At 47.3% G+C, this 412477-nt stretch overlaps 1 protein-coding gene across 1 annotated transcript; it reads left to right on the forward strand.

The window, feature by feature from the left end:
• The first annotated feature begins 34184 nt into the window (after positions 1-34184).
• On the forward strand, positions 34185-377690 carry robo2 (roundabout, axon guidance receptor, homolog 2 (Drosophila)). Its single transcript, XM_023838865.2, has 32 exons — positions 34185-34604; positions 37008-37136; positions 198805-198942; positions 225152-225478; positions 306228-306385; positions 307092-307212; positions 308447-308585; positions 317081-317217; positions 318702-318713; positions 321208-321332; positions 322894-323065; positions 325459-325664; positions 327160-327241; positions 327623-327788; positions 327985-328151; positions 329929-330050; positions 332581-332812; positions 335462-335586; positions 335890-336061; positions 338107-338295; positions 343058-343100; positions 346814-346941; positions 349110-349385; positions 350527-350652; positions 363117-363276; positions 364520-364780; positions 365604-365824; positions 371688-371870; positions 372321-372476; positions 372614-372838; positions 373467-373667; positions 374129-377690. Exons 1-32 carry the CDS (start codon positions 34589-34591, stop codon positions 374131-374133), a joined length of 4920 nt encoding a protein of 1639 aa, XP_023694633.1. The 5' UTR covers positions 34185-34588; the 3' UTR covers positions 374134-377690.
• Positions 377691-412477: the final 34787 nt, after the last annotated feature.

A 412477-nucleotide genomic window follows, 5' to 3' on the forward strand; every position in this document is an offset into this window, starting at 1 on the left:
AACTTGGGCAACTGATCTCCTCAGTCCCCAGACGTTTACTGTTGAACTGTTGTTAAAAGAAGAGTGGATGCCACCCAGTGGTAAACATGGCCTTGTCCCAACTTTTTTGAGACGTGTTGCTGCCATGACATTCAAAATTACCTTATCTTTTCCTTAAAATGATACATTTTCTCAGATTAAACATTTGATGTGTTTTCTATGTTTTGTTATGAATAAAATATAGGTTTGAGATTTCCACATCATTGCATTCTGTTTTTATTTACAATTTGCACAACGTCCTAACTTTTTTGGAATTGGGGTTATAGTTACCTTTGTGCTTGCTCTCCTCAAACTCCTGCTGCGCTGCTTCGATGTACCGCTGGACTAGTGCTTTGATCACCTGAATCCGATATACTGTATATAGAATATGGCACACAGCCGTCCCCCCTGGGCACCATTATTGTTCACCATCAGCTCAGCCTCATGGGACAGGAGTAGGAGTAAAGCAGGGTGCACAGAGCGAGGTGTCGTTTTTAGATAAACAGTGCATTTGGAATCAGAAAATAAATTATATTAGTGATACAGTTTACAATTGTATTACTTCATTTTATTTTAATATAAGAAAAATACTTTCACTGTCTCCAGTACACCAGGGTATCCAAATAATTTTTACAGTTCCATACAGTGACAATGGGACAAACATTGCAAACAGAAGACTTCATTATCTTAATTGTCTTTATTATGATTAATATAGCATTTGCCACGTGAACACAACAGACTCCTGGCAATGAATAACATGGCATGTATTTCAGGCATGATTGGTGATAACAATAGTAATAATAAAAGATTTTCCTGAGCGAAAATTTGGACAGTTGTGGAAAAACTGGACCTATGACACAATTTAAACACTGGGTTTAAACAATATGTGTCAGGGTCCGTGTCGGGCGAACAGGGAATCAGGCGAGAGAGCCGTGAATACTAAAAAACGGGGTTTCATTCGGAGCAGACAGGACGAAGGGGAGCACACGGCAAACTCATGTTAATGACAGATCTGGGGAATACTGACTCAGACGCGGACTAAATACACAGAACAGGTTGAACATAACAGGTAACAGGTGATTACAATCGGAAAGTAACACGAGGTAACGAGGGGGGCGTGGCACACACGAGGATCGGACGAGCTGGGCGTGACAATATGCCTTAATGAATATACATGCAGAGCTACCTGCAGTGTACTGTGGTGGCTACAGTCTAAACCTGACGTAAGACACTATAGACATTCCATGATGTGTTTTGAAGTACACTGTCGTAAATAAAGCAAAAACCATAAATGCAAGAAAAATAGAGTCCGTTAAGAAATTATCAAAATTAGCAATTATTTTCAATTTCCTAAAACTTTTTGAATTGGTTAGAGAAACACACAAACACATACTTACATACATACATACTAGTGATGCGCGGGGCGACCCGTGACCCGCGGGTGCAGGACAGACATTTTTAAAATATCGTGGGTGCGGGCGGGCAGGTCAAAAAGATACAAACCGCATTTCATTATTGATCAAAACGTGTTGTAAACGGGGTTTGAATTACCACGAGGATCTCCTAGTTCCACTCGCAATCACAATCAGGGAAATTAAAGGAAAGAAAGCTATCCGTAGCTTAAATTTAGTTTACACCGCCAAAACCTCTCCTAGACCTCCGATGAAGACATGGCTAACTTAATCAGAGAAAAGTTAAGAAAGGGCAATGGAAAGGTTGTCATAAATGCAGTTGGCATATATTTAAAAATTAAAATGTTATCAAATGTTATCAAAACGTGCTGAGGTTAAGTGATGTTATCAAAGTGTATGTGTGAGCTAGTATACCTATCCTTATGGGGACACAATGTCATAAGGGAAAACTATTTTATAAAAGTCGGTGACTGCTCTGAAAAAACTAAAAATGCAAAAACTGTTGTTATGGTTATGGTTAGGGCTGGGTTGAGGCTAAAGTTATCATAGTTAGCCTTAGCATTTTTCCCATAGAAATGAATGAGCGGTCCCCATAAGGATAGGTATACCTGACATGCGTGTGTGTGTGCGTGTGCGTGAATGGTGTATGGCCTGCGATGGGTTGGTTCCCCATCCTGAGTTGTTTGCTCTGGACCCCCGGTGATTCTGAATAGGATAAGCAGTTACAGAAAATGGATGGATGGACTGCAGGTCAGCCATGGATGAGAGTGTGGAGAAATGCCCCATCTGTTTGAGTGGGTTTGGCCAGCAGCCGGTGGCCATGCCTGATAAGTGTGACCATTACTTCTGCCTGGACTGCATCCTGGAGTGGGCCAAGGTGACCTTTTCTTTTGCACCGCTCCCTTAGGGTTCCCCAGTAAACAGTTCATAAAGGGAACATTACAGGTTGGCTTTACAGGGTGTGTTTATGAGGGGATTTTTCACACATGTAGGAAGAATGGCCATGTTAGTGAGAACTTCACATGGATGGATGGATGGATGGATGGGCACAATGTTCTTGCACCTTATTTGTAAAATGGCGTTGTGTTTATGGGGTGCCCTTGTTTTTTCTTGTGGGAACAAATCTTGATGGCTAAACCTGTCCACAGACACACACAGGACTTTGGGCTCTTATGTGGCTCCTCTCTGTTTCTCCCAAACTCCTCTAGAATTCCAACTCATGTCCGGTGGATTTGATCATATTCAAGAGCATCTCCCAGTGTCTGGTACAGTACCATCTGGTATGAAGTGTTTCCAGCCTTCTTTTGTCTTCTCTTCTCTTCTCTTCTCCATTCTCTCAAGTCTGGCTTTCGGGACCGTAGTGATAGTGCAGGCTTTTTGGGATTTGTATAAAATAAGGGCGCCGACCCACAGAATGATTCTGTGATTGAGTTGAATGCCGCTGAGTACGCCACCACCAGCACCACCTCCCTGTCCATCTACACACACGCAATTGACCTAGAAGTTTTTGACAAAGGGTATGTGGTGGGCCGTTGAGATGGGTGTATTTGGCATGCTGGCCGTGTTCAGTGCTGTGACGTTTGTGTCATACTAAAGGGACGAGCTGGGACCATCTCATCAGAATGATTCTGTGATTGAGTTGAATGCCGCTGAGTACGCCACCACCAGCCTCCCTGTCCATCTACACACACGCAATTGACCTAGAAGTTTTTGACAAAGGGTATGTGGTGGGCCGTTGAGATGGGTGTATTTGGCATGCTGGCCGTGTTCAGTGCTGTGACGTTTGTGTCATTCTAAAGGGACGAGCTGGGACCATCTCATCAGCTGGACACCAGTAGGCTCAGGTCCTCTCGCTCCGCTCAGCGCTCCCCCCAGGCCTCGGTGTGGACCATACCCACCAGCCTTCACCTATTGCTCTCCCTGTACACTGGTCTGCCCTGTGACCTGGTGCTGTCAGGGTAATTGACAATGAATACAAATCAAGGATGTATGAGAGGGCGAGATGTATGGTGATGTTCCTTAAATTTTGCAGGCAAGAGCTCAGTTTGGTGGTGGCAGTAGCCGTCCCCATGTATGAGCATCCTGATGATGGACAGCTCTGATGCAGTCATCGACAGGAATGGCTCGCTGACATATCCCAGCATCGGGGCATCGCCAAGTTCGGGATCAAGTGGCTTTAACTCAAGCTGGGAGGTGGGGCTCCCAGCCGGGCTGTCGCCGCCATTCAGCCATTCACAGCCCATCAATACCAATTCATTCAGCCCCCCAGAGGCATCCTACTCTACCTGGGGGGGGGGTCTCACATCCCCCTAAGCCGTAGCAGCCAGGGCATGAATGGTCTTGCCACATTGAGGCAAAGTGATGCACAGCATTTCGAGGGTCAGGAAGCCCCTGCCAAAGCCAGATGACCGTTGCTCTCGGACCAGTGGCCTGTACTATGAAGCGGGGTTACAGGCTTATCGGGGTAACTTGTCAGATTTGAAGTACCACAGCCTAAATGGACTTCATATTCGTTCACTTACATTTTGCCCAGACTACCTTAAATCCGACAAGTTACCCAGATAAGCCAGTAACCCAGCTTCTTAGTACAGGCCCCAGGTTATCATTGGGTGTCAACATAGAGCAAACTCACAACCTGAAGGGGAATAGGAGTGGTTGTCCTGACTTCAGTCAGAGGACCAGCGTTGAGAACAGGCCACAGTTCTCCTTTAGGGAGGCTTTTCCTAAATTAATGTACCTGTAACCCTGATAATGAAGTGATGGTACTTTGTCCTGGGGAGGGGGGGGGGGGGGGGGGGGCTGGGTAGAGTGCAAATTACCCCTCCATAATTGGGGGGTACTGCCTTCATAACACTTCTATGACCATTATGGTCCGCTACCGTGTCAATACGAATAGTCGCCACTAGGGCTGGACGATTTATCGATTTCAAACCGAAATCGCGATTTGAAACAACGGGATTAGCAAGTCGCAAAAATTGCGATTTAGGATATACATTATACAGCACGTCGGACCCAGGGTTTAAAACTGCTGTGAGAATAGTTTTACAAATTCATGCCGCGCTCCCTGTGTGACAGTCATTATCACCAATCACAAGCGCCGTGCTTCTTGCGTGCCAGTCATGCTCACCAATCAGAAGTGGCCCAAGAAGGCGTATAGGCCCACAAACAGCAAACACGTGAAACCCATGGAAAATGTTACAATATTTCATGGTCCGAGATTGTTTCAGAAAGGTCCTATCATCAATAAAACAGGCGAGCTCCTTTTAAACACCAGCTGCAATATACTTCAGCGTATCAAACCTTTGGTTTTTGTTAATAGGCAGTAGCATTAGTACACCGCTAACCCATCAAAACAACAATGAGTAATTCTCACAGCAGCGGAGTCGGTGACCTCCAAAAAAGCCGTAAAACATACAATACAGTCGTACGTGTTTATGTTATATATGTTTTTGTGCTTATTAAATTTCAGTGTTTCCAAAGATTAATCCCACAACAGTAATAAAATAAAAGTCTTGCTTTAACATAAATACTGAAAAGAATAGATCGCTTTAATCGCTATTACAGTTAAATGGGTATGGGCACGCGGTCTTATTTAGAAAACATACAAAAAGAGACGCATATAATGTTTAATCATTATATTTGTCCGAGTAACAAAGCAAAGGAATGATAAGCTGCTTCAGTCGAAAACTGCATTTTACTTCTCATTTAAAATAAAATGCAGGGTTGGCAACTTTGGTCAGTTGCATGGAGTGAGATTTTCTGTTCTCTGTTCTGCACACACATTTACATGTATGTAAGTTTTATTACCTTGCAAATAGTCTGTAGGGTTTGCAAACTGCCTTAACGTTTTTGATGCAGCTAATTTTAAGTTCAGAATGGAATATAGATTTGCCGTAAGATTTCTTGCGTGATCGAGAGTCTGAAAGAGTTTGCAACCATGAACACGTACATTTTTTGTTTCACCTGAATTGATTTGTATACAGTTATAAAAAAGCGGAAACTTCGAGCAACATGAAATCACCAATAAACGATTTCTATTTATTTAACATTCTATAAAATGCCATATTACGTTTAAAAATTTCCAGCTTTACGGTTTCAGGACAGAACAGCCACTCTGTTAGGAACATTTCGGTTTTTTTAATGTTATTAATGTTAATAACAGCAGCTAACAACACAATAGCGCAAACAAAAGGGCTGCATACACCGAAGTAATTCTTGCTTGTTCATTGGCGTGGGAAAAGGCGGTTCTAGTGTTATTAGGAGGGTAATACGCCTTACCTGCAAGATCGCTATTTTTCTTTTTGCTGCAATTGTTTTCATTATTACTTTATTTAACTTGACACATCACATCTTTAAATTCTTATCCTTGCATTAGAATATAGACCAGTTAATACTGTGTCATGTGTTTTAAAATTACTACACACTGAATATTGAACTGAAGCTTGACATAAAAAAATTAAATCGCAAATAAAATCGTAATCGCAATTTCTGTAAGAAAAATCGCGATTCGATATTTATTATTTTCCCCAAATCGTGCAGCCCTAGTCGCCACCAGGATCAATATTGATGGGCTAGGGGTGTTTACTAACATGTATGCAAAAGATCTCATTATCCTTATCCCTATCCAAAAGAATTTGGTTTTGATAACCTCCAGGAATTATCCTAGAAGAAGTATACTAGTAAAAGTAATAAGCCTATACAGTTACAAACAGCCTGGTCTGGTCCAGCAGCCTGGTGTTATTCCTGCCCTCTCAGTCCCCCCAGCTCCAACAGCCTTCAGAAATACATATTTGCCTATCAGGCTAATATCTGCCTTGATGATACAGTAGATCTTAAAGTAAAGCCTAATTTCTAACTCACCTCTTGGTCCTGCACGCTGTGCTCATCATGCCATCTTCCTGCTGCCTGCTCACTGTCCTCATCCTGCCATCTTCCTGCTGCCTGCTCACTGTCCTCATCCTGCCATCTCCCTGCTGCCTGCACACTGTCCTCATCCTGCCATCTCCCTGCTGCCTGCACACTGTCCTCATCCTGCCATCTTCCTGCTGCCTGCACACTGTCCTCATCCTGCCATCTTCCTGCTGCCTGCACACTGTCCTCATCCTGCCATCTTCCTGTTCCTGTGCCTCTCCTGCCTTCTGCTGACCACCACTTTCCTTCATACACATTGACAGTTTGCAAAACTACACCTATACTTTTAGTGTAATGTTCTGTAGCTCTTAACACTAATACTTCCTACTTACTCTTCTTTTACCACCAAAAAAAGTGTCTGATGTCTCCATCTTTCCTTTTCCTCATAGTGTTTCTGTGAATAAAATCTAATATATATTTAACAAAACAGTACCTGGGCTATCAGATGAAGCTTCTAAAAATGTCCATAAATATGAAATTGTGGAATGCAGAATCAATACCACTAAAATTCAAATAGGGCTTATTATTTGCTAGCTAGTTTTTTTTATGTTGCCGCTATAGGTTTCACTTATAGTAATGTTTTTTCAGAGCATAATGTTAGATCTTCTCATGCATTAACATGAGCCTAATAACAAACCACACAGGCTAAGTGGCGAATTAATTTCAGAAAGACACAATTTATTCATGATAAAATGAGAATGAAAACATAGGGAGATCTTCTTGGAAAATGACCATGATCAATTTTACCTCACCAAATAAGCCTGGTTTAAATAGACAACTTAGCTTATCTTGCTAGTTAACGTAACTAGCCGGTGTTCTGTCGAGTTGAGCTACTTTGTCGAGGTAATCTATGGGTAGAGCTATTGGTTAGCACTACGGTAGCTTACCTCAACAAAGTAGCTCAACTCAACAGAACACCGGCCTCAGAAGGACAATGGTAAGTAATTCAACTTATAAAGACATCAGCTTGCATTAGTAGATGAAACACTTAAATGAATAAATGAAGGTTGTAAAATAACACATTTTCAACAGGCTAGACTTCTGCTGGCTACTTACATTTACCAATGCATGACACAGCACCATGACAGACGAACACAATGAACAGGTCACTCAATGAGAATGAATGATGCAACCGACTGGCTGCTTCTAGCGCCGAGGTGGTTAAAATGGTACGGTCCACATTAGGGGTGTCGTGTCTGAAATTGTTTTACATAAAATCTTCCTACAGGGTGAGGTTATCTTTTTTTTTTTACAACAAAAGAAAAATGTTAAGACCCCCCCCCCCCCCAAGCTGCTATTTCTGTCTCTTTGGGGGGGTCTGGGTCTTGATCAGGGGGTACAGTACCCCCTGTAATTCAAACCATGGGGCTGGGCTGTTTTCACTTTGTCACAAGTAAGTACTGGTGTAATACTGCACATGTTGAAATACTGATGCATCCCATCCAATTTAAATTATCCTGGGATCTGTAGAAGTATGTCTGAGGTGTGAATCAGTGGATGCTAAGAAAGCCAAGCAGACATCAGCCCCCTTTTTAATTTAGAGATCAGTGTTGACACACCGTGAACAACAATGAAATGTGTCCTCTGCATTTAACCCATATGTGATGTTGTGACATAGCAGGGGGCAGCTAATTCAGCACCCAGGAGCAGTGCCTTGCTCAGAGTACCTCAGTGGGGTCTTGCTGGTCGGGGATTTGAACCTGCAATCTTTCAATTACAAGTGCATTTCCCTAACCATTAAGCCACCACTGCCCCATTTTCTTTCACACTTTAGATTGCTGCACAGTAGCAAAGAAGTATCCAGGAAGCCCTTTAGATCCAAACAAGCTTTGAATCTGGTATGGCATTGTCACATGACCTCCCAGAAGGCACTGATTTCCTGTGCTGCACTGATCGGTGATGTGTAAGGAAGTTTGCTTCCATCCATTTGATAGCAAGGATTATTCATCTCCTGCTCTCTCTGTAAGAGTTTTTCTCTCACTTCTGAGATTCCCTTCTGACCACAGGACCTCATCATGGTCAGTCATGGTCAGTGGTTTCCAGCCCAGGCCCTCGACAGACTCTGTGCAAGTCCCTTCAGAAGATACCCCTGCTTTGAAGCTTTGTGACAATCAGTGATATCTGTTAATAGCTGACTACTTCTTCTCTTTCCAAAAAACATTTGTACTGAAAAAACATTTATATTACATATACTCAAAATATGCTTTTCATTACCAAAAATATACTTTGCAATTTAAATTACAACCAACAATTCCTTCAAAGTCGAAGAAGTTCCTGATTAAAACAATACTGGACTCCCACTGATGAAATCAAGAATAAAGACAGATTCACAAATGTTTTGTTGCAAATTATTAAATGACAGGAGGTGGCGCCAAAGGAGCAAAAGGGAACACATTTAACTGAAAAGAAAAATACACTCCCCGTCTGATACCCACAAGGTTTCACTTTACAGTTTAGTCATCTTGGGTAATTCCCAGGTCTTTGGAGGCCCAAATGAAATCGGTGCACCTGTAAGAACGTATATGCTTCACTGGGCCTTGGAGCGCCAGAAACCTTCTGAATGCATTTACAAAGCAGGAAGAGTACAAGGACTCAATGACCTCGATGTGTATACTGTAGCTGTGACACACCTCTTGCTCTCAGCATGGCCTCCCCTCATACAGCGTGCTGATACAGACCTGGGCCCAGACACATCAGTGCTAACATTAGTGAAGGACAGCTTCTTGCTGAGCCCGTTCAGTGGCAGATTGACCATTTTCTGAATTTCACACTTTTTTCTAAGCTTTTGGCATATGATGCATTCAAAAATCAGTCTGTTCGCACATCTCACCCACCCTTTGATCTAGTAAGTGGCAGGTCGGACAGCTTCCTCAGTAAAGTGACGTCCCTGGCATTTTGTCTGCTTGTGACACTGATGTCATAAGAGGGTAGTTCCATGATGTTTTTTATTTAATTCTAAGTCTGCTTCAGCAAGATGCCATCCAGCCCTCAACAGTCCATTCTGGTCAATGAAAGGATCAGGGACCAAAGTGGGGGCTCTTTGGAATATTTACTTTAGATGAGAGGCACTGTGGCTTTTTCTTACAGGCCTCACATATCATAGGATCTCAGAATCTTTTCCTGGATTCGAATGTCTGCTCCGCAGGAGGCATGTCTCCAGGCTGAGACAAGAATGCTGGTCGAGTGAACCATGTTGTATTTCTCAGATGGTCTGCTGGGGTAGACCGTGTTGCAATGCCTCCAGGATTCTTTTTGGTGTGTACATATTTCCACTGTTGTGGCAGTGTGCTTTATCTGATTCTTAAAACTCAGTTGTTTACATATACATAAAGCCTCCTTTTCTCATTTTAAATGTGCCCGAGCATAATCTTACTGTCTGTGAAGAAGGTGACTGCATCAAACATAAAGTCTATTTCGGAGATGATGACCTCAGGCCAGATTTACTGCCATAACTGCCACACAAAGCTCCAGTCGGTATGGGTGTGTTCTAGGTGTAGAGCAAGTCTAGCTTTGCTTGAGAGCAGTCCTGTGTCGCATTTTCCAATAGCATACAGTTTCCAAATAGGCAACCACAGCTGCTGCCTTCATCCAGAGAGGGAGGCCAAAACGTTTGGAGAATATTATATTAACATCCATCAATAATACCACATTTACACAGTGTCCACTAGGGACTAATTTCAGGAGACTTGGAGGTTGTCCACTTCTGATTCACCTCCATCTATACCTTCCATTGAATATGAAGTGAGTTTGCAATTAGCAGCATGGCATAGTGGTTAAGCATTAAGGCTAAGCATTCATGACCCTAAAGTTTATGCCTGAAGTTGCAGGGAAATTTACTTATTTTATTTGTATTTATTTATTGCAGTTCTTATTAGGGAAGGATATGCTGAATTACGTGGATATAATACCCTGCTAAATGTGAAGTTAATTTGTTAATATAACTTTATTGATTTGGTTGATTAGGATGAAAGTGACAGCTAAGCAAAAGAATGTGTCTGAATGGTCTTGGACTTGATGTCTTTAGCTGTATAAAATGCAAATTAAGCATATTTTCTTGATTGTTTTATAGCTAGTATTAATTATTTGCTGAAAATATTACTTTTAAGTTCATGTTTATCTTGATGATTATTGGAACATATACTTTGTAGAGTCAACAATATCTATGTCATAGCTTCACACCTGAGTGTGTCCTTCTTTCTGACCTCATCATCAATCATCTTCCTGATGGAGATCCGCAGTGTGCTAGCAGAACGTAGCTCAGGATTCACTGCATCAGCACCTCTGAGGTGAGCTGCGGATCTTCCTGGTGCCAGTCTTGTCTTGCTGCAATCAACCAGCTGAGAGCGGTTAGCTAAAACAGTAAAGGATTTCAGGTTTGACCTTCATTTTTACCAGCAGTTAATCTTAATTTAATTAAGTAAAAATACATTTGCTGTTACAATATTACTGTATATGTATAGTGTTTGCTAGGCCACAAGGGTAGTGATTTTATTCCACATGTCAGGCAAATCTGCCAACGTAAGTAGTTATAAATGCCAGGGAAGGCCAAAGAAAAAGCCTTGGCTGCCACTGACATACCTTATATAAAAATGCAAACTGCACTTTCACCTCCCCTCTCTCTACACAGAGCCACAATGACTAGTCCTCATTTATTGGCTGGGCCCATTGTATAAACAGCTCTCCAGATCTTGCTGGCAACCCGGCAGTTCCTACATTATACATCCATCCATTTTTCATAACTGTTTATCCAATACTGACTTGCGGCAAGACTGAAGTCTGCTAGTTAGTAAAGGGAAGGGGGGGACGGGACGTTTGACTAAGTAACCCTACGGAATCAGAATCAGTTTTTATTGGTCAAGTAAGGTCACATTTACGAGGAATTTCACTAGGCATTTGCTAGAGAACCACACACACAAGACAAGAAACTTTAAATTAAGGCAAATATACAGCAAACATACAGCATTAAAAAGTGGGATTCTTGAATGATTGTGCAGGGAACCATGTGTTACAAGATGAGCAATATACAGAGTACTAAATGCATAACATATTTAGCTATGAATTGCTATTTCCCACTGTGTCTGTAGCAGTCCCTAGCCTGTTGGGAGGTACACCATAATACTGTTCAGTCATTCATTTGCAGCATGTTCACCATCCAGAGAACAAAGGAGACCAAGTGCATACTAAGAACCATCATGTCCAGGATGTTCATCCAGTCCAGGAAGTAACTTTGTAGGCCTTGGACCCACCCTTCTTTACACTCAAACCAAAAGAAACCTAGAGGAGGCTTAGACAACAGTTAGACATACACCTTCAATTGTAAAAAAATCAATTCAAATGTAAAAATACATACAAATACATAAATATATAAAAGAAAATTAATCATTAACGTGACCCACCAACCACCCAGACCATGTGCAGAAAGCAGTGAAGGTTGGTTCTGTTTACGAGGCAAACTGATACTAATATACTCTACCAGTCAAAAGTTTTTGCACACACTGAGATTTTCTACATTTGCATGTTACTCACTTTACACTTACTAAAAGTACACTCAATATCCTTTGCTACCAAATATATTTACAGTATGTTCACCATGTGAGTACCTTTATTAGCAAGAAAATGTCATACCTTTGATTCATCAAACTAACCACCTCTAGCAATTATAACAGCAGAGACAATTCTTTCTACAAGGGACATTAAATAATGTTCTGTTAACTAGTGCATTTTAAGGACAACCTAGAATTTAACTATACCATCACCACATAACCAGTTAATAGGATGTCAGACATGCAATGTTAAATATTCTTTCCATGTAGTTTACTCAACTTTCTAATGCACAAAAATAAAAAAGTACAGTTGATGAAATATATGGAAATAAATGGAAAAGTGGTAAAAACCTGTGGTGTGCAAAAACTTTTGACTGGTAGTGTATCTCCCAGCAAGCTAATGATGAACCACATGTAAGAGGCCAAATTTCACAGGAATTTGATAACAGGGATCTCCAGTCTTCTCAATGTGCACAATAATGATGAACATACTCTTTTGGGGGAAAAAACAATTCAACAATTTTTAAAATAAACTTTGCATTCAGTTTACCTTGGACTTGGGATCAATCCGGTAAACCAATGCCCACAGACACCACAGACATCAGTAGCTTCCAGGTCCCTCCAACAAGAGAGGTTTCCACACCATATGCTGGACAGGACTTGCTGGCAGATGGCTATTGTTATAAACAAGGAGACATTATGTAGCAAAAGTCAGTGAAAAGCTTCCCACTTTCAAGGGCCTTTAGTTTCTGCACGCCTCACAATCCAGACGTCTCACAATACAGCTAGTATCCCAGAGAAAATGCATATCAAGGAGTTCCCATAACACCAGTTTATTTTTTGTTCCATGTTCAATGACCACAGCTCACTGGTAAACAGGCAAAGGCTCTCTGTTTTCTAACCTTCCACACAGCGTACTTACTTTTGGTTGTAGTTGACCAGCTGTTATGTTAATCTCCTCCTAGAAGGTCTGCTCATCCAGCTCATCCTTGCTGTCCTCATCACGGTTCTTTTAAATAGTGGTGACTTCACTTTGACTTCACGCACCGCTCCTCCAGGCTCAGTTACTGAGGATATAAGCCGATATGCCTCACACTATCAGCGCACATACCAGCCAACACTGATTAACGCTATTTGTCTCTAATTTGACAGTTCTAATTTGGAGCCTTAATTCATATTAACTGAACACCTTCTAGTGTGTAACTTTTTAAGAACAGTGTAAGAACATGTGAATGATCAACATTCAAGAGAAGGAATTGCAGACTCATAATTACATATTTTGTTTTGCAATTGTCACCCAATCTGACCTTGAACATCTTTCCTGGAGAGCTTATGTAACTCAGAACATGGCATCCTCAGAGACAATGGAAAGGTAGGCCCAGCTTGCTATGCTTCATGGTGGTCCTCAGTGGACTGGTTGTCAGCCACCAAATCTCGCTTGAATAACATGGAGTATAACCTCTCTGGTGGGAAAGGAGCTTGAGCTGGTGTGGGGGTGTATTAAGACAAACTCACAGATGGCCACGTAACTGGCCACATCGCCCACGTAGCATAGAATTAAAGGAATTTGTTGAATGTCCCCCTGTTACTGTGATGATTTTGGAAGTTGTAATTGTTCAGCTCCACTACTGACCTCCAACTCCACCTAGCAGACATACATATGAGGTGTGGATTGATTCTGACCATGTGTGCACTAATCATCCTGAGATTCAGATACGTTGTCCATGATTCACCCATAATATTATTGTGTCAAGGTTGAACTGCTAAACATGTTTTTTACTGATCACTTATATAACTTGTTTCTCATGAGAGGAGTCAAGATGCTTATCTTGTCCTAAAAATTCTTGTCCTGGGATACTTATTCTGTTCAAGGACGCTTGTCTTGTTATTTTTGATTGAAACCATATCCAGTGATCGGTGTGTGGGATACTTATCTTCAGGAAGAGGGGAACGTTTTGATCATGGGAACTTGTCCTACTATTTTTGATTTAAACATATAATTATTCGTATCTTTGCACCTATTATTATTAGCTATGATATATACTATTTGATATCAAATAGTATACACTCACCTAAAGGATTATTAGGAACACCATACTAATACGGTGTTTGACCCCCTTTTGCCTTCAGAACTGCCTTAATTCTACGTGGCATTGATTCAACAAGGTGCTGAAAGCATTCTTTAGAAATGTTGGCCCATATTGCTAGGATAGCATCTTGCAGTTGATGGAGAGTTGTGGGATGCACATCCAGGGCACGAAGCTCCCGTTCCACCACATCCCAAAGATGCTCTATTGGGTTGAGATCTGGTGGGGGCCATGTTAGTACAGTGAACTCATTGTCATGTTCAAGAAACCAATTTGAAATGATTCGAGCTTTGTGACATGGTGCATTATCCTGCTGGAAGTAGCCATCAGAGGATGGGTACATGGTGGTCATAAAGGGATGGACATGGTCAGAAACAATGCTCAGGTAGGCCATGGCATTTAAACGATGCCCAATTGGCACTAAGGAGCCTAAAGTGTGCCAAGAAAACATCCCCCACACCATTACACCACCACCACCAGCCTGCACAGTGGTAACAAGGCATGATGGATCCATGTTCTCATTCTGTTTACGCCAAATTCTGACTCTACCATTTGAATGTCTCAACAGAAATCGAGACTCATCAGACCAGGCAACATTTTTCCAGTCTTCAACTGTCCAATTTTGGTGAGCTCGTGCAAATTGTAGCCGCTTTTTCCTAGTTGTAGTGGAGATGAGTGGTACCCGGTGGGGTCTTCTGCTGTTGTAGCCCATCCGCCTCAAGGTTGTGCGTGTTGTAGCTTCACAAATGCTTTGCTGCATACCTCGGTTGTAACGAGTGGTTATTTCAGTCAAAGTTGCTCTTCTATCAGCTTGAATCAGTCGGCCCATTCTCCTCTGACCTCTAGCATCAACAAGGCATTTTCGCCCACAGGACTGCCGCATACTGGATGTTTTTCCCTTTGCACACCATTCTTTGTAAACCCTAGAAATGGTTGTGCGTGAAAATCCCAGTAACTGAGCAGATTGTGAAATACTCAGACCGGCCCGTCTGGCACCAACAACCATGCCACGCTCAAAATTGCTTAAATCACCTTTCTTTCCCATTCTGACATTCAGTTTGGAGTTCAGGAGATTGTCTTGACCAGCACCACACCCCTAAATGCATTGAAGCAACTGCCATGTGATTGGTTGATTAGATAATTGCATTAATGAGAAATTGAACAGGTGTTCCTAATAATCCTTTAGGTGAGTGTATATATATATAGAAAAGCAATAATAGATATAAAATGCAAATTATTATCACAAGCGGTGATAATTAATCCCAATAATCAATGAAATGCACAAGCAGTTGCAAAGCTATTCGCACTCGGATGTGCCATCATCACCCACCTTCACACACGGACTGGGGGCCCCTTTCAGTCCAGGCAGGAGACCAACAAGTGAGTCTCGAGAAAGTGCCGGGTGATGTGCTCTCTATCCCACAGCTGAGCTCCGGTCAACACTGAGATCTCCCCCTTCCTTTATACTAATTTTGGGCGCTGCGTGGGGGCAGGGGATGAGCTGGCCAGGTTCACCCCTCCCCTCAGGCAATGCGTTCTCAAATTTCCAATTTTGTATTTGATACAATATCTTGGCATTGATTTTAATGCAGGGTTATTTTGTATTACTTAAGTGTTTCTGTTGGGACCAAAGCGTGCCTGTTTGTTCCTTCGAAAGTCCTACAGTATATCCCTCTCACATCATTTTAAAACAGGGGGGTAGAGAGACGCTGACTACATAAGAACATAAGAAATTTACAAATGAGAGGAGGCCATTTGGCCCATCAAGCTCGTTTGGGGAGAACTCAACTAGTAGCTTAAAGTTGTTAAAATCTTATCTAGCTCAGATTTAAAGGAACCCAAGGTTTTAGCTTGCACTACACCAACAGGAAGACTATTCCATACTCTAACTACTGTACATGCTGTGTAAAGAAGTGCTTTCTCAAATCCAGTTTAAAAATTCCACCTATGGCCACAAGTTCTGGTATTTGAACTAATATTGAAGTAGCCATTTGGCTGAACAGCATCCAGACCTGTTAGAATCTTATAGACCTGGATCATGTCTCCCCTTAGTCTCCTTTGCTTGAGGCTGAACAGATTCAGCTCAGCTAACCTCTCCTCATAAGACATTCCTCTAAAACCAGGAATCGAAGATAGTCAGTAGACATCCACCTTCTTGGTGTCTAAGCTCTTCTCTTGGTCCAGCCAGTCCAGGAGCTTCTTCACCAAACGTGGCTGGTTGTATCCATTGCCACCTGTAGAAGGGCATTCATGGTGTCCTCACTACCCAGCCGGGTGTCCAGGTCCAGGGTCTCCCTCCATAGCTAATCTTCTGAATTTTCCAGCTGCTAGAGGATGCTGTCACTAGTCATTAGCAGCTTGCAAACCTGCACCATGTTCTCCATGTTCTGAATGGCAGCAATCAGGCCCTAGAGAACATAATTTCGCACCATTGTTCTGGCTATGGGGACAAAAAGACCATTTTGATTTGCAAAATAAAATCACCATGACATTCAACATAGGAACCTTTGATCTTCAAGGGTGTATGTAAAAAAAAAACTCCAAATGGATCTTTACATTATCAAAAGATAGTATGATTAGTATGTTACGTGACTAAAATAATTAAAATTTCAAATGGCAGATTCATTAAAAAGCTTTTCAGTACTTTTTGAGGGTTCTTTTTCCAAGTTAAGATCTTATGTCCCTTATTTATCTAAGTGTTAAAAGTATTAAACTAGGAAATAGCATTTTTCAAAATTGTAGATAATTAAACGTGGTATATTCATGTGACTAATAGCTGACTTTCTTGTGAAGCCTAGTTCTGTTGGTTTATCAATTATACATTTTCATTGATCCTCTTAAATAAATTATATATATTGCCAAGGCAAATGGAGCATGATATAAATCAACTGAGGGCTACTAGTTACTGTAGTATATTAGCTAGGATTAGCTAAGTAAAATGAATTTAAACAAAACAATTTCATATTCTATTAAGGAAATTAAGGGATTGTTTTAATATTTTTTTCTTATTCATTGTGATAGATTTGAAATGCCAGTTCAGGGTAAACTGCTATTATAATTATATTATTACTTTAGATATAAAAAATGGATTTGCATTAAAGACCAAATGAATAACAATGAAAACTGAAGCTTCCGTCACTGCATGCAGTATCTTTATTTAACAATGCCTGTTGCTAAAAATGTAACCATACAACAGAAAAAGTCAGAAAAATTATGATTTACTTTATCTTTTCCAAAAACAGTCCAGTAAGAGCAACTGAGTGAATGCCTGTAAAGTATTATGTTTTCATGAATGTTTATCTAGTGCTGAGTTGTGGGTAGCCTGAGGCCTCCTATTTAGCACAGGGAAGAAAGAACGTCAGATGAGATTACAGAAATGTGTATTAATCATTCTCCTGGATTACTGTCAACTAATCCAATTCCAAATGTTTCAGTCTTTGTTCACAAAGGTTTCAGTCATTGTTCAGATTTTAGTAAAAACACTACAATATTATTTTGTTAATATAAATGCAGCTATATATGCTGCCACCCAGGGCACTCCCTGTGTTCCTGGAAGGGAAGAAGGTGGATGGAAATGCAATGACAGCAGTTTTTTTTGGGTTAATTTACAGGTATTTCACGAACTTGACATGAGGAGATTAAACAATACCATTCCTGCATTGTTTTGAGGTAATGATAAACAGCTATTCAAAGCTAATTAAAACACATTGGGAATGGAACCCAGGACAGCATTCAGCCTATGAGACACCTGCCTCAGACAGAAATTAGCCTTTAAAACCATGGACTTTCCATGAATAAACTCTATGCCTAAACAATTATGTAGATGACTGAGAAGAATCTGCTTGATCATTACAGTCTTCGGCATTCAATGATATTGTCTATGGTCAAGAATTTGCCCTGTATGTGGTGTTGTAGTTTCAATTTTCCCCCAGTGGATGGTGATAAAAGTCCAATTTATGAAATTCACAATTTCTTGAAAAAAGGCTGATCATTTGTGATGAAGTTACTAACATGCAGAAACTGGAAAAAATTACATTTGTCAAGGTCTGTACCGTCCAACGCTGCCCTTTGTGTCTTCTTCCTGTTTGGCCAGCAGGTGTTGTTGGCCATCCTGTCCCCCTGTCTCTCGCCCTTCAGCCCCAATGTGCCTATGTCCCTAGCGTGTTTCGCCTCTTCCCTGGACAGCTGTATAACTTACAGTGGCTCACAGACTATTGAGGGCAGCCTCATTTATTTTGAATTTATTGGTTTTGTTTCCCTAGTGTTTATTATTTTTCATTTGTTTCCCTGTCCAAGGCTTGCCATGTTTGTGTTATTCTCTTCTAGTCCTGTTTGTATTGTTGTTCCTTGTTATCTTAATGTAGTCTTCCCAGTTTGTGTTTTCTAGGTTCAGTGCTTATTAATTGTTCTATCTGTTGCTTGTTGTCCTGTGCCCTCTGTGATTAGTTAATTGTCTGATGTTCCACACCTTGCCCCTCTCGTTAGCCCAGTTGCCTACTGTATTTAAGTGCCTGGCCTTGTTCAGTTCTTTAATCAGTTATTGTGTGTTGTTCTGTGAATGTTATGCTGCATGTTTCTCTTATTTTGGTCTCTTGTTTCTCTGCATAGGTCTATTTTATTGTTCAGTTTTGAGTGTTTTCCCTTTTTATTTATGACTCCTCGTGGTCCTGTTATTTTTGTGTTTTGTACCCAGTGTTCATTTTGGTCTCTTTTAGCCACAAGCGGCTTGCCACCTTTTCCCTGCCTGTGCCATGCCTCGCCATAACAGACATTATTCAGACAGCAATAAATATAGAATGCATATATTAAAATATACAATATCGATCAACAGTTTGGACACACCTACCCATAGAAAGGTTTATTTGTAACATTGTCTATATTTTACAATAAATACAGACATTAAAAGAATAAAGTCACATATATGGAATTATGCTCATGTAGGTTTTCAACCCAGCATGGGAGACCAAATGTGCATTTGTGGAGACACAGGGCAAATCAGCACGTTTACATGTCAAAAAATAACTGCTGTGTTGAAGTGAGCAGATCTGCAACACCAGCAGGAACAGCTTCACCTGAAATTCAGAGATGCCTATCCACCCAACAACTTCTAAGAAAACACAAAATAACTTAACCAAGTGGGTTTCAGGCCCAGCAATCCATGATCCTCAGGATTGTTAAAAGCAGCGGATGACAGGAATCGAGCTGCTAGTGACAAACTAATTTAAGTTTAATTTAAGTATTAATTTAAGTGTCCCCGACACTTGGGATATGGAACAATCTGTCTGTAGCACCCTCGCCCCCCCAGGCTCTGCAGAAATTGTTATTGTTAGGGCTGGGCCAACACTGAATATCAATTTAAAGATCAGTATCACATCAAAAAAAGATCAGTGTCAGAAAAAAAGTACCAATTTGTATGTTTTCTTGTCACTGGGGCTGTACCCTCTAGGAAATTGTACCTTTTCAGATACAGAAATGGACTACGAGGAACATATTTGTACCATTGGGGGTATAGTAATGTTGTTTATACCTTGGGGATGTTCCTTAGAGTCCATTCCTGTACCGTAAGTTAGACTAAAAGGTACATTTACCTTCAACTAGGGTACAATAAGCACAGTCACAGTGACAAGCAAAGGTTCAAATTGGTATTCTTTTTATGATAGTGTACCTACCTAAGAATATTAATTCTGAATAGTAGGTCGCTTTGGATAAAAGCCACTGCTAATTAAATAAACGTGGATAAAAAACCCTGAAAACACTTACAGAAATCTTAACGTAGTTGGAACATTGTCCACTAGGGGTCGCAAGAAACTCAATTTCGAATATGTCGAATTGATTTCTCGTCTGAGACTAGATTACAACTCTACAACTCCACAAAACAACATATTTTGTAAAAGGCATCTTGGAAAAAGGTATCGGTATTTCATACATCATATGCTATGATTTTCCCAGTTTCACAGACATTTTCTCTGGCTGGCTGGGCCAGAGTCCTGCACCGGGTCGGGTACCCGCGGGTTCCCGCAGATAGTTGCTGAAACGGGCGGATTTTAATGTTCTGGAATTTTACGGGCGGGTAGCAGGTCAATCAAAACAGTAATGTAGCCTGCAAAAATAACATATAAGCGAAAATATCTATGTATTAGACTATCATGTACAAATTGTCATCATCACAGTGTGTTCAGTATGTCGGGGGTACGTTAGATAACCACCTCGACAAACATTCACATACACGTCTGAATCCTTGCTGAAGCGTGTCGTCGTGTTCTCTTTCACGCTCGTCACAGTATGGATAGCTTAGATCTATCTGATTAGATTTTGTGTTAGACGGACTTTTTCGTTTCAATTCAAAATTCATACAGTACATGTAAGCCTAGCGCTTGTCACGTTGAGAGGTGCATAGAAAAAATAATTGTGTATAATTTATCACGGGTACGGACGGAATGTTAACGGGCCCGGGCGGGTGCGGATTTAACTTTGAAATAATCACTGGTGCACGGGCGGGTGTGGTGCTGTACTGTGCGGGTGGGTGCAGGTCTCCAAAAGTGGACCCGTGCAGGACTCTGGGCTGGGCATCCTGGGTAAAAAAAAAAATCGCAGTGTACGTCCCATTACACTACATATGATGGTCGTGATTCCGGGATCTGGAGACTAAATAGTTTTCATATACCTTCATAAATCTTCTTCATAGTGCACAACTTCATAAGAACACAAGAACATAAGAAATTCACAAACGAGAGACTTCTTTGATGTATCAAGGTATATTCAGTGTTCTCTGTAGACGAAAGCAGCAATATCCAAATATAAAAGCTCAATATAAAAGGATTTGCAGAGACAACTCGCGCTAAAGTAACGAGCGTAGTGAAAATGTGTCCATCAGTAGCAATATTCAGCTTCATTTAGGGCCTTCTCTCTCAGGCATCCCTCCTCTCGCAGAAGTTACTGGAGTCTCCTGCAAATTGACAGCAGCTCCCGTGAATGACGCATAATGTCCCGGAAATCTGTCGTTCCTAAGTTTTACCGCCGCAACCCCGCCCCACATGGTAGACAAACTTTACTGCCAGCAGCTAACACCATTATATCGCGATGCATTGTAATTTGAAAGCACCACAATTCTTACATTAGCTGGGGATGGGGTGTCTGTTATTGACGAGATATCCATAATGTATGGCTGAAATGGCTGCAACAGCTGAATAACATTTAAATAATGATAATAATAATAATAATACAGTAATCACAGGACCATCATGTATCCGAGCACGTGATTGACATCTATTACAGGCGCGTGAAGCCTGTCCGCGCGCCAAGTTGCCATATTCGATGGCTTCTTGAAGTGGAGCTAATACGATGATAAAACTGCTTAACAGTTTTTGTTGTCAAAATATCACAATGTGTACGTTATTTTAGTATCTGTAATTCGAACAGTAGAATGAAATGTACAAACTGCCGAGAAACTTACAAAGCAATCAAACAGAAAACGATACTGGGAGACTCCAATATAAATACACAGACGACCTCTTCACAAGCGTCTCACGAAAAATGAGCGGGCGAAGCGGGACATCCGAGGCCGGCAGAGACGTGACGAGATGTGTAGGTGTGTATAGATGGTGGCCGAGTCGCTGCTCTTACCTCCTCTGTCCCCTCATGAAACTCGAGTACCCCTCCTTTCTATGCGGCTGAATTATATTTCTTGGTTCTGGCGGCTAGCACCTTCGATCCTCCGTGGATCGCCTGTGTGACTATCGGTTATGACACCAGTTTATCGTGTAATGTCCTTTGCTAATTTACCTGAAAACCCACTCCTGGAAAAGTTATGAATGTCTCCTTAGATTCGAAGTATTGGAGTTGCTCAAAACGCCTCCTTTTCTCTGTATTATGGTTTGGATGTTTTGTGGGTGAAAAGTACCCTGGAGTTTTTCCAAACCCTGCTTTCAAAGTTTCAGTCGCATTGCAAGCACTAATACTCACTTTCTTTATGTAGGATTATCTTGCATTCACTTTACAGTGATCCTGATGCTCAGATTTAGAGAATATGTAATGTTACAGCCTAGACAGCTTGCTATCTTCAGAGCTTTAGTGTCCAAACAGCTGAGCCCTTATGATTTAAAACTATTTTCAGTAATCAAAAATGCCACTTACCGAGGGGTGCAGAAGGCATGAGACAGGGTATTCCCAGAACAAGATGCCAGTATTCAGGGCAATAAGGACACATGTTCTCTTAAAACACATTAACCCACCACCCTGTATGTGCAGGACAACGTTTTCTAATATATTCTTATATGCAAGAAACACAGTTACACTTTTGGTCTATATAGGTCTTGGTGACTTTTTGAACTCCAAACCACTCTTTTGAGGAACATTTTATGAAGTGAAATTTAAATTTTTTAAATTTGAAATGTTAACGTCTGTCATATTTACAGGGTCCATGCATATGTGACTGCCAGTCATGTGTTTGAGCAGCAGGGCCCCATCTTCTAGGCAAGATGTCCCTCTAGAAGTCTGCCTTTCAACTAAGTCAAACACCCTTTAAGTGAATATTTTACTTCAGGACATCTTTGCTGCTTATTGACATCTTGGGAAGTGATTTGTAGTTTTTTACTATTCTATAACAAAAGCTATTTCCACTTAATTAGTTCTTGAAAGGAGTGCATGCAGAAATGAAACATCTCAGCATGCATTAACATAATGTGCCTGCAATTTGTGGTCCAAGAATGATTGCTTTGTGTTTCAATACAAATCTGTGTTCCTTCCCTTAATTTATACATGTCCCAAATGTCATATTACTCAGTTGTCTGTGACCTGATGACTTATTTTTTTAGTAATATTACGAAGAAGCCTACACGGCATTTGAAGGCTTGTAGTACTAATTACATTGATGGACTCAGGCTTCTCAGTCTGGCAAGAGTTTCAAGCCACCTTTGCAATTCTAATGATCCATATATCAACAATACAGCAGATTTTGAAAGGTATACATTTCATCAGCTATAAATCTGCTGATAATATATAATTATGGAGAAAAAGTGATGTTTGCATTGTCATACAGACTACACTCCTCATATAAGAAATTTAAATGTCCCATAAAATTAATTACTGCTTTATACAATATCATAATATTATGTGACTAATGAAAAATGTATATCATTTTCATTGTAATCATTTCTTCTGTGTTTATTTATTAAAAGCATTGCTGTCAGGGACCCATTTCAGATTTGTTCTCAGATTTATTAGAATGGCCATCATATATGCTTTCAAGTAAATTGCTACAACCTGAATTTGTAAACAAACACAGGGCCAGGGTTTTGTGGGGATTATTTTATGTGTCCTGGTTTCCTCATTCATCATCTTAGCTTGTTTTTAAGTGCTCTGTTTAAGGGATTGCCTGAGTTATTCTTTTTCTGCATGATGGTAATGATTATAAATGACTCTTACTCTCCTGTTTAGTATGGCATCCATTAATAGTCATTCAACTTCAGGTTTGTTAATATTTAATCTGGATGTTTTTAAAAGTCTAAACATCATTGGCTCTGCTTTTATTCGCATATCTCTGCAGACAATGATTTACAGTAGAGTTCCCTTGAGTAATGCTTAGTCACATTCTTAGAAATTTATGGTATAAGCACACAGTGGTCTGGAATAGCATAATCATTATTTTAAAGTCATAGTGTGACAGTATTAAAGATAGAGATTCCTTTGATTTTGAGGAAACTTGATCTGTAACCAGTGAATTACATGCAATCAGTGTGGTGGTAAGCAGTTTCAAATGAAAATTACTAGTAAGCAATAAATATATGGAATACTAAACTTTACATGAAATACTTTCCCATCTACAGAATTAGCACAAGTAATTGGACAATTAGGAGAAGGTTTGAAACTGGGAATACCAGAATATCCATGATATGTAATTCTAGTTCATTTATTTTTCCATGTAAGTTTGATTCTTAAAATATTGACCTTTGTTTAGGAGGTCTTGAAGGAACATATAATCCAGATTTGATTACTGGGTACTATAACAGATAAAAGCTTTTTTTTAGTATGAGGATAACAATGTTGATATAAAACATGGACAGTGAAGTGCTTTATTGGCATCAAATTTCAAAATTAAGGTTTTAAAAGGAAAAACCTGAATATGTTAAGTCGAAACTCTTTACTTAAGAGCAGAACTGGGGATTGTACTGCAGAAAGATTGTGTGCAGCAACAATAACCATGCACATTTCTTCCCTTTACTGATTGTGTCCTGGCTGAGCTCACTTAAGATATGTACTGTAGTTTGCTGCTGAGATTCAGTAGTTTGTTGTTAATATCTACAATCTTAAATGAATTTGGTGTTCTGTAGAGGCTCAATTTAGCTGACAGTCACTTGTTATGTATACATTTATTTTGTTATGTATGGCAAGTGGTGTAAGTGACTGAAGAGATACTTTTTCTTGTTAGCCAGCACTGGAAGTATTCAGAGTCCTGGTCTATGGGGGGCTAAGCTGTATCCAAAAAACATATGTGCTATATTTTAAAATAAAAATATGAAGATAAAATATTGAGTTGTCTAACTCCCCTGCCCCCCCACACACATGCACCAAGTAATTAACTTTTCTTTTTTTGCCTAAAGAAAAATGTGGAAGTAAAGATGATATATAGATAATCCGCTAAATAGCAGGCTTCGTCAATTTTTTTATTGATTTGTGCTCCCCTGTCCAAAAATGCTACCTTATGGGTTTTCTGATTGCACTCTGCGGTATCACGTTTCAGTAGTCAAATATGAGTTTCAATTACACAATTTCTGACTCATCGTGCAATCTATGTATATGGGGAACACATTGCTAGTGTATCAAACATCTTTATTTAGGTTTTCTCATTATATCAATGGCAGCATATGAAAACATTGTTTAATAAACAACAGTAACTTTATTTTTGATTATATTTTGTACAAACATATTTTGAAGAAACTGGGCACATTGAAAATGAACCAGGGTTCTCCACCACTGCTGTAAAGCCTCATAGAGCAGTCGGTTGAGACAGAGATGTATTAAAACAGATGCTGGCATAAAGATGTTCCCATTAGCCACACTCCTATGCTGTATTCCAGACAAATTAGCACACAGCAAGACGCTGAGAGAAGCAGAGCTCTCAACATCTATACTGTCTACTATTTTTCTCACTGTTTCATGGGTATTAGCAAAGTAGTTTTCATCAGTATGTTCTTAGTTATGTAGTTGTCTTCTGGGTATTGTTATGGTGCAGTTGAATTCAGGAAATGGGGATGTGAGGACTAGTGTGCATTGAGCAACTGTCACATATTATTTATACCAATCAGCAGTAACATAAAAACCACTGACAGTGGATGTGAATAACAGTAATTATCTTGTCTTGTGTCAATGGCACCTGTAAAGGGTGCCATTATATATTAGGCAATTGAACAGTTGGTTCTTGAAGTTGATGTGTTGGAAGCAAGAAAAATAGGCTAGCGTAAGGATCTGAGTGACTTTGTCAAGGGCCAAATTGTGATGCCTACATGACTGGGTCAAGGCATCACCAAAATGGCAGGTCTTGTGGAATGTTTCCAGTATGCAGTCAGTACTTACCAGAAGTGGCCTAAAGAAAGCTAACCGGTGAACTAGTGACAGGGTCATGAGTGCCCAAGGCTCATTGATGCATATGGGAATGAAGGGTAGCCTGTCTGGTCTGACCCCATCCAGAGAGCTACTGTAGCAGAAATTGCTGAAAAAATTAATGCTGGCTATAATAGAAAGGTGTCAGAACCTAGAGTGCATCTCAGCTTGCTGTGTATGAGGCTGCATAGCTGCAGACCAGTCAGTTTGCCCATGCTGCCCCCTGTCCACTACAGAACGTGAGCATCAGAACTGGACCATGGAGCAATGGAAGAAGGTGGCCTGGTCTGACGAGTCATGTTTTCTGTTGCATTACGGCGACAGCTGGGTGTGTGTGTGTCATTTACTTGGGGAAGAGATGGCACCAGGATGCATTATGAGAAGAAGGCAGTGTGATGCTCTGGGCAGTGTTCTGCTGGGTTGCCTTGGGTTCTGGCATTGACGTGGACGTTACATCGACACGTATCATCTACTTAGATATTGTTGTATACCCCTTCATGGTAACGATATTCCTCAATGAGTGTGGACTCTTTCAGCAGAATGATGCTCCCTGTAAGTGTGTAACAGTACATGTATTCGTACTGAAAATTTTTGGTGCAGGTCTTTCGGTCCGGTCAGGTATATACCGAATGAATGCAGCAAATGCAGAACATTTGTGTGTTTGTATGCCTCCCCTGGCCGATGAACCGCACCACTACACGTGCGCGCGTGTGTCCTAATGTGAAGCTGGAAGTTGTTAATGTGAATTCAAGTACAACACAGGTATTTTTAAAAATGCTACACCATAATGGATATTTATTTTGTTATGTTTTGTATTTTTTGAGGCAATATTTGTGTTGTACAGTTCTAATTTGGAGCTGAAAGCTGCTAATGTGAAGTACAGATCAGGTACAGTTAATTTTCTAAATGTGCACCTTAATGGATATTTATTTTCTTTTTATTTACTTGAGAGAGTATTTATTTTGATTTACTTTTAAGTAAATTTTGCTTTTTTATTAGTCGGTTGTAACAGTTACTTTTTAAGAAATACAGTCATACTTCGTTTGGTAAACCACTGTTTAATAAAGAAAAAAAGAAGCAATTTATGTTTTGTTTCTTTACCCCTGCTGTACCGAAAACCTAACCAACCGTGGTATTTGTGTACCGTTACACCCCTAGTGCCATATTGCAAAAATTGTAGGAAAATGTAAAAGAGTTCAAGGTGTTAACTTTGCCCCCAATTTCCCCAGATCTCTATCTGATTGAGCATCTGTGGGATGTGCTGGACTATTAAGTCTGATCCATTCAGGCACTACCTTGCAACTTACAGAACTTACTGTAAAGGATCTGATTCTACTGTCTTGGTACAAGATACCACAAGACACCTTTGTGACCTGTCCATGCCTTGAAAGGTCAAAGCTGATTTAGCAGCGGTAGGAGGACCTGCACAATATCAAGCAGGTGGTTTGAATTTTATTCCTGATTGGTGCGTATTGTGCATGGAATTACTATATTGCAATATTTTTTGCATATAAAGGAGTGTTGCACAAAGTTTACTACATTTGCTGCTAATGTGATTTGTGGTGATTATGGTGATCACATGCATTAGATGTGATCACCTTTTTTAAAGTCATCTTAAAAGTGTTAAATGTGGCGTTCATGCTGAACACAGTGCATACTTTTTATGTCTGTGGTGCAGTAAGGAAGAGTAGATAAATACATATACTGTTCATTATTAAGTGCAGTTTTTATCTTTTTCAGTGTAGTAAGTAATAAATAAATAGTACATTTATATATAAAAAAGTAAATTTTTATAAGTACAATTGAGTATTCTATTCCAGTTCTTAGGTAGTTCTTTTTGACAGATTTAAAAGGGTGGAATTGGTATTTTTTGGCACATTTTTACTGAAGAAATTATAGCCTTGCATGTCAGTGGATGATTTTGCCTCATGTGAAACCTTTTTTCTTGTGCATGCTAAACTTACTCCATAGAAGAAAATGAGGTCAGTTGAGTCAAGAGCCAAAAATCTTTAACAGTAATTTACATTTGAACTGTATTACTTATTTTGAAATGCCCGTGTTTCCTGAGATGTGAAATTATAGTTGAGCCATTGTTATTGTGTACACTAATTCATTTTATCGGGTATTATCACATATTGGTCACTTACATTTTATTAATCTCAATGTGTGTGTGCTACAAACATTTAGAAACAGTCTTTAATTCTTTGCTTGAGAGTGTGGTGTCATTATTGTCTCACTTTCCTTAGTTGTCATTATAGATGGAAATACATCTAAAATGAGACCTCTGAAATGAACAAAAGCCCCTCCAGGTTTCTTTTTCTAAAAGATTAATACTTTCATCATGAAACATTTCTCAGTTTGTTCTTATGGATAACAGATCTCAAGAGCTTTTTTTTAAGTAATGTTGAGTGAAGTTCAGCATTTCGTATCTATACTGCACACATTCAACTAAGAAGACCAGCAGCAGAGGGGAGAGGACCTATTGGAGAACTGGACCATGCAGCAACATGGCTCTTCCCTAGAACAAGGGATCAAATTACTTTAATTAATGTCTCTGTGGAAGACATTTAGTTTACTTGTACTGGACAAACCAGGGAATGCGGCCGTCTGTGACAGTGTGCATTAGCTAGGCAATTTCTCTCCCCCATCCCTCCCCTCTCCCCCCCCCAGCTTTTCTGATGGGCTGTGCTTGGGCACAGGGGAGCAGTCTCTTGCCAGTTGTGTGTGTGAGCGCAGGAGAACAGTAGCACCAGGCTGTATCGGAAGATCATTGCTGTCTATTCATCTCTCCTCCTCACTCACGCCTCCCTCATTCTCCAGTGTCTAGGATTTACGGCATAGGAAAGAGAATTTCAAGTCTGTGACTGGAGGAGGGTTCCAAGGAAAGGTAAGGAGGGTGGAGTGAGAAGTTTCCTGCAGATGTGTGATTATGTAGCAGTGTGAATTACCGCATGACAGTTAATAGAAATCCATTCTCGCTTCTATTGGTGTAAATAGTGAAAAAAGTATTTTGAGCATGTTTACTAATGTAAGACTTCTGGCTTTCATTCTTTCTCCTTAATGCCAGTTTAAGGAAATACTAGTGGCTTACTAGTGAGATTTGTACTGAAACAGTCACTCTTTCACCCTGGTTTCAGTGTAAACCAGAAGTGTGCTAATGAAAGACCACTCATGGCCTTCCTCTTGTAAAAATGTTAACAGGTAGGGCTGACCAAAGGATACATGTAACTGTCTGATACGTTGCAGGTTCCTTCTCTTTTTTGGTGTCTATTATAAACAGATGGGAGTGATCAGACTGTTTGTCTTTCGGGGGCTGTTTCTGAGGGGTGTGGGGGAAGCATTTCTTTTTCCATGGTCTGTGGTACTGTAATGGTTCAGATGCCTGATTCCTTACGACGATGTCTGCAACCTCACACTTTGGTAACAGCAGGTTACTTCAGCTCTGTCAAGGGCCCCAGTGATGATTTAAGACCACTTGCTGGAACTTTGGCATGGTCGTGTCAAGTAAATAAACAGCACAGATCACCACACCTGGGTGTCCTGGGCTCCTGTGGGTGAAACAGCTGTAACTTTTGAAACAGAGTCCTGTGTGGCCTTTTTTGCACATTAACAATGCAGCCTTGTGCTGTACCCCCGCAGCGAATGAGATATTTGCTGGAAGAAGGATCGTATTTGAAGGTGACTTTAGGGACTGTTAAATATGCCCCCTGGCTGTGTGAAATCTTCTGTGGTAATTCTGTAGGGGAATAATACAGCTGATCATATGTAGTCCAGCAGGTCTCTCACTTGATGGCTGGGAGGCACATATTAGTATAACCAGGAGAGATTGTTTATGTGGTGATAAAGACAGATTCTCATGAGCATTATTTTAACCCACATGTAGTAAATATGTCTGAGTGATTTCTCAGATTTGATCTGTGTGTAATAATGTATAAAAGCTTTCAATCTGTTCAAAGGTACAAAGTTAAAGGAGCAAAGGTCAATAATGCTCCCACACATGGGAGCTTGCAGGAGGTACTTGCATACCACTGTATAGAATTGCACACAGATGCAATAATTATAGGTGAGACTTATCAGTCACAACAATATTTTCACTCAAAAAAGGAGGATTATCGGTTAATAATACACTGTGCAGTTTTGCATAGAGGGTATGTTTCTGAGTAGAAGGTATGTTGTTGAACAGTTGTAAATAGTTTTTACCGTGAAGCACATAGTACCATATGTTTCCAGAAAAGCAGAATTTGCTTCACGTGTCCGCATTTCATTTTTATGTGCCTTTATTCTTGGCACTTAAGGGCTCGTGCATAATTGCATTTTGTCAGCATGTCTGTGCCTCACCCAGTGCACACAGTGTGTTGTTCAGACTGAGCCGGGTCCACCGTTAGCTACTGATTCAGGACCATGGATAACGACCTATCTTTGGCCTCTTGTCATCCTTCCTGGTGTCTTATTTTTTTACTTAACTTGCTGCTATAGATGATGACTAGAGGTCATATTGAATATTTAGTCTGACCTGTATGATGGGGAATTTTGCAGGGCATGGGAAGGGGGGAAGAAACACAAGCTTACAAACATAAGACTGCTTGGCCACCACCACACTCCTCTCCAATCTGTGCCTCCTAGGCCACCATCCAGCAGTGGCCTGCCATTGGACTAGGATATGGATGAGCTGCACGCCACCCTCTTCTCGCCTGCATCCTTAATTACTCCTGATGCAAATTGTAACACTTGGAGAATGACAGGCAGCGTAGATTTATGGGGGACTGAACCAATGTGAGAGGGGTCTCACATTTTTCAACCGGGGGTGGATGAAACTCAGGTAAAATGTGCTGGGGGGACTGAGCAGTAACTGTAAGATATTGAATGGTTAGAGGGTAGATGGCCATAGGGAAATGTGGAGTAAAGTTGAATGAATTTAAGGTTATATCAGCATGGTGTGAAAGTGCAGTAATGTATGGTAGTACAGGGAGGAGTTAATGTTGTATTGACAAAGTAACAAGGGTGAATGTGTCCATTCCATTATATTATGTTACATTAATCTGGATCTTCATAGATATTTCAGAAAGTTTAAGAAATTTTAAAGATTAAAGTGCCTCAGGGATGGGATTAAATGAACTTTATATGGTATTCAAGCACTGATGTCAGAAACATTGCAGTCAACGGAACTAAAACCCTTTAATGGAACAGCACTACATAAGCACAGCTTTATTACAGATTAAAAAAGAATATTTGAGCTCAGTGAGTGGAATAAAAATAGACAGGATATACCTGTGGTTGAACCTGTTTGAAACATTTGGATTTATGACTGTTTCTTAAATCAGATATGACCCAACACTGAATTTGTATTGCACCTGGAGGCATGCTAACCACTAGCCATTCAGTTTGCTTTAGTCTAGGCTCAACTAGTTCACAAGCGGTCAGGTTTACTAAGGCACTGCTGCAGTGCTTATTTCTTGGGAGCCTGTACTCTCATGATTCACTTCTGGGAGGAATGGGTGAGACCACTAGAAGTGCAGGTCTATTGATTTTTCAGCTCTTCACTCCGGTATGGCTGTGAAATGACTATGTCACTTCTGACACTTAGGAGCCAGTCTCATGCCATCCATGAGATCCACCCATCAGCCTCTTTAGTTTATCCCTACTTGTGTTAGCATGTTGCCTCTAATAGTTTGCTCTCTCCATCGCTCCAGTGGTAGGCTGCCCCTGCTGTCCTTACCCTTTACTGCTGATGCAGGTGAAGACCTTCTGTACCTGGTTGAGCCCAAGCTGTACTACACATTAGTTGCACATTGATTCATTTTATTACTCAGTATTAAAAAGCTGAGTTCTGCAGATGACCTTTTGATGAACAAGAGGCTTTCCTTCTTTGAATGGATGAAGTGCTCCCTCGGTCTCACACAGAAGCTGAAAGACAGCCCACATGCCTCATTGAAAATGATAAGTTGAGAGACATGGCGTTTTGACAAACCAAAGATTTCCAATGTAATGTTCCCTTATACAGACGTGGACAAATTTGTCAGTACCCTTCCACAAAAAACAAAAAAACACAACTATCTCTGAAATAATTTGAAACTGATGAAAGTTGAATGGCATCCCTTAATGTTTATTCCATATTTAACACAAGTCAGACTTTCCTTTTGATTAGTGATTCTGTTGAATATTTTATATATGAAAATGGCACGGACAAAAAAGATGGTACCCTTAGTTTAATATTTTGTGGCACCACCTTTTGCAACAATCAGTGCCAACAAGCGATCTCTGTACTTCACAATGAGACGTCTGCATTTGCTAACAGGTAGTTTGGCCCCCTCTTCCTGAGCAAACTGTGCAAGCTGTCTCAGGTTTGAAGGGTGGCATCTCCGCACTGCAATTTTCAGACCTTTCCATGAATCTTCAGTAGGATTAAGATGAGCTTATGGAGGACCAGTGTTTCCCCTACCATTATATTAGTGGGGTGCTCCGCCCCCCCCCCAATTACACCTCCCACCCCCCCTTGAAGGTCAAGTTAATTTTATTTAATTTTATTTTCTATATAGCGCCAAAAGTCATTTAAGGTTACCTTTTCTATAGAACAGGTCTATACAATGTCTTTTTAATAAACAAACTAAATAGCTTTATGCTAGGGGCGACATGGTGGTGCAGTGGTAAGCACTGTTGCCTCATACCTCTGGGATCTGGGTTCAAGTCTTTGCCTGGGTTACATGTGTGTGGAGTTTGCATGTTCTCCCCGTGCCGTCGTGGGGTTTTCTCTGGGTACTCCGGTTTCCCCCCACAGTCCAAAGACATGCTGAGGCTAATTGGAGTTACTCAATTGCCTGTAGGTGTGCTTGTGTACAGACACAGCCCCAAACCATGACATTTCCACCCCATGCTTCACAGTTGGTATTGTTTTTTGGCTCAAATGTTGTCTTTGGCTTATACCTAACATGTCTTCTGTTACTGTGTCCAAATAATTTTAGATTTACTTGTCCAAAGCACATTGTTCCAGAAGTCCTGATCTTTGTCTATGTGTTGTCTGGCAAACTTTAGTCTTGACCTGATATTTTGTTTTTGATAGCAAGGGTTTCCTCCTTGTATACCTCCCATGAAATTCAAAATTGTGCAGTCTTGTTCTGATGGTAGATGACATGAACTTTGACGTCGACTGTGGCAAGAGCTTCCTGTAGGTCCTGTGATGACATTCTAGGATTGTTGAAACATCTTTAAGCATCATGCGGTCTGGTCTCGGGCTGATCTTGCTAGGAAGGCAATTGGCGATGTTAGCAGTAGAGATGCATCAATTGCAATTTTCTTGGCCGATTCAGATTTCCGATTTTTAATGACATGCTGATACAGATTTTTGCCGATTCTGATTCTTTCTAAGAACTATAATTGACAGCATATACAAACAAAAATCAAATTTTCTTCAATGCAATTTTTTTCTTAAAAATAAATAAATGGTTAAACTTTACAGTTTCCCCCAATCTGCACTAAGTTACAGAATCTTCTCTCACTTAAACAACTCTGTAAAAAAGTCTATAGGGTAGAAACCTCCAAATAAAACTGAAGTGTACTATCCACAGGTTTCTGTAAGAGCGTTCGTAGGCTGCCATGACAGACCACTACTTCCGCAGTCCGGTTTTATAATTCCGGTTACTCGAAATCGTTTATTTTGTGCTGTAATTGGCGGCTTTACCTGTTCGAGGATGAGCTCGGGTTCAACGTGTACTGTTGTCGGCTGTCACAATAATTTAAAAAAACTGAAAAACGCGTTGGAAACATTTTGCCTTGAGCATCAACAACTTCGAAAGGCCTGCCCGTGACCAGCGCCTTACGCACTGCACTGTATGCCGCGGTAGGAGGATTGGAAAAACTGTAATAATGCAGTTAATATTAAAGAATTAATACAGTTAATATTTTATAACTGCATTCTTTTATAACTCTTCTCTTTTATAACTATATTTTTTTCTTATCTTGTAAATTTGCCCTTAATGTACCGACTTTTATTTTTTTTATATTATTTTAATCTTTGTGTGATTGTACAGCATACAGCCCGCACAAAGCTTTAAGGAGTGGCTTTCACATGTAAACAGTAAACAGTACTCCACGTAGTACTTAGCTAGATGGTAGCGGCGTGACTCCCCAATCACAGCCTTTGGCCAGTCCAGTGTTTCTGTTTCAGTGATTTAAACATTCTGGGGCCGGTTTCACAAAGCAGGATTTCTTGCTTAGCTGGATAACTTGTTGGATTTAAGGTAGTCTGAGCTACAGTAGATGCACTTTATCTTTGTGCACTTACATTTAGCCCTGATTACCTTAAATCCAACAAGTTATCCGACTAAGCAAGAAACCCTGCTTTGTGAAACAGGCTCCTGATATCCAGATAAGTGATATACCTTCCACAGAATAGCAGCCGCATAACTACATGATTTCCCTGATCTGGCGATACAGGAACAGCCGACTGTCTCCACTACTCCACTTTCCCTTAGCATTACTCATGCTAAGTGTTTAGCTTGATTAACGCTCTGGCTCGGCTGTACAGCTGCTTTAAGAAAAATAAAGTCGCTTTGTTTGTTGAGCAGTACTTTATCAATTTTGTTGCTGTGCAGGTAATTATACGCCTCGGTGCTCTTGTAATTACGCAATTCCTTGCCATCAACGCCTTCGGAAAATACGAGGTAATTAATAATGTCGATGTAGCTAACATCGGGCCATAGTTTCATGTCATCTACCCAGTCTGTGAGAAGTGACGGGTGAGGCACTGCTACTGAACTGTCCTCGCCACTTTTTAAAACATCTCTACTGTGTATCCACCCCCAATGTGTTGCCATTTACGCCAGGTAAAAGAAACTACAGTGAGAGAAACCTTTATCAACAGTGAAGGTGTAACCCCGCAACTGTCAACAACAGCGCAAGCGGAAGTAAAAAAACGTCTTCCGCTATGAATCAGGGGTAATGGCGCGAACTCAAGAATACTGTGGATACTCTTCCATATAATAATAGGTGTACAGTAATATTATTAATACCAACATCACATGTTATGCACATACAGCAAAGTAAGAATTTCAATGCACAGAGAAATGCGCTTTTCTACTGTACATATGACAATAAACTCTTTGAATTTTGAATCTTACATCGCTAGTAAGATAAAGGTCAGGCTTTTTCATACCTTCATACTATATGGACATTATAGCATAGGGGTTTAAAATTTTGCTAAAATGTTTTTACTTTTAAATGTTTTTAATGTTTTAAAAAACTTTAGCTAGCTTTGCAATTTTAATGATTATTCCTTTTTAAGATTATGTAATATATGTTTAAAAATAAGTTTAAAGTTTACCTCCAATGTTTCACCAGGTTTTCGTGGTGGTTCCCCCATGGTTTACTTTACATGTGCAGTGGAAACTGCTTATAGCGATTACGCTTAGAGTGATCAACCGCTTATTTATGTCAAAAATCTTGGGACAAATGCTATTTAAATAATTTGCTTATAGTAATCAAGTAGTTCATTACCTAGTACAGTGTTCATTTAGGGTTTTTTACACATGGCAACATATGGAGAAAAGTAAAACAACAGTAATTGAGGCTAATGTTGCATGCTCAGAAACATGATGGGAAACGGAAAGTTATTTTCTCTCAATGATAAATATTGAGTCATCAAAGCTTATGATTAACTGCCAAACGAGAGATGCAGCAGTGAAACTACAATAAGCTGTATTTTATGTACAGTACTATATTGTATTGTAGCATATTTGAATTATACACAGTGCAGTAATTTAATTTGTGAAGTACTGTAATTTGAAATGTGGTTGAAACAGCTGAAGTTTATTTTTAAAGAGTCAATAAAATTCAGTAAATAGCGGCCTGTCCATTTTATTACCTTATATACATGTAATAAATATACAAATGTCAATTAGATGGTAATCAGCCTGAGACTAAGAAAAAGAAAAAAAATATATATATAATGATGATTCACTTATACTGATCACTTTCACTCAGACAGATGCTATCACTATAAGCAGTTTCCACTGTATTACAGACTGTAAGCTTTGTGTTGTCTTCGCTTACAGTGGAGAACTTCCACACAAACATGTTAGCGTGTAACTATGAGTCATAGTGAGGCTATTGCCTGCGCCACTGTGCATATGATGTGTGGTGGATGCGTAAAACGGATGCTGAAAATTGGCCGATTCCGATCCCTGGCTGGTCGATTGATGCATCTCTAGTTGGCAGTTGTTTTAAATGTTATCTACTTGTAAATTATTTTCTAGACAGTGGAATGACTGATTTTGAATTCTTTTGTGATCTATTTATATCCCTTCCCAGACTCTCTCTGAAGGCCTTAGAGCTCTTTGGATCTCACCATGGTGATACCACTCATATCAACAATCAAGAGCAATCTAAACTAAATGTCTGAGGTTTAAATATGACAGGCTCCTCTAAAATACAGTGGTACCTCAGTGCCACCTGAATGTAATTCTAGGCATTTAAAGTAGGAATGAATGTAGAGGTGTCCTTACAAGAAATTACTTTTCTACTGATTACATTTTACAAATTATTTTTAAAAGACATTTCTTTAGTTTTATTTGTTCAGTTATATTACTGTATTCTCTCAGTATCGTTACAATGAAGATTAAATCATATGGTAATGAAGACACTGGTTTTCATGGGGTGTCCCAATTTTTTCACATAACTGTATATGTTTTAGGATACTGTTACCACAAGCATTACTCCTGAGACCATCATTAAAATGATCTGCCATTTGTATGACAGTAGCCCTTCTGTTCTTTTGTACCACATTGGATAGCATTGGCGAATCTTGGCTGGTCAGCACCCTGTCAGCAGTTGTGGTCTTTCTGTCTGTCTCAGTATATCGACTGCAAGTTAGCTTACGGTCTAATATAATCCAGATCACGGTTTTTACAAAATAGTCAACATGATTAGCTTTATTGTTTTGGCTCAAAACTGTATTTTGTGCACTACAATTACTCAGAAATGTAAAATCTGCCAATATAGTACTTAATCTACAAATGCTGTATACACTGGATGTAGATGTAGAAATAATACTTCATCAAGTATGAAAGCAGCAGTAAATTTTGTCCCTGCACAAATTTTTCAAATCAATAATTTCTGATTTATTGTTAGCTGATTAAAAGCTTTTGTGTAATGAATGTTTCATTCTGAATTGAGAATTTGCATTTCATGTTGATGTACTCGGAGTATGACTAACAAAAGAGTTTCATTGTGTTTACTCCACACTTTTTCTGTTTTTTTAAATGAAACCAGTTTCATGAGCAGCTGGGATGGCCATCAATGCAAAGGCACTTTTGCTTGTTTTTTTTTAGTTGTTTTTAGAGCACCTCTGTCTAACCTTTAGTCCAGGAGCACAGCAACCCTGCTCAGTTGTGCAGGTAAGCTCGATGCTTTATGGCCCTTCATGATCTGAACCATTTCTGCCTCAGCTCCTGATGTTGCGATGGCCACCAGATGGGACAGTAAGGTGCCCACTGCCCTCCTGCCCAAGACATTCCTTAATATCCTCCCTGTCATCCTCCTCCTCTGCCCTCAATCCACATGTGCCCAGGTTCAAGGTAAGAACATCATGGTTTTCATTATTCTGCCATGGCTGAAAAACTTTAGCAAGACAAGTAGAAAATATCTTCTGTGAGTGGGAAGCTTCACAAAAACGGCTCGACTTTCAGCATGTTTTTTTCCATGGGGTTTCAAAAGGCAGACTTGACTGTTTAGAATATAGTTTCAGATTTCATACATTACTGAGATTCAGGGAAAAAATCGATCTATGCGAATAGATGCACACATCTTGTCTGACCTTGGAAAAACCGGTATTTGCACTCGCTCTAACCAAATAACTTTTTTCTATGGGTTTACACATTTCTTTTTTTCAGAATTCTTTTCCCATTCAGGTTTTAGGTCAGTCTGATGTGTGTAAACATCTACAGCATAGTGTTCTGCTGTCTCTTGCGCTGTGTGGTTATGCTCTGCATACTTATTGGATTTGGCTTTGGTTTCAGTTTACACCTCTCATGGAGCGGGAGGCCAGTGTGCCCTCTGCTGTCACTCTCCTCCACAGGCTTTTGCTTCTCACTACAGCCTGAGCTTATTTATAGCATAGCGGGAACTGCCTCACAGTGGCACACAAGTGTGTGTATGCGCAGACACACACACTCACACACAAATGCACACACGCACACACAATCATTCAGGAGAGGAACTTGCAGGCAAGACAATTGGGGAACTTCTCCTTCTTGCAGTATTGCTGTGTTCAGGGAGGGAAATTGAAGCAGCCTGGAAGGTTAATGTGTCCTTTTCTATTGTGGGGTTGAGGAAAAACAGGAAAGGAATTTAGCATTCAACTCTCATACATGGGGGTCTGATTAATGGCACATAACTGTGGTATGTGTCAGAATAAAATATAACAAAGAGAGGACAGGGCAGGAAAGCGAGGAGAGGGAGACAGATGGATGCCAGTATTAGAAGATTTGACAGACAAAGACAAACACCTGCTCAGCCGCTGCAAAACCCTTTAACACATGGTGCTTAAATTCAACGAAGAACCTTGGCAACAGGTGAATACTAAAGTTGAAGTATAAACATCAAATTTGTCACAGACGTTGTACCTGTTGAGCCAGATATGCTTGTTTTTGGACCCTACACAAGAGGCTTCAGCTGTCAGTGAAGTTGATGGAGTTGTGCATTTTCTGGAGCTGAAGCAACCTTCAGATTTTCACCTTGTGCTGCTGAAACAGGGTTGGAAAAATTTTCATCCTATTGGCTTAACAATCTCCAAAAGCTAGGATTCATTGTCATGAAGCTTAGTGTCATGGCAACAGAAATAAGACCATGAAATCCAAATAGTACAAATCTAAAGATTGCTTTTGACAAGGACTGTGAAGTCTAGTTTTATTTTCTGGGGAGGGGGGTGAATCTTGGTGAAATCCATGGCAGGTAAAGGGCGTTTATTGTCCTTTAATGTATGATGTCCTGGGAACTAAATTTGGTCATATATTTGTCTGACCTTTGTGTTTGTCATATATCGATCGCTGAGCATATGTGGTGTGTCATGCTGGGAGGCACTGGCCAGCCCATGGTGGCAGATTTATTCCACTTGAGAGATTCGGGAATAGTGAGGTTTGCCTATGTGACCGTTCCCTGGATACCTCCATTCGCAACAGGGGGGTTAACCATATTATGGCAGATCTATCTTTATTAGCATTACTGGTGTGACACCATGTCAGCTTCGTGGAGAGAATGATCTTCCTCTTCTGGACGTCCACCTACATGTGTAATCCCAGAGTCTGATCTGAGTTGCACCATTTCTTGCGAGTGTCAGTTCAGGGTAGGCTCCCCTGGACCTAGAGCAGTCTAATGCAGAATGCTTACCCTATTCTGCTTCGAAAAGTGTGTTAAATTCCCGTTTCCCATCCCCCAATATCCGCATAAAAATCTGGATATGAATAAATGCATCAACCAGCAATTTTAAATTATATTGACAGATGAAATCCCATGCAAATTGAGAAGCTCAGACAGGCTGTGTAGCATCATGCACATGTATGCAGGATGAATGTATTCTGTGTATTGGGTGTATTCTGTATATTGCATGTATCGTGTTTATGGATATATTCTGCTGAGAAATGCCTTAACTCAGATGCACAGTGAATAGATGAGCTCGTGTGGATATAATGTAATGCAGCAATGGCTCATTAAATTTATTGAATGTATCATTAGACTTGCCTGGATCCTGCGCATAACCCTGTGGGCTCTTCATAATTTGCTTGCTGCAAAATGTTATAATGAGCTCATTGAAAGGGCCCCTCTTGACCTTTGACCTTACTCTTCCAGCACCTGTGTGTTAAATGGAGAGATTCAGGCGAAAGACTTGTCTTTCTGCTTTCAGTCGTATTGATTTACATTTTGGATGTATTTGACATGATGTTCTGTCCTTTCAGATTGAGTCATTTCGAATTTGCCAGTGATGGAGAATTAATAAAGGCATTATTTAGTTTGCTTGTAGGAGCTGCAGGGAGTATACACACTGTTCACTTTGCATTTGCAGTGTCAGCACTACTCCTGTTCTGCCGTATGTCATGTCTCTGCCAGAGTGCCCCCTGCCCTACCCCTTCATAGGGCACATTATCTATGGCATGGTGAAATGATCAAATCCCATTTAAAGCTCTACCACACAGACATCTCCCATCTTCCCTGATTTTACTGTCTGGAGGAGCAGGCCTCACTGAGAGTGGGGGTCGATTGTAGACCAGTCATGTAAGTCTTCGCTGATTCCCAAACTGATACAGAAGACATGTAAAAGTAGCTCAGCTCACTGACTGAAGATGCAGCACAACAACTTTGTTAACAGAACCATCTTAAAGAAAATAAAGGAACAGGAGATGTGGTGAATGTGACTAGTTTTGATTTTGTTTCAAAACAAGGGATAATAAAAGACTTGAAAATTGTTTGGAAGATTGGTTTAAGTGAAAAGGGAATTGGGGTCTGATTTTTCCTGTGCCTTCAGTATGAGATTGGAGGGTTTGATCATACTCAAGGACATGGCACTGTCACATCACAACAGCATGCACAAAGTGATGTACATTTCAACACTTTTATTGAACTCATTTAGCCTTTTATAACCAGAATGAAAAATTGTATTGGTTTTTAATGTTTTTATATGCTATGACATTCTATGTCCACCAGAGGGAAGCAATTCTCTTCATCAGCCCTTTTATGTAAATATGACAAAGGATGTTTTGGTTCATCCATTGGCTTTTGAAATAATGCAGCATCCATGAAAACAAATCGTCCTGGATATCCTGTGTGTGTGAATAAGAAAGCCGTAGGATGAAACCTCTGTCATGGCTCTTTCCTCTTGTGTTCAGCCTCTGGCTGCCATCTGGTAATCATCCTCCGACTCTCTGTAGGCTCCACACCTTCCACCCAGGAGTAGGCAGCCTGTCAAGGTGAAACTTCTGACTCATCTCAGAAGGAGGCTGTTGTTGCGGAGCTGGAGCTGACTAGGCCAGTTTTGCACTTATAGTGCTGGTCTGAAGAAGCAATGCATTGTAAAATATTTTTTTTGTCATCACTGGAAGAAATTAAAAGGTGTCACTGAGAAACGATGATGGCACCCAGTTTTGTCATATTTAAACTGATTGAAGCAAAGGTTGATTATCTGGAAATGAGAAAATAAAATGACACACAGAGAAAAATGGATTGTCAGAAAGCCATAAGGGTTTAATGGGTTTATGAAGGAAGGTGGAATGGGCAGCTGAAATGTCCTGTCTGGCTGGGTGCTGGACACAGCATCATTGCCTTGACTGGTGGGCTGCCCCTGCAGGGCCACATCTCCTGGTGATTTCGTGGCCTCTTTGTGGAGATGGCTCAGGAACAGCTGTTATATTCTCTCTTCCTCCGAGGAAAAAATGGGAAGTTGATTGATACTGGAGTGGGGGTGGGTCGGGAGGGACGGCCGAGTGGCGCCATTTCAGACAAACAAGAGTGAAAATTCCAGTTGAACATCTAATAGATGAGGGCAGTCAGTTTCTAAAGTGTAATGTTTTTGAAGTAGTAACACCATAGGGACATTTCTCAGTGTTTTTCTTTCCCATCTCACTTCATATGCCCCCATATATCTAATCTTTAATTCTGTTTTTCTCCACAGAAGGAGCTATGGGTGGTGGTGGTGGGGGGGGGGGGTGATAGGTCAGGACTATTATTTAAAAAAAAAATTTGACATTCGGTCCGATTAAATTCGGTCCACCAAATTCGGTCCACCAACCTCTCTTTGAACAATCAGTCGTTGTAGCTCAGCTGTGGGTGATTTATTCTCTCGGCTCCTCCCAGAATGACACTCCTTGGCTGTAAAGCTCAATCTTAATTGCAACTACTTAAAGTAAGCTGGAAAGAAAATGTTTTTATGTGTGTTCCTGCGTGATATCATATACCCCAATGTATGTGTTTGCAACTTTGTGGAGACATTTATGACTTGTGTGTGTTTATGTGCCGGTGTGTGTCTATGTGTGTGTATGCGTGTGCTTCTGTGCATGTGCCTATGCATGTCTCTCATTCACCTGATGCCCCAATGGGCCTGGCTCCAGAAGCACTTTAATAATTACCCAAGAAAGTGATGGCAGTCTTTGTGGTGGTCAGTGTGTGTGTTGCATGGGAGGGTGTCTGAGCTAATGTGTCTGTTTTTTGGTGCAGTTGAACAATATTAGGTTTCAGATGGGAAGGCTGTCTTGCACTTATGTTGGTTGCACCAACAGAGGCTGGTAGCAAACATTCCCTCCTCAAGTCTGGTGGATTTATTCCAGCTCCAGTGCAGATAGATTGTCCCTGGGAATAGATAGATATGGAAACTTCATATAATAACAGCTCCTGGCAAAGACACTAATGCCCCTGGTTCATTGTCTGGATGTACATGGCATTGGCCCAGATGATTTTATTAGTCCCACAGTTTTCTATTCGCTCAGCAGTCTACTGCTGTCGAGCTCCACCGGTCAGGGTGTGCAGAGACCGAATCAGAGCAGCCAGTCATAACTGGGCCCACCACCTCCCTCTCTCCGTCTGTTTTGTCGCCCCTCCCCCCCGCGCGTATCTGGGCTGTCAGTGAGTCCAGTGCACTCATATTAAATGAGTTTGTCCATTATATCATCCTGTAGTGGTACCTGAAACAGTGAACCTGTAAGATGGGGGAAGGAGTGGATTTCAGGCCCCTTTATTCATGTTTAATCTTGTTAAACAGGCTTGGTCGAGAGGCCCCGGACAGAAAGAGCAGACCATACATCCAGCCTTCTGTCCTAATGGGTAGACTTTGATGCCATTAATGTTCTCTGCATGTTGCTCACGCCTTAGAAAGAGCTTCGTGTTTATTTTCTTACATGCTAACCTCAAAATGCTAGTTGGGCTGCCATGTGTAGCTGTCCACTAGCACAGGACAAACTTGCCAGCAGTAATTATAAGGGATGGTGGTTCATTTTTAGAGTACCATCATTACTTTTTGTGTGTTTTTTTTTGTGTATTTCGCAAAATATTTGTAACTGACGCCCCCTTGTGGGGAGAAATGAAAACAGAAAGACAAGTATGGCATGATTTTCAAGACTGCCTCCACTGAACTCATGTTACTCGTCTTTCCTGCTGGATTTGACTGTCCATCAATCAAATGACCTGTGGGTCTGCATGTTAGTTTGACTTTTCCAAGCAAGCAGCGATAGATACAGAGGACTGGTCAGGTGCTGTGGCTCCTCATAGTCAACGTTAGTGCTGCACAGTCCTGCTCTCCCTGCACCTCTCCATCCTGCAGCTGATGTGTGTGAGGTCTAATCATCCTCAGGCAATTGAAGAGGACAGGGCACCCAAAGGAGCTGTGGGCAAAATAAGTGGGTTTTTGTTCCATTTCACGATAATAATAAACCACAGAGCAATCAAGATAGAGACTCCTTCTGACTCTAGCCTGAGTGAGATGTCCAAGACCTGCTCCCTTACTCTGGGGCTACATAGAGACTCTGTCTCCCCCCATAGGTATGAGAAAACCCCCACTCAAAGTCTCGAGCTGCTCCATGGTTCGTCCTTCATTGTTCTGGCAGCTGGCAAACTTTGCAGTCTCCCACTTCACCAGCAGCAGATGCTCATCTGTCATTAGCAGTGATTTCAGAGTGCGGAACACTGCTCATGGCAATGGAGGCTCAAAACAAGCACGCACACACACGCGAGCGTTAGCTGGTAGACATGCAAACTTGCATACAAGCTGTCTCAAGGTCACTTCTGATTGTCTTCATTGGCTGGACAAATATATGCTTGAAATACAGGTGCTCCATGGCTTGCGGTGGCGTTGCGTTCTGATAAACCCATAAATGGAGAATGGCATAAGTTCAATATAAATATATGATAAATAAATAAGCAAATAACTACAGTCACTGACTAAGTAAATAATTACTGGAACTAACTAAATACCAGTAACTGAAAAGTAAATAAAGGCATACAAGATCATTGTGGAAGCGGCCGTACGGAGCTGTGGCTGCAGGGTGGTCGGTGCCTGTCGTGGCGGTAACCCCCGTACCCGATGGTGGACACCAGAGGTGAGGGGGGCCGTGAAGCTGAAGAAGGAGGCTTACCGGGAATTAATAGCCCGGGGGTCTCCGGAGGCAGCTGACGGGTACCGGCGGGCCAGGCGGTACTGTGTGAGATGTTCACGTTTGTGTCTGCTGCAGAGACTGGAAGTGTGGCTGTGTGGATGCTGCCATTGCCCATCATTAGTGGAAAGTACCATACGGCATATCGGCACTACCACTGTCGCACCTCATAATGTCAAAAGATCATTAAGTTGTTTACGGTTGTAAAGCAAGGAGCATCTGTATACTTAATGTTTTTGTGGTTTAAGACCTTTAACACGAAACTCACAAATAGGCCACTAGATGGAGGCAGTGCACTGACTTTTGTATGTATTCCATATTACTGGTAAAGTGTTACATTTTTATCCTCCTTAATAAATATGGTAAGATAACCAAAGGTATTCTTACTTCTTTGATAGTCTTATTGCATTGTCAGGACATATGTAACTTTAATATTTCTAGCTTTCAAATAAGATTTTCCTGACAGTTGATTTTTACTGCCAGATATGAATTTACCCTCCAGTACTCCAGCACCCCACTACATCAGAGCTTGTGGCCCCTTGCCTCCAGCCCCGTTTGGGTATAGGCAGGCAGACCACCACCCCACTCCACCCCCCCCAAGAAGCCGTTCTGTAGAAGGAGTGTGTGCCCATACCATGTCCTACTCTGCTGGGTACCACCTTCCTTGAATGACCATTGTCAGGAGGGGGTAGCAGTTTTATGAGTTGGGTCTGTCCCATGGGCTCACTGCGAGTGCCCTGCCTGGGGTGGGAAGCCCCCCTCTCTGTCAAACGCATCATTGCTGTAGACTCTGACATTGAAGGGGGCTTCGGCTTGACTTGGCTTTTGTGTTGACGAAGAACACTGTAAGCTGCAAAATCTGATATTAGTCTGTTTGATGGACACATTCTTCATTGATGCTTTGAATGTATTTGACAAGTCCTAGTTTATTATCCCGGAGGTGTTTCTGTCTGAGGGTCGTGCCCCCATCCCTCAGTCCTAAGTGCAGACATCCAGCTAGACGGTTTCCCCTTGGGGCCTATGGTGTCGCTACACCAAACAGGGCCTGCTCTTTATCTCTGCCTACTTTACAGGCCACCTCTGGGCCTTCTCTCGGCATGCCCCACCCCCTTTCCCCACTTCACAAGCATGCTGCTTAGAAAGTACATTAAGGCAACCTTGTTTTATTTCCACATTAAGAGAGCCCTGTCTCTACTCAGCCATGAACTATAAAGACGGTCTCCATTCCTGGGGTTCGTGGGTGCCGCTGTGACTCTGATGGCCTGCAATAGCCAGGCTCATGAAACATTATGGAGGCCTGTAAACGCTGGCTCTTAGACGGCCCCACGCAGGCCTGGCAAGGGGGAAACGATTTGTCGGCTACGGCTCTGAACTCCCGTCTCACGACGAGCTCCATTAACTCTCTGTCTTTGCTCCCGTCTATCTGCCACCATCCTTTAGTGGTGGTGCTGCATTTTATTACCATCTCCATGGGCCAACCACCTGAAAAGGCCATCATTTTCCATCACTGCTGCTTCAGCACCGCGTTTTTGTCCACATTGGATGGAACAGATGGAGTAGAACAGACATGGCGCCATGCTGGGACGTGAGGCAGTTGAGCTATGTCACTTTCAACTCATGCCCCTTGATCCAAGCGTGGCATAGAGGAGGCATACATGGCAGGTTGACCCAAGGGCATTGTGTGGCCTTAAGCCTCTATCCCTGGTTGTCATGTAACTGTATTGCCTACTCTACATCTAGGGATGCAATGATACTTATACTAATATCTAGTGCTTTTGGTCTGATGGCCTGCAATAGGCAGGTTCATGAAACATTGTGGAGACCTGTAAGCGCTGGTTCTCAGGTGGCCCTATGATACTAGTATCGGTATCAGATCTGAAAACCAAAGCATAGCGGACTGCAAACTACTCTACTAAACTATCAAGAGGAGGTAGAAAAACTGGTTCCTATGATGCTAGTAATGTAAATAAACATCTAAAAACTAAACATAAGAAACAGTATGACAAAGCTGCAACTCACAGTACTGTACAACAACCCAACATGCAGCAAACGCTTCTACAGAGAGAGAAAATGTAAACACTAATCCTTGTGCAGTGAAAATAACAGAAGTTCTTAACCAGTGTATTGTCTTTTACAATCAAGCATAGTATCATAATGGTGGTCTGTCGAGCGCGCAATATATTCTGAGCTGGTATGCAGTGTATGAAGTTTATGTACCCCTCCTGTAGATGGTTTTAGACTGCCCACAGCTTATTTTTAAATCATTGTTGAATCTGGCCCACTGATCCATCATCTTCCACCTTTAATCAGTGAAGGCTGCAAAGGTGCTGCTCATTTTAATAGCTACACTTGCTGGTTTGGCTTCGCTGCGGCCTCCGGTCCCTGTGATCATATGTATGTACCTTGTTTTTTTAAAAAAATACATTTTAAACAGAAGTTTCAGAAGGAAATTTAAAAACAACATTGAGCTGCTCACCTATTTGTAACCACAGCAGCCCCCCCCCCCCATCCCTTCATCCACAAATTTCGTTTTCTTGATATAAGCAGCCCCTTCAGCAGTGGCTGATGTGACCTTTCCAGGGACTTGCAAGCCAGTGTCTTATTGCATGAAGCATCCAAGTGCAGTGAAGCACACAAAGAAAACTTAAATATTAATACATATTCTCAACCAGTTGAAAAAAGGACATCTGCTGAGATCAAACTTATCAAATGAAAATTACTGATCTGTGTTACAATGTGCTCAGTCTGCATTAAAACAACGGGACATCATCCTTCTAATGTTCATTCTTCCATTTTTCACAGGTTCTGATCAATCTCCGTGTCTTTTTCATGGTGGAAATTTGTATTATGTGAACAGAAGGTGTTTCCACTTCATTTAAAGCAGCTTGAAAATGAGACATGGGAATCACGTAGGAAGAGGAAATGGCCTGACTTGTCCTCAGGGAGTGTTACAAAGGTATGACCTTTGACCCTTGAAATGTGTTCCTGCCTTCTTTACCCTCGCTTTTAATGGTCTGGGAATGATAGAGCTACAGTAAAAGAAATATCTATGTGCAGATGTGAATGCATTGGTGTCCTGGAGGCTGTTTCTACTGCTGTAATCCCAATTGTGCATGCCATTCATTTTTATAAGGTGTACAAAATCATGCTTTTTTTTAGTCGGAAAACCATTTGTGTTTTCATGAATGATTCATTGTCAATTCTGCTTAGCACATGCAAGATGTGACAACGTCCCTGAATGCCACAAATGCACGCTGCTGATTCTCGTTGTTCGTGCCGCCTTGCCATGATCCGCTTTCATCTGAGGGAGGAACCTCCCTGATGAGATGTGACAATGTTTAAGCCATCACTCCCAACGTTAGTGGGACAGTGATGGTGAAAATCTTTATACAATCTGGATTTGTTAAGAGATATAAAGGACAATTTCATAGATTTCACACCATTCCATGGTGCATTAAGGTGAACTCAATACAATTTAGTTGAGCACTAAGATATGCAAGCTGTAGAATAAATTAAAAATGATAGCATGGGAAGCCACAGGGAAAATCATTTTTGTTTTCTCTTAATGAGCAGTTTTTATAGGACAGGTTTGTTTAATCGAGTTTCTGTGGTGTATTAGCTTCTAAGTCTGATATTCAGGGGAACACTTTTCCTGGGTTGAGAGATTTGCGTTTGAGAGCTCAAGCTGTATGTCAGGTACATGGGGCTTCAATCCAGCCTGCTTGCTTTCACTATATAAGTCAGACATCCTTTCAATCCCAGTGCGGCACTCAAGAAAGGAACTGTCACCACGCATCACTTGCGGCCAATATAGCAGCGTCTGTTATGATAAAACAGATTTGCTCGCAAGGTATTTTTTATTGTGTTCCCAGGGCCCAATAACAATGTAGTGACTGACAGTGTCACAGTTAATCTCTCAGACAGCGTGCAAGCAGCACTGCACCTCCTGGTTTTACTTTGACCCGCCGGTTTCTGCTGAAGGAACTGGCAGTGGAAAAAGGATACCCCAGAAATCCACCAGGACTGAAAGTGAGAACAGCATCTCTTTTTAGTAATGGCATGATTTAGCTAAATTCTGAGAATCATCACAGCAAAACCAGCAATGTGTAATGACAAAGGGGGCCCTGGATCTTCACAATAAGTAAGTCATTGTCTTTAATGGCTGTAACTCAGTATCTCTCTGCAGCCTGTGGATGCATCGATTTTGTGTCATCTTCCGACACGTCTGTCTGTCTCTGATGCACTTCTTACTATTCTTTCAGTTTTGTGTGGCTAACTGTCATGCTTGAATCCTAGTCATGCTGTTAATGGCTCACCTCTCTTGAGCATGTTACCCCAAAGTGCCACAAGGAGATGTCCAGAAGCAGCAGAGCCTGAAAAGGATGTTCTCATGCTTCCCCCCCATCCACCCACTTTAATTTCAAGCCGAGTCCAACGGGGAAACTTTAAACTGTAATTACATGGACTGCAGCCACTCACGGGCAGCTCGCGGGGCTTAAAATGCTGAGCTGTGATACCTGAGTGTGTAAATTACTTCTCTCCCGTGTCTCTGATGCGCCTGGCCGCATGCGAGAGAAGCCTAAAAATTGTCCCTGTTGTCCCAGCTCTGCTTTTGCTGTCTCCGGTATTGGGTCTCTAAACAAATGCTATTTCTGCCCTTTCTGCTGCTAGGGCAGAAAAGACGGAGTCACAAAACAGTGTATGTGGGGCAAAGGGATGCGGAGAGGTGATGGACAAAGAGAGAGAAAGGGAGAGGGTGGTAAGGGGAGAATGAGAGGGTTGAATGAGAGTAATGGAGGAGAAGAAGAGGATGCGAAGTGGAAGAGATTAAAAGGCATGATGAGAGAGGAATGAGGGGGGAGAATGAAATTTTTGGGAGATGGTGGGGGTATAGAGGGAGAGGAGAGGTAATGGGGAAGAGGAGGAGGAAAAAAGGGTGAGAGGGAGCTTTATCGTTCGGTCACTTAAGCATTTAAGAGCAACCTTTATGCTAAGCCTCATGCAGTTCTGCTGCTTAGTGGATCTGTGTCCTTGCAACACATAGATGGTTATTTTGTTTGATCGCGATTTTCTTTGTGTTGTGAGAAAATGTCTCCCTGAGTCGTGGCGGTGGTTTATACTGGTAAACGTCGCCTTGAAACAGAAACAGACAATGTGACTCTCACTTAGGCTCAGATGAGGCCTGGATTTTCTAAGAACCATTGGATGGTGCGTAATAGCCTGGGAACGGAATGTTCTGGTATGTTGACATGCCACTAAGTCCTTGTGGTACAGAAGAGCAAGTTCTGTGTATAATTTTACTCCTCAGAGGGTGGAGAAGTTGAACCAGGTGAAGCTGCTTTTACTACCTTTGGGATTTGGACTACTGTTAGTTACTGTTACTGTTAGGTTTGAAGTCCACTTACATGTTTACTGGAATGCCTCTGCCTCTACTGGAGAAAGCTAGTATTCAAAAGTGCAGATCAGCATTGATGCTAACATTCACATCTGTATCAGTCTAGTTGGAATCAGGGAACAGCAGATTTTGTTTTAGCTCCATAGCTGATTTAACCCCTCTTTGTTTTTTTATGTTTTTTAGAAGCAGTGTTTCATTGAAAACAAATTTCTATTAGGCCTTGACTGAAATATTTAATTTTACTTTGCGTGTGTGCAGTGTGAAGTAATGGCATCCTGTCAAGGGGGTGCCGGTTAGGCTCCAGGTTCACCGCAACCCTATACTTGATAAGTAGTTTTGGAACATGGGTGGATAGCTTCTTTGATAATGTGATAATTAAGACCCTTTATCTATTTGGGTAAGGTGCTTCTCCTCCAGAATGCCTCCTCCTCTCTAAATATTTCACATTCTTTTTGTCAGCTAGGAGTCTAGGACCATCTTCCATTTCATTCCATTACCCAGTCAGGACTTTTCCTCAGTTTTAATAATTTCCCAGTTTCAGTTTCATTTCAGGCTGTGTCCATTTCAAACTGATTCCTAGTTGGAATTATTTGCCTATGTTCCTCATCTGGAGTAATTTCCTAGTCCAAGTCACTTCCCATGCAGCCATGAGTCACTTGTCCATTAGGCAGAGAGCCTAATCTGAAGCTGTTACATTTTTATTTTTATTTATTTACAAGATTATGTTGCAACAACACAATCAATGCCTAAACTGTTGGATGAAACAAGTTAACCATCAAGCTATATGACACCCTTTAGCAGCCTTCCAGTTGCCCATATCTTCCCTTTGAGGTGGCAGGCATCAGAATCAATCCTCTCTCTTTACCCTGGAGGTGGCTAGCAGCAGCCCCCATACCCAGATGTGTATCCCCCCAACCTAGTGGTAGTGTCAGCTGCTTGTTTCCTGTGATGCTAATCAATGGTGGTTGTTCAGGACACCCAGGCCACTAGCAGCCTTATTGCATACAAACCACTGGCAAATGCTGGTAGCATTAAAGGCATTTTGATTACTGCAGGACTAGGCATTTTTTTCCATTTGCACGTGCTTTCAGGAAGCGTGTGGCTGTATGTAGGCTATAGAGCAGGTCACATGAAAGCACAGGAAAAGAAAATGATGCCAGTTATATACACACTTTCCTGTAATTTTAGGCTCCGTCAATAGAGGGAGCATGCACACTTTCTAGGGCTTGCTACCTGCTTTGTTCTTTTCTGAGCTCTGTTTTTCTTCTTTCTGTTTCTTCCACTCTCTTTTGTCCTCTCCTTTAGCTTAAGTGTCACTTCTGTGTGCCTTACCAAACCTTATGCAAATTGACATATTCATATAGGACTCTCAGCCTGCCAGAATGAGTTAACTCAACAGTTGCCTAAGCATAAACTGGATTTTACAATCAGCCTAATAACACATTTAAAATATTTTCTACAAATATTCATGCTCACAAGAAAGCCATTGTTCTCTTCATCTGTCCTTGTTCCTCTCAGTCATTTTACCATTTCCATGCTCACTTCTCCCCAATGTCTCAGTCTGGAGGTAAGGAGCAGGCCCTATAATTGTTCACTTGTGCATGGGATGAATCAAATGGCAGATCACTGACATGCATCATGGGAAGCATCTATTCTGAGTGGTGCAATGCAGCTGTTCACTTACCTCAAGGAGACATCCAAGCCTGGTTACTGTTACCAAGGGGTGGATAGAGGGTTGTTCCTTCTGACTCAGTCATTCCAGTTGAGGACAGGGTTTTAGTGTTGTCATTGTCAATGTTCATCAGAATGTGGTCTTACTGTTATCACTATTGCTGTAGATGAGGGTTGCCCTCTTCTGGTCCTGGAGGGTCAGAATCCAACACAGTTTGCAGATTTCCCTGCTCATACACATCTTAATCAACTGATTACCAGATTTAGTAGATGTGTATGAGCAGGTAAATTTGCAAACTGCATTTCAAACTGGGCTTTCCAGAATGGAATCGGGCAACCTTACTGTAGAAAATTCAGCATAAAAATTCTAAGTAATAGTTTTCTTATGCATAAGTTGGAGGAGCATGTGAATGCTGGTTTTACAGTAGTTATGACTTATGAATGTTAGATGTCAGTGAAGTAGGTGAGCAGAACGTGGATGTAATCTGAATAAAGTCAATAGGTGACAGTCATGTGTAGGAGGCTTGAGAAGTCTGCTGTCAGCAATTTTACTAATGAAATTTGTATGACTTCAACTTGTGCCAGACCATTGTCACAACATTGTCACTAGTAAAAATCCTGTGTATGGGAGCGGGTCCCAGTGTAAAAAGGTGTCATTGCATATAGAATTAGTCTAAACATCAGTGTACTGTAGCAGGGCTGCTCCGGGTAACATGCACACTTCACTTCCATGTTCATAATCTTTTGCCACCAGATACATTGTGGGAGAAGCCAATGTGTGCTCTTGATGAGAGGGGATATGACTTGTGGATGGGATACAATGTGGTCTCACTACATGAGTGAGAGGGGCCTTGGTAGATTTTCAATGGTGTGATTGCAACAGCAGATGTGCCATTTGGAGGAACACAGGTTTTGGCTGTAAAGCTAGTAAAATTGATCGGTTATAGTATGATATTTATATGAAGGTTTTGGTGGTGTACCAGCAAGAGGTGAGCATTAGTGTGGTCTCAGTTGTGCTATTATTACTTTAGATGCCTTCTTTATGCCAGCCTGACCCACACATGAATAAGTGGAATGGAAAATAAATGGATTGATGGATGACTGACAACCAATAGAATGGCCATACATTTGATTTCAGCAGTTAGAGGATGGGCCCAACCTTTCTGAATACTGCCCTAGGGTCTGTTGTATTACAAGCATATCTTCTGAGAGGAAATGCAGACCGAAAATGTTTCAAACATTTAGATGACTGTTGACTTCTCATGAACTGGGGTGTGTCCTCTTAGCAAAAACACTGGTCAGATGCAACAACCTTCATTAGGCATGATCTATATACTGTACACTCACTTAAAGGATTATTAGGAACACCTGTTCAATTTCTCATTAATGCAATTATCTAATCAACCAATCACATGGCAGTTGCTTCAATGCATTTAGGGGTGTGGTCCTGGTCAATCTCCTGAACTCCAAACTGAATGTCAGAATGGGAAAGAAAGGTGATTTAAGCAATTTTGAGCGTGGCATGGTTGTTGGTGCCAGACGGGCCGGTCTGAGTATTTCACAATCTGCTCAGTTACTGGGATTTTCACGCACAACCATTTCTAGGGTTTACAAAGAATGGTGTGCAAAGGGAAAAACATCCAGTATGCGGCAGTCCTGTGGGTGAAAATGCCTTGTTGATGCTAGAGGTCAGAGGAGAATGGGCCGACTGATTCAAGCTGATAGAAGAGCAACTTTGACTGAAATAACCACTCGTTACAACCGAGGTATGCAGCAAAGCATTTGTGAAGCCACAACACGCACAACCTTGAGGCGGATGGTCTACAACAGCAGAAGACCCCACCGGGTACCACTCATCTCCACTACAAATAGGAAAAAGAGGCTACAATTTGCACAAGCTCACCAAAATTGGACAGTTGAAGACTGGAAAAATGTTGCCTGGTCTGATGAGTCTCGATTTCTGTTGAGAGATTCAAATGGTAGAGTCAGAATTTGGCGTAAACAGAATGAGAACATGGATCCATCATGCCTTGTTACCACTGTGCAGGCTGGTGGTGGTGGTGTAATGGTGTGGGGGATGTTTTCTTGGCACACTTTAGGCCCCTTAGTGCCAATTGTGCATCGTTTAAATGCCACGGCCTACCTGAGCATTGTTTCTGACCATGTCCATCCCTTTATGACCACCATGTACCCATCCTCTGATGGCTACTTCCAGCAGGATAATGCACCATGTCACAAAGCTCGAATCATTTCAAATTGGTTTCTTGAACATGACAATGAGTTCACTGTACTAAAATGGCTCCCACAGTCACCAGATCTCAACCCAATAGAGCATCTTTGGGATGTGGTGGAACGGGAGCTTCGTGCTCTGGATGTGCAACCCACAAATCTCATTTCTAAAGAATGCTTTCAGCACCTTGTTGAATCAATGCCACGTAGAATTAAGGCAGTTCTGAAGGCGAAAGGGGGTCAAACACCGTATTAGTATGGTGTTCCTAATAATCCTTTAGGTGAGTGTATATAGTGAACAGTAAATGACTTTTCTACACTTTAGGCCGGCATGCATTATTTTTGTGCACATTCATTTTGCCCAGATAAGCAGACCATTCCCAAACATGATTTTGAGTTGATCTGCTACTCGGTCCGTTACATTTAACCTGACATCTGGCCCGTTCGCCCATCTTAATGCAGATCTTAAAAAGTTTAATCTTTCAGTGTTTATGTTTTGGAGCACAGACTGAAATGATTGGCAGGGGGCTCCTTTCAGCCAGACTTTAACTGAGAGGCTTAATTGTGCCTTTGGATCTGAATGCAATGACACATTTAATCAAAAGTATTTGTCCCTCATCAGCTTTAATTTGGATTTTGTTTCTTCAAACCAAATCGAAAAATATTGAGAAGGTCTTCCTTCCTCTTCGGCACTGATATGAGAGCTTTATGAAGGAGCACAGATGAGTAGTGTGACGAAGTCGATGGGACAGGAGGATCGGGATTCAGAGGCCCCTCTTTACAGTGATTGTTTAATTAGCCTTTCTTCTGTGGTGTGGTGAGCCAAATGAGTGTGGGGAAAAAAGCCCACCAAGCTTTTGGCTGGGACTGACATGCACAGATTGTGAATGCTTAGAAGGAACTGGCAGAGCCATTAATAGGGTTATTATCATTGGAGAGATTTTTTACCCCCTACAATTTCCCTCGTCAACTGCTGGAAGCCAAGGGACACTCTCTGCAAAGCAGGACATGTTCAATTTGTTTTTTTTTTTTTTGCAATCCAGTTGTGCTGCTCCTCTACTCTAGACTCGGCCTTTGGAGTGGGGAAAGGTTTGCCAAGGGTTTGGGAAAGGCTTTACTTCAAGGGATCGCAATCTCCAGGGAGGTCACAATATCCTAAAACTCAGGTCTGGGTTGCGGGGCAGACAAACAGGCTGTAGGTTACTCTGAGGTGCTTGCGACTGGTGAGACTGCTTATGTCATTTTTTTAAAAATATATACTTTATTGAGTGTTTTTATTTCACTGTCCATGCTTTAATCTCTTTCTGGTCCTTTAAGGTTCTTTGATCATATGACTACGTACAGAAACAGTCAAAAGCCTTGACAAACCTACTGAAAAATCATTCGCCTTTCAACAAGATAATGAATCTAAGCACACCTTAAGGTTATGTAATAAGTATTACCTTGTGAACAAGAAAAGAGATAGAGTGCTGCGATAGGTGACCTGGCCCCCACAATCCCCTAGCCTAAACCCCATAGAGCTGGTTTGTGATGAGTTGGATAAAAGAGTATGAGCAATGTAACCAACTTGTGCCCAGAACTTGTGGAAACTCCTTCAGGAATGTTGGAGAAGCATTCCAGGTGGCTATGTCTGGGACCTGGTTGAACGAATGTCGAGTCTGCAGTACTGTCATCAAGGCTAACGGGGACTATTTTTAAGAGTGTAAAATTTGAGAACATTTTGAGACATATAAATAAAGGGTCTTCTCTTGATCGTTGCAATATTTGATATGTCATTTTGATGTGTCGGTTTCATTGCCTCGAGGCATAAAATAGAGACTAATGCATTAAAAGCAGGTGTGTCCAGACTTTTGACTGGTACTGTAATCATACTACAGATCTATAGACCATGAAGCTAATGTCTAAACTAAATGGCAGGTGTTTCATTCAGGATGAATGCATACAACATTGTTTTTAAATGGGTTTTTCGGTGTATGGCTAGAAATAAATTCTAAATAGACAAATGACTGATGGCTAAAGAGGAAACAATAGACACATCACATAGATGAATGGACTAAAAGGTAAAAGGTAGGTTTTGAAGATTGATTTTTGCATGAACCCTGGGGAAGAAACCCTGGAAACTGTATTAATAAGCTCGTTGTGCCTCTTCCTCTTCATCTGCATGATAGTTGTGGCAGCCACTCTGGCACTGTTTACACTTGGTTTTAAAATGCATCTTGGGTGATAGGATTGCATGTGGACAGCGCTAAATACAAGTGTAAACGACCACCCAGACGCATTGTGATCCGATCACTCAAACCACTAGCTGAGGTGGTCTGGGTCGCATTTGACCACATACCTTTTGTATTGTGAACACTAATGCATCCTGATGCATCCCCAACAAGGATGTCACAATGAATGTGCATGAGACAGTAACGAAATCTGAACATAAGTGGTCATCTGGACACCTTGGAGAGGCATGATAGGTATGATTGTAAACGGCGATGTGTCTCGTCTATCAACTTGTGATCCGATTACCCGAGATGCATTTTAATATGAAATGTAAACAGGGCCTCCTATTTATAGTGTCACAGCTAAAGAGATTCTGATCACTCTGTAGCATAGAGAAATACAGACTGGTCGGCTGAGAAAGAATTGCAGGGTGGGGGGAGGGGTGCAGGTGAATTAAAAAAAAACTATTATTAAAAACAACTGTGGGGGTTGGGGGCTGGTTTAGTTGGGGGCAAATCTGTTTGGCAACCATCAGAAATATTAAAAATGGGTACAAATTATTTGACACTAACAAATTAAAATAATTAAAATGTGTAAAATAGACAGGCACCATGTATTAAATACTACAAACTGTTATGACTAGTAAAGTAATGAAAGTTGCTCAGTTAAAGCTGACACACTTGGACAAACAATGGATAAAATTCTAGCTGCTGCTAGTGTTAAAAGAAACTGTGGTGGCAAAGAAAGACCTGAAACAAGTAGAAACAGATAATATGATGACACATATCTGGAATACCATTGTGTGTGTCTGTGGGGGTGGTAAGGACAAATATATCAACCCTAGAGTGGTCCTGTCAACAAAAAGTTTGAATACCACTGCTGTAGCAGGTTGTATGAATGTTACATTTATATAGTGCTTTACAGAAGCAGTGGGAAGCCACTTGAACCACCAGAACTGTGTAGTACCCGCTTGGATGATGCAACAGCAGCCATTCTGCATCAATTCTAGGGTTGCAATGATTCATTGAGTAACTCGAATAACTCGATTACAAAAATCCTCAAAGGGAATTCTTTGCTTCGATTCTTAATTTAATCTAAAAGACTATGTTCTGCCCAGTGATTATTACTGTCGCACAGTGTACTTACGCTGCATCACGTGTAGCAGAGTGGTAGAAAAAAACAGTGGCTATGCTATCATAGGGACCCATCGTGAAAAATGGCTGAGAAATTTCCAACAAACTTCCGGGTTGTGGGGATGGTGAAGAGTTCAGAATGTTGACATTCACGACATAGAATCACGTTCATTTCCATTGCTTACCAAGCATTTTAAGCGGAATGTTGATTAAATTTTATTAATCTATTTATTTATTTATTGAACATTTAATACATTAGTTGTCATTAAAATTTTAAATATTATTTTGTTTTTATATGTGGTCAGCATTAGGTGTTAATGTTTACATAATTAATAGTTATGACCTTAGGCAGCTTAGCCAACTATCCAAGCTAATGTTCCCATTTCACTAATGTGTTTGTCAATAAATTACTATTGACGCAGGGTAACGTTACATATTAAGCTGCTCTGGTTATCAACGGCTTCATGATTATAGTTAGCTGCACCGCTACCATGATAATACACCTGATTAGAATATCAGTTTACAGCTCGGCTCAGGTCTCATGGTTCAGTGTGAATACACTACCACATTTATGGCAAAATAGCTTAAATTATTGTGTGGTAATTTTTTGCCAGAAATAATAAAAAATAAATATACCGCGTTGCGGTAAAGTGTTTGTATTTTTACGTGCAATTTTTTAGTGCTGCACTTGTAAATAGCGCTGGAACAAAAACTGGTGTTTTTCCACATCATTTCCTCTCCCTCAGGTTGAATTACTTAGAATATCATTGAAATAAAATTAAAACTTTTGTTTGTCCATATTGACCCTTATTGCACCCATCCCAACTCTTTGTCCCTAAAGTGCAAGGTATGAATGGAACATTGCATATAGTGGTAGTCTTTGCAATGTTTTCCCAATTTAGCTTGTTTTGTGGATGAAGAATGTATTTTGATCACTGGACACTTTTGAGAGGTGGGTGCTTTCTATACAAGTAAATAAATCAGAAGGCATATTTTGCCCGGCAGGCTTTATACAGTATTATTATTTGTATGTTTTTTCGATTGGAAAATGGTTCACAATTGTTTGAAAGTTTAACATTCTATGTTAATTTTTCAAACGATTTTCCCCCTTAAAATTAAAGAATTAAGTTTTACCATGCTGCATGTGAAAATAGAAATTTCTGGCTTGCCAGAGGACCAGTGCTTGAGATATAAATAGGTTTGTTTGGAAACTGTTCTTAGTGTTCGGGGAAGATGTATTCAATAATAGTCTGCATCGTTACAGTTATTTGTGGCTTGACTCTTATAGCCTATACTGTATATGCTGGGTCACTAAAGATCCGAGGTATGCTTCCTAAAAGTTCCATGAACACAAGAGTAAAGAAAGTGTATTAGTAGTGCATTAATGCACTTTAAGGTTTAGTTCTTTTGACAGATATTGTATGCAGTTTAACCATTAAAAATGTTTCTAAAAAGGAAACAAATGAGTTGTTCATTTTAAGAGACCTGTCTTTTTCTCTTTTGAAAATTTACTATTGCTCTTAAGAAATACTTTTGTGTTATTAATCCTATTACTTCATTAATTGATGGAATAATCACTTCCTAAGAAAATTGATAGCTGTAGCCCTATTGAGTACACTGACCACAAGGTAGCTAAGGTGCTGAAGGGATAGGAGAAACTTCACATTCAGTTGTGACAATGGGCAATTTTTAGCCAGCACATCGGGGTACCACCCCTACTTTTTCAAAAGATGCCCGGGGATGTGTTATTACCTCAGAGTGTCAGGATCTCAGTTTTATGTCTCATCCAAAGGATAGCGCTATTTTTTACAGCATACCGTCCTAGTAAACCCACTGGGACCCACACAGACCACAGGATGGGCTCCCCTGTTGGCCACACCATCACCTCTTCCAGCAGCAGCCCAACTTTCCTAGTTAGTTTCCCATCCAAGTACAGGCCAGACTCAGACCTGCTTAGCTTTTGATGTATTGCATAGTCTTAGCTGCAGGTAGTATGGCTGCTGACATAGTAATATCAAGGAGCTGAGGGCCCAGTGCAGAAATGAGGGCTGCTGTCCCAGGACTCTCGAAGGGATTACTCCTTCCGTCTCCGTGTTAAATTATCCAGTCTATCATTAGATTATGTTTCAAGACTATGAAGATTATGAAATCCATTGCCTGTGATACAAAAATGGCTGCTTGGTATATGTGGTGTAGGACCTCTGTGTAGATGGGTACACCCATAATAGTAACTGGCATTCAGTTTATAATCAAGACTGCCGAAGCAGGTGTATATCCAAACCTGCTAGGCAAGGGCCACGCTAAGGCTGTACAGACTAGAAGATACCTCATGTAAGAAATGCTCTGGGATACAGGGCTGAAATCCTCAGCTCCATATGTAATCATGCAATAATAAAGAGTCATGGTTCCTCATGCTGGCAGCATGGTGGTCCAGTGGGTAGCACAGTTTCCTCATAGCTGTGAGACTGAATGTTCACCTCAGGTAATGTGAATTTCTTTTGGGTACTGTAGTTTCCTGCCTCAGCCCGAAGGCATGCTGTTAGGATAATTGGCATCTGTTGTATGCGTGTGTGTATGTTCCCTGCATGGATTGGTATGCCACCCAGAGAATTTCCTTGCGTTGTGCTCTGTGCTGCGATTTAGACCTCATATCTCAGTTCTGGATACACAGTGGGAGGATAAATGGATAGTATCTCATTCATGTCCTTCAAACCATAGTTAAATTTGTATTGAAACAAAACTAAAACTATCCACCTAAAAGTGTCTGACTAGTGTAGTGTACATCACTTTTCACTAAAGCATCTGTAAATGTAGAAGTAAATATAGATGTAGTTCATTGATGACCCATGTGCTTATTTTGAAGCTGAATTAAAATTGCTGACAATAATGAAAATGTTCTTTAAACACAGCATGGTATTATTTCCAGTATATCCCAGTATTTTCAATGTGATGAACATGAAGGGTCTTACTTCCTATGAAAGATTTTTTTTAAACCAAATGTGACTGGTTTTTACCGCTGTGCTCAATTTACTAGAAAAAACTTTTGTGCTTTTTTTTGAGTCACTGTCTTTCTATAGTCACACTGCGACGCCGTTTAAAATAAGCAGTGCTGCTAGAGGACACATCCTCCTAGTCCAATTGCTGTTTGGCACAAGAGGCAGGTGTTTGAAGCAATGACCTGGTTTTTTTTTTTGGGAAATAGCCAGACCTGATTGGTGAGATAAATGTTGGCTCTGGAACTTCTTTTTCTCTTTGCTTCTTAGGCCAAGATGAAATTTCTTGCTATTTGATACTTTGATTTCCTAAGACGTGTGAAAATTTGATGCTGGGCTTACCCCTGCAGCCCACACCACCATCCTCTAACCCCTCCCAACTCTCACAGGCGACAGTAACAGCCAGTAATAGCAGTTATGGTATTTTTTTATTGGCTCCTAGGCAGGTGATTTGTTTTCAGCACTTTACTTACGGTAGATTGGGGGGGGGGGGGGGGGGGTGGAGGGCACGCTGACTGTCGTGCAAAATCGACAGCGTGGGCGTGCAATGACATTTGTTTGCCAGTCCCAGGAACTCACAGTAATCCAGTCCATTTGTAGCAGGCAGCACCTTGACGGCTCTGCTGTCTCTCTGGAAGTGAGAGGAGGATTATGCCTTTGGAGTTGATATACCTGATTACCGTCAGGCCTGCCACATCCGCCCACATGCGTTTGGATACAATTTCAGCCAGGATTCATGGCTGTAAAGAGAAATATATATTTCAGTTTTTTATGGATAAAAAATATAAAAATAAAAATAATATACATGTTTTTTTAGCTCTCCTTCTCTCTTTGCCTGTCTGACCAGTGGTACACTCTGGTTTGCAGAAAGCCTTCAGTTTTTCAGCGATATTTCAGTGCGTGTTGGTGTCTTTTTCATCAGTACAATCTAATGAGCTGTGTGCTAGCCGTATTTCTGACATCTATTTCAAGTGCCCAGTCTCTATGCTCTCTTCTCCTGGGTGAGATTGGGCCTCATTCACCAACCGTTCTTACGAACAAATTTGTTCTTAAACCCCACGTACGCATTCTTTTACAAAGATTCTGATATTCACCAATGTTTTCTTATCTGAATTTGTTCTTAGCTAAGAACAGAATCTACGCACACTCAAGACCATTCGTACGCACGTTTGAGTAATGATAGTTTGTTCAAAATAATCGGTTACAGCAGTTTTGTTCATTCTACAGTTGATAAAATAATAGTATTTGAATAATTTATAAAAGTAAAATATAAAAAATAATTTTAAAGTGTAAAAATTATTTCCATGGTAGTAACGGCGATCATGCGAATTATAAATAGGTCTGTCTGCGCATTGGCCTTGCTATCAAAATGGTATTTCTGTTACTTCTTGAAGAGCTTGCCAGTCGTGCTCTGAGAAGGGAACGCATGTTTGAAGATCATTTAGATTTATTTTGCACACAGCGTTCACAGCGAAGGTGATATCTTTCCATGTATCAGCTTTCTTGGGGGCTTTATATCCACTGGTTACGCTACTACTGTAAATAACATGTGTCTATTTGCATTTACCTCCTGTACAGTACAATCCAGTTATAACGGACTTCAAGGGACCTGGCAAAACAGTCCATTATATCCAAAGTCCGTTATATCCAGAGTTGCTGTATGGCCAGAATACAACTACAGGACAACATTTACTCATGCAACACCCCAGCAGACACACTTATGGTATAGATTATTATATTGTACATGTAGTAATCCAACTTTTCCTGACCAGATGCGTGACTATTAATAATCCCGACTACGTATCTGCGCTGGATATCACCGGCACGCCACGCGCCATGTCGGCGGAGCCTGCATGTCTGTTATAGCCGAACAAAACTACAGCTTTTATGAGCGAAATTCCGTTATATGCCAGTCCGCTATATCCAATGCTTTTTCTACATGTTCTTAAAGGCGCACGGCCGGGACCAGCAGACCTCGTCCGTTATAGATGATATTCCATTATAAGCGACTCCACTATAATGGGATTTTACTGTATTAATACTTCTACTTAAGCATTACTGAAGTTTTTTTTCCTCTTAGTGCGAAGCGGCTCACAGCCTGCGCGTCTCTTCGCCATTCCTTGCACACGGCCCTACAGTCTCATGCCCTTTTATAGGAAATTACAAGGCGTTTCCCTATGCTAATTAGGACAAACTGGCACGCGCTTTCAGTTACGAAGACTTGGGATTCATCATTCTTAAGAACAAAGGTGCGAACAGTTCTGCTACTTAAGAACACGTCATGAATCCGACGTAGCTTGTTCTTAACAAATTTCGTAGGAACACATTTAAGAGAATTCTTAAGAAAATATTGGTGAATGAGGCCCATTGTTATCATTCTTACCCAAAATTTGCCAACATCTCTAAGCACAGTTACTCAGCTTTCCAGTCATCTAACCAAAATCCCATTTATTGTAATGGGGGGGGAGGGGGGCATTTAATTAGCATTGTGTGTGTGTGGTGGGTGTAGAACTCAGTCTAGGTTATGTTTTTGTCCCCTTTACTTAGTTCTGGATCAACATCTCTTTGTTTAGCACAATGACAGAGAGGGCCAACTGTTGGACTATAAATGTGAAATAAGCTGTGGTTCCAAGTGTCTTGAAAGCCCATAAAGTAAGCTGATGAAATTGGAAAATGCCAAATGAGAACAACTTTTATTTCCTTTCCAAACCTTAGCATGGATGTAAATTTCATATATCTAGAGAACCTCAAACTAGAACTGTCACCTTTAGTAACAGATTTGTATATAATGATGATTTTTTAGCACTTTCATTATCATTGCAATTAACAAAGGTATACTGTTGCTATGGAATGTTAAACAAAAACTGTTCTACCTCTTAGGCAGTGCTTCTGTGGTCTCCTGCCAAAAGACACACTTTACTATTAGAATACAGGCAACATTTTTCATTAATCAAAATAAATATCTATATTTTTATTCCTGTATTTTTTCATGTCAGCCCAGCCCCTGCCCTTCTGTTTATTATTTATTGACAACTGAAGGCAGTTCTCTCTTGGAAGAGATACACCCCAACCCACTTTAGCCCCCTGCATGCCTCCATTGCAGCTGCAATCCGATGGCAGTGTGGCATACAAAGCAGCAGTTGGATTGTAGCATTCATTAGATATGTGATGATAAAAGAAACATCTTAGCCCTTAATGGAATGCCACAGGTTGTCTTTTAGGGGAGAGGGTGGGTCACATTCATTGGTCCTGTGGCCTGCTGACTACTTTTAATAAGCAGCTGAGCTTGGTCTTGGGGGGAGAACTTGTCTAGGTGTGAAGCTCTGTACTGCGTTGTAGATGGCGAGTATGTCACCTCCAAAATTACTTTTTAAATCCCTCTTTATTCGGAAAGACCTGCTGATGGTGCAGGATTTAAAGCATGTCACACTTCATTTCGAACTCATTTAAATTAAATTCCTGACAACAAAAAAAATGCTACACTAAGAGTTTTGCTGGTCTGTGTGAGTGAGTGAGTGTCATAGCCAGGTCTGTTTATGCTCTGGGTGAAACTAAGAAAATGGCTAAATCCTGTGTTGGATGTTTTCAGGGAAGGTGGAGCCAAACATATTTACAGGAAACTGGAGTTTGATGATCACAGGTTTTATATAGCTTCAAAGATTAAAACGATAGGAAAAAAAAATATGCATGGAATAACACATTTCAATGATGCTAGTAGGTTATAAAGAAAAGATACAGAATCACTCAGTGTTAAATGGGAGCAAGAACAGGTTGACTATCTTCCTACGGAAACTACAGGTTATGGAAGAAATCTAGTAATAGGTAACACCCCGCCTCCCCCCCAGACACACACACACCCCTTCCCATGTTCCCTATGTGGAAGGACAGGAAAGATCTGTAACTTTTATCTCTTGTGTAAAACACGATAAATGTCTTTGTCTCACCACGCAAAGCCTAGATGCACAGTCATCGGCCAGAGATAAAAGTCAAGGCATTAGCATTGAAGTGGTGATATCTCAGCCTGAACTCTGCTGGGGTCATGTTGGTCTTTGTTGGTGCCTTTCATGCTTTTGTTTTTTCAGTAGATCTATTCAAGATTAACTGTCATATATTCAAGATTAAGTGTTAAGTATTAGCCTACAGAGCTCACAGGCACAATGTGCACATACCTAATGTGCAGAATCCAAAATAAAATGCCAGTGAAAGTGAGGTCAGTAGCAGCTTGAAAATTATGAAGCTTGTTTAATGAAATTCCTATACAAGCATCATGATAATGTGGCTGTAAGGCCAACAGGGGGTGGAAGGGCGACTTTGGGCATGAAGCCCATTCTGTCGTCTGTGCTTAATTGCCAACAAGAGTAAGTAGATTTTTTTCTCCCCCAGACCTTGTTGCCTGATCTTAGCCCAGCCCAAGACCTGACACCCATTTTGCTTCCCAGTGCGCTTCCCTTGTGTGGAAGCCAAAATGGCTCTATTGTTTTCCTTTCTATTGTTTCTATTGTTTTTCTTTCGCTGTTTTAACTCGTACCAAAGCTGGATGCCCAGTTCCTACTCTCACCTCTATGTCATATGATTCCATTCGCCTGTGACTGATCTTACAGTGGCCTTCTGCAGAAAATAGTTGAGCATCAACAAAGCACATAGATATATTCCATGTGTCCTGGTTAAGTAATGGATGTACTGTGATGTGTCCCCCCATGATTGAATCATACACTGATGAATGTTAGCAGGAGGCCTAGATTTCATTTTAAGATTGGAAGAGTGGTGAATATTATTGTCATTATTAATATTGTTATTAATCATAATAATAACATAATCAAAATGCAGGGCTTTCAAGACTAAAATGTGACACCTGTAATTTGATTGCTTTAAACTTTTTAGTTAGTCTTGACTGTGGCTGTGACTAAATTAGAAAGAAATGACTAAATTAACAATGACACCATTAGAACAATTTAAACCTTATCAGATTGCTACAGATTTCATTCAGACCACCATTTTTCTCCATTTCATTTCCTCCTTTTAAATAATGGCAACTGTAATTGCTAGAAATTGATATTTGAAATGCCAAGTCCAGGCCTTCATTAAAGTGGTGTCACAGGCAATAATAAATATCCTAAAAAGGCGGGGTATCCATGTTAAATAATGACTTTAATCTAATTCCTATGATCATGTTCTCTCCTGAAAGCCATTACCTTCCTGTGAGTGGCATGGACTTCTTTGTCCAGGGGCGAAACAGCCCATATTTTTCTTAAGTGTGATATGAAAGCATTCATTTCCGTCAGCGGACCCGACAAAACAGGGCTCTGAGGGCTGAGTTAATACAAAATAATCACATTTTTGCTCATAATCAATATCACTCTGTGACAGCAGGCCCTTATTTGTCACTGGGCCATTGGCGGGGAGAGTCTGATATGTATTTTTTCACCCTGATCAGCAGCCTGAGATGGAAATAGCATTTTTAGTGCCTGGCCGGGGAGACTATTGATTGCCACAGTGGTTCCCGTGGCAGCGTTTTGTGAAGCATGGGGGTGCCTCTTGTTCTGGAACAGGTTCAACTGGGAGATGCTAGGGGATGGGGGTGTTGAAGGCCCTGGAATTCATGCTTCAAGCCTGTTGCTATTGGGTTATATGTCAGAGTGCTTCTGTTGCTTGTTCTGTTGCCTGTACTGTTTTCTTTCTGTGACAGGGATAGGAACAAAACTCTGCTCTCTTTCTCTCACTCATGGAGCCCAATGTATAGCGTTAAATTAGTGCCAAAACTCGTGCGCATAAAAACCATGCGCGCATATGCGCTCGCGAGCAGAAAATCCATGCTCTCTACGCGCTCGCTTGCTCGCTCGGCATTAAATTAGTGCTAAAAGTTGAACCATGCGTGCGTGTGCACTCACGAGCTGAAAACCCATCCTCTCTACGCGCTCGCGTCTGCACAGCACTCACTCGCTCGACAGGATGAATTTTGACACTTTGGAGGCGGGAACAATGGCTAATATCGCCGCTCCTTTGATTGGTTTTTTAAAATATTGACTACGATTGGCTATTTGCTTTGGTAGAAGATGATAACTTGCCACTGACCGCGGTAAAGTTAGCCTCATATTTGATATTCAGATTATTTTTGTCTGTAATAGTTATTAATTATTATATTGCATCCACTTAAAGTGCAATGGGGCAACAACTAAGGGGTCAATAGCTCGAACGAGCGAGTGCTCTGTAGACGCGAGTGTGCACAGCGAACGCAAGCGCATAGAGAGGATGGGTTTTCAGCTCGCAAGCACACACGCACACGTGGTTAGACTTTTGGCACCAATTTAACGCCGAGCGAGTGAGCGAGTGCTGTGCAAACGCGAGCGTGTAGAGAGCATGGATTTTCTGCTCACGAGCTCATACACGCGCGTTTTTATGCCTCTGAATTTTGACTCCTGACTCATGTTTTTGGTAATCAGAGGCCTAGTTTTCTTATGCTTCATCTGTATTCATTCAGGTCTTATTTTTTCGCTGTTTTTGTTTTGGTTGAAAGGGGATATGAATTGTTTCTGGGCTGTTTTAAGATAAAACCTTTTACATTTGAAGGGCAAACGGGAGTTGTACATACAGTACAGACTTATGAACTTACAAGATCTGAAGCATAAGGGACAGTAATCTGAAATTTGGCTGTTTAGTGCAATTATCGGAAATTTACACCCTCTCTTCTTTAGTGGTGTTGCTAGGGGTATGAGGCTGCCCTACATTTAGGGCACGTAAGGTGGCGCTTTGTCACTGCAGTCAGTATTACGCCATGCTTACTGTTCCTCCAGCAGCCTGAAAAGGGTGGGCAGTGACGCAGAAATGGGCCAGAGGGGTTGACAATTCAGTGAGCCTCACATCACATGCCTACGATTCCGGCCCACTCATAATCCCCTTCCCCCTTCTGTGTCACAGAGTGGCTGAAACCACATGGATGTACGGTGCCAGTGACACGGAACGCTGCGTGGGTCACCTGCACATGACTGTCAAATCTTGACACGTGGTGTCAGGGAGCGAGTGCTTTGCTTCCTCCCTCCTCCCTCGTGGACAAGTGGTGGGAGGTCAGGGGTCAGATGAGTTTGACAGGTGACAACAGGGGCCAAAGGAAAGGAAGCAAGAAAAGTCATCATGGCTAAGTCCTCTATCCCATCCCTCTTCCCACCATCACTGCATAGAAGAAGCTGTTAGCAGACAAAAAAGAAAAACCTTCACTTTATAGCCTAAAAATAAGGCATTATAAAAACAGACTTCTTTTATAACATTGGGTGTCATGTTAAAAGCACATGCTTGGCAATATGATTTATTGCTCTAAATAGCTCAAAGGTCGATGAAAGGTGTTCATTTTATGAACACCTATGTAGTGAAGCACTCTTAGCCAGGCTGACTGCCTTTTATAAAAACAATGAACCGAGGGCAATAACTTTCTCTTTCATCACTGGGCATGTCTTACCGTGAATCTGGAACACAAAATACAAGAACCTGCTGTGGAAATTAAAGCTGCTCATGGTGTGGAGCCTGGCTTTGACTGTCTGCTATTGTTTCAGTGTCTTAAAACAGTACACTGGTTCTAACTGGCTTTGAGAGATCATGATTAATATATACAGACGCTCCTCTACTTACAAACTATCAACTTGCGAACTTTCAGACATACGAACGAAGAGGTCTATAAGTCCAAATTGTGTTCATTGGGCTCCCGTTTCCTGTCCGCAACATCAGTTTTTTTTTTCTGCGTGACAATTCCGCCTAGTATGACTCCTGGCTGCTACTCCCGCCGCGCAGCAGCGTAGCTTGCGTACTCCCAGCATCCTTGTTCATTGTACTTGCGTATACCCTTAAAATGATATTGAATAACGACTTCCGAACATTTCAAGTTACGAACGGCCGTTCGGAACGTTTCTCGTTTGTAAGTAGAGGAGCGACTGTATAAGGTAAGTAAGCCACCAGTGCCCTGACCTCTCCCCGAATCATTTGCATTCCTCTAGAATGTGTACAGAGCTCAATACTGCAGTGGCATCTACTTACACAGTGCCATCACAACTGCTTTGCAAGGACTCAACCACAAATGAAGGCCTGTAAGTTAAAACTCCAAATTGCTGTTACAGGACAGATTTCAATTTTGTGTCAGTGGTTTGAAATCCCCAGTGGGGTTGCAGGACTTGGTAACAAGGCCCTTGCAATCGTAAATCCAGCAAAGTTCCTTCGCTAGGGCTTGCTCATTGTGCTGATGGAGTGCCCGGCACTGCCATTTAAAAGCGTGGAGAATCTATCACATGGCCTTCCTTCGCCTCCCTCCCGGAGCCCTTCTGCTTGGTGGGGGGCGTACCTCAGCAATGAGGCCCAATTTTCACTTTATTTGCTCTTTTCACATTTCTCTCTGGTCCTCTTACAGTACCTTCACTGTCTTTGTTTTAATCTCTGAATTAGAGGGGAATGACTTTGCACTGGGGATTAGAGAATATCCTCAGCTAGAACCAGTAATTAACCTGCACTTTCACGAGACAGGATGGATCTTTCTTACGACCAACTCAAATCTCAAGCTGTTCTACTCAGCGAATCTGAAGATTTCCATATTTGTTAAAGCTAACAATACAAGCTGAGATTGTGTGTGTGTGTGTGTGTGTGAAGAGAGAGAGAATAATGTTGAGCTGTAACACTGTCCTACAAATTTTTATAAAAGTTTAATTTGTCCTTTTTCATTTTTATGAAGTTTGACATGCTGAAGAAAATCATAGTAGTTTTTATATATCATAAACACTACTTCTAAAAACTAAAACTATATACACACACACACACACACTGTATATACATATTTAGGGTGTGTATATATTAGGGGTGTGCAAAGCAGCCGGTATTTGTATCTGTATTTGTATTTGTTGAGGGGGGAAAAGTATTTGAATTTGTATTCGTATTCGAGTAAAATTCAAAATAGGCGTAAAAATCCAGTTTTTTTGCGTTGCACTTCTAATTTATGCTATAGTGTAAGTATTCTTTAATTATATCCATTATAATAATTATGGATATGCAGTAGACAGAGTAACTTAAACGTACCATATAACTCCTACAAGTGCATACAATTCGACACAACTACACAAGCATTGTTTTAACCTTTTTAACCAAACGTTAACGTTACTCTGTCAACAGCCTATTGTCTAAATTACCGAGCTAACAGAGCTACGTAAACAGAGCGAACATGAGAGCACCTGATTGCAGACGTCAATAATGCAGCGTAATGGAATAATCTCCCGATCAAACTCTGCTTCCCGAAAGTTATAAACTGCCTCCGGAACCCAGTTAAGGTACAAAAATCTATTCAACAAAAATAGTGATACAGTTAAGTCTTTTTTCGCTCAGCCGAGCCTTCTCTGTTACTGTGTGGAGCAGCCTGTGTCAGTCACCTCTTTTACAACCCCCCCCCCCCGACTCCTGAACTCACTCACTCATCCGGGCATGCACTGCGGTCTCAAGAGGAAACGCAGCTTTTTGATATAAAGTTTTTCTTGTTCCCGAATACAAATATTTTTTTAAGTATTTGTTCGAAATAAGTATTCGTAAAAAACACATTATTTGTGCCTTTCCGAATACCGTATTCGGGTTCGGCTCCACCCCTAGTATATATACACGCTAGCTGCATTAAACATTTGTAAAATTTACATGGTACATACATAAGACCCAAAAAAGCAAAAATAGTTTATTTACTTACTACAGTAGCGCATCCAAAACCTCAAAACTGTGCGTTGGTTCGTTTTCATCTTTTATGAGCAGTGATGTCTCCACAAACCACAGGCACTCATCCTAGCTACATCCCACCTTCCCTCATACCTTTTCTCCATCAACTTTATGTCCTGATGGAACTGTTCTCCATGTTCCTCTTAACAGCACCGACATTTGGTCGAAAAAAATCGAAATGTGAGTGCAAGTAGTGCAGCTTGAGTGACATTCTGTGTTCCAAACTGCAGTAACTGTAAAGCAGTTCTTCAGTAAGATCCTTGTAGTAGAACTTTGTTGTTCTCCAAAAAACCAGTCACAACATTCTTAAATGTACCTCAGGCTCTCTTTTCTACCTCTGGCATTTTGTTCTCAAGAGTTTCTTATGCAAACATCTGTTTCACTTGTGGTCTACCAAACACATCAACCACAACTTTAGCATCTGATCGTTTGTGAAGCGTTGATTGCATTTGTCAATTGTGGTCTAATGCTGTGCCGAACTGCTTTATCAGTCCCAGTTTAATGTGAAATGGATGAAGCAGAATTTTGTCCACAGGCACCAGAGCATCATGTTTCATATTGTAGATACCTGGCTGCAGAAAGCACTAAAAAGTTACAGAATATTCTAGAAAGTTTGAAAGTTTACTTGACTTAATATATACCAAAATGTTGATGAAAATAAATATTACATTATAATCATTGGAAATACACAAGAATCATTAAAAAACATTAAAGGAAACAATTTTTTATTACATTCTGTAATGAATGTGTCCCAGAGAATAGAGCTGGAGAAAAGGAAAGTATCATTGTGACACCTAAGGATTTGCCCACGGTCACAGCATGATAATTTCTCTGGCTCTCTAGGAGGATTTTATGCCTCAAAAATGTTTATTATTTCTGGAAAAAATGCTGGATATCTGGCTTTTAACTAAAAAAAAACACTTAATGAGTCTGACTGCTGCTGATTTTGTTAAAATTCAAATTGGTTGTGTGAAGCCATACTCTCCATCTTACCCCCTCATCGTTGCTGTGCGTGCATCTGTAATAAAAAATAATAATAATAAAAAAAACATAATGTGTGGATTCGCTGAGGAAGTTCCCCACTGGGGGATTTTTTGTACTCAAAGCTGTTTTGGAAGAAACACTGGATATCTTATTTATAACTCAGTGTTGTCTGAATTATTTCTCCTAATATTACCATTGGAGAAATAAACTGCATAAAAAAGAGATTCTAAGATGAAATATGACTGGAGAAATAATTGAGATTCTAGATGATCTGCCAGAAGAATAATGTGTGAAATGTGAGTCAAAGCAATAAGTCTAGTCTTCCAGTTGCGGGGATCTTATTTTTATCGCTGTGAAATAGGACAGAAATGTAGAGGTTATACTGCCGCCTTTCCTTTTTCCTGGGCACAGTTGCGGGAAAATGACTTGAAGGTCCTGTCCTTTCTCTTACACTGGGGCCTATAGCTATGCCAGGGTCTCCCTACTGTCTACCAGAGCAAGACCCACCTGGTTAGCCAACTCCTGAATGCCATTGTGCACCTCTGTGCCAGATGGAGGTATGGTTAATTTCACAAGAGCAAATACATTTGTCATGTTTGACTGTGTTTGCTTGGGGTGGGACCTCCAAGGCTCAGCTGTTCCCAGCACACCTTGCATTTGTTGTGTTAGATCAGAGCAGCTGAATTCTGTTCCATCCTCCAAATTATCACGCACCAAAGATGAGGCCACCCCCATGACCAAGGGGCCCTGAGGACTGTCGATCAAGAGGATTACAAACACAGTGTGACATGTAGAAATATGCAAACAGGGATACCAGCTGTGGATATATTTGCTTCCATTGTGTATTTACAGAAACCAAGTGCAGAGTCCAATAGGGCTGCCATGATAGTTGACATAGTCGATGCTGAAAATGCTTCGACATCAATATTTTAAATCAACGCATCGTTTTTAAAATTATTTTAATGAAATTACCATTATGAATTCAAAAACACTTCATTATGATACATCTTTTCCTTTAATATCACTGTGTAATTATAAGAGTAGTTCAGTTGTACACTGTGGAAAGTTTCGATGGTATACTAGTGCGAGCACCTGAAGGGAAAACACACTCGTGCTATTCTGGATGATGAGCCGCCTGAGTAGGCAAAACCACCATAAGTGATGTCTGTTCATGCTTATTAAATTAACATTAGTATGGAGAACTTTTAAATATCTTTTGTCCTTGTACAGTAGCTGCCAAATACACTGATCATTAAAGCCATAAAGTTGTCTGCCTGCTACCTTAGAATATCCATTGAATAAGCGTTTGTGAAAATTTTATTATATGTTGATTGATGGTGCTGGTGTTTGTGTTTGTGTTTGTGTTTGTGTGCATTGGGCTTGTTGGAGCCAGTGTTATCTTAAACTAAAACTGAAAGGAAAACATACATAAAAAAATAAATAATAATGTGAACTGAAATAAAAATGAAAACTATTTACCAAAGAAAAGCGTATCGGACTTTAATCTGCAAGAAGCATTGCCACACCACTGACGTCTTTTATCTTGCGTAACCACAGTATCTCCTCTTTTAAAAGCTGTTATGGCTACTAAACTGTCTGTTTCTTCATCACCACTTCAGTGCTTTCACTTCCTGTTTTTACTAAAACAGTCGCATCTGGCGTGCTCCGGTAACTTAATTTAGTAAGTATAAAGATATGACAAAACAATGCAGATTATTAACGTTTTCATATCACAATACGCATCTCATTAATATTTTAAAAATAGTCGATAGATTAATCAGTAGAAAAATCAACGTTAGTGGCAGCCCCCTAGAGTCGAGTGGGGTGTGACAGTCTTTTGTGTAGCTTCATAGCGTTTGATATTCTGACCTGTTTAATGATCTGTTAATTCCATTGAATGAGGGCATGTTGAGATGGCTTGCATAGAGAAAGAATTCATATTCTTGATTATAATTGCATGGAAGTATGATACTGATGTATATGTGATTGCCACATCACAATAGGATTTGAAAGTTCCTATACGTTTGCACACTCTTTCATTGGCAAAAAAGTGAGGCTGGGTTACCCTGCTGCCTGTGAGTTCAGCCGTAAGGTGTGGAGAACTTCTTTTGGGCAGATTTTTCCTTTAGTACCCTTCTCATAGCTGAATGCAGTGAAGCAGTAACACAATCAGTAAAACAGGAATAGATCCCGTATGACAGTATTAGCTTCTCTCCTTCATTCAGTGCCTGCTGGCAGCTGATTAGCTGTGACTCTGAAGCCAGTGTTTAGAAAAGTTTCCAAGCAGTGGAAGTTGTGGCCTGTCAAACAGCCAGCACTCGCTGTCCTGGCCATGCCTGGGCTCTTTGTGGCAGCCAGTGGAAAGTCGTGGACAGTTATTTGTTATTTGCCTTATTTGTTGATTAAAGACCTTGAAAAGCTCCCATCCATCTCACACCCGCTGCTTGGTTCCTTAGGATTTATCCACCGTCTGACTTGCCACAAGGCCAAGCAACCCAGCAAAGTCCTGCTCTCCCTTACAGTTGTTGTGTAATCAGTCATCAAGCCATCTCTCTGAAGACACCGAGGATCCGTAAGCCTGCAGGAGATTTTGTATAAAACTTAGAGCAGCATATACGTTTAATCTGTCACTATCTTATAATCAAAATAAGGCTTGTAACAGTTACGTTTTCTGTTTTCCACATGAGGCTCTGTTTGTTAATTCTGACAGTCTATGGCATGTCGTTGTTCAGCTGAGGATCTGTTCAATGACATTGTCAGCCAGCGTATCCCCTCTCAGGGAGGACATTTGGGATCAATGGGTATTGTTCTGTGTAAAAAGGGCATTAACTTGACAGGAGCTCCCATCTTTCATTGACATTTTAATGAAGCCTCTGTGTTCCCTGGGACCAGGCTTTTGTGTCCAGGACTAGATAAGTCAAGACCTGTACAGATAAGAGGAGAACTGGACACTGGTATCTGCAAGTGGAAGTGTAAGAGTAGCCAGGATCAGCCCACTTGGGGAAGTGTCAGTGGGACTTTATCATCTTCCTCTGAACTTTTATTAGTACTTCAAGTAGTCATAGTCAATGTTTAAAAAGGGAATTTGTTTCATAGGAAAGTGAAATTAAACTACATAACCACGGTGTATAAGTGTAAATGGCTTTAAAACGCACTTTTGCTCCTTTTATGTCTTTTTTGTGAAACACATCCAGGCATCACGTAGCTGCCTCCAGTACCGATGTGCTGCAGTTTAGTTAATGCTTTTTTTATTCGCTTCATGTAGCCTGCTTTGATGACCCTATGAGCTGTTCCATACGCTAAATGGATAAATGGAAATGGTAAGGATGTTGTGCTGCAGTAAAATGTGAGCAAACAACCGGGGTGCTGACACACACATGCACGCACGCACATGTAGGGTATACATATCCTTATGGGTGCGCGCACACACACGCACACACACACACGTGCGCACACACAGGTTTGTGATTATATCTTTGTGGGGACTCTCCATTCATTTAATTTATTTCTATGGGGAAAAGTGTAATCACAACATAATGACCTTAACTCCTAACCAGCCCTAACCTTAACCATAAGTAACCAAACACAATGCATTTTTACTTTTTTGATTGCATTGATTGCATTCACAGATCTTTGTGGGGATCTGAAAAATGCTCACCAAAACATCAAAAGACAGGTTTTTATTACATTGTGGGGGACATTTGGTTCCCACAATGTAATATAAACCTAATCCACATACACACACACACATACATAAACAGAATGAACAAATTGGCTTGACTGAGCGTGGTGTTGGCCTGCACGTAAGATCAATGAAAAGGGTGTAGACCTAGACATCTAGTATGGTGCCTGTGGATATGTTTACACTCGGGTCTGATAGTAGTGACAAGATTAAAAAAAAATTGACAGTTTGGTGATCTTTCAGGTGTGATGAACATCCACCCCAGTGCCTAGAGACAGTATTTATGAATCATTAGCTGTAATATGCAAGAATGAATGAACCATACATAGAATTATTTAAACATGCAAGAAGAAGCAGACTGGTAATTACTGAGTAAGTCCTATAATGTTTACAGCACCTTTAAATATATTATTCAACTTGGCAGCTCTGATATCTTTCAACAAATCCTATAACAAGATATTGTAAGATGCGTTTTATTTTTAGTGTGATATGTCAACACTTTAAATAATGCTGCTTTTTTTTTAGCCGGGGCCATGATCACAAAGAATAAGGTTTAATTATTCAGTGAAGTGACAGGTAGTAACTTGGCAAGTTCTTTTCAGAAAACTCCAAAATCACTCGGCCAGTGAAATCAGGGCATGATGTACACTCACCTAAAGGATTATTAGGAACACCTGTTCAATTTCTCATTAATGCAATTATCTAATCAACCAATCACATGACAGTTGCTTCAATGCATTTAGGGGTGTGGTCCTGGTCAAGACAATATCCTGAACGTCAAACTGAATGTCAGAATGGGAAAAAAAGGTGATTTAAGCAATTTTGAGCGTGGCATGGTTGTTGGTGCCAGACGGGCCGGTCTGAGTATTTCACAATCTGCTCAGTTACTGGGATTTTCACGCACAACCATTTCTAGGGTTTACAAAGAATGGTGTGCAAAGGGAAAAACATCCAGTATGCGGCAGTCCTGTGGGCGAAAATGCCTTGTTGATGCTAGAGGTCAGAGGAGAATGGGCCGACTGATTCAAGCTGATAGAAGAGCAACTTTGACTGAAATAACCACTCGTTAAAACCGAGGTATGCAGCAAAGCATTTGTGAAGCCACAACACGCACAACCTTGAGGCGGATGGGCTACAACAGCAGAAGACCCCACCGGGTACCACTCATCTCCACTACAAATAGGAAAAAGAGGCTACAATTTGCACGAGCTCATCAAAATTGGACAGTTGAAGACTGGAAAAATGTTGCCTGGTCTGATGAGTCTCGATTTCTGTTGAGACATTCAAATGGTAGAGTCAGAATTTGGCGTAAACAGAATGAGAACATGGATCCATCATGCCTTGTTACCACTGTGCAGGCTGGTGGTGGTGGTGTAATGGTGTGGGGGATGTTTTCTTGGCACACTTTAGGCCCCTTAGTGCCAATTGGGCATCGTTTAAATGCCACGGCCTACCTGAGCATTGTTTCTGACCATGTCCATCCCTTTATGACCACCATGTACCCATCCTCTGATGGCTACTTCCAGCAGGATAATGCACCATGTCACAAAGCTCGAATCATTTCAAATTGGTTTCTTGAACATGACAATGAGTTCACTGTACTAAAATGGCCCCCACAGTCACCAGATCTCAACCCAATAGAGCATCTTTGGGATGTGGTGGAACGGGAGCTTCGTGCCCTGGATGTGCATCCCACAAATCTCCATCAACTGCAAGATGCTATCCTATCAATATGGGCCAACATTTCTAAAGAATGCTTTGAGCACCTTGTTGAATCAATGCCACGTAGAATTAAGGCAGTTCTGAAGGCGAAAGGGGGTCAAACACCGTATTAGGTGAGTTTATATAAAAACAGAAAATTTCAGGTGGCTGAAGTGAGATTAAAGTACAGTAACTAAACTTGTGGGTCACAATGATAATATCCCAATCCCATATGGACTGTTTTTTGTCTAAAGAATAGTCTGTGAATTTTCTTTTGAGAAAAAAAAAACATTTACTTCTATCCCATATATAAACAAATGTGAAAGACCAGTGTAAACATGATCTTTTAAAGATCACATTCATGTTCCCCTCCACAAGTTTGTTTTATGGTGGATATTTGTGGTTCTTGTAGCTTCCCAGCTTAGCTTAGCAGTCTACAGCCATCTCACTTTTGTTGGGGTTCCTCAGACTATCAAAAATATCTGTCATCCTGACAGACAGACTCCGCCCCCTTTTTGTCTTCTGCACAGGAAAGACATAGATGTGGGTTTTTTGAATGTCATTGCACCCCATTTGAAATTTCTCAGGCAGATTGATGTGAGCCAGATAAGATGGAGGTGAGACTGACTTGGATTTTGGTGTCGGTGTGCAGATGGAAAGATATGTTTTCAGCATGGGGATGACCCAGATAAATGGCTCGAGGATGCTACTCTGAAAAATCAAACACAGTGATAGATGGAGTTCCTAAAATCATTTTGCAAACAAGATAAATCATTTCCAGTAATGTATCCCCCCACACCCATATTAGTATGCACTGACGTCCCTCAGGACGTTGTTGGAGGTGGGATTTTACCTAGTAGGTTCACGTCCTGCTCCTTTGGGTTCCCCCGTTAAGGACATTCGGCATCCTCCTTACAGGCTCAGTCTCAACCTTGGGTCCAACCAAATTAAAGTTCTTGCAGTGAAGGGCCTTCTCTCCAATGTCATCTGTGTCATTGTGCTGCAAAGTCGCCACCAGCAAAACTAAATCTTATGTGAAGATAATAAAATAAAACTTCCCTACGACACTTCATTGACCATGGTTTTGTTCTGAATAACAACCTGAGCATTTCTTTAACCAATTCAACCCGCGATCCATCCTTTTAAAAGCAATCCAAATGTCACTTAGAGGTAATGGCCCTTTTTACTTCACCGAATAGATTTTTGTCATTGTCCATCCAGATGTTTTCTTGTCAGCGTATAGCCACTCATTCCAGCAAGACCTGCTATACACTTGCAGTTCCAGCTTTTTACAGTTCTAACTCTTTGCTTTATATTGTAGTCAACAGTAGTGCAATTTTATTTAATTTTTACTTCTCCCAATCCAGTGACTACATCACTAGAGAAGTCAATCTGTGTAATGTGGCCAGTAGCTGCAGGATCCATGTGATCAATCCAGCCCTGAAAAAATGGTTCTAAAACCTTAAGCCACTGAGCACAAAGGCTCCCCACAGCCTTCATGTGGCTCCCGTCATGGAATAACACTCTCTGTAGTGGGCTTAGGAGGTAGGGGGTAACTGTCATGAGCATATGACAGGTAGATACAGTAAGGTACCAGGTTATTGGAGCACAGGAATTGTAAGGAATCTGGGGAGAATGTCAAAGTCAAAATATCTGTACTGTTAACTTTTGTTCTTAATGCAATAATGGTCAATGTTTTTGTGTTAATGTTCTGTTGTTGTTAAAAAGTTAATCACAAAAAATTTCGACACATTCACAGAACATTGCCTTCCGAGAATCAAATGATGTTCCTGTGGAACAAGGCACATGCTGAAGGATTAGTGCACTTGCCACGTAGAGGCTTGTAATTGATGTAATACAGTTAATTTGGTGTCTTCTTTGAATGGCCTTAATGATATCCATCCTTTCTTGATTCTCTGAAGGTCTCTGAAGATTCTTGTGCTTCCATAGTGCACAGAGCTGTTTGCTGTTATTAGCTGTGTTTGATTTTCGGAATAAGAGTGCTCTCCTCTTACTCCATAGATCCACCTTAAACAAACTTACAAGGCTTGGCAACAAATCAATACCAATCACAATCAATACAAAGAAAGCCAAACAGCTTTTTTCTTCCAGTAAACTTGCTCTGGGGAAATGGTGAAAAAAATCTATTTTGTCTGTTTTGTGTTTTATAGCCATTTAATATTTTTTCACAAAACCCTAGTGCCTTGGATCTTTTCAGGACTTTGATGGTCTAGCTGCACGGTGTCCACTTGGATGCGTGCTTTTCTAAAAGGGAACCTCAGAAATTGAAAAACTATAAATCACTTTATTGTGTTTTTTTTCTTTGGCCAGGGAGGCTGAAATCTCAAGCCTGTCCACTGGAGGTCAGCACTTGGATCGGTACATTTTAGTTCTGTGGTGTAGAGGTTTTAACAGTAATCTTCTGGAGATGTGGTATACAGCTCTGAGTGCTTTTCCTTACTGTCAGCAATTATTTTATTGTCATTCTTTGAATGATGGGTTGTCTTAGAGCCTACAGCACATCCTAGAGGTCAGCTGGATTACACAGAGGTGTCCGCCTGCCAATGCCTCCCCCCATTCCTCCTTCTTGTCCTGCTTGATGCATTGGCTTGTGACATGCTTGATGTGCCCTCTCTGACAGACGGATCCATGTTGGTCAGTCCCTAAGGGCTCACCTGTCAGGCTATGTTTCCCTCTGCTGCTTAAACCAGTGCTAGCAGTCCCCAGCCCACGGTCCACACACTCCAGGAGGATGAACCCCCTCCCCTCTCCCCTATTCCCTGCCCTCCCACCAGCTCCTGGAAGCCTCTTATAGCACTCAGCCCTGCATAATTGTGATACCTTCACAGTTCTCATTTCCCTTTTGGTCTTTGGTTGATCATCACATTACATGCCCAGAACCATTGTTTCATTACAGGGCAGCTAATACTTTGGGTAGTGACTGACCCTATAATATGGGAAGATGTTATAAGGATGCTGACAGGTGCTGGCTGGGCTGCCTGTTGTATTCTGAGACCCCAGCTTTAATAGTTCTTTGTTTTTATAATTCAGCTGTTGATAATAAGCTGTAAGTAATGAGTTTATACTAAGAGGTAACACAACGTCAGGATATGCAGACTCAGACGTTGAAAGAAATAGAGATATATAAAATTTATGATGTTGGAGAATAAATCCAGGGAGTGTTTTGTTGGCTGACAAGGATATAAGCATTTTTTCTTTCATTGGGTTAAATTGTTTAATGATTTATGTTTTTATAGTAGTGTTTCATTCGTCTCTAAATTGTCCTTTCTGCTGTGCCTCTTGTATATTAGGAAAGCCCCCCCCCCCCCCCGTATGTGGCAGTGTATCTGTCTGCAGTATGTTAGGCATGCCAACGGTGCTATAAAATTGTTTTTATTAGCTTGTCACATATTATGCTTTTGAAATACTGTAAAAAATGTGTTCCCTCACATCTTGTAACTAGTAGGCTCATTTAAAAATGCAGACAGACAGCAGTAAATAGTGTGCCATTGCAAATCTGACATACCTGTTGTCTGAGCATAAACACAAGAAATTCTGTTTTCTGAGGTTTGGTTTGCCTGGCATCTCTATTGACCTGTGAAAGAAACAGCAGCTGTGTGGATTCATCTGTGCTCTGAGAAGTGCTGTGCCAAGTGCCTGTGTAATGCTGCATCCGGACTTATCATAGCCAGTTAGCAGGTACATGAGCAAAGTGCTAAAGGCTTGGGCTCACTAACAGTCTGAGGAGGAATATCTGGCAATGTCCACATTTTCTCTTATTATACTTGTCTATTTTATCCATCTTCTAATTTCTTATCCTGGTAATGGTCATGGTGGAGGATGACGGGGGGACGGGGGCTGGAGCCTATGCCAGGCAGCACAGGGCAGGAACAAACCCCGAAAAGGACATTTGCATATCACAGAGCTTACACACACGCATCATCATTTTCTACGTGCAGTTTATGAACTCCCTTCAGCCTAGTTAAATGAAACTGGAAGAAACTGGACCAAGAGGATAGCCGCAAAACACTGTGCAAACATGCCAACTCAATACACAAAGAGCAGGGGTGTGAGGTAACAGCTACTCATCATGCCCTGACGCTACCCCCTGATCAGTTTCAATACGTCATTATGAATTACATCATGTCTTTCCAGAAATTTTCATTATAGGTATCATCTATATAATCAGGGCAATGTACTATACCTTTGTTACCAACTGACAAGCTGGAAAAACCTGAAATTGAAACATACACAAGATATTTTAACAGGATATTCAATGCCCTGAAAACGGCTGAAGAAATAGCCGCCTGTGGAGTTTAATTCCATACATGTCAAGGAGAAAGTGAGAAGGAAAGACTTGCTTGCACAGGTACAAAAGGAGAGGCAGGGACTGCGGGAACAATATTTTTCCTAATTCCAGATTTCAAACTGGCAACTCTGATAGCGAACTGACAGCCTCACAACCCCTGTGGCCAAAAAAAAACATTCAGCCAGAGAGGCAGCAAGTTGGGAAGCAATAGGTTGACTCATGGGGCGTGTGGTGCGGTGTGTACCCGTCTCTGCTGACGGACAGCCACCTTTCCTCAGCAGACGTTGTTAGCTTGGCAGAACACCCATGGACCATCCAACTTACGCAACCATGCGCCATAGACGTCATGTGGTATTTGCTTCTCGAAAGCTGTCTCTTTCTCCTGAAAGCATCTACACTATATGCCCATATCCATAGTGACAGCTTGCTGCAGGGATTAGAACATGAGTGTAAGGGTGCCTTTGATTATTTAAGGAAGAAACAAAAACCAAACACAAATGATAAAGAAATATAGAGAGAGCGGATGTAGTATATAGTTATGTGTGTCAGAAACTGTCTTCCGTTCATTCACAATGCTGGTTTAACTGCACTTGGATGAACAGTTATGATTTTGACAGATAGCCTATTGTAGATACAGAGTTATGTCTAAAAAAGAACTAGTGTCTATATAGCTGCTCAAACCATGTACCTAAATGCCTGTACAAAACCTCTTGGAGATCCAAAAAAACCTATCTGAGCCCACGTTTAATGGCAGCAATGATTTTGTCAGCTATCATGTGACTTCATGTGCAGTCAAGCCACGTTCGGGCTCCAGGACAGTGATCTATGGGCCATGATGGGGAATTGATTGGCTAGTGTTTACTCTCATGGCAGACGAGTGAGGTTTCAACACTGAGTGACAAACCTGTCATTGCCAAGTCATTTCTGCAGAAGAATGCCCCCTCCCTTTTAAAAATGAAGAGTGCCCTTTCAAGCCAAATTGAAATTTAAATTTAGTGTGTCCTTCCAAAACGAACTGGAAGTAAATCTTACAGGAGGGCATGACACAATATTTCCTGGTGCAAATAGAAGTCTGTTTTTCATCCATAGGGCCAGTTTTCATTTCAATCAAACCCATATTTATTTATTTATTGCGTTTTTTGTTTTTGTTGTGCCGTAATCTTTCCAGAACAGCTGTGTGGCATGGATTAGGAGGCGATGGAGAGTGGCGCCATTGGTGATTGGACATGAAGTAGTTGAGAAATAAATACCAAATTACAGTCGAGGGAGGGGAATTGGGGTGGATGTGAAGATTATCGCTGTACACCAGCAACTGCAAGGCATCATGTGACACTCATGCTCAAAGAGCGAATCAGTCAACAAAAGCTTTTATGCAAAAAATAAATAAAATAAATAACAACAATAATACCCTGATTTGGAAAGTATAGTCAGATGTGTATTTCAGAGGTTTGCTTTATTTATATTGGTGCCTGTATGGTGGATTTTGATTGATGTGTCTCAAACCCAATCATGTGAGTCTGTATAATCTGTCCGTTGAGACTCTGGCTGGAATCCCTGGTTGCAAAGAGCTTCCTACGATGTGTCTTTGGTGAATTTATCGCTTCTGTCAGAGGTGCATGAGCATGTCTTGTGGGTAGTGTCACGTGCTATACACAGCGTAGAAATGAGTGTGTCTGATTTTGTCACAGCCATCCTCTTTTATCATAAGGTTAAAGTGTTCACATTTACTTAAAGTGTGTACAGTACATGAAATATTAAATGATTTATTGCTGACACGACACCAACAGAGACCACGTTTGTATCAACATAATCAACATTGTCAATATTCGTACTTGACTGTATTTGTGTTGTTGCATGTCCAATTTATGCGATCTTTCATTGCCAAAGACTAGTTCCAATACTAAAAGCAGAAGCACAGAAGATGGTAAATATCTCCAGATGTTATTCTTGCCCTGCCCCAAATACCAAGAATGCATGGGTTGCATCCTCACCAAACAAGAACAATTTAATGAATTATTGCATTAGCAAGAATGCTCTTGCCAAGACCACAAGTATGATCTTTGCAATCTAGGTATGGACAAACACCCTTTGACTCTTTGTATCAAGCAGCAGAGCAGTAGCACAGATTTCAGTGACTTCACATTATTATAGATGTGTTTTTGGGTGAGAATAGATGCATCTCTGTCTGCTCAAGAGCACCATTTCCGTGTAAAATTGTGTGAACAAGTTGCTAAGGTGCTAAAATGAAACCAATGTTAGACAGGAAGCTGGTGGCTGTAGACAGTTCTAAATGTCTTTAATCTTCTTACACTTCTTCCTGTCCACTTGTCCATGGCTTTTAATTTTACCCATTCAAGAAGAGCTAAGAGTTGATTGCAAAAGAGAATCATCCAAGGTTGTGAAAGAATTGCATAAAGCTGTAATAATTTGGCATTGGAATTTTTCATTTCTGAAAATCTGCTTTTAAACACAGAATCATTGTCTAAGCTAATCTATAGGAATAACCCTGAGCTCATCTCGTGCTCGCACTCTGCAGTGCACACTGGTCTGCCTTCCTGTCCGCTGCAACAAAGGAATAATTACTGATGTGTGCAGTTAACGAAGGAAAGATTTTATACAGACTAACAAATGTCGTACACTCATGCTTTTTTTTATTTCTCCTTTAAATATAACTAGTAAGGTGTAATTCACACATGGGAATCACATCAAAGGTGTAATCCATAACTATTATTTTTCTTCTCTAAAAAATCTTTAAAAATGCATTTGGAAAAAAAAATCTGTATGAAAATTGTAAAGATTTCTGGAAACTTACTAAACTGGAAGAGAATTTTCTCAGTACCTCTTTTCCTATATGGTGCAATTCCAGTGCAAAGACTGCTTAGTCCTTTATAACTGTAACTATAAGTTGTGGAGAATAACGTTTATCCTGTTCTTGCGACCTGGCAACTGACGTTTTCATGGGGAACGTCATGCTTTTCCATCCCATGCAAACAAGATCTTTTCCTCAGGCTGGGCATCAAAGCCATTTGCAAATCCTCCACATACAGTGCGAAGTAATCAATCCAACACCCTGGACAGTATGTTAAGCATTCCGATGAAGCTGTAGGCTACCAGGCCCAGTGGAGAGGAAAAGGTATATCACACACAACTCGCTGCTCCGGGAATAAAATTGAGTCCCTTTGCTGGAGCCACCAATATGTCCTTTGGCTGACATTTAATCTTTAGCCATGTAGCTGGTGCGCACTGGACAGAATTCTGGGAGGCTCATGTGTGTTTATTGGCCAGCATTATTGAAACATGCCCGAGAGTCCCTGAACCTTCTACCACCCAGACTTTTGTTTCAGCCCACTGCTAGCCAAACATGCTGCAGATGTTAGCACTAATTTGTGAGTGTGAAATATTAACACCATCCTGTGTGTCCTGTGACTTCAAGGGGCAGCAATCCAAAGTGTGCTGTCTTATTTATTATTCACTGCGCAGATCAGATGAAAAGGGAGTGGGCCCTTCTGTGAACCCTTTGAAAGTCTAAAGTGTATCATCCTCCTTCAACAGCCTTTGAGGGATGCTTGGTTTGCATGGCCCGCAAGACGCTGACTTCACTTGCATTCAGACTCGGCACACCACCCACACCCTTTACTGGAGACTGTCCAGGATCAAAGTGGAGAAGCACTTGCAAGGTGGTGTGGGTGTCATGGTATATGTGCTAGTGAGGGCCTGTAAAAGTTTGAGATGGTCCTTCTTTTGATGGATGGGAAGACATGATTAACGTCCTCCATGCCCCCCCCCCCCAAATCGCCTTGTCGGCCTTCCAAATCGAAATCACCTCGCCGTTCACCCTGCAGTCTCCAGCGGCCAAACGGCTGGATTGAGGAGACGCATCCACCGATGTCCCGCACTTACTCATCATAACGATCACCAGCACCCGCACTAAATCATGCCCCATCACGTCGGGCTGCTACCCTCCCTCGCTCTCTCCAGCTATCCTGGGATGGAAGGCCATCCTGTGCCCGTTCGACCTGTAAAAGCATAGCTGCTTGTCAGCCCATCAGTTTAATAGATGGCTTTTTACTGCTTGTCCGCTAAACTCAATAACCCCCCTCAAGACATTTACATAACATTGTGAGCTTAGCAGACACATTGATTCAGCCTGGACTTACACAGATAAAGAATTAATTGATAAATATACCATCTTGTTCTGGCACAGTTCTACTCACCAGATTAATACTCGTTTGTTACAAATTCAAAATCTTAATGTTTTATTTACAAACTTGTTTCTTCTGCTGCAAGCCAGCTTCCTGTCCGTGTAGACGCTGGAGATCAGCCACCTCCGCAACACTCATCAGTGAAAGGCATATGTGCGCTATGTACCCACACCCTCAACATGCCATCGCCAAGAGCACTGTCAGCTTTCATTGTCAACACTGTGATTTTTCTGGGTGTTACATGTCTGCTGGTTCAAAGTAGCCACAGTCTTCTGATAACAGAAGAAGCTGAACTCTTCTCATATCGAGCCAACGAGAAAGTCGAAAGAGAGTTTGGCTGGCTTCATGTTGCTATTGCTCAGTGTTAAACAAATGAGAGCAAGCGGTAGAAGGTTCAGTTTATATTGTGTCCTAAGCTGTTTGTTTCTTAAAGTCATTTGGAGGTTTGCCCTTTTCATTGATTAAATAAATGATTTTCAACAGAGTCAATATCACCAGGAAAGAGCTTCTTGTCAAATAGGTTAGCACAACCTGCTAATAATGCTCTGATTGACCTTTTACTGTGGTCCAGGTCATTTTTGCTGTTAGTGTCCAATGAGCCCTAGCTCAGATGTATGTGAAAGGACACAGGGCTATGTAATTAGAGGCTTTCAACCCGGACTGCTGTCTTCCTGCCCTTGAGTGTGCATCTTTTAACAGGCATGTTCTGCGACACCAAGGGTTACGATTTATTTATTTATTTAAATAATCTTGGTTTAATTTGGTTTATTAGCTGATTGTTTTACATACCTTCTTTACACTTTAAAATACTGTCCACAGGAGATTATCGGGGTTTGGACTGATCAGTTTAATACAGGGGTGATGAAAATGTTAAAAAATGAGACCATTCAACGTTTAAAATCTAACCCTGCCCCTGTGTTTTTTCACCATCATTTTTAAAGCTCCCAGCTTTACCAGGTTCATTGTGCTAATATGCTTCCTAGTTAGTAAATCTTATACTTCACAGTTAATAAATGGATTTCTTTATTCCCAGTGCTCAATGGTACCCAAGGACCTACATTTTTAATTTGCCATTGATCCCCAGTGAATTCCCCTGCTGAATCAATCACGTCAGATCGATGCCAGCCAGTGCGCCACGGTCCTCTCAGGTTCTGCCACATCTTTGTGAATGGCATGTGCTTCCCACCTTTCTTATTGGTCATATACCACGGGAACCTACAGTACATTAGCAGCAGGGCGCAAGATGCAGATTGAGCGTGATTTAGGCTTGATTTAAAGAAGCATCTGCATAAGGACAGGCAGGCATGCAGAAGGTGATGCTCACTGCTGGCATCCATTATCTCACTGCCAAGCGATGCGTCATCTCCGCTGGATTTATTCTTGGCTCGTACCCTGTCGACGACCTAGCCGTAGAAGTAGTTTTTTAAAAACGTTTCTGCCTTTGTCATTAAGATTTTTTTTTCACCGTATGAATCTTCTCTGATGGATTGATGTGGCACATTCGACGCAGAGATATGAATTGCATATCACAGGCAGATTCTTCAGCCTCTTGCCATATTTATTACCATACACATTCAGAGCTGGCTAGTTTACACAAATCAGTGGAGAACTCAGTAAATCATGTTATCAGTCATCGGCCGTCTTTCTTCCTTCTCCTGATGCTAAACAACCTTTGAGAGATCAGAACGTATAGCTACCATTGTCTGCTTATCTGTTGTCACCTTTGTGAGGCAACTTTCATAGACCCCCATACTAAATGCAAACGTTCCTTGCATTTCCTTGGCTTTGTGTCCTCATGAAAGACATGGCCCCAGTAGCCCTCAGCTTTTCAGGGACCTACTGTTTGGATTTTGTTTGTGTTTGTTTAGCAGAATGACGTATAATTTATCCCGCCAGCAGCATCACTTAACAAAAGCCTCTATTTCATAGGTACTTATTTGGAGAGTAGCTTTTTAGATTAACTGGGACTTTGTGTCGATGTGTTCACTTGAAAAGGTTTCCTCAACCGCTTGACTTAATTAATTCTCAGCACAAGAAAGTGTGGGTACTTCCAGATGCCTATTTTAGCATGCTCCCAAATGCAGCTATGCTACAGCCTGCTGATGTTCAAAAAATAGCCGGGATTGCCGACGCCTCCGGGAGTGCTGCCTCATAGAGCTTTTACGAGCTTCAGAAACTTTAACCCATTGTACAGTATCAAATGGAATAAGAAAGGAATTCCGATGATGAAACGAGAAGATCAGAGGGGCTGAAGCTTAGTGGTTTGCCCTTTCAGCCGGGCAGCAAGCCCAACGCAGGGACCTGAAGAGTTGCCAGTTTAGCAATTCTGATGCCAGATTTTGCTTGTGGAAAAACATGTTGTTGCGCACAGAAGGATTGTTTCTATTTAGCCCAGTTTTGCTCCTTCTGATAGTGTTATTTATACGTCAGAACCCATTTATGCCCTGGGCACAAGTAAGAAGCATGCAGGGCAGCTGTATTTGTTTATTAATTGCTCAGTTTAGTACATTTGCGCTCTCAAGAAGGATGTGGCTGTCCCACAGTGTAGAGAGGCAGACTGGGCATGATCGGTGTTCTGTGTTTGTTAATCTGCATGAGAGCTAGATGTGTGTTTCTATGAGAAGCTGGGGACACTGAAAACTCGTTTCTGTTGGGAAGGGCGTTCAAAGCCTCTGGACTGTGTAATCTGTCTGGAACGGAATCACCCTTCGTCATGAGATACAATTCACAAGAAAGGAGAAGCAAAAATCCCACAGCTGTTTACGTGAATACGCTGATTACAACAAGCACTCCAAAGAAAGGTGGGTATATTGTTATTTATCACAGATTGACATGGCAATGTTTCAGGAACATAATGAGCAAAGTAAATACCCCATGGAGAGGAGAATGTGCAGGGCTGTATTAGGACTGTGAGACACGTTTACAGGAGTCAGCCAGACGTTCAGCAGTGCGTATCGCTCAGAGCCAGAGAGCCCATCAAGCTCCCTGTAAAGGAGAAGGCACAGGAAATCAAATCTGTAAGGAAGAAGCCCAAGCCCTTGGTCTGAGAGCAGCGTCTGCACGGCTCCACTCCCCAGGCGCCGGCGTCTTTACCTGGTAATGGGCCGCTAAATGACATATTGACTGCCTCGTTGTGCTTATTATGTTTGCCGCGAGTGCTACTGAAGTGACAGGCCCCCGCGCTGGGCCCTGGGTGGCTGGCACTGGCTCCCACTAATGAACCAAAAGCCTCACCTGAGCGAGTCAGAGAGGGCAGCTGTATTGTGGCAAGACGATATGGAGGTGGCCTGTGGAGATGTCTGTAGTCATCTGGAGATATCTGCATGCAGTGCTTGAAAAACAGAGCTGTGTTGTGGCAGTGCCTTAGTTAGACACTTAAAGTAGAAAATGACTAAATACATTTGCACTATTTTAAACCAGTTTTTGGGGGTAAGGATACCAGAGTCTCTTAAAAAAATAGCTCACGGATTCTTCTTTATGCAAGAAGGGCTTGCTCAGCTATCCCTTAGATTTAAAACCATTAACCTTCATGTTAATATTATGAGAATGGCATCAAAAGTCAACACAAGTCCCTATAGTGACCCACCAACCGGTTCTGGTGAGCTTGGCGGATGTGTGCAAAGGATTGACCCTGAAAGCTGGAGCTCAGATGATGCTGTTAGGCAACCTGCAGTGGTTGTGTGTCACTTCCCACCCCCTCTGCCAGATGTGCCTGTGGTGCAGTAAAAAAAACAAGCTAATGCCATCAACTGTTGGTTTTGTGGTTCCTGGATGTGGCCCTAAGAATAACCGGCTTGTCCTGGTTTTACCGTCTGAGTGACTAACACTCAATATTCTCCATATTTGTTTCATTTGGAGCATAAGAAATAACAAACTTACCAGTAATGTCCTGAGTCTGATTCCAGGCTGGGGACTCTCTCACTGCATAGCTACTGAGTGTTAACTGCTATGTTGCCAGCACTGAAGGCAGTAGAGGGGCAGAGGCAGAAGGGAGGACAGGGCCATCAGACAAGGTCGTTAATTGCACCCATGGCGACAGAGCGCGGAGCTGACGACCTTCGGAGGGGGTAGACAGCCTTAATTAGAGCCATGCTTGGGTGCACCCCCCCCAGCCGAGGGTAGGAAGGAGAAAGCCTCTGTTTTGGTCTTAGCATAGACCAGAGTGGCAGTCAATTGATTCCTCGCGTCGATAGATTCTAATGCATTCAGGCAGCGATGGTGGTGCGCAAACATTTCCTTCATTTTAATGTTGTGTTATTAAACTTGTATGTGTTTTCACCCACTCACTATTTCGGTTTATAGCTGTCATCAGCAGTGTGCTTGCCAACCCCATCCTGTGCACGCAAACCTTGAGACATGGACTTAGTGCAGCCATAAACATGAATTTCACTCTGCTTACTTTGTTTCTTACTGGTGGACATGGTAGACATTTACTGAAGCCTTCCAGGATATGGATTAGCAGCTTACCTTCTGAGTTGCCCACTGAAGTCTCCCGAGTGTCCAGGTTGACAAGCGCCAGTTGTGTTTTTGGCCTGGATTCTCCTGTCGCCACAACTGGGGTTTCATGTCCCACTGTGAAATTAGCAGGAGATTTCAGAAGACTGATTACTGAAAGGATGACACCAAGCCTGCAGAAGCTTAATTCACTGTGCAATGGCTGGCATGCCCACTCTTGTCCTGATTGAGAGTGGCTATTAGTTTCCTCTTATTTAAATCTGGATTTAAAGCATAATTAGGTTTGTGCTATGCTGCTGCTCGACATATAAATGCACTTACATTTGCACTTCTGCATTCGGTCTGCTGCATGACATAGAAACACATTACAGAAGGTCTATGCATCAGGTGGTCACTTACACCTGCGGCTGGACTGTGGCTTCAAAAGGGCATGAGCTCCACCAGGCATCCCTAGTATAATCAGTGCCGGAGCTCAGCGACAAAGATTAATTTCATAATTCAGCAGCCGCTGGTTTCTGTTATGACACCATATGACCCTGTCCATAAATTAAGCCCCCCCCCGGATGCTGACAGGAGAGGGCGTTGTCGGATGTAGGGGTGTGGCTTTGGCCCCGGACATGGGGGTGAGAGCGGAACCTCGTTAAGTTGCCGTGTTAAGTACCCAACTTTCCTCTTTGGATTTTACCACTTATTTGCTAGCCTGCAATGCTCTGCTAGACAAAATGTCCATTTGCTGATATTTAAATGCGCGGCATTGCCTTATTAATGCGCCCTTGGCGAAAAGGGTTTAGCTTTCCGGGGCAAACAGTGCTATAAATTGACAGTGAGCCAGTTTTATCACCAGCTGTAAATAGAGCACGCCGCCATGTTTTATGACAGCCATCACTAACTCATTCGCATTCTTATTACTCGTACCCCTTCCCTGAGCGAAGGCTGGCATTGCCACGCCATGAGCCATAGGCGTCTGTTTCTGTCTCCGCGGCCTCTGCACTGGCCCTGGACCTAACAGTGCATTTAACCACCTGCTGTGCCATTGACTTCTGTGGTCGTCATCACATTTAAAAACGTCCCTGGTGGAACAAGTATATGAAACGTGCCTTTGGGCGGCCTCTCTGAGGGCAGGCAGTGGTAAGGCCAGCGTAGCACTGGGACTGTAATTGTCTTATAGCAGCAGAAAGACCTTCCTGTGCTCTGAAGGACGCAATCCCTCTTTTACAGGCACCTCCGTCACATGGCATTAAAATGTGTGGTGATCACCTCTCGCCGGCTGAGTGTGCGGTAAGCAATGGCAAAGCAGTGTAAATTTGGTGTAAGGTGCATGGTTCCACGGTGTCAGCCCTGCCAGCCCGCCGCAGGTGTCAGACTGCCTTGGGTGCCAGGTTGCACTTGTTCCCTGTGCCAGCTGGAAGGGTGAGAGGAGGTGCCCAACCGTCGGAGGTAAAGGACAGCTAGTGGCCGTGCCGCACCAGCTGGGTATCACACAAGGTGAACGGCCACTGGGGTCGTCTCTGTGTTGACAGCCTGTTAGTCATTACTGGTGGTGTTGGGGGGGTTGCTGATCTGAATCCCCCCCCCCCCCCCCCCCTTCTGTCTCCTTAGTCGCAGAAGCCAGCTGGTCATCTGAGAGACATACAACAGACAGACAAATGCACACATAGTGCAAGTGAGGGACGCTGATTCCGCTATCCTGCAGTGCATCTTCAGATGAAGTCTATGCACGCATGCCCACACAGATTGTCATGCTCCTCCCTCTTCACCTAATTAAGAGGTTAGCAGACTGGCAGTCAGTATGTAGTAATCTGCAAGTCATTTACCTTTGACCCTTGTCCTTTCTGTTCCTATTTTGCCTAATTGTGGGCACGTACACAAGTTATCATGCCCAAGATAGACCACAATATAAAGTTAATCTTCCTGCACTCACATCACAGCATCAACGTGACTCGTTACTATATTCACAATTAACTGTGTCGTCCGACACCACCGGTGGTCTGCCACGTTGCCGGAAGGTTCTCTGTAACTGGCCCAAAACCACTAATAATGACAACAGTTGCAACATTGCGGGTAATTATCTGCCATTATGCCGTTATCATTTTGTAATAAAGTTGAAAGTCAGCAAGCTCTGAGCGCCACAAATTATAATGTGAGTTTTAATCACAGGCCAGATGGCGGCCATGCTGGAGAAATGTTTGCTTCTGAGCTACAAAAGTTGGTTAAAAAAAGAAAAAAGGGAAAAAATAACATCAGATACATTCCAATGTAGTTTTTTTCCCAGAATGTCCTCTTGTCTTTGAAGGACTGCAAATTGGATGGAGTATACAGGGATGGCGTGAGCCTGAGAAGGGGAGTGGATAAATAGCAGATTATCCAGTATCTGCTCCAGCAGACGCTCGGAGCGGGAGCCCCCACTCAAACAGCCAGATCTCCACTCGCACTCCCAGCACCACCACCTCCTGTGGAAAAGCATGTTTCATGGTGCAATTTTGGAAGCTTTGCGACAGGGGCAGGACTGTTAAGGCTGGGGGGTGGGGTGTTGTCACTCGAACCTACATCCAACGAGTGCTGTGGCCTCCACTGTAGGATTTTAAAGTGGTTCAGCCGGGGAGAGAGAGCTGGAATTTATTATCATTATTAGGATTTTCTTTAGCTGGAGAGGCAGTTTTGCCGCCCGTGGTCCCCAAGCCCTGCTTGCTTCCTTATCGCCGTCTCACACCTCCTCTGCTGACGTGCCCATGCTCCTCTTCTGCTCCACTGCTTTTTCTCTCCCTCTTTTCTGTGGTCCTTTTCAAGAGGCGATAAGCCCCTTACCCTCCCACCCATCTCAGCACAGACCCAGGGCCCATTGGGCGACTTGGGGGGGGGGACGGCACAGCATAGAATTTTGACCATGCCCTCCCCAAGTCGGCCTGGCCCGACACTCTTTCGCCTGTAAGAATTCCTAAGCAAACGCATCTGTTAGCGCTTAGCATTGATGGACTTGCGAGGACCCAAAACAAAGACAATATGGGTGCAAAATCCCGTTCTGCTCTGGCAAATTTGTTTGCCTTGTTTCTTTGACATCAGCACAATTTTTCCTTCCTTTTTCAAAACTAGTATGGGGGACGCCATTTTAAATATTGCTATCAGTCTTCAATGCATTGTCTCGTTATGTTTTGCATATTTATTGAATCTCCTCCAAATGGGTTTTCTCCATATTCCTTGCTTCCCATGTGGTAAATAGCTTCTGTGAGCAAACGTGTTATTGTCCTAATGATCTCTCTTGTGGTATCGCACATTGTTCATCATTGTTTCCAGCTCCATTTTTCGGCCACTTTTTATAGTAGGGCATGGCCGAGTGAGACTGTATATTGTAAAAAAAAGCCTTCCTCTGCTTGAGAAGAGAAAACTCAGAGCTGAGAGTCATGCTGGAGCTAAATTAAAACCTGCTTGGTTCCTCTTGGAGTCCTCAGAGATCTCCCATTGCATCACGCAGTGTCCCTGCTGTGCCTGTGTCTGACTTGACTTGCGCAGGACCAGCTCGACATTCCCTCTCTAAGGCACACCGGCCCTGCTTCTCGAAAGTGGCAGGGAGTGCCATTCTTTGCTCAACCTCTGCTTTTACAGTAATTGCTTCATTGAAGTAATTAATTGGACGGTTCACCTCGCCCCCTCTATTCCAGATGCTTAGCGGGATCTAATTAAAACGTTCTCTCAAAGGCTGCAGGACCTAAAACCTCATGTACCTTTCTTCACTCGCCAACCTGTAGCAGCAGAAAATAGCTTCACTCCCAGAGAACATTTAGAAAGGGAGCGTACTGTAGGGGACGCAGATTTCACAGAGATAAAATGCTCACGGGAGACTCCCTTATGTTTAGGGTTAGCTGTGAGGCTGGTGTTCAAACAGTAATGCCTTCAAATACCTTTCAGAAAAATAACACCAGTCCTTTTAGATTCTGTTTACTGCTTGATTGTGATGGAAAGCTGTGATGCTGAAGTTGGAGCGGCCCCTTATCCTTTGAGGAACTTATTTAAAAAATGCTCTGTTGTCCCCTGGGAGGAAACAACGTGATTAGTTTGTCTTTTGTCTCCTCAGCGTGTTGTTAACAAGTGCTTCCGCAGAAAGGCTGTCGGCATGTTTTAAGGAGACCTAATTACAGAGTGGGGTACCGCCGTGGCCCGTTACGGAAGAAGGAGCGCTACGCGATATTATGTGGGGATTCTGGTTATTAATTTGCATGGCATTTGAAAAATGCTGGAGTTAATCAGGGGGCTTCTAGGAGCTCTAATTAGGACATTAAAGCTTTGGTGGGTGGAGTGGGCTCCCCTTTGTGAGGCATTGGTTTTATTAACTCCTCCTAATGACTGTAATGATGAAGTACTTCCTCCAAACGATCCTCTCACCTGGCAACGCGCAAAATTAGGACAAACACATCATCACAATGTTACATTTCATTATGTCATACACATTATACTGCACATTTCTGATCATTTAGGCTGCTAATGGTTTCACTTTTCTTGATTTAAAGGTATTTTTTGGTTTACAACACGAGGGAAAAAAGAAATTAACTGAATACCTAAATGGATATAAAATAACATATGATAAGAGTGAAATGATTGCAGCTACAGGAACAGTCGTAACAAACGAAAGCAAATGAAATGTTTAAGCTTTTTTAGTAGATCACAGAACATCCCTGACAATATTAACATGCATTTAAAATGGAATAAAATGCGTAAAAAGGCAGCCCTTCAGACAGCTTAGTCTTGGGTTGGTTTGTGACTCAGGGATGTGTTAAGCGCTTGATGGGAATACATTTTCCTAAGCGTAGCCAAGAGCATGTATTTCCAACACATTGTGCCTGCATCCAGTAGATGCGCTGACTGGATTAAGGTCGGCTGCTTTTAAGTACCATGTGCTGAAAATTTATTTAGTACTGATAAAACTGTGAAATGAGAGATACTTCTGCGGGTGGCTCCCGGAGCGTGTGCTCGATTCTCGGGTTTGGCTGTGGGTCGAATTTTCTTGTTCTTGCGACTTTGCGCCAGGTAGAGCTTTTCTCAGGTAGCGCTTTTCTCAGGTAGAGCTTTTCTCAGGTAGAGCCCAAAAACATGCAGTTAGGTAAGCTGGTTTCTCTCAGTTGTCTAAAGTCTGCGTGTGTGTGGCCTGTGATGGACCAGCATCCCATCTAGGGTGTCCCCTGACTCATGCCCTGTGTTTTCCGGGAAAGATTCCAGGTTCACCCAGACCCTGCGTAGGATAAACGGAATGGCTATTTTCATGTAAAGTTACTGACAATGGAAAGTTAATGCAGCTCACTTCAGTTTGTCCTTTGAGCAAAATTCCAAGTCTGTATGTAGCAGTTTATGTTATAAATTCCCTTATTTATTTTTCTCATGGACTGGGGATTTGATGCGTATATTTTCTGCACCAGGCTGTGAGTTTGCAAGCGTGACAGAGCGTAAGGCTGGCTGATGCATAAACATCACCTGGAACCTGCTCTGACCTAAACCGTTCCAAAGCTTTTTATAACTCTGTAGCTGTGGGTTGCTTGGATTATGGTGACTTAGCCAAGGAGTTGCAGCCAGACTCCCAAGAGAGCCTTGAAATCGTTAATATGTGACATTAATGGGCTTCGTTGAAGGTGCAATAGGTCAACAGTACTATGTAGATTTGTGACTGTTGTTTGCTGTTGGATAAAATTTTGAACGTAAATGTACATTTTCTTTCCATGGTTGTAATGTCTGAATTCTGTGGCTCCACATTTTCACATTTCCTTGTGTATTTGAGGACCCAGTATTCAAATTGTGACCTTGTTAAATGTCCTTTTCTGTATTGCCACTGTATTCTGGAACGCAGATTACAATTGAAGTACAATTATGCATGTGTAAGCCGTCCTAGATTCAAGCATGAACTGGAGAACGATGTAAGTGGCCACTGGGCTGTTTTGTGGTGAGGTCCCTCCCAATCTTCCCGCTAGAGGACAGTGAGAAGGTGAATTCCAGGGAGCTCCACACCCCGAAATCACAGCACAAGCCTTGCCGTACATCGTCGCCATCATTTAACAAACTTGCTGCACTTGGAGGACATCCTTGAAGGAGATGGAAGCACTGAGCTGTCAGGGGAAGCAAAAATATGAAAAAATCTATGATAGGATCATGGACGTGGATGTGTGTGGTTCCTTGTCCCTGGGCTGGGCTGCTCTGTGGGGAAACGGGTAATACCCTTCGCACAGAGCTCCATCTCTGACAGCCACCCACAGGCACTGGCACAGTTATGGCTGAGAGCCGTGGAGCCTCCATCCCGTGGGGTCCCTCTGTGGTGATTAACGGTAGGATATCCTGACCACGCGTGGCCCTCCCATCCCAGTCCCCTGCCTGTGTGGCGGCTGGGAGCATGTGGCCCTGCAGGCTGCCGCTTTCTCGGCGCTCCTCTGTCAAACACACCCCCCTTCTCCTCTCAATGCACCCAATCTCTTTATCAGCCTCTTCCTCCTGTCCCCACGTTGGGATGGGGCTTGAAAGAGCTGCACTCTGAGGCAGAGAGCATGTGGATTGACGCTGCTGCTCTCACTATCTTCACTCTTCTCTCTTCTGCACTGCCCTCGGCTCCTGCCTCTTTATTCACACATACACACACACACACACACATGTATGCACGTGAGTGCCACAGACACACACCTTGCGTACGAGCGTGGGGACGCGGCTGTCTCCCTCTCCTGGGCGTGAGTGTGGGACTGTTGCGCTCGGTCGTGTGGGAGGGCTGAGCCCTGCGTTCTCGCTGAGACGGTGGAGTGGGGAGAGCGGGTGCTCATTCAGCAGTGGCAGCGGCGGCAGGAGCGGCAGCAGGAGCGGCGAGAGCGGCGGCTGGTCTGCTGGCGAGAGAGACATCGACCAGGAGGTGCGGCTTCACCCCGCCACAGTCTGTGAGCGCCGCCGGCGCTCTATGATGACACGCGGGCAGCAGGGGCAGCCTGAGCGGGAGCTCCACATTAGGTCCCAGCCACAGTGAGGCACCAACTCCCCCAGGTGATGGAGTAACGCGTGGAGAGACGCACGTCTGCTCGTATCCTACGACGGACGCCGGTGTGGGGACCCAGCATGGAGAGCACAGCCATGTGAAGTTACCCCAGAGCCACTTCCTGTCGGACATGATTCCCAGGGCGAGATTTGGATTTTTTTCTACACTCGAACTTGTTTTGTTTCTCTTGGTGCTCTTTGGCAGTCCTGGGATCACCCACCAGGGAAGGAGTAAAGGCCGATGGAACAAAGGGGGTAAGTTGTAGGGAGATTTTGCCCTCACTGGTTTGGGAATGGAGCTTTGAGCCTTCTACTGCGTACCTATGGACTTTGCATTAGCTACCACCCTCAGCATGATAGGTTCCTTCCGTAACGCCACATCTGGGCACCTCTGGAGGCAGGATGGTGCTTTGCTGTGCGAGTGGGTTTGGTTTGCTGTGACTTCCCTGCCTGTTCTTGTGGTTGTTTGGTGACTTGTGTCTTTCGTCGTGACTCCCGGTTTCAGGACAAGTGCCGAGTTCCTGGGTCAGGATGCCTAACCCACGCAGTAGTGCTGGTGTTGTTTGCAGGTTATTCACACCACAGAAGTTTCTCAGGTGATGGCCTGGCCTTTTCAATGTTCTGGACTTCTGGACTTCTGTCCAAGCTGCGAGAAGTCCAGATGCCTGTGGTTGTCGTGGGCTGGAGCTCTCATTCGCCGTGGTGTAGAATGTTCTTCTGCGTGCTTGGATACCGAGGCTCACTTGGCAGTGTGTAGCTGAAGCGGTTTAACGCTTTTTGGGGTTTGTGGTCAAGCAGCGTGAAGAAGAGAGAGTGTATGTGAGTGTGCCTCTGTGGGTGTGTGTGCGTGGATTAATGGCACCGCACCGATATGAAATACGATGCATGGAGTGTCAGCACTGTGATTGGAGGTTAAAGACCCAGATCATCAAGCTAAGAGGGCATTAATAATTCATTGTGGGAGCCCCTCACCCCCTTTTCTGTCTGCTTAATCCCCTCAGCAGGATAAAGGGAACCTGTAATCTTTCCACAGGCATTCGAGGGGGGGGACACCGGTGCTCCCCTCTGCCTGTCGGCATCAGGCACATTGGAGGCTTTCAGTAAGTTGTGCCTACTTCCTGGGGACTCCTTGGATGTGCTTTCCATTCGTTCTCCTTCCAGCCTTCTACCCCCTGAAACTCCAGTTCTGCACCTGCAGTGCTGCAAGTGCTCTTTCCCCAGGGTTCCCTTCATTGGGGGGTCATTAATTCTGTAGTTAATGTTGTCTGGCAACAAGAGGAAAGTGCACAAACCCTGTTCCACCCCCTGGCTTCTTCTGATTTATTTATTTATTATTTCCGGTGATGGTGGTTTTTGGGGATTTTGTACCTTCTTGCTGCTTTCGAGAGATCTGTGTTCTCAGCATCCTATCTGCTCTCGGCGGATCGATTAAACATAACCTTGTGAACGGCCGGCCATGAGGGAAGCACGTTTCTTTCCCTGGACCATATCATATCGACAGCCGCGTGCTGCAGGGAGGACAGCAGGTGGAAAGGGTGCCTTTCATTTGCCGCTACCCCGGGGCCGCACACTTGTGGCGGAGCATTAGCAAAGTCTGTTTTCCTGGAAACTGAAGATACATATGAAATCTTGGTAATCTTTTTATGCTCGGTTGGAGAAGGACCAGTGAACTTTTATTATGTTGTGTTTCCTGATCCCCCACATCACTGGTGGTTCAGGGACAGTCTGAATCAAGCAGCAGGTGAAAGTGAAATTACAGGCATATAGAGCACAATACTCAAAGAGTTTCACTATCAGCCTGATAAGATATTTACATAGATAGCTTGGTATGGCTTTGTGTAACGCTGTCAGTGTAACACCACTTGGGCAACACACATGTAACATCTTCAGGGATCATTTCCATAGCCTGTAGTTTCTTCCCACCCTTGGGATTTTATAATGGTGTCTGTGTCAGTGAGGTAAGGTCAGGACTGCTTGCGGTGCGTGTCACGTCTGACTCCCATGATGGGTCTCATTTCCCGCCCGTATCACCCTCTAGCCAGGCCTGCATTTCTTCTCAGGACTGTTGCCTCAGTGTGTCTCCATGTGGTTATGCAGGCAAAGCGCAATGTGATGTGGTCGTTACTTCACTCACTGCACCACAAACTCTAAAGAGTTTCTCCCAGGGACTCATAGCTGCTCTTCCCACTTTTGGCCCTCAACGTGCCAAAGTGAAACGACGTCGACTCGGCCTGTGGAAGAGTAATGGGGTGGGGAGGAGGAAGGGGGTGGATGCCACGGCGGCCAGGAACATGCAGCGATTTGCCCGGGACCGGCCGCTCCCCTAAGCCCGCGCGCTGGCCAGAGACTGCGAGATTTATAGACCGGAGCCTGGAGTGGAGTCATTAATATCCACTCAACTTCCTGTCTGCTGGAAAGCGAGAGGCAGGCGTGTGCACCCATGACAAACAAAGCTCCCTGATTCACTCAGAGGTCTGGCCATGTGACCCAATACATTATTTAAGGCAAGGCAGGTAAAAAATGGCAGAAACGATGCCAGATGTTTGGTGAGCATCAGCTTGGCGTGTTCGCCTGATGACGTGTGCTGCCACTTGGGCTTTTAATGCAGCGGAGCAGTAAGCTCCAGAAACACGTGCCGTTTTTCCATTGGCTTTCTCCTCGTGGTGACCTGACACAGGGACCTTAATGGCAGATGCGACTTCTGTGTTGCATGGAAAGGCTCCTGGTTGGGGACAGGAGCACAGAAGAGGATTAGCATTCCTATGCACCCCTCTGGCCTCCTGTGTGCCAAAAGAAGCTAGCAACTGGACTGACTAACGAGGCCCCTGTCATATGTTGCCCGGTGCCATATTGTCCCGGACATCTGGGCAATGGGTTCCTGAAGTTTGCAGATTCACAGATGGTTGTTAAAATGACTTTAAAGGCACCAAGCCTTTTTTGCTCTGGAAAATCCAGCCATGATTCCGTAGAGATGTAGATGAAAACAAATTCATATATTGGGATTCGTGAAACGTCAGAAGTGCTAAATCAAATACTGACATCTGAGTGACATCTTGCTGGGCTTGGCAGATGTATTACGCAATCTTTACTGATGCACAGACGTGGCATTGAGATGTACAAGCCGTGAAGCTGTTTTGCTTAAAAGTGAGAAAATCACATTGTATCAGAGTGTTTTAATGAAATCACGGATTGGTATGACAAGTGTGAAGTCAAACTGACTCTGGGCACCCCCCCCTCCACTTTAGACCTTAATTACCACATTCCAGTCACACTTGTTCTAATGAAGCTACTATCTAATTGCACAGGAAAATTACAACCAACACTAGCGGTGTTTTATGATGAGTTGCAGACTGTAAATATGACAGCTTAGAGAGACGGATGAGATCAGCTGAGACTTGGCCTCCTCCTGTATGGCTGGTTTGTTCTCGCACACCTACATTCTAGACCCCCCCAGCCCCCACAACCTCCTCACAGCTGCTGTGAGAAAACCCTTTTTAACTCCTTTTCATAGTAGCGCGCTGCAATGTTGTGACAATGTTAGGCAATAATTGTTAGACAGCTGATTTAATATGTTCTTTTTTACTGCTGATTGCCTTCTTATAAATGCAATATTACAAGTAATCACATAGAAATGCATGGAAACCCATATGTATTAATCAGGGCAAAAAAAACTGTTGGAATCCGAAGAGATTTGATTGTTGGCACTTAAAATGGTATCAGCATCATTCAATGGCAATAATAAGAGTCTAGATAATTTTCTTAGCCTAATAAGAGTCCTATCGGATTATCTGAATGCAAGATGGTGTCACAGTCCAATCAGTGCTACCCTGAAAGCCCCTAAACCACTATAAGACTCGCCCCTCAGAGTGAACCGTAGGTACCAAACAGCCCATAGAAGATGCAGCGAGTCAGAGAAATATCCAGAGGGAGTCGCTCTTTCGGCTAGTCAAATTTTTCTGCTGTCGCTATGAAAATGATGCTGTCTCTTCAGATCAAAGGAGACACGGTGGCTCGCCTCACCGGTGTGTCATGCGTACAGTACCTCCCCCCTGCTTTGCACAATAAAATTTTTAAGAGATAAGAAGCTTTTTTTTTCTATTTCAGGGTCACCATTAGCCTGAATAATGCATGGATGTGGGAAGAGCAGACTGAGTGGGCCAGGGGAGGGAAGCACAGGCTTCAATTAAATTATACATCATTATCACGGCTGGCAGGCTGTGGTGCCCGCTGCCTGTCCCTCTAAACACTCCATGTGTCCATCTCCCCTATAACATGGGGGAGCAACAAGAGATCCCAGTACCAGGGTCTGGGCAGGGAAGGGGGCAGCACTCCTGGGCAGGAGGACAGGAGAGTTTGGGGTGGAGTGTGAGTGGCATGGGATTGACACAGAGTGAAGTGGAATCTGCATGAAAGGAGAGGTTGCAAGGAAGAATGGTCACACTGATGTGGGAATGGCTCAAGTAGTTTTCATTCAATAAATGAATACTCAGACGTGTAAAGGATGAATTTGTAGCTAAAGCTGAAAGTGAACATCCTCGAACCCTGACTTGATATTTAGAATGACAGATTTCGAACAGCAAATTTTGGACGAGGTAGCTTGTGGTCTGGGTGAGAACCTTTATCTGTTATTTCCTTCCGGAAATAACAGATAAAATTTGGATGTTTTCATGAGATTTCAGAGAATTTTATAAAGAAAGGGAGCAGTCTGGCCAACAAGGTGTGTTTACCAAAGTGAAATACACATTAGTAATTGCCACAAGGCTCATGAAAACTTAATTTACCAGCTGAAATCACAGACAGGTTACATGGACTCATCAGACCTAACCCAACCCTGACTTCCATGCCTCCGATTGTGATGCACCAGTCCCATGGCCTCATTCTGGGAGCTAACCAGCTCACTCTGCGTTTATGGGTCTTCGGCATAATTTTGACACTCAGCAGATCCTTGGTCATGCTGTGAAGTCTTGAACAGCCACACGCTGAGTCTGATTGGTCTTTTTTCCCCCAATCTGCTTCTCAGCCATGCTGCCTGTCTGCGCAGATCAATGTTTTAGAATAGTCGTCCTATTTCATACATATATAAAAAATGATTTCACATTAAGTCATGTTACACATCCCCCCCGTGTGTCAGAACTCAGTCATCCTAGTCCCTTTGGAAGAGCTCCAAACGGTACCCGCCCTGCCGGTTTGTTAAAGGTTTCCCTCAGCTGGATCTCCATCCAAATGAACTCTATGTCAGCGTGCCACCTCTGTTGGCGTTGCTTAGCGCCGCTGAACGGAAGCGGTTACTGTGGAGAGGGAATGAGGGCTTTCAGAATCAGCTCAAACAATCAGTGGATGCTCTCATTGTGTCTATGTTACACATTTAATGGCCTCTTATGATATTTCCCTGCCGAATGCAGACTGAGGCTTAATGGTGTGTTATTCGGTTTGTGAGTGTGGGATTGAGTCATCTTTGTGTACTCCCTTTGATGTTGTTCAAAATGGAGATCAATAAAAAAAATCTGCCCTTTTAAAAGTACAGAGACAAATGATATCTACTCAGGTAAACCATGGAAATGCTTAAGTTTAATTTTAAGACTATATGTTTTCTGTCACCAGGAGTTAGTGGTTGACGCTTTCCGAATTTTGATTACACAAAGGAATTAGCAGCGTTTTTTGGGGGGGTACCTGCGTGCGGCTTTGCTAATCTGTGCTGCCGCTCTCAGCCCGACAGGCCCCCAGCTCTGCTTTGTATGGCAGGCTGGACCCCGCAGCCACATTAAGCCCTGGCACACGTTTGTGATGTCGGATTAGAGTGTTTATTGTCCAATTTATCATGCTCTGTTTCCCCGCCTTGAAAATATCGCCCTATCTCTGAATATGAAATGGCTGGTGCTTTGCAAAATGTACGGCAGGAATATTAATAAGTCAACATGGTCCTGGAAAAAAAGGCTGTGAAATATCCCAGCATGCACTTTCGGGTTGGCCAGCTGTGCAAAGAGCACACATTAAGTTCTACAACAAAATGGTACAAACACTTGCAAAAAGATACAAAAGTGTTGAAGGAAGCCAGCTACAGTTTTTTGCAATCGCTGAAGGTACAAGAGGCACAAGACATTTCTGAAATCACTCTATTGCTGTTTGGTTTTGTATTAGAGTATATGCCACCCAAAGGGGAACGGGACATCGTCCGGTACATTCAGGACAGTAGGAAGCAGGAGCTGTTATGTAAAGGAACTGATATGAGGCTGTTTTCAATGGAGAGAGATGGCGGCGGGTCCTCTTTGTGGAACCTGGATTAAGAGTTTAATGACTGGTAAAACTATAGTGGCACATCCAAGGTGACCCATGTGAGAAGGTCGGCATGGCGGCGAGGTCAGGGAGTGAAAGTAATCCTCCCTACCTTACGCCAGTGGAACTGTCAGCCGCATACTGTGCTGCCGCCTTGACTGAAGGTGCGCAATTACGCTTTTATTGGGATTTCGGAGGCCACATCATTCGTTCTAGGCATTGTGTCAGACCTGTGCTCATGAGACACACTCTGTACCAGTGCCTGCTGGGTAAAAAAAATAGGGCTAATCAATACATCAAAATCCACATGTGTGAAAATAACGAAAGTTTTTAGTGACATTAGTTAAAAAAAAAAAGCTTTTTAAAAAGCCACAGCTGCAGTTTTGAAAAAGAACAAACTTCTGTAGCCATGAGCTTTCCCTGCTGCCTGGAGAGATCAGCACCTGCAAGGACCCTTTGCTGGTGGTTAGGCAACTTCACCTGGCCTGGGGTAAGTGTGCAAGGGCTGTGCTGCCAGCCGGCCCTGACAGCGCCAGCTACAGTCACACATTAAGGTCGCCTTCACTGTGTAATTTGTTTATCTGTCAGTTTGATGAATGTCTCGTTTCCCCGGCACTTCCTTGCATGTTTGGAAAAATGGTTGCCTTAGGATACTAGTGAACACTTTTCCAAAGTGCAGACTGCTCAGCTGTGTGTGTGTGGATTTTTTTTTTAAATAGTGCCCTCTAATGGACTGGGGCACTGTGGCCCCTGTTGCTTGTGCCCAGCGAATGGCGAGCAATTAAAGGCGAAAAGCTAATATGGGAGATGGGTGAGGGAGGGGCCATTGGAACACCGAGGGGGCCTGAGAGCAGGCTGCCCTCGGACATGCCTGAAATCATTTCCTCAGATTAGCGTGCTGACTAACTGCTCCAGGCTGCTGGGGGTATTTATCACCTGTCATCCTGCACTCTGCCGATGGCTTCTCACCTTCACAGCACCTTAAATGTCACGGATTAGGCCCCCCATCCCCCTTTCCAGCACCTACCCACAGGATCTTTCTGTAACGCCTTGCAAAATGGTACTGGGCTCACCACTCCACTACATCCTTGTGTGTACACCTCAAGTTTCCATAACACTGCTAATGTAGAAAAGTATAGTAGGAAAACCAAACTGTGTAACTAATGAGATATACTGTAACTAGTTTAATACTGCATGTTCAGAATTGTTTAGGATTTATGTTCTCTTCACATGTAACATATATTTTTTATTTCGTGAAGTGGGACAGGCACAACAAAAATAGAATGAGTTTGGAAGTCACCAGTGGAAGCAGGCCTTGCTGTCCTCTGACAAGCAGAGATGGCTCTGGTCCGCTTATGCCGGGAGAACCGGGAGATCATATCTGGCTGTCAGCTGTTTTTGGGTTTGTTTGCCTGGGGCCCAGAGAAGGCTCCGGAATGCATGCTGGAGCCTCCCCGTCACATGACAGCCAGCGGGAAAGACCAGTGCTGTTGATGTCTGTGGAATGTCATTCACCTTCCCCAAGTCCCCCTAAGCTGCTCCCCCAGCTGATCACAAACGTCATGCTCCAAGGAACTGCCATACCTCTGCATGAGATCAGAGTCAAATGCATGAGGTTTGGCATTCTGAAAACAGGCCCACGCACTTTTAACCTGTGTGCCTTCCAGGGTCTCAGAAAGACGGGAGCTTCAGGACGTGGAAATGGTGCCCCTTGCCTGTTGTCACACTGCCACCACAAACCAAAGGTTCATGTCAATCTTTGCAGGCCTTCGGATAGCACCTCAGGGCTGGAATTAGACTTAGGAAGTGTGGAGAAACGGCAGCTGCACAGTTTGCTCTCCTTCGCATTCCTGCGTGGGGAGATAATGTGTGACGGCTAAATCTTTTCCCCTCTCCTAATCCATGGAAGCAGGGGTGGAATCTTATTTAGGGATCAGCACCAATGCAGTGGCTGCATGATAAGAGCATGCAACTGTGCAAGCTCTTTTTCAGGGTATTAGAGCCAAGACAGGAATCAGTGAGTAAAAGCACCTCCCGGCAGAAAAAAAAAACCGCAAAAACAAAACATGAAAAACACAACTGTTTTCAATTAAACCCTCAACACCTTGGATACTGCAGGGCTGCATTGCCAGAGTGGATATTTTCATAATCTCTTTACACGTTCACAAAGTAGTCTATTAAACCGAGGCAAAGGAGTCGCCGTCTAGTCGCTCTGTAGCTGCGTTCCAGGGAAAGAGCTACGGATTATTTAAATAGGGGTTCTGGGGAACAAGCTTTATTCTGCCTCCTTGTTTGTTTTCCATTCTTTGCTCACAAGTTTCTTTTTTCACCAGGACACCCAAACATGACATATGGGAGTGAACCTAGCTTGGGAGAGCTATGAGAAGGAAGCGCTTGTGGGGAGGAAAGGAGGCTGGCGTACAGCTATCATGGGGGAGCAGGTGCCCCCAGCTGCTTGTCCCACTTGAAAGAATAGCAGTGGCTGAGTTTAAACTGACAGTTCAAACCATCACGGTGCATTTAGTGAGTAGCACGGACAGCTTGGCACTGTGGCCCAGCGTTTGGCATATTACTAGCTGTTGTTTATATCAAAGGCAGCAGCAGAGACAAAGCAGCACGAGGAGCCTGATTTGAGATGATCTGTGGCTTATGATCAGACTTGAGCCACTTCCCACACTTACAGGTGCTGTACTACTCAGCCCCTCAACCACAACACTGCTGTCACGCACAGCCCCCGAACGCAACTTATGACCCCTGTGATCACTCTTGTGCGACGCTTTTGTCAGACTGCGACCCCTTCCTGTGCATAACTGATCCTGTATTTGGTTGGTGTTGATTGTGGCTGCTCTCGCACGCATGTCACGCACACATCACACCAGAGCGTGCAAGTGGCGAGTAAGACTTGCGTTTCAGCTGTATCCTAATAGCTATGCTCCATACTCCCATCGTGAAAACTCTGCAGGGACACAGTTCATGAAACAATTAATGGCACCGGATGAAAATGGAATCTGTTTAACCGTAAAAGTTTCTGGATGTTAAAGGCGTGATTAGAATATCGCTGAGGGGCCCCGTCACTGCGGTTGGATCCTGAGCAGCCTCCACTCGGAGCTGCTGGAATGCTGCCCTGGAAGCTCGTCTCAGGATTTTGCTAATTCCACTTCATATCGACCGTAGGAATGCGACTGAGTGTGCTGTTCTAAATAGGTCATCCTTACTGGGATGGATGTTTCATTGTATTTTTCACAGTGTGTGTGTGGACAAAGGAAGAAGGAGGGATTCTTCCCAAATATACAGCCTCCCCTCCCACCCAGTTTGTTCCTGTAACTGGTCTGCTGCGACTCACATCCTAGTGCAAATAGATGTCATTCCTCTTTTCAATGTCGGGTTGACTTAAACATTTCAGAAAATGTGGCTTTCTTTGAGTAGCATAATCAACCCCCTCACCCCACCCCCAGCCCGAATCCCTGGGCTGGTGCCTGGTCTGATTCAGTCCCCATCAGTAGGTTTTGAGAGATGGCAGCCTTGCCTTTGAGTGCCATCTTGAGAAGAAACGAGACGCGAGCTTTGGCAGACCTCAGGTGACCCTGGCTAACGTGGCGATGCGTCTTTGGTCTTGTCGGGCATACTGTGATTCTGCTTGTACATTTATTAGAAACAAACAGGCACGAGGGCATAAAGGAATCGCAGGAATTGATCATGTGACTGAGGTCTGGGATGTTCTCAGGGTCAGGTAGAGTGTGCTGCGTGTTTGGGAAGGTGGGCAGGAGGCTGGATAGCAGGCCAGCCTCTGGCCGAGTGACACATACCAGGTACCAAACACCTGCTCCTGCCAAAAATCAGAAAGATAAATGTGGATCGGGACGTGGCACAGGCAGCTTTGTGAAAGACCTGCTGGCTGTGAATTATTCAAAAACCAGTTCAGCGTTTTTAAGAGGGAAGCGTTTTCTGTAACGAGCTTGCTGGATGGGGGTGGTGGGTGGGGCAGCTCTTTCTCCCCGAGTCACTAATGAGGGGGAAAGACGGCTGTCAGAGGGAATGTTGTTTTTTGCACCCCTCCTCATCCCCCCCCCTCGCTACTCACTCGTGTCAGAAAGCGCCATCTCCGCATCCCACTTCTTTCCACATCAAACCCCAGCCCCCCAATCACTGTCTGCTCTCTGTCTGGTGGCATCCTGAAAGCCTTGCACATGAACTCCACCCATGTTCCCTGCCTTTGACACACTCAGACTACAGGGCAGCACCGTCCTGTGAAAGTGGCTCTGGAGGGGAATGGAGGCGGGGCGAGCGATGGTATAGTTGGCAGGTCTTTCTGATTCAGCAGCAGAAACTGCATAGCATCATAACAGTAAACTGCTGTGGGAGTGTAAATAATGACTTTCTATTTTAGGAAGTTTTCTCTGAGTATTTTCAGTCACTGCAGGTTCAGGCCTACGGAGGTATATGAGCATGGAACCTTTTGCACATTTAGTGGCCGTTCTTCCTTCTCTTATCCTGGAGTGTTATCACTGTGAGGAAGGGACACCGGGTCACAGGTTCAGATCTCAAACCTGTGCTCCTTCAGTTAATATCCTTCTGGGTAAATGAAAGTGGCTTGAAGGGAGTTGGCCTGTCCCTGTAATAGCAGCTATAGAGCCAGCGGGTGTTTCAGGCGGCTCGATCTGTGACCTTGATTGACAGGTTTCACTATCGGTGAATCCGGTTCTCCCTCTGGCTACTCTAGACGTCCAGCCGTGCGGCTGTGGCTCTCTTGCTATCTATGGGGCCTGCAGCGAGTGTCTGCCAATGTGGGGGGAGCGGGGGGGTCGGGGGGGGGGGGGTGTGCATTTGGGCCTCAGCTCTTATCTCCCCCATTTTCACAGCATTCTATAATCGCAGAGGCACAGCGCCTCAGCTAATTGCCAGAGGACAAGGAGCTGCAGAGTGTGCCTGCTCCAACCCCCAAACGCACACCTCCTCAAATGCTTCAGGTTTCTAATGATGCTTCTTTCCATTACCATATTAGGACTTGTCTTATCCCACTCCGGAAGCCATCCTCGGAGCCCGTGTTCCATGGCACAGGCACTGACCCACTTTAGCACAGGAACTCTTTATTGTGAGCACTGCAAAAGCGTCAAACCTCCCCCACCTAACCGCCACCCCAATTCCAAATCCTACCTGCCTCAAACAGGAACTGCTGTGTCGAGGGGAATGATTCTTTTCAGTATCCGGATCTGAGACCCTGCGATACAGGGACTCCGTGTGGATTTGCAGTCTTTGTGTGAGTCTCCCTCCCCAGCCCTGCCCATGTGGGTCGACATCACTTACCTCAGGTCTCAGAGGTCTCAGGAGACCAGCTGACTGGTGTGGACATGTGAGCAAGCTGCCTTTTGCACTTGTTTTTGTTTGTATGTGAGTGTTGATAATTAGTTTGTGTTGCTCTACCTCCTTAATTATAGTCTAAATTACATATTGGGTTGAAAGAGAAGAGAAAAACGAATTGCCTCTGGGCAACATGCTAACTCAGCTCCAGGACATCAGTCACGCATTATCTGGCTTTGTTCTGCAGCTTGGATGACTTTGATATCTAGTGCTGGTTGGGTTTTTAGCATCACAGCTCTGATGAATTGTATCTGTGTCAGGATGTTCTGTTTCTTTCCCTCGCCGCTAATCTCTTTTAGAGGAGATGGATGATGCTTTGCACTCCCTGAGCTATGGGCGGATCGTGGTAACCAACTCCCTGCAGCATAAGCCTCTGAGACCCCTCTTTAGGCTCCTGATCACTCCTCCAACTGGTAGCAAAGAGGCCACTCTGTCTGACGCTTGTGCATCCAAATATTATTCAGTGAGTCCTGCTTTATGGTAGAATTGAGGTTTAGCTTGTGGCACAAAACACAATAGAATTCCAGTTCAAAGATCCAGTCAAGGATTCAGCTGTCAGTCCTTGGTGGATGAGGCCACTTTGCATTTGCTGCGTCCTTTCAGTGCTCCTCCCGCTTTCTCGGATCAGGGTTCGCTAGCAGTGTTTAACAAAAAGACACTGTATGGTCGCTTTTCAATGCTCGCTAATTTACTTTTTAATGGCGCCTAATTTGCATCTCTTAGCTTTTGACAGCATTAAAATGTTTCATTTAGCTGCTAAGCTACAGTATGAGACTTAACACAATATTGGTAGTTTGCTGCCACCGTTGCTTCTTTTGGTGACAAAAATGGCTTGATTACATGTGTCTAAGTAGAAACTGTTTTTAATTCAGAAAAGATAAGTGACGTCTTTCCAGAGTAAAGCATAGCTTGTCCGATATTTTAAATCGTCTACTAAATTTAAATAAAAACAACGCACACTAGAGTAATATTCCAACCAGGATCAATATTTTTGCTCAAATCTTGTCTCAGTCTCAACTTGCAAATGCACCCGCTCACTGTGACACAGATATTTACTCAGCGCAGCCTGTAAATGATTCATAGAATACCGTCGGCATGTGTTGTGAGCAGAATAGGCCAACTCCAATGTTGATATGAAACCCAACTTCAAAATCCTGCTATTCTTATGCACCAAGGTTAAATATTGTGGTATTGACCGAAGTGCCTTGAATTAAAATTGCAATAGAGACCTCTTTTGGCTTGTTCAAGAGGCCTCTTGTTTCCAAACAAATTTCCCACTTCATTGCAACACAGGAATTAGTTACTGACCTGTTGGGCAGAGATGGTGTAAGTGAGTTTCCCAGGCAAATGCCCAGAGATATAAAGCAGCAAATGGATTATTATGGATGAGATTGTGCTGTTTATTTTGAGGTAACTTGCAGCACTTAAAAGCCAGGTGCAGAAGGAATCATCTACAGCTACATAAATATTTCTTTATTCATTTATTTTTTATTTAATAAAATAAACTTTTTTAAAACTCTGAATTATTTACCTGAATTTCAGTGAGTATTTTCTTCTGCTCTTCTCCTCTGGCTTTCTCTATTAAAGCTCCTCAGGAAGATGGCACAGCCTTCTGCAGGGCACAGTGAGTGAGTGAGTTTGCTGCTTTTCAAGGCTCAGAAGAAAATGAGACAAGAAGGAAAACAATCAGTGCTACTTCTGCCAGGGACATGCGAGCATGGAGTTGTGAAACTGGAAATGCCCACAAACAGTGTACACACAAACGTGTCTTTCAGGTAGTGTTTATGGCTGTCGTAAATGTATATGTTAATATCTTTTCAGGTGCCACCTGTTTTTCAAAGATTCATATTCATAATAGGGAAGAGAAGCTAACATTTGGAACAAGCCTCTGATTTTCAAGGCATTTTGCGACCTGCCAGTAACCCCCTTCATATAGCCTCTGATGAGTCATATCTAATAAACAGAGTGGATGATGTAAGCCAGTCAGACATTGCACATCGCACAAACTCGGGAACCAACAGGAGGTTTTTCCCATGTTGGGATTCACTCCTGCGTTATGCTGTTTCACCCCTGTGGAAATACACCTTATTGGTGCTGAATCGGTCCACATGAATCCTATGGATACTTGCACAGTTATAAGATTAGTGAGGCATTTTTTGAGACTGTGCATTAAAACATAGCAGTTCTTTCCTCACAGACCTAGAAGCTTATTTTTCTGACTGCTACGGGTTGAGTAACCATGCGCTCTGGCTGTTTCTATGCTCTGCCTGTGCTGGTTATGATTCAAAGGCTCAGTTTCTCATGTCAAGTGAAGAGTCTTGGTTATTAGGACCCCATGTGAATCTGTCCATATGGTGTGGAATAACGCCGTTTGGAGGTAACACTCTGTCCCGCATGCCCTGAACAAACACACGCACACACACATGCGCCCACCTCCTGCCTCACAGCTGCGCCCAGCCCCTATGCCCTCGAACCACTTGGCTCTACTCAAAAACTATATCTCAGTGGAGAATCCTGCTCTGAGGAGTGGTGGAGAACAAAGCCACAAACCACCTGGGCCAGAATTACAATGTGGGGTCTCTAGAAGGTCTTTGTGAGGGTGCTTGGGAACAAACAGTGATGGCCAGGTGGACAGGGGCTGGCTAAGTGAGCTGTCTGCAGCCTTGTGTGCAGGTCCCCTTCAGAGGAACCTGATCATATCTCTCAGCCAATGCAGTACACCCTCTACGTCTGCTCATCCTGAGAGAGTTAATGTGAGAAAATGAGAAAGTAGGTTAGGAGATAGCAGGAACAAACAGGAAAGGCGTGGGCTGCTTCGATGTGCCGCCGGCTGATAATCACAACAAGAGCCAGTGGCAGGACTAGGAGCGATTTTTATTTTTTCTCTATCTTTTGTCACACTCTGTGCAAACTAAAGTGTGATACATTGTCTCAGCTGATAATGGTCATACATAATGGTTTCCATTCATCACCCAGCACAAGAGGTAAATTAGCCGTTGGATCCCAGAGTTTGGATCTCAGGGCAGCCTGAATGGACTGTCTTATAGGTTGTGGGTCTGAGTAATTTACTTCATGATCAAAAATGAAAAACACTCCAGTGGCCAATGGAGAAAAACTAAGTTCAGGCGTGTGAGAGACCACACTATGGACCAAGCATTGGTGTCATGTGGGGACTTTTGTGTCACAATGGCTACTGAAGAAAATAAACTGCCTTTCTGAGTATGGTTAAAGCCACATGACCTAAGCTACCATTGTACTTCACAGTGACAACTGATCTAATCATCCAGTTGCCTCCTACAGCAGTGTGATAAAGCCATTGTAACTGTCCTGTAATTATCCTCTGTCTTCTTTTGAAATCGCAGGGCGATTTTGATGCCTTTATAAATAGTTTGTTTTTAGCCTGTTAGCCACTGTTTTCTTTTGTGTGAAATGGAATGCCAAATATGGGCAAAAAATAGATATTACAATTTTAATTTTCCTGGTCTGTAAGATGATTTTTTTGTTTGCCAGTCTTAAACCTTAAAAAACAAGAAATCAGGACTTTAGAGAAAGCGTTTTTATTATTTATGTTTTGTATTCACTGGATATACATACAGTACGTTATTAAACATTATACATGTAAAACATTTCAAACCTGAATGTTTTAAACATGCATTGTTATATTTAATACACATTTAATTAAGTATGCAATTATTGGAAATAATTGGCCTGTTGTATTCACTGCTCTGCAACACATGCTCCCTGTAGGAATTTAAAGGGCAAACTATTAAATAGGTTAATAACAAACACATTTTTTATATGATGAAAATAAACGGTAGCCTTTTATACGTGTGATACTTTATTCCGTACGGAGTGAAGCTGCAGGGCGTCATAACAGAGTATACTGTGTTTGGAGGCATCCGAGGCTCCGCCCCCCCCACCCAGTCCAAGCACACACAGACATGCAGACACTGCCTTCGCCCATTACAAACACGACCCTCAGACTGCGCCGGGTCTGCCTGGATGAGGCATTTCTGCCTGTTCTGATTATCTTCAAAGAAATGAACACAAAGCGAAACTGAACACGGAACATTCCAGAAAGCTCCAGATTAGGCTGCTTAATTATGCTCCCTTTTCACATACATTTTTTATGACTGGGGAACTAACATCTTAAATTATTCAAGACTGCAAAATGTAGGAAACCTGGCAGTAAGGGAAAGAGAGAGTGACAGAACATAAGATGAATGGGGAGAGGTGGAGGAGTGAGCACACACACACAAACACTCACACACGCGTGCGCATGCACATGCTGCAGGCCGGCGGCCATGGCCCTGTTTGGGTTTGTGATGGATTCTGTTTTGAAATGGGGGCCTTCTGCGCTGCGGTGAGTGCGCGGCGCTGTCATTAGCACCCAAACAGTGGCGCACCAGGGCCGGCCATAATTACTTGATGAAATGTTAATGTAGGGCAGGCCGGCGGGGGGGGGGGCAGCCAGGAGAACTGAATGGACTAAATGAGCCAGAAGGGATCTCCGGCTCTGAGCTGGGCAAAGCTGGGATGGGTCAGCTGGACAGCCCAGGGATAGGGCCCAGTGCAGGGAGCAGGGGAGGTGCAGGGAGCAGGGGAGGTGCAGGGAGCAGGGGAGGTGCAGGGAGCAGGGGAGGTGCACCTCACGCATGCTGCAGAACAGAGCTTCAGGTGACTTTAGATCCTACTGACCAGTAGCAGCGTATCTGAGCCATTTGTCAGCAGTGCCTAAACACTTATATCATACATACCTGTACCGTAGTCGCACTGATGTGACCAATCACATGAGAGAAAAGTCTTTGCCCACACTGCCCTGTGGAGCGTGACTTCTAGTTGGGTGTATGTTTCTTCGTTCAAGGTTTCAAACAATCCTGGAAACATCTAAAAATTGTGCTTTATATTTGAAATTCAACTGTGCAGTGTTTACAGTTTGGATTAGAATGCATGGGAAAATAAGAGCTGTATTCAGAACAAACGTAACTCATATTTAAACATTTAGCTAAACTTTTAAATTATGTGCTATGATGTAAGCCAGAAGGTGATATACTATAGATGTAAATATTCATAGCGGTGGCTGCCCTTTGCATTGTCAATTTCAGTTTCAGTTTCCTAATTTAGTTTTTGAATTCCTGATCAGGCGTCTCCTGTGTCCCTTCTTTTATTCCATATCATTCTTCTTATTGCTCTTTTTCAGCTGTGACGTTGTTTTGCACTTATTGCCCTCACCCAGAACACAGGCCTTTCTTATACCTGTAACAGCAGGCACCTTATGGGATTTGATTCTGCTGCATTTGCATCTACAGTCCAAGTCCTGACCAGCCAGGCTACCTGCTGTCCTTCCGCTCCATCACAAAATAGACGTCAGACATCACGAGCTGAGCTGTACTTTTGGTTATGGGCGAGATGTTGGAGGTGTAGACGTGTTCAGTAACATAGACTCGCGGTGTGGCTGTATGGTCTCTGTGTAATGAAATATTCAACAAAGGCAAGCAGAGGCCTGGCGCTTCCTCTTCCGGCCCTGCCTGTGTCAGTGAGCAGTCTGGAGTGGTGTATGTGTGTGTGTGAAGCCTATGTAACATGGCGTGTGCTATGGCACGGTCTGCTGGCACGAGCGTGGGCAGGTCTGCTTTCTGGGTTTGCTCCCCACAGCAAAGACGATGGCTGAATCCAGGACCAGGCCCAGTGCTGCGGCTCACGGCGTGGGAGTCCGAGGAGAGCAGGGATCCCAGGGGAGTCTTGGCTCGTCATCTGACGGAGACTAACAATAGCCCCAGAGCAGGTGCACATGTTCCAGGGCCAAATGGACATAAGGGCCAATGTTGTCTTGGATCTAAATATCCCCTGTGCCCACAGTAGCTGTTCAGGGTTCTGGCTGTCAGAGATCGCTCGTCTCTATAAATCTCTAGTTAAATCTGGGTCCAGGAACAGCTGGGCTGGTCATTCTGGGGAGAGGGGAACCCAGGGGCCACACTAGGTCTAATCTCACTTTCTGTCCAGGGCCATCAAATGGAATGTATGTGTGTAGACGGATAGAAATGCTGAGAGTAACCTAGCTGCACGGCACCAGGAGAGGAGTGAGGGGGAGCCAGTGGAGCGAGTTGTGTCTCTGCGATATGCTCTGCAGACAATGTGCAATAACAAAGAAATAATAACATTCAGCCAGTCTTCCGGTCCTGTGGCTGTGTCCCATGTCCCCTTGGTGACACCATCTCCCAGCTCACGAGTCACTCTCCTGTCAAAGCTATGCCCCGTCGGCCTGGGTCTCGATTCTCCGGCCTACCCGCCAATCTCCCATTCCCCGGGTTCTCCCTCACTTATCAATCACAAGGGCAAGACAGAACACTCCCAGAAAGGTCAGAGAGGTGAGGATGTGAAGCTGCCCGCAGATGGGAGGAGGAGCCCTGTTACCCGGGGGAGCCAGTACATGGGAGAGGGGACGATTGACCACTGTGGAAAAGGGGGTGGCATGCGTAACGTACCACACCATGGGAGGGATGAGGCCCTGATGGGCCCAACTGAAGAGAGGCCAAGTGGCAGAGAGGTAATTTAAGAGCAGGATGCATAGATGGGATTGAGGGCAGAGAGGAGGCTGCCAGGGTGCAGCGCTAATTAGACATAAGGGCCCTCCTGAGTGCTGAGATGGAAATCAGCCACCGTCGGGAAGTTGGGGGAAGCGTATGAGATATTGGCTTTATCTACCGATGGATGGACGAAGTCCCTATCATAAAAAGATTTTTTGTGTTTCTTTAATAAAAGAAAGGAATTATAAACATCTGAAGTACCTGCACTTGTAAACCTTTGAGCAGAGTGTAGTGAAACAGTTGCAGGCTAGCCAATGGGAAGCAAGCAGTGTGTTGCCTACCTGGAGTTTTCATTACCCTAGCAGAAGGCTTAGCAGGAGCGCTGCAGGAAGGGCGAGCAAGTTGCTGGTAGGATGGGCACGAATGTCCTCAAGATTACAAGAGAGATGAGAGAGTCCCAGATGGAGTTTCAATGATGTGCTTTTGACGAAAGCATAAGGAAATGTAGCAGATCAACTGGGGTACACAAAGGGCATCTCACTTGCTTTGAATAAAACTATCTGCTGTGTGACCAAGTTAAGTTTGGCTCAAAAAGATACGGTCTGTTTGGAAAGATCATAAACAGCCTCCCCGCTGCTGTCAGCATCAGGCCAGGCATCAGATTTAATGGCGTTTGGGAAATGCTGCTCTCGACCTGCCTCTCGGTCAAACGCTTTCAGGCTTCACGCTTCATTATGGCCCACTGCCGCACCCAATGATTCGCAGCAGAGAGGAGAGCTGTGGATGGGGCCATCAGTGCCACTCTCCCGCAGACAGACACGCAGACGGGGCACGTCGCAGACCTGCCTTCCCCATGGCTCGCTACCTGCACAATCTCGACAAAAGTGTCACTCGGAATTGCAGCAATTTTCACCCTTAAAAGAAAAACTCACTGTATAAAAGGACATCTGGCAGCTTTCCTCCCTGTCACAGGCGTTGCCGGCCAGCGTAAATTACTGCGCCCTCTGCTCACATTTTTCAGCTGTAGCAAAGTTAGTTTGCCTTGGCAGGGCTGAACTCCCAGTTTGGGCAGTATGTGGCAGTAGATGGGCAGTGTGTGGCTGCAGAATTGCAGTGCAGGTGGACAGTGTGTGGCTGCAGACTCCCAGTGCAGGTGGGCAATGTGTGACTGCAGACTCCCAGTGCAGGTGGGCAGTGTGTGGCTGCAAACTCCCAGTGCAGGTGGGCAGTGTGTGGCTGCAGACTCCCAGTGCAGGTGGGCAGTGTGTGGCTGCAGACTCTCATTGTGGGTCAGCAGTGTGTGGCTGCAGACTCCCAGTGCAGGTGGGCAATGTGTGACTGCAGACTCCCAGTGCAGGTGGGCAGTGTGTGGCTGCAGACTCCCAGTGCAGGTGGGCAGTGTGTGGCTGTAGACTCCCAGTGCAGGTGGGCAGTGTGTGGCTGCAGACTCTCATTGCGGGTCAGCAGTGTGTGGCTGCAGACTCCCAGTGCAGGTGGGCAGTGTATGGCTGCAGACTCCCAGTGCAGGTGGGCAGTGTGTGGCTGCAGACTCCCAGTGCAGGTGGGCAGTGTGTGGCTGCAGACTCTCATTGCGGGTCAGCAGTGTGTGGCTGCTGATTCCCAGAAGGACTTATTGTTCAGTCCATCGAAACAGTACCAGGAAAACACTCCACAATAACCGCTGTTCAGAAGTGCAGAAAACAATCCCCCCCCCTCCCTAAAACCTAACCCGACCACCTGATGCTCTTTTCGTTCACAAGGGCATCATTTGTGAGCGTGGATATTAAGCATCAAAAGGTTGCATAATTAGCACCCCTGCTGTGTGGGTCAAGGGGTGGCAGTGGGTGGCCTTGGGGAGGGTGGGGGTGGTCGTGTACTGAGAGGCCCGGGGTAATGGGCTTTTGCAGCGTGATGCCAGTGCTGGCACAGTTGACTGTAGCGGGTATCAAATGGGCGTCGGCCTGTTGGTGGATCAGCATCCTTTGCCTTCCCCTTTTCCTTGGTAAGAGTAATTAGGTGCTCTAGGATATGAGTTATTAAGCAAAGCGCCTCTCGTGCAATTAAATGTCATGTACAATTACTGTGAGCGGAGCGCAAGTGGCCGCCCTCGCTGTGCACTCCTGCTCCGTTTGCCCATCTTTCATGCTGCCGTGTTCCCTCATTCTCTCTCTCTTCTCCTTCCAACTCTGCTTCCATCGTTCACTCCCCCTCCGCCTTGCAGTTCCCCCTTGCATCTCTCTTTCATCGACTCGTTCTTCCTTTTTATTCATTACTTTAGTCTCCGTCCATCTAACTCATTCTGTCGCCATCCCTCCTGGCATTTTAGCCCTTGCTGCTTGATGTCCTTCTCTTTCTATGTCCTCTGCTTTTCCACTCCTGTATGGGGAGCTTTGGAACTAACAGCCACCCTGACTGGCACCTGCTTGGATCCACATCTCTGGTTCAGGCCCTTTGGTGGCATTAAAGCTAAGAAATCTCTTGTTGAGCCCATGACCTCTGACCTTTAAGCTTGTTATCGATCTTAAACGTAAGGTCACTGGTTTTTCCTTGCGCTCGTAAGACATTGCAGCCTGGCATTCCTGACTGTCCAGGATTCGGAGCTTTACTGCCACCATGGCGGCTGAACCTGCCCTTTTGGGTGAGACTCCCCAGCCTCATGCTTTCAGCTGAATGCTGCTGTCAGTGACACCTTGTAGACAGAAGCGGTGCATGCTGGTTATACTTAGAGACCAGTGTGTGGTTTGTTCACAGCAGGCGACTCAGTGTCCACAGTGTCAGTGTGCCAATGAGTCATTAATTGTTTTCCCCAGATGAGCCTAATTTGCATGTATAGTAACGTGTGTCATTTCTATTTATCGCTGCTCATTCCTTCCTTTGTAATTTGTCGCCCAGCCTGAGATCACCTTGGGGCAGCAGGCCAGCATGAGGGCACAATGTTTCCCTGTGGCCATATGTCCTTTGCCCCACTGCCATCTCTAACTAAGCATGTATTATTCTTTTATCTGGAGATGAACACAATCTTTCCCAGTGATATTGCACGTATACACTTCGCATTCAGTGATTTGATATTCATTTGCTCTGGCAGAGTTTGCATTTTTTGCTCTATACCTATTTATGCAGATAGGTCATGTGACCAGGGCTGGTTAAGCACTTGCCTGAAGGTAAACAGTGCATGCTCATGGACCTCTGAGGATAGTTAGCTACTTCCAGAGGACAGTCATCTACTTCTACCCCCAAGCTTCTTCAGATGGCACAGCATGTTCATTAATCCTGCCCCCTGATACATACTTTGCTCACAGTTAGGTGGAAAACGGACTGGGCAGGGCTTTCCATGGCATGTTAAAAGGCCATGGTCACCTTCAGATAAAGAAAGGGTGGGGAACGACGGGAAGGAGCGGATACTGCGAACCCAGAGGGGAAATTAGTGTGTGTGTCCCTGCAGTATGGGTGTCCGTATGTGTGTGGGCCGTGGTTGAGATGGGAAGTGTATCTGTCAGTCAGGGAACTGCAGAGCATTCACAAAAGGAGACAGGCAGAGAGATGAAGTCAGGGAGAGTAAACGCCTCGCTGCGGGTCTTCCATCTCCTGTAATATGGTCAGGACTTTAAATTCCTTCACTCCTGTTAAGCCCTTGGACTTTATCGCTTGGTGGCAGCGGATCATGGTGGACTTCATTTCGTTGGATATAAACTCACTCGCTGTCAGAATGCTTGTTTGTGCCTGTCATCAAACATGCACACAGGCCTCCGTGTCCTTAATGATATCAACAAGCGCTGCAACAGAATTAATGAATCACATGCCTATGATTAACGAAATACAATCTGATTAATTAATTCATTATTATCCAGAAGTCAAAAAAATATATATTTCGACACAGCTCAGCAAAAAAAAAGCTGGTGCTACTCATTTAATCATTAACTGTGGCATGAATTTTAAATGCCCCTTTTATCTTCTAATCTAAATCCACGCATTTAATCAAAAGGGAGTTTTAATGACATGCCTATGACATGCATTAATTCATCTCCAAGATAACCCCCTGTTTGCTGGAATTCAGTTCCAATTCACACTTAGTCTAATTACCCACTTATCTTCCTCTGCTGCCCTACCTCACACACTCCTAGTGATGGGGTGGAGGGAGTGGGACAAAGTTAATGTTTTAGGGTAGAATATGTATTACTTCAAAGGAGTTATTTCCACCTGAGGTGCTAAGAGTACACAAAAATACCCCTTTTGTACCACTGCTGAGGATGACGGCTGTTTTTTTGTGGCATATTCTTGGTCTCACTCTCAGTCTTTTGTTCTTGGTTGAAGCTGATTCTCCATGTGTCTCTAACCCACAGGAACAAGTGTTTTCTGTCAGACTTTATCTGAAAGTCGTCAGTGTTCTGTAAGAGTTTCCCCAAAGTTGTCGCATGGTGGTTTTGCCATCAGCGTGTTTAAAATGAGTTGTGATGGAGCTTTGATTATTTAGGTGAAATATAAAGTATATACTGGGTACCTATATATATAACGCAGCCCCAGATCACGTCAGAGATGCCTGCAGAGGTATTTCGCCCGGCGGGGAGTCGTTTGGGGAGGGAACATGCATATATGGCATGTGGCGTTTACAGCATTCTCACACTTTCCTCTGCATTTCCCCCAACTGGCACCTCTGCCATTCATCTGCTTCCTCTGCCTGTGTGAAGCGATGGGCTCGGCTACATCTCCAGCCCCCACATGAGCACAAAGGCTGCATCCCTGTTCGCCTTTAGCTCGCCTCCTCATACACTCCTGCACGCACGCGGAAATCTGTGTTGCCATGTCACACCGTTGCTTCTTCGTAACTATCGTTGGCCCTTATAAATATTTCACCCCACGTCGAGCAGTTATTTACATACTATACAGACGGCAAATGGTAAACACATCAATCTCGTGGCGGACACGCAGAGTCCGCGCGAGGAGCAGCTACAGAAGGGAGAGCCCATTACTCCTGTCAACGATCATTAATGCGGGTCAGCTTAATAAATAACGTCGTCGCTGACAGCTGAAGAGGAGACTGTTGCTAGTCCGCGTATCAGAATCAGTGAAATATGGTGCACCGTGTCAAGCGGAAGGGGGGGGGCTCGAGGCAATTTGTCTATTGGAGACACGGGGGAAATGCAGAAGCTGTCAGTCACATGGGGGTGAGGATAGGGCTACAGGTTGACTGTCAATAGACGTGTGACACGTGACATCTAGTATTACACATAATTGCTTAACTTGTGGCGCTATTCCAACCTGCCTACAATTTTCATAGAGCAGGTCATTTTAGTGGAGTATTTCCAGATGAATGTCTTGCTCAAGGGTTCTATAGCTGGGCTTAAACACAACCTCCAGGTTACCTGTCGGCATCCTTGACCACTACGATAATAGTCAATCTGAGCACCAAGAGGTGCGCTGAGAAGAGGAGAGAGTGTGGTGGGAGACAGAGGAGGAGCGGAGGGGTGAGACAGACCGAGCAAAGATGGCAATAAGGGAAACAGAAATTGCCTGTGCTGAGAGATACACAAGCTGCCGGAGGGTCAAGAGGTTCAAAAATGCTTCTTAATGTGTTCTTGTGTCCTGTTGCTATTGTGTACATCATTCAGCACAAATGTGACAAATGGAAAAAAACACAGGAAAGGCGGTTGGAGGGAGTCAGGGCTGGGGGAGACAGAAAGCAGGCAAACCAGTGCATTCATGTGTGTCAGAGCCTGTTCCATCCATAGCGAGTCATCACACTGAATAGTACCAGGCGAGCCAGGCCTTCTCTTCAGACTGAATTTAATTCCTCGATGCTATCTCCTAACACTTGAAAGATGAGGTTTAAGTGGAGAGTGTAACTTCATTAATTCGTCTCTATATTTTTACAGAGCTCTCCTGTTGTGAGACAGGCCCCAGATTCCTATCGCCTTGCTTCTCTGCTACGAGGGGTGAAATTGAACTGCTCTGCGTGGCTTTTACAGGCTCGCTGCACGAACGGCCGGCCTCCCCTTTATAATTACCATCCCTGTTATTGCGTTAGTCCCACAAGTGAAGCAAAGTCATTCAGTGCAGCCTGAGTGTAATTACAGCAGGACGGACGTGATTAGTATAAGAGAAAAATCCTCACCATGTACCTCCCTTGCAGAAGTGTGCTTTCAGCTTTCAGAGGGACTGACATTCGGCTGCACTGGCAAAATCTGTGTTCCTGTTTTTGGTGACTTGAGAGGACTTGTGTTAGATGGTAAAAGTGTCGTTTCACAGTGTCTTGTTCATTTTTAGTCCAACATGGGTATGCACAGAAAAAATACCTTCAGAATCTACTAAATGCTATTTGGCCATTTTCAGTACTGCAACTGGACATCAGATGTTTGGTGTCTGATTTCCCCTTGGCTGCCGCCATCTCTTGCATCTCCGCCTTCATTCAGGCATGCTGGGACTTTATTCTCTCTTCCACTACCCCCACGCCCCCCCCCCCCCATTACACTGCAGACATGTGTAATTAGATTAAAGGATAACCTTTGATGTGTTTTGTGTCTGACACCCCTGTGACTTGGGAGGCCCCCTTTCACTCTTGCACTGCAACATTGTTCCCTAGTGTCATTAGCTCTTGAACGGCGCCCCCTGGAGGGCCGTTGTCAGTTTCCTAATACGCCCGGAATTAGGACAGCAAAGTCAGCACCACTCGATTATTTACTGTGCACAGAAGGAAGAGTCATTATTATGCAAATTCATTCAAAGGCAGGAAGGAAAAATAGATGAGGAAGATGAAGAATTGTGATTAATTAGCCGGCAAATTTGACTTTGGATGTGGGAATGAGAGTTGGTTAATAAACATGTGACAAACAAACAGAAGAGAGGAGAAAAAAAAGTTTTTAAAGGCTTAGATCTAAAAAAAGAAAAATGTTTATATAAATGTGCGGAATAATGCGCCAGTGCATCCGTGAGCTCGCATCACAGAGGCTGGCTGCAGAGCTGGACCAGCTTATCACTTCCCCTGCTGTCACTGATGCTCACAACTTCTGCTCTGAAGTCATCCAACAAAGGGGAGTGGGGGGGGGTCTGCCTGCCTGCTGTGCAAATGATAACTCAGTCTAAACGGGCCCTTCACTGGGGCAGGCGTGGCGATGCTCCTCCATCTCCGGCCCGTCGCAGAGGGACCTCTTCATGGCATGGAGGCCTCAGCTTTATCTGCGCCTGAAAAGCCGAGCGACGGGGCTCGGGGGCCTTGTTTTGGCGTCGGGTGGCCTTGTCAAAGAGAACTGCTGTAGCTCCGGCTTCAAACCCTTCAAAGGAATTCCAGAATTCACCCCAGAGAAATGAAACGCTTTTCTAAGATCGACCCCAGCCCCTGCTGCCTCACAGACGTGCCAGTGCCCCCCACTCTGATACTGCGCATTAAACACACCGCGGGATGAATGGAGAAAAGCCTTACTAACTTTACCATTAGCATTCTGAGAGCATTAGCATTGTGATCAGATAGCTGGTGCCCACTGTATAACACAAACTTCTGCTAGTTTACAGTATAGATTCAGCCTCCTCCTCACCTGCCTTCACCTCACCTGGTGAAAGAAAAAGACCAAAGAAGCATTCTCCCTGCGCTCCCCCTGCATTCTCCCTGCATTCTCCCTGCTCTCTCCCTGCATTCTCCCTGCATTCTCCCTGCGCTCTCCCAGCGCTCTCCCTGCGCTCTTCCTGCCCTCTCCCTGCGCTCTCCCTGCATTCTCCCTTCGCTCTCCCTGCGCTCTCCCTGCGCTCCCCCTGCGCTCTCTCTGCGCTCTCCCTGCGCTCCCCCTGCGCTCTCCCTGCATTCTCCCTGCATTCTCCCTGCGCTCTCCCTGCACTCTCCCTGCGCTCTTCCTACGGTCTCCCTGCCCTCTCCATGCGCTCTCCCTGCGTTCCCCCTGCGTTCCCCCTGCGTTCTCCCTGCGCTCTCTCTGCGTTCTCCCTGTGCTCTTCCTGCGCTCTCCCTGCGCTCTCCCTGCGCTCTCCCTGCACTCTCCCTGCGCTTTCCTACGGTCTCCCTGCCCTCTCCATGCGCTCTCCCTGCGCTCTCCCTGCGTTCTCCCTGCGCTCTCTCTGCGTTCTCCCTGCGCTCTTCCTGCGCTCCCCCTGCGCTCTCCATGCGCTCTCCCTGCATTCTCCCTGCACTCTCCTTGCACTCTCCCAGCGCTCTCCCTGCGCCCTCCCTGCGCTCTCCCTGTGCTCTCCCAGCACTCTCCCTGCACTCTCCCAGCGCTCTCCCTGCACTCTCCCTGCGCTCTCCCTGTGAAGCCATGCTGTCTGTGCACTTTCTGTGATAGGCATCCATTCCCAGAGGGCTTGGCCCACACTAGACCTGCCCAGCCATTTCTGTCTAGGATATGACTGCATGCGGTCAGCCTTTTGATGCCATTTGAGGTTTCGGCAAGTGATCGTGTGAGGAAATGGCAGGGATGCCCAGGCAACTAAGGGAACTGACTGCTTCTGGTGGTTTTCTGCAGTTGCACTGAGGTAGCTGCAGGCGTTTGACTAATTCAGCCACACTTTCAGTGTCAGTATGCTGCATTTTAGGTGCTAATTGCTAAATCATTTATTTGGTGGTGCCATTTGTCTGCCATTTGTACTAATTAATTAAAAGTAGCCAAAGAGAACACAGGCTCTCAAAAGCGTACGGTTGTCATTGAAGCATTTGTCTTGGTTGCCTGATGAGGCATTACACTCTTTAGATGTATTCCTTTCCCTTTTATCTGTCTCTAGTCCACTTAGTTAGCTATTAGAGCACCGTGGTTGCCATGCATTTGTCAGATGCTTGTCCCCACTCACATTGACAGAGCTGCCTGAAAACTCCCCCCATCCACCAGGGGGCGCTCAGCTCACCTCCCAGTGTCCTTCAGCCTCTCTTTCTTCCTCCTCTGCCTCTCTGTTGGTCTGCTCTATTTTTCTCCCTGCCATTTTCTCTCCTTCGCCTTTCGTCCTTTCTCCTTCCTGCCTCTCAGGAACTACTTTCTCTGGCAGCCTCAGCCCTTGCTCTTCCTCTGTCTCGCTACGCTCTTCTCTTTGTATCCTCCCTCATTTCCATCATTTTGCCTTCTTGCTCTCTCCCGCTCGTCGCTCGGCAGTGCCAGGGCCTCTGCCGGGGGAATCCCAGAGTTCCATTCTATGCCGAGGATTAGCCGAGGCATTCTGGACCGTATGCTTTGTGTTAAGGAGCTTGCCAAATGCCGGAACACAGTCAAGGCATTCATAATTATCTTTTTATTACCATGCATATATAATGAGCGTCTCTATTATAAAAACCCAGACTAATTTGTACATTTAAAGCAGCCCAGGCTCATCCTAAGTAGGATCGTGTTTAAAAGATATAGGCACATGTTTAAAAATGAAGAATAATTAAGTCTGCCCTAATCTTTCTAAAAAATGTAGTCCATGCTTTGTCTGTGGTATTGGTTTGATCTTGAATGGTAAGAAAGAGACTTTCTTGGGAACTTTAGGGATCGGCCCCATTCTTTAACTGGAACAGCTTTAACTGGGGATACAAAGTGTCTGTCACAGTGTGGAGAATAAGTGCGTTTGGCCAATTATTGTCACAGTAATGCCGGTGTCTTTGTGGGGCTTCCCAAAGTGCATCACAGTTTGTCCAACAGCTAATAATGTCGTCATCCTCCCAGCGGGTTCCTGAGCCAGAATATTCATTCGGGTCGTTTTAATGTTCTAACAAAATGGTGTTTAAAATAAAAAGACAAAAAAAAACACATACATGCTAAGCAAGAGCGGAAAGCGGGTCACGCGGGCAGTCACCTGGGCATGACACTGTAGAGAAGAGCGGAAAGCGGGTCACGCGGGCAGTCACCTGGGCATGACACCGTAGAGAAGAGCGGAAAGCGGGTCACGCGGGCGGTCGCCTGGGTATGACACCGTAGAGAAGAGCTGAAAGCGGGTCACGCGGGCGGTCGCCTGGGTATGACACCGTAGAGAAGAGCGGAAAGCGGGTCACGCGGGCGGTCGCCTGGGCATGACACCGTAGAGAAGAGCTGAAAGCGGGTCACGCGGGCAGTCGCCTGGGCATGATACCGTAGAGAAGAGCTGAAAGCGGGTCACGCGGGCGGTCGCCTGGGCATGATACCGTAGAGAAGAGCTGAAAGCGGGTCACGCGGGCGGTCGCCTGGGTATGACATCGTATAGAAGAGCGGAAAGCGGGTCACGCGGGCGGTCGCCTGGGCATGACACCGTAGAGAAGAGCTGAAAGCGGGTCACGCGGGCGGTCGCCTGGGCATGACACCGTAGAGAAGAGCTGAAAGCGGGTCACGCGGGCGGTCGCCTGGGCATGACACCGTAGAGAAGAGCTGAAAGCGGGTCACGCGGGCGGTCGCCTGGGCATGACACCGTAGAGAGGAGCCGCTGAATTATTGAGCCCACGCTGGGAATCGGTGAGACTCCCAGCATAGAGATGGTGAGTGAGAGGGGGTGTTGGTGTGTAGATGGGCTTGCTGAGCTACTTTTGGGGGGGGGGGGTGGTTCTGCAGGCGTGCGACTCTGCTCTGGAACAGCAAGGTGGAGTTAAACCCCCTTTGGCACTGCCCGTTTCCACAGCCTGTCTCCTGTCTTGAGAAGGGCAAGGTGGGCAGCTTCCAGGCAAGTAAGGCTCTGCTTCAAAGGCGCTTCATGGAGGAGGAAGTCAGAGCACCATGGGCTGAGTGTGGGGTACGCTGCAGGTGCATGTGATCCCCTGGAGCCAAGTCGGAGCACTGCAGCAGTGGACGGGTGCTCAGCTTGGCATTAATTCAGGTGTAGCGGCTCAGGCGTGTTCCAGGGATGCAGGGGCGCTTTAGCAAGGAAGGGCACGTTATCAGTCCTCAAAACAGCATAAATCAGTAGGAACTGTCCACTTGACGTTTCTATATAGAAGAATGCGTTGAGTATTAAAGTGTCTTAAATGATCTTAACAAAAATTATTTTGCTTTTTAACTAAATTTTTCTTGACCAGGAAGTAAATATGTGTGGAAAAACCTAAAGCACTCATATCAGCTCACTTATCAAATTTTCCAATGACCAATTTATTTCAATTTCACTATATATGAAGTGGCATTAAGTCATGAACTAATTTTGGCTGAATAAATTGAAATATCAGGCAGCATGTAAAAAGATTGCTGGGGATGTCTGAGACACCAAAGTATGGCTTTTGTTGCTTAAGAAAAACAATATGTTCTCCAATTCAAATAATCCCCGCAGGTTTTGTCGTGATGTTGTTAAGTACTCTTGGTAGCCTCAGCAGTGTGGAAGCCAGAATGACAAACTATTTTGTCAAATACCACAAAACAGTGAATGTATCACTGGAATTCATACATGCGGGAACATTTCCATGGCAGATTGGCAGGTTTCATGTTTTCCTTGTGATGAAAAAGCACATTTTGGTTCCCCTGCCATGGGCTTATGTGATGCTGAGAATGGACGGCAAACCTGTATTTGAAAGCATAAATTGATGGATGTTTCTTTATATAGTGTGAAGAAAAAAGAGAGTCAATGGTTTTTTTTTCCTCTTTCTTTCAAGTTAGTTCAGACTAGCTTTGCGCAATGGAGAGTAGTAATTGAAAATGTGACTTGTTGATTTTATCACATTAAACATTTAGCACCGAATAAGCCGTATGCTTATTTGGCAGGATTTAAAAAATCTGATGTGAAAAAGATGCAGGACCTGTATGTTGATGGCGTATATGGACACACAAACACCCTCCCACATGCTTCGACATTGTGGAGGACTGAGACTGAAGAGGCACAGACTCTCCTGTGACAGCTTTTATAGAGAAGAACAGAAAAGAGGCTAAAAAGCAGCCAACAAGACAAAGAAGGCTGGGACAGCGGGCTGGTGAATGAGCCGGTTATTAGCCCTATAAATCAGCTGATTCCTGACTGATGTGAGAGAATAGGGGTGGCACCAGCCGGGGGAGGTGGGATGGGGTGAGGGGAGGGGCTGCCAAATATACACATTAACTCGCAGCGTGCACACACACACACACACGCACTCACACACACAACACATGCACGTGCACACACACACCGCTCTCATCTTAGTACAATCATGACATGTACACTTAATACATGACAATCAGCAAAACTTGCAAACAAATGACAGTGAGGAATAAAAATGTAAGGATGTTGCTGGGTATTACTCTTTTTCCAAATACAGTAAGTACAGAATCACATTAATTTTTATATGCAGCTAACCCAGATAAACCATCACATCGTCAAGTCTTTCTACATTTTCCTACAAAAATACCTCTCTGTTTCTATAAAAGGAAGACCTCTGTATTTCTAGTTCATTAAAGAAACACTACAATTGTGTCAAAAACCCACGCACAAATGCACACATGCTCAAATGTAAAAAAAATGACCTCCTTAAGTCATACACACGGAGACACAGTGCTACATTTATATAAAAACACGTGAAAAACCCTCAACAATCATGAAGCATACAAAGAAAGAACAAACTCCCTGTTTTTTAATATCTGTCACTATTCCCTTGGCATGTTTTTATTTTAGCAGGTGTGTTTTAGAGATCTATGTTTCTTGCAATTTTTTTATACAAGCATAAAAATAAGCGAGATAGAAATTGGTGAAAATAAAGCAAGAGAGAGCAACGAGGGGATTGGAGGCGGGAGAGCAGAGCAGAGCGCAGCTTCGCCATAAACGCAGCCACTCGCTGGCCGTGATTTAGGAGGTCGGGGGAAACGCTAACGGCACGTGAATTATTAATGGAGCAGCGATCTAACTGCGTGCAAGTGAGGGGGACGGTGTTAGCGGCAGTGCTCATGGTGCTGTGAGGAGAAAGGGGAGATGTCAGCCGATGTCCTCTGTGAGCTGGGGCTGATGCATTTACAGGGGGCGGGGTGGGTGCAGTAATGGGGCTGACATGGCAGGAGTGGGCTGTGGGTGTGGCGGGGGGGGGGGGGGGGCAGGTACGAATGCAGTATCAGGGTTCAGGACTCAGGTGTAAAGGCAGCAGCAGGATGGAGGCAGAAGCCAGCGCAGTGGCAGGCGGGGGCTGGTAGAGCGACGCTGGGAAGGTGGAGGCGAGTTTGGGACTCATGTTGGCTCCAGGTGTATGGACAGATACAGCGGGATGGGTCCTAACAGCTCTAAGACAGGTAATATATGACCTCTCAGATGCCAGCAAAGAGGCCGGTGACAGACGACCTTCCACACAGATAAATACACATTTGTCAGGCACGCCCCACACCCCCCCCCCACACCCCACCCCCCACTCTCTGTATGCTTTTCATCCTTCCTTCCTTTATGTTTCTCTTGGTCTCACAGCTCACACCAGCTTCCATGTGGGAAAATATGAAATGAGATCGATATCACCAGTAGGTGCCTGGCCATCAATCCCAGTGGCTTGCTGGGTAACATGCGATGCTTTTCCTAGACGGTAAAAATTGCATTGTCGTGAGAGGTAGCGTCTGATGTATTGTCCGTCGCTTCAGCCCCTCCTTCCCCCACCCCCCCATCCCCCCAGCCCTGTTTAGGTGAAAGGGAGACACAAGCTGGTGGCAGCAGAGGCAGCCGCAGTTGGACTGGCCGTCAGGCCCCCCCGCTGGCTGTCCGTCCTCCCTGGCTCCAACGCAGCAGCTCCCTCCTGTAGGGGCACAGTTGGGGGTCCCGTGGAAGGCCAGGCCTGATGGAAGCTGCAGGCAGGAATCGCACTCCTGCCCTGCATTTCCTGGCATCTTCTTCATTGCACAGCCTGTCAAACAGGCGATAAACAGCAGTTCCCTACATGCAAATCCAAGCACCTCTCACCCTGCCCTGCATGTGACTCTTTCAGTAGGCAGCTCCCGGGTGGGAGCACCTTGCTGCCCCGTGACCCCTCCTAGCCAGATACCAGCCTTACCAGTGTCGCCCTCCACAAACGGGACGTTTGTACCACGGAGGGTCCTGGTCGCCGTGGCTTCTTCTGCCACCGTATCATAGTGTCGCCACTTCTGAGAGCTTTTCTGTCAAAAAAACGAGGCATCCTGGGAAGCAGCTCAACTGGGATAGAGAAACATGGAGATGAGGAAGGGGGTGGAGGTGGGGGGGGGGGGTCGGCAGTCTCAGGCCGGGATGTGAGGGTGGGGGTGGGGGTGTTGTTGACACACTTCCAGCACCTCATTATTTTATTTCTCCTGTTTTCATCATATTGTGCTTTGGTTAGAGGCTAGGCAATAATGGAGTTTTTTTAATATAAAAATCCCGACTTGCCTTCCTGGGGCCGGCTGCGAACGGAGAGCTTCCTCTACCCCCCCTAGAGTGTGTTTTCATTATTGATGTGCTTGGCTGCTGTCCTCAGTCCGTGCTGGAGCTACACAGAGAGGAATGGGCCAGCAGATCTGTGGAGCATCTGGCAGAGGCCACGACTCGGGGCGGCCGTGCTATGCCAGTCTTTATTATCGCTGCTGTTATTACTGCAGCACTATCATTATTGTGGTTTTATCAGCTGCTCTGCTGTATATTTTCTGCGACCCGCCCTATTGGAAAACAAAACCTCTCTGATCCCATGATCATCATCCACAGCCATTTTTCCCTCACCTCCGTTTCCTGTGTCACCCTTCCCCAAGCTTTTTTTTCCTCCTCGGTTGTGTGACGCTTGATTATTCTTGCCTACTTTCGTTCTGACCGGGAGTGGCTTCCCTACCCAGTTTGTGACATGTGACCATGGGCGGCACAAGGGCAGCAGGGACCCCACCCCTGCACCTAGCCAGCCGAACCACGTTAACACCCACTGCTGCTTATGGTTTTTAAGCTATACTCTCTATCTCCCACGCCGAGGTGGTGCCCCGTCTGTAGAGGAAGCGGTTTTGACAGCTTTCTTAATATTTAAAAAGGCACATTTCCCACTAGTGGCACTTGGGCTGGACAGAGATTAGTGCCAAAGCGAGATGATCAGCAGCATGGCTCGTGAGCCCCATCCGCGTCCCAGCCCCTCCAAATGCTGGCAACTGGGATGCCTCCTTTCAGAGCGGTAATTGGGAGATTACAAGCTCATTGTCGCCTGGATTTGAGAAGAAGGAATTATTGCATTGAGTCCAATTTAAAGTTGGAGCGTGGGTCAAGAGACGGCAGGAGAGGGGAGGAAATGCTGGAGGGAGCTGCCTGCAAGGTGCCGTCAGAACCTGCGACTCAACAGCACGCCGCCGGATTTATAGCCGTCGTTGGAGCAGGCATGCTGGCCCAGGAGCCGCTCGATCTGCGTTTTCACTTATAACACGTTGTCGTTGTTGCTAAGCTGCTAAAATCCACTGTCAGTATTCTGAGCATGAATTTTTAATGCGACACATAAATCTTCATGTGCGCTTGAATAACAGCAATTAGCCATAGAGTGCTGCACCTAATGAACAAGAGTAGGAGTGTTAATTGAGAGTGTAAAGTGAGACGCAGGGCACAGGTAATTATGGGGTGTGGGAGTGTAATTTGAGAATGTAATACAACACAGGACTGCAAGTAATGAACAGGTGTATAAATGAATTGTTACATCTCCATCACGCTCGACATTGTCGTTTTGGATATGCCTTTGCCTAATGATCATGGCACTCTTGGTAAGACTGTCTGGCAGCCCAATAAGGGTGGGCTAAGTGGAGGAAAATGAAAATGTGTGCAAATTGTTGACAAGCACTTCCTTTGTGAAAAAAAACATCCTTTTGTTTTAAAACACAGCCCAGCTGTTTCTTTCAGAGCAACCATTTGTTCAGAGGTCCTTTCGTTTGTTCTGCTGTTTGTCAGTCAAATGACAGCCATGTTTCCAGGTGAGAGCGCCACGTGGTTCTTTATACATCCTTTTTATGAGTCGTAAACTGTCTGATAGCCCCTTAGCTCCTGCCTTTTGGGTGCTACCTCTCCTAAGTTACCATGGTTACAAACCCCCCACCCCCACCCACACCCACATAGTGGTTTGCTGGTCCGGTGACTTTAGTACAGGGACAGAGGCCAGGGTGAACCAAAGCTCCATAGCACAGTCAGTCGTAATTAGCAAGGCCAGAAGCCGGGGCCGCGGGTCGCCCCCATATCCCTCCCCCAGGTGTAATAGTCTCAGCATGGATGGAGGCTTTAATGGAGCTCACTGACCCTGACAGGACTCCCCTATAAAGCACAGTGTAATATTCCGGCATGTTCCTGGCTAATATTTCAATCTTATAGAACACTTCTTAACATTGTTGCTTTGGCTGCTGGTGATGTCCACGGTGGGCCCCGCTCATCGCAAGTAGGAAATGCAGTTTGTCACGATTAGAAATCTGTTTGGCTCACTAATAATAACTGATAGTGTCAGAGGCGGCGAGAGCCTAATGAGAGATGCGGGGCAGCGCCATGCTTTCCGTACCTTTCATGGATCACAGCTCTAAGTCTGATACATTAGCACAGGTCCTAGGGAGGCGCTATGTTTTGCATTTATGATTGTTTCCATCGTCCTTAGCGCGTCTGCGAGGCTGCGGGTAATGGATACGGGGCAGGGAAACGCTCTGGAGCTGCCCGCGTGCCCCAGCAGCGCCTCGAACTTGCGTGAAAGGGTGAATTAGGTTTTGTCCATGAACAGAGCAAAAATAAGAAATTGTAAAAATGGTGCTTTGGGCATAGTGGTGCCCCACTGAGAAATACTTTCATGATGGTGATGGCAGTAGGTAGCATGATGGGCAAATTACGCATATGAGTTACCCATAGTAACCTAGATCTCACTGGGTTTGGCTTTTGCATTATATTCCTGAATAAAGTGCTTAACTGAAACAACACTTGCAAAATATATAGCTGACAATAGCTGAATGTTTAAGCAAGAACATAACAGCTATGAAATAATTAAACTAGATGCATTTTAATCAGCCTTAATATGCAGCTTTATTGGACTGTGGACAGATGGGTGTTATATGCAGTTTTTTGACAGGAGACGGTTTCAGCACCATGGACAGCTGCAGGCCTCGTGCTCTGTGGGGCTCTTGGCCTGGCTGCCACACAGGGCCTTTCCCCTCTCAATGCTGATTCAAAATACACAGAGGCTGCGTTGTTCCTATTCTTAGAGATGGAAGGTGCTGCCAGACGCTGCCCCAGCAGTGTGATGAGCCCCCCGGTTACTCTGTCCATATCAAGGTTAATTGGACAGTGATCAGGGCATGCGGCATCACTCTGCAAGTGGAGGGAAGCAAGATTTTTGAGGATGAGAGGCACTTCCTTTCACACTGGTGCTCCTTATGGTGCCGGCTGTTTTGATTATGCCATCATGCTGCAGAGTTCCAGAAACCAATGTCGTCCTTGCTGATGGACGTTCATGTTTCACATCTGGATGAATGACAGCACACAGGAGGCTAAAGGCGTCTCCTGGTTTCAGCCCCCAGCTGCTGTCAGCTGCAGGCAGCCGTTGCCACGTTGGGGTCTCAGCACATTGCATCCAAGCCAGATATGCAGCCCATCTTCTGAAGTCACCACTGTGTTGCAGTGAAATCCTGCTTCAGCACATTTCTCTCTGCCTTCGTTCTCTCTACCTTTATGTGGCTAGGTAAAAGCCCCCCCACCCGGCTGCCATTTACCATTACGTTTACTTTTTTGATCGGAGTGTTTTTACAAGACCGTGGAAGTATGGTAAATGTCTCAGAGCACTATGACTGTGTTTAGTGCACTCCCAGGTTCTCTCTGGTGCCCAAGCTCTGACGCCAGAGGAGGTCTAGGTGAACCTTCTTCAGACTCTGTAGGGACCACAGGATCTCCTCAAAGTCCCAGGCAGGCTTCCTGCCTGTCACCATGATGCTATCAGAGCAATGCCAGAGGGGCCCGGGCCCACTCCCTGACACAAGGCCACCCCCCCCCGATCCCCACCTCTGTTTCTGTAATTAACGAGCCGTCCACCAGGAGTCCCTCTGCAGCCCCTGCGCCCCCCCAGCACTGTGCCAGTTTCATGTACACAGGCACTCATTCTGAATAACTTAAAAGGCAATTAGGAAAAATATGTTTTTTTTTCCTTCCCTGACAGGAAGAGGGATTAGGGCTAAGCCGTGACGCTGTACGGCCGCCCGCCCTCCGAGACCCCCACTTTGTGTCATGAGGTGGGGGCCCTGCGGAAGCCATTATCGGTCATCACGCTAATACCCGGCCTGTTTCACATCTCCATTTGAAGTGTTTCTTTTAATTAAAACTGGAGGAAGCACGACAAATTGTTGTGTAATTGGAAAGCACCTTTATATGATTTTTATATGCTGATTATTTTTTTTTTGCCTTGCACCGGGAAGTTTTAAATTAGTTTTAATACATGCTCATTTTTTTGTTGGTGTTGTCAGTGGTTGCAGTAGTGACATTTCCAAGTTACATTAATCTTTATCCTGTGTCATATAAGTAATCTCAGTTATGATATTGTAGGCAATGGAAAAGCAGTATGATCAAATATGAATTGAAGAATTCTCTACATCAGTACATCTCACCTGGTCCTCAACCCCACCAGCCAGTCGATATTTTTGTGGTTGAGAACCACAGCTCTAAATATAATAAAGGCAGGTTTTCCTCTTTCTCCCATATTCCTGGGGCTATTATTGAGATGTGGCAATTACATTAAAATGTCCTTAATCTCATAGCATTTCCTAAAGATAATGGCGCTGCGTCAGAGCAGGCGGGAGTGTGACGGCTTGCAGTGGGGAAACATTCAGCTTTGCCCGATTTGTTTTTATCAATAACACTTTAATTTGACGCACTGCATAATGCATAAGCAGGCCAAGCATCGTTTAATGGATAAATGCTCAAACAAAAGCATTATATAATAAATCACTGTCGTTGGGCCCGTAATTCACCATAATTAAACATGGAAGGTTACGGTACTTGCGCCCAATTGTATTATGAAGGGATATTAGCTCAGTTTGAGGCACGTCAACCGATAGCCACTGTCACACTGGTTTATGTGCCTGTTTTTTTGTTCTAACTAAAGACAAGACTCTCACCAGCCCATGAACAAAAATGCACATCCACACATTATTCCCTATTGGGAGGGGGATCATGTAAATGGGTCTGCTTAACATAGAGACTTTTCCAGGCAGGACTTCTTGAAGGGTTTTACTAGGATGTTACATGACTAATCTGTTCTTACAACTTTAGGCTTTATGAAGTTTTTGACCATTTAAAATCAACATGTTTCCCCTGTTCATTACCGCAGTGTGAAACAATATGTGCTAATATTAAATAATAAATCATACAGACATGTAGGATGTAGCTAAGCAAAAAGTGAACTCTATTTTAAAGTGATTGTGATCAGAGCTTGTGTGGGTGGGGGTGTTGTATTTTTCTGTCTTCTATCTTATCGTGCAATGTAGCAATAAAATCCTGTTTTCTAATATAACTGTAATCTCAGTGACAGGTGCTTGCTTTGATGAGCACTGATAGAGAATGAACATATTTTATGTATTTACCATTTAATTTTGTTCTTTGTGAAGCTGATTTAAAACCCATGCTGCTTTTCCCATGGGATTTTTTAAAGCAGGGCATGCTGGCATCAATGCTGGCATCAATGCTGGCATGCTTTTAAAGTTGCTGTATTTTTGGTATCCAGTAGAGGGAGCACCCTAGCTTATCCATTTGACCTCTGTTACTTTCTTGGTGGGCTAAATGCCTGAAAGAGAGTGAGAGAAAGATTAAAAACATGAAGGAATGTTGCCAAAGTTGTAAACAAAAGCATGCAGTTATTTTTTTCTTCTCACCATGGGAGGTGGAGCTATTTCAGTCCTTTGCTGCCTGCTACCTCCCCACCTACAGGGCAGACCTTGGGAGGATGAGAGAGCTGCCTGTAGCCACGAGGAATTAGAGACACACTGCAAGATATGTGGCTTTAGGCTTCATGGGAGGCGCATCAAACAAGAATGTAGAGACATAAGGAGCAACCACCTACTTATTCATCTTTAAAGATGCTACATAGAAAGATAGAGCGGAGGGGGATATTTGGAGGGAAAGGAAGACACAGCGAGTCATGAGGGAAAAGGGGCCAAAAATAAAACAGAGAAAGAGAAGGAGTCCCACTACGTTAAGATGCTGATGATCTGATGATTGTCAGAAATCTCACTTACACCTGGCTTATCAGGCGGAGTGGGTGTCCTGCTTCACTTCATCACAATATGAATGCAGCTTATAACCCTGGAATCAGACTGAGGCCCAACACACCATGTGGCTGTGGTAACATGTTAATGCAAGACTAAAGTTTATGACTTTCCAAAGGGTCAAAGCCCTTTTCAACAACAAAAAAAGTAGGCAGGCAAATGCAATGTTTCTTTCTCTCCTTTAATCTAATGAAAGTATGGATTTGAGTGTTTTAAAGAGTTAAATGACCATTCCATGACCGCAATAAAGACTAACACCTATACCAGGACTGCATGAATGGGGTCTGAGAAGGTCTCTCTTCATCTCCTCTGCCCAGTTGTCCTTCTGGCTGAAGGGTGGCAGCCTGTGTTTGAGGCACTCCCTATGACGGCTCCCTTAGCAAACAAATTATCAAAATATATGCTGCCTTGGTGTCAAATTAAACCTTCCCTCTCAAACTTACACTGACCATAAAACAAATAGCTTTGGACGCTGCTGATAACAAGGTTTTTGGTCCATATTTTCCCCCCTGCTCTTTGTTTTCAAATTAACATATTTATTTCCATTTATTTCACCTCTTGCAGTTTAGTAATAGCTTCTCTCCATATGATTTATGCAAGTATTGATTTCTTCGTTAAATCTAAGATTGGATGCTTGGCTGTAATGCCGCTCAAGCAACGCCTCGGCATATAATTAAACTGTCAGATTGTGTTTTATGGCCACACATGTTTATTAAATATTTAAACTCCCTGTGATAGCGTTTCTGCCCCTGCCGCAGGTCACAGTTCCGGTGGGTGAGGAGGGGGGTAGGTCCAGTAGAAATAAGTTGAGGATGAAGGCATTTGGAGCAGCAGGTTATCCTTCAAAGGTCAGGGGTCAGATGCTGCAGAGCACCACTACGGTTATGTCAGCGTGCAGACTGGGTCCGCCCACCCTTCCCATCTGCTGGTACTGATTCTCCGTGTCCTCTTACCCCCCTCAACTCCCTCCTACCTGAGAATATGGCTCCTGTCCATGCGCATCCATATTTCAGGCCCATCGGTATCTGTGGTGTCAGTCTGCATCTCGTCAGCCGAGGCGGGGCTGCAACAGAGGTAGGGGCCCAGTCAGCGTCTTTTTGTAGCATCACCTGGTTCCAAAAGTCCAACCGACCACAGGCACTCACTCGTGCTACCAAACATGCACATATCACTCTGTAGGCACATGCTATTTATATGGCTGCACACGCACACCCACGGGTTGTGAGCAGCTTGAGTGAGGCGCATGTGTTTAGCTGTGAACTGGAGAGGTAGAAAGTTTGCAGGGCATTTACAGGGCATTTGGGTATGATATTTAAAAACATTGGCTTCTCAGTATTGCAGAGCTCATGTTCTCTCCTCTGCTCTTGGCAGCTCTTGGCAGAGTGTGTGGTCACAGGGAGCACAGTGATGCTGTCACAAGGTCGCTTCTGTGAGAGCAGTCTAATAACGACTATCCTCAGCAGAGCAGAAGAGTGAAGAAAGCTGGTCAATCATGCAGAAGCGATTTAAACATAATACCAGTGCAAGCAATGAATTAATCATCAAGAATTAATCAAGAACAAATTTCAGGTTCAAACTTTCCCAGAATTAAAGCAGACCTGTAATAGAAAATACACAGAGAGGTAGTCTTGTTGTTAATAATTCTTTCTTTCACTTGTTTTTCATTATGCTTATCCAGCCTAGAGAATGAGAGAGCCGGGGCCTCATTTATCAGACTTTACATAAAATTAATTGTGAAGAAATCCTTATGCACGAAATAAAAAAAAATGAGTGCGCACAAAAAATTGTGTTTATCAAACCTGGAGTTACACATATTACCCCATAGAAACGTCAGACCTGTTTTCCACTTTATTTCACAAATCACACAAATCAAACATCAGTCCTCGGAACTATATTGTAAATGTGTGTGTGAGATCCTGCCCAGTTGCTTTCCAAAAATAGCCATTAATGGTCAATGAAAATGAGCTCAAATAATAAACAAATCAACCCTTTCTGGTTGCAATGTCCAACAGAAGCAACTATAAATAAAAAAAAATAGCAGGGGGGTTTTGAACAGTGCGATGTAAGGGCATAGCACATTTATCACAAACAAGAAATGTATAGACATTTCCTAATGATTTATCTATGCATATATTGTACAGCTGTTTCTAGCGCTGTTGCACTATTTTGCACTTGACCAAAGAGATTTTTGTTGTCAGAGTACTTGGACTTGTGTAATGATAAATTGAATCTTAAAAAAAAAGTGTGCTGCATGGGAACACGTTGACAATGCAGTGAATTCTGTCAGCTTTATAGAACACCCCCCAAATAAGGGGGTCTATGAGGATAGAGACAGAAACAGCTTGCTGCAGCCAGCGCCAGTCTGACTGCAGCTATTGGAGGCAAACCCATCTCGTAGCCCTCAGACTTCGATATGAGTATGGCCTCTATAATAGGGGAAGCCCTGTTATGTGGTGCTGCACTAGATGTGAGATATGAAACTCAAAATTAACATATCATAATGTCAATGTCATGCGCATTAACAGAATCAAATGGCTTTCGATTGACAAAAGCAGCTTAATTAGCACTCAGTTCATTGTCTACATCTACTGCTGTATGCAGTAATATTATGCATTTTATAAATAAACTGATTCGATTTGAGGTCCCCTTATCGCAATGCCAGTCAGTCGATTATTACATTAGGAAGACTGGACATTGTTGCAAATGTAGTTTTTATGTTTGCCTGTTTACCCACAGTGTAGAGAAACATTCATTTAATGCAAAACAGTCAACGTGCAAAGACATTACACATAGTGCTAACAGTAAACAAGCCAAATAATCTTGATGGTCCAAGAAAACTCATTCCCTTCTAATCTTTCCATTTATGTAATCGCTAGCAAGATCTCAATTATGCTGTATCACATTCTCGTGACCATAGGCTATTTTGATATGTCAGTCCATGCATGTGAAAGCCTAGTTCACATTTAGTGCACTTAGTGACAGTTACAGATATTTTCAATTAATAGGGAGAGGTGATAAAATGTAGTATTTGAAATAGTAAATTAAATTGCAAAGGCAAATACATCTTTGGCTTACACAAACAAACAACAAATCCATTTTTAAACAAATAAATGAAATTGATAAAGTAATTATTATTAAAATACACATTTTTATATTTACAGTTTTTCGCATGACGGGTTGGTGGTTTGAATTGTTGGCCTGAGCACGGACAGTTTGCCTGCAATTCCCTGCATTGTAATTGGTGTCTCCTTTTCCCAATTTTCCGATTGAGAATGTTGTGTACACCTCCTCCTGAGTTTCTGTAAATATGCAGTTTTTTCTGTCATGTTTTGTTTGATAAATCCAGGATTTTTCGTAAAAAGTTGGGAGCACACATTTTGTTAAACGAGGACCCCAAATACTTAGCATACCTGCCAATTTTGGGATTATGCAAAATAGGGAGATTTTGGTCCCCGTAAATAAAATTTGTTGGTGTGGTGGGGGGAGTGATATCAGGAATGCATTAGATTGACTTTTGATTTTATTTTAAACTTAGAATGTAAAAATCTGTGACATACAAAATAATACACTCATGACGCTGTTAGTGTCACTTTGTTTGAGACCCAGCACAAATGCTAAAGAGAAGAACACATTTGCTATTTATGAGGAGTCAGGAAATGTCCTAATGTTTATGGCAAAATATCTTGAGAATCTTGAACAAAGTAGTTTGGGGGGAAATACAGATGATAATAATCAGTAGAGGTGTTATCGGAGTATTTATTCCCTGTTAAAAGTGGCTAAATAAAGTACAGGCCCTCCAGCTTAGCAATTGCTTATTAACTGATAGCTTTTCTTATGAGGCTCAGAAAGCCAGTTCAGCACAGGCAAAGAAACTTCATTGGGGTTAATTTATCGCGACTCATGGAGACGAAGCAAAGATAGGGCCAGGAAAGGTGGTGTTAATCCTCTGGCCGCAGTACAGGAGATGGCTTGTATGACACAGTATAACTAATACTGACATTAAGTTTTACAGAATGTGAAGAATAAGGGGAAGGGCAGTATTAAGATGGTGTCAAGGGTCTGCTGCCGTTTACTGAACATGGAGAACAAAAGTAAAACAGTTTATACAAATGAAAGAATGAGGAACAGGTGATTCTAATCAAGCCTCAAAATGATGGTCTCACACACACACACACCTGCCTTACATGTAGGATGTCATACAGCTGTAATGAAGGAACAAGCATATCGCTGCATCCCGTCGAGCTCGTCTCCTTGACACTGAGTGGCCATACCTGCTCTGCCTTTCCGTGAAAATGGACTCCCTGACGAGTTAAAGGGATCCGCCCCCTTGGCCCCATCCCCGGGAGGGTCCCTCTGTCAACTTTTGTTCTTGGCACGCTGAGCGGAGACCCTGAAGACTCTAGGCCATTCGCACGAAAAGAAGAAAACTTCACAGTCTGACGTCCTTAGTGACCGTGGGGCGTGAGCAGTGTGGTCTGGCGTGCTGCCAACGTCACGCTGCCGCTCAGGACGACTGGGACCAGTGAGGAGCAGGCGCTGCGGATGGGGATAGCGGGAGGCTCTTACCCATCACTTTTTGTTTGCTCTGTTTTGTGTTTCTGATGTCTGATGAAGCAAAGGGCTCGTAAACTTTCTGGAGGAATTTTAAAGCTTTTTCAACTCAAATTTGGCCTTGGAGAAGGAGGAGGGACAGCATGAAGGTACAGAAGCTGTGACGGGGTAGCTTGGTATTTCTGACTGCCAGCTAAATTATGTCTGATATAAATTCGCATGTTCTTCCCTTGTTGTCATGGGAATTCCTCTGGGTACTCTGGTTTTTCCCCACAATCCAAAAACATGCTAAGGTGAATAATTGTAGTTACTAGATTGCCTGTGTGCGTGCGTGTGTGTGTGTGTGTGTGTGTGTGTGTGTGTGTGTGTGTGGATGTGCTCTGAGCCCTGCTGCCCCCCCATCCAGGGTGTCCCTGCTTCTCATTCTGACCACCAGGCTCCCCATGATCCTGCCCTGCAGGAGTCATCATGGAAAATGAATGAATGCCATGGAGTGTCTGCACCATTCCTCACACTGCCATGCACACGGAGGCACGCCCACCCACACTTCATATCTGCACTCCTTTTGTATTCTAGGATTAATTAGAACATATGTTAGGGTTGCTGCCACCCCTGAGCTGCTACGCTGTGCAGGAATCGCTTAGTTTTACGGTGCTGTGGGGGCTGCCCAGCCGAGCTATAGACGGCGTGCTCTGCGGGTGTTTACATACCCATAAGTCATGGGTATAAAGCAGCACTGTGCAATTTAGCCTTATCTCCCTGGGAGACACTCCCCTCATTTTCATGACTGACTCGCAGGGACTCTGAGCTGACTGGATTTTGCATGTTCCCAGTGGCTTCTGATGGTGAAGTGACCGGTTCTCTGCTTAGGTTGTCTTTGTCTTCCCTGAGATGGTTCACCATCATGAATATAAGTGATCCACGTAAATAACACGTGCACATTTGATACATAACACATGCAGTTTGGTACACAAGTAATTAAAGCAAGTTTTTGAGTTTTTCCACCATTAGCTTGTAAGAGTAAGAATGACCTTTCTTGTGTTGTTACTATTATCAGGTGCCTCTTTAAGGAGGTCATTCTCCAATCCTATGCTGCTTTGTGTTAGTTTTCATTATAGGTTTTGGCTCAGTGCTGCACAGAGACCTGCCTGTTCCTGCTTTTTTGTTGATACCAGAACGTGTCTCTCTCAGACAGTGGTTAGTTGTGGACTTTATTAATCGATTGTATTGTTTTATCTGTCTGCAGGTGACACTAATTCTGTGCAGTTCAAGACTGCTTTTACTCGAGTGACCTTGCAGAATGACCTTACAGAGTTACCAGAATGATTGTAGCAGATCTGAAAAAAGAATAGCATGGGCCATAAATGACCAACAAGGAGTAAAAGATAAAAGAGGTGGATGGGGTGGATGAGGCTTCAAAACTCACAGTGTGTGCGAATAATGTGTTCTGTTATCTGGTGACTGGTTTAACCAACTTCTCATTGGGTGAAATCCTGTAAGTGACTGACAGCATGCACTAGTCCCGCCCACTGTGAAGAAGCTTTCTGTCTGCCATCAATGGTAAACGGCACTTCATCCGTCTGAATGGTGATTATAATACTTACAATTTAAACAGGAGCTTCAAGAGTAATAAACATAAGAATATATCGTTCGGAATGAAATTAAAGAAATGTTATATAGGATATATAAATATTCAGATATGCAGATATGGTACACATATATCCCATAATATTCTCTTTCTCTGCCTTCCTCTGGTGGGAGAGCTGGCTAATGTGTGCCCATTACCTCACCCTTTATGAGTCCCAGTATAAAAATAAAGTTCATCCCAGCCTGCAGTCTGGGCCGGGCCGGGCCATTACGTTACCTCTGCACTGGCTGCTGCCTGGCGCTGCTTCACTTTTATTGTCTGTCGGTTTCTGTGGGGCACGTGCCCGGGGTGCCGAGGCAGAGCACGCCCACGCTCGTACTGCTCCGCCTCTGCTAGGCCAGCTTGGGAGCCAGCGGTACATGCCCTCCCGAGGTCCTGGCGTAAACACGCTAAGGAGGCCCCCGCCGGCACCGGCTGCTGGGCCGACCGACGCCCCCGCCAGGCACACAGCTCGCGGCCGGCCGCGGCTCAGGGCACGGGCAGCCGGTCAGAAAGTCGGACTGGCTACGGTAGCCGGAAGGTTGCCATGGCAACGCTCCCGCGTCTCCCTTGGAGTAGCGCTCTGAGCCCGGGCCCCAGCAGGACCTTAAAGTGGCCCGTAGCAGTGCCCATCTGTCTGCCAGGGCCTGCCTGCTAAGTCTCCTTGTGGCAGATGATCTTTTGGGTAGGAGAGCTGAGGTTTGGAACTGCTGCTGCATCTCGGCTTCACTGCTGTAAGCCCCCCCCTCCCCCCGCTCAGAATGGCCCCTCCCTTTTTAGTGGTCACCATTCATTCTGCAGTCTTAATTGACTCTAATGTGCGTACGGGAAGCCATGAGGAGGAGCTCAAGCAAACTGAGAGCAACTGTTTGCAGCCCTTCTGTACATACAGCCCAGAAAATGGTGGTATGTCAGCAACTGATTAGGAACTGGGTCAGGTACCAGAACCACTGGACCTGCTGCTCAATGTTTTTTTAAGAAAAAGAAAAAAATGCTGATTTTCTTCAAATGATAGAAATCCCAATTTCCCTGGTGTACCTGTAAAACAGCAATAGTGATCATAAATTGTTTTATGTAACTAAATATTTAAATTTTATAGCAATGTGTGTATTTTAATACACAGCCATGCATATGTGAATGTGATTATTCATTTTATATCAACACCCTGTGAAAGTTGTCTTCAGTAACCTCATAACTATTTCTACAGTCATCTTCCACTTTATGTGGTGCAGTTTTTGTAACTGTGTAGCTGATTTCTGCAGTGTTCAGGCAAGGGGTTAAAAGCTGCAGTTAAAGCACTAAGCAAGATAATTAACCTGGGGTAATTAACCTAGGTCACCCTAGTCAGACACTGTTTCCAAAGCGGATGCCAATATGTGAGATTCACCTTTAACCTGCTGCAAACATCTGTTCCAGCTTGTGTCTGTTTCATGGGGCTTCACTGAATTTGATGCCTGCTCAGTGGTGTCCAATTATTAACTTCTGCCTGGCAGTGGCCCCTCCTCCTCATGGGCTGACTGACAGCTGAGAGCGCACAGCCCACTGGAGAGGGCTTCCTTTACATATAGTAGGACTCCACCCAGCGTCTCCCTGTGCCACCAACTTGCCCTTATTAATTACACAGTCAGTGTCAATAAGTTATTTAATCAAATGGAATTTAGTACTGTGCTCATGCTGTTTGCTCAATGTAACATAAGCGAGTGAAAACTGACATTCCCTGATATTGGTGCCTTCCCTCATGCCTGGGACATGCTCCCGATTCACTGCACCCCTACTGTATATTCACTGCACCCCTATACCAGATAAGCACTTATGGACGATGCATGGCTGGAAAACTGATATTACTTCCTGACCGCCTTGTAAGGTGAATAAATTATTTGTTTATAGCAATGAAATATTTGTTGCACAGCTTTTTCAGGCCCCCTTGTCTGGGTCTGTGTGCTTAGAAGCAGACATGAAGTTTTCTTGATTGGGTTTGTGAGTAAATGTGGCCGGGTGGCCCAGCATATGAATAGACAGTCTGAGTTGGGGAGGTAAACAGGCTGCAGCACCGGCGCTACGCAGGCGGATAGCGGGTGGGCTGCAGGGGAGGCCAGGCCCAGCATCAGAGCCGCCTGACAGTGCCTCCACCCTTTTAGCTAGGCTGCACGCCCATCCCGTGCTGTTTTGCCTCCGCGGTTCTTTTTCAGTTCACGGTCCACTGGAGTTGACTTGGCTGACTGGGGGGGGGGGAGGGGGGGGTGCCTGTTTGGATGTGCCACATCTGGGGGACAGCAACACATTGTCAGCAGAACCGAAAGACAAGAGTCTGACAAGAGCGAATGATCCCCATGGAAAAGGAGGTGGAGCAGGGTTGGAGAAACACTGCAGCGCACTGTACGAATGGCGGCGTGTGCTGTGCGGCCATGCGTTGGTGGGGGAGACGGGCGGGGCTCTGCAGCGTCACTCCCGGGCGTGTGGCACAGGTTCATTGGATGGGCTTATTCCTTCCTGCACAGCGGAAGACGGATGAGAATCATGTGCATGGCCCCCTTGCTTTGCCTTCCGCTGAGTCTGTTGGCATCCTCTTTAAACAGATGTGTTTGTGTGAAGCAGGAAATCATTTGGGTTGGGATGTAAGAGTAAGCTTGGGTTAGAAACTGAACTGTGGGTGAGAATAAATCCCCCCCAGCTGTGCGTCTGGCTTGGCACATCTCAGACATGTGACCAGGTAAGGCAGAGCACAGAAGTTCAGAGCGGCGTTCGCTGCTGCCACCCTGAGTCACAGGAGCTGGGGGGCTTTTCATCTGTAAAAACAGGTCATTTTCTGCCCGCTCCTTACAGCACAGAGTGAGAGCTTTTCTACAAATCCCCCTCCTGTCACCATCAATCATAATCCCCAATGCCCCCCCAGACACACACACACACCTGCCCCGCTGGGCTGGCGGCCGGTGACACTGCAGAGGAGCCCCCCTGCTCCCGGCCCCCCCCCAGACACCGCGCTGCCTGCCACCTCTGCCTTTCTTCTGCCTCTCAGGCTTGTAATTGAGCTGCACTGCATGCTGGGGGATTAGGTCTGTAAGTGATGCTGTGGGGGTGGGGGGGGGGCTCTGCGTCTTACAGTAGAGTCAGCAGCCCCTCCCCAAATGTCCTATAACAGACTCACAAAATAAAAATTAATGAAAAAATGTAAAATGTGAACATGACTATGGCTAAAAATACCATGACTTAGAAGGAATGGACAAAATCATTATTACAAATAATAAAATGACACTTAAAGTATAACTAGGGAAGAGAAGGATATCCTTAGCTGAGGTGTTTCAAGGAGATTTTGTCCATCTGCCTTCAATCAGATGATTTTCACACAGCTTATCAAGGTGGGTGTGTGGAGGTGTGCAGGTATCTGGGCGACCCCTGGACCTTCTGGCCCTGTGGCCCCTGCTGTGAGAGACAGAGGCGGGTGAGCAGCACAGAGTGGGCTTGTAGGCATCAGCATCGGGGTCAGCCCCCTCAGTGCAGAGCGGCTACGGACGCATGCGTGGGGCTTATTGATTTGAGGTCTTGGCTGTCAGCGCCCAGGGAGACGCAGGTGCCACTAGGGACAAAGAGAGACGCCGTGGCTGAGAACGATAAAGAGGGGGGCAGGATAACAAGTGTCGGGGTCACTTTGCTCCTCTACCTCAATTAATTTTTGCTCCTGTCTTACTCCAGATCCAGGGAAACACTGGACCCCAGGCGGAAAATGCAATTAGAATTGGCAGCTGCGTTTTGAAAAGTGGAGCCAATCAATTCAAAAATTGACCCCCAGATGCAATTAGTGTCTTGTTTTCGTGGCCTTACATCCCCAAGCTTCATGGATGAAAATATTTCCAATCAGGTTAGATATGCTTGTAATTACATTATATGTTTGGATCGTTATGCTGGAGTTTATAGGAAGCATAAGTGGGCTTTCAGCAGCCATTGCCAGTGTCGTGTTTAAAGCTGAAGCAGTTGGGAGAACGGAAAATGTTAGGGTGAGTTTTTGGCCTAATGAGGTAGAAAGTATGTTGAACTCCAAGGATTTGGAGCTTTTTGAAACTGCTCTGGAATCATGTTTATTTCCCTGTACTTCTTAAGCCGCTTAAGCCTGTTAGCAGTTTAGCTTTGCCTTATTAGTGCTGCCCCGTGTGACAGATCCAGCACACACCCAGTGAGCCTCCCACCAGCTTCTGATCCCTGCAGGTCCGGGTTCAAGCTGCCTGTTACAGACACAGGATACCGTGGGAGCATGTGTGGGCGCCTGGGGGCAGGTGGCCTGGTGGACTGGGGGTGGCTGGTGCAGTTCCCTATCTATGGTCACAGTGAACCATAGGAGGGTGTGGGAGTGGGGATTACAGCATCACAAGGCCTCACACACCAATCTCCACCTTCTGGAAAACTTCTCCGTACAGGTAATAGCAAGTGACTTTTGAACCTGCCCAGATGCCTAAAGTTTTAACCACCAACCAGCTCAGATTCTGCCACCACTAATCTGGGCAGTAAAATGTTACATTATGTTATCTTTGGCTCCTGTGAGCGGTACTAAATCGCATCCATTTGAAGCTCCTATCCTGCAAATCCAGACTTGTTTTCTTATACAGTCTTGATGGGAGGGGGGGGGGAGGAGGATGATTCCCTGGGCCTTGAGATGATCAAGTCACATGACATAGTGGAGCCAATCCTGGGAAGCGATTATCCCTGGCATGGACTAAATATACCACACTTAAGCTCCTTAACAGAACATTTAACGTCAAGACAGGTTTCTCCTGGTAGTTATTAAAGCTGAGGTGTCAGTTTTTTTTCATTTATAAACCTCCACTCTTAGTGAGGTTTAGTCGCTGATGCTGATTCTTTAGGTAGTGTGAAGAAAATATGCATTTAGAGGATGTTTAATGTCATTTCATTTGTGGGATTGTGCAGTCCTTGACGTTGAAATACACGCCGCTATATTTCCTTTCAGTTCAAATTTCAATAGACGCGATTAGTCTGTGTCCCATTTTGAATTTTATATAACGCTGGGAAATATGAACTCTTTCTTAGCGTGTTATGCATCACGTCTATGTGGGATATTACACAAGCACAAGTTTGCGCTGTTTGTTTTCCCATCTTTGCTAGATGGAGACACCTTTCCAGATGCTGTAGCTGCAGAGCCAGAGGGACCCCAGCAGCTTCACTCCTGTATCATCCACCATGTTGTTTCCTCCCTTGGATGAGAGCGAAGCGCCCATCTGGGCAGCAACACCCACCGCAGGCTCTGATTGGTTAGCGTTCGTTGCAGCAAAACTGGGGCATCGATGCTTTGCCACATTAGCTTGCGTGTATTACAATGAAATATTCATCTCCTGCGGCCTATAAATCAAAAGGTGGTGGGGGGAGGGTGTAACAGGGATGTGAGTTCAGGCACAAAAGTGGTGAAATTTTGTCTCCCACTCCTCTGTGCTCTTCTTTGTGACCATGGGTTGTGGTGTCAAGTTGGGAAAATCAGAGTAACTCCTGAACACGTTACATTCCCTGCAGTGTTAAGCTGTTATCTTCATCTGGACGAGTAACCAAACAATTCACCTGATTAAAACTGTGAGAGTGCTTGTTACCTTCTCTCTGTCTAGTGTTGGTTATAATAAATAGGTAGTGAGACACACAGGTATGTAAGGACCTAAATTGATTATCCTGCTGCAAAGCATGCTGGGTGAAACGGCACCCTTTTAATCAGTCCCAAAGCAAATGTGTCATGTTTTCATTCCTGGGGGGGGTTATTATGTTTGGCGCTGCATCTGCACTCTGCTGCACCCCAGAGTAAAGCTGGGGGTGTGGCGAAGGGAGGGGGGTGCAGTGAGCGATTGGGGTGTTAATGTAAACAATGGGCTTCGAGAGCAAATCAGTCACTTGCAGGCGAAGATCTCTCTCATTTCCAGCTGCAGCTGGTGGCCAAATGTGCAGCTTTATAAAGCAGCCAAAGAACAGACGCTAGCATGGCTGAATGTCTCAGAAATGGGGGTGGCACAGCGATCCCTCAGCCCCACCCTAAACACACACATACAGTCAAATTGTATCTCCATGCATCCTATTCAAAGACAAAAAATGGCTGGATAATTTTAACAGTTAATCATTAAAGAGTTCCTTCCTTTACTGCTGCAATGACAAAAGGTATTTAAAATATTGCATATCCTTGGAAAAAAATCTGTATTGCTTAATGTAACCGGCCTGAACACACAACAGTTTTTACATAAAAATGTGCACCTAACACAAGATACCTGCAGGGGGCAGCAGGGTGCAGCATAACATCCAAATCCGGGCTGCAAAAGAGTAGAGCTGCTGGTTGCAGTTTGGGATGCCTGTGTGAGGAGCCACTGACAAGCAAACAATACAAAGCTGATAGGGTCCCCCTTCGTAGTTAAGTGACCCTATAGCATGAAGGAAGCAGGGATTATCAGTGCCATGTCCAGGACTCATCACCATATCGCCACACATTCTGATCAAAATGCAATTTTTATCTGGGTATTGCATTTAAAAATATGGCTTACATAGTTTTGCTTTTCTCAATGAAAGCATTTTGCCACAGACGAGTCTTGCCACTGATGTTTTTGTGTATGGACAGGTCTCTCTAATTCATGGGGTTGAGAACCTCTATTCTTTTTCTTGTGTGTGAAGCACATACACACACACACACATACACACACACACATACACACACACACACACACACACATTCATGAAACACACTCTATACACTTATTGCTAACAGTTATACACATACACAGATCCCTCACCAACAAAGACAGAGAGGGATGAAGACAGACAGACAAAGTGATTGGAAACTGCTTCATTATTCCTGCCAAAATCCCCAAGGGTCCAGTTCACCCATCCAGGGGGTGGGGGGTGGGGGGATCCTGGGTTCGGGGGTGCTGTCAGCCATGCTGTGAGACCCGGAGCTGAGGCTCTGACAGGTTAATGAATGCTGCCTCTTCTCCTATCCACAGCCCTTCCTGACATGCCTACCCTGGGAGCAAGGGGACAGCTTTATGGAGTCAGAGTAATGAGGCGCTCGTTACACACTCACATGGCCTCGTCAATACACACACGCTCTCACACACACACCCATGTGCACTAGGAACACACTGGCGGACACATTTGCATGCATCACAGTGAGATGCGTACATGTATGGCTGCATGCATCATGCACACGGCAATACACACAGACACACAATCACACACACAGACACATAATCACACACACAGACACACACAATCACACACACACACAATCACACACACAGACACACACAATCACACACACACACACATTTGTATTCATATCTTTGTGGCTACTGTCCATTCATTGGTATGGGAAAAACCGTAATCCCAACATGATGACCTTAACCCCTACCCAGCCATAACCTTAACCATAAGTAACCAAACAAGTTGAACAACTTACAAGTCTTTTGGCATTATTAGCCACAGATGGGGACCGTAAAAATGGTCTCAGCAATGTCAAAATGACAGGTTATTATCACATTGCGGGGACCAAAATCTATACATAAGACACATACACACACAAACACACACACACACACGCTGACAGACTCAGCTGCAGCTGCAGTGTCTCCCCATTGCCCTGTCTAACTTGTGTCAGAAGTCCTGCTGAGGGGGTGTGATGTGAGTGTGGTTGACAGTGGTCTCATTTTGCTTTCAGTACTATTGATAAAAACCTGATATCCCTGGCCAGGGTTGCCTTGAATGGCACTTACCTCGTGGCGGTGAGGTGACGGAGAAGCTGTCAGCCAGGCCACACTCCCGCCTCCGTGTTTTATGCCTCAGCCCTTGTCAAGCCTCCCAAACCTGGATCGCCTTCCTCCGCGCTCTCATCTCGCTTCCTGTGGTTTTACTGTGAAGCCGTCGGCTCCCGGCCTTCCTGTCTCTGCACTGCAGGTGCACTAATCCAGCTTCTATATACAAACATATCACAGGCATCCTTTACATCGGTTTTCTCTTCTTTATCCTCCGCCAGCACAGCTCAGTTTCGATAAAGCAGGGAGTGGAGGGACAGATGAAAGGTGAAGCCTTTTATAGTGTTTAATACAGCATAAACAAGGCAAGGCAGCGATTGCAGGAAAGGTGACAGAGACTAAAAGAGGGCCCAGGGTTCACCTGAACCAGAGGGCCCCCGCTGCCCTGGGAGGTGCAGTGACCCCCCCCCAGAATACCCCTGTGGTGGGAGCTGGCTGCCCCCACACCTAGGCGTGGTGCATGGGGGGTGCTAATGGGATTACGAGCAGCGCCGCCCCATGAATGGTGACCTTTTACGTGCAGGTGTTAGTGTCCCCGTGGACAGCAGACACGCCGTTCTCTGCTAAACAGGCCAGGATATCGTGTCACTTTCCCCTCCCACCTGCTTTTCATCATCTTCCTCCTGCTCGCTCGGTGCTCGGTGAGCCTCGGAGCCGGAGCACGACGCAGCCGCCGTGGGATAATAAGAGAATGAAAACAACCATCACTTCTTGTCAGAAGTGATTGGGACACGTTACTGTTTCGTTTGAAGCAGAATGAGATTATAGCCCCCTGTTCAGCATGGCAAACGTGTATGTGTCTGACTCCTGTGACCTTGTGAAGCCTGGTAATGTCTTAGGGCTGTGAACTGTCCTTGGACCAGCTGCTCTTAAACAGGTTGGTTCCTGCTGTAAGGCAGGAATGTTGCAGTGCAGTGGGTAACGGGTCGGGCTTGTGGCTGGAGCTTCCTCATCGCCCAGGACAGGAACCATTATTCTTATCCTGAGCAATGCATTGTCACATTGGTAAATACCAGGCTAAAAATACACATTATTGTGGACTATGATGTTGCATCTCTTTGCAAATTGTTTTATGTAAAAGGGAAGCAAGTTTGCATGAATCTGACGGCAAAAGCAGATGCTTTCCTGCAGTTATGTCCACTCTAATTGTTTGATGGGGTGGGGGGGGGGGGGGCGGGACAGTTCTCTTGATCTGTCCTGGCCTGAGTTTTTTAAACATGTGTCCTGCATCCTGTTTTGGGTAAATCCCAGGCAGTTGAACAAGATCACTGTACCGCTGGGATGGAGAGCACCAGAAACAGAAAAGCCCAGTTTGGTTTCTGGTTCAACCATAAATCACAGACTATGAATTGAGGGCCGTTGGGTTTATGGCTTGTCTGGGTAGAAAATGTTAAATCAGATTCCTGGGAGTCCAGGTGTCAAACCTGTAAGCTATACAAAGAGTTGAAAATTAAACACAAATGTCCATGAAAGATGAAACCCAAAGCCATAATTAAAGATGGAAGCCATTTAGCGTGTATGAAATTTTAATGACACGTTAATAATTCACTGTTGGCAGATGGACCGTCCTTCCATATGCTTGGTTTGGCCCTCAGTGATGCACATTTCTGGCTCTGATTGTTGTTGTGGGCGTGGTTACTGGTGTAGCATTAGTGTAGCTGTTGGTGTTATGGGTGCAGACAGAGCTGGTGTGGTTTTGTCTCTTTTAGCTGCCTTGTGTTATTCCCCACTATGGGTGTGACTTCCACATTGCATTGTAGGTGGGGTTTGTTCGACTGTCAAGACGATGGAAAAAGTAAAAACAGGAAGAATACCTAGAGTTTTTTTCCCTCCAGCTACTCTCTTTCCTTGTCAGTAACATTGGCTGGTTACCCGCAGGCTTCTCTTTGGGCTGAGAGTGGCATTTGAAGTAGAACTCGAAGGGCACGCAGCATTGACGAGGACAGCAAATCTGTAAAGCGTGATGGCAGCCTGTCAGGCTTGACGCATTTGTCAGAAACACAAAAGCCACCAGTTCCACTGAGGACAGTTTGCTTCCAGGTCCGGTGAGCTTAGAGGACGGCGACGCTCTTACACCGTGTTGTGCACCAGGGAGGTGAGGCTGTGAAATTCAGTGGGTCACGTGACTCTGCGGCCACCGGTCTGGGTCTCTCCGCCTCTCTCTGTTCATTCTAGATTTGCACACATCTGCCGCCCTCTTCACCTGTATCACTGATGAGCCCACAGGTGTCAATAAGAATAACTGAAGATGGGTGTAATTGGAAGAAACAGGCCCAGCGAAAAGCAAACGCTAAAGGTCACCTGGAAAGAGACCTGCTGTCAGATAGAATTTCCTCTCTCTGAATTAGCAGAGTTGCCTTTTCTGTGCCATTTTCTTGCAGAGGCTGTAGCACAGGTGTATGCAGTTGTGCGTGTGTTGTGATTTGTGCTGTAACTAAGTCAGGCTTTGTCACTGCATTCAAGTGTTGTTCAGCGGGATCCAAATGGACCCCAGGACCTCAACCTTCACAGCAGCCCCTTCACTCCTGCTCCTATTTCCCTTATTCCTGCCTCCTTTCTGCTCTGTTCCTCCCTTCTTGTCTCCCTCTTGCCATTCATTCCCCTTCCTGAGAACCACTTACTTTCCAGCCTTATGGATGGAGGAAAAGCTCCAACATTCAGTTTATCCCTTATAGTTCTTTAGTATGGGACAGTGTGGCATGGGCACGTTGTACCAGAATGAGATCACAGCAATCCTCAGTCTCCACTCAGAGCTGCTTTGAGAAGCACATGCTGCCGCCTGCTGTTTGCTGAGGGCTGATTGGATAAATTCCTCCCAAACTCACCCTATAGCCAATGCATGCTGGTTGTCTCAAATCAGCTGCCTCTTAGACCTAATAAAGTAGATTCTCTCCCAGAACTCAAAGCCTGTTTGCTTGCTCTTGGTGTCAGCTGGGGAAGGACTCTGCAGAGCTGCCAGAGACGTGCCCCTTTGGGGGGGTCAGACCCAGTCTGTCAGCCCTACCTTCTTTGCCGATGCAGTTTTTCTGCTTATCTGACAGTCTGTTTACAGTGTGATCAGGCAGCACAAAAGGGTTGGGGGGGGGGGGGGACAAGCAGTAATCTTAACCTGTGAAAACAGCCATGGACATCCATGACCCCCAAGTTATGAATGGGACAGGTTTATTTGATCCTTCAGATCTTGACCAGCCCACAGAGCGACTCAGGTGTCTGGAACAAGTGGGAGACGTTGCTTCCTGTTTATTTGTCCTGATTATTCTGCTCTCGTAACGGGCAGCGTGTGAGACAGACCCTTTGTTTACCCTCACGTTAAAAAGGACATTCTGGAAGCTTCCATTACTCAGCGGTCAAGGTCTGCTCAATAACAGCCCGCCTCCCCCCCCCCCCACCACCCCAACAGCACCAGCCCCATATGACCCGAAACTACGGCTCCCACATGCAGATAAGCAAGAGCACCTGTGCTCTCGTGCACATCGCTTTCAGATACGCTGATTTACTCCAGTCCGCAGTTCATTTCAACATTCCTGTCTGCAGCAGATGGCCGGTGCACGGGCCCCGTCTCCCACTCTCGATTTTTTCAGTGGCCGCTGCTTTCACTTGGCACCCGGGGGGTGAGGGGGGGGGGACTCCTTTCTCTGCCCTTGTTTCTCATCGGGTGGAAAAACACTGGCGCTGTGGGAAAAATGAAATGCCTTTCAAGCTATTATGTCTTGTCATTGTCCCCCTTGTCATTATTAGCGTTATTAATTTGCGGGGTGTTTTTGCGGGGCAAGATGGCGGAGTGTGACGGTGGCGAGACGAGTTGCCAGTAATTAGCGCCTCTGACAGCTCACAGGAGGAAGAGGCTGGGGTTGATCGGCTTGGCCAACAGACAACCAGACATGAGCGGGCACAGACAAAAGTGCATGCCGGAGCGCAGACATGGCCGTCAGTAAATGTTATAACATCTTAATAAACGGTGGCGTGACCCACACGGGTAATCCGCCAGATTAGGAGCCAATTTGCATCGTTTTTAATTTTTTTCCTTTCACCAAATGAAATAGGGGCATTAACTCACAATTTGCTCTGTATTAAGTAGATAAGAGCAAAAGCTCTGTAGGTAATTCTTTGGTCTTTGCTGGCTTCCAGTAGCGCTCAGCTGCATGTTAATGTATCGCCACCCCACTGTCATACACACACCCTTTGCAATAGGGGACCTATATGCTGGATCAGCAACAAGTCGGGTGTGTGTGTGCGGGTGTGTGTGTGTGTGTGTGTGTGTGTGTGTGTGCGGGTGTGTGTGTGCGGGTGTGTGTGTGTGTGTGTGTGTGTGCGGGTGCGCTCATAGTGTACCTATTAGCTATGCTAAGACAACCAAGTCAGTTTTTATATGTGAAGTAAATAGTTAAATATTAATGACACTGTACTTTATAAATCTTCTTTACACATTCAGCTTCATAACCTCCTTGATAATGGCGGGCACTGCCATTAGGCTCTTGCTTAATGTGCTTTTTGACACTCGCAGAATTTAAGCAGAGGTTTCAGTAGGATGGTGCTGACAGGGCTGCCCCTCTCCCGGGAGCCGCGGTCTGGGTGGCAGCAGGTGTCGCAGACACACACCCGCCCTAGAATCCGTCTCTCTCGCTCGATGGGCTGGTCTGCACCTCATCTGAGGAGACTCATCTTCTTAATGAAACACATGTAGCTCTGGACGCAGTTAAAAGTCATTAGAAGTGTAGGCGGAGACGCTAGACGAGGCTGTCACCCACCCCGGCTGCGGCCTCGAATGGCTTTCAGACTCCAGCTGAAGCAGCTTATCCGGGCTACCGGGTCACACAGAGAGTCCCCTGGAGCAGTGACACTTACTGTACCAGCCCCGTCACAGCGGACTCAGAGACCATGTGCTGCACTTATTGGCATAGATAGGGAATGTGGACCCTTTCTGTCCATCATGAATATGATTTTTTTGATGCTCCCCTACCTACAGCCAATAGAGTTGTCCCCTTCCCCTTTGCCAGATGTCGTTTGCTCTAGCAGATGTGCTCCGCCCCCTTCCCGTCCGCTTGGCATGCGTAGTGCCGTGCACTGTGCAGCGGGGTCGCCATGCCCACTGGCCTCGGTGCCGGCTGGCTTGTTCACCAACAGCTGCTCCATTAGCCCCCCGCCTCAGGGTCCACGGGACCTCCAGTGCTGGACCGGGCCGAGTCGGACTTTCCCCCACAGGTATGTCCTTCACTGCTGGATGCTTCCAGGCAAATGTTTTAAACACACTGACTGTGTGCCGAGCACTGAGGCTGCCTCATCAGGATAACACAGGGTAATATTCTCTCTGTCTGCCTTATTCCTGCTCCGCTTGATTATTATGGAATCTCTCGTAGTCCATCTGGTGAGACAGTTAAGCTCCATTGGTGTCTATTTTGAAACGATGGCTCCACATGTATTGAAGGCAGTGCTGGTCGAAGCCCACGTGGACTCCTGTGCATGCTTCACCACTGGTGTTTGTGGGGGGGGGGGGGTTGGTACCAAGGGTGAAGATTGCCAGGGGGTGGGAGTGACGCTGGCGGATGCTAAGTCAGCACCCCATCGGGGTGAAAGGATGGGTAATATTTAGGGAACAAAGAGAAAAGGTTTGAATGCACAAAATTGATATAGATGCACAACAGTCAGGATAGATGATTTGCTGTAACAAATTTTGCAGACACAGGAAATATACACTCACCTAAAGGATTATTAGGAACACCATACTAATACGGTGTTTGACCCCCTTTCGCCTTCAGAACTGCCTTAATTCTACGTGGCATTGATTCAACAAGGTGCTGAAAGCATTCTTTAGAAATGTTGGCCCATATTGATAGGATAGCATCTTGCAGTTGATGGAGATTTGTGGGATGCACATCCAGGGCACGAAGCTCCCGTTCCACCACACCCCAAGGATGCTCTATTGGGTTGAGATCTGATGACTGTGGGGGCCATTTTAGTACAGTGAACTCATTGTCATGTTCAAGAAACCAATTTGAAATGACTCGAGCTTTGTGACATGGTGCATTATCCTGCTGGAAGTAGCCATCAGAGGATGGGTACATGGTGGTCATAAAGGGATGGACATGGTCAGAAACAATGCTCAGGTAGGCCGTGGCATTTAAACGATGCCCAATTGGCACTACGGGGCCTAAAGTGTGCCAAGAAAACATCCCCCACACCATTACACCACCACCACCAGCCTGCACAGTGGTAACAAGGCATGATGGATCCATTTTCTCATTCTGTTTACGCCAAATTCTGACTCTACCATTTGAATGTCTCAACAGAAATCGAGACTCATCAGACCAGGCAACCCTAACTGTCCAATTTTGGTGAGCTCGTTCAAATTGTAGCCTCTTTTTCCTATTTGTAGTGGAGATGAGTGGTACCCGGTGGGGTCTTCTGCTGTTGTAGCCCATCCGCCTCAAGGTTGTGCGTGTTGTGGCTTCACAAATGCTTTGCTGCATACCTCGGTTGTAACGAGTGGTTATTTCAGTCAAAGTTGCTCTTCTATCAGCTTGAATCAGTCGGCCCATTCTCCTCTGACCTCTAGCATCAACAAGGCATTTTCGCCCACAGGACTGCCGCATACTGGATGTTTTTCCCTTTGCACACCATTCTTTGTAAACCCTAGAAATGGTTGTGCGTGAAGATCCCAGTAACTGAGCAGATTGTGAAATACTCAGACCGGCCCGTCTGGCACCAACAACCATGCCACGCTCAAAATTGCTTAAATCACCTTTCTTTCCCATTCTGACATTCAGTTTGGAGTTCAGGAGATTGTCTTGACCAGGACCACACCCCTAAATGCATTGAAGCAACTGCCATGTGATTGGTGGATTAGATAATTGCATTAATGAGAAATTGAACATGTGTTCCTAATAATCCTTTAGGTGAGTGTACATTAGTTATACGCATCACTTTGTAAATTCATGTCATGAGCTTGTGTACTGGTATGAATTCGGCGTGAGAGAGTGCGAGCATATTGGGCTGTGCTGCTCTGAGACACGCTAATTGTGGGGGGGGGGGGGGACTGTGTCATCACAACATGGAGGAGTGACATGTCTGTGCCAGGAGCCCATCTGGGCGCCACCTTCACCTTCAATAATGGCTTCCTTTCATCCCCCCCCTGCCCATGGCTCCCACAGGCCTCCTAACAGAGATTATCACACACAGCTTTGATCCTGCTAGCTTACATCCACCCCAATGCGACCGGAAGAGATTTGTGGGGTCGGGTCAGGTTCTAATAGCTAAGTCTGAAAGAGGACGGAAGAATAATGGAGCCCCTAGGAGCCAGTGGTGTGGTGCTCGGCGGTCACGGTACCCGGGGGCACATGTCGGCCACATCGGCGTGTAAATATCTCTCCTGTTAAGCGGCTACTGAGGGCGCGCTGAGCCCTAATCCCATTGTGTGCTCTGTAGTGCCACCGTCCTCTTAGCGCCGTGTAGAAACGCCCGCAAATTAGACACGATGCGCTGGGCCAGACTCCCTCCCCGACATAATCGACAGCCTGAAGACAGGCAGCTGGAAGCAGGCGAGGACATTCTGTAATTCCCCGCGAAGCCGCCAGAGCCTCTGTGCTAGCTGGCAACCTCTGTGGAACCTGCCTGTTTCTTACAAGCCCCCTGTGCCCCCCCTCACCCCCCCCACGTCACCCTTTTGGATTTACACTATGGGCCCCCAAGCTGAACAATTTTTTGTAAATGATGTGCACCCTGTTTTCTGACCTGCTGATTGAAGCTCTGCTCATGGAGATTCTTGCACCTGCCCTTCCACTGAACACGCTGACATTAATCTACCCAAAGAGCAGCTCAGGGTAGATTTTCAGTTCTGAAAGTTTGCTCCAGTGCACTGCTTCAGGCAAAAGCGTGTGTCCTTCTCCAGAGGTGGGGCAGAACGGCAGCTAGCGGGGCGATGGATGAGGGAGCCGACTGATGGGCAAAAGGAGCAGGAGTAGAAAGAGAAGCCTTGATTTCGCGGTCTTGTGCTTGAGTGGTTTCTGTCCAGACAGTCAGATTGCAGCGAGTGGGAAAGTGGCTGTGATACAATATGAATATGCATACATTTTATTCAAAGATGTGTGATGACGTGAAAATCAGCTTCTTCGTGATGTGCGGGGCATGCCTTTGTAAGGAAAATTAGAGAGCTAACAGGGAGACATCATACTGTGTCTGAAAATCTTTGTGCGCAACTGTCCTTCAGGGAGGAAGGTCTTCATCAACAAAACAAACATTTGGTGTCCCCGAGTGATGTGGCATGTGGCGCTGTGTGTGCGTGTGTGTCTGCGACTGAATGTATTTTGAGTTTTCTGGGAAGGTCATTAGAGGGGGCAGATCTGTGTTAATTAGTCCTGCTGACCGGAGTGATGTCACGTCGCATCTCTCGAAGGGAAGGGTGAGGCGGGTTGGGGGGGGGGGGGACATTGAGCGGCACCGTTAATGTCACTCATACATGCCTTTGACATGTATGAATACGTATGGACTTAGCAATGCCGCAGGAATTGCTTTTGGTGGGGATAGAGGCTGCAATGCTCCTTATTGGGCGATCTTGAGCTGCTTGAAAGATGGTGGATCACTGGGTTCTTCTGAATGGCCACCAAAACAGGTAGATTTTTCCTGAAGCAATTTTGCTAACCTGGAGTAAATGTGTTACATGGCACTACTCAGAAATACTCCTATTTTACTCCAGTCTGGTGCACACTGAGTGGGACTAGCATTTGGCAGAGTTTACAAATTGAAAATGAATCCCAGTTTTAATGTATGGTGCAAGTCTCAAACAGAGCTATATATGAAATATTAGTCATTTCCAGGCACATGTTTTTCTGATCGAGAAGCAACTGTGGCTGGTCAGGATGCAGCACATTCTTATGAGCAGTAAATGTTTAGGAGCATGGGTTGCCTGGTGGATAAAGGTCAGTGATTTAAAGTCCCACTAGATGTCCTGAAGCATCTCACACAACACAAACCGTCCAGCGGTAGAATTAGTTCAAAACAGGAACTATATAAACATTACACTTGGAATGCTGAAGAATGTGGAGAAATTTAGCAAGAATTGAATGGATTGTGGAAACAAAGAGGTCACATATTTGATAAAAGAAGTAGTCTTTTACAGCAATATGTTCCAGATATGAAATGTGCAATTAGACATAAATGATCTGAAAGCCATTTTGGATGTGTTAACAAAAAGAAACTTCAATGCAAGTAGAGTCTGCCTGAATGCAAGATGATTGTTTCACAGCTTTGCGGATCTCAAGTGATTAATAAACCCTCTTCTGGAGAAGCATGTTTGTATTTGGATGGGAAGGGAGCCTTTCTGCGGGGACTGAAAAACTCACAGTGCACAGTGATCAATGAGACTGAGTGTAAAGTGCAGCAGCTGTGAGGAACCATTCGGCCTGTCTGCTACAGAGCCTAACCTTCATTAACTCAGTTATTGATCTCTTAGCCACTAGTTTTCTGTCATTTTTTGGTTTCTACATATATATTGTGTGGCAAGTTAGTGGAGTGAGAGATTTGTTAGGGTGGGACAGAAGTCCTCAAGTTTATGCAGAAGACTTTATTGTTAGAATATACAGCAAAAGGGTTATGGCCCCTTTAAATACAGCAGAAAGTTTAAAGCTCTATTAATCCCAACATGTTAAGCACTATGGTGGAAGCAGACCCTGGAATTCTCCAGAATCTGCTCCTAACAAGGTGATCAGTCCAATCAGGATCAGCTGGGTTTCATCACCTTAGTCATTGACCAGAGCAACACTAGAGATCTCCCTAGATCCAGTGTTGTGTCTTTCTTGTTCATTCGCAGCTCATATATATTTTGTTAATGCATGTACAGTGGTCCCTCATTAATCGCGGGAGTTACGTTATAAAAATAACCCGCAATAGGCAAACCCGATGGATTCTTTATTTATAAATCGAATATTTTCGTAGTTACAGCATTGGAAACCTGTTTACGACCTTCTAAATACGTTTTTTAACATTATTAGAGCCCTCTACACATGAAATAACACCCTTTAGTCACCATTACTTTATGACTGCTGGACACGGAAGCAGGAACGGAGAGACGAGGAATCAGGACTGAAGGGTTAATTTGGAATCACTCCAAATGCAGTACACAGGAACATGTAACATCAAAACGTCAGTGACAGACCTGGGGTTATAGACACTGACGTGGACTTCAAACTGAATCAAATTGACAAAACAGCTGGTCACAATCGGGGTTGCATATGTGGTTAATAAGGGGGCGTGGTACACATGTACAAGAGGATCGGACAGGCAGGTCATGACAATTACACTCGTATTACCCAAAATATTAGAAAAAATAATAGAAAATAAGAAATATTAGACGTTATAAATATCATATTGTTATTATTGTACTTATTATTTAATTACAAAGAGCAAAGATGCTTCCGATGCGTAGCGATGTATCATTTTCATTGTCTCGATTAACCTTTTACTAAATAGACAAAAAACGGCGATAGAGTGAAGTCGCGAAAGTCGAAGCGCGAAGTGGCGAGGGACGACTGTATAGGAGACTGCATTCATCTTTCATCAGGCAGATACATTGAGGCTAGAGGGGGGAGAGGTAAGGAAAGTAGGTCAGGACCGAGGGTGGGTCTGAGTAACAGACTTATAACCGCCCCAGTGTGCCTCTGGCCCAGTATCCAATGTGTCCTGCCTTCATTTCATTAAGAGCAGGAGCAATGAGCTCCCTGCTGGCAGAGGACACACATATGAGTTGACCAAGGTTTTGAGGATCATCACAAGTGTCTGCTGCAGACTCTTTTATCTGTCACTCACTGCTCTTTCTGACTTTCTCCCACTTCCGCGAAAGAGGTGCTCTTACATTTGCACTTCCACTGAACAGAGCTTGTTGAGAGGATCCTTGGGACTGACTGAGGGTCCTACCGCCCCCCTGAGGCAGAGAGACAGTCCTGCAGTCATGGCTATTTCTGCTAGCTGGAGCCAGTCCAAGGAAGGTGAAGTGACGACCATATCCCACTGCCTCTCTCCACGGCCCACGTTTCTTAGTATCTGCGGAGGCTCGTGCAGCGTGTTTAATGCAGCGTTTTAAATCCTGCCGTCACATTCACCTAACTAAGACACACAGCCACCTCTCACACACTAATGCTCTCTCACACTAACACACCCAGCCACCTCTCACACACTAATGCTCTCTCACAGTAACACACACAGCCACCTCTCACACACTAATGCTCTCTCACAGTAACACACACAGCCACCTCTCACACACTAATTCTCTCTCACAGTAACACACAGCCACCTCTCACACACTAATGCTCTCTCACAGTAACACACCCAGCCACCTCTCACACACTAATGCTCTCTCACAGTAACACACACAGCCACCTCTCACACACTAATGCTCTCTCACAGTAACACACACAGCCACCTCTCACACACTAATTCTCTCTCACAGTAACACACAGCCACCTCTCACACACTAATGCTCTCTCACACTAACACACCCAGCCACCTCTCACACACTAATGCTCTCTCACAGTAACACACACAGCCACCTCTCACACTCTAATGCTCTCTCACAGTAACACACAGCCACCTCTCACACACTAATGCTCTCTCACAGTAACACACAGCCACCTCTCACACACTAATGCTCTCTCACAGTAACACACCCAGCCACCTCTCACACACTAATGCTCTCTCACAGTAACACACCCAGCCACCTCTCACACACTAATGCTCTCTCACAGTAACACACCCAGCCACCTCTCACACACTAATGCTCTCATACACTAACACACACAGCCACCTCTCACACACTAATGCTCTCTCACAGTAACACACACAGCCACCTCTCACACACTAATGCTCTCATACACTAACACACACAGCCACCTCTCACACACTAATGCTCTCTCACAGTAACACACACAGCCACCTCTCACACACTAATGCTCTCTCACAGTAACACACACAGCCACCTCTCACACACTAATGCTCTCTCACAGTAACACACAGCCACCTCTCACACACTAATGCTCTCTCACACTAACACACCCAGCCACCTCTCACACACTAATGCTCTCTCACAGTAACACACCCAGCCACCTCTCACAAAAATGCTCTCTCACACTAACACACCCAGCCACCTCTCACACTCTAATGCTCTCTCACAGTAACACACAGCCACCTCTCACACACTAATGCTCTCTCACACTAACACACCCAGCCACCTCTCACACACTAATGCTCTCTCACAGTAACACACAGCCACCTCTCACACACTAATGCTCTCTCACACTAACACACACAGCCACCTCTCACACACTAATGCTCTCTCACAGTAACACACCCAGCCACCTCTCACAAAAATGCTCTCTCACACTAACACACCCAGCCACCTCTCACACTCTAATGCTCTCTCACAGTAACACACAGCCACCTCTCACACACTAATGCTCTCTCACAGTAACACACACAGCCACCTCTCACACACTAATGCTCTCTCACAGTAACACACACAGCCACCCCTCACACACTAATTCTCTCTCACAGTAACACACACAGCCACCTCTCACACACTAATTCTCTCTCACAGTAATACACACAGCCACCTCTCACACACTAATGCTCTCATACACCAACACACACACACTCGCACACACACACACACATAGAGCTCAGCGGGAGCATGCACACGCACGAGGATGGACACGCGTATATGCACTGCGATAATCACAGAACAGCACATTCTGCATGGTACACTTGCTCTCGATGCTTGGCTTTTAACTGTATCAGCGGGAATCTGATAAGGCATAAAAAATGCAGGTGGTGTCTATCATTACCCTGCAGAAAGCCGCAACCGCTGGGCCCGGCCGGGCTGCGGTGAAGGGTGGGCAACTAGAGGAAATGCGAGCCGGGCTGGCTCACACACACACACACACACACACACACACACACACACACACCTGCTTGTAATTATATCTTTGTGGGGACTCTCCATTCATTTCTATGGGGAAAACTCTAATCCCAACATGACGACCTTAACCCCTACCCAGCCCTAACCTTAACCATAAATAACCAAACGAAATACAAGGCTTTTGCCATTTTTAGTTTTTTGATTGCGTTCACAGATCTTTGTGGGGACCTGAAAAATGGTCCCCACAACATCAAATTAACAGGTTTTTATCAAATTGTGAGGCACATTTGGTCCACACAATGTAATATAACCATAATACACACACTCACTCACACACACAGATCCACACTGAGACTCACCTCCATTCAGTTGTAGGCAAAGATACAGAGACTCAAGTACACAGAAATGCATTTCTTTGCAAACCACACACAGGGAGGCCTTGTTGTCATAGAGCCTGCTTTGTAGCAAGTATTGTATAAAGAGCCTTCATTTAAGCCCTCGTTGCTAAAGCAGACTGCCTCTGTGTGTATTTATGGATGATAGTGTGTGTTCTCTGTGACAGACACGGCAGGGATGTGTGGCCGTCAGTGCCCTCCTGTGTCTCTGTCACTGAGTTAATTACAGAAATATCGGCATGTTTCTGCAGGACTAAGATAGAGGAGGATTGAAGCCCTGCCTTTCATTCATCTCCAAAACAAACACGCTTAAGCAATCTAACAGCAAAATATCATCTCTTGATCTTGCAAAAGCAGATTATATTTCTTGCGCTTGCGGGATCATTAGTGGAGTGCAGCATTCTTCTGTATTACTTGGAAGAGAGTTGAAAAAAATCACATGCCATCTTTCTATGCTATCTATCCTGTCTCTAGGATTTTTTTTATTAAAGTCTGATTTTAACATGTTATAAAGACTGACAGGTAATGTGATGGTATCTGTTGCCATTTACTTTCAATGATGGTGTCCGATAGCATTCAGCTAATATGTATTATCTTGATTAACAGTGTAGATGCAGACCACCAGGACAGAGGCTCTGATTATATTGCGACGGTTCTCCATCTCAGTCCACATCATGCCCCCCCCCTCTCCCCCGCAAGGGCCTCTTATTAACGTTTGCATCAGTAATCAGAGCTCTCTCGATCAGCAGGCGACACCCATCGCGGCCCACGGTGCAGGACTCTGCTGTCCTGCAACACTTTCAAACTTCTGGAGAGCTCAGCTCAGCTTCAAACAGACTTTGAAGTGGGGGTGAGGGAGGAATATATATAATAAAAAATTTAATGAATGTTTTATGTGTGTGTGTGTGTGTGTGTGTGTGTGTGTGTGTGTGTATGTGTGTGTGTGGCAGGGTCTCAGTAGGGGGGGCTACGAGCCCAGGGCTGGAAACCGGCGTAAGCTTCTCTGCGGCTCAAGGCTTGTGTGACTTGGCTAATGGGATCAGTGCGACCATTCAGGCTCATGTGGGATGGCTTCCGTTTTTGCTTTGCAGGGTTTATTTCTCGCTTCAAATTTCAGATTATCCTCAGTGAAGTCCAGCGAAGAAGCCCACGGTGTTTAGGGACCAATCAGTGTGACTGACAGGCAGAGCTGAGCCTGCAATGCAATGTGGGCTCTTTTCCAACAAGTGATGATGAGAATTTGACCATTTGGCAGGTGTAATAAAAAATAGTTTGTTTTTACAAGATTAAGAAATGTTATTTAGTAGATCTACTGGTGTTTTGGAAGCGTTGATATGGCAAGCAGTGAAGACAGGCTTGGGTTTCAGGCAGACACGTTTCCCACAATGCCTTGTGCTCACCGATGTGCCAGACCTGTGTTTCCTGATTTCTTGTTCCTGGTGTCCACACGTCCGGCTCTAATTGCACACGACTCCTCTCCTGGCCTTTTCTCTCTCCCTGCCCCCCCACTGCCTGGTCCGGGAGAAACAGGACCAGCTGCGTGTCCCTCGGAGCAGCTGGGGTCGGTGGCCTTCTTCCGCGCTCCTTGCTGGCCTCCTCGCCTCCAGAAGACGGGTTGCTGCCCCACCACTGGTGCTGTTCCTGCCGCAAAGCGCCCAGATCCTTGGCCAGGCCTGCCGCTAATTAATGCGAGCTGGCTGCCCAGACACTCTCTTCTGTAGCAGATGTTTTTTTTTCCTTTTTTTCTTCTTAATTCAGAGTCTTTGTGGCACTTAATAAAGTTAATAAATAACTGTCTGCAGATAGCCAAATGAAGCCGCGGTGGATTTAGTGGCAATAAGCAGGCCTGGTTTGTACAGAGTGACTTCCCATGATGTGAGGTTATCCAAACAGCCCCCCCCCCCCTCCCCACACGCACTCAGACACATGGCCCTCTCTCTCTGTTTGCCTACTTTAATTTTCCCCTGTTCACGGCAGCTGCAGCAGTGGGGGCAGCGTTATTTATTTGTGCTCTACCCCTGGGACACGATGGCCTTAAGCTCCCTTATCTTGCTGCTGCACTGGGGGAAGAGCTCCTCTTGCTGGTTCGCTGGATCAGAACAGCTGTGGTGCATACGGTGTGCTCGCACAAGCACGGACACACCAGCGGGCTTTCGGAGGCCACATTAGCAGCACTCCGTTTTGTTTGCCTCTGCCTCAATGGACCAAGAACCCAGGAAATGGCCATCTGTCTCCTTAGAGCCCCCTCTGCCCTTCCCTTGCCTCCTAGACGGATGGCCCGACGACTCCAGCTTGGCCAGAGGAAGAAGGGATGTCCTGAGGTGGGGCAAGGTCAGGTGATAAACCCACTTTATCAATTCACCTGCACCCTGTCATTATAGATTTGGCTTAGATGCTGATTTAGTGCATTATATACTTTACTTTCCCAAGAAATGCAGCCAGACCCTGATGTACCAGTTGAAGTCCTTTTGTGATTGTTTTATTCCTCGTTTCATCCCCAAATAATGCCCCTATTCCTTCATCCCTCTGCCCGAAGTTGTCCTCGCACCTCCCTTTATGGGATGATGAACATATCACCTGCTGCACATGGTCCTCATCTCGTCTTTGTGTTGTCTCGGTTACACAGCTCTCCCAGCATGCTTTGAGTCAGCCGCGGCGGCGGTATGTGGGCAGGTCCGCCTCGCCTCCCATGTATGCAGATGGCGGGGTGCATGTGCAGCCACCCTGAGCCCTAACAGCGGTGCCATTGTCTCAGGTACGAGGCTCGTATTCGGCTTCCCCCGGATCGATCCCACTTAATGTCAGCCACCTCGTTTGCGCCTGGCGGCCGGCCCTTCCTCATATAATTGTATTGATGGTGTTGATCGCTATCGACCGGCGACTGACAGAGAGCAGCTCTGTGAAACTGAGCCTCTTTTATCTGCGCTGCTCCTAAATCAAATGACATCTCATTAGGGGAGATGGGCTCTCGTGGACAGAGGGGCCGGGCCACTCTCAGAGCGACGGGAGTGTGCCTTTCAATGCACAGGCTGCTCTTCATTTGTTTCCAAAATGTCATTCTGGGAATTATTTAAGGTGCCGGACTGATGCCTTTTATGTTGTGGAGAAGGTGTTGCGTTCCTGCCGGCTTGTTGCAGTGCCATTTAATTTCCATTGTCTCTGTGTCGACTGTCTCTTCCTGCCTTGTTCCTTACCCGGTCCCCCTTCTGCCTGACCCTCCACACGAGTCACAGTCCCCAGGAAAGTGAAGGAGCAGCACTGAGTGGCTAATACTAATGTTAGCACCACCATGGTCTCTGCACTCTCTTTGTCTCCCAGTGGCATCTTGCCAGCATCAGTTTCCTCCACATCCGCCTTGCAGCCAGTTATGTATCTAGCAGGTGTGGTGGGAGGAACCATCGGTGTGAAAATATCAATATAAATCTAGATCGGTGTTCGAAGCCAGCCCAGTGATCAGATAACATGGGGGCAGGGATTCCAGGTAGCCCTCATATAGCCCAGTGATTGTTTTAATAAGGCCTGGTGGGGGGTAACACCAAGGGTCAATTTTGATGATCACCCCTCCCCCTCCGCCCTTCCAAGCGCCAATATAGGCCGGCTAATCTGCAGATGAATCTCGGGATTAATAAGCGCTTTGTAATGCAGGGGCTCCGCCTGTCACCCCCTCCCCGTGCCCCCCGTCCCATAATGGGTCAGTAATAACGTTTGCGGCGGCAGCGGGCACTAACACCGATAAGCGATGCGTGAGGGGAGGCCGGCTGCTGTGCGCTTGCCCGCCAGCACCACCACCTTCATTAAGGCCCCTCAGCTTTAATATGGGCTCGGGCTCTGCCGCGGGCCCTGGCACCCCCCCAGTATTACTGCTTGATAAAGCCTTATTGACTCAGCCCATGCTAGGGCCACGTATCAGCTGCCCCCCACATGTCAGACAGCTGAGAATTATTTATGAGATAAATAATAAATCTAATTTCTCAGCTGCTAAATAAATCTCTCTAATTTACCAATATTGTGCCCACATCGCCTTTGCCTCCTTCTGACTCCCCTCTGACGACCTCTGTCAGTTTCTAAACATTTATGTGCCTTCATCTGTTTTTTCTCCCAAGGCAGCATGAAGCAGGAGCCTTTAATACCGGTAGTCTCATCTCATGCCTCCAGTAAGCCGTCTCCTGCCATCGCGATGCCGTACCCTGTAAATTCCTCCGTGAGTCTTTGTGAATTGAGAGCATCGGTTACCGTGCGCGTTCCGGCACAGCAGTAATAAATCTGAGCATCAGGGCGATGCTCATGTACACAAGCAAACTTTCTGTGGCCCCATCATGTGTAAATTTGTGTTGAACCAGGGGGCCAGAATCCATGGGTGGTGAAGCAGGCAGAGCTGCCTCTGTTTGAATCTTTAAGTTTTACGGCCTGATTTCAGTTCTGGAATGTTTAACATGACGCTATAACTCGGCCGCATGCATCACCCTCGCTCCCCGATGCTCACTCCTCTGGCCCTCATTCCCCACTCTTCTCTCCCTACTCCTCACTCCCCACTCCTCATTTTCCAGACCTCATTCCCTGCTCCCTGCTCCTTGGTCCCTGGCTCTCACTCCCTGCCCCCTGGCCCTTGCTCCTCAGCCCTTACTGCCTATTCCACACTCCCTGTTTCCTGCTCCCCAACCCTCACTCCTCACCACCTGTACTCACTCCCTGGCCCTCACTCTCCATTCCCTGGCTCTCTCTCCCCATGCTCCAGTCCTCATTCCTTGCTCCCCACTCCCTGGCCACATTTCTCAGCCCTCATTCCCTGCTCTCCTCTCCTCACTCCCTGCTCCTTACCTAGTACTCTCCAGTCCTAATTTCCCAGTCCTCACTCCCTGTTCCCTGCTCCCCAGCCCTGGATTCTCACTCCCTGACTCTTATTCCCTGGCCCTCGCTCCCTACTCCTCACTCCCTGTTCCCCACTCCCCCACACTCACTCCCCACTCTCCGGCCCTCACTTCTCACTCCCCGCCCCACACTCCCTGTTCCCCACTCCTCGACCCTCTATCTGCACTCTCTGGCCCTCACTTCTTGCTCCCCGCTCCTCACTCCCTGTTCCCCACTCCTTGACCCTCACTCCTTACTCCCCAGCCCTTACTTCTCGCTCCCCGCTACCAACTCCCCAGCCTTCACTCCATTCTCCCCAGCTCACTCTTTCTGATCCTCACTGTTTAAGCCCTGCTTCCCGCTCCCTGGCCCTTGTTCTCAAAACCTCACTCAGTGTTTCCCGGCCATAACTCCCTGCTCCCCTGTCCTCACTTCCTTCTCCTCAGCCCTCGTTCCCTGCTTCCTGGTCCTTACACCCCTTTCCCTGACCCTCACACCCTGCTCCCTCTCCCCTTGATGAATGCCCTCTCTCTGACTCTTAATGTTACGTGAAATTAATTCATTGGTTGGTTGCACGCTTCGATTTGTTCTCCGGTAGGCTGCTGCGGTGCACAGAGTCGTCCTGGTTGGGGTGTTGGGTGTGTGTGTGTGTGTTTGGTGGGGGGGGGGGGGGTTGGGGATCAAGGCCTGTGCAACATTCCTGGGGGGGGCAGAGTTATCAGGTCTGCTGAAGCTCAGCACAGTTTTAAAGATTATTCAGTTTCTACAGCTACACACCCTTATATGATTATAGGCAAAGTATGCTAATTGGTTGATTTTCAGAATGCTTGGCCCAGACCGGAGACCAGCTGGTCAGTCTTATGTATTTCTGATACCGAACTGGTCCGTTTCACGTATGCATCACAAGTCATATGCACAGTGGTGCAAGCAATAGCCTCACAGCCGCTTGCACTCACAGCCACGGGCTAACATGTCAGTAGCATGGAAGTTCTTCACTGTGAGTGAACATGACACAAAGCTCGCATTTTGTTATACATGTAAAGCCAAAGTAAACCATGGGGGAACCACCACGAAAACATGGTGAAACATCGGAGATAAACTTTCAGCTGATTATTAAACATGTACTGGAAAATCTTTAAATCATTTAATCATTAAAATTGCAAAGCTAGCTATGGTATTTTTCCTATGATAGAGTAAAAACGTTTTAGCAAAATTTTAAACCCCTATGCTATAATGTCCTTACAGTGTGAAGGTATGAAAAAGCCTGACCTTAATCTAGCTAACTAGCGATGTAAGAACTGTATGTGCATAACATGCAATGTTGCTATTAATGATATTACCCTGCACCTATTATTATTTGGAAGAGTATAGTACAATTCAATATTTTTTGGAGGTTTGTAACCTATGGACTTTTTTAAGACAAGTAAAAAAAGAAAAGAAGGTCAATGCCATGTTATCTGGGGAATTTAAACATATTGGAAAATTATATAAGTAACTGATTTTTTTATTTTTTATTTGTTGCATCTGTTTTTGTTTGGTAACATAAAAATATGTCAGCTAGAGTTGGGTACAACAGCTCATTTTCAATCAATTTGTATTTATACCTCTTTCCAGTCTCAGGCCACTTTATTTTGAGACTGGTTTAAGTGAGAGAAGATCCTGTAACAGTGCAGTTTGGGGGAAATTGTAAAGCTTAATTTCTTTCATGACGAAAATAAAATTGGCAGGTTATTCTTGCATAAAAATCGGAAATCGGAATTGGCCAAAACTGCAATCAGTGCATCTCTGCTTATAATTAAATGAAATTTCTTACCTTTCTGCACCTTAAAAAATAATGATAAGAAGAAAGATTAGATACAAATCTTAATTAGACTACATTTATCTTTCAGCTACTCAGTTGTTAGGAGTCTATGAAGTTCTAAATACTCAATGCAATCAAAAAGCTGATTATAAATTGGCATGGCATCCCTAAGGTCCAAAAATTAAAAACTGTTTTTCTTTCAGCTCACCTCAGGCTAATTATTGACTGGTACAGAAGGCAAGGTAGGCTGGGCAGGGTGGCAGGGGTCTCTTACTGGTAGCCTGGGTCAAACACAGCGAGAGCAAGGGCAGACTGACCATGGGCCCTGTCCACGTGTGACAGGAGGTTTCAGATAACATCCTTGCATGAGGAGCCTCCCCACATGCAGCGTAAGAGGAAATTTGAGGAAATAGCGGCATTCCATTGCCACAATCATCTCAGTAATCTTACAGCGCTGATCCAGCTAGCTGCACGCTAACACGCCACCTGCCTGCCCACTTTCTCTGAAACGCTGCTCAGTTGCTGGACTCTTGCTGCCCTGCCTGTTCTGACAGTCTCCCGGCTCTGCAGCCTGCTTCCTGCATGTCTCCTACAGCCGGCAGTAAAGGTGGCACCATGCCACTGATGCTGTGTATGTGTAGGACCTCCTCGCCCCGGTCACCCTGCCTCTCTAATCCCATCTGGCCGAGCTGCTTGGGACCTGGGACCACCACTTCTACTGTGTACTTACTGTGTGTGGCAGCTTTCCTCGGGGATAATTGAGTAGCAGTCCCAAAGGGCACTCTGGCCTGGGGGGGGGGCAGAGAGGAAATACTGAACAGTGAGGGTTTGGAGAAACAGCTGCAGTCAGATCCTAAAAACTTCCCCAGTCAAGTCTATGAGGAATTCAACCTGAAGGGAGTTAAAGAGTAATGAGAGGGTGCACAGGGTGAGGAGGGGGTGCTGAGGGGGTGCTGAGGCCTTCACAGTGACCTACGGGGAGCAGCTGCTGCAGGCCCTTCTGCTCTTCACTCAGGTGTCCTTGCAGCTCTTGCCACGTTTCAGCAAGTATTCACTGTGATGGTGCTTTAAAAGTGTACAAGGGCGGGTCTAATTGTTTGAAAAAATAAAAATATTATCTGGTTATTACATTCACTGTTTTTTTTTTTTTTTTTTTTTAGATTTTGAATATATTAAATGTTGTGTTATCGTAAGCAGTTTTCCTAAATTGTTCAAGTAGCTTTGTAAAATTTAATTAGGGACATTAATGAACATGGTAATTTGTAGATGTTCACATGCTATTACAGAACTGAGAGAATGGAACCTTCTACTTCATTGGCCTAGAGAAACTGTTTTCAATTTGATAATGTTTCCCAGGATGCAACACACATTGCTGAGCGCTGTCTCTGCCGGAGTATAGGCAAAGTTATCCCCCCCCCGCCATGCTACTGTAGTTTATTTTCCAGCAAATAATGGTAAGAGTACAGTGTGAGGCTTCTTGCCATATTAAGGTGGCCTCTTTACAAGCATGAGGACAGAAACAAACCTGGACAATCAGCTGAACTGACTCCCAGATAACAGTGCAGATGGGGACGCCTACAGATGGGTTCCCCATACCCACTCTGTTACAGGTATAGACCCACAAATATCCAGTAGCTCATGCAGAGGAGCCCATTTACTACACAAGCCAGCTGCGGGGCTACAGACGAGCAAGTCACCTCCTAGTGGCCAGACACGTGCGCTGATATTTTAAGACTTGAGCGCCTTCAGTACACTTGGACATTCACATTGGGAGTCGGAGGTCATACACCTGGTGACATTTGGATGAACAGCAAGTCCTGCCACAAGTAAAACAGTGTGAGCTGAGTAATACCCAGAATCCTCTGTTTCCACGGAGATGCACACTCCCTGCCCTGCCCTTTGTCTACAGTGCCACATCTTAGCTCACTCCAAACTCAGGTCCATGCCGGCAGTGTTGATGATTATGAATCACACCGTGTTTTTCTCATGAGGCGCGGTAACTGGTGTCATTTGTAATTTAACAGAGTGTTGCACACTGTACTCCTGTGTCATTGACAGTGACATGCTGTAATGGAGGCGACTTGGGAACTGGCCCATTTCAAGCATTGTGAAAACAGGCAGAGGGCTGAAAGTGCTCCAAAGACAACTTTATTCAAGTTCTGGACAATGAGAGCTTTTGTTTTTCATTGAGGAACATATCCTACGTCTATGGTGGGGTGGAGGATGGGGCCAGCAATGAGCCCCTTCCTTTGCCTGTTCCTAATTACAATAATTACAAGACAATATGCATCAGTCTGACTTCCATTTTGAGTCATACCCAGAATCCACATCAGAAGCTGTCCCCCCCCCCCCCCCAAAAAAAACCCTTTCTGTATCCTTGTGTATTTGTCATGTGGCAAAGTGTTCTTTTTGTTTCAACTCCTCTCTGCTGTTTGGTTGGCCATCTCCACTGCATCCTTCAGTTTTTCACCTGGAAGTGGGCTAAGAACGCTGTGTTGTCACGTGACGTGGGAGTCTGTGTGTTATCAGTGTGATGACGCTTGTCTTAACAGCAGGGCCACAGCCAGGCCGGGTCCTGGGAAACAGCGCTTACCTACCTTACGGGCCAAAACGCAGATGTCCTTCGGCTGCCCTGTCATTAGCCCATAATTACTCTGCCTCTCCACCTCCACATCCTGGACAGAATATACAGGTGACCTTCCAATTCCAGGAAAGCCTCCTGTCCAGTTTGCAGCTGCCGAATTCTGCGCTGACTCATCGTCTGTCCTTCTCCAAATGGACTGAGAAATGATGCCAGAGCTCGGAAGCCACACATACTACTGTACAACCACTGCAGGTACAACTGCAACTGTACAGCAATTACACCTAGTGTAGTTAATGCAGGCCTAATGCAGGCCTAAGATAATGCAGGCCTAAGCTAATGTAGGCCTGAAGCTCACAGTCACTGGGGACCGCAAGTAGTATAGATCAAAGTCTTTGTGAATCCTGAAAACAGTTAAATCTAATATGCATGGCCGTTAAATCCGCTGAAAACGTGCTGCATGAGTTAGGATCGTGTGGACAGCGAGCCATCACTTCGTAATCCACTCCTCTTTAGCGCGAGATTAAGCTTCCTTATAAACACTGTGAGAGTTGTGGATGTGCGCTGTCCCCTCTCTCCCTACAGTGACGGTTTCCATCCTGCTTTGATGAGGCAGATTATTGTTGCCTAATGACTTTCTTCTTCGCCCCGCGGCTCTGGCTGAGGCGGGCAGCTTCCCCATGGGTGCACCCCTGCAAAAACAAAGGGATTTTTAGATACAGGCCAAGGCAGGGGGTGCTCCAATCCCCTGTGGCTGTCATAAAGATGGGGTGATAATCAGCTGACCCTGCCTGGGTCTGCAGAACCTCCCAGAAGCACCTACGCTCATGGCGTTTCCCACAGGTGTCATGTCTGCAGCAGGAGCTGGAATGTGGGGGCAATAACATGCAGGACGGGCTGATCATCAAAGTCAGCAGCATGGTAACGGCGTGTCCGTGTTGACGGTCCATCACGAGCTGTTTTGTGAGCACTGGTCCTTAGGGACACGATAGGCCTGTTTTGGGTGGCATGGGCGTGGCTTGTGTGGGCCATGGGGCTGCCATTTAGTTATTTACAGGCGTGTTACCATCTCCGAATCCATGTGACCCTCTCGACTCTACTTTTGTGATCGGTGCCTATCGGTGTGCAGGTGCGTGGAGCTCAGCTGGGCCTGCAATGTGAATATGCAGTACGAAGGGGCCTCGGGGTCCTCAGCTTGCCTGCGCTCTCCTTCCATGGCAGCTTCTCCTCTGTCATTTTAGGCTTCTGTTTAGGGTTTAGGCTGCCTGTCTGTCTCTGTATAACCATCACAGCATGGATAAAAAATTAAATGTAATAAAACTAAGAATAAGGTAATATGCCAGTTTAAATCCCCAGAAAATGGACTGATTTAAATATTTTAATGACATGATTAAATATTTACAGTACAGATAATGTCCCCTGACATGATTAATGTGACTTTTCAAGCAGTTTTTCTTTTAATATGTAGAGTTACTTCTGCTTAAGTTTTCCTTTACATTTCTCTTGAAATAAGTATGTGACACATAATGATGAAGAGAATCAGTCTCATAAATTAAATCTGATCATTGTCCAGAATCTGGCCCTCAACTGCTGTGCTGGTTTATTCAGTCAGACTAACTTAATCTGATTCCTTCAAAATAATAAAAATACTAAATCAACTCTTCAATCATTTTGTTATTAAATCTGTATTACAGATGATGAAGTATCAAATTATGATTGCTCCATTTCCAAAACACCATGCAGTGCATAGTTCGTCCAGTAGAGGGTGTTGTTTTTCCAAATTGGTTTCAGCAAGAAATCTGACTCACTCGTGGGAGTGCTTCCTCTGCACCCTTCTAATCACGTCGCATTCTTTCCTCTTCACACCCTCCCCTTCATGAAGGCAAGAAATATGGATCTGTTTGCCAGAAAATAGTCAGTCTGAAAAGCTGTGGCGTTTAAGCCCCCCTTGGGGCTTCAGTGATGTTTCTTCGGTGAAGTCGTAACTGAGAGTGGGTGGTGTGCACAGACGCAGCACCCAGGGCGATAAATCTCACCCTATTCTACCTGTGTGAGGAAGTGAGAGCCCTTCCTGCAGCCACTGCCAAGCTGCTGGACCCGGGCTGCTTTACAACAGCACTGGGACTTTGTGAGAAGAAACAGCTGCATATTTCTCTGGAAGTTTATTGTAAGAGAACATCCATGTATAATGATGCTGTCCTGGCTAGAGTGTAACATTCAAAAGGCCGACACAGAGCCCCCCTCCATCGCCACCCCCAAGGCAGCTCATAAATGGAGACACTGAGCCTTTTGTTTAGCCTGACTGTGATTATGAACCTGTATCTGTGCTGTAACACTCAACCTTTTTTTATCAATCCTTCCACGTTTTCCAGCAAATGATTAGGTCCTTAATGGAGTTCATGGCACCCATTAAGAAAGCCCAGTGCACCCTCGCTGAGGGGTTATTTATTTGATCCGCTCCCCATCTGTCCAAGTCTGCGGGCTTCCGCGTTCCTGGACTTGGGGAGTTCACTGTCACCCTACCCTGTGCCGCAAGCCCTTGTCTAAATCTATTCACGGGAGGACACAGATAGGACCCTGCGGGGGTAGTGTGTAAATACAAAGAATATTCTCATTGTGTTAGGAAACCTTTGCAAGTGGTACAGCTTTCTCATCAGCAAGGGTTCACATGATGTGCTTAATTACATTTTTTGAATTGTGTGCATTTCATCGACTTTGGAAAGCATTAATATCAGGTGTGGTGAAAAGTGCAGAGGAATAATTGTGTAGCTGTTCCCTGAGGGAGGGTGCATGTATGCGTGTGTGTGTGCGTGTGTACCTCACAAGACTGAGTCAATGAAAATGCAGAGGCATGGTAATGAATCGGAGGTGACATGTTAAATTGCCGTCACCTGACGCACTCGCCTGCTGCTGCTAACTCTGCGTGTCAGACAGCTTCCCAAACCGATTTAGGGCACGTTCTCCCTCATCTGCATAGACACAGTGGTGCGATTCTACCAACATTTTGACTTGAGCGTCTGTCAGGCGTGGATTTAAATGGGGGAGCAGCGGACTGGGAGGAAGAAAGATTCTGTATATGAATGAGCATGTGGCTGTGAGGTTATGGCTGGAGAAGAGTGTGTGAGGCTGTGCCAGAAGGATGTGAGTTCAAGAGCCTGAGGAGATGGGTTCCAGGATAGAATGAAGTTGTATGAAGTGGATATTAATCGTACTGGGGGCTGTAATGGGGTAATTTTTTTACCGTAGCAGTCCTTAGTATACAGTTTATAATGGTGTAAAAGTCTAACAATGTTCTGTCTGTACTGCATCTCCTGCTACTTTAGCCCGTGGGTTCGGGCGGTCGGTCTTGGCTGGCCGTTACCCCAAGAGATGCTGGGAATGACATGGTGTTCAGTGCCATGGGGGGGGTGCCAGCCTGTCACCCTGTCTAACATTGGCTGTTCAGCGTCGGTCTCACTGGCTGTCTGTGGGACAGCCCTTTATAATGCATCTCTCCGGGTACAGTCACGCTGACCTGGAGAGTATTTCAGAAAGCAGTGGCCGAAAGACAGGATAGGAGGGCGGCCTTTCTCTGGAAATACAGCCTTCCGAAAGAGGAGAAACAAGATACGGAGAGAAACAGAAGCCATGCGTGAGTGGGCTGCTTCTGTCACTGCAGAATGGAGGATATGTTAATTCCTCTTTGTGTGTTAGCCTGTGAAGAGTCCATCATCGCTCTCTGTCACCCCCCCGTCTGTAGCATCCATCACGTGGGTCCGCGTCGAGAAAGAATGTTGGCGTGGTAATATAAACCGGGGGCAAGAAGCATGGCCCCCCCGAAACACGCATGTAGACAGCGTCTGTGTGCACAGCACGCCTCGGAACCTTCACACTCCGGCATTCCATATATTGCCGTCGCCATGGAAACGGGGTGGCATTTAAAGAGAGTCATATATTTACTTAATGCCTTCTGCCCTCGTATCTGCGGCAGAGCCATTAGTCTTTCGGGGCAAACACGGCGGAATTTACCACGGCTCTCACTAGAGCCTAACAACTCCTAAATGACTTCTCTGTAGTCTACCTTCAATTTGCTACCAGTTGTTTTTTTCTGCCTTCGATCGCCTTGACGGCAGAGCCGCTCGCCGGCACCGCGGGGCTCCACGTCCCGTTCCCTACCAGCCGGGACGGTATCTATTTACAGAACATTATTTATGTAACCCCCAGCCCACCCCTCAGCTCGCACTCAGCTCTTCATTAGAGTGCTGTCTTTAGAGGCAGTCCGGCTCTAAGGCTGTCGCAAAGCTTCCTGGTGAACCCTGAAGCTGCTGGCAGTACAGTGTGTGGATCCCTCTTCTTGAAGCCCGTGTTACACTATGGCATCACCTCCCCCATTACAGCAGCAATAAAGTTGCCTTTTAGCACTTGATTATATCCTCGGGCTGCATCAGGGCCATGTGTCCCTCTCCATGCTGCAAAATAATCAGCTTCAAAAAATTAGTTATTGATCCCAGAGCTGCGTTGGGAGGATTTAGTAGGCTGGTCATTGCACCCCCAGCCTCCCCCCCACCCTTCACGCATTACTCCATATGAATCAATTACTGGGCCAAATGTCTCTTTCATAAACTTTTGTTTGGAACAATCTTTATGTTTGGCTAAGATATCAGGGGCTCGGCTCTGCAATGGTTTCTGCTGATAGGAACCCTATGGCCTGCTACCCGGATTCAGCCTCGCGCTATAGGTCAGCATTAGGACCCTGGCTTCTTATGACACGTGTCTGTTTGTGCGGCTGTTTCTCTGCGTATATGTTGGCTTGTTTTAGGGCATTTCCACGCAGTTCCCGCATGCCGTGCTCTCTGCACGTGGCCAGCATTGCAGCCGAATGGGCAGGCGAGCGGCGAGCTTCTGATGGGCGCTGATGGGATCCGAGGGAGATGGATGAATTAATTACAGACAGCGAGAGGCGTGGGATCACCACACCGGAGAGCGACGACGGGAGCAGCGATGTGCGAGATGTGGGCAAGCCATTAAGGAAATTGAAAGCATTAATGTACATGCCATGGGAGGGGGGGGGGGGGGGACGTCACAAGCAGGGAGCCTTTTCCTGGCACCCCGGCCCAGGGCCACCTACCCTGCCGCATGCTGGGAACAGAAAAACAGGCACCGAGTTAAGTCAAATAAAGCCTCCATTGCACACATATGCTACTCTAATAAATACTTCAGCTCTGGACTTTAACCAGGGGTTGCACTCCCCCGCTGCATGCTGGGAATTCTCCACTGAAGGCATGGTCCATACAGTATGTTCCCGTGTGCTCTGTGACCCTGCGCCACACCTCTGATCTCCTCCAGCTTTGAAAGGTTTTCAGCCACCCTCTCACTCCCACTGCCTGATGCTGTGGGATACAGAGGGAACCCAAGCTATTGTTCCTTATGTTTGAAACACTGCTTTAGTATTTGCCCGTTAGCACACTGTATTTCTCCAGCTGCATTTCAGGGAGGACTTTCCTGTGGAAGGTACAGTGACATTGACAGCATGAACCATCCAGGCCTTTCGGTACAGTGAGAGAGCCAGTAAACCGCCGGTGGGCCGAGCGCTTGTGTTTTGTGGTTGACACGGGGGCAGCTGCTATTCACTTTTATCAGTTGTGCATTTAATGGGCGAATGCAATCTCTCTCTCTCTTTGTGCGCTTCTGATTCACGGCCACAATTTCCCGCAGCAGTCCTGCAAGCCATTCGGCACACTGGACTCATGACCTCTGGTGGGGCTGGTCTTGCTTGTGGAGTGGGCAGGGCCGCGGTGCTGATTTATATATGGCTACCCCCTCCCCAAATTGGTGGCTCCAGACCCGCTGACTGAAATTGTGCATCCTTAAGCAATTTCCAGGGCGTGCTCTGAAACAAACTGCAGCACCCATTTCTGAGAGCATTCAAAGTTGAGAGACCTGTCAAACTCCAGACGGGGAGAATAACTGCTGCCACCTTCAGTAACCGCTGGCAGCGCAACTGGAGTTTGTGCTGATGCAAAAGCGAAACAGAAAAATAACTCGATAAATAATTTATTGCAAATGAGTATTGGACCTTCTGTTTATCCAATTAAATGCCATTAAAAATGAATGATTAATCAATTTGCCATGCAGCCATAAAGCAATATCAGAGCTAGAATCATGACATGACTCACCCTGCTGTCTGGCTTTTACCTTTGCATGTGCACATGTGCTCTGAGTGTACTCGCTCTGTATTACCGCACGTGCTCTGTGTGTACTCGCTCTGTATTACCACCTATGCTCTGAGTGTACTCGCTCTGTATTACCACCTATGCTCTGAGTGTACTCGCTCTGTATTACCACCTATGCTCTGAGTGTACTCGCTCTGTATTACCACCTATGCTCTGAGTGTACTCGCTCTGTATTACCGCACATGCTCTGAGTGTACTCGCTCTGTATTACCACCTATGCTCTGAGTGTACTCGCTCTGTATTACCGCACATCCTCTGAGTGTACTCGCTCTGTATTACCACCTATGCTCTGAGTGTACTCGCTCTATATTACCGCACATGATCTGACTGTACTCGCTCTGTATTACCACCTATGCTCTGGGTGTACTCGCTCTGTATTATCACCTGTGCTCTGAGTGTACTCGCTCTATATTACCGCACATGATCTGAGTGTACTCGCTCTGTATTACCACCTATGCTCTGTGTGTACTCGCTCTGTATTATCACCTATGCTCTGAGTGTACTCGCTCTGTATTACCACCTGTGCTGTGTGTGTACTCGCTCTGTATTACCACCTGTGCTGTGTGTGTACTCACACTGTATTACCACCTGTGTTCTGTGTGTACTCGCTCTGTATTACCACCTGTGCTGTGTGTGTACTCACTCTGTATTACCACCTGTGCTCTGTGTGTACTCACTCTGTATTACCACCTGTGCTGTGTGTGTACTCACTCTGTATTACCACCTGTGCTGTGTGTGTACTCACTCAGTATTACCACCTGTGCTCTGTGTGTACTCACTCTGTATTACCACCTGTGCTGTGTGTGTACTCACTCTGTATTACCACCTGTGCTGTGTGTGTACTCACACTGTATTACCACCTGTGCTCTGTGTGTACTCACTCTGTATAACCACCTGTGCTGTGTGTGTACTCACACTGTATTACCACCTGTGCTCTGTGTGTACTCACTCTGTATTACCACCTGTGCTGTGTGTGTACTCACTCTGTATTACCACCTGTGCTGTGTGTGTACTCACACTGTATTACCACCTGTGCTCTGTGTGTACTCACTATGTATTACCACCTGTGCTGTGTGTGTACTCACTCTGTATTACCACCTGTGTTGTGTGTGTACTCACTCTGTATTACCACCTGTGCTGTGTGTGTACTTGCTCTGTATTACCGCATGTGCTCTGTGTGTACTCGCTCTGTGTTACCACATGTGCTCTGAGTGTACTCGCTGTGTATTACCACCTGTGCTCTGTGTGTACTCGCTCTGTATTACCACCTGTGCTCTGAGCCTACTTGCTCTGTATTACCACCTGTGCTCTAAGCCTACTTGCTGTCTATTACTACCTGTGCTCTGAGTGTGCTAGCTGTGTATTACCACCTGTGCTCTGAGTGTACTCACTGTGTATTACCACCTGTGCTCTGAACCTACTCTCTTTATTAACCACTGACACAAGATGTCATATGACCCCCCCCCCTCCCTTGTCCCCAGGGGAGTTTGTTTAAAAGTTTGGCTCAAAACATTCCACCATCCAGAAGTTGTTACTGTCTGTTCCTGCCCTTTTCTGCAAGGACTGCATTCATGCAGCAGGCCACTTTACACCCGGTAACGTATGGATTGGCTCGCTGGCCCTCCGCGACAGAGCGATAGCCTGTTGCGCTATTTATAAAGACGGCACGTTGAGAATATGCGGCGGGAAGTGGTGACAGCGGCTGTTTATAACAGTTTGCGGCACAGCCTGCCTCGCCGTGAGTCAGGCCCATACATTCAGCCCCCGATCATCGCTTATTATCGGAAGAGTCTCGCTCCGCAGCCTGATAGCACATTTATGGTAATGCTGCTGATGCAGACAGGTCTCCATCCCATCCACCATCTGCATCCTTATATTTGCTGCTCGCCTGCCTTTTCTGCTTCTCATCCCCCTGCCAGAGTCTCGTTCTTTCTATCCTTTCTTCTCCTACCTTCTTACCCCCCCGATTTTAAAGCCCAGCCCCCACTCCTCTCCTGTCTTCCTTGTTGCATTCACTCGCTCCCCTCTCTTGGTCCAGGCTGTTTAAATCTAATCCCAGTGCCTGCATTACTCCACTCACACATGGCCTCCAGCCGCTTGTAGCTGCTCATAAAAACCTGATATTTCAACCTTATTGATTTCTTGTAAAATTGGCTTTAGCGCTGGAATGTGCTAGAAAGGCCGCAGTGTGAAACAGTTCGCAGAATTGAAAAAAAAGACGCCAGGGTCACCTTGGAGTCGATGTCTCGCCATCTCTCTGCCTGGTCGGAGGGGGTGCTCTTTTGTTCTTCCCGGAAAGAGGCTTTTTCACCGACCATGTACAGGCAGGTGCTCTGCGGCTCTGAGCCTGCCAGAGGTTTCTCAGAAAACCTGTGAATCTTACACTCACTCAAGGGTATAATATTACACTGTACATCAGGAGCTCTCCAGCACCCCTGCTCCACCATAGATGAGTCAGAATGACTTCAGTTCTGCAGCAATCTTTGCATTAGCAAGCATTTGTTCATGAAAGCCGTGTTGAATGTTTATTTTTGATCAGTATGTTCAGAGTGAGTTTGAAAGTTGTGTTTTTACTGTGTGCAGTTTTCTCCTGTTTGGTTTCAGCCCGGTTCTGCATTTCAGTCCAGTCTTAGTTTTCAGTGTCAGTGGTCATTGTGATTCTGATTTTTACATACTGGGTGTGAGATCGGGATTAGGACGTTCAGGCTGACTCCAATATCAACATCTTCAGTGTCACGGCGTATAGAGCGTAACACTAAAATTGGTGTTTACTGTGATTTGTTGTGAGACCAGTATTGAAATAGACAAGCTTATAGCCATTGTGTTCAGCATGATTGCAATATCTATACATGCAGTGTGAGTTTCTATTCATGTATATTCATATATGCATATGTCGTTTGTATGAGTGTGTGTGTGTGTGTGTGTGTGTGTGTGTGCGTGTGTATGTGTGTGTAAAACCAAAAAACCCTGGTGTCTGTTAAAAGTATGTTTGGGGCTGTAACTCACAATATCATCTTACTATTTGTATATTTTTATTAGTTGCTACATACTGGTGAAGCTTGCTGCTGTTGATATAAAATTGTGTCACTGTAGAAAACAGGGCTGAGTTTCCCAAAGTCTTCTTAACACTACATCGTTTGTAAGTTCTCTCTTTTATCATAGAACTTATGAATGACGTAGTGTAAAGAAGGCTTTGGGAACCTCACCCCAGAACCACTGCACTGGGCCACTGTCTGCCAGCGGCCTGTTGATCGTTAGATTAAGTAGCGACTGTGCTGGAAACTCAGCTACTGGGAGCAGCGCTCATCCGTGGTAAAAACAAATCCCTGCCTCCCATAATCACAGCATCAATTGCACATTATTTCAGTGTAATGGAATTAGTACTGACAGTAGAAGTAACACAGCTACAATAGGCCATTTGCTGTTGCTGAAGCAAATGCACTATCCAATAATCACAGCTCTTTATGGCATATAATTTGTCTTTCTTTCTGTCAGCCATACTTCTGGCACTCTGATTGGATGGGCTCTTTTCCATGTGGTGTCCCAGAAATGTGGCCTTGTATTGGACCCAGATACTTGATGCTCAGTACTTGATACTAGGTACTTGACAATCAATACTTGCATTTGCAGTTAATATTTTGAACGGAATGTCACAAAGCCCTTCTCTGCTTGTGGTGACCAAGGCGAGTCCTCCTCGGTGCTGCCTGTTGCTGTGAGATCCCCCATCCTTGCATTATGCAGCATGTTTCTATGCTGGCTGGTCAATTCTAGGCCTTTACTGGGCACTGTGAGGCTCCTGGGGCTGCTGTGTCTAACTGAGCACAGAAGGAGCCTGTGGCGGCCTTTGTCATAGAGTATGGGAATCATAGTGTATTGATCTCTGAAGGCTGAGCCAATGAAATGTTACTCAAATGAACCCAGGTCTTTTTTCACAAAGCCTTGGATTATTTTCATTTCTTTTACGCTATTAAGCTGACTCATTCAGGGCCTGATACTGGACTCATGATCAATCACAGCATTACATCACCCAGTTTGACGTGGCAGATCCAGGCTGTGCTCTAAAAAAGGGGAAAATAACCTTTGTTAACAGTGGAGGGAAACATAAAAATGAGACATTTTCCCCAGCACACAGCCTGCTGTTGCCACGTGGGTCGGAGGTCAGCCTCCAGTCCCTCCAGAGCAGACGATCTTTATTGGGGAGGAGATGGAAGCGGACGGATTCCTCCTGTCGCCTGACGGCATTAAAGCGGCTGGAAGGGACTTTGTGGAGCAAAGGGGCCCCGGGGTAAAAGACAGCCAGAGTTTGTAAATGGCTCAATTTAGCTCCCATGTGTATGGGGGGGACCGGGCTGGCCAGCGGCTTTCAGCCAGTTACAGCCAAAGAAAAAAAATCAATAGGGCTTTTTGAGAGCGGTGATTGTTTAAAGGCGTGCGGTGTCTCCGGGCGCAGAGCCCACACGCTTGCGTGCGGCGGCCCTCCCTTCCCCTCTCCTTTTCCTCCTGCCCCCTCGGTTTAATGCCACGCCAGGCTGCTGGAGCAGCTGGAGGGACATGGTGCTCCCACGTGTGCAGGCCAAATCCATCAGGCTGGTCTCTCTGGGAAGGCCGGGGGACAGAGTGGAACCGGCAGAGGGGGCGGTGGTAGCAGGGGCAACATGGCACTCGTCCGGGAGTCTGCGGCTCCCCGCCCTGCGACTCCTTCCTCAGTCCCTCCGGCTAGTGGTGAAGCTGCTGATCCTATGACACCTTTTTTTTTTTTTCCTGGAATTTAATGGGCAAAAAAACTAGAGGGAAAAAATGTTCTATTTAGTTCAACGGTAAGTTTTTATTATGGTCAGTCATTGTATCTGGAAACTCTGGAGTAGCCATACAGTAAAACTGCAACCAGTTAACTGTGATATTTGTTAATTTACAACAATTAAATAGCGCATAGCAGTAAATGGCATAAAACAGCGTGTAATCGTTCTTACCCTTTTCTTTGGCTGTTACCATTTTTCCAGATATAGCTCTGGCTGTCGGGCGCTAGCACATGTGCTGACATCCATGATAATATATCGCACAATATAACTTTTAAGCACGTTTACGAGGCAATTTTTATTACTCCCGTGACAAAATAGCAGAATCTGGCCTGAGAACTGGCGTGCCAAGAAAATGTGCTCGTAGCAACTGGCTTTATTGGATTTGACCCCCAATAAGACAGAGTGACCAGCAGGCGTAAAGAGACTCTCAGATGTGGGCAGCCCTGCTCCGGTCCCTTCGGGGATCTCTGTTAGCCAGGAAAATCACACCAGTGCGATTGATACTCCACATAGACGGATACACAATGAGACAAGTCTATCTGAAAAGGGATCGGTCAGTAGAATCAAAGGAAAACATCCTGCATTTTACCTGGATAAGCTTGACTGGGTCATTTTTGTCTTCAGTTCTTTATTACAGCTGCCTGTTAAGTCCTGAAGGAGGGTTATCCTCTCTTTTAGTACAGAAACAGGCTTTCCAGCGTAATATTTGCCCCCCGCCTGTATGAGGAACCTCTGCATGTGAGATGTGTGGAATCAGCCTCTGATCCTGATGGCAATGCTCGATCACTTTCCCGCCGTTAAACAGCAAACTCTCAGTCATCCTGAGTCACCTCCCATGATGCTGAAAAACTAATCATACAAAGCGTGCGTTAGAGCCGGTATCACGGGGCTGTTTCCTCGAAGGCATGTTATAAAAATTACAGCTTGCTGTGGATACCGCCGCCTCGCTGCTGAGTAAATGGTGCAGTGATGGTGCACGTGCTGTGTTTACGCTGCACTATGGATCTGCCCAATTGTTTCATTCAGTCTCTGAAGGCTCCCACACGCCATCACTCCTGGATGGTACAAGCCACAGGGGAAGCAGCCAGATGCCTTTCTGCTGAGGAAGACGCGCGCTAGACAGCCAGGTTACTGAGGTACCGTGTGCAAAGCATTTTACACTGACACACACACACACACACACACACGTGGCAGATTCTGCCATTGGAATTTGTTGTGGTGCGGAGGTGGGGTGGACAGAAGGTGTGACTTCTGAGCCAGCTAGCCAGTCATGACTGACAAGACGTCACCTGCTGGGATGACATCATCCGATCCGATGGGCCAGAACCGCTGCTGTCGAGCCCAGAATAACAGGCAGCGCGCAGGATGCCATCATCAACACACTGGAGTTCTGCGGGCAACTCGACGAAAAGCAAAGAGGCCGTACATTTCCCACAGCTGAAATATAAAGCTGAACTCGCCCGGGATATGGGTAATTGCGCACCCACACCCTAGCAGTTATAAATTATAATAGTTTGATAGATAATTATAGTATTTCTGGAGTGCTCAACAACACAGGCAAATTAGCTTGGTGTAGCAGTAATTTAGCGCATTTCTCATCATTGTTAGCTAACAGTAATTGCAGGCGGTTTGTTTAGTTAATGAATCCGTTGGCCGTGTAAATAAATGGAGAGCCGTTGAATTGATTGATCAATAGTTTGCTGGCTGCACGTGTAAGTGGGAGCGTGTTTCTGGCATCCGGGCCGCAGTCCGTGTGTGTGAGCGCAGTGAATGTCTCAGCACGACAGCTGACAAGTTCCATCTCGTCATCTGCAGGGGCTTCTGCGGTAATTAAACCCATTCTGTTGTGTGAATCAGTAGCCTGATAACTAATCTGCTGCCATCAAACATACTGAATTTCATAAAATGCAAGAAAATAGTTTTGTGTGGTTATTTTTACAGCCATTGATAGCACTACTGATGCCTGGAGGAGTGTGAGAATTCCTGACCTCTGTGTGACTTTGGCTAGCTGAGTAACACCCCCCCCCCAGCCGCCCCCACCACCTCCCCTAATTTCCACAGCAACTGTCCTGTTTGTTTACAGTAACAATGCAATTTATAAACAAGTCTCAACTGGCATTCAATTTTAATATTTAATACATTCTTCATTTGATTCAATCTAGTTCTGTGTTTTCAAGTTTACTGGCTCAAAATTGGCTCAATCCTTAAAATTGTTTACATATATATTCTGCTTTTAAGTGAGTTACTGTAAAACTGTGTCTGGATCACTTCTGATTTCTATTTGTACACATCATATTAATGCTGCCATATGCTATTAGAGAAATTAACACAGGTTCTGTAATTATCAACAAAAACAGTCTGCAGTACAACTAGGAAATGATTGATCAGAAAATTCACTGGCCCCTGAGCTGAAGCCTAATCAGGGAGTCTGAGCGAATTACTTATCATATGCATAGATAATCCACAGGAGGTGTGCCACATTTACATTTATTTATTATGCAGATAGAACATCACAAGCATGCAGCTGTCAGGAGCCACTTAGCTATAATTACAGCTGGGCTGAGCATCCAGTGGGTGACCAGTGACAAGTTAGCACTGAAGCTAATCGCTGAGCACTACATTACAAAGCACAGCGAGAACATTCTGTAACACCAAGAGATTCCTATGAGACCAGTGAAAAAGACACAAGCATCCAGTGTTGCCAGGCGAGGGTGTCAGATGAAGAAGGAGAGCAAGGCAAAGCCTGGTATAGTTAGTTGTGGTGTTTCCGGTAAAGATGTGTGTCATCGGTGTTTCTTGAATCTACTGCTTGTTAGTGAGAGTCATCCAGCTGGACCATTTGTGTGGTTAAATGAGCCAGACTGGGACTATGGAGAAGAGTGGCATGGTCGATCTCAGTATGTGTGCGTGCGCACACACACACACACACACACACACACACACACACACACACAAACACCAGGAGAATGCGCACCATGAACACACTAGGGGCTACTAGCCATATGGACACCCCCCCCCCCCCCCAGTGCCAGTCCACACATTAGGCAGTACAGGTGGGTGGCTAAGGCAGCATCTTCTGAGCGGGTGCTGAGTTAGCAACCACAGGCTGCCCCCTTGCCCCTGAAAAGCCACATAAAAACGTGAACCGCCGGTAAAGCAATCATGCAACGATCCCAACAGAGCCGTGATTCCAGCAGCCCGGGGGGGGGGGTGGGGGGGGGTGATTAGAGAGCGGCGGGTGTCAGGGCTGCTGCTGCCTCAGTGTTGCAGCCCGGGGGGGGGGGGGGGGGGGGGCTTTCCTGCCTGGCCCTTTTAAGGAAACTGTTAAAGCAGAAACAGGTTTTCGGGCTTTTAAATGGTCACTGTGTATTTATAGCGTGTTGCAGCTGCGGACACCGGCTGTCAGCCGAGCGGCAGGTCGCATTGCCCCGCTCAGGTATTCTCTGAGCATGTGCTCAGCCTCAGCTTCCCTGTCAACATGCCCCCATGTTCCCCTCGCTGCCATGGCAGGAGGCCATCCAGCCAGCGACCGCGCCAGGCCTCCGCGTGACATCCAGGCAACGCAGTCACGCTGAGTGACATCTCACTCCCCCTACGCTCCATTGCGCTCCCCCACTCTCACCACGGTCCTGCTATGTACATGTCTGTTTAGGTGACACTCCAGAGAGTGAAAGTGAGAGAGGCAGAGCTGGAGAGAGAGGTCAGAGTGAAAATCGGGGACATGCTGAATGCCCACAGTGTCATTGTGAGTCCTCGTGACGGTACCAGCCAGCGTGACATGGCACAGGGCTGCCGCTCTGGCCACAGGACCGTCTCACCAGTGTCAAATGAGCCGGGCCAGAGGGGGGCATGTGATGGGCGGGGGGGTGGGGGGGGTGTTGCTGAGAGGCTGCCACCGATGCGACTTGGCTGCTGGTTTATCCGCAGAGGCAGCAAGCGAATTAACAACAACAAGAACAATAACAACAAAGTACATAATCAGCATCCTGCTTTAATTGCTCCACATGTACTCGCGCTGTGATCTGCCAGACCGCCCCGCCCCCACCCCCCCCGCCTGCGTGTGTGTTACTAACACAGTGTGCATGCTCACCCCACACACGCATAAATGATTCATGCGCTGGGAAAAGCTGCTCTTTTTGCCTTTTGCTGGGCGTATATAAAGGTAGGGCAAGTGTCACGTGTGCGCAGCAGGACGGGAGATAAACAGGGCGAGCTGGCAGCCTTTAAACACAGAAACAGACACACGCAAGTGTGAGGTTAGACCTGCGCTGTGAACCTGACTCTCACACCCAGCCGAACATGCTGGAACGGGGGGTTCACCTTCGAACCAAAGATTGTCAGTTACAGACAGAGAAGAAGGACAGGAATTTGATAGAGTCACATCGCATATGGGGCCGTGACTCACAGTAAGACACATCTCATGGGTGTAATACCGGCGTTAGGAAGTGATGAGTGAAAACGCCTCACGGGGCTCGGTCAAGTCTCTAACTGAGAATGTGACCAATCTAAAAGAAGAAAATAAAAAAATAAAAGAGACTGTCATCGATCTCCAAGCCCGTAGTATGAGAGATAACCTGGTGTTTTCAGGCATCCCGGAATCTGCTGAAGAGGACGCAGAAATTACGGTTAAAACATTTATCAAGACCCACCTGAAGCTTCCAGAGGACACTGTGGAAAGCATCTGCTTTGACAGAGTCCATCGGCTGGGAGCTAAGAGGCCTGGTGCCCTGAGACCGCGTCCTATTGTGGCCAAATTCGGGAATTTCAAACAGAAGCAGCAGGTGAAGAGCCGCGGCAGGGAGCTGAAAGGAACGGACTTTGGCGTAAACGACCAGTTCCCCAAAGAGATTCTGGAGCAACGCAAAGTTCTGTTCCCAATCCGACGCAGCTCCATCCAGAAGGGCTCCCGAGCTGTGATCGCCGTGGATCGGCTCTACGTGGATGGACAGCTCTACCGCGACCCTAACATCACTCCCTGGTTATATTAACGCCACCCCAGATAAGAACCTGTTATATTTTTCTTCTTTTCCCAAATCTTCTTCTGTTTAATCTAGCTTATACATGTTAATTCGCTAATTTAATGTTATGTCATAACAAATACACTGCCGTCAGTCTCCGCAGCGCTTCAGTCCTAACAATGTTTTCGTTTCTATGTTTCTTACTTACACCCTTACTCGCGTGCCTCTTTGTATGTCTTTTTCACTTCTCCCTGCTTTCCCTGCACCGATCACCTGCTTTAAATTTCTACTCAATCACACACAACACCCTCGATTTTTACACATCTGCACGACATGATAATGTACATATGTACTTAGCTTCACCACAACCACTCCGACCTTATAGTGCACACAGATATATAGGATACACACGCACACAAGCGCTCACACGCTCGTTCGTATCTGACTCATTTGCACGTGCAACATTAGCTACACACACATGTCTATGGGCACACTAAGGTTTGTCTCATGGAATGTGCATGGAGCTGGCTCCAGAGAGAAGAGGTTAAAAATATTTAGCCAGCTTAAAAAACTACAGGCAGACGTTGTTTTATTACAAGAGACTCATAGACCTGCCACAGCTACAGATGAACTTAAAACACCTGAGTTTCCTAATGTGTTCTCAGCCTGTTATAACTCTAGGCAAAGGGGAGTAGCAATTTTAATACATAAAAATGTTAATTTCACATTACTCAACACAATTATAGATCCAGAAGGTAGATTTATAATCATTAAATTGTCTATACTTAACAAGAAGTTATGTATTGTTAGTATATATGGTCCAAATGTTGATAACCCTTCATTCTTCCACGTTTTCTTTACCGCACTCTCTGAACACCTAGATAGCGCACTCGTTCTTGGGGGCGATCTCAATTTCGCACTAAATAAAGAAATGGATAGGCTCAGTACAGCTGCTCAGCGCAATTGGGAATCCATAAATATAGTTAAGCAGTACATGAGTGACTATGGTCTTCGTGATGCATGGCGTTCTCTTCACCCCAACCGTAGGGAATATACTTTCTTCTCACACGTCCATCACTCTTACTCTCGTCTGGATTATTTCCTAATCAGTAGCTCACTGCTGAGTGACATTTCAGACACTGAGATACACCCTATAGCTGTCAGCGATCATGCTCCTGTATCTTTAACCCTAATAAATAAGAAAGCCATTCCACCAATTAGAAACTGGAGATTTAATACATCATTGCTTAAAGATGGAGATTTTATTAACTATTTCAAAAAAGAGTGGGCTTTATATTTAGACTATAATGACCTGCCTGGAACATCAGCATCTGTTCTCTGGGAAGCAGGCAAAGCTGTGATGAGAGGTAAAATAATCTCATTCTCATCACATAAAAAGAAAAGAGAAAACAAGTATATTCAGGAATTAGAAGAAAACATCAAATCCTTAGAAGAAGCTTATGTATCATCCCAGGAACAGGAAATGCTGAATAAAATACGTAAAGCAAAATTAGAATTAAATGAAATTATTCATAAAAAAACACAATTCTTAGCACAAAGACTTCGCTGGCAAAATTATGAATATGGTAATAAATCAGGTAGATTTTTAGCTAACCAGTTAAAAATAAATAAAGAAAAAACAACTATATGTGCTGTTAAAGACTCAACTGGGGATACAGTATATGACCCTGAAAGAATAAACAACACTTTCAGGGACTTTTACAAATCTTTATACTTACCACAGATAAACCCATCTAAAGACGAAATTGATCAGTTTCTTGATAGTATAACCCTTCCGAAATTATCAGATAATCAAACGATAGAACTGGATTCTCTGCTGACACCAGGTGAACTCCAGGAAGCTTTGAACAGTATGCCCAATAATAAGGCTCCAGGTCCAGATGGATTTCCAGTAGAATTCTATAAAGAATTCTGGACAATTCTGTCACCAACATTCTACAGAATGTTGCAGGAAACCAAGGAAAATGGTAGACTACCACCAAATATGAATTCTGCCAACATTAGTCTCTTGCTAAAACCAGGCAAAGACCCTATATTGCCTACCAGCTATCGTCCAATATCACTTATTAATGTTGACCTTAAAATAATCTGCAAAGCTCTCTCAAAAAGAATAGAGAAGATAACCCCTCACATAATTCATCCTGACCAAACTGGTTTCATAAAAGGGAGGCACTCATCAACAAACACACGTAGATTACTCAATCTGATAGACTATTCGTGCAATAAAAACCTTCAAATCATAATATTGTCTCTAGATGCAGAAAAAGCATTCGATAGAGTTAGTTGGAGTTTTTTATTTGCAACATTACACAAATTTGGTTTTGGAACCTCTTTCATAAACTGGTTAAAAATATTATATAGTTCCCCAACAGCATGTGTTAGGACAAATGACCAAACATCCTCTAGCTTCTGTCTCAAGAGGGGCACCAGGCAGGGATGCCCTCTCTCCCCCTCACTGTTTGCAATTTTTATTGAACCACTAGCAGCAGCAATTAGACAGGCTATAGTGATTAAAGGCATCAAATGCAAGAATGTGGAACATAAGGTCAGTCTTTATGCGGATGATGTGTTACTTTTTCTCCAGCATTCACAAACCACTCTCTCTGAGGTAATTACATTAATAAACTCTTTCTCAAGAGTCTCAGATTATTCAATAAACTGGTTAAAATCTACAGTTCTTCCAATTAACTGCTCCTTTCAGAACTCTTCCTCCACTCCACTGCAATCTGGGGATATTAAATATTTAGGTATTAATGTTTCACCTAGGCTGGCAGACTTAACTAAATTAAACCACATCCCACTTTTAAAGAAGGTAGAGGATGAGCTGGTTAGATGGAAGTCCCTGCCCATATCACTCATGGGAAGGGTTGCATCAATAAAAATGATGGTGTTACCAAGAATTAATTATTTATTTGCAATGATTCCAAGTAAACCATCACCTGACTGGTTTAGATCTCTGGACTCCGCCATCTCTAAATTCCTTTGGAAAGATAAACCACCGCGTATTAGCCTAAAAACGCTGCAAAGGACCAAGGACAAAGGAGGACTAGATCTGCCTAACTTTCACCACTACTTCTTAGCCAACAGGCTTCAAAACATCTCAGGATGGCTAAAACATACCTTCTTAGATGAACCTTGGCTAGACGTAGAACAGGCTCTATGCAATAACATAGACATTTCGGATCTACCATTCATTAGCTCAAACATTAAACGACATGAATGCTTCAAAAGCATCAGTATCAGCTCTTCTCTGACAGCATGGTGGGAGTTTCTTAAAATGACTGAGTCTTCATTAATCCCATGCAAACGTACTCCCATCTGGAACAACCCTGACATACTACTAAACAATAATATCATAAATTTCCCGGATTGGAGTTGTAAAGGTATTAAATACTTGGAACATATATTTGAAGAAATAGACTTTATCCCCTTTGACTTATTAGTTAAAAGACATGGGATTAACAAGAATAGATTTTTAGAATATCAACAAGTTAAATCTATAGTAAAAAGGAAATTCAAGTCTACTCAAATCAAATTACAAATACCACCAAGGGTGGCAGAATTCCTTAATCTCAAAACCCCCAAATTACTGTCTAAAATATACAGGACACTTTCTAAAATGGATGATTCAATATCCCTTCCTATTGCAAAATGGGAGGCAGATTTATCAATCAGCTGGAACCACAATTTCTGGTCTAAGACATGCTTAAAAACCTTTGAACAGATTAGAAGTCCCAATTTACAATTAATACAATACAAAATCCTGCATAGAGTGCACTATACAGGGCATCGGATGTTCAGGATGGGTTTTACATCTTCTAACAACTGCTCACACTGTCAAGGGGATACACCTGACAATTACATCCATGCTCTTTGGTTCTGTCCACCTGTTCAGATGTTTTGGCGCAGGATTTGTGAGGACTTATCAAAGTGTCTGAAATGTACCATTCCAGCCTCTCCTTCAGTCTGCTTGTTGGGTGACTTAGATGGTGTCACTACCGAGATTAACACAACCCACATGGCTTTCACCGCTTTATGCATTGCTAAGAAGACTGTCCTCATGAACTGGAAAAATAAAAATAACCTTAATATGAACCAATATATAGAGAGTTTGCTGGACCATATTAGTCTTGATACAGCTTCTGCCGCCACATTAGACCAATCTCTCTGGGCTCCTTTGATCAGCTCCATCACCTAGTGGCGGTGGGGGGTCGCAGGTTTGTCCCGCTTCGGTCTTTGTTGTTGGTGTGGGGGGGGGCCTATGGGCTTGGGGTGTCTGGGGGTTCCCTGGGGGGGGGGGGTTTCTGGGGGGGTTCGGCGCTGGGACTGCGGACCTGGCCTGGATGGGGCTTTGGTGGCTCTTGGGTGGCGTCTTTCTGGTGGCTGCATGCAGCGCTGCTGGGGTAGCCTGTGCCGGCGGACGTAGGGTACCAGCCTGGCGGCCGTGCTGCTCCTGGGTGGGTCCGGGGCGGGCTTGGGGTTCTGGGGGCGCTCTGCCTCCGGGCTGGGGTTCCGGCTGGGCTGGGGGGGCTTGGGTCCTGGTGGGTGGGTCGCCGGGGTGTGGGCTGGCGCGTGTACTGGGGCCCGGCCCCGGCGCGGGGACCTTCGGCGCATTGGAGGGGCTGGGGGCCTCTTTAGCTGGTGGGGAGGTTGTTACCATCTGCCCGCAGGTGGTCCCTGCCTTAGGGGTATCCACTCTGCGGGGGTGGGGGGGAATCCAATAGAGTAGGAGAATGGACCAAACCTGGGTGTCTGTTGTCTTATGTAGTCTGGGAGTTGACTTAATGGTGGGGTGGGTATAGCTTTTCCCTCTGTGGTGGGGTCTGGTTGGCTGCCCCGGGCTCTGTGGTGCCCGGTGGTGCCGCTGCTCTGGGCCCCCGGACTGGATGGGCCTCGGCTCTCCCGCCCTGGGTGGATTTCGGGGAACGGGGGTGCTTATGGGGGTCAGCGGGGGGGCTGGCTCCAGAGGGGGGTACTTTGCCCCCCCCGATCCTTTCCTCCCCATCCCTAAATGCTTCCCTCCTCCCGCTCCGTCACCCCAACACACATATAGGGCTTTGAGGTGCAGGTGCGTCGCTGGGATGCAGGGGATTCCTCCTCTGTCCTCCCGTGGCCACCTGTGTCTCAATCACACATCACAACTTAGACACTCTCATTACTTACTCTCTCATGACACATACATCTAGGGCCTTGGGGGTGGGCACAAGGAATGGCGTCCAGAGGGCGGTCTGTTCATTCAGCCTTACCTCTGGTGCCAGTGCCCACTTCTCAATTTTAAGTTGCATATAGACATTGAGGGTTCTGGGGAGGGGCCGAGCTGACACCAGCTGCTGATTGGCAGAGGGTGGTTAGCACCATGCCCTTCCCCTGTTTTAAAGCACTTTAGAACAACACGCACCAACACCACATATGAGCGGGCGGAGGGAAGCAGGGGGTCTTTTCACACCCCCGTTCTCTGTTCACCATCTGGGGCCGGGGGCTGGGAGGAGCTGGCCGTCCGGTCGGGGTCTGGGCTGGTGGGCTTCTCGGCTGCTGTGGGGTCCGGGGTGGTCTTCTTGTCCCCATGCCAGAGGACAAAAAAAAAAAAAAAAAAAAAAAAAAAAAAGGAAGTGATGAGTGTGTCCATCCATCTTCCCTGCTGCTTATCCGGTGCGCGCTGTGGCTTACTCACAATCTAATGTCTTGAAATTCTTCTTAAAGTGCAGAAGAAGGTCAGATTAGTTGATCCGTTATGACCTTAACTGGGACTCGGGTTACAGCAAGCCTGTGCTGCTGCATATGGCCATCGATAAGCTGCTCCTGCTATACTTACAGCCCAAATGGGTCCCTGTCAGACCGGACCTCTCTGCAGACCCCTGGCAGACCGGGCCCCTCTGCAGACCCCTGGCAGACCGGGCCCCTCTGCGGGCCCCTCGCAGACCCCTGGCAGACCGGGCCCCTCCACGGGCCCCTGGCAGACCGGACCTCTCCGTGGGCCCCTGGCAGACCGGACCTCTCCGCGGGCCCGTGGCAGACCGGACCTCTTTGCAGACCCCTGGCAGACCGGGCCCCTCTGTGGGCCCCTCGCAGACCGGGCCCCTCTGCAGACCCCTGGCAGACCGGGCCCCTCCACGGGCCCCTGTCAGACCGGACCTCTCCGTGGGCCCCTGGCAGACTGGACCTCTCCGTTGGCCCCTGTCAGACTGGACCTCTCCGTGGGCCCCTGGCAGACCGGACCTCTCCGTGGGCCCCTGGCAGACCGGACCTCTCCGTGGGCCCCTGGCAGACCGGACCTCTCCGCGACCACCTCCAGCATCTCGCCTCTCTGGCTCGGGCCGTGATGGCTCCGTGGGGATGAGCGGGAAAGTGCTTTTTCAGCAATCATTAATGGAGCAAACTGAACGGGTCTCCTTCTCTTGGACCCATAATGAGCCCCCCCACCCCCAGCATGGCACCTCCTCCAGCCCGCGGCCCATTGTTCCACAGCTGGTCGCAGGCCCCAGGAGCCATAATTGTGCGTAACCCTGACCCTCTCTTGGTGGTTATTTTGTCATGGCAAGCTGCCTTTTACTAGGGATGCGAGGGTCCCTGAGGTTTTTAGAGCCAATGCCTGGCCACTCCCCTCCATCCCCCATTCCCCAGCACTGCCCCCCCCCCCCCACATCCCCTTTTGAAGGACTGGGAGAGGATGCCGATCGATACAGGGCAGCCCTTAACCGTGTTTGTTGCCGTGGTGCTTGCTTATGAGGCAGCAATTAGGGGCAACAGCGGCAGCCCAAAAACCAGCTCTGTCTGGCCCACAGAGGACCTGATGGTAGGCCAACTGGATCGGGTTCATTAAAGCTCTCCGGAAAGGTGTGTGTGTGGGGGTGGGGGCGGGGTATTGGGGATCCATATCGTCTGTGTAATTCACCCCCCAGGGAGCGGCAGTGATTTGTGGGAGATGGTCATTGAGGTGGCAGAGGTCACAGCGACAGGTGTAACTGCAATCCGGCCCCCTTTCACATGTGCTGAAGCGGGCCATCTCACAGTGCTAAGCGGCCCCATCCAGCTGTGCTGACCCCAAGCCGGCAGCTATATGCCATCGCAGTGTGTATCAGTGTGTTATACAGGGACAAGAGGTAGACAGAGAGAGACAGAGAGAGACAGAGAGATGGGTTGAATGTGCAGGGGAGGTGTATGTGTGTGGTCCAGGTATATCTTACATTGTGGGGACCAAACACCTGTTATTTCAACATAGTAGGGACCATTTTCCCAGTCCCCTTAAGGATAACCATAATCTGCAACCAAAAAACTAAAAAAGCCAAAAGACTTCTTTTTGGTTACTTGTGGTTAAGGTTAGCGCTGGGTAGGGGTTAAGGTCATCATGTTAGGATTAGAGTTCTTCCCATAGAAATGAATGGAGTGTCCCCACAAAGATATAATTACAACCCTGTGTGTGTGTGTGTGTGTGTGTGTGTGTGTGTGTGTGCGTACGTCTGCCTTTGTTATGTCCAGGAGCTTTTTTTGCCCCAGCAGTCCAAGGATGTGCTGTTATATTAATTGGAGCCTCATAGTTTGTTAGGGTGTATATGTATGTGCTCTGTGATAAACTGTAATGGAATGTTATCCAGGGTGCCCCCATCCCTGTGTCCTGCGGGCCCCCCCCGGGCCACGAGGGCAGAAGCGTGCGTGACAGCTGGGTTGTTTTGTCATTAAGCCGAATGTCCGAGTCAGACAGTGGACAGAAGGGGAAGCAGACAGCAAGCAGAAGTGCAGCAACATAGAGCTGACCTCCTAGTGACAGCATACCGACGGCTGTCAGTGCATCATTACAGGCAAAGCTCTGGAGGGGACACAGCTGGCAGCTAGCAGCCTCGTGAATGTCACCCTCCTGCAGGCCGTGTAAAGTTGCACAAGTGAATGAATTCTCGATAGCCAGAAGTATTAGTTGTCCCTGTAGTTGTCGTCCAGGGATCTCCGGGGTTGATCCGTGACTCAGGGACAAGCTTGCCTACTCACCTTTAATCGATTGTTAGGGAGATAAAATCCGTTTCCTGTCTATGAGCGAGGGAGAGACATCAGGAACTACCTGAGTGTCAGGATTTTCAGTTTTGTTCATTTTTGTTCATTTTTGTTATGCATGCTTGGCTGGCCTGACCATTTTTATCCCGTTGTTGCTGGGGCTCTGGATTTGAACTGGGACCCTTACCAGACGGTGCCTAACACACAGACCTTTCAGGCAAACCTGATCTCATCCCTGCTTTACAGGAGAGCAGCATCTGTGTGACAGATGCATACCTGGGATCTTAATGCACATAGATGCTGGGTTTTCGTTTTACTGGGTGTACTGTAGCTGGGCCCGTTTCCTGCTGAGTGAAGACGAGGCACATTATGGCGTTCTGTGTGGGGAGAGGGTATGTTTCAGATTGTTTAAGATTTAGGCTCCTGTCCAGGACTGAGAACAGCCGATAGAAGCTAATGAAGTGAGTCCCCAAGCCTCATCCAAACACAAAGATTAACAAGTAAAATAATGCTGCTTAAAAAGTGATGAAGATTGAAGACCTCACCCACTCAGGGGCTTCTAGAGCAGCATCTCTCAAAAGTGGCATCCTGTGGTTTTGGGTTTTAGAGCAGGGGGGAGAAGCAGAAGCAGAGTCTGACAGCTGGCAGGGGGGTGGGGGACCCCCACTGTCCTCTTTTCTGTAGTACTGCAGGTGAAAAAGATGGATAACTCTGCACTTTCCTTCCATAGACCAAACTGGGACCCACGTGCAGCAGGAATGTGTGTGATCTGGGGGGGTAAAATGAAGCAAACTTTTCACTGAACAATAGCCAGACCTGTGCACCAACAACAATGGTGCAAAACTGCTGAATTAAGTTTCGGAAATAGCTGTGATTTGTCTACATTGAATTGGAATGTATGGCAACACAGGAAAAAATGAATGCAAACACACTCACTGTCACTGTATGCACTTGTTTGCCCTCGTTGAGCCGTCTAAATTAAAATGACAAATTGCTCTGCCATGGTCTCCACTGAGCAGCATGCCACCTGCTGGCTTACTGGGAACCATTTATTCCAGCTCTGCCATCATTTGTAAACACAGACCCACATTAGAAATGGGTGGAGTTGCATTCTGCAAAGAAATTGGGAGGAGAAAAATAAGCAATGGAGGGAGATCCGTACCTCCTGTGCTCATCTCCTCTCATTATGAGTCAACTTCCTCCTGATAAACGATACTGACAATCCGCCAGAGCCTTATCTTGCTACTCCCCGCCGTGAGAAAACCCCCAACTCATCAACACCGATGGTCCCTAATTACTGCGGGGTTCAGACGGAGTCCTGCTTCATGTGAACACTGCCCATACGCCAGCCCCCTCAACAAGCCTCTCAGTATTGAGTGCATCTAGAGTCCTTGGCCTCCAGTTGTTAGAGAAGAGATGCAGGCTGCAATTACTGCAGACAATCGGGAGGAGGAACTCCACACCAGGAGACGGGCTTATAATGATGCTTTTAACTTTGGGTGGGAGGACCTTGTAAGGAGAGGAGCGGCAGATAAGGCTTTGGGGGAAGGTGGCGGACGGCCAGGTCTCCTTCTCCTCGGCCTCCTTGCCTTGTGCGTTCGGGGTCATGCTCATTAGTGCTGGGGCAGCTATTGCTCAGCAGCCATGGCTGTTTACATGGCCTATCGCAGCAGCAGCCCGCCCCATCCCTTCTTATCTCCACCCGTCTCCACAGAAATGGGACACGCAGCTTAGGGCGCTCCCATAAAGGGCATCGGCCGCGCTAATGAGCGAGGTACTACTTAGGAGGCCTGTTCTTCCCATAAGGCACGTCGGGGTCAGGTATTCAGTGAGAGGGGCAGCGCATGGGGTGGGGGCAGGCAGAGATAGCCCGTGAGAACCCAGCATGGGTCAGGAGACCTGGGCTGTGGAATCCCGGCACCCCATGACGTACCTGTAGGGCGCGGGATCCCAGAACCGCCCGGGCTCAGGAGCCCCTGCTCAGCGGGGGGAATTCCTCCTGAGCTCTTCTTCCTCGCCCTGTCATTAGAGCGCTGAGGCATGGTTTGACTCAAAGCCACAAAACGCTTCACTTTTATAGGCCGGTGTCTGCATACTTTGTGCACTGGGTGATGCTCCAGGTGCCTTTTCGGCTGGCGGACCCATGGAGAGGATTTCCCAGGGGTGAAGACAGATTAGTCTACGTCTGATGGGCTTGACTCATCAGATTCCGGAATATTCCTGTCTGAGTTAGTTTTTTTGTAAAGAGGGTTTGTTTGTCTGTAGCTTATGTATTACGTGACACTTCACATGGAATCAAGTTTATCATTTTGAATAATATCTGGGTAGGACAATAGCAGTGTGAGTAGAGCTGTTGCATCACACCTCCGAGGGTGGGGGTTCACATCTTATCCCTGCTGTATGTGTGCAGATCCCTCAGTGAGGGCTGTCAGACTGAAGGGGCCATATTAAAAACCACCAATGAGTCTGTGAGGTAACCGGGACGTATTTATTTAGTTAATAACAGTATGACCCAAACGTTGCAGTAATTTGGTTAAAATTTTACTATATGTAAACAGCATTCACAAATGTTAACAGTGTGGTAAGCATTATTTATGAAAATTCTCTTTTTAATTAAAACTGAACAGTGATACAGTATACAAAACATCTCTCTGAAGATGTAGAATTAGAACTGAGTCCAAATGAGTGAGTCATCTGCTTTTATCTGTCATTCTCCACTGGATCCTACTTTTAAATGAGAAATAGGCTGAGTTCAGTTCCAGGAAATCAAAAGAACCAGATGACAACTGGAATGTTTTGCTGAATGTTATGATACCTCACTGCTGTTGAATTTGCGGCTGGGGGGAGGGGCGGGAAGAGGAAAGGCATAGTGCAGGCTGGCACAGGATGAGCCCTGCTTCCGGGATAAGGCTGTGATGTATTCTGCCATTCAGTTACATCACTTTCAGTTCAGAACACACAATGAAACAAATTAATGCATTTCTTGACATAGGTGGAACTTAAATTCCCTGTTGAACAGGGAATATATTCCCAATAAATTACACCAACACTGGAGAGAGAATAGATGATAGACCAAGGCTGTCTGTCTCCTGGTTTATACTGAACTTGGATAGCCAATGTTGCTAGAAAAACACATCCAACATGCTAACTCACTTGAGACGACAGTGTGTGTACAACCGGAATAAGACAGAAACAGCCTCATAAGTTAGTCTCCTGGGGCATTGAAGGAGCTTTTGCCAGAATATTCAGACCAGAATAACAAAACATTGAACCATAGGGTTGTTCATCGCTACAGATTTACTGTATTGCTCATACTCAGTAGTTGAGGACACAGGATTTAGCTAAGTATGGCTGTTATTATGCAGGCTCATTTTTGAATTTTTATTTGTTTTACATATTTATTTTTAACAATAAGCAACCTTTAGGTCTTGTTATTCTGGCATGTTGATGTCAGACACATTGCCTTTGGTCTACAATTGATCCATTGGTCTATAACTGTTTAATTGTTTGTGTTTGCAGTTTTAATAATAGGCTAATTTCAAAATAAATTCTGTTTCCCCTACTGTACTGAAATTGCACCAAACCATGAACCCAAAAGCTAGGTTTGTATTGAACTGTGAATTTTGTGTACCGTTGCACCCTAATTCCTGGGCCATTTATAACAGAATATCAGAATCATTTTGCAGGCCACAAAGAATTGTGCTCCAGGCCAGATGTGGCCTGCAGCACTTGAGTTTGACATATGTGCTTTAGTGTTTGGGTGTGAGATGGGTTGGCTCCCCAGTCCTGGGTTATTCCCTCCCTTGCGCCTGTAGCTTCTGGGATAGGCTCTGGACCCCCCGCAACTCTGAATTGAAAAACCGGGTTTCGGAAATGGGTGGATGGATAAATATTTGGGTATGAGTCCTCTGATGGACGGGCATCCCAATCAGTGTGGAATTGTGTCCTATGACGTCTGGAATAGGTCACAACTTTGGAAGATAAATTAATAATATGTGGAATTAATTTCGCACTCTTTAAATCACTTACCATATTTCTTGCGTTAAGCCACAAACATGGTTATTTGCCATTAGTCGTAATGTCTAATAACAGTGTTCTGAATGACTCAAGGGCACCCGCCAGTCTGCTTATCGCACACACCACAAGTGGTACTCTGCTGTGCAGAAGTGTAGCGCTTACTGGAAGAAGAGCATGCCACCGTAAACATGCTTACACTAGCCGTACCTCTAGGGGGCGCATTTAGTACCATGGTATGTAAACGTGGTTCCTATATTGTGGAGCTCTCATTTGTCATCTTCATCATCACCCTCGTTTTCTGGTGAGGATTGTAGAGGCAGCATGCCAACCTCTTTCCCCATGGTTCCAGATCATTCTGGGGAATGCCACATCCAATGGGATGTGCCCAGGACAGCTCCCCTGAGGGCTGGCTTCACAGCACCTTTATGACATGTCCGAAACGCCTCAGCTGATTCCTCTTGAACTGAAAGAGCAGCAGCTCTTTTTCCAGGTCCCTCCAGATCTCCAAATTCATTACCCTGTCTTGGAAAGTGAGAGCGGCAACCCTGTGGAGAAACCTCATTTCAGGCACTCTAACTTTGCTCTTTCAGTCATTACTCACAGCTCATGTCCACAGGTGACAATACGAGCATAGATTGACTGGTGAACCTCAAACCTTAACTGAAGACTTAGGTCCCTCTTCACCACCATAGTGTGCCCACCATACTGAGTCTGCTGATCCAATCTGCCTGCCTGTCTCGTGTTATTCCCGTAGCTTATGAAGATCCCGAGGTAAATCCTTCACTGAAGACAGACTCTCCCGGCTCACCTGAAGTGACTCACTCTTTTCTGAGAGAGAAACATGGAAAAAAAGAAAGGAGACCAAGGAATAGCAAGATCAATGAAGAAGCGGGTAAGGCAGACAATAGGAGGGGAATGAAAGGATAAACAGAGGGAGAGAGAAAAGAAGAGAACAGATGTGACCTAACATTAGATGAGACCCAGAGTGTGATTCTACCATAGTGGCCAGATGTGCCCAAGGCTGGATCACCACAGCCATCACAGACCCCCCCCCACCCCACCACCCCACCCCAAAGTGCTTCCTGTCTCTGTTCTGGAGGCTAAGCATTTCAGGCATGCGGCCTACCTTCTCATTACACTGGGTCACAGACAGAATGGCCCTCCTGTAAACAGTGATTGGGGAAATCCCTGTTGCTTGACAGTGTTCAGCTGTATTTATTTTTACAACGTGTAAAAGGGGGTGTTGCTCAGATTTCTGAGGCAGAGCCATGGCAACAGTAACTCCGCCGCCTCTTCCCCTCGCACAGTCCTCCCAGAACGATGTAGAAAACGTACAGCATTTTTCAAGTTACTCGACCCCCCCAACATGACACCTCTGTTTATTGTTGCGAGAGCAACACTTCACGGAACGGTGTTCTCGCAGATAATTCAATAATTTACCCCCTCCCACAAAGACCCCTCCTCCAAATTTTCTTCTGTGACCAGGCTCCATTACCTGTCTCTGCCTCCCTGCCAAAGCCAACTGTGCAGGTGTGCTCCCAGTCCCATTTGGCTGGGAGTTCTGGAGCAGGCCGGCCCTCACCGGTGGCCCTCGGCAGTGCAGCCGGTTTGTCCGAGTGTTTTATTGGTGTTTATAAAACCAGATGTGCTGGCGTGCATGGAGAAGCCTTTGGGGATCGTCAGCGGACCCCCTTGCCGCGTGATAAATCTGTACCAGGTCCCGTCATACTCTTAGCAGGGTCACGGCTGTGAAGCGTCTGGTCTGGGACAACCTCTCCAGGAAGGGCACTGTCAATTTCAGATAAGCTCCCTGCCTTAACTCTCTGTGCTGGTCCAGGCAGACATTCAGGCTCAGCACTTAAATAACTCACAGTACATCCGCCTGCCGCCTCGCCCGCATCCTTTCCCGGGAAGCTCCTGCCGTTTTCTTTGCGGCCCCTAAATCTTCACACTTCAGACTCCTCTAGCACATCCACCGCTATTGCGTTTCCATTTTCCCTCACTGACCTTGCGTATGTCTGGCAGTAACCTGTAGCCTTTCAATGCCATGTTCCTGAATGATGCTAAACTACCCCCCCCCCCAATAGCTTGGGGGTGAGGGTCAGGTTTCTGTCACAAAACTGCATCGGCATGAGAAACTCAAGGAGGGAACAGCTATAATAATGTATGCAGCTCGTGCGATAAATTACACTCTGCGGCAGTGCGGGTCGCCAGACAAATCTTGCTTTATTGTGGAGTCCGGGAGAAGACGGATGGATTGAAGTGTGCTGCGTTGGAGGAGGTGGAGGATTGAGAAGTGCATTATGGGAGGGGTTGGATGGATTGTCGAGCACTGGAGCTTTGTTCTGTCAGAACCACAGCTTAATATCTCTGTGTGACAAGAGAGGCTCATTAATAAGGGGCTGATCCCAGCCAGTGACAGGACTGCTGACTGCAGAGGATCGGGTGGGGGGGGTGATCATGCTCTCCTGGGGAAAATGGGCCACAGGTGGACTAAATATGTGGTCCCAGGTGCCATTAGGGATGCCACGGATGTGTGTGTGTGTGTGTGTAGGGGGGTGGGCAGTCTGGAGGGTGAGGCACAGTGGGTGCATGCTTTGCGCTCTGACATCCCCATTAATCAACTCACATGCAAAACATTGCCCTCTCCCCCTTTGAAATAACCCAAACACAGGTCCCAAACGTGATGATGGCAGACTGGCTTATGAGGAATGTGTGCACACGCTTGCCTCGGCCTGTCTGATGCGGCTGTCCCCTTAAAACGATGCCCATATCGAGCTGTAGTGGACTGTCAAACCTTGCATCTTTTTAGGCTTAACATGCACACACACGAGCGAGTGTGCAGACACCACCTGCTGAGAGTGGGCTCTGACTAGAACTGGCCCAGAGCCGGGTTCATTGCAAGGAGCCCCATAATGGGCGATTCTGGTCTGGCCATTTGTGCCTATAGTGAGTGCAGATGACATGAGCCTGTGTGTCGTCCCAGGTGCTCCTGCACCAGCCTTTGTGCTACAGTGTGTCTCTTTGGGGTTAAATGGTCATCTGTACCAACAACCAGACAATGAAGAATGTCATAGGGACACGCCAAAGGACCACACCTTTAACTTGCCTTCTTTTAAGGAAAGACCACAACCTTCCCCAAGAAATTACCTTTCATGACCAGATGGTCCAAAGCTGCATAAAAGGAGATTGTCTGATTGATTATTTGTTTTATCTAATTTGATACACATAATTGCATCAACGAGCTGACAGTAATTGGGGTCTGATTTATTTAGAAAAACAAATGATCCATTTGAGCATGTGGCGAGGAGATGGTGGTCACTTACCGTTGTGTGGGAGGGTGGGGGACGGGAGAAGAAGAATGGGAGAGAGGTTCAGTGCAGATGGGAGCCTGTTTGTGGTAGAACCCCAGAGAATTAATCACCTTCTACCTTCATCTGGGTTCAAGGTTCCCCTTTAAATGCTGAACAATGCTAAATTTCAAACGGCCTCAACTAATTTCAATTCAACTGTTTTTTTTTTTTTTTCATATCACCCCATTACATATGGCCTCAGGATGGCTGGAGTGCTTGATGTAAAATTTAATAACAACATTACAAATAGGCTCAAAACAGTTTAAGCTTAAATGACATTTATCTTGTTAGAGCCAAACGTTGTGTAATATGTTTGTTTTGCTGTTTGTCTGTATCCACGGTATTTCCGCGAGTGAGGGTGTGAGGGTGTGATTGCACGGTGATCCCGTCGCCGTTTGCTGTAGAGGTGACTGCCCGTGGTTCACATCTTTTTCAGCATTAGCCGGGAATGTGCCACCACACTGAGTGGATGCTGTTCTTAAAGACAATACGGGTGTTTAATTAAGAAGCAGGACGCCATCGCCTTGCCAGGGCTGATTGGTAAGCTCACGCTAATGCTGCTCATAACTTACCGTCCGCCAGCTTAGCAGAGGTGCCTCCTTCCCCGAGTGTCACTGCCCACCCTGAGTAAACATTTGCAGTTTTTAATTAAAATAAATCCACATTCCGACCAACATTTGGAACCCCTGGTGAGAAACGCTCTAGAAAAGATACAGAGATTCAGTGGCTGAATTTACAACTAGCTGGCAGTGAGAGCTCAAGCTGTTGGTGAATCTACGCATTCTGTGTTTGACAAACAACATCGGCCAGACAAACACATCAAGAAGCACTTTGCTCAGGAAAACAAATTACAGAGACCATCCACAGATTTCTAAGGGGAAATTTAAGCGTTGAATTTTCTTATCTATTGAGAAAATGTGATTGGGTATAACTTACGGGAAGCCAAACGATATAAATTCAAATATTTCATAAAAGAAAATTAGTGCAAGGTGAATCCGTGCGGTTCATATGTGGCCCCTGAAACACGATCAGACACAGTTCACAAAAAAGGTAGACTCAAACAAAGTATTGCATGAATGCCTGTGCTGGAATTTAGAATAATAGCCAATCAAGGAAATTGGAAAGAAATATTTTAAAAATCATCTACTCTGTGATAGTTTGAGGGATTAATAAATTGCAGACATGGATGGTCTGCTGTGCTTGAATGTTTGAATGTTGTTGTGGCTGGACCACAGGAAAGGATAATTGTAGCTGTTGTCATTTTAGCTCACTAATATCAACAGCTCTACAGATTTGAGGCTTTCTTGTGCTGTGCAGATCAAATTTCCAGCTACAGAATATTTTCTATTAGCTCCCCAGTAAGAATGCATTTTTCATTGGCCTCAAAATAACTTGCTAGATTATTATTTTAATGCCATTTCTCTTAGCCATCAAAAAAAAAGAAAAACAGAACTTTCCATTCTGGTTACTGAAGCAACGAACCACTCCCAATGTTGTGATGTGGATTTATTGAAAAACCAAGATGAGTGTTTTTTTCCCTTGATCTAATAAAATGAATGGAAATGTTTGCGCACGTGTGAAAGAACCATCCAGAACAGACATACAGTATGTGCATTCAAGCGTGTCAGCCATCAAAAAAAAAGCCAAACCAACATGAAATCCAGTACAGAGCTCATACTGGTGAGGGTCCATGGCTGAGACCCATCACGTCTTTACAGCCTCTGCCTTGTGATCCTGTCTGCTGTTATTTCAAATGATCATTTAAATAATCCTCTGTAAGCACTGTCTGAACCTGGGTCACATGTATTACTCTTTTCAGATTATATGCAAGAGAGCTTGTGTCTGTGAGCATGTCTGTGTGTGTGTGTGAGCATGTCTGTGTGTGTGTGAGCATGTCTGTGACCATGTCTGTGTGTGTCTGTGACCATGTCTGTGTGTGAGCATGTCTGTGTGTCTGTGAGCATGTCTGTGTGTGTGAGCATGTCTGTTAGTGTCTGTGAGCATGTGTGTGTATGGGCACGTGTATGGGTTTGTACTGTATGTACCACATTTTGTGCACCAAATGTCCCCACTATGTGATAAAACCAGCTCTTTTTTAGCTTGTTTAAAAAAAAAACTATTAATGTAATCAAAAAACTAAACATGCCAAAAGCCTTGTATTTTGTTTGGTCACTTATGGTTAAGCTTAGGGCTGGGTAGGGGTTAAGGTCATCATGTTGGGATTAGAGTTTTCAACATAGAAATGAATGGAGAGTCCCCACAATGGTAGGAATATATGAACTGTGTGTGTCTGCAGCAGAAACACACAGAGAACGATTACTGAGAGGGGGGGGGGGGGGGGGACATCATTTCTCATGCAGTTCCCATACTTGTATTAAAATATCAAGACAAATCGCTCTGTCTGGCCTGCTGACAGGGGAGCCCTCACTGAGAGTGACTTTAAACCGCCAAGTGACGGTGAGAGAGGCTTTTACAAGCTCTAACATGCTGCCTGATGAACAAACAACGAAGCAGGGGAAAAAATCCCTTTACAGTTAAAGATGCTATTAACGGCACTCTAAAGTGACTCGCTTTCTCTGAGTAGGGCTCAGTGTGTGTGTGTGTGTGTGTGTCTCTTCGTGCGTGAGTCTTGTTTTGGTTCCCTTTGAAGTACAATCATGGCTTGCAAGCGGGGCATTCCAGCAGGCGTGGCCAGCATAGCATGGACCCTGTACTTCCCAGTGTGCTGTCAGCACAGGTTTAGCCTGCAGTTCTAAAGGAACAAGCTCTTTTGATGCTTTCATGGGTCACCTTTAATACCTATTCATGTACCATGTTTGATGCCTTTGACTGGGATTCCAATGCATTGACAAGTTCAGAGCTGTCTGGTGTACATCTGAAGGCACTGATCATGTGAATGACAAAATAATGTAAAATTTGATAGCCAAACATGCAAAATACGTTAAAAAGCAATGCATACAGGTACTGGTATGAAGCAAGTAATAATGCATCAAAAACCACACATAATTCTTGTATATTTATAAGAAGGCATACCTGATAATACACTGGTGCTCTGAACTGCGAAGTGTGAATGAATTAAAACCTGTTAAAAGACCGACATTTGCCTCTTTGAGTTGCCACGTGTGTTTCAGATATCCATGTCAACAGCTATACATCTCTGATCGTCATGTTTATTTACATTTTGATTTCTGAGCAATGACTCATGCTGCGGTTTTAAATTTTGCGGATACAAGTGCCTTGTTCACTTCCTCGGTTCCCATCAGAAACGATCACGCCCGTCCATCGCCATCATAATCGCACCTTTCCATCAGCGAAAAGGTCGCAGTCTCGTTCGACCGCTCTTTTCCGTGCTCATTCCCTCTGCCAGTCAATCAGAGCTTCCAGGCCCCATTTCCAGATACGTACAACACATACTAGCTTGCATGTGACCTTGTGTATGAAACAACGGCGCGTTAAATCGGAGCCATTCTCGGGGCGTCACGATAACATGCCTGCCTCAGAAGGATGAGAAGACGATGGCAAACCTCCTGTCAAAACGCCATTTCAGCCGCGGACATCGTTGATCGGCCCAGAAATTGTTGCACAGCTCAGTTCCCTTTCTATTTAAGGCTCTCTGGGGAAACGTTATGCATTCTCATTCTCAGCATTTCTGCTTGCGTTCATGTTCTCCAGAAGCCTTGTTGTGTTCTTTGCTACAAATAGACTTTTCTTGTAAAATCTTTTAAAATTAACTTTTTAATATACGCCCTGTTGGAATATTTAATATAAATTGACGTTTAGAGACGCGAAGACAGCGCACATCGTAGACCGTTAGCGGTCGATGTATTATTGAACTTAACGGAGATAAGCCATGTGCCGCAGTATCCTCCCGATGGTGCGTTTTTGCCTGTCTGTGGGTTCGCAGCAGCTGCATTTCAGTAGTCTGGTATAAATTAAATAATCAACAGCGCAACGACGGGCGGAATTGTTATAGAAATCAAATTATTTAGAATAGCAATAACGATTTTAAATTCGACTAAAGCGCATAAAATATTTGAAGGTTCTAAACAATAATGCCGTTGTCTTCACAGTTATCGGATCACGCTAAATTATAGTCTAGTGAGCGTCAACGCAATTGTTCTAATTCACCTTTATCAGTTATCCTACACATGCTAGATGCATCGGTACCCTTTGTACGACGGAGACTAGAGATTTTAAGTGTTTCTAGTACGTTGCACGTGGAACACCAGTAGGGGGCGCTAAAAGCCTACACAGAGCCTGTGCTCTGAATAGATGGGAGCCTCGCCTGCTCACACTCACGGGTACTGTAATCACCTGCTAAGCGTCAAATAGCTTTAGGGCGCCTTTGTGGGAGACGCCCGGTATCTGATCGGGAGTACTTCGAGTCCAAAGCAATGCCCACTCGATTTCCGAGGCAGATGCTTTTGCTGTGGCAAGGTTAATGATTTAATATAAATGATCCTTTTAAAAACTGTTTTAGTGTGTCTTAATTGCTTTCTCTGAAAATCAAATCTACGTGCGACGCATCTCCTTAAACTGCGTTGTATAATTCGACTTTTTTTTCTAGCTTTTTTTCCCCGTGTGCGTAGCGTTTTGGACATCGCCTAGTCTTTGTTAAAGTGAAGCTTGTCTATCTGAACCGATCTATTCGCAGTCTGCTGTAGCGACTGCCTTGTTTAATATGTCAGTGCTGTGAGCCTCATCAAATAGCAAGTCATTCCCGCAATTATGTCTTCGGAGCTGTTCCAACTGCTGTTTCTGACATACGTATGCAATATTTACGAAGAGGAATTATGAAAACCCCGGACAGTTTTCGTGATAGATACACTAACGATGGGATTTAATAGATTTTACTCATCTTTCCGCAGTATTTAAACAAAAGAATAATTATACTTGCGCCGATTGAATCGAGAGCTAATCATCATTTAGAGCTTGCGTATCATGACTAGTTCTAAACGTGAAAAATCATGTTCACGTGCGCAAAATTGGCCATCTAAAAATTAAACTTCAAATTAATTTTGATCATTTTTAGTATTAGTAGAACTCTGGGTACCTAAGATATAATGATTATCCAAATCGGTTGTAGTTCTCTTATTCAAAAATGTACTGAGTAGAATTTCATTAGGCCCAACTAAAACTAAATTAAGTGAAAAATATTACTGGCCTGCACAGAAATACATAGACATGTTAACGGACTGCTAATACTGTTCACACAGAAGTCTTTGTGTTGTCCCAGTGCTGACATCTAAAATTTGCGCGGCACGATCCAAGTAGTACATTTTACTCAAGTGTTGCTTTACAGTGTGGCACGAGTCCTGCTCCCTTTTTACTCTGTTGCTGGCAGTAGTAGTAATAAAGCTTGCCAACACACACTTGTGCCCCCAGCTCCCCGCCCGCCTGCCTCTCCCTCTCTCTCCCTTCCACTCTCCTCCCCCTTCCAGCTCTTTTCGATGTGTGTGTGTGTGTGTCAGTCGTGGCTGAAGCCGAGCGGAGTGCGGATAGGCGAATGGCTTCTGTCCGTGCAGCGGCGAGGACCAGCTCAACTCAACTTTCTCCAGCTTACAGTCCCGCACTGTTGATCCGCAGTACTTAAGCACACCGGAAACCATTTTAGGACACTAGCAAAGTGAGCGTGGAGAAAGAGTGTGGAAAACTTTGAGAAGGGGTGGTTTTGTGGCATTTACGTTAGGACAGACATGCACTGAAAAGGGACACTGGACACAGAGAAAGACTGACAAGGTGGTGTCCAAGAAAGAAAATCGGGGACACAAGGCTCCAGTTCCTGAAGAAACTCTCCCGCTTTTATTGTACAAAACGAAAATGTGTGGTTTATGAGATTTATTTCTGTGGATATTTTTTAACCGCTGCTCTGTTTTGGAAAAAAATACGATGCAAGGTATGATATGCGACAGGCAGCTGGAAAAACATATGGGATCTCAGTGACAGGTCTGTGGATATGCTCGCACATCGTGCGCTCCTCAAGACGCTGCGATGACTCGCTACTATCTCCTTGGACCTCAAGACTGGCTCTAGTCAATTAACTAGGAACTGTATGAAACTCAAGAGGAGCAAGACAGAAACTTGCCTACTCATCAGTTTCGTTGATATTTCTTTTTTAAGTCAAGGATTTGAGCACAAGATAGCTGGCTGTTTACTATGCTAGGATGAGTCTACTACTGTACGCTTTTCTCTGTGGATTATTGCCAATTCAGATTAGTGGTAAGTTTTGCATGTTGTTCATTAAAAATAATCAAAATCACTTACACCTTTTGCGTTAACAATGCGAATGGAATGTTTCTAACAAATATCAACGTTATCGAGCAGTAAGACATTCCGCAGTTGTACTGTGAGATGTTTTACTCGGCGTATATTACTATATTCTGATTGACGAAATATTTAAACCAAAAAATCGATAGTGCAAGTTTTTAGTATTATTGTTCTTTGAAACCATGAAACTGGCTCGCTTGTCCTTGCTGAACGATATGTCTACGCAGGATACGCAAATAGGACAAAATATTTTCGAGACTCCTTGTATTGGGTAATAAAAAGCTAGATTCGGTACAGTGATGCTGGATTCCATGTACGTGCAGATTACGATTCATTCTGGATTTCAAATGCTGTCTCTCTACTAGCAAAATATACCAGATTATTCCCTTAGTTAAACTGGATTGATTCCTGATTTAACGTGAACTTTGAACGCAGCGATCGTTCCCACTGCCAGCTCGGGGAGACATTGGTACTGTCCGCCCTTGCGCTCGGCTTGTTCTCTAGCACGGCAGCGTAGAGCCGAATTCCTCGATGCGGGACTCTAGCTGTCACCGGGCGATGACACCTGCTGGGTCCGTGGGATGCGCCGGTAATTAGTGTTCAGTCTGCAGTATTTAACCCAGATGGACTTCGCTTGGAAACTGCATGAATGGAGTGGTTTTGAGTCACCTGTATAAAGCCACTTCAAAGACCCTATTTAATCGGACGTGGAAGTGTCGCTGTGGTCTGATATATTTAAAAAAGGCAGCGGACACCGCACATGTGGGGGCTAGCGGGCCATGCTTAGGTACATGGATAGTTTTGCTGAATAAAAGAATCATTGTTGGTAAACAGTATGAAGTGATCTTATATGGGTGACAATAATGACATTATAATGTGCTGATGATATGATTATTTCATTTATGAATTAGGCCTAGCAATGATAACAACAATAACAATAATTAAACAAATATCATTACTCTTGATTATATATTTTTTGTAGAAATGAATGAGCCTAAAATATAATAAGCTACTATTCCTTAAAGCTATACAGTTATTATTTTAAAAACGACATGAATCGTTCTTGTTTCTGTTGCATAACGCTCGGAATTAAATTATATATATATGAAGGGATGTACACAGTCAGCAAGCGGAGCGATGGGATCTGATCCCGGGGGAGCGGCTAGGGTGACAGCATACTAAACACTCTGGTAATGCTCCCGTCCGAACCCAGGAGCGGGAACCCATCGCAAGTGATCATCTGAAGACGCCTGATAACGTCACGTTTGAGCCGCTTGGAAGTATGTCGGAGGTCATTTATCCGGGATTTCTGACGAGCACCAATTTGTTGGAATTAAAAGGCTTCAAATGATATTTTTAAAAGTACAATTAGATTCCCTAACGCGCGCCTCGCTTAATTCATTGATCGTGTCATTAATTCATTTCTCCCAATTCGTTAAGTGCAAGACTGTAGGTCTGGCTATGAATAATGCTCGTTTCGTAAAGACATTTTAATATAAAATAGATTGCGCCTTTGTTCACAGATTTGACAGTAACTAGACGGCCCTCATTCCCCTGAGACGGCATAATCATTCGTATCCATATTATTGACTTGGTCAAACCAATTAGGAGAATACAGCGTCGCTAGTGACTTAGTTCGGGTTCTTTATTAACATTTTTTTTTTCATACGGTGGATCAGCTTTTGGTATCAGTGTTACCGAGTTTCACAGCTTAGTCCCGTAGAGAAAACTGCATATGGATGCTACTTTTTGCAGCTTGACATTGCCGACACCTTTCAAAAGAGGTCGCAGACAGATAATTGGATTATCTTGCATTTCTCCGCTTCACTGGGCTATCAACGGGGATCCCTGTGACCAAGTTTATCGGCGTTTAGCCTTCGGATCCGGCGCCTCCAGTTCCGCGCACGGACATAGACGTGGACGGAGCGTGTGCAGACTGCGTGGCCATCGCACCTCCGCATAATCCGGCCGCTATTCGAGATTCAACTGAAAGCAGAGCAGAGCTAATGACCACGACACCTGCAGCTGAAAATTCAATATACACAGTACAGTATAAGTTTGTAGGTACCACAGATCTAAGTGGTTCATATGTTTCGTTGTTGTACTTAGTTTAACCATAGAATCATCCAACTCATAGCATTTTATTTTTTTAACTATATATATATATATGTCAATATGTGTGTGTGTGTGTGTGTGTGTGTGTAGGCTCAAAGTTGTATTAAAATAACTGAGCAGTTTGTATTAAAAAATTGCCTCAGCCTAAAAAATTTAGTATGAAAATCATTTTGGCCCTCTATCTTTTGAGGTGAAAAAAATAGTCAGTGGAGTCCAAATTTGGATGTACTGCGTTCAGTATATATGATGTAAAGGTTATCATTTCCACGGTATTATTTTGGAGCTTTGTTGGTGTGATTCACTTTGGAAAATACCTGCTGTGGAACAGTGCTTTATTCTTTTTGAAAATGTGCTGTGTTCCCTTTCAGAAAAGAATTTAACATCTGTTTGACTCCAAAATATTTGATCATGTCTAATGCGTAAGTAGCTTCACAGCTGGCTAATGGTGCCTGTATTAGCCTGCTAGCATTTAAAGCTAATGATTGTGGTGTGACTGGAATTGGTTTACCAGGTACTGAATGGCCAAATGTAGTTAGGTAGCCTGTAGTGATGTACTTGTCAGACCCATCTGTAGAAATATATGTAAATTAATCTGTTAAGGTCCTTTTCTTGACACCAGATGGTACCAGCTTCCAACAAGGGACCAGCTCACAGGAAAAACTGTTCCATTCTACCATTAAATGTAAGGCTGAATAATTTCTGATACAGCTGTAACTGTTTTTAGCAAAAATGAACAAATGTTGCACAAATAAGAGTTACAAATCACCAGGGTGAGGGCCTCATTTAAAGTAACGGAATTATATAATTATATAGAGCTAAAAGTTAGACTTCAGTGTTACTCTTAACAGACCTTTAGCTAGTATGATTCATATAGCTTCTGGGAACTTTGCACGACACCCTGCAGCGTGCCCCGATCGGATCACTCATCATCATACCAGCCCTGATGTAACCACTGTGTAACACACTTTGCCCCCTCTGGTTAGAAACCAGTACTACATATTTTTAGCAGATCAGATTCATTATGTAAATTCGTTGCTGGGCTAATTACTAAATTACTGGTCATGGGCCATGTTTTTTCAGTATTGTCTGGCTGTAGTACAGGACATGCCCTGATTTTCCCAGTGCAGCACCTAGAATGTCTACCAGACCTACAGGGAGTTAAAGTACAACCATCCCAAAGACAATCCCAACATGTTCCCCTCAGCATTGCTCCAATAGTTTGCTTTCTACAGTACATCTTTCTCCTATTGGTCATTATGGCAGGAACTCGGCTGATATATAAAAGTACATAGCTCTGCATGTGACAGGCATCAGTGATTATCGAAGTGACTTAAGCCTAAAAAATGCTGGCGTGTATAGTTTCCCTGTGAATATGAGCTTGTATGGGCAAACCGCTGTATCATTGCTACTGGGTCATTTAGAGCTAAGAGCCGCTTTCTGAAAAGCAGTGTCTTAATCATGAGGACCCCCCCCCCCCAAACCCACCAGCCACCCCACCTCCAGCTCGTAAATCATAGTTCTTCTGAACTGTCAGAGAGAGATTAAGACCCTTAAACTTGACCTCTCATAGCCTCTTCACCTGCTCCAGAAATAAGGGCTATTAACACTGAGGATGTGTGTGTGTGTGTGTGTCTGGGGTGGGGGGGGGGGTGGTTTGGAAAGAAACAAACTAATGTGACAAAGGGGAATTTTCAAGAGGGGACCAAATGAGAACATTTGCATTTCAAATCATCAGCCTAATGAAGAGCATACCTCAACACTGGAAATGTACACAGTCAGTCTAAGGAAGGCGGTGGCTGGATCAAAGGCATGTTTCTGTGTGTGTGTGTGTGTGTGTGTGTGTGTGTGTGCGACTGGCCCTTGGAGCCTGAAGAGGTGTCACTGCTGTGTGCATAAGGAGCGGCGAGCGGGTGCCGCTGTGCAAACGTGCTCCTGCCTCCGCTGCTTTTCTGACTTGCTATTTGTGCCTTTTGTGTTGCTTTTGGAAGCTCCTTCTCCCGCAGGAGCTCGTAACGGTCACCCTCTGCTATTAGTGACACCCTGTCCCTGCGCCTGGGCTGCCCGCCGGTTGCTAAGCGCGGGCTGAAAGCATGGCCGCTGGGACCATGGGTGTCTGTAGGAGCGCTGGGTCTCCTCTCTTTCCCGCTCCCATGCCTTTCCTCTCCCCCCCTCCAAAACGGTATTGCCCACCCCTGCCAAAAAAAAAAACTGCCTTTAAGAGGCACTCCTCTAGTCCTCGGGGAGGGAGGAGCCGCCTTTAAGAGTCCACTTAGGGAGACAAAAAGTGTGGAGCTGTGCTCACCGGGTCACATTAGTGACAAAGCGGGCCTGCTGAATGGCGTCAGTCAGGGCCTTTTAGAGCTGCGTGATTAATACTGCCGGCTGTGGAGGGAGCTGAGGGGGAATGGGCCGCAGTGAGGCCTGAAAGAGGCGAGGCCGAAAGAAAAAGGGAGAGACACTGAAAAGTGGGCAGAAAAGGAGGTTTGGGAGTTGGGGATTAGGTAGGGGACGACGCATGTGAGGCAGTGACAGGGGCACAGGGGACAGCCCTGAATGAGCTGCTTCTGCAGGCCTGTGGGTCCCCCCCCACACACGCTGCCAGGCTTCAACCCCCCCACTGTGTCCTCCTGAAAGACAGCAGGCTACATGAAGGCATATCTGACGCACACATTTTTGGAGGACGGCCCCAGTTTTGTTGTTCGGTCATAGTGAACTTTTGGCCGCGTGGGTGCTGCTGCCATGGTTGTGGCAGGTCATAGAAGGCATTCGGGGAGGGGGGGGGCACCTGGAGCAGTCGTCATTGTTGCGTAATGTGGAATATGGGCGCCACGGATATGGTGGCCCAATGAAGGACTTGTGGAGATATTATTTTCTTATTTCTTAAAGGAGGGTCAATGAACCGTAGTGCCCCTCCCACCCCCGCCAGCCCACCCTCACCGATTTCCACGAGTTGGCAGCTTGAGGGGCTCACTTCTGGCGTGTGTAGCCACGGCGCACAGGCTCAGTGCGGTCTAATGGTTTCCAGCAGGTTTCAGGTTACCCTGGGAAGGTTCCAGCACTCATTCTATAGTCTGCAGGAGTGAGTGGTGATGGGGGCTGTGGGGGTACGAGAGGCTTCAACCCGCTTCCTGTCCCTTGAGCTGTGACCTGTATACCTGTAAATGTCTGCATTTATGTCTGCCTGCATATCTCTCCTCCTGTATTCAAGTGGCAGTGGTGCATCTGTGGCTTTTTAATATAATTTTTTTATATTACTTTTGTCATGTTCTCTAAAGTGAGCACATGACCAGACCTGGGGGGGCATAGAAAACAGCTGGGACAGCTCTTGTGACTACATGAAGAACTGTGATTAAAGTGCATACTGTATGTAAGCAGACTGTCACCGTCACGGTGGCCTGTGACTGTCATTGGGGACACCTACAGGGGATGCTTATGGGGGGCACTTTGGGAGGATCCTTAATAGGGGACCTTATGGGGGGCACTTTGGGAGGATCCTTAATGGGGGACCTTATGGGGGGCACTTTGGGAGGATCCTTAATAGGGGACCTTATGGGGGGCACTTTGGGAGGATCCTTAATAGGGGACCTTATGGGGGACACTTTGGGAGGATCCTTAATAGGGGACCTTATGGGGGACACTTTGGGAGGATCCTTAATAGGGGACCTTATGGGGGACACTTTGGGAGGATCCTTAATGAGGGAACTTATGGAGGACACTTTGGGAGGATCCTTAATGAGGGAACTTATGGGGGACACTTTGGGAGGATCCTTAATGAGGGAACTTATGGGGGACACTTTGGGAGGATCCTTAATAGGGGACCTTATGGGGGACACTTTGGGAGGATCCTTAATGAGGGAACTTATGGGGGACACTTTGGGAGGATCCTTAATGGGGGACCTTATGGGGAACACTTTGGGAGATCCTTAATGGGGGACACTTTGGGAGGATCCTTAATGGGGGACCTTATGGGGAACACTTTGGGAGATCCTTAATGGGGGACACTTTGGGAGGATCCTTAATGGAGGACCTTATGAGGGACACTTTGGGAGATCCTTAATGGGGGACCTTATGGGGGACACTTTGGGAGATCCTTAATGGGGGACCTTATGGGGAACACATTGGGAGATCCTTAATGGGGGACACTTTGGGAGGATCCTTAATGGAGGACCTTATGGGGGGCACTTTGGGAGGATCCTTAATGGAGGACCTTATGGGGGACACTTTGGGAGGATCCTTAATAGGGGACACTTTGGGAGGATCCTTAATGGGGGAACTTATGGGGGACACTTTGGGAGGATCCTTAATGGAGGAGCTTATGGGGGACACTTTGGGAGGATCCTTAATAGGGGACACTTTGGGAGGATCCTTAATGGGGACCTTATGGGGGACACTTTGGGAGGATCCTTAATGGGGGCCTTATGGGGGACACTTTGGGAGGATCCTTAATAGGGGACACTTTGGGAGGATCCTTAATAGGGACCTTATGGGGGACACTTTGGGAGGACACCTTGCTCACTTGTCGCTGTTCTACTTGTGCTGCCAAAGTTTAAGCTGGGTGGTGCTGCTTTATTTGTAGGATATGTATGGGGCCACGGGGCGGGGGGGGGGGCACATGCAGTGGGGCGAATGTGGAGGACAAACCTGTGACTGCTGTTGCCGCCACAGGGGTCACTCTGCGTGCCAGTCAGCATTAGTGGTTTGGTTGCAACATGGAGATACAGGACACATGTTATTGGGGGAGAGGAGGGGCTGCTTCTGCTGTGTGGCTGCACAGAGTTAGGTTACGGCCGATCAGCCGTTTGACAGACAGTACCTCGGTCAGCCCTGGGGGAGGAGACGTGGCGCCACCCCCTGCCTGCTGTATCGTGTTACAGCCCCGAGGGCCCCTAGGGCTGGTGTGTCGCACACGGACGTCCTGCCACGTGCGTCACCATGTGCATGAAGCAGCATGTGCTGCCTTTCTCCACCTCACTCCCCCCTTTTTCTTGAAGAAGGCTGTAGTTCCCTGCAAATGTCACGGGCGGATAGGAGGGGCGTCGCTCACCACAGAATGGGAGATAATAGCACTTTCACAGGCCATGCCTTGACATGCCCCCCCCCCAGCTCCATTCTCCTGACATTTACGGGCTCAGGGAGATGCTAACGGCTGATTGGATTACCTGGGGAGAGGGATGAGGAATGAACGATGGGTGCGGCCCGCAGGAAGCTGCCTTTCAGCTGCTCTTCCTACATCCCAGCCGGTTTGTCTCCCTTCTAATTGGCCTGTCATCGTTTGCCTGGCACGGGACGGGAAAGTTTCTGTCATTAACTTCACCTGATCACTGCTGTACATGGCTGGGATCTACAGGATGAAGAACACAGAAAGATGGACAGATTGAAAAGAGGGGAAACCCAAGTGGAACATCAATGAATTCCAACGGTTCTGTATCCCCAGGCAGTCTGAGAACTCCTACATGGGTGGAGGTTGTGTACAAGCCAGGTGAGGGCTTCACCCGTGAAGGCCAGAGCAGGAACCTCATGTGACCACTTATCCATGGATGTGCTGCTCCCCCTGCATGCCTATGCGCCCCATTGCCTAAACAGGTGATTAGGAGCAGTTAGCGACACCCCCATCGCGAGGCCCTGTGGACTGTGCGGACCTGCCCTTTGATAGAGAGAGGGCTGCGCCATCATCTGGGAAAGGTGGTGGTGGGGGGGTGGGGCAAGACAGAGAGGGCGGGGGGGTGTAACATCACCAGGTGTTGGCTGCTCATAGCTTTGCAGCTTTCAGATGTATGATGTATATGATTTCATGATGCATAACATAACATATGCACAGAAAATATATACAATGCAGTACAATAAGTTTTTATTATGTCTATCTATGCGTTATATATACTACTAATCTACTATAGCAGTGTTTCCCAACCTGATCATCAGGAACCTGCAGACAGTCCACCTTTTTGAGGAAGCAAAACCATGGAAACTGGCTGGGGGTCCCCAAGGACCGGGATGGGAAACACTGCACCATAGGGTCAGTTTAAGCCTCGAGCCTATCTGTGGGAGCGTATGTAGGGGACACCTAGGATGGGATGCCAGTCACTCACAAACAATACTCCACATATACCAATGAACGCATGCACATGTAGTCTAATGGAATTGATAAATTTAATAAATGACAGTTAAACACGGGCAGTGAAGGAGCTACTTATTGGCAGCAGGATGGGGCTTCTTCCTGTGCCTGTTCCAGCTGGACTCTTCTGTCTCCTCGCTGTGGAGGCACATGTGATCCCCTCAGTAGGCTGAATGTGGAGCCCGAACGGCCCAGACCGTCTGTGCGTGGTGTGGGCCGGCCCTAAAAGCCGCCGGCACCCCCTTCTGCTTACCTTAGCGGCTCGAGTAGCATGAGGGGACCCCGATCACTCCATTCCATGGCACCCATCTGTCATCTTCTAGCCAGGTTGAGGGCTTATTTGGGTATCTGCAGAAATCCTGTACCTCCCGTCTCCATATCCCACGAGCTGCTATTCCCGAACCGGGAAGCCGTGGGGCAAATGATAAATATGGACGTTTCCTTTTCCTCTTTGTGTTGATGTGTGAGCTCAGGCGATCTGAATCGAGGGCCATGGCCGGGTTCTGCCCCTTTAATCCTCAGCCCGGGAGCCGCCGAGCATGAGCACGGGTCCTTAGCGCACAGCCAGGCTCCCGCACAGCCCAATTATCCACTCGTCACAGCCAGAGGCCCCCCCAAAAAGGTTATTCTCCGTCCAGCCGCCCTCGTTCCTGAAGCAACTGATTTATTTTTCCTCTGTTCTATTTGCCTGTTACCCCAGTAATACCAGTAAGAAGTAAGGAGATTATGATGCTTGAGGGAGAATCAATCGGTTGTATTCATTTCATTCCCCTGGCTTTGTGGGGTCTGTTTTCGTAACAGCAGGCACTTGAAAACGGACAGGGTGCTAAACACCCTCGGAGAGCACTTGGCGATGGGTCATTACGCCCACGCGTGCGAGGAGCCGGGATGTGCACGCGTGATGTGCACGCTGACCGCGAACGCCGGCGTGGGAGGCCGTCACGAGCATGCGGGCGACTCAGGCACTGAAGGAGGGTCGACACGCTCATGACATCCTGTTATCAGCTGCATCAGCTCAGGGAATGCCCAACAAGCTGCAGGCCGATGAGCCCCCCCCCCCCCCCCCATAAGCTGATATTTATTATTCGCTGTGTTGACTTTCTGTCAATGACTGGAGGGGATAGAAGGAGTGGAAATAGAGAAGTAGAAATAGATAGCAGGAGATGAGAAAAGAGAAAGAAAGTGGGGGAGAGAGAGAGGATAAAATGGTGAGGGCAATGGAGAGAGTGAGTGAGAAAACGAGGGGGTGGAGATAGAGGGAAGCATTAGTGAGGGGAAAGGAGAGAGGCTCAAAGTGGCAGAAAGGAGAGAGAGATGAAAATACTGAGGGGACATAGGAGGGGGTGCTATATATGCCTATGGATCGCAACGGCCCCTGGGGCCCCTAGAGCCCCTGTCACACTGTGCCCACTGAGCCACTTCATCCCATGCGGGGGACCTGGGGGGACCCGGCCTGTGCTTGGCCTCTGTGCTTTCTTCGGCATTTTTGCCTGTGGCCTAGCTGTTCGATGCCCTGTGGCATTACCTCCACCACATACATTGAAGGTGTCACGCCCGTGGGCAACATGTTCTCTCGGTGGGGTAAAAATTGCCCTGGCTGGACTGCGCATTGCCTGTGCTGCTTTAACTACAGCAGCTGCTCCTCCTGTGCTGACTGCACCAGCCATGGCACTTTAGTTTATTCCCGACTACTGACTGCGCTGACTGCAGTCTGACTGCTCTGGCTGCTCTCGGAGGCAGATAAATCTCACGCAGGATACGTTACAGACGGACGCGCAGGCCTGTGGTCGCTAATGGCAACGTGCGCGCGTTTCCCGTCCCTTCCTGCGGCGGCTGTGTTTTTATGGTCGCCCGGCGACATGACGGATGCTCTTCTGTCATGGGAGCGAGGGCCAGGACATCCATCCTGAGGGAGAACCTCCTCCATCAGGCTTCTGTTACTGACAGATGGAGGTGTGAAGGAGCGCACTCTGCGGCAGCCAAGCGCCAACAGCAGGGGTCTGGCCAGGGAGACACACGTGCACATGCACGGACACTTACACGCATGAATGCACACATGTGTGAGCCCTCCACCGTGGACACATGTGCAAAAACACTCTGAAATCTGAACAGGAAACGTCACCCGGAAAGACACTAATTGCACATAACGGTTCCCTTGTTCTTGTGTGCCAGTGTGAATATCAAGCCCCTAGATCACAGTGCTGGTGCCTCCTGGTCGCCTGGCAGTCATTCCACTCACACATTTTCGTGGCCTGTGCTCGTCATATCGATGCCCTGGATCAGTGCTGAGCAGCAATAATCTGGGCCGCTCCAAATTGGTCACACCTCCAAAAAAGCCAGTTTTTGTTGTTTTTCTTTTTTTCTGTTGCTTCTTTACTTGCTCCGACACCCCATGCAAAAAAGGCTCTTTCCCGAGGACAGATCGTGCACAGCATTGCAACGTTGCCCTGGGATAGCAGCCATCCTGCTGTGGAATAACCAATCGCTCCGATGGGAGCAGTTGCCCGGCCGACGGAGGTGGCCAGTACGGGTATTGATTTGGAGACTGGGATGGGATTTCTCCAGGGAGCCCATAAAAATAATTAGGGGAAGATCATCAAAGCGCCCACCTGCTGCTCAGCACATGAATAAAAATGTGATGGATGTGATGAGCCCCCCTCGCCTGGCCAGCCCCAGGTGGTGCGGAGGGGACGGGATGGACCAATGGGGTACTCTCAGTAGGCATCTGCCACATTAGGAAATTGGGGGGGGGGGGAGGCAGAACTCCAACAGCCACCACCTAACATGCACACACATACGCCCACAGCATGTGTTTAGGGAGCGTGTGTGTGGGGTGCGAGATGATCGACTCCTGCACTGGCAAAGCCTCCATCACTGCATTCCTCCAGTGGAAAGGGGTCCTGTCATCCTCTGTTTGGACAAGAATGAGGGGTGGCAGCAGCAGATGTTAAACAAAGAGCAACACCAGGGCCCCTTGGGATGGGCGTCAGTGCTGCTGTGGAAACTACCCCCCCCCCCCCCACGGAATGGGTCGGCATGCAGGGCAGTTTTATGTGGTGGAATGAAAGGAAGAAGCACACTGGTGATGAAGAGCAGAGGCAGAGCTGTTAATGGCTGCAGGAGACGCATGACAGCCGCCTATAAAACATTCAGGCCGTTCCCTCGATTTCTCATTCGAAGTTGAGATGAATTATAAAGCTTTTCTCCTTGTTATTGGACACAGCAGCTGTGCTCTACTGTCTGGGGGGGCAGAGAAGGGGGCGCCATTTCTGTGCCTTCATTTCCACGCTCCATCACAAACGGCCCGGGGCCTGCGAGCGAGGGCCAGTGGCCTCGGCGACATGCAGAAGGCTGTGGAAACGCCTTTTACTTGGGGTGTAAATCACAGCTTTCCTCGCGATACGATACAGTATCGATTCCTTAAGCCAACGGTTCGATTTTTTTTGATACCTCAGAAATTCCCACGATACGGTACGATACGATACGATTCAGTTCGATACTGTACTGGGGATAGTAGTCGAAATGATGAAATTTCACACAATCCTTTACATTTCAATGAATTAAAAAAGGCATTTTATATTGTATTGGGAACTGTAAACAAAATCTAGTGTAGTCAAGTATGTCCAATAAGGTAAAAATAAAAACTTTGGATGGATGTAGATTAACATGGTGAATAATTTTTATTTTGAATCAAGTCTTCTCCAGACAAATACAAAAGTGTAACAAAAAGTATGTCCATAACTGTCATGACCTGTTCGTATGACCCTCTCCTGTGCTACGCCTCTCATTAACTTCGTGTGCAATCCTGATTGTTCCCAGCTGTTTCTTATTGTTTCATCTAATCCTGTGTATTTAAGTCCACGTCAGAGTCTGTCGCCCTGATCTGTCATTGAAGTTTTCCCTGTGTTGTGTGCTGTGCTTGCAATAAACCCCCCCACCCCGTTTGTTGGATTTCCATCTGCCTGACCCTGATTCCTCGTTCCCTGCTTGCTCGCCCTACGCTGGGATACAACAATAACAAGTTAAATAAAGTTCAATAAAGTCAAATAAAAAACATTGCATGGACAGATACAGTATGTAGAATGAGGAAGATGAACATGACTGACTTCTGCGGTGAAACAAGTATGTCAGTATTCTTCTTTGAGAGGTTTTTTTTAAAGAAAAATTAAATGGTCGTTGTGTTCAGGAGATTGTGTGCTCTGAGCGTAGCGTCCTATGTCACCTGTCGTACTAAACACACGCTCTGAAGGTACGCTAGCTTGTGAGCTACTTATAAATGACCAAGTCAGAATGATCTACTGTTATGATCGCTGGTTGGCGAACAGGCAGGAAGTGGGGAAGGATGAGGCAGGTAGGCGAGGATGCAGGAAACGGGGTTTTATTAGGGAAAGACAGGGCAGACGGCGACGAACATCGATGACGGATCTGGGGAAAAAACGGCGTCAGATGCGGACTAAATACACAAGACAAGCCGAAATAACAGGAAACAGGTGATCACAATCGGGGTAGTACGCGTACGTAATGAGGGGGCGTGGCACACACGAGGATCGGACGGGCAGGTCATGACATCTACCTACTATAAAAATGTAAAACATATTTATATATAAAAATATTGAGTATTCTTTAATATTATTTATTATTACTATTATTAATGTGAATTTCCCTTTGGGATAAATAAAGTATTTTTTAATTGAATTTTAAGTTCCTTCACCTTTCTATTTCTCAGCTCACTTTTCGGAGGGAAGTTAATGTCATAGTTTTTACGAACAGTCCGAAAATGGCGCTCCACATTTCTCTTCTTCGGAATACCAATGGTAGACTGACAGATGAGGCAAATGCACTTCGAATATGACATGGTGAAATAAAACAGTCCTCCTCCCATTCCGTATGGAAGTGATAGGTTTTTGGCTTCTTACTTGGTCCGGCTCCCCCATTCATTTTTATACCATTTCTTAAGTTTAGTAGAAATAAATTGGAGGCTAACTAGGCGACTCGGTAGCTTGCAGCAGCTGGCGCGGTTGAACGCGTCATCCATCCTCTATTTTTTATGCCATACGATCTACCCACACTACCTTTGCGATCGACCAGTAGATCGCGATCGACCAGTAGATCGCGATCGATATATTGGGCACCCCTGGTGTAGAACATGTATACGTCGGAGTGGATCATGAAAACAATACTGGAACAGGCCAGAAAATAAAAACGCATGTATCGATATTTATGCGATCATATCGATGTATCGGATCGTTTGCCGTTGAATCGATATATCGAAACAAATTGATGTATTGTTGCACCCCTACCTTTTACTATAATGTTGGAGAGCCCAGGCAGGAAGCTGCAGACTGACTTCCTCTCCCATGAGCCGACGGGGGGACGTTAGCTTCTAATTCTCGCACTCTGGCCCCGGAGCGTCTAGCATCCTGGGGGATGCAGGTCATGAGAACGCATTCTAGTGCGCATGTGCTGTTGAGTACGTGTGTGTCAATGGCAGAGCGGGTGAGTCTGCGGAGCGCAGCCCTCTTAGAGGTACGTCGCCTTGCTGTGGGGGCACTCCAGATTCTGGCTGGGTTTCTTTTTCCACCATTTTCATTTATTCCCCTCTGCTACTGCTCTGCGCTTGTGATCAGTCTCTGTTCAGCCCGATGTGCCATGAATAGACAGATTACCCTTTGATCAACAAGGTAAAAGGCTTAATTTGACTCGGAGCCCCATAAAAGCTGACAGATTAAAAAGCTTCTGGAAATCAGGCGGTATTTAGAAACAGGAAACTGCTTACTATCGTCTCGGCATCCACACAACACAGCTGGCGGGGGCCGGCTCTGCTGGAGTGGGAAGGCGGCACAAGCCGGAGGCCGGCACACCTGCTTCACCTCCATCCCCAAGCCGCAGTGGCTCTAACGCCCATCCCGGTCGCCGCACCCTCCTCATGCTTGCGGCTCGTTCTGCCGTCCGCATTCCCACTAGATGGAGAATGAGAAGCAGATGGAGACTCGGGGTTGAGGCTATTAATATGCTGGAGATTTGGATTACAAATTGGACTTAACAAAATTAGACTGATATAAATCGAATTGAGTAAAAACAGTTTTCGCAGAGTGTGTGTGAGTGTGTCTGTAAGTGAGTCTGCTAAGGGGCAGTGGATTATGGGTAAAGCAGATGCTCCAATATGATGGGAATTAATGTCCTTTTGACTCTCCATCTGGGGATAGCCGGCATTCGCTGTCCTCTCCCTTGTCTCATTCCCCATTTATCTGTGTCAGGATGTTAATTAATACTTTATTCATTAATACCCCTGAAGTCAGAAGACAATCATCTGCCGTCTGCCCTACAGCTACAGCTGGAATTGCATGTTGGGGGCAAATGCTTGCATTACTCATTCTAGCAGAACCATTAGGAGTGAATCAGAGGATGGACCCAGGATAGACTGGCTTTCAGGCAGGAAGTCCCGCCTCCGATAGTCACATGGTGTATTATGGAAACACACCCCGCCTCATGCTCCTGTTACTCAAAGGCAGCCAGTATGGGTCCTGATCTCCGATCATTAGGAAGGAATCAGTACGAATTATCTAGAATTAAGTGGAGCAGAGAGTAGTGGATTGGCTGTTCCCTTAGGTAAACACTGCACCGTGGGACTCCTGAGCCCGGCCATCTTCTGCCCATCCTCTCTTTGGTGCCCCCTAATGGTCAGGTGCTGGGGTTTTTGCTCCATCCCCCAGGTGAAGCTGCCTACCTCTGCTGTAGGACATGAGGCACACCTGCCTGGGGCTTCTTCATCTCTCTGATGACGGGCTCCTTCTTGAGCTGCAGTCTCTGCCATTCAGTCCCCATCGGAAAGAAAGCGAAGCAGCTAAGGTCTCCACCCATGCTGGTGTAATGGCATGGACAGCCAGATGGACTGGGAGGAGGGGCAGGGGAACCGGAGGGGGGTGGGGGCGTCATCTCTACGCACTCTCCAGCGTGTAATAATTATACCCCTATTTGTTCAAACGTCACGCGCATTAAAAATCATCATGAAAGAAAAACCGTTAGAGCACAACTCAGCCGACTGTCTCGTCTGGATGTGGGGGGGTTGGGGGATGTGGTGGATTCCCTGTGCTGCTCATGCCTAGTACTGAAGGCCGGATTCACAGGGCAGTGTGCATCTTTGCTGTGCTGAGAGTGCAAGAAAGGCAATGTAACAGAACACAGCCCAGTCGACACTCCATTTCTATTAGAAAGGCCATGTACTGACATAATACCTCACCGGATCACTAGGTATAGGTGAACACTGGTCATATCGGTCTCCATCTTGTCTGGATTCAAATTAAGATCCTACCTTAATTTCAGATTAATGCTAAACATTGAATAATTTCTAAATTTAGCTTACAATGAAGAAGCATTAAATGAATATATGACCATTTTAACACTGACAATTTAATGGCAAAATATAAATCTGTTTGCATGGGCTGTTAATTCTTTTTCTCAGGTTTGCATATGCTATCTAGCACTTGATTGGTGATATACAGTAAATAATATAAATATGCATCGAGATGAATTGATTATTAAGGTCCCGATACACATCAGATTAGGTTATAATCAATTCTGGGGAGTAAAGGTAGACGTAAAGTATTATAAAAACAGGATGGCAGAGGAAGGTTCATTAATATTTACACAGAAAACTCTACCTGATTAGCCAGTGATGAGCTTTGAGCCACGACTCTTTTGGGAAACTCGCCCCTGTTTTATACTGCGGATACTCTTTCTCTAATGGTTAAGGGAATCTTTACATCCCTTTTCTGTAGCACAGGAAAGTCATTCTTTTTGCTACCTACGGTAGTAATGGCCAAGTCAATGAGTCAACTAGCTAGCTAAGTGAAAAGTAATAGGTTAGAGATGCACAATGTATCAGTTAACAAATTAAAAAATCAAGATCTTGACATTTGTCAATCAATTTTGGCCAGAGTTAAGGACACAACTACTAAAATAATGTAGATGATCACATTAAACAATTACCTATTTTTTGTAGTGGAGAACGAGGGATTTCTTCAGCTTATCTACCACTTCTAAGGTCTCAAAGTACTGTCCCGCGACATGTTTATAATGCATTATTAAATCTGGCCCACAAGTCAATCTTTGGTTTTCAACAGAATGAAAAAATGATTTAATGTTGTTCAGCTAATCTGTGCTGACAGGCTTGGCAAGCTTCACTGGCGGAAGGAAGCCCTGATACAAATATATTATACAAAAATGTATCAGTATCAGTCAACATGTCCATATTGGTGCATCACTAGTTAATATATGTGACAGCGATCAATCTGGTAGAGCGTCTCTTTGTTTCTGTACGGTTCAGTGGTTGTTTTTTTTTAACAGTTTATATTGCCTTATTCTCCTTGTTTAATAATAATTAAAAATAATGTTTTGAAATTTTGTTTTCTTTGTATTCCATTAATAATCTGTAATCATGTTTCTATTGTTATATTTCTGTTTTTTTTTTTTCAATGACATTAAAAAATAGGTTAAAATAAATTGAAAAGTGATAGAAATGAAAGATTTTTTATGCATGGGATCATTTGCTAAGCAATTGTAATCGAATAGTCTAGAAGCCAATGACCTTACCAAATATAGGCCTGTAGGTCTAATATCTAATTAGCTTGATTATCAAGATAAGAAATATGTTTTTGTTTAAAATAAGATTAATGAATCAACACTTCTGTTCTGAATAAACATCTAAGTTAAGGTTACTTCACTTAGTAATGTGACATTTCAAATTCTCTTTTCTAGCTGATATTTTTTACTATTGCTATTCTAGTGATTTAGCAGCTGGGAAACACTGCAATGTTACATGAGCAGCAACTTACCTTCCTGTTGACCAAGTAGCACCCATGTCCGATATAAAATGCCCCTCTGTGCCAGATAAGTGACTGGAAGATGGATTGATGGATGGATGCAGTGTTGGGCATTTCAGGTTCAGAAGCTACAAATCCAGACCAAGATTTTGAGTGCTCAACTGGTTGGTAGAAACAAAATCTTGGTCTGGATTTGCAGCTTCTGGACCTGAAATGCCGAACACTGGATGGATGTATGGATGGATGGGTGGATGGGTGTTCAATGAAACCCAGTTACCCCTCCAGGAAGACATGTTGGAAGGAGCTGTAATGTATAATTATCATCTCTCCTTTCAAGTTGGGTGTTGACTGCATTTCTTGGTGAGTTAATGATATCTAGTTGGATTACCTTGGATGTCCGCAATTCTTATTTGTTCTTTGGTCTCCACCCAGGATCGCGTCTGCGCCAGGAGGACTCCCCTCCCCGCATTGTGGAGCACCCCTCCGACCTGATCGTGTCCAAGGGCGAGCCGGCCACCCTGAACTGCAAGGCGGAGGGCCGACCCACACCCACGGTGGAGTGGTACAAAGACGGCGAGCGCGTGGAGACGGACAAGGATGACCCGCGTTCCCACCGCATGCTGCTGCCCAGCGGATCGCTCTTCTTCCTGCGCATCGTCCACGGGCGGCGTAGCAAGCCGGATGAGGGCAGCTACATCTGTGTGGCCCGTAACTACCTGGGCGAAGCCGTCAGCCGGAACGCCTCCCTCGAAGTGGCATGTGAGTCTCCCCCTTTTCTCTGTGCTGTTGGGGTGCAGGAGTCAGCCGTGTGCCGGTATGACGGGAAGCTGCTGTGCCCAGCAGAGCGCTGTCAGTGCGGCGGAAGGCGGCTGTGGGTGGGGCTGCTCCGGGGGCACATGCAGACAGCAAGGAGCTTCCTACACCACCTGACCATTAGGGGGCGCATATGCATATCTCAGAGTGATGCCACTGTATGTTTCTCTGCATAGTGTGTTTATGGGGAAAGGCGAAATGAATGTGAGTTTGCGTCCCATCAATTTGAGCCAAGGCAGACTGGGTTCATTTACCCAGGTCCAGTAATCCGGTGCTGGTACGGGGTTTTCATCATTGAGCGGTCAGGATAATTATTATTACGGCAATTCAGGTTTTGCCAAACGGGCGTAGCCGCACAAATCGATGCTTGAAATAAATTGTGGGGAAAACAGAATCACAAAACTCATTCAGCATTAAATGTGGGGGAGGGGGGCGTAATCGCATCTAATTGCTGTGTTTGTCGTGCTGAACTTCTGATGGGGAGGAGGGGCAGTTCCTCTTCTAGAGGTAACGTTATCTGTATTTTAAAGGGCATGCAAAGTTGGCCCATAATGTAACCCCGCAGCCCTTGGGGTCAGCCTGGCCCTGGCATATGAGGAGGGAAAGGGTTACGGATAATGGAGGTGGCCAGGGAGAGGTCGCGCTGGCAGGTGCAGATGAAACGGACAAGGGCCCCCGGGGGGGGTACACCGTGCTGATGGGCTGCTCCTCACACCCCGGGATCCTCTTACCTTAGAAGTCAGGTTGTCTGGGTCATGGACCCGATCTCTTTTTTTTTTTTTTTTTTTTCTGGGTGGGGGGGGGGGGGAGTGTCCAAGGCACAGAGCCAATCACGTTCCCAGGGACTAACCTTAAGAATACACCAAGGTTTTTCTTATTAGCAAGATTTTAAATTAATTCACACTTTCACCCTGGAAATCTCCCTCCCACGGGACATGCAGTGCTTTCTGGGGACCCGGATCTTTGCTGAGAAAGGTCTCCCTGCCCTGGGCCCATCCTGGGGGCCTGAGCGGCCACGCTGGGCTGATCCCAGAGCAGAGCTCTCAAGCAAAGCTGCCCACGCACCTGCTTTTTTTGGGATGATCCTGGACGCGCTCCAGCTGCCCGCCCCCCCCCCAGCTGGCGGGCCCTGAGGTCGTCTTGCGGTTAACAGGTGACTCCCCAGCTGGTTAGCATGGGCTGGTTTGTAGGTGGAAATAGATCATCTTGCAATGGAAAGGAGGAATAATGACTGGACCACAGTTTTGCTTTGCTAGTGTCTGGCTGCAGGGTTTCTGCTTCTCCTTTCTGGCCAGGGGAGGGGGGAGGGGGTGTTTGATATAGGCCATAGCAGTGGGGGCACATTGATAGGATTTACTTACGGAGAAAAAGCAGAGTGTTTTTTTCCCCTTTTTTCCTGTAGCAATTACATGGATCAGAGTCGGCGATGGGGGGGCGGGGGATAGTGTCAGGGGATGGGGGGTCGTTGCCGTGGCCGCCTGTCTCTGATCTGGGCCCGGGCTCCCCCGGGGCTGCCCTCTCCGCCCCCAGGTGCTAACTGTGTGACAGCAGCTTGAGCTATCGATCGCTCTAAGAGGGCTCTCCCAGCCTAAATGAAAATTCATGAAAAATTGATGAAGTCTCCAGATTATTCTTTTATTTTTTTCTCCTCCTTTCCGCTACAGCCTTCACTGCCTTCGCTGCCGGGCTCTGGCTTCCGAAGGAGCGCGCCGACAGGCCTACCAATGCTCCATTGCAGCCGGGTTCAGGGGTCACGGGGTCACTGGGGATAAAGTAAAGTGAGAGGGGGGAGGAATAAGAGCATTAATCTGATAGCAAATACGGCGTGGTGCTGATAGCATAGCCGCCACTGTGGTCCTTACAGCCCACCGAGCGGGGCTTGGTCTCACAAGGCAAACATTGATCTATGTCCTCATGTTTATTGTAATTATCATTTCTGGAAGCTGCCCCTGCGATCGCTGGTGTAGCGTGTGAAGGGCCCAGCTGGGGGCAGCCCTATCGGAGGTGCTCATCCCTACCTTCACCCACACGTCGCTGATCATCCGGCCCCATCCCCTGGTCTTGCTCATGTGACCTGGTGGACGGGGTTCCTGGTGGGTAATTGATTTTCAGACCCTGAACTCAGACCGTGTCCTTTGGCCATGACAAACCCGCCAGCCAGGCTCGACTTGCCCTGTGGGGGCGCTGACTCTCACTCTGAGTTGTGTGCTTTGGCCATCCGGAAAAAAATGAATTTCATATGAAGAATGAAAAATAAGTGATTGAAGAAGCTTTGTGGGTCGTTGATGCGATAACAGAGATGATGAGGTGAAGCCAGTTGGTGGGGGGAAGATTTAATCTCATGGGGGTGTTGCTTTTTTTCTGCCCTTATGGCTTTTGTTTGACTCACTGATGACATCTTTGGGTTATGAAGCAGCTCCTACAAATGCTCCCTGAGCTTCGAGAAACTGATCCCAAATCAGCAAGAGTCACCAGCTGTGAGGACCTACTGAAATGCCAGGTGTGTCAGTGCCAAGCTAATATATCATAGCATGCTGTGTGTGTGTGTGTGTGTGTGTGTGTGTGTGTGTCAGCCCGGCCCACTCCTGTAGCTGCTGGCCCACTGGACTTTGGCTCAGCCTGGACTCAGCAGGATGTGATTAATCGGGGTCAGAAGGAGGCTGACTTTGTGTGCCGGGATGTATAGGCAGCTTTCATAGTGGGGAGTGCGGAGGGGAGCAGGAGGCAGAAGAGTGCGAGTCCCTGAGCCGCCATAAGTGGGGGGTGGGTCTTTGTATCACCGTAAGCGGGAGGTGAGTCCCTGTGCCGCCATAAGTGGGATGTGAGTCCCTGTGCCATCATAAGTGGGGGGTGGGTCTCAATACTGCCATAAGCAGGGAGTGGGTCCCTGTGCCACCATAAGTGGGGTGCGAGTGCCTGTGCTCCCATTTTCTCAAGGCAGGGGCCAAGTTCCAGCCCCGCTGTAAGTGGAGAGGGCCGGGTGGAGGTGGGTGAAGGAAGTCCCGGTGCTTCTGTTTTCTGGGGCCAGGGGGTGAGTCCCGATGCCACCATTTTCTCAAACTGGGGGGCAAGTCCTTGTGCCGCCGTTTTCTGTGTAACCTTTAAGAAATGCAAATGACGGTAAGCAGAGCAGCTGTCTGGAGCTCCTTCTAAATGCCGCCCGGGATGGGATTGGATGACTTTTAAAAGGGCCTTTGATATGGTCTAATGTACCACTTCTGCAATTAAGCAAGTTGTTAGGCAGCGTGTGCCACTCACACAGTAACGGTAATGAGCAGAAAAGGAAGCGTGGGTGTGCCGGCACTGAGGCTGCTGGCTCCGCCCACCATTTGGCATCGATAGAGGGCGCCAGACAGGGTGCCAGTCCAGCGTGGGGCACACACACACACACACACAGAACAGAGAACAGGCCTCCCCAGCCCCGTTCTGCCCATTAAGGGAGTGTAACTCATAAATAAAACCTAAAATAAAAGGCGCACCCTGAATACGCTACAGTGCATCCACATCAGAGCTGACACACCCCAGTCAGATGGCGGCCATGAAAGGCTAATGCCTTTAACACACAGGCTGATTTGCTGGGGGGGGGGGGGGGGCAGTTGGGGGTTATTTATCAGCATCTCGTGTCCACGTCAGAACAACAGAAGCAGGAATTAATCACCTGGCCTCGTCTGGTAAAAAACCAGCCCGGAAAAATGAGAGCACAGCAGAAACTGGGTGTCTGAGAAACGTATTAATCACACGCCGTAGAGTCTACGACACCCCCCACCCCCACGCAGGAAGTCCGTCCCCCGTCCCGTCTGCGGTGGTGCCTGCCACAGTGCTCCCCCGCTCCCCGCACCCTCTTACTCCATGTATGAATAAGCTGTGATCACGGCTCGGTGATGACAGGGGGGATGGAGTGCTCCGCTGATGGGGGGAGACAGAGACGGAGCACGGGGGGCAGAGGTGGAGCGAAGTGCTAAGGGAGTCCTACTTAATGACATCCAGGTGTAGCGTGACGCCTCCACCCAGCATCCCCTCTGCTTCTTCAACCCCTCATTCTCACATCCCTCTCTCCTTCACAGCATCCTCCGTGTGGGGGAGGACGGAGGGAGGGGGAACCGGGTGGGTTTGCCGCCGGAGTTAACGCCCCCATGGCCTCCACTCTTCCAGACCCCCCCCCCACACACACACACACACTCCGCTCCAGCTCCTCCTGTACCCGCCTCCACCCGGCCCTCTCGTTGGCTCGCTCTGCCTGTGGCCCCGGGGTCCGGCTGGCGGTTTGAGATGCAGAAGCTGAATGTAAATAATTGAAAGACTTCCTGGGGCTGCTTATTGATCTATTTCGAAACAGGGAGAGAGATTGTGGAGCTGCTGCTGTCCTGGGGGCTTCCAGGCATGTTTTCTCTCTGTGCTTGCTCACATTGTTGGTGTGTGTTGTTTTGTTTCTGTCTGCGTGTTGCTCTGTGTGCGTTGCTTTCTGTCTGCGTGCGTATTGCTCTGTGTGCGTTGTTTTCTGTCTGTGTGCGTATTGCACTGTGTGCGTTGCTTTCTGTCTGCCTGCGTATTGCTCTGTGTGCGTTGCCTTCTGTCTGCGTGCGTAATGCTCTGTGTGCGTTGCTTTCTGTCTGCGTGCGTATTGCTCTGTGTGCGTTGCTTTCTGTCTGCGTGTGTAATGCTCTGTGTGCGTTGCTTTCTGTCTGCGTGCGTATTGCTCTGTGTGTGTTGCTTTCTGTCTTCATGTGTATTGCTCTGTGTGCGTTGTTTTCTGTCTGCGTGCGTATTGCTCTGTGTGCGTTGCATTCTGTCTGCCTGCGTATTGCTCTGTTTGCGTTGCTTTCTGTCTGTGTATGTATTGCTCTGTGTGCGTTGTTTTCTGTCTGTGTGCGTATTGCTCTATGTGCGTTGCTTTCTGTCTGCCTGCGTATTGCTCTGTGTGCGTTGCTTTCTGTCTGTGTGCGTATAGCTCTGTGTGCGTTGTTTTCTGTCTGCGTGCGTATTGCTCTGTGTGCGTTGTTTTCTGTCTGCGTGTGTATTGCTCTGTGTGTGTTGCTTTCTGTCTGTGTGCCCCTTCTGAAGCCACAGTGGCTTATTTCCATTTGCCATACGGAACATTCCAGAAGGCTAGGCGGAGGCAGCACCAGGTTGCCCAGGTCAGGCTGGTCTGTAGCAGACTGGGTGGTGCTTCTGATATCCTTTGTGGATGCTGTCCTTTTCCGTGGGGGGTGTGGGGGTTGGGGTGTTTACTGGAGCTTCCAGTCGATTGATATGTTTTATTCGACTTGAGCGCCATGTCACACAGGTGAGCCATAATGTTATCAGAAAAAAAAATCTGCTCTTCTTGCCTCTGTGTCCAGCTGGGATTGAATTCACTGACCCCTGACAGAAATAACCCCCCACTATGTCACTTGGACAATACTGTGTCCCAGCACAGCCCCCCTGGCTCTCCCATTAACTGCACCCTGGTCTCGATGAACCTGTCCTGCCTCAGCGCCCCCCCCCCCCATCAGAGCTGCCCATGATCCGTCATGGACCAAGGCCTGAAAGAGTTTCTCAGCCTGCTGGGTGGGGGGCCATTTCCCTGTGGCACCTACGGCTTGGCCAAGCGTGGACCCTGCGTGTGCGAGGCATGACCCACAGCATTCTGCCCACGGGGGTAACCTACAGCATTCTGCCCACGGGGGTAACCTACAGTGTTATGGCCTTGGGGGGCGACCCACAGCGTTATGGTCTCCGGGGGCGACCCACAGCGTTATGGCCTCGGGGGGCGACCCACAGCGTTATGGTCTCGGGGGGCGACCCACAGCGTTATGGCCTCGGGGGGCGACCCACAGCGTTATGGTCTCCGGGGGCGACCCACAGCGTTATGGTCTCGGGGGCGACCCACAGCGTAATGGTTTCGGGGGCGACCCACAGCGTTATGGCCTCGGGGGCGACCCGCAGCGTTATGGCCTCGGGGGGCGACCCACAGCGTTATGGTCTCGGGGGGCGACCCACAGCGTTATGTCCTCGGGGGCGACCCACAGCGTTATGGTCTCGGGGGCGACCCACAGCGTTATGTCCTCGGGGGGCGACCCACAGCGTTATGTCCTCGGGGGGCGACCCACAGCGTTATGGCCTCGGGGGGGCGACCCACAGCGTGATGGCCTCGGGGGGCGACCCACAGCGTTATTGTCTCGGGGCCACCCTCAGCGTTATGGTCTCAGGGGGCGACCCACAGCGTTATGGTCTCGGGGGCGACCCACTGCGTTATGGTCTCGGGGGCGACCCACAGCGTGATGGTCTCAGGGGGCGACCCACAGCGTTATGGTCTCAGGGGGCGACCCACAGCGTTATGGCCTCGGGGGCGACCCACAGCGTTATGTCCTCGGGGGGCGACCCACAGCGTGATGGCCTCGGGGGGCGACCCACAGCGTTATGGTCTCGGGGGGCGACCCACAGCGTTATGTCCTCGGGGGGCGACCCACAGCGTTATGGTCTCGGGGGGCGACCCACAGCGTTATGGTCTCCAGGGGCGACCCACAGCGTTATGGTCTCCGGGGGACGACCCACAGCGTTATGGTCTCCGGTGGTGACCCACAGCGTTATGGTCTCGGGGGGCGACCCACAGCGTTATGGTCTCGGGGGGCGACCCACAGCGTTATGGTCTCGGGGGGCGACCCACAGCGTTATGGTCTCGGGTGGCGACCCACAGCGTTATGGTCTCGGGGGGCGACCCACAGCGTTATGGTCTCGGGGGGCGACCCACAGCGTTATAGCTGTGTAGCACAACCCACAGCAGAGGCTGTGATGGCATTCATTAGCATCCGGTCTGATCAAGCGGATGGGGGGGGGGGGGCACTGCGACATGAATTGGAACTCAGTGTTGAGCTGGAGGCAGCCATCAGCTCCCAAAGCGCGCAGCCCCGCCAGGCCCTGTCAGCTCTCCGGCTGCCTTCCCTGCATGTGCAGCTGGGCCAGTTATGCAGCTGCAGAATGGAGGTCAGGTGTGTCTTTTTGCCAGACTCGGTCTCACTAGGTCAGGAGGAAGTCAAATTGCACCCGTCACCCCCCCCCCCGTCCTTTGCTTCTCCTCGGTGTGCCTCTAGCTGCCGAGATCAGCCCCTGGCAGAGTTACGGCCTGTATTATAGCTCGTCACAGTGTGTTATGACTTGTGCTGATTTCTCTATAGCACCGGCAGATACTGTGTTTGTCTTGGGTTGCGTCTGTGGTAATGGGCACCGGGGGGCACTGGGCTGACAGCTGCGTGATGTAACCTGAGAAGCCTGCCTCTGCTCCTACTCCTCGCTCCCTCTTCTCATCCGCTCTCTCACTTTTTCCCTCCTTTCCCCTGTCCCCATTAAGCACATCGCCATCACATACCCCATCAATGAGATAAGAACATTTTTAACGTTTGAGGCAGCATCACCAGGACTTCAGTTCACGGACAGCTGCGTGTATGTTTTCCCTCACTGCTGCTGGCTGACAGACCAAAGGTGATCCCTGAAGCTTTTAGTATTCCGTAACACGGTAGGACATTCCAGAGGGGGCGGCGCATGCTGATGACATCATGCGCATTATGTCCACTGGGATGGAGAACAGGTGCACCACGATGACACGTTTTATGTTTCGTCATATTTAGGTAGGCAGGTGCGCAGCAAAATTGCCCCGGCCAGCGGGGGCCCGGGGACCAGCTGGTACAGAAGCGGGCGGCCGAGGCGGCCGGACGGCGTGCAGGGATGTGGGCCAACAAGCTGATAGGCGCCATTCCGTCTGACGCTCCCTGATCATCCGCGAGTCCCAGGCCGGCATGGCCGTGGGCCAGTCTCTCGCAGAGCAGGCCGCTCCATTGATATGCAAAGCAGAACCTTATCGAGTCTGTCTCTTTGCTGTTCCCCGTGCTGCACACAGTCTGGGGCAGATCTGTTATCCTGGAGTGGTGTCGCTCAGTGCCGACGGGGGGTGGGGGGGCGTGGGGTATCACTGTTTAGCAGCTGCATAGGAAGCTCTGAGACGGCATGCTGGAAGTGGGCTTTTCATTACCCTATGAGGTCTTTTTTTCCCTCATGTTTACATTAATGACAAGGCAGGTTTTGGGACGAAAAGTGAGAAGTGAAAACAAGAGGTCAAATTGCACTTTTGCCCCCTTTTCTGGGTGTATGCCCACGGCTGCCCTCTTCCTGTCCCCACACTGGGCTTGGCACTGCCCCCAGGGCTCCACGTGAGATGGCAGAGCTACACACCTAGCCACGAGATGAAGAGGCAGGCGTATCCGTCAGAATGGGGCTAAACCTGGCAGGCCGCTTTCCGCGCTCATACTCTCTGCCTCTTCCTGCTTAATACAATGGCAATTCATCAGCATCCACTCAAATGAGGCCTCGCCTTGAGGACGCCTGTAATTGGGGCTGTTTGTCTTGGATCCGCAGAGATGCTGTGGACTTGGCAGGGATGTGAGACTTTAAAAAAGACTGACGGGTCGATTCATTTGCCTCAACGGCTCTTCAGCCATCATTAGAGCGCTCCTGTTTGGAGCTGTGATTCCCCCGCATTGCTGGCGTCCCGCAGGGCGACGAGTGAGGGGTGCCACATTACAAAAACAACATGGCATTGGGCTGAACCCCTTTGCCCACATGCCCCCCCCCCCCACCCTCCAGCTGTGGAGGAGCTGGCAGCTGGTGGTGAGATGGAGCTCACCATAACTCATATGGGGGAGGGGAAAGGGAATGAGCAAACAGATTTCTTGCACGTGACGCCCCCACGTTAAACCTGATATTTAAGCTTTTACAAGTTGCAGATCTGCAGTTTGCGGAAGGTTTGTCCGACTGGGAGACGTCGCAGGATCAAGACGGCAGGCAGAATCAGCACAGAACCGGAGAGCATGGAATAAATGACCCGTCTGCAAATTCCTGATCCTTTGGTTTTGTTAAAGTCCCTCCTAGTTCAGTAAAGTAGTAACACATGAGCATGTGCAGTACAAATCAGCAAGGAATTTAGAGGGGCGTTTTATTAAGGCATCCCCACTGCTTTAGTGGTGCCTGGGAGCTGACAGTCTGGGTGAGGAGGGAGGGATTGAGGGGGGTGTGAGGAGGGTGAGCTGCACACGAGCGGCGTGCTGCCATGTGAAAGGAGCTGCTCAGGCAGTTAATGAGGCGCTGTCTCCGGTGCTCAGGATCAGGAGGCTCAGGACTGGCGCAGGCGCAGGGCTGGGCTCTCACGGGGTGGGGGCAGCTCCCAGCCTCTGACCCTGATGCGGCAAAGGTGCTCCCGCTAGGTGTTCTGACCTTGGCTGGCTGGCTGAAAGCCAGGTGGCGGGCCAGGGGACAGGGAAGGGCGAGGAGAAGCAGATCAGTAAAGTTCTCTTTGCCCCTCCGCCACCTTCAGGCATATCATGCTGCTACGCAGCCATGCAGCAGATTAATGACGGCCGCTTTCGTGTGCTAAAGCTGAAGGCCGCCTTGGTGTGCTAAAGCTAAAGGCCGGCCGCCTTCCTGTGCTAAAGCTAAAGGCCGGCCGCCTTGGTGTGCTAAAGCTAAAGGCCGGCCGCCTTCCTGTGCTAAAGCTAAAGGCCGGCCGCCTTGGTGTGCTAAAGCTAAAGGCCGGCCGCCTTCCTGTGCTAAAGCTAAAGGCCGGCCGCCTTCCTGTGCTAAAGCTAAAGGCCGGCCGCCTTGGTGTGCTAAAGCTAAAGGCCGGCCGCCTTCCTGTGCTAAAGCTAAAGGCCGGCCGCCTTCCTGTGCTAAAGCTAAAGGCCGGCCGCCTTCCTGTGCTAAAGCTAAAGGCCGGCCGCCTTCCTGTGCTAAAGCTAAAGGCCGGCCGCCTTCGTGTGCTAAAGCTAAAGGCCGGCCGCCTTCGTGTGCTAAAGCTAAAGGCCGGCCGCCTTTGTGTGCTAAAATTGAAGGCTGCCTTCATGTGATAAAGCTGAAGGCCATCTTCATGTCCGGGATATGAATATGGTGCTGATAGAGGTAAGGGGTTCTGAAGGAGAGATGGATGGGGGCGATGTGCCCAGGCGGAGTGGGGGGGGGGGCACATGGGGGTGTCCAGGGAGGAGATACACCAATAACCCGATTGGCTCAGGGATCAGAGACTCAAGCACTTGCTGGCAGCATCAGGGAGTGGTGGTGGTGGGGGGGGGGGTGCTGGTGTATCTTTTTTCTTCACTGTAACAGATAACAATGGGAAAGGGGAGTGCCCAGAAAGAACAAGCAAACCGCAGACGCATAGGGAGGGGGCAGGCCTTGCATCCCCAGCGCTGGAGGTGTAAGCCCGCAGACGCATAGGGAGGGGGCAGGCCTTGCATCCCCAGCGCTGGAGGTGTAAGCCAAACCACCACCCACATTACAGCACATATAACAAACAAATATGTTTCCCCAGATTTACTTTACTGCAGCACAGCACAGAATTTCCACACAGGGCACTGGTGCTCTGTGGGTAAGCATAGTGACTCGTGATTTTTAGGGAGGGGGTGCCCTTGATTAATCAACATAACCTCTGCTAAAATCTCCAGGCAGGAGGTCAGTGTTGGGGAGAGGCTGCATTCTCTATACGGCGACGCCAGCTGCTAGTTTGTGGGGAGTTTCGGGAAGTTCAGGTGGTCACTTCTGTCATCAGCTCGGACATTCAGTGCTGTCATGTTTATTTTCACTGAAGAAATGCTGAGTTGTTTTTTTCTGTTTTAGTAAATATAGCCAAACGCCTTTGCTGTTTATTTTGCCAATATAACACTGTGAGATGATTATTATATAAAGTATCTCTCTCAGCTTCTCTTCTTACATCCCTTGTTTCATTGCTGCTCCCATTTCCCCCCTCTCCCCATTTGCATGCCAGTAACTGCCTGGCGGTGATAACCACTCCTGCCCCCCCCCCCCCCCCCACACACACACACACACCCCAAAAGGATGACTAGCTGCTAATGAAATTAGCCCCCTTCTCATAAGCCATAATAAGTCACTTGACTCGATTAAGGGCGGTGAGACGGCAGACAGGAAAGGGGGAAGGGAAGGGGGGGGGTCAGGGGAAGAGCTGGGGGGCTGGGGGGGGGGTACATGCATCTAAAATCGCCCTGCGCTGCCAACAGGGGTGTTGATTGCCATTAATATTCGTCCCCCCCAGCCCCAGCATCCCCCCATCGCTGTACCATTTTCACCGCCTTTGGCTAAATCTACAAGCTTGCACCCCCCCCCCCCCCACCCCAAATCCAGAAGCAAGCTGTTGGTCTCTTCTGGTTATTTATCTGCAACGAGCAGTGAGCCAGTGGGGGCTCCCCAGCAATGCGGAGTCATTAAGTGTTGAAGCCTCCCCCCCCCCCCAACATCTGCCCCCCCCCATTAATTTGCCACACGTGGGCCATCGCACTGGGAGACAGTGCTCAGGTGAAGAGGTCTTGCTGCCGGCTGGCCGGTTGGGCGCGGGGGTTTGCCCACAGCGCTCGCGTGGCGCCCCGGTGACAGACAGCCCTGCGGGGGGCGGGCTGGGCATTGTTGTTCATGCCGAGGTGGCGGGTGCCGCCCGGCTGCCAGTGCTGCCTGCGCCCGTCCTCATTAATCACGCACTCCACACTCACACCCTGACAGCTTGCAACCTGGCTCCCGCCTGCCCCCCCCCCACCCCAGTGCATTCTGGGAAGGCGTCAGACCGTTTTTCACGCAGGGAAGGACGAGGCTGGCCTGGCAGCTGCCGGCTGATAGCCCCCCCCCCCAGCTGAAACCCCTCCCGCCACCCGCAAACTCTCTGTCTGTCTCGTCGTTGGTCCACTTGTTTTGATGAGTGCGGGCAAAGGTCGGTGTGTTTGGCAGGTCGCTGTGCCAGACGCTGACAGGAGCCCACCGACCCTGACACTGCTGCCACAGCCGCCACTTACTGCCCTGGGACATGGGGAGAAGGGGGCCCTGCTGAACCCCCCCACGTAGACCCCCCCCCCCGAATCTGGGTCCAGCTCAGTGCTGTGGGGAAATCCTGCGGTTTCACACATACAGTCCACTGCTTGTGTCTTGCTGCATCGTGTCACCACCCTGCCCCCCCCCACCTCATCACCCCCCCCCCCAGATCCAAGCTCACTGACCCATTTTTACCAGTCTATCTCCCATTAAGACAGCCATGTTCTTCTGCTGCTTTCAAAAAAAGTGGCAACCTCATGATTGCAACTGGATTGTTGCCCCCCCATGAGCCGTCGATGCCCCTGTGCATGTGTTTGTGATCAGCTCTTCTTCTGTGATCTGCCACTGGGCTTTGTAATGAATGGGCTGGAGCGCTGATGTCATGCTAATAGCAAAGGTCATAGGGTGATGGGAACAGGAAGTGAGGTCATTATTAGAATTGGTAGAAAGGGTGTGTCCTGCTATGTTGCTGCTTCACGCCTCCATCCTGAGCCCTGCTCACAAAAACGCCTCCTCTATTTCCTTGTTCTTTACATATTTATCTCAGCATGAACCTCCCCCATCCCTCCTTAGCCCCCTCAACCCCCCCCCCCCCCCAATCGCGTAACCATAGCTGCAGATGTGGAATTCCTTAATGCTCGACTGATGACTTTCTAATTGGGAGGAGGTGACCTTTGGAGAGGGTCCTGCCCCAGTGACAGGTGGGGGACAGTAGCGTATGGACCTGCTGCGGCATGGTGAGGGGGGGTGCATGGCCGCCCTCGCCCCTCTGTGAGTGAGGAGTGAGTACCCTGCGCATTACGTGTGTCTGTTTATGGGGTCATGTGCATATAGACAGCCGTGTTCTTCTGTTGCTGTCAAACCTAATGGTTGGGATTATTGTTGGATTATTTAGATTCTATACAAATATTAGTAACAATAATAATTTATATTGTTATTATTATTAGTATTAGATTTATTTTGCCCAGAGAAATGAAGGGAGAGCCCACACGAAGATATGAATGCAAACGTGTGTGTGTGTGTGTTGGTGTGTGTGTGCGCGTGTGTCTGTATGGATGCCTCAGACGTCACCAGCACTTTTCCCCTTCATTTTATTTCTCTGTTTTTTGTTGTGTGCCTGTTGTGTTTATTTCACATTCCTAATGTGTTTGAGCTTAGACTGGCATTTTGCACTGGACGTCCCCTGCCTTGGGCCCTCTGCTACCTGCAACATAATCCAGGGTCCCCGTCACCCCGTACCGGATAAGCAAATAGAGAATGGATGGATGGGACCTGTTTGTGTGTCATGAAGGAGAGAAGGCCCGGCGGCGCTGATCCGCTTATTTTGACTGGGCATGCAGCTGGAACTAATCTCTGCATGTTTACTGGGATGCCAGCAGGTGAGCTAAGCACTAACACCTCACGTTATCCCTTTCGCCAGAGAGTGCTTCCGCAGAATAATCCAGAACACCGCTTCAGAAGAATAATGTATTATGTCGTGAAGGAGTACCCAGGTTTCTGCCCTTCCTGCTGCCCCGTCATGCTATCTGTCAATTAGCATCGTGCTAATATTTGTAAGCCCCTCTGAAATATCTGGGGAAATTATGAAAGTGGAACACATTCTGCTGTTCCGTTGGCAAATTATCCCGATGACTGCTGAGTCCTGATAGGGATCGTCTCCATTGCCGTCGATTTTTTATTATTATTATTCTTTATTTATTATTAGATTACCGCTGTTTTTTGTAGATTTTGTAGGGGAGATTTTTTGTGGATTATGAAAGGGAGGTCTCAGGTGTGTGCATGCATGCGTGTACGTGCAAGGGCAGGTGTGCGCAGGAGCGTGTGTGTAAGGGCCTGATTTCACAAGCGCCTGCATTCGCGAGGCAGATGGAAACATGACGAAACATGGTCTGGTTCGGACTAATCTGAAATGCTCCATGGCAACCAGCGAGGTCCCCTTTGTTTACGTGGAACAAACGCAGTCTCAGGTCGTCTGAAGGGAGCAGTCAGGTGCCAGAGGTAATTAGCAGAGCTGATTGGTTAATTCCCCAGGGCTCGGCGGGAGGGTCCTCCTGATAGGATCACTATTAAAATCATGTGTAATTCCACATGTGAGACTGTAAACACTGTAAGCGCTAACTCCAGAAGGCTAACGAAGAAAACACCAAACGGGCAGGAGATGCCGGCTGATTATTATTGCTGACGGCGACTTGTCGGCCGCCCCGCCCCACTTTTATCTTTTCCAGTGTTCCCCTGCTCTCTAGGTCCCAGCCCTCTGCCCCTACCCCCCCCCCCCCCCCCACTGCAGCCCCGCCCCAGCCCTGCTCCTGCACCCCTCCACTCTACCCCCAGTACCTATTAGGTTATGCAGATACACATGCATCTCAGTTGCAGTGCTAGAAGAAGCAGAAACAGCAGAAACAAAGCGAGGGAGCGCCCGCCCACCCCCCCCCCCCCCCAAAGTTCCTCAGCATGAAAGTCATGAGTGTCTCTATGGCACTTACACAAAGTAAGCGTTTGTGGGGCCCTTCATGGGGTGGATGCAGTTTGATGGTCATGGGGTGTGTTGTACTGCTGACAGCCGTGAACAGATGCATTTCACGGGGATGCCCCTGTGGCTCACGGCAGGACTGGGGTGTGGTAGGAGGCTCTGGGGCTCGATTCACAGCGGGGAGGTGGGCAGGAATCCAAGAAACTGTTCGCCCCGCAGCCGGGTCTCTCCCTTATCGTCAAGGCGGGTAACCCGTAAAGGAACATCCTCCGCTGTGCTGGATCCCAAACAGACATCAGGGGATCCTCACCGTCGCCGTGGGAATGGCTGACTCTCTTGTCTGTGTGACATCACACACTCACTGTCAGAGCGCTGGCCTGCAGTGCAAGCTGGTAGTGCAGATCATTTTGTTATAGGTCAAAGCCCCGCCCTTTCTCTTTCTGACCAATGAGGGTTGGTGTTTTTGTTTGTGGGCGTGTTTGCTCTGCACTCTGGAAGCTCTGGTTTGTCTAAGTGTGTCTATGTGCCCTGTTCATCATGAGGATTTGTGCTGGGGGTTCTTGATGAGTTAAATGTTCTTCCCACACACGTATGGCAGATTATAGGAGTCACAGAAGTTCAGTCCTTTTTTGATTTTTGTGTCAAAGACACGTCACTAAAAACACAAATGCACCCTGTACTTAAACACCTTAGCACCAGGACCCCAGCCTATCCACCATCCATGGTCATGTGACCATGGCTGAGAGGCGGGGAAAGCAAGGACCCCCCAGGGGGGCCAGCCTGGCATGGGCGCTGGCGCTAACAGGCATGGAGTGGGCTGCAGCTTCACCACGTCTGTTTCGTCTCTCTGCGTGAAGAGGGGCATTTAACGGAGGGTGCCGGAGCGTGAGCTTACCGCATGCGAATGTGCAGACGGTTAAACTCAGACGCGACTGCACATGCGGCTTCCGCATCACGGATATTTACCTGGCGCCACGCCGCGCTGCCATTAATCACCCAAATTGGATTTAAGCGCTGAAACAAAGGAGTGCAGCGTCACAGGGAGGTTAAGCGGGAGTCCTGAGGGACTACAAATCTCCTCCCCACCACGTCCCATTGTTCGGGAGCCATGAAACCCGACTCTGGATCCAGGACTCTGATCGCTGGTAATCGAGGCCCAAAGGATCCAATTAGAGCAGAACAGCTCTTTTCCCCTCACTTTTATTTACAATTTTCCGCTGTTTTCCGGCTCGTAGCTGTGGCTGCTGATGCTTTATTCTGACGGTCCCTGAGCGGGCGGTCTAGCCCCCTGCGTCTGCGACCCCACCCCCATTAATCTCCCGAAGTATGGTGCTGCTGTGTTTGGGAGCCTTGGTCTAAGTTTTGGGGGGGGGTTGGGCTTGGCCTTGATCGTGCACATGTGTCTCAGAACACTCCAGGGCTGGTGCCCATCAGCAGCGGGGGGCAGAGGCTCACTGTTGAGGAGGAATTTACATGCAGTGCTCTATCGATGGGGAGCCAGAGAGGCCATGTTTGAAGACGCTCGTCATTAAAGGGAATGGCTTGTATCTGGTAGGATGAAGCCCACCCAAGCTTCCTAGCTGCTGTGATAGGATGCTTCCGGAATGCACAAAAAGCCTCCTCCTTCCACAGAGACAGAGAGACCCCGTCCCCTATCGCACAGGGGAGCAGCTCTTGTTGGGGTCGTCAATTAGCCAGTTAGCCAATCATGCGCCCATTTAATTACATCCTGATTAATGCATATTGCCCTGCCTTCCATTGTTTTTTGTTCTGCTGAAGAAATAATTAAACGGGGTCCTGCTCGCTGAAGACAGCGGTACACTAGCTGTCAGATCATCCCCTGCTAATCGGCTTGGGGGGGGGGGTGCGGACCAAGGAGCGGCTGCATCTCTCCCGGTCGGGTCATGGGACGCAAGCCGGCAGGGTGGGCATGACACCTGAACAGACAGTAGAACAGATTGTTTTAAATGGCGTGCTGGGCGTCCTTGTTAAATAATGGTTGAATTATTAAATTATCGTGTCGTGAATCGTGCATGGCGACGTACTACAGCAATTAGACGCTGCTTAGCGTCACTGGCGAGCAGCAACAGAGCTTCGCAGCAGCCCTGCTGCCAGATCCTGGGACCGGTGCCCAGCTAACTCAGACATGTGACCCGACACTGGTTCGGCAGCATGGGGCTGCGCCTGCATCGTCTGCGGAGAGCCCAGCAGGAGCGCCGGATGGAGGGATGAGCAGGAGTAAGGGGGAGAATGGAGCCTCCTTTGTTTTTGGGAGAACCGGAGAGCGTGCCAAGGGGTGGAGGGGTTTGTTTGGGGTGAAGGGGGCGGGGGGGCAGACAGACACAGGGAATCATCTAGATTTGTATCTGACTAAAAAGTCAATTAGAAATTCATTAAAATAGCAAAATGAGTTTTTATAGATTTAATAAGTGACCCACGTGCAGAGGCAGAGGGCAGGCGTGGCGAGATGAGGCCGCCGTCCGTGGGGAGTCTCTGCTGACTCCGGCAGCCTAATGGCTTCTGTTTGGGCCTGATAATGTCTGCTAATGAGCTAATCCTGGACAGAAAGGGCTCCCCGCCCGCCTGCACACACACACACACACACACACACACACACGCATGCATGCCTCTCGCTTTAGTCACGTGCACGTTGCAGGTCACACAAAAGAGCCAGCCCTCCCCCCCCCAACCCTAACCCCCCCCCCAGGAGCAACTTCCACGAGCACTGGGGAGCCATAAAGCTAATACACATCGGGGTCACAGCCTTTAGCACAGGTGAGCTGTCAGCTTCAGACGCTCCAAGGCCTCGGGTCTCGATGACAAACGGCGGCCATCGACAGGCCGCCCTGCATGGGCCTTGGGCTCCATGACTTACACTGTCACTACAGAACTGATGGCAGACTCTCATCACAGAACCTGTTTGTCATTTTTGGGGCCTCAGGTTTGGTGGGTGGATGTGGCCTCCGTGGGGGGCGGGCAGCTGCTCGGGCTCATTGTGATGCCCACCTGCTCTCACTTTCGGCCAACCCCGGCGAAAGCATATATATGTGTGTCTGGGAGGAGCATTCTTCGGGGGGAGGGGCCGTTGCATAGGCCCGGCCCCAGTTAAAGCACATGTGTGTGTGTTTGGGAGGATCCCGGCTTCAGGAGGGGCTTTTTTTGGGTGCTTTCTACCTTAGAGCGGTAATAAGGGCCTGTTGCAGATGACAGCCACAAGGTATTGAACAGCCGTATGATAGATGAGAGCTGTTTGGGGATCAATTAAACAATAAGGAATGAATTCTGTTAGCGACAAGCTCATTAGAGGTGCTGCGGAGGGCAGAGGAGGCGTGAATGAGATTCCCCTTCTCCTCTTGACACCCGCAGAAAGACGCGGAAGGATAGTAAATAAGAGTAGCCCTAGAAGGAGGCCGGCCTGGTCTGCACCGCTGCAGGCGGAGTGTCCTTCCTGCCACACAACGTTTATTACGTTCACGGGGTCTTTTAATGAAATGCCGCTTTTTAATGATCCCCATTTGTTTTGGTGTACGCGGAGGGTAAGTAAATCACAGCGAGAAGCAACCGGAGAAACGAACGCACTCAGCCGACGACATCGAGCTCAGAATGTGTACTGGCTTAACTGCCCCCCCCCCCCGTCACCAGCAGAACGCCCTGATAACCAAGAATCAGGCGGAAGCCCATAAGTGACATTCTCCTTCCGTCATGCACATGTACATATGTACTTATCTAATCTTTGTGAAGCCCCCTACTGCACATTCCATGGGCCTCCTTAAATGTGTCAAACTTGCAATTTTCTAAACGTTATGCTTTTATCTCCTTCCTTCTGTGCATATGCACGCTGTCAGGAGATTGACCCAACATATTTAATTTGTGATCAAAGTTTTACAGAACAATTGAAGAACAATCATTAACATAGAACATAACAAACACCCCCCAACATTCCCCCCCCTCCCCCCTCCCCCCCGCTGTATCACCCAAAAAAAGAGAAAAGGAAAAATTTGTCAGCATGAGGTCACAAGTATACCCAGTACACCCAGCCCAGCATATATTGGCTCAAATGGATTGGTTTATAATCTGCTCTGTCTGTAAGCTGTTGTTGGCGCCCACCACTGTGGCCCCTGGCCGCCCCCCCCCGCTGCCTTGTGCTGCAGCCACCAATCAGACAGCGTCTCTGTTCTCTCTAGCAGAGCCTGACACCAGCTTAGGTGGCTCTGCACAGGTAAACAAACTAATTAGGGTAGCAGCTCAGACTGAAGGGCCGGCGGCGAGCAAGGGGGCTGGGGGGGGGGGCTGGCAGATGTGGCGGCAGCTGTGGCGTGGCACGCCGGCCTTGGCAGGCCTGTCCCTCTCCTCCGTCTGCCATGCTGATAAATAGACGCGATGCCTTCGTTCGATTGCTGGCGCCCGTGGCAGCCGGGCGTTATGCCTCCTAATATCGAACACTGTTCCGTTCCAGCGTGCAATTAGTGCATAGCTCCTCCTATTAGCGAGCACATGCTAATGCGGCCCCCCCGGGCCCCCGCTGCGCAGAGTCGCGTGCACAAAGCGGGTGCCGTAAGCGCTGGTGGCAGCCTGGGGGGGGGGGAAGGAGCCGTCTGCCTGCTTCCTGGGCCCAGACTCTCAAGCTTTCTCACAGTTCCCCCTGCCCCATCACAACCCCCCATGGGGAAGCCCCAGTGCACCCTTCACAGCCCCTCCATCGACACCCCCATGGGGACCCCTCACAAGCTGAGGGTACAGAAGGACAAACAGGCCCTGTGCCATCCCCCCCCCCCCCATCTCTCGCCTCCTCCCCTCCCCGCCTGAGGCAGAGCTTGGTATCGGGCATTCTGTTGCCTACGGAGACGTCCGCCCCGTCTGTGGACACGGGTTTGGAGACACCATGAAATGCTTGACCAGAAGCGGTTTGGCAGCGGCCCAGAGGGAGGCGGCGCCCTACAGGAGGTTCTTACTCAGGTTTTCAGCGTTTTGTCTTCTAAGGCACCGTGAGAGTCCCTGCTTAGTGACTTTGCACTGTTATCGTTTCTCTCATTAATCCCACATACAGTGTTTACCTGAAGTTCACTGCCTGCTACACTCACTGCGATTTGCCTGGCCGGGAAAGGTCCCTCATGGCTCCCTCCCACGTTCCCCACATCTGCTCGGCAAACGTGCGAGACGTTCTCGGGGCCCAGAGGGTGTGTCTCTGGCTTTCCTGTTTGCCGTGCTTTATGATGCACTGCGTAAACAGATTGCTGTCTCCATTAAGCTGTGAAGCTGTCACAATGCTGACAGGTTTGGCACTGGGCATATGTTCTGCAAGACTGTAGAAGTATTAAGTTACAGGCCTGTAATTACAGCTCCCCATATCACCATCCAGCTTTTCTCCTTCCCTCCCTCTCTTTCTGTTTTGCTCATCCACTCTTACTCCTGCTCTTCACAGCTTCAGGCATCGGCCCTCTGACTGTGTGAGGTGTGCAGAAGAGTCATATTTGGATAGGATGCTCCCTGAACCCCCCACCCTCACAGGCAGGGCACATCCGTGCTTGAGCAGTGTTTAGCACACTTTTTTGGATTAAGGGAAAATGAAATTATGAAAGCAGGCAGATAAAGAAACACCCATGATCCTCCTCTTCTGTAGGCTGCAGCTGGTGAGAAAAAGGGCAAAATAAACAAGAGCAAACTGCAGGATGGAGTCAGAGGCGGACATTATGTTACATTAGCGGCCATTACGGCTCTAGTGGCTCTGCCCCCCCCCACTTCACGGGAATTATGGGAATGAAGGGAGCAACAGACATAACCCTTAAAGGCCAGGCTGCTTTGTCACTCGCGTGCTGCTCCTGCCTGGATGTTCCTGAGCGACTCACAGACGTGGGCACACACACGCTTACAGACACACACACAGCTTCATCCCCCCTCCCCAGGAGAAAACTGACCCCATGTTTGCTAGGGAGAGTGTGTGTGTGTGTGTGTGTGTGGGGGGGGGGGGGGTTACAGTGTGTAATAGCATTTCCCCATTTATCAAGTCATGGTGAAGGCCATTTAACATAATTGATCGTAATTAATGATTACTCATTTTATTTTTCCTTAATTCGTTTGCGCTTACACTCCACCCCCCCCTCCTGTCCCATTGCGCTGAAGGGGGGGGGGGGGCACACGCCCCTCCCTCAGTGCAAGCCACTTTTCAGCCAGATCATAGCCTAAAAAAGCAAAAAATGGAATCCTCTCTCGATTCCTGGCACCCGGAGGGCCACAGGTGGATCAGCTTGGTCCGGAGCCGCAGTGATTGAAGCGATATCTCTGGCGTGGGCCCATAGTCACTCTCAGCAAACCTCGGCGGCAGCACCCTGACTCGAAGTACTGCACCATGTCGCCGAATAAACGGGACGCTCTGTCTACAGCGCGGAGCGGCCGGGCAGCCAGTGACAGCAATGGCCAGCTGGGTGAGAAAGAATGTGCAATTTCGCTGTGAATAAAATTATAATTTAACTACTCTGGGCGAAGATGTATCCTTTCCGCTAAACTGCCTTAAATTGATTTTTCTCAGATGCTCACAGCTAAATGCAATTCATAAAACAGATGATAAGAGGAAGAAAAAACAACTATGAAAACAAGCGATAAATATAATGGTACTTGTGTGAATTGGGCGTTTCATCTGTATCACGCTCTTTCAGACTAACGATTGCTGAGATATTATTGTCTGAGTATAAGTGAAGGTCATGCTGCTTTTCTGATTTTGGGACATATTAGTTATGCCTTCATCATGCTGCCCTCATCGTGGGTCAGTGGCTCTGAAGCTCACCCCCCCATAAGCCGTGAAAGTGTGCAGTTTGTGGGGGCCGCTGTCCTCTCCTTACTGTGTGGCTGTGACAGGCCAGCACCGCCCCCGCCTCAAATATCAAATATTACTTTTACTGGTACACTGGTACAGTATATGTGAGTGGAATTCTGGTGTGCAAGCTTCACAAGCAGTAGTGGTGTACAAAATATACAAATACAAATATAAGAATAAATATGCACATGAGTAAATATGCCCAAGAATGAATATATCCCCCCCCCCGCCTATCGTGGAAGATGCGTTCCAGACCCATGAGGTATCGGTGAAAATCTGCGATTTAGGAAGACCTTATAAATGCAGGACGTTTGGGAGCCATCGTAGGGCTTAAAACAAAACGAAAACAATCAGACCACAAGCAAGGTACGCGATACGCAGAGAACTGTGACGCATCGGGGAAAAATCCGCGATATAGCGGAGGATCACTGTGTGTGTGTGTGTGTGTATTTATATATATATATATATATATATATATATATATATATATATATATATATATATATATATATATATACACGGAATGTTGTGCTAAAAAGGCAATTATGTGCGGTATGGAGAGCATGAAGTGTCAGTGAGGTGTCTCTGAAGTACTAATGGTCAATGTTCAGAAGTCTGATGGCCTGAAAAAGCTTCCCTCTGATTGGCTGGTTTTCTGTTACAGCTATTCGCATCCTGCCCGAACCCGGGCGCCCCCCTGCCTCCTGCTTTATGGCACTTGCCACAGGCTCTATTCTCACCCTGAACTAGACAAGCGATTATGCAGAACTGATGGATATAAGCAACATATGATTTAAAATAGAGCATTAAAATGAAGCATACACATCCCTGCTGGATTTCTTAAATCACACGCATATATATGGTTTTGGGGGACTGTGACCCCTGTACCGAAACTGCTCAAGGATCCCACTGACAGTTGTAACCCCTCCCCCCAAAAAAAATCCTATTTACTGGCCTTCATTACAGTAAAAAGGCCCCCTGCCACAGTAAATTGCAGCTGTCACCTGAATCATCGCTATCGCTGTGCTGTCAACCCCCCCCCCAGCCCATCCTTATTTTTCCGTTCCCTTCAGCTCCCTCGCAATTTGTTGTCCCTGAAGCGCCAGTAGCAAAGCGTCCCCTCTGTTATTTCCAAGAAAGCGAGAGAGAAAGATGACAATGAGGCAAGAAAAAATGTTCATTTCCTGCTCATAGATAAGTAGCTTCCTATTAAATGGGAAGTCTGTATGTAAGTGTCATTACAGAACTTGTCACAAGTGAATGGTTAAGTGGCTCCACAAATAGGCTGTTGAAAGGGTTACTGTGAGGTGATAACCCCCCCCCCCCCCCAATGTACAGTGGAATTATGCAGTCTGGGGGTAAGCTAGTGTTTCCGGGTGGTGGGGCCACAAAGAATAGCCCTGATATAATGCTGATCAGTAGCAAGTGAGGGGGGGGGCAGCGGTGGTGCAGAGCTGCTGGGCAGGCTGTATTTTGGGGCTCCCAATAGGCCCACGTGATGACCCCCCTACCCTAATGCTCTCCCCGTCCCCCAACCCCCCAGGCCTCTGAACATGCTGCAATGAGACCTACAGGTTCTCATTAAAAAACCAACAGCCATTAATGTTGGATGAGAGTGGGAGTGCGGGGGAGGGAGGAGAGTGTTTGGTGGTGGGGGGTGGTGCTGCTTTCTGTCAGGGGACTGAGGAGTGAGGCCTAAGGAGAAACAGGAACCTGAGGAACGAGGGTCTGAGGAGGGGGAGCCCAAGGAGCGGAGGCTTAAGGAGCAGAGCCTGAGGAGCAGAGCCGACTGCCAGATATGGTGTTTTTCACCAAACATGCACTTGGGGCCCTGCTCCTCACACTCTTCCTCTGCCTCGCTCTGCCACCAGGTTTTTTACATTTGGGAGTAAACACTCAGCGATTGGTCGATTGGTTGTCGAGGTAATTCAGGATTTATTGTAGTGGCCCTCTCCCTCTGGACAATCGGATCTGGTCAGCACGTCCTAGTGGGTCGCACCCTTTTCCTAACTGACTGACCCCTCAATTCCAATTCCAATTTCCCCAAATCAAGTTGACAGTTCAGTCATGAAAATCAATTCCGTCAGCTGGGTATTGACCCTGAGTCTGTCACGGAGTCCATTATACACAGATTCACAGAAGTTCAGGAGTGCGTGTATGTGTATGCATGTGCAAGTGTGTGTGTGTGACTGTGGGACTTTATAAAGGCATATCTCGGTCGACAGTGTGATTATCTTGTTTTGTGTTTGTTCCCAGTCTGCATGTAAACAGAATATACATGTATCGCATCCCCATGCTGAGTCATATCTGAATACCTTCCATCATCAGCCGCAGCGGAGTCTGTGATTGTAGAATACACTAAAAATGATAGTGTGTCTGTCTGGGTGAAAAGCTGCCGGCCTGTGTAGCTCTGTCAGCTTATTGGCGCCTAAGATTCCTGGCCTCCAACATCACAATGCAAAAGGACCCCATATTATGTGGGGCAGGAGGGTTGGGCTCATTCCCACTTTGGGCTGATCAGTCACTGGCCTCCAGCACCATCAGAAGACAGACATGGGACACTTCTGGAGGACAAAGGAATGTGTACTTTCCTTTTATCCTTTTAAGAGCCGGGTTGCTGATCCACCACTAGCAGAACCCAAGAACATCATCAGCGGCAAAAGTAATTTTTCATGTTCTGTCACATGGCTGTTGGGAGATTTTCAATCCGAGACAAATCTGCACATACGTGCACACGCATGTAACAGATTTATTACCTTGTAAGTAGTCTGTTGGGTTTGCAAACTACCCCAATGCTTTTGATGTAGCTAATTTGAGGATTATAATTGAATTATATAGATTTTGCAAAGGATTTCTTGTGTGAGTGTGCGAGTCTGAAAGCATGAGTCTCAGGCCAGATGCATGACAGCTGGCAACCCTGCACACGACTGTGTTTCTGCATGTAAGTTCAGCTGTGAAAATTCAGCACCACTTCCCTTCCCTGGCACTTCAGTCCTTACCCCCCACCCCTTTGATGAAAGGTCTGGGTTGCATTTGTTTGCATGCAGTGCAGTGCAGTGCAGTGCATGCAGTGCTGGTGAGATCCCAGCCCATGGCATCACCAGCTGTTTCGCGTGTCTTTTAGGTGTGCTGGGTTGTGCTGTGCTGGGGGTCAGGGCCTATTTTCCAGGGTCTATCTGGCGGGGGGGGGGGGGGGGGGGTTGGGTGGAGGGGGTGGGCTCTTTCTCGTCCTGTGGGGCTCATTTACAGACGCTCGCTTTCCTGGAGTGTGCAGACACTTTAGAGCGTTGCTATACGTGGGTCAGCAGGCAGCTTTCAGCCTGAGATTACAGCAGCACCTAATTAGGGGACCACGGCTGCTGAGAGCATTCCCCTTCCCAGAATCCCCTGCTGCAGCACTCAGTGTGTCAGAGAGGGGTCCTTCCTGGCCTCACACTGGCTTTGTGTACGAGGCACTCTGTCTCGGAGTGAATGAACGTGTGTATCATGCTGGACAGCAGGCGAGCTGTGTCCGTGGATCAGGGCATTCCCTGCCTCCCTCCACCCCGTCTGTATCACACAAAGAGTCTTACCCCCCCCCACATACATGGCCTGTGTCCCATGTGTAGTACTGAGACATTATTGTTCTTCATGACGCAGCAGTGGGCCGGATTAGTCCTAATTACGGCACGGCTTTATGTGTTCGGCCTTCCTATTGGCTCACTGCGTCGTCGTCTGCGCTCCCCTTTTGGGTATGTGTAGATAAGACCCCCTCCCCAAACAGATTCTACATATTTCTGGGTTATTTGTATATCTTGTGAATTCATTCATACCCTGCGTGGTATTTATCTTCAAATTCAAATGTGAGGCTGAGAATTATGCTGGCAGGTAGTGGTGGGGGGGGGGGGGGCAGGGGGTGGTGTAATGCACAGAGAGCCGCTTTGGGCCCCTGTTTTAGACAATTTGGCCCCTCCCGCGCGCTGTCCTCAGGCTGATTACCAGAAGAGATCCCTGTTATCTTATGTATTCAGATCAAACCCTCTGTGGCCAAAGAGCTAATCTCCATATATACTCCCTGCAAGCCGGCAGAGAGAGAACACCTAATGACCCCACACAGGGGTATCAAAGCCAGCGCAGGAAAAGCGGTCCCTGTGGCCCCCCCCCGCTGGCGCGGTCTGATGGTCCGCAGCTGTGTACACCACATACCTGTGAGGCTATCGTTTGCCAGACAGCAATCGACACGCTTTTATTCTGACCCCCCCCCCTAATTCATAATGTACATTATACTATAGCGAAAGTGCTGATGTACTGCAGAGCTAACAGAGGGCTGCTGAGTGGCATCCTGACAGCTGTCTGTTGCCGCTCTGATTCGGATTAGCAGAGTTATTAAGTTCCTGCGCAAAGCGCCTGAACAGCAGCCTGTGCTTGTGCCAGTCTGGGAGCCGGCAGGAGGGCGTTCCACCCTGACCACTGTGCTGAGCTCAGCATCCCATGGCCGTATTAGCCGAGGGGGGAAAGCGGCAAAAATTGCTTATAGATTTATTTCTGCAGAAACTGGAATTGGTTGCACCCCCCCCCCCCTACCCCGTGCTGAGCTCATGTCCTCAACGGGGACCAACACAAAGGCATGCACACACAGAGGCATACACACAGAGGCACACACACAGAGGCACACACACAGAGGCACACACAGAGGCACACACAAAGAGGCACACACAGAGGCACACACAGAGGCACACACAAAGAGGCACACACACAGAGGCACACACACAGAGGCACACACAAAGAGGCACACACAGAGGCACACACACAGAGGCACACACACAGAGGCACACACAGAGGCACACACACAGAGGCACACACACAGAGGCACACACAAAGAGGCACACACAGAGGCACACACACAGAGGCACACACAGAGGCACACACATAGAGGCACACACATAGAGGCACACACATAGAGGCACACACACAGAGGCACACACACAGAGGCACACACAGAGGCACACACAAAGAGGCACACACAGAGGCACACACACAGAGGCACACACATAGAGGCACACACACAGAGGCACACACACAGAGGCACACACACAGAGGCACACACATAGAGGCACACACACAGAGGCACACACACAGAGGCACACACACACTTCATTATAACGTTCTACATCCGGCCTTAACAAAAGCAGTATCTTATGAATCCCAGAGTGTAATGTAACAGGAGCTTGGAAACTGATTTGCAGACAATGTGTTTGGCTGGATGTTGATTGGGTGGATATTGCAGATGCTGGATGGGAAGAGAGTTTCTAGGACTGGTCTGCTCCTCTTGAGCTCTATGGACCCAGCTGGGAAACATGAAATGAAACAGTTAGTTTAACATGGTTAAATAAAACTGAGTTAAAAATTAGGATTGATATGTTAGCGAAGTTAAAATAGCATAGCTAACTTTACTTTGTTTCTGTGCAAGAAAGGCACTGTGCTTAAGTGCGCGAGAATGCATGACTGGTGTTTGTATGCCAAATTAAAGGTGAGAGGGAGGACTGATAAGGCAAGAGGAAACAGAGGGGTGGGACAAGAAGTGAGGCGGGGTGGAGGCGGGGTGACGGGGTACTGAAATCCTCCACCCACTGGTCAGGACCCATTTAAGACACTGCAAGGATGTTTTAATTGCACTTACTTGACCGGCTAAAGCGGAACTGCTAGTGAAATATTCGTCTTTGTTTACCTAATTAAGCATTTATGGCAACTAATTGCCCGTGCAGGAGCTGGGAATGAGTTTTCCTGCGGATCATTTCTTTGCTTTCCTGCCTCTGTCTACAAGCCACGGGGCCCAGACGTTCGGAGGAATGGCCTTCGGTGTTTTTCCGTCTGACCGGAAAGAGATCTGTTTGCTGCCAGGAATGTATAAATAGGTATATTACTTTCTGTTCATCTGGCATGGGCCGCTCTAAGCATAAGGCTATACACAAGCCAAGGCAATTTATGTCTCCAGTTGGCTGCGATGTACAATAAAACACGCAAAGTGTTTGACATATTTAAAAGTCATACAGAAATGAAAATGAAGACAATTGAATTGTCTAATTTAAAATAATCAAAAACAGGTTTATTCCTTCTAGGGAGCTTTTCCTTGCCACCATCGCCTCTGGGGGATTTGGGTGGGGATGCTGTAAAGCGCTTCGAGACGATGTAATGTTGTGAAAATGTGCTATAGAAATAAAATTGAATTGAACTGAATTCACATCAGCCAATTATTGGCAGCTATAGACAAAAGGCCAGTGAGGATCTGCATTCGATCCTGGGTCAGTTTTGGCTGTAAAACTGGGGTTTTCTCTCTTACAGGATTAAGGTTCTGCTCGGAAACACAGCCACTCGGCTCTCTAGCTCACAGCTGCCCCCCCCAATTACCTGCAGAAATTCCTCTGTCTCCCGGTCGTGCAGCCTTGCTGCTGGGTGGCCTGCCAGAAAGCTGGGCTGGGCGCGTTCCTTCAGCTCTCTCTCATTGTTTTTCATGCAAATAAATAAACAGGCTGTAAGCAGTGGCAGCGCAAACCCCATTAATGCCACACTATAGCGGTGATAAAAGCACTATCTGCAATATAAAGTGCTACCAGACACACTTAATTAATCTTAATTGTTCCAAAACAAGCCAGCTTGGTGGAAAGTGTGTTATTTTTTTCTAGCTGACCCCCCCCCCCTCCCAAATAAAACCTGCACATACAGATTTTCCTCCCCCCCCCTTCGCCATGATGAAATGTGTTCCTCGCCGCTGTCTCTCCCTTATCCCCTCCGTCCTGGAGTCTGAGCGGAGAGTCTGCCAGGAGCGCCCAGTCACTGGGGGGAGGCTATTTACTGCCCGCTGAATAATGGCTGCCACCCCGTCCTTATCGGCAGTCCACACACCTGCACTCTTCTGAGCATCACACTCTTAATTGCTCCTCTGCCCCCCCCCCCCCCACCCGCTGGCCCACTCCTCGGCCAATCCCACCGCTCTCTGATATCTGCTTACGTTCCACATTCCTGGATCGACGCCCGTGTCCATTAGAGGCGCTGAGGATTAATGGCTCCTGTGTAGGGTGCAGCATGAGCAGCTTATATAAGGCTCACATCTGCCCAGCTGCTCTTCCTGGGGACGGCAGCTCTCTCTCCCCTCTGCCCCCTTTCCCTGCCCTGGGGACGGCAGCTCTCTCGCCCGGGGACGGCAGCTCTCTCTCCTCTCTGCTGCCTTTCCCTGCCCTGGGGTGAGAAGCCCCCTTTCCATCCCTGCCCTTTCACCTTTAATTTTGATTTTCCTTGATCCTTTACTGACTCCTGGTATTCCTGGTATATTTACCCAGCTACAGCTTTAATATGGGGCAGCTTACAGATTTGTGAAGCCTGGCTTTTTAATAGGGTGACTTTTACCAAAATGCCAGTTGGGGTACTAGAACTGCTGTAGGCATTTAAATCTGCTCCCTTCAGCCGCCACGCCACCTGCTGCCCATCAGCGGTTTATCAGGGGCTCTCCTCTGCTGCCTGTCCCTCAGGAACACTCTGGCAAGGCTGCTGGGACCCCTGCCGGAAGACCCCCAAGATGTATAATTCCTCAAAGTCTTCTTCCCCTAACAGACCTTAATGGCTCTGTTTCTCTGTCAGCGGGGTGTGAAGAGGCTGGGGCGGGGGGCCGGGGGGCTGGGGGGGGCTCTGAGGGAGCCGCATATGGCCCCGAAGTGAGATGACAGGCTCAGCTCCGCGGTACGGGGGCTGGATGCTGCTGTAGCATTAGTCCTGTGTGCTGGGGCTCACTGTCCCCCATCCAGTGCCTAGCCTCACTGTTCCCCATCCAGGCAGCAGCCGCACTGTCCAGTGATGTGGGGCATAGAGCTGCCAAGTGACCCACACGTCTGTCCATGATGAATGTCCAGGAACCTGTGGTGTGACGCCGAATTTTTCATCATTAATCCAGGCTATTATGAGCCTGCTCCTCGTCATTGATCCCCCCCACCCCCCACTGCCACCACAGCTGACGCAGCCCCTCTGGGAAATGGAGGGGGCTGAGACTCAGAGATGGAAGGCAGCTGGGGAGCAGGGAGCCAGCACCTTGCCTGGGTTACAGGTGGTCCCCTTCACTCTTGTGCTCATATTTGGCTGTCAGGACTATCCTGAACCTCATCCTGAACCTCAGCCCAAATGCACAGCCCAAGTCTTCATCCTGAACCTCAGCCCAAATCCTCAGCCTGATCCAGCTTGCTGTGCCACAGGCTCACACAGCCTGCTCCTACTGCTTCCAAGTGCAGTAAAACAACCCCCCCATCCCCCTTGCGGTTCTGTGCCTAAGCCCCACTCTCCCCTCCCCCAACGTGCCACTTTTGTCTTAATTCTATTCCTCAGTTTCCCTCGATTTGTTCCCCCCATATCCCTCCCCTCGCCGGGGCTGCCGATTGGCCAGCCGCGCACTCCGGGTGTCCTGGGTATCCTGGCGAATGAGCGTGGTCTAATACTTTATATCTCACCGGGGAGTCAGGGGGGGGGGCAGGAATCCCTCTCCCCTTACAAATGATATTATATAGAGGAAAGGCGAGTTCGCCAGCTGTGAAATTACTGATCACCGAGGCCTTTATTCTCTGCACTCGCAGAGGCCCCTGGAGTGATGAGGGTGGGTGGGCGGGGCGGTACGGGTGAGAGGCCGTGTCTCCGGGCCCCAAGCCCCACCCCAGACCAATCGGCTGCGGCTGATTACACCCGCGATACACGTACAGCCCCACGGAGGCCACAGATCCCCCCGCAGCTCGGGGCCTGATTTGCCCTGAGCGGAGGGAGGCCATTGAGGCATTTGCCCCCAGCCGGGCCTCCCCACTGCGCCGAGCGATTGGAAACGAGGCCCCCCTCGCAGGCGGGTCGTTCCTCTGCCTCTGATTGGCCAGGGCCTCCTCCGCTACCCCGGCGAGGCTCCGGACGGCAGCTCTGCGACCTACCAGGCCCTGCGTGGGGGCGGCCAGAGGAGGCGGCGAACGGCCTAATTACCTGCTTCAGTGAGCATGAAGGTGGGGCCTTGGATTCCTGTCGGGGGCGCTGGCCGGCAGCTGGGGGGCCGATGCCACTCCAACAGCTGTGTAATTATAGTGGGCCAAGCCTCACCTGCGACAGCACGGCTGCCAGGCCCAAGGTTGGGGGGAGCTGGGGGGGGGTGTCCCAGCTCAACACACAGGAATGCTAGTGCTCGGCTCTGGCAGCCTGTTAGAGTGTGTGCTGGCAGCAGCCATCCACTAGCATGGAGTGCTAAGCGTGTTTCCGTGCCCGGCCAGCGAGAGCCATGCAAGCGGCGTGATGCCGGGCCGTCGGGCCTGAGCGCCTGCTAAAGGCTCGGCTTTGGGGGGGAGGGCCACTTCATCCATGGCACGTTTGAGGGCCTGGGACCACGTCTCTGCACTGGGGGTGGGGGCAGATGCGGCCCTGGTGCGACTAGCTATTCCTGACCCCTCTGTGGGCTGTGCCTCCTCCTGGCCAGGGGCTTCTCTGTGGGGGGGGGGTAGTTGACATGAGAGGTCTGGGCTGATGGATAACATGTGACCAGAAGCTGCTTGACAGCAATCTCATTGGTCTACCAGCTTGTGAGAAGCTGATTGGTGGCACTGTCTGAGTCCCCAACCCTTGGTTGGCCACGTGGAGGCCCTTGTGCCATATTTTTTTTGACATGTCTTGGAAAATGAAGACATTAATGGAGCCCGATTGCCGGCTCTGACTTATTACGGCACCGTCTCCCTAATGGAAAAAAATTAAATTACGGGCTAATTTGCCCTGATGTCTCTGGTGACAGGAAGTTAGGCATGGCGTCAGGTTCTATTAGGTGGAATGCTACGGCTGTTTTTCATACTCGGTGAAGGGAGCGTGTGCAGGTGACCAGTTGGTGGGCCCCCACACCCCTTCGTTAGGGCTCGTGGGGGTGGAGGGGGGGGGGGAGGGGGTGACAGCTCTGTTATCACTGGGTAAAATATAAAACCATAAAACTGTCACATCTTTTTGTACCTCACCTTTGGTGGGGTAAGGTTTACATGCAGAGGGCGCCCCTTCATAGGACGGGGAACCCCGTGGATCTTACAATGGACGGCAGCGTTTTTGTGTCAGATACGTCCCTGCTGTCATTCCTCCCTGTCACTTCCTGCTCGCCCGTAGTCGTGTCCTTGGCTTTAATTGGATTCACTCAGGCTGCGATGATGAAATTTGAAATTGTCGATTAAAATAAGAGAAAGCAGAGGGCGGAAAATAGGAATTAAAAAAAGTTTGGTTTTTGGGCAATTAGGCTTCCAGACTGCAGATCTGCAGCCTCATGCAACCTCCTCCCTGATTCCCTCTATAAACACCATGATTGCTTTTTAGTGTTTTAATTAGCCTTAATTAGTTCGGCGTGTCTGTAAGGAGCCCTCTGTCTGTGTGGCAGGAGCCAGATCTCTGGTCTCCTGAATGCAGTCCCCAGATATGACACACATGCCAGGCAAAGGCCCCATTAAGGCGCTGTGTTTTGATTGGCTCTCTGGAGCAGCGAAAGAGGATTGATTTCCATTTAGCTGCCCTCTAAATCACATACATCTGGCACAACACCCGCTCTTACTTCCCGTTTAAAAATTCAGGAGCTGTCAGCCACAGCACCGGACCCGCACTCCGCCTATCAGACGTGCCCTCCTCAGTCAGACGGTGTGTTCCTATGTCCGGGGGTGGGGGTCTCTGGATTAGGTGGTGCCTGCCGGAGATAGAGGCTGGGGAACCCGAAGGACGCCATGCGTGAAAAGCGGGTGATAATCATCTCTTTGTACTGCTGTGTGTGTGTGTGTGTGTGTGTGTATGTGTGTGTATGGGGGGGACGGGGGTGTAATTAGGGGAAAAGTTTCCCTTATTTATATTTAAAGTGGATCTGGGTGAACAGCCATCCTGGACATATAACTATGTTAGGCTTGTTTGTGCAGATGGAATGAATCTGATATTATTTGGCCATGTGTAGTATGTTAATACTGTTTGTATACACAACAGCTCATAAACACAGAGGGATGTTTGTGCTGCATGCATGTGCATCTGCATGTGCATGCATGTGCATGTGCATGCATGCGTGTTTGTGTATTTGTCTGTGTGTGTGTGTGCACGTGTGTGTGTGTGTGTGTGTGTGTGTGTGTGTCTGTGTGTGTGTGCACGTGTGTGTGTGTGTGTGCATCTGGCACCCATGTTCGCCTTGGTTTGAGCAGGAGCAATACTAGACCATGCCTGCAGAACATTTGTTCCGTTCTCCTGGGTAATGTGCCTGTTAACCCCTTAGGCGTCCCGCGATGCCCTGCTGTGCTGTAAATTGAGGTCCTCGCACTAACACTATAAAATGATGACAGACAATGTATAATTCTCAGCTTCTTATGACTAATTAAGTTGAAGTACAGCTAGACACACATGCAGCAGCCCCCCCATCCCGCTGTGCTCCATGCAACATGTTTGCCGGGGGCAGAGGGCACGCAAACGGGAAGAGGTGGGGGCAGGGGTGAGGGGGCGGGGGGTTGTGGCTGAGTTTGTCATGTGGGACAGGCGAATGTGTGTCCCAGATGTGAGTACCCTACCCCACCCCTGTGAACAACAGCGTGCCCATTCAGCAGGAAGGGGGGCATATTTCACGCCTTTAATTAGACCTTCTGAAGAATTTTAATGTCCACATATGCCAGGGAGAGCACTTACAGAACAACTACAGACACACCTGGCTGACAGACAGCTGACATCTACACAGGCTCACACTGCACATCTGGGGCTGCTGGCTGTGCTGACCTGTGCCAGGGATGGTTCCCCTCGGTACAGACAGAACTGATGTTGCTGTCCAGCAGAACACAGAGAGCAGCTGTAGTTTGATTGCTTGTGCCTTTTCACCACACAGACACTGTAAAGTGTGGAGTATTGGCTCCAGATTCCAGACTGGTTGTGATCAGAAGGTCGCTGGTTCAAATTCCATGGCTGGGTGACTTTAACGTGGGGCCCCTGAGCGCGGCCCTTAACCCTGGGGCCCTTAACCCCAATTGCCCCAGGCACTGTCTGACCCGGCTCTCTGATCCTCACTTGTAAGTCGCTTTGAGCAAAAGTGTCTAATAAATAAATGTAATGTGAAATCTGCTGGGACTGTATATCACTAAAGTCCAGCCAAGACATGTCTCCTAATTTGGATTTATGTAGGGCAGGGATGCAGTAGCCCAGCACCCGCTCAGGTATTAGAGTAGCACATGGCTGTAGTCACTCCCACCTGTGCACACCTGCAGAGATATGATCATGGTGACCGTGATGCGGGGCGGGGGGGGGGGTTGCCAGGTGACCTTTTATTGTGGGTGTGGTCAAGCCCCTGGCCACGTGTGATTGGGTTATGTCCTGTGGTGGTTTTCCCTGGATGCTCACAGGAGATAATAGAGTGTTTCTGCTGGCCTGTGATGTTAAGGAGCGGCACGCGGCCTCTGAGGACCTCATGTCGTGCTTTATGGCCCTTCCTGCATTCAGCTGAGGGATGGCCTCCACGATTGGCCTGTCTTCCACATTTGTCCACTTTAGATTAAGACCTGGCTGTGCCAAGGTCACCAGTAGTTGGGGAATCTAGTTACTCCCCCCTCTCTCTGTCTCCATCTCTTCCCTGGCTTCCTCTGTCTGCCTCTCCTTTTCTGCCGTCTCTTCCTTTTGAAGCACAGCTTGATATGACTCTTGTACTGTAATTATTAGGTCTTTGCAGGTCTGGAATTAAAGGAAAAAACCCTACGTGCGCGCGCTTCAATCAGGAGGGATTCGCCATCAATGTTCTCCCATGATCCTCAGCGTGTCCTCTCATCAGTGTCCTCAGAAAGGGGCTCTCTGCCTTCGCTTCTCCTGTGCAGGGGAGGGGGGCAAAGGAGAGTACAAATTAGGGGGATGAAAGGTTAAGAAATCAGGAACTCTTCACCTTCATCCCTCTTGACTGGCTGTCAATGGGCCGGGGGGGGCGGGCGGGGATGTGATGTGAGGAGAGTCGAGTAATCCACTGCCCTGTGAGTGCACGCTCTTTCATGCTAGACTGCCTTTCAATCTATCAAAAATGTAATGTGCCCCACCGCTGTAATATTAACCTGTACTTCCCCATAGAGAGTGTGTGGGGGGAGGGGGGGGAAGTAGGGGTAGGCTGGTGGCAGCTATTGGGGGGGGGTTCTTTCAGACCACACCCTCTACAGATTTTTAAAGAAACAGATCTACCATGACGCTGTGGCCTGTCTCAGCTCCGCCTCCACTCTGTAAGGCTCCGCCTCCACTCTGTAAGGCTCCGCCTCCACTCTGTAAGCCCCTGCCTCTGCAGCCGGCAGCTACGGGACATCAAAGGAGGCGGTATAAACGGCCTTCTAAGAACGGCTCGCTTCTCAAAGGGGGGCCTTCATCTTCAGCTCTCCCCACCCCTGGCCTTAGCGGAAGGCTGAGTGATGAATGCTGCTCATCAGCCCGCTGTGGAGAAGACGAGCGACAGCCACGCCCAGCGCCGCAGATCCCACCCGCCCCGGCTGTGCCCTGGCGTGTGCCCAGCCACACACTCCTTTCCAGTACACATGGCCAGAATGTTCTGGAAGGCCTAGTTAACGAGACCCGGACCGTCCTTGGGAGCACTGTAGCGAGAAACTGGTTTTGGATCCAGCTGTGCAACTGGCAGGCAGCAGTTTTGCCATCGTGGCCCGTTCCGGATCTGGGGGTTACTGTGCTGCGGCCGTGCGGGCAGCGTGGTGAGGGGTGCGGTGCCGCTGCCCCTCATGGTGCCGTGCCAACCAAGTCCAAATTAGAGCACTGCAGACAAGCAGGATCCTCTCATTACATGGAAGCCAGAGGAGTGTCTCCATAAATACCGGATTCCACGCCGGGATGGGGGCCGGCCGCTTTAAACGCTGCCGTCCTTTCTGAAAAAAGCAGCTGCGCCCTTTATATATATCTCCCGCTCTGAAGTAGCCGTTTGTGGTTGGCTAGGTGGGGTCCAGTTTCGGCCTGACCAATCGGGGCCTGCCTGCCGGCAGACTGGCGTGCCTTTGGGCGAATGGAGCAGGCCAGCTCCCAGACGCTGAGGCAGCCAACCCCTTGTCTTTGGTATTTCTTTTTTGTGCTCAAACTCTCATTATTTATTGATTTCCTTCCTTATTCTGCAGAATTTTCAGAAAAACATCTTTACTTATTTATTCTACTCCACCAAGAGCAATGATAACTGACTCTATTTTGAAAGCTGGCCTATGTTGAAATTGCAGCAGTATAAGTCAGTGGGGATGGCACCCCCATGCTCAGTGAGAAATGCCCCAGGCCCCCCATGACCCTGACCTGGATGGATGGATGGATGGATGGACGGGCAGATATGGTATTGGGAGCAGAGCAAATTGGGACTGTTTGAAATGGAATAAGATAAAAAAAATATGTGGCACAAATGTGAGGAGTTCTTACTCTGATCTCTTTTTGCTGTGTTCTTTGTGTAAATTAATCAGCTTCCTCCATCTTAATCTGTTTTAACACTATTCTTATTGTAATGTTCCAGAAAGCAACAGTTTTTCTCTTACATCAGTTGAATTTAAAGAAGCGGGTGTCTGGACAGCCAATCCGATGGCTCGCTTTATTCCTATCAGATTCCCATGGGGAGGCACATTGATCCAAGGCCACTGTTGTTTTCCACGGAATCTCAGAGGACCCTGCTGGCTTTACCATTTTAGTCACAACAGCAGACTTGGTGGGTGGGGGGGGGGTTCATGTCAGCCCGAATCAAATCAATGAAAGTTTGCTGAATGTGGTTTTGTCAAAGTTACATGCCCTAGGCTCCGTTATGAGTGCTGGGGCACTGTGGGTAACACGGCGGCTTACCGAGGCACGGGGACCGGCTGGGCCCGCCTCAGCGGAATGCCGAAGACCTCGAATCGCTCATGGACCCCTTACGCCCATTTTAGCTCATTCCCCTAAATGCTCATGCAGAAGGAGAGACTAACCGTCGTGGGGGGTGCATGTGGTGGGGTTTGATGGAGATGGAGAGCCTGTTTATCTGGCAGTGTAATTGCATTTATACAGGCGGCATGTGAACATGGGCCAGTGCTCCGGGGGGGTGCCGCAAGGCATAAAGGGAGAAAAGGCAGCAGCGTCACAGACACAGGGGACGGCCGGGTCCCTGTCAGGACCCCATCACAGACTGTACAGCCCCGCTTCCAGGACTGGGCGGGTCCCACACGCGCCACCTTCTTATTTAGTATTAATTGCTCTGTCTCCACCAACTCTGGCCGGCTCTGCTCAGCTGGGGCACAGGGCAGGTATGGAAGCAGACACACTTTGGCCCAAAGCTTGCCTCTGTGTCTCCCTCCTCACTCTCAGTTGCTCTCTGCCTCCTCTCTCACTGAATCGACCAGGCTGCCAATATGGTTTGAAGGGAGAGAGAGAGGCAGGCGGGCGGACAGGAGTGTGAGTATTATTAGAGGGACTCGCCTAGTATGTAAATGGCATTGTTAGTGCAGCCTGGTGGCCAGTGACGACATGGAGTGGCTGTCGGCGGTGATTTGGTCCCCAGGGTTCGCTGACAGTCCCTGTCCCGTTGGGGGGGGGGGGGGAGGCTGGTATGGTCCCTCAGCGCCCTGGCATTCCACACATCCTCCTGCCTGCGATGGCTGAGCCACACAGCACAGTGTTACAATTTGGCTTGTAGAGCATCACCTTGGTCATGCTGGGGGGGGGGGGGTTGCAGAGACGACCAGCATTTCTGAAACTGAATTCCTGGAGATTTCATACAGCAGACATAGTCCGTGAGGGAGGGGGATGGGAGTCTGTGCCCCCCCCCCCAAAAAAACCTGCTGGCATAAGAAGCAGGGAAGTCACGGCCGCGTTTCAGCCCCCTGTCAGGTGCTGCCTGCAGCAGATGGATTCCAGGGAAGCCTGTTTCTGTCCGGTTTTTCCTTGTAAAACTAAATCACAAGTGTGACTGAGACTAACGATGCATGACCAACCAATAAACCCACCTGCTGTAAAAGTGGCTGCACAACGTCATGAATGCGAATGTGGCCTTGCTGACCCCTCCCAGATAACACCAGTCCAGTGGGGGCTCACCTCCTATTTGCATTAATGATTCCTGCTCCCCCCTGCCCCATTCTCTGGCTCCTCAGATGTGCTCGAGATAATTCCTACCTTAGCTAAATGCCCTTAATGTTGCTACAAAGGGGCTCACTAAAAGGGCTTGTTAGGGCAATAGCCCCCCCACCCCCCACCTACACACTCATCCTTTCGATTGTCCGGCTGGTGAAAAGAGATACAATTCTGTTGGGAAGAATCAGAGTTATTCAGCAATACCCAAAATAGACACTAAGCCATTGTTTGGTTCCATCTGAGTAGTCCTACACAAAGAGGATCACTTACAGTGTGCGAGTAGCTGCTGTTCTATAACTGACACTGACTGCATTTCCAGTTTCTGAACAGTAGGGGGTGTGGTGGTGAATGGCCTTATCATTGCCTGTTTAATTCCCTGGAGGATTTAGTGTTATACAGGTATGTCTAAAAGTAGAAACTAATGGTTCTTCTTCTGTTTCTCTCTTTCTCCTCGGCCCTGCCCCATTCTGTGGTCTTACGCATTTCCCTGTGCAGGTAAGTCACCCAATTTACTCCTAGTCATAGTTGTGAGGGGACAATGACTTTGTGAACACTTTGGCATTATCTGGATTTATGCATGAATGGCTTCTATAATGTGATCTGAGCTAATAAATAGTCTTATTTAACAAACAACACACAACATTTCCATATCTTTATTGAATACATTTAAATTACATTTATTTATTTAGCAGATGCTTTTGTCCAAAGAGACATACAAGTGCGGCAGATAGATTACAAACATGCATCTGTCAGGAAATGTACAGCTGAATAAATGGTTTAAACAATTAGGGACGGAAAAGGTATGCGACTAGTAACCAGTGAAAGCTTCATTATGGGCAGTGACCCCCAACCATGCATCTTCTGTAGCTGCTGATAAGATGCATTCAGCACTTAGGAGGTGTGCTGGCCCATTCATCCACACAAGAGTGTTCTGGATCATGCATAGTTTTCAGAATGTCTCTCTTCAGTGTCTGCCTGAGATCAAGCCCCAGGCTTTCAGCGGCACTGAGGTCAGCACACTGCCTGCCCCAGCTGCGATATGCAGCGTCTTCTGTTTGAGCTGCTCTGTTGCTGCTATTCTCCAGTGTTTTGGGTCACTGCCATGATGTCCTGACACCCTGTTGTAGGATTTCCTGCAATTTATTGCTTCCTATATCTGGCCCAGAGGCAGCAAAACAGCCTTGCTTACACTGCCCTCACCAACAGTGGGGCATGAGCTACATTTACCAGCACGTTATGCAAACGTGTCCCTTCAGCTTTAGCGATGTGCAGCGTCCAGAGAAGCCTGCAGGTTCCTGGCTGCTGCCCTAGACGTCTCTGTCGCTTCCAGTTAGTGGCCTAATGGTCTTTGCAGCCCTGCAGGACACTGGGAGAGCATGCAAACTCCACACACACAAGGCAGAAGTGAGACTTAAGCATCCTGGAACTGTGGGGCCACCCACTCCATAGAGATGTGTAATGTAAACATGTGCAGTTGTTAAATAATGCTGTAATAATACTTAGATGCAGATCACATCTCAGCACGAGACGATTAATGCAGTAATATGGATCATTTCTAACTTTTCAAGAACTTTCCCTCGCAAGTGCATTTCTCTGTTTAATAAAACAAATCAAAGGGGTCAAGTGGCCCTGCACCTTCCCAGTCATCACAGTAACTGGGGGTCGACCCTGCCTGTCTCCGCCCTGTTTTATGTGGGGAGGGCATGATGCTCTGGGGCATAGCAGAGCTGCAGCCGCAGGCGCACAAAGTGGACAAATCCACCTTAAATCGCTGCTTCGGGCTGTGAGAGGGAGCGTCACTTGAGGAGGCCCTGGGGAGGAGCCCAGGCCACTTTGATGTGCTCCTTTAAGCCTCCTCTTAAAAACAAGCGGCAGAATTGACCCTTCTGGGCATCATCACCTTCGCCTTGATGTGCAGGAAATCAATAGTATTGGGTGTTTAAAAAACAGCTATTTTAGCTTAAGCCTTTCAGAAGTTTTTTTTTTTAATCTGTGTCACAAAAACAGATTATAATGTAATATCCAGGAGTGATTCTTTGATTTTAGCAGGTTTTGCGTTACACTTACAGGTTGATACCCTCCTGCCAGAAACTAACACCCAAGTGCTGATGATCCGCTTTTTGCACGTTGTCTGTATCCAGTGGGGTGTTGGGTCATGCTCCTCACTGAAGCTGGTATCAGAGACCCCCCCGGGATGTGATCCTGTAATATTTCGGTTAATAATTAGGTTGTTATAGCCATGTAAGCTGTCTGCTTCGCTGAGATATTTGCTGAGGGATCCCCTGTCCTCCAGCACTGGCTTCTCCTCTTTTCTTTTCCTGTCCTCTCCTGTCCCTCTCTCGCTCTGACTGGCCTCTGTGGAGCTGGCTGTCTGCTTTCCCTGGGCACCCAACCCTCTTCAGGCATTGTGTGGGTGGGGGGGGGGGGGGGGGCTTTGTTTCCTGAGAAGAAGCTCGACCCCCCCCCTGCTATCTGCTTCCCCAGCTCGCTGTGTTTCTTCATGTTTAGCAATAAAATTAGCTTAAAAAAACACTTTTTCAGATGAATAATTCCATACCAGTGGATACCAGAGCCCCCCCTCAGCTGGGGTCTATCGGAGGCCTGTCCTCTTCACAGGTGGATCTCCTGTAATCAGGCCCCCTGCAGACACTCGCTGCTGACAGGGACCTGGGGCTCAGGTCCCTGTCAGCTCCTGTGGGGGGGGTCTCACTTGGCCTCCATTTACATGATTTAATGATGAGGGATCAGGCTGAGGACAGGTCCCTGTCACTGCCCCTAATGAGGGGGGGGGGGCTCGTGGCCCGGGGCTATGGGGCCTGCGACCCGTCTGCCGTTGCTGTGACAGAGGATCTGAGTGAGGCTGATTGGGCCCCTGCACTGTGGGCAGGAGCAGCTTGGGATGCGGGGACAGCACCTTAATGCTGGCTGTGTCTTTGTCAGTCTCAGGTAATCGTGTGTGTGTCTGGGAATGTCTGTGTGTCTGTATGTGTGTGTGTGTGTGTGTGTGTGTGTGTGTGTGTGTGTGCGTGTGTCTCGGGGGAGACGTGGGACCCGGCCGGCACTGTGATGCTGTTGGAATGCACAGGCTGCCTTATCGCTGCTATTGCAGCCTCACCTGCTGTCAGCTTCACAGCACAGAGAAACTGGGGGGGGGGGGGGGGGGCACCAGGGAGGGGGATTGCTGTGGCTAGAAGAAAAGGTAGATTTTCTTTAAAGTAAACCTTTATGTGGCATCTTCACAATGACGGTACACATGTGCCTGGGTGTTGTCATGGTGCTGGGTAACTGTAGCCAATCAGGCCCCTAAGGGTTGTGGCCTCCATGAGACCCAGGCAGCTCACTTGGGTCCTATGAGGGACACGATCAAGTCGCAGAGCCTGTTTCTCTTTATGAGAATCTGCTATGAGGTTCTGCTGCCACCTCACGCCAGGCATCAGAGGTTACAACCCCCCCAGCCCCAGGTGACCCCCTATCCGGCCCACAGGACGCCTGCCTCCTGGCCCTGGGGTCTTCCCGTTCGGTGACCAGCACATGCCACCTGCCATGATGCAGAGAAGTCGAGACCCTGAGTGGGAAGAGCGAGACAGCGTGATGCAGCGGTGAGCGATTAATCACCCTGACTGGCGGAGCAGAAGGGTCAGCCGAGCCCAGTACGGGTCGGGAACATGTCTCTGAGCGGCTCTGCAAGGCCTTATCAGCACTCAGCATAAACGGGGAACACAGACAGTCTGTGTGCGGGTTCGCACCCAATGCCACAATGACACACAGGCACACAGACACACACACACACAGAAACACACACACAGAAACACACACACAGAAACACACAACCAGCAGACACACTCACACACAGAAGCACACACACACACACACACACAGAAACACACAAGCACACACACACACACACACACAGAAACACACAAGCACCAGACACACATGCATGGAAACTGACACACAAGTGCACAGACACACACACACACATTAACACACAGAAACATACTCAGAAACACATATAAACACACATGTGGGCAAATGGGTGCACAGACTCGTTCACAGAAACACAATGGCAAACACACACACACACACACTCACACATAGAAACATATGCACATACGCACACAGACACACACAGGTGCACAGGAAAATTCAGTGAAAAATGCAGTGAACATTTATTGGATGGGTTAATTCCTTGCTGATTTCCTTGCTGTGTGTAGCAGGGCCGGCTGTGTTAAAATCGACACATTATCCCCTGATCGCGCCTGGTACCCAGCTCTCTCTCTCTCTCCCGCCCTCTCTCTCTCTCTCCCTCTCCATCTCTCTCTCTCTCTCTCTCCCTCCCCCTCTCTCTCTCTCGCTCTCGGTCTCTCTCTCCAGTGCTCTCTGACACAAGTAGCCCAGCTCTCAGCCTCGCCTGTAATTACCCTGGAAAGCCGGGCAGGGCGTACGCACTGCTGTCTGCCCCCGTCTGCGGTCACGGTAGCGCCCGTGTCCCCCCCCCCCCCTCCCCCTGTGCGATTGATCAGCGTGCTCACGTACACTTGGGCCTCTCGTTTCTGTGTGTGTTTCCGGTGGCCGTGGAGGGGGAGGGGGTGGGGGAGGACTGCTTGGAGGGGGCTGGCTTTTCGGGATTCCGCCTGCAGCCCCCCCTGTCCCGGCCTCTGAGAGCAGGGCTGCTCCGCATCCGCAGCCGCTCTAATTATATCAGCATCTCCCATCTGTAATTTATAGCCCAAAACACTGTAATTAAGTGCAGCTTTTATAGGAAGCTGTAAATAATACAGGATCCCTTTAAATATTCGCCTTTGCTGGCCACTTTCCTGGGGGGGATTTTGTCCGTGATCGCCACCTTTCCTCATGTTTATCAGCACAGGAAACAGCGAGGCTGTGGTGTGGGCTGCTCACTCTGGCCCCGGGATGTCAGCGCACCGTGTGTGTGTGTGTGTGTGTGTGTGTGTGTGTGTGCGCGCGCGCGTGTGCACTTTTTTAGATCGTTCTTTTTTAGCTCCCTCTCTCCAGTGAGGCCTACGTCCCCAGCTGTGGTGAGCGACCGCGCCGACTGATCCTAATATACTCAGAGTGACTCCCAGTGATGTAATTAATGACTCGAACAGAGAGCTGCTCTCAAAGCCGCAAACGTCGGGGAAAAACGCAGCCATATGTTTGCACCGTCCTCGGATTTTCTTACTGAAGCTGTAGGAGGCGGAGGACAGGTCCCCCCCGCCCCCCCCCTTTGCCGCGCTTTCTAAGAATATATCAGAGAAGTCCGTGTGCCCGTGCATCATGCTCTGTAACGGCATGGGCACAGCGGAGTGGGCACAGCGGAGTGGGCGGCTCCCCTGACTGTCCTTCCCTCCCCGTGCAGCGCGCAGGGGGGCACTGCCCCACTTTTTACCTCCTTTTTTTTCTTTTTCTCAGCATCCTGTCTTCCGCCTGTCTTAATCTTGTGTCTTCCTTTGAAAGAGAGAGCTTCAGCTTTTTGTGCTTCCGTCAGCTCCGACCGCATGCGGGCATATTCCGCACCTCCTGCCCCAACCTGCCCCTTGCTGCTCCTGGGACAAAACATGGCAAAACTTTGCTTTACCATGTCGGGACAGTGAGGGTAGAGCGGGCATTCGGGAGAACGACGAACGACACCCGCAGATCAGGGGTCGGAGACTCCGGGCAAGCCGGGGGGAGTCCCTGCGACATCTGCAGACAATGGTCCATCTGCCACAGACTGAGTGGGGTGTGTGCCCTTTAAATCTCCGCTCCCCCCTGCCCCCAAAGACCACCCAGAATCTGCCGGAACTTGTGTCCATATTCAGTGAAAGAGGGAGAAGACAGGGTGAAGGAGTGAGGAGAGGATGAAGGAGGGAGAGGTGAAGGTGGAAGAGGGAGATGGGTAGAGAGGGCTGAGCAGAAGTGCAGTATCGGGCAGCAATGCAGCCTGACATCCTGAACACTGGGGACCTGCAGCTAAGGACCACTATTACTCATTTATCCAGCCATGTGATGAAGGGGATCCTCTTGCCCAGAGTAACGTGCGACTGGTGTGAAGGAGTGTCAGGTTGTGGATGCGTGTGAGGGAGTGTCAGAGTGCGTGTGAGGGAGTGTCAGAGTGCATGTGAGGGAGTGTCAGGGTGTGGGTGCATATGAGGGAGTGTCAGAGTGCGTGTGAGGGAGTGTCAGAGTGCGTGTGAGGGAGTGTCAGGGTGTGGGTGCATATGAGGGAGTGTCAGAGTGCGTGTGAGGGAGTGTCAGAGTGTGGATGAGGGAGTGTCAGGGTGTGGATGCAGGTGAGGGTGTATCAGGGTGTGTGTGAGGGAGTGTCAGGGTGTGGGTGCGTATGAGGGAGTGTCAGAGTGCGTGTGAGGGTGTGTCAGGGTGTAGGTGCGTGTGAGGGAGTGTCAGAGTGCATGTGAGGGTGTGTGGAGTGAGGAACAGAGGTTGGTGTGTAACCCCCCATCAATCACGCTGAGTTCTTTAATAACAATATGGTTGCCCTGGCACTGCAGGCTCAAGGGAGTCTTTGTGGGGTGGGGGGGGGGGGGTAGGCATGTGGGACTGTTGGCAGAGGAAGAGGGTGAGGTGAAACGCTCCCTGTGGGGGGCATTAGTGAAAAGGCCAGCTGTGTTTACCTGTTGGAGGCCTGACGGACCCCAGCGCTGCTCTGTTAGCCCGGGCTGACAGCAGCTATAATCAGTCATGGTGGCCGGTGCTGCTGCCTTATTCCTGCTTCATCATCGTGTGTAATGCGTGCCTGCATGGAGGGGACTGCGTCCCGTGTTAATGAGTGAGGAAAGGGGGAAGGTGATCGGCTGGGTTCTCATCTCTCCAAACCGAGCTGCAGGGCCCTGGGGGTAATGTGGCCCCACGTGGGCTGAGCTTCTGTGGGCCTGCAGGGTGGCGCCAGGCTGCGGGGTCTCTAATCCGACGAGCGCGGTGTCCCTGATACAGGGCCTTTCTGTTAGATCAGCTGCGGATTAGAGTTACGGAGGCCGGCTGCTCCCTGCGCTTTGTTTATCTGCTGAAATAGCAAAGGCAGCCCCATGAGGCCCTCTGGAGCACACAGGTGAGGCCCCCAGCGTGCGGGGCACTACGAAAACAAGGGAATCCTAAACAACCCCCCCCCCCTCCAAGCAGATTGCGAGCCATCATCGGGTGGGAGCCAGTGCCCCTCAAGATCAGAGTAACGATGGTGATTGTGACGGTAATCAGAGGGCCAAGATGAAGCTCAACACGCCTGGCGACCGAGCCGAGGCCTGCAGAAAGTGATGATTAATTATCAGACGAGGGCACTGTCACCTCCCCGGTGCCCCGGCCTCCTGGGGGCCGGTGGGCCAATTAGCCGGTGGGCGGCACCGGAGCAAAAGAAGAGGCTGCTGCGGTGCAGACCCCTCTTTTCCTCTCTCTCTCTCTCAATCTCTCTCCCTCTCTTCCCCTCCCTCTCAGAGCTGTCCTGTCTTGCCGTCCCGGGTCAGTGGGCCCTGCCCGGCTGCTGCCGTATGGCGTACACCCCCTCTCCGGTAATTAGGGCTCATTATGGAGGCACCTGTGAAACACTAATGAACAGGCCTGTTGTGCTGATGTCTTCCCCTGGCCATCCGAGCCACTGTTGCGTCTGCGTTGAAGGGCAGCCTACATTCCGACTCGGTGCCACTGTAAATTTTTGGGGGAAGGGTAGATCTCGGTGAGCTCACTGCAGGGCTGCTGGAAGTGTGTTGCAGTTCCAGGGCCTCGGGTTTGAAAAGGCAAAGTGTGGGGGGTGATCATGTGTCCTGCCCTCTCCGGCTCCGGCTGAAGCAGGTGCTTCCTGTGTCAGGCGGTCAGGGAGCACGTCTCCCAGGGTACACCCCCCACTGCAGTGAAGTTCGCTCATCACCCCTCCCGGCTCTCGTCTGGAGATTATTGGATTAGCGGAGGGCCCCCCCACATTAAGACGGCACAAAGGCCTTCAGCTCCTCTCCCAGTGTGCATATTTATGTGGATCTCAGCAGAGTGGCCCCAGCTTTGCCTGGGGGCTTCTTAGAACAGGAGGCCGTCAGCAAGTGTCAGGGCCGGTCAAATGCGTGGGGGCGGGCCTTGGGGGGGGGAGTGGGGAATTAATGAATCAGGGGATGGGGGAGCTGCATTAATGGATGCAATGAAATCCGTCCAACAAAGTGGGAGATTATGGCCGTAGCAAAGAGAGGAACCTCACATTGCTTTCATTACATTGTCGAACCCGAACCCCCCCTCCCATTGCTGTCATGGTTTGGTGACGGGTCTCTGTGTGATGTCATCTTTTGCCGCCTCTGCTGCTCGGTCTCTGCCACACAAAACCAGAAATGGATCCCAGAGCACCGTGAACCTGGGCTGCAGGAAAGATGAGTGGTCACTGCCCTGGAAGAGGCAGGGCTTGGTGTCCTCCGTTAGACGCCCGCCATAGTGAGTGGGGGTGGGTCTCCCTGCCAGGGGCTCAGGTGCTGCTGCTGGGCAGGCGATTTGATCAAACTCTCGTGATTGATGCCTTTCATTTCACCAGAGCCAATTAGGTCAGGCATCCTCACACATTCGTTCCACTGTTGATTGGGGGAGGCACTGGTCCATAATGACTCACTGACAGAGAAGCATGGCACACTCTTAGGTCTGTACTGACTCACTGACAGAGAAGCATGGCACACTCTTAGGTCTGTACTGACTCACTGACAGAGAAGCATGGCACACTCTTAGGTCTGTACTGACTCACTGACAGAGAAGCATGGCACACTCTTAGGTCTTTACTGACTCACTGACAGAGAAGCATGGCACACTCTTAGGTCTGTACTGACTCACTGACAGAGAAGCATGGCACACTCTTAGGTCTGTACTGACTCACTGACAGAGAAGCATGGCACACTCTTAGGTCTGTACTGACTCACTGACAGAGAAGCATGGCACACTCTTAGGTCTGTGCTGACTCACTGACAGAGAAGCATGGCACAGTCACGGTACTGGGACTCGATGATAGAGACGCGTGATGCGTACCCTGCTCTGTAATCAGTCCCAGACAGAGATGTGTGACCCAAGCCTTGGTCTGTGCTGGCTTACAGAGGGAGCAGAACACATTTCCCGCTCTGTACGGTCTTAATGAGGGAGAGTCCTGCCACACTGGCTTGACACAGCCACCCCTCGGGTACGCGTGCACTCTGCAGGCCGCCACTGTTACTCTGAAAGCTCACAGGAGTTTATCAGTGAGCTGGGTGCAGCGCCCTGTCAGCTCAGCCTTATCTGGTCCTCTCTCTCTCTCTCTCTTACTTTTTCACAATCTGCAGTAGCGCGTCTGTGGGGGGATTAATTCTCCTGCCCATGACATCAGCTCCCTGGAGGGTTTTAGGTTAAAAAAGAAAAATAGCACCATGGGCATGGCAGACTCTGGCCAGCAGTAGTCAACATTGATGTGGAGACTGTGGCTTTTTGCATCAGCTGCAATGGGGTGTCGTTCGCTCATTCAGCATCTCAGTTCAGCACCCCCTCCAGCCCCCTAGTGGTACCCCGGAGGTACTGCGGGCCACAGAGGCCTCCTCTGTCGGCCCTTTTAAGGCCATGCGGGGCTGTCAGCCATGTTGGTATGGAGTGCACTCACAGCTGAGTGAAAGCATCGTTTCAGAATGACCTGTGTTTGGAATGCTGAATACATAAAAATACAATATATACAATAAATGAAATATATATTGGCAAGAAGCTAGTGGGGCACTCTGAAGGAGTTGTAAAATAGGATCCACCCATCTGTCTTCCATACTGCTTTTCCAGGGGAGTGTGGTGTGAGCTCAGCCCCAGCTGGGTGCCGGCGTGTGGAAGGTGCCTGGATGGATCAATGTTTTGCAGCACATTCCATAGCAATATCAGAGTGGGGAATCTCCCTGTGACCTGCTGTTCACTGACAGGCCACTTGAGGCTGAGCTCAGTAACAGTGTACCTGTCAGATAGGCTCAGCCCCCCCCCCCCCACCACCTTCATTTATACTTGCCTCTTGAGGATTTTCACAGGACGTGGCCTTGGATTCACTTGCAAATCAGCCAGCTTATCCGTCACGTGGTCCTTTTCACATGTCTCTGAGTGGGGGGGCTGCAGAGCGGGGTGGGACTGGCAGGCGCTGAAAAGGCCTTTTCCCAGCAATGCTTTTGGCTCTGAGCGGGATGGCAAGGAGGGAGGGACCCCCCAGCATCTCCCCCTACCCGGTCTGCCCCCCCATGACAGAAGGTCTCATTGCTCCTAGTCTTGGCTTTTCCAGCTCAGGTGCAGATTCACTCTGGATTTCCTGAATCCCCTAAAGTCTATTCCTTTATATCTCCTTGATAGTTGGAGATAGAGAGCTGGCCAGGGATGAGGGGATGAGAGGGTGAGGGGGTGAGAGGAGGAGAGGGAAACAATGACAGAAAAACAGTAACTATGAGATATGGGAGTAGCAATAACAAAAGGAGCATGACTGGCAGGCATGTGAGGGTGGGGGGAAAAAAAGACCCCCCCATCCAGGAAGTAATAGAAACTTCCCCAGATTTTTGTGAGCAGAGCCATGTCCCCTTCTGCTCTGCATTAGTGTACAATACTTGGGGAGCTGGCATGCAGGGCTCTTGGCTTCATTCATGAGCTGGACCCGCACTGCACCACCACTGGACCCCCACTGGGCCCCCACGTGCAGCATAACCGGAGATGCACCCTTCATCTGGCCCAGAAGAATGGTACCATTCAATAAAGGAACTTCAGCCATTACCCAGCAGCCAAAGACCCACACGCCAAAGATGGCACCGGATAAGGGGCTGTGCCATGCTGCTGCCGCGCCCCCCCCAACCCACCTGCAGACACTCAGCAGTAAGAAATAGCCAACAGCCTCTGTGCCCCCAGAGCCCCAGAAATATGGCGCTGAGGTCCAGCCGACACTGGCGGATGTGGCTGCTGATTACCCCGGCCGCGTCCGGGCCGGGCGGCACTGTGAAGCGAGGCCCGGCTGCTTCCCTGCCCTGATTATCTGGATCACACGCCGCAGTGATGCATTAGTTGCCACAAATCCGCACTGCCCTTTAGAGATGAGCACCCTTCATCTCCATATCTAAGCTGCACCCCAGCCTCGGCGCGTGGCCCTGCACCGCAGCGTCGTCTCCTTCTGTCACGCCTGTCTGCTGCCACCGGACCGCAGCTCATTAGTGAAGCAGAGTGTGCAGCCTTTATCCGTGATCAGCGTACATCGCACAGACTGATCCCTGTGAGTAACCTGCTCTGGGGGCCCCGTGCTCCCCCTATGGGACACAGGAATACTCCCCCGGACAGACCCCCCCCCCCACCCCCCACCTCCTCTATCTGCCATAACTCTCCAGGATCCAGGCCTCAGCTGAAGTGGGGCAGTTTGTACCATGTGACCTGGAGGGTTAATGGGGGAGGTGTCTTCCCAGCTGCAATCGCCACCCAAACTCCCTGCTCTTAGGAGCCCCGTGGAGCAAGAACCCACCCAACTGCCATATTACCTTTGGGATGGACCTTGTAGTCCAGCCTTGTAATATTATGGTGGTCAGGAAGACCTGGCTGATGAAGCCCAATTCTGCGTCCCTGACTCATCCAGCACCGCAAACCTGATGTAACGGTTTGGAAAAAGCTTCCTTCTTACCCTGATGGTTCTGGTAACAGCCGCTTGTGGCTGCAGCTTCTGGTTTGGTGTGGTAATTGCAGGGTGGGGGAAATGGCCCATGTGGTGGGTACATCACCGCGGTAACACCGTCACCACGGTAATGCCGTGCAGAGCTGGCCCCCAAAAAGCACACGGCTACATCAAAAGGGAAACGGTTCCTATCTTAATTGCCTCGATGACTTCTTTCTACCCCCCTCTATGTGTGGAAACGGCACCGTTCTGGGGTATTTGATTGTGTGAGTAAGATGTAAAATAAAGAGCTGCGGCCTCAGAGGTCGTGTGAGCGTTCTCGGGGGGCTGGGTGGGGGGGGGGGGGGTTTCACGTGATTAGTGTAAATGTCACGGGTGCTCTCCATTCCTGCACTCTCCTCTAGCCAGGAGCTCGCTGACTATCTCGTAGATACGGCCCCCGGCCCCCGGCCCCCGGCCCCCTAGCCACACCTCACTCCTCACACTGATGTATGTTCGCGCCATCGGCTCCGACCTCTGCATAGCCCGCGGCACAGGGGTCACCTTACCATCATTAATAAACCCTTTTAATGGGGAGGGGGACCCAGATTGTGCTGTAGTCGCTCATTAAAAGCCCCCTCGGAGGCCTTATCGAGTTGCAGCACGGTTTAGTGCGATCGAATCCCCCCCCCCCGCCCGTGAGAAGCTCCCTGTCTGTGTTTTAATGCCTGGGGGGCGGTATACGTGCCCCTGGGGGGGGGGGGCGGTATACATGCCCCTGTGCTGATCAGGGTGGCGTACACAGCCGTCGCTGCTAAGCGGTTCTCTGCACAAATGGCCAGACCATCCTGCCAGCCTGTAGCCATGGCGCCCACTTCAGTGCCCACAACATTTAACTGGGGGTCATTCTGATGCTCTTCTGTGCAGCCTGAGCTTCCTCACGCGGTTCAACAGGCAGATCGGACGCAGTGTTAGCCTGATATAGGGATTGTGGGCCAGACAATGGTGTTTGTGATGCTGTTAATAGCCGTCCACATTTGCCTCAGCCACTAATCAATAGGATTCCCTCTCTTTCGCTCCCTTCCTCACTTCTTCACTCTCTCACTCACTTAGTCACTCCCTGTCTCACACTCCTTCACTCTCACTTTTCACTCTCTGAGTCACTCTTTCACTCTCTTTTGTCAGCCTCCTTTTCTACTCATGTGCAGATGTTATATGACCAGTCTCCCTCTTTGTTTTGGGAGCAGATATGACTGCTGAAGGTGGGGGGGGGGGGCAGATATGACTGCTGAAGGTGGTGGTGGGGGGGGGGGGCTTTTGGGGCCCCGGGGAACCTTTTAGTGTGTACAGATTATCCGTCATCTGAAGCCGGGCGGTGAGTGCAGGGCATGCGGTAGAAAGGGCGCATGCTCAAGGGGTGGCCGGGGGGGTTGGGCAGCCCCATGTCCACCTTCCATTTGGGCTGCTGGGCCCCTGGTTCTCCATCCAAAAACCACAGCAACTGGGCCGGGCCGCCCTCGGCAGTCACGCTGGTTCCAGGCTGCACCGCCGGCACAAAAATAACACAAAGCAGAGGATGGCAATTATGGTGCCGGAGCGGCAAACATGTGGAATAACCGCAGCCTCTCCAAAATAAACAGATACGCGGATACAGTGTACTCCATTCATTCAGCAGAGAGCACTCTGCTTCTAGGGGAGAAAATCGCATTGCACAGACATATAATAAAACTCTTTCACATGGGAAAGGAATAAGAAAGGGCAGATAACTCATTTGTGGGGGTTTTTCTAAGATATCCTGCTTCGCTTTGTGAAAATGACTTTACGCCTTTGCTGGGGAACATTAATGTTTCAGTGCTGAACACGCTGTGGTGCCCATTGATTTGGATGGGTACAGACAGGGACTCGGGGAGAGGCAGCCAACTGAGGGCATTGCTGAAAATGTTTTTGGGGAAGGGGGGAAGCAGGGGGGCTAGGACTAGCGTGTTTCATTCCTCTGCGTCAGCTCATAAAAGGGCCTCTATGTATGTGGGACAAAGAGAGAGAGAGACAGAGGCAGGAGAGTCAGCAGGGAATTTGCTTGTCCCAGGGAGACAGTATGTGACGTCTTTGTCCCTGTTGCTGTCAGTGTGTTGGGAGTGACTGGGAGAAGATTGCGGGAAGCAGCTAACACGGATGGTTGCCATTGACCGCCTGGCACGTTAGCATGCGAACACTCCTTTGCTCAGCTTTTCATGGGAGCATTTCGGCTAAACAGTTCAGTCTGTGCAGAAACCAGTAAGGACTGCCTGTCAGCAATGTGTACAGGACAGACTTACACAATATTTCAAGGATACATCTGTTGCATCCTTGCCCAATAATACCAATCCTATGATCCATTGCCTCCCGAGTTCATTCTTGGAAGGCAAGTTAGCAAGGCCAGTTTTTCCAAGACCACAAGTATGGTCTTTGCGTTCTTGGTATTGAGATTCACACAGGCTGACACACTGACACATGGTGGAATAACAGAAATTTTATCATTTACGCAGTGCTCTAACTTAATGGACTGAGTACACACTGTGTACATATTGAGTATACACTGAGTACATACTGAGTATACAATGAGTACATACTGAGTATACACTGAGTACACACTGAGTACACACTGAGTACATGCAGGTCCCATGTATCATGTTGCATGAGCCAGTCAGTGAGGGCCCAGCTGAGGTCTCACCTGGCCACTGGTCCAGCTGAGCACCCCCCCCACCCCATTTGCCCAGTGGAGTGCGTCCTCTTCTCGACTCGCTCACTGCCCGCAGGGTGCTAATCCGAGGCTTACGGGCCGGGCGGTGCTCTGAGCTCCTACACGCACATGCGGTCTGTGTTCCATCTGAGGCAATTAACCTCCTGCACCCCAGGAGACACGAGACACGCTGCCTTTCTGGGCTCTGAGATTCTGCATGGCTGCCCCTGAGGCTTCTGGGAAGGAGCAGGGCTGGCTCACTGTGGCACGTTGTCAACGACAGGTGGGAGTGGAGGGGTCTCTCATGACATCCAGAACCTGCAATTAACCCCCCCTCCATGCTGGTGCACTTCAGTGTGTCCGCGCTACAGATACCGGGTGCGTGAAATGAGATTTGATCTCCGGCCCATCGCACAGACTATTGCATACTGCTCACTCCACGTAAAGCCAAGGGCCGGGGACCCCAGAGACTTGGCAGAACATTATGGAGCTGGTCAGTCATAAGCAAGGGGCCCTGGCATCCTGCGGGGACGTGGGGTGGAGTCCAATACCCTGTCCCTAGACATGCTTGCCGGCTCCTTCACTGATCGAGGTTTTAAAACGGATCCATGTTCGGAGGGTTACTCCTCGCTGGCACTGCCCACATTGGCATCTCCATAACAAGGGGCAGTCGGTGCCCACCACTAAAAGGCTTCTCACAGAAATTACCGTTTTCAGATGCATTTCCTGGGAAACACTTAATAGAATTAAGCGGAGAAAATCACAAACCCCAAAATCTAATTGTGAAAACAAGTGAAGCTGATTGCACTCCATCAGGGGGTGGGGGTTGGTGATGCGCAGGGTGATGGATTGAGCACACCTGGCAATGAAGAGGATATAGTTCCATCAGCGGAGATTCCCGTGCTCCTCTCTCTTCATCCTCGTTGGACAAGTTGTGGTCTTTTAGCAGAGGCAAGCAAAACCACCGGCTGGTTCCTGTCCACTTTGGCTGCTGTCGGTTGCTAATGACGCCCTTCCATAGTTACGGCCAATAGCTCCTGCCATTTTTAGGACGGGCCTTATATGGTTAAAAAGGGCAGTTCTCCGTCCCCCACCCTGTTGCCCTTTTTGATTTATTAAACGCGTCATGGATGTGCCAAAGTGATTTGAAGAAATAAAGCAATCAAAGGGAAAATGCAGGTGGTTTTTCCTAAAGGCTATTGGCAGAAATTAGATGTGGCTACAACAAGGAGGCATCCAGCCCCAGCAAGAGTATCTGGGGAGTATGTGGAACTGGCCCCCTGGAGGAGGGAGAGGGATGTGTTGGTGTCGTCGGTAGCTGGCCATATCCAGAGAGACTGGACCAAAATGAAGTCCCACCTTCAGACAGTTTAAAATTCCATGTCTGTTACTGTCAGTTCGCATGATATGTTTTTCTTCTAATCGGTGGATAAGACTTGAGACTGCAGTGTGTCCCGTTTCATTTACCTGGATTGTTTTCCAATTTCCTTCTTCTTGGCGGGGCTGGTGACACAGTGCACTGAATTATGGGTCAGCACACGGCGCCCGACCACAGGGGCGCCCAACTCAGGATCCCGGCACGTTTCCCCTCATCTTTAGCCCTGAAGCAGATGTCCATCCACGGGAGCTCAAATTGTTTTTCATCCACAGAAGAAATGGAATGATAATGGTCAAGGTTGGAAGAGTAAGTTTATTGGCGTCAGAGGTCAGGGGATTAAGCACCTGTCAGGGAGGGAATGGGGTGAGCGGGAGCCGTGCTAGGCGCTGATGGAAGCCTGGATGAGGCTCAGGCTCTGTGAGCACCACTGGGTCACATTGTGGCCTAGCTTTCACATTGCAGGACCCCTTTGTCGCGTTGAAGGGCTGCCCAATGTTCTGCCTATTTCAAATGACAAGCATGTCACCAGGAGATGCCAAAAATGTGGGCACATCTATGTGGAAGGCATATACAACACTCCCCTTCTGCAGCCCAGAGTTGTGACCAACAGGATCATGATGGTGCCCCTGGCTGTGGTTGGCAGACAGATGGGCCCAGCCTGGAGCTGCGTGGCCGCGTGCTGGGGGATAGTGAACGGATCGCCTTGCCCTCACTTACGTTTGCCACCATTAGTCCACTTTCAGTCTCAGAGACGGCCTTTCTGGCTTTTTTTTTTGCAAGTCAAGCAGGTGTCTTTCTCAAAATCTCTGTGGGGCTTCAATAACTGTAAACTCTGCAGCATTAGGACGAAACAGTCTTTGTGTTTTATTGCAGCCTTATAATGCTTTTATGGAAAAGGCTGTTTCTCCATAACACAGCGACTAGAGGAAGGCATGGTGTCTGTTATGGAACTAAGATTGTTGCCTGTTTTCTTTTCTTTCATGCATGTGATTGGCTACAACCCCCCCTCCCCTGCCACTACCCAACACCCTGCCTCCGTTGTTGGCTCAGGTGAGTGAAATGTCCGCTTTTCTAAGCTTTTGCCTGTATAAAAATACCGAATAACAACCAAAGCCATATATAGTCACACAAATTTAAAACAATAAATCGCCCAAAATAACCAAAGTCCAATGGAAGAGAATCTATTATGTTGCATTTTATATTTTTGCAAATGTGAAATAGAGAGGGTGGGTTGGGGGAGAGAGAGAGTAAAACATAGGGAGGAAGGCTGCCTTTCAGCAGAGTTCACTACTAATGCCTGAAACATGATTTCCTACACGTGTTCCCTGGACCCAGAGAGACACAGAGGTGTCCACAGAGACCTGGGTCCCTCCACTATTAATATTTGCACTCAGGGCCATGACTGTGTGCTCAAGGCCTGCTGGGAGTGGCAGTGTGCGTGATGGGGGAGTGAGAGAGGGAGCAGAATGAGGGAGTGATATGAGAGAGTAGGAAGCAGGATGAGGGAGTGATACGAGAGAGTAGGAAGCAGGATGAGGGAACGTGGAGTGGGATAAAGGAGCAGGATGAGGCAGCGGGGTGAGGGAGCCTGGAAGCTGACTGGAGCCTCTTTTTGACAGCCCCCAGCCGGCAGTGGAGCGTTGCTGTCTCAGGCCGGGCCTGAGGTGCATATCCTCCATATCAGATTTCGTTCCTGTCGTCAAGACAGAACAAGGCTTGTTAAGCGGCTGCCTCTCTGCTTGTTTCACTGCAGTCCAAGTGCTACATTAGTACAACAGATCTATTCACGTTCATTGGTATGGGGGGGGGGCACGTCTCGGAAAGGAGAGTCAGTTTGCTCATTCTCAGTTGCTCAGCCTGTCTCTCATACGTGACTAGGGGTACATATCAGTCTTTTTTGTACATTGTGCTTCAATAAACGTCAGCAAACACCAATGCCTTTTGGTGACGACAAACCCAGAAAATGGAAAACCCATCACCTATAAATCTGTTAATTTATACACCCTCCCCATATCCCCAAGACAAGTACATCGGCCTGATCGGATTGGTTCCCACATGGTATCACATGATGTTTTGCACAGTATATGCCATCCTCCAGCGAAGTTAAAAGCAGATTTTCTCTCGTCGTCTGTGCATTTTTTATGTAATGCCTACAATGCAGCAACACCATCTCTCCTGTGGACCCTCAACAGGAGCCGCTTCAGAGTCACCTGATAGCCCTGGGAAAAGGCCGTTAAACTATCAATACAATGTGATTTCTAGGCAGGTAAATGGCCAACCACAGTGCTAAGCACAGGGACACATTTTCCTAACTTGACTGCTTGGATTTTTTTTCATTGACAGTTGGATGAATGACACAGGCCTATAACTTCCAGCCTGATTGTCATTGGTCGATTTTGTCCAGTGTTTTCCCTTGCCCAATCAAGCTGCCTGGATCCATCACAGTGGCCTGTGTGTAATTTGCGTGGAGAGTTAATGGAGAGTTAATCCAGTGACTGTGTCTGGTATGTATGTAGCATGGCGCTTGGTGAACAGTGGCTTATTGGTGCTTAATTGTGAATTGAGGCCCTTCTGAGCCCTACTGAAATTTACCATGGAGAAATAAAATGAGTCTAACATCAGTGTACCGGAAAGGCAGGTCACGCGAGCTTGGCAGGCCTGGGTGTCCTGACTGGCAGGGCTGAGTCCCTGACACAGCAAGCCAAAGCACGCAGCGGTCCTCCTCTCCCGGAGTGAGAGCGGTAGGCCAGCTTCTGAGGACGCGTCCTTTGAAACAGACTCGTTTAGATGCTTTGGAGATCGTCTGCAGGGGTCAGATGCTCAGTGGGTGGGAGGGTGAGGGGGGAGATGGGGTCCTGCCACGCTGCACGCTCCAAGAACGTCCTCTCTGCAGATTAAAGCCCTGCTCACCCTAGCAGCCAGCAGCTCGTTACGTGCAATGGTGCTTCAGGGGCTTAACTAGGTGGGGGGGGGGGTCCCAAGACTGAAATATCGCCTTTGGTTGCCATGGCGTTTGATTTTTTTAACCCCGTGGAGCGAAGAAGATCTGAGAGTGTTGGGGAGCAGAGAAGGGGATCCTGATGGATCCGGTATAATTTGCTCGCCTGGCCGGAGGCGAATCGATGCTCCATCACAGCGGGCTGCCGCCTCACCGGCCGTCGGGTACGGAAGGGAGCGGCTGATCGGCGTCAGCCCCCCAGCAGCCCCCGGCACGCAGAGGCACAAGCCGGAACGCACCAGACAGAACAGAGCAGACTCTGCATTTCTGAGTGGGCAAGTCGGCTGCGTGTCATTTATTCCATATCCACTGACATGACATATTCACCATTTTTGGCATTGTTCTAGAAGCGAGTGCCGATAAGGGAATTCCCCCCCACTCTTTAGCAAAGTTCCGGAGTCATTTAATCAGGGAATGGTTCCCGGTCCCTGGGAGCCTAACATTTGACGGTAATGATTGCCGAACTTCGCTCTGAAATGCGACACCTGACCCTAGCTTGCTTGCTGTGGGTTACGAGCGCATCGCATGTGCTTCCTGTTCTCACATTCTGTCATTCTCAGCATCCTTTTTTGGCCAAATCCTGAGCACAGAGTTCGGTTTCGCCCTCAGGACAGACTGGCTGTGAGCTGGGTTGACAGGCGCACATGAGTCTTCACCAACATGATTGCAGCGATATGATCGCACATTCAGAGACCACATAACGAGCCAGCTTGGGGTAATAAATCATTAGTTCAGCAACCTTCGCACTTAATTTATCTGGCTGAAGTCTCCAGTTATTCTCGCCGATCAGTGCATGTTTTTTTTTCTTTTTTCCTGATTAGCTTGGGAGCACTGAACGAAGGAAAATGGTTTCTCCTTCTTGGCTCTGCTGCAGTTAGTGCCACTGCTGCCACTTCCTTAACGAGCGCATGAGGGCCAGTCACGAGCATTGTGTTGTAGGGCATTATTATCAGTCATTAGCATCTGCAAGGCTAATGAGCAGAGCCCAGCACCACCGGGGCTGCACTGCAATTAATTACAACACTTGGGCAGTAATGTGTCCTAAGGAGAGGGCACTCCTGTGTTTATGTTGTCTCTCCCCTGTTGAAACGACGCTGGGAGCTTGGTGTTGGGGTGTGTTTATTTTTAAGCAGCTCCTAGAAGGAGTTCAAGCCTTATAACACACTTTTGAAAGAGTGCACTGTGTGTCTTGGCAGACGGGGCCAGTGCTGAAGACTTGCCAAGAATGTGTTGTTTTAGCGCACAGTGGTCACTGGGTTACTGTAGCGGCAGCAGATCAGGCGCAGTCATGCTGTTGCGGGAAACGAGAGATGGTGGGATGTTTGGCGGGGGCAGCTGTGAATCGTCACTCCATGGTGGGAGCAGCTAGACATGCTCAGAGGGGACCGTGACCTTGGCAGAGCATCCCAGTGCTGTCACACAAAAAGTGACTTTGCCGTTTTTCATCACTACTTCTGATTTTTTTTGTCCAGCTCAGAATTGCCGCTCATTTTGTCCTTTCTCACATCCTCGGGGGGACAGTAGTCTATCCCACAATGCTACAGCTCTATGCTGAACGCAGCTTTCCTTGAGGAACACTGTCCAGAACTGAAGCTATTAGTGTAATTTTTTTAATAAAAATGAGGCAAAAATCAGTTTCAGTTTCTGTCCATGCGCTGCAGTAAACACCCAGGGGCTCCGTTTAAGTCGCTAGTCAGCAGTCTGCTGGTAGCAGATGGCCTTTGCTGGGATTAGGGTGTGGTGGGATGGGACCTTTCTCCAGTACCGGTGACATGAAAGTGGTGACACACCCTGACACCCATCTAAAAGCCTCCTGGTCACAGTTTCAGCCTTTGTTGTGCCTGATCCATTTGGCATTTTCCGTTCACTTGCTTCCCCTCTTTTCTGGTTTCACTGTGCTCTGATCACTGTATCCATCACTCTGTGCAAGTCTTCTCTGAATCCTGTGAATGGGCACATTGCTTAAACTTTAACTATGTCATACGCTGTAGGTATTTATGCCCTGAATAGGTGTTATGTAGAGCAGGGGATAGACTAAATACAGAGAAGAAAACATAGCTGTATAGCGGCAGTAGAAAAATCATCCATCCATCCATCCATCCTCAGCCACTTATCCTGGCCAGGGTGATAGTGAGCCTGGAGTCTATTCCAGGCAGCACAGGGCGTAAGGCTAGAGACACCTTGGGTAGGATGACAGACCATCACAGGACACATGCTCACTGGTTTGCACCCAAAGAAATTTGATGAATGAATCAGTGAATGAACCATCAAGCAAATAAATAAAATGAATTTATAATACAGTGCAGGTAGTGCATATACATGAGGTATAAACCTGCCTTGTGAAACTGGGAGGTGAATAATTTAGACATTGACATTGAAAATGAAAATGTAGAACTGCTGTAACACACAGAAATACACACAAATTTACACAGAAACGTACACACACACACAAAATGGTTAGTCAGCTCCATCTTACTGTAGAACACTACATGAGCAGTGTGATGAATCCACACACACGTGATACAGAGACACACAACATACACAAGGATACAGAGACACGCTACACATACAGATATAGAGGCACACCACACACACGTGGATACAGAGGTACACTGCATGCGCATGGATACAGAGGCATGCTGCACGCACATGGATACAGAGGCACGCTGCATGCACATGGATACAGAGGCACGCCGCACACACATGGATACAGAGACACACTGCACACACATGGATACAGAGACACACTGCACATGCATGGATACAGAGGCAAGCTGCACACACATAGATACAGAGACACACTGCACACACATGGATGCAGAGGCATGCTGCACACACATGGATACAGAGACACACTGCACGCACATGGATGCAGAGCCATGCTGCATGCATATGGGAGCTGAATTAGCTGGAATGGGAGGCTGTTGTGCTGGGCGATATAACGATATGATATCGCCCAGCCCTAGGAGGCAGTGTGATCTGTGAAATTAATGTTGGAAGGAGGTTCCTCACTCCCTGATATTTAGCGTTGTCACCTGGGGCAGTGGTAGGGGGTGCCAGGAAATGGGAGACTGGGGGGCCCAAAATGAGCCCATCTAACCTCCACCATCATTCATCCTGATGAGCACTGAAAGGGTAGTGAGGAGAAAAAAGAGGCGATGATCAGAGCGACGGCGTAGGGGTTGGGGGGGGCTAGGTCTGGACTTTCTTCTGTGATGGATAGAGCATGTTTAAAGGGAAACAGGCCCTTCTGCTCCAAAGGGAGAAGAAGGAGAAGAGTGACCAAAGCTATCCATCGTGAAGGAGAGGGATTTAATCGGATAGTGATGGAGAGGGAGGGAGGAAGGGAGGAGGGAGAGATGGCAGTGTCATGGGCTACAGGGAGCAGTGGAATTAAGATGGGGGGCAGATAAAGACTTTCAGTAGAATGCAAAAATAACTCCCCCCCCCCCCCAAAAAAAATAAAAAATGGAGGACAAGAGAAGATGTTTCTTTGTCTAGTGTGAATCCGTAGTGACTTCAGAGGGGCAGTTTGCTGGCCGTCCCTCTGCTGGTGTTGGGTGGTGGCTATTAGGGGGGATTATGAGCTGTATTGTGGGGGCTGGGGGGTCGGGGTAAAGGTGAATGGCTGCTCCTTTGTGTCTGCGATGCTCCTTATCACCCCCACATGCCATGCGACATAACCCCCCCCATTCTTCTGCCTTTCACATTTTGTTTATTTGTTTGTTTCAGTTTGGCACGTTGTCGTCCCCTCTTCCCTTCTTCCCCTCTTCCCCTCTTCCCCTCTTCCCTTCTTCCTCTCAGAGCCGCCCACCCCTGTCTCAGACCCGCCGTCTGTCTGGCTTTCTCCCCATTCAGCCTTCCCTGTTTGATCTTGGTGTTCAGGCTCAGAGCCGTCATGAAGCGTCCACTTTCGGGCTGAACTCCCGGAACAGATTCGCCGATCGCTCGGAGGACTCAGCTCCACCCCTGGAGTGGCTGAGTCAGTGAGTCACGAAGGGCCCAGTGACGTACCCTTATGGTATAAACCGCATGCTATCGGGCCCTGTCCTTATCCCCTCCTCTGTGCCAAGGCTGTTTGCTCAACACTGCAGCGCGGCCTCCTGTCTGAGGCTTGGCAGAGCTCTCTGATTAAATATTCATTCAGGCTCCCCTGATCGATTAGTCAACAGCTGTCAGGATGGGCGGGAGGGGGGATCTTGTGGGTCTTCCACCGATTCAGTGTGAGAGTAGCGGTCAGCCAACCCCGACCATCAGGGCCCCCCAATACTGTGTGGGGTCGGGGGACAGAGGTGCTGGGCCCTCTGAATCTGCCCACTGTGATCTGCGGTCAGGCGCCTTGGACCCTTGAGGAAGCTCCTAATCTGACACCTCAATCAGCTGCATGAATGGATGGTATGTTGACTGGCTGGATACTGCTGGCTGAGCAGTAAAGCAGTGCTAATAATAATAAAGATTCTGTCCATTTATTACAATAATAATAATAATGATGATGATGATGAGAAGCAGTGATGGAGATGGCTGGGTGTTACATTGCAGTTGTTTCATTTGCTTCAGTTGTCTCTTTGCTGCACTTCTCTGCAATAAGGACCCCCTCGTCCCCAAAGCAGCAGTTTATTTTGCTGGTAGCACTCGATATGTAGAGATGTATGGCTGCAGGGGGATGCAGATCCCCAGGGAGGGGAGGTGTTTGGCAGCAGAGAGACACCGAGCACCTCTGAGGCGCAGCACTGGGAGGGGCAAGGGCCCGGCAAGGGCCCAGGGCCTGGCGTGTTTGGGGGGCGAGGCCTCTCTGTGCCTGCACACACGTCCTGGTGACATTACAGCTTGTCCCCCCTGCCCCTGCACCCATCAGAGGTCAGCCGGTGCATCTCCGCGTTACGCTTAAGTGTTTAAAAGCCCCTTCAGCTCCCACTGTTTGTTCATTTGCTTTGGTTATTTATCGCCTGAGATTTATAGCACTGTCCATTTATAGTGTATCATATAATGTGGGCCTGAAGCTGGCCAGGTAATGGATGGCAATAAAGCCCCCCCCCCGTGCCTTCTCTACCGTGATGGTCCAGGCAAACATGGCCCCTTGTGTTTGGCTTGGCTGGATGAGGAGTCCAGCAAACGGCGCCCTGCAGATCCGTTCACAGCTCCCCGGCGACTCTCTGCCTTTTATTCGCCTTCATTTATTTTTAATCTATTTAGTTCTGTCGTGTAATTTTTTTTTTTGCAAGCCCCCTCCTGTCATCATGGATTCCGCTGCCCCATCGGAGACCCCCCCCCCTGTAAACACTGTGTTGATTCACGGCCTGTAATTTAGCGGTCAGTGGACAGCCTCTCCCCTGCTCCTGGTCATTAATACGTCCTCCTCTGACAGAGCACGGCCGCTCCTCTATGCTCCATCGACCCTAGCTCCTCGTTGCATACAGATTCAGCCGCCTGCTTGCATCATCTTCCTTTGGGGGGTCTGGGGTGTGCAGGGGAGGTGGTGATAGCGGTTGGGGGGGGGGGAGGGGGGGTACTTTGATAAGGCAGTCATGCTGCTGACAGAGCTGGCTAGCGGTCAGGCTCATTGATCATTGATCTGTGTAGCGCCTCCTGGCTGCACTTGCTGGTATAGACATTGTTGGGATTTTTAATGCTTGTACACCATCCTCCCTTACATGATCAATACGACCACTGGCCATCGTCATGGTGCCCTCGTCTGTACACCATGGGCCGCTCACATGACCCTTCTTGTTCTTTAATATAGACTCTCTCACAGAAACGCCACTGTGTTGACAGGCTCCCCCTTCAGTACGATCTCACTTCAGGCTCTTCCCCGCACACCCCAGCCTGCCCACATTATGGCCTTTATGCCTTTCGCCGCTTTTCTAAGAATATGTGTAGTTCCGTTACCTGCCCCCCCGCCCCCCCCCTTATCAGCGGTGGTCGGCGGGGTCATGGCTGTGGGCTGTACCTCATAGTCAACATCACAAAGGCCCCTGATCTGTCACCAAGCCAGAACCCCCCCCCCCCCATTCCACATAATTACGGTTACACCGTAAGAGGTCATGTGCTTCTGCTTGCAGTGGGCAGGGCCAATTTGGCAGCCCGCCATGGGATGTGGGACAGCAGGCAGCCTTATTTCGGATGATCACCTAAGGATGGGCATCTCCCAAGCTTTATTAATTCATAAGAGATCCAGGGGCCCAGATACAGGGCTACAGGGCAGTGCTGCTGTCATTCATGCTGAAACCCCAGATCAACACCAGATCTCAGCATCCTAAAATCCTGGGTTCTTTCTCTTCACTACTTTGCTTACATGCTGAGAACCATAATGTGACAGACATACCATAACATGACAAAATATCATGAATATAATATTACACCCTTGCTTTGAACAAACGGAGCCCATGTTTATATGAATGACAGTATCGGGTTTCTGTGGTCTGTATTTACACATTCACCCCCCCACCCCCCGCCCTCAGCATTTATATATATTGGGGTCAGATGCCCCTTGGGGACCTCGGCTGTGGGGTCATAAGTTCATGGGAGGGGGCATCTTTATTCCGGTGTTCATCCAGTTCTAAGGCCTGATTAATTTCTAACGATTAGTCATTAATTAAGAGCTGGCTTTGGGCAGTCCTGATATTAACATGTTCTCCGCTTCTCCACACGGACCGCCCCCACAACACCTGCCCTCGGGTCGGCACGCCACTGCGACACATCAATAACGCTCGCATGCTGTACGTGTCAACGATTCATGTGCCAGCCTGTAAAGAACCTGTGCGTGCACCTGTCTGTGTGTGTGTGTATGTGCACATGGTCCATGCACCTGTCTGTGTGTGTGTGTATGTGCACATGGTCCATGCACCTGTCTGTGTGTGTGTGTATGTGCACATGGTCCATGCACCTGTCTGTGTGTGTGTGTATGTGCACATGGTCCATGCACCTGTCTGTGTGTGTGTGTATGTGCACATGGTCCATGCACCTGTCTGTGTGTGTGTGTATGTGCACATGGTCCATGCACCTGTCTGTGTGTGTGTGTATGTGCACATGGTCCATGCACCTGTCTGTGTGTGTGTGTATGTGCACATGGTCCATGCACCTGTCTGTGTGTGTGTGTATGTGCACATGGTCCATGCACCTGTCTGTGTGTGTGTGTATGTGCACATGGTCCATGCACCTGTCTGTGTGTGTGTGTATGTGCACATGGTCCATCCACCTGTCTGTGTGTGTGTGTATGTGCACATGGTCCATGCACCTGTCTGTGTGTGTGTGTATGTGCACATGGTCCATGCACCTGTCTGTGTGTGTGTGTATGTGCACATGGTCCATCCACCTGTCTGTGTGTGTGTGTATGTGCACATGGTCCATGCACCTGTCTGTGTGTGTGTGTATGTGCACATGGTCCATGCACCTGTCTGTGTGTGTGTGTATGTGCACATGGTCCATGCACCTGTCTGTGTGTGTGTGTATGTGCACATGGTCCATGCACCTGTCTGTGTGTGTGTGTATGTGCACATGGTCCATCCACCTGTCTGTGTGTGTGTGTATGTGCACATGGTCCATCCACCTGTCTGTGTGTGTGTGTATGTGCACATGGTCCATGCACATGTGTGTGTTTGTGTTAGTCATGGAGTAGACACCCCATGCTCCCTTTCAGACTGCCCTGAGGTCCAGAACATTCCAGGTCCTCTCACCTTCACCCAGCCCCACTAACATGCAGCTGCTGATCACCATCTATAATGGTGACACGGCTTTCCTTTGTAGACTCGTGTTGGTGCAGAATCGGGCCCAGCTTTGGACCTGGCCCATTAGCTCACTGTCTCGGAGACTCGGAGAGCCAGGACCAGTGTGGGGGTGGAGTGTGACGCTCACACCCCCTCCCCCACCCACCCGCTCCAGCACGTTCTCACGGCCCTGTCACAACTCTGCTTTCATCACTAAATCACTTGCAGCCCCCACCATAACCAGGTGGCTAATATGGGAGGGGGGTCGCTGATTTAAAGATCTGCTTTGGAATGTAATCAGTTTGAGCTGCACGGGCAAAAGCAGTTGCTCCGTGGTAAAGGTGCTATTAGCACCTCTTCTACGAAATTGGCCTAATTAGAGCAGAGCTCGTTATTGAGTTATCTTACCGCTGAGCCTCACATCTTTCCTGCCTCGAAACAAGCTCAAGAGATGGCATTCATCGTGTCGGGCTGTGTATCGGCGACTGGCGCACTCTGTGTCGTTGTGTGTGCGTGTTAATGTGTGTGTCGGTTTTTGTGCATGATATTGTGTGCATGTCGGTGTGTGCATACAGATGCGTGTGCATTAATGTGTGCGTACTGGTGTGTGTGTGTGACAGTGTGCATATCTGTCCAGTGGCCTGTATGAGTGCGGCTGCTTAAGTGTGTGAGGTTTGTGTGCGTCGGTGTGTGCATACTGGTGTGTGCATGTCAATGTGTGTGCGTCAGTGTGCGCGCGTTGGTGTGTGTGTGTCAGTGGTGTGTGTGCCCCCCTAAATTCTGCCTTTCGTTATTGTTATTCAACCCTGAATAGTGGGGAGAGACAGGCAGAACAGAACTGCTGGGTGAAGGGGAGGGGGGAGACAGCAAAGAGTGGCCTGAATTTTAAAGAGCCCCCCCCAAAACCACCACCCAAACTGCTGCAGTGTCACTCTGGTCATGTTTATCTGTGCCGTCGTAGTTGTGGTGCAGACTGCTCCCTCACCAGCCAATGAAAAGAAGCGTCTGTCAGGGGTTTCTCCTGCCTTTACTGTCCCCACCTGGCCTTGCTGTGACTGGGAATCGCGCCGAGGACATTGCCGGTGTGAGTAACGGCTCATCAACTCGGCGCTCCAAAGCAGATTTGATATTTAGTGCCCCACTCTATTGGCTTACTGCTTATACACCCACTGTTATTGTGGCTGGCGAGAGTCATGGTAATGGCAGGCCATGTGAGTCATAGTGATGGCAGGTGGCGATGGTAACCCCACAATGGGATGGTTACGGCAGGCTGTGAGAGTCATGGAAATGGCAGGCAGGGTCGATAACGGCAGGCTGTGAAAGTCACGATAGTGCCAGTTAAGGTTGGAAAAGGCAGGCCATGACAGTCACAGTAATGGCAGGCAGGGTTGGTAACGGCAGGCTGTGAGAGTCGTGGAGTAGTTGGGGTGGTAACAGCAGGCCGTATGAGTCACGGTAATACCAGGTAAGGGTAGGCCATGAGAGTCACTGTAATACCAGGCAAGGTCGGTAACGGCAGGCCATAAGAGTCATGTTAATGGCAGGCAGGGTCAGTAACAACAGGCTATGAGAGTCACAGAGCAGTGGAGGCGTTAAGGGCCATAAGAGTCATAGAAACAATGGGAGCTATAAGAGCAGACCATAAATATCACTGTTGCCTGGCGAAGATGGTAACAGCACACAGTGAGAGTCATGGTAACAGCACGTAGGAGCAGTAACAGCAGGCCATGAGAGTCACGGTAACACCAGGCCTGGCCAGTAAAGGCAAGGCGTGAGAGTCACGGTAACACCAGGCCTGGACAGTAAAGGCAAGGCATGAGAGTCACGGTAACACCAGGCCTGGACAGTAAAGGTAGGTCTTGAGAGTCACAGTAACACCTGGCCTGGACAGTAAAGGCAGGCTGTGAGAGTCACGGTAACACCAGGCCTGGACAGTAAAGGCAGGCTGTGAGAGTCACGGTAACACCAGGCTTGGGCAGTAAAGGTAGGCTGTGAGAGTCACAGTAACACCAGACCTGGACAGTAAAGGTAGGCTGTGAGAGTCACAGTAACACCAGACCTGGACAGTAAAGGCAGTGTGTGAGAGTCACAGTAACACCAGGCCTGGACAGTAAAGGCAGTGTGTGAGAGTCACAGTAACACCAGGCCTGGACAGTAAAGGCAGTGTGTGAGAGTCACAGTAACACCAGGCCTGGGTAGTAAAGGCAGTGTGTGAGAGTCACAGTAACACCAGGCCTGGGTAGTAAAGGCAGGGTGTGAGAGTCACACTAATGGCAGGCAGTGAGAGTCAAGGTAACACCAGACCTGGACAGTAACGGCAGGCTGCGAAAGCCAAGGTAACATCAGGTGGGGTCGGTAACGGCAGGCCACATCTTGGCCGTCCATCTTCTGAGGGATGGTATGAGAATGGGAGCGAGGAAGAGTGGGGGGGTGGGTGGCGACGGCGCCCCATTCACTGATGGAATGACGTATTGATCCCGTCTGACAGGGAGGCGCCAGCCGGTCGATCCTGACGTGTGAGACAGGCCTGTTAGGAGATCCTCCCGGGATGCGGGGGTCACCGGGACATCGGACCTGGCAAGCAGAATGAATTTGTCACCAAGGAGGGTGGGGGAATGGAGCGGAGGAGAGGATCCTGTAGAGGAAACAGGAACTAAGTATAAAGAGTTGCAAATTAGGGAAATGCCATTCTGCAATAGAAGGGAGCTGATTATACACTGATCAGGCGATTGGCAGCCGGGAAGGTCTCCTTTAATCAGGTTATGCTGCACATCCTGACAGATCAGCGTGCTCAAGAGTGTGTGGCTCTCTCTCACCACCATGATAGAGAGGTGATTGGGGGGGGGGGGGCATGTGCACCTCCAGGCTCTCTGCTGATATTACATAGACAAGCTGAGCCTGAATGTGGCAGGTGGGAGCGGCCCCTGTGACATGGAGGGGCGAGTGCAGTTGTCACCCGTTTTAGGGGTCTGGCTGATTGTCATCACCCATCTTGGTCAATGGGACTTAAAGTGCATTCAAGCAGCAACGTCCCTATGTGTAGAACTGGAGATCTGTGTGTGTATAGCCTGTAGGCATCGAGGAAGCTATTTGATCCCCTCAATGTAGTAAATACATACCCACCGATACACACAGACACATACTGATACAGAGACACACACTGATGCAGAGACACATAGATACAGACACACACTGATACACACAGAGACACACTGATACACCAGAGACACACTGATACACCAGAGACACACTGATACACACAGAGACACACTGATACACACAGACACACACTGATACACACAGACACACACTGATACACACAGACACACACTGATACACACAGACACACACTGATACACACACAGACATGCAGCAGCTGCGCAGCTGCGCCGGTGCAGTCCTGCATGCTATGTAATTGCCCGCATTAACAGCGGCATTGTCAGCCGCACGCTGATTATGGAAATTCGCAGCGCTTGAGCGCTGAAAGGCGCTTTTAAGTCTGCTCGATCGACATCAGGCGGCCCGCCTGCCTCCTGATGCTGGGGCTGAAATTGTCCCTGAAAACAGAGAACTGGGGTGTGGTGATGGTGTTATTCATGAAGATGACAACTGAGGGGGGTGCAGATGTTAGTCAGGGGAGACCACTAAGGCCCCTCATGCACACATACACACTGTGCCCACCCCTTATGCCCAGCACAGGATAATATTGATGTAAAACATGGAACAATTACCTGCCTTGATCCGCCCTCCCGCTGAGCCGGCTGACTGCGTTTGGTGGTGGGGCATCGCTGGGGTCGCAGGTCCCCCTCCCTCGCAGTTCCTTCAGATGTCAGCGCTATCCCCCCCCCACCCCGTCGGGGCCTTCTTTAAAACATCCCTCCATGAATTATTCAGCGGGCGTTCAGGGCCAGTCCGACCAGCACCGTTGGGGTCACTGGTTCCCAAAGCCGCCGCTGAATGGAGACGCCGCTTTTGCAGTGTGTTTCCCGAAATGGGGCCCGAATAACGATGCGGAGCTTTTAAGATTGATTAAATACGCTTCATTGCTTCATTAATGTAATGGAAGGCACATATCAGAGTGGCCGAGTTTTCAGCATTATTATATTCTTTGTGTGTGCTGCTGCTATGTGCTGGGGGGGCAGGGGGCCACATGCTGGAATGCACCCAGGACGCTGTAGGTAAAACGGTCACGCATGAGCTGAGGCAATCTCCAAATTTAAAGACTGTCTCCGCAAGATTGATTCCTCGTCACTCTTTACTCTTCCGTTTCAGCCAAATGCATTTTCCCAAAAAGAATTTAACTCATTCCCACCCTCTTCGACGAGATCCGGCACCGACCTCAGACGTGATCCACTCTATCCCTCGTGCTGCCTCTAGATCCAGAAGAGTCCCGGATCTGAGTCCGGATTTTGTGCTCGTATGCATTTTTTTCGAATGAGTAGTTCAGTGTATCTCCACCTTAAACACACACACACCAGGATGGTTAAATTACGCAAAAAGTTTAAATTGCTTGTTTTTTCTTATCTGGCAGAGTAGCAAGTTTCGGTTGAATGGGGCAGGCTGGGGATTTCACCATCTTTCATCATACAGGGGGGAGCAGTGCCTTGTTAGCGGGCTTCCAGGTCCCTGATGGACACGTCGGTGTCTGAAGGCAGCAGGAAAATGACACTGAAACGCTGCCAGCCAGCCCTGTCTCTTCCAGGGTTTTTCGTCTGCAGACAGAAAATGAGGCACCCACTGAGGTGCGCTTAAAGGTACAGAAGAATGCTGTTAATCCAGGCATTTATCGCCAAGCTGGCCTGCTCTCATGGAGATGAGGCTGTGGGCTTCCTGTCCCATGCCGGCATAGCTCTGGATGGACTACACACAAGCGATCGCTCACGTTGAGTGTCAGCGATCCAGCCTCTAATCCCACTGAAGTCTCCCATGTACATGTTCCTCTCAATTGGGACCTCCTGCTGCCCAGCAGGGGGCAGTGCAGTACACTTTCTATAGCATCCATTCACCTGACTTCCATCACTGCCTTTCTATCGTGGGCCTGGAGTCTGTCCCAGGAAACACAGGGCACACAGGCAGGGACACCCTGGGCAGGTTTCCTGTAGCAGACAGTAGATATATAGAATGTTGGTCCTAATGTCAATCTGAGTTGGCATAAGGCTTTGGGAAGAAGCCACACATTTTCCTCTAAGGGCTACATGGACTTGGGCAGCCTATGGACACCATGACTGTAATATTACACCTATTGCATATTACAAGACAATGCTATGATATTTAAATGGATGCTCTGCAGAACAGTTATGTCTAAAGCTACTTCTAATTTTGCCCTTTTATGCAACTGGGTGTTTCACTGGATCAATCCAAGTTGAGTTCTTTTCTTAACACCCCCCAACAGCAGTCATATTCGAAAGTGACGTTTTCTAGCCGCTGCTAAAGAAAGGGTGCCATAGAGATCCCCTATAATAGCTCCCCTATGACCCCATCCTGGACATGGAATGACCAATTTGAAATGCCATTACATCACAGTGACCTTTCCCTGACCTGGAAGTAATCAGACAATCAAAGATAGTTGCTGCTCTTCGGTCCCACTGTCCACGTAGTACTGTCTCCCTTTTTGGTGTTTATCCTGTGTTAGGGAGCAACTGTAGCAGAAAAATACAGGCCACGGTTGAGAAATCCTCTTTGAAAATATGTTGATTTTGTACAGGCTGCTTGATTTTTTTAATTTTTATTTTTGGAGGGGGCCATTATCTCATATCATTTGAGAGAACTGGCCCTCACCGCTGAAAATGTGATGTTCCTGTATGTCCCCCGTTCTCCCACAGGACTCCCTGTCCTGCCTTTGACTTGACTGAAGACTGCAGTTATCACAGTAATTAATGGGAAAGAGATGTGAAAATCCCTGACGATTCAAAGTAATAAAGAGCAGGAGTCTCATTACTGGCCAATGGGATTAGAGTCTATACTGAGCCTGAGAGCCCCTTAGCAGGAAGGGCCTCTCTTAGGAGGGCGGGGGGGGGGGGGCTCACGGCAGGGCAAACGTCTCCCTTCCTCTACCTGCTTCCCTGTCTCTTGGATCCTTCCCTTTTCTCCAAGGCGCCGGCAGAAGCGCCGTGGATGATCTGCTAATTGTGAGTGGGCTTGGTATTGATCCACACTTTCTCTCCGCTTGATGTTAATGGTGTTGTGCGGCAGGTCACTGGAGGCTGCTCTTCTCTGTTTAATTGCGCCTGAGGAATGCGTGCTGGGAAACCAGGCCGGGGCAGGACTCTGTCTGTGAGAGGCAGGAGTGGGTGTGTCAGTTCTTGCCCACTATCTATGATTACTGATGCCAGAATTGGAGGTACTGATGCTCCTCCGTATCCTGATGGAGTGGGTGGAGCCAGTGCTCCCATCATACCGTATGATTACTGATGCCAGAAAGGGGAGGTCCTCAAACTCTCAAACTGATGCTCCTCCTTATCCTGATGCAGTGGGTGGAGCCAGTGCTCCCATCATACTGGGATTAGCTGACACTCTTTCAAAGGCTTTCAATGGCTTAGCTACATTACATCGCTCTCTTAAAGTAAAATATAATTAGTCTTTTCCCTGTTCCTGGAAACACTGCCCAACTCGTTCAGCTGTCTTTGTTAAGTAGATTAGGTCAGTCTTCCATCAGCACATGTTCTGACCACTTGGGATTTAATGAACATTGCAATGCATGTCACACTATGGATCTTGCTTTATTAACTTTGTGTCTGTTTCAAGACCATTAACCCAGCAGTGACTAGATATCACCCTTATTGATGAATGAGGAGGCTTGGGAATTGCTCCCTGTGTCACCCCCACACTCTCTTGTCTGTTGACAGTTGACCTGAGGGAGAATGGGGAGTGGTCAGGGGGGTGAGCATAACTGTCCAGCTATCCGATGGTGTATCTCATGCCTTGCTGACTGCACCTATTCTGAGGAGGTATGCGCAGAGCGAGCTGCAGCCGTCAGTGATGACTGTGAAGGATGATGGCAGCTTTGTGGCCGGTGATTATGTTGGTGGGTGACCAGGCTCTAGTGCAACTCTTAGCCCTGTGCTATTATACTCACGGAGGAGTCTGGCTTCTAGCTAATCTGATTCCAGGCAGGACAAACACAATTAGCCTCCCTTAGCATAATGCCATTAGTGATAATTGGATTATGGAATGAGTCTTGGCATTTGGGAGTGAAACTCCTGCTACTCCTGCTCAAGTGTTTTGGGGTCATAGTAAAGGGTCCTTGGGGCCTCATCTAGACCCTGGATGATGCCCTGAGGGCCCCATGCTGCCCTCAGGGCTCCAAAAACATCACACTGCTTTTCCGCTGCGGTGACGATTCGGGAATTCTGATGCTTCCTGTTTTAGCTGCTGAATGGAACTTGCCTCATGCTTCTGCATGCTGCTGCATGCTCCTGCATGCTCCCTCAATATGCATTTCCCTCACACACATTAAACAATCGAAGCAGCTACAGAGCAGAGCTTTGTATATCACCCCCTGGTGGTGGGGTGAGCCGTTCGGCTTGTCAGTAGCATGGCTGTGGCTTCCATCCATAGCGAGGCACAGCACAGGCTCAGTATGTATGTTTAATGCACCATTGGGCTTTGGAGGGAGGTGCAGCTCTTTAGCTGTAATCCGTAGCAGCAGGCTGGACACACACGCCGTATGAGTGGTTACACACAGACCTTAAAAATGCACACGTACACAAACAGCACACGGGCGGGCGGTGGGCGGGGCCGTCGCGTAAAGGTCATCTCCATATCCAGTTTAATTTTCGCTCTTCCTCAGCAGTTAAGATCTATAAAGCGATCAATAAATCTAGTTTAATGTCTCTGCATGTGGACTGACTGTGATTTAACACCCGCCTGCTCACTGACAGAGTCAACCTTGATGGAATCTCTGAATTACCCCCCCCCCCCCCACACCCCCTTCAGCAAAGGGACTGGTGACGTCGTAGGTGTGGCCCCCATCCCCATGTCTCAGCCAGGTCGGTGGCCAAATTTAACAAGCACAATCAAACCTTAGCCTGTGTTCAGCCACCCGGAGGGGGGATTGGGGGGGGGGGGGGAACTAAACGTAATACAATGTCCTCAACAAAGTGACGGTCCTCCTCAGCTAGTATTGATTGTGGAAAAAGATAATCTGGAAGGGCCATTAAGATGACTGAGGCATGGGGGGGTGGGGGCTGTAATGAACACCTCCCTCAGCGTATGTGTACCCTGGGTGAGGGCAGAGAAAAAAATACCTCATGATGGGATCAAGGGATTTTTTTAGCCCCCCCCCCCCCACACCTTGTAGGCCTGTCCTTGGTGGTCATATTGCTTTCTGTGCCTGTTGGCTGGTGGGTGGGGCTGCAGTGGGTGTTTGGATCAGAAGCAGCTACTGAACTACATGGTGGTGAATTCTAAAAGAAGGGGATTCTGGGTAATGGGGTTTGGGGGGCGTTGCTAAAGGAAATAACAGCTGTAAAGCCCCCTCCCCTCTTTGCGGCACAGCACTGCAGCGGCGCATCAGACCGCGCAGGATAAACCCGTCTCCAGCGGAGAGCGTAATTAAAAGGGGGCTCTAGCTGTGGACCGGCACCTTTCACACGCTGCCAACGGCACTGATGCTGCCGTTATTGCCAATCCAATTACGTCCAGCACTGTAAAAACGCGCAGAGATTACTTAAACGGGGGGGGGGGCATCAAGATAGCTCAGGCAGTCACGTGGGGTAGAGTCTGCAGCTGCGCTGCGGGGGTGGGGTGCGAGTGAAGGGGGTGGGGTGCAGGTGCGAGTGAAGGGGGTGGGTGCTGGCAGACAGAGTGCCCCCTGTCCTGTCACATGCCCGCCGTGCCCAGGGTAGTCATGTGCTCATGTGCTCATCATTTGCTCTGACGTTGAGCAGACTGACAGAGTCTGCTGAGAAAAGCTGGTAACATCACATGTAAGGTTGAGAGATTTATTCCATGAGTTACATTTAAAATACAAAGCCAGAAAATTTCCAGGCATTGTGTAATCCAGACACTAGGGGGTGCTGGTGCAGACACTAGGGCAGCTCTGGAGGCTGGCAGGTCCTGTCCGTGCCCACCCCCCCACTCAGCCTCGTTAACATACACACTCCGATGCTGGGAGACCATTCCCCCCCCCCCCATTGACCCAGACTTTGCATTGATCCGATCCGTCCCACTCCATGCAGATTGGAGCCGGGGACGGAGTGGGGGCTGATTCTGCACCCCGCACAAGCTCCTCGCTTTGTGTTAGAGGGACGACCTGTGGGGGGGGGATCGGTACGCACAATGGGCTTTGACGGGCTAATTAGAGGGCTTGGCTGAGGCCTGCTTATCCTGTCGGAAGCAACGCAGTCCGTACTGCCATGCCCCCCCCCGTTACCCGGCAGTGCGGGGGGGCTGAGCCTGCCCTGTGCTCTCATCTGCTGGGGTCTATCCCAGCGCCTCAAGCGGGTGCTCACATGCGAGGCTAACATGCGACAACAGGCTGCGGTTTCTGCGTGACTGCCCCTCCAAAGCACACCAAAGGCAGGGAAGGCCGTCACTAAAAGCTTTGGGTCGTTCTCCTTGATGGAGAAACTGTTTTCTCAACAAGTGCATCTTGAAAAAGCCCTCCTCACGTAAAGCTAATGCATTAGTTATACTGAGGCTGGATGTACGTCATCCACAGAGCTCTGGAGCCACCCTAATTTGGTCCTTTGTCACATGTCGCTCCACTCTGCCAGTGAGAATACAGGGCTCCTTGGTGTCAGATTGTGCCATTTCGTCTTGCTATCTCCAGCCTTGGCCCCTAAACCGACTAAACCAAAGCCAGCCTGTAGGACTCAGTTGCTCTGCCCCCCTCCGGCCTCAGTTATTACTTCCTGCCAAACCCGTGCCGCATGTCCACAGGCGGTCAATGGGAGTATGTTGCCGTGGCAACCGTAGTGTCTTAGCTTGTGATCATCTTTGGGCGCCTCCGCATGTCGACTGGGGGGACAGATTCTGTGCAGAAGTCAATGCTGGCTTCAGGAAGCTCCAGTCACCTTGTGCAGGGGGGAGCAGTGGGGGGCTTCATCCCGTAACAGCTTAAAGGTGCATGTGCATCAAAACTTTGCAATTTCATTTCCCTCCGCAAGTGTATGAGCTGCAATTCAATGCTGCTTTTTCATTTGCTTGCTTGCACCATAACTTCTGCCAAATTGATAAATAAAATGCAATGCTCAATTTAACATTGCTTTCCTTATTCCTTCCATGCTATAGCCCTGCCAAAACCCAAATAAAAAACACGCAAATTGGAATTCTCACCCTGCCTTCTCTTTACCTCGCTGTGTCTCTGGCGCCCGTGCCAAATGGAAACCGAAAATGCAATCCTCACTTTGCGTCCGTTTCTGACCTAATAATGTTTGACAGCTGATTTTTCATTTGCTGAGGGTGTGGTTTTTATTTCTTTATAAGCTTGTGGTCAGAGCCTGCGAGGGTGCTGGAGGGTCAGATGCAGCGTAACATCGGAGTGCTGTGTTCACAGGGTGCTGTTCAGACACATACAAGCACAGAGCTCACAATTGCCTACAGATCGTAGTGCTAAAAACTGTGTATTACTGTGCATTTTTTGCAGCCAAGGAAAGGAAATAGAATTGCAAAACTTTCATTTGCATTTGGACTTCCAATTATGGCAGGAATGCCCTTCCGTGTCCTGCCGGCATTTCCGAGAGGTAGCCTTCTCCCCGCTGCAGCCCCCAGGGAGCTTTGGCTGAGAGAGTGTGCCACTGACCTCAAGGTGCATCTTTGCCTGCAGGCCTGGTGTAACTCTCATTATTTTCCATGAACCGGCTGTTTTAAAACGTAGGCACTAGGCAGGCATTTGGGGACAGCAGGCAGAGGTGTTAGGGCGCGCGGCGTGAGGCAGAGCGGGGTGAGGCAGAGCCGGGCTGACTGGCACACACATGCCGTTCCTTCATCGCCAGGCCCCGCCCCCTTCCCACCAGCCGAGAGCTCCGCTTTTAACCTCCTGTCGCGCTCAGTAATTTGGCAGGAAGTCAAGCGTGGCCTCGCCGTCTGTCCTTCCTCCCCGTAAAGCACACGAGCAGGAGAGGCGGCCCCCCGAATCAGGGCCGGGGTGGGGGGGCATATTGTTTGTTTGCATTGTCTGACTGCAGGTTTGGGATGGACCCGGGGCGGGGGAAGCAGATCAGCCCTGCCTCACCCCTCCAACATCTGCTGGGCTGAAGGCAAGGAAAGAAAAGAAGGCAGCAGACGAGGAGAACAGGGTGCGGGTGCGAGTAGGGGGGCAGGGTGAGGGTACGAGTAGGGAAGCAGGGTGAGAGTGGGAGTCGGGGGGCAGGGTGTAGGTGCGAGTAGGGATCAGGGTGTAGGTGCGGGTGAAGGGGGCAGGGTGAGGGTGGGAGTAGGGGGGCAGGGTATAGGTGCGAGTAGGGATCAGAGTGTAGGTGAGAGTGAAGGGGGTAGGATGAGGGTGGGAGTAGGGATCAGGGTGTAGGTGCAAGTGAAGGGGGCAGGGTGAGGGTGGGAGTAGGGGGGCAGGGTGTAGGTGCGAGTAGGGATCAGGGTGTAGGTGCGAGTGAAGGGGGCAGGGTGAGGGTGGGAGTAGGGGGGCAGGGTGTAGGTGCGAGTAGAGATCAGGGTGTAGGTGCGAGTAGGGATCAGGGTGTAGGTGCGAGTGAAGGGGGCAGGGTGAGGGTGGGAGTAGGGGGGCAGGGTGTAGGTACGAGTAGAGATCAGGGTGTAGGTGCGAGTAGGGATCAGGGTGTAGGTGTGAGTAGAGATCAGGGTGTAGGTGCGCGTAGGGATCAGGGTGTAGGTGCGAGTGAAGGGGGCAGGGTGTAGGTGCGAGTGAAGGGGGCAGGGTGAGGGTGGGAGTAGGGGGACAGGGTGAGGGTCTGAGCGAGAAGGGTGGGGTTAGCGTGCGAGTAAGGAAGCCTGCCATAATTTTTGGGAGGCATCTTTAATTATAGAGCTTGTTAATTACGCAACGCTGCAGAAACAATCACCACCATTATTTTCATGCTAATGTATTCAATCTTAGTCACAATGAAATGGTTAGAAAGCTGCCTTTCTTTCCACCGCTTTTAGGCGTTTCTTGCTCTTCTTTTTCTTTGCTTTTCACCATATTTCTGTAATGAAGGCATTACTTCTTCCGAGCGAATTTTAATGAGTTTTAAGCAACACTTTAATGAGCTATACATTACCATAAAGCGAGGATTAGGCTAAATTGAATTTGGGAAGTGCACTGTGCAGAGAGAGGTTCATTAAGAGTTAATTATATTGTTTCATGACGAGCGGTGCAGCACATGGCAATGGGCCTGATGCCTTGGACCATGCAGGTTGCTGTCATTAGGGCAGTTGGGGGGGTGGGGGGGTGGGTTACTCGTTAGAGCAAATTAGGGCCTTCACTTTCACATGCGGATAGCTGTGTTAATGGCTGTTTGTTTTGACCTGCCTGCAGTGAGACAGTCATGGGCTCGAAAGGCAGTATCTCTGAGCATCTGATTAGTCACAGGAAATATCCACACACTTCTTCTGCACATCTTCCTCTTGCCCCCAACCCCGCGTCTCCCAGCTGTGTTATTGCACCCGGCTTCACGAGCTGTCACCACTGTCACTGACTAGTTTAGAGGGTGATGACACACAGTGGCGTGCGGGCATTTAGAGAGACAGCTGGTGCTCGCATCCCACTTGTGTCAAATTGACATTTTTTATGAGATCCAGGCCTTGGGAGGGCTCTGGCAGATAATGCAGGGATATAAGTGGTGCTTTGATATGACAACAGAGAGCTGGGCTGTGTTGCTTCTGCCTTTGAGCTGTGGCCCTGTGTGCCCTGCAATCTCAGTTATAGTGCCCCGCCCAGTGGGGGGCGCTATAGGTGGAAGAAGGTCACCGCCACTGAGAGATGTGATCCTAGGTGATATCATGGTGTTAATCCACATGGAAAAGGGTATTACCCCATGCCGTCAGCCACTCCTCTGTTCCCCAGGGTGAACTTTGACCCCACTGTAGCGATGGAGACGGTTTGTGTGTATGGTTGGGGCCTCTAAGGAAAGGCATTTGGGGGGGGGGGTGCGGAAGTGGGGGAGACTCAGTTGGCTGTTCGCCAGCAGCTGAGGAGCCAGTGAGATCTAGTGCCCACTTGTTTCAGCATGGATTTCCACGTTAGGCGTCGAGCTTCGCCAGCGTGGCATTTTCTGGATCAGCGCCAACGCCTGGGCACAAAGCAACATGCCAAAAGTCTCGTATTTTGTTCAGCTACTTATGGTTGAGGTTAGGGCTGGGAAGGGGTTAAGGTTGTCATGTTGGGGTTAGAGTTTTCCCCATAGAAATGAATGGAGAGTCCCCACAAAGATTTAATTACAAACCTGTGAGTGTGTGTGTATGCGCCTGGGTGTATGTGTGCATGTGTGTGCAGCTGTGGCCCCTTTGTCTAGTGGAATGTTTGAAACTTGTGCAGTTTAGCATGATTCACAAGCTGGCAACCTATTTGATGTCAGATATCTGATGAATGAAAGGTCTCGATTTAGATAGGTACACCAACATGTGTGTTTGTGCGTGTATGTGTGTGTGTGTGTGTGTGTGTGTATGTCACAGCCTGGCTTGTTAATATATCTGAATGCTGACTGCTTCCTGGGTATGTTTGATGTCCATGTCTCTGCCTTTGGAAAATGTGCATGCAGATAAACATGAAGCGCCCCGTTGCCGTAGTTTCGGGGAGCTCACTGGAATCAGGAACAGCACATTCATTTGGGGAGCTCACTGGAAGCCGGAACAGCACATTCCGTTGGGGAGCTCACTGGAAACAGGAACAGCACATTTTGTTGGGGAACTCACTGGAAGCAGGAGCAACACATTCCATTGGGGAGCTCATTGGAAGCCGGAACAGCACATTCCATTGGGGAGCTCACTGGAAACAGGAACAGCACATTTTGTTGGGGAACTCACTGGAAGCAGGAACAGCACATTCCATTGGGGAGCTCACTAGAAGCAGGAGCAGCACATTCTACTGGGGAGCGCACTGGAAGTAGGAACAGCACATTCCATTGCGGAGCTCACTGGGAGCAGGAACAGCACATTCTGTTGGGGAGTTCACTGGAAGCAGGAACAGCCCGTTCCATAGGGGGAACGTAACTTCCGATTTCCTCCTAGCTGCTGAAAGAATAGAGGAGGTCCAGGTAGGGGGCCAGCACTCCCCCCTCCATCTCCCCGTTCCAAGCCCCAGATTCACTAAGGGGAGGGGGGTGGGGTAGGGAAGGGGGGTTCAGGGGTACTGTGCGTCACCTTTCCACTCAGCCTGTTTTAAACCACAAGAAATAAACACCCCCCCCCCCCCCAATTTAATATTGTACTGATATTGCTTTCTGTAGCCTGCAGGCATACTGACATATGTAGCCCTTCCCTGCAATTGGCAGGTTATGGGTGTGTAAATATATAAATGTTAATGTAAAAATGCACCACTCTCTCCCCCTCGCCCCCAGGGGAGGTGGGCATGGAGGCCGAGGGGCTGTGGATTTCGGAGTGAGGGGTTTGCAATTACCTGACCTCTGTCGTCTCGCTGAGCCTCTCGACGCCTAAGGGCCCTGAGGGCAAAGTGCCCTCACATGCTTAGCATATGCACATGGTAACACAGACAAACACCCTGCAAGGGCGCCCTCTACGGGCACAATGTGCAGGCCTGTGACAGAGACAGATCGGGAGTTGGGGGGCCCTGGTCACAGTTCCAATACCTATTTCCCCTCACCGCCCCCCCCCCCCCTCCATCATGTCATCTGTCCAAAACAACATGTTGGCCTCATGGAATCTGTTGCCCGACTCGGAGGGCGACCGGACCCCCGCTGACCCCTGACCTGTGGAGCTCCTGCTCACTGGCTGCTCCTGCCGTCTGTGCGTATGTCTGTGCCGCTGCCATCGTGCAGCCATGCGCGTGCATTTTACCGCATGGCCAAGCCGCGTGACGTTTACTGTGTCAAGCAAAAGCACGGCTGGGCATCACCATGGTGGCACATGCATAGCGAGAAGGGTCTGCTCCAATGGTAGGGACACAACATGCGAGCGTGCACACACACACACACACACACACACACACACTCACACCACATGCCCTCTGTCTCCCCATCATAACCCTGACCGCCACCTGCCTCACGCAACATTCGCCCTTTTCCCAGGGTCCTCTATTCCTCCCGCTGTAATTAAACATGCTTAGTCTTAATTAACGTATTTGTGCTGCTGCATTCTCTCTCTTTCATGTGTCGCTTTTTCATAAACGGTCCAAGTGCACACAGTTAGATGTAACCAAGTGAAGCAATTAGAGTAAATGCGAACCGGAATAATCACGTGTCTCCCAATCAAATGCCGACCATCGCCTCAGATCTAATTGCTGTCAACCTGTGGTAAGCGGCTGCGATTCCCCCCCCCTGTCCCTCCCCTATTTGCAGTGTTGTGCATCCTGATCTTGGCAGGTGTCTGATTTTTTTTCTTGCTCTTTGCATCAAAACACAGACGACTGTGGACGAGGTGCTTCACTGACCTGATTATTTCCCTGGAATGTATGTGGGAGAGAGAAAGGGAGAGAGAGAGAGCGACAGAGGGAGGGAGAAAGGGAGAGAGAGAGACGGGGAGAGAGGGCGGTGGTCTTTGTGCACAGATGCACTTCCTGGTGCGTGGCTTTCATTGGAATTCATGTCACACGGTGTCCTGCTATGTGCTGCTCTGCCCGTAAGATAATTGGGCTGAAAGTGCCAGCACCCCTCCCCCAAGACAGCCCCCTCCCTTCCCCATTCTACAAATAAATAAATAAGCGCGGACCCTGCCGTGGCAGCGTTCTGGGACCTGTTAGCCTGGTATAATCCTGCTCGTTACACTGCCGTGAGTTTGTGCTGAGAGCTGGGCGGCAGGCCTAATTTATCACTCCTCAAATGCCCTTTACTTTCCTCTTTCATGCGGCCAGGCCAAGAGGCCCCACGTCCCTGTTGCCCTGGAATGTGGGCAGCCTCGCCATAATCCATAAGCGCGTCCTCATTGGCTGATCACCACCCACCAGCCCCTTCCTCTTCCCCATAGTGCCAGGCTTCCTTGAACGCTCACTCCACGCTGGCCTTGTCCCGCTCTCAGAGAGCTACAGGGTCCCTTCCCCGATCATCCCGGCCCGCTCTCCTTGTCCCGCTCTCAGAGAGCTACAGGGTGCCTTTCCCGACCATCCCGGCCCGCTGTCCTTGTCCCGCTCTCAGAGAGCTACAGGGTGCCTTTCCCGACCATCCCGGCCCGCTGTCCTTGTCCCGCTCTCAGAGAGCTACAGGGTGCCTTTCCCGACCATCCCGGCCCGCTGTCCTTGTCCCGCTCTCAGAGAGCTACAGGGTCCCTTCCCCGACCATCCCGGCCCGCTCTCCTTGTCCCGCTCTCAGAGAGCTACAGGGTCCCTTCCCCGACCATCCCGGCCCGCTCTCCTTGTCCCGCTCTCAGAGAGCTACAGGGTCCCTTCCCCGCCCATCCCGGCCCGCTCTCCTTGTCCCGCTCTCAGAGAGCTACAGGGTCCCTTCCCCGACCATCCCGGCCCGCTCTCCTTGTCCCGCTCTCAGAGAGCTACAGGGTCCCTTCCCTGCCCATCCCGGCCCGCTCTCCTTGTCCCGCTCTCAGAGAGCTACAGGGTCCCTTCCCTGCCCATCCCGGCCCGCTCTCCTTGTCCCGCTCTCAGAGAGCTACAGGGTCCCTTCCCCGACCATCCCGGCCCGCTCTCCTTGTCCCGCTGTCAGAGAGCTACAGGGTCCCTTTCCCGACCATCCCGGCCCGCTCTCCTTGTCCCGCTCTGAGAGAGCTACAGGGTCCCTTTCCCGACCATCCCGGCTCACTCTTCTCTCAGGGCCTCTTTTTCCCATTAACATTAAGGTTCTTATTGCCATTAATTTTTGTTCACCTGTGACACCCCGGTAGTACATGGTGTGAGAATGAGCCATTAACATATTCCCATCCCACATCCCACATAATTCTGGTCATTTTGTCGGTTTTATTAAAGTAATTCTAGAGGCAAATTCACTAGAATTTAAAAAGCATAAGTGGTATCATCACACTCAGCAATAACATAAAGTGTATTATTATGGGCTGTGTGCTGAAGATCTCCTGATGGTCCCTGTGTTCCTCTCTCTCTCTTACTCTCTGTATCTCAGTGCTGCGAGATGATTTCAGGCAGAATCCCACTGATGTGGTGGTGGGGGCCGGTGAGCCTGCCATCTTGGAGTGCCAGCCCCCCAGGGGGCACCCCGAACCCACCATCTACTGGAAGAAGGACAAGGTGCGGATTGACGACAGAGACGACAGGATAACGGTGGGTGATCCCCTTCCTCTTCTGAGGGCTATAGGAGACTGGGAGATAAAAACAGCAGTTTTCCATAACATTATTATTGACTTTCTCTTGCTTACATAGTCATCCTCTAGATTAGGGCTGCTCAGACTTTTTCATCCACATGAGATTTTTGTTCAAAGTCAGAGGTCCAGAATAATTTTCATAAACAAAACAGCATTTCAGGAATGTTACTGAATTAACAGTGTTCATATACACATCAATACATAGCAATAATGGGAACTTAAAATAAAGGCTAGTTTACAGCTCACTGATCATTTTGACTCACTGTCATTGGGGGAGCAATTATGACAAGTTTTGTGTGCAAAGTTTGGTGGTTCTGCATTTTGTATTGTACTTCAAACCATCAAGCCTTTTTAAATAAACCATATTGATTCATAATGTGCATTATCGACCATCTCTAACTTGCAGTTCGGTCCAGACTTTGAGAACCCCTGATCTAAATCCGTACATGGCTCTCAGTCTGAGCCTTTTGTCCACCTCTGCAGCTGGAGTGGTTGTGAACTGAAGCGATTCCTGTTAATATACCCAAGAGCGCCAAAGCAGTTAACCTGTCATGGTTTATTCTGGAATCTTTGAGGGGCAGACTGCCCCTCCCCACCCCACCCCCGACTAGAACCTCCTGCTGCCTTATGGAGCTACGTGTAGCTAATGGGTGTGTGTCCCTCAGATCCGGGGAGGGAAGCTCATGATCTCCAACACAAGGAAGAGCGATGCTGGCATGTACATCTGCGTGGGCACCAACATGGTGGGCGAGAGGGACAGCGAGACAGCCCAACTCACTGTTTTCGGTAAGCTTGTTGGGTGGGTCTCAGAAGTATGGCTTTGGGTTGTAAGGATGACGACTTGTGGCTTCCAGCCTTGCTGACGCTGGCTAAAATGGAATGAGTGGGTGGTTAACAGAGAGTGACAGATTTTCCCCCGCAGTGCTTCAGAAAGCCCAGGACTGTCACCTGTCTCCGGAGAGTGACTGTTGGTTTAACCCACGTTTTAGCTGCTCTTTAAATTATACTTACTTGGCTTTGTTGTGGAGTTTAGCTTACATTACAAACACCAGGCACACTCACTGCATACAGAAAGTGAGCCTGCGTCTTTGGCATCGGAAAATTGCAGATAATTACCATCATTTTCTCACAATGGGTTTATTCAGAAACGTACACTTGTTTTGTCAGACTGGACAAGCTTCCCATCTGGGCTGGGGGCAGAAGATGACCTCAGATTAGAGGAGGTCTCTGTGCAGACAGTAAGCTGCCACCCATGCCTTGGCTATGCCTCCTGGCCACATGGGGGCCCCGTCCCACGCACTGCCCAGTCACTGCTGGGGGCACCGACTCCTCTGACTCTCCTGCTTATACAGACTTGTAAATGCCCTGTGCTTTTGCTGTCACTATATTAGTGGTATATTATCCTTGCTTCCCACACCTTTCTCCCAGTCATATATTCCATAGGAAATTACAATTCGAACCAGTAGACCTTATCAGCTGGTCCCAAAAGCTGTGAAATGGCACTCATGTTCATCAGTAGTAAATGTCATCACCTGATGAATAGCAATGTGAAATATCAAAGGATATCCCTACCAAAGCGCAGGAAAATCCACTGCAAAATTGTAAAATTTACCAAGGGACAATCATGCAAAATTTCCAGTAATTTACAGAGAAACAACCCCCCTCCCTGGGTTGGCATCACCCACCCCACCCCCCTCTCCCAGCTGTGAGACCCCTCCTCCACGCTTGGATCTAGGCACTCACATGATGGACACCGTTGGTTTGTAGACAACACAAAGCAATTGAAATTATGGGGATTGGGTCTGAACTCCCTATGCCCTTGTCAGTGTCACACCAAAATGTTTGCGTGTGGTCTCCATTATATCACTACCAAAGCAAATATTTCACTTTTAAACTGGTTTAATTGTACTGGGGAATGTACTGGACTGCCACGCGAGGGTCATGCCTCTTTCTCTGTGCGTGTCCTGCTATACAGTACATAACCATCCTGTCCTCGACACCGCCCCCCCCCCCCCCCCAGAGCGTCCCACTTTCCTGCGGCGGCCCATCAACCAGGTGGTTCTGGAAGACGAGGTGGTAGAGTTCCGGTGCCAGGCGCAGGGCGACCCGCAGCCAACTGTGCGCTGGAGGAAGGACGACATGGACGTGCCCCGCGGCAGGTAAGTGAGGCTGGCCCACCTCCCTATGCCTCCTCCTCACGCTGTCTCCCTATGCCTCCTCCTCACACTGTCTCCCTATGCCTCCCCCCACGCTGTCTCCCTATGCCTCTTCACCACACTGTCCTTCTATGCCTCCTCACCCTGCTGTCCCTCTACATATCCTCCCCACGCTGACCCCTTATGCCTCCCCCGTGCTGTCCCTTTACGCCTCCTCTCCTTGCTGCCCCTCTGGACCTCCCCCCATGCTGTCCCTCTATTGCTCCTTCCCATGCTGTTCCCTTATGACTCCTCTCCATGCTGCCCCTCTGCACCTCCCTCCATGCTGTCCCTCTGCACCTCCCCCCATGCTGTCCCTCTATGCCTCCTCCCCACGCTGTCCCCCTACGCCTCCTCCCCATGCCACGTTGCTGCATCCTTGGACTATTGCCAGTTGTGCTGGGTGTCAGTGGTGGCTGCTGGAGGTGCGAGGTGTCGGGCCACATAACAAAGACCTTATTGATGAGGAGGAGGAGGTGAGACTTGGCGGGGGCAGGGGCTGCTTAGAGCGGCAGCCCGGCGTTGAGCGGTGCTTTGAATCCCTGTCGTTCACATGACCCGCTCCTTCGGTGATAAACGTAGACGTCGGAAGTGAGAGTGTTATACAGCGCTCCTCCAAGACATGGCCTTACAGCTGATGAGCTGCAGGGCTTCTCAAGGGTAATCAATAGAAATCCAATTACGGCATTTACCTTTATATAATAGCTAACATCCCACACACACAGACATGCACGTGGACAGAAACCATTTTGCTCTCCTTTATTCTGAGCCCAGTGATATTCGCTGTATGGCTGCCATTGTTTCTTGGATGAACGGCTCCCATTAGACAGAAGGAGCTCGTGGAGATGGGCTGTAACTGCACTATGCTGATCATGGCCGCATCTCCGTAAATAATCGCGAAGGTCAGAGCCGGGTGACCGAGTGGCTCCTGCAGGGTCGGTGCCGGGGGGGGGGCAGCTTGTTCGGCTCTGCTCTGGATTCGGCATGGGGAGCGACCTTCAGCTCCTGTCTACATTCACACATGCTTTATGTTGTGTGTGTGTGTGTGTGTGTGTATGACTGTGTGCCTCTGTGTATATTTTACATGTGCATGTCTGGGTTGTGTGTCATGCCTCTTAGTTTACGAGATGCCGCTGCTCTCTTGGTGGTTCCTCGCAGTCATGGAACTGACTCCAGCTGCCAGAATAGTCTGGGTTCCTTCATTGTCGCTCACAGAAACTTCCAAGGTTGTGTAATATTAGCCCACTGAGAGAACCTGCCTACAAAGTTTGTTTGGTGTTATCCAAACCTGGGCCAAGCCAACAGTGACCTCACAATGACCTCACGATGGTCGGGAAGCATGATGACACCCTGTTTGTTCCTGATAGGCTGGAGGTCAGTGGGACCACAACACACACTGAGATAATGAACAAATATCCTTTTCACTGCTGCCTATCTAGCTGCTGTTGGTTGGTCTCATTCCCTCCTGGCCTCCTCCCATGAGTGTCCCTTATATTGTCTCCTGTTTCTCATACAGTATTGGGATTTGTTGTTTTTGCTGACTTGAAGGCTGTAGTTTAAAGAGAGGCCCATCTGTTCCTGCTGCTGTATCCAGGCTTGTCTGGGAAAACTGTAATTGGAAGCCAAAGAATGAGCCTGTGGAAAGGAATTAGGTGAAGACGTTTATGAATCCATTTGCATTCAGGCTGACAGTTGCCGCCATATGTATCAGGCCTTCTGAAGTTATATCTGAAAAGATAGGAAATGAAGAGGGAAGTAAGGAGAGAGGAAGAGTGAGGGGGTAATGCGACTGTATCGTTATCTCAGTGGCACTAATGTCAGTGAGGCTGACGAGCGGCAATGTTTGTCTTAACCTTTATTTTCCATAGTTTATGTCACATTTAAATGGAACTGTGACACGGAGGAATTATTCCGATCGTGCTGTTATCTGATAGCTGCCTGTGTCGTTTCCCCAAAGCCATTATGCGGCACAAAGCCTGTATCTGTGTCTCCGGGTGATCTACAGTGTCCTAACATAAGACAGGCTGCCCGCTGGGGGGGTTGTGGAATTATGCTAAACCGCACGTTTTCAAACATTCCACTAGACAAAAGGGCCATGGCTGCATACACATACACATGCACACATACACACACACACACACACATGTAGGGTAAACATATCCTTATGGGGACCGCTCATTCATTTCAATGGGAAAAATGCTAACGCTAACTATGACAGCCTTAACCCCTACCCTGCCCTAACCATAACCATAAGTAACCTAACAAAATACAAGAGTTTTTGCATTTTTAGTTTTTTCATAGCAGTCACTGATTTTTATAAAATAGAGTTTTCCCTTATAGGGACCAGGAAACCGGTCCCCATAAGGGAAAAAAAACGGATATTTATCACGTTATGAAGACATTATGTCCCCATAAGGATAGGTAAACCCGTTCGCACATACACACATACACATACACACACACACACACTCACACACACACACATACACACGCACATGCACACATACACACACACACACATCCACACGCACATGCACACACACTTTTGGCATTTTTAGTTTTTTGATTGCAGTCACAGATCTTTCTGCAGTCACATTGTAGGAACATTTGGTCAAAGATAATCCACACACACACACATACACACACAGACATTTCTACTCATATGTTTGTGAAAGAGTCTCCATTCATTTCTGTGGGAAAAACTCTATTCCCCGCCATGACAACTTTAACCCCTGCCCAGCACTAACCTTAACCATAAGTAACCAACTTTTAGCAAGACTTTTGACATTTATAGTTTTTTGATTGCAGTCACAGATTTTTGTAAAATTGAGTATAAGACTGAAACGGTGGCCCCCACTATGTCAGAATAGCAGGTCTTTATCAGATTGTGGGGTAATTCGGTCTCCTCCCAACACACAGACATGGTGCTGAAGTTAATTAAACAGGCCCTGACCTCCAGCTGTGTTAGTAATGCAGGCTGACAGAGACTCCTTACTGCACATTTTCGTCACAACGTACGGTTTGTTCTCTAGCCTGACACCCCCCCCACTGAGTTATTCAGAGAGGCCAGTTTGCCTTTAAGGTCTGGTTTATATAAACCGTAAATTGCGTTTAATCCGTGGTTCCCCACTTTCTCCTGTTCTCTCTCTGCGTCTCTCTTCTCTTTCCTCCTTCTCCTCTCCCTTATCTTTGCCCGGAATCTTTGTCGTCATCCCTCCATTCCTCTCTCATCTGCTGCTGGAGTTTGTTCTCTCGACATTGTTAAGTAAAGCTGGGGGTGCTGTGGGGTTCGGGAGTATGAATGAGTTTGCGCGATAAGGGCTGGTTCTCTTTGAGGCTTCATGAGTGCAGTGTTTACTCTTCATCTGGAAAGGTTACATTGTCCTTATTAGTATGATAAGAAGGAGAGAGAGAGACTTCTGTGCCTCTCCAGAACCTCTCTGTAAATGCGCCCACCCCAGACCCCCCCGGCGCCCTCCGGTGATGGTGATGGCAGGAGTCTCAGCTGAGCAAATGGCACTTTAATGAAGTCAGAGAGATTACCAGGCTTCGACACAGGCGGAGGCGCAGGCCTGGAACAGTTGGGGCAGTGTTGGAACAGGGCTTAAGCAGACAGGGATGGAGCCGGTACCACAGTGCCGTGAAGAGGAAAGGGATTTGGACATAAGAGGCAATGGGGCTGATGTGATGTGGGGCCCGGATGGGGGTGCTGCTGTAATTGTGAAAGGAAGAGGCGGGACTAGAGCAGAGGGGGCGGGACTAGAGCAGAGGGGGCAGGGCTGGAGAGAGGAGGCAAAATTGGAGACAAGGGAAGAAACCTGGAAAAGAGAAGCTAGCATTTAGGTATAGCTACACTCCAGTGGGAGGAGCCTATTCCAGCCTCTCCTTGTGCTGACAGCTCTGTGCATGTGGCCTGATCTTAGGGTTAATTTGCATTTGCCCTTTGAACCACTGGACCCACACTGGGGACCATCAGAGTGAAAGAATGCCAGCCAAGGCTTGTGACCCTTTGAATGCTGAGAATCCATGTTTGTGGGGGGGGGGGGGGTTGGAGAGATGTGGCTGTTGGGGGGAGGGTCCATTCCATCCCTCTCAGAACTGTATCCCTGAACACTGGATCCCTGTGTTATGGTCTCTGTATGTAGCCCCTCATTTTTCAGACAGCTGATGGACAAGCATGCCTGTGTGTGTGTGTGTGTGTGTGTGTGTGTGTGTGTCTCACTAAGCGCCTGCGTATTTATCCTAGATCGCTTACGTGCTCGTAGTTCAGCATGTGCGATCGCCAGCGTGCAGCCTGCGTGTCTCTGCAGGTGACTGAATGTAGACATGTAACAGTAACTTGTGAAGGCGTGTGTGACAGAGTCCTGCTTGTACCGGACAGACAGCGCTTGCACTGCCGGGCTGCCGTGAGTGTTTTGTGTGAACGTTTGTGTAAGTGTGAGTCAATCAGCTTGTGTGTGAGTGACACATCCGTGAGCATATCGGAGAAGCACCATCTGTGCTCTCGTGTCCGGCGGCCGCCTGTTTGCGTGTTCTGGTGCGGGTTCCTTTGTTTAAGAGTGTGTGTGAGTGTGTGTTTGTGTGTGGAGGTGCTGCTGGCAGATGTTTGGCTGTGTCTGAGCGCTGCCATCTGCTCCACTCGACCTGTGAGTCCACGTCATGCACGCGAGAGCCCTTCAGACGTGCGCCTAGTGCCCTGCCAGTATCTGGATAACAGGATCTGGACAGTCAGCATCAGGCGCCATACTGAGGACGGTGTGAGCCCGCTGGGAGGCGGAGCTGGAGCGGAGGCCTGGGCCTTTGGCTCACTGATGTCCTTGCGTGGATGACAGATGCTGGACAGGTTACTGCGGCTCCCTTTGGTCACGCCGGTGCTTTGAGCCACCATTGCGCTCTCTGGGAGAAGTAGGAGTCCGTCTCCACGCAGCATAGTCAGCAAACAGCTGGCCCCCTCTCACCTGGGAGGCTCCTTCGCTCCAGTCGTACCTCAGGCGCTGGAGCGGCAGAATGTTAAACACCGTTTACTGTAATCGAGCCTTTTGAGTGGGCAGGGGGATGGGGCAGGGGTGGGGTGGTGGGGCAGCAAAGAAGGCCGAGGGGGTTTCAGATTTGGGGGGGGGGAGTTGGTGAGTGACACGAAGAAGAAAAGAAGAAAGAGAAATGGCGGCGAGCGCTGAGGATAAGGAAGAAAAAGAGGGTGAGAGAGAGAGGCAGCCAAAGCGTCCCGAGAAACTTAAGGGCCAAAAATGCGACTCGCAGCCATACTGGGAGCATGTCAAACCCTCCAATGAGCTGTCAGGCAGTCCTGCCTCGCCTTACTTATGCGGCACCCTAGACAGGTGAACTTGGAAATCACAGCCTGCCCTGCACTGCCGTCTGCCCTCCATTCTGTTCATCTGTGCACAGGCCTGGCATGCATGTGCATATGAGCATGAGGCTGATGTGTCTCCCCAGGGCCTCCAGCGTTGGGGCGAAAATAACGGACACAATGAGATATATATGGCCTTAATTAGGGTGCCAGGTTCCACCAGAACAGGCCTGCTGCAGATAATGAGTCCCGTCATCTGCTGTCTTGTTGACAGTATCGAAAAACTATAAACGCTCAGCTGGGTTGAGTTCTGGTGCTATGAAACGCCGTGACACGCGGCTGACATTATTACCATGCTCATCACACCATTCAGCGGCTGCTTGTGCTGTGTAGATGGGGGCAAGAAATCTGGAAGATTCCATGCCTACAAGGAGTATATTGCCGCAGCCTTAGGATGATAGTAAGCACTCAGAATTGCTTTGTATTTATTTGCATCTACTTGGAGTGGACAGAAACTATGCCAGGAGAATGTCCTCTACACCGTCTTAAATCAGCCAGAAGCCTTCGCTGTTGTGAAAAAGACACTCAGCTTGTAGGCTTCTTTTGACCTGAGCTTTTTCAGAATTGGCTAAAGGACGACTCATCTGTCCATCTGTCCAGATCACTTTTCTTCCATTGCTTGGTAGACAAGTCTATTGCAAAAGCTCATTTTGAGGTTTAAAGGGGCTGCAATCCAACCATAGTATCCCCGTCTATGAAGTACTTAATGGAACTGCATGCTCACACCTTGGATTGACATTTGCAGTCAGCTGCTTTGGAGCTGCTCATCTGTTACCCAAGGAGTGCACACTTTCAGCCGGCTCCCTCTATGAGAAGAAGGCTTTCCCTCAGAGGCCCATGCAAGCACTACCTTAGCCTCTGTGTGTCATGAAACATCAGAGATCTTTGTCACAGAAGCTCCCCCTGCACCAGCCCCAACAATCACCTCCCTGCCAGAGCCACTGAAATCTCCTATTGGCAAATGGGCCTGTGCATTTTCACAAACTGCGCTAAGCATGATGGGATGGATGTTAACTGTCTAATTAGCTCTGGATGCACACCATGTACTTTACACCATGTACTTTACACCACGTACTTTACACCATGTACTTTACACCACGTGCTTTACACCACGTACTGTACTTTGTATCCTCGTTTACCTTTTATTTTCTGAGTGAATGTGCCTTATATACAATCACAAACCTTGACAATCACACCCTTGAGCAGCAGAAATGACTGCATTCCTGCACTTCCTGTGTATGTTTGGGTGTGTGTGACCTGGCGTGGTGTGTGTGTGTGTGTGTGTATTGTGCTGTGCCCTTGTCTGCACGCCTGATTGTGTACATGCCTGCACATGGCGGGCCGGGGGAGCTGTCGGCAACACACCGTGTGCATGATTGGCCAACACGCGTGTTTGTATGAAAGGACCTGTCAGTGCTGATTCAGCCCCCCCCCCCCCAAACTGTAACGAAGCTCCTTCTCACGTAATGCCAATGCCCCCCCTGCCCACCCCACTGTCTCTCTCATCTTCCCCCATTTCCGCATCGGCCTGGGGCAGTTATGGAAAAGCCCGGTCGCTTAGGCTCTTTGCTTTTACTGTCATGTGGGCTCGTCTGAAATTCGCTGCGTCATGCTGTCATTAGATGACAGTTTATGAAATGGAACAATGACGGCTTTCTTTACTGAGCTTCGTTTGCCCTCGTTGGCAAAGCACTAACCCGTCGGCCAGTTGCATAACCTTTGTTTTTCACTCAAAGCCTGTTGGTAGGCTTAACGGATAGTCATAGCTCAGGAATACAGTACAATAAATATGTCATTAAAGTTTATTTTCTTGGAAATGATATATAATAAAGAGGCAATGACAGATTAAGGGCTTTAATAGTTATCATTCAGATACTTGTTCAGTGGGTGGTAGCGTGAGACACCTGCACTGCTGGGTGAAGTGAGGTGAGGTGAGGATCATGCGCTGATTACAGTGCGTTGCCACACCCACCACACGACAAACCACCTCAGGGATGAGAACCTGAGTGCAGCCATATGGCAGGTGATACCTCAGCACCACACTAGTCCGAATGGACCAGTGTGATTTTTTTTATTCCAGTGGCTGGAGTGCCAGTCCTGCCACCAACCCCCAAGTTTTTCCCTGTAAGTTGGAGGACCTGCTTACCGGGCTGGACGTAGATTAACGCTTTGCAGAAGGGCCCAACGAAGTAAAATCACTCATGCGATTCAAACCAGCAACGTTCCAGTTGCTGGCACAGATCCCTATACCCTCAGAGCCACCACTCCAGCCTGGTGAAATCAGCTGGAGGTTTCATCTAAGTTGCTGAACCCTCCTTTTCTGATCGTTCCCTTTCAGGGGTTACAGGCCAGTGAGCATAGCTGTGTGTGTCTTTTGCTTTTCAGGGTAATCATTTCCCAGTTTAACTTCATCATTGAAAGCTAGTTTTTTCCCAAATCTTTTCTGCTGCTCTTTCCCCCCTCCCCCAGTTCCCTTCACCACCCCTCAGCGATGCCCCCTTTATGAGGCTGCAGACACGACAATGTTGAGATGATCAGGCTGCTCGGTGCCACTCGCCCCCACCAACGTGCCCCAAGACAGACCGCACCACCAGCCATGCCTTTTCCACTGCCACACTTTACCCACCCCCCACCCCCCTCCGCTTGACTTGTCGAAAACCCCCAGAGCGTGACAGACACTGGGGATCCTCCCAGCCTCCTCTCTGCCCGCCACCGGCCTGCTCTAGCCAACCTCCACCATCGTGCTGATGCAGCAGCAACATGCCATGTATCTGGTCTGTTCGACTCAGATGCTTATGGAGTCGGGGCTCAGTGTCCATGTGAGCAGGTGCACTCCTGCATCCTTCCGTTTCACCCATCATTGTTTCGGTGGCCTGCTTCTGAGTGACATAATGCTGTTCTTCTCTCCTCTTTCACTTGTGAGCCACAGCTTTTCCTGTTTGGATAATCACGCTTAGGACTGGAAGGCATTATCAATGTTTTATGGAGTTTAAAAGGCAATTACAATGGAAAATGAGACTGGCACATCCGTCAGTATTGCGGAGAGCCTGTAAATCCCTCTCAACCTTCTGAAGCTTCTCTTGTTCTCTAGGTATGAGATCAAGTATGACAAAGATGACTATCTGCTGCGGATCAAGAAGGCATCAGGCAGCGATGAGGGCAGTTTCACCTGCGTGGCAGAGAACCGTGTGGGCAAAGTGGAGGCCATCGCCACCCTGACTGTCAGAGGTGAGTACGGGCCGATGGGCGGGGCTGCGGTTAGTGTACATGGGCATGTCCTCTGATACATTTAGCATATTGCAAAGAATCATTTTTGGCGCCTGGCTTTGGCTCTTTTAGCATTAGCTGAGTAGAAGCACATGGCCACCGATGTCTTAGCATTAACGTAACGTTAAAGCGCGTTGCTTTAAATGAGTTGTTATTCCTACTAAGATGAACACAGAGGCAATTCCACAGCGTGTGAGGTGAATGGGCTGCACAGCCTGCGTTCCGACCACATTACAGCTCGCTGAGTACAGTGAGTCACAGTGAAGCCCATGTTTCACCACCTTTCGCTGATGACATCCCTTTCCAGTGAGGTGTGAGGGAGATCATAATTACCGAAACCCTCCCACGTCAAAAGACACATTTTTGGGGGTAGAAAACCATTTAGCATCAAGTTGGTTATTTATAGACATTAGGATTAGAAATAGGTTACAATCGATTGTTATAATTCCATTGAGCCGCAATCAGGTATTGTTAAATGAGCAAGAGGGAGGGCTTTAGAGCTTTAATGCTAGCATTGTTGGAACATTACAGTGTAACTATGCTCCTCAGCTAATGAACGAACCCTCTCAGGCTCAGGGTCTCCACAGGCTTGAATTCTCTCTCACCATATGCCCATTGAAGCTGCGTCACATGTTACTGGTACCAATCATGCATTACTCAGCAGAGGGGGGTCAATAAAAGCATTTTTTGCTATAACCTCCCCACTTCCTCCTAATAAATGCTGTAAATCAGACCTTCTGAGGCCTCTGTGAGTCACTTGGAGGGGGATCCAGGGCAGGTGTGGGGGGGGGGGGGGGGGGGGGGGTTGAGGCTTGATGCCCCAGCCTGTAGGGTCCACTTCAGGTGCACGGTGAATGTAGTACAGGGGTGTTAAGGTTTTGCCATTCTCAACACACTCTTATCTAAAGCTTACTGCACAAATTCAATCTAGAGAGGTGGGAAAATTGATGGTAAAGTAATTAATTTATGCAAATTACCTCTGATTACGTTAAGGTAAATTCCATACTTGAGTATTCCACCAGGTGGAGCTATACTACAACGGGAATCCTATTAACACAGCCATTGTGGAAAGGCCAGCATTGGTACCCAGATACCAACAGGAAGTCAAAAATCAATCAGAAATGAAGCAATGAATCAGTCATATTGGCAAGACCTAGCAGTAGAGATAATGAGACTGATTAGGGGTCGCTGGTCACATTTTGGTGGTAACTAAATAACCCAGAGAGGATGTTCTCATTTGACCCCAGAGTGTCTCTCATTCACAAGCCCCCCCCCCCCCATAATTGATACCAGCCTCACTTTCAGCTGGTATCTGTGACTGTTGATATGGTGCAGGGCGTCATTCATTCTGACTTCTTTCTTTTTCTTACCCCCCTCCATTTTGTCCTCCCTTTCCTGTGGTTTTTATTTTTCCCCTCTCACGACACCATTGTTTCTGTGTCCAGATCGCCCAGTGGGTAAGTATCCATAGCCCTTTGCTGCCTCCATGGTGCATGGGCACTGTCCCTCCCCCCCACACACTCCCCAGCCTGTGAGTTAACCCCATTAATGCCCCCGCCCCCCCGGTCGCATGGCTTGACCGCTTCTCCACACAGTGCTCACCCTAGAAGGACAAACCTAGCCAGTAGCCCGTTCACGCTATAGTGTCGCTAACCCATGCCTACTAACCAGCAGATACAGTGTGCGAAAGCTTTCTAAATACATACGCTAATCTGGCTTTGTCAAAGGGATGGTACATTTGGCTGGGATGCGGAAATTTCACTTCTACTGCTTTGGATTGGTGGAGGTTCTTTTATAATCAGCTGTGTTTCTGGGAATGTAAAATCCCGACACCTGTGGGATGTCTAGACTGACAGGTGTCAGAATGCATGTTGAGTGATTCTGACCTCTAGAGAAATGAATGGAGAGTCCCCACTACAAACCTGTGTGTGTGTGTGTGTGAGAGAGCTTGCACTTGTGCGTGTGTGTGTGTGTGTGTGTGAGAGAGCTTGCACTTGTGTGTGTGTGTGTGTGTGCGTGTGCGTGTGTGTGTGTGAGAGAGCTTGCACGTGTGTGTGTGTGTGTGTGTGTGTGTGTGCGCACGTGTGTGTGTTCATAAACCTAAGGCTAAAGGGACACGGCTGGATGGAGCACAGACTGGCAGAGTGTCTGACTCCGAGGCTGAAGCACTGCTGGCTGCCGCATGATTATCGGGAGCCTGTCAGCCGGGTGGCAGATTTGGAAAATGAAACGTTCCTTGCGTCTGCAGGAAGGAGACAGTAATTGTTGGAAGGCTCTCAATAAAACATGATTGAATGTGAGCTCAAAAGGATCTGAGTGTGTGTGCAGGTGTGTGTGTCAGCCTGGGCTTTTGTTTCTGCTTGAATGTCAGTTTATATATGTTCAGCCTTTCATCCATACGCCTGTTATGTTTTTTTGATGAGGGATAGTATGTGTGTGTGTGTGTGTGTGTGTGCGTGTGATGGATGTGTGTGTGTGGGGGAGCCAGGGGTTTAGTGACACCATCTCCTGGCCGTCCTGAAGTTCTAGCCATGGGATGGCAAGCTCTAAAGAACATGGGGAGACCTGCATGTTTTCAATATGGGGCCTGCTCACATTTTCTAGCCAGGCATCTTTTGGACAAAGCATGATAACCTAACCCACCGACTCAAAAGAGCTATTAGAGGCCAAGGTTTGCAGTTCCTACCTGTCAGAATCAGTGAATGCCATCAGATTGGTCTCCTAGGATACACGAGGCACCCTATAATATTCCACGGGAAGGTGACAGAGCTCAGTCTGGGCCCTCACCCAGAGTGATGATGACAGTCATTCTCAGGACGAACCCGCGAAGTTGCCTGTGATTGGCTGTCACCACCGTGTGTTATGCGCGCCTTTTCCCGTTCTGAGAAACACTGCCTGTTAGTATGCAGGCTCTGTTTCACATAAAGATATTCTGGGGGGGTGAGGGGCACGGATATTCTTCTGAAGGGCATACTCAGGTTCCCGGGAGGCGGGGGGTGAGGAGGTGAAGGTGAAGGTGCCGTACACCCCCGGGCAGGCATCATGACAGCGACAGGCCACCCCCCTGCAGGTGCTGGGGCACAGGTGGGCTTTCAGGGAGGTCAGACACATCTTAGACCAGCGTTTCCCAACCCGTCCTCGGGGACACCAGACAGTCCACACTTTGGGAGCTGGGACAGAGCAAAAATGCCGCCTGTTTGTGGCTCCCTGAGGACTGGATTGGGAAACATCTCACTGTTTGTTTATAGAGCAGAAATATAGCAAAGTACAGAAGAGAGTTCTGGATTCGGAGCAGTTTTAGCTGTATTCTGTAACAGCGTTTACATGGCTGGGCATTGACCATCGCTTGGTTTCCACTAAACATCAGCTTGGGGGTGCGAGTTTCTCGGGAAGTGAAATCCCTTTAATGATGGGGAGGGATTACCCAGGTGCGTTTAGGTCTCGCCGGCCAAGCACTCCTTACCATGGCCCCTCCCCCATGCGGCAGTGCGTTTGGGGTACACAGTGGGGCTAAATGGTAAAAGCTCTGAAACTGCACGTTACCTGTAACTTCCCGGAAGTCTTTTCAGCTAATTGAAAGTGAAATTGCACCATGCAGATATTTGCACGTTGGGTGGGGGGTGACCTGCGTGCTGTCACTCATTTTTCCGGATCAGCTGCTCGCATGAAAGGCTTCAGCGTGACTGACGTGCTCTTGTCAGCCCTCCACTCTATGCTCCCTTAATTAGCCAAAAACTAACGCAGATAAAACGCTCCTGCATGGAGGCTAGTAATTACATCCCTGTCTGGTACGACTCGGCTAATTCTGTGCCCGCTGATGCCTGGACCGCTTGACCCTCGCTGGGCCCCTCCTGCTACCCTGCTGCCCACCCCCCACATGTCCAGAGCTCTTTGTGCTCTTCCCTTTTTTGACTTTTCACTCCCTCTTGCCCCCTCCCCAATCCTCCATAGCGCCTCCTCAGTTTGTCATTCGCCCACGGGACCAGATCGTGGCACAGGGGCGGACGGCCACGTTCCCCTGCGAGACCAGGGGGAACCCGCAGCCCGCTGTGTTCTGGCAGAAAGAAGGCAGCCAGGTAAGAGGCCTCCCCACTGCTAGCAGAACCTACAGAACCTATGGGACCTACAGGCAACTGTTCAGGCAGTAGGAACCATGCTGCTCTTAGAAGTCATGCTGACAGCACCCAGGTGAGCTCTCCCAAAGCCTTTTTAAAAAATACTGTAGGAAAAGCCCTCAGCTGCATTTGCTGATCAGGCGTGTGGGTCCGTCGTCGAAGCTGAGGAAAACGCCCCATGCCATTGCCAGGGTGGCGTCCTGGGAGGAGCTTTTTGGGTATGGTGGGTGGGCACCAGTGTTTGAATTGTGTCAGAGGTCTTAGTGGGTCCTCTGGTGGGCGGCGAGGGGGTGCCAGTAAATGATGTCGACCCCAGAGCTCATGCAAATGCCGCAGGGTCAGCCTGAAGGTGAAAACATGTGGCCACCTATAAGGTGACTTTTATATGCACACACACAGACACGGACGCACATGTAGGGTAAACATATCCTTATGGGGACCGCTCATTCATTTCAATGGGAAAAATGCTAACGCTAACTATGGCAACCTTAACCCCTATCCTGCCCTAACCATAACCATAAGTAACCTAACAAAATACAAGAGTTTTTGCATTTTTAGTTTTTTCATAGCAGTCACTGATTTTTATAAAATAGAGTTTTCCCTTATGGGGACCAGGAAACTGGTCCCCATAAGGGAAAAAATGGATATTTATCACGTTATGGGGACATTGTGTCCCCATAAGGATAGGTATTCCCGCTCACATGCACACACACACACGCGCAGACACACACACGCTTATACGCATATACATGCACATACACGCACATACACACACACGCACACAGACGCTTATACGCATATACATACACGCACACGCAGACACACATACACACACACAGGCATGCACACACTTACGCGCACACACGTGCACACGCACACACACACGGGGGTTTGACCTGGGCCACTCCCTCTCCTTCTTAAATGAGATGCAAAGGTATTCGTTAGAAAGGACCATTTAAAGCAGTAATTAAGTAATTAGGCAAGAGGGAGGCTTTCCTGTCACACTTGAGGATGATGAAGTGGACGCGTATCATCCGGTGCAGGGCAGCGGGGGCTAATTAAAAAAACCACATCATTTGCCACATTAAAGTCATTACTTGTAATTGAATACAGCTAATGTCTTTCTTTACCTCTAGTCTAAGGATTTAAGGGGGTGGGGGGGGGCAGCTCAAGGATACGAGGTGATAGAGGTGTATAGGTGAGCCCCCCCTCACACCAACCCTCTCCCTGTGTCCCCCGTCAGCAATGGCCTGCCTCCCATTAGCTAGCTGTGCCGGGATGCATTTCTCCGTTTACCGCGTTTACCGCGTTTACCGCGCGATGTCTGACCGCTAGCTTTGTTAAGTGCGGGGGTGGTCAGTGCCAGCGACCTTGGTGGTTTGCAGGAGCGCTCTCTGTGTGAGCGTGCTTTACTGAGAGCTCCTAAACGTGTGGTGCTCGTGAGGATGGCAGTACTGACTCAGCTGCTGATCCCCCCCCCCCCACCCCTGACTCGGCTGTTTCTCTGCCCCCTCCCCTCCAGAACCTGCTGTTTCCCAACCAGCCCCAGCACCCTAACAGCCGCTTCTCCGTGTCTCCTGGCGGGGACCTCACCATCTCCGGCGTGCAGCGCGCCGATGCCGGCTACTACATCTGCCAGGCCCTGACCGTGGCGGGAAGCGTCCTGGCTAAGGCGCAGCTGGAGGTCACTGACGGTGAGACGGGCTGCGGCGCCCCCTACTGGCCGCCCTGGCAGAGCCCAGGTCTTCTGGGTCAAAATTACCGAGACACAGACTTTCTGCCTCCTGCTGTAGATATACACACCGATACACCCACAAAAAACCTTGCATCCTCAACTCACAGAGACCAACACACACATTCCCGATAGACACACTAACTCGAGTCCCACGAAAAGCAAACGACTCTGACAAAGACGCAACGCGCCCCCACCCTGGCTCCTAACCTTGCAGCCGTCGCTCTGTGAAAGCGCTCAGCTCCAGCGCCCACGCGCACGGCCACACACCTGTGGTGAAAGGCATGTGCGAGACCTTGGAAATCTGAAGTGAGCTGGAATGTAAATGCTGGCATTAAAGGCTTAAATGGAAAAGGGCTGTATTTCTCTGCTTTTTTTTTTATTTACGCGGCTGTTACGCGATGAAAGGAAGCAGCGTGGAAGGTTAGCCTAGCGGCCGGCGGCCTCCCGCACGCTTTGTTACGCGAGTGCCTCTGACCTTGCTATTGCAACCGCTAACCGCTTCCTCTTTCGCTCCTATTGTCTGGCTGCTTTTGCTGGACACCATTTAATTAAACATCTATTCAGGCTCTGCCCGAGAGGCAGGGGAAGGCACTGCCCTTGAATCCTCACCAACTTAATGATCAATCTTTGCGAGCCGGGGAAGTGAGCGAGTGATTGAGAGAGGGAGAGAGTGAGGGAGACGGAGGTATGAGGGAAGCAGGGACGCAGCGAGGGAGCTGAGGAGTGGGCGGGCGGCGTGCCCAGAGGATGGAGCACACACGTCTGTGTGTGGTTTGGGGGGGGGTTGAGGTTTGGGGGGGGGTTGAGCCGGCGGACACTCGGGTGATTTACGATACAGAGGTCTGATAGCTGAGGAGCGGGTTCAAGGAGATTTGTAATGAGAAAATCCCAATGCAGACAGTCAAGGCCTCTGTGCTCAGCACCTCCTCTCCGTCTGCTGGCCCTCCCTCCATCCGTCTGCTGTCCTCCTCTCCGTCTGCCGTCCCTCCCTCCATCCGTCGTCTTGCGTCCTGATCCCCCACCCCAGAACCCACCTCAGCACGCATTAAGCCGCCGCTGCCCCTCCCGTCCACCTGCGCCTGTGAAATAAAACACGGAACAGACCAGAATTAAGGGATTTCCGAAGAGTTCCGGGCAGGCTTTAGGCTGTCGGCCTAAAATATGGCCTGAGATCGACTGGGACTGCAGGTGATACCTGCCGTTAAGCTCGGAGGCTTTCAAAGTGCTCCGTGACTCCCGCTGTGTGCATGCCTGCTCTTAGTTATGACAGGGCGGGTGGCTTTTGCCTTTTTTTGTTTTCCTTGCCGTTCCGGACTCAGCATAATCCTCACAGTGCATTAAAGCTCCTTCCTGCGTAGCCGAGCACAGATAAGGTCGCTCCTGTGGAGCTTTCTGGAAACGCCCCCCCCCCCCTATCATGATGCCTGGCCCCTGCTCACCTGTTCCCATTCCTCCTCCTGGCTTTCGGGCAACGGGGCGAGCTGTTCCTTCATCTTCTCAGCTTACCTCACTCCAGCAGAGTGACTGCGAGCGAGCTGAGAGGTTAAGGAAGAAGCCTCCTTAATTAGCTCCAGAGGTATCATTAGGCATCATTAATTCACGCTGGCTAATTAATCTGAAATATAAACTGCGATGGTGCAGGGAGCAGAGCACAGAGTTATTAACACCCAGAATGCACCAAAAGCCAGGCTTCATCTTCTTTCATTAGTCCTCATGTTCTCCTAGAACCTGAGAACCACTGAGTGTAAAAGAGAGATAAGCAATCGCCTGGCTGGGGCGCTTAAATGTTAAGCTAACCTTTGGGGACGTGCCCCCCCACCTGCCCAGCATTCCGTCACCCACAATACCCTGGAAGCGGCCCTCGGTCCAGATCGAGGCCTGATTGGATTCCCTTTAAGATGCTGTGCAGTGTCCATCTGTGCACAGCGATCAATAAGGGCCGGGCCGATTGCCATGGCACGCCGGCGCCTGCAGGGGGACCGTGCGGAAGGAGTGGGGGGGTTAATGTCAGCGATAGCAGGCGGTGACTTCAAATGGCCAAAGCTCCCCAGCTTCATAGGTAGACAGCAAAGGCGAAGGCAGATGTTCTTCCCCCAAACACTTGGCTGCCATTTGCTGGAACCCCCAGGTAGCTCTTATGCTGCTGAGGTATGGTTATAATAAAAAGACGCTGTAGCCGCCCAGTGTTTCTGGGCGAGATGGTCTCTGTATGCTACACTGTATCCTCTGTAGGCCGTAATGTATTAAATCACACTTTTATGTTGTATTTGACCTTAGGAGAAGATTGCCTTCAGATTTTGATTTATATACACTGGAGTTTTTCTCACCATGTGGTTTGTTGTCTCCCCCCAGTGCTGACTGACAGGCCGCCCCCCATCATCCGGCAGGGCCCGGCCAATCAGACGCTGGGCGTGGATGGCGTGGCTCTACTGAAGTGCCAGGCGGCCGGGGACCCGATCCCCACCATCAGCTGGCTGAAGGACGGCCTGAGCCTGCTGGGGAAGGAGCCACGCATGTCCCTGCAGGAGATGGGCAGCCTGCAGATCCGGGGGCTACGGGTGAGACTCGGGGGGCACAGGGGGGAGGGGAGAAGCAGCTTCAGCCCAGGCCCGCTCTGCTGGCACGCCTCCGCGCTCCCCCTGCTGGCGGCGGTTTAAATAATCGTTTTTTTTTCACACCCCAAACCACATTCGCTGTGAAATAGATCCTGCCTCCAGACAGCGCTGGGCACTTCCCCGTGCGTCTTGCTGGCGGCCCCCTCCATCTCACCCCCCCAGTGTCACCTTCCTGCTTGTGATCCCTGCGTGGTATTATTTGGGGAGTGGTGCGGGACGGCTTGAGAGATTCCAATCGGACATCGGCTAGGCGTAACTTAGGCGGACATGGGGAATCATATTGCTTTTAGGAGATGAATAGGAAATATTGATTTGGGTAAATGGTTTGATGGTATCAGTTAGCGAGGCCCCAACTCCTGCATGCCTCAGCCGCGCCGGCCGGGATGGGCTCCAGCTGCCGAGTGGAGACATGGGGCGTGGCAGGGTTAAACACCCCCCCCACCCCCCAAAAATCCAGACCAAGGAGTGAATTTTAAATCTCTGCTTTCCCAGAATTTCCATTACACTTGACAAAGCTGCCGACATTTTATTTAATAAATGGCAGGACGGTCGGGCGGGGTGACAAACAACAGAAACCGAATCGGGGGGGGGGGCAGCTGTCAACAGGCCATAAGGTTTCAGCAGCCGACCCTAAATGAATTTGCCGCCATTGTTGTGGCTGGCCAGGCGGGCAGGAGGACCGGCTGCGTCTGGGGGTGGGGTGACAAGCAAATTGAATTTAGGGCTAAATTAGCATCAGCACTTCCTGGGACACTCAGCGACACGCTGCTCTGACTGCCCCCCCCCCCCCCAACACACACACTCACTAATGCGGCCCCTCCCTGTATCTGCCTGCTCATCCTATCTCTGCCTCTCCTTCACTCTCAAACTGTTCTTTCCCGTACTCACTTTCTGCTTCATTCCCTCTTTCTTAAAGAAACAAATTCTTACTAAATAAATTAACAAAAATTACAAATATTAATACACTGAGTTATTCATAATGTTGGATTCAAGTAAATCATGCAAAGATTAATTTTGTTGAAACAATAATAACAAGGAATATAATCAGAACACTTGTACCTTTCCATTTACAGCTCACTGTCCTTCAGGCCTTCATATATACAGCAGAATAGTCCTAACACACACAAACACACACGCACACACACACACACACACAGACACAGACACACACACACAGTCCCCCGCCTCTCTCTCCTGGATGGTCCGTTTCTCTTTGATCACCTGCTGTAGATTCCAGTAAATCACAGACTCATAGCTTAAGCATTTGACAGGAACAGGAATGTGGGGCAGCTGCTCGGAGTGGGCGCCCCCCTCTGGCTGCGCTTTCCCAGCATTCCCGCCAGGCTCTCAGGAGTTCCATGGATGCGTGACGTGTGGCCGGCTTTGTTCCTCCTGCTCATTAGTCACTGTGATTGACGGGCTGGCATCTTCCATGCAGATGTCTGACTCTGGGATCTACACCTGTGTGGCTGCCAGCTCCAGTGGGGAGACGTCCTGGAGCGCCTTCCTGGAAGTCAGAGGTAACAGCCCCTCCCACTGCGGTGCCCGGCCGTGTCACTCCCTCCCATCCCCCACAATCCAATGAGATAATAATAATAATAATAATAATAATAATAATAATAATAATAGTAGTAATTTATATTGTCAGTTACCCTTCACACAGTGAGATAAAAATGTGTAATTGACTAGAAAATGGCGGCTAATTAATGAATGAAGCCATGGCATTAGCACCCTGTGGATGCAGCCTGAAGCTTAGGGCCCGCTGGCTATGCCAAGCAGCCGTGCACGCAGCCAGAGCCAAACAAGATGCTCTCAGTCCTCCTTTCTGCCACCTCCTCCTCCTCCTCCTGCCGGCCCCCACTCTTCCTCCTGTCCTCTGAACCGCGCTCCCCTCCCGGCAGAGTCGGGGGGGCTCACCGTCGCCAAGAGCCGTGACGAGAACGAGCTGCCCGGCCCGCCGTCCAAGCCGCAGGTCACCGACGTCACCAAAAACAGCGTCTCGCTGTCCTGGCAGCCAGGCGCTGGGGGGGCATCGGCCATCTCCTCCTTCGTCATCGAGGCTTTCAGGTCCGTGCGGCAGCCCAAGCGATTCTCTCAAACTGCATTAAACCGCCGCAAAAATGCGGCGAGTTCCATATGGGATCGTCTTAGACTCATTATAGCCGGCATGAGCAGGACAGCATATAATAGAAAATCAGCTTTACGCCCGGAGAGGGCTATCATGCTTCTTTCTGTGAATTATTCTCCTCTCCTTCTTCCTCAGTCAATCGGTCAGCAACAGCTGGCAGACGGTGGCCGACCATGTGAAGAGCACGCAGTACACGGTCAAAGGTCTCCGACCCAACACCATCTATCTGTTCATGGTGCGGGCCGTCAACAGTCAGGGTCTGAGCGACCCCAGCCCCATATCAGAGCCCGTCCGCACGCAAGGTAAAGGGCTGCCAGCAGGAGGCGTAGTGCGTATCAGGGCAGAGAGCTGATGTTTCTGAGAGTTATACATCTATCATCTAACAAAGCAACTGCCACAGAGCCAATGAAATACAATGAGATGAATGACATGAATTTTGTTTCTCAGAATAATAAACATGGCTTAATAAGTAAATATAAGGATTCATAATGATCTCGAATGATAATGATTTGAAGGATAGGAGAAGAACATATAAGACACTCATCATCTCTGCGTGGGGCAGATACAGTTAGTCTGACAAATCTGTGAGGTGTTTTCAGTCATAATATCTCCCTCATTTCCCACCACCTGCTATCTTATTGAAAGTTCCCATCTCGAATGTGAGAATATGGCACGCCTGATTTGCATAATTAATCTCAGTAAAACGGGAGAGGGGTAATATGCTCGAGCATGGAAACACGATTGCCTTCAGGCTAATTCCTCGCTCTGCTCAGCGCGTCTCCCTGCAATCGTCTCTTTCATTCCGGTGCTTAATCCCACGCATCAGCACAGAGCAGAACACATGAGCTGGGACAGGAGGCGAGATCCTCCTGGGCCGCACAGTCTCACATCCCTGCCAGATGTGACTCAGTGCCCCTTGGCACATGCCCGGTTCGGGTCCCGCCACTACGCCCGGGCCTTCTCAGGGTCACCCCCCCCCCCCCTTCCGGTGAAGTTGGCCCATTGAGACGATGCATGGAGAGACGGTCAGTAGAGACAGACCTCCAGACCTTATTTGGTCTGCCGGGTCATTAAGAGAACCGTTAGGGAATTATGTAAAAGACGCATGACTGCATTGTGGCCATAACTGAATTAGAGTCGTCCCTGCTCCGTTAATGACAAGGACGAGAAAGAAATGGCGGACTCCAAACAGAGGTAGATTAGATTAAGGTAACATACAGACCTCAGTCTCTTTATTTGATAAGCTCCGTGCTTCTCCCTCAAGCCTGTGGTTAAGTCCCGCAGAAATGCGAGGTGAAAGCGGCCAGAGTGGGTACCAGTCACTTCAAATCACTGAGTATCCCTCTTCATTTGCACACACCTTGTGTTGATGCACAGAAATGATTATTGACTGTGGCACTCCGACAAGATGGATGCATTCTTACTGTCGTGCTGCATTAGCAGGCTAAGACCCGTAGCTAGCTCTTTTATAGCGTTTTTATTCATTTGAAAATGCATTAACTCATATAATGTGCTTCGTTTTCTAGTTTAAATTGTTTCAGGGTCTGTTGGACTGCGTTTTGTTTTAACTTGGATGTAAAGCAGCAGCTCTGTGTATATGACCTTATTTGAAAAACAGATGTGTGTGAGAGAGAGGAAATGGGATATCAAATAAATTCACGCATTTACCCCCCCGCCCCCCCTCCCAAACCTCAGACAGTTCCTCAGGCTAAGCATTTGGGGAGCGAGTAACTGATGTGCTCATTCCGTTGACGTCAACCCGGAGACGCTGAGAACCCTCCTTACAGCCCTTCATGGTTTTCGCTGATTACTTCTTCTACATCAGATAACGTCGCTTTTATTGAGATGAAATAGGCCCTGCCTGCTTCCACGCTGAATGCAGGAATGATTACATTATTTTGATATATGGGTGTATGTGTACCTTGACGACTTTCGAATAGGGCCCACGGAGTTCATGAACTTGTCTACCCCATCAGTGATCATTGTAGAGGGGTTTCGCTCATGAATTAATGTAGTGAAACATGTTGCATGATGGAATGGGAAAATGGCACTCAAATACCCTTCCCCCCCGCCCATCAGATATCAGCCCTCCGGCACAAGGTGTGGACCACAGGCACGTGCAGAAGGAGCTGGGCGAAGTCATCGTACGACTGCACAACCCCATGGTGCTCAGCCCCACAACCATCCAGGTCACATGGATGGTGAGTAATCAGCTGCTGCTGTGATTGGCTGCTGCCTGAGTGGGATTTCTGCTAATTCTGACACTTTTCTTAGCCTCTAACAATGTTGCAGATGGTGGGTGTTTCCATCTTCATTTAGTGGAAAAACATTCCACTAATTGATCATAGGAGCTGGGTGCTAGAATTTGGGTTTATTTCGGAACGTAGACTTACAACTATATATGATAATAATGCCCCGGATCCTGTCCTGGTTGGGTGGTGGAGCAATGAATGGTCTGTGTGAATGTGGCATAGATGCTGACAAAATTAGCAAAGACAACAGGCTAAAACATGTGTCAGCATAAGAAAGGCGCGTGTTTCCTGTGTGATTGAATCAAGGAGCTTAACTGACGAGCTGGAGCAGGAAGGGAGGGAGGTTCTGCTTTGAAGGCAGACAGCTGATCGTTAGGCTTTTTGCTTGTCCTTTTTGTGGAAGAACAAATGACAGACAGCAGAACATTAAGACTTTACTGCTTTGATAAGTATTAACCGGTGACTCAATAAAGGCACATCAAACAGCATACACACACACACACACACACACACACAAATACACTTTCTGTCTCTGCCACCAGCTGCGGCGTGCGCTGAACGGGAATGCAGAGCCATCTGGACGTCTATTAATCTTTTATTTTCGGTTGTTGTAGCCGAAATTAAGACAAATGTTTTGCACGGAGACAGATTGAAATTAATCATACATTTTCGGCCCACCGCGTACGTGCGCCTCAGTCAGCTTCCAACTTGGCCCAAGCCTGATGGGTATTTTTGGCACAGTGTTTGTGTTGCCATGCTGACCTGGCATGTGCACACACACACACACACACACACATCAAACAGACACACACAGGATTAGAATTATATCCCAACATGACGACCTTAACCCCTACCCTGCCATAACCTTAACTATAAGTAACTGAACAAAATACAAGATTTTTGGCATTTTTACTTTTTTGATCGCATTCACAGATCTTTGTGGGGACCTGAAAAATGGTTTGATAACAACATAAAAATAACAGGTCTTTATCACATTGTGGGGGACATTTGGTGCCCACAATGTAATATAAACATAATCCACACACACAGACATACACATGTCATGTGAGGACCACCCATTCCTTTCTATGGGGAAAACTCTAATCCCAACAATGACAACCTTAACCCCTACCCAGTCATAACCTTATCCATAAGTAACCAAACAAAATCTGAGACTTTTGGTATTTTTAGTTTTTTTATTGCATTCACAGATTTTTTTAAATTTAGGTTTTCCCTTGTGGGGACTGGAAAATATCTTTGGTGCCTGTCAAACACTTGGCATCCTTAAAATGCCCGATGAAGCCTGATTCGGGAAGCTGTCTAACCTCCTCTTCTCCATTTAACTGTTTTTATCTCGAGTGGCCTTTGTTACCAGAATGGTGCTGTAACAGTGTTTTAAGCAACATGCCTAAATCCAAAAGAATGCCTTTGTAATAATGGTTCTGCTGTTAACTGAGGAATGGAGGACTTCAGCTGTTTGCTGGGAAGCAGCACTGCTGTAATTCTTGGACGACTGTGCAGTGAAATACACAGTCGTCAGCCTTTTTCCTCGTTTATGATTTACCTGAGGGGGCATTTTCCATCACGGATATTTCAGTAGGCAAAATGTCCCCAAAGCATTTCTGCTCCAGAATCATTCGATAAAGGAAAATTAAACACGAACCTGAGAAACCATTCTGTTGATTTACTCTGACGCCCCCGACACAAACAGCTGTTTAATATCCTCCCTAAAAGCCCCACATCCTTTTCCCACTGTTAACAAGCCATTATTGTGAGTTATTCCCTCCCCTCCATGAATAAATTAGAGTTTTCCTCTGGAAGGCGACCCAGCCGCGTGAGTGGAAGGGGGGGGTCTCACCGGCCCACGGGCTGGGCAGCGTGTGCCAGACTGTTTTGCATTTCCGGGCCCTTCTCGCACCCGTGGGGGAGCAGGGCCGGTTGGGGGCGGCTCAGATCACTGCCGAGGGTGTCTTTAACAGTGCATGAGTTTCCATGTGCTTAATGGTCATGTTTGCCAGCTTTTATGGGATGGGGGCGCGGGATCCGGTGAGGGACAGTCTCATGGTGCCCCACCTGATAGCCAGGGCTGTTCGTGTGCTGGGGGGGGGGGGGGGTTTGGGGGAATGGCTGCTGCTTATGTTGAGGCAGAGGAAACAAAAATGAAATATTTTCTTTGCAAGCCAATTGCCCTCTTCCTGGGGACGCTGCTTCCTGGGAATCTCGCATTCTTCGCCTTTCGATGATGTCATACTTGTTTGCTTCTTAGCTTCATTCGCTCCCTTTAATAGTCTTATTCTATCTTATTGCTCAGCCTTTTCTCCTGATGCTCTGCTTTGGCTCAGTCTGTAGGTCTCTCTCCTGGTGATCTTCCCAGAAGAGCTTTTTCTCCTTGCTTTTCCTGATCTGCTTTAACCATCTCCCACCAGCCATCCCATCGAGCCTGAGCTAATCTCATATTTGCCCCCCCCCCCCCCGGCAGGTGGACCGCCAGTCCCAGTTTATCCAGGGCTACAGGGTGCTCTACCGGCAGATGTCTGGTGTATCTGTGCCTGGCATCTGGCAGAGTCAGGACGTGAAGGTGCCATCGGAGCGCGGTGTGCTGCTCTCATCCCTCAAGAAGGGCATCATGTACGAGATCAAGGTGCGGCCCTTTTTCAACGAGTTCCAGGGCACGGACAGCGAGTCTAGGAGCGCCCGCACCTCCGAGGAAGGTAAGGGTATACCCGGGACCCACACATCTCAGAGGGGACAGGCATTGCATCTTACAGACCCTGACACACAGGTGATCTGTCCTCTGCTGCTGTTGTCTTGCTGTTTTCCATCTTAAGCACGACTCATCATTCTAAGGATCGTCACCTGAGCAGCAGCAAACAGTGTTTCTGTGAAAACTCTAACTACCCACTTCTTATGTCAGTTCATGAAATGTTACTTTGTTTCGAGTTCAGCCTGGCTTGACGTAATGCAATGCAATCGTTGAATAAAGTTTATAAGGAATGTGATCTATTACATTGCTGTCTAAATAGTCTAGATATTCCCATCTTTGCTCTATTTGAGTCCTCTAACTTAGAGGTTGTGCTAATTCATTCATGCCCGCCTCGTTAGTCCCCTGCAAAATTCTGATTGGCTGTGGGACCAGTCAATAAATGCTACCAGTTTGTCCAAAGACAGTGATGGTTAATAACAGCCATTGCACACAGACTAGGAATGAGGGCAGGAAGGTGGATGGATGGATGGACATAATCTCTCACATGTGAGGAGACGCACCTGGACACACACTCGCTTTTTCAGGCGTCCTCATTCTGGCTGTAGAGCAGGGTGACAGACGCCCTTTTTCAGCTGCATCTTCTGCGAGTGTCCCCGCCTCAGCATGCGCCTCTGGCAGACCCCCCCACTCTTTGTCAGCCCGGGTGACCTGCAGGCTGCTCGTATCTGGATGCTGTCCCTGTTCGCGCTGTGCCAAAACCAGGGACCCCCTCCCCCCCAGAGTCAGACAAACCTCGAAACACAGAAGAAAGCTCCTTTCTTAAAAGATAAAGGAAACGAACAAATGAGCTGCCGCCGCTTTGCCTGCCGGCCGCTATCCCGCTAGCTGCCTCCTCCAGCGGAAATCGCGCTCCGGCGCGCAGGACAATGCAAATGCAAAAGCGCGCCTGAGATACACAGCCAATGAATGCGTGCAAATCACCGTATTTTTATGCGGCGAAGGAGATAAGGTGGCAGAAACAAAACCAATTACAGCATGAACATCGTGTCAGGATTTTAATAATGCCGCTTTGCTGTGTGCTGCCACAAAGACGCATTTAGCCCCGACCTCATAGAGCAGCCAGTGTTGTGTGTGTGTGTGTGGGGGGGGTGGGGGGTACACAGCTCAGTCCGGCAGTTTTGGGATGAGCCCCTCCCTGCAGACGGATCAGAAGATTCTATGGGAGGGGGTGTTTTGGCACCTGCTGACTAAGAGGGAGAGCGATTGAAATCAAAGTGATTAAGATTCCTGTGTGCCCCCCTGGGAGGGTAATGGCAGTACTTGTATATCTGAGCACGAATGTTAAGGCATCTCTGTCACCTCGCAGTGCTCTTACTGGCCAGCAGGGGGAAAGAGCTCACTGTCACTGCACCATAACTCCTGATGATTCTAGCTTGCTCACGTGAAGGTTGCCATTGTCCATGGCTAGAAAGTGCAGGTCGCTTTAAATGAACAGTGTCAGCCATGCAAATAATGGGCATATGGGCACCGTGTGGAGCAACAGCAACGCCCTTTCTGTAGTGCATTTCTTTTATTGTATAAACCTGATTTTCTGGAGACTTCATACAGGGACGTCAGATGTGCTTAACCTGTGATGAATCGGCAGTTGTGCACGTCCCTCCCGTCTCACTGTCTTTTATCATATGTACAGTTGCAGTAAAAATCCATAACGGCCCCCAGCCATACATCGCAAGGCTAGCGGGTCTGCTGGTCGCCCCCCTCCTGATATTTGTGTGTGTTTGCGGTGGCTGGGTCGCTCCCCCTCTAGGAAGGGGAGGCCCACCTGCTGTACCCATGTCTATTCTCTGCCAGTGAGCACAGCCAGGAGCGAAGCCCCCTGCCGCTTTTTTTTAAAGAATGCAAACATTTATTACAGCATGGAGGTCATTCATCTTCTGCTGGCAAGGCCTTTCTCGGGGTGGGGTGGGGGGGGGGGCTGCATGAGGTGAGAGATGAGGAGATTCCGAGCTGTGCTCACATCTTCTTTTTTTTGGAGAGGTTGGGGGGGCAGATTGGGACGGGGGCTTGGAGTAATTGACCTGTCAGCACTCTGCCGTAGCATGGCTCCCTGGCTCAGGGCTGTGGAAATGAGAAAATGTTTTTAAACATTTCATTTCTGAGGCGGCCCCGTGCCCGCAAGTTCATGGTCCAGTGGGCGAGTGTTTCTGCCCGCCTGCCCACCTACCTGTGGGCATCCTGTCAGGAGGCTCGCCACGGCGATGTGACTATCGTTCATCATTCCTGACTCTGTAACCTGGCCTAAAGTGACCCAGAGACGCTGGATCATCGTCGCGTCAAAGTCTGTGCCCAGCTCTCAGCACCCAGCCCCTCCTTATCGCACCGTCTAACTGAGCGATCTAGATTATGTAGGAACAAGCGCCTTTACGTCCATGTCGGCCTGCCCTTTTCCCTCTCTCTGTGCCTGCTTTTAAGGATGAACAGCCCTGCCTGCAGTGTCTGTGTCTGTGCTTCTCCCAAGCAGAGCCCATCCCTCATCGAGTAAAAATAGTGCTTTATTTTGCATGCGAGAGTTTTTTAATGAGGCCGACAGCACACTCGGGAAGCACGTTTGGCCAATTTCACCGGGTGATATGTCAGCTGCTGTTCCCCGGCCCAGCTCCCAGCGCCCCTCCCCAGCAGGTGACCGTCCTGACCGTGGGGAACCAGAACAGCACTTCTATTAGCATCTCCTGGGATCCCCCGCCCGTAGACCACCAGAACGGCATCATCCAAGAGTACAAGGTAGGCAGCATGCGCCGTCATCCCTGACGTCTGCATTCCCCAGCGATTTGGGAACAGAAGGCCACTAATTAGTCGGAAAGCAGTATATATCAGAGCAAGTGCACAGGCGTGGCTCTCCATCATCTGCAGTCCTTCTAAAAAGCACAAATTCTGCCAACATGTATATTCTGATGAATGGTCTCCTCCTGTTTACAATATTTCTTATGTTTTCAAGATATAAGCAGCCTTCATGGGGCGGATCTATAAAACCTTATGGATCATCTCTCTCTCTCTCTGTGTCTCTTCCACCCTCCACGCTCTTAGATTTGGTGCCTGGGTAATGAGACCCGTTTCCACGTGAACAAGACCGTGGACGCCGCCATCCGCTCTGTGGTGGTGGCGGGGCTGCAGGCTGGGGTGTTGTACCGGGTGGAGGTGGCAGCCAGCACCAGTGCTGGGGTTGGGGTCAAGAGCGAGCCCCAGCCAATCATCATAGGTGAGAATATGAGTGGGGGGGTCTGGCCAGCAGGGCGGCGCTAACCTTAATTGTTTATTGTTATTATTGAAATACTTCATTAGTAATTTGGCAGAGTGGCAACTCTAAAATTGGAAAATAACAATAAAAATGGATTGGTAGTGCATTTAAATGTAGATTTAATTTGATTCTCACGATAAGGATAATAACATTTCCAGCCAAACTGTCAAAAAGATAAGAATCAGTGTAGTCGAATTAACAGAAAACTTATCATACTAGCTGCAAAGAATTAATTACAATACTAGGATATTTGATAGGAAGGAAGCAAAAGAGAGAAAGTGCCAGTGTTTGGGCATTATAGCTTCGCCTTCAGGCCTTACATTTAAAGCAGCGATTAGGCGTTACATTTAAAGCAGCGATTAGGCGTTACATTTAAAGCAGCGATTAGGCGTTACATTTAAAGCAGCGATTAGGCGTTACATTCAAAGCAGCGATTAGGCGTTACATTCAAAGCAGCGATTAGGCGTTACATTTAAAGCAGCGATTAGGCGTTACATTTAAAGCAGCGATTAGGCGTTACATTTAAAGCAGCGATTAGGCGTTACATTCAAAGCAGCGATTAGGCGTTACATTCAAAGCAGCGATTAGGCGTTACATTTAAAGCAGCGATTAGGCGTTACATTTAAAGCAGCGATTAGGCGTTACATTTAAAGCAGCGAGCGCGAGGAGCCCACTGGCTCTGCAGCTATTCAGCTCGTCCCCGTCAGCACGTACACTAGCCTGCGTGAAGATGAATGAACTTTTACAGATAAGTGCCACTTATTACGCTTGTATGTATAGACATGTAATTAACCAGCTGTTACACTGTGCTGGGCAGAAATAAACTGTGTATTTAATGTGTTGTTGGTCATTTTGCTTATTAGTATAGCATACTATTGGGCTGTAGGATACTGCAGACATTATAGCAGTATTTTTAAAATGAGCTTTTAAACCCTCAGGGGCAAAAATATTATGATTGTCTGTGTTGCGTTGCCCTCTGGACACAGACGGATATTCAGCAAACGTGAAAATGGTGCATCACCACTGTTCGGTGACAGCAATACGCACGATTAAACGTGTCAGGGTTTACTTTAGCTGCTGTGAATTTGGGAGAAATTACATATTATTTTTGCTGCATTATGAAATTTGTTAAAATCTTCTTCTGTGTGGGCCTGTTTCCAGGATAATATAAAAAGGATTACATACAGACTTGCATATGGGATTATATGTAGGCTCCCCTTACGTCCGAGTGAATGTGGCCCGTGTGCATCTCTGCGTTCGCTTGCCCTAATGCTTTTTGGTTCTGTGGCTAACAGCTGATCCCGCCAGGTTTGACCTCCATCCGGTAGCCTGGCCCAAACATTCCTTTATTTCCCCAATGACATGTCTATAATCCACTTCAATATCCTTCCCGCACACGCTAACAAATCACACTGTGTTATTGTGCGTGTGACCCGGACAACCAAGTCTTATTACATTTCATGAAACAGTACAAGCTAGTTCTACGCCGCAGATCAATAACAGAGTCTCTAGATATAGTTTTTTTTTTTCTTTCTTTTTTCTCCCTGGGCCAGAAATAAATCGGTACACAGAAGAAAAAACAGCCCAGCTCACTTGAGGCTTAATTACAAAATTTAGCCTTCACTCATAGACGGTAGGCTATAAATCTAATTTCACAGCACGATAGGTAAATCACAAAGTCAAACCGCGTCTCGATCTCTCTGTCAGCCTTGTCTATATATGCTGAGATTGACAAACAGAATATATATTGGATTGATTAATTCTCCTCATGTCAAGATTTCCGTTTTTCTCGCAAGCTGGAAAAGTCAAGGAGGTTTTCTTGCCAGGAAATGTGTTTATTGGCTAAGAATTTGTCTTTGTTGCTGCCAAGTTAATGCAAAAGCCACAAATAAACAGATATATAAATCCCTCTTATTTACTTCAGAGCAGAAGGATCTGGGGTCATGCGATGTCGTGATGCTGGCTCTGATCCCGCATGCATCCATGGGCTCTTTGTCACCCCCCAGGCAAGGATTTCAGGGACGTGGTCATGAGCGGGAACCGGAACAACAGCATCACCGAGCAGATCACGGACGTGGTGAAGCAGCCGGCCTTCATCGCCGGCATCGGCGGGGCCTGCTGGGTCATCCTCATGGGATTCAGCATCTGGCTTTACTGGAGGAGGAAGAAGAGGAAAGGTCTGAGCAATTATGCAGGTGAGAGCACAGCTCCACCGACTAGCCGGAACACTCAGCCGGACTTACAGTATCCTGCCTACAGAAACACACGCGTGTAGATCCAGCTGATAATCAGGATGTTCCAAAATGTTTCCTAATTTAGGCAAGTGCAGTTTTATTATTATTTAATACCCTCTGAAAAAGTCTGAATAGAAAGCTACTTACACAATTCTGCACTGAGTATTGCCCTAGGCTTACATATAGAGCCAGCTCACACCTGGAGCACACAGCTGAAAGGCCATCGCTGCTCACACACACCCGACACTGATCGAGGTAAACAGATCCCAGCAGAAGGAGATCCACTCTCTGGTCTGCCTGAATGAACGCATGAAATGAGTGACGCAAGCTGCTGATTCATCCACAGCAAATATACTGTATGCTCATCCTCTATCATTTTCTGTTGATCTTAAGAATGACAACTCCGTGTACGAAGGATTCATTTTGGTGTTTCTTCATTACCCCATGATACATTATCAGGCTTGTCAAATACATCCCGTTATTCGCTAGCATGGCAGCCCATCATCTGGAGAAGGACCAGGTGTATGGTTAGTGCATGCTGTAAGGAGGAGTCAGACGGCATCCCTGCTGGACAGTGAACATGGCGGAGTGGCAGCCGCCTTCTTCGCTGGTGTATAGCCCTCCCAGATCCCCCCCCCCCCCCCCGCCACTCAATGGAGCAAACCCTGACATTTAGAGTGGGGGCTGGCTGGCGTGTGGGGGGGTGCAGCAGAGGCTAATGGGCGAATGTTAATGTCTTAGCAGCTCTGCACTGAGGAGATGTAGCTGAACCAGAGCCCATAATAATGTTGTAATTTCGTTTGATCTTAATTTCTGATCTATCACTACTGTGGTTTTTGTCGATATCTGCTACTGATTTAAAAATATCCAATATATCTCTCCAGGCTTTATCTTCTCCCAAATCTTTCTGTTTTTCCTCTCTTTTTGAGCCCCTCGTCTCTCCCGCTGTGCCAGGCTTTATACCAGGAATCCCTCCCTAAATGCTCTCAGTGTTCCTCCTCCAGCTTTCCTGCTTTGTGCTTAATGTTCTCCATTTTCCATCCACTCCTGGGATTTGCAATTGGAGGGTGCACCTTTTGGATTCTGCAGTGAAGCAGACCTGCCTCTCTCTCTCTCTCTCTCTCTCTCTGCCCCCGCCCCTCCATCTGCCCTCACTAAAAGCTCGCCCTTCCCGCTCACTGGCTGTGCCCCTGCATGCTCCTGCTTTACGTCTCCTCGCTCCCCTTCGAGCCGCGGCCACTGCCTGTGCACATGCTCAGATCCAGCCCCGATCAAACCTTCTCTCAAGCTTTTAATACTCAACTCTTTCTGTCTTCTTGTTTTGCAGTTCAGTCCTTCACCTTCACCCCTGCAGGTACTGTCCATTTGTCCTGTCTCCTCACTCAGTGACACACCCTGTTCACAGATGTCATTACCCACAGTAATGTCGTTTTTTTCATATCTGATAATGTTTTAATTGATGCCATTGGGGACAGAGAGAAGAGACTGCTGTAGATGCTGTAAATTCCTGTAAATCCCATTCATTTAATTTAAAACCGAACCCTTCCATAGTATTATTTAAAAATATACACCCTTGAAGAAAGTCAGTACACTGTTTTCTTTAATTCACATCCAGTAATCATGACCCAAAGATCAAAGGACTGCAAGGAGCATGGCTCCCTTAGTTGTCCTGTTCTGTGCCTGTATGTCTCTGTTCCCCTGTACCGTGCACATGCACTGTCTCTGTCCCCTCTGCCACTGAGACCTTCTGTAGTCTGCTAGTGTGCTTCACTTCTGTCCTTCTTCGGTGGTCTCTCAGTCCTCGTCCCAGGCACCTTGTCAATGGCGCCAGTCTTATTGTTGTCCTTGTGAAAAATGGCTTTCCTTCCTGTTACTCTCTTTGTCAGTACCCACCAAGCCCGCTTTAATTCTCCAGGTCTTGTGATCCAGTTGCTTTTTCATGATCCAGGGGTCATTGGTGCTGTTTTTTCGTCTGGGGTTATAATTTTTATGGCTACTCTTTTATATCTGTTCTCTTTGTGGCTTTATTGGGTGATTTTTTTTCTCTGGGTGACCTTTGGTGCTTTTTCTAGTGACATTGATGCTTAGAGGTTTCATAAGGATCCTTTGACTGCTTCTATCGTCAGTCTGCATGAGGCAAACAGAAAGGAAGCTGGCGGGCCCTGTTCCCTGACCCTGCGCTTTGCGGCCTCTTCGCTTGCCGAAGGCTTTTATTTCTCATCTGCTCTGTTGTTTAAAGGAGATGTTTTCAGATCTGTGATTATAAACAAAGTTTTTTAGATCAGCCAGTCCAAACACACCGTCCCCTCCCGTGATCTCTCGCTTGTGGTATTAGATGCTGGCTGTGAAATTGCGTTTAATCACATGGCAAACACATTTCACCAGATTGTTTCAATTCTCTTCCATATTGGCCGCTTCACTCAGTGCGTAACCTCTCCCACACACTTCATCTTGGTGCCTGTGCCAGTTTATTTACATGTATGGGCAGAGTGGGAGCCCAGGGGGGCTGTTGAGTCTGCGTGTTCGCTCCGTGTTTCTGGGGATTCGTTTAGGAGCCCTTTAGTCCTCCCACGCACCAAACATAGACTCGTCATACAAATTACAGACTGAATGTTCCTTGTGTTTCATGTCTCTGAGGGTGCATGTGTGCCTATGAGTCTATGGCAATGGATGGCTGTCCTCTATGGAGTTCCTAGGCTTACCCTCCCTATGTTAGACTCTGGATCACTATGACCTGATTGAAGAAGTGATCACTTAATTAAATACACCTACGTAATACTGGCTAGGATCCCTTTTTCTCTAAAGATTAGTCTGAATGGTTCTGGAAGTTTTCGTACTTGTCAGCTTCCTGTACAATCACTCTCATTAGCAAGGTTTTCACATTCAGGACTGACACTGACTAAATATTTTTTATCACATCATTCTCTGTGAACTCTTGACACTCTACTATGTGAAAAACCCTGGATTGTGAGATGCTGGAACCACAAACATTCATACCATCTTCAAAATCATATCGCTGATCTTCACTCCTATAGGCGACCCTCTGGATGCACTCTACATGCTTAATGCCTTGAACTGTAGCCTGGTGTTTGCTTATGGGAGACAGCATTGGCATTAACCAACAGGTGTGCCTGAAAAAGTGGGCGCTTTTTGCACATGGGTGCCTCTGGTGGCTTATGGGTGTAACCTTCCTGTCACACTCATCTAGGACTGTGTTGGTGTTTTTACGGTCGAAATGAGGTGCTACCCTGGGCATGAAGATGAGGTTGTGGGTGAGAATTTCATATAGCTGTCCTCTGGCCTAGTGGCATATGTCTTGTTTGGGATTTAATCTGGGCTGTAGGGCTTTGGGGGGGGGGGGGGTGTGGTGGATTGGAGGGCAGAGAGACGGATGAGGTGTGCAGGAAATGCCGTGCAGTTGGCTCTTAAAGCTTTCGTTGCACGGGTTTGGGCATTCTGGGAGGTGGGGGTGCGTAAATCACAGGCAGCACTGGCATTCAGGCAGCTGGGAAGATTTGATGGAATTTTTATACCATGATTACAGCCCCCACCCCCCTGTTAATGCTTATTAAGGGGGATTAATCCGTGCTCATATTGGAGAAAGTGTTTATCGGAAAGGAGAGCGGAGCCGCTGGGTGCCCGCCTGCCTGCCGACATTAAAGCGGGAAATGTGTCGGCCTGCAGATACGAACATCAGAGGGTGATGTCACACAGGAGCAGCAGCACGGCCTCGCCACGGCTGTGTGTGTGTGTGTGTGTGTGTGGGGGGGGGTGCTGAAGAATAAAGGGAGAGGCCCGTGTTTGGGGAAAATGTCACCTGTGTCCTGTGGAGGGCTTCTGCCTCGCTGGGGTGTATATAAGCCCCTAAGCACGTCAGGCTGCCAGAGACGGGCTTGCTGGGGTGTGCTCCCCCTTCCTCACTGGTATACTGGGGGGCAATCTTCCAGCCATTTCCTAAAATGCTAGTTTGACGTATCTCTTGGGGTTTGGCTGATAGAAAACAAAAAAAACCAAGATAGAGCTTTGATGCTACTGCACCCCCCCCCCGACACACCTGTGCCAAACTGGGGCTGCCACCCTCCCCCCGACCCCCAAAGCTCCATCCTGTGACACTGCCACTGAGATCTCTTTCCTCTCTCTGCACTCAGCCTCTCTCTGTTGCCACACCATTGTTCTCTCTTCTCTGTAACAGCCGCAGTCTGTATCCTGAGAAATTAACAGTGTGATTAAACAGAAGGAGGAATGGAAATGTGTGGAATCCTTCCTTTAATCTCCATCTGTGACCCAAACGGGAATGTTGCTCTGGCATTTTCTCATGGGAGGGGCACATTTCCCGGGGTGTGGGTTTGCTTACTACTTCAGGACCCTGCCAAGGACTTCCCCCGATTTGGCTCTGATTTCTGTTTCGGGTGGAGATGCAGCAGGGAGCTGAAGAGAAGCTAAACCCATCAGAGACCAGGGGGCAGCTGTCTGTTCATATCCATATATCTCCATAGTGCTGGCCATACGCTTGGGGACAGCTGTGTGAGAGCCCATAAGAGTGACATAGCTGCTTCCATTAGCACAAAGCCTTTAACGTCCTCATGACGCCATGTTTGCAGTGGCCCCTGCAGTAATCGGTCGTATGAATGGGGGCAGTCAGAGGTGACTCTGTCCTTACCTGCCATCTCCCCTCTCTCTCCCCGCTCTCTGGGTCCTGCTGCCCACCCCTCCCTGCCCCCAGTGACGTTCCAGCGTGTGGACGGCGGCTTGATGAGCAATGGAAGGTGAGAGCACAGGGTCCGCCATGGGGGGGGATGTCTACCACAGGTGAATTGGGAGTGTCCCAGCAGCCCCCTCATTCCGTACCTGCAGCATATAACGTAAATACGCTATAGATACATGGCATGGCCTCTCAGTGGACAGCACTGCTGTTCCCCCCCTCAGGGTTGTGGGTTTGAATCCCACCTCCTCCCTGTGTGTGTGTGTGTGTACCCTGTAATGGATTGGCATCCCATCAAGGGTGTACAGTACACACACGCTGTATTTAGATAAAGAGGAATTCCTTATTATTAACCCATAATTTGTTACATAAAAATTGCATGTTAGGTGAAAGAGAGAGAAAATTTATCTCTCTGCTTTCCATGCTATAATTTAAAAGCTGGTTCCAGAGGTGGAAGATGTCTTCACCTTTACGCAGCACTGAATGGTAGTGCAACACAACTGCACTCGACTGGGTGAGGATCGTCACCGAGATGGACGAGGTTCATGGTGTTGCTCGGTGAACAATGAGAGTCACAGGTGTACGTTCAGGCATACCGCGGCATTTTGGAAGTCATGTGTGACGACTCACATACCTGAATGAATCACTACAGATTTTAACATCCGAAAAGATCTTATTAGAGGAAAAATTGGCTTCTACTGACAAAAGCTATTGTGATTTGCTTATTTCAAGGAAGCTTCCAGTGTCTGCCTCCATCTGTGCAGTATGTATCTTGTTGCTTATTTATACGTATACTGTACCGTGCACATAAACATGCCGACAAGCATATACCCAAAACATGCACACATTCATGCATTAATAGATGAAGTCATAAATCTCCCTGAAAGAATTAGCAGAAACAATTTAAGCCAAGAGGGGTTTTATTTTATCATTTATCTTCTGCCGCTGCTGCAAAGAATTCTGGGGCCCCCAGAGTGATGAATTTCCCTGTCACCTCACTCGGGCGGCTGGAATCAGAGCATGTGTAATGATGTAAAAATAATTACCCAGGGGAACTGTGCGCAGGAAACCCCTCCCCGCCCCAGCAAGCCCCCTTCCTCTCCTCCCCGTCTGGGGTGCCAGCTGATTTGAATGACACCAGTTACAGACTCGATAAGGGTATTCAGCAGAGACCCTTGGGACCCCGGCTCCTCTGTCTCTTCTCCTCTTTCCCTTATCACACCTGAATAGGCAGGTCCAGCACCGGTCTCACACACTTGCCCTGGGACTCAAAATTAATTAGGACCCTTTCAGTCACACATACGGACACACATGTGCGCTCATGCACACTCACTTGCGGAGAGACACACTTCAGTAAACACATATATATTTACTCGCCGCCTCCCGGAAATTGCATAGTAGTAAATGTAGTTATATATACACTCGCCTGTGTGCCCACGTATAAATTTGTATGTGTTCTGGTCGTGCCAGAGTGGGGTTTTGTGTTTCCAGTGAGTGCGCGGAAAAATGAGCCAGACCGATTGCCGTTCTGTTGTCTTGTTTCCGCTTCGCTCGAGTCCTGCAATTTTCCAGCTAAACGGGCAGGGCGCTCACCACAGCGGGTGGGGTTGTGGGGCAACGGAGTCCCCGGGGGCGACTGCATCTTCAGCCCCCACCCCTCTCCCCCCAGAAGGGATGTGAAGGAGCTCCAGCAGCAGACAGTCACACCTTTGCAGAGTCACCCAGGCCATATGTTCCGGGTTTTTATACCCGGTCCCAGCAAGTAGTAGAGGGGAATGTGTCCATTTGTTATGTGGGATGTTTATTGCATTAATTAGACAATAGCAAATGAAGCCACGTCTATTCCTGCCTTCTTATTGGCTGTTGCCAAATTGCCCTGACGGAACAATTACACTTAATCGATCACAGAATAAATGATTCATGGAAGATGAAGAGGCTGCAGATTGGTAAGCTTGGATCCATCAACTTTTGCTGCTCGGCTGAAATTGATAAAAGCCGATAACTTGCAGTGCGTCCTCATCCCTTGTCCTTTGTCAATATGGAGATTGTAATTAGGAGGTAGTAATAACTTCCTATCTTTCCCGCAATCGATACCTCAGCAGGAGCAGATTAGGTCCTAATGAGAGATGGTGGACAAGGCCGTTCAGTCAGTGAATCGCTGCGTTACTCGATTCCGGAAGCCGGAGTGACAGGAGGCTAGAAAATGAATATCCGTGTTGCGACATTACTTAAACGACTCTTAATGAGGGGGTCCCATTCCACAGCCAGTGCGTTGGACCATAAAGGTCTGATTTATGAACTTGTTTCCCTGGTAATATCACTTTGTCGTCTCGTTTTTTGTTTCTCTTGCTTGATTCATAATGGGCCGTATTTCAAATATTGACTCACAGTGCGTCTTTAATACAATGGTGGGGTGCGTAGACGTTAACGCACACACGGTCATGCCTGGCCCTAACCCAGAGCAACGCACTTCCGCACCTGTGCTCCCCAAGCCGTGACGCCCATTTAACAAAAACAGCCACCAGCAGTTAGTCTCCTTCTCATTTCCTCTCCAATGATAAACACAAGGACGAGGCCCCCGTTCCTGCTGTCAGCAGCCCCGTCATGCTGCCTCACTCATCATCATCCCGCCGTTTTTTGGTGGGGGGGGTGGTCCTGTCAGATCGTGTATCCCACTCCTCATCTCTGTCAAACCCTCAGACTTTGGAGGGCTGATGAGTACTGGGGAAGGGGGGGGGGGGATGAAAGGGAGGGCAGGATGTGGGAGGAGAGGAGAGAGAGGGTAACGATGTGACAGACGGGGGTGAAGGAGCAGCAGAATATTGGGGAGGGGGGGTAGGGTACTGAGATGTATTACCCAATCAGCAGTGAGGGTGTCTGTCGAGCTGCTGAGCGACTGGCTTCCCCTCAGGGTCCGTTTTGGCGCACAAGCGTTCCATTGGCTCCTTTTAATTAGGCAGCACTCTGAGCCCCATCCCGCTGCCCACCAGCACGCAGCATCTGGGACTTCAGATTCCAGCTTTGCTGCCAAGAGAAATCCTTCCATAGGGCTCTTCAGTCACCAATGCGGTAGCTCCCAGCTGTGAGCTCTGCCCCAGTAACGAGGTTTACATATGAAGGAATGATGTAATGGCTCTATTGATGACAGGCTTTACATTTTCAGGCCTTGACCTTCTCTTTATGGCCCAGCGTAACGTGGGACAGACCTTCACCCTGTCAAGCTGTTTCACCCTTTGCCCAACCTGAGAACTGTGACTAGTTATTGGGGTGGGGTCAAAAATAGAATTGGACTGCACCATTTGTGCAGTGTGGAGAGGAGATTTTATTAAGAAATGGTATGGCAGAGAGCAATGAAGAGACCACATAGGTGAGAGAATGAGAATTTTTGCCTCAATAAAAGAGTAACGGAGAGGGGGATGAACAAAGTTGGTAGGGGTGGGGGTTTGTTTGAAATAGTAGGAGTTCACCAGCCTCAAGGATTTTAATCCCCTAGAGGAAAAGCCCCATTTCCCATGTCAGGGTATGAAATTTGTAAGGGCCTCATTACTGGCAGAGTCTCTCCTCCAGGCATAAAACATACACATGTGCACAAACACTCATGTATGTTTGATGTAATTTCTTTACTCAGCCTCCCTATAGACTCCAGGGAGGTTTTTATTCTCAATCCCTGGAATCCTTTGAAATCGCTGTATTTTTAAAAAGTGAATATCTTTAGAAGCCACGCCCCCACCCAGCACCAGCAAGCCCATGTCTGACTCACGCCGCTCTCTCCCACAGCCGGCCGGGCCTCCTGAATGCCAGCGATCCGGCGTATCCTTGGCTCGCAGATTCCTGGCCCGCTACCAGTCTGCCCGTCAACAATGGCTCCGGGGGCCCCAATGACATGGGCAACTTTGGCCGAGGAGGTAAGATCGCGAGCTCCTGTAATCCCGTTATATGCCAGCAGCCCCCGTGTTACATGTTACGCTTTACAGCCTAAAAGCCTGAACACTGTGAACACATTCAGAATGATTTCTCTCAAATGCAGAAACAGTAGAGTGCCTCAAAACTCTTGCTATTCTGTACCGTGTTTATATACAAATTGTGCTTTTTGATATTTCGTTTAATAAAGATTGAATATTTTGATAATCATTCATTCTGATAGACTAACAATAAAGGAAAAAATCATATTCCATAATGGGCAAAAATAAAAAGCCAAAAAGCCTGTTGTGTGTGTGTGCGTGAGTTTGGATAGATCACATTTGGTGACCAAAATGTCCCCAAAGTGTGCTAAAACCTGAAACTTCCTTACTTCTTCGGGTCCCCATTTGGATAACCTCAATTTTATAAAAATCTGTGAATGCAATCAAAAAAGTAAAAGTGCCAAAATTCTTGTATTTTGGTTGGTTACTTTTAAGGTTAGGGATGGGTAGGGGTTAAGGGTGTCGTGATTGGGATTAGGGTTTTTCCCATATAAATGAATGGACACTCCCCATTTAGATAGGTAGGTCAGCATGTGTGTGGGTGTGTGTGTGTGTAATCCCATGTGGCTCATATGTATATGTTACATTGTGGGGACCAAATGTTCCCATAATGTGAGAAAAACCTTTTCTTTTTATATAATGTGGGGACCATTGTCATGGAATCGATCTGGCAGAGCCACACTGTCATAGCCTCGGTCTGGTACAGGAACACTGTCATAGCCTCGGTCTGGTACAGGAACACGGTCATAGCCTCGGTCTGGTACAGGAACATGGTCATAGCCTCGGTCTGGTACAGGAACACTGTCATAGCCTCGGTCTGGTGCAGGAACATGGTCATAGCCTTGGTCTGGTACAGGCACATGGTCATAGCCTCGGTCTGGTACAGGAACACTGTCATAGCCTCGGTCTGGTACAGGCACATGGTCATAACCTTGGTCTGGTACAGGAACACGGTCATGGCCTCAGTCCGGTACCTGCACACTGTCATGGCCTCAGTCCGGTACCTGCACACTGTCATGGCCTCAGTCCGGTACCTGCACACTGTCATGGCCTCAGTCCGGTACCTGCACACTGTCATGGCCTCAGTCCGGTACCCGCACACTGTCATAGCATTGGTCGCAGGCATCCTGCTCTTAGAAGAAGGCACAGGGAGAATGCAATGAAAGAGTTGTAGGGAGGGGGAGCACTGTGTGTGGAAAGATGCCCTGTGCAGCGAGTCATGAAGGACGGGCACCGTTGACTGGCACAGATGCGGGCCTCTCTGTCGTGACTGTACATCATCCCTCCTTCACTGATCTCACAACTGCAGGAAGACAGCATGTGATCAGCTGCAGGAGGGTGTCGTGCCGTTAGCTGTGCTAGGATAAGGTGATGCAATGGGGAATGATGGTGTGCATTTGGCTGCCTTAGAATAGCATGAAGTCACCTGTGGAAGCATTGCATGCATTAAACTGTGCCAAGCCAGTGTACAGTAAGGTGGGGGTGCTCAGCATTCAGTCAGCAGTGAAAGGGTACAGACAGAGACAACCGAGCAGGTAGGCGGCTGTGGAAGGGCTGAGTAGGGAAGGACACTCCGCTTAGTGTGCAGAGTCTAGGGGAGGCATTGAACGAATACACAGATGACACTCAAACTGAGCATATTAAGCAACAGTGCGGTAGGACTTCAAAGAGGATCACCGGGGGCTTCACAACTAGCCAAGGTTTGACCTGCACTTAGTGTGAATTGTTCATGCTTGTTGATGATGATCGTATGAATGCTAATTCCACTTATTTGATCAATCGTGACCTGCATTGGTGGCAGCACTCAGTATTAATTCCCCGAAGTACAAGGACATGGTTCAGCCTGTGCTCTATCGCTGCCAATTCGGAATCAAATGCTCCTTGCTGCACCATCCATACACTAAGCACGGGCAGTACTGGCGCTACAGCAATTTAGCTCGTTGGTGATTGCAGTGCAGAAGACAGTGAGAGGGGCTCTTACAGCAGGGAAATGGGCACCCTCCTCTGCCTATTTGATAATAGCTGCTTTTCCTTCCTTCCTTCTGTTACAGCCTCCCCCCACCCCCTCTGCTCTCAGAACCTAACCCCGCCCCTGTCTGCCTCCCCCCCAGACGTGCTGCCTGTCGGGCAGGGAGAGAAGACAGGCACCATGATGTCGGATGGCGCCATCTACAGCAGCATAGACTTCACCACCAAGGCCAGCTACCTTAGCCCCAGCCAGGGGTCCCAGGCGACGCCCTACGCCACCACACAGATCCTGCACTCCTCCAGCATCCACGAGCTCTCCGTGGAGCTGCCAGACAGCCAGTGGAAGGCCTCTCTGCAGGCCAAGCAGGAGATGACCAACCTCGGCTACTCGCTGCCTGACAAGAACTCCGGCAACAACAGTGAGTGAGGCAGGGGGTTGGGGGGGGGCACTTTCGGCCTTTGTGTGTGTGCGTGTGTGTTCCTGAATATTGCTACAGCTACAATGAGCCTGTCATCTGACTTCGGGTCAGTAACCCATCACCTGTGCACTCAATGGTGAAAGACAGCACCCCCCCCCCCCCACACACACACACACATACACTCACACACACTCCGTACACACCATCCCATCTCCACACCCCCCCAGCCCTCCACCCCATTTTCTCCAATTAAGTGTGTTTTCCTGACAGCCAAATCACGCTTAGGTTTCTGATTCTGCGGGGTGCGATGGTGGGGGCCGCTGCGTGCAGCTTATTCTCCGATGTTTTGCAGGGTGTCTTTGGAGCACGAGCCGCTTGCTGTGAGAGCAGCCTCACTTAAACACCCTTACAAAGGCAGAGAAGGAAGCAAGCTGATTTATTTTGCCCTTTGTCTGGGCAGACGTCCTCCTCCACGCCAGAGCACTTTTCCCTGCTTTTGTTTCTAGACTGTTTTAAAAAAAAAACAATTGCAGTAACGTCATTACATGCAATATAAAGCTACCTTTCGCCCTCAAAGACCTTTGAAAAGCCAATGAGTTTTCAAGGTCATGACTAATGAGTATTGTAAAGCTCTGTTTATATTTATGCATGTAGTTTCCAAAGGTCTGTAATTGATTAATTACAGTTTTGCCATGCGTTTCTAATGCAATCCGCTTGAACTGGAGTGTTGACTCCTTCCTCGGTCTCCTGCATTGTTTTGAAAATTGAAATTAGATGGAACTGGAAAGATAAACGGCACATTCATTTGCTTCATTCCTGCATACATTAGATTTCTAAATAATTCTTGAGAAATGTGAGAAATGTTTTATTCCTGCTCAGGTCCCATACACCCCTCTCATTTGCCACTTTTGTTTGTGTTGGGTCAGTAACAGAAATGGCTTAGCCACGCAGACACAGGGAGCATGTGTGTTTGCTTGGTTGTGTGTGTGTGTGTGTGTGTGTGTGCGCACATATGAGAGAGAAGTTCTTCTTCCCCCACAGCTTGCCTGATGCTCTAACTGCATGATCTGCATGTGCTTATGCTGCTAGCCAATCACCTGATGCCACTGTGATTTCTACCCTCTAACCCCTCCCCACCCAGCGCTTCTTTTCATTCCTGACTACCGATTGGCTGAAGGATTGTCTAATAGAATGCCACACAACCAATCACAAGATTTCAGCACCACCAGCTCTCACAACAGCTCAGAGCGGAGCGGCAGCCTATCAGGTTGGTTTCCCATGGGTCAAGAGAGGGCTCTGCTTCCTGCTCTCTGACACAGAGTATAGCTAAGGCCTGCGCTGTGACATCACGGGTTGGTTGAACCAATGGTCTGCATGCACAAATGAGCACATGCTTCACTAAAAACTGTATTAACACTACCCAGTTCCTTCCTCCTCCCCTATTGGCTTTAACCTGTATTGTACTCATGATGAGGCGAGGATTGCTGGGATTGCTGCGAGAGAGTGGTGTTGAGCTGCAGCGATTGTTTGGGATTGTTTTTTTGGAGTGTTTTGAGTGTTTGTGTGCTTTACCTGTTTACGTGGGTGGCTGTTTATTTCTATTTATTGTTCTTATTTCGGTCAGCGTGAGTGCTTGTCTGTCCTGTCTGTTAATCAACAGCGCGATTATTACCGACGGAGAGCTGCGGGTGTCGCGTGCGCGGCGTTTTTCTGTCCGCGTTTAAACTCCGTAACGAACACCCGCGGGGCGATTATAACTAACAACATCTAACGTCGGTATCGCTACCAAGCGTCGGAAAAGGACAGTTGCTCCTGAGCTTTGCTCGGTCGCCAGTCGGGGCCGGGAGGACATTTTCCACTTTTTTCCCGCTCCGGCAGTAGCCTGCTGTGAGGGGGTTTTTGTGGTTTTTCGACCTCCCAAGAGCAACTTCGATTTCGCCTTGTTTTTAGTTCATACTTGGTTCAGGCAGAAGTTCTTCTGGTAAGTAGTAGTAAGTTTATCAGGTTTAAAATTTTTAATAAAATAATAATTAAGTTCCGTTTTAACACAAGTAATAACTTATTTTAGTGTACTCCGCACGTTACTGCATTTATTGTTACGCAAATTAATCTTTATAGTTAAATACACTATATAAATTTACTGGGCTGGGAGTACGGGGTCATAGTGAGTTAGTTAATTATGGGGCCAGCTCAGTGTTGCGTTTGCAAGATGTTTGCCCTTCTGGACGTTAGTGTCCAGTCGGACTTCATCTGCGAGCGATGTAAGCTAGTGGACTCACTCATGGTCAAGGTTCGCGACCTTGAGGAGCAACTGGCTCGCATCCAATGCAACAGTGAGTTAGATGAGCTAGTTGATACGCCGTTTAGGGAGACGGTGTGTACGCCACTAACGGGGGGGAGGGAGAATGAAGAGCAGAGAGGTCGAGAGAGCTGGGTGACCGTAGGTCGTAGACGCAGGAAAAGGCGTACACACGTTACAGAGGCGGCATCACCTGAGGTGTCTGTGTCTAACAGGTTTCAGGTGCTTCCAGCTTTAGAGCCGGAAGGGACTGGGGAAGCAGGTGGGCCCTTGGGCACTGAGGAGCCCCCTCCCCCCAGAAAGAGGGAGGTTGTGGTAGTGGGGGATTCAATTATTAGGGGAGTAGACAGTTATGTGTGCACGCGTGATAGAGGGTCCCGTACGGTGTCTTGCCTGCCTGGTGCCCAGGTAGGAGACCTTCCAGATCGTGTGGACAAGCTTTTGGCCCCAGCTGGGGTGGATCCAGTTGTCGTGGTGCATGTTGGCACCAACGACATAGGCAAGGGTAGAAGGGCTGTTCTGCAGGATAAATTTATAGAAGTCGCCAATAAGCTTAGAAGCAGAACGTCCATGGTGGTATTTTCCGAAATACTCCCCGTGCCACGCGCAAGTGAGGCTAAGTTAGCTGAGATAAGGAGATTAAATGCGTGGCTAAAAGGATGGTGTAGGAAAGAGGGGTTTAGGTTTATGGGGCACTGGAGGACCTTCTGGAACAGGTGGGACCTGTTCAAGCCGGATGGGTTGCATCTGAACCGGAGGGGAACCAGTGTACTGGGAAGGCGTATTTGTAGAGTAGTTGAGGAATGTTTAAACTAGGGACTGGGGGGGCAGGGAGGTTAGTTAAGTATGTAACTGGGGGGAAACGGAAAGCCCAAAAAAATCATATTATAAGTAGGCACTGTAATAAGCCTACCCTTTGTTGTCTGTATTTAAACGCCAGGAGTATTAGGAATAAAATTCATGATTTAGAGGCTCTTATCTCATTGGACTCTTATGATATTATAGCAATAACTGAAACGTGGTTGAGTGATAAGGATGGACAAGAATATAATATGGATGGTTACACATTGTTCCGTAAAGACCGTATAGGTAAGAAGGGAGGTGGTGTTGCAGTATATGTAAAGGAAATCTTGCAGGCAAGGGAGCTTACTGATATAAGTAAAAGTACGGAAGCTATATGGGTAAAATTAGATGCTACAAACTCAAATAGCCTAATTGTCGGTGTTTGTTACAGAGCACCCAATGTAGCTGCTGAGGAAAGCAGATTGTTATACAGTGATATTAGGATTATGAGCAATAAAAATGATGTGGTAGTTATGGGTGATTTTAATCTACCGGGGATACAGTGGGACATTGTTGCTGGCTCTTCTGAAAATGAACTTGAGATGGTGGAATTAGTACAGGATTGTTTTTTTACTCAGTTTGTTAACACCCCTACCAGGGGAGATGCCATTCTTGATCTTGTTTTGTCTAATAACCAGGACAGGATTGGTAAATTAGATGTTTTAGAACCACTTGACAGTAGCGATCATAACATGGTTAAATTTGAGGTTAAGTTTAGTGCCCGAAGAGCAAAGTCCAAATCAAAAATATATAATGTTAGGAAGGCTAACTTCAATTGTATGAGATTAAAACTAGAAACCGTGAACTGGATGGAGTTAAATAACAAAACTGTTGAAGAGGCATGGGAATTTTTTAAAAGCACATTATTGCAAGTACAAGAGGACTTCATACCTGTTTCTAGCAAGAATAAATCTAGGAAATTGCAACCTAGGTGGTTTAATAGGGACATAAAGTATAAAGTAAGGAGGAAAAGGGCTTTGTTCCAGAGATGGAAAATAACTGATGATGACATAATAAAGCAAGAGTATCTAAATCTACAGGCTGAATTAAAAAATGACATTAGACGAGCTAAAAGGAATGTCGAAAGGAAGATCGCATTGGAGGCTAAGGATGACGTTAAAAGTTTCTTCCAGTATTTTAACTCTAAAAGAGCTCTAAAAGCTGAAATTACTAATCTGCAGGATAGTAAGGGTCTTATAATTGAAAACGACATTGACATAGTAAATGAGTTCAATGATAGTTTTGCACGGGTATTCACTGTCGAGGACACTAGTAACTTACCAGTTCTTATTACTAATTCAACATCGTCTATAACTAATATATATATAACTGAAGCTGATGTTTTGCAAAGCCTAGCTAAGCTCAAAATAAATAAATCACAGGGCCCTGATGGCATCTTACCTATAGTGTTAAAAGAGATGAGGGATATTATTTGCCGACCCTTAACATTACTGTTTCAAAAATCCTTATCTGAAGGTGTGGTACCTTCTGATTGGAAGCATGCCAACATAACGCCCATTTTCAAAAAAGGGGATAGAAGTAATTTGGCAAACTATAGGCCAATCAGTCTAACTTGTATAACTGGTAAAGTTATGGAGGCTATAATCAAAGAGAAAATGGTAGATTACCTGGACTCAAATAACATTTTGAGGGATAGCCAGCATGGATTTAGGAGAGGTAGATCCTGTTTAACAAATCTGTTGGAGTTTTTTGAGGAAGCTACTCAGGAAGTTGATGATAAGAAGGCCTATGATGTCATCTATTTAGATTTCCAAAAGGCTTTTGATGTTGTTCCCCACAAGAGGCTCTCACTTAAACTCAAAGCGACAGGTATTTTAGGAACTGTAGCGACTTGGATTGATAACTGGTTAACGGATAGGAAGCAGCGAGTAGTTATAAGAGGCTCGATGTCACAGTGGGCCTGCGTTCATAGTGGGGTACCGCAGGGTTCAATTTTAGGACCACTTTTGTTCCTAATTTACATAAATGATATAGACACCAATATATACAGTAAACTGGTGAAATTTGCAGATGACACCAAGGTGGGTGGTGTAGCAGATACTGAACTAGCGGCTCAGCAGCTACAGCGGGATCTTAATTTAATTAGTGACTGGGCTGACACCTGGCAGATGAAATTTAACATAGACAAATGTAAGGTACTCCATGTAGGGAGCAGAAATATAAAGTACAGGTATTTTATGGGACCTACTGAAATAAAGGTAGCTGATTATGAGAAAGACCTTGGTGTGTATGTTGATGCTTCCATGTCTCATTCTCGCCAGTGTGGGGAAGCAATAAAAAAGGCCAATAGGATGTTGGGGTACATCTCCAGGTGTGTGGAGTTTAAGTCAAGGGAGGTAATGCTAAGATTATACAATTCCTTGGTGAGACCTCACCTAGAATATTGTGTACAGGTTTGGTCACCATATCTTAAAAAGGACATAGCGGCCTTAGAAAAGGTGCAGCGTAGGGCCACAAGAATGATTCCTGGTCTTAGAGGAATGTCATACGAGGAAAGGTTATTTGAGCTAAATCTGTTCAGCCTCAAGCAAAGGAGACTGAGGGGGGACATGATCCAGGTCTATAAGATTCTAACAGGTTTGGATGCTGTTCAACCGAATAGTTACTTCAGCATTAGTTCAAATACAAGAACTCGTGGCCATAGGTGGAAATTAGCGGGAGAACATTTCAAACTGGATTTAAGGAAGCACTTCTTTACACAGCGTGTAGTCAGAGTATGGAATAGTCTTCCTGATAACGTAGTGCAAGCTGAATCCTTGGGTTCCTTTAAATCAGAGCTAGATAAGATTTTAACAACTCTGAGCTATTAGTTAAGTTCTCCCCAAGCGAGCTCGATGGGCCGAATGGCCTCCTCTCGTTTGTATAGTTCTTATGTTCTTATGTTCTTATGTTCTTATGCTACTGCAGTCAGAAATACGTTTTTTGGCATGGCAGGTTGGTAGGTCTGCTTTTCACAGCCAAGGCTTTTTTCAAAGTTGCTGCATTATTATGACGCTAGGCTAAAGAAGAACAATTGTTAATTCCATTGTTTTGAATTCATTTTTGGGACATCCTTTGGGGTAGAGAATAAAAATGCCATGTGCTGTTTTATGAAGTATTAAGCATTAAGAAATTGTGGCCTTAGCATTACTTCACAGAAACCTGACGTTGACTGTTTCACGGACACTGGAGCTCCTAGAGACTTGGGATGTAAAATCCAATTCAGCAGTAATTCCTTTTGTCTTTGATGATCCAGTTAAGTACTGTGTAGGGTTAGGGTTAGGGGTTAGGCTTAGGGTCATTGTGTAACGTGTTTAAATAGAGTGTTATTGGATTCTTGTTAGCATGATAACAAAAATATTTGAAAATTTTTTTCGCAGACATTCTGAGTGAAGATATGGAACTGATTTAAATTTGAGACAAATCACACTGAAACTGATGCAGTGACACTTAGTAATAGCGAAGAAAAAGACAGCCTTGGACACTTATCCTGTTAGCACCTGTTAGTATCTGATGGGTCTTTTTCACACTTAGCAGACCCATTCTATAGATGAAGATCATGATAACTCAAAAAGTATTTGATGGTATAGGATTTGATTTTATTATCACTTCAGAAAAATACATTATATCTATCAGATCTACATCTGGCTTCATTTTGAGACAAATTCCTGGGCGGTACAATATTGAAGCAGCAGTGCCAGCAAAGGATGGCTGCAGAAGGCCCTTGAGTTTCCATACCTGTTTGGTGATGGGACATACATCATACACACCTATGGACAGTTTGACACCTGCTTGGTGATGGGACATACATCATACACACCTATGGACAGTTTGACACCTGCTTGGTGATGGGACATACATCATACACACCTATGGACAGTTTGACACCTGCTTGGTGATGGGACATACACCATACACACCTATGGACAGTTTGACACCTGTTTGGTGATGGGACATACATCATACACACCTATGGACAGTTTGACACCTGCTTGGTGATGGGACATACACCATACACACCTATAGACAGTTTGACACCTGCTTGGTGATGGGACATACACCATACACACCTATGGACAGTTTGACACCTGCTTGGTGATGGGACATACACCATACACACCTATAGACAGTTTGACACCTGCTTGGTGATGGGACATACACCATACACACCTATGGACAGTTTGACACCTGCTTGGTGATGGGACATACACCATACACACCTATAGACAGTTTGACACCAGCTTGGTGATGGGACATACACCATACACACCTATGGACAGTTTGACACCTGCTTGGTGATGGGACATACACCATACACACCTATAGACAGTTTGACACCTGCTTGGTGATGGGACATACACCATACACACCTATGGACAGTTTGACACCTGTTTGGTGATGGGACATACACCATACACACCTATGGACAGTTTGACACCTGCTTGGTGATGGGACATACACCATACACACCTATGGACAGTTTGACACCTGTTTGGTGATGGGACATACATCATACACACCTATGGACAGTTTGACACCTGCTTGGTGATGGGACATACATCATACACACCTATGGACAGTTTGACACCTGCTTGGTGATGGGACATACATCATACACACCTATAGACAGTTTGACACCTGCTTGGTGATGGGACATACACCATACACACCTATAGACAGTTTGACACCTGCTTGGTGATGGGACATACACCATACACACCTATGGACAGTTTGACACCTGCTTGGTGATGGGACATACACCATACACACCTATGGACAGTTTGACAACTCCAATTCATCTTAGCTTGTTTTTGAATTTTGGGGGGAAACCTGAGAACTCAGCGGAACCCCACGGCATCACAGGGAGAACATGCAAAGTCCAAATGCATAGAGCCGGGGCAGAGACTCAAACCGTGGCCTTCAGAGATGTCAAGCAATTATGTTAGTCACTGCATCACTGTGCTGCATCTTGTGAATACTGTAAATCTATTTACTCCATGAACCTTCTTCAAACTTTGGCAGGAATATTGGGAGGGGTCATGAGATGATTTTCTAAATATGCAAAAAACGTTTTTTCTTATTCTTTTCATTTTGCAATCCAGCAAAACCTATCATTAGCAATCCCTGGGGAACCTGGAGAAATTTATAGCGCCCATCCCCCCCGCACTCGACAAATCTTATCTATTGCAGTACATTAGCTGGTCAGCGAAATTTATCACGGGGAATCCCCCCGCTCAGCAAATTCAGTCGTGGAGAAATTGAATTGTGTCACTTAGTCTTACTCCTAGTCAGTAGAGGCACATGAAAGAACCAGCACAGATCTGGTGAGCCTGATTACATTAAGATAAGGCACACAAAGTTGGGCTTTTAATAAAGATTTTTTGGTGAGATGGGGAGTGTGTAGGGTTGGGATGGATGGTATTACGCTAATATTTTTGGTGGATCGAGGTCTTTTTGTTTTGCAAAATTCACCATGGGGACTCGCCCGACAACCTTTCAAAGTCAACATTGGAACAGCATTGCCAGTAGGAGGTTGCTAAGGAGTTACTAAATTTGTGCTTGTTTTATAAGGTAATGTTGGTGCTCTCTGATTGGCTGGCTGCAGATGACACCCCCTGCTCAGGGTTTGAAACAGCAGTTTGGCTGCCATTTTCCAAAGGCCATAAAATAAGCCGTCTAATTTCCAATGTGTCTTTTTAATGGGTTCTTCCCGATGCACTGACTGGTTATGAGGGCTTTGGGGAATATCTACGACCACCCATGGGAGAGTAGGGTCTGTAGAGCCTGTATATTTTTGGAGTGGTTAATTTGGTTAAAAATATTTTGGTTATAATCACATTCCTATATTATTTTTTTTTGTCTGCTAGCTGGGTTCCAGCATTAGAATAACACCTGTAATCCATCCGTCCATTTTCCATAACTGCTTATTCAGTATTGGGGTGTTGTGAGCCGGGGGCCCATGCCAGTGGGCGCAGGGCTCTGGATGGGGTGCCAGTGCACTGCAGGGACCACAGACACTCTGTGTGTGATTCAAACCCTGGGTCCAGTAGGTATGACAGTACAGTGCCTCCCACCACCATAACATGTAAAAATGTTAAACTCTGACTGGCTTTTTTTTTTTTACTCAGACCATAAAACAGTAAATTATGAATTAGAATTAGTTTTTTATGGTAAACAAAGTGAATATTGAATATTGAATATTTGAATGTGCTGAAATATTAACTTCATAAAATGTGACATATCAATGCTAAACAACAGAATCTTAAATGAAAACTGCTATGGTAAAATATTTAGTTACCTTTAATTACAATTCTTTCCTCCATTTACTTGCATGTCCATCTGCCACAGTGTAGAATCACCGGTCTTTGCAGCCAGTGGAGAGCTGAGAGCCGCCCTCACTGCATACCCGCCTGTTGCACTTTGTGCACCTGCCCAGTGTCCTACCACTGTCACATTTAGCCTTTTGCTGCGATTGCTGTCGCCCCCCAAGTGGCCGCTCCCCCTGCTGCTTTTCCTGAAGCATACTCCAGCATACTCCAGCATTGCATTTTTTTCGCTAGCGTAATGCAGCGTACTGCACAGAGAAGCAGTACTGACCTATGTTTCATTTCATTTTTCTGGCCAGACTGGCCTTTGTATGATACAGTTTCTCTGTCTGGATCAGAGGAGCTCTCAGGAATTCAGTCGAGATTTTTTTCCTGGTTATAGGATTCTGGGGTGGGTGGGGCAGTTTGATCAGGCAATGTACCCTTTAAATTTTAAAAGTCAGGAATAACTTTGTTTAAGTAACAAATTTTAAAGAAATTGACATTTCCCCTGAAGCCTGCGGCAGAGAGGTCAAATGGAGCCCAAACCTTAGGAAGTTATAAAATATAAAGATTTTTATTTGATTACATTTTATGAATAGTATTTGTCATGACAATATAGATCTGTACTCATCAGCTAGATTGCCATTTTATTGTATTGCATTTGTATTGTATATGATGTACCCCCCCCCCCCCCCCCCTAAACAGGGGAACGGGGGTAGCGTAGGCTGGGGGGTGGGGGTGACTGGGCTTTAGTCTCAGAGGTACTGCTACTGGAGCATCTTAGTATGCTTGGCTGGGCAGAGTGACGGAAAGAAGAGACCCCCCCCCCCCCCGCCCCAGTCTAATGGTTACCAGCTTCAATAAAACTTGTGTAGTGAGTATTACAATGTCATTTATAGGACACTAAGGCCGCCCCTCATGCTTTAATGTAGTTACAGCCCACTTGGCTGGGCCTCTCCCTAAACCCTAAGCCACTGGGACATCAGAGCCGACTGGGAATGGTACGATCCCCCAGTCACAGGCTCCTGTGAGGGTCAGAATCACATTGCCAGCGGGTTCCAGGGACCAATGCTTTATGGATTGAATCAATCAGAGAATGAATGGATTATTCTAGATAAGTCTTTCTTAATGTGTTTATTAAGAAGACAAATGTGCCTCAGCTGAAATGCTTTTCGGTCCTGGCCAGTGAAGGACAGTGCCTACTGCAGCTCTTACATAGAATAAAATGCTCATTATTTTTCTCTTGTTCATTTAGCTGCTTGTGACCTGTGACCTATGAACTATCACACAGGGTTTTTTTCCAGTACCTCCACACACCGCCATACCATGAATGCCCAGTCCCAGCATAAAGTGCTGCTTTCCTGCCTTTTCTCACTCTTTTCCTGTGATGGAAAAGCTTGGGCTCTATTCAATGGCATGAAAGTCAGGGACAGACACTCAGATACTGCTCATCTGGCTAAAACGGGCCGCACTCTTAAAAAATGAGAAGAGGCATGAAGCCAAGGCGATGACAGAACGAAAGAGATTAGTCTGTAAAAAGATCGGGCGTGATGACAACCTTGTAATGAGGAAGCTTAGCCTTTACTAACCGAAAGAACAGAGAAAGCTGTGCTATATTGAACAGAACCGCATGTGAGGGAGCAGTTGGCGAAACTCAGCCTCTACCCCAGAGCCACTGCCTAGCATCCAATCAGCTCTCAGCAGGAGGCCACGCCTTGCGGACGGCAGGTTTTCCACGCTACACTGGCCAATAAAAACAGAATCTCTTCACCTCCACACTTAAGCACTGTGAACGCGCACACCCAGTGTAAAAATATCAGTCGCTACCCCTGTGTTGATGGGCCACGTTTTCTTTGAAGAGAAGCCCAGCACATGTCAGGAAGACGGGCAGGGAAAGAATCTGAGATGCTCTCGGGCACTGGGCCGAATTGGGTGCCCGTGGGGCTCCTGTAATTTCAACTGGGCCTCGTTTACAGAGTTGACACCTGCCCCCCCTCCCCCAGAATGGTCTCCAGCGATAGGCCGGAGTAGCCCAGGCTCGTGATCGAGCGCCCACACCTTCAACGTCATTTGTTGGAAAGTCAAGCGTTGCCTGGAGAAACGATTAGGACACCCCGATTACTCTTGCACTGCGTTTACACTGGTGCTGGCGCGTCCCCTAAGCCTGTTGTGGCTTTTATTGGTGGCTTTGTGCATTTGTCATGTCCTGACACCCCCATCCCAGGCCAAAGCAGATGTTCCTGCCCCAGACCTCTGTCTTTCTCCTTGAAACGGAAACAATCCCTCAAGGCTCTGTGGCCATACATCTCTCAGATGGATCTCTGCTCTGTAGAATATACTCAAAGGAAAATACATTTAGGTTCACCAAAGAGCGTGACCCAGGGCGTTCAAGTGGCGATGGGCTGCATGCTCCCCATTGCTGGGATGTGGGTTATGTAAGCTGCTCTTTCTGTGTTTACAGATTAGCTGTTTCTTTTATTTTCTATAGTCTGCTATGCTTTAATAACAGGTGGTTATGAAGAGATGTGAAAGAATCCGGGGGTAGATTTGAAGGATCACATCTGCTTGATATGTTAGCAAGAGTCTAGTGGAATAAAGTAAATGCTATGTGTTAGGTAATTTCTGTTCATATGTTTGACTTTAATTTTATGCTTAAGAGATTAATGAATGTTTCAAGATAGATTTTTCTTTGATTTAGATGTTTGAATGTTTCAGACATTCTCAATTATTGAGTCGTGTTTAGCTGTATTAGTGTTTCCATGTCTTTGTGTGTAACTGTAAAACACACAATGCTTTGTAGTGGCGCTTCCTGCACTCTTACAGCTGTGTTTAGTTGTATTAGTGTTTCCATGTCTTTGTGTGTAACTGTAAAACACACAATGCTTTGTAGTGGCGCTTCCTGCACTCTTACAGCTGTGTTTAGTTGTATTAGTGTTTCCATGTCTTTGTGTGTAACTGTAAAACACACAATGCTTTGCAGTGGCGCTTCCTGCACTCTTACAGCTGTGTTTAGTTGTATTAGTGTTTCCATGTCTTTGTGTGTAACTGTAAAACACACAATGCTTTGCAGTGGCGCTTCCTGCACTCTTACAGCTGTGTTTAGTTGTATTAGTGTTTCCATGTCTTTGTGTGTAACTGTAAAACACACAATGCTTTGTAGTGGCGCTTCCCACACAGCTACAGCCGTTCCAATAGGAAGGCTTTGGCAGCCACAGTGGACACATGTGAGCAGACACAAAGGAGACTCACTGGGGCGTTTGTGCTAGGCTGTGTGTCTGGCTGACTCTGTGTGCCCGGTTTTCACATTGGGGGGGGGGGGGGGGGGGGTTGGCAGGTCTGCTATGGGCAGCCTGCTATCAGGGAAGGTGACACCCCCTCCCCCAGTTCTGTCTGGGGTGTGTGCCACCAGCTTGGGCAGTTGCTTCATCAGACAGCCCCACACTCGTGATACGAGCCACAAATCCCACCCCATCCCTTCTATCCACTTGCCTACCACCCCAGGCTAGACAGGCAGGAAAATTGATGACAGCAGCCATGTGAATATTCTACCTCATCAGGAGGAGTGCGACGCCGCGGTCAGTAAAGGCTGGCGGGGGAGATAACGGAGCGATCTGGGGGTCAGGGGTCACCGCGCCAAATGGAGTCAAAAGGGACCAGCGCGGTTATCAAAAGGGAAACAAGCAAGCAAACAGAGGCGTGTCCCCGCTGACGGCCACATCATGATGGATGTGCTGCCCGCGGATCCCGTCTGAAACGAGATACGGGCGGAAGCGGGTAATAGGGACTCCTGTGTAATAACAGAGATGGAGCTGTAATGGATTCCAACTGAATCCTATTAGGGCTACAGCAAAGGTGCAAAGCTCATTCATTACAGTACAGTACCGCAGACAGAGAGCGATGGCAGGATCAGGAGGCTGCGGGACTCAAAAGTGCTTCCTGCTTCCCAGCTTATCTGTCTTTGGCCTCTCTTCCCCACCTCACCTTTGATTGGTCTTTGAGGAAATTAACCGGAACAGAAGGTGACATTATATCTGACTCCCTTAAGGTTTGGGGGTCTTAGGTTACTCTTGTCACAATTAGGTGGCTCACTGCCCCTGTACTGTATGCTGTTTTACACCGAGTGATGGTGATCAGTGGAGTCATACGTGCAAAATTCTGGGTTTTTGCCAAAGTATCTGTAGGCATATGGCTGTTGGTTCCATGGAAACGGTGATAAATTGCAGTTTATTGTTTGTAAGGGTGCATGTCTCAGATCTCCCTCATCTCATCATCTTTGTGCAGGTGGGAAGGGTGGGAAAAAGAAGAAGACAAAGAGCAGCACCAAGACTTCCAAGGCCAATGGGTCGAGCTGGGCCAATGTACCCCTGCCCCCACCTCCCGTGCACCCGCTCCCTGGCACTGAAGTGGACAGCTACCCCAATGATCCCCACGAGGGTGGAGGGTAGGTCTACCATTCTCACCCACAGATCACTGACTACCAACACATATGGAAATTATGGGAGGAAAAGTCAAGCCAAAATACCTGTCTGGAAATGATCCAGCCAGATGCCCCAGAAAGAAAAAGTAACTGCTCTGCATAGGTGTGGCGTACAAGGCCCATTACACGCCTGTGCTCACCTGTAGCCAGAACGTCGAACAGATGCAAACCAAATGTAGGGAACTACAGAGCAGGGCAACAGATCCAGATGCCCCGGGATGCCCTAGACGCCTAGGCTAATGGAGATAGTCTCTAATTGCTGTGCCTTGCATGTAGTATACATTAAAGGCCATGGCAGTCCCTGCACATGGCGTCCATATTCCTGCGGTGTAACTGCTGAGCTGCATGCAGAAGAAGCCTGAGGAGAAGTTTCTTGAGGAAGCCAGGTAGACAGACGAAGGTTATTCATCTAAAGCAATGTTTCCCAATCCAGTCCTCGGGGACCCACAGACAGTCCACGTTTTTGCTCCCTGGGAGCAAACACTGATCTAAAGGAAGACTTCCTGACTGCTTCAAGTCATTAGTGGCTGAAAACTGCTAAGGCAGTACAATCCCATGGGGATTTGATGCTACAGACACAGGCTAAGAGCAACTAAGAAGAACCCTTCCTTTCCTCGACAATTGCTGAATTTATGCTGATTAGGAACAGGTCTCCCTCTAAGGGCTATATTAGAGCGCCACCCTGGCCTGCAGAGGTGTCGAACCTCAGGCTCTCACAGGCCGCTCACGCTAATCCAGGAGCCAGGGAGCTCCGGGCTGAAACTTGCCCCCGGAAGCAGCCTCTTGAATTGTTGCCAAGTTTGCTTCCTACAGAGCGTGCTAGCGCTCCACCGCCATTAATTCTCATCTTGGAAAGTCATTGGGCTTAATAGGCTATCTGGCAAATGAGGATCCCTCAGCCCTGTAAATCTCTGCACCCTCTTATTGGCAGCAGATTAAAACTGTTAAGTCCTGCGAGGTGTATGCTGACAAATTCTTTTAATGAACATTTTCTTTATGGCTATTATTATTTCAAAGGGTGTAAGCTTGGTTATGGGTTGTGAAACTGACTTTTTTTCCAAGACTGCGAAAGATACCACTAAAATGTTAGCCCCTGTAAATTGTCCCTTAACAATGGCAGAATAGCCTGTAAAAAGAGTTTTTGTTAAACTAGGTAACATTTTAACTAATGTGTGTAATGATGTGTTTCCTGGCCTGTCTGCCCCAGGTATGAGAGCGATGGCTGGGGTCCACAGGTGCCCGTTCAAACCTACCTGCATCAAGGTCTCGAGGATGAGTTGGAGGAGGAGGAGCGTGTGCCGACCCCGCCCATCAGGGGCGTGGCCTCTTCCCCCGCAGCGGTGTCTTTCGGGCAGCAGTCCACCGCAACCCTCACGCCGTCCCCCCGCGAAGAGATGCAACCTATGCTGCAGGCACACCTGGACGAGTTGACGCGGGCCTACCAGCTAGACATGTCCAAACAGACCTGGTGAGAGGTCAACAGGGATTCACAGGGTCAAAGGTCGTATGAGTCCAGTTAGAGGTGAAACGGAATGCAGAGCTGTCGTGTCTGAGGTCCACTATGCTCGGTCCTGCACTGATGAATGATTGCAGGCATGTTTGAAGGCAGGTTCAAATACTTCAAAGGTATTAGCACACTGAAAACGGATCCATACCCAAAATACACACACGCGTTCGCTCATCTGCAAGGTCTGCGCACCCGTGCCTGTTCCACACGTTCAATTTTGCGCAATCAATTTCTGCGGCATTCATGCAAGGCAAATAAAGGCCGTGTTTCATCCTGTCATCCAGAGCGAGGCAGAGGGGAAAGCGGACGGCTGCCGTCTTACCCTGTAATCACTGGGTTGGCGCGAGTACGGTTTTGACAACAGGAAAGAGCCGGTAATTACATGCGTGTCCTGCCACAGGCCTCGTCGCAGGCTGCCAGCACCATGAGTGCCCACACCGTGATGGACTGGTGGGTGACGGACAGCCCCTCTGGCCGGCGCTCTCTGCATCCCATTGCACCAGTCACAGGGTCATTATGCTGCCGTGCCACTGCAAAATGAGTGGGATTGTCCCGGGTTACAAACCCTGTGTACAAACCCTCGCTTCACTCGTTGCTCACTGGTCCTTCGCTTCTTTAAGCCCCGCCCCCTCCATCCAAGTAGACTAGGGTGCTAAGTGAAGTAGTGAAGTCATCCATATGCCTTTATTGAAGGCCAGTCAGTGGGACTCTCCTTGGGGGGAGGCTTGCTGTACCTCTTGCAGATTCGATGGGGGTTCACTTACATCCTTTGCTCTTGTCACAGGCACATGCAAGGGGGTCCTCACCCACCCCAGGCCCCCGCCCCCCCGGTCGGCTACGTGTCCAGCAGCCTGGTGTCCGATTTGGAAACTGACATACCGGATGATGATGATGAGGATGATGATGAGGAGGAAGATGATGAAGGCTACGAGATCTCACGACCACTGCATGGCATGGAGCATACACCTGGATCCAGCATGGATAACCTGGACAGCTCTGTGACGGGTGAGTGCTTAAGCTGCTGTCATCAAACAGTTAAACACATCTGCTCCTGCTTCACTGTAAGACAGGGGTGGGCAATCTTATCCACAAAGGGCCGGTATCCGAGTTTTCGCTGCAACTTCCTAATTAGATTACTAATTAGAGAACTGATTGGCTGAAGAGTCCTCACACCTGGGTTTGAACAGCTGACCTACAGGTTATCCCAAAAACCTGCATACAAAGAGCATACATGCTCTTTGCGGATAAGATTGCCCACCCCTGCTGTAAGATATAGGTATACATATGTGTCCTGCTCTCTTATTGGGTCCTTATACAGTCATACATATGTGTCCTGCTCCCTCATTGGGCCCTTACACAATCATACATATGTGTCCTGCTCCCTCATTGGGCCCTTACACACTCATACATATGTGTTCTGCTCCCTCATTGGGCCCTTACACAATCATACATACAGTATGTGTCCTGCTCCCTTATTGGGCCCTTACACACTGATAGATATATGCCCTGCTCTGTTATTGGGCCCAAGCACAGTTCTACATATTTCTGTTTTTCTATTCCTTTTCCCTTTTTCTTGCCATCAGTCTTTATAAGCACGACTGACAAGCTAGTACTGAAAATTAATACACAATCACATTAACCTCATCATTACATCAGCACAGGCTTTCATGTTCTACTCAAAGGGCAATTTATCAGTGACAATATATCAGTGTCTCCAATAGCTTTTAGTTTTTATTTATAATGTTTTATGAGTTATAGAGGAAAATACACAGTACATTAAAGAACGGAAAGAAGTAACTCAATAGCTGTTTTCATAATACTATCAAACTGCCTGTCAAATGAAGTTCCAGTTAGGCTGGTAAGTATGTTTTTTTTTTTGAATCACACAAAGCTCCCTTGTTTAGCCTGTGGACGCTAATGCAGGGTCGTTATTCTGTGTCAGGAAAGCACCGCTTATTGTCAATTACGCGTGTAATAATTTGCTGCTCACCTGAAAATGGATGTATTTCGATCAAATTTTTGGCAGCTTTTTTTTGGCAAACAGAGGAATTATAATAATCACTGCAAAGGGAGATACGAAAGTTCCGTGCGTCTGCTGCCTGTCGTACGCTGATTAGGGTGCTGGGGAACCTGCTGCACTCATGCAGGACCCCTGCAGGACAGAACGGGAACGTGACGGCACCGCTTACAGCCACACGGCGGTCCTCATGCACGAGGCGAGGTCACCCCTGAGACAGCTCGCCACCAATCAGGCATGCGGCCTGTTTTATTTTCACGCCCAAGGAAGGATTTTGCTGTTGACTTATCAGGGAGGAAACCGTACATTTTAGTTGGTGAAAGAGGCCAAATGTATAGCCTAGGTTTTGCGTACAATATCTATTAGGGTGGCGTGTGCCTCTGCGGGTTGGGACTCTGCGCCTGGGATCAGAAGGTCACTGGTTCAAATTCCATGGCTGGGTGACTTTAATGGGCCATGAGCGCAGCTCTTAACCCCAATCGCGCCTGTAAATGTAACATTGGTTCCTGAAGCCTGGTTTGCCGTAACTGGAGCACCAGTCGTAAACAATACGCTGCTGCTGTCTCCCCCTCACTGCATGCGGTGCCCCCCCGCCCCCCAGCCTCCGCGGCGCCAGTGTCCCCTCTGGGACAGGGACGTGAGGTCTGTCTGGAGGCCTTGGCAGTAGCTGGGATGAGGTTTTGCTCGGGATGATGGAGCGGCAGCCTCGCTGGCCATGACACAGGCCCCCGCTGATATATTTAGACGAATATAAAGAAGCAGGAGCTCTGTAATCTGCAGCATCTCCGACGCGGCGCATTACTCTGAGGATGGCACTATTTCTCCTTATCGCTGCACCAGTCCCCCCTCCCCGCACCAGCTTGACAGGACCGGCCCAGCACCGGCTGCTCATGGTGGGGGCGTGTGTCAGGGGGTGGGGGGGACTCACCACAGATCCATCTTCTCCGCCATTTTATGCCACTGGAGCTGCTGGAGGGGTGTGTGGAGGGGGGGGGGGGCGGTTGGCCTGGATTTTCTCAGCTTTAGAGACTTTAAAATGGGCCCTTTTTCACATTTAATCTTATTCATGCACAGAATCAAAAAGACCCAATCAAATAGACTGTAGACTCCATTTAAAGATACAAACACACAAATTCAAAAACACCAAAAAGATATTTAGCTGAATATATTTCTTTCCACATTTCTGGTATATTCCACAGCGCTGACACACAGTATATTGCCTATTACCATTTAATGCATAGTACAACGCCATTTTAAGAGCGAGGTCGCTGGATTTCCCCACATAGGGAGTAGCACTTCCTGTCTACGGTATGATGGATGTGTTTAATATGCGAGTGTTATCAGCGCCTCTCTGGGCTGAGGTGGCGCTCTGGCTGATTTTATCCCCTTAAACAGCAGCGGGGAGTGAGGTCACGCGTGCCAACAGCAGGTGGAGACGCCCGCTCGTCAAGGAAAATGATTCCTGTGCTTAACGATATGCAGATGAGAGCCCATCAGGATAAATCAGTTTTAGCGCTGGCGCCATGGGGTGATTTATGGGCCTGGATCGCGATAACAGGTTTTGGAACCGGAGGTGCAGAATTTTCCGGAAGCTGCATGGCTGGTCCCAGTTCGTTTTTGCTTTTGACTTTGCAGGGAGTTTAGGGGATTCTTAGAGGAGCATTGATTCAGTTTTCTGTTATGAGACAATGTCTTGCAGGAGGTATAAAGGCAGCTTCAGGGGTCTGTTTGATCCCAAAGACACCTTCATGTCCTCCCTCTGCTCCCCAGTGTCTTCTCTGTCACTCCCCAGCGCTTGGGCATCTCATTCATGCCTGCCTTTGTTTTTTGCCAATAAGATACAAGGAACAAACTCTTTCATTCCCTCTCACAGCTTATTCACTTAGTCTGGGACTTAAGCTTATTTCTATTAGTTTGCTAATGAAAGGATCTATTCTCAGACATTCCTTTGTGTGTGTGTGTGTGTGTGTGTGTTTATGAAGGTCTCCTTGAAGGCTGTCAGCTCCCTTTCACTGCATGGCCTTGGGGGAGGGGGGAGGATCAGAATAACACACAAAAATAATGGCCCCCATAGCCTTTATGCAGCTACAGACATTTAGTGAACTGTCCGCATGTTTCTGGTAATCGTGCTGCAAACCCTGCAGCGATTCCATTACCAGTCTCTGTAACTTCCCCAGGAAAGCCCCACACCCCACGTAGCAGCCTGTGGAGTGACTGCTGCCCTCTGTTGGCCAGCGTTCAGGCTGTCACCCCTGGCTCCCTGCTGTGTTAGCCTCGCTCCCTTTCACTCCAGCTCTCTCTCACTGTCTCTCTCTTTCTTTCTCTCTGTCTCTTTTCTTTCCTGATCTCATCTCTCCTTTCTCAGCCTTTCCCCCCAGTCCTCCATGGTTCTACCAGCCCCTGTCCCTGATGGAAAACCTGCTGAACCCCGCGTGTGTGTGTGGATTATGTTTATATTATGTTGTGTGGACCAAATGTAATATCCCCCACAATGTGATAAAAACCTGTTGTTTTGACATTGTGGGGACCATTTGTGGGGACCAAAGATCCTAAAATGCAATCAAAAAACTATCTTATATTTTGTTTGGTTACTTATGGTTAAGGTTAGGGCTGGGCAGGGGTTAAGTTCGTCATGTTGGGATTAGAGTTTTCCCCTTAGAAATGAATGGAGAGTCCCCACAAATATATAATTACAAATCAGTGTGTGTGTGTGTGTGTGTGTGTGACTGTGACTGTCTCTCTCTGCCTTTCCCTGTCTGTGTGTGTGTTTGGGCTGGTGCCACTGTTATCCCAGGCTGTTTGTCTCACAGAAGCCAGATGAACACTGTCATTTCTGAGGACTGTCGCGTTATTATGCAGATTAGCAGATTTTTGTTGGCTGATGTTTTTGAGGAAAAGCAATAAGCTTTCAATTAATTAAATTTATATTCAATTTAAAAAATTAGTGCATCACTTATGTTTTTATTATCTAAAATGTATGCATTTTTGCACGCACATGCTTAAAATATTTGCATGGGCCCCCAGATCTCCAGTTATAGTTTAGAAATCTGTGTAATAATACAGTGTTGCAAGAGATCCCTGCGAGAGTTAGACTACCTGAGACTGCCATGTTGTCTACTTATTACATCACATTAACTGATTGGGGAAAGACCACAAGAAATGTTCAGTAATTACGATAAAATTAGCTCTATCAATTCTCCTGGGAATTGTAGAACATTGCAATTTATGTCTCAGATCAATTTCAAAAATTGCCTATATTAGTGATGAACTCACTAAGACTGACACACAAAGGCAATGAAATGCTTTTTTCTGGTTTATGAAACACTGTAAAGTGGTGACTTTTTACCTGAAAGCAGCTGTTTGCAGATGCCACTTGTGATAAATGTACTGGGCAGCGGCACCATTGTCAGTAACACTATGTAAATATGCGTCAGTGATATTTGCTTCACTTTAGCCAGGCCTTTTAACAGGGAGGGAATCGCTGCTAGTTATTGATTTTTTTGGGGTCAAAAAAATTGGTTTCTGCTGTGAATGACAGTGTACAGTGGTACAAGGGATCTCCATGCAATCCCTGTGCTTACACATTCTTATTAGTATTTTCTAGAATCACTTCTGTGTTATAAAGGCATATTTGGGATTGTTCTTGAGAAATATATGTGGTGTACTTGTGTGGCCCTATCCTGAAGGTTTGGCAACTAGAATATGCAGCAGACTCAGGTGCTCATACCTGCACTAATAGGTAATCGGCATGAAGCATCACAACACATCTAATGGGGGGGGGGCTGTTCTTCACTGTATCAGTGAGTGATTGGGGAAGATTAGAAAGGCAAGAGGTCAGGCCTGCAACAGCATGAGTGTGATGTTCCAGCAGCCTGAATTAATCCACCAGACTGTAATTACAGCAGCTTAATATCGTTCCTACTTACGTCTACAGGATGCATCGATCCAGAAGCCCCTGCAGCCCAAAGCGCGCTTGATCACGGAGCCCCTTTCCGTGGGGTGTCCAGCATTAGTGTCCATTCCTACCCTGCATCACTGCATAAGTTATACCAGCTTATCAACATGAATAAACTGGTATCAGCTTTTGTGTGATTGTGTGGAAAAACACCAATGAAAGGGCCTGCTTCAGAGAACATTACACCTCCCATTTCTGTGTAGCTGTATAAATGGGGGAGACGCATCGGCCAATCACAGAAGGGGGAGTGAATCTGCAGCCAAAATTACAGTTGATGTGCTTTGATTTGTGGCACAGAATAGCCTGATTGATTTATCAGTCATCCAATCTATAAGTGGTTGCGTAGAACCATGGATTATAATAATAAATGGTTATAATAAAATGTTTTTATAGAAGGTTTTGCATTCAGAAGCAAAAACGCGCAGAGGGGGCTGGTGGGTAATGAATTGTTCTTGTTCCGGCATGTAGTGCTTGCCACACACAGCAATACGGTGCTAGAGGAGGGGAAATTATTTGATTTGAAATGGACGGCTGAGAGTGGATATTGTTATTTAGTGCTGTCAGATTAGGGCATGTTTCACACACACTCACAGAAACATAAACACAGCATCACACATCCCATTTGCATTTCCACCTGTAAGCCGATTTCCCATTGAATTCTGATTTAATGCAATTCACGAGCTGTAATCAAATCCCAGAAAATTCAAACACAGACGAAAATTGTTAATAAGCATCATGTGTTGGCACTACGTTTTTTTTAATAAGGCTGTTTAGTGGGAATGTGAGCACAGAATCGGCTTTTTAAAGAGGACATTTCCCTGTGCTCTGCTCTCTTCACACACACACACGTATATGTGCACGCACACGCACCGTGCTCATGGCCGTGTGTCCCTCAGGCTCCATGGTGAATGGCTGGGGCTCGGCCTCTGAGGACGAGCGTAACTTCTCCAGCCACAGGTCCAGCGCTGGCAGCTCCTCCGACGGCTCCATCTTCACCCATGCCAGCTTCGCCCAGGCGCTGGTAGCAGCCGCCGACAAGGCAGGCTACCGCTGTGACGGCACCAGTCTGACCAAGAGAGGTCGGTCCGGGGGCAGGGGGCCCTGCCGCTCCTCGGAGGCTCCCCCTCCCTTCCTCCTGCTCTCCACCCCTCTCTCCAGGGGACCTGCAGCTGTCTCTGGGCATGCATGACGCTCGTGCAAGTGGCTCTGTGCTCGGTGACACCCCCTCACCGACCCTGCTCTCCCTTTCACTTCTGCAGATGAAGGGTGCTGAGCTCTCTTCAGACCTATGAGTGGCTGACATGCTTTTTCTTGACCTCGCTCCAGAATGCTTGAATCTGATTGGCCAGGAGATCTGTGGTTTCGGGATCTGTGGTTTTTTTCATGCCTAATTAACAGATGCTTTGATATGGCTGTTAAATTAAAGCGGGTCGTATCTACAGTCCAATGCTTCTGTGCTTATCTGTACTATTTACTTTGTTGTTTCAAATGAATAAGCTAACCCTGCCTCTCTCTATCGCCCCCTACAGGAAAAAACTTTCCCCAGCGGCCACGCCCCAGTAGTCCCTTCTCCACTGATGGCAGTGTGGTGGGGACGCAAAGCCTGGGCCATCAGAGGGCGCCCCGGCCAGGTCGGAAACAGAGAGGTGGCCGGCTGGAGCAGCGCCGAGACGCCGGTGCAGACGGTAGGGGGAGGGGGTTCTGTGCCATGGAGAGCATGACTTCCTGAAGGTGCTCACTTTGTAGATGCAACTGACCCCTCAACGCCCAAGGTCATTCAAGTATTTTGGGATCTAATTTCTCACCGTTCTTCATCATGCAGACCTACCTCCTCCGCCTGAGCCCCCACCCTGCCATGGGGCCCGCATGGCAGTCCCGCGTGCCCCCCCTGGTGAGCGCAAGGCCGCCTCCCTGGAGAGACAGCACATCTCTAACCTGGAGGAGATGAAGAGCTCGCTGGAGCGGCAGAGGCAGGCCCAGGAGCGGCTGGGTCCCGGAGACCGCGGGGACGAGGGCCGCAGGGCGTACAAGGCAGGCCATGGCTCAGGTAAAGCAGCACAGGCCTGGCATCTCCACCCGCACACATACTGCTCAGGGCCTGGGGGTGTGGAGAGGAGGGGTGCAGGAGGGGCAGGCCGCCCTCCATTAACAAGCTTACCGGTCCACCCTGCATTTTCAATATGATGCTGCCCCTCGGTGGGGCTACAGTCTCTGGGTGATGGAGCGTAGCATTGTTATTGAAAAATATTCTTTTAAAATATTCCATTAATAATCTTTTGACTGCTCACTGCAGGGTACGATTTGTCTGGTCCAGATAAAGGTCCAGTTGGGATATATGTGCCCATAATTAGCAGAACGGTGGCAAGCTGTCTGATGAGACCTTGTCCCCTGAAAGCAATGGGCCAGGTCGTCGGCGTCTGGATTTGGGGCACAATCCCCTCCGGATGCCAGTACCCCCTGCCAACTCTGCTCTGTCTAAGCGTGCAGCTCCTTGGCCACCAGGCTGGCAGATGGCTGGCAGCGCTGCCCCAAGTCCGGCAGGCAGGCTGCACGCTGGCACCGCTCCCTAGGCACCCCCCCCCACACTCACACAGATGCTGCACATACTCTTGTGTCTATAATCGCAATGCGAATAGCCTCCCTGACCTTTGACCTTTGGCCTTTGTGGGTGACAGAAGAGGCCCTGCTCCCATACAGTAAGCCCAGCTTCCCGTCCCCTGGGGGCCACAGCACCTCCGGCACCACGTCCTCCAAGGGCTCCACGGGGCCCCGCAAGGGGGAGGTCAGCAGGGGCGCCCACCAGCGGGCTGCCATAGACCACCCTGACCTGAGTTACTTGGGCACCAACGGCCAGGGACAGCACTCCAGAGAGCTGTGTAGGTGTTTCCTTCACACTTTGTGACTTTGTGGCTTTGACTGGCCTGTTGTCTCCGTGATTTACTGGGCTGACAGAAGCTCAGGCTTATAATGTTTTTCTTCAAATTTATAATGCTCATACAATGACAGCGACAGTGTTTATAGTGTCGAGGCAGCAGACACCAAGGTGGTATAGGACATAATAAAATTGCCCCCCTTTGAGGCATTTTTTAGAAGTTTTAGGAGGCGTGCTGGTTTACTTTTGAAAGCAGTTCTTTAGTTTATACAGCTATCATCCTGGATGGAAGTATTCCATACCGTGAGGTAACAGGGTTCAGTGTAGTGCTGCTGTATTGGCCACGTTACCGTTAGCCTTGTAGTCTTACACTTATAGTGACTGTTTGTAGTGTCTGCAGTGGCAGTTGGCCTGTAGGCCTTGCCTCATTGTCGCTGTCTGTGTGTGTGTGTGTCCCCCCCACAGCGTGAGCGGACTGAGAGATGACCGTGGCCCACCGATCCTCAACCCTGCAATGCCTCACCTCCTGGTGCAATGGACTTTTCTCCGTATTTGTGTACTGTCAGAACGAAAGAAAACAAATTCAAAGAAAAGCCAAACTGCAAATGTGATGTAAAGAAACACACCTTCTCACAATGCTGATTTTGTGTTTTATTTTTGGCCTAACGGGACGGTCTCACCCTCCTCCCAACTCAGCCAGTTCCTGCTGAGAAACAGTATCAAATTATGCAGTAAGTAAGCAGAAATTTCAAAAAGAACACATAAAAACGCCCACAGATTAATAGTCCTTGGGGGGAAAAAGGGGGGGTTTTGTTCCTGTAAATATATTTTTTGTTTTTGCATTGCTATGCAAGTCTAATTCTGTTTCTGCTTCTTCATATATCATTTTTTTTAGGTTATTTGTACTATATGTGAATCCATCGGCTAAGGTGCCATAAAAGAATTGTTTTATTATTCATGTTTGTTAATAATTATCATTAATTGTTTAATTAATATTATTAATTCCTATTGTTTTTTTGCACTGCAATCTTTTGGTGAAAAGCACAAAAAACATAACTCCTGCTGACATGAAGAACCGGAAGGATACGTGAAGAGGAGTTTCTGTACTGTAAACTAGGAAATAAGAAATATATACAAATGTATAGAGAGATATTAACGGTGTGGAGGTGTGAGGTGATCACTAACCCGACGCCCACTCTCACACGGGCAACAATAAGGCATTTAGCTACCATTCCCTCCTCTAGTTGCTCATGCTTAGACAAGCGATTTGTTTTTGACAGTATTTTGGGGGTGGCGTCTTTCCTTAACTATCACTCTTTGTGGTCTTTTAGGTACTTGGTTTGGGGGGCGGTATGCCTGTTAGAAACCCACTGCTACTGAGAATAAAGTGATGATAGATCATTGGAAAATAGTGCGTGGAAATGCAGGGCGAGTTTTATCACATGGGTAAAGGGTCCAATAGCCCAGGCGTCTGCGAGGAGCCCCAGAGGGAAAATGCTCCATCTCAGTAGGTCTGAGGGCCAGGAACGCGAAGCTCTGACTGCTTCTCCATCTCATCACACAGCATCAGCATGTCAAACCCCTGTCTGCCATTTTCACCCAGCATCACAAGGGCTTCCCTCTGCAGCTGGATGAGCAGAGCGCAGCCTGTGAGCAGAAAGACTACGGTTTGCAGCTGAGGCAGGTCTGTCCCCCTCACCGCAACTCCAGGTCCTCATGTTGGGGTTCCAGGTTCTTTCAGTGATGTAATTATTATTTGTTTTCAAGCTGTACCCTGACTAATTCCACCTCAGGGGACGTAAGCACTTAAAGTGTGATTGCTTTTGAAGTTACATCAAAAATAAACCTTAGTTGTAACCCAGTTTGGGTGTTCCAGTGTGGTTCATTTGATCACCTGGCTGTCTTGCTGACATCGTAGCTGAAGAGGCAGAATCCCTGATGAAGGTTCATGATGTGTCGGCCTCCTGGCAGGTCGGCTGCAGCACATTCCATGCATCCCTCGTCGGCACTGCAGACCTGCCCAATCAGGCCATGTTTTATAGTCCCCGAGGAATGAACTGCATTCAACATGATTTCATACCTCTCCTTGGATAGTCAAAACATTCCCCCCCCCCGCACTTCCATCCCATAAATTCACCACAAGCATCAAATCCATGAATAAACATTCAATACATTTCCATTTTCTGAACAGGAACCTGCTGGTTTGTTTTTCACTGCCTAGTGTCCAAACTCAGCCATTTGGATGCAGAACCGATGGGTAGAAACACGTACTGCTGATTCATGCAGGTCTAACTGGTTTCTATAGCCAAGCACCTGAATTTAGCCTGAGAAGTAGGTGCATACAAGATGGAAACCCAACCGGCTCAACCCTGCTGGTCCCAGAACGTTGGAAAGGAGCTTTGTTGCTGTTTGAAACTGGCCCCTAAGGAGTGCGTGCGAGGCAGGCCTGCAGTGCCACATCGGGGTGTGGGGCAGGCCGGTTTGGGGTGCAGAGTAGACCTGCAGTGGTGGCTATCCAGACTGCCGACTGCCACTGTTGGTGCCATATGGGATGGATTACAACCCCCCCCCCCCTACACACACATGCACGCATACAGTGTCTCCCACAGTCACTTAACACAGGTGTTCAGCTGATTTTTATTTATTTATTTTTATTAAATCACTCCTTTTGTAGGCCTGTTCCTTCCTGTGGTTTTAAAATTCTTTTGTATAAGAAAAGGACTCACACTAAAACAGAAGCTGCTTAAAAATCAATTTTAAGCATTACCGTTCAGGATTTTACTAGTTCGACGACTGTTTTATTTCTCATCTTTTATATGAATAACAAATAAAGATTAGGGAAGTTTGCGATGTAACAGTCTGTCAGATTCACTGTTGTACCTTTGTATTAATGTCACCATCACGTCATTGGCCGACTGGCCAACTGGGCAGCCCCCTGGGAATGAGGTGCATGGAGTATCTCAGGTTATCCAGCATTCTGGTGGTGTTTGTGTGTGTACATTAGGTGTGCATGTGAATATACATGTGTATAAATATGCTGTATATTCATATGCATAACCCCCACTATTACTCTTACTCATTACTCTCTGCTGTAAAGTTTTCCCCCATAATCAGTCTAGTGTTCCATTTCCATCTTGGTGAGTTGATATGGGATGTACCAATTCACTAACCTGTGTCTGTTCGATGAATAATAACATGATGTCACGAATGGTACATGCCCATTTGAGATCACCTGCCATCCGTTTCAAGAGGTCTTAAACATTTTTGTGTCTTTTTTGATACTCATGTTTTTCTTTAAATTCACAGTGTTGTTGTTTTTGTATTTATTAAAATGATAATAAAAAGGTATATTGTGATATATGCATAAAGATTTGTGGAATATAAACTGTTTTTTATTATTGTCGACTTAGCTATCAGACGAGGAGCCATAGGGATTTGCTGAATCTCAAGATTATCACTAAAGTCAAAGTAGTGAATCATCAAGGTTTCAGATGTACTGAAAAATCTCTCTCTGTGTCCTGCATGTTCACCTTTGCTTCCTCTCATTTCCAAAATGAAATCTTTGAGAAAGACCTTTGTGAATGTTGAAGAGGTCGCCAGATGCTTTGCTGGATGTGGCCACACGGAGCGCTGTTGCTTGGACAGTTGAGAATTCCTTCGGCTCCCCCTCGTTTTTGGCTCCCCTTCCTTAATATTGTCAGTTCTTTGTAACCTGTGTGTTGCCTTTTTTGGTAAAAAAAAAATAATAATAATAATAACAAAAAACCTCGTAGGGTGACGTCTGTGTAGAGGTGCGGGCTCTGCCCCGCTTATGATGCCATCGTTCTGTTCAGCTCCTCTCTCTCCCCTGAGCGAGCCTCTGTACTCACCTGCATGTTCTTGTCCAAGAAAAAAAATTGGAAATCTGAGATAGAGGAGAAGCTTCTGCAAACATCATCATCATGTTCTGTAAAATAAATCATTTTTCTTTTTCTTTCCTTGTACCTGGATCACTAGCAACAAATAAAATATTTTTGAAAAATCGGAAGCTCTCCTCGTTTGCTGTTTTTTTACTGTCTGGTTTGTGCACGTGCAGTGAACGCAGCATGAGGCCATACTGCTGGTCCTGGGGCTGTGGTGGTAAAGGTTGTTATGATTGCTGAACGTTTGATTCTGTCACCTAGAGGAAAGCATTGGTGAACTCCATGGAGTGCCAACGTGGATTTAGTGTAAAACAGAACAATGACCACGGGCACCTTTCAAAAGAACACAGATTCTTTGAGACAGAGCAAACTGTAGGCAGCTTTCAGCAAAAAGCCAGCCCACCAGCTACGGAGGCTCCATAGGCCTCCCTCATTGGCTCCCGGGTGAGGGGGGGGGGGGGGGCGATTCGTATGCGACTCCTGACGCAGCACTTCTGCATATTGAGGAAATCGGGAGCCAGGCTGGGATCAAAGCGGAGTCGGGTGGATGAGAACACTCAAAGCACTGAGGCGAAGGGCCTTTGGTGAGGGGGGGTTTGGGGGAGGCACAGGCCTAAAATATGAATCAGCCAGGAGGTGTCAGCATTTTCAACTCCTGGGTCTTCAGGTGTCACGTTTTAAATCTATGTCTGAAGGGGGCGCTCAACCAGGATGATGACCCCAGCTGAATAATTCAGGATGCAGAGACTAGATTAGGCTGTGCTATTATCCAGCAGCGGTATTTATCAAAACCTCTTAAACATGAACACTGTACCTGCGTCTGCTGACCTGGGGTCTCGGCAGGCCGTGATGTGGGGTCACCTGGCAGTGCTGTGCGTTTGAGTCCTGCTTGGGGTTCTGCTTCAGGTGATGCAGATGAGGATCTCCTCCCTCAGCTTACGGACAGGTGGTTTATAAATCCATATTATTAACATCTTCACTCCATCCATACAGGCTCGGTGGGGTGGGGGGGGGGGGGGGGGAGGTACCAAACCATCACGGAACATACTCACACCTACAGAAAATTTGGTAACTTCAATTAACCTCAGCATGTTTTTGGATTGTGAGGGGAAATCAGAGGACCTGGAGGAAACCCGACAACAACACAGGCAGAGCATGCAAACTCCACACACACGGAGCCATGGTGGGGACTTCAACACTGGACTCGAACACTTGCCAGAGCTGTAAGGCAACAGTGCTAACCACTCATTTGAGGGAAATATATTAACATGCTTTAATAACAATCTGTGTGTATCTGTGGTTCACCTCACTTCCTCACTCATTTAAGCACATGGAACTTTTCCAAGTGACCTAATAAATGTATGTTTATTAAATATATAGTAAAATATATCATCTCTAATTAGTATTACTGTTTAATTGATAATTTTAACAACACACTGCATACAACTTACAATTCATCCCACTTTAATCTTGTAACAGGACTGTTCAGGTTAAAGTACAAGAGTAGAATTTCCCCAGAGACACGGACGTTCAGCTTTGTCCCCTTAATCTGGCTGCCCTACTTTAAGTTCATGAAAAGTGCATTAGACTGCATTCGTATCTGGGGTAACCAAAACAGACCCGAGAAACCACTCTAAAAGTGTACGGTTTCTTATTTTTGGAGAATGCATTAGGTGATTTAGAGTCTGCACATGCCCTAGGTGTTTGTCTCTGGTCAGTACTGAGTGTCAGGCACGCCTCCAACGATCCAGCTGCTCTTGTTTGGGAAGAGGAACAGACTCCAAACTGGAGCAGCACATGCCGAGTGTCTTCAAGCCATGTTGCCCTGTTTGTAGTAACATCCACAGGGAGCTTTTGTCATTAGATACAATCAAAACAGAATCCTGAGATCCATTCACCAAGGATGATAGGTTAACCACATTTCATATGGCAAAATGCATTTAACGCACATATCTGTGCCATAGCTCGCTCCGGCTTTGATTTAAAGAGGAATTGATGACAGAATTGTGTTCCCTTTCATACAGGAGATGATCCCTCTAAATTTCCACGTTGAGATGCAGTAGCCACAACCCTAATAAACTGACAATAATAGCATTTATCGAAATAGCTGCCGATGAGCAGGAATGGAATACAGCTGCATTAGCAGATAATAAGTCCCGTCCACGATAGGCCACGTAATTTATGTGCCGGGTAATTTCATCGGGAATCCATCCCCCGCTTTCAGACAGCAACAGCACAGACGAGTTTTTTCTCCTAATCATCACCGCCCACGTTAACAAGCAGGATGCTCAGACAGGGGATCTGTAATGGGGAGTCGCTCTGTACTGGGGGGGTTACTCTGGGTACCTCGTGATACAGAGACCAGGGATCTGTACTGGGGGAGGGTCAATCAGAGCACCTGGTCTTGCAGAGACCAGGGATCTGTACAGGAGGGGTTGGGGGGTCACTTTGGCCACCTGGTGATACAGAGACCGAAGATCTGTACTGGGGGGTAGCGTCACTCTGGTGACCTGGCGGAGGCTAAAGTGATTGTCACCAGGAGCAGACTGTGGGAAACAGGGTCTCCTGGGTGACTGTGAGGGTCACCATGCTTCTCATTCTGCCCTCAGTTGGACCCCAAAAGCATCCTGGGCTCTCAGAAGCAGCTTTTATACTCTCTGCATACTGGTTACTCTAATGTACTACAAATACACCTCTGCTTCCTCTGCTTTTCCAGGCAATTTTATTCGCTACTGAACAGGTGTGTTTTAACAACCATCTTTTAAAGCAGGTGTTCTTCCAGCTGGAAGTTCATTCTGACCACAGGTGCTTCACCTTTGGTAACTGAAAATATAAGAATTAAACAGCAGTCTAGTTAATCCACAAACTGCATGCCCTGAGCCAATTTACTGCAAGCACAAAGTTCCAATCCTGCAATGGAAGTTTTCCAGGTCTAGCATGAACTGTGAACCTATAGCAGTATAACATCTGTATTATTCATCTGTGCAAGCTCAGCTACAGAATGAAGTGATGCTTTATTAATACATACACACAGGTGAGAGCGAAGCAGGGGATGCAAACGGGTGACCTTCTGACCACAGACACAGAGGTCCAACTGCTTGAGCCACACACAGCCATCATTCATAATTGCATACCCAGTACAGGATCATGGTGATAATTATTACAAAGTCCAACTAAAATGGCACAAAAAAATCTAAATATTACGTACAATATAAAGAAAATGAGTACAATTATAATTATGTAGAACACTGGCATTAATTCAATTAAAGCCTTTGGAGATCATAGCTAAAAGAGGACAGCGCAGTGTTGGGCAGTGACAGCAAAGTTCTCTTTTGGTTTTAGATGGTTTGTAGTCATTGTTGAAGTTCCCTTATCTAAGGAAAAAAGCTCCAGAGAAGGTTTCAACCTCCCTCTGGGGAAAAATCAGAGTGTCACAGTAAGGAAGGAATGAGACTCAAGCTGAGCTTCATAGTCCTGGTTTGAGGATTCTAATCTGTGCTCTCTCTAAAGCACCCCCCATCCCACATGTCTTCAGCAGCTGCACACCCACTTGTACAAGCAACCGGCAGCCAGCCACACGGCCCTTTGACAAATATCCCACGCACACAGCTACCATCATGCATCACATGACAAGCCATTCCCTGGAAACGAGTGGAAAATCTACAGGTTTGCATTTAGAGATGAAGGTGGCTAATTCACTGTGCCCCTAACTAATAGCCTGCACGGAACTGTGATTGGGCAGTTCCCCTCATGCCGTCTGCTCCACAAACCCCCCCCACGCAGGGAACAGCTGGAATGACAGATGCCTGTTCCCATGCTCTTCAATCCTGCAGCTCCTGCTGTTGGCCAGATCGCTGTTTTTTACTGGTGCGTTAGTCTGCTTCATTGGCCCGATTTCAAGAGCTGAGACTATTTGTAAAAGCACATAATGCCGAATTGCTCAAAGCATCAAACAGTGTACATAGGCTTGTAGAACAAGAAGAAGAATAAGCAGCAACACTGAGGTGAGGTGAACTCATAGGGATGGACTCACAGCAGCAGTGACTGTCCCCACAGTACCCAGAGACTTCATGGGATGAACAAAGGAGAGACAGAGCTTCTGTCCTGTAGGTGACGTGGGTAGCAGAGGCTCTGCTTACCTTTAATTCCACCCTGCTGATGAGGATGAGGATGAGGATGAGTGGGGGCTGTTTAATTTGCTTTATGACGCGTGTCACTTGTTTACAGCGGTGTGTCGAGCCATGTGGACAGTAAAAGCATTTCATTCCACTCCTCTGCTCGCTCACTCCTTTCTCCTGTTCTTTTTGTGTCACCTTCATTTCTTTCCCTCTGTTCTTCTTTCTCTCCTCTACCCCCTTTACTCCTTCTACATCATTCATCATGGCCTGTGTTTGTCAGGTACCGATGCTCGTTGACATGGTTAACTCCCTGCAGTTCTGACAGCTGAATAAGTGCACTATTAATAGACAGATCGAGTTCACATCATCCAGTCACCTGTACGTTTTTTGCGGACTCGTACAACAACATATGTATTTTTACAGCCCTGAGTTGTAAATGACCAAATGACCATTCCTACAGTACATCCTCTCCTGTCCGATATAAAGCCTTTAACCATCAATGACAATCATACTGAGAACTGAGTGACAACCATTTTGTGGTATCAGTTTCTCACGGTTGGTTTGAACAGTGGAGCCTCAAACATTTGACCAGACTCAACCTAGAGTGTATAGGATCTATAAGCCATTTACTGAGTCTGAAACACACATAAACACACTTCAGTTTTATTAGACATGTGGTATTGAAATCATTCCAATCTTTCATTTGCAAAGGATCAATCAAGATATTTCTCACAAAGAAGGATTTTTTGAACATCAAACTTTGATGCTGATCAAATGACATATTGCAAACTGTCAGTTCGTTTCCTCTTCCTGTTAGTGCTGATAGGGCCTGGGTCGCTGACTCGGAGTCTCGTTCCTCTTCCTGTTAGTGCCGATAGGGCCTGGGTCGCTGACTCGGAGTCTCGTTCCTCTTCCTGTTAGTGCTGATCAAGGTTATTATAGTTTTGCATTTTTAAATTCGTTTTTATTTTAATATCGTTTTCAAATTTGCTATGAATTTTAGTTTAGTTTTAGTTTGTTTCATTAATGGTTTTCTTAGTTTTCGTTTCGTTTTTATTTTGTGAAAACATTTCTATTTTATTTTTATATATTTAGTTTCAGTTTTAGTTTTAGTAATTATAGTTTGGCACAGTTAGTAGAACACTTCCAGTATGCAGACCAAAGAAAGGTATTTATTTCAGCAACATTTAGTGTTTGCACAGTTGACATTTAACTGTGGTTAACTCTGAATAACAAAAATAACAAGGGTTTAAGATACAAAAAAAGAACCAAACAAATTCAACTTAAAAGTATAAAAGAAAAGCATGAAACAAAAAATAGATGAATACATCATAACAATGAAATCCTGTAAAAAACGTAGTTTCCATTTTTACATGTACAGTATAACAGCATCAGTGTGACCACTGGTATATCAGTAAACATTTAAAGTCAGCTACAACAAAAACAACCTGCTGTAAAGTGAAATTAAGTAATGAACAGTTTGTGCATTGTGTTTGTATGTCTATAGTGTTTAATATTACTTAAGCAAGAACAGACTAGAACACAATCTTCCAAAGTTTCAAATGTGTATATGCACTTTTAATATTACTTGAACAGACTAGAACATTTTCTTCAAATAAGTCAAGTGTGTGTGTGTGTGAAGTGTTCGATTTTACTCAAGCACAAACAAACCAGAATAGAATCTTCAGAATCTTCAGAAGTCATCCAAAATACCATGCTGTGCCACTTCTGTGCTGTCCCTGTTTCTCTTTTATAGAAGCTCCACAGCTTTAATCATGTTTGAGCCATTATCAGTTACAGTACAATGAGCAGTATCTTGCTCTCTGGAATATCCCATTCATTCAAGGTGCTTTCCATGCAATTGGCTATTGTTTCTCCATTATGTGGATGACAAATGCGATGCAAATTTAGCAAAGCAGGCTGTGATTGGTTCGAAGGCCAATGGTAAAAGCACGCAGAGATACCCAAAAATGAAGCGGTCAAACCTTTTTTGCTCCATCCGTCTACACATATAGTGACTTTGCGGCTCTCTCTCAGCATTTCTTTCACACGCCGAGTCGCGGTTTGCATTTTTAGTGCAATCAAGGAATTGATTCGTGCAGCGTTGGGGGTAATGAATCTTCGGTCTAGAGCAGCATTAAAAGTTTTGAAGGCTACCGAATCACAAAATCTAGTAGACATGCCAGTTTCAACAAACAAATCTACAAGTGCGTTTTCACGTTTCTTATATTCATGTGAATTTGTTGGCCAAACATCCGCTTTTTGTAAGCACGATGTCAGAGTCTGCTGCTTGCCAAGTTGAATTTGAGAGCTAGCACTCTCGCCGACTTTATCATCAGTAGTTTTCCTTTCTGAATCTTTTGCCATGAACGACTTGTATTCTTCCCGATGGTTAGTTTGGAGATGTACTTTAAGGTTTGTGGGGTTTTTCCCCTTAATTTCAACACCACAGTTTGTGTTGTTGAACATAACAATGCATTTGCTTTTTCCAGTTTCTAAATTGAATTCGAAATAGTCCCAAACAGGACTCTGTCGTTTCCTACCGGCAGCCATCATTCATGTCCGTCTTCTTTATCTATCAGTTAACTAATCTCGCTGTCAGCCTCAGTTGCATCATTCGCCATCTACAGGTGATGCACAAATAAAGCAGCCTGTTGGTTTAAACTAAACAGACACACGTCCGATTTTCCGAAGTGGATGAACGCTTATTAATTACGAAAACGATTATTTATTTTTTGGCAATTATAATTTTATTTTAGTTATTTTTTTAATAGCTGTTGCTAATTTCGTTTAGTTTTAGTTTTTCAGTTATTATGAATTTTTAATTTTATTTCAGTTTACGAAAATGTTTTTTAACCAATAGTTTTCGTCTTAGTTTCAGTTTTCGTTTACGAAAATAACCTTGGTGCTGATAGGGCCTGGGTCGCTAACTCTGAGTCTCGTTCCTCTTCATGTTAGTGCTGATAGGGCCTGGGTCGCTGACACGGAGTCTCGTTCCTCTTCCTGTTAGTGCTGATAGGGCCTGGGTCGCTGACTCGGAGTCTCGTTCCTCTTCCTGTTAGTGCTGATAGGGCCTGGGTCGCTGACTCGGAGTCTCGTTCCTCTTCCTGTTAGTGCTGATAGGGCCTGGGTCGCTGATTCGGAGTCTCGTTCCACTTCCTGTTAGTGCTGATAGGGCCTGGGTCGCTGACTCGGAGTCTTATCTTTGAGGCAGCTACTGTAAGTAGAACTATGTAGGAAACATTGAGTTGCACTGGGTACCACAAAAGACAGTGCTGAAGGGCTAATCTGAGCCAGACGATGGGAGAGCTCCAAGTCACACAGACCAGAGAACAAGATGTCAACACCAGCACCAAAGAAACAAGAAGAAATCAGGCACAGAATCAATCATGCCAGAACAAAATACCAGAATGCCAAAGCAAAGTAGGTGGAAGCAGACCTGAAGAACGAGCCACCGGGCAATAACCAGAAGGAGCTTAAATGTATTGAGTGCAGATGTGGGTGATTATCCACCTTCTCTGGAGGTGGCTGTTGCCATGAGGAACAACCATGCTTGTGGAAATTGAAAAGTTTACCAGGTTCTGGACCACATGTGACAACATTGATATATATATACTCAGCAAAAAAAGAAACGTCCCTTTTTCAGGACTGTGTATTTCAACAATAATGTTGTAAAAATCCAAATAACTTTACAGATCTTCATTGTAAAGGGTTTAAACAATGTTTTCCATTCAATTAACCATAATCAATTAATTAACATGCACATCCGAATATCACACCTGCGTGACAGGTACAGGATGGCCACAACAACTGCCCGAGTCACACCAGGAACACACAAGCCCTCAGTCCAGCCTCTCAGCCTATTGCGGACAGTCTGAGCACTGATGGAGGGATTGTGTGTTCCTGGTGTGACTCGGGCAGTTGTTGTGGCCATCCTGTACCTGTCACGCAGGTGTGATATTCGGATGTACCGATCCTGTGCAGGTGTTGTTACACGTGGTCTTCCACTGCGAGGATGATCAGCTGTCCTTCCTGTCTCCCTGTAGCGCTGTCTTAGGCGTCTCACAGTGCGGACATGGCAATTTATTGCCCAAGCCACATCAGCAGTCCTCATGCCTCCCTGCAGCATGCCTAATGCACATTCACGCAGATGAGCAGGGACCCTGGGCATCTTTCTTTGGGTGTTTTTCACAGTCGGTAGACAAGTCTCTTTAGTGTCCTGCGTTTTTAGAACTGTGACCTTAAATGCCTACTTTCTGTAAGCTGTTAAGGTCTTAACGACCATTCCACAGGTGCATGTTCATTAATTGATTATGGTTAATTGAACATGCATGGAAAACATTGTTTAAACCCTTTACAATGAAGATCTGTAAAGTTATTTGGATTTTTACAACATTATTGTTGAAATACACAGTCCTGAAAAAGGGACGTTTCTTTTTTTGCTGAGTATATATATACAGTATATGATATATGTAAATACATAATATACATGTGTATTCCTGGACTCACAGAAGCCTGCGAACACACAGACACATGTCCATTTGAATAGACAAAGAATCGGAACAACCATATAACAAGCCGGCCACAAACCCCACAGCGAAAGCAGGCAAATGATAGCATCTGCTACAAGGAAGAGGAAATTGCCTCGCCCCTCCCTCATTGTCTGCTCTGTTGTGTTGTGACATGGGGCCACAATTGAATGCATCCATTTGGATGTTTGGTATTTAGCGGGAGCAGGTGCCAGAGCTTGACTAAAGGCCACATTTTGTAATTACAGGAGCGCCCCTTACTGGTGGGCCTTCGCAGGCGTAGCGGGAGGCGCACTGCTTAAAGATCTGGACAGTCTGCAAAAAGGAAGCAAGTTGCTAAACCCTTGAGAAAACAATGAAATAGCGCATCAGTATTTATTAAGCAATTATTACGCAATTAAATATTTAGAATAATAATCAAGGCATGGATTCTGGAACTCCAGTGGGGATTGATATTTATTTACAAATATGATTACAATCTGCATCTATTTTGGCTCTTGATGTCATGCATAATTGCCATTGAGTTTAAATGATTTTGGGTGTGGGCAATCTGGTTCAATCCATCAAACAGCCCACCCCCCTTCCACTGTCTTCCCTATGAACCCCCCACACCCCTTGAGAGGAAGGATGGCTCACAGAAATGCCAACAGAGTGACAGTCCCATTAGCACCCCCCCCCCCCCCCATACCAGCCCACACATGTGGCCTGGTCTGTAACTTCCTCTTCCTCCACTTCGTCCCTTTACCCTTCATACTGCTAGCCGTTTCCCTCCCTCATTATCCATGCATGTCTCTCTTCATTCACTTACTTGCTCTGCCGTCTTCATCTTCTGCTTCAGGACCGCACTGGCTGGCTTCCCCAGACCCCCCTGGAAGCAGTCTACATTGTGTACCTCCCTCTGTCCAAAGACGCGGCTCCCCTCTCCAGTAGAGTGATGTGCCATATCTGACTGGAGAGCAACACCAGGAACATCACCGGTGATCTGCACGGGGGGCGGTGCTCACTAATCACCCATCTGTGCCCCCTGGCGAGATTTGACACCTCCCTCATCCATAGGCAAAAATGGTCGAAAGCGAGGACACCCCCCATGCCAGGACACCCTTGCACACACCCCCAACATGGCAAAGTCTGGGAGGTGATATCACAGGGCACTGAAAGATGGCATTAAACCAGAGTGCATGGACAGCTCAGCTTGGGGCGCTGGATGATCACAGTGCCAAAGGTGCTGCTCGCATGCACTGGAACACCGTCCCTCACGTAAGACTGGGAACAGCTGTTAAAACATGTATACACCTCAGCTGCCTTTCTCTTATGCTGCTAATAATTGACTTCTTTCTTTGCTCTGCTAAACAAACAAAAATGGCTTTTCTTCCAGAATGAGAACTATCGTGCATAAAAAAATCAAACCCAGAAAAATTTGTTTTTCTGACAGGACAGTGCTGCGCAGAGGAAACTGACTCTTAGAGGAATTTATCTCATATCATGTGACCCCCCCCCCCCCCCCACCTGGTACTGACAACAAATATCTCCCATCCATTGCCCTACACCCCTCTGTTCTTATCCCTCCTTCCAAAGAGCCTCTTTTCATGGTCTCGGTTGCTTTTAATGAACTGGACGGGGTAAGAAGTAGAAGAGTGAGACTCTGCCTTCTGGGCCTCTTCACATGTGCCGCTATTCAGGGGCATCAAAGGCTGCGTTTGTTTACTGGAAGGGGAAAGAAAGACCTGACTTTGAAAATGCGCTGCAGGGATAAAAGCGTTTATTTAAAATATACACTTACAATCGCACACATGTCTCTGTGTGTGTCTGTCTGTGTGTGTATGTGTGAGTGTGTGTATGTGTGTGTGTCTGTCTGTGTGTGTGTGTGTATTACAAACATACTTTAAACACAAATGCCTCCATAGTGCTGTCCTTTATAACCTTCAGTGACATCATACAGTGTCTATATACATCTGCTGTAGTCCATATAAACTTCTTTTAAGTTCTTGTGTATAAATAAATATAGAAAAATACCAGCTTTATATTGGAAGCTTTGATGTTGCTGTATGGAACTGAGACACATTAAAATACAAATCTCATTTCAAATACGAATCTTAAGAAATGCTGATCTTTTTTTTTATTCTGCAATGATTTTGAGGTGGCTTACGGAAATGCTCCTGATTAATCACACAGCGGCTGGAACTGGGGATTAGGGCTCAGAGTGTTTAAAGGCGTCTGCAGTGAAAGTAATCTCCTGCGCGGTTTGCCAGCACAATCCAGCAGGACCCTTTAAACACCAAACGGTATCCAAACCAGGAAATGATGGAGCAAGAGAAGCTCATCAGCGGAAGGGCCTCCAGTCTGTGACACACTGGGACTGGACCGAGGTTTGCTTCGTCCAGGTTCTAACCCTATCACCTATGGTTCTGCCTGTGCCCATTGCCTAACAATGGGGCTTCCGTGATGAACATCTTTTAATCAAACCTTAATTGCCCAGCATGCTCCTGGGTGACCTGGTTAATAGAGGCATTTGTGATTAATGATGTGTGTACAGCAACACAGCAGGGGAATCCCACTCATCCCCGAAACATTCATGAATGATAAGAAGTGAATATTTATTTTTAATGTATTATTGTAAACATACCAGGAAACAGGCTACAGGATCACTACCATATAGTCTGGTCTTTTATGTACAAATCTGTTTGAAGTTAACTACAGCCCAGGAGGAATAACCACAGTGATATCTCAGTTTTTAAGGCTGCTATTCCTTCTGGAAAGTAAGTTGGATTGGGAATACACCAGGATGAAACAGTCATGCTAGGTCAGACACTCAGGTCTTTATTGTGAGAGATCATCCTTCAAAATCCAGGACTCTGTCAGACCTAAGAAAGAGCATCTCTGCAGCATCCTGGAGATGTTCTCACTCTACTGCTCCTCCGAGGAGCTCAGGACATCTTGAAATAAGATTACTGTCAAATACCTTCTTCTCCTGACCACCATTGATCATATTTCTCAGAATCTCAAGTTATTTCTCATGTGAATCAATGAAATCCTGTTAATCCCTTTTTCATTCCTTTTTTATTACTGTTTATTCATCCCATAGCAATTTTATGAGAATTAACTCAAACTTACCTTGAAAATGTAGTGTATAATAATATTTCCATCAAGACATAAAAAAACAGTGTTGGGCAGTGAAAGATTGCTATGTACATCATCGTTTTGTGCTTAGAGTATTCTCTGACTGCCGAATGAGTATTTCTCTGTGACAGCACAGAGACACACGAGGATGTAACACAGCGGTCTGGCTCAATGCATCATGGGGAAAATTGGAGGTCCTATAACAGGAGGAAGTTACACGTCTAATTCCTGTGGCGCCTCTGCTAGCCCAAGCTGGACATTCACATCGGTGCCTAAGTGACAGGGCGCCCCTACTGTACGTCAAAAGCCTGTCAATCCTCTCTTATGAAACAATACGACAATGAATGAAGAAGCGGGCCAAGGTCGTCTCTTTTATGTCCTAACAGGAGTGAGGTAAGATGGAAATAATGGGAAAGAAAGGGTGGAAAATGAAAACCCAGTGCAATTATTTTCGATAGGAAACCCACGCAAAGCACTGTGGCCGGTAGCCACAGTTGACAGGACAGGTATGTGCATGCACATGCGAATGGCTTTGATGAGAAGCCAGCCCCCCAGGAAGGATGCCAGCTCTGTGAGGAGTGACATGCACCTCAGATGTGCTTTTAATTAGAGGGAGGTGTTTGTGATTTTGTTTTTCATCTTCTTACATGTTTTTCTCCACACTCTTCCTCACTGTTCATCAAAAGCGACGACAGGAGGGGATAAGGTGAGAGAAACTGCATAGCGCCCCCATGAGGCTAACCTATGGGTAGCTGCACAGCCCCATGGGAAGTGTCAGTGGTTAATTAACATCTAATAAGCCAGGTCAACATGGGCGAGCGAGCACTTAGCATTCACGCTTTACCCTGGCAGTTCACTCAAGCCGAGGCTGGCAGAGATCACACCCTTGAACCCCGACAGCAAGCAGGAAGACGGAAGCCCTCTGGTCCCCATCCACACCGAAAATGGCCACCTGGTCAGCCCAAGCTGACGGAGCCTCCGTCCCTCTGCTGCACGTCATGCAAATGAGATGTTTATGCGAATTTATCTTCTTTAGTAAGATGGGCCAGCAGCTTCCTGCATCCCCTTCATTACGCCTCGGCTCCGAGTGCCACATAATCAGCATGCTGAGTGCGGCCGCGTGCCGGCTAGCCTAGCGCGAAAGTGAGCCACAAAATCAGCCGACGTTGAGCAAGCAAATTATCAGACGATAAAAACACCGCATCCATTTCTAGCCACCGGCAAGCGGCATTATTTGGGAGGCGTGGCTCGTAAGTTTTTGGAGGAACAAGCTTAATTAGCTCCCGAATGACAGCTAAAAATTAGCGATGCTAATCAAAACTGAGAAGCCACGATGGTGGGGGGGGGGGCGCTGCGGCCAGCCCCTGCTCAGGTCCTAGTAGCTGGGCCTCCTACGGACTGTAGCAGCAGATAGCGGCAGTGGCTGGCGCTGACGACAAACCCACATGCTGGTTTTATGTAGAAGAGCAAAGCTGCCTTCCCACAATCCCCCTGGGCTGCCGCTTTCCAGCTCCTTGCATCTCCCGCCCAGCTTTGCTTTGGCAGCGCCTCCCGGCAGCAGTACAGCTTCGCCGTCTGCTGTTCGCAGCCAAGGTGCTTAAACATCCATATAAATTCTTTATGAGCCGCACATAGTGCGAAGGGCGATGAATAAACAGGATGTGCTGTTTGGTCGCCGAAATACTGCAGTGATGCTCCACTGTCTGGAATTTTCTATGTCCCTAGGATCACTGGAGCTGTTTGACAGAAGCTAATAATTGTGATAGGGCAGAGATTAGTGTATAAGTGTAGGTGTGTTTATGTACAGCATTAATATGCACAATGGGGTTTTAATGGTTAGTAATTCAGTTCTTTATTACCAGGCCTCGTCTGCCACTGGCTCTTCCATCAATAACTCAAGGAAACCTGTCAGCACACACATACAGGGGTGACCGCTGACACTCTCTCACTCAGGGACACTGCACCACGCCCTGGGAACAGGGATCCCTCAATCCAGGACAAGATAGCGTTCTGGCCCTCCTCCCACACCCCCGTACCGAGCAGGGCCCCCCAACAGCAAAAGCCCCAGACAGGTCTGTCAGGTCGTCACTCCCTCTGATGATTGATACCCCACTTTGACTCATGACAGAGCAGCAAAGCCGTTCTGTTACCAGCACCGCCCACACAAAAAGCCCCCTCTGCATGACAGCGCTGGTCAGAAGGTGACATTGGAGAGGCAGGTAGACGCAGGATCCTTGAGAAGTGACGCTTATGTTTATAGCTAGAAGCTCCGAGAAATAAAGCCGGCTCATCCAGAAGGTGCCACGCTATAAACTCCAGGCAGAGACGGGAGAGGCGATGTGTGTTGATTTTACGGGGCTGGCTCTGGAGGGGGGGGGGGGGGCAGTCAGAAGCCTTCATACTGGAGGCCCATTATTGTCACCATCATTGTTAATAATGTGAGTGACAGCTCAGCTGGCGAGTTACAGGCCTTCACACGGGGGCTGCCGGGGTTATTAGAGATGACTTCCCCAATGATGCGTGTCACTGGAGCAGCAAATTAACACGCAGCGATGCTGCAGAACCGAGAAGAAAGGAGGCAGGAAGGGAGAGACAGAGAGAGAGAGAGAGAGAGAGAGAGAGAGAGAGGAAGGAAAGATGTGAAGATTAAAGGGAAGCAATGTTGGTTTTAGGTTTTTGTTGAGTGCTGGAAAAATCCCTTAACACCTGTATGCTCAGATGCACTGTATGGTTAGACCTTGCTGTCACCTGACTTGCTGCCTCCTTTGGCATCTCCATAGCATGCCAGCCATTATTAATCAATGTCCCAACCTCTTGCTCCACCCAAAAAGCTTAAGTTAAGCTAAATCCTTCTCCCCCCATTCCTCATTTGTCTCCTGCTTCTTCTGTTGTCACCCACCCTTCCATTTCCTTCACTTCTCTCACTGATCGGAGACAAGGTTCAGCATGTATGACACACGTTTCCAGTACTTTCCCCTGTAATATATGCTGTCAGGTTTTTCCATGTTCATAGCTTCAACAAGCATCCCTGTATCCCAGGGGTTGTTGCCAGACCCCCTCACCTATTGTTCAGTGTGCAGTGCATTGTGGGTAATTTATGTGAAATCAACTGCATAGACGACTAGCAGACTTTTTGGTATAAAGCTCCTTTCTTCTATGTGGAGGGGATCTTTGTCAATTTAGGTAGCTTCTCTTGCATCCTCAATGTGTCCCCCTTTGGCATTTACTGACCTACATTATGTATTTACTTATATACAGATTGCCATCTACCTAAATGAATACATTAAGTTCTAATGCTATTTCTTTCATTTGCATATTTAATCAAATTGTCAGGAGAGGGGTCACTTCTTCCAGCACAGTGAGATGAATGATGATACGTAATTGATTCCTTGGGGGAAATCCTCTTTTTGCCTTCCTCATCTTGCGCTCGATGATACACACAGATGAGAGCAGGCTTGGGGACCTCAGCAAAGAGCAGCCGCTTGTGGAAGTCGAGGTCAGGAGCCTTGCTAAAAGGCCCAAAGATGTGTGGCTCTTCTGTTGAGGCCAAGTTTGAACCAGTGACCTTCCAATCACAGACACAGAGGTTCAGCCCACCAAGCCACACACCAGCCTCAATGTGAGGTTGGTGACCAACTATCCCTGACATCTTGGAGTTACCTTGAACCACAATGTCTTTTTTGTTTGTCCGTTAGCTTCACCTCAGGTGATAAAACTCCTGAATCTCATAGTGCCTGAATGATCTCTCTGGGTTTGTCCAGAGCTTAGCTGAGCTGGGTATTCATGCAGCTGCCTCACCTACGTTTCCTAGAGATAAGCTGTATTTACGTGCTGCGATCCCACATGAGCTGCAGGTTTTACAGTCTCTGCGTGTGTCTGATCAGGGGTCACGCTCGCGTTTGTCTGCCTGACTCACGGAGCCCTCAGCTGCATGCAGCGAAGCTTAAGATCTCATTACCAAACACGCCGTTACACGGCTAATGAATCTGCTTTTTAATCGCATTATTTGTAAGGGTCTCGTGCCATATTTTGTTAAACATGCTGCTATTCTCCATTAGTCCCTCAAGAGGCTTTGCTTCAAAATGAGCCTTTAAATCTCAGTGGGTTTCCAGGTTAAACAACATTGTTGCATGTATTTGTTTGGCTGCTGCGTGTGTTTACACCTATGAAATTAACGTCAAAATGAATTTATTTGGAAATCATAGTCTGAACACTGCTAAAATCAAATTGTCTACTTGGTTCTTTTTACACAAAACAAATTCACACTCATTATGTTGCAGATAAGATATGTTTTACATAAACATAAAATCAATATCTACTCACTGCAACAGCATCACATATTACTTGGTCTTCAGCAATTCACACTCAGTTTGACTATTCTTCTATTGACCACCTTAACTTTGGTGAAAGTGCTCTTGTAGTGCTTGTAGTGCTGTTCACACCATCTTCCATACTCGCTGTTATTCACATCTCCATTTATTCTTTACCGTCAGTTTGATTATTTGTCAATCGACTGCACAGCCTTAACTTTGAAAGAAATCACCTCCCAGCAGAGCTCAGATTGTTCAGGGTGCTCACACTACCATCCCGGCTCACCATGATTCATGTCACCATACATTCCTTCGCTGGGGATGTGTCTCTGAACGAATGGCACATTAGCCCTGTGTATGAAAATGGTGTTAAGCTTAATTCTATAAATATGTGAGGCCCATTCCATAGATACGCAGTGGCATCGCTCTAATTGCTGTGCAAATGTCGCCCCGGGGAGAACAGGAACCGCATCGAGCACAGATCCAATTTGTGTCCTACTTGCCAATTACTTTCATGGTTGGGTTCCCGCCTAATGCAGGGGCCAGTGGACCTACAGAATAGCTCAGGTCCTAATTACCAACACAAATTGAAAAATGCCCCTTGTGAGTAACAGGCATGTGCTGTATTCTTTTTATAAGACTAATATTTACTCTCCTACATTTGGTGATCTTGGCGAAGAGGGCTGAAGTAAACAAAAATTGAAAAGGAGAATGAAACTAACGTCCATGCTGACTACATTAATGGTGAATTGCTATCTCACTTGCTGTCTGTATCTCACTAGTTTTATAAACGTAATTAGAAAAACACTGGAATCAGCAGGCAACCTAAATGTTAGGAACTGTTAATAAATTGCAAAAGTATATAAATATATAAAAATTTATTTGAATATAAGCATCAACAAATGTGGTTGAAACTAATGTGTGTGAGTTGTGGAGAAGCAGTCTGTTTTGGAATGTTTTGTGAGGAACAGGATGGATGAGATTCCATCTCCATTCCCCTACAAGAAATTTTAGTGTTTTAGCATGAAGATGGAAAACACTATCTGGCGATGTCACATGGTCAACATTGTTTCCATACTAATCAAAACATTCAAAGACCACTTACACTATGGATAGGAGCTTTATCTTCCTAAAAGATTCTGCTCCTATTAGAACAAAAATTCTTCCCATGAGGTCTCTTGGAATTAAAGTCGTAGGGCTTTATTGATCCAAAATTAGCATGGTCAGGCCTTACACTTATACTTACAGATAATTAAAACTGTGGGCTTCCTTTAGTATGGTCAGGCCTTACACTTATACATACAGCTAACTAAGACTGTAGGCTTCCTTTAGTATGGTCAGGCCTTGCACTTATACTTACAGATAATTAAAACTGTGGGCTTCCTTTAGTATGGTCAGGCCTTACACTTATACTTACAGCTAACTAAGACTGTAGGCTTCCTTTAGTATGGTCAGGCCTTGCACTTATACTTACAGATAATTAAAACTGTGGGCTTCCTTTAGTATGGTCAGGCCTTACACTTATACTTACAGATAATGAAGACTGTAGGCTTCCTTTAGTATGGTCAGGCCTTACAGCTAATTAAGACTGTAGACTTCCTTTAGTATGGTCAGGCCTTACACTTATACTTACAGATAATTAAGACTGTAGGCTTCCTTTAGTATGGTCAGGCCTTGCACTTATACTCACAGCTAATTAAGACTGTAGGCCTCCACCACCAGGGTTGCGTGTTTGATTTTTGATCCTAGCTCTAAAGGTGCTGTTCCACCACGCTAGGTACTGTACTTTTGGCATTTCAGCAAAGTACCAAAACTATGGTACTTCAAGGTTGTGGTTTTCCACTGCCATAAAAACTGGTACTGGTGCAAAATGACATCTCAACACGAGGTGGTATGTTTTATACTGATTAAGAAAAATGACTGTAGTACATTATAGTGCTGGACAATTGAGATATTAATACCAACATCACATTGTTATGCACGTGCAATTCTCACATCGCTAGTCAGCTTGATAAAGATCAGGCTTTTTCTTACTTTCAATTCTGTATACAGACATTATAGCACAGAAAGTTTGTTTTGCTAAACCATTTTTGCTCTGTCATAGAAAAAAAACCTTAGCTAGCATTGTAAATTTAATTATTACTCCTTTTATAGATCATCTGAAATATGTCCAAATATTTTATGTTTGCATGAGCCTTGCATGCGCTCTCCAAAACAATCATGATATGATTTTCATCCTGATTTTTCATCACTCCTAGATGAGCTTGTGAGAAATGCATGAACTTCTTGTTTGCTTTATATTTATCACAACAGAATCACATCGCCCTCTCCTTGGATTGCCACCTTATCGTGGTGGAGGGGTTTGCTTGCCTCAGTGACCCTGGGGGCGATGTTGTCAGGGGCGATTGCCCATGGTAGGGTCTCCCAAGGCAAAAAGATGCCAGGTGTGGGGCCAGACGACGAGCAATCCAAAAAACCTATGATGAAAAAGTATTACAGCAAGGTCTCGTTACCCTCGCCTGGACTAGGGTCACCGGGGCCCCACCCTGGAGCCAGGCCTGGGGGAGGGGCCCGCTGGCAAGCGCCTAGTGGCTGGGCTTTGGCCCGTGAGGCCCGGCCGGGCCCAGCCCGAAAGAGGTACGCGGGACCGTCCCCATGTGGGCCCACCACCCGCAAGGGGAATATCATGGGTTGGGTGCGATGTGGATCGGGTGGCAGCCAAGGAAGACCCTGGTGGACCGATCCCCGGCTGACTAAACTGGGGAAGGAGCCTGAGCTTGTGCGTGAGGTTGAGAGGTACTGGCTAGATATAGTCGGGCTCACCTTAACACATAGCGTGAGTTCTGGAACCAATCTCCTGGAGAGGGGTGGATTCTCTTTTCTTCTGGAATTGCGGCAGGCGAGTGATGCCGGGCTGGGGTAGGGCTGCTGCTGACCCCACAGCTCGGTGCATTAACATCGGAGTTTACCTCGGTGAACGAGAGGGCAGTCTCCCTGCGCCTTCAGGTCGCAGGTCAGGTTCACCTATGTGCCAAATGACAGTTCAGAGTACCCAGCCTTCTTGGACTCCCCGAGTGGTGTGCTGGTTAGCACACCACTCGCACTAGCAATCCCCATCCACACAAACATTGTCTTCTAAAAAATTTCCGTCCACATGAAACCTGTCACAATCGGGCTCCGGTGATCTGGGAAGCAGGGAAACGGAGCCAGGAAGTCGGGTACAAACAGGGTTTTAATGCTCGAGAGACAGATAGGTAGGGACATCAACGGACACTACAATGACGGATCTGGGGAAACTAACTGAGACACGGACTAAATACAAAAGACTAGCCAGACATAACAGGACACAGGTGATCACAACCAGGGATGAACACGAGGTAACGAGGTGGGCGTGGCACACGTTAGGATCGGACGGAGCGGGGCGTGACAAAACCGCTAAAATACGCTGTCAAAAGCATGCCAAACCAACAGGCGGCATTATAACTCTAACAGCACTGCCATGTTAGCCAATCAGAAGCCTAATTGCCAGTCCTGTTAAGTTGAAAACCATGGCGCACATTCCGACGCCTGTGTTGATCAATATAATGCAAGAGTGACTCAACATTTATCTGTACACATGTAAGAAGTCCTGTCAGCAAGGTTAGCACAAGCACTATTTCGGGAGGAACAATGTGGTTTTCGTCCTGGCCATGAAACACTGGACCAGCTTTATACCTTCGCGAGTCTACATGTGTTTTGTGGACTTGGAGAAGGCTTATGACCGGGTTCCCCGAGGTGCTCTTTGGGAGGTGCTTCAGGAGTATGGGGTCCGGGGTCCACTACTGTGGGCGATTCAATCCCTAAAGGAAGACTGTAGGCTTCCTTTAGTTTGGTCAGGCCTTAAACTTATACTTACAGCTAACTTAGGCTGTAGGCTTCCTTTAGCATGGGCAGGCCTTACACTTATCCTTACAGCTAACTAAGACTGTAGGCTTCCTTTAGCATGGTCAGGCCTTACACTTATCCTTACAGCTAACTAAGACTGTAGGCTTCCTTTAGCATGGTCAGGCCTTACACTTATACTTACAGCTAGCTAAGGCTGTAGGCTTCCTTTAGCATGGTCAGGCCTTACACTTATACTTACAGCTAGCTAAGGCTGTAGGCTTCCTTTAGTATGGTCAGGGCTTACACTTATCCTTACAGCTAGCTAAGACTGTAGGCTTCCTTTAGCATGGTCAGGCCTTACACTTATCCTTACAGCTAGCTAAGGCTGTAGGCTTCCTTTAGCATGGTCAGGGCTTACACTTATCCTTACAGCTAGCTAAGACTGTAGGCTTCCTTTAGCATGGTCAGGCCTTACACTTATCCTTACAGCTAGCTAAGACTGTATTCTTCCTTTAGCATGGTCTGGCCTTACACTTATACTTACAGCTAGCTAAGACTGTAGGCTTCCTTTAGCATGGTCAGGCCTTACACTTATACTTACAGCTAGCTAAGACTGTAGGCTTCCTTTAGCCTGGTCAGGCCTTACACTTATACTTACAGCTAGCTAAGGCTGTAGGCTTCCTTTAGCATGGTCAGGCCTTACACTTATACTTACAGCTAGCTAAGGCTGTAGGCTTCCTTTAGTATGGTCAGGCCTTACACTTATCCTTACAGCTAGCTAAGACTGTATTCTTCCTTTAGTATGGACTGGCCTTACATTTATATTTATAGCTAACTAAGACTGAGGGCTTCTACCAGGGTTGTGGGTTTGATTTCATCCCCTAGCTCAAAGAATGCAGACTCCAGTTTCTAACCTGTAACATGGATGAGTGAATCTGTGTCTCTAAATTTTGGTAGGTTGAATCTTCGCCCTCCAATGGGCAGCATCTGAATCTAATGGACATTACAATGAAGGTGTGTACATATTGGATGGCAGCTTCACATTTGCCAGGAAACAATATCACATTGAGAAAACTTTATTTTTTTCATAGGTTCACCAAGCTACAGTACCACATATCTAAGGTACAGTATGCACTGTCTTCAAATGTTTTGAGTGCAAGGCACTTTGGGTAATTTAAGCAGGCTCTGCACCATTTTGCAAATGAATCATTAATGTAACAGGCAAGAACAGGTGAGAGAAATGTTAGAATGAACCAGAATGAACCCGATATTAATAAATGTATCCCTGGTGAGGCTGGGAGATGGACATAAACAGTGAAGACAAAGCCTGCATTCAGTCACCAGGGGCCTCATGTATAAACGGTGCTTACGCACAAAAATGTTGCGCACGCCCGTTTCCACGCTCAGGTCGAGATGTATAAAAACTAAACTTGGCGTACCGTCACGCACATTCTCACGGCAACCCCAGACAAGGCGTACGCAAAAGTTTCTGCTCGATTTGGCAAAATGGAGGCACCTACTGGCAAAAGAGTGCTACTGCAGTTTCACTGTGTCAGACACACACTCATGACGCGGACTTTATCAAATACACCGACATTAATTGTATGTTGTTTACAAATGTACGGCAGCTGATTTTTTTTTTATCAATTTGTAACAATAAAACGGTGCAGAAAATGACCGAACTATTACAACTTGAACTACCATGGCAGCTCTTGCGTTATTGGAAGACATAGCTTATAATGATGATGATGACTGGCTTCTAAGTCGATTAAGATTTCCAAGAGCAATCCTTTTGGAGCTGTGTGCTAAACATTACAGTATTACAAAAGCAGACGATGAGGAATTACAGTACGCTATAGGCTACCTGTTCCTTTACAAGTTCTGTCCACTCGCGGGTTCTTAGCCACAGGTGCTTTTCAGCGAGAACTTGCGGACCGATCGGGTATTTCTCAGTCAATTCTGAGTCGCGCCATGCCGGCTGTATGGGACGGCATAATTCGCTTGTCACCCAGATATATAAAATTTCCTTACACTGTGGTTGTACAGGCAAATATTAAAGCGCAATTTGCAGCGATGTCCGGTTTTCCCAACGTAGTCGAAGCTATCGACTGCGCGCACATTGCTATAACCTTCAGTGAACGAATTTGCTTATGTAAATGGAAAGCACTTTCACTCTATTAATGTACTCTATTAATGCATTGGGGGCACCTCTTGTACTGTTGTCTGTAAGAATAAACAAACAGAATAAACGAAAGTAACACCGCATCTGCGCCCTACGTGTTATTCATAAACATGCAATTAATTCAAACAAGTATGGTACGAGAAAAAATCACCCGCGATGACATCGGCGTCCCCCTCACCCGATAAAAGTGTGTCCCCAATCATCGCAGCAACTAGTTGCTCAAAGGGTATGAGACCGGGAATTCCGCTATCTCCGCCTGTGCTGTTAAGACTCTTAAGGTGAGCGGCCGCTCGTTTTTCCCGCCGTCGATTTTAATGTCCTACCACTTCTTTTTAATTTCGGCCACCGTGCAAATTTCGAAACCAACACTTTAAACTGACTCCGCCACGCTGTGCCACTCCGTAAACTTTCGTTTATTGCTGATGCCACTTATACCACCAAATAATATCACTTTTCTTTTCTCGATTTCTGTTAACATGACCTCCACTTCGCACTCGCTGAAATACTTCTTTTTCCCTCGTGATTTATCCATTGTTGTTTAAGAACAACATAGAACAAAGCGGACGTTTATATAGATTTACATATGCAAATATACATAATTATGGGCGGGTCGGGGGGGTGGCTGTGGGCTCGTTCACGTACGTAAAATATCACGCTCATTCGGATTTATAAAGGGAATGTGCGTAGATCTGTGCGTACGCACAGTTTTATGCATCTGGATTTTTTCTTGCTTACGCACATTCCTAGTTTTGTCCGTACGCCATGTTTTAGTGTGAATTCTACGCACGTCGTTATACATGAGGCCCCAGAACTCATCAGAAAGGCCTTTTGTAGGAATGTTGTACGAAAGTCTTGGAGAAGTTTAACTGAAGCTGATGCTTCAGACTGAAGCAGCAAATAGCTCTACATGCAAGGCCAGTTAGACAAACCTCTGTCAGCCGACAGCAATAAACAGCACCATGAAGAAACGCCGAGAGCCAATGTGTTACACCTTACACCCACCGATCTATCTAGTGCTGTTTTGATTTATTTTTTTATGTCCAAAGCATTTTCTAGTTTTGTGAGAAGGCTCCCACAAATGGGGGAAAAGCCTTTTGTTCCCTGCATGCCTCCAGGACTTTCCTCTCAAGGTGCTGTCAAAACAGCTCTCCTGTCCCATTCTTCAAGCCGGCTGTGATTCACCTCACAGTCGCGCATTACAAACGACACCCTTCTTTTCTCAACCCCTTCTCTCTTGTTCAAAGTGGAAAAAAAAACTCTTCTGCCAGAAAAGTGGACCTTCAGATCTTTTAATAAAACACGAGAGGAGTTTATTTTTTGAAAGGGCTGGGATCCTCCCGTGCCCAAAGGCTGTGCGGCCGCGAGCTTCTGATCAGGGGCAGCTGCCTCACGAGCTGCAGGTGAAATCAATCGATCATCCCGACCCAAGCTGGGCTGAATTTGTAACCATTACATTTTGTGCATTAAGCTAAAAAGGAGATTAAAACAAATTAACTAAATGCAATAATCATCAACGGGCAGACTTTGAGTGTGGCCAGCAGGTAGATTCCCTGAATCCTGTCCTTTTTGTCTATACTTACACAAAATACTTCAATTAACATGCCATTTCCACCCCATTTCTGTCCTTCCAGGCTCCTTCCGTAACTGCTTATCCAGTACAGATTCGCAGTGAGCTGGCAGCTTATCCCAGCACTATGAGACGGGGGTCACCATGGATGGGATGTCAATCAATCAATCAAATTTATTTATAAAGCACTTTTAAACAACACCAGAGTGTAGACCAAAGTGCTGAACACACAAAAACAAAAGCAGAAGTAAATAATAATAATAATAATAATGTCAGTGCATCAAAAGCTAAATTAATGCTTAAGTGACTTTGTTACATATGTTAGGCATATGTTAAAAAGTGACAGTGGTCTGGCAGATAATCTACAAAAATATACCTTTCCTATGTCACAGAGAATAGGAGAATAGTGTATGCACATCATAGCAGCGGTTCGTCTCCATAGTGCAGCCTCCTTTAGAGAACCTTTGTTAAGTGACCCGTGGAGCTGTGTGCTGCGTGCTCGTCTCATTCGGCATAAACAAGGAGCAGCAGCTCACGCTGCCGGCTGCATCAGCCGCCAGAAGATGCCTCCTGCCACACTGTAAATTAGCTGTCAGAAACATGCCATTAGAAAGGCTGATCGGGGCCAGGAAACAGCGAGCAAGACAACGGTGAGACGGCAGAGGAGTCAAAGCGGGGCAGGCGGAGGGGAGCGGGGTCGGAGGCACAGACCGAGCGCGGAGCTGCCAGGGCGTCTGGGACAGATGTCAGCTGCATGGAATGAGCTGTACAGATGAGGACTGGATTGGGGGGGTTGGGAGTGGGGGTGTGCAGTTGGAGAGCAGACGCGGATGGAGATGAAGAGTCCGATCACGTTCAGAGAAGTGAAGGTCATCCAGGAGTTTAAATGGGAATGGAGGGCAGGGGCAAGCGTGGTACTGGGGTGGGGGGGGGGTGGAATGGAAGCTCAGGAAACACAGAAGAATAAATATTCCATAACACCACACCTGAGCTCTGGTAGAATAGAAATAATAATTAAAAATTACAGAGACAGCTCAGTACATTAGGTTCAGCAGGGCCTGCTTGACAAATAATTTATCGTTCCCTGGAAACAGTCCTTCCCTCCTCCTCCGTGTTACTTTCAGAACATGAAGAATTTAGCATGGTCAGGCCTTGATGGAAGCCTACTTCCATATCCTTTGTCTGGATACATTACAAACATCTCTTTCTTATCTTTGAATATCACCTATAGAAATACAATGATTAAATTCCCAGAATAAAAAACAACATTTTTGAAATATTAATTAGAACTGATAGGATTATATCGATAGGGCTGTATGACATCATGAATAAGCCAGCAATGTTTGCTCTGTAAATCAGGAGGAAGCCAGTAAAGCTTTTCTAGTCTTACAGCTGATTTGTCAGACAGGAGTTACAGGAGTTACAGGCAACGAGGAAGGGATTTCTGCAATAGGCGTGAAGAAAGGAGGAAGATATGGGAATATATGGGTATGTCCGAAACCAGAAGACTAACATCTCAGTAGGGACTGGAGACACTTCAGAGCTACATCAGGACCTGAACGGCCACAAAATGTGTTTGTGCAACACATGGGGATCGGAATCGATATTCACATCACCAGCAAACTTAGGAAGAGATGTGAGGCTGCAGGCATGAGAGCGACATGAGATCCAGCTGATGTGTGAGCCAGCTGAGCATATAGCAGTGGGCCACATCTCCTGTCACATTTCCATGTGTATTTATCACCAAGCCCATGCTTACTGGTAACCCAGTTAGTGAGATCCACCTGGCCGTAATTGGACTAATTGCCTTGTTAAGGTATTTAGTGCCAGCTGGGTGGGTTGGGGGAGACCTGGGGAAGTGTGGAGGAAGGGATCAGCTCGGGGGGGTAGCCATGCTTCAGGTTATAGGAGCTTTCGGGTCATTTTTCTTAACTTTCAGTTTGCTCTTATTAAAGGGCAAACTGCTGATCCAGGAACAGCTTGTTCGGGGACGAGTGGGAGGGGGCAATAAACTAATGCCTGTGTGCTCCTGGAAATACAAAAATGCAAAGGAGGGGGCTCACACACAGCAATTAATTACCTGAAGACGTATTTATATGAGTGCAAGGCCCTCGATTGTTTGGTGTGTCATTCAGGGAACAAACCTGGGCCTTTGTCAAACGCTGAGACATCGGAGATACATGAGCAATCGTTACGCTCCGCAGCCATGAATGCAGCTCTGTGTTTTGGGCTGCCTGGTGAAAAATGAGACGGTCGCCCAGGAAATGTCTTCTTTCTCTGCTGTGCTGGGGTCTAATTGCATGGGGACTGGTGAGGGAGGAGAAGCAGTCGATCAAGGCGTGGCCCCATTGTGTGCTGCACACACCCAGGGGCCCTCAGCTCCGGCACTGCGGGGCCCTGGTTCTGGAAGGCTCTGGTTCTGTATGGGTTACATGTCCCATGGTTGCGAGGGGTTTGGGTTCTGCAGGGCCCCGTTTCTGCAGGGCCCCCTGTCCTGTGGGCTACCCACAGTTCTGTTTGTGTCACTGGCTGCAATCACACTGCTTGGGAGCTCTAATCCAATCGAAGCTACATGCTGCTTTAATTAAGGAAGCGCAACTCATGGGACAATGAGGCAGGATATTTTCTGCCCCAGCTGGACCATAACACAGACTACCCTGTGACGCAAATAATGGAATACAGACCATCACACCATCATAGTATCTGACAGAAGATGAGGGCTCATTCTAGTTGGCGTCTAATTTTCATACAGCCCAACAATGTGTTAAAAGTAAAGTAGCTTCTCAGTTTGCTTGTAGTTGCTAATTTGAAGGAAATGTTTTGCTTTGCCACCTGCAGTTCCTGTTTCATAGCCCATGCTGTCTCTGCCCACCTCAATCCCGGCAGGAGGGCACACACCTCATACCCATATACCCTAATGAAGGCACATCAATGCCCTTATCTACAAAAATCCCCCTCGCCTGCATTTCATCAGGCTGCCGATGCTGGTGTGTGTGTGGAGGACGTGCCCCCCCTCGGAGGGCAGAAGGCACGAGTCACGGACCAAGGCATGGAAAGGGCAAGGAATTTGTCACCTTCTGCTGCAGGAGGGCAGAGAAGGGGGGGGGCGTCATTAATCTCCTGACATTTCAATACTGTATTAACCTTTCTTGTGGGAAATCTCAGCTCTCATTAGTCTTTCTGAGGGATAGAAAATAATAATCAATACAACAAGCTCTCAACAGGCCTGAGAAATATAGTGCTCTCCAGCAGTGCACACCTCGTAACGCAGAGCTGACACACAGCTTAGTCTCCTCAGATCATTTTTATCTGGGCTGAACGCTTGGCCCTCAGCCAGACGTTACAGAGCCACCGGGCTTATGCGGAGAAAAACAACGTAGCATTAACATTTAAAAGTTAAAAGAGCTGCGAACGAGAAGGAAGATGCTATTGAAATGCCACAAGGAGTAGAGTTGTAGTAAAAAACAAACAAAGATTGCACCTGCGCATGTCAAAGCAGCTGTGAAGCACCATGTGATATAAGGTGATGAGTTGGGGGCGTCACTCAGTGTCTGTGCTGCCGGTCTGATTGGATGGCGTACGGAGGCGGCTATGTTGGGAGTTGAAGGCTCCCACCCTCAATGCTGCAGAAACTCGTTTCTGTCCAAACACCAGCAGCCCTTGGGCTGGTGGCCCGTGAGAAAGCTTGTCTGCCCCTATTACGCACTGGCAGCCCCCAGGGAAGATTCCGCTCGTGCCGCTTACTCCTGTAATTGCTCTGTGTGGAAGCCTCATTCTTAGCTGTTATTCTAGCAACATGGGGCTTTCTGTGGTGACACTGCGCCTGGAAAAACACGTTCTGTACCGAGAAATCCACAGGCACAATGCAAATGCATATGGATAAACCGTTCTGGGTAAATGAATTTATAGACAGGTGACATTACTTCTGGGAAAATTATTGACCCAATGATTAATATTGATTACATATGACTTCTGCCAGAGAAAACATGATGTGACTACTGCATGGTTATAATAGTCTATAGTTCAAATAACAATATATTTATAAAGTGTGTATTAGAGTATTAAGTGTAACTCCAGTAAACTTTCCTTAGTTAAATGCAGAAGAACTGAAATGTGAATCTGCCTCCTGACGAATTAAATGAGTTGAAGTGTTTCATAATATTGTTAAGGCAATTTTTAACAAGGATAAAAAGTGCAGGTATGACTGGTGGAGTTTGGGAGAGCGTCAGTCTGCTGACGGAGTTGGAGGGGTGGGGAAGCAGACAAGGGGATTCTGCAGATGTGCTGGGACAGCGAGATCCCCACAGGTTCACTGTGGACACAGCACAGGCACTAAATAAGAGCCCTTAAAGTGACGGCAGCGCCATGACAAATGGACATGCCATTAATGAAGATTACTCTCATGTTATTAAAACGCTGGGCTTTGGTCTCTCTCCAGATCCAGGGTTCTGACAGAATATTGAAGAGGTTCTAATGTCATTCTTGCAGGAGCTCATAGAAACAAATTTGGACTGACTATTGTTGCTTTAATTTCCTTGTGAAAGTTATTAAAAATAAATCAAAAGTCAGCAAGAAGAGCTGACTACTAAAATCTGCTCTAGAGGTGAACTTTCTTTCCAACACACTCAGTTACTTGAAAGTTGACACTGACAGACGAAAAAACTCTTTAAACCAGCAGACTATTGCATACGCCAGACTGCGTTTTCAGAAGTGTTCAATGGCACTGCACTTTATTTATAAAATGCCAAATCTCACGTAAAGGTCTGCAGCACCCCTCAATCAATATGGCAGTTCCATGGCAGTTATTGTCATTAAGACTGTTACCTTGCAGAATATTCCAATAGAAAAAAATTTATGTAAGAAGGTAAAAAAGCTATGAACTGTTCAAGCAGAATTACACATTACGCTGTAATAAGTTATACCAGTGCAACAACTGGAAAGGCTGGTAAACTAACACTGCTGATCAAAAAATCACTGAAAAAACAAATTCATAAAGCCTGCAATTTACACTCATCGAATTTTAATAATAATTATAAAAGCATAGGTGAATTTATTATAATCACAGATTGTCCATTCCATATCTTCTGAAACAGTGCATATGTATTGCCTAGCCTATTGGATGCACACACAGGTAGCTCACTTGTACACGCATTCCTTATTATATATTGTTTTTTTTTACTCTGGACAAATTGGGACTGCTGTCTCGATGCAGGTGCCGCTGTGGGGGAGGGGCGGCCTCTATCCTTGCAGCAGGATGTCAGTGACAGTGTGGTGGCTGCGATGCCCCAGTGGTCCTGTGCACCTGTAATGGTCTCCGTGGAGACCGTCTTCTAGATTGTGTCCACCGACGTGTGGTCTTCCCAGACGGCACACAGCTGCTTGGCTAATTATCTCACAGCTCCAGAAAAGGCTAATCAAGCAGTTTTAAAAAATGGATTGCGCGCATTCCCACAAAGGCAAATTAGCTGGCAGCAGCCGGACCAACCCGCAAGCCATTTTTGATCATTTATTACCATGGGCACTGGGAGGAGACAGAAATACACACACAGAACCTAATTATTCCGGAGCTGGATGCTGGCTCCTCCATCCAGCAGTGCTTTCCCACCCTGGGGAGTGTGAGCGTGGCCTCCGAGGCAGTGAGAGCAGGCGGGGAATGGTATGCGGAGAGGTGCGGCCTGACTGGCAAGTGAGCCCTTGTTGGTGATGAAACGTGGGATGGGGTCGGTCTGTGTCACACACCCCGCCCCGCCGTATCCCCCAGCCCTAGCGATAGCCCGGCTAGCCCTCCCATCTGGTTACCTTCCTTAATCACCTGCACCTCCTTGCCACCAGTAGACACATATCCGCTCATTAAAATGATGGATGGCGGCACACAAGACCCCTCCCTTCTTTCCTATGCCTGCCACCGAATTTGTTCTCGTTTAGAAACGTGCTTATCAGAGCACACCTGGGGGAAGCTGGGGGGGCGGGACCAAACTTAACTGTCTGAAACTCTCTTGGCAGACATGCATACATGTTTCAGGCGCGTGCTACAGTGCCTAAGGGAGACATTAATACTGATTTCAAATATAGGCAAAAATAGTGCAGAATACAGCTGTCTATATTAGTCCTTGCTATTACTCATAACAAGGAGTTCATTAAACTGAGAAAAAAATCTAAAAGAATGACACTCATCTTAAATACAGAACAACAACCAACCAGAATTTACCATTTCTCCTCTTTCCAAACCAGTGAGTTTAGCTATAAGCAATGTGAAAGCAGCTGTTGCAATAATAAAGTTAACCAGACAAACAAAGTTGATCTCCTAACCCCTGAATCCCACTGCATCAATCACTGATGTTCCAGAAAGTCATCCAGTCCTCATTCTGTCCTCCAAGTAAATTGAGACCTAATACCACAGGATACACAAATGGATTGTTGATCTGATCCAGCCTGCACCAGTTTGAAGCACAAATGACTGTACTAAATTTATCGTGTTTGGGACACATTATGAGGAGACCAACAGGAGAAGACCATAATGCTTGGAAGAGTTGGCAGTGAAAGGAATAGTATGACCGGCAACACAATAGACTGCCTTAGCGATCACAAAAACAATTATCTACTGTATATGCCATATGAATGGTCACCAGGAGTTGACATCTGAGACTAATGACAGCTGGTACCTAATAATAATGACCAAATGATAACACAATTTAATCACCCATTCTTGAATGCTGACTTAAAAATATCTACTTCCTACAGTCCTGGTTACACCAGCTCCCTCAAAACCTGAATAAAATGCCGCCTTAATCTAAGGTTTCTCTTTCTGAATCCATATATTTCCATCCATCCATCCATCCATTATCTTCCGCTGGATCCAAGGTCGGGTCGGGGGGGCAGCAGTCTCAGCAGGGAAACCCAGACTTCCCTCTCCCCGGCCACCTCATCCAGCTCCTCCGGGGGAATCCCGAGGCGTTCCCAGGCCAGCCGAGAGACATAGTCCCTCCAGCGTGTCCTGGGTCTTCCCCGGGGACTCCTCCCAGTGGGACATGCCCGGAACACCTCACCAGGGAGGCATCCAGGAGGCATCCTAAGCGGATGCCCGAGCCACCTCATCTGGCTCCTGTGAGGGTTTCGGTTGAGAATCAAGAGGACACTGGCGCGGAATCCGGTGCAAGGAGTTTTAATAAATCCTGACACTAAACAACAGTCCAAAGACCGAGAGGTCAGCCGGCGAAACGTATCCCTCAGAAACAAGGTAAGGAGCAGGCGGAATCGATGTCGTGGGACGGGCTGGGGTCGGGCGATCTGCGGAATCGGTCTTGGGGGCTGGGCTGGTCTCGAAGTCGGGAAGCAGGCGAGGGTCAGGCGATCGGCGTCGGTCATCAAAAGGGCTAGGGCAGAAACTCGGGGTCTAAGAGGTAGAGCAACAATGGTCAGAATACACGGAGAGGCAGATAACAGGTAAACGCTTGAACTCTGGAAAATTCCTAGAAGATCTCGCATCAGGGTGCAAGATCGAACGGTAGATATAGTCCCTCCTTTCCGGACATAAGCAGTAACAGCTGGTGGAGGGTGATGAATCGAGAACCGGGAAAACCGGACAGTCCGGTAAAGCGGCGTCTGCCTGAAAGATCAAAACAACGGGAGGGCAGGAGCGAGGAATCCCCGATGGCGTGGCTGTGGTGACGTCAGTTGGGAACTCCCCGGGGTCGATCCGTGACAGTACCCCCCCCCCTGACGACCGCCACCAGGCGGCGGACCTAGCCCCCCATCCGGATGGGCCCGCCGGAACTCAGCGATGAGAGAGGGATCCAGTATGTGCCGGGCAGGGATCCAAGAGTGCTCCTCCGGGCCGTAACCCTCCCAATCCACCAGGTACTGCAGGCCTCGACCTCGGCGACGAGCAGCCAGCAGGCGGCGCACGGTAAAAACCTCACCGCCACCCAGGACCCTCGGGGGTGGAGGAGGAAGAGCAGGAGAGGCCAGGGGACTGATAGCATGAGGTTTAAGTAGGGAGACATGGAAGGTGGGGTGAATCCGACGCATAGCTGCCGGGAGCCGAAGACGTACGGCAGAGGGATTAATGATCCTTGCAATAGGGAAAGGTCCCACGAAGCGAGGAGCCAACTTCCGTGATTCCACGTGCAACATATAACTCGTTCCCAACGAGTTATGGGCGTATTCCGCCCAGGACAGGTAGGAACTCCATGTGGCGGGGTTGAGGGAGGCCAGGCAACGTAGCATCCGTTCCAGGTCCTGATTGAGTCGTTCCATCTGACCATTCGACTGGGGATGGAAACCAGAGGACAGGCTTGCTGAGGCTCCAAGCTGCCTGCAAAACTCCTTCCAAAAACGAGAAACGAACTGAGGCCCCCTGTCGGACACGATATCCGCAGGCAATCCATGAAGTCGAAACACATGATCGATCAGAAGCTGCGCCGTCCCCTTAGCAGAGGGCAATCCAGGAATAGGGATGAAATGGGCTCCCTTAGAGAACCGGTCCACCACGGTAAGAACCCCAGAGAATCCCCGGGAGAGCGGAAGACCGGTCACGAAATCCACTGCCAAATGAGACCAGGGTCGTCTGGGGATGGGGAGAGGCAGTAAGAATCCTGTTGGGGCTCGCGAAGGGTTCTTATTCCGGGCACAGGTGTCACAAGCGGCCACAAAACAGCGAATGTCCTGGCGCATGGACGGCCACCAAAACCTCTGCCCAATAAGAGCCTGAGTGCGGTGAACCCCTGGATGACAGGCCAGGGAGAGAAGAGTGTCCCCATTGAAGGACTCGGGAGCGCAAAAACTCAGGTACGAACAAGCATGTCGAAGGACACCCCTCTGGTGCTCTTATGAGTGGTTGGACCGCCCGAACTGCCTCCTCGATTCCCCACGAGACGGCTCCCACAAAGCAGGTCGTTGGCAGAACGCGGCTGTCCACCTCCTCCTTACCCGCCTCGTGCTGACGGGACAGGGCGTCAGGTTTGCCGTTCTTGGAGCCAGGCCTGTAGGAGATATGAAAGTGGAAGCGGTTGAAAAACATGGACCATCTAGCTTGGCGGGCGTTGAGTCGACGAGCAGACCGCAGGTACTCCAAGTTCTTATGGTCGGTAGGATCAGGAAAGGAACGGAAGTGCCCTCCAGCCACTGTCTCCACTCCTCCAATGCGAGCTTGATGGCAAGCAACTCCCGGTCTCCGATGTTGTAATTCCTCTCCGCAGGGGAGAGCTTCCGAGAGAAAAAAGCACAGGGATGCTGTTTGTTGTCCGTGAGGGAGCGTTGGGATAACACAGCCCCAACCCCGTTCCCGAGGCATCCACCTCCACAGTGAACTGCAGCGATGGGTCGGGAACCTGCAGTACTGGAGCAGAGGTAAAACGATCACGGAGGTCGACAAAAGCCCTCTGGGCCTCCTCTGTCCACTGAAACAGCATCTTGGGAGAGGTCAGAGCCGTAAGAGAAGCGGCCACAGTGCTATAACCCCGGATAAAACGACGATAAAAGTTCGCAAAACCCAGGAAGCGTTGCAGCTCCTTCCGAGACTTCGGCTGTGGCCACCCTGCCACGGCCCTGACCTTCTCGGGATCCATCTGGATGGAACCTTCAGCCAGGATGAAACCCAGGAAGGAAATAGTGTCTCTATGGAACTCGCATTTCTTGGCCTTGAGGAACAACCTATGGGACAGGAGACGTTGAAGAACGGCCCGCACATGCTGCACATGGTCCTGCTCGTTCTGGGAAAAAATCAGGATGTCGTCCAAGTACACAAAAACAAACTGATTTAACATATCCCGAAGGACATCATTAATCAAGGCCTGGAACACTGCCGGAGCGTTAGTTAGCCCAAAAGGCATCACAAGGTACTCATAATGACCAGTAGGGGTGTTGAAGGCCGTCTTCCATTCATCCCCCTCCCGTATCCTTACCAAGTGGTAGGCGTTACGAAGATCCAACTTGGTGAAGACCTTGGACCCCTGGAGAAGGTCCAGGACGGAGGACAGTAAAGGCAGAGGGTACCGATTCCTAACGGTGATCTCGTTAAGACCCCGATAATAAATGCAAGGACGAAGAGAACCGTCCTTCTTTCCAACAAAAAAAAACCCAGCCCCCGCCGGTGAGGAGGAGGGCCGGATTATGCCCGTAGCCAGAGCACCGTTGATGTATTCCTCCATAGCCCGTCTCTCGGGGCCTGATATGGAGACGGCCTCTGGGGGGAGAGGTTCCCGGTAGCAGATCGATCGCACAATCATACAGTCGATGCGGCGGAAGAGAAGCGGCCCGGGACTTACTGAATGCGTGTTTCAGGTCGTGGTATTCCGCCGGAACACCAGACAAATCCGGGGATTCCTCCATTGGTGTAGGAACCTCACGGGGTCGACTGGACTGTAGACACTGGGAGAAACAAAACGAACTCCAAGCAATCACGGTGCCCCTCGCCCAGTCGACGTGAGGGTTATGTCGAACCAGCCATGGATGTCCCAACACCAGGGGTGCCTGGGGTGAGTCAATCAGAAAAAGAGACAGGGTCTCAACGTGAGAACCCCCTATCAATAAACTCACCGGAATGGTAACCCGAGAGATAACTGCCATTCTTCGTCCATCCAGGGCGTAGGCCGTCCGTGTCGTCTGGACGCGGGCGGTGGGTATTCCCCACTGTTGAGCCAGCGTGGAGTCAATAAAGTTCTCATCCGCCCCGGAATCAATCAAAACAGCCAGCGACTGCTGGCCGGACCCCCATGATAAAACGGCTGTAAGAAAAGTCCGCTGCACTGAAGAGGAGTTAACCGGAACTACACCCACTAATACCCCCTTCCCTACTGGTGGGTGTGCCCTTTTACTGGACACCGGGCAACAAAATGACCAGCCTGCCCGCAGTATAAGCAGACTCTGGCCGAAAAACGTCGTTGGCGTTCAGCCGGAGACAGACGGGTCCGGTCGACCTGTATCAGCTCTGATCCGGCGTCGATGGGGTTAACAGGACTGGACAACGGAGTGCGTGGAACCGCCTCCGGTAGGTGTCGCTCCCGGCGACGCTGACGGATCCGAGTGTCCACCCGCAGGGCAACATCCGTCAGGGCAGACAAGGAGTCTGGCAGTTCTCGTGCCGTGAGCTCGTCCTTAATATCCTCCGCCAAGCCATTATAATAGGCATCGAATAAAGCCTGCGCTCCCCAGGCGCAGGACATAGCAAGGGTCTGGAACTGGATGGTGTAATCCGATACCGTGCGATTACTGTTCACGCGCTGCCT

Source organism: Paramormyrops kingsleyae, chromosome 17 (assembly GCF_048594095.1).
Source record: "Paramormyrops kingsleyae isolate MSU_618 chromosome 17, PKINGS_0.4, whole genome shotgun sequence".
NCBI classification, from domain to species: domain Eukaryota; kingdom Metazoa; phylum Chordata; class Actinopteri; order Osteoglossiformes; family Mormyridae; genus Paramormyrops; species Paramormyrops kingsleyae.

Excerpts from the sequence above, each read along its gene's own strand:
- robo2 (XM_023838865.2), top strand. Across the intron at positions 325,665-327,159 it reads TGCAGATCCGGGGGCTACGG|ATGTCTGACTCTGGGATCTA; the intron begins GTGAGACTCGGG and ends TCTTCCATGCAG. Across the intron at positions 327,789-327,984 it reads TTCGTCATCGAGGCTTTCAG|TCAATCGGTCAGCAACAGCT; the intron begins GTCCGTGCGGCA and ends CTTCTTCCTCAG.